This window comes from Equus caballus, chromosome 8 (assembly GCF_041296265.1).
Source record: "Equus caballus isolate H_3958 breed thoroughbred chromosome 8, TB-T2T, whole genome shotgun sequence".
Lineage (NCBI taxonomy): Eukaryota > Metazoa > Chordata > Mammalia > Perissodactyla > Equidae > Equus > Equus caballus.
In genome coordinates, this window is record NC_091691.1 from 93,308,914 (window position 1) to 93,864,931 (window position 556,018).

Genomic DNA, 556,018 nt, shown 5'->3' on the forward strand with positions numbered 1-556,018 from the left:
ATCCTAACCAGCAGGAGATAAAACCTGAAATTTATAGATTCTTTGTGACATGAAAAACAGATTTCACTGAACTTTTGAGACAGAAACCAAACTGCAAAGAGTTAGAGTAAGTGAGGGGTATGGATTTGGGAGGAAGTGAAGGTAGTTGGTGAAGTGGGAGAGAAATGACAAGCCAGTTTGTGACAGTGACCCATCTCAGAGAATATTTAAAAGGCAGTGGCAGCCAGTATATTTTTAGATGAAGTAGAAGTTGATAGGGATAGGTTGAGGAATACCCAGGGGGATAAAGAGAATAAATGAAGACTACAGGTGGAGAAGAAACCTCTGATAAGCAGAAGGGACCTTTGCTCAGGGGGAATACATGACAGATGAGATGAAAGAAGATGCAAGATAATCATGGAGATTTGGGAAACCCATGTGAAATGTCTTTAATTTTATTAAGGTGTTTCATAAATTCACGAGCTGTAAATGATCTTAGAAGCATTTAAAACAATCTCCTGGTAAAAGTATATGTTTCTTCATCAACGTTCAGGAAAAAGAGTCAGTTTCCGCTTGAAACTTCTAGTGGTAGGAAAATATTGTCTCGTGAAATGTTATAGGCTGCTTTGCAATAGCACAAACTGTAAATGACTGTAGTAAATGGAGAAAAAAAATCTCTTCTTCTATCTTCCATCTCTCTTTCTCAGTTTTATCCTCTAAGACCACACAAATTCCAATCTCTTTTTCGAACACTCACTCCAAATACTTACTTGAGGAAACTTGTAAGTCTTCCTTTAGTAGAGGAACACATCCAACCATATCTGTTAAAATATAGCCTTCCATGCCACAATCTGTTATTGCAGACAGATCATCTGTTCACGCCGTCTATTCTTTTCCGTCTGACTGGAATAGCTTTAGTCTCAATCTCTCTTTCTCTCTCTTTTTCTGTGCCTCTCTCTACCTCTTTCTGACTCCTCATTTCTTCACTTGACTCTTCATTCACAGGTACTCTGCTTGCTTATATTCTTAGGTATATGAATGTGTGCATAGTTAGATGCCTTTCTACACATGGCAATCAATAACTGACACATTTTCAGTCAGACATGTTCGTTTGTACAATGTACATTTCTACATGTCCGTATTTTCGATCTCCAGACTTAGTGATACATGTGTGATTGTGTTTTTCTACTTAGATTTAAACCTCAAGTTCTTGTTATCTCTGACCCATGTGTTGTGCCATCCAAAGTCATGACCATGATTTCTGATACACTCTACAATAATTCCTCCCAGGAACTGCTGAGACTTCCTGCTATTGATTTTCTTTATCCCTCGACGGACAAGATTTCCTGCATCTTACCAATATTACAGATATCTCAGACTCTTTTTTCTCCCCCTCCTTTTGAGCTTAAATTCCCTGTCATGAAATCGATAAAACTCAAGGAAAATATATCTTTTAAAAAATTCTTCACAAGAGTCATCTGGCCTTAGAACAGAATCCATGTTTTCCATACTAAACTAGGTACCAGAAAGCCAAATCCTGTTGTCTCTTTATATTTGAAACCTTATCAAAACTCAAGTTCACATGAAAACAAGAAATTAAAGACCAATATTTAGCCTCAATACTTTTTGGTTGTTATCAAGATTTCATAGTCATATTTGATATTTCTTTTTATCACTTATTCCTTGACTATAAAGTTTGTTACTACGTTGATTCATTCTATAAACTTTTATTGAGCATTTATCATATTCTATACTAAACTGTATGCCTGAAAAGGCAAATTAGACGTTGTCATTATTCTAATTCAGTGCTCAGTTATTATATTGGATATGTAAGTCATATCCAATAACGATATCACTTACAGCCACAGATTTATAGCTCAGTAAAGCTTTGAATATATGGCCCACAATATTTTTATATAGTGTCCCTTCATTATATATTTTAAAGAATCTATTGGTATTTAATTGCTTCTTTGACCAAAACAGTCTTTGAGTAGTGTAGTTGTCAAAAAAAAAAGAAGTGATTTGAATTTGTTTAATATTTTACTATTAATGTATAGTTTTGTTACTACTTATTATAAAACGTTATTTATTTTTCTCTGCTTCTTGCAGGTTTGTTGAAATGTGATAGTTTCATGTCATGTAATATTATATATTTTTGCTTTTTTGAATTTACTGAGACATTTAACATTACCTAGAATATAATCACATTCAAATTATAAACGTCTCATGGATATATTGTGGGTTTATAATATATAAAATATGACATATTTTTCATGAAACAGTCCAAAGTTTCACTTTCAAAGCCATCATTTTGGCCACTAATTATTTTTATCTTTTAAAAATGATTCCCCTTTTTGTGACCCTTTGCCTTTTATTTTATCTGCTATCTTTGCTGTATAGACTATTTTTAACTTCCTATCATTTTCAGAGAACAGATCTGATGAAGACCCAAAATTAACCTTAAGGAGATCTAATATTCAAATAACACTGAAGTGAACTCAAGAAAGCAGAAAACTTTGAATTTGTTCTTTCCCTAATTATCTGCCAAGGATCTGATACTTTGGCATAAATCCAGAATATTTTTGAATGGTCGCCTAGTTCGTTAGACGTTTTCCAGTTATCCTGTTTTCCTTTCTGTTGCCTAAATTAAATGTTATATAATGCCCCTGATACTTACCTGTGTTCTGACAGAAACCCGCTTCAACTCATATTAAAAATACAGGGAAGAGGAGTAAGATCAGCTTTGCCACGTTTTCTGATTCTCTTTTAGTTGTATGAATTGCCGTGGTAATGAGAAGGGATTGAAGAAGGAAGACACTGATGAATCATTGGGGTTTGTGAAACCTTGGTAAGAAATCGCCTCTCTGAGTCATGACCGACCCAGAGCCTTGTCTGGTCCCGTGGTGTGGTCTATAAAACCTCCTATGACTCATTAAGCCGGATAGCCTGTCATTCAGGCTGAGTGTATGTTGGGACAGCCTTGGAGGGAAAAAAAATCCTATCATTGTGTTTTTCCTATTCATTCTTTGAATGTTCCTCAAGTATAAACTTCTTATCACTGATTTCAGTTTCCTTTTTGATGCTATTGACTTTTCTTCTTGCAGGTGGGGGCTGGAAGCGTCCGTCTTTCTCGTGCGTTCTGTCCTTAGTTTGCCCGGCTCTATTTTTGGACAGCAGATCTTCTCTTTATTTAGAATCAATATTCTCTTCATTTAAAAAATGTGCTGTAAGTACCCTCTATAAGTCACTTTTGCATACTTTAATTCAGTAATTATTTCTGTTCTTATGATGGCTATCTATGTTCAGGGACCCATACTAGATACAGCGATGTTTTCCCCCACTGTGAACAAGAAGATATCTATGATACTGATCTAAGTCTGGTATTAGAGAGTTAAATGCAGACTTTGGTGAAATAAAGGTTCTTTTTCCTCTATCCTCTAAATATTTTTGAAGTGATTTGTAATAAGTGAAGTTCTAGATAACACAATTTACATTTATAATGTGCTTTAAGGTTACACTGCTTTCATTCACCTGTCATTTGATCATCATACTAATTATTTGGAAGATTTTGTTTGTATTGGATACCCATTTTAATTTCACCAAAGAAACTTAAGATAAGAAAAGATAAAGGATTGTCCAAACTTCCCCAGTGCACAGAGCTTATAGGTTGCAGATATAAGACCTTAAACGATAGCATGTGCCTTCAAATCTTACAGTCTTTGTTCAATTTCAAGTTGCCTCTCTGTTGGATACATTGTCATTTTAAGCATAAGGTAGCTCTATAATGAACTATGCTATTAAAAGTTTTATTTATTATACTAATGTTGGCAAATACTGTATATACAATATTAAAAGACCTGAGTATACAATATTTATGAAACATCTAGAAAAAGATTTGACTGCAATTAGTAAGTTATACACCTTGCCTATTCAATAATGTATATATTGGGATTGGTCATTAGATTGAACAAAATAAGCTACTTAAATAAAACAGTTTATCTGTTTCTCTGGGTTGAAAAATAATGATGATAGCTTTGATACATGTAGATGACAGTGACTGTTTGTGAATTGAGATGTAATGTTTCTAGAAATATGGAGAAGATAAACTCTTATACCAAAACAATTCTTTAAGACAGAAGAAGACAATTGTTATCCATCCTATTTAACCATGTGACGGACACTGTGTCAAGGGTGTCATATCATTTACTATTAATAGACATCTCTAAATTATTGATATTCACCTTTGTAGATTGAGAAAAACAGGCTCATGGAAGGTATATTCTGTCTTGCTCTGATGCTCATGCTCTTTCTACAACAAATAAGGTTTCAGAGATGAAATGTGAGTGGCAGAGATTAATGATGTTTTTGAAAAAGAGAAGAAGCTGAACATCATATGTAAGAGTTAGCACCAAAGATTCTTAAAGAAGCTATGAGTCAGAACAGGAGTGTTAAAACATTTATCATGGGCAAGACAGATGTGCAAATAGTGTCTCCAAAGTCCTAATGGGAAGTCAGCCTCAAGAGTAGTGGGGCATCAGCATAGAAGCTTCCCTATATTTTGTTCCTGTCCATGTTTTCCGTTCTAAGAGATTGTGTGCATCCTGCTTCCTGTTTGAAAAATAGCTTTCTCTAATTTAGGTTAACTCAGATCTTTATACTTTACCTATACTTTAAAATATCATTCCATTATTGAAAAATATCTGGATCAAAATAAAATAGAAACACGATTTCCCAATTAAATATTTAGAAGATGACTTAAGAAGAGCAAAATTACTAATGATATGTGAGTTTATGGTTTGAAAGATCAAGTGTAAGGAATGTTTCAGAGGAGAGAGCCAAAAAAATGAAGAAATGGAAAAAATAAGAGAAAAAAATAAAGAAGCAGAGCCTAGGTCGAGGATATAATAGAAATTCTAGAAGGAGAAATAAGATAACATTTAAGTAGCAAAAATTAAACAAATAATAGATGTAATAACAGAAAATATCTCTAGTGTATTAATAATAAAATAACAGTGTTAACAAATTCTAGGTCATCTTAACAAGACACAAAAGGCACAAAGCTAGTATGTTCCTGAAATTCAAGGATGAAAAGAACGTTCTACAAGCTTCAGGCAGAAAGAAAAAGTTCCACACTAAGAAAATGCCAAATTGGCATTACGTTTCTTATCTGCACAATGTAAACTGAGGACCATGGAATAACACATACAGACTGCAAAGATATAGGACTGAAATCCAGGAATCCATACTATGATCAATACCGAGTGTGTTAGCCATGTACCTATTTCAGGAAAATATTTAAGAATAGACTCCATCCAAAAACAGGGACAAGAGATGGAGAAATAGCTAAACACGTAGGCATGAGGGAAGATAAAAAAGAAAAGAATACTGAGCATTTTGTTTTTCATATTTTATACATATATATATATATGAAATGTGTTTAGGAATATGCCATATAGATGTTAATTCAGGGACAAATTATAAAGAACTTTTAATAAGTATTCAACTATCTCAGAAAAAAAACACTGTAGTTGGAGGGGAGAAGCATTCTAAATATCTAATGGGAGTAGGAAAAAGACTATAAGAAGACAGAAGTAAATTATCCTAAAATTATCATTTCATTGGGGCTTAAGGAAAAATAGCATATCTGGGTGAGGGAAATGCTGGTTTTGACGGGGGAAATAATTAGTGTGTTATTTCCAGTAGATTAATCATATATGTTTGCCTTAGAGACAAGAAAAGGAAAAGTGCCCATTGCTGTAATGGAAAAATATATTAGGATTTCTAAAGGAATAGAGGAAAATTGAATAAATAAAAAACAGGTCAAAGCAGGAAATACAGGGAAAGTAAGAAAATGTGTAACAAATAATATAAAAGGAATAAAATCTAGCATGGCCAACCCAAATGTGAATTAAATGAATTGTTTTGAAATAAGTCTAAGAATGTCAAGCTGAGTCAAAATGTAAAACTCTTCTACATTCTGTTTTTAAAAAGCACATTTAAAGAAATTAAAAGGGTGAAAATAAAAGATTTGGAAAAGAGACATATAGCAAAAGCAACAATAAAAGAGCATAAAGAGTAATATTTTTAACAGGTATACTTTGAGTAAGCACCAAAAATCATAAAGAACATTAAGCGATTTTAAAAGGCATAATATATGATGAAGCTATACTGTTCATAAACCTGAATGCAACAAACAGAGCAGCTAAATGCATAAAGAAAATCTACTAAAATACAAAGAAAACGAGCAAATAGAAAAGAAATTATAATGAAAGAAACTCCTTATAACTTAGAATTATACAGACATGAGGAAAACATATATTCAGTTTAGTTGATAATCATTGAACTTTCACCCCATAAGTACTTGGTCACAAATGAAAAGCTTATCAAATATTTAAAAATAGAGATTTTTATTGGCTACATTTTCACATTATAGGTGAATAAACTTACGCATTTACAAATTAATTTACTGTAGGTAAAATTAGAAAAAAATTACCACATCACTAGAAAGTAATAAAAGAAGGAGTCTTTCCTACAACAATGTGTGGAAAAAACCATAGGCTGAATTATCGGGGGAAAAAAACCTGGCTACTGACAGAATTGGAGATTTGAAGAGCCTCAGATACATGTCAGTTTCCCCCTGTTGGAGGAGGTCACCCAGAGGATATGCCCTCCAGTTGACCCTTGAGCTGGACCCAGGCAACGAAGGCTCCTCACCCCCTCCCCTGTCCTTGGAATGTACGAACCATTTCAAGGATGTAGCCTTGAGAGAGTAATGTTATTGAGATGGCCTAGACTGCGTATATGACTGAACCCAGTTAAGGCCTCTCTATAAACTTTAGGATGTAGCAGGCCAGTACAGAGATCTACCCATCCTGAGAGTGCCCAAGACAAGCCTCTGCGTAAGTTCCCTTGCTTATTAAACCTACCACCTACAAATCTGGAGTGGGCTGCCTCTGTCTTCCATCTCTCCCTGCCCTCCGTGTACGAGGGCTAGTTTGTGAACCAGCACCCCCCCAAAGGAATGTCCTGAATTCTGAAGTTATGCAGTGTGATTTAAAGGGTGAAGCCAAAAACTTCTAACAACTAGCATGCACCTTCCTCAAAATCTCACTGGTTTTCAGGAGTTGTAGACCCATCAGGTCTTTGAAAACACCGGAGGCAAGTGAGTGTGTAAAGCAATAGAGAATGTGGAAGCAGCTATTTCTTCCCTAAGGGCACTCATCTGGAGCCTGAGAATTTTTCTTTGCTCCCAGCAGTGGGGCAGTGCTGTGGAAATGAGAAACCAAGTGAAATTGTTGGAATTATAAGGTGCTTAAGTAACCAGTTGGAGATTTGCAGGCGTTTCAAACACTGGCTCTTGCTCAAAACATTTGCCATTTGATAAAATTGAGAACTCGTTCTTCATAAAATCAAACAGAAAAACCGCAATGGAAGTATCTCCTTAACAAAGCCTACTTATGAAGTTAACATCATAGTTAATATTGTAATATTAAAGACTTCCCCATAGCAAAGAATCAGGCGAGATGTCCAATCTCATCAATTCTATTAAACGTTGTTGAATAGGCCTTAACCAGAGCAAGAATAAGAATGAGAGGAGGGGGAGGGAAAGAGTTGTAAGAATAGAAAGGAAGAAATAAAACTATTTTTATTCAGAGAGGGCATATTGTATACTAGAAAATCCAAAATAATTTTCAAATATACTGCTATATCTAATAAGTGAATCTAGCTAGGTAAATATTAAAAAACTGACTGTAGTTTTATATCCTAAAATCAAAACAAATTGAAAATTAAATTTCAAAAAACACCGCTTCTATTGGCATTAAAACCATCAAATATCAAGGAATAAATTTAAAGAAATATGTGAAGACCTGTACAATGAAAGCTATCAACATTTGAGATAACATAGGGTATTAGTTTGCTGGGGATGCAATAACAAAGTACCACAGACCGAGTGGTTTAAACGATAAAAATGTATTTTCTCTCAATTCTGGAGGCTAGAGATCTGAGATTAAGGTGTTGGCAGAGTGGGTTCCTTCTGAGGCTTGTCTCCATGGCTTGCAGATGGCCACCTCCTCCTTGTGTCTCCACACCATCTTCCCTCTGTACATGTCCAAATTTCCTCTTCTTACAAGGATACCAGCCATATTGGTTTAGGGCCCACCCTAAGGACCTCATTTTAACTTATTTAACTTTTTAAAGATACCATCTCTAAGTACAGTCACATTCTGAGGTACAGGGGATTTAGGACTTCAATGTATGAATTTTAGGAGACACAATTCAGCCCATAACACATAAATAAACAACAGTGGAAATAAAAAAAGTGAAAGAAGTATTCATATTTGGAGAAGGTAGGAGAGAGGTGTTCGGTGTGTGATATAACTGAACCAATTGTTTATCATTAAAGAAAATCAATACCAGTTAAATTCTAGAGTTGAGAAATCAAGAAACAGTAATATAAGCGTGTCACTTATATTATTACATGACATAATGGAGCAACCACTTACTAAAAATAAAATTCTCATTTAGATCAAAAATATTAAGTGACTGCTTTAGCTTCTATCATTTAACATTGTTCCAGAAGTAACATCCATTGCAATAAAAAAAGAAAAATATTGTAGTAAAAATATTAAACAGGAGATAAAATGTTTTTTCTTTTTTTCTTTTTTTTTTGCTGAGGAAGATTAGCCCTGAGCTAACATCTGTGCCAATCTTCCTCTATTTTGTATGTGGGTCGCCAGCACAGCATGGCTGACAAGTGTTGTAGGTCTGCACCTGGGATCTGAACATGCAAACCAGGTGCCGAAACAGAAAATGCCAAACTTTACCATGCCACAGGGCTGGCCTCTAACATTATTTTTTTGAAGAAGAAATGCAAAGAATAAACCTACAATGAATTGTAAATAATAAAATCTTTCAATGATGTTTCTATAAGAGCATTTCTAATAATCTAATATAATCGTCACTTATAAAATTTAATAAAAGAAATATTATTTGTGACAATAAAAAAGCACCAAAGAATTTAACTTGAAATATATAAACATGGTGCTTATGAAGAAAACTGTAAAATTTTAGCAGTGTGTATCATTTATGGAAAGAGAAAACAACATCATGTTTCTAAATGGAAAAATTCAATATTTTAAATATATGCATTCACTCAATTTTCACTGAAAAACATTCATATAATTCCAAGCAAGTCTATTGGGAAATTTGGTGGGGAAATTTGTAGGAGAATAACATTTCAATATCACAAATTTTGAAAAAGAAAATAACACATGCATTGGGATGGGAAATGGACTTGCACTATCAGATGTTAATCCACATTAAAAACACAATGAATAAAATCTTGTGGTTCTAAAATAATAAATAAACTATTCTGTTCAGCTGAATAGGAGGTACAAAAACAAAAGTGGATGTATATTGCTTTTTAGTATATAATATGTGGGCAATTCAAATTCAATAAGTGTAATTAAACATCAGAATAAAAGTGGTCATATCAGCATTCCCTTCAATAAATCTAAATAAGTGGATTGAATATTTAAATATAAATATCTTCAATCATAAATGTTTTGTATAGGTAGAGGCAGATGTCTGTAACATGGTATTGGTGTGGGCAAGCAACATAATTTGAATATCCCAATCCTCTCATGTAAACAAAGATGGCCACTGGGATAGAAAAGGAAAAAGATCTACACACAGTTTCCCTAATGTAACTAGATGACAGAATCTACAAGAAGAGAGGGTATGCTTAATCACCAACAGTGACAAGAGTCTCAGTGGAAGAGTGGTTGTGTAAGAGAAACAAGAAGAAAAGAAAGAACTCTACCTTAGAATCAAAAAACCAAAATGCACCAAAATAACACCTTCGAGAGGAAGGGTCCTCACTCAGAGTAGAGAGCTAGGTAGACCAATCTGAGAAGAGCTGAAGAAACAATAGATTAAAAAGTCGGAGCTTCAGATGTCCCAAATTTCAGGTGAGTGTAGGAGTGACTTAGGTAGTGGTACAAGTGGAATAAGTGGCCGTGGCCTTGGCCTTACCTCTTTGAAAGGTAAAGCTCCACCCTGAAAATAAAAACAATAAAAATGAACCAGGAATTCTGGAATAGGGGAAGATGACTCAGATGTTAGGGAATGAGGAGACCTGATTGGGTAAATCGCAGAATGTCTTAAGGTGGATACACTGAGAAGCCACATCTTTGACTACTTTATGGTTCAAGAGAAGAAGGCCAGGGATATCCTAACTCAGCCTCTCCTCTGATGAATGAAACATCCCTAAAATAAGGGAAAATCCAATTCGTTAAAAATGAGAAAAAGGACTGCAGTCTATTTCGTATTTCCACTATTTTAAGTTTGATACATGGACTGGATAATATTTTGAGATGGCACCTGTGAGAAAGAGGTATGTTCATTTTGCATATGAAAGAAAAGAGGGAGCGATTCCTGAGAGAACTAGGGAAAATATCCACATTCTTTTGATAACTTAATCTTGGTAGTGACATCCCATCTCTTCTGTCATACTGTATTTGTTGGAACTCAGTCAATAAATCCAGCCCACACTCAAGAAGAGGGGATTACAAGGTGGTGGGAATCTTCACGACCCATTTTAGAAACTACCTACAATAGTCTGCCCTCTGGATCCCAATGGTTCATGTCTCTTACATACCAAATATGTTTACCCCATCCCCAAATGTCTCAAATTCTCATCCCATTACAGTGTGAGCTCAAAGAACAGAATGTTGTATACAAAACAGGTGCTGGTGTCAGTGAGGATCTTCAAGTGTAGTACCTTAGGCATAGTTTTTCCATTGTGGATCTTGTTCTCAAACTGTAGACCTTGGAATCTAAAGAGACAAGTAACCTGCCTCCCACAATTCCAACATTCAATGGTGAGACAAGCACAGTACAACCACTATACATGTTCCTTTTCAAAAAAACCCATAAAGTCATATAGAATCAAGGATCCATAATCATGAAACGCAAATGGGAAAATGTTGGAAGTTCCTGGATTAGTTTTCAAAGTCAAGGAATATGTCTCCTTGATTCTTGGCTCTTCCCTCTAGGCTTTTGGGTCCTCTCTCTAAGATCTCTTTACTTTTTCATGAAAGCTAGCATGTTTTTTCTTTTGTAGCTGAGCTGTTCTCTCAGCCTGCTTCCTGCCAATAGAATATTGGGAGTCCCAGTGCCTCTCCTCATTCTGGATTGTCTTTATCTGATACTGCTTCTGCCTATATACCTCTTTGATGAACTTTGTGAGTTTCCCATGAATCTCTTTACTCTATTAGATAAAGATACAGTGAAGTGTGTGATTGTACAAAAAACATTTGGCTTTATCTTTAGATCAAATTTTCATAGCAGTGCCCAAGACAAGATCTTTGTTCAGAAGCCATTTCTTAATTTCGGCATTATTGTGGTTTGAAGAGGCTGAGAATATTCAAAACCATCAGTTCTTGGCTACTTTTTAAAAGGTTTAATGGTTCTTCCCTCAATTTATCTCTTTCCTCTCTCATTTTACTAGGAGTAAAAAGAGATAGGCTGCACCACCAACACTTTGCCTGGAAATCTTCTTATCTAGATGACATGGTTTTTTAAGCACTTTTCCTAGCTTCTACACAGCTTCAGGAAACAGTATTGCTAAGTTCCCTGCCACGGCATAACCTGAACACTCCTTCCTCCAATTTCCAATAATATTTTCATCACTTTACTTTAAGATCTCACTCATAGTGTTCTCAATCTCCAAAATTTTGCAAACAGTGTGTGCAAGTAACTCTAAGCTTTCACTAACACTCTACTCAAGGCCGCTGATGGATTCCAAAGCCATTCCCAAATTTTTGGTTTTTGTTAAGGCAGCACTTTACTTCCACATATCAAAATCTATTTTAGTTATTCATAACACATTACCCCAAAAGTTAGCAAATGGAAACAACAAACCTTTGTTACCTTACAGCTTCTGTTATTTAGGAACAACTAGTAGTAGCTAAGATGGCTGGTTCTGGCTCATGATCTCTCTTAAAGTATTAGACAGGGTGTAGTCATCTAAAGGCTTGACTGGGGAGGATCCATTTCTGAGTTTACTCACATGGCTATTGGGAAACCTCAGAACATCTACCTCTGAGCTCACTTACATGGGCCTCTCCACAGGATTGCTTCATATTGTGGCAGCTGGCTTCACCCAGAGCAAGCAATCCAATAGAGATCACCCGAGATAAAAGCCACAGTCTTTTTGTAACCTAATCTGGGAAGCACACTCCTTCCCTTTTACCATTCTATTCACTAGAAGTCAGTCAAAAAGTGCAGCCCACACTCAGAAGGAGGAAGTATGTGGGACATCATACCAAGAGGTGGGGATCTTCGTGGCCCAGTTTAGAGAGTGTCTACCATGGTGATAAAAGTGTGAATAGCATGCAATTTTTTAGTGCGTTAGAAAAACATAAATAGGAGCACATATATGTCTTTCCTTATGTCATAAAGCAACAATGGAAGGATTGAATCAAATCCAATAAAAGTTATTTCCTAAAAAGGAGGTAGAAAACAGAGAGGAAGGGACAGAAATCAGAGATATAGCCTTCAATGTGCCTTGTTTGATAGGTTTGACTTTGGAAACTTGTAAATATTTAACATAATGAAAACCTTAAAAGAAAAGAAGAAATCCTTAAATATGGAATTTGTCAACATTAATTTGACTTGGAAATATCTGTAAAAACTGAGAACTTTTCTCTTTTAAAATATATTTCTAAAATAAGTATTTCATTTCTCTGTAACTGAAAAGCTTAGAACCAGTAGCAAAAATAACACCCTAGTAACCAGATTATGGGACCTGAATTTCATTTCTCATTAAAACTAACAAAGGTTCCTAAGAGAAATAATGGCTCCAGGTTTGGAGTTGGAAATGTGTAAGATGAGCCTGGGATATCTTGTGATTGATCACAACGAAGCTGTTAAGGTCCATGGGTACCTGATAAAAACACAGAAAAATGTCAACTGAAGCAGCAACTTCTGGTGAAGGATGTGGAAATTCACACACCAAAGAGAATAATGACTTTGATGGTTTGAAATACATCACATATACAAACCTCCATTTTTGATGATATTCCAAAGGAAGTAGGGTGTCCTTTTGTGTTTGCAAGAACCCATTCAATATTTCTGAAAATGGTTGATGAAGAAGAATCAAACATATTTCCTGCCTTTCTTATAAGGAATTTATTTCAGGGCAATCCTGTAGTTTGCAAAGGAAAGTTTTGTTTTGTTTTGTAAGGAAACAGCCTATAAATTCAGAGATAAAATCAAATTTGAAAATCACAACTTTGCAATACCTAATGAAACAGTATATCTATGCAAGGATCGTTGGTGGCTGCAAAAACCATTAAGTGGAATATTGCTGGAGGATTTTATAATGTATGTTGGGCTGACAACACTCCATCCCTCTAGTCAGTGAGACAGTCAGACATTTTGTTCCTTTTGGTGTGATTCAGTAGGATATACACAGCACCTCACATTAATTATTCTTGAAAAAAATGTGCTCACATTTCTAAGTCACATTACCAGTTAATAGGAAGTTTGAGGTTTAGGTAACAAAATGATGCACAAGGATACAATCAACGAAATCCAGAACTGGGAAAATTTACATGACAACCTAGTGTTTTCAAGCAGTAAACAAATAAACAGTATAAAAAAAGGGAGAGCATACTTGCTATAGACACACACCCAAATTCCTATATCACAAATTTAAGAGTCAAAAGTAACTATAGGGGAATATTTAAATCATATTAGGGCATTATAGAGACCTACCTAGGCATATGAGCAAAGGCATAATCATTCTGTAATCATTTAAAGCCAGAGTTACCAACCATCCCTGATCCATAGGTTAGCACTGAGATTGTTGCTGAGACAAACTTAATCCCTGACTTCATACACCTTAGAATTGATTTGTGGAAACAAATTATTATATAAATGATGGTGGAAGTTAGTGGTCATGGAAATTATTGTAGACACAAAACCAATCTTGAAATTGTGGCTTTGAAATTGAATGTCTTTGAACCACAGTTTCCTCATCTAGTAAATGGCAAGTATCCTTCACTTAACATATGGTGCAAAGAAGACTGAATGAAATAGTGTATTTAAAGCTTCTGCAAAGCTAAAAGAGTCTTCACATAAAGAAAAGAAATAACAGCCATATAGTGAATGAACTAGTAACAAATGAAAGGAATGGACAGCACGCCCCAGGTGTTTGGAGGAGGGGAACCACACCAAGTTAATAGGGAGTTTATGTAAGTTTCCTGGTAAGGTGAGAGCTTGAGGTCGTTCTGGAGTGACAGCCTAAGTTTCTCGCCATGTGATGCCCCAGCATCAGGTACTCTGTATGGTTGATCGTCCAAACAAATGTTTGCCACATAAGTGAATGAATAGGAGTAGTGTGCTGCTAAGGCAAGTTAGAGTTTCCATTGGGTTATACAGGTTCTAGATGGAGACTCTTGCTAATGATGGGACGAAAGTCATCCTTGGAGTGTCCATTTAGTTAATGTGAGGGGCATGCTACTTAGTCCTTCAAGTTTTTATAGTTTTTTCCCCCCAATCAAGTAGTTTCCTTTCTCTCAATACTATTACGTTCCCAAAGAAATTTTAACTGATAACACGGAAAAAGACTACTCACTAAAATAAGCAGAAATAAACACCATCTTTTATACTTTTATTAAATATAGACTGTAAATAAAGGAGTCACAGAAAAATTTCAATCTTTTTATGTATGTTTTTTAGTTAGAAACATCCTTAGTTACTAGGTACAAAATATTCTTGCCTATAGCAAAAATCTATATAGTGCCTCTAACCAAAATTTAAAACTCCGTATTTTTCTCTGAACCTTACAAAAATAATTTTTAAATTAAAAATTTTTTTTACAATAGAGAATACCCTACTTTTAAATGTCATGCGTTCCTACATTAGGGGACAAAGTTCTTCATTGTTTTGTTTTATAAGTTGAACATTTCAATAAATCATTTGCATCCACCAGTAATAGCTATGGTCTCCACTTCCCCTAGAAGATTAAAAGCCACGAGCCACTTTTAGCCATAGTTAACTAAAACGCATGTGTAAATCAGTCCGCTCTGGTCCTCGCTGCTGCTACCGGCGAGGACGTCGGCGACCGGCTGCCTCGCCTGATTGCTCCAGTCTCTTCAGCAGCAGAGGGATTAGACACATGCGCACGATTGGTCTCTTTGTGTGCACCAGGAAGGGCTTGGCGTCGATTTACACTTCCTAACGGGGCAAAGACCTGGAACGCGAGCGTGTGCTTAGGCATAAAAATGCACTGTAAACAGGGCCATTGAAATAAACAATCGTCTCGCTCCCGTTTGCCTTCTTCCTTGGAGCATCCCCAGAGCCCTTTCCCCGGTGTCCAGTTTGGGAGTGGAGATTAAGAGCCCCAGAATGAGGAGCCGTGTCCTCAGCAATCCCGCACCCTGGGAAGCGTTGCGGGCAGAGGGAGCCGGGTGGGAGCTGGACCCAGGGCGCGGGGGGAGGGAGGAGCTCCCCGCCCGAGTCGCGAGTGAGATGGAGCGCGTCTTGCGAGCATCTTCGAGCCCAACCACCCCGTGGGCCCGGGGGAGGGAGCCGGGCGGGCGACTCGGCCCGCCCCCCCGCGCGCCCCTCCCCCGCGCCGGGAGCCGCGCCGGTGCGCTCCGGCCAGCTGTGCGCGGCGAGTGAGGCGCCAGCCCGTGGGTGCTGCCGGGGGCGGTGGCGCGGAGGGGGCGCCCGCAGCTGGCGGCGGCGCGGGCCGCGGCGCTAGCTCGCGGCGGGGGGCGAAGGTGAGGACCGGAACGCGGAGGGCGGGCGCTGCTCGCGGCGCCGGGCCGCGTTCCTCGTCCGCGGCCGCCCTGCCACCCAGCCCGCGTCCCCGCCGGCGGGAGCTCGGGGGCACCGGGCGGCGGCGCGGCTGCTGGCGGCGGCTGGCTGGATGCGAGACCTGCGCGGACCCGGCGGCGGACGGCGGCTCTCGACTCGGGGAAGCCGAACGCTCCGGCCATGGCCTCCAACTTTAACGACATAGTCAAGCAGGGCTACGTGAAAATCCGCAGCAGGAAGCTGGGGGTGAGTTGCTCGCTCGGCTTTCTCCTTCCCCTGCGCCCGTTTGGCGCGGCTGGCTGTTGGGGATGGGGGGCGGGGAGAGGTGACCGCGCGGGGACAGGGGCGAAGAGGGACCCGGCCCTCCCGCAGACAGCCCGCTTGTTGCTTGGCTGGGCTGGGAGTCCGCACCTGCCTCGGGGGGCTCTGCAGACCGGGCTGAGGGCTCCGGGAGCGCCTCGGTCCCCATCCTCATATGCGCGGTGCTGGTTTGGACCCAGACTGAGAAGTCCTGGAGACGAAACGGATTGTCAGTTCCAAGATGAATGTGCTCCGGCGGGGGGGTCTCTATACAGTGCAGCCCACAATGGTCTGTTCTCTAAAGTGTGCGCCTTTTGGGGAGAACTGCTCTGTGTGCAGACGCTCCCGTGTGTGTGTTTAGAATCACCATTTTCTGGTCCCCGCTTCCCAAGACCATTTCGAAATTCTCTCTGGATGCCCAACCAGCGCCGCACATCCCCGCCGGCGACGGCCAGTGAGTTTAATGCTCCCGGAAGAGTTGCCCCCTGACAGGCTCCTTGGCCCTGGGTACACCGGGACAGGTGTACCTGCGCCCGTGTGCAGGCAGGTGTGTGTTCAGGGCCGCTGACACGGGAGCGTTCGCAACAACAAAGTTTATGGAGACCTTTTCATAGTTCTTTCTTGAAACATGCTCTGCCTGACTTGGCAAACAGTGTAGACCCCCAGGGGTTCAAAACTTCTCCAGTGACCAGAGGAGGAGGTAAGAGGGGCGCGTTGACTGTCGTAGAGGACCTGGGATGTGGACAGGAGAGGGCAGGAGAGGAGGGGCGGGCACCTGGGCCGACAGCTGCCCAGACTTGGCTTACGTGGGGGGACCGTCAGAGTGACGGGCAGGAGGTCATCGGGGAGCACGCGATGGGAGGTGGGCACCCAGACTGACCAGGGCGGGCCGGTCCAGAGCAGGAAGAAAACTTGATGTGAGGGCGAAAGTGCCCGTTGTTTGGATTCCCTGGATGTTTCTCTACCTCGCTGTTCTCAAAGTTCCAGTTCTGCGAAGCTCCAGAATCCTGGGGGCAAAGCGGCCTCGAACAAGAACATTCCCTGCTGAATGGATGAATACCACAACTTGGAGAGGGGAAGAGAAGAAGGGAGAACTTCGTTAATTTTCTCATTTTGGAAAAGAAAGAAACAGAAAGAAATTAAGTGCTAAATATATTGTTAGAAAATTGAACTAAGGTAGGGCGCAGCCCCTGAAAGAGGAGGGATCACCACGCGCCGAGTCGCTTAGGAAGGAGTTGGTGGACGCGTGTTGGGGGCAAGAGGCAGACTTGCCTTTTTGTGCTGCCTCTGCTGGGTTTCACGTTCAAGACGCAGGCTGTACCCCAGGGACGCAAGGGGCCCGTTCTGGAACTTCGGCAGATCTGTAAAAGCGGGGAGTACAGAACTGGGTGGCATCAAACTCCCCTCCCCCCAGTCTGGCGCCTCGGTTCGCTGCTGCGCGCCGCCCCACCGGGGCAAGAGGGAGTGGGCCCCGGGTGCAGACCCTCCGCCAGGTTGCAGGAGCTGCTCTTGGGTGGAAGAATGCGCCTCATTCTTTTCCAGGGAGATAAGGAAGAATCCACGTGAAAAGCTGCAATTGTCCAGGAAGCTGATGGCTTCTCGCAGCCGGGACGCAGTGCTCAAATCTGTCACCCGCACAGTCATCTGCCGAGAAGGGAGGTGCGGAGCTGCAGCTGGAGGGGAGAACCATTTCAGGAACTTGACCTTTGAAGCCCCTTGCTCTCCCACAGGGTGCTTGCTCATCTTTATCGTTCTCGGTCTTCCGTCTTCTTGAAATCTCAATTGTGTCTTACATCTCAGACAGTATAAGCTAATGGATGATTTCAGTCCCCGGGGGAGGTATGTGTCTGCTTCCACAGAGTCATCGTGAATGTGAAAATCAGATAAGGAATCTATCACTGAAACACCCACCCCTTGCCCACTTGGCCCTGGAGGCTATGGGATTCCTCCCCATCCGAGCTTTCCAGGATTGCAGACAATAAAAACTGAATATGCAACCTAATTATAAGATAGGATCCCAGGAAAGAGCAGTGAATGCTTCTTAGGTAACTATGGCATTAATGGCCTTTGAACTGTCCTCTTAGAACGCCATTCCCCCTCAAGATGTGTGCAAATGTGTAATTACATTTCCAAAGTCCCTTTCTGTACTCCCTGTTTACAGCTGTGCCTTCGTAAAGGACAGCCTTCCTAGGAAACAGTATAAGCGTGTTTCAGATTAATTGCTTTTGTCTTCCATTTCTATTTGAGAAATGTGAACTTCGGAGTATTGAAATAATTTTGCTTTGTTTTAGTTTTAAATCAAAATATTAAACTGAATTAACCTTGACTATTTTGGAGAATATTGTTTATTTAAAAGAACTTTAGAGACTTTTCTATTCAGAATATTCTAGTATTCAGAACGGTGACTTCGAATGGTGAAACTTCACACACGTGGTTCTGTGAAGCTTACTAAGTTAAGCGGGTCCCCTGAGATAGTGGAACTCTAAGCAAATATTGTGTGGCTTAAAAATAGAAATGTATTGTTATACCCAAAATCGTAGAAATAGGAATTATCTAAACATTAATATTTCTTTTTCATAGTTAATAACCATATTCCTAATATTATGGACTCAGAACTATGAACTTTTCCCAAAAAATAATATTTTTAACTCAGAGGATACATTATGGTTCTTTTATAGTTTATGTTCAAAACTAAATTTCAAAATAAAAATAGTTATAATTAAAAATATCCACTGATATTGGATTTATTATGGACAGAACTCATGCTTTCAAAAACCAAATTTTATAATATTCTAAGGGGAGAAAAAAAGCTGTAGGTATGAGGCTGGCTATATCAGAGATTATTATGACGTGAAAATGTCTTTTGAGATGAAATGTTCTAATGTCCCCTTTACTCCTCACACATTAGTGCTTATTGTTACCCTGAATGAGGGCAGAAAAGCATTTCTTGCCCTCCAGGCTGTGGGGCAGCCCTTCCAGAAGAGCTTCCTGAGGGGAGCGGTTGAAAGGGCCCTGGCCCTGTGCCTCCCCACAGCCTCTAGTGCTACCTGTTGAGGTTAGTTCCTTAGCCAACTATTCAGGGCAAGTAGTAAGTGTTACACATTTCTTTGAATGTATGCTTTGGAATTTATCTTGACGACTTAGTCAGTTTTTCTTCTATTTAGGAAAATAATTTTGAGAAAAAATGGAGTCATTTTGCTGAATTTTACTCGTGTCCTTTAAAAATATGTTTATTAAATCATTATGTTTTTAAAGGTATTATTAAAAGTATATTGACATGACTCTTATAAAGAGTCATTTCTTTAAATTCCGTATTAACTTTTCGTTATACCACTGTTTCTATGACTATATTATTTTCCTTTTGTAGGATTTAAAAGCTCTTACAATAATTTAGTTCCTCTAACCATCTTATCTGTTGCATGATTAGTATTATAATTCACAAGGTACCATGGTGGCTAGTATTTTGTTTAAAGAAAAAGTCACTTAAAAATACTAATAAAAATAAAGCAAATGCATGTTGGTCAATATTATCTCTTAGCTTTGAGCACCTGTTTTCTTACCTCTGATGAGTTAAATTTAGTCAGCAAGGCATATATTGCAAAATGTCCAGCCTGTTCTTGGTTTGCAGATAAACTAAGAACTCAGTCACTGAGACCATTAATAACTTTATACCTGGCTTATTGACTCAGTAATGTAGCAAAAGTAAATACAGCATTATGGAGTGATCCATCATCATCATCACCATCATTGTACAAATTCCAGATTGCCACAGTTTGGCTAATTCTAGACTCAACCCTCACATCATTGTTTTCAAGGAATTCTGTTCAAATACATCAGTGTGAATATTCACAGACACATAGTACACAGACAAATGGTATTTTACATAATTTTTTTCTATTTCTTACTCAGTGTCAGGTAGTTGTATGTGTGGGTATCAAAGAAATGTCTCAGGATAGGCTGGTATTACCCATTCAACAAATGACAAAATGAACATGGAACATCTACTGTTTATCACGGTACACACTGTGTGTGTGTGTGTGTGTGCGTGCGTGAATATTCCAGAGTCGTGTTGTATTAATTCAGGGTTATTAACAGTAAATACTTCCTACATCACCTAATGTACTCATAGTAAATTAGGCCAGTAATAGTCACTTTGCCCCAACCTGGCTGTAAGGGAAGCAGGGCATCGCAGAGGAAGACATTTGGAGTATTTGATGAGCACCAACTTTATGAGCTGAACATCTGTTCAGGATTTCCTCTTTTGCATAGTCTCCATTTGTTTTAGCAACATGTTGTTGTTTCATCTACTTCTTGTCCTCCCTCCCTCCTTGATTAAAAACTCAAGACACCTCCATTCCTGGCTTGATAATTATTGATCTCCTTCCTATAAACTCTAAGTTTTTCTCTTCTTTCACAAACAGCTTTCCTCTGATGATGAAAGCGAATAGTTTTTCATGAGAGATGTTTATGAAAATTTACCCCTTTATAGAAGCTCATTCATTAATATAATTGGGAATTCTGTGTGTGCAATTGCATATTTTTTGGTAGATTAGAGTATTTTAAAATTTCTCTGGTCTCCCAAATCTCTAGAAATTATTTTGTGAAGAGAGATTATATTTTGTATGACATGCGTTAGCAGTTTGGCAAGAATTAGATGCAATAAATATGTTTAAGATAAAATGTATAAGTAACTTAATAATTTTGATGATTCAGAAGTTCAAAAGAATTTCTTTCAGGATTACTACTTTAGATAGGAATTCTCAATCTATAGATTGAACATGTGGAAGTTGTATTGGGTGTGCTCATATCTTTACTCATTCTAGAATATTGTGTATCCTGGGCATTGGTTTCTGAAATGGAGCCATTATATCCATGGTTATTTATCATTTATCTCTTTCTCATTAAAAATGGATTTAGAATGTATGCAAATTCTAATTATTTGAGCTATTTTTATTTTAGATTTTTATTCATGGTGACTATTATGTATGATAACATTGTGTACATGCCACTTATTTCTGTATCTATACTTATCTCTCTATATCTACAAAAATTACTGGTTCTTGCAATTTTAGAAAAAGGTCATTTATACCTTCTATCCAATCTCTATCTATTAACTTATTTGCAACTGTATGGTTGTGCGTATGACATTTCAGGTATTCTTAGAACCTCTATTATCTACATAAGTGGGATTTTTTTCCCTTTTTTAAAAATCCCTATGTGTGCATATGGGCATGCCTGATGTTCTTTGAATTTTTCAGAACTTAAAGCCAAAAACAAAGAAAATAAAAGTAAGCCTAACTGTAAAAGCCAAACCCAGACTTTTTGCTGGATTTTGATATTAAATGATTATGCCTTTGCAATACCTGGGGGAAGCAGATAAATCCGGGGTGAGAAAGAATAGTTCACATCTCACTTTTTATCTTGATAGATTTACACATGACTGCTGGCAAGGTGAACCTTAAAAGATGGCGTTCCCTCAGATAAGAAAGATTGTACTAGTATTTAGGGAAATTTTTCAAATGACTGAAATAAATTGTGAGTAGGGTAATGATACAGTGGTTAAATATCTCTGTAAGGTTTACGTTCCCAATTTCCTTAAATGTCTTTCAAAAGTGCTCAGTGATAGTTGATATTGTGGATAAGTCTAAAACAACATGAAGGAAATAGTTTAATATGAAGTCTATAGATTTGAAATTGTCATTTTGGAGGTATTTTTCTTGTAGTGTGTTGTTCTGTTTGGATCGTAATAAGCCCTGTGAACACTGTTGAGTGGACTGCTAGGCATTTGTATCTTTGGTCTGTCTCTATTTACATCCACTTCGTTTTAGAAACCGTGGAAGATAAAAAGCAAGCAATACAAACAAAATAAAAATTACCTGTTTTCCCATCATCTACAGATGATCTCTAGACTTTGTAAATTTCGAAGTGCTTGTTTTAAAGAAAAAGTGATTTCTGTCAAATGAGACTAATTAAAAGAGAGGATACTATAATTTCTTTACCCTTAGTTTTATTGCTTTTGCCTCACTTTCCTCACAGTGTTTTCTTTTTCCTTCAAGCTCTGGTAACTTTGTCCAGAGAGCCCAAGAATTCTGGGTAGAGAACATTTTCATTAACTTTCTGCATAAATCTCCATTAGCTTTATTTTAAGATACAGAGCAGGATTATCCTATGAGTAATTCATTTTTATATGGTAACAAAATTCCTTAGTGAGAATATTGCACCTCTCAGTCACATTGGATGGAATATGAAATGATATTTTGTTATTAGAAGAGAACAGAAATTCATTTAATAAAGAAAACTATTGTTTTCGTTTGAAATTAATGGTGGTTGTAATCTTTGAACATATGGAAAATATTTATCCTGATACTTTACTGAATTCGTTGCAGAAATCTTGGCTAATCTTTTGGCTTAAAGTAAAATGACTGGGAGGGCAAACATTGAAATTTAATTTGGGACTTCATAATAGTAACTTAATCACGTTGCATTGTGGTGTGCCATGGATTTTACAGCTTATAAAGAATTTTCACATATATTTTCTTATGTAATTCTCCCAGCATGCTTTTGAAAGTATATTTAATTTTACCCCTATTTTATACGTAAACTAAAATACGAAAGAAGTAAAATGGATCAGCCATAGTTATAGAAACAAAGATGGGGTTTGCATATATGACTGTGTATACTGAAATCTAGGTTTTATAACTTCAAGTTCAGTGTTATACCTACGATGCAACGGCTTCTACCTTGCAGTATATAGTCAGGTAGCTATTGTATATATATACATATACTATATATACATATACACGCACACACACAGCTATGTGTACTATTCAAAGTAAATGTGTTTTCTTTAATTGGCAACGTAGTGTAAAGCTAATATTATCGTTCACTTCACTCAACTCTAAGCCATTCATATTGCAGATAAGTGCTGTTGGCCAGTGGGAGATGGGAAAATGGGTGAGGGTGGTCAGAAGGTACAAACTTCCGCTTATAAGATAACTAAGTTCTGGGGGTTTAATGTACAGCATGGTGACTATAGTGAACAATAGTGTATTGTATATTGGAAAGTTGCTAAGAGAGTAGATATTAAAAGTTCTCATCGCAAGAAGAAAAATGTTACTGTGGGGTGATGGATTTTAACTTACTGTGGTAATCATTTCACAATATATACATATATCAAGTCATTATGTTGTACACCTAATACTTATACAATGTGATATGCCAGCTATATTTCAATAAAACTGGAAAAAAGTACTCTTTAGTGAAAGGATTTATGCCAAATAAGGAGGAATGATACAGATATTTCTCCAGGTCACTTTGAATGGACATGATTTCATTTTCATTGTACCATCTAAAAACCAGAGAATCTCGCCTTTTAAGAAAGGAGAACAGCTTGAAAATTCATCAGACAGTGTCTAGGTAGAATTTAAAACATTTTGGAAATATTTAAATCTCTTTATTTTAGCATTAGCTTTATTTATGAAAAATGACCTTTGATTTAAGGTGGTTGTATAAAAGATTATGTTTGAATTAACTTAATGCAAAGTGAGTTCATTTAAAGAAAAACACGGTGAAAAATAGTACGTATTTACTAGGACCTGACAGATCAAAAGGTGGTGTGTGGTGATATCGTCATGCAGAAGATGTGTGACAGTGTTACCCAGAGGCCTGGACACTTGGCAGTGCTGAACTATACCATGACCTCTGCCTGAGAGACTGGCTTGTTTGTTTATTTGTTGTGTTGCTTGAGGCTTTTATGGGGCAGGAATTGAAATATATGCACTTAAATGCTGTTCTTTTCTTTTCTTAGTTCTCTTATTTTTTTAAATTGGCTATATGCCACTCTCTTATTTATACATAAATTTTTATGTAAGATATATTACATGTGTAAACATGTAAAGTTGCTTTTCTCCTCATGATTTTTTTCTTTGTAAATATTAAATTGCTTTTCTCTGACCATTCACTCTTCCTCAAAGTCTGTGTGTGTGTATATATACATATACATGTATGCATGCAGACATGTATAATATGATATATATGTTATACATTAAATGTACTATGCATGCATTTCCAAATGGCATTTTAGTATTCACATGCACTGAATTGTTGTGCTTCCTAACCATATAATAGGACCACCTTACCCCTTAGGAGAAGAAAATGTTTGTAAAAATCTCTTAATGGCATGCAAGCAAAGTTTTTATTGTATAAATTGTTACATGTTCACATTATTCTTAATTTGGAAAACGTATTTGATATTAGTCTAAAATTGAAATTTAGTGTATCTTTCAAAAACTGTAACTTTTAAAGGGTGGCAACCAATTAGAATTCTATATTTTATCTCTGTTTACATAACTCTAGTAAAATTTCTCACTATTCAAGAAAAAGATTAAAGCATATTTTTAATATATTTGCACTTGTTTTGAAAAATCTACCCTTTCATTTAACTTAAGGGAAATAGATAGGACTACGTTTCCTAAATGCTCTAAGGCCCGTGGAGCTTTGCTGTAGAAAGTATCCATGCCATTTTACTGATGCTTGTGGAGACTTTGGAATCTTTAAGTATTAGCTATGTAAGTCTTCCAATCGAAAGTGCATCTAGTGCAAAATCATCATGTTGAGTTAACTATAAGATACCCAATTCATGTGTAAGTATGAAATATGCACTTCCATACATTTAAAACATGACACCTGTTTAAAATTCTGAAGGCTACTTAATACACATACTGTTGCTTCCTGAAACTTTGCGTAATTGTCTACATTACTTAGCCTTCTATTTAAAAAAATGGTTCTCAACCATGACTGCATATTGGCATCCCCCACAGAGCTTGGCCTTTTCCTCACTGAACTGGTCTGGCTGCATTTTGAGCATGGATATGCTTTTAAAGATCCCCATGGTTTTAAAATGTGATGCCAGGGTTGATAATTGTTGCCATACCATTAGGATTTGGGGGGAAATAAAGAAAATATGTGACATGTTAGACTACTGTAACCTACTAAAAATACTTTTGTTAGTGCTAAGACTTCTGAATTGGCATTCCTGAAATATAAAGTTAGTTTTGTAATAAATCAGTCATATAACACTAATTTGCTGATAATCTATAATGGTTTATAATGTGAACACAGAAAGAATAAAGTAAAAATTTCTTTGAGGGCAGAAATTTACTTTTAAATGTGATGAATGTAATTTTCCTAATGACTCTGGATTATTCTTTCTGTCGGCTCTCTTGACACCCGGCTGGTACTTCTACCAGCAATATGGCCACTCCTGAAAGACTTCCTTCTTCTAATTTGTGTATTCTAATCTAAGTAAGTAGAATACCATGGCTGTTTAAATTGTACTTAATTTAAGACTCAGTAAGTTCTGAATGATGCTGTAATGGTTTTCATTATTGGAGATTTAATGCTTCAGACTTTATTAAAGAAGAAAAATCTGTGGCTGAGAGTCGATTTTATGTTCTTCAAAGGTCTGGGTTTATGGCTATGCCAGGCAGTTGCTACAGTGCAACACCTCATTCCTGGTGTCTAAGAGGGTTCTTTTGTTCTTTGTTTCTTACTTCAGGAGATAGGGCATGGATGGATGGGTGAGGGGAGAGAGAATTGAGGCAACATATGGCAAGTACTTATTGAGTCTACGTAGATAGTATGAACTGTTGTGGTTTACATAGAAAGTGACCACCAATCTGAGAAATCATGAATAAAGAAGGCTTTGCTAAGATTTCCATGCAGAAGAAATAGCAAACCTAAATAATAATGTATGTCTGGATGGGTGTAGAGTGTTGAGTTGAAGACCCAGAATAAAGGGGTTTGTAGTGTTCTAAGAACCCAGGAAGTCACTTATACATTTTACGAGAATTAAATGTTCATTCTCAAATTAGCAATATCCCTGAATCTTGGGTTTGTAGAATGGATTGTAATGAAGTAGGACTCTTGACAAGGAGACGAACTAGTGGTGGGTTTTAATATCCCGGAAAGGCACCGGGGAATTCTAGCGGCTCGCTGTGATTGAGAATCACTGGCGTAGAATGATTTTTTCCCAGCACTGGGAAGAAACAAGTCTTCTACCTATTATTTGCATTGAGAAGTCAGCTGTCAGGCTTATTGTTGCCTTTTGAAAATAATTAGGCTTCTTTCCTCTGGCTGCTTTTAATGTTCTCTTTTCTGGTTTTTGGCAGTTTTGCTATGATACGTGTAAATTAATTTTCATTCCATTAATTATTCTTGGGTCTATAGTGCATCTTGATTCTATGGCTTGATATCTTTCTTCAGTTCTGAAAAATTAGCTACTATTACTGCTTCTGTCCATTCTTTCCCTCTTCCTTACTCATGAGTTAGATAATTTCTACCATATTTCCTGTGTCTCTATGCTTTTTCTCCCCTCCATCTTTTTCTCTTTCACAGATTCAGGATGGATATTTTCTTCTGACATTCCTTCCAGTTCACTAATCTCCTATTCAGCTATGAATGATCTACTGTTAAACCTATTCATTGTTATCAATTTTCTTTTCCAGGTCTAGAATTTTCATCTGATACTATATATTAGAATTTCCTAAAAAAATAAATTCTCATTTTTGTGTTTGGTAGGCTTCAATGCCTTCAAACAGATGATTTTTGTATTTGCCAAGCATTTCTAATCATCAGCATGTAGGCTGTCCTGAATTACATGGTGCACCACTAAGAGGAATGGAACATTCTCAGCTAGTTGAATTTTATGGTGATTTCCTTGTGGGGAGCTGGAGGCTGTGTGGTCCTCCAGAGCTGCACTGAGAACCAAGAGGGTTAGCTGTAGCTCCTCCCCAGCTGTGAGAACCCTCTTGTAGTAGTCTTTGTCTTAGAATGCTTTCAAACAGGTTATCTACCTCCATAGTAGAACTAGGGTTTGTGATAATGAAGTTGAAGAAGAATGAAGGTATCTGAGCCATAGGACTAAGCACAAGTGTTGCAAGTAGTGTGTGTGGGTCTTACCTTCCTTTGTATAAAAATGGGGGAAATGTTGCAAGAATCAGTTATAAGCCTACTCTAGCTTTTGACTTAATGAACAAGGCCAAATGGTTCTATTCCTAAAAGCAATGGTCTTAACCCTGGAGGCGCATTACCATCAAAGGGGAGGGTTTTTGAGTTTTTCTGGTTGTTTTGTTTGTTTTGGTAAATAGCAATGACAAGATCCCTTCCCAGAGATTCTTATGTAGTTGATCTCTGGACAATAGAATTGCTTGTTTTTTGGTTTTAATCTATGCAAGTTATTCTAGAATAACTGAAGTAGTTTTCATCAGAAAAAATTTCAAAGTAGGTTGTTTGTGACTACATATTACCTCCTGAACTAGGATGAATAGGTTATAATGTGCCTCCATAAGTAGCTGAACAAACTAACAGTATGACTCAGATATGCGTCATTTATTTTTTCACCCAACATTTGAATCTCCTTCTAAATGTTTGGAGAGTACTCCCACATTATTGATATTATGAATGTTGAAGATATCAAATAATGCCTCACATCATAGAAGATGAAATGCCAAAAGTATTCTTTCCTCATCTTCCTTGCTTCTAGGGCATGAGAAATGAGCTGGGCATTACCAAGTACATAGCCAGAATTTGAGTTAGTGACAAAAGAGGCAACCCACTGGAGGGATCTTCATAGGAGATGACAGGGTAGTCTTTTCTACTCGATCAATTTATTGATGCACACATAGAAGCAATGCAAACTGTTGTACCTACTGTCCAAAGGCAATGGCCTCGTCAAGAAACTTTAATATTTCAGGGATCACCTATGGTCGCTTAGTCTTGAACCTAGTTCCCCAGCCCTCTATTTCTAATTTGAAGTAATGAAAAATTTAATAAATTTCTGTCTGTCTAAATCAGCCAGTGTCAGCTTCTATTAAAACTAATAGCAACTAATACATCTGATGGATAAAATGGCATTATTGGAAGTGATCCAACTAAATTTTAGAAGTAATATACTAAAATAATTTTTAGAGTAATGAATATTAAATAGTCATCCTTAATAATATGTAGGCACTAGAATTCATTTTCTATTGTAGTCACACCTAGCTTGGACATTGATAGCATCATTAGTGAATTATTCTGTTCACTCATGGAGAAGTGTAGGAGCTTTGATGGAAGCAAACATTCAGACCATAAAATTAAGAAAACATTTATTTTAAAAGAAGGGGCCACATAAATATTCCCAATGAGTTTCTGATAAAGGTGCAAAAACAATTCAATGAAGAAAGGCTACCTTTTTGACAAATGTTGCTGGAACATCCATAGGCAAAATAAATGAAACTCAACGTAAATCTCACACCTTGTAACTCCAAATAGAAAATAGATTTAAATGTAAAAAGTAAAACTATAAAATTTCTAACAAAACATATAAGAAAAATTTTTGGGACCTAGGACTAGGCAGAGGATTCTTAAACTTGACATCAAAAGTATTATCTATAAAAGGAAAAACTGACCAATTAACCTCATCAAAATTAAAAGCTTTTGCTCTGTGAAAGAAGCTGGTGAGAGGATAAAAAAATGGCTCTAGACTGAGAGAAAATGTTTACAACCTACGTATCTCTCACAAAGGACTAAAAAAAACCTTAAAATTCTACAGTAAAATTAAAAAACAACAACAATTCAATTAGAAAATGGGCAAAAGACATGAACCGACACTTCACAAAGGTTGATCTGCAGATGGCAGATAATCACATGAACAGATGTTCAATATTATTAGTCATTAGGGAGATGCAAATTAAAACCACCATGAGATGTCACTACACACCTATTGGAAAGGCTAAAATAAAAAACAGTGACAACACCAAATGCTGGCAAGAAGGCAGAAAACCTGGATCACTCATACATTGCTGTTGGGAATGTGAAATGGTTCAGATCTCTTGAAGACAATTTGGCAGTTTCTTAAATGAACTAATTATGCAACTGCCATGTGACCCATCAGATTCACTCCTGAGCTTTTATCCCAGAGAAATGAAAACTTATGTTCACACACAGACCTATACATGAATCTTCATAGCAGCTTTATTTGAAATATTCCCAAAATGAAAACAAACCAGATGTCCATCATTGGGTAAATGGTATAACACACTGTAGTGAATCTATATCATGTAAGACTGCTTAGCAGTAGAAAGACTGAACTGCTGACAAACACACAAGGATGAATCGCAAGAGAATTATGCTGAGTGAGTGAAAAAACCAATCCCCACAGGTTATAAAGTGTGATTTTATTTGTATAACATTCTTGAGATACAAAATTATGGAAGTGAAGAGTAGATTAGTAGTAGCCAGAGGCTATGGGCAGAGAAGAGGGAGTGGAGTCAGTGTGTGGTTGTGGCGAGAAAGGGACAATATGAGGGATCCTTGGGGTGAAGGAAATGTTCTGTCTCTTGACTGTATTAATGTTGATGGCCTGGTTGTAATATTGGATTATATTTTATTAGATGTTCCCACAGGGGAAAACCAAATGAAGAGTATGCAGGGTCCCTCTGTGTTATTTCTTACAGTGGCATGTGGAACTACAGTTATCTCAAAATACAAAGGTTTAATTAAACAATATGAGAGGCATCAAAATGTAGCCGCATTTTACAAACATATAAGTGATCTTTTGAGGCACAGTTATAGTAGGAGTGGTTTAGAAAAATGGAAAGAGCACAATCTAGAATCAGTCAGCCCTATTTAATTGGTTACTCTGCCAATTATAATTGTGTAAGGTATGGGAAATTTCAAATATCCCAGAGCCTCACTTTTCTAATTTGTAAAACAGGGATCAGAATACTGACCTCATTATGTTTTGTTAACATTAAGTGAATATCTTCTACAAGATCTCAAACAGTGCTTGGTCTATGAAGCTCAAAACTCTCGAAAGATAGAGCTTGTTGACAGAAACTGCAAGCTTCCTGGGACAGCCCATTAAAAACGAACACACATCTTTGCAGATGTGAACTGGGCTGCCAGGAGCAAAGAAAGCCTATTGTGAGTAATGCCGTGGTGAACATGGGAGTGCAGATATTTCTATGAGATCCTGATTTTAATTCCTTTAGATAAATACGTAGAAATGGGATCACTGGATCATATGCTAGTTCTGTTTTTAATTTTTTCAGGAACCTCCATACTGTTTTCCATAGTGGCTGCACCAATTTACATTCCCACCAACAGTGTATGTGGGTTCCCTTTTCTCCACACTCTCTCCAACATTTGTTATCTCTTGTCTTTTTTATGATGGCCATTCTAACAGGTGTGAGATGACATCTCATTGTGGTTTTGATTTGCGTTTCCCTGATGATTAGTGACGTTGAGCACTTTTTCATGTATCTGTTGGCCATTTGTATGTCTTCTTTGGAAAACAGTCTAAGTCCTCTGCCCATTTTTTAATTGTGTTGTTACGTTTTCTGCTGTGGAGTTGTATGAGTTCTTTATGTATTTTGGATATTAACCCCTTATCAGATACATGTTTTGCAAATATTTTCTCCCGTTTCGTAGGTTGCCCTTTCATTTTATTGATGGTTTCCTTTGCTGTGCAGAAGCTTTTTAGTTTGAAGTAGTCTTCCTCTCTCTTTGAATTGTGAAAAATATAGTTGATCATTTTGCAGTTGCAGTTTAGTGTTCTCTGTGAAATGAGATTTATATAAGCTACATTGCCCACAAGACACCTTAATTACCAGGAGCCAAGTGGCTTGAACACTCCATTGACTCCAGAAACAAACAGCAGTGCAAAATTTCTCTGCCTTTGATTTTGAGCTCTAAATGAGCCACCTTGTCCAAATGCTAGAAAATGTCATTACTTAGAAGAAGATAAAGTTCAACAGCACTTCAATGAAATTTCGTTTTGTATCTCCAGTAAAAGATCACTTGGCTACATTCCCATGCAAAAAGTGTCATTAGCCATTTTAATACTCAAGGTGATACCTAGTTGCAGCTCCATTTTAAATGATAATAAGCCTGCCCAGAATACAAAATAAAGTCCCAAATAAAGCATCTAAGAAGTTTCAGTTATTATGCTCTCTGCTGACAGGTTAATTTCAGTACCTGAATAGAAAGTGAAGGGGAAAAGATAAAATTACTTTAAAAAAAAACAGGATCACAGGAGCTGGCCCAGAGGCCAAGTGGTTAAAGTTCCATGTGCTCCACCTCCATGGGTTCTGATCCTGGGTGAGGACCTACCCTGCTCATCAGCCATGCTGTGGAGGCATCCCACATACCAAGTAGAGGAAGAGTGGCACAGATGTTAGCTCAGGGCCAATCTTCCTCACAAAAATCCAAAACAACAAAAAACAAAACAAAAAAACCAGCATCACAACACCTAAAGCATTTGGACATCCGTCATTGGTCTAGAGTGCAGAATCAATGCCGAAGGAAATAATTGTTTTGCTATGAACTTAGAATCTGTAACGTATTTGATATATTTTTTCAATTAAAAAATCAAGGGTATATTAATATATAATATTTTAACTAAGGATATAGTAACATGAAATATATCAAAGATAAGCAGTAAAAAGAAGCATGAGAAAAATTGGCATTAATACCTGTGAGTCCAGTATGTGCCATGTACAGAGGGATACAGTGATGAGCAGGACCCAGTGCCAGACTAGTCCAGCCTGGCAGAAAAGAGGTGGTCAATATATCTTTGCTAAATTGTTAAATAAGCTAAATTCAGAACTGTGCCACCATGGTTTTGATTGACATGTACAGGAGTATGGGCACTGCCTTCCTGGAGACGCTCTGTAATTTCCCCCTTCACTGTTAGCTTCAGCAGTATCAATTGAATTGCAATACAAAGGCTGTAATTGGAAATATATCAGCCAGAAAATGTCTTACATCTTACCTAAAAGATGCTATTCAGTGCTTCATTTTTGCACAATGTATTTTTTAACTTTACCTAAAAACATTTTCTGAAAATTCTTTGAGAAAGCACTAAAATTTAGCTTCCTTAAGAACACACCATGCAACAACAAAAAACCCAAAAGTGCTTTTAGTTTTTTTGGAGGGAATAAGTTTTGGTTTAAAGGCTGCCTAAATTAAAAAAAAAAAATTAAGCTCTATAGCATTATCTTTAGATATATTTTGCATATTGTGACATTTTGTTTCAGTTACTATTTAGACTATTCTTTATGTATATATTCATTTTTAATATTGATTGTGAAATCTTAAATAGTATAGGATTAGAAGCTGTGATAACTGTTTTCTAGCAAGAAGAATTTTCCGTTAAGAATCATACCAACAATTTGTATTTTTATAGTATTTTACAGTTTAAAACATATAGTTCCCCTTTAAAATGGGCCACTCTTCACCGGGCAGGACATATATCGTCTTCATTTTATCTGGGAAAACTGTGATATTAAGGGAGTTGTGAGATACACTCTGAGTCGGAAGTCTCAGTTCTTTTGCGCTGATTTCTAGGGGCTTCTCAGAATACCTGTCCTAATGCCCGCACACATTTTTGTGACAGTGTGTTCCACTCCCGCCCCAGTAGAGGTTGGCATATCTCTGAGAGTGCCCTCTGACATGGCACCATTGACTAGAACATGGTATACATTTTCTTAATAACCTATAATAATTATGAAGCTCCTATCTTACATAGATTTTCCCCCAGTATGGTTCGGAACCATATAATATCTCTGTTCCAATGCTCAGCCTCTGCTGGCTGTCTCAATTCCTTCTTTCAAAGGTAATGTCACCAGTGGTTCCTCAGATCTCTTTATCGCTTTTCCTGTGCTGTGTGTGACCTGCCAGCTTTGAAACCATGAGATACATGCGTCACTTTAAATGGATTTGAGAGTTAAGAAATTTTCTTAGTTGTCTTTAATTTTAAACGTGAAAAACCTTCACAAAAATAGCCCTATATGCAAAAGTATAATTCCAAAATAGGTTTTCTTCGATCTCTTCAATGTTGATTTTTATGACGTGATTTTATGACTTAGATGGAGTTGATTGATCTCTCTCTTCTACCAACAACTACGTTGTTTTTATCTCTGAACAATTCTTCACAGACCTCTGCCTCAGGAAAACCCACTATTTCAGATTGTTAGCATGACTTATGCCTCAACTCAAGAGTTCCAAGCTCTGAGCATGAGCACAGTAGAGTGGAGAGGAAAACTCTGGAAAGAAAAACCTTTCCTTGAGTCCACTGACTTTCCAGCTTGTACCTCATATGTAAAATGACTGTCAAGTGCCAAAAGCTATCCCTTAGGCTTACTGTAAGCTGTAAAGAAGATAAAATATGCAAAGTGCCTGCCACATGGTAGACCTTTTACCTATTGATGTTGATGTTTCTCAAGAACAAACACTGATTTGACTTGCCCTGAGGAAGGCGTATCATCATTTTGGAGCATTTTATATTTGCTATCACCTCTTTGGGACAGTGCGCCTCTCTCTGTGCCTTGGACACAACCCTTTGCTGGGTTTTATATTTGATACAATGTGGGAAGGCATGGCTGGATTTTAATCCAGAGCAACTACTTGATTAAAGGTGAATTAGACATATTAGTCTGGCAAAATGACGCGCATGGATTGATGTGGGTGGATGCCTGGGAACCAGGTACAGGTTGCTCGGTGATCGTGCCTTGGCACACCTGCACTGGGGCTGCCTGCTTCCTCACCTGAGGGTCTGGGCCTCCTGGTGTTTGCCTGACTGGCTCTTCTCTGTCATTCAGTTTTTTTAAATATCACTTCAATTTGTGTCAGCTACCAGAAGCACAGGGAGTATTACTAGGAAGCCTTACCTTCTGGACCTTCTGTTATATGTACCTTACCGATTTCCAGCCTAAATGCACGTCCTCTGCTTCTGGTACCTGCTGTGCCGTCAGTTTGGAGGGCCAGGACCCCTGCGCTGCGCCTCCTACTGCCTTCCCACTACCTCTTTCCCTGGCTTCCCCTCCCCCTCATGCCCTCCCAGCACCCGCCATGGCAAGAGTTCTCTCAAAATTCTGTTTTCTTTTTATTTATTTATTTTTAATTGCAGTAACATTGGGTTATAACATTATATAGCTTTCGGATGTACATCATAATATATTTTGAATTCTATGTAGATTACATCATGTTCACCACCCGAAAACTAATTATAGTGCATCCCCTCACATGTGAGCCTAATCACCCCTTTTGCCTTCCACCCTCTTCCCCTATGGTAACCACCAATCCATTCTCCGTTGCTATGTGTTTGTTTGTCATTGTTTTTATCTTCTACTTATGAATGAGATCATATGGTATTTGACTTTCTCCCTCTGACTTATTTCACTCAGCATAATACCCTCAAGGTCCATCCATGTTGTCACAGATGGCCGGATTTCATCATTTCTTATGGCTGAGTAGTAGTCCATGCTGTATAACAAAGGTCTGTTTTCTAAAACCTTATCCTTTTTCCCTTAGGATCCATATTTAGTCCGGAGCCCTACAGATTATCCCCACATTTATTCTCAAAAGATGTCTCTAAAGTAGATATTTTAAGCTTTAATCTCTTCCAATCTGCAGATCTGCATGCCCAAATTGCTAGGAATCACTTCCTGCTTGATACCTATAGTGCACCCAAGCCAATGCATCTAAACATATTATTTTTTCTTCCCAAACCAGCCACTTTGTCACATGTAAACATACGTAAGTAGGTACTTCTATTACAACTGCCACTCATTGAAAAACGATTCAATATCAGATCCCTGAGACAATACTGGCTCTTCTCTTTGTCTAATTCACTACAAACAACCAGATGACATATCTTATGGTGCTCCCTGGGAATAACTGTGTCATCCGTGCTCTCTTTCCTGTTGGAATTCTGCTTCTGTAACTTTAGGCTCTAGTATTGGTGATACTTTCCAACTGTTGTTTTTACTGCCTGCTCCATTATCCTTATCCTCCTGCCAGATTCATTTTCCTAAATTTCAGTTTGAAACATATAATTCCCCCTCTTAAATTTTCCTGTGGTTTCTCATTACCTAGAGTAATAGTTAAACTTAAACTTGTTAATTGAAAACTATCCACAATGCCTTCCATTGTTTCCTTTAGGTTTCTTAATTATGTATTATTTCAAACGTACTGGAAATGGCATAGAGTCATATTACAAACCACCATATATGAACTACCCCTCTTTTACCAATATTATCACAGAAAATTTTTTTCTGCTTTAAATTTTTTAAGTTAGAAAAATGTTGACAGTTGAAGACCCATTTGAACCTCTTGACATTAACATGCTCAATAGTTGTATTCAGTATTTATCTATGATACTACATAAATCTAGTTTGTTCATTTCAGTATTTATCTATGATACTACATAAATCTAGTTTGTTCATTTCAATGGTTGTATTGTCCTGTATTGCATAAATAAACCACATTTCCTCTGTTAATGGGCATTTATGAGGTTTTTCTGTTTTTGCTCCTATAAATCATGCTTCAACAAATACATTTAGATAATTCTCCCTCATCCCATGTGTCCCAGTTTCTCCAGGGTAAGCGGATAGAAGTGGACTTGCTGCTTTTTAAAACATGTACATTTTCGCTTTACTAGATGTTTTCAGATTGCTCACAAGTAATTGTTCCAGTTTATAAGCCCAGAACCAATGAAATGAAAGAACTTCTTTTATCACATTTTCAGCAGCAATTAATATGGCCAGATTTCTTTAAGTTATGAAATATTTCAAGCAGAGAGCATAAAACTTTCTTAAAAAATAACGTTTTGCTATTTTTGCTTCAGATTTTTTAAAAAGTAAAATGAATAAAGTTGAAGCCCCTTGTGTATCCCAACACAGTGACTTCAGAAGTAAACTTGTGTTGTTTTATTGAGGTTATGATAGTTTACAATACTGTGAAATTTCAGTTGTACGTTATTATTTATCAGCCATCTTATAGGTGTGCCCCTTCACCATTTGTGCCACTGCCTCCACCCTTCCCCCTGGTAACCACTAATCCATTCTCTTTGTCCACGTTTGTTTATCTTCCACATATGAGTGGAGTCATACAGTGTTTGTCTTTCTCTGTCTGGCTTATTTCACTTAACATGATGCCCTCAAGGACCATCCATTTGGTTGTAAGTGGGACGATTATGTCTTTTTTGTGGCTGAGTAGTATTCCATTGTGTATAGATATACCACATCTTCTTTATCCAGTCATCATTCATTGGGCACTTGGGTTGCTTCCACGTCTTGGCTATTGTGAATAATGCTGCAGTGAACATAGGGGTGCATAAGTCTCTTTGTATTGTTGATTTCAAGTTCTTTGGATAGATACCCAGTAGCGGAATAGCTGGGTCATATGGTTATTCTATTTTTAATTTTTTGAGAATTCTACATACTGTTTTCCAAAGTGGCTGCACCAGTTTGCATTCCCACCAGCAGTGGATGAGGGTTCCCTTTTCTCCACAACCTCTCCAACATTTGTTATTTTTTGTCTTGGTGATTATAACCATTCTAATGGGTGTAAGATGATATCTAAATGTAGTTTTGATATGCATCTCCCTGATGATTAGTGATGTTGAGCATCTTTTCCTGTGCATATTGGCCATCTGTATATTTTCTTTGGAAAAATGTCTGTTCATATCCTCTTCCCCCTTTTTGACTGGGTTGTTTATTTTTTTGTAGTTCAGTTGTGTGAGCTTTTTATATATTATGGAGATTAACCCCTTATCAGATATATGATTTGCAAATATTTTCTCCCAGGTGGTGGGTTGTTTTTTCATTTTGATCTTGGTTTCCGTTGCCTTCCAGAATCTCTTTAGTCAGATGAAGTCTCACTTGTTTGTTTTTTCTTTTGTTTCCCTTGTCTGAGTGGACATCATATTTGTAAAGATCCTTTTAAGGCTGATGTCAAAGAGTGTACTGCCTTTATTTTCTTCGAGAAGTTTTATGGTTTCTGGTCTTACCTTCAAGTCTTTGATCCATTTTGAGTCTATTTTTATGTATGGAGAAAGATAATGGTCTACTTTCATTCTTTTGCATGTGGCTGTCCAGTTTTCCCTGCACCATTTATTGAAGAGGCTTTCCTTTCTCCATTGTATGTTCTTGGCTCCTCTGTCAAAGATTAGTTGTGCATATATGTGTGGTTTTATTTCTGGGCTTTCAATCTGTTCCATTGATCTGTGTGCCCGTTTTTGTACCAATACCATGCCATTTTGATCACTATGGCTTTATAATATGTTTTGAAGTCAGGGATTGCCATGCCACCAGCATTGTTGTTGTTCTCAATCTTGCTTTGGCTATTCAGGGTCTTTTGTTGCCCCATATGAATTTTAAGATTCTTTGTTCAGTTTCTGTGAAGAATGTCAGTGGGATTCTGATTGGGATTGCATTGAATCTGTAGATTGCTTTAGGTAGTATGGCCGTTTTAACTATGTTTATTTTTCCAATTCATGTACGTGGGATAGCTTTTCATTTCTTTATGTCGTTATCCATTTCTTTCAGTAATGTCCTATAGTTTTCCTTGTATAGGTCTTTCACCTCCTGGGTTAAACTTATTCCTAGATATTTTATTATTTTTGTTGTGATTGTAAATGGGGTTTTATTCTTGAGTTCTTGTTCTGTTAGTTTGTTATTAGAGTATAGAAATGCCACTGATTTTTGTACGTTGACTTTGTATCCTGCAACTTTGCTGTAGTTGTCGATTATTTCACATAGTTTTCCGATGGGTTCTTTAGGGTTTTCTACATATAAAATCATGGCATCTGCAAAGAGCGAGGGTCTATTTTTAAATTTTTGAGAAATCTCCATACTGTTTTCCATAGTGGCTGTACCATAAACTTGTGTTTATAATTCCATGTGTAGTTTTTCTACATTTATTACCTTTTTATATTTATCTAAAAGAATATATACTGCTGCTTTGCATAGTTCCAACTTTATATAATTAGAATCATACAGTTTGTGACTTCCTGAAACATGCTTGTTTTTGCTCAAGATTGTTTTTGAGATTTAATCATTTTGATGGAGTTCCAGTTTATTCATTTTACTTCTGTGTCCTATTCCTTTGTATAAATACTCCACAATTTGTATTTCCTAGTGCAAATGTGCAAGAGGTTTTGTTTTTTGCTTTTTAGGTTATATGCTTAGAGGTGGATTTGGTGGGCATAGGTTGGCACATACTTACTAGATATTGCCGCTTTCCCAGACCTGTGTCCAAATGTACTCTCCTCTGCTTTTGAGCACCTTTTGCTCTGCTTTCTCACCAACACCTGATATTTTCAGGTGAGACTTTTCCCTCAGTTGGATAAATGGGTGTTTTAAAGTTACATTTCTCTGCAGTTTGAACATGTTTTCATATGTTTATTGACCAACTGATTTTCCTGGTTTGTGAATTCTCTCTTCAGTTCCACTGCCCGTGTTTCTATGTGGAATCTTTTCTTAATGGTTTATAGGAGTTGTATCTGTATTTCAAATACTATTCCTTTGTGGTTATAAACTATACAACTATCTTCTCTCATGTTATGACTTGCCTTTAAATTTGCTTATGGTCTCATGTGTCTAACTGATACATTTTTATGAAATCAAATTTATTTTCTTTATGGCGTCTACCTTTTGTGCCTTATTTAAGAAGTCACTCCACACTGTAACATAAAACTGCTATTTTCTATTTTATTCTATTGTTTTCATGTATTTCTAGATACACTCAGATCTTTAATCAGCCTGTAGTTAATCCTTATTTTAAGATTTAAGTTTGAAATCTGTTCATTTCCATATGGATAGCGAAATTTTCACCTCTGTTTATTAAATATTCTTATCCATGAACTTGTTAAACGAATCCAACTTTTCATATTTTCACATATGTATGTCCAATATTTTGTTGTACTTACTCTTATGTACTTTAACGTTTCTGCTGTTGTTTTGAATGAAATATTCTTTTGTTTGAAATTAGATTTCCTAATTGGTTGCCACTGGGTTATCGGAAAGCTGATGTTTTTGCATATCTTGTATCTAACATTGATTCGGTAGTCAAATGTTGACCGTGTTAAGAGCTTGCTCTGTGCAGGCACTGTCAGTGCCCAGGATACATCAAAGAAAGAACATGAACCTTGCCTTCAAGGAGCACAGTAAGGGATCAAAACAGTAAACAGTTGCCACGCAGAGTTATGTGTGCCTTTTGCAAGGGAAGAAGGTGAGAATAACACAAGGGAACTCTGCCCTGGAGAACCAGGAATGCTCCAGCAAGGTGGAGGTGCTTGAGTTAGTTCCGATGGAAGAGGCAGCACTCCATTAGGTGGGTGTGGAGGAAGGATTGGGCGGGTAAATGGAGTAACCTGGGCAGGGCCAGGGCAGCACGGAATATCTGAGTTTGTGAACCGGAAATACCCCAGTTACACTTGTGTGTAAAGTGTGCCAGGGGAGGGTCAGATTTTAGAAGACATTTAAAGTTATCGGAAGTTACAACCTTAATGTGCAGTCATTGGGTTTTCAGAAGAGGAGTTTTAAGCAGGGGAGTAACACAGGAACATTTGTGCATGTGAGGGCTGGATTGGCATGGGCAGGATTGGAGGCATGGATGCTATATGGAGGCTAAGCCAAAAAGTGCAAGAAAGAGTCAGCATGGGCAGAAAAAAATAGAAAATAACTTTTCTGTCATATTCAGAGTTGTGCCTTTTGTGGATTGCATGATTATGTAAAAATGGATGAATAGTTTCCCCACTTCTGGCCCTTTGATTATATATACTTATTTTATATAATATAATATTTTTTATTCTGCGCCCACTATCATGGCTTGTCACAGTGCCTCCTATGATTTAAGACCATTTAAAAAGTCACCTCTTGTACAAAGCTTTTTCTAGAATTCTTAAACAGTATGTGGTTTCTCCTCCTCCCTCTTTCAGTTGTTTCTAGGGCTTTGCTTTTACTTTTTATATTCTGTTTTTCCTGCTTCTCATTTATTTATTGGCTCATCAAACTAATTTTTCTCAATTTTTCCCCAATCGCATTTATTTTGTAAGATCTCACTAAAATCTATTAACTTAAAATTTGAATTTATTTTACAGTATTTGATTTATTGCCTCATCGTTAATGCAGTTTTTCCTCTTTGGAGACCAGTAGTTTGTAAAATGCAGTTCTTCAAGTAATCTCTAAGCAGATATTTGCAGTTTTAAATCCAAGTGATTCTGATTTAAAATATTGAAAAGCTGTTTCTGCTTTAAAATTAAAGACATCGCATGAACTCTTAAACATATGCTTAATTTTTTGATTGTCTATCCCCCTTGACTTTATTTCTCTCTATATTAAGGAATTGGGCAAGACTATCTTTAACATCATTTTAACTTTAGCATACCATTGCTAGACATACCTATTTGTGTTTTTTTAATTTCTGGAGAAATTCTTCTCAGACCTAATGTCATAAAAATATTCTCCTGCATTTTATTCTAATAGTTTCAAATTTTAATTTCCATAGTTAGGATTTCAGTTCACCTGGAATAATTGTTGGTTAGTGTGAGATAATGATCAGATTTACTTTTCTATATGTTTAGCCTTGTTCTCATCACTATTTGTTAAATACCCTGTCCTTGTCTACTCACGTTCAGTGCTGCTTTTCACAGACCCAATTTCTCTATAGGTGCGGGTTGTGCCTGGGCTCTCTGTTCTCTCCCACTTGCTCCTTTGTGCAGCTGCAGGAGCCTTGATGTCCTCCCCACCCCCAACCGCTTTATCCTTCCTCTGCAAAGATGTCTAGGATTTTTAATCCTTTCTTGTGTGATTTGCATTTCAGGATCTGTTGTTAAGTTGCAACAGTAACTTTGCTGAGATTTTTGTACTAAGTCCATTGACTTTTTCACTTAGAAACACAATTATAAATAAGTTTTAGACATTATGCGGTTCAACTTAAAATTACAAATGTGTCCCACAACGAAGAATATACAACTATGTACTGGGGGGCTTTGGGGAGAAAAAGAAAAAAAAATTACAAATGTGGAAAACGGGAACCCAAAGGAGTAAATTCAGGTCACCTATAAAAACCATTTTGAGTCTAAACTTCTTTAGGAAGATGTACATAACTGAAATTTGGACCATGTTGCTAGACACTGTAGATCATGACTATTCCATTAAAAAATAATAAAATGGAGAATACAAGAAAATCTATGAAAAGTAAATATGCTGTCAATATAATGAATTGTTAAAAAATGTCGAATATTATGATTTTAATAAACATTTATACCAATGTATTCACTTTGTAGATTATGATACGTTTCACATTCTATTTAATGCCCTTTTCTGAATCTAGTCTTTCCTAATCCCTTCCAATCTAGTTACCCTACTTTTAAACCTGTTTTCACTCTGTTTAGAATTCTTCATGAGCCTTAGCTAGGCGACTTTGTGTTATACTGATGATTAGCTTATATAAAATATGGAGAATGCAGCTTATATACAGAAAGGAATATAGATTATAAAATATAGAGCAGACTTTTGTGCCAGCCCAGTGAATGCCAGGATCAGTATTTACACTCCAAGGTAATTTTTATTTTCTCACAATAAATAGAGGGGCCCACAATTTTTAATGGGTGTGATTTACGCATGTTGTAACTTTGTTTCATGAATCCCCTATTGTTGGACTCCCCTCACCCTTTGGATAATGTCTTAGAAGTGGAATTGTTGGGTCAAAGTTATATATTTTGTTAACTTTTAAATCTGAATTTCACCTAAAAGGCTTGCATAAAAGTTCCAAAAGTAGTGCAGAGAATTCTGTATACCCTTCATCTGGCTTTCTCTTATGTTAATAAATTACATAGCATAGAATAATTCTCTATCTTAGTTTTTTTGCTTTAATACATGTATTAAAAATAGCATCCTACATTAAATATTATGTTTCTTTAGAACCACAGCCATTTAACTATAGGAGCCTCTATAAATCATAATAATCAAAGAAAAGAAAACAAAAAAGAGAACTTGAAAACATATTGCAATTAAACAGATATTCCATAATACAGTTTACGATTAGTGAAAATTTTCTCTAAAAATTATTAAACTAAACAAGTTTATCATTGCAATTCTTCTAAAATGAGTTAAAAGATACCAAACCTATAGGTAAATAGTGAAAACTACTTTAAGCTGATTGTTCCTACACAATACTATTTTGAGAAAAGAGAAGGAACAGATACACATATTTCTGTATTTCAACAGGGTTTCAATATGTAAATGTGGTCATATTCACAGTTTAGCTAATTAAATACTGACCACTGGCAACAGTAATACATTTGTTGGTGTTAATGCCTGGAAATTAGTGTTTAAGGTTTATAAGTCTAAACTCTCCTCTCCCTCCCAAAAAAGAGAGAAAATGAAAAGAAAAGAAAGAAAAGGAAAAGTTATTAATGGATGAAAATATAATTTTATTTGAAACATAAATTAATACAATTAAAAATATTTCATTAAGTAAGAAACACATTTGTGTTGTGCTCGAAACAAATTTAATGAATTAAGCTAAAGAGCAGCTCCCTAGGATTTCATAATTAAAGATAAGATGAGTGTGCAATATATTTTCTGGCCAAATAAGTGCTATTAAATCAAGTCTTTAAGGCTGTGGACCTGTCTACTTGACCTCAGAATGCAGTGGTTTGCTTGCTTTAATGGTTTTGGTTATTGCAAAGTCATAGAAGTGACTATGACATTAAAATAACTAGGGAGAGCACAAATATGGAAAGAACCACAAGAATTTCACTTTTGGAATTTTGTCATATGTATTCTTATGTACTTTTGCACCTCATATTCTCTATGTTTCTTTTGAAATTACAATAGAAGAAAGAAAAGCACTAAAATTAAACTTTTCAAATGAATTCTTTATACCTCATGCTTGGTAAAGTGTATGAGTGTTTTTTTAATTCATATTTAATCAGTCCTAATATCTGACAAAAAAATCCTTATATCAGTACCAGATGAAGTTAAAGTAACATTTCATTGCAGTTATTATTATAAGGCTGTGACTGTCAAAAATAGTATAAAAATATGACCAATATTCTACTGTAACAGTGCTTAATTTTTGAAATTCAATAATTACATTTTCCTTTACTGTCCATCTTACTATTTTGTAGTAGGTAGGAGATCTTTTCAGGCTATCATTCCGTTCATGCTTTTTGAAACGTTTTTGCAATAGAAAACACTAGAAAACAAGAGAAAATAAATTCAATAGGACGTCTTTGTACAAAACGTCTATTGCACAACTTTTTTGTGTGAGGAAGATTTGCCCCGAGCTAACTTCCACTGCCAATCTTCCTCTTTTTCGCTTGAGGAAAACTGGCCCTGAGCTAACCCCTGTTGCCGGTCTTCCTCTTTTGCTTGAGGAAGATTGGCCCTGAGCTAACATCTATGCCAGTCTTCCTCTACTTTGTATGTGGGATGCCACCACAGCATGGCAAATGAGTGAAGCGGGTCCACGTCCGGGATTGAACCCGCAAACCTGGGCCACCGAAGTGAAGTCTGCAGAATGTTAACCACTCGGCCATGGGGCAGGCCCCATTGCACAACTTTAATATGAATTACTTGTTTTGAGCTAGATTTCTTATAGAGAAGAATTTTCAGAGGCTTTCCAAACCTACCCCCAGTGACTCATTCACACGTGGCTAGCATAGAAAAGTTAAGTTTATGAGTTATTTCTGAATCAGATAATTATATTTGGCCCACCAGAACATGCATTGGACAATGTACCAATAAATATAGATACAAGTATTTTATGCTTTTTTATAATAGAAATATCCATAGCCAGGGGATGTACAGAATAATTGTTCATTCAATAGCTGTTGCATGTGAAAAGCACTACCGATGTTCTGTGATAGAAAGAGATGGCTCGGGTAGAAGTAAAACATCCATATGCATAACACAGCCCCGAATGTTTTGAGTGCCTTAAGAAAGATGCAATAAAGTATCTGGATCTTGAGAGAAAAGAGCAAATTGTTCTGGCTGGAAGGAGGGCAGAGTTCAGAAAGATACTCTAGAAAGGAGATAACATTTAGGCTGGAAATTAAAATATGGTTACCCTGGGATATGCAGAGATGGGGTAGGAAAACAAAATAAAGGATTCTGAGGATTTGGAAAATCGTAAATTGTGTAGAAAACCTGCATCATTAATCAGTCTTTCTTTTACCTTGTGTTTTATTTTTTTTTAAATTTCACCATTAATGTTATTTTTGACTTGTCTTATTCTCTTTCCTTAAAGTAGGGTAAATTTGCTCATCTAACGAGTATTAACAAAATTATTTGGAAATATCTTTCATGTGCTTTTTATTTTTAAGTGTCTTTAAGGATTCTTAATATGCTTTGCAAGTTATTTTTCAGCAATGGAAATTTAATTTCTGCTTGATACTTTTTTACATACTGATTATTGCCTTGAAGCCACTTGCATTTTCCCCTCATAACAGATATCACAATCTTTATTTATATATCTTTGTGAATATTTTATTAGTGTTTCTCTCTCCCTCTATCTGTGAATTCCATGAGGTTAGGGACCACTTTCATTATTGCTCACTACATTCCCATAGCACAAGGCTATGCATTGCAAGTGCTCGGTAAATACCTGTTGAGTTAATGCACAAATAAATGAGGGAAAAAAAGAATGTTACTTTACATTCGTTTTATTAAAAATAATGAAGATGACTCTTGGTTTTCCATTTGGTACAATGTGGATACGTAAAGGGTAATCTGCCTCACAGCGAAGGCATCAGTAGATTCAGGACTTGAATTAGTTTCTTTCAAAGTAAAAAATTATATTTATATGGGAGCTATAGAGTCATTCTCATATTGATTTTAAAAGATCTCTTTATTTATAGGAAGATTCTAATGTTTCTAATGTCTGAACATGAAATTTGAGTACCTGCTGACTGCCCCTCTCTCAGCAATCAGCTAGAGACATGAGCCTTTAAGAGACCTTGTGAGAGTACATAGCTTAGTGGTTAAGGGTGTGGATTCCAGAGCAAGACTCTCTCAGGTGGAAACTCAGCTCCCGCACTTACTGGCAATGTGGCCCCCGGGAAATTTATCTCCTCTTTGTTCTCTACTTTTTTCCTTTGCAACATGGTGTTGGGGTGGTGGTTAAATGCGTTAAATCATGTAAATCATTTAAGAAAGTGATACAAGTAAAGTGCCATAAAAGTGTGTGTAATTATTATATTATTATAGGTACCAGGGGACCCCAGTCTTCTGGCCACAGCTGGTTAGGACAGGGGTTACTCTTTCTAAGCTGGACATGCCTGAATCCATTCTGTTTCTTGTAACCTGCAAGAGAATAACTAAGGGAATGCAATATTTGTCCCATTTCTTTCCAAATTCTGTTATCTGACTTGAGTGATCGAGATACTGTCTAAGGATCTTGCCTCTCCAGCATTTTCCTGTCCTACTTCTACCCCTTGTACCATGTGTTCTAGCCACACAGAATTACCTGCTGTTGACTCTTGCTTCAAGGAGTTGCTGCTGTTGCTCTCTAGACATAGGCCTGCAGCATTCTTCCCACTGCATTTTGCCCGTTTAAGTCTGCAGATGTCACCTTCTCTAGAGGTGGTGATCCCACGTCCAGTGTTGAGGTCAGGTGTGGGTGTTCCTGTAACCTCCTGTGTTTGCACTTAGCATATTCCACATGCAGTCTTGCTTTATACAGCTCCGTACAGCGTGGCATGCTTGGTTCGTCTCTCCCTCTCTCTCACTTCCTTCCCTCTCCACATACACATGCACACACAACACGTAAACGCACATGTATGTACACATTAACATATATACACATACACACAATAAACACATATATACGTACCTATATGCACACATATGCATACTTATATACATCACATACATGTGTATAAATAAATTATATATACACAATCTCTCTCTACTTGCAATGTAAACAGAAAAGGAGATCATGCAGGATATTGAAAAGGTAAGTTTTAAGATGGTTTTAGGTGACTTCAGACTAATGGCCGAACTAACAGAGGATGAGGTTCAGCAGGCAATTTGGAATTTTTAAGACCTTTGATGTTTCGGAGGACATCGCGCTCATCACTGCAGTCGGGGCCAATTCTCTTCAATATGTGAATAGTATCTCAAGAAGTGATCCTTGGAGATATCTTGTGATGGCTGGATAACTGAAGAGAAACAAAGCGCAGTTGTGAATATGTGATACCAGGAACTCATTGCCTTAGTGACTGTGCAAAAAGGGCACCATATAGAGTTGATGCGATTTGTGGTTATTTTCCAAAAATGCATTTCCCAACTACCCAACCTCACACATGAGCTATGCCTGTTTTGTGATTGTTTCTCTGAGGTTTACTTGATTAAAAACCTCAGAAGGAAGAATTTGTCATCTTTATTGCTGTCTCCTCAGTGCTGAATTCCATATTGGTTCTTTTTTAAAAAAAAATGTATATATATATACACAGACACACATACACACACACATATATACGTACACACATATGTGTATATATTTTATTGAGGAAAATCCATATAGTATAAAATTAACCATTTTAAAGTGTGTCATTCCTTCAGCAGAATTTAGTACATTCACAGTGTTGTGCAACCATCACGTCTGTCTAGTTCCAAAATATTTTCATCACCCCAAAGGGAAACCCTATCCCGCACCCAGTCACTACCCATTTCACTCTCCCCTAGCCCCTGGCCATCACCAGTCTTTTTTCTTTCTCTATGGATTTACCTACTCTGGATATATAAGTGGAATCATACAATATGTTTTATGAATATATCACATTTTCTTTACCCATTCACTAGTTGATGGACATTTGGGTTGTTTATGCCTTTTAGTGATTGCAAATATTGCTTCTATGAACATTTGTGTGCAAGTTTTTGGTAATAACCTTTTAAAATTCTTGAATACATATGTATGAGTGGAATTGCTGTCTTATATGGTAATTCCCATTTCATTTCTTGAGGAAACTCCAAACGGATTTGCACAGTGTCTGCTCCATTTTACATTCCACCAGCTATGTATGAAGATTCTGATTTATCTGTATCCTTGTCAACACTTGATACTTTCTTTGTTGTTCTGATTCTGATTCTGATTATGGCCTTCCTAGTGGGTAAAAGAGGTATCTCATTGTGGTTTTCATTTGCATTTATCTAATGCCTAATATGTTGAACGTTATTTCATGGGCTTGTTGATAATTTGTATACCTTTGGAGAAATGCCTACTCAAGGCCTATGCCCATTTTGGGGGAGGTCGATTTTTGTGTTTTTTTTGTTGTTGAATTGTAAAGTTTCTTTATATATTCTGGAAACTAGACCCTTATCAGATATATGACTGTAGTTTTTTCTGCTATTCTGTATGTTTGTCTTTTCATTTTCTTGATAATCTGCTTTGATGCACAAAAAAATTTAATTTTGATGAAGTCCAATTTTATCTCTTTTTTCTTTTGTTGCCTGTGTGCTTAGTGTCATATCCAAGAATCCATTGCCAAGTACAACATTCGGTAGATTTACTCCTATGTTTTCTTTTAATAGTTTTATAGTTTTAACTCTTATATTTAGGTCTTTGATTCATTTTAATTTAACTTTTTCATATGGTGCGGGGTAGAGGTTCAACTTCATTCTTTTCCGCTTGGCTTTCCAGTTGTCACAGCACCATTTATTGAAGAGACTACTCTTTCCCCATTGAATGGTCTTGGCACCCTTGTTGAAAATCAGTTGACCACAGATGTGTGGGTTTGTTTCTAGACTCTTTGTTCTATTCCATTGATCCATATATCTCTCCTTATTATAGCACTACACTGTTATAATTATTGTAGCTTTATAGTACATTTTAAAATTGGGAAAGGAGTGCTCCAGCTTTCTTCTTCTTTATCATGATTGTTTTAGCTATTTAGGGTTACTTACAAATCCATATGAATTTTGAATCATATGAATTTTTGCAAAAGGCCAATGGGGTTTTGATAGGAATTGCATTGATTATGTAGATTGCTTGCAGATGGTGGGGTATTGCCTTTTTAACACTATTATGTCTTCTAACTGATGAACATGGGGTGTCTTTCCACTTATTTAGGGCTTCTTTAATTCATTTTGTCACTGTTTTGTGGTTTCAGTGTACAAGTTTTGTTCCTTCTTGGTTAAATTTATTCCTAAGTATTATATTTTTGATGCTATTGTAAATGGAATTGTTTTCTTAATTTAGTTTTCAGATTGTTCATTGCTATTGTACAGAATATAACTGTTTTTTATCACACAGAAATACAACTGTGTGTTGATCTTGTATTCTGCCACTTTCCTGAATTTGTTTATTAGCTCTGTTTTGTGTGTGTGTGTATGGACTTTTTAGGATTTTCTATATAAAAACATAGGTCTTCTGCAAAGAGAGAGACTTTTACTTCTTTTTTCCAGTTGATATGCCTTTGGTTTCTTGTTATTGCCTCCTAGGTCTGGCTAGACCTCCTGGTACATTGATGAATGTCAGTCACCAAAGTCTTTATCCTTGTCTTGCTCCTGATCTTAGAGTGAAAGCTGTCAGTCTTTCACCATTGAGTATAATGTCAGCTATGGGTTTTTCATACATGCCCTTTATTAGGTTGAGGAAGTTCCCTTTTAATCCTGGTTTATGGAATGTTTTTATCATGGGAGGGTTTTGAATTTTGTCTAATGTGTTTTCTGCATCAACTGAGATGATCATGTGGCATGATTTTTTCCCTTCAGTCTATTGTGATGTAATACTTTGATCAATTTTCATATGTTGAACCACATTTGCATTCTTGGCATAAATCCCACTTGGTCATGGTGTGTAATTTTTTAATATGCTGCTGGATTCAGTTTGCTAGTATTTTGTTGATGATTTTTGCATCTGTTTTCATAAGGAGTATTGGTATACAGTTTTCTTATGATGTCTTTATTTGGCTTTGATATTAAGGTAATTCTTTCCTAATATAATGAGTTAGCAGTGTTCTTTCCTCCTTTTCTGTTATTTGCCAGAGTTGGAAAAGGACTGGTGTTAATTCTTGTTTGAAAATTTTGCATAATTCACCAGTGAAGCCATCTGATTCTGGGCTTTCCTTTGGGGTGGAGATTGATTACTGATTCAATCTCTTAAACTGTCATAAATCTGTCTACATTTTCTGTTTCTTCTTTAGTCAGTTTTGGTAGTTTATGTTTCTAGGAGTTTGTCTATTTCATCTACGTTTTAAAATTTTTTAGCATACAGTAGTTCATAGTATCTCTTATAATCATTATTTCTATAAGATCTGCACGTATAATGTTCTATAATGTTCCCACTTTCATTTCTGATTTTAATATTTTGTCTTCTCTTTTTTTTTTTTTTTTTTGAGGAAGATTAGCTCTGAGCTAACATCCATGCCCATCTTCCTCTACTTTATATGTGGGACGCCTACCACAGAGTGGCTTGTCAAGCGGTGCCATGTCCGCACCAGGGATCCAAACCGGCGAACCCCAGGCCGCCGAAGCGGAACGTGGCCACTTAACCGCTCTACCACCGGGCCGGCCCCTCTTTTCTTGATCGGTCTAGCTGAAGGTTTATCAATTTTATTCATCTCTTTTTCAAAGAATCAACTTCAGGTTTTTTTGATGTTCTCTGTTGTTTTTCTGTTCTCTATTTCATTTATCTCTGCTCTAATCTTTGTAATTTCCTCCCTTCTGCACTATATCAATACTTGGCCAGGCCATTTACAGCTCTGCCTTGCCTTTGCTTTGGGCTTGCACAGAGTCGGAAGGTGAGAGAGGTGAATGCTTAGGGTATCCTCAGCTCTTTTCAGAGAGGTGTACTGGGCATGTGCCCGGTCTTTGCACTTGCCTAGTATCCACAAGTCTTGTAGCAGCTCTTTTTCCTTCAGATCTCTTTTCTCAACCTCTTTTTCCCTGGCTTTTTGGTCTATTGCTTGTCCTGACTGTTAGCCCTTGCCCCAGGCTTCTGTGGCGAAGACTTTTGCCTTTAAATGCCTTTGGCAAATGCTGTCCGCGCCCTGGGAGTGCTCTGATTCAGATGAATTCACTGTAAGCCTTCACGCTGGTGGTTCACGGAGCTGTCGGGTCAAAAAACACAACCACGGTTCTTTGCGAATAGCGTCCATGGTTTTCCCCCTGGCACTAGCAGCCTGCAGGAGGAAGGCATTAAAAATGCCACAGCTCTCCATTATGGCAAGGCAGCAGCGTCTTTCTTCAATGAGCTTTCCCTTGGTTGTTGTGGGGTTTTGGCTTGATGCCAGAGCTCTGTGAAAAGTTAACTCTGACAGATTTGCTACAGTTTTAGTTGCTTTTGTGTAAAGATGGAGAGAGCCCTGGAGTTCCCTACACTGCCATTTCAGTGATGTCACTCCATATTGGTTCTTAATAGTTGATTACCCCATGCTTGGTTCTTCATGGGAGATTATTAAAATATATTTTTGTGTACTGAATAATAAGGAAATTTATTTTTAAAAAGTAGAATATAGCAAAATACAAACTTATATATAGAGTGATCAAACAATTTCTCTCCCAAACTTGGACCCTTTGAAAGTAAAAAGAAGAGCTAACCAGTCAGGAACTGAGGATTAACGTTTAACCTGACTGTATTTGACTATCCACTACATATGATGACCCTAGTGCAGTCTTTCACTCTCTGTAGTGATTGATAAACTCGACCTGTTATCTTTAATTACTAGTTTTTGTTATTCTTATGTAGCTGTGCAAAGAGCTTGTTGCTAAAGAGTTGAGTACAGGCTAAGTCTGCTTTTAATGTACTACAGCTATGAATAGTATTTTCCATTTTCCTTTAGGAATAATCAAATTTATGGCAGATATTTCATTAGAAACCTTTGCATCACTAAAAAATGTAATTTAATATGCATAGTGAGGAATTAAGAGCTTTTTTTCTTTGCCTTTAATTCATTTTCAGTAAATTTTTGTGTATGGTGTAACATAAGGGTCTAATTTCATTCTTTCACATGTGAATATCCAGACACCTTGTGTTCATGGATTGTTAAAATGTTCGTGCTACCACAAGCAATCTACAGATTCAGTGCAATCTCTATTGAAATCTCAAAGAGAGTTTTTACAGAATTAGAAAAAACAACTCTGCAATTCATATGGAATCACAAAAAGACCACAAATAACAAATCAGTCCTGAGAAAGAACAACAAAGCTGGAGGCCTAATACTTCTTGATTCCGAAATACGTTGGGAAGCTACAGTAATCAAAACAGTACCATCATATTGCCAATGGAACAGAATAGAGAGCCCAGAAGTAAATCCACACATCTGTGGTCACTTCATCTTCAAGAAGGTTGCCAGGAATACACAAAGGAGATAGGATAGTCTCTTCCACAAATGGTGTTGTGGAAACTAGTATGTGTGCTTCTAACAATAATTGTAATGCCTCACAGGATCCCAACAGAGCCCTGAACTCATTCTTGCTGAGTTAAAACTCACTTGATCTGCTTTATCTCTTAAGTCAGCAGAAAACCTTTGCTACAGTGAGGGTCTATAAATTAATTTTATGTGTTTGTGTGTTTTAATATATAAAATGAACATGGCTTGAATGATTTCTAATAGAAATACATATATTCATGTATTATATATACTACATATATATAGTATATATATATTTTATATATTCCTATATTATTCATATATATGTATAATTCATACTGTGAATTCTTTTCCAAGTGCTTTCTCTTCTTTGCTATACGTGGCCTGTGCGTTAGAATTTGTGGAGTCACAGTTGTGTGTTGGGAGTTGCTTTGGTCAATATGGCGGTCTGCTTTTACATAGGAATGTGAGGTAAGACCCATAGAGACTCAGGATTTTAACTAACAGCAGATGAGAATTATAGAACGTTTTGGGGGTAAATGCCGCAGCATAAAATGTAAAATATTGGCAATCCTTCTCTTTCAGTAAAATTACCTGCAGCTGTATTGGCAAATGACTTGTCATTTATATTCAAAAAGCTAAATTATGAGCAATTTGAACTCATTTATCTTTTTAAAATCCATGCAAATAATGACAACATTAATCTTTTTTTTCCCAAAAGAATGAACAATTAGTTTCAAATGCCAATTCTCTAAAGAGATTTCCCTGACTTGTGTGTCCAGATTAAAAACCAGAATTTAAAGGAGGGATTATGGACTTTAAATGTGTTTGAAATAGAGGAGACACAAGATTTGAAATTTGTTTCTACCATATAAAAACGATTGTCGTTCAAATATTACAGTCAAGAACCACATCTACCACATCTAAATGTGCTTTAAAAAAATGATACTGAAACATTTTTATTCAGGAATACATTTTGAACATAAATTCTTTTGTCAAAGTACCATTTAATTTATTTTATCCCAAACTTAATAAATTAAACTTTAGTAACAACTGAAAAACGCCTTTCGTACTTTCTGGGCCTCGTGAGTTTTTCTGAATGATTTGTACTTTTTCCCTTTTTAAATCTCCTCCCCCAGTTTCTTCTTGCCCACCTTGTTGGTCCTCATGTTATTGAGTTGATAACACCAATAATACATGGCAAACCTTTATCGAATACTTAAAATCTGTAATATGCTCAGCATTTTATTTTTTAAATAACTGAATACTCATCTCTTCTTATATTTGAGGAAAGTCAGGCGTCTGATGAGTGACTAGCAAATTGAAAACAAGACTGAAGCCCGCTCAGCCTTGGTTCCAACACCTGTGCCCAGGTTCGACGTCCTGCTTTTGATGGGGACGATTGCCGAGTCCTGTCTTCGGTGTCTCTATTTATATTCTCCAGGACTAAGTTTCTGCCACTGTAGTTAGAACTCTCTTGTCACCGAGCACAATTTCATAATTCACATTCAGGAAAAAAATGTCAAAAGAAATATGAAAGCAATATACTCATTATATCCAGTACTTGGCTTAAATATAAATAATTTATATAAAGATATACATTTCAGATAAATTTTACTGAAGAATGTAACACAATTTTGGTGTTGTATCTATGGGTAAAAGTCACTAAAGAAAGAAGCTACTTTCCTATTAGTATGCTATTTGTGTTTAAAAATGAATTTTTCTTATTTCTTTAACATCACTTTTGGACTCTTTTTTTAAAAAAAAAAATCTAATTTATAATCATTGCTTCTCATTATTCATTTTGATATTTAAATTGTCCCAAATGTGGCTAATGAGAGCGTCTTCTAGCTAGTTTCTGTGGGTCTTGTTGACATTCTCCATCAGCTCTTAAGCACTCTCTTACTTTCTGGCACGATATGTAAAGGGTGTTGGGGAGAGGAGAAAACTCTTCTTCACCAAAGAATGACCAACAAAAATGCAAAATGAGTAATAGAAATAGAAAAAAAATTATTTTATAATGATTAAAGTAATAATCAAATCACTCGTGCATCACCAGTCATTGAGTGAAAACAGTTAGGAATTCACAACCTTAAACAATAAATCTTAACATCACTAATAATAGGTCAAATGATGTTATTGTATGCTGATATGATGCAATAACAAGGAGAAGTATATGTCAATAATAATATATCAATAAAATAATATCAATAAAATATACATATATTGATATATTTATATATTATATATAACAACAATAAGAAATATTGCAATAAGTTTTTATGCAAGTAAAACTAAATATACATTTTTGCTTAATATAAAAGTACTGGATGGACTCGATCTATGTATTTGTACATAAATATGCTAATGTTTCCACATACATACTACATATGCTAAAACTAATTAAATATGAAGTCATTCATACCTTTTCATGGACAGTGAAGAAATTGTGGGAAACTCATTGGCATGAGAAATTTATATGAACTGATGGTTTCATGAATTTATTACTTTCCAACTAAGCCATTGAATTTATCATTTTTTAAGTTGTACAGAACTGGTAACATAGTGGCATCTATCCTAAAGAAATGTATTGTCTTCTTTCCATGTTTCATAAAATGGTTTTAAAAACCCACCTCTGTCTTTCCTGAAGTCTCATCTCAAGCCAGACCGTGCTCACTTTCGAATTCCCCGAGCAGCACCGCTGTCTGCTTCTCATTTGGTCCTTTTAACCTGCCTTCATTTGGTGTGTGTGTGTGTGTGTGCATGTGTGTACAAAAAAAAAGGATTATGCATGAGGAAAGCAAGGAAAAGCCTTAAACTGATTTGCATCTCCTCATGGCTTTGCTCATAGAAAGTACTGAGTATTTGTGGAGTAGCATTGGTGTCATTCTTCTTATTATTACTAGTAACAGTAGTATGGTATTGTAATGCACGAACTTTCTTGGCTTTAATGAATCAGCATGCTTCAGAGTCTGTCTCACACACACATGCACACACACATACACACACTCACACACACACTATTTTATTGGAAAACTTTTCAAACTCCTTTGACGCAGAAATGCCCTTCAGAACTTTCATATTTTACTTGTTTGTTTTCTCTTATTTTCAATCCTCTTTTTCCTATTCTTCTCGCCTGCCATCTTCCTCATCACTCGGAGAAAATAACCTCACCTGCTAATCCACCATGAGAACATCTCTCAGGGGTTTCTCAGCTTCCTCATAAGTGCCTGACAATCTTACTGATATCTAAATACCCCTTGACTCATCCCCTTTGGTTACAATGAGCACGTGCCCCTACTCTGGTCTCAATTGTTTCCAGCTTTTCTCTGAACAGCGTCTACTCTTGGGGACCCGATTTAATCCATTATTGTACTTTCCCACAATTGTTTTCCCTCCAAACTTTAAATTGCCTCTCTCTCCCAACTTGCATTCCCACTGGTATAAACATCTTTTCAAAACTCTAAAACAAAATGAAAAACATTTTGATCTCATATTCCCCTCCAGTTGTAGCCTTGTCTTTTCCCTATAAGCAGATTTTTCAAAAGATTTCACATTTTTCTGTGTGTGTATATATGTATGTTCCAAAAATTTGAAATGGAAATGGCCAAGCAATTCATCATTCCTTTAGTCCTCTCCAGCCGTCTTCCATCTTGCAGACTAAGGCATCCTTTAAAACGGGGTCTGCCTTCCCTCTCCACCCTTCAGGAACAGCCCCAAAGCCTTAATCCTTCCTGTGAGCTTGTGCTGTCTTTTCTGATCTGCCTCCCACGTGGCCGTGTTCTAGCCATAGTGAACTCACTTTGGTTCCCCAGTTGTTTGCTGCTTGCTCTCTCTCACCTCTAGACGCCTACACCTGCTCTGCCTTCTGTCTAGGAAATTTTTCCCTGCACCCTCCCCTTCTCTTGTCTGGTTTGCTGCTAATCATGTTTTTCCTGCTGATCGTTTTCATGTAGGTAGGATTACCTCTTCTAGGATATCTCCCTTGACCTTCCAAAGTGTGTTACGTCTCTTCTCTCTGTTCCCGTATCACTGATCATATTATATTATAATGTCTATTTATTTTTGATAAGGTTTATGAAAGCAAGCATCCTGTGTATTTTTTAGCCATGTATTCTTAAGATCTAGCACAGGTCCTGGCAGATAGAGCTCATTCATGAACCATTTATAAAATGAAATGCTATTAGTCTTTTTGCATAGACTGTTGTGTGTATTTGTGTGTGTGTGTGCGTGTGTCCTCCAAGCTCCCCTTGGAAAATGACAGTTAAGGATATTTACAAAATAAATCCTCAGAGATCAGCTTTCTATGAATATTTTGACTACATTATTGCTTCTTTCCATTTTGGTATTAGAAATTCTAAATGTCATGGGTATTTAAAGGTATATTTACTCAACACATTCTTGTAAATGATAGAAGGACCTTGTCCTATTTGTGCTATATTTTTGGTCTTTATTTTTATTAAAAGCTTCAGAGAATTGCTTTGGCTTTAAAAAATGTTTTTATAGAGCATTCGTGTAGGGTATTAACTGATTAATCCTTCTGCTAGAAGATTACAAAACCCTCAAATCTGTGCAGAATTCAGCAAATCCAGATTAATAGCGTTTAAGCATTGGAAAGGTGGTTTCTCTTGGGAGCTCAAGCAATTATTTTAACTCTATGCCCAAGTAACTAGAACCATTAAGAATGTCCTGCCTTTTAAATTCTCTGAGCCAGGAGGGATGACTGGCAGCTTGGCCTGTTTTTCATTACCTTCATCAGTGATTCTTTTCAGCCTGTGACTTAGGAGTTGGTCTGTGGCTAAGCTGTATGGAATCCTTATCGCCGCACCCACTCTTGCTTTGCTTTCCCTCGCCTCGCGAGACGTCCTCAGCACTCAGCATTTGGAGATGGACAGTAGCATTTGTGGTATTGCTGCTTATTCTTGACCTCTCCCACTCCCTCCCCTTCTTAGGAATGTGTTCTGTTAGATGAAACACTAAGGTTTTGTCATCAAACGAACTGAAACATTTAACTTATTCCTGAATAGGACGCTTGATAAAGAAGTCCACAGAGCCCTTCCGAGTTCTATGTGCTACAAGTGATTTGCCTTTCACTGTCTCTTGTCATGTGTGTATTTTAGTCTTTTCTTTCTGTGTGTGTTTTTTTTGGTGAGGAAGATTGGCTCTGAGCTAACATCTGTTGCCAATCCTCCTCTTTTTACTGAGGAAGATGGTCTCTGAGCTAACATCCATGCCAGTCTTCCTCTACTTTATATGGGAAGCTGCTGCAGCATGGCTTGATGAGCAGTGTGTAGGTCTGTGCCCAGGATCAGAATATGCAAACCCTGGGCTGCTGAAGTGGAGCGCATGAGCTTAACCACTACACCACTGCTGGCCCCAGTGTGTTTTAATCTTAATAGTGTTCTCTCTCTTATTTAGATTTCATACTCCTGTGTCTATATGATCAGGATAGCATTTAGCATCCTATTGATGCCAAATAAAGCTTAAACTGTAATTGTCATTGCTGCTGCTTTTGTTTGAAAATAATGATTTTTATAGACTTTTGTCAATATTTTATTGCTTGAATTGATTACTCCTCTGTTTCTAGCATTCTGAACTTTGGACAGAAAAACATAAAGATCTGGGCCATCTAAAGATTTGACAATTTTTAAAGTGCACAGTGAGTCCTGGGCTTCAAACGTAATTGTAAATTGTAGCACACTTAATGAATATAATAACCTAACAGCATGAGTGTTGTTTTCATAAACATGTTTGCATAATGATAGACTTGCATCCAAAAAGAAATCGTCTAATCACTGTGAATTCCAGTAATTTGTTACATACCCTGATGTGGGATTGACATTTTCTACAAACCTCTTTAGTTGAAGGCTTGTCTCAGGAGATTGTAAGGAAGATGTGAATCACGGCAGTGGGGGTTTGTTGATTTTTGCTATTTAAATTTTAGTGATTATGGTCCACTTTCCTACTCTTTAAGGAGAAATCTATTCCCAGAGTTGTCTACATCTTCATCTTCAGATAGAGTGACAGTTTGATGACAATGGTTTGGTTTTTTTAGTAGGGCTTAATATGAGGTCATGAGAACCTGAAGCTAAAACACTGATGTTTTTATTTCAGCGAAAGATTTTGCTATGACCAGTTAACGAAGGAAAATTATCTATATTATAGATACATAATCTATGAAATTCTGTAGCTGAAACAGTGCCGATGTCTTATATTTGTCAAAATTTTTGCAATTTGGGCTAAGTGTAAGCAGAACCAGTCTGAATTAATAAACAATGTAAACTACAGAATGTCTTTAGAAATGTATAATCTTATCGCATAAAATTAATCGGGGCCTGAGGGATCTGCTTTCAAGAACAACAAAAATAACCTCCATTTTTAAATTTCAAATCATAGTTGTTAAAGTAGATGCTCTTCAAACGCGCTTCCGGTGAACCTTTATTTCAAATTATTCGCTTCCTTGTAGCATCTTCATATAACTTAATTGGCTGTTAAATAGTTTTGTTCACAAGGAAGTTAAAGTTTACTTCATTCAATTCAACTCCACGTTATTGAAGTCTAAAATTTGTTGAACCCAAATATGGGAAAAAATATTATAAACACACATGTGCTCACACACACACACCTGCACGTACAACTGGAAACCAGTTCACGGATTTTATCGTGTGGCGTGTTTGATTTCTATCCTGGATTGGAAGACACTTAGTTTTCTAATAGTACTAAAATAATGGAAAGTAGATATGGATGGATTTATACCTTCATTTAAGACAGAAGAAATTGAATTTAATTTTTGTATTTTTTGCTATAACTGTAAAAGAATAAGCAAAGTTCCTAATAGCATTGTTGTATTGCCTCTTAAATTTAATGTAAAATTGTGCGTATTTTCATGCCTTTGAAAGGTTTTCAAAAACAAACAAACCGAAAAGAAAGCAGGATGAAGGTTGAAGAAGGATGGAAAAGGAAGAATGTAGTGCAACCTCATGTGGACAAGGATTCCAAAGATCTGAGAGAGACAGAGAGAGAGAGAAAGAAAGGAGAGGAAGGAGGAGGACGAGAAGAAAGGCAGGGAGAGGGTGGAGGGAGGGAGGAAGAAAGAGAGGGAGAGAGAGGTGAGGGAGGAGGAAGGCAAGCACTTTCTCTTCTTTCCATAATGAAATATCCTTTTCTGATGAATAAGGTGTTGATCCAAGTTACTTTTTTATTGATACCAGGGGAAACTAAGATTTTTCTTTTCTTTTCTTTTCTTTAAAAGTAGGAAGGAGGAAAGACCATGAAGACAGTGCCTAGGAGAGGTAACAACATCAAAGAGGCCATGGCCAATTTTAACCTTACCGGATTTTTTTTGTCAAGGACCCATCCTGTCTGTATGCTACAATACAGGGAACATGTTAGTCAGCCCATTATCTTATTGAACAGTGTTGTAAACAGGAGGATGAGATTAATAAATACTTGAAAGAATGATAAAGTTATACCATGTTCTATTATAGCTGCTAAAAGAGAAGTGGTCGTATGGCAATCACAGTAATTGCTAAGGTGATTGATAATTCATGCATAAGACCAGAGGACACTTTTTAAAAGACGTATGTGAGAGTAATAAAAAAGCAAGTGTTTACTTTAACATGAATAAAAAATTGGTGATGAACCAAGTAAGAATTTGTTTTGACTCAGGATTGTGAGTGGTCCTGTTCTATCAGAAGTCAAATACGTTAAAACATGAATGGTTTCAAACACTATTTCATAATTTTTCAAGGAAATTCAGGATTTTCTTTCCTAGTCTATATTCGACAAATCTGTATTTGAATCACAATATTGCATAAATTAATAATTTAGCTGTCTTTTCTATAAAGCTATCTAGATATTATCAAGTCAGTTAATTTCTTGTACCTCTTACATAATGAAAAATTGGTGCTTTAAACAAACATATCCTTTTATAAGCCACTGGATAATCAAACACTTGGTATACCAGAATTACCCAAAAAGTCTGTGTAAATATGCAGTTTCCTGTGTCATTTGTGTTAACTATTTTTATGAGGTAAACATGAACTGTTAGTGTTGATATTTACAATTCTTACTATTGTGGTGATATGTGAATTAAAAGTGATGGGAAACATAGTTACCAACAGGATTTAAAGAGAGCATGCCAGCTCCCTAACTGTACTGTGAGTAATAACGTGGAAACGCGGCCTGTGGTTCTGAAAAGCACTATGCTGTGCAATAGGCAATGATTTAATTTTGGAGTTATTTTATTACATTTTCAAGTGAAATGAGAATTCCCCTTATTTCTTACTGTATGCCTCATTATAAATTCATAATTCATCCTCCTTAGGTGATTATTGTGATTCATGTACCGTTTCCTGCCTTGTGTTATATACGCAGTCGCCATTATATAATGGTGGCAATTTGATATTTCTCATTACAGTGGAATTACTTTCCTTGTATACAGTAAAGGAGGCTTCTGTATTTCAGGAGGCAAATTATGAATACTTATTTAACAAATAGAAACATGTCACTGGGCAGATTCTCCCATTAAATTCTGCTTCACGTAGAATTTGAAACTCACTTAAGCTCAACACGTTAATAACACCCACAATAAATTTGATCGCCTAGTATGCACCAGGTTCTGCGAGAGGTGACAGACAGTGTCTGTACTCTTGAAAACTGTACGGCTTAATAAATAGGGTTTCTACTGCATTCTACTGTAAGCATACACACACAAAATGCAGCAGAAACTAAATATATAGTATATATATTGTATATTGGATATTATTTTGTGTGTATTATAATTATATATTGTGTATGTGTATGTACATACACGTATTTTTTTTTCTCTATACTATGTTGTTTTGACATTTTAAAAAAACCTTTCTGGGGGCTGGCCTGGTGCCATAGTGGTTAAGTTCATGCGCTCTGCTTCAGCCGCCCGGGGTTCAGGGGTTCAGATCCCAGGTATGGACCTACACACTGCTCATTAAGCCATGCTGTGGTGGCATCCTATACACAAAATAGAGGAAGACTGACACAGATGTTAGCTGAGGGCCAGTCTTCCTCACCAAAAAAACAAAACAAGACCAAAAAGACGCACAAAAACCTTTCGGCTGGGAAGGGACTGCCCCTCCCCAGCTAACCAATTTTTAGAGATAGCAAAGGACCCAGCCCGGAGCATGCCCTACCTCCTCTGTCTGACCTCTGCACCCCAGGGGGGACTATTTCTGAGCTGTCATCATCCCAGGGCTAGGTCCCAGGCTGCTAGCAACTGCCCTTCTAGCTCAGAGCTCACCAAAATTATTCCCACCAGCCAGTCCTAAACTACTCACCCTGCCTGGCCTTGCCTTTTCTGCCAAAGCCCCAGTGAAGGCTCTGACTTGATGCTTTCCCCTCACTCCTAACTTCTGCTCCCCACCTCCCTGGTGCCTCCCCACGTGGCCCTGTATCTGCCATGCTTCCTGCCTACTGTACCTGTGAGTGTAAGCAACTTTGTTCCCCTGGGCCTCTCCCCTGTCTCCTCTTGTGGCCGCACCTCACTGAACGTCTCATAAATGAACACAATGTCCACATATTTCTATCAGCTTCTGTGTCTTCCATTTCCTGAGATCTGAGAGGCAGAGATAAGGCTGAATAGAGAAATAGAAGCTGAGAGACATTGAATGTTTCATGTATAATCTGAGACACGATAAGATCTGGGGCCATTTTAGGTTTCAGACTTAGTTAATGGTATGAGATACTCATAGATTTGAATGACTTAATCGCTACTGCATATAAGGTGGACTGGAGCACTTCCTGGAACAGGTCCTGAACGAGGGACCAGAGAGAACTTGGAGCATGGAGACCAGCTGAAGAACAATGAGACAAGTACAGCTCTCAATAAAAATAGGGATTTTTTTTTTTTAAAAAACAAAGCAAAGGAAGAGTCTGTGACATACTTCAGTGTAAGCTACATCAGGATTTTGTAACTACTTGGATATTTGTGACAAAGGAGAGTGGGTGAGGAGTGGTTTTTAAGATGATATCTTTTATATCTGATATAGCTGAGGATGATCATGATGCTACTGAAGGAAACATGGGTTTGTGTAGGGACTTAATGAGTTTGGTACCATTTATACTGACATCAACTGAAAAAGGAAAAACGGTATGTAACAGCACCTGGAAATGGTGGAACAAGAGCCCAGTGAGTCAGAACTAGAAATACAGATTATAAATCTCCAGTGTCTGCTGTGTAGTGACAGTTTCCTAGAGCAAGTAGTTTTCACTTTATTTGCCTTCTTATTAGTTTGCTTATTTAATTCTTAGTTTTATATAAGTCAAAATAATAAAGCATTTTGTCCTCATCCTTAGTTTAAATAATATAGTATTTTAAATTAAAATCATTTTAATTTTGTGTGTTTGCTTTGAAGGATGGGGAAAGATAATTAAGAAATTAGTAGAAATGGTAATTTAACTTGGGAGGAGTGTTTTTTTGAAAATACATATAATTTATGAACTACTTCAGACAGTTGCCAGGGAAAGATGTTAGTAAAGGAGTAGAAAGCAAAGGATAAGAAATTGTTCATTCATTCAACTAATAATTATTGATTTTGGCTTAGGTACTGGGGCTAGAACATTTGCGTTCTGTTCTCATGGAGGTTTCGTTTTGGAGGATGGAGACTATAAATAAATACTTAAATAAACAAAGAAATAGATGAAGATAAGTGCTACATGAGAAGTTTTTTTAGGTGTGAGACAATAGGGGATGCAGGAACGGCATTCTGAACTTAGTGAACAGACTTGGTATATTTGAGAAACAAAAATAAAGCCAGCATGGTTGGTAATAGGAAAGATTGGCAGGAAGTTAGTCAAGTCGGGCTTGTGAGCCATGGCACGCTGATAGGATTTCGTCTGAAGTTCTCTGAAAAGATACGGGGCAGTTTTAAGCAGAGATCTGTCCTTACCTGGATATATATATTTTAAGCATCACTCTGGTTGCTGTGTTAAAAGTGGATGGGGGATTGAGGGGAGAGAAGAGAAAGGAATCAGGGAGACCATTTAAGATGCCATTGCAATATTGTCCTATCCGAAAGAAAATTGTAATCGGTAACTATTGAGGGAATGACTGGATGGTCTTTTGCTTCTGGTGGCTCAGAGAGAGAATAGTTCCTGGTTGAGCAGGAGATATAGAGAAACTCTGGAAGCACTTGAGGAAATGTGCCTCTGCTCCTCCTGATAAATTCTGTTTTACCCCACTTTTCATGACAAGTTTCATGCAACCTGGTTTCTTATCCCCGGGTTGCCTCCATTTTGTTACAGTACTAACCTTACAATGTTGATTATGGGATGATAATAATAATAGTTCTTAGTGTACTAGTTGACATTTATTTATAGAGCAGGGATTGTGTTCAGTGTTTTACATGCATTCTCTCATAATTTTCCCAAACGACCCGGTTAGGTCACATAAATGTCTCCATTTTACATATAAGTAAACAGAAGCATAACCTCACCTAAGAAATGGTCTCTCTAATTCCTCTTTAGGAAAAGCCAGAAATCAGTATCGGAAAGCCACTTAGAATGCCCTTCACTTGAGGCTGAGAAGACACAGGAGAGACAGGAGGGGCCCCCCTGCCTCTGGCGGCCAGATTCTGAGCGTGACACTCCATCCAGGGAAGCGACCCTGCTCACAGGATGCTGCTCCCTCGGCCCTCTTGTGGTGCTGCCTCTCCTGAGTGCCCCCATACTGACAATATCCCCAGGGACTCAGAGTCCTTAGGAGGGAAGATGGCGGATCATCTTCCTGCCTTGGGTCTCAGGGCTCGGTGGAGCAGTCCGCTCCCTGGGCTCCATCCGCTGCACGGCCTTCGATTCTGCAGTTGTTGGTTGTTGGCTCCTGGTCCTTCTGGCCCGCTCCCATGTTTCCGGGACTACTCGCCCCTAGTGCTCACTCAGGCCCAGGAGTGAGAAGATCCTTCACTTATTTCTAGAACCTTTTTCCTTCATCTTCTTTCCCATTTTCTCAACAAGAGAAATATTTGGGAAAAAACACACGTCTGACCCCATTATTTCTTCAGAGAAGTTCTTTTTCCTTTCCATTTGTCCTCAGTCACAAAGTCTGTCCTAGAGGCAGACAAATTATCCAATTCAAGAACTCCTTCATAAGAAACAAAGAATTTCAAGCATTGGTTACTCATATCGTGTTGTTTTCTGCCCTGTTCTTATCCATGTTGAGGAATCTCCTACTATTTGAAGCGTCTTCAACGATAACTGCTGGCTTTTGCTTCTTTTGTTTCACAGCCACGTTAACGTATAAATCAAAGGGAAAAGCTCATTTTATGCTTATCTCATATAGTAGAATGAAAATTTAACAAGTACAGACTCGGGTGGAAAAAATTAATATTCTTTATTTTATGTAACTAATATCATCATGCTTCCCAAGTTTGAGAAAAAGTTCAAACTTGCCACTTAATTACAATAATGAAATGATGTTCCGTGATAGAGTCCCAGTGGGTAGACTGATTCCGGTCATGGTCACGTCCTGGTGGCCCCTGTTAACACAGACTCACCTGAGTTCCTGCCACCATGGAAGATCTCTGCATATCACTCTGTTTTGCATGTGGCCTCTGTCCTGGACCCACCACTGTGATTCTCCGCAAAAGGTCAACTACACCCTCGCCCTGGTGGCTCTGTGGCAGATCTCCCTTGTCCTTGCTGGGTAATACGCAGGGATTTAGAGTCCCTTTCCTGTCACGAGCCTGCTAAGGGAGAGAGACTCAAGACCACTGTTCTATGGCCTTCCTTGACCTAAATAGTCCCTGGAAGTATTTTAAATTGCCGTGGCCATGTGGCTTGCCGTGGCCATGTGGCTTGCCATGGAGTCCTCTGCAGGGGCACTGCCTCCTCCAGTTACAAATAGAAGCAGAAGATGTGCCCATCCTTCTTGCTTTAGTGGCCGGTTCACCCTTTCCAGGTTTTTCTATCACCACCCACTTGAACTAATGGAGGTTTAGGGGAAACAAGGCCGTGGACTTCTGGAATCTTGCCAGTATTTTTCTTTCTCTGCTTCCTCTGTCTTCCTCCCAATGCAGAGGGGAGCCTCCTATCAGCAGTAATGGCCTTTGCATTTTAGCCTCCCTCTCCTCTAAGAACGGCTTACTGCTTTGCTCTTGAGTGTAAAATGGATTTTTAAAAATGAGAAATATTTTTTCCATCTCAACATACCTGGGCTTTTTAGACCCAGTAAAGATTCAAGAAAGCCAGCTTGCAGACTCAGTGACCCCTTTATTTCAGGTAGTATTATTCTTCTTGTTGAAGGGATGAAAACCATGGAAAAAGCTTCATTATAATAGGATTTTTCAGGAATTGAAAATATATTGCAAAGTAATTTTTAAAGCCCTCCATAATGCAGCCTGTGTTATGTGTGCGTATGTGTGTGTGGGGGAGTGTTCTTACTTCCTCCCTCCCTACTTTCTCCCTCTCATGAGCACACGCTTGCATTCTCTTCTCTCTTCTTTCTTCTGTTTTTGAAACCGTATAATCATGTGTACATAGCAATACAAGCAACATGCCCCCCTAAATACTGGAGAAACAGAAAATCGTCTGAAAGGTTGAACAACCCTGATGCTGAATTTTGAGTTATAAGACTACCTCTAGGCTGCTTTATTCTAATATGAATAAGAAACGTTCATTTTCTTAAGACTCACTCAGAAAATATGTGCTTGGATCTTTAAAATAAATTTACCTACAAGGAATTTGAATTTGACTGTTGATATGGCTCCTGTAAGATTTAATATATTCCAAGGGCCTATTCATTAGAAAATGTGTCAAACTCTTTTTAATGCCATTTTTCATTTTTGCACCAACTTATATACAACTCCCTGGGGAACTGCCTGTGCCTTCTTTAGCAAGAAAATCTTCAGTCATAACGTAACTAAAATAGTTTCCAGAGGTTTCCCAGTGCAGTGTTTTACAATCAGTGTTTCAGAGCTGGGGGAATTTTTGTCAAAAACAAAAACTAATCTTGTCTTGTAATTCGTGTCAATAAGAAACTAAAATAATCTCTTCAGAAATACTACAGCTAACGATATTAATTATCTATAAGTAAAAGCTTGAGCCAAATCAAAAGGTGTGACAGAATGTAGTGTTTTATTAAACACCAATGTATCCATTCAGATATTCTTTAAAAAGTGTTTATCTTGGGTAAAGTTTAAATATTATGAAAGTCCCCAAGTAAAACTTGACCTAGATAGATGATTCACTTTTGAATTCCAGGTGGCACATTTGTATTGATTTGTGCATACTAAGGAAAAGTTCCATAAATCACTCCTGAGAAATAATGTAGTTAGTAAATAGCAATCGTATACCTCAGTGTTTTAATCTGCTTTAGCACAACAGAAAAAGTATTCAAATAACGTATTCGAGCATTTTAGAAGAAAGAGAGAAACTGTTTAAGTAGAAGATAATATCGGAATCTTATTTTCACTGGGAAAGTTGGAAAAACAAAAATATCGATCTTACCAAGAGTAAGTAGTTTACAAGGCATGAAGTAAAACTAAGCATCGAGATTAGGCCCTGTGGAAATGCACTCGTGTTGATTACAAACACCTACTTAGTATTTTGTAATTTGCCCATAATGAGATAGTAAAAAATAAAGCACTTTGAAATTGGAGATAGAAAACAAAGGAAAAAAATCAGGAAACATTTATCACAGAATTGGCAAATAGTTGTCTATTTTGAAGAGAGAAATTCAGCATTTTTCATGCTGCTAAACATTACCTTTGAGACTTTTCTAAGTGAGCCCACATTTGAATTGTCCCAGCTTTTCTGAAATTGTGTTCCTGAAAATAAAGAAGCTTGATTCTTACTGGCATTGTCCCGAGCTGTGTATCTGCTTGAACATCAGTTGTTTCCCTTGGACGTATGAGCTCCTCTTGGAAATAAGTAACAGCTATTCCTGTCTTGCTTTCCACTTGAAAAACTTTATTTTTCTCCGTTTTGTCTAATGAATGCTGGTCTTCTGGTTCTACTAAACAAATGTTAAACAATATAAGCTACTTATCTTAGGTAGCTAACATTTTAAATGCAGTCTCCACAGGCAGTTTTTTTGACTGGTATTTTTGATTTGATCCATTTGTCAGTTGTAAAGGAGAGTTATCTTTTGAACTATTTTTCTTTAGCACATATGAATAGGTTGTTTTCCTAGATATATGCACATATATGAATTTTTTATATGTGAGGAACATATATAGGAGCAAGAAATGTTCTAGGTATGGCTAACCTCTTTGTCTCATAATGAATACAAGTACCTGAGAACTCAAGTTTTTGGTTTTGATTTCCTCAAGAGTGGAACTGCTGTCAGGGATTCTTGGAAGACACACATAATTGTCACTTTGTCAGTCAGAGTTCCTGGAGGAAACAGATGGCAGTCTCAAATGGAGTGATTAGAGAAATCTTACTGTGGACAAGGCAGTTAATGGATGGGCTAAAGGAAACCAATGAGAGACAGGAGAAAGCAAGAGTCAGCCTCTGCCACCCCCGGGCCTAAGGACAAGAGAGGGGAGTGATAACCAGCACTGGAGTTGAATTGACAGAAGGACCACCCAATGGAGTCGGCCTTGAGGAGAGGAGTAGTAGTGCCTGCTGAGGCCTGAGCGAGGGAGGGAGGGAGCAAGTGATGCAGCCCCACTCCTTGCTCCCTTCCATCTCTTGCTGGAACTTTCGTATGTCAGAACCCAACTGGAGCTCAGCTGGTTGCACAGGGACTTGCTCTGCAGTCCGTACAAATCAGCTCTGGGACATGGAGCAGGCCAGAGAACAGTGAGAGTGGGAGAATCTGGAGGGGCCAGTGGAACATACAACATCATTCCCATTTATAGGAACACAATGAAAGATTACTTGGATTAGTCAGTTGGGGTCATGAGTACATGATTCCATTAATGACCCCATCACTGATTTTATTTGCATAGTAGTCTTCGTAAATAGGCTACTTGTAGCATGGGAATAATATTATTTTTAAAGATGGGTTTGGTGTAGTGATGACTCTGTGTATTGTTATGTGTCTCACAGAGTGCATGATAACCCTATGGTGACAATGCTGTTTGAAATATGAATTTAAAGTTTCAAATAAAGTTTAGAAGAACTTTCGTTTTGTAGGGGATCCTAGTGCCAGTAGACCTTATCAAGGGGTGAAGAACATAGAGGTGATGTCTTAAAAATGCAATAGGCTTAACGGTCCTTAAGTTTCTTCTAGATCTAAAGCTTTATATTTTATCTTCCTTTTTATCTGGATCACTTTGGTTCTGAAGGGTTCCAGTTAAAACTTAAAAACGCGAAAATGAAATTCAGTAAAGAGTTCTGGAGTACCCCAGAGAGGATGGGATAATACAATTGATATGCAATCTAGCAACATGTAGTACATTTAACACAATCAGCTGAAGTAAGCGTGGACTGTGACTCCCGCACCTAACTCTCACTCTATAAGGGACATTGAGCCAGTTGATAGATGACAGTAAATTTAGAAGCAAATTTTGAAAGGTTCTGGGATTATAGGAGTGCAGTCTTTTTCTCCTCTTATATTTTGCTGCATATATGTTTTCTGCAATGTGGTCATTATAATAAATTTTTAGAGATTTAACTGTGAGCTCTTTGGAATGAAACCAGTCCATTAATACAAGCTAATATGTGTAAGTTAAGATCTTATTTTCCAGGTAACTTATTCATTAACTTTGGCACATTTTTACAAGACAGGAAATATCTTCTGTCACCTATGGTCTTAGTTAGAATGGAATTATAATTTATTCCCGTGAGGAGAAAAAAGTATTTAATGCTCTTAAGTTGAGATATAAAAATAATTTAAGGAAATACTTATAATTCATAAAGTATTTTGAATGAAAGATGACACTAACTTGATTAAACATTTCTTTTGCATCTGTTCAGTCTCTTGTGACTATGTGGTAGTGACCTGATTTTAATTTAATTATCAAAACCACTAATAAATTTAGGCATAAATCAAGAGGGAGCAGGTCAATTGCAAGAGTTATTAATAAATTGGCACACTCAAAACTCATTTAATTCTTCAGCATCTAAACTAATGAGATGTTACGGTCTATTTGTTGACATATTAATATAGCTGAATGCATTGCTATTAATCAAATATGCAGTACTAGAAATGATAAAATAAATATATTTTAATAGTAGTCATAACTTACCTCAAAATAATTTTGAAATAAATTCGAAATTTCAGTTTTTAAATAATAGTTTATGGACTATAGTATCACTTTAAATATACCCATTGATGTTCAGTTTATAGGGTTAAAGCTAATAAATGATATACGTGGAAAACTGTTTCTTTTGTTCCCAAATTTTATGTAACCTTTGAGACAGTAAAATGAGTGTCAAAGATATGAATATTAGTAGACTACAGTAGTGACAAGAACCTAGCACATTTTTCATTTGTTAGTTATAATCCTTGACTAAATTATTTTATGGAAATGAGGTAGCTCATCTGAAATATTTCTGGGGCCTCATCTATAATTAATATAATTCTCTGAGTTTGTATCTTCAAACTAAAGCTAGTAACATATCTAATCTGTTTGAGTTAATTAAGATATATTCATCAGTTTTCTTTGCCAATGCCTGCTACTAGGTACACATATCAAAGTAAATAGATAGGATCTTTAATTTCAAAGGCCTTAAAATCTGAGATGTAAATTATTGGTGCTTGTAAACAGGCAAACAGCGTCAAGGTAGGGGAAGAGCTCAATAAACCACTTCCTAGGTAACAAATGCCTGTAATTCTTTTGGATGTCTGCCCTGAATATGTTGGCATTGGATTGGACAGTGCCTTTAATTGCACTGTTTGAAAGCTGCTTGTTGTGGTAAGAAATGTCTTATATGTGAAGGAGATAGGACTTTGATGTAACTGAGGTCATGGTACCATGTGGGGATTTTAAAATAGGCACAGGATTATAGACTAAGGGACAATAATAATCTAGGTATGTGATATAGGTTAGGGCAGGTTTTTAATTTTCAGGCAGGAGAGTTGGGTGGAGGCGGTCCTATGAAAGGGTACTGTGTGTGGAGAAGGTCCTGGAGGACCCTTGGAAGAACTCACACATGGGCCTGCGATGGTTGCATGGCTGGTCAGCCTCAGCCGGAGAAGCACAACTTCTTTACTTCCAAAGTGGGAAGTGAAGGGAAGATATTTGCCCTTCCTCGCCTCCATCCCCTCCTGATATTCAGCACCAGAGGAGTGAGACTTGGGATGTCAAAGGGTGTACCCAACCTACACCAGAGCATGTGCCTTCCCCCACCAGCTTCCTGAAAGACAAGAAAGGAGGTGACCAACGTCTCTTCGTTCACATCCCTCAAGGCTTCTGCTTGAGAGTGAGGAGGAGGTGAGGTGGCAATCACCTGTGAGATGGGGACTTTAAACTGTGCTGGATCAACTCTCTACAACTGACATTATTCAAAATCTGGTGCTCCGCTCAAGTGTTATGAGTAGAATGGGACATGAAAATTTTAATATAGCGCATTTGCGGGAAGAGATTGAAGAAAAATTAAATTCATTTATGTTTGTATGCCATGGAATTTAGAACATTCAACACACTCGTTACATAATATGATGGAAGGAATGATTCCATTCTTGGGCTGACCTGCTGCCGAAGTTAAAAAAATCCCCAAAAAGGGATATACAGTAGTGGAAACAACAAAACAGGTTAATATTTCATAGCAGTAGGAAAAGAATCCATTTAAAAAGTTTTGCTTTGCTTAGCGTTTGCGTATCTCTGCTAACTAGGATATTTCTGTTTTAAAAATTATTCTAGAAGATGAGGAAATTTATAAAAAAGGATGAAATCTAACAATTGTGTAAGAAATAGGAATAAGAACCTCTAAATATCTATTTACTAATTGCTGTCCTTTAGCGATGCAATGCAGTCAAGTGGTCCTGAGGCCTCCTCTATTTTAGCAGACCCATTTTATTTACAAGTGGAATCCTAGAAGGGCACTCTCTCTTGGAAGAGATCTCAGGTTGCTTAGGAGGAATGAGCCTCTATCTTTCCACAGAATTTTAATACACAATGGAGTAGTCACTTTCCTGCTGATTCCTTCTCCTGATCTTGGCTTCTATTGGCTCCTCTTGTCTTCTGAACCTTTGTAACGTGAGAGTCCTTGCAGCTCCTTGCTCTTCAGTAACTGCAGGTGACATTCAAACCTCAGGAAACTCTTCCCTCCAGATTGCAATAATAAATTGTACAAGATAGACTTGCATAATGAAAATAATGTCTTTGCAGGACTGTCGGCTTTCCTCACCCTTGACTTTACAAAATTTAGAAAAGAAAGACGTTGGAAAGACACTGGGCTTTGTGTTTTATTCATACTTGTTGTAGAGCCTCCTCTTTTAAGTTAATTGCTTTCCTTTAATGATTAAAATAATTTTTCTGTCCAATAATCTGGTTGCCAAATTGGGTTTGTTCATTTGCTTAATTTAAGTATTCACATTCTTTTCAATTTTCCAAATAAACTAGCATATTTAACTGCTTATGAATTATCCTCGTGTTTTCTTTATCTGTGATATCAGAAACCAACAGGTTGAGGGCTATCTGCTCTTTGCTGACATTGTATAGCCTTAACATACAGTCAGTCACGTGCGGCATAATGTTTCAGTCAACGATGGACCATGTAAATGACCGTGGTCCCATAAGATTAGTACCATATAGTGTAGGTGTCTAGTTTTGTATAAGTTTGTATAAGTACACTCTGTGATGTTCCCACAATGATGAAATCACCTAATGACACATTTCTCAGAACATGTCCCTGTCGTTAAATGACACATAACTGTATATTGAATTGCTATTTGCTTAATTTATAAACCTAAAGTCCTGAGCCTTACCTCGAAAGGTAAATTAAATGTCCAATACGTCTCCAAAAATCAAGACTGACTGAAATATTTTTCTTGAAAAATGCTTTGATGAACTGATTTCTATGTAATGTATGTATGGTTTTAAAAAGAATCAGTCTCTATGGTGTAAGCAACTGAAATATTTATTTTATAGAACGAATCCAAATAAATGTCTCAGCTTCATAAGTATGCATAGAGAAACTCAGTTGATTTATTTTTGGTGACAGGAACAAAGCCTAAATTTAGAAGCTATCTTTCTTTTACAGTACAGTCCTAAAATACTTCCAGACATTTTCAGTTTTTGTATTTTGTATTTATTCAATGAATTAAAGAATTTATATAGCAAAATCTAAAAGGATTTTAAGATTTGTCCATCATCACATAATATATTTGAACACATTTTTGTTTCTTACCGACCCACAAAATGCTAAATATATAAGAAGTGTATTTTTAAAATACGTTTTTAAACAGTTTCCAGGGTTACTTGAAGAAAATGGCTCTACCACACTCATGTGAGGAAAGAATTGTATATACAATTAATTCTCATTATTCATGGTAGTTATGTTGTGTGAAGTCATCAAGAACATTGAATTGGCTGTTACTGAACCATCGCTCCTGGGAGAAATACAGAGTTTGGTCCTGCCAGCCTCTAGTCACAACATTTTTGTCAACCAATCAATATATAAGTTTGTTTTAAGTGTGTTTCTATTTAAAGACATTTTATTTAATACATAGTGTTGACTCACTAACGTTGAACTCAAGACCAACAGCGTTGTAACTTGTGCTTGAGCTAAGCTTGTCTAGCCCACGTGTTTTCTCCGTAAGCCCATCGCAACCTTCTTGTGCTGAGGACTATTAGGCAGCGCTTCAGTCCGGGGCTTGGGGCCGTTCTAACCAGTGAAACCGCCAACAAAAAGCACAAAAATGTGAAAATCGTGGCAAATAAATGGACCTTGAAAAAAGACACTTGTTTACAGTTAAGAGAGCTGAAACAAAGGTGGCAGAACGCTGCCTTGTAGACGGCCTCAGCTGGGAACGTGCGGGCATCCGTTGACCCAAATTGATGTTGGGGTTATAAAGAGTACTAATGAGTACATGAATTCACAAACGTAGACTCCACGAATAATGAGGATCCACTGTAGTTCACAGTGTATACTTTACACCTCCTTTGAGATTTGATTTGGGACTCCTTGAATCAACCGTTTGGTACACGATGTCCCAGAGGGGCTACTCAGATTCCCAGTCCAAATGAGCTCTGGCCAAAAGTGAGAATCCAGGCTTGAAGGCCTTGTAGAGATTTGATGTAGTGATTTTAGATCTGTTGAATCTAATTATATTTAAAAACATAGGTTTCTATATTGTGTATATGTTTATTATTTTTTTAAGAAATTCATTTTTAGTGTACCTTATAAAGTTTCTTAATGCATAGGGGATAAAAAAGAAAAGGCAAAAACTGATTCTTTCCCCCACACAGTTGGGGAAGCATGGCTTCAGGTGCATGTTCAGCCCAGGCTCACGGGTCCAGAATATGGAGCAAAGAGGGCGGCAGATGTCCTGTAGTCTAATTCCCTCATCGTCCATCTGTGCCTTGTGGTTCCTCTCCCCAAGTCTGTGCCTGGAAGTGAGGGCTTCACTTTTTTGGCATCATTTTGTACTAAGATCCTTCAGAGGAATGAAGAAAGGCCTAAGTGACTACCTGCCCATCTCCTTTATCCTTCTTAGGAAGACAGAACGATAATGCTCCAGGAATGAAAACATTTGTCTGGGCTGGTTTAAGTGATCAGACAAAATATTGTCTGATTCTACTGAGCATTTTAAACCCAAACATACTACATATCTTGTGCTAAACATAGGATGGCATCCATTATATTTTTCTCTTCTACCACAAAAGAAAAAGAATTTTAGTAAAGTAATTTTGGGAAATATTCCCATGAACAGTCTCAGGCTAGCTCTTTTTCTTTCCCTCTAGAGTGAAATAATTACAAAAATTCTTATGTGTATACATTGTGTAGTACTCATAATGACTATTCTTATGAATATATATTTATAAGCCCAAGATCATCTCAATAACACTGTTACTAATTTACTTCCAACAAGCATTTAATGACTACCTTCCATGTTTTAGAAATTATTCAATATATACTTGGTGAATTATTTTGTTAATCACTGATTCTTCTAAGCTGCTTTTTAAATTAAAAAAATCAATTTCTTTCAAGGATTATAGTCGATAGATAAATATACATAAATATATGAATATTGAAAAATAGAGAATTTGTGCAGCACTTGGAGGAGAAGATAAAATGAGTCCAATCAATGATTAGGTCAGGCCCATTCTTGAAACATTCTACTAGATAGATGGCTAATCATGAATCTGTGTGTCACGTTGTCAAAAAGTAGTTAAAGAACAGGAGAATGTGATTAGGAGAGAAGATCACCTCTCTATTTGAAAGTATGTAACATAAACATCTTGAGTGGTTAGGGGCCCTGCTCCCTGTGTTCAGCTGGGAGCCAGCTATTGAAAGTGCCATGTTGTAGATGCACTGTTGGAAACAGCTCGTCTCCTTGGTTGCCATCACAGAAGACTGAGAGACTGCAGGATCTTGCATGCGTTTTTCACTAACTGAGCTGAAGGTGACGTAAATTGTTGCTACAGATTAGCTCTGATGTGGCCCTTTAAGTGCAAGGGCCCAGCAAATATGGAGAGCAGTTAGAATGCTTCCTGAATCGTCTCTCCCATGACAAAAGAGTGGTGATGGGGAGTGGACACTGTCTGTAACCTGAAATGTTTTGCAGCTGGAACTTAGGTCAGTGCATGCCCCTGTGACTTGCTTGTGGGCAGCAGGAAAGTATGGATGCATTTTTGTTTAAACCCATCATGCTCTTCATAAAATACATTGATTTTCATCAGTGATACTAACTGAGGTAGTCCAGTGGTTTTCAAATAGTGTGCTTAGAACCCTAAACATCTACAGAAGTGCTGCAGGAGCAATATGAGCAGGAAAGAAAAGGGAGAGATCAGCTGGGCAGGAATACGGCCCATCTTCAGCCTCAATCCTGTAGAAAAGAGATATGTTCATCTGTTTCATTCATTGCAATTGTGAGGATGTTTTTGTTACAAAAAAGGAAAAGAAAGTTTCTGCTACTGAAGAATTATTTGAAAACCAATGATATTTTATAGAAAACCACTTCATATGTATCACTGAATTGCTTTTAAGATGTACAGTATAAACATGAAATTTGAGGATCTTGACAACTAGCCTCTTTGAAATTTCAACAGAATATAAGAACATATATATTTGAAGGGCTGTTCTTTGCAATTGAATCCACTTATGATAAATATCTGCTCATTTACTTGATATTTGAGTATTTTAATCATCTAATTCTACTCTTAAAATGAATTTGCTAATTTATAATGTCATATATTTATATATACATGAGAATTGCCTTTTTCTTAAAGAAATAAATCGTAACAAACAAAAATCTTGATCACTGAAAGCATAAATTGTTAGTTTAATAATTTCATAGTAATATATATTATATTGAATACAGAAAATTTTGCATAAAGATAAAATATCATAGTTAATAAAGGAAGTGTAAAAATGTAGAAATTCCTTACAGTAGCATGGATCAAAAGAGTTGAAGTTATGAAATCTTATTAAGCATCTATAATAGGTTTTGAACAGGCTCTTAAAGAGAATTACCCTTTGGAAAAATGCCACTTTATTCATACTAAATGCATGTTTTTACTGTCATTTAAACTATGTTATGTAAATACTTGACAGTGAAGTCTAAGTCATTCACAGAAATTGCTGTAATGCTGTTTGAGCCTTTGGCATTTATTTCCCTTGTGAACACACGTTTGTTTCTATTGTTTAATATTTAAGATATAATGCAGCTTTTACAAGTCTAAAGATGGATGAAAATCAATTGATAAATAAATAAAACCTCTTCTGGTCTTTGATAAAAATACTTTTATACTTTAATATAATAAAATATACGACTTAAGTACTTAAATATAGTAAAAATACTTTTTTATTTGGTGTCTATTAGAATTCTCGAATTTTTCTCAAGTATACATTTAACCACATATTTTGAACCACAAAAGTATTTAGAAATAAACCCAGTGTATATTATTGTAGATAGAAATTGTGTGTAAGAGGGTAGAATTAACAATTTTGGCAACCAGATAAATATTCAGATTTTTAAACTTTTTTCTTCTTCACATTGACTAATAAGCAATTCCCCAATGCCTTGTCTTTCCCTAACAAGCTCCTTTAAGCCGAGGACAATATTTTTGGCAACTAGGAAAGAGGCATAGAGCTGCCAGGCCATGTACCTTGGAAAATTAACCACTATGGAACTGTTTTATGAGTTTCATGCCTGGACAAGTCAAGCCTCTAAAAATTATGGTAGCCTCAAATAACATAAAATCATTAGAAATAAAGACAGAAACTTTAATGTTTGTTTTGATTTCTGTTGCTGTGACATAAATTACTCCATGACTTAGAGACCAGAAACAGTCATTTTATTTTATTCAAATTTTGCCCAGATTGGCAAGGGCTTTGCTGGGGGCCTTGTCCCTGGTCATTGCGATGTCAGCGTGAGTGCCTGAGGCTGGGGATCTGGTTCCAAGATGTTTGGTTTCCTCGCTCTCAGGTCTGGTTCCTCGCTGCTCCTTGATCCCTCGCCCTCTCCTTATGCAGGCTCCATCTCCAGGGCCTCTCCCTGGGGCTTAGGCTCCTCAAGCTTGGTTTTCCTAGCACAGCCACACTGTCATATGACAGCTGGCGTTCAAGAGGAAGGAGCAGAAGTTCTTAGTCCAGTTGATTGCTGTATCTGGGACCACTTCATTCCATCATATGCTGTTGGTCAAAGCAATCAGAGGGTCCACCCACATTCAAGGAGGTGGAGAAATGGACTCCTTCCCTTAATGGGAGAGCAGCAAGTTCACACTGCAGAACACATGGGATGGGAGATGTTATTGTGGCCAACTTTGTAAAATAAAATCTGCTGAAATTCTTTTTTTCTTTTTAAGGAAGATTAGCCCTGAGCTAACATCTGCTGCAAATCCTCCTCTTTTTGCCGAGGAAGACTGGCCCTGAACTAACGTCTATACCCATCTTCCTCTACTTTATATGTGGGACGCCTGCCACAGCATGGCTTGATAAGTGGTGCGTAGGTCCACACCTGGGATCCAAACTGGCAGACCCCGGGCTGCTGACATGGATCGTGCAAACTTAACTGCTGTGCCATGGGGCTGGCCTCTGAAATTCTTAATCAAAAAAAAATAAATCTTTTAGAAGTTGAAATTCTCCAGAATGATGTGTCAAATAATAATCTGTTGAGAATCAAAGAAGTGATTAACCATATTGATACCATTTAATGAAACTACTGAGTAACTAACATAGGCATTTTTCAATGTAACATGTCCTTGAAGAAATGTGTGCTTCTCATTAGAAACACAGAAATTCTAGAAATAAGCTTCAATTTAAGATTAGAAAACAGGAATAAAACATTCAAATATGCATCTCAGTTTAAGGAGAGATGATACTTATGTCTAATAGACTCTAGAATGAAATACACATTGGGAGGAAACCGTGAGAACAGATCTTCTAGGAAGAATGTTAACAGAGCCATATCCGTTAGCACAGATAGCCCTCTCTAAAAAGAAAGAAACTCAGTCAAACCATTTTGGATATAGTTATCTGTCTCATTGCAGACTTCAACATTTTAATCTCATGTAAATATATGAATATCACCTAAACCTATTTGTTTTCCTTATTAATATATGTTCTCTATATTAAAATATGCCTCATCTATAAATATTATTTACTCATCCTCTGTTGGTCTTTAAATGTCAGGTCTTGAATGAAAAGCAAATGTGAAGCAGAGAAAATAGGAGGTCTCATAAGTATAAAGAAGATTTGAATTCCGATTAGTAGCCTCTTTTGCAGAGTGTGGGATATTTCTTGTTCCTGACTTGTGCTAATTTTAGAGCTTTACCTCTTGTGCTGGGGAACCTCAATGAATGTTTGCAGGAATTATGCGAGACGGGAGGAATGAGGGGTGGAGTCAAGAAAGGGGCAGAGAGAAGCCAGGAGCGGGGTCTCCTAGCTAGAATGTTCCTGGGCCTCCAGACCTTCACCTACTCCAGAGCTGGGAGATTTCAGCCTCTCCCTACTGTGAGGGTCTCCGCCCTGCCGGGCAACTGTAATAGAGTGTCAGGAAGCATTTCACTGTATTTATAAATCAGTCCAGTCTGTTTCTTGAGTCACTGGCCAGGGCATTGCCTTAACTCACCTTGGGGGCCTGGTGCCTGTGTATTGCTTTGGCCTCGCTCTAATTGGACTGCCTCAGTGGAACCTCCTGACTGCTCCTTCTCACTCCCTTAAGCTACTCCCCAGATGCTTTCACCAAATCTCCCCCTGGTTGAGGCACACCCTTTGCTCCCTTAGGGCCGAAAACAACCTTGCGTTCCACTTGTGTAGGGCTCACGTGTCTCAGTCAGCTCGGGCTGCCATAAGAAAATACCACACATTGGGTGGCTTCATAAACAGAAATTTATTTCTCACAGCTGTGGAGGCTGTGAGGCCCAAGATCAAGGTGCCAGCAAGGGAGGTTTCATTCTGAGGCCTTTGGCATTGGCTTGTAGGCGGCCACCATCTTACCATGTGTTCGCATGACCTCTTTGTGTGCATGTGGGAGAGTGAGGGAGCAAGCTCTCTGGTGTCTCTTCTTATAAGGGCACTAATCCCATCATGAGGGCCCCACCCTCACGACCTCATCTAACCCTAATGACCTACCAAAAGTCTCATCTCCAAATACCGCCACATTGCGAGTTAGGGTTTCCACGTGCCAGTTTTGGGGGACACAAACATTCAGTCCATAATGCTCTATTGAGGTCACCAACCTCACCACCAGTGCCCCCTCCTCCCTTCAGCCACAGTGTTGCTGGCTTAACAGTCCTTATTGTGATTCAGTTGTGCTCTTCTCTTTGTGTCACCTCCCTAAGGCCAGTGTCTCTGCTGCCTGTCCTACTACACCAGAGTCAAACTGCAGTTCATTGATCTATAGCAAAAGTAGTAGAGAAATGGGCCTGGCTCTTTGATCAGCCCTTATTGATGTGGTCCATGGGGTCCAAGGTGCTACAGCTTTTCAAGTTTCTTATACATAAAACTTTTCTATTGAATAGAACACAGACTGCTAAGGTGAGTGCGTGGAATGTGGTTCAGAAACTAACCCCCACTGACCTCAGTTCATTTGATTTGATTGTCTGTGAAATCATCACAATGCCTTTTGTTATTTGGTGGCATGTTAGTGCCCCACCCACTCTGTCCAGATTAAATACTTATATAGTTCTGAATCCCAATTTTTCAAAGTCCTTTCCAGAAAGCTTTCAAACTCTGTATAAATCAGTCAATACAAATATTAAAGCTCCGTCAGCTCCCTCTCCATTTTGCTCACATAAGGTGTAGGTGGTTCGCTTCCGACGCCGTGCTGCTAACCTGGCTGTGGGCAGGGGGAGGAGGATCAGCCCCGCCTCGTTCCACAGTGTTCTGTACTGTCAGTGACTTCACAGTAAAAGCTAGAAATCAGCCATGGTGGTGGAAGTGTTTACACCACAAAAACTGGCAAATGCTATGAATCTGGGCTTTTATTTTTGGCAGCAAGCCAAGACACCGATCCTCTTAGCATGACTGATTTCAAGCTATCAGTATTTACACAACAGCTCACAAAATTCGTAGAAACTTAACAGTCAACTCTCACCATCCAGTATCATTTGGTTGCAACATACCACTTCTGTTTTCCTCAACTGATGACTAGGAAAAGTCCGATTTAGGTTGCAGTTTTCTTGGCTGTAATCATTTATGTAATAAGCAGATATTTGGATGTATCTGAAGCTAGGGGACTTATGTTTAGGCTTGTGGCATAGAAACAACTACAAAAATTAACATCACTGAAAATGTGGTCAGCACATTTCATATTTTTCTTTAGTTTATAATTAACAGGCTATTTTTTTTTTTTTGAGGAAAATTAGTCCTGAGCTACCATCTGCCACCAATCTTCCTCTTTTTGCTGAGGAAGACTGGCCCTGAGCTAACATCCGTGCCAGTATTCCTCTACTTTATATGTGGGAACCCTATACAGTGTGGCTTGATAAGTGGTGTGTAGGTCCACACCCAGGATCCAAACCAGTGAATGCCGGGCTGCCAAAGTAGAACGTGCAAACTTAACTGCTATGCAACTAGGCCAGCCCCCTGGCTATTCTTAACTGTTGATGATTAAGAATAAACTTATGCCAAGGCCTATCTGTGACAAAACTCACTAAACTTTTCTTTTGTAAAATACAAAACTTTAATTCACTAATGGCCACTAACAAGAATCAAGAAGGAGAGATCATTTGTATATAGTGCCAGGTTTTGAAAGATTCTGAGGAGCATCAGGACTACAGAATTCGGAAATGATGAGATGATTGTACATGTTGGCAAGTAAAATGGTCAGGATGGTGGGGATTAGGAATGGCTAATGAGAGTTAGTACAGAGTAAGTGGAAACAGCTGGGGTACATTAGTTTTTCCAGAAATTTAGCAACATTAAAAATGAGATAGGATGGAAATCTGAAGGCGAAAGAGAATCAGAAGATAGTTTTAAGGAGGGATGAGAAACTTGTGTTCTATAGACATACTGGAAACAGTCATAGAAAATGTGGCTGACGATTCTAGAAAGTTAGATGAACAAAATCTGGGGTGAACATTCTTGGCAAGAAGACTAAATATTTCTCCTTCAAGACAGAAGTGGAGTGATGGTGGAAAGTTGGGGGAAATGAGTGATTCGGAGAGTTTTGGAAGTGAATATGGGTTTGAGAGCTTAATATCCTTAATTTATTGTCAACATTTCTGATATGAGTGAAGGGGATCCAGACATTGGGGGTCTTGAAGAAAGTTGGGAATGGTTTGATGGAAAAAAACAACTAGGAAGTAAGAGAAGTAAAAGGAATGAAGCCTGCAAAAGAAATCTATTCCTGTTGTGGGTCCCAAGTGTTCAGTGAAGGCTGGTCATTTTTGGTATTCATTTTTATTCATTTCTATCCTTAGACAAAGCCTTTCCACCTTGAAGTGCGTAGCTTACAGTACACACACAATGCTGATCAGTTTTTATAATGCCACACCGTTGTGTTAAGTCATTTTTATCTCTCCTTCCCCCGACTTCCTAAGTCTGAAATTCTGCATGCTTTCTTGCCGCCTTCTCCTTGCATTTCATGCTCATTTCTGTTTGGCATTTACATAAATTCTCTCCTTCATCCATGTCTGCACTGGGAATGCCCTAATGCTTTCTCACTCAGTACACACCCCTGTAGTCTTGAAAGTACTCAAGGACCCTTTTCCTGACTGCCTCCCCAACAACCTGCTCCCCGAGTCTTTCTTCACTTTACCCTCACAATTGATTTATGAGTTTAGATGCTTATGAGATACCTCAGTGGATGTAAGTGAAAATTTTAGGAGTCTCCAAAGGCCAGTGAAGAGTTTACCATTTAGTGAGAAAGAACATATACAGCAAGAATTTACTAAAAAATAATATTTTAGTATTTAGAAAACAAATTAATAAGTCCTACACACTTAAAAACTCATAAATTATTCCCTCTAGTGTGACAGTATTGCCCTTTCTTGATCCGTGAATGAGAGGTGATTGTGGAAGTCTGACAAGCAATAAGGATGAAAGACAAATGCTTTAAGACACAGGAAGTTTATAGTTATTACGTGACTGACTACCTATTTAATAAAATGCACTCATTTTAAGGAATAAAATATGTTTTCCATAATTGTAATACTTTGTTATTGCAAAATGCTACCTCTATATAATATAAAATCTCTTGGAAAAATATTTTAAAAACAGCATCAAATTGAAAGTTATGGTTTTTTGCTTTTCCGAAATGAATCTTAAAATTCTAGTAAAACTGGAAAAAGGTGGATATTCCACACTTGGCTTTTCTTTTCAGGGAAGTATCTTACTTCAATAAAATATGTTATGAGTGTACTTCTAATCAGTCATTAACATGATTCATGTTGAACGACTCTAAAAATAGAGCAGTTTTCTGTCACTTTGACATCACATGTGTCATACCTCTTTTTTAATACATTGCACATTTGCATTCATATGTAGAAAGTAGCAGCCTTTTATAGACAAACAGGTTATATATGCATTTTTAAAGTGTATGATTGAATGGTATTTGGGAACTAAGAACCATAAAAATGTAAATCATAGATCAGATTCCCCATCAACCCATAAGGACCTATTTGTTTGTTTTAATATGCGTAAGTACAAGAATCTAGAAATACTTCAGAGAAAAAATTAGATTTTAACATATAAGGAAAGCAGTATGAAATGTAATTGTGTAGATAATGTCCATGTCATATCTTGATCTCTGGTATGTATTCTTTGCTCCATTTTTCTGACTTCTCTTCTGTTACGATAAACTCAGTGGTATGTGTTTTTTGCATTTCCTAGTTTTCCCCTGCCCCACATTCCATTACCAACCCGTCCCCTCTTCAGACAACCATTTGTCAGCTGAGAATATACCTCTTCATGGAATGATGTAGGTGGTGTGTGCTATTGGATAAGGTATGTGCTCTGGGGCCAACAGGCTTGGGTTCAAATCCTGTCTCTGTACTCAATGGCCTTATCAAGTGACTGTCACTTTGCATCAGATTCCTCATGTGTAACATACCAAGAGTCTGTATCTCATGGAGTTACTGTGAGAATTACATGTGAAAAGTTAATTAATAATGTGAAGTGCCTGGCACGTAGTATGAGGTAATTGATGTTTGACAGTATTCAATGACAGTATTCTGTATTCTTCATTCCGAAGGTAGCCCTTGCAGAGTTGCCTTTCTCCTTAACTATTGCCATTCCTATCCCAACCACACACCTGAAGCGATACCTCTGTTACTAAGAAGCAGGAATGGTCATAGGGGCATTACAGCCACAAAGTTTCAGGAAACCGGCAGCAAAAAGGGCAGAGGATTTTTCTGAGAGATTGAGAGGTGAGGCCAGTGCCTTCTCTAAAAAATATTGATCACATATCGCCTCCTTGATCACCCCATTTATTTTCTTCCCATGTCCCCAGAGATTGGCCCAGCTTCACCATTCCTGTTCCCATCCCCATTTTATTCCACTCAGGTTTCTTTTCTTCTCCTGTTCATTACAGAACAAAGCAGACATTTGTCGGATTTTCCTTATCCTTCTGTTCCTAATGTATGCAAAAAGCCTCGTTCAGATTTTCACGCATTTCCTATTTTTGGTTGTGTATGTTTTGGCATATCTCAAGTAGATATTTTGCTAATTCGTGATTTACAAAGTCTGAGTTGTTTTGTTGTACAAGTTAATGTGCCTTTACAAGTAAAAGGAGAAAAGAGCAGTACTTTATTTTTTTTGCCATACAAGTCCCCTAAAATACTTTGGGAGGGACAATTTTGAGGTTGTGCGTATATTTTGAAAAAAAATTCTGGAAATCCTATCTCTACATAAACAGATTTCTATGCAAATTTTTTGCATATCTAATGCAGTATTATAGGCTGCTTTTCATAGTTTTAAATATTCACAGAACTTGCTAATTAGTTTAGAAGCTCAGATTGCTGGAGAATCAAATTTTGAAAAAGAATTGTCTCGTGTGATCATATATTTTCTATTTTAAGGGCCTAAAAACTTCTAAAACAACATAGATTTCTTCCTCCAAAGGGCAGTCTCCCCGCTTGCACCCACCTTGACTTGCTCTAAGGGATGAGGCACGGTTCCCACAGCCATGTCCTTAGACAGTAGTTGCATCTCACGGGGGCCTCGGGGGCTGCTGTGTTCCACAGTGTTTTTATCTGCAAACTGGATACCCCGCAAAGGCAAAGAGCAATTTCAGTAAACTTGAATCGTTATATAAATATATGAGTTTGATAGAATATGCAAAATTCAGAAAGAAAGAAAAAAACTTCTACAGTGGACTGTGGAAATATAAGGTGAAAAATGTTTCCAGTTAAGAAGTAGTTGTTATGAGTTCTTTTAATGATATATTTTAGAGAAATCAGATTTATTAATATATGCTGTTAGCATATCCTTAAGCTAGAAAATACCTTTTGGATCATTTAAGACAAATTCTTCACTTAAAAAAACAAAATCTTGAGAGCAAAGACTAAAACTATGACCAGCTACATACTAACATAACGCTTTCTCTAGTGTCTGACATTACCTTCATCTCGTGCAATTAAAACAAGAAAAAAAAGACAATTAGCTCTACTTAAATTATTTTTTTTTGCTTACTTAAATAAAAATATTTTTGAGATAAATCTAAAGTAATAAAGTCATGAATCATTTTTGATTATTTAACGTCTTGTATTAGGCTTTATATTCAACTTGAGCAAATTCCATCCACTGGTTTCCGAGCAGGTTCATTTTGCATATGGGTAATACGTGCAGGTGCGTGTTGTTGTGATGAATTTTACAAGAGTAACTCTCGTCTCGCGTGAAGAGCGTGGGAAAGCCTCATGGCCCTTGCCCCACTGGAAGCGGTGAAGGGCGGTCAGAGATCACCTTCACTGCCTTCCACTCCTCAGAGAGCCTGGGGTCCTTCTTCACACCTGGCCTCGAACACATTACATTTTACTTGGAGGAGGCAAAATATATTATATAAAGTAAAACTACTCTTCTTTCATTTCTGAGTTTAGAATATGATGCCTTCTCGTATTGAATAGCTGGGAGAGTAGCCTGGCCTAGGAAGAGGGCTGGAGTGCATTGCCTGCAGGGCAAGCCCACTGACTTGTCCCATGGCAGAGATGCTTCATGGGTTCTGCAAGCAAGGAAGTGTTTTTCACAAACCATAGAAATCTACAGTGACAGAGGTGTCTGTTCATTACTTTTATTCATTTTGAGTTCCAAGAAAGGCTTTATTTGAAAAAAAATAAATTAGTGCAAAAAAGATTGAAAGTCACTGACTAGATGTTCCCTAGATCACCTCCAGCTCAGTGATTCCGGTGAATATACACTGAGCACCTAAGTGTTTTCTGACTATAAATTATATATATATATATATATATATATCCTATCTGTAAAAAAATCTGAGAAATACAACAATAGGAATATACTAAAGAAAATAAAAATCAACAAAACTCCTGTCTTTGAAAAAATTACCTCTCTACTTTGTATTTACTTTTTGAGCAAATGGCAAACATGACTCTCTAAAAATTTCTTAGATATCTAATTTAGTGGAAAAAAGTTAGCCTATCATATATCTAGATAATATATTCAGCACTATGTATTTATAACTTTCAGTATTACAGTAGTTTAATTACATTCAATATTTTAAACAGATTTCTTTTTTAAAATGTTGCCTTTGGGGTTACTCACAAAATTGCTCATAAGTTTATATGCTAATTAAAATAAGATATTCAGGAATATAGGTTAGCTATTTCATCAAACAATATGAACAGATTATCTAAGAATTTTTTCCTTCCACAAAATGTATGAGAACATACACCTGAAGGTAAGAAAAATTGTATACACAATTTCTAATGTTGAAAGGCATATGTAAAATTTCATATATTTATGCATTATTAGTGATTGTGTAAGTTTAGAGAAGGCTTTCAAAATAACTTGTATAGCAAGAGCCTAAAACTACCTATACATTTCTCTACTTTTTTTGAAATAAAGTTTGTTGAAATATGCAATGGTCACATATGGGTTATATATTACTTTTTGACTCAAAGAGAAGATATTCAGTATGTTTGGACATTCAAATGACAGGGAAATATACGTAACGTATTCTTCCTGTTGATCATGCTTCCTCGGATAATTATTGCCTCATTAAGGCTAATTATTGAAGTATGAGACAGACGATATGGTATAGTGTTTAAATAACAGGTTCAAATAATATCTCTGCAGCTACTAGCTATATAATATTTTTTAAAAAGTTATTTGTCACTACCTGACTTCTATTTCCTCATCTCCAATGGTAAATACCGTTTAATTGGTTCACATAAATTATGCTCACAAAAGGCATGGCATACACTAAGCTCTCAGTAAATGTTAGCAAGTCATAGTAATGATAAACACAATGAAATGGAAATTATCAGTGCAGAACATATACTGAGCTTAGTTAGATCATTACTAAATACTTCTCTTGACTCAATTCTAGAAAAAATACATAATTTTTACACTTTACCATCTTGACTGGCTCAAAAGCCCTTCATGGCCGAAAGAAAGCTAGCTAGTGAAGAATTACATTGCTCGCCATTTTCTGACAATAGATACTTGTTCTGCGTATGTAATATCATAGGGTTTTTATGTGTTGAATTCTTCTCGGGAAAGTAGCTCTAGGTGTAGAAAGAGTGTTTCCTAAAAATTCAGTAAAACTGCATAGGGCCAAATTTGAGATTCTGAAATGTCATTTCATTGATCACATTCTTATATTATTTGTCCTTTGTATGATATAATTATGATCATAAATTGGCAAAATGTTTAGTTTGTTATCTGTACATTTCCTAAGGAAGAACTAAGAATCTGTGCTGATTGTTAATTCCAGCCATGACTGAGGATTTTCTAAAGTGCAGTAATCATTTAGCAGGCTATTATTTTGCATAATACTTTGGTTTTAGAGGTTGTTTATTGTATCTGTTGAGTTTGGATTTGTGTAGAGTAGGTTGCCCAGTCGTGTTTCAGAAATTTAACAATGCTATCTAAGTATATAAATCATCCTTTTTTTTTTTTTTTTTTTTGCCAACTGGCTAGACATTACCAGTAAATGGCAATCAATGTGCAGAGAATCAAAGGAATATTAAGTATGGACATCTCCAAATTGAGAACTCAGAGAGGTTTATTATGTCTCTATTTGTTAGAAAGTGTTTATGTGCAAATCTGTCTTTTTTGCACAGATAATCATATGCCTGCAGCAGATAGAAAATTGAAGAAAGGAGTGGTGTGCATCTATAATTCAAATTATCTTATTTAGAGAGAACTACGGCATGTAGGAAGAATAACGTATTTCCTTTATTGAAAGTGCACAATAGAAACTATAAAAATCACAATATTGTTTACATGAGAGTATGGTGACATGCAATTACTCATTTTAACCTTATGGATATCATACCAAATGGAAAATAGTGTTAGACATGTCACTTCCTTAAATAGCCAAGAACAGTAATGATGCTGGTCCTGAAACAGCAGCATTAGCATCACATGGGAACTTGGTAGAAATGCAAATTTCCAGTCCCACCTAGACCTACTGAGTCAGAAACTCTGAGAGTGGAACACTAAAATTTGTTTTTTAATAAGCACTCTAGGTGATTTTAATGCATGCTAAAATTTAAGAGCTACTGTACTAAACAAAGCAGCTAAGGATAATGGTTGAAATCTGAGCAGCAACCAGATAATAATGATCAGTTTTGTCACATTTGTAGATAGATAGTCATTCTATTTGCCCTCAGCTTCCTAACGCTGCCTTTTTTGTCTTAATGGCCAGAATCACTACCTGATGAACACCTCCTCTAGAATATCATCTACATGAGGGCAAGGACTCTGTCTCTTGTGTTTATTGCCTTTTACCCCAGCACCAGAGACAGTGTCTGATATATAGAAGGTAATTCAATACATATTTATGGAATGAATAAATTGCTGAGAGTTCAATAATTTAACTAAACATTAAATTATGTTAATGGATAATTAGTATCAATTAATTTTTAAGACAGATGTAGATAGATGTGTTCGCTTTTATTAATAATATGTAAATCTTGTATCACCCTGGAATGTAAAGTAATTTTAGTCAATATAGTTTGCTAAGTGTAATGAAATATTTACTACTTAAAGTTTGTATAATGTGAAGCCACCTTTTTCATGAATCTACCAATCACCTTCAAGACAGGGGTGTGATTATTTTAATGCATGTACTTTGGAATTAGTTGGTAAAATTTGAAATGCCAACAAACTTTTGGTTTAGGGGGGTGTGTGTAAGTGTGTTAGAGAGTTGCGTTCCCTGTACTTTTTATGAAAAGGATTCTCAAGGGTGAAAAAATGCCCTAAAAATTGGAATATTCAACCAAGACACAGAAAAAGAAGTTGAGATAATTGTGGTGATTAACACTCCGATATAATGTCCAAAATGTCGTTTTCACTAGCAACCGAACTAAACAGTACTTTAGACACTTGCGTCTCTGTTTTTTGGAACTCTTTTATAGTAGAGTTTGAGAATCCTCAATTTATCACTATCAAATGATTTTGAAAAATAGTTATTTCGTACTAACGACTCTACTGATTTAACTGGTTAGTGATCTGATCTGTGTGAGTTGCTGACTAGATTTTGATCTGAGATATTCTTTTATTTAATGAAAGCATGTTCTAAGAAGCTTGAATGTTAAAGAAACTAAGAGTTGTACATAATCAAAAGGCTTCCCAATTTTCAGTGGAAACCCAGAGAGTTGAGGAGAAAATTAACCACTGGAATTTTCACTATGGAGGCTGTTGTTGATCTGTGCCAAGAAAGTTTCGGTGTTTTTGTGGAAGCTTAAATCTACTTGCAATAGACTGCGTAGAAAATGATAAGTCAGAAAATGCTGAACACACCTAAAGTGAAAAAGTCCCTATTCTCATTGCCTAGTGTATTCTCTTTTGATAAACAATAAGTATAGTTGAATTTTCCTTCATTATAAGGTTTAGAAAGGCAAAAATATTGAAAATCATAAACTTTGAAATGAAAAATTGTTAAAGTATGTCTTAAAATAGCACAAATGTTTGTTTTTCAGTTCAGTATATGTGGTACCTTTAAAAATGAGAATTAATTTCCTTCTGGCTAATATATTTCTGTCCAAATAGAAATGTCGTCACCTTAACAAAGAATATGAAATTTTAATTTCAACTACAAAAAAATTTTAAATTATAATTTGAACAACCTGTCATTTTGTAGTGAATAACATTTTTAACCAATTTTTTTTATTCAAAGACAGAAAAAACGAGTAGAGAGAGTCATTATTCTTCCTGAACAATAGAAGAAATGTTATGCTCATATGTCTAAAACATTGTTTCAAGAGAAAGACCTTTTGAAAACTAAAGAACTACTGAGGGTCCTCAGTCACTCATAATTTTTTGTAATAACATCTTTAGTCATATCCTCCACATGAATTCACATTGGAAAATTATAATACAATAGGTCTCCATGTCAAATATTAAGCTAATTGCCAATCTAGGTGATAGTCACCTGTCTGCTCTGAGAGTTGAGGTAAGTTTAATACAGAGACTGTCAATTCGTCTAGGTAGCTAGATGAGTAGGTACTTCCTCAAAAAACCTTTTGGAAATATGTGAGGTCAAAAAGACCTGTTAAGTTGAAATCTCTAAGTCTTAATTGGAACTATTCAAACTACCCCATTCTATCTAACAAACCATGAGCAAGGAGATGACATCACAATCGCTTAAAAGAAATACACCAACTCTCCTCACAAACACAATTTTTCATGGACTTAAGAGAATAGAAAGTATGTAAGTAGTTTAATGTTGAACCATGTGCTTGATTTTTATCTGCCTAGCCTCTGGTTAGTGGTTATTTTAATGTTTGCTCTCATATTTCTATACATTGAGCAAGGGATTTATTAGACACACTAGTAAGTATCTTTCCTCAAAAGAATGTTGTAAATGGAAAGAGGACATATAATGAATAATATCCAAATACAAAAATGTATTTGTACAGTTGAAAGTGCATGTTCTTTAGTAGTCTACTCAAGAAGAAATATATATTTTTCTTTCTTGAATAAAAGTGACTTTTTCTACAAACGTTTAATACGTGAAATATCACTTTTTGACGGTTTAAACCTTCCATATCCTATCAAGACACAAGAGTAATTAAGAGAAATTTTAAAGGTTATTTATAAATCTTGGGATCTAGGGCTTTTGAGATTCCACATGAGAAATATTGAAATGTTTTCCTCAATTTTCCACCAATATCTCAATTTTATTAGAAGAAAAGGTTGAAGACTTTGAATGTGAAATTGCATAATAGACTGAAACTAAATGTTTTCGTATTTTTCACATAGAAATGCTTGACTAATGCATATTTGAATTCTCCTTACCTTAATAACACATTCCCAAATTGCTCATTTAATATATAAGCTCATATTTAAATAAAATATGACTGCTCATATTGAAATAAAACAGTCCCCACAGAATTTTATTCTTGGGTGAACACAACCAAATTGCAATTATGCCGTTTTTGAGATTCTCAGGGTGCCGTGTATTTATGCGGCAGCCCATGGATGTGAAACGCTGTTATTATTTCCCGTCTTCGTAACAGAAGCAGCAGCAGCAGCAGTGTTCTTGCTAGTAATGTTCGACTCGATGGAACTGCTCTGTCTCTGTGGTAGTTCTATGAAATCAACGTTGCAGCGCACAAGTTTAATGGAAGAGTGGTGATTCTGTGTAAATTTTACCCTACGCTTACTCTTGTAGGAGATTAATACACTAATTTGTGTTTCATGAACTTAATATTATTTTAGAATCACTTTGGCTAAATTTGAAAATTCTTTGAAACCAATGAATCCCAGAATTCTTGTTAAGCACAGAAAGCAATAAAATGTAAATTTATTACACTGAATTGGAGCTGCTGGGTATTGTCTGTGTAATTCTTTTTTACTTGTTTCTTTCTTTTTGGTGCTATTGGAATTGTACAATATTGCTTTTAGGTAACATCAACCATTAAATAATGAAAACATCTTCAGTCGCTTGACGAGATACCTTTCCTTTCATTGATCATACCATCAATTTTGCTCTTGTGAACATGGATTCCTGTTTGTATGTTAACTACTTCACTGATTGCTTTTAAAACGTTCATGCCAAATATTTTTTTAATGAAAGAAATGAGTTGGAGTTTTGTTATTTAGCTTATTACATTTAAATACCAAAGACTGAGCCAATTATTTTTAAAATTTTCTATGGTTTTCTGAATGGAAATTACCGAAGTGAATGTCACTAATTTATATTCAACCCAAAATGATTGATATATCTGTATATTGGTCACAATACAAGGTGTTAGCCTGTTTCAAATGATCTTTACTGCAACATTTAAAAAGTATTATCATTCTAAATTGATAGAAAAGGGAAAGGAAACCAGATTCGATTTAGTCAATTTGGTCAATCATTTTAGAAAAACTTATTTAACTAATTCTAACTCAAGAGGTTACATTATTTTAGTAATTTTAAAAATAATTCTAGTTTAAATTTATTTATTTTTGCTTTTTCTTCTCCGTCTCCCCTCCTTCTTGTTCTTCATCTTCATCTTTTCTCTCTCCTCCTTTCTCTTTCTCTGTGGCTAAATTATTTTGTATTTGGACAAAGTTATGATTGTTGTCAAATCATAAAGGAAGTTAAGTGGGCGACTTGAGGAAGAGTACAAATAGTTCTGGCAAAACTGTCTTATTTAAAAATATATAAAATTAAAACTCGTTAGCACAGGACATTAATTTTGAAGAGAAAGATGATTTGAACAGATGACTCCATCCCTGTCACTTCCTTTATATTAAAATTTTCTTCCCTCATGTCTTCCACACCCTATTATTGCAGCATTATCGGCACACAGCCACATGACTCTTCATGACCTTGAACCATCTTTCTCCCATATCATCTGTTGTTTGTGTCCTGGCACACCGCTCTCACGCATTATGATATTCCTTTCTTTTGGAATGCATTGTGTCAAATGAAGAACAAGGTACAGATCTGTAATATTGTGATTGTGGGACTGTTTCTTTTCAGTTCCCTTTATCTCAACCTTAATTTCATTGGGAGTTAAGATCTGATTACTACTTGCCTAGGAATTAAGGACAAACACTCAAAGGGCTCAGGTAATAGGAGGAGAAAGAGATCTTCAAAATCCGCAGAATCTTGCTTCAAATATATCATTCCTGTGCAGATACTCCTTAAGGGAGATGGAGTATTATATATGTAGGCACATTGTCGTTTTTCCAATTATTGTTACTTTATAGCACAGTAAATAGCAATAGGTGGATAAGACAAGTGGTAATCTTGTTGACATATTAAACATTTTTCATTTATTGATGCCATTCATGGTTACCACAGACCAATCTCATCCCACATTTAACATTACAGTTAGTAATATATCTTGCAAAATATTAAACAATTTTCCCTATTAATTATAAAATATACGTGCCTTAATATCATCATTGAATCTATAGCTCTTTCACTAAAGCTCTTCTAGAATGTGGTTCATTTAACTTTCTTTCCAAATGAAGCATCCAGTAGAGTAAAATTATTGCACCTATTGGGGCCAGCACGGTGGCACAGCTGTTAAGTTCGCACGTTCCACTTTGGCGGCCTGGGGTTTGCCGGTTCAGATCCCTGGTGTGGACCTATGCACTGCTTATCAAGCCATGCTGTGGCAGGCGTCCCACATATACAGTAGAGGAAGATGGGCACGGATGTGAGCTCAGGGCCAGTCTTCCTCAGCAAAAAGAGGAGGATTGACAGTAGATGTTAGCTCAGGGCTAATCTTCCTCGACCAAAAAAAAAGAAAAATTACTACACCTATAATAACATGTACTAGAATGTTAGATAAACCTGAGAAATACGCTGGGCTGGTATGCTATGGATGTAGAATGGAAGAGAGATTCCTCTGGTAAGATGGGTTGGGTTATGCTTGGGCAGATATTTGAGTTAATCTTGACAATCACAGTAATGCTACTTATAGTGGATGTTGGTGGTTTTTTCTGTTCACCCTCTGCATGCTCCCCCTATATGCTCACAGTCTTTTGGTTTAAAAATCCTTCTGTTTTTATGGAAGTCATATTCCATATTTTCAGATAGGTCTGCTTTGACTCATTGCTCCCCAAGCTCACCTGCAAACAAAGCCATGAACGTGCCACTCAAGCCTTCCCGTCCACATCTTCCATGTAGTATTTTGTTCCGGCGTGAGCTCTGAGGCCAAGCCAAGTCTGTTAGAGTCTCCCCTTGGACTTTGCTCCTTAAGCCACAAAGAAGAATTTATTTTGATAGTTGGAGGAAAAAGAAAACTGTAATGTAGTGAGTTTTAATCTGAGCCCTTTCTATAGTATTAGTGAGGGACGTTATCTTTGATCAGTCAACCAATCGATCTGTGACTCAGTTCCCCGTCTAGGAAATTGAGAATTTCGCCTAAATCAATGCTTTCTGTGGTGATTATTTCTTAAAAATAGTTATGTCTTTAAAAAAGAACTGGTGTATGCATTCCAACTGTCGAATTTCCTTTAGCTGAATCTCATATTTTCGATGTCTTCCATGTCTTATTATTTTCTAGTGTAAATATGTATCACAGGAGATAAATGCTAGGTAAATTTTTAACCTTATTTTCATCATCCATCACAAATATCTGATTTTGTTAAGTATGTGAAGTAAAGTAGTGTAGTATTATTGAATTTAACTCTGAGATGTTTTTCCATTTTTATAGCTGTAATTAAAAAACAGCAATACAGGCTCTTCAAAATTTGATGTATATTTTAGTTTAAATATTTTATATTTGGACAATAGATGTACTCTTTTCTGTTCACTGGTTTGTATTGAAAATATGGCAGAAAATATTTTTGGTCTTGTGTAAAGGAAAGAAGAGAAATAAGCTCTTAAGATTTTATGATTGTTGCCATGTTTTACACAGCAGCTGTAATATTTTTATCCCTCCATTAAAAGCTTAAGCTAAGTTCCCAGCCTGACTGCGTGTGTTTAGCTCTGTCAGACATATACGCTTGCATACACATGTGCACGTGTGCACACACACACACACACACTTACTCTCTAGGTACAATCTACCTATTATATAATGCCGTATTGTGCTTATGGAAAGTTTCAGTTACTCCCAGACAAAGAGGATTTCCAGCAAAAAAACAGTCTCCAAAGAAAAAGAAAATCCTTTTTTTTTTTTTTAAAAGATTTTATTTTTTTCCTTTTTCTCCCCAAAGCCCCCCAGTACATAGTTGTATATTCTTTGTTGTGGGTCCTTCTAGTTGTGGCATGTGGGACGCTGCCTCAGCGTGGTTTGATGAGCAGTGCCATGTCCGCGCCCAGGATTCGAACCAACGAAACACTGGGCCGCCTGCAGCGGAGTGCGCGAACTTAACCACTCGGCCACGGGGCCAGAAAATCCTTTTTTTTTAAACCAACCTGACATTGGTGATGAATGGTGTTTCCTCTTGAGTTCAAAACTGCATTTCCCTCTCTGGTAAATACATAGTAACCTTTCTATCATTTGAAAATCTTGCATTAACAGGAGAGATTTTTGAAGAATTTATGTGTTATGGTAAAATTCTAGTGCAGCAAAGCAATGGAGAGGTAGTGTAGAGTTCATTATAATAAGATTTTAGTTGGGCTAAATTGCTTAGCAATGAATAAATAATTCTTACTTGGGGCCAGCCCTGTGACTGAATGGTAAAGTTCACGCTCTCTGCTTTGGCGGCCCGGGGTTGGCTGGTTCGGATCCTGGGCGCAGACCTACGTACCTCTCATCAAGCCAATGCAGTGGCAGCATCCCACATAGAAGAACTAGAATGACTTAAAACTAGGATGTACAGCTATGTACTGGGGCCTTGGGAAGAGAATAAAAACAAATGAGGAAGATTGGCAACAGATATTAGCTCAGGGCCAATCTTCCTCACCAAAATAATAATATTTTTTAAAAATAGTAATTCTTACTTGAGAAGGGATCAATATATTTCTTGGTATTATAAAGCTGCAGTATTATAATTTTATCAAAAAAGCTAAAGCAGAGAAAATACAATGTATAATTAAAATATTATTGGGTTACCTCCTAAAAACTAAGCTCCCTTTGATAAAATATATTTGTCATTTCACTTTAATGTTTGACAGATTAAAATGTAATAAATGCTAAGTCCATTTTAGGATTTAAAATACATATTATCTTTGGTTGGGTTTTATTTAACTCTGTCAATACCTATAACTTATTGAATGTATATTTAAGATAGTATGTATAACAATCATTCAGGAGTCAATGTATGCAAAAAGGATGAAGCATAATAAGGTCCTTTTTCATTTAGAGTTGTCCTTTGAAGTCTTCTTGCAAGTATTAGATTTTCTCTTGTAAATACTTGAATTAAGTATGTATGTATTATTCCACTATTGACTTATCCATGTACTTTTTTACTGATCACTTCGAGATCAGAATATTGATTCAAATATATGAAAAGAATATAAATAAGTGAAAAAACAAGGAAGAAATAGAAGGAAGAGAAGAGGAAAGGAGGAAATATTTAAAAAAAAATTTTTCCTTTGCCACCATTGTGAAAATTTAACAGTAAGAATTTCCTATGTTCTGTATCTGTTTTCACATCTCTACATGCTAAATTTCCAAGATGGGAGGAAGTGCATTTCTGGAAATTTTAATAGGACATTATGTTGTGAAATTATTTACTAGATAAGTTAGTTGAGTGAATCCTGAAACGTAATGAATAAACCATGTAATATATTCAGAAACTTTAAAATGAAAATATAGGCCATGTAACTCATATAGATGCTTTTGATGATAATATACAAGTAGGGGGTTGATTCATTAATTTAGATTGTGAACAAAATCATGATGGATGTCATATGACCAGCAAGTGTATTAGTTTATCACACATCTTTCATCTTAAAATATTAAGATGTTTTTTCTTTTTTTGGAATCCATTTTTACTTCAAAATCAGATTATCATCCTTGCCAGAGGAAAGCCAGAGGCCCCCATGCAATAATGCATTATGTTCCTTCCCACTCTGTAAACCACTCATGGCTAGAGTTCCCTGTTTACTTGGAAGACACAGGTCATCGATGCACGTGTTTGGGTTTTATAGGCAGCACCATTCAATGTGACACTCAGCTTTGTCTTCTGTCCATAATCTCAGACTAATTAGAAGCTCTGCTCAGTTTTAATGGGATGACATGGTGAGAAATTGTTAAAATGATTTACAGTGAATCTTTAATGACTTCAGATCAGCTGTTTTCTCGTGGGATGCTCTTGTTAAGGTTAGAATGATGTTAGTCTTCCATTTTTTTGAAGTGCTTAATCCATTTTCACTATAATACTTAAAACATATGGAATGAGACATATTTTTTTACATCAAAATTGTTTTATCCAGTGTGCTTAGTCATGTACAATTTATTGTGTCTATCATTTCTTCCTAGACTTCCTTTAGACTATAGTGTCAGGGAAGCAAAGGAAGCGTTGTGTAAATATGTGTAATTGAAGAGAAATTTCCCATATGTTTGTGGTCAGATAACCTTCCTAATGCATATAAAAGAAATAACAAACATTGTTTTCTGATTCTAAGGTGCACCTGGTATAAATTCAGCAGCCTGTCAACTTCAGTGTTTTCTGATATTCACTAGATAACTTCTTTTTTTGTTTTTGCTGGGTCAATCATTTGTCTTGTTTCCCTTTGTTTTTGAGCTATCTAAAGGTGTCATTACCACAAAGCCAGTGACATACTGAATAAATGAGGGATCCAGGCATGAGCTAAAAAACATAAAAGCTATTTTTAATTTTCTTTGTTTCTGCTACAGCTTATATGAAACAAAAATAGAATGGATTTGAAAAAACAAACACATGTCTGAAAAGAGACAAAGGGAGAAAAATCACAGAAGTTTATGGAGAAATATCTTGGAAGTGAGAAATATCCGGTTATTAATCTTTTCACTCTTACTTACCCTGGTTGAGTAACTACTTTTTGTCAGCATTTCTTGGGGAAAAAAAAACCTTTTGTGTAAGACTAACTTCCAGTTAATACCAATAGGCTCCATCTCTTTCTCTCTCCGTCTTTCTCTCTCTTTCTCAATCTATGATCAAGTTAAGTTTGGGAAGTCTTATAATTAAGGGAGCATTTCATTATTGTAGAGCTTTTCAGAATTTTCAGTATGCTAATATGAATTATAAAGTTCTCAAACAGATTTATGGTTGTGAATTTCTAAACTCTTTAGACCACAGATTAATTTTCACCAATACTCACTTTAGCATATACTGTTTTGGTTTCATTATTTAGAAAATTCTGACCAATTCTTACTTTTCTGTAGCTTTGTAATTCCCAACACAATTGAAGCTTCTATTCCAGAGAACTTTACAAGAAACTTACTAATGTACTGAGAACAGGGACTATGTCTTGCACACCTTGGTGTGTCCATAATGTTTTACAAACTGTGCTTCATGCAAGAAAGCTGTACATTCTAGAGTCTGTACAACCTGCTAGGGATTAAGATGTTACCTTTTCTGAATTTAAAATAAGACTTGGTCTAATCAGAATGGCAGAAACACAAACGCATAACTGTTATATAAAAAACTAGTGGCATAGATACAAATAAAATCCTGTTCGATCAAACAGGATAGCAACCAACTCTGCCCTAGGGAACTGGGGAGGTTTGTACAGATGGCAACTAAACCCACTTTCTTAAAAAAAATTTTTATTTATTTATTAATTATTTTTTATTGTGGTGACATTGGTTTATAACATTATATAAATTTCAGGTGTACATCAATATCTTTCGATTTCTGTGTTGATTATTTCATGTTCACCACCCAAAGACTAATTACAACCATCAGCACACATATGACTAATCACCCCTTTAGCTCTCCCCCCTTTCCTCTTCCCCTCTGGTAACCACCAATCCAATGTCTGTCTCTATGTGATTGTAGTTGTTTTTGTCTTCTACTTATGATAGACATCATACTGTATTTGACTTTCTCCCTCTGACTTATTTCGCATAGTGTAATACCCTCAAGGTCCATCCATGTTGTCACAAATGGCCATATTTCATCGTTTCTTATGGCTGAGCAGTACTGCATTGTGTGTATATATACCACATCTTCGTAGTCCATTTGTCCCTTGATGGGCATCTAGGTTGCTTTCAAGTCTTGGCTATTGTGAATAATGCTGCAGTGAACATAGGTGCATGTGCCTTTATGCATTCATGTTTTCATGTTCTTTGAATAAATACCCAGCAGTGGAGTGGCTGGATCATATGGTAGTTACATTCTTGATTTTTTGAGTAATATCCATAGTGTTTTCTGTAGTGGCTGTACCAGTTTGCATTGCCACCAGCAGTGTATGAGAGTTCCCTTCTCTCCACATTCTCTCCAACACTTGCTTCCTATCTTGTTAATTATAGCCATTCTGATGAGAATGAGGTGATATCTCATTGTAGTTTTGATTTGCATTTCCCTGATGGTTAATGATGTTGAACATCTTTTCATGTGCCTATTGGCCATCTGTATATCTTCTTTGGAGAAATATCTGTTCAGATCTTTTGCCCATTTTTTAATTGGGTTGTTAGGTTTTTGTTGTTGAGACACATGAGTTCTTTGTATATTTTGGATATTAATCCCTTATCAGATATATGGCTTACAAATATCTTCTCCCAATTATTAGGTTGTCTTTTTGTTTTGTTGATGGTTTCCTTTGCTGTGCAGAAGGTTTTTAGTTGGATGTAGTACCATTTGTTTATTTTTTCCATTGTTTCCCTTGCCCAGTCAGACATGGTGTTTGAAAATATGCTGCTAAGACCAATGCCAAAGAGCATACTGGCTATGTTTTCTTCTAGATGTTTCATGGTTTCAGGCCTTACATTCAAGTCTTTAATCCATTTTGAGTTGATTTCTGTGTATGGTGTAAGATAATGGTCTACGTTCATTCTTTAGCATTTGGCTGTCCAGTTTTCCCAGCACCATTTATTGAAGAGATTTTCCTTTCTCCATTGTATGTTCTTGACTCCCTTGTCAAAAATTAGCTCTATGTAGATGTATGTGTTTATTTCTGGGCTCTCGATTATGTTCCATTGATCTGTGTGTCTGTTTTTGTGCCAGTACCATGCTGTTTTGATTACAATATCTTGGTAATATATTTTGAAATCAGGGAGAGTGATACCTCCAGATTTGTTCTTTTTTTCTCAGGATTCTTTTGGCTATTTGGGGTCTTTTGCTGTTCCATATAAATTTTAAGATTCTTTGTTCTATTTTTGTGAAAAATGTTGTTGGAACTTTGATAGGGATTGCATTGAATCTGCAAGTAGCTTTAGGAAGTATGGACATGTTAACTATGTTAATTCTTCCAATCCAAGAGCATGGAATATCTTTCCATTTCTTTGTGTCTTCAATTTGTTTCAACATTTTATAGTTTCAGTGTACAGATCTTTCACCTCTTTGGTTAAGTTTATTCCCAGATATTTTATTCTTTTTGTTACAATTGTAAATGGGATTGTATTCTTAATTTCTCTTTCTTTTTTGTTAGTGTATAGAAATGCAACTGATTTTTGTATGTTGATTTTATATCTTGCAACTTTCCCATATTCTTTTATTATTTCAAAAAGTGTTTTAGTGGATTCTTTAGGGTTTTCTTTATATAAAGTCATATCATCTGAAAACAGTGACAGGTTCACGTCTTCTTATCGAATTTGGATACCTTTTATTTCTTTTTCTTGTCTGATTGCTCTGGCTAGGACTTCCAACACTATCTTACATGAGTGGTGGAAGTGGGCATCCTTGTCTGGTTCCTGTTCTTAGAGGGATGGCTTTCAGTTTTTCTCCATTGAGAATGATAGTAGCTGTAGGTTTGTCATATATGGCCTTTGCTGTGATGAGGTACTTTCCTTCTATACCCATTTTATTCAGAGTTTTTATCATAAATGGAAGCCGTATCTTGTCAAATGCTTTCTCTGCATCTACTCAGATGATCATATGATTTTTATCCTTCATTTTGTTAATGTGGTTTATCACGTTGGTTGATTTGCAGATGTTGAACCATCCCTGCATCCCTGGAATATATCCCACTTGATCATGATGTATGATCTTTTTAATGTATGTTGTATTTGATTTGCTAGTATTTAGTTGAGGGTTTTTGCATCCATGTTCATTAGTGATAATGGCCTGTAATTTTCTTTTTTGTGTTGTCTTTGTCTGGTTTTGGTATCAGGGTAATGTTGGATTCATAGAATGAGTTAGGTAGCTTCCCCTCTTCTTCAGTTTTTAGAAGAGTGTGAGAAGGATGGGTATTAAGTCTTCTTTGAATGTTTGGTAAAATTTACCAGGGAAGCCGTCTGGTCCTGGACTTTTATTTTTGGGGAGGTTTTTGATTACTGTTTTGATCTCCTTACTGGTCATTGGTCTCTTCAAATTCTCTATTTCTTCTGATTCAGTTTTGGAAGGTTGTATGCATTGAAGAATTTATCCATTTCTTCTAGATTATCCAATTTGTTGGCGTATAGCTATTCATAGTATTCTTTTATTATCTTTCGTATTTCTGAGGTGTCTATTGTAATTTCTCCTCTCTCGTTTCTGATTTTATTTATTTGAGCCTTCTCTTTTTTTCTTGGTGTGTCTAGCTAAAAGTTTGTCAATTTTGTTTATCTTTTCCAAGAACCAGCTCTTGGTTTCGTTGATTTTTCTCTATTTTTTTTTTTTTGGTCTCTTATTTCATTTATTTCTGCTTTGATTTCTATTATTTTCTTCCTTCTACTGAGTTTTGACTTTTTTCTTTTTCCAGGTCCGTTAGGTGTACTGTTAGATTCTTTATTTGAGATTTTTCTTGTTTGTTGATGTAGGCCTGTATTGCTATAAACTTCCCTTTTTAGAAGCACTTTTGCTGTATCCCATAAATTTTGGCATGTCGTATTTTCATTTTCATTTGTCTGCAGGTATTTTTTTATTTCTCCTTTGATTTCTTCATTTACCCAATAGTTGTTCAGTAGCATTTTGTTTACTCTCTCTATATTTGTGGCTTTTCTGATTTTCTTCCTGTAGTTGATTACTAGTTCTATCCCTTTGTGGTCCGAAAAGATGATTGGTATTATTTCAGACTTCTTAAATTTATTGAGACTTGCTTTATGGGCTAATATGTGATCAGTCCTGGAGAATGTTTCATTTTCATTTGAAAAGAATGTGTATTCTGTGGTTTTTAGGTGGAATGTTCTATATACTAAGTCCCTGTGATCTATTGTGTCATTTTTCGACCAATGTTTCCTTATTGATCTTCTATTTGGATGGTCTGTCCATTGGTGTAAGTGGAGTGTTAATGTGCCCTACTATTCATGTGTTACTATCTATTTCTCCTTTTATGTCTGTTAATAATTGCTTTATATATTTAGGTGCTCTATGTTGCATGCATAGATATTTAAGAGTGTTATATCTTCTTGTTGGTTTGTTCCCTTTATCGCTATGTAGTGCCCTTCTTTATCTCTTGTTACAGTTTTTGTTTTCAAGTCTATTTTGTCTGATATAAGTATTACTACCCCAGCTTTCTTTTCATTGCCATTTGCATGGGATATCTTTTTCCATCTCTTCACTTTCAGTTTGTGAGTGTCTTTAGGTCTGAAATGTGTCTCTTGTGTGCAGCATATATATGGGTCTTGTTTCTTTATCCAGTCAGCCACCCTGTGCCTTTTGATCAGATCATTTAGTCCATTGACGTTTAAAGTAGCTGTTGATAAATATGTATTTATTGCTGTTTTGTTATATTTTTTTCCGAGTTTTTTGGTAATTCTGTGTTCCTTTCTTCTTCTCTTGATCCCTTCCCTTCTGGTTTGATGGCTTTCCTTAGTATTACGTTTGGATTCCTTTCTCTTAATTTTTTTGTGTATTTATTATAGGTTTCTGGTTTGTGATTACTATGAGGTTCATATATAATAACCTACGTGTATAGCAATCAGTATTAAGTTGATGGTCTCTTTAGTTTGACCTCTTTTAAAAGCTCTAGTCTTTTACTCCCCTCCTCCCACATTTTATGTTTTTGGTATCATATCTAACCTCTTTGTGTGTGTGTGTGTGTGTGTGTATCCATTACCCTCTTATCGTGGAAATAGATAATTCTAGTACTTTTGTCTTTTGACCTTCATGTTATCTTCCTATGTGATTTATCTGCTATCTTGACTGTATTCTTGCTTTTACCAATGATTTCACTGCTTTTTATTTTGACAATTTTCTTATTCCTATTTGTGGTCTTCTTTTCCCCACTTAAAAAAGTCCCATTAGCATTTCTTGTAAGTCTAGTTTCTTGGTGATAAACTCCTTTAATTTTGTCTTGTTTGGGAAACTCTTTATCTCTCCTTCTATTCTGAATGATAACCTTGTCAGATAGAGTATTCTTGGCTGTAGGTTTTTTCCTTTCAGCACTTTAAATAAGTTGTGCCACTCCCTTCTAGCCTGTAAAGTTTCTGCTGAGAAGTCAGCTGATAGCCTTATGGGGTTTCCTTTGTATGTAAGTTGCTGCCTTTCTCTTGTGGCTTTTAGGATTCTCTCTTTATCTTTAATTTTCAACATTTTAATTATAATGTGTCTGGTGTAGGTCTCTTTCGGTTTATCTTGTTTGGTGTTCTCTGTGCTTCGTGTACCTGGATATTTGTTTCCTTCCTTAGGTTAGGAAAGTTTCAACTATTATTTCTTCAAATAGATTCTCTGCCCCCTTGTCTCTCTCCTCTCCTTCTGGGACACCTATAATACAGATGTTAGTGTGCTTTATATTGTCCTAGAGGTCCCTTGGACTGTTTTTGTTCTTTTAAATTCTTTTTTATTTTGTCTGTTCAGCTTGGATGATTTCCTCTAGTCTTTTGTCCAGCTTGCTGAACTGTTCTTTTTTGTTTTCCAAAGTAATTTTATTGGCATTATAATGTTTTATAACATTGTGTAATTTCAGGTGCACATTACTGTTTATCAGTTCCTGAATAAACTTCATCATACTCACCCCCAGTAGTCTAATTTTTTCCATCACCATATGTATGTACTCCTTTATCCCTTTCACCCATCCTCCCAACCCCCTTCCCCTCTGGTAATCACTAATCTGTTCTCTTTATATATGTATTTGTCATCTTCCACATACGAGTGAAATCAGGCATTATTTATCTCTGTCTGGCTTATTTCTGTTAACGTCATAGCCTCAAGGCCCATCCATGTTGTTGCAAATGGGACGATTTCATCTATTTTTATGGCTGAGTAGTATTCCATTGTACATATATACCATATCTTTTTTATCCATTCATCTATAGATGGGCACTGGGGTTGCTTCCACATCTTGGCTATTGTGAATAATGCTGCAATGGGGGACATAGGGGTACATAAATCTCTTTGGATCATTGATTTCAAGTTCTTTGGATAAATACTCAGTACTGGAATATCTGGATCATATGGTCTTTCTATTTTTAATTTTTTGAGAAATCTCCATACTGTTTTCCATAATGGCTGCACCAGTTTGCATTCCCATCAGCAGCGTATGAGTGTTCCCTTTTGTCCATGTCCTCTCCAACATTTGTTGTTTTTTTCATGGTAATTATAGCCATTCTGACTGGTATAAGGTGACATCTCATTGTAGTTTTAATTTGCATTTCCCTAATAATTAGTGATATTGAGCATTGTTTCATGTGTTTATTGCCCATCTGTATATCTTCCTTGGAAAAATGTCTATTCATACCCTCTGCCCATTTTTTTGATTGGGTTGTGTTTTATTGTTGTTGAGTTGTATGAGTGCTTTATATATTTTGGAGTTCCATTCTTTTGTATCATCTACTCTGCTATTGAGTCCCTCTAGTGAATTTTTCATTTCCAGTATTCTTCATTTCTGATTGGTTCATTTTATGTTTTCCAATACTTTGTTGACGTGCTCACTGAGTTCATCCATTCTTCTCTCAAGTTCAGTGAGCCTCCTTATGACCTTTTGTTTGAACTCTTTGTCAGATGGATTGTTTATTTCTGTTTCATTTAGTTCTTTTTCTGGGGTTTTGTCCCGTTCCCTTGGTTGGAGCCTAGTCCTTTGCCTCCTCATTTTTCCTCTTTCTCCATGCTTATATCTATGTATTAGGTGGGTCAGCTACATCTCCTAATTTCAGAGAAGTGGCCTTATGTAAGAGATTGCTTATGAGGCCGAACCAGTGTACTTGCCTCTCGTCACCAGTTCCAAATGTTCCAGATGCATCCCCTAAGTGGGCCGTATGTGTCCTTCTTTTCTGTCAGGGTTGCTTTTACTGCAGTGCCTAGAGAGGTTAGGCTGTCCCTCTGGTCAGCTGGTTGTAATGCTCAGCTGCGTGTGACTTCGACGGCCCCTGTAGTCACTTTATCAGGTGTGGTGGAGCCCCAGCACAGCTGGCTACAAGGTCTAATAGCTCATTCCTATTGCAGTTTTTCTGTTAAGTGAGTAGGCCCCCAGCATGGCTGGTTGCTAGACTCAGAGGCTTACAATTGCTGTACACCTCCAGCCTGCAAGGCTGTCGTCAGCTTTTAGAGTTGCATCTGAGTGCAGCTGGCCCCAGGCACAGGAGCACCCAGTTGTTTCAGGCTTTGGAAGGTGGAGTCAATCCTCTACATAGCTGTTTGAGAAACACAAGTCTTCTGCTGCTGACAAGCCCCACTGCTGACAGGGCCACACATACCATCAAACAGTCCTGCCCTGTGTGTGTGCCCCAACCCCCTGAAATGGACCCAGTTTCCCTCCTGCAGAGGCCCCACACACTCCACCAATGCCCCACACACTCCACCTGCTCCTTGGGTATGCCCTGCTCCTCAGTGGTGGACCCACTTGCTGGGCTGCGGATCCAGTCACCAGCCTATGCAGGCCCACAAGGTCCCAGAGGGCTTCCTGTTGAGTGGGGCCAATCCCTAGGTCAGGCTGCCTGCCCAGGTTGAACTGGATTAAATCAGCACTCTAGTGGATGTGGCAGACCCTGGGCTAACAGGCAAGGGGAAGAGCTCCAATGGTGTCTGCCAGTGTCTGTATCAGCACTCCTGTACTAGGTCACGATAATGGATGCCGCCAATGTCTCAGTCCCTGGAGAGATCTCACCTCTCCCAGCATACACCCAGAACCTACCAGGTGAGTCTGTTTTTACCAAAGGATTGTGCACTTTTCTTTCTTGTGATTTCACATTGCTTTCTGAAATAGGTGAATTTGTGTGTGGACTCTTTAAGAGCTGGCTTTTTTTCCGTTATGTCCTATAGCGTTTCTGTGGGTGTTCCCCATTGTTCTTAGTAGGCAGCAAAGCCAGATATTATGACAGTCATCTCAGTTGTACTGAGTCCAAAAGAAGCTTGTATGGGTAAAGCTTCCCCGCCAGGTCCCCCACTCCTCCAGGGAAGGCTGTGTGCTTTAGGATTGCTCCCAGCTGGCCATGAAGCACTGTGTCTTGCGAAGGTGGCTTTTTTTTCTCTCCAGAAAGGAATTTCTGCCTCTTCCACCTCAGTCAGGACTGTCCCATGTTGCGGGGGTTCTTTTCATTCAGTGTTCAGTTCTCTCTCAGGGGTAATTGTTTCCAGAGTAGTTGTAATTTGGTTGTGTCCATGGGAGGAGTTGAGTTCAGAGTCCTCCTATGCTGCCATCTTGACACTAACCTCCTAAACTGACTCTTAAAGGAAAAATTGTTACTTCTCCAGGTGAAGTATATGAATATATATATATATATATATATGTATATATATATATAGTCATACTATTAGCTCTTCAATTTGCATCATTTTTTATGACTTCTGAGGAATATCCTTGACTATGTTCATTAAACTTGAGAAGTTTGAGAATCTCTATGAATGGTTGAACCCATGGGGTCTGTCTTGCAATGTGTCTCAGGATGAGCCATTTTTATGATGCGTGTATGTGGGGATGGATGGATGGATGAATGGATTGTAGCTAGAAGTTGAGTCATTTTGTATTTATGTATTGTTTTAAATTTTTTTATTTTCAATTTTAACTGTTTAATGACTCTGTCCCTAATTCTTAGGATACCTCATTTTAGATGCCTCTGAATTGAATACAGCCAGATTTGAGAGTTGGGTTATGTGGCTTGGATCTTTATTTTTTTAATCTCCCATAGCCTTTTGTTAGAGGTACTGTATTCTGAGGAGTAAATAACATGAATGTGCAGGTATCACATGAAATTGTGTTGATTGTATGGGCCTGGGCTGTCCTCTGTCCTGATTTAACGGCTGAAGGTGCCCTTCATGTTGCAGGCTAGATTTCCTCTAACACCAACTTGCACACATGAGATGTTAGTACACTGGACCTGCCTCTCCTAGGCCAGATTACATCTTCCATACTTCAGCTGCCAAGACGTGGCTTTTAACTTGGCCTTGGTGGCCCTGCCTGCTAGCCACTGGCAGCTTAGTTTCCATTTGTACATTCCAGTGAGTATCTTAATAGTTCAGACTATGATTATTACCTGTCATAAACATTAGAAGAATTACTGAGACAGAAAAGATGCTTATCAGCACTCCTGTATTTGGGGAAATCATTGCTGATCTGATAAATTGAGAGCTTGTTTCCATAGTATTAAAATTTTGGAGGAATCTGCCAGTAAAAAGATGAAGACCTGAACACAGAAATGCCTGAAAAGAGAATGATGTGTCCCCTCTGCAGCTCTCCTCCTCTCCTTTGCCTTTTTTCAATGTGCTGTGTCCCCAGGGTGGGTTGACCTTCTCTCCCTTGTCTGCCTCTCTACTTATTATTCTAGTTTCACTTCTTAGGCAGCTTCCTTCTTGTGGTCACTTATGGGAAAATACGTTAGTTATTTATAAAATATTTCATTGTGTTTTAGGTATTTTACTATATTGTTCATTTGGTCCAAGGTCGTCTTCCTGATTAGTGCAGTTCAGGTATATGACTGAATTTGAAAATTTTATATCAAAATGAAATGAGGAGCTCACAGCAGAAAGTTCATAAATATTTGACAAGGTAATATGTAGATAATCTTTTCAGAGCATTGTCTTTTTGGCTAAGAGAACAGAAAATGTCTTGAAAAATAAAAAGTGGGATATGTTTAGTAGAAAGGAATGTATGATAGGATGAACCCTATGGAAGACATCGACTCAGTGTAATCTCTGAAAATTGTGTATTTGGACTTCATTGGATGTAATGGAATATATAGTGGAAGGTAAACTTACCATTGATAAACCTGACAGTAGTGTAAAAAATTATCAGATACGTAATGTTATCTTTCCCTGGTCGCATTTGTATTTGCTGCCCTGTATTTGACAATGGAAATTATGGAACTTCTTCCTTCTACTGGCTGTCAGCCATATCAATTGGAAAAGAAAATGCAGAAATTTACCATGGTATATTGTAGTTGACTTTCAGAAATTTTCTTGAGGAAATACTAAAAATAGGATTAAAAAATTTGAGTGGAAGAATTACTCATTTTTAGGTTCAGCTTCACAGATTTTATATTGGGCACCAAAGACAACTATTGTGCAAATATTTATGCTATGATTATTTAGAATATGAAATTGTGTTGAACATAATTAGAAATTGTGAAGACAAATGTATATTGGTGCAGACTTCAGGGGGATAATTTAATATTTCATAGTCAATCCCAAAAAAAGCTTTCAACAGCCAAGTTACACTTTGTCACTTACTAGTTAGTCAAAATAAGACAATTAGAATAAAGAAGCAGAAGAAAATAATTCAAATATGAGAATGCTTAATTTTCATTATTTGTACATACAAAAAGAAAATAACCAAAATGTTACAAATACAAGGAAAATTTAAATAAATTAAATCCATACATTGGATTTTTACAGTGTCATTAAGAATGGAAATTTGGAGACTATTTACATACTTAGGGAGATGTTGATTAAAATGCTAGATGTAAAAGGCCAATTTAAAAAGGGCTCCACAATTATTAGAAAAATGTAAATATAGACAATCTGGAAAACTATACCAATATTAAAAGAGGCTACTTTTGGAATAGAGATTAAAAAGTATTATTTTGTAAATAACACTTTTTTGAATTTTTGTTAATGACATTATATTACTTTTAGAACTAAAAATGGTTTTCTCAAAAGTGTTTGAGATAATATTGTAATAAATCCTGTGTTATGACATGGCATAAGAACATGATTATAAAGAAAAATAATGGTATTAATAGTAATAGTTATAAACTACTATGTTGACATTGTCAATAGACCCTTCAACAGAAAAGGTAGATAATTGAATAGGTAGTATTTTTTATTTTCTAATTTCCAATTTTACAAGGAAGTTTTATTGCTTATGATTATTTATTTGTATAAAACAGTACTTCCTAAAAGTGTCTAGGACACTGTTAGCCTGAGCAGCGTGATTTAAAATTATAATCTTAAAATAAATAAAACTCTGTTTCCTTCTGTGCAGATTAAATAACTTTGAATACATTGAATTCTAATCTCAGTTCCCTCTATATAAAAGCCTTAATGTTTATTACATTAAGGATGATTTATGCTTTTGATAGCTACGATTTTAGTTACCCTCAGTCATGTTTCTGAAGACTCTCTAAAAATGAATGCATTTTAAAGAAAGTATATTTACTTATTTAAAACACAATTACTAATGACTTGATTAAAAATAGATATTACTTTATTGGATTTTGGTAGGGCATTATAATTATAAGCTAAAGTAATTAAACCATGTCATCCTCTTTGTGTAATTTTAAATATACTTGAATAGTATATATATCAATAGATGCCATGTTTTTAAATCTCTATTTCTTTGACTCACTGATAGTTTCAGATTTTTTCTGCTTCTCTTTTAGAATATTAGCTAATAGGGTGGAATCTGCCTGGAAATTTTCTTTGAATTCAATTCAATTCAGTTCAATCCACCACTATGAAATATGCTAGGCCCTACTTTAAGCATTTAGGATATAATGATTAAAAAGACAAGGTCCTTTACTCCATTGTTTGTGTTTTTACAAGTGGAATGTAAAAGCAATTAATGAAACATGGAAAGTGTGATGATAATAACAGTAAACACATTGATTGCTTAAAGACATCAGTGCATAAATGCTTAGTCTTTAACAGATCATTCTGGTAAGACATCTATTGTATACATGAGCTATCACTGTAGTTGAAAAATGATATTCCAGATTTTTAAACTTGACAGATATTTATACATGTTATAGAATTCCACTTAAACATTCTAGAATCTATATAAATACATTGTGTATCATGAATCTGAGATTTTATTTTACTGTCGTATGTTTTAAATAATATACATTTCTCTCTCACACTATGTTAGGTAATATATATGATTTACATTCTCTATCATCAAGTTCCTGTATCTTAAAAGTCAGATGAGATAAAGAACCAAGCAAATCACATGGTGTATTTTGGCAGAGTTCTGAGTTCTTTTAGAAAGTATGCTGTATCCAATATCTTGAAATTTACAGTTATTTCTTTAACTTGTGAATTAATGTTTACTTCCATCTTTGCAAAAACCTTTAAGAAAGGGCATTTTATTTAAGTAAAGCGTGGTGTTTCAGGCATATTTTTAATAGAGAATGAGACGAAAATACTGAGGCTCAAAATTTTCTAGGAAAGAAGAATTTAGATTTAACATTTGTTTATTAGTTCTTCCTATAGAAAAATAAGTAGAGACTTGGAAAACTAAATAATTCTAAGAGAAATAGAACTATTAATTATTTGTCTACATTCTGGGTTCATTATTTAAAATAATTTGTTGTAATATAAACATTGTTATCTCTGTTAACTGACGTGGTTTGGTAAAAGTAATAGTTGTCATGTACAAATTTATAGATATTATTCTATCTAGCTTTTATGATATCCTCCTCTGAGATATATAGTATTGTTCCACATTATTGAACTCTCTTCTAGCTTTTCAAAACTTCGTGAATTACAGTTCAAAAATGTGGCAGAGGAAAATAAATCTACTCTTTTCAATCCCCTTTCTGCTTTCCGAGGAGGGTAAAGCATGGTAACAGGAGCTTGTCTTGTTTTCTGAGGCAGGTTGTGGGTTAGATCTGTAAGAGTGGAGGCATAAAGACAGGGCTGATTGCCCTTGAAGAGAGAGAGAAAGGGAAGAAAAGCCGGGAAGGACGATCTACGAGGTGGGGCAGGAACAAAGCAGAATTTAGAGGCTTCATGAGGAGGCAAAGGGTCAAGAGAGAGAAAAAATGGGACTTTGATGTGATCAGAAATGTATAACTTAAACTTGTTACTGAGTTGTTTATTTTGTGGTATGTGATGCAAAGCCTTTCTGTTTCCCACAGATTTTTCAGTGAAGCCCATATTTCTGAGTATTGATTCAATAAAGTTCTGCACCTTCCATGGATGACAAAGGGTGAACAGCAGAAGCAGTGGCCAGAGAAAGCCACCATCTTGATCTAAAACAATTAATTATTTTATGAAATGTGGATAACGAATGAGACAAAGTCATGATAAACTGAAATATTTATTGCAATTTTTATGTTAACATATTTTAACATTTATGTTCCACTAATGGTTCCCTGTTATCTTTTAGAAAATAAAACAATAAGCATGACATATGCCTCATCTGAAAAATAATGTATTGCCTTTTTTATCATCCAAAGAAACAAGTCTTAATTTAAACTCTCTAAGTTTGGTTTAGTACAAAATATGTCATAGAAATGATCTATTGGGTTTATCCAAGCTTTTCTATTTTGATTTCAAGACAAATGTTTTATTCGATGGTTAAAAATATTTTCACTTTAATGATTTTTTCAGACACTGGAGGTATTGCTCTGCCACCAAGGAAAAACATTTTTTTCTCTAGATAAAGGTTTTTTTTTTTCCCCTCATCTCTTTGGTTTTATTTATGTGCTTTTGTAACTGAGCCAAGAAAATACTGCTCTGTCAGCGCCAGCAGTGTTTGTGCTGCTGCTAACGCCATGAAACCTCTTTTCCTTACGGTAATGGTTACAGTCATCTGACCTACAGAAAATGTATGCCGATCATCTGCAAATGCATTAGGTGAACATGATCTAAAAGTTGAATACTGAGTTGGATTTGATTTAAAGGCACGCCCAGTTCATACATCTACAGTCCCAAATGTTTTTCCAACATCCATCCCACTTCTTCGGCAGCTGGGACAGTGAAGAGAAGACGTCTTAGATGTACAGGCGCAGAAGCCTAGTTCTATTGCAAGAGGTTGTATCCACACCTGTGTGCCCTGTGCGGTGCCTTTTGTATCCTGGAACATATGAGATGCTTTGTGTTTCTTTTGTGTTTGAGAAACACATTAATTTTGTGATTTTCTTACTCTTTTAGTCAAATTGGGCAATTCTGCTTAAGAATTGAAGTTATAGAGTGAACTAATTATTGAAAATTGAGAACTTGATAATTCTATTAGATTAAGCAACCTAAACATAAGAAATGAAACGATACTTTCCAAATGTTTTGGGTGTTATAACCCCTTAGCAGAAAGTGTGTTTTGTCAAACATTCCCCTACTTTCATGTGATATTTTATGCAATTTAAAGCTTTGTTAATAACACATCTCCTGAGTCTGTTATGAAACTAGAGTGTCACTTCCATTGTAGCCGTGCTCCCTAAGTAGATGGAATGTGCAGTGGCTTAATAAACTGGACAGTGTGGACAATGGCATGAGGGCTCTTCCAGTTATCGACATAGATTCTAAATACTCTTTAGACAATTATAATCATAAATATACTAACTAAATCTATGAGATCAGAGCTATTCAGCAACTTTAGTGTTTTTAAAATTTTATTTTGTAAACAACTGAAAATATCCATTTGAAATAGAAAATACAATGAAGAATGATTCATTTTGAAGCAGCAGACATGATGGTCTCATTATGTGAATTATGAAGAATTTCCACTTAAATTTTTTTAATCAGGCAAGTACTCATCCAGTAGTCTGAAACTGTTAAGCGAAGTATTGAGAACTGAAATTAATTCAATTATTTTAATTAGTTTATTTTAAAAAATTGGAAGTTTTTTCTGTATCAATTAGTATTACTTAATTTTTTCTTCTCTTCCCAGTCATGTATTCCTTGCGATTATTAGATCAGTCAACTTTGATTGCTATGCTTGCAAATTCACTAGAGAGAGGAGAATACAGTTTTGAATAAATTGGTATTAAAGGAGGCTGTTTAGTGGAAAAGGAAACCTTAATTCTCATAGTATATATTTCATGTATACTAGTATAAAAATTATCTGAATTAGAATGAGTAAGTCTCATGCTGTATTTTACAATTCTTTTTAGGTGGATGGATAAGAAAAAATGACTAAATTTTGAAACCTCTTTAAAACTATATAGAAATGGAAAACATTTGTTTTTGCAAACTAATATTTGTTTCTAGCTTTGAAGAGGAAATACATAATATTTTAGAATCTTTATTATGTATAATTAAATGAAATTTATCTAATGGTTAGTATTATCCGCAAATGGCAATGCCACATTACTCTGTTCTAAAAATTTAGGATTTTTAATTTAACTTGTATTTTTCTTTATATTTTAAAATTTTAACCTTAAAATTTATGTAAAAATTATTTGAAGTATATCATGAATGATTTATCATGTTTCCGGGGGTTTCTATTTCATATTGAAAGTTTAGATAGTCACTAAAGAAATTTAAGGAGATAATTGTTATAGAAAGATGATTCTGGGTGTGGTGAGGACTGGGGGGTGGAGAAAGATCAGTGAGTAATTATTCTGTTCTATTTAACTTGAATCCAGTGTCTCCTTTTCATCTTTGATGCGTTTGCTTTAGTTCAGACACACACTGCTGCACTTGGCTATGTATTTTCCCGCTCTGGGCTACTCATTATGATTGAGAAATTTGGCTACTTTGTTTTGTTTTGTTTTCTTTGCGAAAGGCCAGATAGTAAATATTTTAGACTTTGTGGACATGAAGTCTTTGTCACAACTACTCACAGTGCCACCATAGACAATGTTCAAATGAATGAGCATGGCTGGGTTTCAATGCAGTTTTATGGACGCTGAAATTTGAATTTAATGTAATTTTCTGCTATCATAAGACATTCTTTTTTCATTTTTTCAACAATTTAAAAATCTAAAAAATCATTTGTAGTTCTTGAGTCATGCATAAATCTGGCCTGTGGCCTATTTTTGGTATGAGCCACAGTACATGCGCAACAAAGTTTGAGAAGCACTGATCTACACAAATTAAAATTTATTTATTAATCATATTTATAGAAATATGTCATTTCATAATAAACATACGTACTCCTACTTTTCTTACTAAATTTGTATAACAGCTTTTTTGAGATGTAATTAACATATCATACAATTCACCCATTTAATGTGTACAATTCACTACAGAATTGTGCATGCATCACCATAATCAATTTTAGAACATTTTCATCAGCATAAAAAGAAATCCCATAACCATTAACAGTCACTACCCATTTTCTCCCCAGCCCCAGGCAACTACTGATTAATGATTTCTATTGATTTGCTTATTCTGGACATTTCATACAAATAGAACCATATAATATGTGGTCTTTTGTGACTGACTTCTTTCACTTAGCATAATGTTTTCAAGGTTCATTAATGTTGTAGCATGTATCAATACTTCATTTCTTTATATTGCTGAATAATATTTCACTGCATGGATATCCCACATTTTAATTATCCATTCATCATGTGATGGGCCTTTGGGTTGTTCTCATTCTTTTGTCTATGATGAATAATTCTACACTAACATTCATGTGCAGGTTTTTATGTGGCCATATGTTTTCATTTCTCTTGGGTGTATTATTAAGAATGGAATTGCCGAGTCATATAAAAGTTTGTCAAATTTCTTTTTTTAGTGGTTTCTAATTGCATTCCATTGTAATACTATAACGTACTTTGTATGATTTCAGTCTTTTTAAATTTATTGAGGTTTGTTTTATGGCTCAGCATATGGCCTCTCCTGGATAGTGTTCCATGTGCACTTGAGAAGAATGTGTATTTTGTACATTAAGTTGCTGAGAGAGCAAGGGTATGTATGAGTGTATATTGACCCACATTTATATGCATATCTATAAATATTTCCATATGTAACAAGTTATCTCTATATTAAGCTAAATGTGAGTTCCTGCTGATGTCTCTGTATCTCATTCATCATCACATGGATCGTTCTAGCCTCTTCCCCTTGCTTATCTGTAACCTCCCAGGCCAACAGGGAGAAATCTGTCTCCCACCAACCACGATCCGCCATCTCTTGCTTGTTTAATTCCAGTATAGATGCTTAGTGGGTTCAGAATTGTTAACCTGTACTCTTGTGGGAAACTGTTTTACCAATGAAATTCAATGCATATGGATAGTTATTTTTGCCCTTAGTTTAACAGTCTCCACTCATTTCCAAAGTTACTTAATTCAGCACCTATTCCCTCATCCATTCAGAAGGCTTGTTTCATGCATTTGTAATACAGCTAGATTATCGAGTCACAATCTGCATTCCATCTTGGATATACATACTTTTGACTAAAAATCATTTGGCTACTCACATTGTATGAAAAGGGAGCCTACTTTAAAAAGGCAAATGCTGAGCTTTTGTTGATTTGACTTCATGCTCATAAAAACTAGAGATTCTGACTGTGTTGTATACCTAACAAACAGCCTCCTCAGTGAACCTAAAACTTGGTTATAAGAATAATCATAAAGCTCTCTTCCAGCACACGTGCTTCATCTTACAGATGCATAAACTAAGACTGAGATATGTAAATTGTTAGCATCACAGTAAATTAAAGACGGAGCCCGATTAGCAGGGATTACTCTAGGAAGAGTGTTCTTTTCACCATTCTTTCTATGTTCTCTTAGATACAATTATTATCATGTACATAACAATATTTTCTAATCATATTCGTTTCAGGATTTTAACTTTCCTCAGAGACTTAGAGTTAGTATAAAGAGGAAAGTAACTGTGAAATAAATACTTAAGTCCTCAATAGGTTTTATTAGCACGTCCTAATATTCTGAATCAAGGTGAATTAGTGCAAGGAGGACTTTGATTTCTGTGTTTGGCATTTATGCAGGAGCTTCCCTGAAGTATGGCCTGACTCCCTTCTGGTGAGACTATTTCTCCTGAGGAAAGCTCTAATCTTGCCAATTTTTACAATGCTAAGGAACTCTAAATCGTCCTCCATTCCAGCATTTATTTGTTTAGACTTTCTATTTAAATGTAAGGTTTAATAAAACTGGGTCTCCGTAATCTTAGTATCCATCATTCATGCTGTAGTTCTCCCTGGACCTCATTAATTAATCTTTAGCACAATCATGACGTTTGTAACATTACTCAACATCTCTCCTGGTTGGAAACTATGAAAACAGCATCACTTCAGAACAACTGGCAGTGCTTACATCATGTTATCCGCTGTGATCTCTTTCCAGGAAAAGAGAAAACAAACATGAATTTTGGTTGCCCTGACAGGTCCAAAGTGCGAAATAGTATGGATCTAGTGGTGTAAAAGGGATCAGGAACCACATAAATCACCAGACAGAAATCACCTGCATTTCTGGGTCTTTGTCCGTTTTTATAGTCAGACCTTGCAATGAGTGTGGTGTGTTGGTTTAGAACTCTTATTTTTCATCTCACTCCCTTTCTTTCTCTCTCTTGCACACACTTGTGCATATCCTCCTCACCATTTGCAGTGAAAGGAAATTGTATAGTAAATTAGATTGCTTCCTGCCTAAAGCAAATCGTAGTAATACACCAGGCATTATTGAAAGCTTCGTAAATTTCATTCCAGTCTTTATTTAATGATTGGAATTCCTTTTTGATTTCTTTCTCCTTCACTCCCCTATCCAACTAACCTATAATTCTTTTCATTGCTTTATGACTTTTTGTACTGGCTACTTCTTTTAAATTCCCATAGTCAGCATCATTTTATACCTTCATCTCAGAACTTGGTTTTATTTTTCAATGAACTCCAAAACTGTGTTCTCCAAAGAAAGTTCCCTGTTTGCAGCCTCTACAATCTTCACTTATTTATGCAGCTAACATTTATTTAAGGCATTGTGACATTGACTTGGAAAGGAGTACAAATATTTGCTGAGTCGCAGCTCCTGCTATTTAAAGCCTAACTGCAAGATATCATCATGAGTACTCCACAACATAAGGACACTCTCTTTTCCAAATACCCTTTGTGTTTTCTTCCTTTAAATCTTTGCTCGAGTTATTATACCAAACAAAATACATCCTGAAATAGTGCTTTCCGTGTGCATCAGGATCACCTGGAGGGCTTGTTGAAGCATTTGTTGCTGGACTCCACCCTCCAGAGATTCGGATTCATCATTTTCTCACAGGTAATACTGAAGCTGCTGGTCTGTGCACCACGCTCTGAGAACCACTGATCCAGAAGGTTGTGTGATGATAGCTGGTTCATAGCTTACCCTCATTGTGAGGGATCTCAGAGAGACTATTAAGACCTTACACTAGTTGTTCAAAGTTAATGAGAAAATTAAGTGTTCAGGTACATGTAGAATGTTTTCAATGGAAGATAATGACAGGAAATAATAAAAACATTATGACTTGGTTTTTATGAATTCTTGTGTATAGCTCTAATTGATGAAAACAATTTATGCATGCATGTTAGCATCTTAATAACATTTTCATCTTTATTTTGACTAAGCAAAACATTAATATTGTACCATACAGTGAAATTTCTGAAAAAATACAATCGCATTTCTTTTTTCTTTTTTTATTTAAGGAATTTTAATTGGCTAGCCTTTACAGATCAAAGGTATGTTCATTACCAACAAGTATTTTACAAGTAAATGTATAAGTCCATTGATTAATTTTCCTATTTGAGAATTTCTTGAATGAAGGACATTGCCAGCCATTAAGAGCCATTAATAAGTGTAACCTTTTATTTCTTAAGGATGTTTGAATTTTATAAATGAATTTTTCATTGGGGAGCCAAGTTTCATCAAGCAGTACATTTGTAGGCTAATGATGCTCATCAGGAATAATCTGCTGATTTCAAAGTTTAATATTAATTTAAACTGAGCCTTTTGAAATGTACACCAAATTTAGTTTCTTTGTTGATCGCTAATGAGCTCAAAACTTTTGTTCCTACCATAATCTGGTAAGGAAACAAAGTATTTTTTGTCATTGTTTGATACATAAACATATGAAAATGTTAATTTTCTATGTGACTTTTATCCAGGCTCTACTCTTTGTTCCTGACTTAAATAAGTTAGACTGTAGTATCATTTATAAGTACATTTAGTCAATAGAAATTACATGGAAATTTATCTTAGATGATTTGAGATCAATCCATATGGTCATTTCCAATTCAGAGATTTTGTTTATGATAAAATAGAAATGGAGAGTATTATAGAATTTTATTTTGTCTCTACTTATTCTAGTCACTTTCCTCATTAGTAGAAGAGAAAGTAATTTCTCATCAAGATAATGAGTAGTATTCCTCTCACTTCCTATATTGCTGCTTCTATCAAGTATGTTTTCAATGCCAAATCCACCTCGTGAAGTCCAGCACACACAGATCATTTTAGTTCTCAGTCTGGCCCCCCTCTTCCCAATGTCGTTCTCGCTCCTTTTGTTCTCATGAGATCCCTCCACCATTTCATAATTTAAGCCCTTGGATGTTACCCATTTTTTCCTTTCCCTCTTCTTCGCTCAGGCCATAGTATCTTCATTCTCAATAAGATATTGCCATTATGTTGAAAACATTTAGGTGTTCCTTTTCAAAGGTCGTCTTATAGAGTTCATTAAAATTTGGTAACACTTGAGAGCTCTCTTTTCTGTTTGAACAAAGAGCTCTGGTCCCCTCTCCTAGTTTTACAGTCAACTCCCTTGGGAAAAAGAGCAATTATCAAGATTTATTGGCAGAGTCCTCAATACCATGTTCAGTTTACCAAGCAATACTTTTATGATTCTGCGTGAAACAATATCTGTTAACCGAAGAAGGGGTATTTTCTCATTTCTAAAACAGTGAAAATAAAAGTTTTTCTTGTCCATTCTGGGTAGAATGTATTTAACCATTCAAAACTCTAATTAAGATAACAGTTTTCTTAACAGATTAGGTAATATATTTTTTAAAATGAGTATTCACTGTCAGTAGCTTTAAGATGTTTTTGGAAATAAAATTGCTTTAAAAATCAAATTTCAGTGGTTATCTATTCATAAAAGTATACGTTGTACTTTCAGTAAACAGCCTTATGAGGAACCATCAATTTCAATGTCTACTCTTTTGGGCCTAAATGAATGCAGTCATTTTGAAAAGTGATATCTGTGATACTCTAAAAGAAATAAAGAGAAATCACAGTACAAGTATGTTCTTTATAAAAGGATACCACATGTTTAGTTATGTTAACCCAATATTTTATCCTCCTCCAGAAAAAAAATGATTAATTACTGAAACAAAACACTCAGTCCTCTATGTTATGTGGAAACTGCTTTTAAATGGTAAACTATGTATGTTTAAATGAACTTACATATAATATTGCTCATTACTAAGATAATTCCAATATTAACTCAAAATTAGTTGTGACAATTTTCTTTCTTTTTCAACCATTTCAATTGTGTCCTCATTATCCTTTAAAAAAATTATTCTTAGTGTAGCTTCTCATGTCTTCTATAATACGGAATAAGGCATGTCTAACTTTATGCCAAGAGAGTTTTCTATTCAGTCAAATTGAATAAAAATAAGGTACTAGGCATTATCTCACAGAAAAGTCGAAAAATGGAACAGACTCATATTATGCAAATATAATCATTAACCAAACAACTACAGGAAAGGAACTTCAGTAATTGTTTTGTTTGAATGACTAACATAAGAAATGCATGTTAGAATACATCCCATATGGACAAAATCATTATTTTGTTTTCAATACCTAATAGAAAAATAAAGTACTTAAATTTAAGTTATAATATAATGAATTCTAAATTTTATGTTTAGATCCTTATAAAGTAAACTGATTTATTTTCCTCTTTTAGTTATTTTTTCCTTGGCTTGAAAATTAAGGAAATTATCTTCCTTTTTATAATTCCTAAATTATTGGTTTTTACACTTTGATAGGAATGTTTGATTACCAGCAGATGCTTGGAGACTGGTTGATGGGGGCAACCACCAGAAATCCCTTTTTGTGTATATTTGTGTGTGTGTGTGTCTATTTTAAAACAGCAAGAGTTTGAATACACACTCATCCTATCAGGTCAGCCTTGTTTAGATATATTCTTTTACGTTTTCTAAGATAAGAGGAGTCAGCTTTTGATATGACTTGTGGATATAGCGAATGTGATATATTATTGTAAAGAAAGACATCAGTTAAGATCTTCATTCTTGTTTTTTAGGGAGATGGAGGTGGTGAAGCCCACTGCTCGCTCTTCCTTTTTTTTTTATTTTACTGCAGTAACATTGAATTATAACATTATATAGCTTTCAGATGTACGTCTATTTCAAATTCTGTGTAGACTACATCATGTTCACCACCCGAAAACTAAATATACTCCATCACCACACACGTGAGCCTGATCACCCCTTTTGCCCTCTCCCCTCCCCCCTTCCCCTATGGTAACCACTAATCCAATCTCCTTGCTCTGTGTTTGTTTGTCATTGTTTTTATCTTCCACTTATGAGTGAAATCATACAATATTTGACTTTCTCCCTCTGACTTATTTCACTTCACATAATAACCTCAAGGTCCATCCATGTTGTCACAAATGGCCAGATTTAATAATTTCTTATGGCTGAATAGTATTCCATTGTGTGTATATACCACATTTTTATCTGTTCATCCCTTGATGGGCACCTAGGTTGCTTCCAAGTCTTGGCTATTGTGAATAATGCTGCAATGAACATAGGGGTGTGTGTATCTTTATGTGTTTGTGTTTTCAAGTTCTTTGGATAAATACCCAGCAGTGGGATAGGTGGATCATATGGTAGATCTATTCTTAATTTTCTGAGGATACTCCATACTGCTTTCCATAGTGGCTGCACCAGTTTGCACTGCCACCAGCAGTGTGCGAGGGTTCCCTTCTCTCCACATCCTCTCCAATACTTGTTGTTTTCTTGTTCCTGTCTTGTTAATTGTAGCCATTCTGACCGGAGTGAGGTGTTACCTCATTGTAGTGTTGATTTGCATTTCCCTGATAGCGAATGATGTTGAGCATTTTTTCATATGCCTGTTGGCCATCCATGTATCTTCTTTGGAGAAATATCTTTTCAGATCTTTTGCCCATTTTTTAATTGGGTTGTTGGTTTTTTTGTTGTTGAGATGTATGAGTTCTTTATATATTTTGGATATTAACCCCTTATCTGATATATGATTTGCACATATCTTCTCCCAATTGTTAGGTTGTCTTTTTGTTTTGTTGATGGTTTCCTTTGCTGTACAGAAGCTTTTTAGTTTGATGTAGTCCCATTTATTCATTTTTTCTTTTGTTTCCCTTGCCCGGTCAGACATGGCACTTGAAAATACGCTTCTCAGACCAGTTTCAAAGAGTGCACTGCCTATGTTTTCTTCTAAAAGTTTCATGTTTTTGGGTCTTACATTCAAGTCTTTAATCCATTTTGAGTTGATGTTTTGTGCATAGTGTAAGGGAATGATCTACTTTCATTCTTTTGCATGTGGCTGTCCAGTTTTCCCAACAGCAATTATTGAAGAGGGTCTCCTTTCTCCATCGTATGCTCTTGGCTCCCTTGTTGAATATTAGCTGTCCATAAACGTGTGGGTTTACTTCTGGGCTCTCAATTCTGTTCCATTGATCTGCGTGTCTGTTTTTGTGTCAGTACCATGCTGTTTTGGTTACTATGGCTTTGTTGTATATTTTGAAATCAGGGAGTGTGATACCTCCAGCTTTGTTCTTTTTTCTCAGGAATCCTTTGGCTATTCAGGGTCTTTTGTTGTTCCACATAAATTTTAAGATTCTTTGTTCTATTTCTGTGAAAAATGTTGTTGGAACTTTGATAGGGATTGCATTGAATCTGTAGATTGCTTCAGGAACTATGGACATTTTAACTATGTTAATTCTTCCAGTCCAAGAGCACCGAATATCTTTCCATTTCTTTGTGTCTTCTTCAGTTTCTTTCAACAATGTTTTATAGTTTTCAGTGTACAGATCTTTCACCTCTTTGCTTAAGTTTATTCCTAGATATTTTATTATTTTTGTTGCAATTGTAAATGGGATTGTATTCTTAATTTCTCTTTCTGCTACTTTTTTGTTAGTGTATAGAAACGCAGCTGATTTTTGTATGTTGATCTTGTATCCTGTGACTTGACTGTATTCATTTATTATTTCTAAAAGTGTTTTAATGGATTCTTCAGGGTTTTCTATGTATAAAATCATGTCGTCTGCAAAGCATGACAATTTCGCTTCTTGTTTTCCAATATGGATCCCTTTTATTTCTTTTTCTTGCCTGATTGCTCTGGCTAGGACTTCCAATACTTTGTTAAATAAGAGTGGTGACAGTGGGCATCCTTGTCTGGTTCCTGTTATGAGAGGGATAGCTTTCAGGTTTTCTCTGTTGAGAATGATATTTGCTGTAGGTTTGTCATATATGGCCTTTATTATGTTGAAGTATTTTCCTTCTATACCCATTTTATTCAGAGTTTTTATCATAAATGGATGCTGTATCTTGTCAAATAATTTCTCTGCATCTATTGAGATGATCATGTGATTTTCATTCATTTTGTTAATGTGGTGTATCATGTTGATAGATTTGTGGATGTTGAACCATTCCTGCATCCCTGGAATGAAACCGATTTGATCATGATGTATGATCTTTTTAATGTATTGTTGTATTCGATTTGCTAGTATTTTGTTGAGGATTTTTGCATCAATGTTCATTAGTGATATTGGCCTGTAATTTTCTTTTTTTATGTTGTCCTTGTCTAATTTTGGTATCAGGATAATGTTGGCTTTGCAGAAGGAGTTAGGAAGCCTCCCCTACTCTTCAATTTTTGGAAGGCTTTGAGAGGGATAGGTATTAAGTCTTCTTTGAATGTTGGGTAGAATTCACCAGGTAAGCCATCTGGTCCTGGACTTTTATTTTTTGGGAGGTTTTTGATTGCTGTTTCGATCTCCTTACTGGTGTTTGGTCTATTCAAATTCTCTTTGTCTTCTTGGTCCAGTTTTGGAAGGTTGTATGTTTCTAAGAATTTATCCATTTCTTCTAGATTATCTAATTTGTTGGCATATAACTTCTTATCTAGTATTCTCTTATTATCTTTTGTATTTCTGAGGTGTCCCTTGTATTCTCTCCTCTTTCATTTCTGATTTTATTTATACGAGTCTTCCCTCTTTTTTTCTTGGTGAGTCTAGTTAAGGGTTTGTCAATTTTGTTTATCTTTTCAAAGAACCAGCTCTTGGTTTCATTAATTTTTTCTATTGTTTTTTTAGTCTCTATTTCATTTATTTCTGCTCCATTTTTATTATTTCCTTCCTTCTGCTGATTTTGGGATTTGTTTGTTCTTCTTTTTCCAGTACCCTTAGATGTGCTGTTAGATTGTTTACTTGGAATTTTTCTTCTTTGTTGAGGTAGGCCTGAATTGCTGTAAACTTCCCTCTTAGAACCACTTTTGCTGTATCCCATAGATTTTGGCATGTTGTGTTTTCATTTTCATTTGTTTCCAGGAATTTTTGATTTCTTCTTTGATTTCTTCATTGACCCAATCGTTGTTCAGTAGCATTTTGTTTACTCTCCACATTTTTGTGGCTTTTCTTGTTTTCTTCCTGTAGTTGATTTCTAGTTTCATACCTTTGTGATCAGAAAAGATGCATAGTATTATTTCGATCTTCTTAAATTTATTGAGACTTGTTTTGTGGCCTAATATGTGATCAATCCTGGAGAATGTTCCATGTGCATTTGAAAAGACTGTGTATTCTGTGATTTTTGGATGGAATGTTCTATATATATCCACTAAGTCTGTCTGGTCAAATGTGTTATTTAAGGCCAGTGTTTTCTTATTGATCTTCTGTTTGGATGATCTATCCATCTGCGCAAGTATAGTGTTAAAGTCCCCTACTATTATTGTGTTACTATTTCTCCTTTTATGTCTGTTAATAATTGCTTTATATATTTAGGTGCTTCTATGTTGGGTGCATAGATACCTACAAGTGTTATATCTTCTTGTTGGATTGTTCCCTTTATCATTATGTAGTGCCCATCTTTGTCTCTTGTTACAGTTTTTGTTTTAAAGTCTATTTTGTGTGATATAAGTATTGCTACTCTTGCTTTCTTTTCTTTGCCATTTGCATGGAATATCTTTTTCCATCCTTTCACTTTCAATTTGTGAGTGTCTTTAGGTCTGAAATGTGTCTCTTGCATGCAGCATATGTATGGGTCTTGTTTTTTTATCCAATTGACCACCCTACGCCTCTTGATTGGAGCATTTAGCCCATTGACATTTAAAGTAGCTATTGATACATGTATTTGTTGCCATTTCATTACTTTTTTTATTCTGGGTGTTTTAGTGGTTCTGCTCTGTTCCTTTCTTTTTCTCTTGCTCTCTTCCCTTGTGGTTTAATGGCTATCTTTAGTAATATGTTTGATTTCTTTTGTCTTACTTATTTGCTTACTTATTATAGGTTTCTGATTTGTGAATACCATGAGGATTCTATATAATATTCTATGTATATAACAGTCTATATTGAGTTGATAGACTCTTTAGCTTGACATCTTTCCAAAAGCTCTACTTTTTCACTCCCCTCCTCCCACATTTTATGTTTTTGAAATCATATATAATCTCTTGTTTTGTGTGTGTCTGTCCATTACCCTCTTATCATTGAAATAGGCAGTTTTAGTACTTTTGTGTTTTAACCCTCATCTTATCTTCACAGGTGGTTGATCTGTTACCTTTCCTATATTTTTACCTTTACTAGTGATTTTATTGCCTGGGTGTTTTTGGGGTGGGGTTTCTTGATTATTTTTTTTTGTTCCTATTTGTGGTCATTGCTTTCCCACTTAAATAAGTCTGTTAAGCATTTCTTGTAGAACTGGTTTCTTGGTGATAAACTCCTTTAAGTTTTGCATGTGTGTGAAGCTCTTTATCTCTCCTTCCATTCTGAATGACAGCCTTGATGGATAGTGTATTCTTGGTTATAAGTTTTTTCCATTTAGCACTTTAAATACATCATGCCATTCTCTTCTTGCCTGCAGAGTTTTGGCTGAGAAGTGCACTGATAGCCTTATGGTCTTTCCTTTGTATGTCACTGTTGCCTTTCTCTTGCCACTTTTAGGATTTTGTCTTATCTTTAATTTTGGACATTTTAATTATAATGTGTCTTGGTGTCTGCTTCTTTTGGCTTATCTTGTTTGGAGCTCTCTGTGCTTCCTGTATTTGAATATCTGTTTCCTTCCTTAGATTAGGAAAATTATCATGTATTATTTCTTCAAATAAATCTTCTGCCCCTTTGTCTTTCTCGTCTCCTTCTGGGACACCTATAATATGAATGTTAGTTCACTTGATATTGTCCCAGAGTTCCTTAGACTGTTCTCATTCTGTATAATTCTTTTTTCTTTTTTCTGTTCTGGTTGGGTCATTTCCTCTGGTCTTTCGTCTAGCTCGCTGATCCCTTCTTTCATATCCTCTACGCTGCTATTGAGTCTCTCTAGTGAATTTTTAATTTCCAGTATTCTTCATTTCTGATTGGTTCCTTTTTATATTTTCTGGTTCTTTGTTGATGAGCTCACTGTATTCATCCAGTCTTCTCCTAATGTCTGTGATCATCCTTATGAGATTTTGTTTGAACTCTTTCTCAGGTAGGTCGCTTACTTCTGTTTCATTTAGTCCTTTTTCTGGTGTTTTGCCCTGTTCTCTTGCTTGGGATGTGTTCCTTTGCCTCCTCATTATGCCTCTTTCTCTGTGCTTATTTCTATGTAGTAAGTGAGTTGGCTATGTCTCCTGGTCTTGGAGAAGTGGCCTTATGTAAGAGATGCCTTTTGAGGCCCAGCAGTGTGCTTCCCTCTAGTCAGCAGTCCAAGAGATCCACGAGTGACCCCTTTGTGGGCTACTTGTGTCCTTCTGCTATGGCAGGGTGCTTAATGCAGGTTCCCAGGGAGTCTAGTCTTTCTTTCCCTGGCCAGCTCTTTGTAAATCTGGTTTGGAGAGCCTCAGCACCATTGACTACAAGTCTAACAGCACAGTCCTGTTGCAGTTTTCCTGTTATTTGGGTAGGTACCCAGTGTAGCTAGTTGCTAGGTTCAGGGGCTTACAGTTGCTCTAGGCCTCAGGCCTACAAGGCTGTTATCAGTTCTCTCAGGACTGCAGCTGAGTGGGGCTGGCCCTAGGCACAGGGGAACTCAATTGTTTCAGGCTTTGGAAGGTGTGGCTGATCCTTTTTATGGCTGTTTGTGAAGCACAGGTCTTCTGCTGCTGCTAAGCCCCATCCCCACCCTCCCCCCCCCCCCCACACCCCCACAGGACCACACAGATCATCAACACAGTCCTGGTCCATGCACACTTTCCAGCCCCCTGGAGCATACCCCAGTGCCCCACTGCAGAGGCTCCCACCTCTCCACCAATGTCCCCCACAGTTCACCTGGTCCTCACACAGGCCCTGCCCCACAGAGGCAGACACACTCGCCTACCTGTAGAGGATCAAGGCACCCAGTCAATGCAGGCCGACAAGTAGCCTGAGGGTTTGCTGTTGGGCAGGGCCAGTCCCTAGGAGATCTGCCTTCCCTGGCTGAACTGGATTAAATCTCCACTCTAGTGAGTTTGGCAGACCCCTGGGCTAACAGGCCAGGGGAAGAACCTCAGTGGCATCTGCTGGGGTCTGTGTCAGCATGCCTGGACCAGGTCAGAACAAAGGCCCCCACCAATGTCTCAGTCTCCAGAGAGGCCTCACCTCTCACTGAGAAGCCACCAGAACCCACCAGGCAAGTCTCGTTTCACCAAAGGACTGTCAGCCTTCTCTCTGTTGATTTTACATTGCTGAGATGGGTGAGTTTGCACGTGGGCCCTTTAAGATCCAGGTCTTTTTGGCTTTCTTTCAGCCCAGTAGCTTTTCTGGGGGTATCCCCGCTGCAGTTAATAGCCAGCGAAGCCAGATAATAAGACCCTCATCTCAGTTGTGCTGAGTCCGAAGGATGCTTATAGCAGTATCGGCCCCTGCTCCAGACCTCACTCCTCCAGGGAGGGCTGCGTACCTTAGAGTATCTCCCGCCTGTCCAGCTGAGAAGCTCCGCTGCTCCCAAAGGTGACTTTTTGCTCTCCAGCAGGAATTTCTGCCCCTTCCGCCTTAGTGAGGACTGTCCCTTTTTCTGGGGGTTCTTTTTATCCAGTTTTCAGTTTTCTATCCAGGGTAATTTTTCCAAAAATACTTGTAACCTGGTTGTGTCTGTGGGAAGAGATGAGTTCAGAGTCTGCTTATTGCACCATCTTGGTGAGATCTTTCATTCTTAAAATAATTGAAAATAATTGGAAAGAAAAGCAGTTGAGCAAGATGCAGCAATATTTGCGGTTCTGTGTCTCTCTGTGTGCCTAAATTATAGCAGTTATATTATTTTATGATCAGTCTAACTAGTCTGCCTGGAGCCACACCTTTTTTAGCCATTCTTTGGATATTCAGTGCCTTGTATCTAGTTGGTTTTCAGTAAATGCTTGTATATTTCAGTATAAGCCATCAAAATTATTTACTAAAGACTATGTCTGCCTAGTTCCTTCTGGAAAGTATGGGGGTAGGGTGGGATACAGTTTTTGGAAAAAATCTATATGTGTGCTCATTAATCCTTTATTTAGGGTTCAAAGTAGGCTGTGATCCCTAGGTATAACTAAGGTACTTAGGAAGACGATTTTAAATAAGATAAAATAAGTTGCAATTCCTATTGTCAGTAGCATATTTATAAAGCCAAGAAAGCAAGTCTGTGATACAAATAGTGCACATGTGCCTTAACCATTAGGCTCAGGTGAAGTGACTGTAAAAGCCTAGCTCTCCCAGCAACACACAAACGAGTCAGCAGTTCCTGCCATATTTGCTGCTAAATAAATTGGCAATTTCAAAGTAGGAAATTATGCTATCTGAAAATAAAGACAGTTTTTCTTCTCCCTTTCCAATTCGTACACCTTCTGCTTACTTCTTTGCCTCCCTGTCCAGGCTAGAGAACTTCTCCTGACTGTGGGGAGGGGACACATCCTTCTCTTGCACCCGAATTTAGCAAAACTGAGAGTTAGTAAGAGGAAGTCACTAACCTACAAGTCCTACTGCTCTTAATGGCAACTCTAATGCCGGTCTCTTTGATGATGCTATGGCTGTCTCTCGTCTCCAAAATTACGCTTCTCTGTAACTAAAAGAAAATAGGATGCTTAAGCCTATGCACAAGTTCACTTATCAGATTGCAGTTACAGAAAAGGGCTAATTGGATCTTTCAGATGCTGGCGCTTCTCCAAGTGCCGATGCTCCTCAGCTAGGCTGGTGTGTAGTGACCAGCAGCACGATCTGAAAGTGGCAGCGTCATGTCACCCTCGTCTGCCCTCGGCCCTGGGCAGGCTGGGGGAGAGACTAGCTCCAGGAAGACAGCTCATCCTTTTGCTCTTTTGTAAATGTTAAAGCACCTTGTGTTCCAGAATATATTAAACACGCCAGTAATTGTTTTTAACTGAAAATTCCTAATTTTCTACTAATGATTACCACAGAACTTATCTAACATACTTAAAACTTTTAAGCTAAAGATCTTGAAGGCTGTATTTCTTCATTTCTGCTCTTACCGTTGAGAAATCCCGCTGTCCAAAGGCTAATTGTGTGTGTTTTGAATCAGTAGATTGCTTTTTTATAAATAAAGGAACCAGAACAGCTCCAAAATGGATGGGATGTTTTATTATGCTTTAGAGACAGTGTTAAAGAAGTGAGCTTCTTATGAATTGTAATATTTCCTTCTCCGCTGAAGCTCCTTTATCTTTCCTCAGTTCTAGCAGTAGGCTGGGCATCAAATAGATTTGACATAGTAGATAATTAGTAGACTATGACTCCCATAGTCTTCTGAACTATGCAGGAAAAATTGCATAATTCTGTTTATTTGTTCCAATATGTCAATATGATTAAAATACAATTTTTAATCTTCAAGTTGAATTGTATATGTCTTTATTATATAGGTATACGACCTATGTAACTTGTATATATTATTGTATGTTTTAAATACATACATATTTCTTTTCTTTTTTTCCGAGGAAGATTAGCCCTGAGCTAACATCTGCTGCCAATCCTTTTTTTTTTTTTTTTTTTGCTGAGGAAGACTGGCCCTGAGCTAACATCCGTGCCCATTTTCCTCTACTTTATATATGGGACACCTGCCACAGCATGGCTTGACACTGGTGTGTAGGTCCACACATGGGATCTGAACTAGCAAACCCTGGGCTGCCGAAGTGTAATGCGCAAACTTAACTGCTATACCACTGGGCTGGCCCTTACATTTTTCTTTTCTTCATGGTTGTTATCAAATGTTCATCATTTGTGTGACATCTTACTTAAAAATTAAACTAATTAATCAAAAATGCCCCTTGTATGAAGCATGGTGTAACTGTCTCAGTTTTTAATGGGAAGAAGTATGGAATAATGGGAAAAATACTAGATCAGGGTTAGCAGGGCTGAGCTCTAATCCTAAATGTTCAATTAAGAAATGGCAGTGATTTAAGAGAAATTATTTGGTCTCCATTTTCTCATCTATGAAATTCAAACTATGATCATTTAGATGATATCATCATATATGTGTTTACAGATACATATCTGATACTTTCATCCTAATGAATAAGAACGCTCAAAATTGTCTTTTTAAGAATTTTGATGCAATTAATACAAAAGTCTATTCAAAATGAATCTGCTATTAATATGTATTTCCTGAAGAGTCAGAGTTTGAGTGTGTGAACGTGATGTTTTCTGGTCAGTCCATAACGTGGGAAGGCCATGCTCTAAATTATTGTCTTCCTAAAGCAATCGTTGTGGGTGCCACAACATGTGGAGAATTAGATAAATATGATGTAAAATTGCCAATATGTAAATGAAAGATGAGATGCCCACTGGATACGAAAGAATTTTGAACGCTGACCTCTCCACTGCCAATCTGTGTTTATGGTTCTGCACACTACTTCTGTAACGTCTGTTATATTCAACTTCTGCTCTTCCCCATTTTGCTTTAGTAACTGCATTCCTCTCTTCTGTTTTCCAGAGTGCAGTCCTTATTCTCTGTATATGCTTTAATCCAGGCTCTAATTCTCTCTAGCAATGATTCTTTGCTCTGCCTTGGCTACATGCTGTAAATTTTGAATCGAATGCCTTGAATGTTCCCTCAACTAATCAGCTAATCTGTGGTGCATGAGAGCAATCTCATTAGAACAATAAATTCTCACAACATCATGGCTCTTTCTAGTTCTTATGAGAGAAAGAGAAACTGTCATATACTTGTAAGCAGTAATGTTTTGTTTTCCCAATCTTGGGAGATAGCAAGAATTAGAATGATGAAATGTACTGATGTGAAATCAATAAATTTAAAATTTCCTCTCTTAAAGTCTTTCTTTATATTTATGCAATATTTAAACTGCTCAAAGATTCAAAGAATAGTAAAATTAATACTTATGTATTCTCCTGGAAGCCTAAGGAAAAAGATTTATCTACACAGTTAAATACCCTTTGTGTATTCCTTCATGACCTCCTAGTTTACTACTGGCTTGCACTCAAAATATACAGGTCTGCGTGATAAGTTATATACATATCATCGTCTCTTACTGATTCAAATATCATCTCCAGGAATTTTTTAAAAATACCTCAATGATATGTTTTGACAAATAGCGTTTTGCATTTCGATATAGTTATGTTTATCAATCTTTATACCCTTGTGTCCTGTGTATTTGATGTATACTCTGAGAAATCCTTCTCAAGCCCACTGTCATAAGTTTATTATTCTGTATTTACTTCTAGCAGTTTTAAAACATTGCTTTTTACATTCACAGTGTTTATCCACAGGAACCGACTTTGGACACAGTGAGAGGTTGCAGTGAAACTTGTTTTTTGTTTTTTCCCCTGTGAATAGTTTTCTCAGGACCATTCAATGAGTAGTCTTTTACTCCATTGTTTTAAATTCCAGCTCTGTCATGCATCAGTAGTCTGTATGTGTGTCTGCCGGTTTATAAGCTCCATAATAGTTCCCCCTTCTCCCTTTATCTATCTCTGTGTCAGAACCACATAGTCTTAGTTACTATACCTTCATTATAGCCTTCATATCAGAAAGAGAAAAAGCTTTACCTCTTTCTTCTTTAGCATCAGCCACAATTTTAGATTTGCAAAGTTGCACAAGATGCTATGTAGGGGTTTTGGTTGAAATTGCGTTTATAGATACGTATGAGAAGAATCAGTGTGAATCACTATATTGCTCATATATCTCTTCATGTCCTTGGGACTTGAATGTCTTTCAAAAAAAAATAGATATTTTCTCCGTAATAGTCTTAATCACTTTTCTTAGATTTATTCCTGTTTTACGTTTTCAGTGCCATTGTAAAACGTGTTTTCCTCTTATATTTTCTACATCCTTTGTTGCTGATGAATTGGAGAGGAGTTGATTACTGTATATCGATCTTAGCGCTGGCTGACCTGCTGAAATCTCTATCATTTTAATAGGTCGATATGGATTTACTTAATTTAGTCAATGTAATTTCCATAAATAATGACAGTTTAATGGCAGTTTTGGTTTCTTTATATCTTTCTAACCCTTATATAGTTTTTATTTTTTTCTTGATGAGTTTGCTAGGAATTATGATATGATAATGGACATTCTCATCATGCTCCTGGTTTTAAGGGTATTACTTCTCTGTTTTGTTATTAAATGTAGTGTTTCTACTTTTTCTTAGGCAATATTAAAATTAAATATTAATTAATTAAAATAATAAATAATATAAATTACATATTTAGAGTTCTTCAGATTTCCAAACAGAAAAGAAAATGACTTAGAATGGGGTCATTCAGATGACCCTCAAATCTCCTTATGAAACTTTGGATTCCAGAAAATGATGTATCAATATCTACAAAGTTCTGAGTGGTAGGAAATGTTACACAAAAAATCCTGTACTTGGCCAAATTATTAGCCAAGTGTCACTGCAACAGACACGCCTTCCTAGACGTGAAAGATCTTAGGAATTATAACACCTAGAAAGAATTCTTGAAAAATGTTAGTGAAATGCAAAGTCCTGTCAAAAAATAAATGGAGATGACATAGGGAAGGGACCAGCACCAGACTCAATATCTGCATAGTTAGCACAGTGTCTACAAGGTCTCACAGAATCAAGCATTTACCGAGAAATATAATCCAGCCAAACAGTCAAAGAGTATAAAGACACGTGGCCATATTCAAGGATGTAAGTACTCGAAGAATACACCTACAAACCCTTCTTAGAGCAAAACTCTTAGCAGGAAAATCAGGTCCACTGAAAGATGTGTGGGTATAGTTACATCAGGAATAGAGAATCTAGGGCAAGACGACTTGGTCAGCATTGACTCCACTGATCTTTAGATAATTTAGTCAATTATGAGCAGGATGCAAATTAAGTGCCAGAGAATTTGATATGTAAAAATATGACTAATGAAATACAAATTGCTGAATATATATGTTGCTAAAACAGAAAAGTAAAATGTATGTTTGCTCTTATTAAATATAGTTTTATTAAATATATCTCATTTTTATAAAATCAACTCTATCCACTCATTTATCCATGTACGTGAAGAGAGGATCTATATAGAATGCTGATTATTTTAATAATTATAGTTAATTCCATTTGGTCGAAGCCTTTCTGTCTCTACACTTTTATAGTGTTTGAAATTTTTTTTTTTAAACATTTGCACCTGAGCTAACAACTGTTGCCAATCTTTTTTTTTCTTTTTCTGCTTTATCTCCCCAAATCCCCCTGGTACATAGTTGTATATCTTAGTTGCAGGTCCTTCTAGTTGTGGCATGTGGGATGCTGTCTCAACACGGCCTGGCGAGCGGTGCCATGTCCACGCCCAGGATCCAAACTGGTGAAACCCTGGGCCACCGCAGCGGAGCTCGTAAACTTAACCACTTGGCCACAAGGCCGGCCCCTAGTGTTTGAAATTTTTGTGATTAGTATAGACGTCATTATTCTTAAAAAAATTATCACATCATTATTCTTTATTATCCTTGAATTTGAACAATAAAAGGTAGAGATACAGCCTATATATTTACATGTATTAATACATCCACAATACAGTACGATATTTTTTGTTTGAAAAGGACTCTTATTAGTGATTTGGTTCAACTGTCTCATTTTAAAGGAGAGAATAAGAAAGGCCAAGTGGTTCAGAAAGCTGTCTAGTAGCACTTAGCTGATTAGTGATTGAATGAATGAGGGATCAATTTAACATATCTTGAATTCATTAATCAAAATTATGCAGACAAAGGAATAAGCACATTGACCTACAAGAAGGAAGTATTTAAATCCTATTCAGGTAATGTCAGATAAAATGATTCATGAGAATGATTCCACTTTGATATTATAAAAGACTTGAACTTGAATGTTGGACTTCCCTCTGCTTTCTGCCTCTGATATTGCCTGGCTTACTCAGTCTTACTCCAGTCAGCTCTCCACCCTTCACCCTTGCCTCCCCAGGCTGTCAGGTATCCGTCTTCATCTCAGTCCACCTGGAGAATATCACTGTCATGGCGCTTTCTTTAGTAACTTGAAATTATTTTTTGCATGCTGGTCTGCCCCACCAGACTGCACATTCCTTAAGTCAGGATCCATTCAGTATCGTATCCCCAGTGCCTAGCACAGTGGCAAATATTACGTGCTTTGTGAATATATGTTCAGCTGATTGAATTGTATTTAGGAATCTATGTACTCAACTAATTATGGAGCTCTTACTATGAGTAAGACATATTGATAAGAGCTGGATCATTCCTTTATGTCTAGAAGAGTGTGTGAATTTTATGCAAATATGCAAACTTGTACTCCTGTTCTGATTTTATGTTTTTGAACAAGGAATAATTTATGACCTCTATCTGTCAAATACATTTCAAAGATATCATCAATGTTACCTAGGCAAGATACAAATAAAATCTCTTTTGCAGAGGGAATTCTCTCTTTTATATGATTTTTACAACAATATGTCTTAAAAATGTATTGATAGTATAGTCCAATGTATCCAAGATGTATCAAAGATATGGCTTCTAGTAGAAATAAGCTCCTTAGAAAGCTTTCTGTATTGTTGATTTTTCTAAAGGCATGATTGAAGGATTTTGAAAAAGGACTTGTACCTAGGCAGAGATTTTCAAATAACACTGTCATGTTCAATTTGATATTTTATGATTGTGACATATGAAAAATACTGTAAAGTTACAAGGCTATCATTATTTTATTGAAATACTAGGTAAATAGGCTCTTTTCTCATGTATCTTCCTGGTTGGAAAAATGCATTTTGAGAATGGAAGTGTTATTTTGATATATGAGAACCTACATGGAAGAGAAATATGAAAAGAGTGTGGCGGAAGATAAGTCTTATAGCGAGTCCTATAGCATTTAGATTACAGCAGAGATGCGAAGGACCCAGTGTCTCATTTTCAGAGTCCTTTCTTTTAAGCAGGCTACTCATTGCCTTTTATTTTCCCCGCTAAGAAAAGTTAAAATAGGCACCTGGGGTGATTCATTTCTCTCTTCCTCCACCATCCTTTATGTTCCTACCCTCTCGATCACGGGACACTTCACTCTAGTTACTCCTGTCACCTTTCTGAGCGTCTCCTCAGAATCCCTTCTCTCCGTTTCCCTTTAAATGTCCACCTTCCCCTCCTTCCCCTCCCCCTCCCTCTCCCGTGCCAAATGCCGTTCTCGGTCTTCCTAGGCTAGCAGACAGTTTCTTTGAGCCTCAGTTGCTTCATCTGTAAAATAGAAATAATGAGTAGCTGCCACACAGTATTGGTGTGAGGATTAAGTGAGAAAGTCTTGACATATCAAGGTTGTTTAATGAGTATCAGCTGTTATTAGAAGTAAAGACAAATACTGTATGATTTTACTCATATGTGGGAGATAAACAAAGAAGCAAACACGTAGATACGGAGAACAGATTGGTGGTTACCAGAGAAGGAGGGGGTGGGGAGAGGGCGAAAGGAGGAAAGGGGCACATATGTATGGTTACAGATGGAAACTAGACTTTTGGTGATAAACACAATGCAGTCTATATGAAAGCTGAAATATAATGATGTACGCCTGAAATTTACACAATGTTGTAAACCAATATGACCTCACTAAAATAATAGTAGTAGCAAAAGTAAAGTGAACTAAGAGATCTCTCTGCCTCTGGCTTTTCCTCATCAAACCACTCTGCACCCCACCGCCCAAGTGAACCATTCTGAAGTAGTTATGTGACTGTGGAGTCTACAATGGCTGTCCAGGTGAATTTTCTTTTAAAAGCCAGAATATCTCTGTGAAATGTTAAACACTTGTTGATCACATTTCAATATTTCTTACCAAACAGGAAAGGAATATTACTAGCGCATAATTAATAAATTGAGAAGTTTCTCTCCTGCTCTCGTCTTGGTAGACCCTACCCCTCAATCCTGTAGTGGAAACCAATTTTTAAATTCTTTTTTGTAGTTCTAGTGTTTCTTTATGGAGATCCAAGAAAATATGGCTATATATTTTTAATTTTTTTTCTTTGTCATGTAGAAGACATATGTGTTTATTTGCACATAAACCTATGCTAGAAATATTGCATATCAGTACCTAGAAAGCTTTCTTATTCATAACATTGTGTAGATGTGCCATAGTTTATTTAACAAGTTCCTTATCAATGGGTGTTGGTGTTATTTCCAAAATTTTGCTGTTATCAACAAACCTGCAACATATAACTTTTGCAAATAACATTGTTATGAATGCAGATGTATCTATGGTGTAAATTTTAGAATGTGGAAATGAATCAAAGTCATATGTTCGTAATTTTAATACTTTTTTCAAATTTAAAATATTCATTATCCTTCCTGCATTGACTTGAGATGCTGCTTTTCTCATCATATACTCTTTCTAGAATTTCTATTCTGTTTTATTGGTCTGATTATTCAGGTGCCATTATCACACTGCTTTAATTATTGGGGCATAGTAGTATGTTTTAATACCTGTTAGGTCCCCTCTGCTGTTGTTATTATTTTTCTGAGTTTTTTTGCTGTTCCCTATTTTACTGTAAGTTAACATGTCTAGTTCTGAAAGAGTAAAGTTTATTGCATTAAACATACTAATATAGAAGAATTTATCTTCTACCACAATCACGGGGTGTCTTTGTGTTAAATCATAGTTTCTGTCTCCCAGAAATGTTTTTTAAGGTTCCTTTTGTGGGTCTTAGCATTTCTTTTAAGTGTACTTCTAGATTTTTTGACATTTATGGGACCATTACAAGTGGAGTTTTCTCTTTCATCGTACTTTCTAAATGATTGTTGCTTGTTATCTTTAGGATTTTGGACTTCTGAAAATTTTGTAAACTTTTACCTTAGTGAAATGAATTCTCTTATGCTCTTTAATAGATTTCAGTTGATTCTACTAAGTTTCCCAGTATGTTGCTATTTCATCTACAGATTGTTTTAGCCGTTACTTTCTAATATTTCTATCTCTAATTTCGTTTGCTTTTATGATTGCACTGGTTAGTATTTCTGCTACGATGTAAATCGGAGTGCTGCTAAAAGGCATCTTCATTGTAATCCTGACAGGTAGAAATGGTCTAATGTGTTTTTCCTTTAAGTATAATGCTGGTTCTTGGGTTCATTTGAGTGATGGGGAGAGGGCAGAGGGAAGAGTTTGTATTTTATCCTGTTGGTGCGTATATACCATTACCCTTTTCTTAACTCACCTAATGTTGTGTTTATTTGTGTTTCTGTTTCCCCAGACTGTTTGCCCCTTGAAAACAAGTATGAGTTTTGTTCTTTCCTGTTATAAGCATGATGTTTTACACATTGTCAGCATTCATTTATTGTGTAATTTGAATAATAAGTTAAGCTTCTAAAACTGCAGCCTCCTGTAATTTGCTCTCATGCTCTGGAATAATTCCTAAGTAGAAATATTTACCTCCATCTGATGGAGGAATTGACAGCCTTCTTGATGACTGAGTAAGATGACTTGGGTCAAAGAGTGGCAGTGGGTGAGACTTGTGCATAAATAATGTATATTATCCACAAGGATTGAAAACATTGTTATATTTAAAAATTAAATAACAACCATTTCCAATCATTTGTGAAAGACATTTTGTTGTTAGTAAGTATTAAGGTGTTATTAAAGTTTGTAATTGCACGTCTTAAGTTTGTAATAATTGTACTGGTTCTTTATAAAACTAAGGCATGAATTTATGCTCTCCGCCAACGTATATTGAGCCCTTATGGGACTATATTGTGCAAGAAGCTGTTTACTATATAAAGTTGTGCTTTTAACAAGCATGTACTCTGACAGGAGAAATGGGTAAAATAACTATCACATTTGTGGCATATAGACTGTAGGAAAGTCGAGACTGGAGGGGCTATGATAAGCAGGCAGGCTTGGTATTCCCAAAGTTTCCTTCCTTGAAAACTAAATATTACACTGATAGAAAAACTTACCAAGTTGACCAGATGTCAGGACATCTGGAAAGCACAAAGAAAGTGTTGAATGTATAGTATGTTGACTATAGTTTATAATACTGTGCTGTATACATGAAATTTGTTAAGAGGGTAGATCTTAAGTATTCTCACAACAGAAAAGAAGAAGGAAATGATAACTGTATGAGATGATGGAAATATTAATTAGCTGGATTATGGTGATCATTTCACAATGTCTATGCGTATCGAAACATCAAATTGTACACTCTAAATGTATACACTTTTTATTTTCAATTGTACCTCAGTAAATCTGATTTTTTTGAAAAAACAATGTTGGCAAGTAGTTGTGAGTCCCTGGAGGGCTTTGTTTGAATGAAAAGAAGCGGGAGATGAGCAGAGAAGCTAGGACAGGGACGGTGTGGAAGGCTTTATGTGCTAACTTTATGCAGTTAGAATTACCTGAGATACAAACAGAAACCATCACATGTGTCAAGGAATTGAGAAAACTTTAGTATGACTGTTTTGATGACAGTGAAAGAATAGTTTGGAGGGAGAAAGCAGAGGTAGGAAGCCAAATTAGCAAACTGTAGCAATAATTTAGTATTGTGCCAAACTTTGAGTAAGTTACTTAGCTTTTCTGCCTGAGTGTCCCATTCTGTAAGCAGGAATAATTACATTGCCTGCCTCATTGGGTTTTGGTCTGATTTAAACTATGCTGATATTTGTAAATCCCTTAAAACAGTGGGAAACATAATAAGAACTTAAGATTCCAGTTATTAATATTGAAAGTCAAGATTGCTGCTGCTACCTGATAGAAGTGATGCCCAAAATGTTAACCCCAGAGAAAAAGGCAGGTTAAACCATAAAATTAAAATAATACCAAAACAATTATAGAGCTCCCAAATCTAATTATGTAGCTTTAAACAGAAATCCAGGACCATTTTTAAATAGCAACCAAAAGAAATTAGGGAAAATGATAGACATAAAAATGTAAAGTAAATAAGAAATACTGTGTACTTTTTGCAAAGAAGCTAACTTTCTGAGTAATAACTCCTGCTTAAGATATTTCATTTCAAGGGAGCTTTATACATTTGAAATCAGTCACCCTCTAAGCCGTTTCTTCCCTGGGCTTTCCAGCTCCTGGAGCTTTCATGTCTTTTTCATGCTATGAGGTAAGAAGCTTCTGTTCGGCTCCTGAGTATGGATTAGTGCCTATGGCTTCAAGGTGCCCATGCCTCAAAGACCACTTAGTTCAGATCTTGACATTTTCTTTCACTCTTGATTTTTTTTTTAAGAAATCACTTATTACTGCACAAGATTTGTGTCCTGAAAAATGAAAGGATACAAAGCTTGTCCAAAAGGGTATTTTCAAAACAGTCTGTTTAGAGGCAAGAATTTATTTATCACTAAGCATGTGGATTAAAGAGTGCTTCATCGGTTTAATCATAAACAAACACAGTATTGGCCTTTGGCTCCCAGATTTTAGAAGGAGGAAAGTTTCAAACCTTTTCTCTCTCCACTCTCTTCTTTTCAGCCCTCTTTTTCAGTCTCTCCTGTCTCTTGGATTTTCTGACATGAAATGTCGCAACCACGTTGAAATTTTCAGTGTATCAGAATAAGTGGGTGATTCTTCTTCACTGGCTCATTTCTAATTCTTGAGAATCAGGACTTTCTTCTAGGTATTTAGAATACATTTCTCTGAGATTTAGGTGGACAGAGGACAAATGAGAAGGCGTACGTTTGAGGGGAAAGAGAGAAAGAGGCTTTTCCTACACATAGGTGACTTCAAAAAAATGGAAACAGACAAAAGTATAGCATCTCTCATTCCAGCCCCATTTCTTTGTTTTTAGCCTCCTTTTCTCCCCCAGGCCCAGGCTTCATCCTTGGAGAAAGTCAACCTGTCTTCTTATCATGGCGTAAATTTTCGTATCTTTAAAATCAATACATGAATGCCTTGCTTGTTTAAGACTCAAAGGACATAATGCATGAGGAGGAAATGTAATAATTACCAACACAAGCCCTGAAGCTAGATTGCCAGGGCTTATTCCTCTATCTCAGTTACTGTCTTTTCTTCTTAAACATTTCTGTGCCTCAGTTTCACCATGGATAACACAATGATAATAATGTAGCCTAACAGTGTTTTGTGGATGAAATGAGTTAATACATTTTAAGTATTTAGACCAACGTGTGGCCTGGAGTAAGCGCTCACCTTGGCAATTATAAAAGAGTATATACCTGTGAAGTATTGGTTGACTCATTCAACAGTGTTTAAGTGATCACTTTGCTCTGAGTGAGTCTAGGCATGGGTAGGAATGCAATGATGTGCTGTAGAAGGCCTGGCTCCTTCTCTGAAGGAGATTATAATCTAATAAGGGAAATTAATTATCAAAAGACATCAAAGAACAAAAGATAAAGGAAAACAGAGTAAAGAGAAGTCTTTTGACTGGTTTGATCTAGGAAAGCTCCACGAGAGAAGTAAGACTTGAGATAGGATTCAGAAGGTAGCTAGGATTCTGAAGATTGTGTATTGAAAAATAAGGGAATTTCAGGTAAAGAATATGACACAAAGAAATGAAAACAAATATGTTCAAGGGGGTAATGATGAGTAAACCAACGCAATTTCAGAAGTTTTAATGGGAGAAGTGACACATGTTTGACAAGGCTTTCGGATTAGTTCATGAAGGTTCTTAAGTGGCAAGCTTCAGAATTCGAAATTTCTTTTATAGGCAGTGAGCACTGGTGAGGCATTGAAATGTTTTCTGTTTGTTCATTTGTTTTTTGGTCCAAAGAGATACATGACCAGAGCTGTGCTTCAGGACGTTTACTGTGGCAATAGTTACTGAGTTGGGTTGGAGTAAAACAAATGTGAAGGCAGCCGGGAAGTTAGGATAACAGTATTCCTTAAAGTGAGATGCCATTCGATTTTAGTAGTGAAAACGGAAAGGAAGTGAGAAATGTTTTGTATCTGTGATTAAATGTATTTGTCAACTAAATGGATATTTTTATGAAATGTGATGAAAAAAGTTTCAAAGGCTGCCGAGGGAAAAAGGGAAGCAATGTAAGAAATTTTATTAATCCCTCGTAAAATAGGAAAAGAGTAAAATAAGAGAATAAAGCAAAAAATGAGATGGCTAAAAGTTCAAATATACCAGTGACCACATAAATGTAAATAGTTATGCATTTCTCTTAATAAACAGAAGTCATAAACTACAACCATAAAGAAAATAATTGATAAATTTGAATATCTCAAAATTAAAAACTTCTCTGGGGCCGGCCCGGTGACCGAGTGGTTAAGTTCGCGTGCTCCACTTCGGTTACCCAGGGTTTTCCCGGTTCGGATCCTGGGTGCGGACATGGCACCGCTCATCAAGCCATGCTAAGGTGGCATCCCACATAGCAGAACCAGAGGCACTCACAACTAGAATATACAACTGTGTACTGGGGGGGCTTTGGGGAGAAGAAGAAGGAAAAAAAAGAGAAAGATTAGCAACATTTGTTAGCTCAGGTGCCAATCTTTAAAAAAGATTAAAAACTTCTCCACGGAAAGTGAAATTATCAAAAAGTGAATGTCACGCTACTAAATAGGGAAAGGTATTTCCAACACATTTACCTGCTAAAGGATTTAAAACTAAAATATATTTAAAAATTTCTACAAATCAACAGTCGAAAAAGAAAAAATATATATATAACATACGTCAACATCGATAAAGCTCAATCATAATAATTAGAAGTGAAAGTTAGGTTTTATAATATTTTATAATATTTTATACATGATATTTACACTATGCAAAATTTAAAATACGAAAACAGTAATAAATATTGCTTATGAAGGTATAAAAATATAGTAGATATATTAAAGTGTTTGTAAGGATGCATATCAATTTTAAGATACTATGTGGTATGCAGCACATATATAAAAAAGAGAGTTAATTTATTAGTGACTACTGACCCTACAAGCTCTGGAATTTCTTTAAGATCATTATAAAACTTTACTTACAATTGACATTGTAGGAATTCTTTAAATTCCTTACCAAATCTAGCAGCTGTTGATGGCCAATTCAAATGAAACCACTAACTTCAGTTATAATCAAATTTATTACCAGAAAACTCAGATCAGTTGAAACCATAGTATAAGTCCCTCATTTGAAACCAACATCTGAGTATCATTACATTTAAAGAGGAGTGGATTATTAGAGGCACTGAATAATTCTTTTAGGTGTAAACATTTCATTCAGGACAGTTCGGAAGGTATGTGGACTTAAGCCAAGTTGATATACTAATTTGAAACAGAGTAATGGGAACGTATTTGCTGATTTGATATTTTAAATATATTGAACTTTATAGTTTTAAAGAGGAATCAAAAAGCATTAAATGTTGAGTATCGGGGAAGGAATCAACATTGGAAGGGTCTGTAAGTTTATATCAAGAAACTGAAGTCAGATAATGTTTTCACAAGGAGGATATAGTTAATAGTGATAAATTATTCTGAGATAGACTGGAAAGCATCTATTTTATAGGAAGGCTGCAGATTTTTAATTGTCATATCAAACTCAATTTGATCAAACTAAACTCCTCATTGTGAAGTTCTAAATTGTTTCTGTAATGTTTCTCATCTTTGGTTCATCTTCTCTCTCTCCACTGTCTTCAACACTGGCTGAGTTGTAATCTCCTTCTCTGGTATGAATGTACTAATTACCTAATGAAACTTTTCTATTTTCATAGTTATTGTTAACCCTGCTACTAATAGCTTCACTCCCTTAATAGCACTGATCATTGACTTCCATTTTCTGCTGCATCAAATGAAAACTCTCTTTGATTTCTAAAGGCCTCTAACATTTTAATTTTTATTCTTCATTTCTTTCCTAGGTGTGTGGTTTTTTTTGTTGTTTTTTTTTTCTCAATTCAAGTCATTCTCACTACACAGGGGCATCTCACTTTGGATTTTGTCCAAAGATTTGGGGGTGGTATAGGTAAAGAAGGGAAAAATTATTGACAACACCAAGATTTGAAGATTGTGTGACTAAAAATATGGTTAACAAATGGAAGAAATAAAAAACCCAGAAGGAGAAGTGAACCGAAGAGGAGATATTTTGAGCTTTGATTTGGACATTTGACTTTTGCTTACTGGTCAAAATGTCACTTTGAAACTGTGATCTTGCCAACTCTTTGGGAATAGGGTCTTGGCATGATTGAGCCCTGTACTAACTGGGTCCATAAAATAGAGACACGCTGGTTGTACATGGAAATACAGTTTTCACCGATTATTGAGTTCCACCTCTACAAGTGACTGATGAAAATAAAACACCACCAATTTCAAAAAGCGTAAATCAATAGAGAGCCAAAGAATATTCTGACTTTAGAGAAGCTAAAACCCAGAAGATGTGGTTCTTTTCTGGAGATCTTGACAAAGAGAAAGGAATTTTTTGTTCGATATCATGTCAGCTTTGGGCTATCTGAAAGTCGGGAGCTGGAAGGGTGTAAATTTAAGTATCCTTTCAGTGCTGTGATTGTTTCTAAAAATTGCCACCTGCTTGGGCCACTGCTCAGCAGGTCTACCCTACAACTAGTTTTCATTCTCATGATAATGATGACAATTTGACACTTTGAACCTAAAACTTGCTGCTGCTGTGAAGCATTTCATTTCTGGCTCTGACTCTAAACCGTGTGTGTATTCTCTCCTGGTAGCCAAAAGCAGTAGAGAGAACTGTATATACTCAGCTGAAAAACAAAAACACTTGGCCTCCTCAAAAACTGCCACTGGTGAGAATTTGGGAATCATTGTTTGCCTCTTATGAATTTCACAGTTGTTTTTCTGGATAATGAAAAGAAAGAGAAGGTGAGATAATAGAAACAGAAAAAACCAACGTATTCGTTTTGGTCTTTCCACCTACATGAAATGAGAAAAAAATGAGATATACATATTGCTCTTTGAGCATTTTTCCAGCAATGTTTATATTTTGCACTAGACATTGGTGAATGATGCAAAGCTCTTGAGTTACGAAATTTTGTGAGAACTTCTTCTTATAAAAACAAACTTTAATTAAATTATGCTCCAAGGAGAAAGAAGTTTTTAGTTTTTTGGTCCTGTGATTTATATTCAAATAGGTGGGTGTTTATAGAGGGATAGATGCATATGTATTTATGTATATTATTTATATAGATACGTAAATTGAAATTTTAAAAAGCAAAGAGAGATAAGGACATATGTTTGTGTATATAAATGGATAGCCACCTATACATAAAATGATAGCGTGCCTCTGCTTCCTTTCATCCTTAATGTCTCAATTTCTACCTCTACTTTTTTCAGTCACAGATTACATAACCTAAAACAGAAATGGCCAGTAAAAATATTTTTAAAACACTTAAATAAAAACGGTCCCTGAATTAATGATATGAATTCTTATATCTTATGAGATACTAGTTAGTTTTTTGCTAAATTAAGTTACTAGATAAAAATAAATGTATATAGACTTGTGGATATTTGAGAAAATGCGTTTACATCCCACATCCTCAGAGACATATTCTTTGCTTTTTTTTACTGTGGACTGCTTGGTGCCCCTTTTAACACCTTTAGAGTTACCTTTGGCTCGTCTTTCTCCATTGTTCTTGTGTTCTTAAGTATGTCTAATAAATTCAAAAGTGGAGAAGGACATTTCTCCTTGGGTTTTGCATTTATCAGAGAGCTACTGCATTTATTTCAGAGAACTCAGTGGCTGTGAACTATACCCAGAGTTGTAAGTGGGGACAAAGGAGGACCCACAATGGATATATTTAATTCTAGCATTCTACACTCTCAGTTTGGGCATCCATAAACCACAGAACTGTAGATATTGCCATTGACAGCTGCAAGTCTTACAGTTTAGAAAAGTCATGTAGCTTGAAAAACCTAGGCGTTTAATAGAAGTCAACCTGAAAGACCCAGTCACCCAATTGATCTGTTGTATTCCTGGCCTTATATGGCTGTTTGTAAAATTTGATGTCATTTATAACTTTCGTTTAATCTAAGAATCCTAAATTGCTTAGGTTTCAGTTTATTTAAGAATATCTACCTTAACAAGCAGAAAGAGTTGATGCTACTTGGAGTTCTGAATCTGATTTAATTCTCAAAGCCAAGACCCTCCCCTGGCCTGGCTGTCCCATGTCTGTCTTCTCTGACCTCCCACTGCTTTTACTCTGGTTCACTGCCCTCCACACTGGCCTCCTTGCAGTTCTTGCAGTAGCTCAGGCAAGCTCCCACATCAGGGTGTTTGCACTTGCAGTTCTCTCTAACTAAAACACACTTTCCCCAGCTGTGTGCATCGCTCCTTCTCTCACTTCCTCTAATGCTGAAATATCCCCTTGTGGGAGAGCCTTCCCTCGCCATCACTGTGCTCTAATTCTCTCCATAACTCTTAGCACAGATAAAAATACTGTTTGCCAATGCACTTAGTTATCTGCTATCACCTGTCTACCCCATTGAAATGGAAGTTCCATGAGGCAGGAACTTTGTTTCCATAGGGCAGAAACTTGTTTTTTTAATTGTTATTATTTTAGTGAGTTTATTTTTTTACTGCTATATCCACAGAGCATAGAGCTCTCAAATATTTTTTGAGTGAACGAATGAGAGGGATTCTGCTATTGGTATACATTTAACAGCAATTAAATATAAGACACTATTGAAAGATACTAAAGTTCCTATCTATAGAAATGATAGCTAAAGCTAAACTCATCAGTGCAATAAGCTTAATCCTGTGTTTGTGTTACTTTTTGCAAAAACAAAGCATGTCTTTCAATAGTCCCATACCCAGTTTGTGAGAAGACAAAGACCCAGGACTGAGTAATTGAAATTACTCATAGCATAAACCTGCAGTAACTATTCCTGGATCAGCTTGGCTTATTCGTTTAATTTGTTGCTTTGATACGTTCACCTGATGCACAGTTATAAGTAAACATTTGAATCCTATGCCCCAAGTTATCATTTATATTGTATCTTGCTTTTAGAAGGGAACACAGATATAAGCTTCTCCAGATATGCCACTCTTTTCTATATCCTTTGAAATCTCTAGAGATGAAGTTTCTGTGACTTCCTTTAGTGCAATGGACCCTTGGGTTTGACAACTCCTGTAGTCAGAAATTCTTCCAAGTTTGTAACCAAAATCCTGTTGAAGTTCAGGCTTCATTAGGTCAGCATCATGTGATGGAACAGGCCCATTAAATCTGACTTTTGGTTAAGGTAAAGCGTGTGAATGAGTCCTAGTTAAGTAACGTAATTATGGCTATGAACTAAAGCCAAAAATCACCATTACTTCACAGTGAGTCTTAAGTGGAAAAAAGGATGTACTTAGTCTAAAATCACCTTGAAAAGGGGAAAGTATTACTGAAACCAAAGTGGGTTCCCTCCTGGCGAGTTAAATCAGACTCTCCACCAGAAGTAGTTGTCTCAGAAAGTAAGGTATATTTGCAGCAAATAGGTGACATGAGAAATCATTTCTAGAGTCATGGCGTCCCTGAACAAAGGGGAGCAGGGACCTTTTATTTCAGATGTGGGGTGAATACTCAAAAAGGAAGAGGCAGGTGTTCGCTTGCACAGGCTTAGTTGGAAAATGTGCTTCCACATACACTGTAGGTGATGGTGATAAGGCCTAAGCTCCTCCTGGAGAGACCTTAGCATTAAAACAAGGCAGAGGTCCTAGGCGTAGCTCTTCTGGTGAAGCTTGGTCTGGGTCAGGGTGGTTGGTGATTGCATCTCCTTAACATAACAAAAGGGAAAAAAACCAATTTGGAAAACCAGTTAAAAGCTTCCAACCCAGCCTTGAGTTCCTTGGTGCCACTAGTCAGTGACAAAAGCACTAAGGAAAGGGGATTGCTGTGACCTAAAAGGATTTTCATCAGAAGGAAAGGAATTGAGAGGGTATTTAATTATGGGAAGATGGCTGGCTGGCCAATGCAGTGGAAAACCGAGGCCCATGGAGCAGCTGGGGATTCCTGAATTCCTGTCAACAACATGGAATTTTCTAGAAGGAAATCTGAAGGCTAAAGGCTACCCAGGAGACTGTTTGGTGAGATGATTGACATGTTTAGGAGATAACTCTGAATGAGAAAGTGAAATCAGTTAGTCTCACAGGATATAATGAAGCAACATCCTGAACAGTAATGGGAGAGGCAGGAGTGCCATCTGCTAAGAGACAGAACACAGGAGAAAGTGACTCTTCGTGCAAGCAGTAAGTCCTATTGCTAACAGCCAAATGGACTCTGCGTCTTTAGATGCCCTTGAAGAGCCACGCAGCATCTGAAGAGACAGTACCACCTCCTCCCACATACTGCTGATGAAGGGCATTTATTTATGTCTCATTCTCATGGGACGAAAATAAAAATAAGATACCAAATTTCATTTGTGTGGTTTTCTTTCATGTACTCAAAGAATTCGTATCTTTCATTTATGAGTGAAATAAAACCTATCCCTTTATTTTGTTTTTCTCAGAGGAGTGATTTCCTTGTCTCAAGCAGTCATTTTTGCTGCTCATCTCTGGAATCTCTCCAACATCCTCATGTAAGCTGTCAGTTCTAGGGCTAAAGCAGAACATAGTATACTATTAAAATCCTGTTTGATGAAGAGTAACAAAAAGATGATCTCCTCATGCATCTGCTTGTTTTATGCTGGTATGAAGGTTGATTTTAGAGTGCTGACTCATGCTGAATTTGACTTCCCCTTGACACAGAATGACACTTCCAAATTCTCTGCACCAGGCCTTTCTTTATTATTTTACTCCTATCACAAAGGAAAATATTTTGAAAAACTATGTCCCCCCAAAAAATCAGCATTTATTAAATGATTCTTTTCCTACTTTAAGTTTAAAAATTCAAGTAGACAGCTGCTCAGAATATAACTAGTCCATAGCCATGATGAATTCATATTATTTTTCCCAACAAATTATTTGTTTTAATCAGTTTATTGTGAGATTTTCATTAGACCTTTGAAATATCAAAAATAACTGAGACAAACAGAAATTGAGGAACATTGTACAAAATGCCTGACCAGGTAGTCTTCAAAATTGTCAAGGTCATGAAAAGCAAATAAAGACTGAGAAACTATCAAAGATTAGAGGAGACTAAGGAAACAGGACAGGTAACTGTGGCGTGGTATCCTGGATTGGTTCCCAAAACAGAGTAGGACATCAGTGGAAACAGCTAGTGATTTCTGAATAGAATCTGTGGTCTAGTTAATAGTCTTTTACCAATGTTAGTTTCTTAATTTTTAACACTCGTGGTTATTTAGGATGTTAATATTAGGGGAAGCTGGATAAAGTCCATACGGCACCATTTCCACAGCTGTTTTATAAATCTAAAACTTTTCCAAAATAAGAAAATAATAACTTAAGACCCTCAGCTTGGTAAACAGTCTATTACATCAAGTCTTCAACAATCAATTTTATCTGTATGTGGTTGCCTCTGTTAATGTAATAGCAAAGAGATAAGATACTATCGAAAATACCAAATCTATTTTTCCTTATTACCTGTTATCACGTTTTTTCTGTAGCAATATTGAGTGCCTAAATGAAAACACTTATGCTTTCTGACTCATGTTTAACTCACTCTTTAATAGAAAATAACTGTAGCCACACAAGATGGGGCATTGCAGTCACTAAGTATATGTGTTTGTGTATTTCCATGAATGTTATAAGGCTTCATTTGACATCATCATGCTTCCTGAGCTATGAGCAAGAAAGTGCAAAGGATACAGGGAAAAGCATTCCTCTGTGAGAAAGTACAGAAACCATATCACCGGGAATTTAGGTCTCAGTCCCATTCAAAGAGAGTCTTCCTACATCAACTAGGATTCTAAATCCATTAAAAAATAACCAGGAGATAAATACTGATAATCTATATGCATCCCACTTCACAAATGATATTTTTATTTATCTTCCTCTGATCTCTCAGAGTTCGATTCACATTCGTGTAACTGTTTGCCACGTCCACAATATTATTGCCACTACCTCTATCTCCACTACCAACCACTACCATCTCTGCTAATAAAAATAAAATTTAAAAATCTCTGTCGTAGCTTGGGCTGCCATAACAAAACAACATAGACTGAGTGTCTTGAGCAACAGACATTTATTTTCTCACAGTTCTGGAGGTTAGAAGTCCAAGATCAAGGTGCCAGCATGGTCAGGTTCTGGGAAGAGCCCTCTTCCAAGCTTGCAGATGACTACTGTCTGGCCGTGACCTCTTTTTTGTGAAATTACAGGGAGAGAGAGCAAGCTCTCTGGTGTCTCTTCTTATAAGGGCACTAATCTCGTCCTGAGGCCCCACTCTCGCGATCTCATCTAATGCTACGTACCTCCCAAGGGTCCCATCTCCAAATACCATCACATTAGGGCTGAGGAATTCAACATACAAATTTGCTGGGAACACAATGGAGTCCATAGCAATATCCAAATCCTGAGAGTTTCAAATAAGGTGTGTGGACTACGCTTCAAACACATGTGCTGGATGCTTTCTGCAGGCTGTCTTATTAAATCTTCAAATAACTTCATGAGGTATATTGACTTTACGTTATAGATGAGGAGGTTAGGTCTTAGGTTAAAATAACTTCTGCCAGACAAGGCATTTAATAAATAGCAGAACCTGCACTGAGAATCAAATTGTTCTGATTAAAAAATTATATTCTGAGACGTTACAACATAATACCCTAAATCCTAATACACACGTATGATTTAAGACTGAGTGAAATGATCTATCCTTTGCAAAATTACTTCACATTATCTTGCAGAGAGGGTAATTTTAGGAAGAGAGTAAATTTGATACAAGAGCTTTACTTTTTTCTCAGCTGTGTGTTGATAAATATAAATAGCTAAATTGATTAACAGTATCCAAACCATTATGAAATTGGCAAGAACTCATATTTGTATTCAACAAAATAGTTTTGTTTATTGATATTATACATAACATAATTCCCATAATTTTTGGGATTATTTGAAACCTTTAAAAATATATTGGAATAAGCAATGACTTTGACAATATATGTAAATATTCATAATGGTTATGGACGTGCTGAACAAAGTCTGCTGCTAAGAGCATTTCATCTGTTTTGTATTGTACTACCCTCTGTAATTTAGTGACTCCTCTGTAAATCTCTGTGGCATAAGCTTTGTATACTTATTTCTTTTCACCGTCACAATAATTCTATGATATAGACATTGTTTTCCCCAAGCTGAGATAAGGATTCAAGCTTGGAGGGTTGTATGACTTGCAGACATGGCCCTCACAAGGGGCTGAGCTGGAATTCCAAGTCCAGTCTTTTCTAGTTCCACAGTCCATGTTTGGGAGATCATTGATATATTTCTATTTATTTTTTAAAAGTTCTTATATAGTGCTCTAATTGTTCTGGATGTAGAATATTTGGATCTGAATTCCATTAGAATTATGTGTCATTAGTAAAAACATGTTCCTACGTATGACTCTATCATGTGCCTCAGACTGCACCCACTCTGTAAGTGAAAGGGACCTGAGATATGAGCTGATCCTTGTTAAGAACCTTCTGTGCACTGTTAGCTCCTCCCTCTGTCCTATGGGGTACCTTTCTTTACCCGAGACATTAAATAATTTGTCTAAGTTTGCACAGCTAAACCGGCATAGCCATGATGTAAACCCAAGTCTGTATGATTCCAGAGTGTAGTAGGAGGTCATCAAGAGGACTTGAACCCTGGTTGACCCTTGAGTTGGACCCAGTCAACTGGAGACTCCTCACCCGCTCCCCTGTCCTTGGGCAGTACAACCCGCCCGCTGTTCTTGCACTAGGAGCCATTTTCAAGCATGCAGCCTTGGGAGAGTAATGTGTTGTTGAGACCATCTGGGTGGTATAGTGACTGAACTCAGTTAGGGCCTCCATCTAAACTTTAAGATTCCGATGGTCGGGTGTGAAGATCTCCTCATTTCATGACTGTCCAAGCCTCTGTGTAAATTCCATCAATTATTAAGCCTTTCACCTGCCAATCTGGAGTTGTCTGCTGCTTTCTTTAGTTTCTCTTTGCTCCCCAAGTACGGGGCCCACTTTTAGATTTCACCCAGGAACTCCCAAGGTTTCAAACTAACAAAAGTTTGATTAATTTTCCATTATACCAAACTATCTTTTCTTATATTTGCATTTTATAAATTTATTACCACTTAAAATATAAATACCTTTTTTAGGTTTAAAAAGCCGAATTCTGCAACACTAAATAAACTTATATAGAGTGGAGTTAAAGCTAAACAAACCGTATGCTGACATCCTACTATAAAAACAATATTTACACTATATGTTTTTACTGTTGGTTTACTTTGTGGGTGGAGATCCACAAGGGGCCAACAAATAAATTAGCTACAGCACAACATGCTAAATACAAGCGTGTAGGAAGAACACTGGGAGCCCTGAGGGAGGACTTTCACTCCTTATCTCCAGGTCTTTGGTTAGGAATCATGTGACAGAGGCGGTGCATCTCAGTGCAGGTAGAGAAGGAGAGACCCACTGCTGTGTGCTGGAAGTTCAGGGTTGTCCTTCATGTGCTTTTTGAAGCTACAGGGAAGGAGCTAAGAAAGGCAGCTGGAGTACAGTGAGAGTGCGTGTCTGCGTTGTTGTTCTATGTATTCTGCTTTTATAATGAGAGGTCTCTGTAATTGTTCTAAGAGTGCATTTTAACATGGGAAACACTGTCTTCTAGTGAATAATCAACAATGTATACTGCAAAGGATTTCTATTATCTGGCCTCTATTAGTGAAAAAACATAGTATAGCAGCGTTGCGGTTTAAATAAATAAATAGAAGAGAAATACAGTGATCTAAGTTTCTGAAGTTTCCTTCTATGAATTTCTTTATGACTGTAGAGAATGTATATGCCAACAAAAATATGCTAAATGTTGAAATTTAAAAGTTGTGGCCAATTTGCATTTCTACACCCTTTCAATTACTGGAAAGGAGACTCATTTTATTACTCTGCCTTAAGGATATCTGTGGAAGGAGTATGGTAAGGTGGGCATCAGGTGACAGACAGTCTAAAGGGCTGATATTAATTTGTCCTATAAAATAAAGGCAGCGTTCTGAAATGATGGTTTGTGCTTGTGTAACTGGTAGTTTTGCTTTTTTGCAAAGGTGAAGAGCCCGACAGATGTGTGTTCAAATCCTGACATTATCACTATCTTTATCCTGAAATGGAGATAAACCACCTCATATAGTAGTTATGAGGATTAAGTGTGTATATAAATTTTAGAATGTATTATGCAGAATAAGCATTTAATAAATACTAGTTACAGTAAAAGTATAAAGGGGTGAGAGATGTGTCTATTATAAAAACATATATCCTTTTGTTTTCTAAATTAATATATGAGCAATTGTTTTTTAAAAAAGTTAATCCTACAAGTTAATCTTTAAATGTGATGTCTTTTCAAAGGCAGAAAATTGAGCATTATGAAAGTGCTTAATCTTAGTAAATCGTAATTGCATTATCATGGACAACAGAGAATTATCTGTTGCTAGGATGGTGAGAATAAATCTTTCCTATGACACTGACATCCAGAGAATTTAGTTAAAGATGATTGAAGCTAGCATCTTGAAAAACTCATAAAGTCTTTTCACAAATTTCATTTTTATACTAAATGTTGAGCTTTTAAAGTTTGCTGTAATTTTAATGAATAACGTGCTTATAATTAAAAAAAAAAGTTGTTCTCTGTAGAAGCATTTTAAAAAATTTATTCCCAATAGATTCGTTGAATAGACAAAATCCTGATGCTGCAAAACTCATGTAAAAAAGATAGATAATAGGATTCTTTAATTTGCTTTCAGATTTTCAGACGATGCTGGTTAGTTTTCAAGAAGGCTTCTAGTAAAGGACCCAGAAGGCTAGAAAAATTTCCAGATGAAAAGGCAGCATATTTCAGAAACTTTCATAAGGTAAGTCACAGTCCTTGGAATCACTGGGGAATAACTGGACCCTTGGCAACAACTGGAGGAGATATTTCTTTTGATAGATGAAATCTGCAGAGGCAAAAATGCACGGCCAGGGTAAAATGTCCCGGGTCTGATAGAATGCAAAAGTTATTTTTCTCCTTTATTTTAATCATCTGCTGTAAATGCCAGTGGTACCTCTGCAAAATGAAAGACTCATTTTTATTGCTACTTTGCAATATGAGATGACTCATAACTCAACTAGATCATTTTCCAATGTGCTGAGTAGGCATGTTCCTCTGTTCAGGTTAATTGTGCATTTGTTACTTTGATTTAAACTGTGGTCCATATTTAGGAGATAAAACTTTTGAGGCTGACACTAGCAGTGTTAATGACACTGTTAATGTACGTGGCATTTGCTGTTTACAGCCTTAACAAGAAAGTGATCATCAAATATGTTGATGTATAGAGATGTGGCATAAATTCTATGAATGAAATACCAATTTCCTAGGAATTAAAAGTCTGTAAAAAATAATCTTAGAATGATGCTAAATGTGCTGCCTAAAGTTATCTTTGATGAAAACATCAAAACACAGTTAAGTATTTTATACTAATGTGGAAGACTCATGATCAGAACTCAGGATTGTGACACAGTGTTGCGTGTTGGTGGAAGGCATAAATAGCCTCAGTAAAGATTCTGCTTCTTTATTGGTGGTAATACAGAGCAAGTTACACTGGGTAATGTCATGAATTTGTAGAATTTATTGTATGTGATAGATAGTTCTAATTTCTCCTTTTATTAAAAATAGAGTGCTTGCCAGGGGTTGAGGGGTTGGGAGGGATAACTAGGCAGAGCACAGAGGACTTTTAGGACAGTGAAACTACTCTTTATGATACTACTGATAATTGACACTATACTGAACGTATGGTTAAAAACCTTCTCACCAAAAAAACTTCGGGTCTGTATCACTTCACTTGTGACTACTGCAACATATGTAAGGGGAAAAAAGAATCTAAATAAGTACTTAAGAAAAATAAAAAAGGAGGAAACCCTTTCCAATTCGCTTTATCAGACCAGCATTATCCGAAAACCAAAACTAGACAAAGACAGTAGAAGAAAGTGACTAATCAATGTTCCTACAAACCAAAATTTGTTAACCAAATATTAGCAAATCTAATTAGACAATACATTAAAATGATAACATATGATCAAATAAGATTTATGATAGAAATGCAAGGTTATTTTAACATTTGAAAATCAATCAATAGAATGATGTAGAATAAAAGAGAACATATCATAGGATCATTTAAATTCATACAGAAAAGGCATTTGACAAAATTCAACATCCATTTATGATTTAAACTCTCAGAAACTTAAGAATAGAGTGAAATTCCTTGATCAAAAAAAGAGCATCTAACAAAAACCCACAGAAAAGAGAAAGGAAAACTGTTTTTATTCTCAGTGACATAATTGTTTCTTGAAAATGCTTGCTCATCTTCAAAGCAAGTACCAGAACTAATGAATAAATTTAGTTAATGGTATGTTTATAGTCAATTGTATTTTTAATAATAGCAGTTAATACTTGGTAAATTAATTTTTTTAAAAAAGAACTCAATTTACAATAATGCCAGCAACTAATTTTGAATAAGTTTATCAAAGCACATGTAAAACCTCTACACTGAAAATTATGGAACATAATTGAGAAAATTAAAGAAAGAAGGATACAAATAAATGGTGAGATATAAAATATTCTTTGATTGGTTGATTTAATATTGTTACGATGTCAGTTCTCCCTAAATTGATATACAGCATTCCAGGAGTCTTTTTTTGTGGATATTGATGATCTCTTTCTGTATGTATGTCTGTATAACCTATATTAGCCAAAGCAGTTTTAATAAAGAAAAACTAAGTTGTAAGTGTTACACTACAAGATATCAAGACTTACTTAATATAAACTTACAGAAATCAGCATAATGTGACTTTAGCAGGAGGATATCTATATAGCTCAATGGAAGGGAATAGAGAGGTTAGAAATAAACTCACGTGTATGCTCGATTGCATTTTCACAAATGTGTGAAGACAAGTCAAAAGGAAAGAAAACTCTTTCCAATAAATGGTGCTAGAACAACTGGATGTCTCTATGTAAATAAATGAACATTGATCTTACCTCACACCATACATACAATAAACTCAAAACAGATCATCAGTCTAAATTTAAAGCCAAAAGTATAAAACTCCCAGTAGTAAATATAGTAGAAAACTTTTTCCACTTTGTGATAAGAAATATTTCTCAGGGCACAAAAAGTATGAACCATAAGAAAAAAAATCACTTGGTAAGTTGAGTTATATGGAAATTTAAAACTTTTTCTCTTCCAGTTAACAAGGTAAAAAGGCAAGTAAGTCTGGAAAAAATTATGCAAATATATATCTGACAAAGAACAAGTATTCAAAATACTTAAAGAATTCTTATAACTCAATAATAAGAAGGTAGCTCAATATTTAAAAATGGACAAAAGATGTGAACATTTTCCCAAATAAGTTATATAAACAGCAAATAAGAACATGCAAAGATGCTCAACATCATTAGTTATCTGTAACATTTAGATTCAAACCAAAATAAGATATCACTATCCACCCATTCGAATGGCTGAAGTTGTAAAGACAAACTAATTGGAGTTGAAAATGTGGAGCCACTAGAACTCATATATTGCTGAAATGGAAAATTGTACAAGCACTTTGTCAAACTCTTGGGCAGTTTCTTTTTTTTTATTATTGAGGTAGCATTGGTGTATAACATTATATAAATTTCAGGTGTACATCATTATATTTTGGCATCTGTATAGACTACATCATATTCACCACCAAAAGTCTAGTTTCTATCCATCACTGTACAAGTGTCCCCCTTTACCTCTTTCACCCTCCTCCCATCCCCCTTTCCCTCTGGTAACCACCAATCTGTTCTCTGTATCTATGTGTTTGTTTGTTTTTTTCTGTCTTCCACATATGAGTGAAATCACACAGTATTTGTCTGTCTTTATCTGATTTATTTCACTTATTTAGCTTACACTAGCTTCACTTAGTATATATACACCACAGATATACCACTGTGTGTGTATGTATATATATATACAGCACATCTTATACCACACACCACATATATACCACTATATATATACATATACCACTATATATATATGTATACCATATGTATATAGTATATATACTATATACTATATATATATATACTATATATACACACATATACCACTATGTATATGTACATATACAAACACACACACACACCACATCTTCTTTATCCATTCATTTGTCAATGGGCACATAGGTTGTTTCCACTTCTTGGCTATTGTGAATAATGCTGCAATGAACATAGGGGTGCATATATCTTCTCAAATTACTGTTTTTGTATTCTTTGGATAAATACCCAGCAGTGGAATAGCTGGATCATATGGTACTTCTATTTTTAATTTTTTGAGGAACCTCCATACTGTTTTCCATAGTGGCTGCACCAGTTTACATTCCCACCAGCAGTGTATGAGGGTTCCCTTTTCTCCACATCCTCTCCAACACTTATTATTTTTTGTCTTTTTAATAATAGTCATGCTGATGGGCTTGAGGTGATATCTTACTGTGGTTTTAATTTGCATTTCTCTAATAATTAGTGATATTGAACATGTTTTCATGTACCTGTTGGTTATCTGTATATCTTTTTTGAAAACATGTTCAGATCGTCTGCCCATTTTTTAATTGGGTTGTTTGGCTTTTTGTTGTTAAGTTATATGATGGGTTTTTTTGGATATTAACTCATTGGATGTTTGATTTACAAACATCTTCTCCCATTTGGTAGGTTGTCTTCTTGGTTTGTTAATGGTTTTCTTTGCTGTGCAGAAGCTTTTTAGTTTGATGTAGTCCCATTTGTTTATTTTTGTTTTTATTGCTTTACTTTTGGTGTCAGATTCAAAAAATTATTGCCAAGACTGATGTCAGTGAGCATACTGCCTATGTTTTCTTCTAGGAGTTTTATGGTTCCAGGTCATTTGATCAAGTCTTCAATCCATTTTTAGTTAATTTTTGTGTATGGTGTAAGATAAGGGTTTACTTTCATTCTTTTGCATGTGGCTGTCCAGTTTTTCCTACACCATTTATTGAAGGGACTTTGCTTTCTCCATTTTGTGTTCTTGTTTCCCTGTTGAAAATTAGCTGCCCATGGATATGTGGGTTTATTTCTGGCCTTTCAGTTCTGTTTCATTGATCTGTGTGTCTGTTTTTCTGCTAATCTCATGTTGTCTTGATTACTACAGCTTTGTAGTATGCTTTGAAATCAGGAAGTGTGATACCTCAAGCTTCGTTCTTTTTTCTCAGAATTGCTTTGGCTATTCAGGACCTTTTGTTGTTTTATATAAATTTTAGGATTCTTTGTTAAATAAATACGGTAAAGTTGCCAGGTACAAAATCAACATACAAAAATCTGTTGTATTTCTGTACACTAATAATGAACTATTAGAAAGAGAAATCAAGAAAACAATCTCATTTATAATCACAACCAAAAGCATAAAATACCTGGAAATAAATTTACCAAGAATGTGAAAGACCTGTACACTGAAAAGTATAAAACATTGTTGAAAGAAATTGACGAAGATATAAAGAAATGAAAAGATATTCCATGCTCATGGATTGGAAGAATTAACATAGTTAAAATGTCCATATTACCTAAAGCAATCTATAGATTCAATGCAACCTATCAAATTCCCAATGACATTTTTCATGGAAATGAGTAGTTTCTTTAAAAAGTTAAACATATATCTGTCCAACTATTCCACTTCTAAGAATTTACCTCCCCAAAATGAATAGCCATGTCCAAATAAAGACATGTACAAAAATGTACATAGCAGCTTTATTCAAAATAGCTGAAAAGTGGAAACAACCTAAACAGGAGAATGAATAAACCAATTGTGGTTTATCCATCAATGGAATATGCTGAACAATAGATAGGAAAGATCTACTGATACACATAATAACAGATGAATTGTGTCAGAATCGTTATGCTGATTGAAAGACTTCAGACCCAAAATAATACATATTGTCTGATTTCATACTTACTTGTAGTAACAAAAATCATAGCTTGGTTGCCTAGTTTGAGGGAGGAATTGATGGAGGGATGGACTCCAAATGGACATAAGGCAGTTTTAGGGGGTGATGGAAGCATTCTTTATCTTTATTGTGGTGGTAGTTTAAAAAAAATGCATACAACTATCAAAACTCATTCAATTGTTTACTTTAAATGGATGCAACTTATCACGTATAAATTATTCCTCAACAAAGTCAACAAGGAAAGAGATCATTCTGGAAAACAGATTGTTGAAAAAGATCAAGAATCTTAACCACTTGTGTGTGTGTGTGTGTGTGTCTGTGTGTTTAGAACATTTAAGATCTACCTCTTGTCAACCTTCAAGTATATAATAGAGTTGGTTAACTGTAGTCAGCATGCTGTACATTAGCTCCCCAGAACTTATTCGTCTTACCCTGTGACCAATGATGATGGCGATGTTAACTGACCTTATTGTGGTAGTAATTTCACAATACATATGTGTACCAAAACATCACATTGTACACCTTAAACTTACACAATGTTGTATGTCAATTATATCTCAATAATAATGCTGGAAGAAAAAAGAATCTTAACTACGTTGCAGAGTGGATAATATTGTAGGTTCTGGAATCTGGCCTCCATATTTAACAGCTGTGTGGACTTTGATAAGCTATTTAAACTTCTATGTACCTAATTTTTCTCTCTGACATTAAGATTATAATGGTGTCTACCAAAGAGAGTTATTGTAATGAATAAATGGTTCACAGACATATAATGAGATTCAATATAACTAGATGTTACTAACAAATGATATTTTATAGCTAAGCATATAATTACTTACTTGGCGTATGGTAAGTTGTACAAATATTGGCCATTGTTAGTCTAGGTTAGTTAGATGTGACGGTGGCTTGACTGAAGATGTTAGTATTGAAGTTGAAGGTCAAAGGACAAATTTTGGATATGGTTTGTAAAATGGACAGGACGTACTTATGGATTAGATGTTGGACATCAGTGGAAGTTACGATCATGGGTGATTCAAGAATTTGGGCTTGAGCAACAGAGACGAGGATGGTGCAATTCATGAAGTGGGGGAAGGCTAGAAGAGCAGGCTTTGAGTAAAAATCACAGGCTTTCACTTTGTACACGTTAAATTTGAAATGTATTTTAGGCACTAAAGCTAAAATGTCAAGTAATCAGTTAGACAAACAAATGTGGGCTGGGGTGGGGTGTCATTGATAATCTTATTCATTTGGCTGCCATTGGCATATTGATAGTATTTTACTGTGTAGCATTGGATGAAATGTCTCTTGGAAGAGAATGAAGAAAAAGGACATAATTAACACTGCGACGTTTAGAGAATTAGCAGAGGTGGAGGAGCCCGAATAGAAATCTGAGAACAGCAGGGAGTAAGATGAGAAGAATAACATTAAGAGTAAACCATTGGGAACCAAGAGGAAACGGTGCTAAAAAATTTGAGCAAATAGTCGTCTGTGTCTAGTTTGAGAGAATGAGAAAGATGACAGGAAAGGGACTATTGGATTTACAACATGGAGGTCTTCGGTGGCTTTACCAAGAGCTATTGCAGTGAAATATGGGGACTAATTTCACTTGGAGTGGCTTATAGGAGAATAAGAGGTGAGGAAGAGGCAGCTACTCAGGCAATCTTTTTCAAGAAATTTTGCTGTAAAATTGATCCAAGGTATGTAGCAGATATATTTTTTAAATATGACATATATTGTACCACACCTGTATGCCAATGGGAATGATCAAATATGTGATGATTAGAAAGTTCCTGTGTATAATTACGTGATTTGGTTTTTCACAGAACGGGGGATCATTCATTTTCACCAAAAGAAAAAGGAATAGAATATGAATGCAGATATAAGTAGATTGGATAAAAATTAATACTAGAAAACTATGACTAACACTTCAAAAACATACATACTTTATGTGTGTGAGCTTTCTCTCTCCAGTCTGTGAGAAATCAGCAGCACGAGATCAGTAGGAGCACATTGAGAAAAGGAACAGTTAATCTTTTATTAAATAACTAAACAGATGCCATTGACTGTAGCTTGAAGCTCCCTACAGCACTTAAATACCTAGATTCAGTGCATGTGACAGCTAAAATTTACCTTTCTCGTGGCAATGTTATGAAGATTAAAGTTTTTATTATTCCAACTTATTCTTCATAGCATTTGGAAGGCTAACTCAGTTTCCTAGTGATTTAAATTTCCTTTCAGGAATTTTTATCTTATTTTTTTCTTCAGTGATTTTGAACTAAAATGGTGAAGTTAGCCCACTCCTGATATGGAAGAAAAATTTGGGCATGATTCATCAGTAATAAGAAATCTTGAGAGTTGTTTTCAAGAAAGTATGTAAATGTTCTCTTATTTTGATTCTATTTTAGCAAGTTTTGCCTAATGCTTCTAACTGGCTGTCTTATTATAGGCTTTGGGTAAAAATCACAAGCTTTCACTTTGTATATATTAAATTTGAAGTGTCTGTTAGGCATTCAAACCAAAATACTGTGTCAGTCTGACTACTTTTCTTCTTCCTGTAGTCTTAACCAGCACCAAGACACTGATGTTTGCTTCCTTTTTTCTTAGATGTACATCTAGTGTTATTCAAATTCTCTTTTATCGTGTCTTCTGTTATTCTATAATGCCACTCTTATTCACTCAGATATGATCTTCCCTGCCATCAAAATTGTATTACCATTAAGCAACTCTAAAATTGCTCAAATGAAAGTAAAAACTTACAACATAAATATTTTCTTTCATTGGGTTGGATAAGTAAATACAGGTATGTCTTGTCTCTAAGAGTGATCGGCATTATGCTACAAAGGAAAAGAGACCTGCCCTGTCTATTGGGAAACTACTAGTAAACCCAATGCCATATAATAAGTAAAATACTATGATTAATGTAATATATGTTTTTGTAAGACGACTATGTTTAGTGACAAGACAGACACTGAAGCTCAGAAGATGAAAGTACTCTTCTTATTTGTACAATGTGGACAATAATTGCCCTGCTCCTCCAGGACTGTCATGAAGAGTGAATAAGATACCACTTAGGAACTTCTAGAAAGAGTGTTTGGGGCAGTCAATAATTAAAATTTTGCAGTCCCATGAAGTAAGGTTTATGAATAGCTAACTATAATGAAGTATGATGGAGTGCAAAGTGCAGTTATAAAAGTATAAAGGAACAGTTCATTCTCCCTTTGGAAATTAGGTGAGGGCGAAGGGGCTTCTTAAGACTACTTTGTCTTGACAATTAAAGTAATGGAGAGGAATGCATTATATGAGGAAGAAAAAGCATGATTACAAGTACTGAAAAGTTACATTGCATGGGGAATTGAAGAAAATTTAAGTAATCTAGTGTCGACAAACTCTGAAAGGAGGGCTACAGTGGGGGAAGCTGAGCCCCAAAGCAATGGAGGGGGCGTATGAAGGATCACAAATCCTTCACTCATGAGTTTAGTCTTCATCCTTTAAGCAGTAGAGACATTGTGAAGGGATTTAAATGGCTTTTCATATCTTCAAATAAGTATTTAGAAAAAAGTAATTTATATGAAATCACATCAAATGAATAGGGTAATAGATTATATACAGAGAAATGAGTTAGTAGAATATTATAATATAATATTCCCACTGCCCCAAAATAAACAAAGTCCTGAATGGAGAAAGATAAAGTGAATGGAAAGGAGATGTATTTTGCTGATATTTTCCAGATACAGTCAAGGAGAATTAAAATGACTTAGTAACTGATCGGATATAGGGGAAATGGAAGAGAGGAGTAAGAGTTGATATCTTTGCAAGAGTGGGTGACAGATGAGTGGTCATGCTGGATGGAGGCAGGGACTATGTGAGGAGGAGCAGTTCTCAGTGGTGAAGAAAGCTTGGCATGTTAGATTTGAGGTGTTTATGGTATATTCAGGTAGATACTTTCATTAAACAAATAGAAATACAGCCAGATTGTAGTGGAAATTGCCGAGGAAATCTATTGAATAGAATAAATGTTAAGGTGGTGGTATAGCGATACCTCTCTGTGAAAGTCTGATCAGTGCAAAATAAAACTTTTTTCTCTAAAAGACATGGACTTTGGTACCAGCCTTATGGTGACATCCACATATTTCAATTCTAAGTTTATGGAGAGTTACAAATAAAAAAAGTTGACACTTTATTGAACAAAACAGCTAATTCAAAAAACGATAGAAAATTATGAAAACTGCCACTTAAATGAGGAACTGCTGATAGAATAAATGTTAAAATACTAAACAGTAAAATTTATATTAATTATCAAGACTCTTTAAATATACTCCTAACTGAAAGATTTAATAATTCTAAAGAGAGAATTTTTTATTTTACCAAAAAGAAAATTATTAAAAATATTGACGTTTGCAAAGGGGAAGAAGAGAGAAGACAGAACATCAGAGGCCGTGTGTCCTGCTCTTCCCTGGGGCTGCCCTTCCATCTGAGAGGGTGAGTGGGTGTTGGCGGTACAGAGAAGGCCACCATAGGGGTTGGATGGTGTTAATTTGTCCAAGCCCTGGACAATCAGCCATCAAAGAGCAATCCCAAATCTTTGTAATTTTATCTTGAAATATGATCTTGCTCCTGCAGCATCAAAGACTGAACCGTCACTTCCTATGGCTTCTTCCGTTTGTAGAATTATGAATCTTTGTTTCAGATGTGAACATTGTTGAAGCTGTAAATTTCTCATAGTTCCCTCTGATGGTCAGGTAAATAAAGATCTCCGTATGAAAAAGGCTGGCATATTTAAAATCTTTGTTTTCCCTTGGACAACTAACGGTCAGTCCAAATACTGGATCTTGTGAATTGCAAAAAGAAAAAAAAAAATTTTTCATTTTCGAGGTGGCTTAAAGAAATAGACTAGTGTGCATTTCCCAATTTTTTCTATTTGTTAGTGTTTAAATACTTTAAACTTGTGATTAGTCCATTATTTTGATATGCCTTAAAATCTGCTGTAGTGCTCAATAGCAATGAACTGAAGTAATCAATCAAATGAATGAAATGTTTCCAACCTAAGTGACAGACTTCTGAAGAATAAGCTAAGGACACAATTACTTCTTTACCAAAGTTAAAGTTGGCAGGTTCTATCTGAAATATACATATTATAAAGCTTATGAGTATTAATGATCTCAATTAGACATTTGATATGTTTACAATGAGAGAGATCTTGCTGCATAAATCAATTTTTATATAAAACTGCTATAAAATTGTATATACTTTTTCTTTTACTTCTTGGTAGAAAGAAATTTGAAATTCAAATCACTAGCTACTGAAGGAAGTTATTAAAAATGCATTAGGATTGAAAATTTAGCTTTATATAATTGTCATAACAGATATTCAAAACAAATTTATCCTCAATGAAAACTGAACTACAGCAATTTACATAGAATCAGCTAATAAATTTTCCTTAATTTTCTAGGCAGATGCAAAAGAAACAGTTTATAGAAATTTTAGTAATATAAACATGAGTGCTGTCCATAGAGAGGAAAACATAAATAAAATCTCTTAGAAGGATGAATAAAGATAGAACTTTGTGAACTTCCAGTGGTGCAAATTATGCGATGCCAGAAAAGTGATGCCTGTGTTGGGACCAATCTTATTTCTAAGTCCCCTGCAACCTGACATTGAAAACATCATTTTATTTTATCTGGTTTACTCCTATTTAGAGTTGTCAGTATTTATCTTTATGTAAAGCAGACGTCTGAGAGAGTTGGGGAAAAGATGAAGACGTACTGGTGAAAAATAGCCACCTATAAATATAGCATGTCATTAAAGCTAGAAGCAAAATTATTGGTCAGAGTGGAAACGCACATGTGTACAATATGTTGTGTTGAACATTTTCATTTTCATTCCAACGGCTATATGCTTGGATGGGCACACACTTGGTGTGATGTGGAGTATTCAAAGGCTTGGTGTCTCTTGAAAAACCTGCCAGAAGTTCCCGGAGTGATAATTGTTTATTTGGGTTAAGACATCTTATTCATTTGTTTATTCACTCACTCATTTATTCATCCATCTGTGATCTCTTAGCTTGAAGAGGTCTCAGTTTCTTGAACATACGCTCCTATTAACACACACATTGGTTTCTGGGACAGTCGCATGTTAATCTATGATCATTTATTGATTGCTTTACTCATATCATTTGGTCACATGCTGGTCACTCAGGGAAGACTCAAAGAAATGGAATAGGAAAAGTTGGTTTTTATGTAGGATCGAAAGAAGGTGTGAGAATGCCCACGGCTTGATGCCCCGTCTCTCACAGAGATGGATGGGTTGTGAATGGGCAACTCTAAAGCCAGAAATTAGCAGAAGAGACCAAGTTTAAGAACTGCGGATGGAGGGAATGGCAAAGTTGTGATCTGAAAATAATAGGGAACTCCCAAAGCTAAACTTGATCTTTGTAATATTTGAATCAAAGTCAATTAAAATTTTATATCATCTAAGATATCTCCGATAAACATCATTCTGTGTGGCTTAAGGATGCCATGGAAAATAGATCACCAGCAATCAGGATTTTTGTTTATAATCTGTCGATCTCTAACAAATATCTGTTCACTGAGAAATATGGAATCAGACTCTTAGAAAATATCTGTGTGATTAATCTGGGCTTGACTAGAGTATACAGCCATATGATTTATGTTAACAACATTACTGTCTTTATTCTGCTTTTTAAAACTATCCATTTGTGTGTTTGTGTGAGGCACTGATCCATAATGGTACTACATCACAAAAAAATAGTATGATTTAAACAACATCTTTCTTTCACTTTCTTATCTGTAAAGTGAAAATAATATCATAGCTCGCATGAGATGATAATTTCATTTAAGAGAATATGTAAAATGTAAGACAACTATGATGGCACAAGTCATTTCTGCTTCAGATTTTGCATCTTTGAAACCAGAGAAACAATTCGTACCAACTTTAGAAAAATTTTGAGACCAATTTGCATGATAAAGTAGCTTGTAATTCCAAAGAAGTCATTGTATATGGTAAATCAGATAGCAATTTGAGAAAGAATATTCGGTAGCTCAATTCTGTTATGACATTATTTCCATCCTTTCTGAAGCATTTTTACGTTTATTTCATGGATTTAGATACAATGCCCTTAATTATTATCTCAGAATATCATCAATGCATTTCTCTTTTTTAAAAATCTCTTTTTCACCCATTAACAGTCTGCCTAATTGTTCAATATCTGACAGATACAAGAGGAGAAATGCTTATTGCATAATGTTTACCGAGGATAAATTGTTTCTCTGCCATTAACAGAAAGTTATATATGTACCTCAAGTAATGAATGTATATTCATTTACAACTAACAATTTGAAAAATATTCCAATGTGAATTCGTTCTTGATTTAGTACTTTGTACCTCGCTATAAATATCTATCTAGCAACTTTTATTTTATAAATAACAATGCTGTTTCATATTTGTTTAAAATTTGTATGATATTTTAAAAATTCTAAAGCTTTTTACATTCAATGCTTCTATTAAAAAAAGGTAAAATTTCAATTGAACATTAACAATCCTAGGTTATGAACCAATAGCAGCCAATAAACTGATTTTATTGATTAGAGGACAGGTTCTTAATTTAGGGAAAGATGGGTCTTGAGTCTCAGTAAAATTAGTTGTTTTGATGATAACTGTTAAATTTGTTCTGCTCAGAATTATTGTCACATAGTTTGATTTCCTGAAGAAATGGTTGAATTCCTACTATATAATATTCGGGGAAATGAGGTGGGTTGCTTGGTTGGTTGGTTGGTTTTGGAGACAAAAAGAGAAACAGAGAGATTGTAAATGTTTGCTTAAAAATGCAATGATTTCCCCCTAATTCTTCTTTTCTATATCTTTGAATCTAGTTAATCATATTTAAATATCTAGTGTACAGTACTATAAAATTAAATTTTAACCTGATTTTCAGTAGCCTGGAAATCTTTTTATGTCTTTTTATCCTTTATGAAAAGTTTATCTCGTTATAGGGGAAATTGTACTCCTGAGCTGGGGCTACCATGATATGACCTAGTCTTAGGGCTGGTATAGCCAACTCTCTGATAGGGGGCCAAAAAGTCAACTTTCCTATCTTTTAGTCTAGTTTCATCTTGCACGTAAACTGATGTGGTCAGACCCAACATTGTCCCCAAAGGCTGGATCTGTTATGCACTTCTATCATTAAAAATAATTGGACTAGAGTTTTTATTTTCTATTGTTGTATAACAAATTACCACAAACTCAGGGGTTCAAAAAAACCCCCATTGGTAAGCTCACAGTTCTAAAGGTCAAAGGTGCAGCGTGCCTGGGTCCTCTGCTGAGAGATTCACAAGTCTGAAGTCAAGATGTCCATCAGACTGAGTTGTCTGAGGGCTCTAGAGAAACATCTGCTTCCAAACTCCTTCTGTAGATGGCTAATTCAGCCACTCAGGGCTATAGGGCTGAGGTTCCTGTTTCCTTGCTGGTCTCCAAAAGGGGCTGCTCTCCACAACCAGAGGCTGCCCACAATCCTTGACATATTTGGTTCTTTCCCTCGCTGAGACCCAATGGCACATCAAAGCCTTCTCAAGCTTGGAATCTGACTTTCTCTTCTCTGTCCGGCTGGAGAAAATGCTCTGCTTTTAAAAAAGCTCCCATGAGTAGGTCGGTTGCACCTCAGGGATCTCTGCATTGCGACCTAACTCTAGTGGTGAACCATTTACATTTTTGTTTTATCTTTCATTTGGGAAAGAATTCTTTTAGGCTGGCAAAAGTGAGAGAGCCACCCTTCCCTCGTGGCCTATAGGAGGTATGTACATTATAGACATTGTATTTGAAGGGAAATATGCTACAACTTTGACAATTCAGGCCTGGAGGTTTATTTAAATAATTGCTGACTCGACACCCAGTTGTAACCCATTTTGTGTCCATGAGGAGTGAGCAAAAGATAAATGCCAAGAGAAGGACAGATATTTGGGCCTGCGATGCTGCCTCTAATATCATCAAACTGCTGAACCAACAGCAATAATTGCCTACTGTAGAGTTCTTATGTGAGAAAAATAAAGTTCTGTTTGTTTAAATCAGTGGGCAGCAAAGTTTTCTCTGTAAAAGATCGGATAGTAAAAATTTTAGGCTTTGCAGATTATATAGTCTCTGTTGCAACTCTTCAACTCTGCACTTGTATATTAAGTAGCCATAGACGATATGTAAACAAATGGTTGTGGCTGTGTTCTGATAAATCTTTATTTACAAAAACAGATGGTAAACCAAATTTGGCCCCCAGACTACAGTTTGCCTACCCCAAATTTCAGTCACTGATAATTAGGTTTTCTATTACTTGAAGTTATATATACCTAAATATATATACTTAACTGAATACAAATGTGTAAGTAATTCTGATATAATGTCTGGATGCTATAAGTATATAGGTAAACATTAAACATGATTGACACTTAACTCATGGATCACACCTAGAGTTGGTCTCATAAGCTTAGGAAAATAATTATAGTCTTTTATCTTTTTTGTACTCTTTGGAATTGATATATTAATGATCATACCAGTACTCTTTTATATTCTGTGTCTTTATTAGAAGAACATAATTATGCCAATTAGTTATGTTAAAAGGTATCATATACCAAGCCATAGACAGCTGAGCTGAAGACTAATTCAGAGCATTGGTAAGGTGTAATGAGCATAGAAGTAATAGTGGTTGACACATCATTTGGTTGACTTTTCTTTGGAAAGTGGATTTTCCTTACTTCCTATCTCTCTGTTCCTCCCTCCCTTCCTTGCTTCCTTCCTTTTTCTTTTCCTGGTGTGGTAGAACTTAGCTGCACAGGTTGATTTAATCGTGTTACTCAATTAATGAATGCTATCATCATTGGTTTCTGTAACATGGATTAATCTATTTTATTTTCATAACTTAATCTCATTCATCTCTCCTCCTTCATAGAAAATTACTATAATGTTTGATGGAAAGCTTTGTGTGATTCTTATAAATGTGTACTGTTGGTTTCTTGAACATGTACTGTGTTGTTAATTCGAGTACCATTGTGTCATAACGTATTGTGTTTCTTATTTTTATTCATCATGCATTATGGCTTTTAAGACCTATTTGCATTTCTTTGTGTCCATTTTGTCATTTGCTTCTAATTTCTTTATGATACCCCATAGTTTGCACCCATTGTATTTTACTTTTCTATTCTCCTTGTGATAGAAACTAGATTGCTAGCAACTTCTCATTACCTCAAACAATATTGTAATTAAGATTTTTGTACTGTCTTTATGATCCAATGTGAGAAATTTTCTGGGATATATAAAACGAATGGGATCATTGTGTTAAAGATAGGTGAAAACAATTTAAATATTTACTACCAGATGCCTTTCCAGACTGCAGCCTCATTCTACACATCTTCTGGATGCATGTGGGTTTTATATTCACACATTCTCATTGATGCCTTCCATCGTTCATTAACTTTTCCAGATCTGATGGGTATAAAATGATAATCAATTGTGTTTTAACACGTGTTTTTCTACACGCAGTGAATTTGAGAAATTCTTCCTATGCGTGTTTGCTTTCAGGCTTTATTCTTCCAGGAATTGACTGATTATATCATTTGTCTGTTTTCCTGCCAGAGTTCCTGTATTTTTTTCTTGCTGTTTTGCAAGGTTCTCTTATCTATTCTAAACACTAGTCTTACTTCAGTTTTAGATGTTGTAAATAATTTCTCACCTCTATCATCTGTCTGTCAACTTTATGGAGTCCTGCACTGAACAGAAATCAGCAAATTTGAATGCCTTCCAATTTGTCCTGAGCTGGGCTTCAGTAGCTTTCTTTAGGAAATACTCCCCCACTCCATGCATCACAAAGATATTATCTTACATTTTATTCGATTAGCATTATAGTTTTGCCTTGCATTTTATATTTTTCTAGATATATCTTTTCATCTATGTGTTCAAATTAATTAGTATTCAGTTGTTTACAAACTTCCTATTAATATTTAGATTTTTTGTTTGTTCCGTTTTTCCCTTCTCATCTTGTACTTGATTTAGTTCTACCTTCTCTCTGTTTTCTTTCATCAAACTTGCCAGAAATCTCTTTTACCTTTCAAATAGACCTTTTGGTTTTTTAAACTTCTCATTTTCTTCTTCCTTTCATTGATTTCTGCTCTTGTCTTTATTATGCCTTTATTTATGAAAATGCTCTGTTGGTTTTTTTTAACTTCTTCACCTGAATGCCTGAGTTCTTTGTTTTCAACCTTTCTCATTCATGAAAAATATTTTTAAAGCCATGTATTTTTTATTTATTATTTATTTTCATTTTCATTAAAATGTAAATATTTTATAGTTTAACTTACAGTTTCCTTTTAAACTTATATGTTCCTTAGAAATATAATATTTACTTTTTATACTTATGGAATATTTACTTATCCATTTATTATAAATTTTTAATTATATCATATTATGGGCATAGAACGTAATTTTGAAATTTGATTCTTTTGAATTTATGAAGACTTTTTTTTATCATCCTATAGCTGTTCGATTTTTATAAATAATCCAAATGTGCTAGAAAAAAGTGTCTACTTGGTTTGTTGTTGACAGTAGATATGAGTGTGTAGGTCTGGACAGATAATAGAAAATAACTTGACTCTGTTAATTCTATTTTGCAGAACTTCCATATCTTTGCTTACGAGTGGGACAGATTTATTAACTTCCTTGTGAACTGTCAGATAGTTTTGTCACCTGTGATTGGATTATAATTTGTTCCTTTTTTCTATTGATTATATAATTTACTGGGCAAGGGTCAGTGTGTTTCCAGAACCACTTAGGACGAGGGTAGGAAGGCACTGCCTCACTTTTGGCAAACAGGCAATCTTGCCTGAGAACCAAGTTTGAGGAGCTGTCTGTGCGGCCATGATTTGAACTCGGGTACCATTTATAAAGGTCTTAACCTGCAAGCACTTTCTTTCAGACCTTTCCTTTTCTTGTTTCCATTTGGAACCCAGCTTGTGACACTTTAAAGGTTGATATATGTCAGCATAGTTTGTCCCTAATCATAGCCTTGTGTCTCTTGAACAGCTACAACAGCATTTTTACAGCAAAAGTCCCTAGAACTGTTGTCTTTTTTTTTTTTTTTTCATGCCACCAGTACTTGATCTCCTTTCCGTACTATTTTCCACCTCATATAATGATAGATCAGCTATCCTGGTCAACTCATAGTAATTCTTCCCAGCTGTCAAGCATATCCAGTTAACATTGTACTTCTTTATTCAACAGGTACCTATTCCTATGTTTTGATTCCAGAAATGCCAAGAAGCAGAGCTACAAAAAGCACAATTAGTGTAATGACTTGCTTAAATACTAACCAAGAATTTTCTGACGCTGGTGAAAATCACCAACAAATCTATGATTATAGACCACAGAAGAAGTTTTTGCAAGATGTTTGGTCTGTTTGAGGAGGTCAGACAGGAGACTCCTCATAATTCTGCTATGGGAAAGAGAGTGCATACCGCCAACAGTGTTCTCCAATGTTCTTTACCCTGACGTTTCAGACTGATTGCAGGTTCCCTAAAGTGCCACTCTTCTGTTCCCTGTTAGTGTGCCCAAACAAATAAAGACAACTTATTATTGGCCACATCTAGACTATAAGCAAGGCAGGGGACAGAATGAGGGCAAAGCCTTTGGAGTGTTCAGAACTTCTCATCTGCACCTTTTCATTACCTTATCTTGGCTTGGATTGCCTCCATGCCTGGCCCCTGGTTCCCTAATTGAGAGGAGCTAAAAACCCCGAAGCTGAAGAGCTTACCTGCTCAGTATCGGGTTGGCCTTGCTGGTGGTCCCCAATAAATGTCAATAAGTCAGTTTTCCTGAAAGAGTCTTCATGCTTTGTTACCTTATTACTGCGTTTGCCCTGGGACCCCAACACTGACAGAGTTCATTGGCAGGGAGCACTTGCCTGATATTAACCATCTGCTCAGCCTCTGGGGAACCGCATTATAAAGCTGTGTGAACTTTTTGATTAATCAAAAATTTAAAAAAGGAAAAAACATATTTAATGACTTCAGGTGACTCAAAATAAATAGAGATATATTCCTTGCTGTTTAGAAACTAATAGTAGAGAAATTTGGGCTATATACAAAATTTTCATGATTTTATTTCTGTCATTTTACCTTCATTCAAGACTGCTAACTTTAAAACACAAATTGGGCTGCTTATCTTCAAATATTCCTCTATAATCTTATTAGTTTCCTGGGGCTGGCCTAACTATCACAAACTTGGTAGCTTAAAATCATAGAAATTTACTCTCTCGCAGCTCTGGGTACTAGAATTTGGAACTCGAGGTGTTGGCTGGGCCACACTCCTGCAAAGCCTCAGGGGGAGGATTCTTGCTTGTCTTTTCCAGCCTCTAGTGGCTCCAAGTGTTCCTTGGCTTGTGGCAATATCACTCCAGTTTCTGCCTCTGCCTTCGCATGTCCATCTCCACTGTGTCCTCGTCTCAAAGCCCCCTCAGCTCTCTTCATGTAAGGACACTTGTCAATGGATGTAGAGCCCACATTAAGCCCAGGATGATTTCCTCTCAAGATCCTTAATTTAATTACACCTGCAAAGACCCTTTTCCCATTAAGGTCACATTCACAGGTTCTGGGGGTTAGGACTTGGGCATATCTTTTTGGGGGCCACTATTCAACCATTACAGTAATAAAAAGATTTAACTTTGTACATCTACTAAGTCATTGTATCTGTGTAGTCTCTGTTAATATCTGTGTAGTGAAGCTGTAGCTCTTAAAGTAAGAACGATGGTATAGCTGACTGAGCCGTTTCATCCTTTTTGTTCGTAGAGTCAGTGAAACATATTATTAGACATGCTAAATTTACACATGGGGAGCAAGGGAGAGAAGGAGGGGGGAAAGGAGAGAAAGAAGTATATAGATTTCCTATTTTAGTGCATATTAATTTTCTGCATTTCTTAGACTTGAAAATAGATTAGCTTTCTGTTTTAAAATAGACAACGTCAAAATAATTTAGGAGCAATAAGGTAATGAGTTTTCCTGGGATTTCTTCCATCATCCCTACAATTTGAGTCTCTTTTGCAGTTGAATTCTCCTTCTTATAATAACTTCTTGATTAGCTGTTATTTGCCATTAATAAATTGCAGGAATTTCAGAGCAATAGTTACTGCACAAATTGGTGGAAAGAGCGCTAGTTTGAGAAACAGGAAGTGTGACCTTTATTCTGGTCATCACTTTAACTAACTGTGTGACAGCCACCCAGATAGAGACAGCCATTTCCCATTGTTAAATGAGCAAAGCTCAGCTCTGTGTTTGCTTTATCAGTTAGAATGTTTAGGGGGCAAATACCAGAAACCCCAACTCAAACGACTTGCAGAAAAGCATTATCCCATATTACAGCATGTCCAGAAACAGAAACTGGCTTCTGGGTTGGTTGATTCAGTAACTCTTGCTTAAGAATGAAAACTGAGGACTTGGGTTTTCCATCTGTTTGTTCGAATCTCTACTCTGCCACTGTAAGGTTGCCTTTATCTTCAGTCTAGTAGAATAATATCTGTGGCATTTCTGAATCGTGACATCAAGACAGGACAGCATCTACTGAGAAGAGGGCTGCCATCAAATCAGAAAATATTGATCAGAAGCCACCGGAAGACTTCTGTTCACATCTCCTTGGTCCTATTTGGCACGTATTGCCTTTCCTAAACTAACCACAAGCAAGGAGACTGTTACCCTAGGAGTAAAGAGTTCTACCCGGATACTAGGGGCGAGAGATTTCCACCAGCGCACTTGGGCTACATGATGTAGGGGTGGATAACTGAACAAAATCAGGTTCTGATAGGAATGAAGTGGCTGGAACTGGAGGCTGAGTAGACAGCCTAGAGTGACTATTATAGTTAATTCCAATTCTAATATAATTTTATTCATAATTAGTCTTTTCTAGATGATGCATTTCATAAGGCAATTTAATATTTGAGAGATCTTAAATCTTTCCAAGATAAAGAAGACTAAGCTTGTAATTATTGAACATGTTGGGATAGTCAAATAGTAAACACGGGAAGGCTGTATCAAAGCACATAATATCTGTCACAGGGAGCTGAAGGAATGAATTATATTAATTTTTCCAATGGTACACATTCATATTTTTCAGCGACAGGAGGCAAGTATAAGGAAGCAACTACTGGAAAATTGATGGAAATTTTATTGGACAGAAGCAATTGTAAAATTTCTATGCAAATATTATCACCCAAATATTGGAGCATACAATGTAGAGGGTAATACCAATATGTAAATTATTATTACGAAAGCTTAGAACAAAAAAAAATCCTATATTGAAGTCTAGTTATGTAAAGAATTGATTTAAAAACTAACATGAATTAATGAAAGAAGAACAATCTTCACTTTCTGAATCCAGTGTAAGAACGCAGTGGTTTCATAATGAGTCAGGAAGTCATCTGAATTCAGATCAAAATGTCAAAGTCTTGAGAACCCTCCACCCCCACCCCAGGAACAAATTATTAACTGTGCATGAGTCACTCCAGGAAAACTAAGGGAAGACTTGCCCATTGGTCTTGATGAATGATTGTGCGCTTGACAGGAAGATGAAGGAGCAGGGTGCTCCAAGAAGATTATTCTGTAAAAGACTTCCTAACCTCTAAACAGCGTGCCTCTTATTCAGGAAAAATGAAAGATTTTGTTTATGGCTGGAACTTAATTTGTGTTCAAGGTTGATGTGGAGAAAAATGAGATTAGATGTACAGGTAGGAAGTGAATCATTGAAAGTCTTCAAGTCCTTGCTAAGGAGTGAGAACTTAATTTTTAAGATGTTATTAAATGGTTTTAAGGACATGAGGGTCATGATCAAGTCTTTACATTAAAAATATTAGTCCAGAATCAGTATGAACAAGATAATGGAAGACAGGGGAGTGTGTAGGCTGATGGGAAAATAATAGGAATATTTAAGATGAGAAAGAGTGAGAGTCTGAACCAGTGGTGAAGTTGTGGAGAGCAAGGAATGAGTAAGAGGAAGGTTCATGAAATAGAATTGACAAAACTTTACGACAGAACAGAGATTGTGGGCCCGGGAGAGTGCTGTATCTGGAACAGTGGATCTTAGAGTGGTCCATGAAGATGACACTCTTTCCATCATAATACTAATATGTTACTTGTTATTTTCACTCATGTTAATTTTTACTTGGTTTTGATGCAAAAGCAATAGTAGGTGAAACTGCAGCATGAATCAAGGCATGGCTCTAAACAATAATAGTAGTTATCATATTCTTTTTTAAAAATAAAATTTGTCTATATTTAAGGTGTGCAACATGATGTTTTGGTATGCCTATGCATAGTGAAATTATTACTAGAGTCAAGCTAATTAATATATCCATCTCTTCACAGTCACCGTGTGTGTGTGTGTGTGTGTGTGCGAGAGAGAGAGAGAGAGAGAGAGAGAGAGAGATGAGAGCGCCTGAAATCTACTTTCCTAGCAAAGTTCTAGGACACAATATAGTATTATTAACTATGGTCACCATTCTGCACATTAGCTCTCTAGACTCATTCATCCAACATAACTGCAACTTTGTTTCCTTTCACCAATATCTGCATTTGCCCCACTTCCCACTCCAGTAATTAATGTTCTACTCTCTACTTCTATGTATTCAGCGTTTTTAGATTCCACATGTAAATGAGATCATGCAGTATTTTGCTTTCTGTGTCCAGCTTGTTTCACTTAGCATAATGTCCTCCAGGTTCATCCATGTTGTCACAAATGGCAAGGCCTTTTTTTTAAGCTATATAGTATTCCATTGTGTACATATACCACAATTTCTGTATCCATTCATCCACTGACAGACGGTTGGGTTGCTTCCATATCTTGGCTATTGTGAATAATACTGCAATGAACGTGGGACTGCAGATATCTCTCTTTTTTTAATTTTTTTTTTTTTTTAGGAAGATTAGCCCTGAACTGACATCCACCACCAATCCTCCTCTTTTTTGCTGAGGAAGATTGCTCCTGGGCTAACATCCGTGCCCATCTTCCTCTACTTTATATGTGGGTTGCCTGGCACAGCATGGCTTGACAGTGGGGCGTAGGCCCCCACCTTGAATCCGAACTCATGAACCCCGGGCCACGAAAGTCGAGTGCGCAAACTTAACTACTATGCCACAGGGCAGGCCCCTGCAGATATCTCTTTGATGCACTGATTTAATTTCCTTTGAGTATGTACCCAGAAGAGGGATTGCTGGATCAAATGTCTCTTTTTTTTTTAGGAACCTCCATACAGTTATCCATAGTGGCTGTACCAGTTTACATAACCACCAACAGTGTACCAGGGTTCCCTTTCTCCACACCCTTGTCAACACTTGCTATCTTTTATCTTTTTGATAATTGCCATCCTAACAGATGTGAGGTGATATTTCATTATGCTTTTCATTTGCATTTCCCTGATGATTAGTGATGTCGGGCACTTTTTTCATATGTCTGTTGCCCATTTTTATGTCTTCTTCAGAAAAATGTCATTCAGTTCCTTTGCCCAGGTTTTAATTAGGTTATTTGGAGTTTCCTTTGCTATTGAGTTACATGAGTTCCTTAGGTTTTGGATATTAATCTCTTATCAGATATATGGTTTGCAAATATTTTCTCTCAATCTGTAGGTTGCCTGTTCATTTAGTTGGTTGTTTCCTTCACTGTACAGAAATGTTTCAGAGAACACCTGTTTTAATGAAAGAGTGATAACAAACTACAGTTCTTCAGACTTGGGGATTTGTGAGACATTTTCTCAAAAATGAACTAAATGGACCTGTCTTAAAGGAAAACTGACAGTATTTTTAACAATGTTAAAATTTAAGTTTTCAAGTGAAAATTAAAATTTGGGAATCTTGTGTCTGCATTCTTGAGTTTGACAACTTCTCAAAATCTACAGCTTTTACTGTGGAAATCAAGGCTGATATTAGTGAATATTTTTATATTGATAATAAACTATGGCAACATTTATAAGATCTTTATAACTCAGTCAACTAATATTTTCTCAGTGACCAGTCAAAGTTGAAAATAGTCCTATGGATTTTAATGCAACAGAATGTAAAATGTATTTGACATGATATCAGAGTCTCCATGGCAATAATCTTTAAGAAAACATTTGTCAAGTTTGGAGATAGAATCAAAGAAGAATATCCACAGTTGGCTGAAACTGCTCTGAAATTATTCTTCCCTTTTACAACTTCATGTCTGTGTAAGGCCTTATTTTCTGTATATACTTAATCAATATATTTCCAGGTGGTGAATTCTGAAGAAGATAATGAGTTCCAAGCTATCATTTCTTAAGACAGATGTTAAGAGTTGTGCAAAAATGTAAAAGCATTGCCACTGTTCTCCTATTTGGGGAATTTTTTAGTTTTAAAATATTATTTGTGTTATGATAAAATGAGTTTATTATTATTTTTAAACACACAAATAAATAAACATAGAATAATTTGTAAGTTCTAATATTTCTTATAGTAATCATTAATAGATATAATCCACATGAACAAAGTAGGGCAGGAGAGTAAGGTTTGGAAGTTGTCTATATAGTTTTTTATTTGTGCTTTAAAATCGAGGTGCCATGTCCACAAACTGGTTGTAGAAATACAGATCTTCTTCCTCTATGCAGCTTTAGCTCTGTTTTTAATTATGTCATAGGATTTATTACTGTTATTTGTAATCTGATCACTCCAACTGAATTATGAAGTCCTACAGAAAAAGGTGGTGTTTCACCTTTGAACTCTCTAACTTTATCACCACGAGTTCCTTAAGGATTGCTCCTTGAAATAAAACTTAGACAGCACCAGTTAGTAGTCATCATTTAGGTATGTTTATATCTGAGTTTTAATTGTATCACTTATTAGACCTCAAGATTTCCAATTGTTCACCATGGCATTTATTGACTTAGACCTGAACAGTCTGAGTCATTTTCAAGTAAGTTTTCCTTCAATTAAATTCTAATTTCATATTTATTTAAAATAATTACTTTAATGCTTTTATTAAAGTTTAATTAATATTTTATGCTTTTATAGCCATGTGAAAAACCAGTATTTCAGAAATATATATTGAATTGTTAAATGATCCAATAATTTATTGATATATATTAACTGAAATGCTCTAGGATTTCACAATCTTAATAAATATTGATAATTACTTTTATGTCACATTGACAGGTTTTAGACTAATAAAAACATTTTTACTTTGAAGCATTTAAAACGTTTATTTTAAAAGTTGTTCTTAGCTAAGAAAATACAGTTTTCTACTGGATGGTAAATCCATAAAGTACCAAGCGTGAAAAGTGAGGCTAAGAGTTTCAAATATATTGTATCTTGACCTAAATTGTTACAATTCAAAATATTTTTTAAAACATATTTTTAATTAAAGAGGAACAATTTGAAAGATACACTAACTCCTCAGAAAACCGTCGGGTATGATTTTGTCACATTTTATAATCTAGTATAACACTTGAACTTCTTAACCGAGACGATCTGAGTAGAATTTTATACTTCTCATGACTATTTTGCTTTCCTGGCATCTGTTTAATGTCTAGGGCACACACTGAAGTGGGTGGCATCACTCTATTGATCAACAACAAACAGCCTCGCACTGTTCTGGAAAGCCGTGCACTAGTGTCTGCAGGAAGAGGTGGTCTGCATTTCCAAATGCACGCTTTATAGAAAAGCAAGCACTTTGTTTGAACTACATCATCTGTCAGATTGCCTAAGGCACAGAAGTCAGAAATCCCTGGTGCTGGCTGCATTTTGCTAGGCTAGCCATTAATCTATTTTCTTGATTTTTGCTATGAGAAGACAAAAAATCTGAAATCCACAATATCTGTTCCAATATTCTTTTATATTTCTAAATAAAAACATTTGAGTAAGGCCCTGGAGCAGAATAATAAATTTTTTATATCATCATTTTCTGCAACTAGACATTATATATATCTTATATAGCAACATATCACTTTCATGCTCACATGACATAAGTTTCATGAATTCTTAAGCAACACAATCTTCATTGCTTTTAGATTCTACTTAATTTTGGTAAGATCTTTTGTTTAAAATTAATTACACTTGAAAATAATATCTCTTTTTCAAATATAACTTCTATTTAGTATGTTAGCATCGTTTGGCTTAAATATTACTTGAGTCAATTATCAAATCATTTAAAAATTAACTTTATTTGAGAACATGCTTTAATGTATTTTGAATATAATATGTGAATCATTGTTCCAAAAAAAGCATTCTCATCTTTCTCCCCAGCATATTAATCCTCAGACACTGTAAGATATTGGTGTCTAATTTTTTTTCCTGAAAGAGAAAATGGGTATTTTCAAATAGATGGATAGATATGAAATATTTATATAATATATGTAAGTAGTATATGTATAAATACACATATATATGTATTTGTATATATTCATTATGTGAAGCAAAGTTTTTAAGTTAGTTTATTTAACTTAAAATCACTTGTCTTACCCATTTTAATATTGCATGTTAATCTTAAATGAGAAAATTACAAGTAGAGAGAAAAACAAATATGATAAGAGGATATATTAAGATTAATTTTCAAGCAATGTGACAGAACTGTAAATTCATTGTGACAGAGAATAAAAGGTCTCCTCTAAGTAGCCTACACAGAAACCCTGAACATTGAACTTGTTATTTTAGGAGACAAGAAATCTAGGTAACTACGGACTTTAGAGGGAAATGTGACAACACCAAGCTCTTAAAAATGTAGTCACATACTTTTATTTTACAGATATTACTTTACATGACATGGGTACAATTTTTGGTCATGAATTCATAATTTTAACTATTTCTGTACTATTATATCCTAATCAACATCAGAGGTATTGTCTTTGAAAATGGAGGACCAAAGTTTTAAAAATATATGAAATATATCTGTACGTTTCGTCCCAATTATAACACTAGTTAGTGATGGATAGTGCTTCTAGGATGGCATTGTGAGTCATGAATGGAATTGACTCGTTTCCGCTCATCAGAATCCTTCATGTGTAGTTTAAACATGCTTGATAAAGTGAAAAGCATTGAACATTGATCAAGCAAGTCAAAAGTGGTACCCTTGTCAAAGACAAGGGAAATATCCAATTCCTGTCAACTCTAGCCATCTTCTCTCACCTCAGATGGGGAGGACCGAGAAACACTTAAGTTCCTAGTCCAGAGGCAAGGCTCACTAAAGACTGAGACCTAATCACAGGACTATAGAATGCTTCCCCTCCCCCACACCTCCCCACCACTTACTAAAGGCCTATTTACAACGATTCCTTTTACCCATTCCATCATATCTGGCTATCAAGAAAAGATTACAAGGCACACCACATGGCAAAAAAACACAATTAGAAGGGGCAAAAGAAACATCAGAACCTAATGTGGCACGGATGTTGGAATTATCAGACTGAGAACTTAAGACAGTTAAGATTAATATGCTAAGGGCTCTAATGGATAAAGTAGACAGTATACAAGAACAGATATGCAATGTAAGAAGAGAGATGAAAATCCTAAGAAAGAATCGAAAAGAAAAATAGGTCAAAAACATTAACAGAAATGAAGAATGCCTTTGATGAACTTGCAAGTACACTGGGCACGGCTGAGGAAAGAATCTATGGGTTTGAGGATATTGTGATAGAAACCTCCCAAACTGGAAAGCAAAAAGAAAGACCGGAAAAAAAAATTAATATCCAAGGCCTATGGGATAGCTACAAGAGTTGTAATATATGCATAATAGGAATACCGACAGGAAAATAGAAAGTAGCAGAAGAAATACTTGAAACGATAATGACTGACAGTTTCCCCTAAATAATGTCACATACAAAACTACAGATCCAGGAAGCTCAGTGAACCCCAAGCAGGATAAATGCAAAAAAAAAGAAAACTAAACCTAGGCATACCATTTTCAAACTATAGAAAATCAAAAGTAAAGAAAAAAATTCTGAAAGAAGTCGAGGGATAAAACACCTTACCTATAGAGAACAAAGATAAGAACCACATCTGTGTTCACCTCAGAAACCATCCAAGCAAGAAGAGAGTTGAGTGGAATATTTAATGTGTTGAGAGCAAAAAATCCACCAACCTAAAACCACCCACCCTGAAAAATTATCCTTCAAAGGTGAAGCAGAAATTAAGACTTTGTCAGATAAACAAAGCTGAGAGAATTTTTTGTAGTAGGCCTGACTTGCGAGAAATGTTAAAAGAAGTTCTTTGGAGAGAAGGGAAATAATATATGTCAGACACTTGGATCTGTATAAAGAAAAGAAGAGCATAATCTAAATGTATATTTGTAAGTGGGTATTTCAAACTCCAGGGCAATGACTAAAAAAGTAATAAAGAATTATAATTGATATGCTAAGAAAGGAGGAAAGAATGGAGTCATGTAAAATGCACAATTAAAAGCACAAACGGCAGAAAAAGAGTGGAAGACGAAATAGGAATAAAGAACAAAGGCAACAAACAGAAAACTAACAAATATAGTAGATATTAATACAACCATATCAATAATCACTTTGAACATAGTCTAAATGCACCAATTAAAAGACAGAGATTGTCAGAGTGGGTGAAAAAACAACATCCAATGATATGTTATCAAAAAGAAACCCACCTTCAATATAAAGACACATATAGATTAAATGGATGGAGAAAAATACATCATGCTAAGACTAATCAAAAGAAAGCAAGAGTAGCATATTAATTTCAGACAAAGAAGACTTCAAAGCAAGGAAGATTATCAGCGATAAAGAAAGGCATTACATGTTGATGAACTGGTCAATCCTACAAGAAGACGTAATCTTTAATGTGTATGCACCTAACAACAGAGTGTTAAACAATGTGAGGCAAACACTAATGAGACTGCAAGGAGGAATGGATGCATCCACTATCATAGTTGGAGTGTTCATCATCTTTTGCTCAAAAATGGGCAGATTCAGCAAGGAGAAAATCAGTAAGGACAGAGTTCAACTCAACGGCACCATCAATCAACTGGATATAATGGGCATCTCCAGACTATGTCATCAAACAACAGCAGAACACGTTCTTCTCAGCTCACATGGAGCATGCAAGATACACCATAATCTGGGCCATAAAACACACCTTAACAAATCTGAAAGAATACAAATCACACAATACCTGCCCTTACACCACAGTGGAATTAAGCTAGAAAGAGTGGAAAGACAGCTGGAAAATCCCACAATATGTGGAGATTAAACAATATACTTCTAAATAACACATTCATCAAAGAAGAATTTGATGACAAAGAAGAAACTTCAAGAGAAATTTTTAAATATTTGAACTAAATGAAAATGAAAATGAACCTGTCCAATCTTTTGTATTAGAAGAAATAATGGCATTCAGCATGCTGAGAAGTGAATTTTAAAAATTAACTCATCCAACATTATTATTGCAATGGTGTGTTTGCAGAGTAGTTGAGGAAATAGACATTTGGCCATTTCTGTGGATTGTGGAGAAAAATAAAAGATACACAAGGGGTAGCAGAAGAACTTGTACTCATCATGACTTGGCAGCTAAAGTACATAAGTTTATTAAGTATTTATTAATTGCCCAATGAATAAAGAGTTGTTAACCTGGGCCCGTAAATCACGGATGGACCTTGGTGAGTGAGTAGGGGATGTGAGTCTGGAAACACTGTGTCCATTTTTCTAAGAAGCAGGTTCTTTGCTTATATTGAATGATTCCAAACATTTAGTCATTTGCCAGTCGACAGGTGTCAGTGGCATCAGGACAATAGTCCTTTCAGGAACTTGCATGATGGGTGAGTCAGGAGAGAGGTGAGATATTAAATCCAATCAATATTTAACAAAAATTTATTGAAAGTCTCCTCTGTGCCACACCTGCTATTGTGTGCAGAAGATAAAATTTTAATAAAAACATAGATTCCTTGCTTTCATTGAGCTGTTCTTCTCCATAGTTTTTAGACTATTTCAAATTTCAGCAAACAATGACCAAAATTGAGGGCATAACGGAAGATGTTTTGTCTGTATTGTTCTCTGTATTGTTTTTGGCAACACTTAGTTAGAAATGAGTACCAATATCCTTTGGCAAGGTGCTAAAGGCAGTAATAACTGATCGTTCTGTTTAATCCTCTGGTATATAGTGTCTACTGTACACTCAGTTAGACGTATTTTTCTTTCAAGGTAACTGAACTGCACAACATCAAAAATATAACGAGACTGCCTCGAGAGACAAAGAAGCACGCGGTGGCAATTATCTTTCACGATGAAACGTCAAAGACCTTTGCCTGTGAGTCAGGTAAGCACTGCTAGCCCCGTCTACATGTAGTGTGAGGCATTTGAGGTGCTTCTGAGACTATAGCCCAGATGGATTAAGATACACCGCCGAATAGGACGGCTGATTGTGATGAGAATGTGCCGTAGAAGACTTTAATAAGCCGCTCAACAAATTGATTTCAGCAGATGTTTTCAGTGCTTGTTCATTATCCTTCTGTGTCTGGATTTTGCTCCCAGGTGGTTGGAGGACTCTTGAGGTTTCCATTCAAGCTTGGAGAATTAAGTCAACAAAGCCTGCAAGATGTTGTTAGGGCAAGCTTGTGATGTGACTTTCTGGTTCTTACTGAGTGCAGCTGTAGGCATGTGGTGGGCCAACATGATACTGCCATGGCAAAGCGGGGCAAGGCACAGCCTACGTCCCCAGACATCTCCAAACAGAACTTTGAGCAATTGGCGGCTTTCATGGATTTTCAGTACTACCAGTAACTACATTTCAGATTCGATTTTAGAATCCCAGTTCATAAAGCGCTCTGACATTATTGAGACATAAGGCAGTTTATAGTTTGAACTTGCATGATTTTTCACTTTGGAATCCCTGTGCAATGTAATATATTAGTTGGCTTATGATAGCTTTTTAAAGATTTTGCTCAATGAAGTGGTACATTCATTTGATAATGGATGGAAGCAATAAGCCCTGAGGGTTCACAAGATGTAACTTTAAAATGATAGTGAAGGCTTTAGGAGAAGCTTTATTGAGTATTTTTTAAAAGGAAATACAGCTTCTGGATTTATAAAGTTTATGGATATAATTAATATCAGGTTATATTATTCTAAAACTGATAATGTAACTTTGCCTAAAGAGAATTGCTCACACCTCCTTACCTACACTTATCTTAGTTTTGCTATGTTGAATTAGAATTTATCAAAGTGTTCCTCTTTCCTTGAATGCCTTTATCCCTTTTGCTATACTTTCTTTACTTGTCATCTGACCTCATTTCATTGTTTAAAATTGACTTTTTGGAGTTACATAGAAATCTGTTAACTGGTAATATAAATCCCTATTTTGTAATAGAATCTGTCCCACACTTGCTGGTATCATATATTAATATCCAAAAACGTTTGTGCCTTCTTGTTCACTGTCTAACCACTTCACTTTTCTCTGAGCTCTTAAATAATGTCTCATATTAAAACTAATAGCCTGAAAATTAGTTTTCCAAAATAGATGAAAGATAGTTTTCACTATTGTTTGTATGTTTCAAGTTTCAGTTTTCACTACCCTTTTATATTTTTGAGATTGTACTGAGCCATATTGTGGATACATGGACAATACTGGAGTCTGTTATTTCAGATAAGAATGACGTCGAATTATGTTTCTACACAATTCTTCTACAGAATTACGAAATTCAGACTCACAGTTGTAACCCACAAGTCTGAAATTGGAAGGTTTTGTTTGTGTGTTTGGTGGTGGGGATTTCTTGGTTCATGTAAGATTTCTGAGAAATGAAGGGCTGTTCATGAAAAGAAAATGGCCTTTATTTCTAGCAGAAGAATTTCCTGACAGTGAGGGTGAAGCCAGATTCAAACGTAAAAATGGAGGAATGCTTTTATTGGAATTTCTAGCAAAAACTTTTCAACTACTTTAAATTATGACTTGTTTGAAACTAGTATTTGTTTTTTTTTAAATCACTTTTTATGTCTGGATATAACAGTCTGCTTGAAGCTAGGACTAAAAGTGGTTAGCAAACAACTGCAGGATTTTTAAAAATTTTCTTAACCTCATGGCACATGCCAGTGGAAAAAAAGAAACTACTTGAAAGATACAAACAAGGAGCTTGAGTACTTTTTCTTGCAAATTATATTTTTTAGATGGATATTAAGATGCAGTAGTCTATATCTGTTGATAAAATGACAAAATTATATGGAAAAAAGACAAACTGTAAAGCAGTCAGGGATGTGAAAATCAAAATAGCAATAAGATTAAATCCAAGATTATAAAAAAAAACTCTTCTATTTCTAAGGAAAATGCAGGTAAAGTATATTCACATAATGGCTAGTGGGAATGTGAATTGTTTCAATTATTTTTTTCAAGAAAACTGACAACTGCTATTATATAATTATACATATCCTTGACTCAGTGAACCTCTTTGTAAACAATTCCCATATAAACATACGCACCAGTACTTGAGGATGTAGGTTTAAGCACGTTATATGTAATGGCAACAAAATTGGAAACAAACGAATGGCTATCAAGAGAATAGTTGAACAAATTATGGCATATCCTTATTGTGAAATACTGTGCAATCACTAGAAAGAGTCGTAATTAAACCAATTAACCTGGAGACATTTCTGTAAAGTTTAGTTGTTCAAGCAAGACAGACACAGAGGGGTATATACTGAATAATCACATTTTATAAAAGAATCTATGAGAGAAAGAGAAGGTGTTTTAACATGTGTTACCTGGGTTGTGGGGAGATGATGATGAGTTGGATGGGAAATGAAGACAGAGAAAAAAGGCAAGCAAAAAAGGAAAAGTAAGAAAATAAAATGAACAGAAGACAATGCCCAGCATTTAAACTATCCCATTGATGTGAAATTATTCATATGTGAATGTGCACATGAACATATCCAATTTTTTTTAAAGCAAGTTGGTCATCAGAAAAATGCAAATTAAAACCACAATAAGATATCATTATGTACCTATCAGAATGGCTAAAATTAAAGAAATAGTGACACCACTAAATGCTTGTGAGGTTGCGGAGAAACTGGATCATGCGTACATTGCTGATGGGAGTGGAAAATGCTACAGCCGGTCTGGAAAGTGATTGGCAGTTTCAAATAAAATCAAACGTAATTATCACACGGTCCAGCCATGCACTATTGGACATTTATCTTGGAAAAAGATGAAAACTTACATTCGCACACACACACACGCGCACACACACACACACCTGTACAGAAATTTTCATTGTAGCTTTGTTCATAACAGTCAAAAACTGAGCAGAACCCAGATATCCTTCACCAAACCATGGTACACTCACACCGTGAAACATTCCTCAGCAATACAAAGGAGCGATGTGTTGTTATATGCAGCAACTTGGATGAATCTCTAGTGAATTATGCCAAGTGAAAAAACACCAGTCCCAAAAGATTATGTACTTTGATTCCATTTATATGACATCTGTGTAATGACAAATTTTAGAAATGGAGAACAGATTGGTTGCCAGAGGTTATTAGGTACAGGGTTGGGGCTGTGGGGAGGGGAGGATGTATGGTCATAAAAGGGTAACATGAACTTTTATTGGAATTGAGCAGTTTTATTGATTGTAGTGGTGCACACACAAACCTACACAGGTGATAAATTGTGTAGATCTTACACACACACAAATGAGTACAAGTAAAACTGATGAAATCTGATTCAGATCAGTGAACTCTCAGTGTCAATATCCTGGTTATGATATTATACTATAATTTTGCAAAATGTTACCATTGGGGTAAAGTGGGCAAAATGCACACAGGATCTCTCTGTAGTATTTTTTATTACTACATGTGAATTTATAATTATCTCAATAAAATTTACAGTAAAAAATAGGATCTTTATCATCTGAAAGTTATCTATGACGTATTTTGTAGTTAAAAAGCATGTAACTTAACAAAAAAAAGTGTTTGGCACATTCTAATATGGTAAAAAGAAACTGACAACAGTAACGACAAACAATAGAAGTAATCCTAAATGTGTGCCTATGTAGCTCGTGTATGTTCTATGAACAGAAAGAAATGTGTGCACAAGTACGTACATGTGTGTCTTGCTCCTTCCTAACATGGAGCCCTTCCATGGGCTCCTCCCCAACCTACTGTGTCCCCATCACACACTCTTCACCCAACCGTCTACATTTCCTTCCATTTCAGCATAGGTATTCATGCTTCCTGCCCCCTCCTCTTACTTACTGCCCCTGCTCTACACTCCCACAGCACCCTGAACTTGAAGTTTACATGCCCTGTTCAAAATTTCTCTAGTCTCTCAGATTTTAAGCTCAATGAAGCCACGACCATATTGTCTTTCTCACCCTGGAATTCCCAGCACCACAGTGCTAATAAAAATTTGTTAAATTAATGAATTAATGAACGAATAAAATTTGTATTTTTTTGTTATGATGATATATTTATCATTCTCCTTTTTCAAAGAGATGGTTGTTTTTCAAAACAAGTTTTAAAGACTAATTTGGCATCTTCATGGGAAAAAATTATTTAAATTGCCAAATAACAGATTGCTCTGTGTTTGTGATGGAGGACCAGTGTGCTGTGTGCACACACATGTGTGTGGGTGTGTAAATTGCCACGGCCCACCAGCTCTGCTGTAATAATTTTATGAGTTAAAATTGTTGAATACAAATGAAAATTTCTGCATTTTGACTGTTCTTTGAAAAGAGAGCCTTTATTTTTTTTTTAATGTTCAATCTCATATCAATGCCTAGTAAATGAAGGAGCAGATAGATGGCTTAGATGTTGGAAACCCAGAGTTTGGGTACGAGATTCTGGTTATCTTCATTAGGGAAAGGAAAACAGGAAAAGAGCTGTCTTTGTCAGCATATGAAGCCTGAAAACTTATCTCCAAGTAATTTAGGGCAAGTAGTATTTAAAGTGTGAACAACCTGGTGAATTTCCTAAATAATTATTTGAAGCACTGAATTTATTCTGTAATGTAATGAAGTTCTTTTTATAGTTTCTTCCATCCAAATTCTATAATAGAATATTCATGAATTGAATAAATTTCCCACATTAAAAATGAAAAATATTTAGGTAAAACCTAAATCCCAATATAGCCACAGATTTATCATTAAATTTTTAAAAATTTTCACGTAAGAACTATTTTGTACCTGAAATACCTGGATATCAGTTAATCACGTTTCAGTTTATTCACGTTGTATTTCCCAAATTTTGTATCTTTGTTTCTGAGAGAACTTTGTTTTGTAAAATAACTTCTTTCCCCCATGATTGTTTGTATTAGTCATTAAGATGTATTTGTATCTTATATTTTATTCCTGATTGTTTTAAGAAAGCATTATTTTCAGAGGATTCTCTATGGTTTACTTCTTCTCCAGGATTCATTTAATCTTTCCTACGGCAAAAAAGTCCAAAGAAGATGCAGTAAAAAATCATTCTTGAATTCAAAATGAAAGGCAATAGGCATGCAGTTAAGCCTTTATTTCAGTTAGCATTTTTATTATATGTGCAATTACAAAACCTGTGCTGCCTCCCGTCTGTGGCATAGAACCTGTAAACGGTGGAAATGAACTTGTTCTGCATCTGTTAAAGCTTTAGATACAAGGCAAAGAATCTGTTCTTGGACTTAGGTGAATGGAACCTACTGTAAAGTGCAATTACTATTCATTAATATTATAATAAATGATATATATGTGTGTATGTATTCTTTCACCAAAAGTATTTTTTATTTGATTTTCCACAAAGAATTCCTATTTCCTGATTAGTAAATCCTTTGAACTATGTGGATTATTAATATTGGAAGGGCTCAGCTTCTGCTTAAGAGTGAGGGAAAGTTCCCTCATGACAGCTCTGCACTTCAGATACACGCCCAGATTACAGAACTTTTCATGTGTGTGGTAATAAGGCTAATTTAATAAAGCCAGTGAAATAACTAATAGATTTTAATGATTGTTCAGTTATATAGTCAAATATGACTTTAAATTGTTAAAATATAGTTATATAACTCAAAATGACAGCTGGTATATATCCAGTACAAAGGAGGAAATCTATTTTATTTCATTTAAGAAGTCAAATTAAGGTGTGACATTAGAAAAAACATTCAGTGCTGCTCTCAGAGTTACACGGTCTGTGGATAAACGTGCCGCTTCAGTTTCAGGTGATGTCAGTGCAGCTCTGTTATGAGCGGTCCATTTACTTTGGAGATAATGGGAGACATTTCTGTTTACTGATTGTTCGATACAAAAGACATTGAATGAAGTTGTAACAACTTATATTTCCAGCTGACTCAGTCACTATGGAATAAAATTGCTGGTTTATAACCATCTGGTTGTTAGCTATCCTGCTAAGAGACTTGGAAAAAAATCATTAAAAAACAGGATCTAGTGGCCTTATGTGATCTGAAATATGTTGAGATTTTAAAGTTACTTCTTTAGAGAAAGTGAAATGCTGTGTAGCAGTGGCAGTGTATTGAGACTTTGAATTTTTAATGCTCTTCTCAGACTCAACATTGAATAAAAATACCAAACCTTAAGTTGCACCCTCTTACAAGGACATTGAATTATTTTGGTAATATATGGGCATGATTTAGAAGGTTGGCATGATAAACAAATCAGAGACAGAACTGATTTGAGCAAATTTTATAAGGCTTAACTACCTCATAGTGTCCAGGCGCTAATGTGTAACAGGTAAGTGAAATGGTCTGGTAGATTCAGTCAAGAATATCCCTTCTTAGGCACCAAAATCATGACTGAGGTGAGTTGACGCCACTTAGAATGAAGGTGGCTAATGCATCATACCTGGAAGACATTCTTTGATTTAGGACATTAGAAAGAAAGAGGAATTAGTTCACCGTGAGAGGAAAATGTGTAAACTGGTTAACAATTAATTTAAGCATCTACAGTTAAGTGTAACACATGTAATACTGTGTTCTAGTTTAATCACTCACTGCAGACTGATATTCTCCAGCCATCAATTTCTAGAGTTTCACATCTAGTACAGATCCTGAGAGTCTTTCCTTATGCCCCTGTTCCAGTGTTTCACTTTTCAGTTTCACGCTGGTCCTGCCTTGGTTCTCAGCCTTTGAACTTTGTAAACAGTAGAAGGAGCTGCAGCTTATTGATCATCTGCTGTGTCAGCACTCTGTACCATCCAGCCACCCCATCCTCACCTCCAGCACAGTGCCCTTCCTGCTGGGCTGCCCCTGCATGGTTTTCTGCCCATCATTTCACACAATGAAGCACCAGCTAACTCTTGTGCCCTTTCTCTGAGCCAACCAGATCAATTTCCCCCAAAGTCCACCAAGCTCCAGAAAGCATTTTTAGAATTAACAGCTGTATGTGCAAGAATTTACAAAATATTTTTCAAGTTTTATGAACAATTAATGGAGTTCCAGCTGGAAAATGGTCAGATAGGGAGACATCATTGTCATTCCTTATTCTGTACATTAAGAAAATGTACTTTTGCTTTATTTTTGGAATTTACACAAAGAATATTACCTTGGATGTGTCGCTCTAAAATTGTACCATATGCTCCTCTGCTATACAGAACTGTGCTTTTCTAAGAAATCAAGCCATCTATAATTGGGTGCCAGATTTTTTTAAATCTTTGGAGCAGAAAAATGTTTTGAATGTTTTTATGGGGAAAAAACTTTCATTTGAAGTGTGGAACAAGGACTTAAAAATTGAGTATGTTTCTTCAAGTGGCAACTCATCTCAGTAAACTAAGTTAAAAATATGTGGGGCTGGCTCTGTGGCTGAGTGGTTAAGTTCGCGGGCTCCACTGCGGTGGCCCAGGGTTCGGATCCTGGGCGAGGATGTGGCACCGCTCATCAGGCCACAGTGAGGCGGCATCCCACATCCCACAACTAGAAGAACATGCAACTAGGATATACAACTGTGTACGGGGCGGGGAGGGGGGGTGGTTTGGGGAGATAAAGCAGAAAAAAAAAAAAAAAGAAAAAAGATTGGCAACAGTTGTTAGCCCAGGTGCCAATCTTTAAAAAAAAAAAAAAAGTAAGACATTTTTCTTTAAAATATCTAGAAAATATTTTAAACAATTAGTGTTCAATAGTGCAGTAGGCCTCAAGACAGAATTTGTTTTTTGCTACCTTGTCCCCATATATCCATCCATTTGTAACAGATTCACTATAAACAGATTAGGAAAAGGTCTTACTGCACAATCCTCCAGTAGCACAAAATAAAGCAATACTGTAAGCAGAGTTTGTAATGAGTTGTAATGGGTAACCCCCAAAAAGGTATGTTCAGTTCCGAATCCTTGTTACTTTATTTGGAAATAAGGTGTTTGCAGATGCAGTGAAGTCAAGATGAGGTCATAGTTGATTCGGGTAGGCCCTACATCCAATGACAGTATCTTTATATGAGAAAGGAGAGGGAGATTTGGGTACAGAGACACCGAGGAAACAGAGAGAGAAGGTCATGTGAAGATGTAGGCAGAGATTGGAAAGATGCAGCTACAACCCAGGAATGCCAAGCATTGCCAACAGCCACCAGAAACCAGGAGAGGGGCGTGTAACAGATGGTCCCTCAGAGCCTCGAGAAGAAACCAACTCTGCTGACACCTTCATTTCGGTCTTCCATCCTGTAGACCTGTGAGAGGATAAATTTCTGTTGTTTCAAACCACTCAGTTTGTGATCATTTATTATGACAGTCCTAGTACTAACACAGAGCTCTTCAGAATCAGGTTTAAAAATATATGTACATGTTATTCGCAGAGGACTTTGAATGGATTTCCACAGGCAGATGGAGAGAAAATGGAATTCCGTGTATAAATACAAACAAGAAATGATGAAATGCCTTTGTGTTTTTAAAGTAGTTTTGGGAGCAGGAGCAGAAGAGTGGAAAAAGCTAAGAGGGGATCACGATTTTGGACTTTGTTTTGAACACAAATGGGGCAAATTAAAGTTCCTTCTTTTTAAACTACAAATTATTTTTCTTTCTGGTTACTGAAGCAATACAAGCTTTGTGTCCTCAGAAATAAGGCTGACTTTATGTACTGAGAATATTTAGAAATAATTACTAAGTAAAATATAACTAAGTAAAACAAGTACTAAGTAAGATATACCAAGCATTTAAGTGCATAGTTCAGCTTACCAAAAGGGGCTTCCATGAAAAGCTAAAAAGAAGAGAACATTTTCAAGAGGAGTAAATTGGACCTTGGTTCATCTCTGCAGTGAACATGGAACGTGCATGGCTCTTCACAGCTGTGGCCACAGGACAAGAGGCGCGGTGCCTTGGCTTCCACAAGCTGGGGAAACAGAATTGAGAGCTGTCAGTCAGAAGTGAGTAAAGAAAAACATTCAAATACCAACAAAGGAGAATGACTAGGAGACTTCCTCTTCTAGGCCAGGCTTCGGTGAAAATTTCAATCGTCTGCCTGCCCTGGCTGGCATTTTTGTCCTGTTATTCCACCTTCATGATCCTAGGTGCCACAAGCCCAGGAATTTATCTAAAATGACCCAGGATTGGTAATTCTTCTTCAGCCACCCATGCCTCTTGGGATTCCCACATGCACCCTCTAAAATAGAAATTTAGGGGCTGGCCCGGTGGCGTAGCAGTTAAGTTCGCACATTCCTGCTTCCCCGCGGCCCGGGAGTCGCCGGTTCGGATCCCAGGTGCAGACAGGGCACCACTTGGCAAGCCATGCCGTGGTAGGCATCCCACGTATAAAGTAGAGGAAGATGGTCATGGATGTTAGCTCAGAGCCAGTCTTCCTCAGCAAAAAGAGGAGGATTGGCAGCAGTTAGCTCAGGGCTAATCTTCCTCAAAAAAATAAATAAATAAAATAAAATAGAATAAAATAGGAATTTACCAGCCAAGATGACCAAAATCATAAGCAAACAAGCACCATGGGTAAAAGCTAGAAAATGGACAAATTTATGTGCAAGGATGACCACTACAGTGCTTTTTATAAAATAAAACAATTAATGAGCTAATTGTCTATCAGTTTGTCATTGATTTTAAAAACAAAATAATTCACAGCAGTTAAAACAGATGATGTAAATTTGTATTTGTTGACTTGAAAAGATGCAGATCATATATTAAATGAAAAATTAAGTTTATAAAATATACCATAAAGATCCCAATATTTTGAACATGTGTCTAAACACACAGACATGCACACAGATACACACAAATGCATCTGTATGTCATAAAACATAATGTACTGAAAATTCACATCAAGGACTTTGCCTTGGTGAGCAAATATTAGTGATATTTCCTTTAGATCTTTATAGTCTAAGAGTTGTTTTTAGTATCCACTGGTTTATTATTTTATATACTATTAAAATATTCTACATAGATAACAATATGAATAATAGTATTACAAAAACCTGTGAACCTACCAACCACCTTAAGAAGTACGTAAATCGAATGCAGTATGAATATGTGATGTGTGCTTCTGTTACAATTATATCAGTCCCTAAAATTGTATTCTCATGCTTTGCATGCTTTATGTAGTAAACATTTATGATTTATACTTTTATTATATTTGCATTTATTTCTAGAAACCATGGGGTTTTTTTTAACGTATTTTTGAAACTTATATAAATATATACCATACTCCATTCTTTGGCAAATTGCTGTTTTTCCTCATTGCCTTATTTGTGAACTTCTTCCACTTTGATAAATATGGCCTTAGTTCATTCATTTTATATCATTTCAGGGTTATAGCATGCTGTAGGTCTGATAGCTAAGTTATATTCTTAAAATATCTCCACTCACTCAAAGTTGGCATCTATCAGTATATCTACATTGTTCTTTTCCTTTAAACAATTAATAGGATTAATTATTTTAACATATTTCCTGCAAAGTCATGGTCAAGAGCATACTCTGGAGCCAGACTGTCTGAGCTCAGCTCCTCCCTGTGCCATGATTCCTTCTCTGTAAATGGGGCCAATAACAATTTCACCTCACAGATCTGTAACAAAGATTGAATATCAAAAAAACAATGCCTGGAACTTATTAAGCATTTGACAAATGATAGTTAATATTATCATCTTTATTTTCAACAGTCAATCCCTATTGGGCATATTGGAGCATTATTCTTAATAGACTTTTAAATTCAATTTCTATGACAGGATTTTCATAACAACATTCATAATTGAAACAGGTTTGTGAATTGCTTGTACTTTCCTAGACAAGGTTTGACATCAGGATATTGTCAGTGTTCATAAAAAGAACGTCTTGAGTGTTCCTGCTTTTAAACTCTAGAGCAGTTTAAATAACAAATGAAATATTATTTCCATGTTGCTTTTGAAACCATCTTTGCCTAGCACATTTTTGAGGGTACCTTTGTTTACAAACTTCCTGCAGGCTTTCTACACCTATCTGAATGCATTCTGGTAATTTGATTTTCCTGGTGCACCATCCCTTTTATCCTGATTTTTAGATTCCTTTGTGTCTGACCAGGTAAGACCACAGCCCCTGGTATTGACTGCCTGGGTTCAAATGCTGGCTCCCCACTTTCTAGTGATGTGTTTGCAAGAAAGTGACTTTCCTTCCATAGAAAGGTCCTTGATATCTTTAAAGAAGTGATGACTTTTCCTTCTATAAAAAGATCTTCTTCCTTGACATCCTTAAAAGGTTAATTATAGAACGTACTAAAATTGTTATTCACTTAGCAAGGTGACTGGGGCTTCCTGAGAGATTGTCAGTGTTAGATATTATTACTGTATAACTTACTATTCTAATTTCCTTTCATTTGTACATGTATTCTATTCTCATTGCTAGTATTATGTACTTGTCTGTCTTTCTCATTTTCTTTTTAAACTATTTAGATTATTTAGGAATGTATATATTTTCCTGTCTTGTTTTGTGAAGATTTTGGCAACTGAATATGAGGAAGCAAGGAGGGGAGTCAAGGGCTGACTTGGTGTGCCCGGGAGTGATTAGAATGGTTGACTGTAGAGTTTGAGCTGGGTAAGGACAGGAGTGAGGACATCAAGGGGGTAATTGAGTTTGAAAATATGGCAGGATCAACAGTGCCTTGGCAGTCTTGATGGAGTTCAAAGAGTGTTGGAACTGAGATGTCAGTGGAATAAACTGGAAAGATAAGAGGTGCTGATCTGAGGTTGGAATGTGTGAAAATAGTTTTAGTGGAAGATATGAACTTTGTTTGGGAATTTTCTTTATGGGAAATAGCTAATTCCTCGATCATAAAAGATGCTGCCTTGCATACAGAACAGTCACACAAAATATAAGTTGTTGCAAATCATGTGCTTTGAAAGAGAGAAAATGACCTGAAAGTATGTGTAAAATAATCTAATTAAAAGTTCATCCTAATATACTTCTTGTGCTGGTGACTTGGGAAGATTTAATTTTTACAAAGAAATATATTAATTTAATTTTATGACTTGTAAATACTCTAAGTACATTAAAAGATTTTGTGTTAATTTCCCTTTTGAATTTTTCAATTTCAGCAGATTTAGATGCCAGAAACATGTAACACCCTCTGTACGTGATACCGTGCAGATCACACAGGAAATCCCGTTTAATTTTCAAAACAAGTCCTTTCTGTCTATTGTGTTTTCCAGACACACACATTCTTATTAGCTTATAAACCCAATGCCTTATTTTTATGACTTTCTTCAGCTCCGTAAGGAGAGAAAATAGAGACTAGAGAATTATATTTAAGTCCACAGTTTGATAACCTTTGCCTCCTGTGAATTCAAGCTTTGTATTATGGAAGCACGTCACACTGACATCTCAAGATATATTTGTTTTGATAACTATAATTTCTTGGCCAGAATATATCACAAAGCTGCCGTTTAATGTCTGCAGCCAAAAGCATTTTTCTGTAGTGTGTCACTAGAAATGCTATGAAATAAGCAATAGGATGTTGTGTTTAAGTACCCTATTGCCATTTGCTTCAAGCTTTATTTTCCTGTCTTTAAATGTACTACTTCTAACAACATAGCTATGGTTCACTAAATTGTACTCAATTTGTTTATAAATAGTGAGGCAGATGTCAGCAGCAAATTAGATTTAATGCAGGTCACCGTGGCCTCCATAATAAAGAGCTTGCAGGCATTGAATGGAAATTGCAGAATGACGCAAAGAAAATTGAGATTCAGAGATCTGAACAACTGGTAGGCACAAAAAGTTTTATTATTGTTAAAGGGATACAAACGTAAAAACTAAAAAAGAAAAGTATTGACCTTGAGACCAGTTCCCACTTAGGAATTTCAGGAGGATAAAAATTTGTAGGAGTATACCTGACTGGGAAGAGAAAAAATAATTACTCGTGTGCACCACTACCACTCCTGAATCATACGAAAGTGGAATAAACCCATTTGAGTTGGAATTGCCATTTCCCTATTTTCACAACACTTTATTTATACACTGTGATAATTATGGTGGACACTCCACACATTATATTCAAGGAAGTTTTCCAGTGTATGGAAAAGGTGATAAAAATCTACCTAAAACATAACTAGGAGAGTAAAATTCAACTTAAGTCTAAATAATTTATTGAACATCTGTGTTGTCTAGTTGATATTGGCTCAATGTGCATAATAATATTTCTGAGAAAAGTTCTTTGTATTCTAAGAAAGTAAAACTGTATAGAGCATGGAAACACATGAATCCAATTCAGCCAGTTGTTAGCTCTGTGACTCTAGGAAAAATACTAAATCCCTCTAATGATGGGTACTAATATTTATCAAATAATATTGTGTTCCCTGTACTGTGCTCTACACTATGAAGTCACTCAAATTTCCAAAGAATTCTCGCAAAACTCATAGAAAGTTATTATTCCCATTTTAGAGATGATGAAATGAAGACACAGAGAAGTCACGATGCCCATAATTAGTAAGTGCCAGAGACAGGATGTGAATCCGGAACCTCCACTCCTAGCTGCTATAGTACATTATGTTAGCCTTAGGGTTTTCATCTGCGAAAATGGATAATTCATAGTGTTGTCAATAATTAGACATGATAGGTATAAAGCATCTGGCATATAGTAAACCCATAGTGAATGTAACTACCATCACTTTTTGGCTCTTTCATCAATTCTTGATGTAGAATAAGGACCAATACCATTTCACTATTTGGGGAGTTCTAATGTTTAAACAATCTGAAAAGTGTTCAGAAGTGAATTTATTTATTGGCCCCTGAAATTCTCTTCCCTTTCCCGAGCCTGTCCATAGTTAAAGAGGTTAATTTAAAGATATTTCACCATCACCATCACTATTGTCAATCATCCTCATCTTCTCATGGTGCCAAAAGATGTAGTAAATCATAATAATTTTTACTTCCGTCTCCTATCAGTTGAGAAAGATAACTGCCTATGCATAGTTTTAAAATATAGCAAGCTCTTGTAGCCACTTTTAAAACGAGTGCTAGCAGCAGGATTGCATTTCAAGTGTTGTCCCTTTGTAATCTAAAACCAGATAGAAATCCAGCGCTTTTCTGCAATCAGAGAGAATGTAAAAGTAATCATAATCTCTTTACAGAAAGTTGTTTGGTGTCACTTTTCATGAATACAGAATCTCTCCCTTTAATCTTTGGACATCCCCTTAGTTCTCTAAACCACATACAATTAACCAAACAAAAGCTTAGCCAGGGATGAATTTCATGAGAGAATTACTTTCTGATTCCTTTTAGGGGCCATATTTTTTAATTAATTGATTCCTAAGTATGTTTATTCCCTTAACAATGCTATTTTTATTTGCCATTCAATTTATAATGAATCTGGCTTATGAATCACTTTATCATACATACTAGAAGCCAGTCTCTTCCCAATTTGCGTGTACAAAATACTGGTTTTGTGCATTCTTTTACTTTATGTTGCAGAGATTATACCTAATCTAATTAAATATGGTCTTTTTAAACCTCATCTTCTTTTCTGACCATTTTTGAAGATTAACGCTATTTTAAAGCTTTTATACATCCCACTCTACTGGATGTCACCTATAAATTTTTATGTTTAAATTTCTGCTATCACAGACCTGATTAAAATATACTGAAGACTGTAATACATTCTAGGACAACTTGACTAGACAACTCTAGAGAAGATTTAAAATTTCTTCCAGCATTTTCTGTGTCCTTATCACATAGGTAAATGCTGAAAATGCCATTTAAAAGGCAATAAAATAGTGTAGTAGGTGACCTAAGAATTCAGTAAACGCTTAATTAGTGTCAAGACTAAATTAGAATTCATTTTGAGGTCACGAGTTGGAATCATTTTATTATATTTTCATGAGTCAAAATCCTAAAAGGAGCATGTTTTATGGCCGGGGAGTAAGTTTGTTTTGTAATTTGTCAGGGAAATAAAATCTGTGATTTGATCAAGTTCTCAGGTAGTGCATCTCAGAAGGGTGACTCACCTTAAATTGCTTGGATTGAGAATTCTGCTTTTAAAAATAAATTTCATAGTAACCAGGACACATAATGAGGGCCCACTGATACCCAGCCAACCCTGCAGTCAGACTCATTACGTCTGTCACTGATAATAAATATTTATCTTTGCTTTATATGTATTAGATCAAATGGGCTTGCTCTCTTGTGTAGTTCAAATCCTGTAGGTAGAAAAAAGTATTCAAGGCTTCTGAAGTATATTTTTTTAAGAAAGTATCTTAATTGCTTCAGAGAGATGCAAATCAGTTAGCTATTTCCTCTGAATGCAGCAGAAGCAGTCCCATTATTAGCATTTATTGTATGCTTTCTTTGGGCTAGGCCCAGGATTCACATACAATATTCAAACTCTATGAGAAAATCTTTCTAGATTCAGGCTCAGTGATTTGGAAAGCTGCTGAATTTTTGTTTGAAAACTTTAATTCCTAAATATTATCTCTATGAAAATAAAGTCACGAACAGGGCAGATGATAAGTCGGTGTTTTCATGGGTTGAACCAAGTGAATTCTGAGATATGGAGTAGGGAAATGCGGTCCCATTCCTACATTCCTGGACAATGGGAAGATCAACCCTATGTTAAGATTCACGTCAAAGATGCATCTCATGTACTTGACTTCAGATAGTACCTGATTCCACTGCTCACTCCTGAGTAGGAAGACATTTTATTGTCACTCATGACCTTTTCCCTCCACCCTTATCACTTTAACCCCCTACTCAATCCATCCATGTTTACTTCTGTTCATGATGATTACCAGATAGAAGAATATATTCACCTTTCTGCATTTCCTCCTTCCTCTATTCATTGAGTCAAAAAATATTTATTAATGTCAACCATGTAAAGGCTTGGTTCAAGATGTTAAGGATAGAGCTGTGAACTAGTGGAGAAAAACCCATGTCCAAAGAGTTTGTAATCTAGTAGGAAGAGACTACCAATAAGCACAATAAATAACTAAAATGTTTAGTAATTTGGTAATACGTCCTACCAAGAAAATCAGCAGAAGCAGGGAAAATTGGCTTTATCCAAAGGAAAAGTCACCTTGCTCCTATCTTCATGATAGGAGGTAGTTTTACAACTTGGAGCAAGGCATCCATGGAAATTAGGTTCTGCCCGCCCACGGGGACTGGGAGACGGAGACGGGACACTATCTTCCTTGATGGTTACCTTTCAAAGGGATGGCTCCCAGGTTACTCTTGTGTGGTCAAACTGGCAATGGGGCTCTTAAAAAGATTTATTCTTAAAAAGGGGCAAAGTAAATGCTCCAAGAAAACAGAGTGCAGGGATCTCTGGTGAGGCCATCTGGATCCTGTAATAAGGGCAGGTGTGAGCGTGAGGTCAGAGGCCTAGAGTCAAGCTGAGGGGGACGTTAAGACTCTTGGTTGCCTTAAAGACCTGGGCAAAGACTTTGGCTTGGTAAGATGGGCATTGGTGGGCATGGAGCCCCACAGTGTCATGATCTGATTCACATCTCCACAATTGAGAAGAGCAGGGCACAGGAGCAAAAAGGGAGGCAGAGGAGAAGGAGTGAGACAAACTGAAGTCAAAGTAGGGGAGAGCTGTGGTGGTGTTGACAGACAAGGGAGGAAACCTCACTTGTTGACAACAAGCCAAAGACTACAAAAGGATACAGACTCTGCTGACAGCCCAAAGGAGCAGATAGAGACGCAAACAAATGTCTGCAGACACATTTAAACCAGAAGTTGGAACAATATGCGTGGTGCATTAGAGAGAGTTTTCTCCTGCCCAGGGAGACACCTGTGTGATGTTTCGTAAGTAACTAAGATTCCCAAACTCTTCAGTGGTCTTCAAGCACAAACATTCTGGGTGTCCAGTCAGTCAAGTATGAGGATGAAGAGACCTAGCCAGAGTAGCAATGCTCGTAAATTACTGGACTTTCTTCTGAGAACAGCACTCTTTCTTCAGTGTGATTATCCACCACTTATATTGTATGTAAAATCTAGAGCTGCCACTTCATAAAACTGCATAAAATAGAAAAACTTAAGATGCTCATTTTGCCCCTTTAAATGAACTTTATGTATAATGCACAAAAAAGATTGATTTTCTATGATGATTCCTATAGAATCAGGTTTAACTTTCATTCCTTTATAAATAATACTTGAATAAATTTGTTTCACATTAGTGTTTTCCAAAATTGTCTTCTGTAGACTGTTAATTTTTTTTGTGAAGTTAATAATTAAATGAAGAGAGGATGATTGAGTGATTAAATGTTTGAGGAGTTCTGGATTTGGCAAAGTTGAACAATTCCATTTGCTTTAGAACTCCTCAGCACATGTCATATGTTATGGTGATTTATGCCCCTTTAAGAAAGGGATGTGGAATGAAACTTTCCTACACATATTTTTGACTATGGACTCCCTTTTTTTTAAACCTTTGACTATGTCTCTGATCTGGAGGTCTGTGGAGATATATAGAAACATTTATTACATTTATTGGTTGGAGAATGTCTTAGACATTGGTCTAAGTATGAGAGTAATTCACACTCATGTAGAAAAGTCTCTGAAGAGGCTTGAAGCAGAACTTACATGCACTCATGAGTTAACTGACAACTGAGGTAACTGGGCTGGTGGTGGAGCAATATGCCAAACACATCAAGGTTAACTGCTTATCCAAGATGCCAGGGGGCACCTAGTCCCTGGCTGGCTGGATGATCCTGTTGTAGTAAAAACTGCTCCAACTTATTCACAAAGGCTGAAGTGTTCTAAGATCTCCTAGGCAGTCAGAGGTAGTGTTGGGGCCCTGCCAGTTTGAGGATCATGGTTCCTGCCAAATTAACCCGGCAGCTGTTCTGAGAGTCTTCAGCCAGCTCCAAATCCATGCAGTAGTTTCATTTTTATGGTCTTTATAACCTGGCTCCCCTGGAGCAATACAAAAGATTGTTGTGGTCTTTAGAGACACAGCAAGTGGCAATATTTCTGTAATTTTCTCAGTGTATAACAGCTCACATGGAGGTTTGCTGAGGTTTAGAATAAGACATCAAAAATGATCATTGCTTACCCTTTTCTATCATACCAGATGGCCATATCAAACTTGTTACTTACATATTTCACATCCAACACACTGTACCTAATTAAGAGTGGCTGTCTGACAGGCCCTTTTCCTACATCTTTCTTGCTTCCTGCATCTGTCATTCTTTTTGAAAGAAGAATTTTAAATATAAATTTATTTTAATATTAATTTATTTAGAAGTAGAATAAGAAACATCATCAGGACTTGACATCGAGGAACTAGTTAATATTTTTCTTTTATATTATCAACCACAACCCATTGTTCCATGTGAGTTTCCATTTTGGATGGCCCAGTAGTGACAGCATTCTTCCCATCATCTGGGGAACTGGAATTGAGAATCACTATGAACTAGATAAGTCATGTCAACATGGCAGTAAGAAGAGAAAGTGATGCATTTAAAAGGAGGTTGTTGATATCCTGTCCCTGTAAAGTTAGGACTTTGTGTCCATCATTTCCATCTTGAAGGACTGACTGATTCCAGGATGGTATGCCCATCCTCAGGACTCTGCATCCCAACTCATGCCCGCCTTCAGCACTGGATCTTCAATATACATTCAGCTCCTCTGCACCTTCCAGGAGAAACTAGAATATACAGTTGACTCTGCATTTGATGGTAATTTTTAACAATTTCTTAATTCCTAATGAAAACCTATTAGATAATGCAAATTTACCCTGCACATACGTCTACCTGGCGTATGACTACATACAAATGGTGGGTATTCAGGAAAGGCCTGAAGACCTAACAGCATCCTGATCATTTTAAAGGAGGTGTTTCCAAAATGGATCCTTGGTTTCTTGACTCCTTTGCTTCTTTTATTATTATCATCCTTCTTTGGAACTAAAGGGAAAAAAAAAAGGAATGGTCCACCTTGTCTAATTTTAGTTCCTTTGGATTTTTTAAAAACATTTAGTAACATTTATGTTAAAATGTATTGAAATCTTTTTGCATGAGTGAAGAAAGCTATATGCTTCTTCACATTTAGTCATTTATTATTCATGAAATCAGAACACAAATAGACTGTCAGAATATAGCCAAAGGGCTGAATTTAGACTAAGAGGCTTGCTGTTACCATGTAAAGTGCTATAAAAAATTGAAATCATAATAATGGGGGGTGAAAATATATTTCTTCCTGAGGAAATGTCCCCCAAGTTTCAAAAAGCATTAATCATTATATTCATTTCTATTTTCAAAGCTCCAGGCATTATTTTGGATTTCTTTGTTCTCTCTTGAATGGTCAGATTATACATTGAGTGCATGTATTGCATTGAACATTACAAATCTTTACTGAATTCCCATGAAATGCTTCTGTAAAATACTTTGGGTATTGCTGAACACTTTTTGCGTTATTTGGAAAAATATAAATTTATAGGCCTTTTCTTAAGATAGTTTCCTAAAGCTATAAAAGGTAGATACCCCCAAGTAATTTTCAACATTTAGAAATGCAAGTAACTGAGGGTAGCTTGGCAACCTGAAGGAGTTAACTCAGATTGCTAAATAATCGACATTCAAGATGTTATGTTCATTGTTGAGTTAGGATGCATTTCTTTGCTATGAAATTATTCCTGTTCTAATAAGGTATCTCTAGTCAAGCCTACTTTGAAAAAGCAACTCTCATCTTTGCATTAAGCACATTTCACAGTGTCCTTCCTGGACCAAGCACCAACTAAGAAATTATACACAAAACGAAGAGTATCTGAAAAACATGTTTGTTAATTGTCTCTTTGCATGAGGAAATTTGATCACTAGGAGTTTGGAAACGATATAATTGTTAATATATAACCCCAGCATCTTCTGAGGCTGCTGGATTCCCTTGAGAATTACCAGCCAACAAGATCCTGATAATAATTTGTAAGTAGAATGTGAGACGTTGACAGATAATGTATGACTGGCCGAGCCCAGGAGACCTTCAGAGAATAACATGGTAATTTACTGCACCTAACTTGAAACACCAGCTTTCATCATCTTCTGTCACTGCTCAGCCTTAATTGGGCCGCTGAGGTCATGTGCGCTACCTCGACTTGCATACAGACTAACCACTTTGACCACCCCACCCTTCATCCCACCCCCCAGGCTCTCTAATCATCACTGAGTGAAGAACTCACTCTGCCAATTCCCTAGTCAGTGTGGACACGTGTCAGTGTAGCTACAACATCGCAGAGTATTCAGATGCAGTCCTCTACAGCATTAGAGGTTTGATACTATTACTACACTCACACAAAAAAAGAATGGTTCATCCAACCATCTGACTTGAAAACTACTGCTAACAAAGGTAAGTGTAACATTGTATAGACAAATTGTCCAAAAACCAAAGCATCATCCTCTAGATTTCACATACTTCTTTCCTGAAAATACTCTTGTGTATATAAACTCACTCATTTTTACCTCTAATCCTTTTTATTACAATTCACTAATATTCACTCAATTTGAAAATCATTGTGTTGGTTGCATGACTAAACTTTGATTCATTTGATGTCTTCAGCATTCAAATATTAATGTTTTCTTGACTATATGACTATTAATTAAATGGGATTGTCCACAACCCTAAATATTTATCCTTGAAGTTAATGAAATATTTACTATTATTTGGTAATTTAATAAATGTGTTTGCACTCCCTTTGATGACCTTGCAATAAAGTATTAAAAATTGTACAACCTTTGACAGTGGGGAACTAAGCATAATGTATAATGTAATCAACTTTTAGGGTCTTGGTGTGTGGGGTTGAGAATACTTTCATGTATTTTCTAGTCTTTTAATATATGTATCTCTCTCCTGTATTCTGAATTTTCCATTTTAGACCTATAAATGTGATTATTTTAAAATTTCCAAAAGTCTTGTGTTCAATTTTTCCCATTCAAATATTATCAAAATAATCTTATAAATTCTAGAATCAGAGTATTCTGTTGTCTTGTTGAAAGACCCTTGTATCAGAATACTGTATATAGGATGGAACCTGGGATCACATCCTCTCATAGGTATAAATTTTTAATATTAAAGTCACCTGATAGCCTCTGACAACTAAAATGATTTTATCAGTAAAAGGTGTCAATCTCTTACTTGGTAGCAAGGTATTCAAAAGTAAGATCTGCCTAGACATGTTTCTCAATATTTAGAAATGTACAATTTCAGTAAGCCACATTTTAGTATTTTATTTATAAACATTTGCTGATAAATTTGTAACTACGTAAATTCTACAAATTCCTGTACAATAAAATTAGAAGAAGCATCACTTGGAGCAAAACAAAGTAACTGTTAGAATCCAACTAATTCAAGAAGCAACGGTAATCTAGTATTTTTTTCTTCTAGTACTACTTATAAGACATAATTAGCCATGGAAACTGTTCTGATCAGATACCATCCTCTGTGGCCACCACCAGGTCCCCACTTTGGATGTTCTGGGAGCATCACGATTTACACTGATTTCAGCCATGTCTGTCCTTCATTCAACAGCAGTTACTAAACTTATGCTTTAAGTCAGAGATTCTCCATGTAAGGTCCGTGTGTGAACTTCAGAGAATCCGTGAATCCCCTGACCTTTTTTCTGGTTCTTGTTTCTATGCCTTTCATCAATTTGTTCAGAACCGTTGTTTTAATTCATGGTTTCCTTCCTGGTGTGGGTGTTAACATCCTCCCAAGGATAATAATAGCGAAGGACTGTTAAGCACGTGCTATTTGTCAATATGCCTGTAAGGTTTTGGCTTGAATTCACTTATTTTTTCTCACACTAATCATATGCCGTGAACACTCCCATTTTATAAATGAGGAAATGGTGGTAAGGGAGTTTAAGAAATTGCCCAAGCTCATACATCTAGTAAGTGGCAGAGCTAGAATTTAAACCCAAAAACTGCTACGTAAAGCCTGTACTCTTAACCATGAAGCTAAACTTCTGAAAATATAGATTGTTTAATCTTGCCGAGTATATTCTTCCCTTTGGGTTTCCATCTATCTTCTTCCAGATTACAGAACCTATAACCAAGTTCTAGCTGGTGAGTTATTTTGGCCACAAATTTAGAATCACATGCCAAATTTTTATTGAAGGGGATCTTAAATTTAGTAAAATTAAAAATTTTCCAATTTTTTTTCTTTCAAAGCTATTTTAAATTAAGCAGAACCTATGTAAATATATTTTAACTAATAAAACACAGCCATTTACTTACTGGGTTAGAGAAAGCCATCTAACTAATCATTCAGTGATATCCAGGGTGCCATTTTCATCCTTGAATTCGGGCAAAATATATGCTAAGTGGAGACATGTCACAATAAGTAGTTCATATTGGAGAGATGATTGAGAGACCATTTAACAAATATTTAACTCAAAACAAAGTAAAAAAGTCCTGCACTGAATATTGAATAGGGAGATGGTTATTTAAAGTGGCTATCATTGGCTTTTAGAGTTTAGAAGAATAAGAGAAGAATAAATATGAGAAAGTAATATTGAAAGTCTTGCATGAGAAGACAGACAGGAAAAAATAGATTATTAGTTTAGCAGTGACTTTGATCAAATCATAACTAGAGGAATCTAAGAAAGTTATAGCTCAGCCAAAAATTTACAATATGGTTCCATAGCCTCTCTTCTTGAAAAATAAGTCCAAACAAAAAAATCTCTGAAAATGGAGTTAGATGACTTGAATTCATTACTGTGTCCAGCTCAAAATACTAGTAGTCTTGGGTGAGCCAGTTAGACATTTAGGCTTGTCTCTAAATGGGGAATAAAAAGCCTCTTTCACCTATATATCATGGTGGTCATAAAGATCAAGTGAAATTTTCTCTTTTGACAACTCTAGGACACTCTAAAATTTTAATGTACTTTTGAGTACTGTTTTAAAGTTACAGGTTCACTCTCTCAAAAAAAGTGGAAAACTGTTCATGCTTTTTGCCACGTGTAAGGAAATCTGGTGGAGTGGTTGTCAACATACTTGGATTTTAGTCCCAGATCTTTCACAGTCTAAGTTGTAACTAGCATATCAGTGAAGTTTTCTGGTTTTCAATTTTCTCTTCTATAAATAAGTGAATTAGATAAGGTGATCACCAATATATATTCCTTTTCTATGAATTAAATATTATGTAATGAGAGGGAGAAAATTTTATTCACCATCACTAATTTATTTGTTGGTATTTGTTCGTTCAATAAGTATTTATCAGCTGCCTACTCTTTGCTTGGGGATAGAGAAATGATCAAGACAGATAAAGCCCAGACTCTGAGAGAACATTCTAGATGTGGAGGCAGACAACAAACAAGTGAGCTAATGATTCTGTAATTTCAGATAGTAAAAAGTGTAATGAACAAAAATGTCAGGGTAAGAGTTTGGAACCTGACTGAAGGTACAGAGATATTTTTCAATGAGGTCTTCAGGGAAGACCTGCCTCAGATGGTGAAGTTGAGCAGAGAACTGAATTACACAAGGGAGTAAGCATGGAAAGAGCTAGGGATTCCAGGCAGAGGCAGCTACACGTGCAAAGGCAGCAAGATAGCCCAGGTGGCTAGAGCGGAGTGAGGGAGGGAAGAGTAGGTGGAGATGTGGACAGAGGGCTTTCATTTGTATATCTGTGATTCATTTCCGTCAACTTTTGTGTATGGAACGAGGAAGAAGTCGAGATTCACTTCTTCCATATAGATATGCAGGTGTTCCACAGCTATGTTTTAAATAGACTATCCTAGTCTTTGAAATGTATTAGTGCTTTTAAAAAAATCAATCAGTCATCCATGTGTGGGTCCCTTTATGGACTCGATTCTGTCTTCTTGATCTGTATGTCTATCTTTATGTGCAAACCACTTTGTCTTCATTACATTATTTATATTAAGTCTTGAAATCAGGTACTTCAAGCCCTCCAACATTGTTTTTTTCAAAATTGCTTGGCTTTTTGTGGTCTTATCTAACCACCGTGGTTAAAGATGGAAGCTTTCTTGTCTCCCTCATCCTGTTGGCCTTCCACAGTGCATGCTGGAAAGAAAATCTAACTTTCTCACAGCAACAACTTTACCTGTTCTCTTCTAAGGCCATGGTGCTGGGAAGGGGCAAAGAGTCGCGTACAGTGACTTTAACTTCAACCACATCCTTATTGCTATTTTGCATTCTTTTGATTCTTTTTGTATTGATTTCCTAGCACCCTCCCCATATCAATTGTTCCAAAGCTGAAATGCTCTTAATACTTAACCATCCTTGCTCAATTCTTAGCAGATTACATCACCCAATAGATTACTGATACAATCAAATACCTTTCATTAATGTTTTCTTTCCTTAAAATTTCTTCCCTTCTAAGTAACCTCCCTCCACCTATGTGCTTAATTTAATCCCTCAGTTATCCCCTCTGTTTCTCCATGTTCACTGGCTTCTTCCTGTCTGACAGCTCAGGCACACCTGACTTTTGTTCTAGTTATAGTTACTACTGTAGCTGCCAGCCCTGAGTGGGCTCCAGTTAACGTCACTTGCGTGCAGACTTACAGTGCACACCCTGTGTGGCTCCCACATACTGTAGGATCCTGATTGACACTCATCTGTGGGCAACTAGGAAGTGTAGGGGGGTGCTGCAAGCCCCTGGTGAAATAACCCTTTCCCCACTGGGAGGGGGGCCAGGGGTTAAGTGTGTTGCTCTCTTTCTCCTCATGTGGATTGGCTTCAGACACAGGTTGTGGGGCATTTCAGAAGACAACTCTGCCAGACTGAGAATGTATTTGCACATGGAGGTGGCCAGCTCAAAAGCACATCTTTGTATTGGCTCTCCCTTTTTTCCCTTGTCCCTGACTGCTCCTTTGGTGACTGTACTTTCCAATAAAGTAGCACCACATATGCCTTTGCTTCAGTCCTTGCTTTCTCAAACTACTCATGCTGCCACAGAACCAGGAATGGCTTTAGACAGCACACCCTCAGGATAGGTTTTGGGATTGGGTTACTCCCCTGAATGACAGCAGTGAGGATCAGATTTCTGGTTAGAAACACATAGTGATTACTCTTGGCACACAGTAGTGTCACAGTTACCAAGACTTTCACTTGTGATTAACTAGGATGAGGTGCAGGGGGAAGTAGAGGCCTTGGGATTTGCAGTGGCGGCATGTCTAGACTTCCCACCCAGAGAGAGGACACGATGTTACACTTAGCATCTCCAGCCACAAAGAAAGGGGTTCAGTGCTTGGGGGCCTTCTTTGGATTTTAGAAACAATATATATCATATTTCAGAATATTTTTTCAAGTCATTTCTTGATTTCTGTGGAAGGTTCACAGTTTTCAGTGGAGTCCAGAGCAAGAAAGGACTCTTCAGCGTGTCCTGGCTATGTTGCAGGCGTTCCTGTCTCTGGAACTTTGTGACCCAGTGGATCTGATCATGCTGCCGGTGTCTGTGGTGGTAAGAATGCTGACTGGGGGGGCCATCCCAGTGGCGCAGCAGTTAAGTTCACATGTTCCACTTTGAAGGCCCGGGGTTCACAGGTTTGCATCCTGGGTGCGGACCTACGCACTGTTTGTTAAGACATACTGTGTCAGGCATCCCACATGTTAGCTCAGAGCCAGTCTTCCTCAGTAAAAAGAGGAGGATTGACAGCAGATGTTAGCTCAGGACTAATCTTCCTCCAAAAAAGAAAAAAAGAAAAAGAATCCTGACTGGGGTCTCTGGCAAGCCCCAGCAGGATTTCTGCAGCTCAGAGACCTAATGATCTGGAACAACTTCATGCCCTTTATGGAGAACTACTCTCCAATTTTAAAATTGCTCCTAGCATGGTCCCAGCCTTAGTGGGGAATAGTTATGGGACTATGGGGCGCCAAGTACCTATGTGACAGGAACCACCTTTTCTGAGCTGGAGATTAGTAAACCTACCAGATCTTAAGGTGAGGTGGACACAGCAGCTTTACACTTTACAATGGAAATATTCGGGATCACATCCTAACAGGTACAGACGACACAAGACATCCCAAGAAGAAGGTGGCACAGACTCCCACATCATGTGTCTTTCTGGCCCTGGCACCTTTCTTTCATCTCATACCTGTGGCCTTATGGAGGACTCCCCACGGCCAACTACAAGAGAAGGAGATTATCCAGGTGCAGTTCACAGATTCCCTAGCAAGATATGTCTGTGCTCGCCAGAGGTGGACTTCTGCCACATGACAGCTTCACTCATGGGTGTCCTTGAAGGACAAGAAAAGATAAGAAAAGTCTTCTCAGTGACCAAACTTGTTTGCCTCGGCTCTGCTTTGTGGGGTAGCACAGGCTGAGACGCTGCCTTGCCGCCTGCAAAGGTCTGTATGTCTTCGCCATCCCTTCTGCTGACTGCTGCATCTTAAAGTGACTTAATCCCTCTCTGCAACTGTCAGTATTTTCCTAAACCTATGATCAGGGCTGCCAGAGGTACTCTACTTAGAAGTCACATTTTGTGCCCCAGTACTGCCAAACACATACACTGACGCAAATGAAGTCTGGTTAAATGAAGTTCAAAGTCATCTTAAAGGCCAAAAAAGGTTAGAAAGTCAAAAACACAGCCCGGAAAGTGAGGGTGTAAGTCGATTAAGTGACTTGACTTTGGTGTCGTAGATCCGGCTCTAGGAGGACTGTGTGTGTGCGTGTGCATGCGCGTGAGCGTGCGTGTGCGTGCGCGTGTGCAAGCGCACCTTGAAAAACTGTTTGTTTTCAATGCCGAATGCCAGAGCCGTCCTCCTCACTCACCTCCAAACCCCGCCTCCCCTGCCCGGCACCAGAGCCACAACCTCCAGGCTGCAGGGCGAGCAGCCCAAACATGCCCCTCCACGGACCCACTTGCTCCGGCTTACAGTCAGAGGACTCTGGCCGTTCGCTTCTATTCCATCATCAATCTACCTAACAGCCCATTGATCACCGTTATTTAAAGCAGAGTTTTCTGTAGAAAAGAGGTCACAAGAGATGTTCAGGAAAATGAATTTTCATGGTCATATGAGTTTGGGAAATACAATATATCTCCTCTTTTGAAAATTCATCAGGCACATTTACATATTAAAGGCTTTAAAAAGAGAGTAAAAAGCAATAAAAAGACACTTTTATCCTTATTTAATTCAGCAATTACCAAACTTATGGGCCTACATAACTCCGTTTTTTCTTTGTTTTAACCACTCGCTCCCCCCACAAATGTTTCGCCGCCTCTCATCGTTCAGGGTGGGAGGAAAAGAGCAGTGATCGTAATAACTTTGAAGTATCCGTGTGGTACGTTTGTGTTCACAGAATTTTAGAATTCAGGGAGACCTTAGAGAATAATCTAGTGCTGCACAAACATTTTATCACAAGAAAAACATTTGACTTTAACTTCTCCCCTGATACTCACGTTTTGACAGAAGTGTTCTACCAATCACTTGGTCAATGATAATGATTTCTCCTTTTTTATTCAGCAAAGGGTTATCTAGCTGCCTCAAAGCCTTTGATTAACTTAAGTTACATATTTGTTTTGGTGGGTTAATAATACTGTCAGGAAAATATCAAAAGATCTTGATATTTTACTTGGCAAACTTTTAAGTTTTTAGGGGAAAAAAAATGACTTCTCATTTCCCTATCTCCTGAGGATAAGGGATTTATGTTTTGCCCATGCTCGGTCACTTCCTGATAACGTGCTTTGGTTTCAGAAAGGCTGAATGTCCTGCCCGAGGCCCACTGCTGTTTAGTAGAACAGGGGCTATCACTCAGAGCTTCTAGTTTCCTGATCAGTAATCTCTCTGTTGCCTTTGATGTTTCTCTAGAGCAGAGATTGGCAAACTTTTTCTGTAAAGAGCCAGATAGTAAATATTTTAGGCTTTGCAGGTCGTGGTGTCTCTGTTGAAACTACTCAGCTAAACTGTTGTTGTTTGAAAGCAGTAGCAGACAATACCTAAACGAATGGGGATGACTGCGTTCCGATAAAACTTTATTGACAAACACAGGTGACAGGCTGGATTTGGTCTGAGAGCCGTCGTTTGCTGACGCCTGTAAGTGCACGCCCTCGAACACTCACCTCGTTCTAAGAGTCGCCTGGCCTTTGGGGTAAAATACGAATTCCAGTGTCTCTCTTGTAATTCTGATTTAGAACGAGGCCCAGGAAACTGTATTCTTTCCAAACGTGTCAGGTGACTTTTTTCCAAGCAAGAAGTTTGGGAATCATTGATCTAGGGTACAGTTATCCTTTGCTTTGTAATATTAGAAAACCACAGATATTTATTTCCAGTTTTAAGTGATTAATGATAACTTTTCCAACTTGTATCAGGTCAAGGTTGAGTCAAAAGAACCTTAATATTTGGCTTTGGTCTGGTTTAGCAGATTAATTTGCTTCAGATCATTGATTTGTGGTTTAGTTTATGTTCCTGGCTCATATATGAACCTTATATGATTTATTCCTGGTTGTTTTGTGGTTCTTCAATCGGAATAGCTCAAAGAAGCATCCAGAATCATCCTCTAAAGGATCAGATGGCTGCTTAGGAAAATGTAAAAAATATATATGTATTTGATATATATGTGAGATATATATATATATATATATCACAAGAAAGGTGATGGCTAGCTAGAAATGGGGTTTTATAAAGCAAATAAAAAGTAATCAACATTAATGTGATACTGCACAATTGACAAGGTACATTATTCTCATTTGATATTTATAATCCCAGGAGGTTAGTCTTTTGTCCTCATTCTGTAGCTGAAGAAACTGAGCTGGAAAGTGGATTTGGGAGATAAATTCAAGACTTTTTAAATGTCTAATTCTGTGCCGTTTTTCCTACAATTGAAGAGGTAGGAGTAAAAGAAGGATAATAAAAACTAGAAAAATCCATGAACCAGGAAAAACTTTATCGCAGTGTCCGTTTCTCCAACACTGTGTGAGTAGAAGGAAATCCGAGCCTCTTAAGAGCCACTTCTCCACTGTCCTGGGAATCAAGAAACCAAGTTTGCAAAAATGTCTCTAAATATCTTCCAATCCTATGATTTTCTTAGAGCAAACTCCTTGCAGCAGTGGAGGACCCTTTCTGCAGTTTGAGAAACCAAGGTCAAGAGCCCTCACTTGATGGAGATGTGGGAGGGGTTTGAGAGAGAGGAGAAGTGGCCAATTAGGAAGAAAGGGATCCCTGAGGACTCAGCTGACCTGGCTCCTCACCTGTCTCCCCTGTAGTCTTTCCCGGCTGTCCTTTTCACAGCTTTCTGACAACCTGATCAACTCTCCTTTCAGTCTTTGTGCTCACTTGTCCTATAACACCTTTCTTATATTGCCCTCTTACAATATGCTACAGGATCCTAATGAGATGTCTTATTTATTGTTTTATTCCCTACCAATTAGAGACTAACCAAGCATAGCATCTAATGTGTGGTAGTGACGAATGAATGCAAGAAAGGAGGAAGAAAGAGAGGAGGGAGAGAGAGAGGGGAAGGAGTGAGAGAAAGAGAGAGAAAAAAGGTCAGTGTCACCAGGGCATAAGAGACATATCAGTATTATTAATTGGCCAAGAAATATCTAATTGAGTATCTGTACTCATTATATTTCTATTTCTTTCCTGTCCCTAAACTCAGTGAAAGTAAAATTGTCTCCTCCAAAATCCCTTGTCCTCTTCTGATGTTCTCAGCTGAATCATGGCCCTGTTAGTTAATGAGGAAGGTCAGTTGCCTGTTTCCCAGGTAACTATGAGCACCTTGAGCAAAAGATCATTTTTAGTCACCATTTTAACTGCTTCCCCTGACTCCAGCCTCTCTGCTCAATTTGTTGCATAGGCAAATGCTGGAGTAATCTAGTTTTAATAAACACATCAACAGAAACCTTTATGTCTCCATATTGCCTAATAAAATCTGAATACTTCAGCTAGACACGCTCTCTAGGCTTACCCAGTGCTATTCCCTTATTGCCAACTGCCTGAGAAATTGCTGTTCACTAACTTGCCCCAAATATTGCCTCAATCTGGTATTCCCAGCCTTTTCCTTGTCAGTTGTCTATTTTTCAAAATGGGTTCTCAAATGCTATCTTAAAGAGAATCTTACTGTCCTTTAGCTTCCTTATCGGTCTGTGTTTTCCTGTTAAGCAATTTTTATCTCCTCCTTATCTTATGAGAGGCACAATTGTGTAAGAAGAGCACTTTGGAGTCAGAAAGATGGGGACTCTGCCGCCTTCAGCTCAACACCGTTGGACAAGTGCCCTCGTCATTCGGAGTGTCTGTTTCTAAATCTGCAAAGTAATTTCTGACAGCAATGTCTTAGTTCATTTTTGTGTGGCCAGCAGCAAGTGAACAACTGCCCTGCTTGTAGCAGAAGCGTGACCACCTGTTTGCTGAGTGATGGAAGATGTAGCATCCAACTGTGGCGGCAGAGGGAGGCAGGGACCCCGGAGTGCGAGGGAAGGGGCAGTTGAATCATAGATGGGCCTCTTCTTTTGTAGAATCATAACATTTAATTTTGTTAAAGGAAATGGCACAGTATCTTTATTTGATGTTAAGGCTAACAAGACACTAAAACATTTCCTTATCCCAAGAATGTATAGATATAACCATTTAGCAATCAGACGTCTCTTTCAGAATGCTTTTGATTATTCTTTCTTTCTTAACAGTGTACTCGTCACCTTATTTTGACAATGCCAGCATCTCAGTAACAAATTAGGATAAGTGTGTGCTAGCCACTTACTGTAAAATATCTTTAAATTTTTCTGCTTATCTTCATAAAAACCTGAACTCAACCTTAATGACCAAATAAATAGGAAGTAGTACGAAGGCTGTTCCACAAATAATTTCCACTTAATCATTGACTAAACTGATTATGAAAATATTTAATGGGAAAATTTAATTGCATTTATTTTTAAATTGAACAATAGCAATAACACCTTATGCCGGTTGTTCACAAACTAGCTGATTAATGTTATTGGAAGAATTAGATAAAAATTTAGAGTCTGGAGCCACCTCCAGTTTTTAACTCATTAAGTCTGGAGCAAGGCCTAGGACTTTACATTTTCAAAGGAGCGGATGCTTAAATCGTGACAATGATTCAAGCTTTTTATTACTGTGTTTTTTCACACCTAACATAATCATTATCTGACTGGTGAGCTAGATTTTGGCTTCCCGTACTAATTGTATTGCGTGAGAATCTTTGCAGTGAAAACACAGCCCCAAAATGACTGTTATTTTAAAATGTGGTTTCTCGACTTGAATTTTCAACTAGCTCCATAAAGATAACAACATTGGATGACAGGATTCGAAATCCCCAACAGCCGAGGGCCACCACAACCATCTTGCTGTGCGCAAGCGACAGCCTGGGGACCTGAGAGGCATCCTGCAGAAGAGTCACCTGAGATGTGAAACCTCCTCCCTCCAGCCACCCACACGTCGACTGTCGAGGGCAAAGATGCCAGTGTATTTTTAATTTCTTTAGGGGCATTTAATAACCCCTAAAATTTTTTGTTTTGAAGAATTACAAACTTCAAAGGAGTTGAAGGAACAGAAATAGGAAGACCCGTTTACACTTGAGTTCGGAGATGAATATTTTGCAATATTTACTTTATTTCTCTTTCCCTCTCCCTGTCTCTATTTACCTCTCTGTACTTTTTAACTAAATTTTTGAAAGTAAGTTGCAGACATCGTGATACCTACCCTATATGTTTCAGTATTTGTCTCCTAATTAAAGAGCCATCTTTTACGTAAATACAATGCATCATCACATCCAAGACATTTAGTCCTGATAAAATAATACAGTCCGTAGTCCACGTTTCCTTCTCCCCCAGGTGTTTTTGTCTTTTGCTCTGGATTTTGCTCATGAATCACTCATTGCTTTTCTTGTCTTGTTTAGCATCCTTTAGTTTAGATTAATCTGCCTGCCTTTTTTCATTTTTCCTTTTTTTGTCTTCCAAGATATTGACATTTTGGAAAAGTGCAGAAACTTGTCTTTTACAACATCTTCCAACCTGGATTTGTCTTACTTTTTCCTCAAGTTAAACATTTTTCCCAGAATAACTGCGTAAGTGTATTTCTCAGAGCCTGACATCAGAAGGTGCACAATATCAGTTTGTCCCCCTTAAGGGTGTTGATCATTTTAGTCATTTGGATATGCTAGATTTTGCCAGATTTCCCTATTGTAAAAGCAACTGCTTCTGTTTGTAATTAACATTCTTCTCACAAACATTAACTCAATAGGATAAGGATCCACTGACAGTCATTGCCTGAATCAAATATCACATTGATAATTGCAAAACAGAGATTCTATCATTACTTCTATTTTTTTTTGGCTTTGGTATGTAAAGTAGAGCGTTGCTCACTATGTAGGTGTTTTTTCTTTGATGGATTGTTTTCTGATTTTAGTATCAATTTAATAGATTCTTTTTATACTCAATGTCTCATAAACCATTGCTGTTCTTTTGCTTTTTTTTAACTGAAGTTTTTATTGAAGTCATTTTACATTCACATGCAGTTGTAAGAAATAACAGAAACATCTCAGTAGTAACATTTTGCAAAAAGATGTTATAATATCGCCACCAGGATATTGATATTGTTACAATTCACCAATCTTCAGATTTTCCCAATCTTGCTTTCACTCATTTGTGTATGTGTGTTTAGTTCTATACACTTTATTACCTGGTGGGGTTGTGTATGTGTGTGCACCACCACAGTCAAGGCACTGAACAGCTCCAACACCACAAGATTTTCTCCTATTGCACTTTTATAACCACACCCAACTCCACCCCCCGCCCCACTCCTGTCCCTAACCCTTGGCCTCTGTCCTCCACTTCAAAAATTTTGCCTTTTCAAAGTATCACATAAATGGAATCATACAGTATGTAATCTTTTGCGATTGTCTTTTTTCACTCAACATAATTCCCTTGAATGTTTCCTTTTTTTTTTTTGGATGATTAGTTCCAAGCTAACATCTGCGGCCAATCCTCCTCTTTTTGCTGGGGAAGATTGGCCCTGAACTAACATTCATGCCCATTTTCCTCTACTTTATATGTGGAATGCCTACCACAGCATGGCTTCACAAGCAGTGCGTAGGTCCACACCTGGGATCTGAACCAGTGAAACCCTGCCCGCCAAAGCAGAACGTGCGAACTTAACCTCTGGGACACTGGGGTGGCCCCTTGAATGTTTCTTGATACCTTCATGTAACAGATAGAATGATACATCCATGCGTGTATCAGTAGTTTTTTTTTTTTTTTGTTATTGTTATTACTGAGTATTCTGTGGTGTGGCTTTATCATAGGATGTTTAGGCATCCACTCATTGAAGGATGTTTGTTTGGTTTGTTTCCAGTTTGAGGACTTTCCAAAGAAAGCTGCTATAGATATTCATGTACGGGTTTTTATGTGGACATAAATTTTCACTTATCGTGGATAAATGCTCAAGAGGTCAATTGCTCATTCATATGGTAGATGCTTATTTAGTTTTATAAGAAACTACCAAAATATTTTCCAGAGTGCCTGTACCATTTCATATTCCCACCAGCAATTTGTTAAGTAAAGTTTTGTCATATCCTGTCATTTACTGTTGTCATTATATTTTTATTTTAGCCATTCTCATAAATGTGTAGTGATATCTCGTTGTTGTCTTAATTTATGTTTCCTTAATGGCAATTGATGTTGAACATATTTTTATGTGTTTATAATATCTGAAATGTCTGTTCATGTCTTTTGCTCATTTTCTAATTAAAAACTTTGTTTTATCTTTTTGCTATTGAGTTACGAGAGTTCTTTATATATTCTAGATATTATTCCTTTCTCAGATATGTGGTTTGCAGATATTTTCTCCCAGCCAATAGTTTGTGTTTTCATCCTCTTTACATGGACTTTTACACAGCAGAAGTTTTTAATTTTGATGATGTCCAATTTATCAATTTTTCCTTTTATGAGTCATGCTTTTGGCTTCAAGTCTAAGAATTCTTTGCCTAGTCTTCATTCCTCAAGATTTTTCTCCTACTTTTTAATAAGTTTTATACTTTCACTTTTTACACTTAAGTCCATGATCCATTTTGAGCTAACTTCTCTATGAAGTATGAGGCTTAAGTTGAAGTTTTCTTGCCAATGGATGTCCAGTTGCTCCAGCACCATTTTTTTAAAATTTTTTTTAATTGCAGTAACATTGAATTATAACATTATATAGCCTTTGGATGTACATTGTAATATATTTCAAATTCTGTGTAGATTGCATCATGTTCACCACCCAAAAACTAATTATAGTCTATCCCCTCACATGTGAGCCTAATCACCCCTTTTGCCCTCCCCCCTTCCCCTATGGTAACCACCAATCCAATCTCCATTGCTATGTGTTTGTCATTTATATCTTCTACTTATGAGTGAAATCATACAGTATTTGACTTTCTCCCTCTGACTAATTTCACTCAGCATAATACCCTCAAGGACCATCCATGTTGTGTCAAATGGTCAGATTTCATCACTTCTTATGGCTGAGTAGTATTCCATTGTGTATAAATACCACATTCTCTTTATCCATTAGTCCCTTGTTGGGCACCTGGCTTGCTTCCAAGTCTTAACTATTGTGTATAATGCTGCAATGAACATAGGGGTGCATGTATCTTTGTGCCTTTGCGTTTTCAAGTTCTTTGGATAAATACCCAGCAGTGGGATGGCTGGATCATATGGTAGATCTATCCTTAATTTTCTGAGGATACTCCATACTGCTTTCCATAGTAGCTGCACCACTTTGTACTCCCACCAGCAGTGAACAAGGGTTCCCTTCTCTGCACGTCCTCTCCAACATTTGTTATTTCTTGTCTTGTTAATTATAGCCATTCTGACCAGAGTGAGGTGATACCTTGTTGTAGTTTTGATTTGCATTTCCCTGATAGCTAATGATGTTGAGCATCTTTTCATATGCCTGTTGGCCATCTGTTTAATGAAAAGGTTATCCTTCTTCTATTGAATTGCTTGGGCATGTTTGTCAAAGATCATTTGAGCAGATTTGTGTGCACCTACTTCTGGATTCTGTCTTCTGTTGCCTTGATCTATGTATCTACCCCCTGCCAAGCCCACCGTTGATTACTGAAGCTGTATCATAAGCCTCAATATTGTGTAGTGTGGTTCCTCCCACTATATTATTCTTTGTCAAGATTATTTCAGCCATTCAGAACCTGCTGATACTGATGCTGATTGCTGTGTCTTGAATAATAAAGTCCTTTTTCTCTGAACCAGGAGTCTCTTGTCATCTGCCAGGATCCGTGTGAGAATAACAAGTGGAATTGCTAGCTTCTAATAAAGCAAAATCTCGGCTCCTGCATGATTTTTGACACATATTTCCTTTTTTTAGAAAATATGAAATGAATACTTTGAAAGGACCAATGTTAAAATAGTGTTTTAAACTTTTTATTTAGAAGTAATTACAGGTTTAAAGGAAGTTGCAAACATTGTACAGAGAGCTCCTGTGTACACTTCAACCGGTTTCCCCAATGGTTAGTTACATTTTGCATAGGAACAGTCAGTACCATGTGTGTGTGTAATTCTGTGTCATTTTATCACGTGTAGATTTGTGTAGTCAGCCCGCAATCTAGATACAGAACTGCACGTCACGACAAGCCCTCCCTATGCTACTCCTTGATAGTCACACTCAGCACCCACCCCTGACCATCACCAACCACTGGCAGCCAGTGATCTGTTTTCCAGCTCTACAATTGTGTCATTTCAAGAATGTTATGTAAATGGAGTCATGTGACCTTTCGAAAGTAGCTTTTTCATTCAGCACAATTCTCTATATTTTCACATCCAAACTGTCACGTGTATCAAAAGTTAGCTCTCTGGATATTCCTTCAAGTTGTGTGTATCACTAGTTTGTTCCTTTTTATTGCTGAGGAGGATTCTATGGCATCGATGTACCTGAGTTTGTTTAACCATTCACCCATGGAGGGACGATTTAGTTGCTTCTAATTCCGGGCCGTTACAATTAAAGCTGCTGAGAGCAATTACGTACAGGTTTTCTGTGGACTTAGATTTTCATTTTTCTGGGATTAAGGCTCAGGAGTACCATTTCTGGGTCACATGGTAAGCGTGGGTTTGGTTTTTTAAAACTAAGAAACTGTCAGACTGTTTTCCAGAGTATCTATATAATTTTACATTCCCACCAGCATGTATTTTGCTTTGTAAACCAATCTGAATTTTTTTCTTTTAATGTAAGAAATAAATCCTTTAAAATCATTGCTATGTCTGCTACAATTGGTCTCTACTTTGTCATATTTTTTACATTTTGTTCACTGTGTGCATTATATTGACCATGTTTTTTTCTCTGTATCATTCCTTTTCTCTTCTTTTTGTTTCTTTTTTTGGAGGGAGGGAGTGTTTTTTTGGGACTAATTAGAAAAATTTGAATTTGTGTTATAGTTGTAATATACAATTAAATATACTCAATACTCAAAATCATTCCTTTGTTAATATTTATCTTTATTGGATAAAGCTTCTCCTCTAGGAGATTCCTAAGGACAGTATTTCCTGAGGGTTTTTAAAAATTTTTTTAAATTTCATGTTTAAAATGTATTTCTATGGCCTTTAGAGATTAAAGACCCCTTAACACTTTTTTCCTTGGTTCTTCTCGGAATGTTCCTTCATTGTCTTTTTTCTATTTTGTAGTGAAAAAATCTGATTCCAAGCTATCTTTTTTTTAATAAGTGACCTAGTCTTACTACCTGAGAGCTGAAAGAAATTTCTGTTTATTCTTAAAGTCCATAGTTTTAATAAAGTATATCTAGGAATTGATCATTTTTTCAAATTCCCCCAGTACACAATGGACCCTTTCAAAGTAGATTCTGGTTTCCTTAATTTTGAGCAAGTTTTCTTAAATATTCGTCCTATCCCACTGTTCTGTTTTGCTTCTTCAGGGATACCAATTGTGCATATTTTAATTATTTGCCCTGTTTGTACCTATATATGTGTATTTTTTCTGTCTTTGTTCCAAGATTTGACATTCTGACATTAGTTGTTTTTCTCATGTTTGCAATCGCCTGTTTGAGGGTATGTCCCTCAGAAATGGATATTGTGTCACCATTTTCCTCTGCTTTCTGGTTATTTTTTAAGAAAATAATGGTCACCAGCTAATAGGTTTTGTCTCTTTTTCTGATTTCTTCCTTTGGTAGCTCTGTATGGATGTCGCCTTGCTTTTTGTTCTTTTTAATACCGGATTTCCCAGAAACTCACAAGTGAAATCAGGGCTAAGGGGATTGCCTGGCTTGCCTTCATCCTTCTGTGAGAGGCCGTTCAGTGAGGGAGGGCTGGTGGCTGGATGTCCGCTGATTTTAACTCTCTCTGCTTCTTCAGGAACAGTACTTTCCACCACAGCTTACTATTTTCTCTTTATTACCAAACCTCTGAGGGATGCTCCCCTCTCCCCAGGGGCAGGGTTTTCAGGGGACTGGCCGCTCCAGTCTGCACTCTCTCAAGCCCTTTCCTTGTGATTCCCCTGTAACCAGGGCTCTGTCTAATAAGTGGCTAACACAGCTATCTGTCTTTCTCTCAGGGTGGGGTTCCTCTCTTTCCGGGAGTGAATTGACCCATGCTTCACATTTCTAAGCATGCTCCACTCTCTCCCTTTTCCGCACAGTCTCTATCGGCTCCTCTCTCTATTTGTGGACTGCACAACTGCTCTTCTACTTACAGATGTTTTTCCGTGTTTTCTTATGTACTTGTAAAGTGAAGTTTATGGAATCTGTTGTTTCCTGATAATGTTGTAGGCATGTGGTTTTATTGCTGTCTTGGTTGAGAGGTATGACATTGCAGGATATGTGGAGAAATAAGGCAGCCATCATTACCCTATAGGAAACTGGAAGTCCCAAAGCTGCCAGATTCACCAGTCCCAAAGCTGCTAGTTCCAAGGACATCACTTCTAGGAGGTGACTACATAATTATATGAAAATGCAAGCAGTCAGAGCCATGAGATTTGAAAGTAGATGAATGCCACCAGGCTGAATAAGTCACCTCAGACTTTAAAGGGGGGACTGCGTGTGTGACATGCTATGCCCGTGGTTCTTCAGCACTCTTCTCCCCACTCTGTCCAGTACTTCCCTCTCACTGTGCTCCTATAGACCCTAGGGCAGTGTATATGGAAAGGAGGAGGGAAAAGCATTAGCGAATCCTCAGTGATATGCAAACTTATGTCTCCTACTTGTTTAAAGACTGTTCTGACCATTGGAGTCCCCATAGATCAACTCCATGCCGTTAGGGTGAGAACAGACAACAGTAGAAATGCTGAGGTAGCAAAGTGGGTGAGAGCGCCAGAGAAAGTCCCTCTCTGACTGCAGGCAGCGGCGTGGCAAGTAGGACCCTGCCAGTGAAGACTGCACTTTGAACCTCCCAGGGGGAATCAGAATGAATTCATCTTTATTCATTTGTTTATCTACAGCTTTATTTTAGGACCGGTTTACAGTGACTAGAGGCTATCAAATACTTGCTTAGGTTTAGAATCTTCATGAAGCTCAGCGTCTCCTTTTTTTCTCTTTTTCTTGTTGAAAAGCACTTTCAAAATTTACCTTTTACCTTTTACTCCACACACCTAGAAAGGGAAACTTGTCCCATTCACGTCTTTGTAAACATTTTAGTTCCCTAGTTATTTACTGTAACAGTTGAGATGACTATTAAAAAAGAAATAAATTCAAAATATTACAGTGCTGAATTTCAGAATATCTGTAAGTTAGGTGCAAACCAAGGGTACAAAGTATTTGCTCCTGACAAAACAAAACGAACAAGGTACATTTCCTTTCTCTTTTCCATTGAAGAATTGAAAGGATGTATTTACCATCCACTATTGAAAGTTTATGTAAATGATCCTTCAGCAAGAAATTAAAAATTGCAAGAAATGGCTTATTAATATTTGTAGAATGAAGACTAGAATTAGAAAATGTAAGGGGATGAAGATGTGTGCACTGAATCTCCCCTATTAGCCATTGGGTAGAACGTCAATGGCCGGGACTGAGCGGTCCTGAGAACGCAGGTGTTCTTGGGCTAGGTGCCAGTACACGTTCTGCTTGTGCCCAGGTGGGGTTTGTAGAAAACCGCGAGAACAGCCCCTGTTCCCATCTGCAGTAAAAGGGCTGTTGATGCAACTGAGAACAGTAGTAAATGCTTTTTTATTTCTTGGTTCCTATGCAGAAGGTCAAATCCCTGGCCAATTTCAGATGTACATTGAAAAAGAAAATCTATAAATTAAGGGAGAGAACATGAGCTGAATCTTACCAAAAAAAAGAGAGAGACATGGTTTGTACTATTAAGCACATAATCCCAGTGGATGTGATATTATTAGAGCATGGCATCCAGACGGCATGTTCTTGAGTCCTAACCATTTCCTGGCAAGGAAGTTTCTCTGCCTTCTCTTACCATCCACACAACGTCCCATTTGAAGAGTCTGACTATGTGCCTCTCTAAGAACACATGCAAACCCCAGGCATGAGAGGGACACTAGTGTTTTTTCCAACACCTATCACTCATACAATTTAAAAGGCTCGTCTAATTGTGGAAAAGAAAAATAATAAATCTATGTTCGTTTTAAAAATAATTACAAGGCTTTTCTCAAAGCCATTGTTTGCTACAATGAAAATTCCTAACTAAGAGAAATAATTCGTGACTATATAAACCAAGTCTCCTTGTCGGAGGTCTAAAAAACGATGCTCTTCATTGTATGAACTGAACTTCCAGGAATCCATGGTGCAAATGAGAAAAGGAGTCTGTTAGTTTGGGATGTGTCTTGCAGTTGCATTCCTTTCACTGCCATACATTTGCCCACTTCTTTTAGGATCAAGAGACTTAAGTTATCAGCCTCAATAGATGTTGTCAGAGCTTGGCAATTAATTTATATTGCTGTGAGGAAATTTTTCTTCCTAATTGTTTTTTTTTTAAAAAAACAGTTGAGTCACAGCAAACTCTATGATTGTATAATTAGAAAATGCAAAAAAATCAATTGAAAATGGATTTGAATTAATGTGTAGCAAAGCAGCTTGATAAAAGATCAATATACAGAAATTAAGGACATACAAAGAAGCAATACATACCTAAAAAAGGTAATGGAAACACATTACTCTATTTCCAGCAAGAAAAGTTCCTGTAAAATTCCTAAGAGTAGACAATCTGAGAAATGTCAAAGACCTAAATAAAAGATATATAAATCCTTAGAGAATTGAAAAGATGTCAAATCTTCCTATATTTGTCTATTTGTGCAATGTAATCCCCCAAATTGGAATTTTTTAAAAATTAAACTTGATCACTACTCCTAAAATAGATCTATCATGGGACACCCCTTTAGAGAGTCCCCTACATGAAGCTTAGATGCCCAGAAAGCACTATGTAATGAAGTTCCTTTCCTAGAAAAGGTACCCAGGATTAACACTCTGTGCCTATTAACTATCGTTCTAAGGTAGGTCAATGTGACAGGCAGCATGTCAGACAAGAATTTCTGAAAATTCTCTTCTTATTAAAAAAACACAGTTGGGGTGCCAGCCTGGTGGTGTAGTGGTGAAGTTCACGAGCTCCACTTCAGTGGCCTGGGGTCCGCTGGTTCGGATCCTGGGTGCGAACCTAGCACTGCTCATCAAGCCATGCTGTGGCAGCATCCCATATACAAAATAGAGGAAGATTGGCACATATGTTAGCTCAGGGACAATCTTCTTCAAGCAAAAAGAGGAAGATTGGCAACAGGTGTTAGCTCAGAGCCAATCTTCCTCACCAAAAATATCCCCACAGTTGGTTGGTTTTATGTATCTGTGAAGAAGATACAGGGAATACTACTTCTGGGTGGGCCGAAGACCTTAATATACTTATATATGAGAGTTTCAATCTATGAGTTAGGAGAAGTGATAAGAAGCATCAGGATGGCTCCTGCCCTGAGCATGGGCATCAGGTTCTGTTTATACAGGATCTGCCACACAGAGTGGGCGACACCCAAGTCATCTCCCCCATCACAGGGTGAGCCATGCCAGACCTGGGGTCCTAAAGAGGAAGGAATAACGCAGGAAATGCCTGGCTACTGCTTGATATGCTTTTAATGAGGAATAAGAGAAAACTGAAAAGCTGTTCACAAATTTAAGTCTCCTGGCTTCTCAAAGTTTCAGTGACATTTTGGTAAAAATGGATCAAAAATGATCACATCCAATGAAGAGAAGTGTCCCTTGCTGTTCTGTGAGTATAAAGTTTCAGTTATATAAGATGAATAAGTTCTAGAGATCTTCTGTACAACATTGTACCTATAGTTAACGATACTGTGTTGTGCACTTAAAAAATTAAGAGGGTAGATCTCATGTTAAGAGATACCACATTTAGAGAGGGAGAGAGAGACAGAGGGAGGGAAAGTGGAAAAGAGAGAGAGATACAAGAGTAAACAAGAAAAGTTTGAAAAAGAATGAGAGAGAAGGGGAGACTTGCCCCATTAGATATCAAAACATACTATAAAACCATGATTATTAAAACTATGCTTTGAGAACACCAGAGTAAATAAATAGACCAGTGACAGAGAATGAAAAGTCCGTAAAAGATTCATGAATATTTGGGAACTTTGTTGATGATGTATATTAGGAAAATCTGTGGATTCTCCCTTAAATATCAATCCATAACTTATTTAGGCATAGAATTGTAGATTGACAAAAATTTACTATATATATATATATATTTTACAGATATATTATATGCACATATTTTAACTTGTAAAATGAGAGTTTGGCTGTTTTATTACCTTTTTAAAAGACATCCAGCAAATACATGTGTCTATATAAAGGAGAAACTATATATAACAAGATATTTCTTTTTTTTCCTCTTCTTTTATTTTTTTAATTGAGGTATAATTGACATATAACATTATATTAGTTTCAGGAGTACAGCATAATGACTCGGTATTTGTATCTATTGTGAAATGATCACCACAATAAGTCTAGTTATTTGTCACCATATATTGTTACAAAAATCTTTTTTGACCTTATAATTTTACAGACATTTCTCCATTGCATTCTTGCTTCTCATGTTGCAGCTGAGGTGTATAAGGCTGTTTTTGATAGGTGATCCTTGTATATGGCATAGATTTTTCTCTCACTGAAAGATTTCAGAATCATCACTTTATTTTCAGTATTCTTAAAGGGCGCTTGATTTCTGCCCTTCATTATTGGAAGTTTTTAATATTGTTTATTTGATAATTTCCTGTTATTTTTCTCAGTTCACTGATTTTGGAACTTCTGTTAATTGTGTATTGGACTGCCAAGATAAAGAGTCTAATTATGTTTTCATCTTCTATTTTTTACCTCTTGGTTTATTTGTTTTACTTTCTATAAAATATTGATATTCTCAATTTTGTCTTCCAACCGCTTCATTAGTTTTTCCTACCGCTGCTGTTATTGTACTTTTAATACAATAGGAAGCAACCATTCACTTTTCAGGTTCTCTTATTTGGTGTAACATCCTGTCCGTATTTTATTCATTGCAGCATCTAAATGACGTGCACAAAGGAGTGGTTAAAATTCAGGTACACTCCTAATATGGAGAACTCTCTAGCCATACACATTCACAAAAGCAAAGATAGTTCTAGAGTCTGTGTGGAAAGATGTAAAAACATATTGTTGGTAAAGAAAGATTCTCTCTCCTACTTCACAGAGAAAGTAGAAGGCATTGTTACAGTGTAGACCCCATACACGGTGTACGAACATCTGTACGCATCCTCTCCACCATGCTTCCTGTTATAATAGAGGAGCCAAGATAAGGTCAACACCTCTCCTTGTGGTTTTATTCATACTACCTCCTTGCAACATCAAGAATTTTTTTCTACCTTTTATGTCTTTTATCCCATGTATAACCCAACTACTCCCTCAAAACTGGATCCTTCCCATAAAATTTTAGATATGGTCAAATTTTGTGCACTTTTTCCCAGAACTTCCCCCCAGACTCCCCCTTTGGATAGTCTTTCTCTTCCTTTCCACCTTCACAACCAAACTTCCTGGTTCCCCCTTAGAGGACCCAATCCCACCCCCACGCTCCAAACTGAGTCATCTGTACCCTCCAATTTGTTTCTGTCCTGTTTCCTCTCAAAGACTAAAAATATCTCTCTGACCCGCATTTGTTAAATAAAATTAGTATTTTTCAATCATTTTATTATTCGGAATGCATTTGATGCGATGTAAGAAAAAGGAACGAATTGAAGTTAGCTTTAAAAAGCAACTGACTTAATAACAAAAAGAGCAAGGGGGCAGTGGTCTCTGATCACCATCAGTGTCCGTGGGGCTCTCTCTGCTCCAACCTCGCCGTGTGTTGGCATCCACAGGTAGTGAGCCAGTGTGCCTGCTCACACACACAGCGTGCAAAACTGAAAGTGTTTCTCCACCAAGGAACACCTGGATAAGTAATTTTACTTTCAGTCCAATCCATAAAACAGAGAGGATTAGGATGACACGTGAATTCTTAAATAGTTTTAAAGGAATTGTTTTTTACACAAACGCTAAAGATAATATAAAAAGCAAATATCATAAAATCTAGAATCAATTTTCAATTTTTTTATGCTTAACTCTTGGTTTGAAAAATGAACATTCCATATAAATTGGAGATGTTGACTCACGCAGGCCCCCTTCTCTTTACAAGCGCACGTTAGTGCATAACGTATAACAAAATTTTTTACTATGTGGTAAAGCTTGAAGGAAGCAGAGATATTACTCTAGCTGCCAGAGTGTTTTTTTTACATCTATTTTGAATAGTAAGAATAGCAGCTATGTGACAATCCGTGGTATTTTCAGACTCATGTATTGCGTAAGGAGTGGTGTCTGTATATTTAAAGATTTACTAGAGAATTGTACTTCTGGCTATGTGAGACTATCTTGGATCACATCCACACTCCTGTTAATAATACATATAAATAATGGATAATATTTTTTTTTAATTATCTGTTGGAAGATATCTAAGAAATAATCCTGGCAACTGGATTTGGAGAAGCCAAAATCCAAGAAAGCAAATGCATTTAGGTGAACCCAGCCTTTGAGACTACGTTTACTCTTGAGGCTTTTGCTAATTCATAAGTAGCATAGGTCTCAAAAGCTGAGACCTAGGCAGAAAGGAGAGGCTATGAGCAGATAGCTGAGAAGAGCTTTAAGGCAGTCTCGTGGGACTGGGAAAAGAAAAGATTAGAGTTTAGATAGCTACAAAGACAACCAGGACTTCAAGGAATACAATCCTGGAGAGAAGGAAGCACAGAGAAGAGAGCCTGACATTGGATCCTGCTTTGCTTCACAAGGTGTTTACTGATGGGTAAGTAACCACTACGGGGCTGCGAAGCCAAGCTGAAAATGGTGCCTAGAGGAGCTTTCAGTAGCCTCATGACACTGAGAGTCAAATTTGGATTTCAAGGGCCACCAAGGAAGAGGGACCATTGTAAACATCCCAGATTCTGGTGGGATCCTGAAGTGCTGTACCCCAGGAATAAGGACAAACTGAATATAAACCAGTCTTGACAAAGACACCCAGATCTGAATCAGTTGAATTCCACACTGGATAAAGTTGATATCTCTAACCACTTGCAAAAAGCTGAACTAAACCCTCTCTGGACAAAGATAACATCATTCAAATCCTCAGATTATCTCTACAATATTTCATATATACTTTCCAACATTGAATCAAGTATCACCAATCATACTAAGAAAAGGAGCCAAGAGAAAAAATAGTCAATAGAAGCAGGACTGTAAGTTAATCCAATATTGGAGTTAACCAGTATACCAACATGGGAGTTAAAATAACTGCGATTAATATGCTCAAAATATGAATGACACAGTGGAGAACTTCAGCAGAGAACTGGAACCTAAAAACAGTAATCAAATGGAAATTCTGGAACACATTACAAATGAAATTAAGATTTAATAAATAGATTTAATATCTATTAAAAATAGCCAAAGTGTATACTAGTAAAATGAAAAGTAGATCACTGGCAATTTACAGACTAGACTAAACACAGAGGAAACCAATAAAAAAATAGAAATAAGAGTAAAATATGGATAAAATACAGAGAAAAAACTTAACATGCATGCACCTGGAATTCCAGAAATTGAAGTGAGGAAAAAAAAAATGTGCAAAAGATATTCGAAGAGAAAATGACTGAGAATTTTCCGAATCTGACAAAAGACTTCCAGGCACAAATTCAAGAGTTGTTATGTACTGAACCAGGTACACACACACACACAACTATAAACATCACCAGGGCAGGAAATAGGACACTGACGTTGCACCAACATGAAGTGGGGGCAGTGGACTTGAATTCCTTGCACAGAATCTGGCTCTTCACGTGCTCTCTCCTTGAAGAAAGGAATAGCACAGCCTGACTTGATGCCCTGAGGAAGTAATGAGAGAGCTGACATCTGTCTAAGAAGTAGAGTGGAGAATAGTCATCCAAATGAAGGCTCATGAATATAATGTACTGGTATAAACTACTTGCATAAGGAAAGAATCCTAAGCTGAGATTAAACTTCAAGCTCACCCAGAATCATTCACTGCTGTAGGGCTTTGAAGGAGGCAAAGTTGAAACAGTTTTGTAGGGAGGATTTAAGAACCTCAGGCTTATGAGATTTCCAGAGGAGACGAAAACTTTCTGGAGATAAGCTTAGAAGAAAATACTGCAAACCATGTGAATAAATCACAATGAGACAAAGTGAGCTGGTAAAAAAAGGCAAACGGGCAACCCCAGAACTGCCAATAATAGGACAAGCTTTAAAAATATCTAAAATAATTGTATTTAAAATAAATAAATATGATAAGAAAGAAATAGACTTCATGTTAGAAGGGCATAATAATATAAAAACCAGAATGTATGCAAAATAAACCACTAGAACTTCTTGGTATTTTTTTTTAGAAACTCATTGGAATGGAAAGGATTGAATAAAATTAGATGATCTGAGGAGATTACCAGCTAATTAGAAGATGAATCTGGAGAACTCAAGAAAGCAACATGACGGGCCGGCCCCGTGGTGCAGTGGTTAAGTTTGCACGTTCCCCTTTGGTGGCCTGGGATTCACCGGTTTGGATCCTGGGTGTGGACTTATGCACCACTTATCAAGCCAAGTTGTGGCAGGCGTCCCACATATAAAGTAGAGGAAGATAGTCACATATGTTAGTTCAGTGCCCGTCTTCCTCAGCAAAAAGAAGAGGATTGGTGGAAGATGTTAGCTCAGGACTAATCTTCTTCCTCAAAAAAAAGTTGAAAAAAATTTAAAAAAAAGAATACAACATGAAATATGAAGAGATAAAAATATTAAGATATGATACTAAGATATGAAAGATAGAATGAGAATGTCCAGCGGTTGCCCAGCATATACCTGACAGAATTTCCAAGGTAGGAAACAAGAGTGAATAGATGAGAGGCAAAACTCAAAATGCTCATAGTTGGGGCCGGCCCAGTGGCGCAGAGGTTAAGTGCACACATTCCGAGTCTCGGTGGCCTGGGGTTCGCTGGTTTGGATCCCAGGTGCAGACATGGCACCGCATGGCACACCATGCTGTGGTAGGCATCCCACATATAAAGTAGAGGAAGATGGGCACGGATGTTAGCTCAGGGCCAGTCTTCCTCAGAAAAAAGAGGAGAATTGGCAGCAGATGTTAGCTCAGGGCTAATCTTCCTCAAAAAAAAAAAAAAAATGCTAATAGTTGACCAAAATCCCAGAAATGAAGAAAGACCTGCGTCTTCAAGAGTCACATTAAGCCAACAAGTAGACACATTATGGTGAATGTGAAAAATTAAATATAAAGCAAAAAATCTTAATAGCAACCCCAAAGAAAATCAGACTACTTTTAGAAAGAAATGACAGATGAATAGATGACTCAACATTAGCAACAATAGGCAGAAGACACTAGAAAAATATTTTCAAAATGCTAGAGAAAAATAACTGTCAAGATAAATTATCATTCAAGAGTGAAGGTAAAAAGACGTTTTCAGAAATACAGAAACTAAGGAAATTTGTTAACTTTCACAGAAAGAAGTACTAAAAACATATTCTTTAGGAAGATGGAAACTAAAAACAGAAAGGAGGGGGATAGAAATCAAAATGATGAGGCAGTTGAGTACACCAGTTAGGGATGTGGGCGCTGGAGTCAGCTACACTGTGTAACTAGGAGTAAATTACTTCACCACACTGTGCCTCAGTTTCCACCTGTAAAATGAAAGTAAAAATAATAATAGTACTTGCATCAGAGGTATGTCATGTGAGGTCAACAAGTCAATACTTGCAAAGCCCTGGCACATAGTATAAGTTTAATAAATGGTGACTAAAAATATAAGTAAATAAATCACTAAATGTGAAGTAATACTGATGAAAATGCTAAGAATAATAACTATTTTAAGACTTTAAAAATAATAGACTTAAGTTACAGGTAGAATATTGGAAAATAATATGGTACAAAAATGAGAGGAAATTATTGGAGTATTTTAAGATCACTGGATTTTTTTCTTGCATGTAAAGAAGGGAGAAAATAAAGAATTGCAATTAATACTATAGAACAGTGTGGTCTCCGGGGCATCAGCATCAGCGTTTATGTGGGAACTTGTCAGAAATGCAAATTCCCAGGCCCTACCTCAGGCCTGTTGGATCAGAAACTCTGGGGATGGCGTCCAGGAGTCCACTCTAGAAATCTCGCCAGGTGATTCTAAGGCACAAGGAAGTCTGATAACCTCTGGTGGAGAAGTTAACAAAGAAGGAGGTGGGGAAAAAAGTTATGACAAATGGAAAACATGAAATCGTCCATAAAAATACAAATAAATATACATACCTAGCTGTTTTTATTAGGAGATCTCAAAACGGATTTAAAAGTCTGGTTATAGTCTTCTTACAAGATAAATGCACAAAAAAGTAAGGACCCAGAGTGATAGAAAGTCAAGAGATGAGCAGAGAGGAATCACAGGTGGTAGATCGTGTTACAGTTTCCAATTATTGCCTGCCTTTCTCTGTTAGAATATTAAACCTCTTCTCCATTGACTTGCTTTTGTCAACGGAACACGGGAGCAGTGACACGTGCCACCTCTGAGTTTTGACAGCATTGCATGGTTCTGTGTTCACTTTTATCCCCTTTACCTTGAGACTGGGATACAGGCTGCCCCTTCAGCCTGGTCCCAGAAGGAGAAAATCCAGAGCAGAGCTGAAGCTGACCCGCATCCACCAAGGTCAGGAGCAAGAAAACGGCATTTCTGTTACAGAAATCCCCTGCCGTTGTGGGACTATTTCTTACCACAGCATAATCTAAGCAAAAGTTGGTTAATACAGGAAAATAAAACAGAAAAATGCAAACCAAAGAAAGCTGGTGTACTGTAACAACATTTTTGAAGTTAAAATATTTATTAGAAATAGAGTTTAATAGCTCTCAGCCTTTACACACCTAACAAAATACTCTCAAAACAGAAGCCGTATGTGGATAATATTACAAGAGAGAAATTGACCCAATATATTAGAGAAATAATAAACCCACCAACATGGTGGGAGATTTTCGCCTCATCTCTTAGAATTCTGGAATTAGGTCTGGAATCCTATCAGATAAAATCCCTCAGATAAAAGCTAACCAGACTCTCTTATTGCGGACAAGAGCATGGGCTGTGGTTGGACTCCTGGGCTTCCCAGGCTAGATGTGTGAGCCGGGTGTTTCTTTAAACTCTTTGGTCTCAGTTACGTCATCTGTACAATTGGGAAACTAATAGTGACCCGCTCAAAGCTCTGGTGGGCTGCTCACATGAGTTGACACATACGATGTGAACTTCCTAGGACAAGATCGGGCACACAGTTAATATTTTACAAATAACAGCTATTTTAATGTTTAAAATCATAACAATTACTACTGTTTCTATTGCTATTATTATTACAGGACAAGCTCATTTCATTCCAGAACAATGTGGAAAAAACAATGGAGTCAAGAGTTGCCTTTTCTTTGCTAATTTTCCTGATCAGAAGCGAAGGACCCCCTGTGCTTCCTGGGCTCCACTATTCAGATCTCCCAGTGGCAGCGCTCTGTATTCTTTCATTTCTTTCACAAATGGAAACAAATCTTTTTCTGGTGTCTTTTTTTCAATATTCCAAAATACACCACAAGCTAATATATAAATTTAAAATTCCTAATTTCACATATATAACTTTTTTTTTGCAATAAAGGAAAATATTAATTGGCAACTTGGTTTCCAGTAATTCACTTCTCAATATTCCTGGTTGACACCTAGAGCAGCTATAAAAACAAGCCTGCATATAATAATTAAACACTCTCCTTTAGCAGACTGTAGATGGCGAAGACTGGCCCTTAAGAGTAACAACAGAGTTTTGTCTAGTTCCCTTAAGGGGATTATTTTTTCTGCTCTGAACATTTGAAAACATATTAAAACTAAATACACAGAGTTTGAAAACTTTCTCCACACTCTGCAGTCGAATGAGAGAACACGTAAACATTTAATCACTGGATCTGATTCTGCTGCCACTGAATCCTGGAGTGGAAGGGGCGTCAGTCAGCCTGAGCTCCTGCTGCACCAGCTGCTAACCTCCTTGGTCCACGGGCGCTGTCGCTGCCCTCTGCTTCTTCAGAAGAAATAACAGCATCCCAGTCTTTCCTGTTACATAAGGTGATTTTTTAAGAGTGAACACTATCCACATCCACATGCACATGTGATCTTTGAAAGGAGGTACAGTCAAAACCTTAAAAAAAAAATAGTGTCCGTAAGAAAGAAAGAAAGTGACCACAAAAGCATTGAAAAGAAGGCTACCAGCTGTCATTTTACAAAAGAAGATAATCACATAATAATATATTATGTGCTTTGCATGATGTGTTTCTTTGTGTTTTTATTTAGGAAGTAATTCTCTGAGAAATTGCACATTGCTCACATTTACCAACGGAATTTTGTCAATTAAGCAGCCTGAGAGAAAGTCAAGGGCACCAGGGATATGAGCAAGCAGATCATTAAGTGTGATGACTGGGATGCGAGGATAAGGACAGCGATAACTCGCAGTGACTAGTGTTTTACAGCCATAATGCATTTTGGAGTGTGTCCGAAAATGGCTATAAAAGACCTTGACCTGAATGGACCTGTAATTATTTGCTAGGACATTATCTCTCTGAACACTGAATAAATGTGAGATTTCAAATATTGTTAGATGAAGAATCAGAAATCCTGGTGTTTCATTATAAGCAGTGAACCATGGAATTGCTAAATTTACTGATGCAAATGATTTGGGTGTGTCATTGCTTTGCAAGGAGAGGAGGCACCTCTGCTGTGCCATCTGTTTCCCTTTAAGTGCATCATCCATCGGGTCTGTTTGGAAGACAGATGCATGTCAGAAACAAACAAACACAGGGCTAGCTGACAGGGCCCCAGCTTCCTTTCTGAGGGCCACTGTTCACTCTTTTCCACATCGTTTCTGTGCTTCTGAAGCAAATGCTGTGTGTGGTGGCCTGGAGGCCTGCGGTGTGCATAAACTGTTCGTATTTGGGGACACAGACTTTCATCATTTGCTACATGTGTTATATGTTTTATATGAAGAGGAGTAGAAAGCAAGTGTGTCCTTGGAGATTTATTCAAATACAAATTAATGTAAAATTTACACTAACTTGTAACTTTTGACTCTAATATACAAATCTCAAAGAAGCTGACCACTTTCTCTCATTGTTTGTGATATGATGGTGTGTGCTGATGTAGGATATTGACATTTTTTTTCAGATTGATCTTAACACAATCACTAAAATAATTTCATGTGTCTCTAAAATGATAACACTCATCAGGACTAAAATTTTGTGAAAGATCCCTCTGTTACCTAAATTGAGAAAATTTTGGAGTTGTCACACTGATCCTGAAGAGCAATATGTTCTTTCTCCTCTTTATTATGGAGGCATCTTATTAATCTATACTTGATATTTCTCATGCTTGAGTTGCAAATTCAACTGAGGAGAAAGCAGATGCAGAAGTTTTAAGAGGAAGGAATGGCACTTCAAAATTTATCCAATCATATGCATAAGCACTTAATTAAAGAGCAAAAGAAAGAAACTGTTCGCATCTCTGAAATAAGAAATTGAAGTTCAGAAATCGTAAGCAACTTGCTCAGGACCACCTGTGTAAAATAGTGGCGCCCCCTCCCGACCGTCTGTGGGACAACTCAAGCTTCCTGTGTGCAGTTGTTGGGATAATGGTTCTAAAATTTAGCCCATTTTTATTAGAGAATATCAAAATGTAACATGATTAATGATCATCTAGTTACTTTTGTTTTTCCTACCTAAAATAATTATTAAATTATAATTTTAATTCACTGAAATAATTTTTAAGTAAATACAAGCACAGATACAATGTAAAGGGAGAATAAAATGCTTACATAAAATATGTGACGTGGACAGTCACCAGCCACCCCAGCTGTAAGTACACATTATAAACATGTTCTTACTTGTTTGCCCAAATCAGAAGTATAAATTATGCCCCTCTTATACCTACCCCGAAAAACTGTGCTTCTGGACTTAGCGCAGAAACAAGTAGTGATCAAAGAGGGGCATCTAACCTTTTTTCACCTTAGTTCTTCTAAAGAATTCCAGAATTTAATCTCCCCAACAGTATTTTGATTCCAGACTCCAGGAGCTAATCTTCATTTTCTTCTATCTCTCCTCTCTTGTTTCTCTCAAAATTCTGTCTTGGGACGCTCACATTTTAATCAGGATGCTCATTTATCTTAGATACCTTTAGAATGCTTGCTCCTGATGTAAATTACTGCTTTCTTTACCTCATTTCTCGTAATGAGGAATCTTTCCTTGAAAGTGTTTTTCTCCTACCCTAACTATATTCTCCAAATTCTAGGCTCTTTCTCTCTTGTTTATTTGAGTCTTTTATCTTACTGTCTTTGTTGTAAGATAACAGAAAATATTTGAACACAGTTTCACATTGATCCACTTTAATCAAACCAAAATTTGCATGAGTGTGTGGCAATAGATTTCCAATGAGACTTTTTAGTCAGTTTGAAAATCTGTACTTTAGAAAAAAATCAACTGTGATCCATAAATAAGCAAAATGGTAATGATTTGAAGATTAATCTCTTGTGCCATGCCAGTGCAACAGGGTCCTATTGCCAGCTCTACAGTGATCAAACAGCCGTACTAAACTTATTTCTGCAAAACTGATCTTGAAGCCGAGTTAAACTAGCTGCTTTCATAGAAATACTTACTAGGAAGAAATGAATTTAAACAATAGGATGGATCCAGCCTTCAGGGTGGCATTTTTCATCTTAGCTCCAAAGCCAATGAAGAAAACCAAAGGATGCTTTGTTGGAACCGTCCCTAAGCCTTTCAGAAATTATTTCATGCTATCTCTTTGGAACAGTGTTTCTGTTCTCAAGTCCCTTAAAAGATAGTGCAGTTATTAACAAAAACGAGGAGGTGAAAGTCAGCTTCTACCTGCGAATTCTGCAGGACAGTGTGTTGCTCTTAGAGACACAGTTAAGAACTGGAATGGAGTGGCTGATCCCTTTGGTCCCAGGGAAATCCCTAAACCACGCTGTCCTCTGAAGCAGTTTTCCATTCACTTCATCCTGCAAGTTCTGCTCTGCTCCAGGTCCATGATTTCTGCGGATTTATTTTAAGATCCTGCAAGAAAAATTAGAAATCACAAGTCACTTGAGCATAGGAGGTCCCTTCAGCCGAAAATCCACCTGAAGTTTGAAAACGGTCCCAATGAGAGATAGTAATCAAATGGTCCGTGTGTAATCCTCAGGTTGATTATGATAGCACCAACACGTTGTGGAGAGCTGCTCACTGGAAAAAAATTAACTAAGAAATTCTGGAGCTGTGTAGTTCTAAAAAGAATTGGGGAATTTTGTTACTATTTTTTTCCCCAGGAACAGTAATGTGTTTTGCATTGACTGCAGTGGAATTTTTAATAAATGCATACCTTAATATTGACAATATTTCCCTCACAATTTTGCCTGGTAAACCCCTTTTGTTCCTATGTACAATCTCCTAAAACCTCTTAGTAATTTTAAAACGTGTTTTTGATCATATTTGCATGCTATGTGTTAACGAAATTCTCTTAAGCAAAGATAATTTCATTTTTTATCAGAGTGTGTTAAAGAGTATGGAACCAGAATTATGAAGAGTCTGTATTTTAGGGGTTTGGTATTTTCTCTCCAATTGTTGCCTTCAGCTGGGCCTTGTCAATTGCCCCTTCCTGCTCCTTAACCAAATCATGATTCCTTGTTCACTTTCTGGTCTTAAAATCCCAACCTGTCATGAGCTGGCCCAGTGGCATACTGGTCAAGTTCTCGTCCTCCGCTTTGGCGGACTGGGGTTCACAGGTTCAGATCCCAGGCGCAGACCTAGCACCGCTCTCAAGCCACGCTGTGGCAGCATCCTACATGAAACAGAGGAAGACTGGCACAGATGTTAGCAGAGCAACAATCTTCCTTAATCAAAAAGAGGAAGATCAGCAACAGATGTTAGCTCAGGGCCAATCTTCCTCACTAAAATAAATAAATAACATCTCAACCTGCCAAACTTAGACCTGTATCTCAGATCCAGTTGGTAGTTCTTCCCTCTCTCTAGTTCAGGCCTCAGGGAAAATCGGGGATAATCTTTCTATGGTCTCCTCACCTCCAAAATTCTGGCTTCACTGTTGTATTGAGTCCTGAGAAAACGATAGAGGAAAAGACGCCAGCACCTCTTGGTTGCCATTTTCTCTTGGATGCCTGTGGTCTCTGTGTGGCAGGTTCTCTTTGGATTGGATCTTTGAGCTCTTTGGGAAGTCCAGAAGATGGCTTCCTCACTGCACAGACCCTGGTATGAGTACAGATGAGCTTCAAGTACTCAACCTATGCTCATCTCTACTGACCTCTGCCCAGCATCCACCATCATAGTCTCTTCAGAACTTTCTATTGCTAGGGTCTCCTCTTGAGCCCTCACCCAGCCGGCAGCCCTCTTGGGCTTCAGCAGGGTCCACTTGGGGCACAATGACTTCTTTTATTTTTTGCCATCTAAATCGTGGGAATGCAGGCCTATGCACCAACGCCACCTTTTGATCTCTTTCCAGCTCTCCCCCACACCTTCATCAAATGGACAGGAATGCAGAACAGCAAGTCTACTGCACAAGCAGCTTTCCAGCCTTGGAGTGAAAATAGCAATCTCCACTTCTTGTGTGTCCTAGAGATACTCCTAGTCTTCTGGAGACATTTACTTACTACTTCACTCTCCCCCCAACACACACCTCACGCTGAGATGCACCTAAACACACCCTCTCTTGGCTTGAAGGATGGAGAGGGTGTTTCGTGCCTTCTCTTTTGAAAGTAGAGAGGGGAATTGCTGTGCTGCTCTCCTAGGCTGCCAACCTGTGCTCAGATAATTGCCTTCAATTTTTGTGCTTTTTGTCGTTTACGTCAGTGTGTATATGGGAATGAATTGCAACAAGTGACAGCAGCTAGCCTGTTCTCACACCTCCAATTTTAGCTACTCTGTGAATTAATATGGGAGCTCTCTTTAGAAGGTTTTTAGAATGTAGGGAGATTTAGTGATTTTCAGGTGGTAGCTTTAGCTGATCCAAACACAAGAGGATGCATCCATTCAACTATGTTATAAAGTTACTTTAATAAAATTTTTTCTGAAATATATGAAAATACATTTCCAATTTATCTCATTTCATAATGCATTAATTTAAAAGATGAAAGTTCCAAAAATAATTTTTTTTTATTTATTTTTTGCTGAGAAAGATTTGCCCTGAGCTAACATCTCTGCCAGTCTTCCTCTATTTTGTATGTGGGTTGCTGCCACAGCATGGCCACTGACAAGTAGTGTAGGTCTGCACCCAGGAACCAAACCTGGGCCACCAAAGTGGATTCTGCTGAACTTAACCACTAAGCCACAGGGCCAACCCAACAAACACATTTTTTAAAAAATTATTATATAATGTTTGGGTTGGGGCACAAAGGTGATATAAAATAAAAACTGAAATTTAAAATGTACTATGCATCAAAAAGGTATACTACGTAATTTCTTGTAGTTTTTTATCTTCAAAATAATCAATTGGTTTTTTTTTTAATAATTCCTGTATTTTCTTCTCAAATTATTACTGAGAAATAATTTTTCAGACTTAAATACTTTTCTGCAGATAATATATTACCTTTATTTCCATGAATGGAAAATTAACCTGAACATACTATTTATTATATACTCTCATTTTTATACTGGCTTTTCAAAAGCCATCTTTATGAACTGCAGAATACTTACGATCATATGAATAGAACATATAAATATTAATGATCATCCTGCTGCAAATTATCAGAATAATTGTCATTTTTATGCTCCTCATTAATTATTTGTATTTCAAGATCAGTGGTCCTCATGCTTTCCTCCTTGATGAATGTACAACTAGAATGAAAGAAGAAGTCCAGGTTATGTAATGGTCAAAACCACTAGTGTGTTCTTAGAGATAAACAAAGATACTTATCATATCCATGCCATCTTCTAATTATAGGCAATGCTCACCCTGTGTGCTCTCAGAGTGGCTCAAACTGTGTGTATTTAAAGGGAACATTATGAAAAATATCTTAGCACTTTCTCATTCACTCAACAAATATACAGTGTGCCAGACACCTAACCCCAAATGGAAGAAAATGCCAGCTTACCATGAGCCTAAAGGAAGAAGCTCCAGATCCAGCTGACCCAGTAAGCTGCACGGAGGACTCCCACCATCCACACTTCTGGTCACCAACACCCGCTCAGGTTTCTTCCTAAACACAAAACAAATTCACTCCTCCCCACAGGACACACTCTAATATCCCATCCAATCTCAACATCCAGTTGGTTGCACAGTTGTCCCTACAGCCACGTCCGGATGTGGTTCTTCGTGGCAGAAACCCACGGCTCCCCTACACCAGTGCACACTGTGGCATGAGACAGGATAAGCAGTGGGGCAGAGGCCCCCTGCTAGGTGAAATGGGACCTTCTGCTAGTTTAGGTACCAAGTTTGCTTCCTGGGAGGCAGTCGCCAGTCAGTTGTTTCCTGAAACCCATGATCTCACGTTCTGGGAATTTCCTGGTTTTCTCTTATCTGCCTGGACTTGACACCTGAAGGGAACATGGGACTATAAACCTTCTTTAGGAGCTGAGAAACTCTCAAACAGCTTTCTGCCCTAGAAGCTTGAGGGTGGTATACAAGCTCCAGAAAGCACTGACTTTTTTTTTAGAGCAGTTTCATATTTCTTTGGTAGTATGACTCTTTTTAAAAATGGAGCAGTTTTTTAATCTATTTGATTTTACGTAGTTCTGTGCCAACAGTTATGCACACATTTCTTTCCTAGAAATACTTCTTTTGAATTCTAGGCCTGCTGCTGTTTCTTTCAGACCTTGAGTGGTCAGATTTGGTGGGAGCAGAAGCCCCGTGGTATCTTCTCCTTGAGCCATTTCTCCAGATGAACAGATACACTGGGCAGCACATCCTTGGCTGGACCTTTGCTCCAAGAAACTTTCAGCCATTCGGAGGTTTCAAGAAAGAATATGTAGCTCAAAGACTTATCATTTTTATTGGAGTTGGCTTGGAGTTGAGAAGCAGTTGCCTTTTTCCTCCTTAAGAGTGTCCGATTCTTTGGATACACTCTATTTCCTTGTAATCCTTTGATGTGCAAACTGACCAATCCTTTTCCTTACTACCTTGTCAGATGCAGCCTCCAGCAACAAACACTTGCTGCTAACATTCTGTTTTCCATCTCCTTTCTCTACTCATGCTGTTTTCTAACTCTTTCACCAAGTAATTGCGGGTGACATTTTAACCAAATATTTCACCACTGCATATGGATCAGCATCTTCCCAGTGTCCCGTGACAGTTGCCTTATCCATTGCTGACTGACCACCCAGACAATGACACATACTTTAAGTTTTTTGTGACAGCATCACCCCATTTTTTTCTTCCATCTTTTTTAAAATTAGGAAACACTTGGTACGTAGCCATAACAAACAACCCCGAAACCTCAGTGCTTTCACCCGACAAACATTTTCTCACTTAACGCCACGAACCTGTAGAATGGCTCTGTTAATCATGGACGTCAGGAATCCAGACTGTGCAAGCACTATTTTGTTATTTGCTTTATATCACAGCATGAATGGGAAGGGAGCATAAAGAATTGTACACCTTGCTCTTACAACTTTCACACAGACATGTCATAGGAATTTCTGCTCATAATTCACTGGTCAAACCTATTATAACTAAACCACATGTTAATGGTGCAAGGGAGTGCCATCATACTATAAGCCGTAAAGGAAAAGAACTAAAAAATTTGGGGAATAGTACCAGTGACTATTATAGAGGGAGCAACTGGAGACAAAAAAACATGTTAGAATGCTATTTTCTATAGATAAGACTTCCTTGACCACACTAAGAACCACCACAAATGCTTGACTCTATCACTATCTAAATTAATATTTTCTGCTGCTTCATTGCCTATTTACATTAGAATGTAAGCAAGAAAGATGGACTTTGTCTGTCCCCAGGACATTTAATTGTGCTTTGCAAGTAAGGGGATCAAAAATTATTGCTTGATTGGATTGGATGATATGAGCTGGAAGGTATGGAATGAGTTAGATGACAGAAGTCAAAGAAGACCCCAAGGTTTGCTAGGTTGATTAAGAAATAACTGCCTGCTGATGGCTCTGAGTCTCCTTCCACAGAAGTCAAGAGGAAGCCATCCTCTGCAGTCTGCTGTCAGTGGGGATTAGCAGACTGTCTGTGCACCCAGCATGAGACCTTCGTCTGCAGTAATGAGGAGATATCTCACTGCCTTGGGAATAAGTGTGCGCATCTGCAGGCTCCGCCTTCATCAGCAGGAGCCACCAGGAAGCCCCAGAACACCATGTGCTCCCAGAAAGACCTCCCATCTCTCTCTCCCTTCAGCACTCATTCTATTGTCGTGCTGTCAGCAAGAGGCCATCAGGACTAATTTCAACATGTCCCTTATCTGTCACGTCAATTACTATGAGAAGCTCATATGTCTTGGTCATCTCTCATCTCCAGTATCTAATCCCCATGGAGCTCTGTATATGGCGCTGCTAACTCATGTCACACTGCGCACCAGTCCTGATCCCCTCTCGTTATGCCACTAGAACTAATTCTCCAACAAAATTCTTGACCTCACTTCCCCCTCCGGCAGTCGTGCCATCTCTCGTCTTCCCTTTATAAAAGACAAACAAAACACTTCTGAATAGAGTTGTCTATATTTACTTATATTCTGATGCCAATTTCAGTCTCTTCCCTCCCAGTTTTCCTTGCACCTCTTCAATCAGTCTTTTGTTTCTACCAGTCTAAACTCTCCTTATTTAGGTAACTATTACCCTCCATGTTAGTAAATCTTGTAGTCAATTTTTTACCTCATTTTACTTGAGCTAGGCTAGTATTTAAAACAGTTGGTCATGTGATGTCTCATTTTGGTTTTGATTTGAATTTCCCTGTTGATTAGTGATGTGTAATGCTTTTTCATGTACCCAAGGACATTTGTATGTCTTCTTTGGAAAAGTATCTATTCAGGGCCTTTGCCCTTTTTTTTTTTTCACTGAGGAAGATTTACCCTGAGCTAGCATCTGTTGTTTCATTTTTGCTTGAGGAAGATTTTCCCTGGGCTAATATCTGTTCCAGTCTTCCTCTATTTTGTATGTGGTTGCCACCACAGCATAGCCACTGATGAGTGGGGTAGATACATGCCTAAGAACTGAACCCAGACTGCTGAAGCAGAGTGTGCTGAACTTGACCACTAGGCCATGAGGCTGGCCCCCCTTTGCCCATTGTTTAAGCAGCTTATTTGGTTTTCTACTATTGAATTGTATGAGTTCCTTGTATATTTTGCATATTCATCCTTTATCAGATATATGGTTTGCAAATATTTCCTCCCATTCCATAGGTTGCCTTTTCATTTTGTTGATGGTTTCCTTAGCTGTGCAGAGGTGTTTTAATTTGATGTAATTCCATTTGTTCATTTTTTATTTTGTTGCCTGTGCTTTTGGTGTTGAATCAAAAAAATCATTGCCAGGACCAGTGTCAAGAAGCTTACTCTCTCTGTTTTCTTCTAGGAATTTTGTAGTTTCAGTTCTTACACTCAAATCTTTAATCCATTTTGGGTTGATTTTTGTGTACAGTGTAAGATAGTGGTCCAGTTTCATTCTTTTGCATGTGGATATCTAATTTTCCCAACACCATTTATTGAAAAGACTACCTTTTTCCCATTGCTTATTTTTGGCATCCTTGTAGAAAATTAATTGACCATATATGCAATAGAGATAACAAGTGCTTGCCAGGATGTATAGACAAGCGAACCCTTGTGCACTGCTGATGGGAATGTAAACTGGTACAACCACTGTGGAAAACAGCATTTCTTGACTTCCTTAAGAAATTAAAAACATAACTACCATATGACCCAGCAATCCCACTTCTGGTTGTATATCCAAAGAAATAGAAATCATTATCTTAAAGAGCTGTCTGTACGCCCATGTTCATTGCAGCATTAATCACAATAGCCAAGGTATGGAAAATACCTAGGTGTCTATCGACAGATGAATGGATTAAGAAAATGTGGTATATATATATATATACAATGGAATATTATTCAGCCTTATGAAAGAAGGAACTCCTGCCATCTGTGACAACATGGATGGACCCTGAGGGCATTATGCCAAATGAAATAAGCCAGACAGAGAAAGAAAAATACTTACATGTGGAATTAAAAAAAATGTCAAAGTCATAAAAACAGAGTAGAATGGTGGTTGCCAGGGGCAAGGATATAGGAGAAATGAGCTTGGTAAAAGAGTACAAACTTCTAGTTGTGAAATGAATAATGTCTGAGGATCTAATGTACAGCATGGTGACTATAGTTGATAATACCGTATTGTGTAATTGAAATTTGCTAACAGAATAGAACTTGTGTTCTCACTATACAAGAAAAGGTTAAATATGTAAGTTATGGGTGTGTTAATGAACTTGATTAGGGGATCCTTTCACAATGTATACATAAATCATCATGTTGTTTACTTTATGTATATTATATTTTTTTTCTCAATTGTACCTCAATAAAGCTGGAAAAAAAACCCTAATAATATAAAAGTCATGCTCTCCTCCTTGAAACTCTTTTGTCCTTGGCTTCCAGCATATTGTACTCTTTTTGCTTTCTTCTTCCTCGAATGTCTGTTACTTCTAAGCCTCCTCTCCTCCTTGTCGCCCAGATCTCCAATGTGGGAGAGTACCAGGTCTTAGCCCTTAAATGTCTTCTCTTTTCTATCTGCTTAAACAAATTGGTGATCTCACATGGACACATGGCTTTAAGTGATATCTGTATGCTATTGACCCCACATTTATCAGTTCAACCTGAACCTCTGTTCTGAACACCTGGCTCATATATCCAACTGCCTACTCATCTGTCCACTTCTGTCTATGAGCATCTAAAACTTAGTCTAAAAGTGAGCTCTTATTTTCTTCCAAATCTGCTTCTCCCATAGTCTTCACCATTTCACTAAAGACAATTCCATTCTCCCAGTTGCACAGGCAAAAAACTTTATGTTCATCTTTAATTTCTTTCTTTCCCTCATACTCCAGATATTGCAAATAGTGCAAACTTGCAAATATCATAGGTTCTCATGAATGTATCCTAAATCGAAATGGTGCTCATCACCACCGTGTCCACTCCCTCGTGCGTTGGTTCAAGCTACTATTACCCCTCTGCCTCTTATCCATTTCCACTACTCCTCTTTGACCCTTTCGACTTCTTTTTCATGACATTTTTATTTTCTTTGGTCAGTGCTTTATTTGTGTTGTTGAAAACTTGGTCACATTTTCATTTGAGTCTATTCTTCCTTAAACACTTGTTGCTATGCAGCCTCCCCAGGAGTTACGCAGATGTAATCTGAGACTAGCCCCGTTATATGGAGAGCAGGGAGAGATGGAAGAAAGAGGCAGCCCACTCCAGACTGATAGGTGGCAAGGTTAATAAGCAAAGTAACTTACATAGAGGCTTGTCTTGGGTGGCTGAAGACAAGCAGATCTCCGCACCCACCCACCAGCATCTTAAAAGTTTATGTAGAGGCCTTAACTGGCTTCAGTCGCGTGCTCAGTCCAGATATTCTCATAATCACATTGCTATCTCAAGGCTGTATCCTTGGAGCAGCTTCTGGGTACAGGGAAGGCAAGAAGAATGAACATTCCAAGGACAGAGGGGTGGGAGGAGCCTCCAATTGCCCAGGTCCAGCTGGAAGGTCAACTGGCGGTCACATCTTCTTGATGACCTCCCCCAACAGCACCTTCTAATTTATTTCTCATCTCTGAGTTAATTGTGTCTTTTTCTTGCACTTCTTTTCTAGATTCATTCCCCTCTTCATGTCTCTCATTTTTTTGGTTCATTTCTATTGTTTTTGAATTTCTAATTCAAGCTGATTTTTTGTATCCACAAATGCTTGTTTGGATATATTCAATTATTTCTGGAGTGTACACTTAACAGTTTTCTTCTGTTTTATGTTATCATTTTGGGGGAGTAGGTGAGATAAGAGGTGATTTTCTTAAATTGATTTGAATTTGCATGAATTTTCATGTCTTGAATTTCTGCAATAGCTCTCTAGGAACTTTTATTTCCTTTGCTGATTCTTATGTTTGGGGTGTTTTTAAGAGTCCTAGTTTATTTCTACCCTTTTCTGTCAGTTTAACAAGGTTCAGGGAGTATAGCAAGGGTTTTGTTTGTTTATTTCGGTGATGGGGAGCGGATTGGGACTTCTCTGATATTGTGGCATCCTTCAATCTTACAGGACCCTGAATTTTCTGCTTTTTCTTATTTTTTCCTCCATTACCCAGTTGCTGAAGGGCACTTCTTCCTTCCTTTTTGCCATTTCCTCTCTCTCAGAAGCTGTGAAACTGGAAGACTGTCCCTGAAAGTCATTCTTACCCTTCTAAACCCAAAGTGTCCCCTTAAATCACAGTTGCCCTTTACATGATACCTGGTTGTTTATATCATGCATCCTTTTACATCGCTTCTCTGTGGAACTTGTACCCATCTACCCAGTCCTTTGTTCGTATTTTAAGATTCAAGGTGATTGCCCCAACTCTCCCTCTCCCCATAGCCAACATCCCTCCTGTCTCCCCTGCTGTTTTTCTTGGTTAGCTCTTACAGTTTCTGCATCCTGATGGTACCTCTATCTTGAGACTTTCCCACCCCAATGTTAACAATCAGGAAATCCTTCCTGATTATTTAATTTCTCAAGCATCAAGCAGGTTTAATCACATTATGTTCCTTATATATATTCTTAATTTTTTCATGGATAACATCCCATTAAATTATTTGCTTACTTGGAGGTTTTCCTAGTAGAGAGGAATAGACCGTTTGGCCTTTGTATTAGTGTTGGTGTTCAGTTGCTGACCTAACAAATTACCACACACAGCAGCTTAAAACAACACAAATTTATTACCTTACAGTTCTGAAGGACAGAAGTCCAACACCAGTCTCACCAGACAAAAGTTAAGGTGTTGACAAGGCTGCATTCGTTTCTGGAAACCAGGGATGAATGCACTTCTGGGCTTGTTGGGGTTGTTGGCCAAATTCAATCCCACACTCAGTAGGAGCTATTGTCAAAATGTTTGTGTAATAAATCTGCCTACATGTAGAGAAACAGTGTAGAGCTCCATATGATTTTAGACTCAGTCTTAGATAACCACAGCACTGGCAATATTTTCATATTCCAACAAATAGCCCTCCTCTTTCACGGTCCCCTTCCCACTCCCAAGCACCTTGTGATTGTTGCATAGAAAGGAAGTGCTTTTAGGCCTTAAGAGAACATGACAAAGGTGAAAGCTCTTGACACCACCTCTTCCTCAATAAGTTCCCTGCTTCATACTTGTCTTTGTGTGATGCTTACAAGGTGTGCTTCAAGTATTCTGTTGGTATCTATTCAGAATTCCACAGATTGGACAGTAGTCCATCCTGAGGCTACCTTTCCATCACAGAAATGCACTCATTCTCCAGCTGGGCTTCAGGGTAGTCGCAAAGGATCGTTTTTAATCTTGCTTTCTTGTAATCTTTTAACATCCTGTTTCCATCTCTGCAACACACACATCATGCCATCGTTTTCAAACTATTTATAAGAGTTGATTTGCATTTTTTATGATTTTCTCTGAATTGTTTTAAGCTCTGGCGTCATTTACTAACCTCCATGTTAAAGAATTTTGCAACAAATTCTCATCAGACTAAAGAGCAGCACATTTGATGGTTCTGTCATTTGCTGCTATTTGTCATTTGTTACTTTGGACAATAGGCAGGAACAATTTTCTCTTTGGCCACATCTGAAAGCCTAACCTTATGCCTGCAATTCACAAAAGGAGAGAAGTAGCAGAATAAGGTATTCTAGTTTGAATACAAATGTATTGGCCTTCTGTTAAATTAAGGAAAATAATTATGATTATGTGTATAAAAGATGGAAGAAAGTTAGGTAGTAACTCATTTCCTTGGCCCTAAATTGACCTTTTCTAAGATTCTATTGCCATATCTCTATAGAAAATAAAAATCTGATCAAGTGTTTATCACACACAGAAGCAAAGAGAATTTATACACGACTTCCATTTTGGCACAAATACCACTAATGAGGTTAAAAGAAAAAGACAGCTTAATAAAAATAAGAAAGCTTTTGAATGGGAGAGATTTTAGAATTACTGAAGTTCAGCAGAGAACCATATTAATATTTCTCCCTTCCCATTCCTAGCCAAAGATCTCCTATATCTAGATAAGCCAGCTGTGAATAGCAAAAGTTATCATCTCAAGTATCAAAACTTAAATGGGGATGAATAGAGACTTCAAAACATCTAGCAAGTCATGGCTCCCCAAATTGTCTGCATTTGCTTCTAGAATGTGTCTTAAGTTTCTGGGAATTAACTGCAAATCACAGCTACTTACCTGTCCCATATTTATTTGTTAGTTTCCATATTCAAGTGCTGTGCTAGGCTCTGCAGTGACTAAATCAGTGTCTCCCACACTCCAATATCTTAAATATATTGGTTGGGAAGGGCAGACAAATCACTCGGTGATATATAGGAACTATGATAAATACACAGAGTGTTGCAGAAACGTAGAGGAAAGACGTCAAATCCAAACATAGGTCTGAAGTTGCTAAACTGAGAAGGTATATTTGAAACAAGTTTTAAAGGAGTATCAGATGCGAGAGAATGTGGACGGGAGCAAGTGAGGGCACTTCAGGGAAAGGAAATAAACATAATTCCTACTTATACAAGAAAAGCAGAAGTTACCTGTCTGGAAACTGATCAATCTTACCAATCTGACTTCAACAGATAAGACTCTTTCCTATGAGCTAAACAGACACATTCTTTCCACCTTTGCTGATGCAAATGTTTAAGTTTTAACTGGCTTCTTGTCTTCCTATTACAGAGAATGTAAGAGAAAAAGAAAAGTCCATAAAATATCAACGAGGCCAACAAGGAGGTACCCAGTTCTCAAGAATGAAAGCATTGTCAAAATGTGTATTTAAATAGCTCTATAAATTTCAAATGGCAATGAGAGATCTTTGTATTCTCTAAGCAATAGTTTGCATGGGGAGACATTTTTCTTCCCTTTCCAGCAAAGCATGTATTTAAGAAGACTTCAATAAATATGAAAACAATATTTGTCACCAAATCATAGCAAATCAGCACAGAACATAAGAAAGAATAAAATATACTTAAAAATTGCTTATTTTGCTGAAGACAAAGCAGGATTAATTTATCCACACTTTCCTAAGATTATTTTAAAAAGCCAGATCCAGTGAGGACTAAATACAATAATTTATTATTTCCACACAAAACTACTCTTGCCTGCATCTTACAATAAATTACATGAAAATGATTCACTGCTATTTTTCATTCTGCTGTATGATTTTGGCTGATAGCCTATTTTCTGTATATGTGATGAAAATTTTTTCACTCTTTCAAATATAGCTCATTTTGTATCACTTGACTTTTATGTCATTATCTTAAGATCTAAATTTAGTCAAAGTAATAAAGCTTGAATTTAATCACTTATTCAGTTGGCATTTATTAAGGGTCTGCCGTGTAAAGACCTCTTATGATTCCAAGGAATATAGCCATTCTCTCCCCAGAATTCTGTAAAGAAAGGACGGAAGGGAACTCAGGGAGGAGCCACCCATCCTGGACTCTCCCTGGTCGTCACTTTCCCTACAATCAATAAACCCATTTGTCTCATCATTCACTCATTTAGTTTAGTCTCTCTTCTCCATTTGTCTTGTTATTCTCAAACACATTTCAGTTTTTCTTTTGGAAGTTAACCGAATTTCTTCATTTAGCTAAATCCTATACAGAATGAAAACATTATTTGGGTGTCTGTTCTAGAGAAAAAGTTATTTACCTGAATTAATGATTTGAGCATAGCTGCAAGTTATCCAAAAAAGACATCTTAATGAAAAAGCACTTACACCATGAAGAGGAAAACAGAAAACGTTATAGAACACTTTTATGCCTTTATTCCTCCATAAAGAACTTTAATTATTTGCACACTCTGTGTAGACTAGGGTAGAAGTTTGAAAGATAAAAGACAAAAAGGCACTGAGTCTATGGGAAAATAAATATTTAAAAATGCAACGGCTCAGATTTTTGCATTTGTGTTTAATCTCCTCAGTTCTGTAAAAGTAAAATATGGAAAGGTGAAAGATGGGAGATAATTCAGAGGAAGACACTAGTTAAATAATGATGGGATGAAATAAATTAGCATGCAGTAAAAGATTAAAGGACTTCAATACATAGAGTTTGCCTAAGAAAGAACAAATAAAAAGCATAGCTATAGTTATTTGAAAGGTGACTATCAAAAACAGATTTAAAAAAAACAAAGCCTTGTCTAATACTCAAACAAATTCAGCTTATCTGCAGCAAAACTGTTAGATCAAGTTTGCAGATAACAAAGGTTAATGCTTCTGAGATGAAGGTTTGGGGCTGATCTAATGGAACTGAATCCTGCAGAACCGGGAAGAGAATGCAGAGAGTGCTGACTGTGTCTCTGATTCCCTTACATGAACTCAGGGCCATCAGTAGCTGTGCACAGGATGTCACTGTCACTGCCCTCACTGTGCCCTTCCATCTCAGTCCCTGGCCACCCTCCTCAGTCCAGCCTGGTCCTCCAACAAACTCAAACAGACACACACACATACTCTCAGAATACCTTAACACACTCATACGCACTGACACACACCCCACACACGCAGACACACTCACTCATACACTGACACACTTGTGCGCACACTCACAAATAACTTCACACACTCACATATACATACTGTCACACATTCATGTACTCTGATACACACTGACATTCACTCGCAGACACTCTCACACTAATAGACACATACACTGTCACACACACACACAGATTCCCATTCTCACACTCACACACAAACACACACTGATACACACACACGCCCTCCCCTTCTTCCTGCTTGTCTTGTGGGTCCCTAATCAGGTTCCTTCCATGCTGTGCTGCCTGTGCCATGGCTCCCAGTTCCTACAGGCTCATCCGGCAGCCCTCCAGGGTACCACAGACCAAACTCACCGCCCACCCCACTGGACTCTAAAAGATAATTGAGAACAGAAACTGTGTTTTTCATATAACTTCCTAGCATAGTCCCTGGCTTATAGTGAGTTCACAGTAAATGTTTATTAAAATGGAAATGAACCCTTGATGAAACCCGAATTACAGGGGTGTTTCTCTCCTCCTCCCTGCCCTTTTCTCCCTCCTTCTTTCTTTCTGAAATAGTTCACAGTTCAGTCTTTAGTGTGACTATATCTACTCTATTTTTCTTACTCTTGCTATTTCTATTCCTATATGCTACTGCACTGTTAAAATGCTGAAGCATTGCGATGCTCAGGACTGGCTGCAAAAGACATCTTTACCTGCTGGTGGACGCCCATGAACACCTCTCCTTGCTGTGATGGGAGACCTCCCTGGCTCTGGCCTTTAAGAAAGGCCACATTGAATTCTACTTGAAGGGGTCGGCTCTAGCTTCCTAGAAGCCCTTTCCTGCATAGTTGTTTTTTTTTGTCTCATTAAATCCTAGGACAAGAGTTACTAGAAAGAGTGAGTGACATATCTCTTTAACCTCGGGGAATGCACTGACTTAGTATTTAAAGGGAACGTTGACACAAAAGTGTTTGTCATATTTAACATTCTTATTTTTACTTGAAACAGTATATTAGCTATTCTCATCTCCATGCATGGAGAACTGGAAATACTCTCAGTTGGAGTCGTGCCAATGAGATGTTAATTGTATGTGCTTTTACTGATAATTTTAAGTTGTAGAGTCTTGAGAAATATTTGAAACATTAAAATTTAAAACAGAAAAATATATTGTGTCAACAGAAATGTCAAGGATTTCTAGAGACACAGCATGGAAATTGGCTTACGATTTTGATTTGTTGTTAGAAAAGCTTTCAAAACTTTTATAAATTTTATACATCAAAACTCATATATCTAATGACAGTTATTTTCAATGTATGCTGTTGTTGGTCCTGTAAAATTTTTCTGTGAAGGCTGGCACTCCTTCCCTAGAAGAAAAAAGGGTTTTTTTAGAGAGCTGTGAGCCTTGGCAAGTGCCCCTTTATTATATTAGTGGCCATGTGACTAGAGAGGATGATTTTCTAGGTTCCTGAGGAAATGCCTGAGCAGCCAGACCCAGCCTCTGACTGCACTTGAGCAAGCAGCCAGGCTCATGTGAGAGTCTACTTTCTCCTTGACTTACATAGATGGTGTGTCTCGTACTACTGAGAGGATGGTCCCTGAAACAGGAAAACTGAAGCTTTAGTAAAGCCAGCCCTGGTGGTCTGGTGCTCTCACCCGGGTTTCTTTCTGCATCAGGGAACCACACTACCTGTCTGTTGGTTGTCATCTGTAGTGGCTGCATGATGCTGTGATGCTGAAAGCAATGCCACCGGTATTTCAAATACTAGCAGGGTCACCTGTGGTGGAGAAATGTCGGTGGAGCTTCCAGCCTAGACAGACTAGGAAGAAAGACCTGGCCACCCACTTCCGAAAATATCGGCCAGGAAAATCCTGCAAATAGCAGCAGAGCATTGTCTGATACAGCGCCTGAAAGGGAGAGGATGGTGCGAAAAGACCAGGCAGGCTTCCACTCTGCTGTACAGGGTCACGAGGAGTGGGACTCCACTGAGGCACTAACAATAACAACCTTTTGCAAGGAAAATACCTTTCCTGATTACTATTCCTGGGAACTATTATTTTCATTAGAATAGTAGCCTGTAGGAAACTGCATGCTCTTTTTCTTTATTTTCTAACAATATTTTGTGGTCTAGATAAAACTGAAGATAAATGACAAATTTGGCTTGACATCTCATTGATCAGACCTATTTTTGTTGCTGAGGCTGTGTGACTAATGCAGGAAGGAAGCATTATCCGGGTTTGATGGTGTTGACCGTTGGGCAGAGCACTTGGTATTCAGATCCCTGGAGTCAAGAAAGCCTGTCACAGATAATTTTTATGGAGAGCTTAAATGTCAAAGCAAAGATTAGAATGTCATCCACAGAGAGAAACAACAAATTTGAGGGAAATCTATGTTAAACAGTTCTAGTACAGATTTATGCTACATGGAAAAGTCAGACATTTCTCTGGGCAGGTGTCAATAGAAGGTTCTTACTCCACCTTCCCTGCAGCAATTTTGGGGCAGCTTGGCCCCAAATTTTCAACCTCATACTCTTTTTCAGATCTCTGCATGTTAGAATCGCTAGAAGACCTGGGTTCCACTTCGGTCTTGGTGCTGACCAATGATGTGACATGGGACCCTCACCCTTGGCCACCTCACCACACAGGGCTTATACTAGAATCAAATTCATTCATGTTCATGAAAGCAGTAGATACTACAAGATTCTGTACAGGTGTGAGATGTTCTAATGTTTCAAGCAAAAGAAACCTTGTGACTATAAGGAAGTTGGGAGGTAATGAAAGTAAAAAGAAAATGATCTAATCAATTTCTTAGATAATTGGAGTTTCTAAAGGGGAAAGGATATTACTTTTAATATCTTATCTCTAATTTTTTTGTAAAGTAAGAGTAGCCCACTTTTGATGTTTACAAAAGAAAAGCTATCACATTCTCATGGTAATTTATGCTTCACTGCAATTCAGAATGACTTGGGGATCAGACCTTCGACCCACACACATCTAAGTCACCTTGAGGAAAACATTCATTTATTCAATATAGTCTGACGTTTTTCAACTATTTGTTTGTATATTTTTATTTTATATTTAATTAATTTTTCTAAGTAATTTCCCTTCAAAAATTAAATCAATCTAAAATATACTAGGTAGTAAACAAATATTCTCAGACTATTGTTTGTAAATAAGATAAAGTACTTTGGAATAACTTTAAATCACTTTAAATATAATGTTCTAAAGTCAAGCCATGGGAAATAATTGTGGGGATTTTTTTTTTACCTCTTGAATATAGTTTTTTTGTTTTGAAGTATGTGTTTAACCCTTACCACTTACCTGGGAAAAAGGTTCAGGAAGCACCCCTCCTCCATCATTCTTGGGCAGCATGGCTTGACGTGGATGCTGTGTGCTCCTTTTCAGAGCTGGAGGCTGAGGAGTGGTGCAAACATCTCTGCATGGAGTGTCTGGGGACCAGACTGAACGACATCAGCCTTGGGGAGCCGGATCTCCTGGCGGCAGGAGTGCAGCGGGAACAGAATGGTACGTATGCTTTGCCTTCCTTCGTTCTAAAGTGCACTCATCATTGTAGAACTTTGAAATCGGAAAGGCCCTCAGAAATGTTTCAGCCCAATCATTTTTAAAGGAAAGCAAACTGACCAATCTGATCAGTTGTGAAGAGACTTTCCCAAGATTGCGTAGCAACTAAAGAAAATACTACAGTACAACCCAGGTCTCCTGATGTTTCCCTCTGTGACATTGCCCCTTGTTTAAATAAGTAACTGATGAGTTGACTCATTATATGTAAGGTTTTGAAGGTACAACATGCCTACATTTTCTTCTTGGAGATCTGTTACTGATTTAGAGTCTAAATTAAATTTGATTTATCATGTTATTTATCAATAGATTTTAGGGAGTTTGGCTAATGGTATGTGTTCGCTCAGGCTGTCATAATAAAATACCATAGACTGAGTGGCTTGAACAACAGGAATTAATTTCTCACAGTTCTGGGGGCTGGAAGTCCAAGATTAAGGTATCAGCAGGGCCGATGTTGTGTGGGACCCTCTTTTTGGCTTGCAGACAGCTGCCTTCTTGCCGTGTCCCCTCAAGGCTGAGAGAGGAAGAAAGAGCAAGGTCTCCCACGACTTATAAGGACATTAATCTCATTATGAGGGACACGGCCTCATGACTTCATCTAAACTTAATTACTCCCAAAGACTCCATCTCTAAATACTATCACTTTGGGGGTTGGGGCTCCAACATGTGAATTTTAGGGGGAACCCAATTCAGTCCAAAGCATACTATAAACCAGAAAGTGCAGTGTTTCAAATCTCAGATTATAACAAAATTGAGCTTTATGTGACACACTATTTACTTATTACACCGTTCTCTAATTTGACAGGCATTTCTGATGTTTCTTGAGAATTTATCTGCATGTTCTTCAGCAGCACCTCTAAATAATGAAATCAAAGTAATGTAGTGAGCTCCTTTTTCTCATTTTTTAAAATAATTATCATCATCGACAGATGATACAGTAATATGAACATAGAAACTTTTCAGTTTTGCCAATTTTTTTTTGACTTTATTTTTTTTCCTTTTTCTCCTCAAAGCCCCCCAGTGCATAGTTGTATATTCTTCATTGTGGGTCCTTCTAGTTGTGGCATGTGGGACGCTGCCTCAGCGTGGTTTGATGAGCAGTGCCATGTCCGCGCACAGGATTCAAACCAACGAAACACTGGGCTGCCTGCAGAGGAGCGTGCGAACTTAACCACTCGGCCACGGGGTCAGCCCCCTAGTTTTGCCAATTTTTGATGGCTATTCTTTTTGGAAAGGTTGAAGGATATTGGTGAAGCTTGACACAAATTATTAAAAAGAAATTCTGGAATTACCTGTGGTTTATAAATTAGACAGCACAGGTGCAAGTGCACCAGGATAGCACTTGAGGATAATGACGTTGTTATTACTAAGAATCTTCTAACAACCATCACTGTCTCGGAGCCCATTTAAAAACATGGTTTTTTGTTTATTGCTAAACTGAAAAAACAAGTTTTCCCCACTCATTGATCATGAACGTATATGAGCACAAAATATTGCCCGTATTGATAGTTTCCAGAAAGTCACAAAGGCGTTTCTGTGGCAATTTTTCTAGCTTCTTTTTTCTATTTCAGCTCCTCTCCCACACTCTCTCAGATGTCATCTCTGATTTTTTTCTGAGAGCTGTGCTAAGTACAGAATGTCCATAATAATGCTGCTTAAAGTATGCTGCTCTTTCACAGTTTAAGAAAAGAAGGAAAAACCTCTTACTGATAAGCCTTCGTCAAGTACTACATAAAGGAATATGAAGAAAGGGAAGAAACTAGGCCTGTGGGTGGAAGCATCATTGTATCATTGTGCAGCTCATTTAGTGTGAATTGTATGCTTTTACTTTAAAAATTTGAGATTGCATATGGTTTCCATCCAAGTGGATAATGTACTCCTTTGGTTTATTGTAATTTTTATTTCTAATTTGATAATAGTGTCAAAGAAATTTGCCTAGAATGTAAAGAGAAATTTGTAATATAAATTTTTTAGGATAGGACAAACATGGAATTAAATGCCAGAGCTACATAAAAAGCACAAGTGGAGACAGCCTGCCAAGTAAACTTTTCAGGCCACGATTTGAGTGCAGGCTACTCCCCTTAATTAGCTCCCCTTAATTAACCAGTCACTAACTCTCTTCTGTTATCAGTTTCCTAATGTATGAAAGTGAACTCATACCTACGCATGGTGCTGTCATGATGGTTAAATGAGATCATATAAAATAAAGAGTAACTCTCGTGCTTAGCTCAATTTTTTTAAAAAAGTACAAATTTTTTGTTAAGCACAAGTAAAAAGAGAAAAATCAAAAAATAATTCCTGCATATATTTTAGAGAAGACCTGAAATTATAACGACATCCAATGCCATAAATGCTTTTCTTAGGTTTATTTTGTTTAATAATCCTAACTTCTTAGAAAGGGGTATATGTGCTTTTAAAAATATATTTTAAAAGTTTATGAGTAATTATTTAGTTAGAGAGGGTAGCATTTGGTTCATTTGATGATCTCTTAGAAGTACATGGCACACTAGAAGGAATCAGCAGTCTTACTTAAACACACACGTGCACACACTCGTGATCACTAAGACTCTTTAGTGTTGAGCATTAAAAGGAAAATTCTTGGATGGAAGTATTTCCTTTCTCCAGGAATCATCTCCAACTTGGGTGAATCTCTCTCTGAGTACCAAGGTCATGGACATAGCCATTACTCTGGGCTCTTGGAGTCTGCAGACACTTTCTGTAAAGTGCTTCCTCCAGTCCAGATAATAACCCCTTTCCTCTGTTCCTCTTGCTTCATTGAGGGCTAGCTAAAAGATTTTTAAATAGTCATTCATACCATAGGAGAACACAAAAAGAATAAATCTCGACAGAAGGTCAAGATTGCAGACTCTACTATTGCTAACTCAAAAATTCCGCTATATATATGTGTACATGCTGCCTGGGAGAGAAACACACTCACAGACACACACGCACACCCTCACAGGCACAATTTGTTACTTTCATACCCCGACTTTCTCACTGCCTATCAACAGACTTCTCCTGTAAATATGATCATCCCATTCTAGGGTCCCCCCTGAAATAACTACCACTAGTCTGTAAAATCTCATGGTAAAGACTAAGAATGCCATTTAGCCAACTTGAACCCTCTCCCTTGGGCCCCATGATTGCTTTAGTGACACACATCTTCCTTAGACAGTATACCCATTCATTTGACTATGTGTAGGGAAAGTATTTGTTGTTCTAACTCGCTAATTAAAGCCTTCTAAAAACAATGTTCTCTTTTACAGCAGTCCTTTCATGGCTTTGCATCACTATTCCAGTCTCCCCAAGTATGACATCTCTTAAATAAAATCCTTAACTTCCTAATACATGTTTGAAGTTGTTAATATATACAAATTGGGATAAACTCTTTATGAAATCTTTGTCATTACAGATTCAGGGGTTTTTTTTAATTATATAATTTATTCTTCATCAGAAACATTATTTTGCTGTTTATCAATGATATGCTTGAATTTAGTTTGAAATTTCTCCTATGAGATGAGAGACATATGCATGCAGAATTGATGTCACTGATTACATTATTGTGGCTTGTGGTATCCTGTCATCGAGGAAGCACACACTGCCAGTCTTGACCACAGCATTTGTTTTGAAATATTTCTGTTTCTCCTCTAGTGTTTTTCTGACTCTTCAGACAGCTTTGTCTGATTTACTCTGAGACTAGCTAAGAATAAACATTTGTGCAAATAATTTTTAAAGATGTAATGTGTGTTGCTGAGATAAAAGGGGCTATTGATTAAATTCTTTGCCATAATCATCTTTATCTAGTGCTGTCAGCTGCTTTCATATCGACTCAGAATCCCACATGGTGTAGGGGGAGGTAAGCAAACGCGCACACACACACACACACACACTCTTATTCTTACACTGCAGATAACACTGCCACAGGAAGTGCATATTAAGTACACATTTTGAACTTTAAATTCTTACAACTTCCTGAATCTTCACATCTTTCAGTAGTATTTAAGATAGCCTACGCTGACCTTAGAAAATGCTAATGTATGGTGTTAGAATCATAGTTATTTATAAAGGATTCAAAATACATAATAGCAATTCTAGAAGACAAATGTTATGCATTAATCATTAATAGCAGAAGTAGGCACCATAACCAAGAAGCAACTCACTTGTAGGAAATTCCTGCACTTGCAGTTGGAAGTGGATTAAGAGGATACGTCCAATTTTCTATTGATGCAAGAGATGGCCATCTGGAACAAAATGGAAACATAACCTCAGATAGTGCCATCTGGTTAATGCAGAGTCAGATCTGAGGGTTTGTTTTTGTCCAGGCCCTAGTGTCCCTGCTTATGAATGGACTAGAATTGGCATTAATTCCTACTTTTAGCCTAAGAATGTGTATAACCTTTATCTAGAACCAAAGCAGTATTCCAGTGTTGTTTCTAACTTATTTACCTGGTTGCTATAGTAACCATGCTCCCTGCATTCCACTCAGACACCCTCATATGTTGTTCACTCATTCATTATTCACCCATCAAACATTTTGAGGCTATGATACGCAGGAACTAAGATGAGGAAATGTAGAATTATGCAAAATATGATCATGACTTTTAAAAAGCTCACAGAGTAGTGGGGGAGACAAACCTATAAGCAAGGTGTACCTATCACTGTCTTTAAAAATAATGCTGTGTTATGGGTCACCACAAAATCTCAAGAGCACAGACCTGGAAGTATGTCCTTATCATTCATCATAGGTGGGTTGGCTAGGGTTCAGCTGACTGAGGTCGGGTGCTGCTGAGATGGGCTCCAAGCTGCAGATGGTGTCTCTCATCCTCCTTACACTAACGGCTACCCAGGGCATGTTATCAAACAAAAACCAGTAGAGCAAGAGAGCAAGCCCAAACTTGCAACATGATTTAAGTCTCTGCATGCAGCATGTCCACTGACATTCCCCTGGCCAAGGCAAAGGCTGTGGCCATCGCAAAGTCAGAGGGCGCAGAAGTCCACTCCATCTGTGAGGCCGTGACACTGGTAAGAACATGTGATCTCAGATGGAGAGGAAGGGAAGAATTGAGAAAAACATCTGAGGTATAATAAGCCACGGGCTAAAATAAAAATAAAAGGAAAGCACTGTGGTATAGGTATGATCAATTCTAATCAGAGCAGCCTACCCTCTTCTTTTCCTAAAATTATTCCCACAAATAAACTTTCTCACTCAGTCAACTCTGATGTTCTTAATGTCCCTCAATGGTTAAAGCCAATATTAGCAGGACTTTACTTATGTGGCAAATGACCAGTTAATGACCAAACAATGACAATAATAAGAATAAACCTCTCTCTATTTTGAAGATCTTTTCTCCAGTTTTTCAAAAATGATCTGGGGTAAACCATATTCACTCCTACACGTTCTTTATAACCAGTAATAAAAGAGTTTTCCACAGAATAACACTGAGCAAAACCAACTTTGGCATGGGGAAAAGAGCCTACACTTACCTATGTTTGAGCTTCTAAAATGCCATCCACATACTCTCATGTTTCCCAAAGTGAGTTCCAGGAAATACTACAACATGTTCTCTGAAGTGAGGGAATCAGTGGAGTGACTTTAATACTATATAACACTGTTTTGGGTTCACTTGTGTTCCCCCCAAAAAAAGATTGGTCAAATCTTAACCCTCAGTACCTAGAATGTGACCTTATTGGAAATAGGGTCTTTCCAGAGATACCAAGTTTAAATGAAGTCATTAGAATGAGCCCTAATCCAATATGACATACAACAGGTCCTTATAAAGAGGGGAAATTTGGGCACAGAGACAGACACGCACAGAGGGAAGGTGCTGTGCAGACACACAGAGAGAAGACAGCCACGTGACTGGAGGGATGCATCTAGCAGCCAAGGAGGACAAGGATTGCCAGCAAACACCAGGCACTGGAGGAGGCAAGGAAGGGTCCTCCCCTAGAGCCGCCAGAGAGAGCATGGCCCTGCCAGTACCCTGATTTCAGACTTCTGGCATCCAGAACTGTGAGATGATAAATTTCTGTTGTTTTGAGCCATCCAGTTTTTGGTACTTTGTTACAGCAGCCCTAGGAAACTGATACCAACACTACATGATGTCATAATATGCATTAGCAGAATAAAGCTATTGAGAAGTCCTATAGTAAAGATCTTGTTTAACTTTGTATAAGGCAACCTTTCCAAAACTTGCTTTGCCTATATGTTTCTTTCTACACATAACACCTATTCATATCCTGTGGAACTTATGTTCCATGAATACATATTTGAAAATGCTGGTATCACCAACAGAGGTGATAATCTACAGGGAAAGCTGAAAGGTGATGGTGATGGGAACAGCCACCCTGGCGGGAATGAGGTGACATTTATGGGTGCAACACAGAGTCTTGAATGGGCCACAGCTGTTTGCCTAGCCTTGTGTTGAGGAGCTTTATTTTCACTATTTGATTCATATGGACCCTGCATATAATTAACAAACCAGGTTAAAATCACTGCTTTCCCCATTTCGTCTCCAGTATGCACTACAATGGAATAAAGATCATTGCCTTATATATTTCTGCCTGTCTTTGTGATAGTTGCTTCAGGGAAATCAAAGATGTTTTGTAGCACTTCTCTTACCACTCTGACAACTCTAAATGATCCATTTGTCTGACTCTAACCATAACGTTACAGAGTGAGATGCATACTGGAAGAAATACCTTGAAACTCCAAAGAACCTGTTTTGTTTCCTTTGCCCTGGAAGCATTCCCTATACAAACACAGTGAGAACAAAGATGCAGATTTCAAAAGCATTCATAGTTATGTGAAAGAGAAAGCTTTGGAGGAGAATGCTGAGTCCAGAACTACTGGTGCCTCCCAGCTGCAGGCAAGAAGCGGGACTTGGAAAACAAGAGATTTATGCAAAGTAAGAAGTAAATACTTTGCCCTTTCCCTTTCCATGGGAGTTCAGGTAGACAGAAGCACAGGGGTTATATCTCCTCATGTAAATAAAGGTTACTTCAAGAGCAAAGGCTAGAATTTCATTCCCCATATTGGGTTTGATGACAAGCCTAGGAAGAATAGTGGAGAGATGTCAGTAGAGCCAAGTGAGGCATAAGAAAGTAAAGAGCTTTAGTTGTCTCAAAACTGAGTGTGGTATAGAGGGCGTGCCCAAGGTTCCCGTAGGCCCAGACTGGACCCCAGATACGAACAGGGAGCAGAAGTTGCCATATCACAGGAAAGCAGAGTGAAGTAACTTCATTATGACGTGAGTACATATAAACCAGATAAGACGTCTCTCGTTTCCTCTGCCGACACCTGTGACTATATCAGTTCTGCCAGCTTTCAGTTCAGCCTAGAGGAAAGGGGGAGGAATCTCAGAGACTGAATTTTGTTCAGAAACTGAGTTAAATGAGTCCTAGTTTGACAGGAAAGCAAACAGAAACATACACACACAAATAAAGAAAAGAAAACCTTAACTGAATTCAATGAATTGAATCTCATTTCATTTGGTATACTGAAGTTTTAATGATCTGGTTTTCTTTCCTGCTACAGTAAAACAAACTGTAGTATAGAGCATGAAAGTCAAACGTGGAGCCTGATGAACGACAGTTGCCAAACAAATTTAGCACCTCATCAAGTTCTATTCCACTTCTTATAAGCTGTGGGGCCATGGTCAAGTTACTGAAATTCTCTACATTTCAGCTTGCTACTCTTGAGGATGATAATGATAGCATATGTCTCATAAGGTTGTTGTGAGGATTAAGTAAAATACAGCACGGAAAGCAAGTAGCACAATGCCTAACAGGAAAGTCAGTATTTCTCTGGGAATTTGACGAACATCTCCATCACATTCACATCGGGTGCATGTTACGTGAGAAAATTCTGGACCCCCACCCACGCCTACAAGGTAAACATCTCTGGGATGTGGGGCCATGTGTCTCTGTATGTTACGAACCTCAGTGACTGTAACATGCACTAAGATTTGAAAACTGAGTAACAAACTGTCAATTATAATTAACTTCAAAAAGTCTACCAGTGAATTTAAGAATTTGTTCATTTCTTGCAAGTTTCAAAACTATTGACATAAATTTAATCACAACATCCTTGTATCATCTTCTTAATACCTGTTTACACTGTAGATATCCCCTTTTTTACTTCCTATAGGTTATTTGTGCCTTTTTTTCTTAATCAGCATCATCAGAGATTACCAATTTGTTAGACTTCTTTTCAGTATGTTTTAAATTGTGTTAATTTCAGCTCTCATTCATTGTTACTAATCACTCATTAGTTGCTCCACAGTTTGGGGTTTAATTTCAGGTTCTTTTTCAAATTTCTTGAGATGGATGTTTAGATAATTAATTTTTAGTCTTTCACTTTACTAATACATTTTGTAAAGATCTACGTATTTCTTTGAGCACAGTTTAAAATCCTAATAGTAACAATATCATCCCCAGAGCTCAGATTATTATATAATAAATGTTAAAATTGGAGGAAAAAGCGTGGGGGATAATGTTTTTAATTTCCATCTGCCATAAGGGACAAAAATCAAAATATTATATCTGATTATAGCCTTTGTAAATAAAAATCTAATATATAATTTAAGTCTCTGAAGCTTGCTGGATAAAAATATTTAAAATATCATAAAGGAAATGGTTTGGAATCATACAAAATAAAACAAGGCAATATAAATAAGGTGTTAATAATTTGACAATAAATACTAAATTTGAACAAATCACTTTTTATTAAGACATAGCTTTTCCCAGATTGGATTAAAAAATAATCTAATTTATACCCCTTAATGGATATTCAAATTACCCAAACTGACTCAAGAAAAAATAGAAAATCCAGTTAAGAAATTAAAATTATTACTACACAACTTCTCATACACAAACTCCAGTCCCATGTAGTTGCTCTACTTGAATTCTGTGAAGCATTTAAAGAAGGAATAATACCAATCCTGTGCAAACTTTTTCAGAAAACATAGGAGGAGGGATTATTCCTTACTTCATTTTATGAGCCCACTACAATCCAGGTAATAAAACCAGACAAAGTCAGTACAAGAAAAGAAAACTGCAGACTAATATGTTTCATGCATATAAGTACAAAATTCTTTTAAAAATTAGAAAGTGGAATACTAAAGTATTACATTAAAAAGAGAATACACTCTGATGAATATTGGTATGTCCCAGAAATGCAAACGATCCCAGAAATCAATCAATATGTTTCACTTTATTAATAGATTAAGGGATAAAATTGTATAATAATTACAATTGATTCATAAAAAGCATTAAATACAATATGCATTTATGAAAAGAACTCCCAAAAACCTAGGGATGGAAGGGGACTTTCTCAAACTGACGAAGGACATCAATGAAAAACCTTCAGAAAATATCATTCTTGAAAGTAAAATATTGAATGCTTTCCTCATAAATTGGGAATAAAACAAAGATATCCTCTCTCACCACTTCTAATCAATATTCTACTTTTTCTACTTAAAGTCCTAATTTGTGTAATATGACAAGAAAAGATAGTAAAATCATAAAAATCAGTAAAAAGATAAGAAGCTAGGATTGTGTACCTAGAAAACACTAAGGAATCTATGAGAAGGCAACTACAACTAAGTGAATTCAATGATGTTGCAGGATAAAAAGTTAATATGCAAAAAATTACATATATATGTAATTATCTATTTTAATCTAAATAATATTTACACACACATATATATTAGCAATGAACAATTACAAAATGAAATATAAAAATATCATTTACAATACCATCAAAAAACTTCACATACTAAGGGATAAATTTGGCAAACTGTATAACCAGACATCTATGCTGAAAACTAGATATTGCTGAGAGAAATTAAAAGATATCTAAATAAATTAAATAATAATCCATGTTTATGATTATAATATTCAGTATTGTTAAGATATCAGTTCTCCTCAAATTAACCTATAGATTCAACACTATCCCAATAAAAATCCTAGAAGCTAGACTTTTTTTCTAGAACTTGACAAGGTAATTTTAAAATGCATTTGGAAGGCAAAGGACCAAGACTAGCCCAAGTATCTTGAAAAGGAAGAAGCAAGTTGGAATGGGTAACCTTCCTAATTTCTAGATTAATTAAATAATTATAAGTGACACAGCCATCCAAATAGAGGATAGATGAAGAGTTCAATGAAATAGAATTGAAAGAAAATGATCTACATATACACAGATAAGTAATTTTTGACATGGGCACCAAACCCCTTTTTCATAAGCTTATTGGTCATTTTAATAAGAAACTAAAAGTTTCTTTAATAAACAGTTTTAGAGTAACTGGATATCTGTGCACGAAACAATGAACGTCAACCCCTACCTCATGCCACACTCGAACATCACTTTAAGATGGATACAATTTTGGGATCACTAAGATTTTTTGTATAAAACACTGAAAGCAAACTATCAATAGAAATAATCTAGGCATCATCAAAATTCAAGCCTATGCTCATTAAAAAAGCACCATCAAAAAGTTACACAGGAAATAAAAAATAAAAACAGAATGCCACAAACTGGGAATAAATGAGTGATGTGTGGAAGCTGGATGTTACCAGCTTACAAGAGCCTACTACCAGAGGCAAAAATAACCTACCGTGTTAGAAACTGGATCAGTGGTTGCTTTTAGGGGCCTGTGCAGCTGGAAAACGGGATAAGGGAACTTTCTGAGCTGACAGAAAAATTGTATGTCTTGATGTGCATTTGTCAAAACTGAAAGAATGTTATAAGTAAGATATGAACATTTCATTATGTTTCAGTATAGTTCAATATACCAGTGAACGTGAAAGGTGAAATGCTAAAACTGCTATGAGAAGTGTAGGATAATATTAACCTTCTTTCAATAACAAAAGACTTGTTAGAAAAATTAAAGAAAACTATTTTCCACCTTCTGGACTTAAATACATACTGTAAGCAAAATGAATGATAAATCTGAGTTGAAATACTTGTCATTAACATGGTAGGAAAAATGCCTAGTATATAAGAGTCTCACAGTCAAGAAGAGAAGCAGAAAGCCTGTTTTTAAAAGATCTGGCAAAGGATTTTTGCCAGATTTTTATAGAAAATGTTTGCCAGATTTTATATACTGGCATTTATATAAATGAATATATAAAGTATATTTTTATTTGGAATTTATATTGGTAAGGAATTTCTGAAAAGCAATTTGGCAGTGTGTGATTCTTAAAAGAGTTTATGGCCTCTAACCCAATGATTCAGATTTTAGTGCCCAATGTAAGTTAATAATCAAGGATATTAAAATGATCCAAAATTTAAATACAAGAATAAAGGAATCCCTATAACTCAATATCAAATGAGTGAATTATTCATCAAATTGAGCTGAAAGTTGGTTACTTTATTACACCCTAATTTATGTTAGACAAAAGTTGGCTTAACTTCAACATTCACTGAATAGATAATTATTATATAAAATATGGTCTGGCTATACAGTGAACTATTATGCATTTATTAAAAATTATATCCCCAAGGAATATTTAATAGCATCTGAAAATTCTTATACTATAAGAAGTATAATACAAAAGGTTTAATACTTTATATTTAGTATAATAATAATTATATATGAATATGTTTGTATCTTAAGATACAGTATTACTTTCACGGAGACTATCTCTGTAAGGTATAATAGCAGTGGAATTTATTTTATTTTTTAAATGACTTTCTGTATTTCTACAATGAACATGAGTTACTTGGAAATGCAGATAAAATGCTGTCAACAGTCATTTAAAAAAGAAAGAAACAAACAAAGAAATTGCTGGGGAATTAAAAAGTATTTCTATGTTTTTTTTTTTAAGTGCTGCCAATTGACTCAAGAAATAAAAGAGTTCCAGTTCACAGTGGCCATTGAGCAGATGGCACCTGGCAACTGAATTTATTGCTCTTGCCACGTTATAATAAAATAAATTTTGACAGATTTCAGTACTATGATGGAAATGGAGTCACAATTTCTGAAGAGTTCCACAAATGTCGACAAGCATAAATCATGCTTGTTTCATTGCTGGTAATTGCATTATACAGATCTCAGGAGGTGTCTAAATGTGCAAATATCGGCTTTCTCAATGTGGTTCCATTTCTACAGCTGCTGAAATTGAAGGCTGACCACTGCAATATCCCAATATTATGGAAGTTTGTAGATAAGAATATAAAGTTCAGAATGATCTTGAAATATATTATTTTCTGAGTAATATCTGGTTCTATTTAACTTTTTTGAGCACTTCATATAACTGTTAAAAACAAAACACATTGTATCAAACAATGAGATGAACCTAGATTCCAAATTGAGACGAATACTCAGTAATAAATTCCAACACTCCCAAGCAGGTGTTCGGTTTTTCAAATATCAGATTCTTATGGACTTATTCCTTAATGCTTAGTATTAGACCAGTGACTCTGGCCTTCTGACTAAATAACATTTAGTAAACTCTTTATTAATTTAGTATTAATATTAAGATTTCATGTTTTGAATCGGGATGTAGCAATTGTTAAATATAGAGCCTAGAATGGGACTTTCTTGCGGTCTCAGAAATGCGCTGCAGCCCAGAGAGGTGGATAATGGGTGAAAAGCACCAAGACATTCTAAAGACCAGGATGGAAGATTCTTTGAAGAGAATTCTTTGAAGGTCTTTCACAGGAGAAGGGCAGAAAGGAGGGGGCACACCCCCTCTAAGCAGGATGAGAGGGGAGAGGCTGGAGCACCACTCAGGATTTGGATTGTTTGCCAGATTGGGAGACTGACCTCTGGACTCACCCCTGCTTGTGGATCTGTCGAGTCACATAGTCTTGCCCAGACTGGCAGCAGTGCAGTGCGCCAGGGAGTCCTGGGGATAACCCGAGTTTGCAGGTGTAGTGGTCTCCATTCTCACTCCAATGAATCTGAGGTCAGGATGCAGGATGCGGGCTGCAGCTGTTCATGATTGCCAAATAAGGAGATAAAGGTCACCAACGGGACAAGATATGTTCCACATTTGATGGGACAACTAAGTTTGAGTCTTTTAATGAACTAGCTGCAATAATAAATTTAAGTTAAACAGTCTTCCATAAATATTGGGTTTTCTGATCACTTGACATTTTAAGGAAAAAAAAATGAATTCTCTTGCCATAAGATAATCTCAGTTAAATCTTTAAAGTTATTTTGACCAGTAAATTATACATAAAGTGAGTTTTACTTTGTGGAATCACTGGTTGATGGGAACAGCTAAGAGATTTGAAATTATAAATAAATTGTCCAGTTATTCACAGCTATTATTAATCATTACATAACTAGTTTATATATTATATATAAATGTTTGTAATTATTAATTTTCTTTGTTATTTAAGTTAGTAATACCCAAACATTTTAATTAATGAACTTTAACAAATATTTAAGTCTCTACTCTCTGGAAGACCCTGGGATTGAAATTAAGAAAATTGGGGATATCACCAAAGAGCTAACAAACACCTTCCTTTTGGTGGGGCTTCTCCTCTTGAGTCATAGTTGTATTTTAAGAGGAAGAGAAGGTAAAAGTGTAGTTCACACCTGCCCACTTAGCTGGAGATACTATAAAATTTAACCTTTCCCCATGAAAAGCCTGATGGATTGTAATATTTATGAATCTCCTTGTTTCCAAATATTCAAGGGTAATACTTAGTTCCATGTTCCCTTCTTTCTTTTGACCCAACCTTCAAACCCATAACTTCTAAAGTAGTGGGATGGATAGAGGGGATTAAGTGTGTTCAGCAATCAGCTAGCAACTAAAACTTACAAGAACTCTTCCTTGAAAAAAGGAGTTGACGTCCAATAGACGTTTCTCAAATTTCTTCTAACTAAGCAACTAATATACAAAAGATGCATTTTATATTATGCAATCACAATGCACTGAATGTTCACTATGTGCTAGATGCACAAAATTATTTAATACATAAATTCCAAAAGCCTGTTCAAAGAAAAATTTTGATTTGTTATAAGGGAAACTTAGCTGAGCAGATATGTCTGTTTTTCAGCCTGGTTCTCCCTTAAAACCAGTTTTCCATCTGTCTTGTTACAAGATGCAAATTAGCAACGAACTGGTTGGAGAGCTCATCATCCTTTTGTTTTCTGTTTATTTTCTTCTACTCACTAGATGTTGTTCTGCTTCATGTCAGAAACCTCATCTCTGATCCTCTGCTTCCTGCTGCAGCTACATGCTCCACCTACCTCCACCTGCCAGGCTCAAGCTAATTGCTATACTTGGATTAGCTTCTTCCCTCAACTAGATCTATTTAAAACCTCCCTGGCTGAGAAAGGAACGTTTCTGTCCTTCTCAGGGATGATGACCCGTTCAATCTCCTGCACATCGCCTGGGGTCTCCCTATCCCTCAGGACCATTTCTCCCGAGTGTAACTACCCTTTCTCACCAGACCTTGTCCAGTCCAATTTGACCAAAACCTTGTTTTGTAACCCCTGGAGACTGTTTTTGTGGTTGGGACCTAAACCCTGTGTCCCAGGCCTTTTGGGGCATGGTCTGTTCCTTGGAACTTCTTAATCCAGCACTCAAGTAAAATGCCCTTGTAAATGCAGATTCAATAATAATAAGTATCTTTGCTGGATGGAACAATTACTTTAATAAATATTCCACCTCGTTATTGCTTTTGGCCATTTAAAATAAAATTGTTTTCTCATATATCAGCCCTTCCTCAAATCTAAATTTTGCCAAAATATGATTTCATAGGCAGTGTGTTTAGGATTCTTTTTCACTCCAGAATTCTATAGTTTATATGTATGAATACATTTTGATCTAATATAGTTTTTACATAATATTTTAAACAATGTATTTCTTCACAAGACTTCATATTAGTAGAATTTGTATTCATGTTTCAGGGTATTATTATCATTGTTTCGACAACTAGTTTCTTTTCTAATTCTTTTCAGTCCTTTTGGAAATGTATTGTTTAGTGCTACTTAATAATTTTTATTGTTATTGTTGATTATCTTAAAAGAGAATAGTTGGAATGGACATATCTTGGTGAATTGTAAACTATCTTTCAGACATTTCCTTTCTTTCCATGCTTCTCTCCCTTCTTTTGTTCCATCTGGCGTGAAAACTGTCTCTTGCAAAATCAGTCAGAATCAATTGAGATGGGATTAATTTATTTGAGCAGAGATGAGAGAACGCTTTTGAATAAAATGTGCTGGTTTGTTCTACTGGAACATAGCATCACTTTTCAAAAGCATTCCTTGTGGTTTCTCTAATGCCATGACTTCCTTGGCAATATTCTAAAATGAGTTTCACAAATCAACAGTTCTTTCAAAATGTGGTCCCCAGAGCAGAAGCACCAACATTCCCTGGGAACAACCAGAAATTTAAATTACCCGGCTCCAGCACAGACCTTCTGTGTCAGAAACGATAAGGGTAGAGGATGCCCAGCAATCGGTGTTGAAACAAGCCTTCCAGGTCATTTCAATACTCGCTAAAGCTTGAAAACCAGATCCCTAGGCAGTAAAACCCAAATGTTTCTGAAATAAGAAAGCAATGTGATTAGAGAGTGATTTAAAATGCCTACCTGATGTCACAAAGGTAACACTTTAAAAAGTCCTTTTAGTGGAGCCAATTTTAACTATGCCATATTGAAATGGTCTTTCCAATGGAAACCATAACAAATTTTAGTAAACTAACGTGTTTTATATTACTAAGGGCATAAAATAATTTATGCATAGCAAATTCAAAAATCTTCCTTCCATTATAATAGGATTCAAAGAAGTATAACTTACTGTATAACCTGACTTGCTGCCCTCATCTCTATGTGCCTAGTTTCCTGCTGGGTTAAATAAGTGTACATTTTAATTGAATCTCAAATCCCTGGAAATTAACCATAGATGAAGTTAGATTTTGAATATTTAAAAATTGAAAATAAATTTTCTTAGGATAATTCTTTTCATAAGATGCAAGAAATAGCATGAAAAGGAAGATGGGAGCCTTCTAAACCAAAACAAGAAAGGGTTGACTTGAGTTGCTAGGTAACGAAGTTGTGAAGACTGGGACAGTAGAAGGCAGGCAGGAGGGAAGGGACATCACAGACTATGTCCCCTGCTTTTTATTGCCTGGAGCTGGCCCTGGAAGGACTCCTTTGGGACAAATTATCCAATCACTCTATATCATGTGAATCTTATGAAATTCACTTATTCATGATTTCCCTGCTTTCTCCAATGTCCATTGTGACGATTGTACTCTTTCTTTTTTTATTTTGTAATAAGAAATATATTGCTTATTAAGACAAACAAGTGCAAAACTGTGTGAGAGGTTCTATACTGGAAGTCCATCTGCCAAGACTGTTCTCTGAACAATGCCATGCTCATTTCTATCTTGATGCGCTTTTTTTCTTAATTTTTTTCAATTGAGGTAACATTTGTTTATAACATTATATAAATTTCAAGTGTACATAATTGTATTTTTACTTCTGTACAGACTACATCACGTTCACACCAAAAGACAATTATCATCCTCCCTCCCCCCTTCCCTCTGCTAACCACCAATCTAATCTCTGTATCTGTGTGTTTGTTTGTTTGTTGTTGCTGTCATTGTTTTTATCTTCTGCTTATCAGTGAAATCGTACTGTATTTGACTTTATCTGGCTGACTTATTTCTATTTCGCTTAGTGTAATACCCTTGAGGTCAAATGGCAAATTTTCATCTTTTTTTATAGCTGAAGTATTATCCCAGTGTGTACATATACCACATCTTCTTTATCCACTCATCCATTGATGGGCACTGAGGTTGTTTCCAAGCCTTAGCTATTGTAAATAATGCTGCAATGAACTTAGGGGTGCAAATATCTTTTTGCATTCATGTTTTTGTATTCTTTAGATAAATACCCAGCAGTGGAATAGCTGGATCATATGGTAGTTCTAGTCTTAATTTTTTGAGGAATCTCCATACTGTTTTCCATAGTGGCTCCACCAGTTTACATTCCCACCAGCAGTATATGACAGTTCCCTTTTCTCTCCATCTTCTCCAGCACTTATTTCTTGTCTTTTTAATAATAGCTATTCTTATGGGTATGAGGTGAGATTTCATTGTAGTTTTGATTTGCATTCCCTAATAATTAGTGATGTTGAACATCTTGTCATGTGCCTCTTCGCCATCTGTATATCTTCTTGGGAAAAATGTCTGTTCATATCCTCTGCCCATTTTTTGATTGGGTTGTGTTTTTTTGTTGTTGAGTTGTATGAGTTCATTATATATTTTATAAATTGACTCCTTATCAGATATATGGTTTGAAAATATCTTCTCCCAATTGTTAAGTTGTCTTCATTTTGTTCATAGTTTCCTTTGCTGTGCTGAAGCTTTTAAATTTGATATAGTCCTATTTGTTTATTATTTATTTTGTTTTGCTTGCCTGGTGAGACATGGTATTCGAAAACATGCTGCTAAGACCAATGTCAGAGAGCATACTGCTTAGGTTTTCTTCTAGAAGTTTTATGGTTTCAGGTCTTTCATTCAAGTCTTTAATTCCTTTGGGGTTAATTTTTATATATGTTGTAAGATGCTATTCTACTTTCATTCTTTTGCTGTCCAGTCCTCCCAACACCATTTACTGAAGAGACTCTCCTTTCTCTATTGTATGTTCTTGGCTCCCTTGTGGAAAATTAGCTGTCCGTAGATGTGTGGATTTATTTCTGGGTTCTTGATTCTGTTCCATTGATCTATATGTCTGTTTTTGTGCCAGTACCATGCTGTTTTGATTACCATAACTTTGTAGTATATTTTTATATCAGGGAGTGTGATACCTCCAGCTTTGTTCTTTTTTCTCAGTATTCCTTTGGCTATTTGGGGTCTTTTGTTGTTCCATACAAATTTTAGGATTCTTTGTTCTATTTCTGTGAAAATGTCATTGGGACTTTCATAGGGATTGCACTGAATCTGTAGATTGCTTTAGGAAGTATGGACGTTTTAACTATGTTAATTCTTGCAATCCAAGAGCGCAGCATATCTTTCCATTTCTTTGTGTCTTCTTTAATTTCTTTCAACAACGTTTTATAGTTTTCAGTGAACAGGTCTTTCACCTTTTTGCTTAAATTTATTCCAAGGTATTTTATTCTTTTTGTCATTATTGTAAATGAGATTGTATTCTTAATTTCTCCTTCCGCTATTTTGTTGTTAGTGTACAGAAATGCAACTAAGTTTTTATGTTTTTTTTTTTCTTTTTAAGGAAGATTAGCCCTGAGCTAACTCCTGCCAATCCTTCTCTTTTTGCTGAGGAAGACTGGCCCTAGCTAACATCTGTGCCCATCTTCCTCTACTTTATATGTGGGACGCCTACCACAGTATGACTTGCCAAGTGGTGCCATGTCCACACCCAGGATCTGAACCGGCACACCCCGGGCCACTGAAGTGGAACGTGTGAACTTAACCACTGTGCCACTAGGCTGGCCCCTATGTTGATTTCTTTTATCCTGCAACTTTACTGTATTCATTTATTATTTCTAACAGTTTCTTAGTGAATTCTTTAGGGTTTTCTATGTATAGAATCATGTCATCCACAAACAGTGAGTTTTACTTCTTCCTTTCCAATTTGGATCCCTTCTATTTATTTTTCTTGCCTGATTGCTCTGGCTAGGACTTCCAATACTCTGTTAAATAAGAGTGGAGAAAGTGAGCATGTTTGTCTTCTTCCTGTTCTTAAAAGGATAGCTTTTAGTTTTCATCATTGAGTATAATATTAGCTGTGGGTTTGTCATATATGGCCTTTATTATGTTGAGGCACTTTCCTTCTATACCCATTTTATTCAGAGTTTTTATTATAAATGCATGCTATATCTTGTCAAATGCTTTCTCTGCATCTACTGAGATGATCATTCTTTCTTATTTATTATTACCAGGTTTTATCTGCTACCATTAGAGCACACAGACATTTCAGTGAAAATGGAATGGTTCTTCTGGGTCTTCTGTAGTACTCTGTAGGTTATATGTAATGTTTCATGTACCATTCATTTGAAGGATACTCAATGTCGGGATTCGTTTTTTACATGTTCTTTTTTCCAAATATCTAACTATGGATGTGAATTTCAAGGGTCAATGTAGCCTTAAGCAACAGTAAGATTGGTTAATGATGTTTATTAATTTCAGGGTTTTGGAAGAAGTGTTATTTCTTGGCATTTTGGCAATTACTCTTGAGTTACTATCTTCAGACTCTGGAATTGATGGAAAGGAAAGAATTTAGAGTAGTGTTTTCCTTTCCACTTTTATCATGATAATATTTTCCCTCTGCACAACAGATGCCACTGACGTATTATTAGTTCCAAATGTAAAAGCTGAACTTCATCAAAAGGGTCTTGATCAAAGAAAAGAAGATTGCTATTCAGGTGTTATCTATATTTCTGAGTCACTCTGTTGGGTCCGAGTTTCATTTGTGTTTTTCTGTGAGATCGTGTCCCTTTAATTTACTACTTGTAATCCCATTGGAGTGGGAATTGTGATGGGAATATGAGTGATGAATTTAATGCTAAAACTTGATACTTTACTTGCCTGCACAATGGAGTTTTAGGTTTATGGAATATGTGTATAGATAGGTAGATATAGAAACAGATATAGATATGGGCTTTTTTATCGCAGACAGTTAATGGGGCAATGTTCTTTCTTCATAGAATTTATCTCATTTTGCTTTTTTTCTTTAGAAAATGAATGTGAAATCTATATATGTATCAGTTTCATGGGTCTATAATGCAAGTAGAAAATTGAATCAAGTTAATTTTGGTCCAAAAATATCTAGACAGTTGAATATAAATATTGTCCACATAGTTACTAAATTTCAAGCTGTCGTGCTTAAGTTAAATTTAACCCATTTGGAATCTGAATATTGGCTTTTTTGTCATCAGTATATCTGTACTTTACAAAATACCTGTCATAGGAAAGATTCTTTTTATTATACAGACAATTCCAGCTCAGTACCCGCAAACATACAGTGTTTAAGATCATGGCATTATGGTGGATGATAACACATTTCTAAATATATCAATCCTTTTCCAACAGCAGCTATACCAATATGGCCCCCAAAATAATTAATTCAACTGCCTTTAAAGCACTATTCACAATTAAATTCAAACTCACAAAAATATATCTGCCAGTAATTCTTAAACTTTTAGTTATCAGGACTCATTTATTTTGTAATTCTTCTATTCTCGCAGGCCTTATTCATCAGGGGATATATTTATTTCATTCATACAGTTAACCAATATTTATTGATCACTTCCTATAAATCAAAATATGGTGATGGGAAGTAGTGATATTTTATAGGACACTTTATAGGTCATACAAAATTCTTTACTCTCTGGAACTTATGAGCTAACTTTCTTTTCAAAATAAAGTGCATGTAATACATTTACATGGCTGCAGAATTTTGTGGTAGCCTTTGAGGTACACAGACGTTATAAAGAGAGGTTTGGAATGCTTGCCTAATAGTCAGATTTTCAACAATAAAATATCCAGGGATGAAAGCAGTTGTATATTTTTGTTTCGCTTACCAAAGCAGTGTCTGAGGTTCCGCAGAGGGCGGCGGTGACGCTCTGCAGTTAGCAGGCTGTGACCATGGACATGGTGTGTTTTGAGAGTCAGTCTCAGTGTGCGTTGAATGCTGCACACCACAAAGGTCAGACTGAGTAAATTCTTGCTTAAATTCAGTAAGACATTCAGGAATTGTATCTCTGATATCCACTTTAGATTGTGTAAAGGAGCAGACAGTGAGCACCATTTGGGCAGAGACCCCACTTAGCTTTTCACCCTGATGGTTCCACTGTGCAATTTAACCATTTCATCCCATCACAGAGAATGCTTGCAACAAAAAGTTGTAGAATGAGGGGATGAATTAATGATTGAAAATGTTTTCATTAATGTTTCATACACCAAATGGAAAAAGATAGCATTTTGCAGTGTATATTGATGTCACCAAGGGACATGATAATGCTTTCTGAAGGCTATAGAAAGGTATACAAATAAATTACAATGCTGCCATAAAGAGTCACACCTCTTTTCACTTAATTTTCTCCATTCTTTGTTTCTTTACAGAGCGATTCAATGTGTATCTGATGCCTACACCAAATCTGGATATTTATGGCGAATGCACAATGCAGATCACTCATGAGAATATCTATCTCTGGGATATCCACAATGCCAAGGTCAAACTGGTGATGTGGCCTCTCAGCTCACTGAGGAGATATGGGCGGGACTCAACGTGGTTCACGTTTGAGTCAGGAAGGTAAGCTCGAAGGGCAGCAACCAGGGGCGGGAGGTGAAGGACAGACTCCTGAAGGAAAATTTCTGTCCCCTGGTGCCCAGGGTGACCATTGTTTTTATAAAGGGTAGGAATCACAAAATACATAATTTCTTCAAATTCTTGTTGATAATCTGAATAAAACTGTGTTAATGCTATGGCAGGTTAATTACCCCATTCAAAATAATTCCCGTGTCTTACACTGGCATCAAACTAGTTTTATAATTATTTTAATCCTGCAATATATTTTGCAATATTATTACAGTACTGTATTTTTGGTGTATCTTACTATATTTTTGGTGCAATAGGATTCCCATAAAGTTCATCATGTCCTTGCTGGCATTATTTTTGTGACTATTTTATAAGCAAACAATATTGAAAGGAGTTTTCCATAAAATTGTTTAAATATTACTTTTTAGGTTTGAGAAGTTATCCAGATGTTTGTATTAATAACATTAGCTAAGTATAAATATTAATTCAGAATGACTGAAGAAATGTTGGTGAATTCATAAATTATGAAATGTGTAACTCAGATTTTAAACTTAGTCTGTCAGGGCAAATGCATTGGTTTCTTGATCACAGCATATGGTTGGAATCCATAAATGTCTGAAATGAATGCTTGCTTCATAGCCATTATTCACAGACATGGGTTTAGACATGAGCTTCAACCAACTATATAAATGTCATTATGCTATGACCCCTTTGTGATATTGTTCATGCATCCAAGACAAGACTTAGGTTTGGAAATTCCATATAAGAGATATTTAATGCATCACTCTTCACACTGGGATCGTGATTTATCACATTCTCAAAATGAATCTGTGGCATTATAAGGTAATTGTGGTGAAGTCACTACGTGACTGGATAGGCAAATTATGATATAGTTGTACAACAATACTACCTACCAATGACACACACATGGCTGAATCTCAGAAACATTATTCTAAGCAATATGTATGATTCCATTTGTAGAAAATTCTACAACAGGCAAAACTAACCTATAGTGACAGAAAGCAAATCAATGGTTCCTTGGGGTTAGGGATTGGTAAAGAATGAAACTCAAAGGGACACAAAGGAACTTGGGGGTTGATAAAAATGTTCTATTTTTTGACATTTGTCAAAAACCATGGAACTCTTTACTAAATATTGTTGAGTATTATTGTATCCAAATTATACCCTAATGTTTTTAATGTGAAAAAAAAAATGTGGGGAAAGAAAGCAGAAGGGGATTTTTATTCTTATTTTATGTACTTTCATACTGTTGGGATGTTTGGCAATGAGCATTTCTTAACTTTACAATAAAACACTTCCTCTGGAAGGAATGGAGCCAAGGAGGGAGAGAGAGCCCCAAGCATTCTCTAGATAGGGCGTCTTGAAACTGCAGGCTACATCCAGGCCTTTATTCCTAGATGAGTACAATAAGGTCAGAAATCTGTTTTCATAACCTGGGCAGGATTTGCACTTTTTACATTTCCTTTGTAAATCTCCATTTTTCCTTAATATTGAGATTTTTAATACCTTATATTGTCTGATTGAAAAGTTAACACAAACTTTTGAGGGAGAAGTTGCAAAGAAAAGCTTAAAGTCACTCGTAATTTCTCCATCTTGAGAAGAATCAAGATTTTTAATATTTTGCTGTACTTTATTCCAATATATTTTCACTTAATATTATATTGAGAAGTAATCTGAGTCCTTTAAAAACAAGATTCTAATGGTTATATGGTATCTGAACATATGGCTATGTCATCATCAATTTAACATTAAGATGTTTCCAAAATGAGCTTTTATAAATAAAGCCACACTGACCATCTGTGAAAAGATGTGCAAGCCTCTGATTATTTTCTTAACGGAGCCTTTTTAAAGAAGAATTACTGGGTCAAAGGATGTGAACATCTTCAAGGTTCTTCACAATATAGCAAATTGCTTTCAAGGAAAGTAATATCAATTCATACACGCTCTAATGATGCAAGGAGAGTGCTCTTCTTGACCTCATAACCACAAGCATTAAAATGATGATTTAAGATGTTTCTATTTTGAGAGAGGAGTGGATATCTTTTTTTTTTCTTTCTCTTCCATTTGTTTCTTTATCTTTGTGATTGAAGGTTTGTCCTTGTGCATACTGTTTATTTGTATTTGTTTCCTTCTCTGAATTTTGGATACTCTTTACCCTTTAATAATTGGGATATTGACCATTTTTCTGTGCATCTATTTGTAAATTCCTGATGATCTCACTCTTGTTAAAGGGAGCCAAGGGCAGAAGGTTTTGTCCATGCTTGATCCAGAATACTAAAAGCAGGACATTGTGTTACCTGGGTCAGGACTGGGGAAGGGGAGAGGGAGTTCGGGGGAGGGGGAGGGCATGGCTGATGAGATAGGGGACAATGTAAAGGACAAATTGGCAGGTGACGCCTGGCTAGTCAAACTAGCAAACATTGAGCTGAAGATCTACATTTTCTGGGTTTTATTTGAGTCACTCTTTGCACAGGTCCTATCATTTGATAGCAATTTTTAGTCATTTATTTATATTACTACATATACTAGAAAGTAATAAATTGCATATGTTGAAATACTCTTTTTTTGCTGACAGGCTTTTTTCAAAATGCATTGTTAAATTCTACTGTACCAATAAAATATAGAAACAAACAATAAGAATGGATCTAGATGATCTTTTCTGGAGGAACATACCTCGTACATCCTTAGAATTATAAGCATGCTCCATAAGCCTCAAGGAGCTCATGCGGAGTGTGAGGATGGATGGAGAAGACTGACCAGGAAGCTTGAGTGAGAATCGTCCTCAGTGGGCGTGGTGTTGAGTTGAATTCATAGTCTCATGCCAGCTTAGAGCAATTGCATTTTTACCATAACAACTTTAAGAGTAAAAAACACACACTTGGGGCTGGCCCTGTGGCCGAGTGGTTGGGTTCACGCGCTCAGTTGCAGGCGGCCCAGTGTTTCGTTGGTTCGGGTCCTGGGCGCGGACATGGCACTGCTCATCAAACCACGCTGAGGCAGCGTCCCACATGCCACGGCTGGCGGGACCCGCGGCGAAGAATATACAACTATGTACCGGGGGGCTTTGGGGAGAAAAAGGAAAAAATAAAATCTTTAAAAAAAAAAGAGTAAAAAACACCCAATTTGCTATGCAATCTCATTTTATCAAAAAGTCAAAAAAGATATCCAGACCTGTAGGGGCTGTCATAGGATTCATGATTATGTGCAATTTTATTCTATGAAAGACAAACTACTTTTTTAACTGCTGATGTGGCATTTTCACTTCATGTAAGCACATAAATATTGTAAGCAAAAATCAGAATGAGTGCAAGTGCCTGCACAACAAAATTCAAGTGAACCCCAAATCCTTTTTTTATAAAATTATTGTTCAAAATATAATCTCCTTATTCAGCACAATGCTTAATATAAGAAAACTGGTGCTAAAACATATGTCTTATTAACTGTGATAATATTGTCTCTATTTAGAAGCCTGATAAAAATCTGGTTATAGATTATTAACAATTGTTTAACAATTAAACAATACGTAAATATTGCAATACAGTTCCTCTGGAAAGATGGTTAATGGAAGCAAATGCTATATGTGCTATAATCAAGGCTTCTGTGTTGTCATAGGTAGGCTTAATTTATCCCTGAAGCTTTTTTGATCAATAATGCAGAGAGAAATCCTTCCTCTTTTTAATGCATGACCAATTAGTTAAAAGGAAAGGTAAGGCAGAGAGTTCTTAAATGTAATACCAAAGCACGATACCTCCAAAATTAATTGGATTGTATCAAAATTAAAAACTTACCTCTGCAAAAGAGACTTTTAGGGAATAAAAAGACAAGACATAGATCTGGAGAAAATATTTGGAAGTCACATTTTTCACAAAGCAGTTGTATCCAAAATATATAAAGAACCTTAAAACTCAACAATAAGAAAAAATACAACCCAATTTGAAAAATAGGCAAAAGATTTGAGCAGGCACTTCACCAAAGAAGATATTTGATTGACTGATAATCACATCAAATGATGTCAGTCATTAGAGAAATGCAAATTAAAGCCAAAATGAGATACAACTCTATATCTATTATAATGGCTAAAATCAAAGAGAAAAATCTGACAATACCAAGTGCTGACAGGGATGCACAGCAAATGAAACTCTCATATAATGTTGGTGAGAATTCAAAATAGTATAGCCATTTTGGACAGTAATTTTGGCATTTTTAAAAATAAACTTAAACATACACTTAACATATGACCAAGCAATCGAGCTTACAGATATTTCCTCATGAAAAATAAAAATATATATTTGTATCAAAATCTGTACATGAATGTTAATAGCCATTTTATTTATCTTTGCCAAAAACTGGACAAACCAAATGTCCTTCACTGAATGGATAAAGAAACTGATAAATCCATAGAGTGCTACTCAGCGATAAAAGGAGCCAACAGCTGATACACACAGAATGATGTATCATGAGTGCATTGTTCTAAGTGAGAGAAGCCAGATTCAAGACAACATGCTCTATGATATCATTTATATGAAAAAAAGATAGAAAAGAGACCAGTGATTGACAGAGGGTAGGGTGTGGAGAGGGATTGGCTACAAAGTAACAACATAAAGGAACTTTTGGGCATGATGGAACTGTTCTTTATCTTGCTTGTGGTGGTGGATATGCAATTCTATACAGTTGCCAAACCCAGAGAACTGTATAGTACAAAGAGTGAATGCTGCCATATGGAAAATTTTAAATTTAAAAAAAGTAAAATGTTGGGGCCAGCCCCATGGCTGAGTGGTTGGAGTTCTGTGTGCTCCACTTTGGCATCCCTGGTTCATGGGTTCAGATCCCTAGCACGGACCTACTCCACTCATCAGCCTTGTGGTGGAGGCATCCCACATACAAAATAGAGGAAGAATAGCATAGATGTTAGCTCAGGGCTAATCTTCCTCAAGCCAAAAAAGAAAAAAAGGAGAATTGACAACGCATATTAGCTCAGGGCGAATCACCAAAAAAAAAAAGGAAAGAGTTTTGCATATATAGTCAAATGATTGTTGACAGAGGTGCCAAGACTGTACAGTGGAGAAAGGACAGTCTTTTCAACAAATGGTGCTAGGAAGACTATTTCTCCACATGCAAAAGAATGAAGTCCTCCCCTTACCTGTCACTATATAGTACAAAGATCAACTCATAATGGATCAAAGACCTAAATGGAACACCTAAAGCTATAAAATTCAGAAAAAAGATAGGGCAAAAGCTTCACAATTTTGGATTTAGCAATGATTTCTTGACTATGACACGAAAGGCACAGGCAACAAAAGAAAAAAATAGACAAACTGGACTTACTGAAAACTTAAAGAATTTGCGCATAAAAGACAGTATCAACAGAGTGAAAAGGTAACTCACAGAGTGGAAGAAAATGTTTACAAATCATATATCTGATAAGGGATTAATATCCAGAATATATAGAGAACTTTGAAAAATTAACAACAAACAAACCCAATTAAAAAATGAGCAAAGGACTCAAGTAGACATTTCTCCAAAGAAGATATACAATGTCCAATAAGCACATGATAGCATGCTTAACATCACTCATTTTTAAAGAAATGCAAATCACAGCTACAATGAGATGCCACCTCACATGCATCAGGAGAGCTACTATCAAAAAAACACAAAATAATAAATGTTGGCGAGGATGTGGAGAAACTGGAACTTTTTTGCCCTGTTGATGTGAATGTAAAATTGTAGAGCCCCTGTGGAAAACAGTATGGTAGTTCTTCAAAAATACTAAAATAAGATTCCCATATGATCCAGCAATTCTCCTTATGGGTATACATCTGAAAGAATGGAATAAGGCAACAAATGGGCCACTCTGGTGGGGATGTTATAATGCAGGAGACTGTTCTGGGTAGGGGAGCGGAGTAGCTGGGAAATCTCTGTACCTTTCCTGCCATTTCTCTGAGAAACTAAAAACTACTAAAAAATGGTCTTAATAAAAAAAAGTTACACTGAATACCTTAAATGTATACAATTTGAACTTGTCTATTACACCTCAATAAAACTGGGGAATAAAAGAAATCTAGTGTCTAGAAGTGTTGGAATATATTTTTGACCTACATTTTATAGTCATATTGTTTCTCATACTCTAATACCTTGTGCCAAATGATATGATAAATTTCTATCACTTATTAGTAATTGCTGCTGAAACAATTTCCCTCCACCACACAAATATTTATTTTTTGACTTGCAACATGAAGCCTAAGATGTGTTAGCTGAGTTATGTTATAATGGAAGGACATGTGTTTTTGCCGCACTTATTAGACTTGGATTGAAATACTGGTTTTCTTCTATGTGTTTGGCCAAATTGATTTTCATTCTTGTGTCTTATGTCCTTCGTTTGTGAAAATAAGGACCAAAATATCTATTTTGTGACAAAATGCCTTTTGTGATGTATGTGAGAATTAGGCAAATGTTTGGAATGTATTCAGTGCATAAAAAATGTTAGCTTTTTGTCCCTTTTAACCCTTTTTAAACCTCTTTTGACTTGTTTTATTTATGATAATTGAAATTATTTAATTTATTAAATTTATAATTTTTAAAAAAAAATGATCAAGAGGCTATAATAAGATGGTAAAAATCACAGCAAATAAAAAATTAAAGGGAAGTCCCCAAAAAATGTTTTGAAATGGCTGATTTTGAAAATTTCAATTTTCTTCACCACATGGAAAGTATTTTTTTCTCTACCGTTTTGCTGTTGCTTAAAAATACTTAGATAATTCTAAATTTTTTAGGTTTAGTGAAATTATAGTTCTAGCTTAAAATGCACATCATGAATTAATTACTAGCATGACCACATGTATATAATATACTGTGTGTCTGTGACAGCTAAAGGTAAGGTGAATTCATAATTTTTATCTAGAATTGATTCAATACCAGGAAAAAACTAATCTTGCAAATGCAAAAGCAGCTGTAATGCTACTTTTCTCTTGCTAGATTTTTGTTGTGGGAGATTTAACATTTGTCTAACAAAAGTAGAAGACTTGAGTGTACATTTTCTTAAAATAGCAAACTATTGCAAAAAAATGCAAAAAAACTAACATTTGAGTCAGTGGTAAGTTTACCCATTTGACTAAGGACTAAAATATTTTCATTTGTGTGGGATTTTGACAGGACTCTGCCTATTTAATTTTCGCCCCTCATTCCTTAGTGTTCGTGGGTGGATTTCTAGCGTCATAGTGTTATGAGGCTTATGTGTGTGGTTATCACCACAATTAAACGAAATGACCCCAAAGTCATAAGACTGATCTTGAGTGGCACATTAACTCGCTTTGAAAATTCCTCTTAAAGGTTTCATAAATCAGTCTAAAATTGTGACAAAACACTGATGTATATGTCGCCTCCACAGATGACCACTTCCCCAGAAAAGGTCCCTTTGTTTACACTCAGCATATTTGTTAAAATACAGTCTCCATTTTGTAATTACATTCTGCAGCTGATACTTCAAAATCATGCCTGGGTGTTTTAGCTCTTTTCGTGGAAGAATGTTGATTTCTTCAAAGCAAGGGATCCTTTTAGATTCCCTATGTTGCCTCGTACAGTGCTGTGCATGTAAAAATAGATGTTTGCTGAATTAACCATCTCTTATATATATGTTACATCTGATAACTTTCAAAGCACATTATTTCATTTTATCCTTATGTCAGCACTGAAGGTGGTCATCACAGAAAACATTTTTATCAAGTTTTCATGGATGAGAAAATCCTCACAAAGTTTAATAAGGTGTAACTGAGGTCACGTGGAAAGTAAGTGACTGGCAAATGCAGAAGTCAAGTCTGAGTTGTCTGGTTCATTCTTCCAGGTCTTTTCACACCATGATTGCTCAGGAAAGAATGACCTAGTGCTGTGATCTGAATGTTTGTGCCCCCCCAAAATTCATATGTTGAATCCTAACCCCCAAGGTGATGATATTAGTTGGTGGGACAGTTGGGAGGTGATTAGGTCATGAGCCTGGAGCTCTCATAAATGAAATTAATGCCCTTATAAAAGAGACACCAGAGAGCTCCCTAGCCCCTTCTATTATGTGAAAACACACGCAACAAGATGGCATCTGTGACCCGGGAAACTCTCAGCAGACACCAGATCTGCCAGAGCCATGATCTTGCACTTCCTCGCCTCTAGAACAGTGAGAAATAAATTTCTGTTGTTCATAAGCCACCAGTCTGCGGCATTTTGTTATAGCGGCCCAAATGGACTAAGACATCTGGCTACTCTATTTATTTGAAATTCTTAACCTAGTTAAAGGATCCATTATGAGATATCCCACAACGTCACTAGATAGATATATCTAAAATTTAAATCTATGTTTACTTTTCTACATTAAAAGCAACTCCCTACTGCCTGTAAGACAAAGACCAAGTTTTTTGGCATGGCCTAAAAAGCGCTTCTGGTTCTGAGTTTTATCTGCCTTTCCAGCAAACTCTCTGCCTACTTCCTGCTTCCCACTCTCAACTTCAGCAGCAAAAGCAACTAATAAAGAACATCTACGCTTTGCCCATGCTGTCCATCCATCCTGAATGTCCTGCCACCTCCCCCCACCCTCCCACTTTAGCTTGAATAATCCCAACTCATCTTTTATGATTCCACTTGCAGACCATTTCCTTCAGTAAATCTTTCCTAAGTCCCTAAAATTGGATTTAATGCCCTTTTGCCTACACAGTACTGCTTTCCAAATATCTCATGCTCCCTGACATTTCCCAACACCCAGTGCAGTCTGGGGAACCATCTGACTAGTTCCAGCAAAGGGCTATGAACAGAAGTGATGTATGCCTGAGCTAATGCATTTATTTTTATGCAAGTGTTGTCCTGGTTGCTCAGGATACTTGCCCAGAACCAAAGTGAACTAGCATGAGTGAGAAATTCCTATTTCATTAAACCACTGAGATTTTGTTTATTATTTAAGAATAAGTCTATTTGATCCTGATAGAAATTGATAGCAGGAGTGCTGCAGTAATAAATAAATGGCCCTAAAATATGTAGCACTGAAGTAGTGGTTAGACAAAGGATTGTAGAGGAAGAAAAATTATTCCTCTACCCTCTAGGTTCTTCTGGCTGGTTTATTAAATTGACATGAGACAGAATAACAGGAGAAAATCAAACAAATTTAATGACATGTATACATGGGAGAAACTGAGGAAAACTGAGTAACTCGCCAAAATGACAAAGCCACCACCTTAATCTTCAGCTAAAGACAATGGAGGATGTTAGGAGTAGTGGTTTGGGACTTCAGAGGGGAGGAAGGCAATTCAGATGGAGATGGAATAGCAAATGTTTGGTAAACAAATGCTTTCTGGGCCATCTATAGACAATATGACCTGAGAGAGAACTTTGATAAAATGGGCCTTGCTAGGTGCCTTCCTGTCTACCACACCTAGAGTTATCTATGGTGATAGTTCCTTCCTAGGACAGGCCTTCTATCTTAAATTCTTTTAGGCAGTTAAGGGGAAGGTCAAAGTTTTTTTCTGAGTCTTTTGTTCTTCAAAATAATCAAGCTAAAGAGACACATTTTGGGGCAGCAAACTCTGACCCCCCACAGAATACAGAAAAGTGATAAGGAAGCTGGGAAATGATGTGCAGTGTGAGATGTTGGTGAAACTCTTGCCTCTGGGTAGAACTTATGATAACTTGGTAGGCCAATGGCATGTGTCATGAACTTCTAGAATGAAGGACAAATACAAATTAAAATTAAGAGGCTTAATTCTCTCTTTTGAAAATGGGGCAAAGATTGCTCTCCCCTCCCTTTTTCTTAGAACATTTACTTTAGAAAACTTAAAATTGTAAGTACTTTCCCCTCTCTGAAATGTATATAAATACTTTTGAAAACTAAACAGATCTTTTGTCAGCTTTAAGAACCAGGAATGCCTTTCTCAAGGAGTCAGGAACCACCTCTTTGAAATGTAAACATCAAAGGAGAGAGCGCTGCTGACTTCCAGTTACTGTGGGAGGATAGGCGCCAACTGCACTGGACACTGCTCCAAACTGCAAAACTACCTCCTGTCATAAAGATATGAGAAGGTTGCTTTTCCTCTGGATAAAGCAAATTAGCTAACAGAGATGGTCACTCCAATTACCAGGTGAATCCAGATCCTCTTATTTGAGACTAGTTATTGTTTATCTTGAGAGGCATTGGGTTATATCTGCTTGACTATAAAAAGGATGAGATGTCTTTCTCTCTTTGCAATGTCTTAATGGATTGCCTGTGATGTGTATCGCATTCTGGTTTAAAATGTATAAAATAATGAGTGTTTTCTTTCTTTCCTACCTTTGCAGAGAGGATTTTTGGATTGGGAGAAGATTTTGTTTTAAATTGTATTTCCTAACAACGTCTAGAGGAAGAAGTTAGAAAACAAAACGTTAATAGTGTTTGTTGGCTGGCAAGGTACTACAAAGACAGGGTCTCAGGAAAAAATTGAGAACTTACGAGCAAAAATGAAAGGGATTTGAAAAATTCAAAACCTTGCAAAATTGAAAAAGATAATTATGTTGAGTCACCAAAGAATAGGAGATAAAATTAAGAAAGTCTTTAAGTGAGAAAAGCAAGTTAAAACAGCTCAGGAAAAAGATCATATTGAGTGTGTTTCTCCACACTTTTGCCAAAACCTCTCAGTTGATTAAAGTGTGTCAAGGTATGGGGCTGGCCCCATGGCCGAGTGGTTAAGTTCGCGCGCTCCGCTGCAGGCGGCCCAGTGTTTCGTTAGTTTGAATCCTGGGCGCGGACATGGCACTGCTCATCAGACCACGCTAAGGCAGCGTCCCACATGCCACAACTAGAAGAACCCACAACGAAGAATACACAACTATGTACCGGGGGGCTTTGGGGAGAAAAAGGAAATCTTAAAAAATAAATAAATAAATAAAGTTAAAAAATAAAAATAAAAAAATAAAGTGTGTCAAGGTAAAAAGCTGCTTTAGTGTATGGTATCTAGTATAATCTTTTAATTAGATAAAAATGGCCGAGTGTAAAGAATTGGTTCGGTGAGTGGTGCTCTTACAGAACTTGATGAAGTCAAAGTAGCATCTTTAAATCAAAAGAGATAGTTTTGGGGAAGAGGAAACAAAATATAGCAAATTCAAGAAGTGTGTCTTAAAAAGCACTCCAAAAATGGTGGATATTGCCTTTGCTACGTATGATCAACTGAAATTAAATATACAAGCAACCTAGTAATGTTTTGACAAACTTTTACAGGGGTAAAAAAAAACCCTAAGCCAAAAATGTTTATTTTTTAAGACTTGTGTCAACGAAAATAATCCGTAATCAATCTATAAATGAAAATTTGGGTGAGTTTATTCTGAGCTGAAATCTGAGGACCATGGCCCAGGGCCTTTCTTCCCAAAGGAAGAAAGGGCACCGAAGAAGTGGGGTGCACAGAGTGGTTATATACCCCCAAACAGGGTGTTCCACATATGATTGAAATGTCCCTCCCACAATAGTCACAAGATTGCCCTGTAGGCACAGCACTTGATGGACACAGCAGGTAGTGGGTCTGCTATCTCGGAGGGTGTAGCAGGAGGCAAGTCTGTTGTCTTGAGCTGGGCGGTCACAGGTGAGCGCAGCAATCAGTTTCTAGCCTAAGGAAAGATGCTTAATCCTTAAGGAGACGCCAAAGTTGGGAGGGGGAGGGAAGTTGCACCTTTATCTCAAGGGCCTTTGTTCTTGCCATAGGGAATATCTAAAGCAGATATACAGTGAATGCTCAACAGCCAAGGTCAGGCCCTTTTGGAAAGACAAGGTCAGGCCGAATTAGGTTTATACCAAATGCCTTCCTCATATTCTCCAATATATCCTATTGCTTGCCATTTTTATTTGTCACTTGCTAATAATCAGATCTCTCACATAAACTTTGGAGGGCGGAAAGTCAGCTGAGAAATGTGCAGAGCCTCAGAGGGAATATTTTCCCAATGTCCCATTCACATATGGCCAAGGAGGATAATGGTAAAGGAAAATCCTCCAAGGGGGCAGAAGACAGAGCCAAGGAGAAGGAAGGATAAGCCAGCTTCTCTCAAAGAGCAGAATGAGGGTCAAGGGTCACTGTTGCCCTGCAAGCAGCATTTCAGAATTACCAGGGCCAGTCCTGCCTGCAGTGTGTCTGCTGTCCCTTCTCTGTTTGAAGGGGAGTGTTTGCTTCAGCAGGCTTCCAGTTCCTCTTGAACCACTGCTTATTGGGTTGGGGTGGATAGAGGCAGAAAAATTCTGTTTAGATCATTCTTTTGGAACAAAGAGAAGTCGTATCTGAAGCTGAGGTAGACACAGCTGCTCATCACCCACAGATTCTGGACTGAACTAGAGTCAATGGCCGGAGGGATTGCTTTTTGGTTTGTCTCCCTTAGGGAAGGACTGAGTATGTGAGAAGATGGGAGAAACAGGATCCTTGCTGACCAGAAGAGAAGGTTGTGGCAGAGACAGTCTTGCTTACCACATATTTCACTTACTCCCCTATGTTTACCTGTACTCCTGCAGTAAGGTGGGGTCACTTGAGACAGTGTTTGGACAATGGACCACTAATGAAAGTAACACACTTTGCATGTGCCAAAATATTTAAATGTCTTGTATTAGCCAACTTGGATTGTCATACCAAAATATCACAGACCGTGGCTTAAACCACAGAGACTTATTTCTCACAGTCCTGGAAGCTGAAAAATCGAAGATCAAGGTACCAGCTCATCAGTTCCTTCCTGGCTTCCAGACTGCCACCTTCTCGCTGTGTCTTCACATGGTGGAAGGGAGAGAGAGGAAGCAAGTTCTCTGGTGTCCCTTTTTATAAGGACACTACTCCTATTGGATCAGAGGCCCACCCTTATGACCTCAACTAATCTTAATTACCTCTGGTAAAGCCCTGTGTCCAAACACAGCCACATTGGTTGTTGAGACTTCAACATATGAATTTGGGGGGACACAATTCAGTCTAGAGCATGCCTACTGGAGAATTTTCCAGGACTTTCACCTACTGTGGAGACTAAAGTGGTCTAATGTTGAGATGTCTGAACCACAAGATTGCAGCAGCATAGGTTTCTAAATCCAGACCTACATCAGTCATAGCTTGAGTGAGAAATAACCTTTGCTGTATTAAGCTGTTACCAAAACCAAAGTGGGTTCGCCTCCTGGTGAGTTAAATCAAACTCTCCACCAGGAGTAAGTGGTCTCACAAAGTAAGGTACATTTGTAGCAAATAGGAGACCGTAAGAAGTCATTTCCAAAGTCATAGCATCTCCAAACAAAGGGAAGCAGAAACATTTATTTTGGATGGGGTGTGAATATTCAAAAGGAGAGGAGGGTATTCGCTTGTTCAGGCTCCGTTGGAAAACATGCTTCCACATGAGCATGCAGGTGATGGTAATAAGGCCTAAGCTTCTGCTGGAGAGATCTAAGCATTAAAAGCAAGGCAAGGGACATAGGTGTAGCTCTCTGGTGAGGCCTGGTCTGGTTCAGGGTGGTTGATGATTGCATCTCCTTAACAAAACAAAAGGGAAAAAAAAGAATTTAGAAAAACAATTACATACTTCCAAACCCACACTTGAGTTCCGTGGGGAAACTAGTCCTCAGTGACAAAGCCATTGAGATTTGAGGTTCACATTATTATTATTTTTTAAATTACACAGTATAACGTATCCTATTTTCCTAGTATGCAACCCTTCTGTGGTTTCAGTACTCACTCGCTAAATCTCTTTTGCTGCAATTCCTGCATTGTATTGTAATCATTGCTCTGTCTGTCCCTCTAAGTACTCTGTGAGCTCATTAAGGGCAGGGATTATGTTTTAGCCATCTCTATTTCTCTAGTTCTTACCACAGTATTTGATAAATGATTGAAAGTGTCCTAGAGACTAAATCGAGTTTTTGATGTCACAAAAAGATTTAAATCTTAATGTTCAGTTGAGTTTTAATCACATGGTATAGGGAATAGGGAAGGCCCTCCTTGAAAATTTGCGTCAGGAATAGATTAATGTTCAAAAATCATGTGTCTATATAGACTCTTCCTTTAATTCCCAAGAAGTATTGCTAATCCAAAGCCTTTTAGGAATTTAGAGCCTTTTTTCCCTACGTCTAATTTGGTAAATCTCTTGCTACTATAATACTGGGACTAATTTTTCCCCTAGGATAAAGCATTAATTAAATGACTTAGGAAACTGTTCTTATCAAGAAATGGAGGCTCTGATCTTAATTTTTGCTCCATTAACTTTAAAGTTCAATACACTTTTATTGAACCCACACATACTTTAGCATGAATTGCTTTTCATTCAACTGGTCTATAGGGATCTCAATGACAGTTTTGGCCTTCATTTTAGGTTTTTAAATTCTCCTTCAGAAAGTTCCTAAACTTTAGTAATAGTCATTAAATCAAGGAATGATTGCTGGAATCAAGGGGATAAAAATCGGTGGAGACTTGTGAAGTTCTGGTTTGATCTGCTCCTCAGACTGGTGGCAGATCACCACCTCCACCGGTGAGCCAATGTGACTCACATCTCACAGGAGACTACTCCAGGCTGGCTTTGTTAGAACAACTGAACCATTCATTTATTAATTACTGATTCATTTATTCAAAAGATGTACATATTGTCACATTTCTGGAACTGGGATATATTTCGTTACTATTATGACATTGTATATTGAATAGCATTGTCCAATAGCTGCTGCCAGCTGGTGGTGGGGACGCAGTTGCCATTGCCTGCAAGCACACAGCCTTGGTCATAGATGCTCTTGTTTTCATCACTTCAATTGGAATTCTGTGTGGTTAGTGCTTCACTTCTTGAGTTTAATTCTATTTCAGTTTAATTGCAACTCTTCACTGTTTTAGTCAAGAAACCGTTAAGGACCATTTGAAAAGAAAGATTTGTTATAAACACCTTCTGGTAGGTAAAGTATGCACCAACCAGCATAAATCTTTAGAATAGGTGTCAGTGGTTTAGAAGAAAATCTTAAAGTGGAAAGCAGCATACTCTTTAATGAAGAAATGTATGCCACTAACATTCCTGATGGCAAATGAAATAGTATTTTGTGAAAAAAGAAAAATGTCATTGATAACTCTGGGTTGATTCAGAAGAGCTGGACTCTGTATGTCCAAAAGTTTTAGCAATTCCTTAGCTAACTTTCTTTACTTATATTTTCTTTTTATGCATGTATAAGAGTAACATACAATAATCCATGACAAGTGAGCCTGAGTCCTTCATTATATACAAAAATTTTTAAGTGATTAAAAAGAACCCTTGTATGATAGCATAACTGGTGCATGTTTCTTATAGTACATAAAATCAAGTAAGTCTTATAATCTTTGGTGTTTTATATTTGACAAAATATAGTAGTTATTGAGTTTGTATTATTTGCCAGGCATTATTCTAAGTGCTGGGGATAACTCAGAGAACAAAGGTCCCTGCCTTCATGATGCTTATAGGCCATTTAGGGAGGACAGTAACAAAACAAGCACAGTAGTATAAACATACATAATGCGTCAGGCATTGAGTGTTATGGAGGAAAAAAGCATAACAGTAAATGGATAGGTATGCTGTAGATGGGTGCTATATGATGGAGTGTTCAAACAGGGCCTCTTATATAAGGTGATATTCCAGTAGATACCTAAAGGAAGTAAGGAAGAAGTTTTGTAGGTGGTTACTTGAGAAATAACATTCTTGGCAGAGGGAGTGTCAGGTCTAAAAGCCTGGCCAGGGGCAGTAGTGCACTTGCATAGTTAAGGGACAGAAAGTATGGCCAGAGGAGAGTGAGGGAGGGAGATTTAGAAGGGGACATCAGACAAGTGCTGTGGGCCACACACTTAGCAAAGATGCTAATTAGCATCTTTTGGGTCATATTAAGAACTTTGGGTTTTGCTTTGAATGGATTGGGAAGCCATTAGGGTATTTAGGTCAAGCATGAAGCAGTCTCAATTATACTATAAAAGAGATTACTCCAGATGTTGTATGGAAACCAGACTGTAGGGAGGAAAGGATGAAAGCAAGAAAAGCAGTAAGAATTCTCTTACAGGAATCCAGGCAAGAGATGATAGATCAAAAGTTTAGCAGGGTAGGGGGCCAACCTGGTGGTGTCATGGTTAATTTCACGTCCTCTGCTTTGGCAGCCCCGGGTGTGCAGCGTTGGATCCCAGGTGCAGACCTATGCACTGCTTATTAGGTCATGCTGTAGCAAGCATGCCACATATAAAATGCAGGAAAATGGGCACAGATGTTAGCTCAGGGCTACTCTTCCTCACCAAAAAAAAAGTTTAGTAGGGGAGAAGAGGAGAAACTTCCAGATTTATAGTCAGTCTGAATAGTTGCAGAATGTGAGAAAACTATATGAATCAAATATAACTTCAAGAATCGGACCAAGCAACCAGAAAAATGTTTGTTATGACATAGAACACTGAAAGGGTGAAAGACTGGGTTGAAAATCAGGAAATTTTTTTTGATGTGGTAAGTTTGAGATACCTCATAGACATCCAAGTGGAATTTCAGAAGGTGGCTAGATATATGTATCTGGATATTGGAGCAGAAGTTTGGATTACAGATATAAATTTGAGAATCACTATCATCTAGATTGCATTTAAAGTCATGTACCTGGATGCCTCACTTCTGGAGTGCCTACGATAGAGAACATGAGATACAAGTATCCGTTACTTACCCCTGCAGCAAAAGCACTTCACAAAGTAAATAATGTTAACCATGTTAAATGCTGCAGAGAGTCATACAACACAATATCAAAAAAAAAATCCAATTAAAAAATTGGCAGAGGATCTGGTAGACATTTTTCCAAAGAAGACATACACATGGCCAACAGACACGTGAAAAGATGCTCAATGTCACTAATCATCACGGAAGTGCATATCAAAGCCACAATGAGATATCACTTTACACCCGTCAGAATCACACCCATCAGAATGACTATTATCAAAAAGACAACAAATAACAAGTGTTGGGGATGATGTGGAGAAAAGGGAACCCTTGTATACCACTGTTGGCAATGTAAATTGGTGCAACTGCTATGGCAAATAGTATGGAAATTCCACAAAAAATTAAAAATAGAATTACCATACAATCCAGCAATTCCATTTCTGGGTATTTACCTGAAGAAAATGCGAATATTAGTTTGAAGAGCTATGTGCTTCACTATGTTCATTGCAGCATTATTTACAATAACCAAGAGATGGAAGCAACCCAAGTGTCCTTTAATAGATGTTTGGATAATGAAAATGTGGTGTATATATACAATCGAATATTTCTCAGCCATGAAAAAGAGTGAAATCTTGCCATTTTGACAACATGGATGGACCTAGAGAGTATTATGCTAAGTGATATAAATCAGAGAGAGAAAGACAAATACCATATGATTTTACTTATATGTGGAATTTGAAAAACAAAACAAAGCAACAAAACCAAACAGAAACAAACTCATAGATACAAAGAACAAACTGGTGGTTGCCAGAGGGGAGATGGTGGCGGTATGGGCAAAATAGGTGAAGGGGATTGAGAGGTACAAACAGTTATAAAATAAATAGATCACAGGGATGTAATGTACAGCAAAGAGAACATAGTCAATAAAATGTAATAACTTTGTATGGTGACATGGTAACTAGACTTGCTGTGATCATTTCATAATATACGTAAATGTCAAATCACTCTGTGTACACTTGAAATTAATATAATGTTGTATGTCAACTATTCTTCAATAAAAAAAATGCCACAGAGAGAATGGGTAAGATGAAGCTTGAGAAATGACGTGTTGACTTTGCAAATCAGAGGTCACTCATGGCCTTGAAAAGAGCTGTTTCAGTGGAGTAGTGAGGACAAAAGATTGGAATGGGTTCAGGAGAGACTGGGAGGCGAGAAATTGGAGTCAGCAAAGACAGATGACTCAAGAAATTTTGTTGTGAAGATAACAGAGAAATAGAGAAGTAGCTGGAAGAGAATATGAGGTTAAAGTGTTTTTAAAAAAGATGAGATATTAAAAAACATTTGCATGCTGATAGGAGTCATACTATACAGAGAAAAAATGATAAAGCGGAAGAAAGAGGGAAACATCCTAAATCAATATCCTTGAGTTGATGAGAGGAAATGGGATTAGTGAACAAGTTGACAGACTAGATTACAAAAAAGAAGAAAGTATAATGGAAGGTATAATGACATATAAATGGAGGTGGGCATTTGGAGGTCGTGTTAGAGGCATGTGAAGGTTGTCTTCTGTTAGCTTCTCTTTTCTTGGTAAAATAGGAAGTGAAGTAACTGACATGAGGCTAGAGGAAAAAGATGTTCAATATTTGATGCAAGAGAAGGTATGATATGGTTGTGTAAGAAAGTGAGTATGTCTACCAGGGAAATAGAGTAAGGTGGCCAGTTCTCACCAAAGCAGGGTTCTCTCGTACCCATCAGTGGAACCTGTGGCCGTATCCACTTTCCTCTGCTTTTCGATTCATCACCCAAGGCTACATCCAAACTACCCCAGGCGTCTGCTCTTTAGATCTTCTGTGTCTAATCAACAGGGCTCAGGGCCTCCCTGCATCCTACGAGTGGACCAGGCAATGCTCAGGCTCATGTCCTTGCCCATTTCAAACACCCACCAGTTCTACTTTTCCTGGTCCACACTCAGAGTGGCTGGATGTGGGGATTGTGAGGGTTCTCCTAGAAGGCTGCAGCCTCTCTCTAGTGTGCTCCTATTTACAGTGTTTTCAGGTCCCCCAAATATCTGAGCATTTCTAAAGTCTCCTCCAACCCTTAACGTACCTTCTTGCCTCCAGTCATTTTATATTTTTGATCCTTATTTTCATTCCTGTCCATGCCATCTTGTCTACCTGGAAGACTCCCCTGCTGCACCCCACTACTCACATCACACACACACAGACAAACACACAATTGTTCAGGCATCCTTAACTTAGGTGCTCCACGACACCACTCCCTTACTGACTTACATATCATCTCTATACTGTAGCACTGAGTACACTGATTGCAAAGCCCAACACACAACAGTATAGTCCATGCTGCCCTAGGATCCTTTAAGAGGAGATATTTTTCCAGCTACATGCCTGGTGTGTGCTATGAATCTGTGAGATGAGTGAGAGGACACAGAATGAGGTAGAGCGTAACCACCAAGGGGAGCAGACTCACGCCTCTGGAGGAAGCCAAGCAGGGTTGTGTGGAAGATCAGAAGCATGACTCCAGTTCTGAGATTCTCTTTATCACACAGGTTAGGCAGAAAAAATAATAATCAGTCTCTTAATCACGCTGTTTCTACTCTAATGAGAGAGCGTAGGTAATACCAACAATTATGCCACTTTTTGAGGCAGAGAAGTGAGAACAAAAACCTCAGATATTATTTTCACTGTCAAGTATTTTATTCACTTAGTAGTAATGAAAGAGCTCAGTTCAGAATGATATTACAACAAAATCTGGGAACAAAGCAGCATAATAAATCACAAGAAAAGTTAACAAAGATGAGGACATCATATTACTTCATTTCTTTTTTGTCTAAAGTGCCTATGATTTAAAAAACAAATGTGTTAGTCTCTGGGTACAGTCAAAACATGTGCCTGTTTCCTAAAGTGAGAGTGACTTTGGCAGAAATGAAACATTCTCCTAGTGTCATCTTTTCGTAATTACATTTTACGCTGTGTGAGATTATGCCGACACTTTTCTGTGTTTAGAGAATGTTACTTTTGCATATCTTCCTTCCCTTCTCTCCCCTCCCCCTCCCCACCCCCTCCCCTCCCCTCCTATTCCTCCCCCTCCCTTTCCTTCTTTTTACTAAATATCATTTACTTTGGTATCTCTCTTGCTTTCTTTGTTTCCTCTCTACCTGACAAATGCTAATCCAGTCCCTCCAAAACGTCAAACTTTCTCCAAGCTTTCCTTCTAAAACTTCTTAAAATTTCATGTAAAGTGATCTCCTTAAAAATCTAGTCTCTTAGAACGCTACAGCAGAGTTTATGATGTCGTTTAAATATGAACCCACAGAGCCCTAAATTTAAATTTAATTCTCTAAAGAAAAAAACTCTAAGAAAAGAAACTTTCAGAAAAAGATTCCTTTTCCTTTTTTTCCAGGTATTTTTTATTGTAGTACAGTACACATAAAAGAAAATTTACAATCTTAACTATTTATTTGTTAAAGATACTGGTTTTTTAGAGCAATTTTAGGTTCACAGCAAATCTGAAGGGGAGGTACAGAGATTTCCCATGTGTCCCCTGCCCTAACTCATACTTATCCTCCCCTGTTAGCAATATCCCCGACCAGAGTGGTACACTTGTGACAACTGATGAATCTACTTTGACAGGTCATAATCATCCAAAGTCCATAGTTTACACTAAGGTGCTCTCTTAGTGTTGTACATACTATGAGTTTGGACAAACGTGTAACATGTGTCCATCATTATGGTATCATTCAGAGTATGTTCATTGCCCTTAAAATCATCTATGCTGAGCCTATTCGTTCTAACCCCTTCCAGAAACCATTGAACTTCTACTGTTTCCGTAGTTCTGCCTGTTCAGAATATCATATGGTTGGAAATATACAGTAAGTAGTCTTTTCGGATTGGTTTCTATCACTTACTATTATGCATTTAAGGTTCCTCTCTATCTTTTTATGTCTTGGTAGCTCATTTCTTTTTAATATTGATAATATTCCATTGTGTCAATAAACCCAATATATTTATCCATTCACATACTGAAGGACATCTTGGTTGCTTCCAAATTTTGACAATTACGAATAAAGCTGCTATAAACATTCATGGGCAGGACATAATTTTTCACTTACTTTGGATATATACCAAGGAGCATGATTGCAGGGTCATATGGTAAGAGCAGTTTAGTTTTGTAAGAAATGACCAAACTGTCTTTAAAAGTGGCTGTACCACTTTGCATTTCCACTAGTAATGAATGAGAGTTCCTGTTGCTCCACATCCTCGTCAGCATTTGCTCTTGTCAGTGTTCCAGGTTTTGGCCATTTTAACAGGTGTTTAGTGGTATCTCATTGTTTTAATTTGCATTTCCCTGATGACATATGACCTCATCTTTTTATATGCTTATTTAACGTTTTTATATCTTCTTTGCTGAGGTGTCTGGTAAAGTTATTGACTCATTTTTCTTTCTTTCTTTCTTTCTTTTTTTCCTGAGAAAGATCAGCCATGAGCTAACATCTGTTGCTAATCTTCCTCTTTTTGCTTAAGGAAAATTGTTGCTGAGCTAACATCTGTGCCAATCTTCCTCTATTTTGTACGTGGGACACCACCATAGCATGGCTGGATGAGTGATGAGTAGGTCCATGCCCAGGATCCAAACCTGCAGACCACGGGCCACAAAAATGGAGCACACAAACTTAACCAATACGCTACCAGGCCGGCCCCTTGGCCCATTTTTAATTAGGTTTTTGTTTTCTTTTTGTTGTGTTTTACGAGTTCTTTGGATATCTTAGATAACAGTCCTTTATCAGATGTATCTTTTACAAATATGTTTTCCCAGTCTGTGGCTTGTCTGCTCATTTTCTTGACATTCTATTTCACAGACCAGAAGTTTTTTAATTTCAATGAAGAACGCTCATCAGTGATTTCTTTCATGAATCATACTTTTGGTGTGTGTCTAAATAACCATCCCCATCCCCAAAGTCTTCTAGATATTTTTCTATGTTATCTTCTATGCATTTTAGAGTTTTGCATTGCATTTTACATTTAGGTCTGTGATACACTTTTTATTTAATTTTTGTGAGAGGTGTAAGGTCTATCTCTAGAGTCACTTTTTTATATAAGGATGTCCAATTGTTCCAGCACAATTAGTTGAAAAGACTATTTTTGCTCCATTGTATTGCCTTTCCTGATTTGTCAAAGTTCAGTTGATTATATTTATATGGGTCTATTTCTGGGCTCTCTATTCTGTTCCATTGATTTGTTGATTCTCTCACTAGTACTACACTATATTGATTACTATACCTTTATAATAAGTCTTGAAATCAGGTAACATCTGTCCTCCAACTTTGTTCTTCTCATTCAGTATTGTGTAGGCTAGTCTGAATCTTTTTCCTCTCCATATAAAATTTAAAATTAGTTTGTTGAGGGGGCCAGCCTGGTGGCATAGTGGTTAAGTTCACATCCTCCGCTTCGATGGCCTGGGGTTCACAGGTTTGGATCCCGGGCGTGCACCTAGCACTATTTGTCAAGGCACATTGTGGTGGCTTCCTACATAAAACAGAGGAAGATTGGCACATATGTTAGCTCAGCAACAATCTTCCTCAAGCAAAAAGAGAAAGATTGGCAACAGATGTTAGCTCAAGGCCCATCTTCCTCACACACAAAAAATAATAATAATGGATGTTGATATCCACAAAAAAACTTGCTATTTTGATTGAGATTGCATTGAAGCTATAATTCAAGTTGAAAACTGACATCTTGACACATAGAGTCTTGCTATCAAAGAACATAGAATAGCTCTTCATTTATTTAATTCTTTGATTTTGTTCATCAGAGTTTTGTACTTTTCCTCATATAAATCTTACACATATTTTGTTAGATTTATACCTAAGTATATAATATTTTTGGGTGCTAATGTAAATGGCATTGTGTTTTAATTTCAAATTTCACTTATTTATTGCTGGTATATAGGAAAGCAATTGACTTTTGTGCATTAATCTCGTATCCTGAAAACTTTCTATAATTGCTTATTAGTTACAGGAGGGTTTTTTTGTCTGGTTCTTTTGGATTTTCTACATAAACAGTCATTTCATCTACAAACAAAAATAGTTTCATTCTTTCCTTACTTAACACTATGTATACCCTTTATTTCCTTTTCATGTCTTATTGCATTAGCTAGCAATTCCAGTATGATGTATGAACCAAACCAGTGCATTGTTCCTAATGTCAGTGAGAAAGCTTCGAGTTTTTCACCACTAGCTGTAGGTTGTTTATAGATATTCTGTATCAAGTTGAGGAAGTTCCCCTCTATTCCTACTTTACTGAGAGTTTTTACCATGAAAGAGTGTTGGGTTTTATCAAATGCTTTTTCTGCATCTATTGATATTATCATGTGATTTTTCCTTTTTAGCCTGATTTCGTGATAGATTACATTAATTGATTTTTGAATGTTGACCCAGCCTTACCTGGCTAGGATAAATCCCAGTTGGATGTGGCATATAATTCTTTTAATAAATTGTTGGATTTGATTTGCTAATATTCTGTAGAGGATTTTTACATCTATGTTTATGAAAGATATTAGTCTGTAATTTTCTTATCTTGAAATATCTGTCTGGTTTTAGTTCTAGGGTACTGCTGGTGTTATATAATGATCTAGGAAATATCCCCCTGCTTCTATCCTCTGGAAGAGATTGTAGAAAATTGGTATAACTTTTTCTTTAAATATTTGTTCGAATCCATTCATGAATCTGTCTTGGCCTGATGCTTTCTGTTTTGGAAGCTTATTTATTTGTTATTCAATTGCTTTAATAGATATAGGCCTATTCGGATTGTCTATTGTATGCCTTTTATTATTTTTCTTGCCTAATTATTCTGGCTAGTACTTCCAGAACTGTTAAATAGAAGTGATGAGAGTGGGCACTGTTGTCTTGTTCCTGATCTTAAAGGAAAAATTTTCTGCTTTTCACTGTGGAAAATGATGCTGGCTGTGGACTTGTCATATCTGGTCTTTATTATGTTGAGATGCATTCCTTCTATATCTAATTTTCTGAGAGCCTTGATTATGAAACGATGCTACATTTTGTCAAATGCTTTTTATGCATCTATTTAGATGATTATGTGATTTTTATCCTTTATTCTATTACCGTAATGTGTCACATTTATTGATTTGGGTATGTTGAACTATTCTTGCATCCCAGGAATGTATCCAACTTGGTTATGTTGTCTGATCCTTTTAGTGTGCTATTGAATTCAGTTTGCTAGCCTTTTGTTAAGATTTTTTTTTCCATTTTTATTGAGATATAATTGACATATAACATTGTATTGGTTTAAGGTTACAACATAATGATTTGATATATGTATATATTGTGAAATGATTATCACAATAAATTTAGTTAGCACCCATCAATTCACATAGTTACATTTTTTTGTTGCAATGAGAAAACGTTTTTACTATATTTTCTTTTTCATATTGATTAAAAACTAATCAATGGGCTTGTATATCCTCTGAATCTTTTTTTTTTTTGAGAAAGAGTCTCAATTTGGATTACAAATTTTGGATATGGAGAATATTCTATTGTTAGACTATTCTTTTTCTTTTTTTTTCTTTTGGTGAGGAAGATTCACCCTGAGCTAACATCCATTACCAATCTTCCTCTGTATTTTTTTTTTCCCCTGAGGAAGATTAGCCCTGAGCTAACATCTCTGCCACTCTTCCTTTATTCTGTATGTGGGATGCCTCCACAGCATGGCTGATGAGTGGAGCAGGTCCATGCCTGAGATCCAAACCCACAAACCCAGTCTGCTAAAGCAGAGCATGCAGAACTTTAGCTGCTCAGCAATGGGGCTGGCCCCTACACTATTCTTTAATAAAAAAACATATTTGTTCCTTGAAATTCTGAACAATCCATTTTCGTTTGACGTTTGTCAGAGTACTCCTTAAGGCATCACGTTTACTTTCACATCCATTACTTGATGTGTTTTAATCATCCATCAATATTGCCAAATATCAATTTTATTCTATTTTGTAAAGGTTGATCTCAAGTCAAGTAGAAAAGATAGACTATCACTTCATGTCAGAAGTACTAGAAGCAGCAGTTTTCTTGACTTTTAATCCTTTGTTAATACTGTAGACTGTTTTCTGTTAGTTTTAGATACTTTTTTTAAAGTTATCCTGTAAAACTCAAAATAACCAACAATTATAACATGTATTTTATATGTAAATGATTACATATCATATTTCTGTAAAAATATAATTTCCAAATCATATTTATGTAAAAGAATCAATTCAGGAACCAGCCCCACAGGGTAGTGGTTAAATTCAACATGTTTGGCTTTGGTGGCCGAGTTCAGGGGTTTGGATCCCAGTCATGGACCTACACCACTTGTCAGCCATGCTGTGGCAACGACTCACATATAAAAGAGAGGAAAGATTGACACACATGTTAGCTCAGGGCAAATCTTCCTCAGCAAAAAAAAAGAAGAAAAATCAATGTAGGAACACTTTTTTAAAAAAAGACAATGAACATTATTGCGTTTATTTTGAAGGAATGCAAGTTGCAACTCAGAACATAACAGGAAGGGACTAATTTTTAACTCTTCATTCAAAATTTAAAAAAATGTTTTTTCTAGGTAAAGGGAAGAAAAACATATATATTTTCTACCAAAATCTTGAGCATGCCAATTACCTTTCTAAAAATGTGCAGAGGAAACTCACATCTCCAGAAATCCACAATAAATGAAGTGCTGAGTATAGCATTGTACTTTCCCTGATTCAATTACATAAATTGAAAAGATGTTTAAAACTATTGCTTTCAAAATACACCAGATTCACCTTGAAATTAAAACTATAATTTAGAAATTTGGAAACACTGTGCCTGCCAGGTTACCTAAAGTAAAATGTACAGGTACTCTTTCACAAATGGTCACTGAGTCCTTACTATTTGGGGAATATTCAGGATGCCCAGATCACAGTCAATCTCTAACATGATTAACCTGGTTTAGGGGAAGAATGACAAAAAAAATAAAAAACAGAACTTGTTGTGACTATAATATAATAGGATCCAAAATTCATAGATATTTTTGCTTAGTCAAGGAAGAAAAGGTTTAGAATTGTGAAGATAGGTAGATAAAAAGTCAGAAAAATTGTTTATTTCTGCCATCATTAGAACACAATAAGAAAGCTAACACTGGGGGAGACAGCAGGGCCTGTAGATTGGGCATGGGAATTGGAGTAAGATGGACATGAGCTAAAATTTTGTACCATCACTTACTAGATGTGGAACTTAGGGGCAAATTACTAACTGTTTTATGCCTAAATTCCTATATTTTTAAGATAGAGGTTATAATATTTACTTTTGTATTATTGCGACAATTTAAAAACTCCAGATAAGTGATACGATGTTTAATAATTAGCAGCCAGCAGTAGATCCTATGCAAATTTGTTTGATTTTATTTCCTGCATTTTTTGTATATTTTCATTTCTGTTTTACTTCTGACTAAAAATCTTTTAAGGTATAATTATTTCTTCTACTTGTTTTATGTGTTTTCCAGAGCTTCATATTATTGAATGCAATTCTTTTGGGTCAAGTGTCATATTCACCTTTAGGCAGATTTACTGAGATGCTAATGAGCTATGGTAGGAGAGGGGCCCTTGCAACCTGTTCACATATGTGATCGATATTTTTGTCATCTTGTACATATAAAATATTTTTCTACTCTTCTTCTTAAAGTAAAAGGGCCTCCACAATGGTATAAGTTTTGGGCCCCACAATAACCTGTATCTATTCCTACTCATTCTTGTATCTGTTGAATTATTTCCCCAATAGGGGTGCTGCATTTGCATAAATGTATCTACTTTTTCCTCTCCTCCTCCTTTCTATATGGATTCAGTAAAAGTCACTCCCAGGATGGTGGCCTGCATTGGTGTCACGGGACCTCTCCATGAAACATTGCTACCTGGATCACATGGGAGTTAAACTCCCGATCTTGGCCCTAAACTTTATCAGTGCTCCCTGCAAAGCGATAAAAATAAGTTATAGACTCAACAATGTATCCCACTGTGGAGGAGAGAGTTAAAGAAACTGGTCTGTGATCCATTTCTCTCCTGGGTAACCCTAAAGGGACCTCCGGGAGGAGAGAAGGAAAGCAGGTGATCCAGTCTAATCTTGTAAACATGCTGAGTGACCTCCTGGTAAATAGACTAATGGTATTTGCTGGGAGAGATTCCCTATCTGTGGAATGCTCTTGGGATGCTCCTAGTTTACGGTTGCCTATGGTGAAAAAAGCTACAACCTGTGGACTTATGAGGCAGAGTTCCCTAATAGTTGGGATATAAAGTAAAGATATTTCCTAACTCAGAGCTCCCTGCTGGGTGTACATGCTTCACTTGGAAACCTAATGTACCTGGGATGGAAAGTCCACATCCAATGCCAGAAGGAAGGTCCCGAGGAGCTTCCTTGGATGTCCCAGACCTCTTCCTGCCTTGGCTGTGCCTGTTGGTTGTGGTAAAATTTGATAACTTAGTAAAACCTCCTGACTATCTGATCCTTTGGGTTGGCTCACCCCCAAATTGATAAAAAATGGCTGACAGGGAAGAAGTGAAATAAATTCAGAACAGAAATTATTGTCCCTTAATGTTCCTTATAAATGAGCAATCCCTAAATATAAATAAATTTTACTAATATATCTGGGTCAGACGAAAAAATAATAAATAAAATGGATGTTTCAAATAGATATTTATTAATACCAATATACTACCTTAGTTGGATAATAAAGACCTGAGAAGGAAATTTTGTAGGGCAATTCATCTTGATCATTAAATATTTAACAATATTTTTATATGATAAATATTTTATGTATGCAGCGACATTCTCCAAAATGTGATGAGTGTATTTGTCAATATGTGAAGAACTTAGGTAAGTTGAATTATGCTTTCATTGGCTCACAGAATTACTCCAAGAGTACATGAATCAAGAAGGATTTGATGTGAATAATATGTAAGTGCATAAATCAAATCATGCCTTAGAAACTCATTTTGTATATTTATTTTTATTTGCTATTTTCATTGCCATAAATATAATTTAGAAAACCCATTCCCTAGGAAAAAGGATTAGGATGAAAAAGCCTCTATATCTCACCAAATTTGACACGCTGATATTATACATGACCTCACATTAAGGTCATGTAATGAAGTGGTTTAGACTGGTATATGAAATTGCAGGCGATCAATTCTGGGCTAAAATTCCCTTGTACAGGATATTTAACCCCTTTGAACTTCAGTTTCCTCATCTGAAAACTGGAGATTAATTTTGCCTAAGCCGGGGGGTTGTTTTTAGAATGAAACGAGATGATACACATAGAAAGAAATTTTCACAGTGCTTGACTTGCAGTGAGCAGGGTAAATGGGAGCTGCCCTTATTATTAATCAGGCCCATCAATGTCTTTTTTAAAATTTTAAGGCAGTATCTGAACTTAAAGTATACCAGCATTTTCTATTTTAAAAGAGAAATTAGAAATCAGGTGCCAGGGTGTTACCTGCACATGCTAAACAAGGTAGCGCATGACCTGACAACTTTTCAAACTGAAGCATCAGTTCCCCGACCTCTCCCGCCCGGTTCTGGGTGGCAGAACTGTCAGTCAAGTGCATTGTTAACCACAGGCCTGAGGAGGGATGGGAAACACCACTTTTGACATTTGGCTTTGCAGATGAATGAATTCTTGCAACTTTACAGTCTTTGCAATAAAGGGCTCTCTCTAAAGTTACATTTGAAAGACTCATGCTCCGTTGCTCTGGAAAGAGGTTGTATTTGAAACAAGTCAAATCAGGGTCTGAATTGGCCGTGGAGGCATTGAAAGTCCCCATTGACTTTCCACGTGCTTCCTCTTACCACCCTGAACCTATTCTGCTGTGCACAGTGATTTCTGAGGCTACTTGGTTCACATTCATTGTATGACTCTTAAGACAATTGGCAGAAACTGGTTCATTCAGCAGAGAGCTGGAAAACAAAACCATTAGTAATTCTGCTGGAATTAACTAATTTATTCGTAAATATAAAGTCTAATCAAAAGAAAAAGAAAGAAATGCTTTAGAAACATCATTGCAGCAGCCAAATCCCAGCTCTATTCAAAGGGATTCATTCTGTTTCTTGCAACCTTGCTTAGCAGGCTGAAAAGGAATTTCTCTCTCCCAGGGAGGCAGAGTGTAACCGAGACCCCACCTGGATGAAGCTGTGCCTCCGTGAGGAAGCCTTCTTTCCTACCCACCAGGATCTTGAGGGAATTCGTTACTTGAAGCCCACTTAATCCATATTATTCTATTAAGCCCCACTTTGAGGAGTTAACTAGAAACATTTAGCTGAGATGGCACTATATGATGAGAACTATGGGGCATTTTCCTATGCAACTAACTTTAATTATACTTATAAATTATAAACTATAAATGTGTCACAATGACGTTCTAATATGGGTGTTTCTATTTCTTCCTCACAATGGAAATGGTGAAAACCTTACTCCAAAATAACTAAGGTTTTATTTTGTCTTCTGTCTTTATTGGTACAGGTTCTGCTGAGTCTAAACTACATCCACACTCTTCTTTTCCTATACTTGTCTACCTTAAAATGTCTCTGTTGCTAAGGACCCTTATTGCCATTTAAAGAAAATTCTCAGACTGTGCATTCAGTTGCTCAAAGTTGCTTTAGATAGCAGAATCTCTGCAAAATTGGCAAAAATGTCTTCCTCTGGTTACTTATAACTCCTGCCCTAGAATGGTGTTTTAAATTCTGCTATATTTTGCTAACAATAATTTGTGAATTGTTTCTAATTTCCAAATGGATACCAAGTGAGCAAAACCATCCACCCCACCCCCAGCCCCTGGGGAACATTGATCCTGAATTCTATCCTATCTGTGTGGTTTTGCTTTTTTCCAGAATGTCATTTAAATGCATGTCTGGCTACTTTCACTTAGCATAATGCCTCTTACATTCTTCCATGGTGTTTCATTTATAGGAGTTCATTTCTTTTTATTGTGGTATGAATATACTACAGCTCCTTTATCCGCTCACCAGCTGAGAATTTTAAACATATTTTAGTTTCTTGCTTTCCATAAACTCTTGAGTTCTGGTTTTAAGGAAAATTCTCTCTCTCTCTTTCTGTACCACAGACAGACTGACTCATTTTGTCCCATAAATATCTGGAATCCAGTGTAGACATATTTTTGAATAGTAATCTCTATACAATGTAATATCGCATGACAAAAAACTTTTGTGATACAAAGATTAATATGTAAAAGTATTCCTTAAGCCCCATTTCAAAATACAGTTGTCTGTGAGTAAAACTTAAGCTTTGAGAATAAAAAGTATTTTGTGAAAGCAATAGATAAAATGGGAAGTATATTTCATGTTGTACATAATAAGTGCTTATAAATAACAAAAATTACTCAAAGCACATGGGTAATTGTTTTAATAGGTTTTATTATTAAGGTATGATAAGGCCATCAGAGCAGGAGATGATTGAAGAGATAGTTGTTACAGTTCCCACGAGCAGGGGGCATGCCATAGCATGGAGGGGGCAAAGAGAGGGAGCACGGAGTGGGTCAGGAGGCAGAGGGAGGAACTGTGGGCAAGAGCCTTTACTGTGGAACTGGTGAGGAGGAATGATAGGGCTGGCTGGTTTGAATAGCCTCAGCAGGCTCTGGGGTATGGGGCTGTCCCTCATTATCTGGTATCTGGTCCTGGGGTGATTAGTCGCCCAGAGGAGGTCACTGAGCTCTGGATTGGTTGCTTTGCATTTGAAAAGCATGCTTGCAGGTGAGTTGTTTACTGCTTCTAGGAATCAGCTAACCCTGGGAGGGGCAGTCCCTCTAGGTCAAGAAAGCCCTAGATGTCAAAGCATCAGAACACAGAAAATAAAAGATACAGTTAATACAATAATATGTTTTATAAGTGTACTCCTTTAAAAAATGTAACGCTTTCAATGCTCTTTAAAATCAATAGAAAGTTGCCTTGTCTAGCCTCATGTGGCAGACAGAATTCCTCATCACAGCCGGTGGGAATTAGGGTAGAGGAATCTGCGGTGTCCACCTTGAGGCTTGGAGACACTGAAGAGTAGATTTGCCTCTTTGTGCATTTGAAGTTCTTTTGAGGGGGATGGGAGGAAAGAGTTGGAGTAGGAGCACGCAGGGGCTGATTGAAAGCTGAGGGAAACAGGCAGTTTCCATGCAGCAAGAAGAAGCATCAAGTCGTTCAATCCTCCATCCAGAAAGCAGAAACTCTTGTGTGAGTTGGAAGTAACAATAGAGCACATTTTATCAAGAAAGGAACTATGAGGCAAGGTTTGGAAATAACAAGGTAGTAAAATTGTTAGAGAAATTAAGATGAGGCCTCTATATAGTTTTCAAAAGGAAGCATGTTTTATGCCACACCCATCAAAAGAGTGAGTAATCACTTTCTGTTGTGTTAATAGCTTTACTTTTCATAAATAGAGGAGAACTTGCCTGGAGTTTTTCTACTAGTCATGAATTCTACTATTCAGATGAGCCCAATATTATTCACTATAAATATCTACTTCATATCCAGTCTGCTAATTCTCTATTTGCCCCTAATTTTTTAATGGTACCAAAGACAGCATTGACCTGGATGAGTACTGGAAAAGAGAACCAGGAGGACCATCCAAATTGATATATAAATATATTAGACTCTGAGAAAAAAAGAAAACTGGAGTCTTCTCAAAATCTAAATGGCTAAGACATTGGGAGTCCAAAATCATGGTTTAATATATTCTTGATCTTAATGATTCTAGAATCTTAGAAGAGGGAAGAATACAATTAAATTATTGAAAGCAAAAAGTAAGCAATACCTAAAAGTCCTAGATCCCATGTGGTTGACGAGTGGTTTACATTAGCATTAATTCTCATCCACAAAACAGGCTTTAGAGATTAAGCATGGAACCATGATTTAATTTGGGTTGATGGTGTTTATATATACTTTATTACCTGACTTATATTATTAAGCACAATAATTGCTAGTGGTTTCCCAAGATGTTATAGTGTTATGGTGATCTCGATAGACAGATTGCTCTAGATGTGCTCTTTGTTTTTCCCTTACCCCCACCTTTATACAGGTGACCCCTTCAATAGTCAACCCAGTCTTGTGACCCAAACCTTCCCTAGCACATTCCAGCACTCTCCCTGCACAGCATACTACTTCTATTACAGTGCTTATTATCTTAGATTGTTTTTTACTTTTACTTATTTATTTATTGCCTCTCCTACTAACGAAGCCCTGGAAAGCTGTTGCTGTAACTTATTTGTCTCAGAATCAGTTATATGTACATATAAATTAAATATAGGACTAATGGATTTTCAAAGTACTATGATTTTTAATTGCAAATAATTAAATCTTAATTTATATTACATTTATTTCTCAAAAGATTGAAGTAACCGTCTTTATTTTAGCCTGAAGTTAAAGTTTTGATGCTATAATTTACCAAGATGTCCTTCAGCTCCTGAGTCATTCTGTCAGCAATTCTAATTCAAAGTGCAGAGTTTACAAAGGCAGGATCTTGAAGAAGGCAAACATAAATTGTCTCAGAAGGAAGATAATATGCATTTTAGGCCTCAAATTATTTTAATAAAAAGTCTATTGCACAATAAAAAATAATCAGAACACAGCGAGATAAGACAACAAGAAGAACTAGAAGAAACAAGAGACAATAAAAACAAAGTCAAAGAGACACCAAATCCTGGAGTTATATACAGACTTCAAGGTAAATGCACTCAATATTTAAAGAGATAAATGACAAGATTGAGAATTTAGTCAAAAAACTGGAAACTATTTTTTAAAATGAGAGAATTTCAGAGCCTATAAATACAATGTTCCAGTAACCTTTCTACTATCTGAAACAGTGGCGTAAAACAATGAAAATCATTATCAGTATTCTTAATATTACTATCATCATCACCATCTCTCAAAATGTGCAGAGTTGACTGGCTTCAGCTAAGCAGCTCTTGCTCCTTCAGTTCTCTCATGTGTTTGCAGTCAAATGGAGGCTGGGGATGGAATTGGCTCAAAAGCTTCCCTACTCGCATCTCTGGAAGTTGATGTCATCTTATCTAGATCTGCCCTGGGAAGTAAGCTGGACACTTATATGTAGCCTCCTCAATGTGGCCTGTGCTTCCTCAAAGCATGATAACTGGGTTCCAAGAGCAAGCGTCTCAAGAAAGAGGGGGTCAGGTGGAAGCTGGCTTTCATGACCCAGAATCAGAGGTCATACAGTGTCACTTCTATTGCATTCTATTCACTAGAAGTGAATCACTAAGGCAACCTCAAATTCGATAGGAGAATAAGAATCCTCCTTTTGATAGACGCAGTGTCCAAAAATTGTAGGCCCACGCAGCACATTAGACTACAAACATTATTGTCTAATTAGATGTGAATAACTGCAGATTAGACATACCTGAAAAAATAATTAATTAATGGGGAAAAGGTCAGAAGAAAATATTCAGGGAAAAAAAACATAGACAAAAGCCTGGATGAGAACATAGAGGATTCTTATGTTTAATTGGAGTCTCAGAAGAAGTGAGGAGAGAAAATTGAACAGATGCAAAATTTGAAGATATAAGGGCTGAGAACTTTCAAAAATAATAAAAGACATCATACCATAGAGTCAAGAATTTCTACTAAACCTAAGAAGGAGAAATAAAAAAGAAGACTGCACTTAGAAAGAAACAGGTTATTTTCAGAGGTTACGGTGTAAGTTACAGCTAATAGCTCAACAGAAATTATGAAAGCCAGAAAAAAATAGAATAATACATTTAAAGTACCAGCGGAAATAATTGTCTACTTAAAATTCTATTCTTAGTGAAAATATTCTTCAAGAGTTAATGCAAAATAAAAATATTTTATATAAACCAAATTGGAAAGCAGGTCTTCACCAGGGGAAATACAGACATAGTCAAAAATATACTTCATGCAAAAGGAAACTGTTCCCAGATAGAAGATTAGAAATGCAGTATTGAATAAAGATAAATGAAAAGAGTAAAGATATGAAACTGAAAAAGCTGATTCTGAAAGTTATATGGAAATGAAAACAGAAAAACTCATATGAATTAGCCAATTCATTCTTGGAGAACAAGCCAAAAAGACATGCCTTACTAGATATTTAGACATATTATAAAGCTCAACTATTTAAGACAGTGTAGCATTAGCACAGGATTAGATCCTTGGCCATTGAAAGAAATATGCACACTCTTACAGATATTTGTTTTACAGCAAAGATGGTACTGGAGAGCACTGGAGAATAGTCAGTCTCTTTAACAAATAGTGCTGAGTCAACTAGATAATCTTAGGGAACAAAAAGTAAATTGACCCAACCTCGAATATATAAGCACTAGTAATATTAACTACAGATAGGTTATAGATTTAAAATGTGAGAGAAAAATAATATACTTTTTGGAATCAGAGGAGAATATCTTCACAAACTCAAATGAAAAATACTTTTAAAGTAGAATTCCTAAAACACTGGTAAAATAATCCATAGATTGGACCACATTAAAATTAAGAATATTAAGAAATTCTGTTCATCAAAAGACCATGGAGGGAGGGGCTGGCCCCGTGGCCGAGTGGTTAAGTTCGCGCGCTCCGCTGCAGGCGGCCCAGTGTTTCGTTAGTTCGAATCCTGGGCGCGGACATGGCACTGCTCATCAGACCACGCTGAGGCAGCGTCCCACATGCCACAACTAGAAGAACCCACAACGAAGAATACACAACTATGTACCGGGGGGCTTTGGGGAGAAAAAGGAAAAAAAAAAAAAAAAAAAAGACCATGGAGGGTGTGAAAATTCAACATAGTGTGAATGAAAATATTTGCAACATATATGATTGATGAAGGGCTCATATCCAAACCATATAATGAACGCCTGAAAAGAAGCAAGAAGGAAAAGACAACCTAGGGGAAAAATGGACAAGTTACTTGAACATTCCTGGAGAAAGAATATCCCAACAGTCAATAAAAATAATAATGTCATTCAGTCTCGTTATTACTCAGGAAATTACAAATTCAAGTTCTGGTGAGATAAGACTATCCTCACTCAATAATGGCTACAATTAAAAAAGACTGATAATACCAAGTGTTGATGAGGATGTGGAGCAATTGGAACTCTCACCCATCATAGTAAGAGTGGAAATTTGTATAATCAATAGTTTGTCGTTACCTAGTTGGAACATACATATACTCCATAACCAAACAATTCCACTTCCAGTTAGATGCCTAATAGAAATGCTGCACATATCCACCAAGCGACATGTACTCAAGTATTTATTCATTTGGTAAGAGCCTCAGTTTGAGAATAACCCGGATTTGCTTCAGTGGAAGAATGGAAAAATAATTTAGCATAATCAACCAATAGAATACTTCAAAAACAATGAATGTATGCAACTGCATGCATAAACATACCACTTTGAGTGAGCAAAAGAAGCCAAACATGAAAGAATGAAATTGGAAAATCAGCAAGACTAATTTACAGTGTTTATGGATGCATAATTAGATAAAAAACTAAAGAAAACCCAGGAAGCTATTGCCATAAATGTCTAGTTAAATTAGAGTGTAGAATGGGAGGTGGTAGGAATGGGGGAGCACAACATCTTGGATGCTATGTTCTAAGTTTTGACTAAGTGGTAGTTATACTGGTGTTTGATTTCTGATATGTCATTGAGCTCTTCATTTATGTTTTATCTCATTTTCTCTATACATGTTTCTCAGATCTAAAAACTTAATAAGAAAATATTAAAATTATATTTTTAAGAAATTTGTTATTTTTAGACATCAAAATTTTGAGACCTATTTCAGGATACTGAAAGAACACATTGTGAAGCATGATAATCCTACAGTGTGTATCTGTTAAAATATTGCGCTATTGTAATATTAGGCCAACTTTGAACTCATTACCTTTACCTCCCAACTTCTGAACTGAAAGGAACATTTCCTGGGTAATACGATTATGACAAGTGGTTAAGTGGGGAACAGTTTGACGTTAGCATTTTCCTTTTAATCCTATATGTTAATTCTAAATTTAACTGTGTGTGCTTAAGATAATGAGGAAAGAGTCGCTAAGGTGAAAAATAGAATATCTTGGTACAAAACGCAGATCATTTAAGTCTAAGTTACCATTGGCGCAGAGTATGAAAGTTGGTTGATTTCCTCAAGGTTAGGCAGGTATGAGTTCACACAGTTGAAAGTCTGCCATCCATCTTTCACCATAATTTACGTGAACATAATATTCAGTCAATTTATTTGTTTCTTCATACGATCACAAAATTTCACAGTTGTTGAGTTCCAGATTTTGAAGTAACTTCAGCATGATGGTTTTAGATCATGTTTCCCTTAAAAGCCTGTTTCTTGAAATCCACATCAAAGCTTCAGAAGATTTCCCGTGAGGCCGTTCATAAGAGTGGCAATTTTAATCAAATGAACATACTTTAAAATCTAAAGAGGTAGACTATGTGAATTCCTATAGAAAGGACTAAAAACAACCAGAAAGGAGGGATTTTTCTTTGTTCTTAAAAATGCCCTATATAGAGCCTGCCCCCAAAATGTATTTGTAGATTCAACCTTGACATTTTAATAATATTTGTCCTTAATGTTGCTGGTGTTCACTAGCATAAAGATTGCACATAAATTCCAAAGCTTGCCTTTATCGGGCCATAAATAGGAAGAGCCTATCCTCACGTACCTAGGGCACTGTACAAGCTTTTGGATTAAAATGTTCCCTCCCGTGTTATCATCAGAGGATGACGTCTAAATCATATACACCTAAAGCCCTCCTCTGAAAGGTCTTTTCTTCAACAGCATGTGTCTTCCTGGCATATTTTGGGCATAGGACACCCAAAAGTATTTGCTTAATTATTTGGAGATGTTTGTAGCCTAAGTCAAATATTTACTTGAAGAGTGAGAATTTCTTCTTTTTTCGTTTTTTTTTTTTTGACTTACCTTCTCTTCCAACGGCAGGGGCTTGATAGTACTCAACAGAGGTTCCAAGACAGCTAGCTATAGATCTGGCCCAAACTTAAAATAGAAATAAACATTAGATTTCCCATAAAAATATGTTTATGACAATATAAATTAGAAAAATAATTCTTTGGTTATCTAAAATAAAAAAGTAAGTGTAATTTACTTTCTCTAATCACATTGTGCTGTTGCATGCAGTACACGTCAGGTGTGTTTTCTAACTGCAATAAGCATTTTCATCTCTCTGTCTTGACACTAGTCATCCATCAAAAAATGCTAATTATATTAGTTATTTCCTAAGCTGGCTCCCTTGGAAGAAATTTTTAAAATGCAGTAGAAGCATTATTGTGAATTTACTTAAGGTATGTATTTCATGCATTTATTGATGAGAACAAAAAAAATAGAGAAAGTAACCACCAAAAACTTACTTTTCTTGCGGTTACAAAAGACAACCTAAAAATAAATAAATAAATAATGTAAATAGGCTATCTTTTCAAATAGAATCAAGTTACAGAATCATTGAAAGTTGATTCTCTGTAGTGAGAACTATGAATATACTGGATAAAACCAGTTTGATCTGTCTTTAAACAAAGAAGCTTAATTTATGAGGCAATTCTTATACTGGAAAGGGTCAGTTCAAGGGTACGTATGGCTTTAGAGGAAATTGAAAGCTGCCTCAAAAAAGATATGGTGTTGTTTCACACCTCTTTTCAGTGGGGATCTTAATTTAATTCCACATTATAAAGTGAAATTGTATGTTTGGGTCTGTGTGTCCCTTTGGGTCACTGTTGAAGAGCTTTGATACTCTTAGTTCTTTCTTCAAGGAAGAAAATGATGCTTTACACTATTTACACTTCCACCTTTGAACTTTGGGTTCATATTTATAAAAAAGGGTTTATCCAGGTAAGTTATTACTCTTATCTTCAAATGAGTGCCTTCACACAGCCTAGCAACTCCTTGACGTAGAGGACGTCAGCGCTGAGTGTAAGCCTGAAGCCTCAGGCTGGGCGTGCTTTGCCTTTGATCTAAAGCTAGGAGGACATTAGTGAGCAAGCTTTAAAGACAGCTCTGAGGTCTTCTCTCCAAAACGCCCCTCTCCTTGGTATTTCTTCCAAAGACTTAACGTGGACTGGACCAGCATGATATTTCTGATGCACCAAACATCCAATAAACAAAAAAGCACCGCTGGAATTTCTCAGCCTAGTCGTTATCACAGTTTTCTGGAGAATCCTTAAGGACTACACATTGTGAGCTCGTTCTGCCTAGATAGTCATAGCTCAGGATGGAAAAATATTTGGGTGACATTTATTGTCACATTCCGTTTGATTCAGCTATGGGCAAGCCCTCCTGTCCCAAACCCAAGATTACATGGCGTTAGCTTCCATCTAGACATACTCTTTGACCTACCTTGAGAAATCCTCTGAGCCAAGGGCCTGGTGTGTTTAAATTCTGTTCTATCTCTCTCTTTCTTTTCTTTTTTTTTTTTGTTTGAGGAAGATCAGCCCTGAGCTAACATCTGCTGCCAATCCTTCTCTTTTTCATGAGGAAGACTGGCCCTGAGCTAGCATCCGTGCCCATCTTCCTCTGCTTTATACGTGGGACACCTTCCTCAGCATGGTGTGCCAAGCGGTGCCATATCCCCACCCAGGATCCAAACCGGCAAATCCCGGGCTGCTGAAGCAGAATGTGTGAACTTAACTGCCGCGCCACCAGGCTGGCCCTCTATCTCTTTCTTAAGACTATAGTCCACAAAGCTTATTTCTCTTATGCTATCTAATCTTCTCTTTTTTGGTTCTTATTATATAATGTTTTCACATTTCTACCTTTAACTAATGTGCAACATGCAAAATTACGTGTTGACGTACGTGGCCAACATTTCTTTGGAAACTCATATGTTTAAAAATTTCCCACTGCTTAGCTTCCAACCTTTCAAGTATTGTGCTCTGAGCAAAATTACTCCAGCTGTGCTGGGGACTCCAGGAAGCACATCTTCCTGAGACCTTCCTGAAGCATTTTTTTCTACCATCGGGACATTTTGATAATAATAATGTATGATACAAATCATTTATTTGTATAACATAATGTTTTTAAATAACTTTCCTGTTTTTCTTATTTGCAAAGAATGTTTCCATCAGCTATCTGTTGCTGTGTAACAAGTCACCCAAAATTTAATGGCTTAACCAACAACCATTTGTGTTCATGAGTCTATAGGTCATCAGTTCTGCTCAGCTGGGCCAGGTTCCACTCGTTCTTGCTGGGTTGATCATTCTCCTAAGCAGTCACTTAGCAGCTTGGCTGGAAACTGGGTGATTGAAAAGGCTGTCTACTACTAGTTTAGCATTAGCAGGACATGTGTCTCTCGTCATCCAGCAGGCTACCGGGCTTGTTCACACAGTGGTGGGTTCCAAAGCAGCAAATGAGGAAGCCCGAATGCACATGTGCTTTCTAAGTTGCCAACCATGTCTCATTTTCTGTGTTCCCATTGGCCAAAGCAAGCCACAAGCCTGGCACAGAATGAAAAGATGTAGAAACATGCCACCTTTGATGGGAGGAGCATCAAAGGCAGGTTGCAAGGGCATGAATACAGGATGAGAAGTAGTTTGTGACCACTTTTGCATTCCACAAGAAACGGCATTATAGATAGAGGGTAAGCTTTGAAGTAGGTACATAATGCACGCTAAGTATAATTATTTTTATCATTAGCATCATCCTTATTATTGCTCATCGTAGCAATCTTCTGAGATGTGCTAGATGTATATATTATTTTCCTTACTTTATAAATGAGAAAACTGAGGCTTAGAGAGATTAAATAACTTGTTATAAATTAAGTTTAGGCCCAGCAATAAAGAAATGATCTACTCCGAGTTTGAGGAAGATTCAGTGTGGGAACTATTTAAAGAGGTGTGGGCGTGACTAGGAAACAAACATGGTGATGGAGCGCCCCGAGACTAGCCACGGAGAGAAGCTTACACCGCCTCCCCCAGGCCTGAAGGAACAAGGAAACCAGAACCCAGAAAGAACTTGGACCCTTGGGGGATGAAACACTGCCAAAACCACAGGGCAGAAACAGGAAGGACAGGGAGAGGAAAAATACCTGGGCTGCTCCCTCCCACTCTCCTCTCTTCTGTCAATGCCCCTCTTTGTGCAAAGCAGAAGGCACGCAAGCCCAGGCCTGTAGAAATCAGCTTCCCTAGAGCACAGCGCCAGGCAAACACATCAGAAAAGGGTAGAGAATAGATAGCAGGGTACAAACAGAGAGCAATCAATACCTTCAAGGTCACATAAGTCATTCTTAACACATGCAGACAAGAAACCCCTGTCTATAGAGCCTGAATCCAGAGCTTTTTTCAACTAGAAGATTTAAGTGGTAAATTATTAGATTCTTTTCTTTGACATGTGTTTGCATTAACAGCAAAATACTTCATACCTTTAAAGTTAAATTCAATCACATTTATGTTAATTTAAAGAATTAATAACATATATTCAGTACCAAAATCTAAAAGGACAGCAGAGGATCCTGAGAAAATATATATCATTGCTCTATTTACTATTAAAACTGGTTCAAAGTGAACCCCACAATAACATAGAAACTCTGAAGAAACAGGGAATTTTCACTACAAGAAAGTCTGTTTTATTACTCTTTGTGCCAAGGTAAATGGCCATGTTTTAAATAGAACCCCAGAGAAAAATACATGGTCACCCAAGTCCAAAATCAGAAACTAAGCCTTGATATTTATTCCACTCTTGATCATTTATAAGTATTTCTTACCTACTGCATTTCTGTTAAATATACAGAAAGCTGACAACAGGTATAGTAATGGGTTATTTTGCCTGCAATTTGAACGCCATCGTCTGCATGCTCTGCTGCACTAAATATAATGAAACTCCGTATAGGGAGAGAGAGCACAGCCCCTGAGAACAGAAATGAATTTCAAAAAAGGCAACATTGCTAGAGCTAAACAATCAGAACCTTCCACTGCAGGAGAAACAGGTTGAAAAATGACCTTTACATGAGCTGGTGAAATCGCAAAGTATTTTTTGTTCCCTTCTCAAATATTGTCTGTGTTGGTGAAGCAGAAGGCAGATTCCCCCTGTGGAAAACTGCCACTTTACCAGGGGAAGCAGTTTTTCACAGGCAAATTCTCTGACAGGGACAATTGCTCGTTTGACAGAGCGCACGCTAGGGTGTGGGTGGGAAGGCCAGAGTTTGAGAACAGAGAATGCCATCACCAAACGGAAAATACCACCTCATCGGAGACATTGCAGAGGCTGGTGATGTTCAAAAGTGCAGCCAGAAGACGTTTGCCCAGGAGGACATCTTAGCTCTCCAAGTCCAGCAGTGCTCTGGGGAAACCATCTCTCCTAACCACACTAGTATCTTTCATTTCCCGGTGCTTCGGAGTGTTCAGAATGCTCTCACATTTTTGATCTTCACAGCAATCCTAAAAGATGTGTAAAGCAAATAGTGTTACAGATGAGCAGCCAAAGACTTGGATGTCCGGTGCCTTTTACGAGGCATCCCCGCTGAGCCCAACACCTCTGGCTCCTCATCGTGCGTCTCCCCAGGATGCAACCTGCCTTTCCCGGGTAGCGCCTCGTCCTTGCAGCTTCTCCTTCCACTGTATTGCAGCCTGGGGCTGCTCAGTCTATTCACCTGGTCTCATAACCTCCCCCACTTCCTTTCACATAAACACTAATTGAACAGAAACAGAGGAGATTTGCTTTCCCATTTTCTCTTGCTTTTTCTACCTTGCTAATTCCTTCTCTCCTTCAATCTCTAGGAAAACCTAATGAAAATGGCAAGAGAAGTAATCATGGGGGATTGAAATGAGGAATCAGTCCCTAGATGGAAAAAAATAGCATGAATTATATAAACATAAGATAACTTTACAGCTCAACCGTTTAGAATTGTAGACCATAGAGCAACACAAAACGTTATATAATTGAGATTCTCTGACATCCTTACATGCAATAAGAAAAGTTAAATCATATAGATATTACTTAGCTGCACGCAATCGTTCGTTCACAGAGAAGACAGCATCTAAAATGAGCACTTCGCGGCGGTTTAACAGCTAGCAAAGCTGACAGGAATGTTTTTCACAAAGATTGCTTTGATCCGTGATAAGTATTTACAATATGCAGCCAAAGGCTGTGACCATTAAGAAAGATAAAATAAAATGTATCCTGCTTGAATTTCCATTAGATCTCAAAGGTAAGAGTAAATTTCTCTCCACTGCTTTTCTTATGGCGTTTTTATTCCATTCTTGACAACAGTTGGTGCTGGGCTGAGAATGGTAGAAAAGATGCCAGGGAATTCCCACCTCTTTATGCTTCTACGGTATTTCATCCTGAGCAGGGACAGCAGCCACACAGGGTGCTGGGAGGCAAGCTCATCTGTCATCTCCCTCTTTCTGCCTGGCCACTTAGGGAGAGAAGCTGAAGAGCCTACAAGGGGTCCAGTTGTCAAATTAGCTGCGTCAGGTGCCCTACCCAGATCTTGCCAAAATTATAGGGAATGTTACTTGGGATTTTCTGTGTCCGTGCAGCCACATACTGGGCCAGGCAAAGTGCCCTGGATACAGTGAATGACAAATAAAAGTTTGTTGAATGACTAAACAAGCAAATGAGGATTTGGTCCTGTAGGAAGGCTCTCTGTGGGCCTTAGTTGTCCCCTACATTCGATGGAGCAGGAAACCATCCTGGGCTTGCTTTAAGAGCACTAGTGTTCAAACTTAAATGTGCAGAAGCATCATCTAGAGTGTTTAGTTAAAATATGGGTTCAGTCTCCACTATCTGAAATCTTACAGAATCCAAACACATGAAATAAAGTGTACCTGGCATCAGGCTAAATGGAACAGAGACCTAAAACTTCAGGAAGAGCCTGCACACCCTCGCTGAGATCTGTTCACCCTCTCCTGTGCCTCTCCTTCCACAGCTGAGCATCCAACACTGATATTATTACCCCCGTGTCCCATAGCTTAAGTCACTGAATGGGGAGAATTGGATTGTCTCACACGCCTGCAGCTGAAGTTATCAGGGATTGCAGTCAGTACATTCAGCCGGGGCTGTGGGCAGGGTGAGCAAGGAGAGGTACGTCTAGAATATTCTCTGATGATGGGACTCTGAAAATATTTTTTACATTTTAAAGGTGACTCTGTTTTCTCTGCTTGTTCTGGTCTTGACTCCCTCCTTTCTGGCTCCTGGGACCTTTTCTGTCCTCAGGTTATAGCCAGTTTGTTCACTGAAAGATGCTCTTGTTTAAATAATCATTTTCTCGACTCACTCTGTGTTGATTTTTATCACCATTTGACTCACTGACCTTTCCCGAGCATCTTTGTTTTCTTTAACTTTCTCTTTATTTGCTGCGGCTCTCTCTCGCCCCATACTGTTTCTCCAGTCTCTTAGCGAGCATTAATCTCACCCAAGAGATTGCTTTTAGTTAACCAATTCGTACTCTCCCGATTCCAGGTGTGAATGGTCAGAGCAGAAAGGATTCTGGTCCTAGGATATGCCTGCCCCAGTGACCCTTTCTTCAGGTGGACTCCTCTGGACTGGCTGAAACCTAGGTCACTGGAGCCTGTCTGAGCACAAGTATCTTATATGCTCAACATCTAATAGTACATTTTTGGCTTTGGCTCTTTCTGTGGTTTTCTGACAATGACAACAGGCTCTTTAGCAACAATATCAATCAAAATAAAATACATCCAATTCACTCCAAACCCTCAAGTGATTGTAGACGCCGGGAACAACATGGTGAAGGGATTGGAGAGAAGTGTGCGCAGAAACTTAGAAAAACTATTTTCCCCACAGATTCATGGAGAGACTACAGATCTGACCTGAGGACTATATAAATGTGAGATCACAGCATATGAAAACTTTTGCCAATTAATTTTCACAGACACGGGAGTGAGGGTATTACTGTTTGAAGCTGCAAATACTTTACAACTGTAGCCGGCTCAAGAATTTAATACAACTCAGTTGAGCGAGGAAAGAATTTCATACAACTCAGTTGAGCAAGGAAAATGCAGATTCTTTATTTTTTGTCTAATATTTTTCCAGAACCCCCTCCCAATGAGAAAGAGATAATTGTAACTTGCCACTTTAAATTGTCGTTTTCAGATGACTCATCTTGGTGGTACACTGGTGTCTTCCCTCTTCTTCTCAGTTTTATGTAGTTTGGTGTTGGAACATAATGAGAGTGTTACACGACCTTATGTAGTAAAGGAACCTCAGATCTGGCACCAGCTGGTGTGGTCTGACCCAGACTGGCATCTGCTGAAGTGTAACTGAACCCATTTGGTCCTTTGGGGGAATATGCTGGCACTTTCCACTGAAACCACTGATCCTAGAAATTTTCTTAGAGTCCTCACATCCTCTCTAAATGTGTTATCAATTAGACTAGTAGTCTTCTCCTGCCGCTGTTATCCAGGTCTTGCTGTGTTTGGGGAAGAGAAAATGACTCTTGGATCTACTGGGCAGTACTTTTCTTATTTTTCTCACTACAAACTGACTCAAGGCAAAAGTCCATGTGGATCTCAACAGAAAGAGAACTTGAAGAGTGATGTCCATAGTGAAGCAAAAATGAAAGCAGAAAGAAATTCCTCTTTTAAAATAGATCTTTCTCCATTCTTTGCTCTCTCAACCACCCACATGGTTTTTGTGACATCAAGGACAAGTGTGTGGATCCCACTCTCCACTCTCAAACTCCCCAGAATCAGGATATCAGATTTCCACTGGCTTAGAGGAGGGCTGGCGACATTAGAAGGCAAAAGATACGGCTGCTGTATTAGTCAGGGTTCTTTAGAGACACAGGCTAATAGGATATAGAGAGAAAGCCTTTTATTATAAGGAATTGGCTCACACGATTATGGAAGCAAAGAAGTCTCGCTATCTGTAGTCAGCAAGCTAGAGACCCAGGAGAGCTGGTGGTGTAAATTTAGTCCAAGTGCAAGAGAAGACTGATGTCCCAGCTGGAGAATAGTTTGGCAGAGAGGGTGAATTCTTCCTTATCCCGCCTTTCGTTCTCTCCAGGGCCTCCAACAGATTGGATAGGGTTCACTCACATTGGGGAAGACAGTCTACTCCATTCGGTCTATTGATTCAAGTGTTAATCTTATCCAGAAACACCCTCACACACAGCATACGTCTAGAATAATGTTTAACTAAATGTCTGGGCACCAGGTGGCCTAGTCAAGTTGATACATAAAATTATCCATCACACCTGCCGTAAAGAGTGGGCTGTTGACTCAGCAGAGGCGATATCAGGACATGAGGCAGAGAATTTGAATGAGAATTTCCAATAGCAGTCATGTGACTGTTGAAGTCCGATAAATGATAGGTTGCACTGATCTGAGGTGGATGTAATGAACCTTGTTATGAACTACACATCATGCTGAAGTTCTATACATTCCTGTGTCATGAATTCCTGAGCAGCAAGATGACTCCAATTAACTCCGTTCTCTTTTCCCTTACACGGACATTACTAAGCAGGAAAAGTAAAGTACCCAAGATGAGACTGGAGAAGCACAACATAGTAAATCATGTTTTAATGACATTAGCTGTCTTTTAAAATACAAGTATAAATTGATGGCGTTTAGAGCAGACTAACTCCTTAAATGGAACTGTAAGTCAAAGCTTAGTTATGAACTTCTATATTTGAAAGAGACCTTATGAATCATGTAGCCGAACCTTCTTACTTTAAAAACAGAAGTACTGACACTCAAAAATGCTAAGGATAGGATAAGTAATATTTTTTTCATTTATACAACTTCCATTTAACCTCTTTTTTAAAGTTTTCAATATCAGGGTCTCCTTTGTCATTTATTTGTTCCATCATTTGATGTGTGTGGGAATCTAGACACTTTATTTGAGGTGGATTGGAGGTGAAGGTGGATCAGGGGTAGAGGTGGAGAATAGATTCAGATATGAAAAGGAGTTGTATTCCCAGGAGTCAGTACCATAAGAAATACTGAATTGTTTCTTCTTTGTCTCTATATTTTTAGGGAGATTTTTGAGTCAATGTGATTTTCTTTCATTTCATTTCTTGTTTTAAGAGTCTACTTGGGAAGAAATCATGTAAAAATCAAGGATATGAGATGTTAGAAGTGCTATATTCCAGGTTTATACCTGATTCATCAGGGGAAACAGAGAAGATCGGTCAATTCTTAAACTAAGATACATGACTGTGAACCTCAATGAGCACTAAAATTGTAAAATTGTAAAATGTATAAAATTGTATAGGTCAGAGATATCCAGGGCTAATATACAATGATTGATACTTTTCATGGGGAAATATAGATTCCATTTCTTAGCTTCTACTTTGAAGATGATTCAAATTATCTGTTCACCATATTTTCCATTCAGACTTTTTAAAGAAATACAATGTAAAGTTTAAATGAAGTTAAAAAATTAAGGTTTCAAATTTACTAACCTGGAATGAATGACATTTGAGATTATAAAAAAAAAATCTAGGTAATTGCATTTAAAATTCTTTAATTTTTAAAATTTAAGTAGATTCATTTTTTCACCATGGCACTAAATTTGAATTTCTATTTCAAAATAAATGAAAAAACTGTAGGTTAAACATACACCCACATCTTTCATAATACCAATCAGTATTTGCCCTCCATATCTTAGAATGATTTGTGTTGTGCCATTTTACTGGGTGGCTCATTTTGATAATGGCAGTAAAAGGCTAAAAGTTGTACTCTATCAGTGCTCCGTCAACTAAAAAGCTCTAAAGAAAATTTTAACATGATAAGGATAACCAATTTAATAATTCTCAATCTCTAAAGGGGGTATTTTATTATATATTTCATACAATCATCTACTCACAAGTTTTTAAATGAAATGATAAATACATGTATATATGTATATAATGAGATAAATACATTTTACATATAATGAGAGCAAATGCAATTCATGAGTTAATGTTCGTTTACTTATATCTTTTTTTAATATGATGTTTAAAAAGATTGTCAAGAAGTTAATACACTGCCTGACCCCTGGTTAGCTGGTGTTCAAAAGAATGTTAATGAGTGAACAAATAAAACCTAAGGAGAAAAGATAAGCCTTGATCAATATAAAATCAGGTATAATCTTCAATTTCTTTTCTATTTTGGCTGTAATTTCATCTATAGTCACTTGAGACACTGAAAGTATCTTTCACGTAATTAAAATATTACCTTAATTAACTATATTTAGAGCAAAAAGAATAAAAATGTAATTTTTAAACCTTAATTACATGCTCTTTTGCTCTGAGGGAATATAATGATCTCATTGTGAGGTTCCCCTCAAAATGATGAGGAGAAGCATAACCTCTAATTCAGTGACTAAATATTACTAACTTGCATGTTAAACTGTAAAAATTTCCAAACCATAACTTGGCAGTCAAATTCAGCTTAAAAGGGAGTATCATTTCTAAATGATAGAATGTAAACTTTCATTTGACTTGCTTTATTCTTTTCTCTTCCGTAGAAAAACAGGTTTGAGTATATATTGGTAGCTGTTTCATATGATACACACACAGCCTCTCTCAAGCAATTTTAAAATGACCCAGCGTACATCAGTTGGCAACATAACACTGGATCAGTTCTCTGTTTCCCTTTTGACTGTTTGGTCTCCTCCATTCAGAAGAATGCACTAACACCATAGGATCATGCTTCAAAAAAAAAATGTTACTCTCTTTTACATTTTAATTTGCTTTCTTTTTCCTATCAGGAACTATCAAATCAATATTGATCAGGTAGCCATCTTATTGATAATTTTCAAGTCATTTTGGTCCCAAACATAGATGGAGTGCGTTGGGTGCCTGTTGTAATCGACGCTGGGGGTTAAGGATGTTAAAACTCATAATCCTCAAAGAGTATCCAACATTTTTACGATAAAGCCACAGGGAGAGATATATATAGGATGAATAGAAAATTAGCTGTGAACCTTTTTAAATTTTTTTTCACTAAACTTTCATAAACATAAAATGCAACTGTATGATAATGATAATGGTAATAATTTGTGATCATGTATTGAGATAATTAAATAGCAATTAAAGTCTTATGACTTGTTTTACATCTTCACACAGTGGACTTTTCAGTTCTCAATTTTTGAGGCAGAAAGAAAAGTCAGTAGAAGAGCATCTTTCATTTATATTTTTTCAAGGATTTGCTAAAGCCAAAATTTCAGACTCTTTCAGGGAGACTCAATTGGCTTTTCCATTGAGTTGAAAAATCAAAAGAGAAAATTTGGAAGTAAGAAAAAGTAAATAGAATAGAAGAAAATTAAAACTTTGAAAATATGGAGCTATTGTAATTAATGTGATTGTCATTCGGCCCTCAGTGAGTACACAGATGGAGGAATTGTAGAATTTTGGAACAAATTTGTACCTTGGAGATCACTTAGATCAACTCTTTCATTAAAAAACTTAATTTTATAAGGAATGAAAACAGCTTTTCACAAAGCTAATTTGCAGCAGAGCTGGCCTAAAATCAAGATTTCTTTGTAAGCCTGAGTTTCTCAGCTTGTTTGAGGGGAATCATAGTAGCCGTAAGGCACTGACAGTGAGTTCAACCCAGAACAGTTACCATATGCATTAACTGTGGGGCCATACAGAAACCCAGTCAAGAGGCAGAGAGCGGGGCAAATGTTATGCTGTACCTTCCTCCTTGCGGAGGACTTGACATGAAGTTGGGAGTGCAGGGAGGGTTTGATTCCAACTCAACAGTTTGGTTGATTGATTGATTGACCTTAATGTGCATTTTACTGGTACATCCATTGAGATATATGTCTTAGGAAGCTGAATTGACAGAAGAGGAACAGTGGCAAAGAGGGAGAGAGCCTTCAAAATGTTTTATCCTAAGCCCTGTCCTGAGCTCTCTCCACTACAAAAATCTTCATAATTAAAGAATTATGCATGTTTTTCTGCTTTTCGTCTTGAACGGAAGCAAGCTTGCGTAATGATAATGAACTTACCCTCCAAAATCCCGTGGCTAGGTTCAGATCACAGCTCAGCTACTTAAATTTTAATGACTGGGCAAATTCCTTCACCTCCTTAGGATGGTGTTTTCTGTAAAATGGGAGGCAGTGAGGGCCTTGTCAGGTGTGATGAGGCCCAATGAGGTAATGCACATACTGCATTTATCTCTGTGCCTGGCGCAAGTTGGTGCTCCATGGAGGCTGGCTATTATCATTCTCATCATTGCTGTGATTGTTGTTGTTATTTCAATACATTACAAACCAGAGCTCTCTGCAAAGCTGGTCCTCTTAAAAATTGCATCAGATGTTTGTGCTACACTGGAAAGAGATTAAATGTATATAAAAATGTATATAAAGTATGTGTGTGGGTTCCAATTTAAATTGGAAGGGAGGCCCTTAATGATCAGTTCAGTATTTTGTAAGTTTAACAGTAAAAGTGCATTTGCTAAGTGACAGAGACTGAGCTAAGCATATTCTAAACACCACATCTTCACAAAAAAAAAAAAAACTTGTGAGAATCCTCTGACCCTTGCTTTAAAAATTAATGTTAATTTAATTTTAATGAATTAAATTCAGTTAATAAATCAATAAGATTCCTTTATCTGTGATTATTTACATAAAGAAGTATCAGTGAAAAGTGTCCCAACCATACTTCTATGTCTGTCCTCTTCACTTCGCCCCCAATACCTAACACAATGACTAGTTTCTTGTGCCTTCTTGCAGAATTTAATGTACCTATGAGCAAAGATGTGTACAAATTCTCTCCACACATATTTTTTGTAACAAAAATGTTAATACACTATACATATTATTTTCACTTTGTTTTTTTATTTAGCAATATGTTTTAGATATCTGACCATTTCAGTACCAGTAGTAATAATAGTAGTATTTAATGAGTAATAAGTTACCAACACAGTTTTGAGATTTACATATATTAATTTGAGGTTTACATATATTAATTCACTATTCATAGGAAAAAATCCTCTGAAAAAAATACTGACATTATACCTATTTTATATATGAGAAGTTATCTGTGTTGCGAGCTTCAAATATTTTTCCTAGTTTTTATTTTTCTTTTGATATTTTATGGTTTCTTTCTTATTTTGTAAAAAGATTTTTTCACAGGCAGATTTATCCATTTGTTCTTTTGTCACTTTTTGCCTTGGATCATAACTTGAAACCCCTTCCTCTTTCGGAGTTTATGTAGGAATTCTTCCCTATTTTCTTCTAGTACTTTTTTTCATTTTCTTTCTTTGGAATTTATATCAGTGGAGGTAGAGACATGGATCCAAATATTTTTCAAAATGACTAGTGTCCAAACACAGTTGATTCAAGAGTCCAGCTTTCTCTCACAGATTTGAGATTATACTTTCATCACATATTTAACTCTCCTAGAAAATTGGGACTATTTGTGGACTTTCTCTACTCTTGCTTTTGTCTGTATGTACATTTTGCTTGTAGTTCCTTACCACAGATCAAAGTCTGACTCTGGAGCTCAGAGAGAGAAACATCAGCCTTTTCATAGCTGCTACAAAAAAGTAAAATGCTAGCATTGTTAAATGACAATAAAGATTAAACTGTTAACGGAATAAAAGTGCTAATTGGTTTTAACTGCTCTGCAGAAAAGCTGTGCTTTTAAGAATTTCATTACTTTCTATAATTAAACATTAAATTTTAAATACTGACTAGAAACACCAGTGGGTTTTCAGGCAAGAACTTCCTGTCTTCTCCATTGCTTCTGTTCTTCTCCATTGCTAAAATGTCTGTATGCATGGAGGATAAATATTTCGTCATTAAATATGTATACAGTATTGCAAAACTTACACTGAGAATGAAATTATACAGCTGTGAAGACAGACAAAATCACCAGAGATCTACAAGTTCATCTGTAGCAAAATTTTATCTGAAGACCTGCAGAGAATTATTTTAAAGTCTCCATTTTCACTTTTTAAAAGTAAAGTATTCTTATAACTTTTGATTTGGTAAATTTCTTTTGCTTGTTATTTGGAAGGAAGCCTGGAATTATTAAGTCATCTACTCATAAAGAGCTAAGTTAGAGACTTAAAGCCAGGAAACAGAGGACAGTGGTCTAATGGTTACCTGGTAGGGGCTTTTTCTCAAGTGGAATTGCCTCCAGGGCACCATATTTTAGGGCCACTTGTCCCCTTGAAGGCGTCTATGAGAACCATGCGTAGTGGAGTGCCTCACTGGGAGTTCGGTGTCCTGTGAAGACATACATTCACCTGAACTCTACTATTCCTTCCTTATTAGAACACAGCAGAGAGAAGATGGACAGTACTTTATTTCAAGTGATTCTGGAATTGAGTGGTGAGATGGGATAAGAAAGAGAGAGTACTCTCTTAGATCCCTAGAGGAGTGGAATTTGAAAAAAAGCCATTTAGGGAAAAGACTAAAAAAAATTATTATGTCAAGATATACAACATGCTGACTGCCTTGGGTGGAAGGGTCCCCAAGACCACTCTCAGGCTCAGCAATTCTCTAGAAAGACTCACAAGACTCAGGAAAAGCCATTATACTGACGGTTATGGTTCCTGCAGTGAAAGGTGCCAATTCAAACCAGCCAAGGGAAAAGCACAGGGATGAAGACCAGGAGAGACCAGAAGCAAGCTTGCAGGGTCCCCGAGTACAGTCTATGGGGACATACTCAATTCTCCCAGAATGACGTGTTATAACACATGTGAGGTGTTGTCAACCAAGGAAGCTCCCCCAAGCCTTGGCATCCAAGATTTTTATTGACGGTCAGTCACACAGCTGTGCAGTGTCCACAGGACTGAGCTCGACAACTCAGACTCCAGTCTCCACCAGAGGCAAAACAGGCATTCACCACAAGTCACATTGTTAGGATGCACTCATTTGGTCAAACTGGTACAGCGTGGCCAAGGCCTCAGGCACATGCAAACTCTTATCAGGCTGAATATTCCAAAAGCTGAGAGGTTACATTCTATAAGCCAGCCAAGGAGCCATTTGGAAAAAAGGACTTTCTTTGTAATGTGCAGGGTTTGAGCGACCCATACCTGCTAAATTAATCCTTTCCTGCCCACTGTCACGTTAGTTCGTTTAATTAAAAGGAAAAAAACTATCTTGTGACAAAGTCTTGTTGTCCCCATTTTATAGACGAGGGGTAAGGAGATAAAGTAACTTGCTCAGGTCAATCCCCTGCTGACTTCCCCTTGGCCCCATTCCTCTCCTGGCAGCACTTACCAGTTGAAAGTGTTGGCCTTTGAACAATGTAGCGGCCTTCCCCACTACTTGAAAAGCCTCGGAGGCAAAGACCCTTGTATATTTTTCCCTCTTTTTCATCCCCAGGCTTAAGACAGCACCTGGCTTATAGTTCTTGATAAATATGCGATAAATCAATATGACAGGCCATGACATCATGGTTGAAATTTTCCCGTTAGTCTCCAGGTCCTATAGTATTATAATGTCCTTTATATCATCATGTCAAAGAAAAAAAGAAAACACCTGGAAATAAGAGTGTCAGTCCTACTTACCTGTTAGAATTGTTATGAAGCCCTGTAGACTATTCTTTAAAGCTGAAAGGGACCTTAGAGATTATATTCTTTAACATTTTATTTTAAATAAGAAAAAGTATTAATTTTATGCAAATACCTTCAATAGAATTCCAGCTTGGAGTCAGGACACATATTCATTTCCATATACTCACTTTTTCTCTGAATAAATGCAATTGAGGAATGTGCATTTTGGTGACAAGGGGGTTAGGATATTCAAATGCAACTAGCACCTCTATCTTAGGTCTTCCCAAGTTAAGACAAAGATTCTTTTAGTTTTTTAGTTCTTTTTGTCGTTTTCTTCCTTTCTAAGCCTCTGCTTCATGTGTCACAGTCTTAGGCTGCGCAAATATGGCTTCTAATTTATCCTCATTTGGGTCCCACTCCCCTTTAATGAAATAGTAACCCATGGAAAGAGTTCTACTGGCCAGTTCTTCTCAAACTGTCATGTGCATGTGAATCACCTGGAGATAGTGTTGAAATGCAGATTCCAATTCAGTCCTCTGGACAGGCTCCAATGATGCAGGTGTGCTAGTCCACTACCAAGGCAGTAGCCATCAAGATCATTTTATCTGTCCCCTTATCATCTTCTCTAGTACTGGCTTGCTATCACAAAACTGTTTAGACATATAAGAAAAAAATCTCCATATCTGTTCCTTACCACCCCCAAAAGAACATGTTTCAAACAAAAACCTGGGAAACCTAAACTGTTCATCCCAACACGACTAACAAAAGTCATAAATACAAGCCAATTTTACCGAAGAGTTTTGACTTCCTCTTGGTTTTAAGTACCTTCTAACTAAAATGGCTTTGTTTTTTTATGCTAGCTTGTTTTTATTCCTTGTTTCTTGATCAAAGAATGAAGTTAACTTAGGTTTTTATTTTAGAGGCTAGAAAACTCTTACTGTCAGCTTTCAATCTCCCTACCTGGGAAGAGTTAAGTTCCAGGAAGTGGATAAGTGTTGGACCTTTTACCTCTCAACGACTGAGTATGAAATAACAATTTGTGTCTTCATTATCTCGTTTCCCAAGGCAAATAAGCAGTGTTTTTCAGATGACAATGAACAAAACTCAACCTCAAACAAGAAACGCTCACTACTTATCAATGGTTTTCATGCTCCTGCTGTTGGATTGCTTTACTCCTCTGAATCAACAAAGAAAGCTCATTTGTTTCACTTTGTGAAAAGCCTTCATTTTTCCCCCAGACTTTCCATTTCACGCTGTGTGAATTTTATTGAGATCTCTTTCACAGAAGCTAAGTGCTGGCTCTGTGGGGCCTTAATGGATGGCATTCACAGCCTCTGTAATGTCTGAATCCTCTTGAGACATTTCTTTTCTACTGAAACTCCTTGGAGAATCATAGAGAAGAATCTAAAATCTTTTTGGTACTGGAAGACGTAGTTTGGCGTCATGAACTTTTTGTGCAAATCTTTTGATGTTGTTACCGCACAAAATTGGGGTTCTCTTTCCTCATGTGCATAAATGGCCAATTAACTACAACATCAGCCTTTGGGAAAAGAGATCAGCTTGGTTCTGTGAGATCGACCTGCAGGGAGGCAAGGGGCATGTGCCTTCAGCTGTGTCTCCCCAATTCAGGATTTGGGGTAAAATTTAAGAGGTTAGGGAAAACAGGCTGGCACATGGACATGCTGGTGGGACAGGTTTTGATTAGGGGCCTTCAAGCAATTATGGTAAGGTTTTAGACATTTATGACAGGGTTCTAAACATGCATGATGAGGTTCTAAACTTTTTTTTTTTTTTTAAAGATTGGTACCTGAGCTAACATCTACTGCCAATCCCCCTTTTTTTTTTTTTCTGCTTTTTCTCCCCAAATCCCCCCAGTACATAGTTGTACATTCTAGTTGTGGGTCCTTCTAGTTGTGGTATGTGGGATGCCGCCTCAACATGGCCTGATGAGCAGTGCCATGTCTGCACCCAGGATCCGAACTAGCGAAACCCTAGGCCGCCGAAGCGGAACACGCAAACTTAACCGCTCGGCCACAGGGCCGGCCCCTAAACTTTTATGATAGGGTTCTGAACGTTTTTGATGAAGTGGGGAAGAAATTTTAATACCAGATCTTCCTGAATGAGGAACTTCTCATTTCCGATAAGAGTCCGACTTTCAAGTTCCAGTCATATCCTGGTCCTTGGGTTCCATAGGAAGGAGGATCTTTGGTTCCGTGGTCATTTCAGGTCTAGATTTCCTCTTCTGTGCGTGCTCTGGCCATGCGACTTGGCACATTTTCTGAAAGGCAATTCTTAATTACTCTGTTGATAAGAGATGAGGTCAGTTGAACTGGTCCTGAAGGCCTGTGGTTACACTCTTATAACCTGAAAAACCAACAGCACAGCAATCCAGTTAGCGTCCAATATCTGAGTAGGAACATCATATTGATATTGATTGGGTATTTCCAAAAGCCTCCGATTATTTTTAAAAGCTAGCTTAAAATATTAATTTAAACTATTTGTCTTTGTTAAGAAAACTGACCTGTAATCCTGTTGCCTAAGAAATTGTCCACGGTTTCATTCCAATAAAAATTACATTTGAAAAAGTAGTTATAATTAAATAATTGAAAAATAATTTGTTTTCTGATTTTTTCCTCTTGAATTTACTTTATAAGAATTTTTAATATTAATTTATGCTGGCAGAAATGTCATAGTAATAGCTGTATAATAGTCCAGGTAAAAATACTAAAATTAAGCCAACCATTTCTCCACAGTGGATTTGAGGTTACTTCCATACTTTATCTATGTTGAAAATAGTAATAGCTAACACTTTTGAGCACTTAATATGTGCTAAACAGCACTATAAATATTTTGTATATCAAGTCTTTTAACTGTCGTAAGGATCTTATGAGATGGTACTATTATTTTTTGTACATTAGAGGTGTATAAGGGGACTCAGGCAAGTTATTCAACCTGCCCAAAGTCACACTGCTGGTAAGTGGCAGAGCCAAAATTCAAACCAAATGTTCTAATATGCAAATAGAGTCTCCTTTATGCCATGTTGTTTTCTAGGTTGTACCAAGATTTACGTAAGGATTACTCAGTTTAAATAAAAGCTTCGGCCTATGTATGCAAATTCATAAACTAAGAAATGTATAGTCTCCTCCTTGGTCCTACTGCAATAAGCATAAAATTGCATATTTTTCTTGAGTTCTTTAAATGTCAAGCAGTATCAAGTCGTAGGAGATAGTGCTGTGATGTCACAAATGTGAAAATCCTTAAAGAAAATGACCATTTGTTTGTACTCTTTAAGTATTGGTAAGACGTGCATTGCAATAATCTAAACCACTTTTATCTGTTCCTTTACACTGTTGTGGATGCTTCATCTTTAAAAACCCAAAAATACATGGATTTTCACCCTTCGTTTTGTTCTCGAGTATCATTTAAAGACTCACTTGTGGGTTGGGTGGTTTGGTTTAGGACAAATCTGCTTCACTAACTGCTATGACAGTCACAGAGGAGGGTAGCACAGGGAAAAGGCATCTTTTACATGGAGAACTGTTACGCACTTGAACACATGAAGACCCATCTCTTTCCCTATCTCTATTCTCACAGAATGTGTGACACAGGAGAAGGACTATTCACTTTTCAAACAAGGGAAGGAGAAATGATCTATCAGAAGGTGCATTCTGCGACACTGGCCATAGCTGAGCAACATGAAAGATTAATGCTAGAAATGGAGCAGAAGGCCCGGGTAAGGCTCCTTCCTTGGTAACCTAACAGCTTGGAAATGAATGTCACGAGGTCTGATGCACATCGTGTATATGTGGGTCCATTTATGTAGCACCTTGGTGTCTACCCCTATCCTGGCCCAAGAGCTCGTCCCGTTTACTGAATCTCATCTCTCTAATACCCTTTTTAGCATATGACAAAAGATGTTATCTGTGGCCACTAAGAGAGAACTCTGCACTCAATGTATCTACCTATGACCTGTTGCCTGGTTACCCAAAAAGGGGTGGAATGCATAGAGAATGAAACAAGAAGCAATACTTTCTGCATCTCTCCACATAGAGATGGACGATCAGAGATTCAAATGTGGGTCCAAAATAACTAGGAAAATTAAGTTACTACCAGAAAGGATTCCACTTTCCTTTTTGTCTTTATATTTATTCTGGAGTCTCTGAAACTTCTAGCTTTTTCTGTCCATGTTTCAGAGCCAATAATAAAATGTTTGCAGAAGGTGCTTATACTGATTACCAACAGAATGATTTGTCTATTATCCTGTCCTGGATCTATACTGCAGTCTCAGGATCAAGGCAAGAAATAATTTAGTAAAGAATCTGAATTAGTAAATTTTACAAGTAGCTGAAAACAAAAAATTGTAAGCCTTACTACTAACTTGCTTGAAAAGCAAACAATGGAAGGATTATTGGCAATAATCTTCAGAGGTGAATTTTCTCTCTTCCTTCGGGTTTTATAGAGAGGCGTCAGATTTCATCTGTGAGAGGACAGGTGGAGGACAGGAAAGTAGGTGGATCATTCACCAGAAAAACACCCATGATTCTATTTCAGTTTAAAGACTACAGAGTTCTATATGTAGTATTATATTGGTTTTGATTTTTTAAATGCTCAATTACATAATATTTTGAAGTATAAAAGAAAATTATCGTTTAAATATAAGAAAACAAAGAAGATGTAGTTTAACAAATGATCTTTTATTATTCTTAATGCATTTCTAATGTTCTCAATATTACATACACATTTTTATCTCTCTATCTAAGGTATGGTTTAATGAGCCTTCCTAATTCCTAAGGGTGACAAATGCAAATCAGGCTTATAGGACATTTGGCCTTCCATGGGGAGGAAGGAGTAGCTTGAACATTAGTGGGTTTATTAATATGACTCTGGGATTAAATGAAGAACCACCAATAAGAGGTTGATATGACTTAGTCTTCTTGAAAGATTTGGGTTAAATTTAAACCATTATAACACTTATCTAATCAATGTGACATTTTTCTAGTGGCTTAAATCAAGTGAAAAAATATAACTATAAAATTTCAAATTATTTCAGAATGTTGAACATTCATTTCAGCCCATATTTGCAATCTGCTGATGCTCCTTTGCAACCAGAGTTAACACTCGTGATATCACTTGCTATTAGTTAACAATTGGAGTTCTTTAGTTATAGTTGTTCTGAACAGGCAAAATGCTCATAAGTAGAGTCATTTTAAATTATATTTTCATGACGGAAATTCCAAAAGCTCTTTCATGCAACTGTTTAATTATCTGCCATAAAGGAGAGCACTCAGTTTGTGTCCTGGGTTCACATCCCAATTTCACTACTTATTGGCTTTGTAATCTTGGGCAAGTTATTTAACCTCTAAATGTCCATTTTCCATTATTTGTAAAATGGAACTATGATAGTTCTACTTACTTGGTTGTTATGAAGTATTTACACATTAATATATATGAAGTGCTGAGAACAGACCTAGCACCTAGACATACCACGAAATGTTCATTATTATGATGGTAATCCATCTATAGGAGTATTTTTGAATAATTATAAGACTTGCAACGTTTGTGAAGACACTAAATTGTTTTTCCCAGGTGTAGCTAAATAATATCTTTGAATTCCTTTCAAGTATGTCTAACAATCTCGTGCCAAAAAACTTGCAAAATGAAATTTAATTCACATTTGCTGTTGATGCTGTTGTGTGTTCATCATGTCCTGTGCCACTGAGAGGCAAGTCCGGGAGAGGAGCGAAGCAATTGCTGTGAGGGAGTTAGAGATGGCCTACCAAGATCCGCTTACCACTTACCAAGATCTCAGGCAATCTCAAGCTGGAGGGGTACACCATGGATCTGGTGCTCGAGATGGAAGGGAAAGTGGGGCAAATGTTTAAACAGCAAGCTCAGTACCACTCAACAACTAGAAATCACAAAATCAGAGATTCCATCAACTTGGGGCATGCATGTAAATGGAGCATTTGGTTTAATTTTTGAAAGGATTGCACCGCTATGCTTTTCTCTGAAAGTTAATACTAATAAAACTAATCTATATCTAGTCTATTGTTTAGAATAAGCTGAGCTAATGATGCTTTTCCTAGCGCATGCTACTATAACATGAAAACTGTCCCAATTCCCCAAATTCTAGGACCATTTGCAAAGGTTTCCAGGTATCCAGACACAACTTTTTCTTTTTATTCTGAGACCTCCTCTACATACATAAAATTCTCTTAAAAAAGAAGTTCCAACAAGTATGAAATAATACTTAAATACCCTCCATCTAACGCTTCATTAGCTCTTTAAAATAAAATGAATGCCTGTGCTATAAACTAGTCAAAAATATAACTTTGGAGTTGGAAAGATATCAAAAAAACTATTTAAGATACAAAAACGTACTTCATTTATTATGTGTCTACTACAAAATAAGATGGCACTGTTCATTGGCTTTCCAGTTATAAAGCTGCGCCATGTGAGATTGATCAGATAGAAGATGTTTACATATTTTTAGGATAATTAAACAGATTTTATAAGATTAAATTACTGAGGAGCTAATAAGCAACGAATGCCCCAAATATAGTTGTTCAAGCAACTGAAGCATTTACTCATCCTTTTTTTTCTGCTTGAGGAAGATTAGCCCTGAGCTAACATCTGTGCCAATACTCCTCTATTTTTATGTATGGGATGCCTCCACAGCATGGCTGATGAGTGGAGTAGTTCTGCACCCAGGATCCAAACCCGTGAACCCTGGCCACTGAAGTGGAGTGTGAGGAACTTTAACCACTGGGCCATGGGGCCAGCTCCTACTCATCCTTTTAAAGAGACATGATTTAAGAGTGTGACTGGCCTTATAGATAAACAAACTTGAATGAGAAATAATGTCTCAACAACCATTTCTTAACTATAAGAGAAAGAATTCTATATAATCTTTTGACATCACATGTGTGTAAGACTTTGTTTTGCCCTAGTTTATTACCTTCCTTCTTGGGCGACACAAGAATAAACATATTTTTATGTATCTCCATAATCTAAGTTAGATGGTGTTTCTATCTTGCTTGAAGAATCTGATAGCTAGAAAAAGTTCCCAGCATTGTGAATAAAATAGTGCATTTGAACTGTAGAGTAGTGGATAAAAAAGAATAACTAAATTGGTAAAGCTGTTAAAAGTGGATATTTTGATTTCCTTCCTGAGAAAGATGATGAAAGAATTAATTTGTTTCTTTTATTTGTATTGCTAGAATAGAAAAATAATAAGGAAAGTCTACAAGAATGACTTCCTTTTTCTTTTTAAACAATGCTATCCTTATTTATTCAGGGGCGTAAATCTGCTCATGGCAAGTACAAGAATGATTTCCTTAAAGGAGAACAATAGATTGCTAAGGTCCATCAGGATGACTCAGCACATGGACATATAATGACGTCCACACATACAATGCAAAGAATCAGACTGTCTTCCCTTTGGACAGTGCTGCAAAATAGGAAAAAAATGTAGGCCACTACTGGGCAAGGTAAATTCTAAGAAATTGATGTAAGAATGCCGTGGGAAGATAATTAAGCCTACTTTCAAAGGACATAAGCATAGTTGTCAGATCCTGGGATGCATTCAATGAATGCATATGCATTATGTGGAAGCAGCGCACCATAGTGACTAAGCAGGTAGATGTTAGAGAAAGATAACAGGGTTTTGTGACCTTGTGCAAGTCACTTACCTTCTCTGTGCCTTTTTAAGGGAAATAAGCAGCAATAATATCTATTCAGAGTGTTAGAATATCACCTGACATTTAGTAAAAGCTCAATAATTATTAGCTAATTCATAAAATGGCTGGCAAAATAAAAAACTTAGTTTTATTTTTAAATGGGTAAAATTTTATAACCACCATTAAAGTTCATCCCAGCTTTCCTTATGTGCAGACATTGGAAATTAATTATACAAACCTTACAAGAGCCTCTAAGTATCTACATATTTCAAAGTCAAAAGACAGCAAAAAAGTTTTTAAACACCTATGAAATTTAATGTTTTAACATGTATTCATCAAAATATAAAGCACAGCTCTGTAAATGCATCTACTTATAGATAGATATAGGTAAATAGATTGATTAATAGTACATATATTCTTAAAAGCATTACTGATTACAGGTAGGAATGGTGTTCAAAGTATTTATGTAGATATTTGTAATAATTTCTGATATTATTCTAAAGCCCAGATTTTTTCACACTCCATGAAAGTATTTTGGTCAATACATGGTTTAACTATATGATAATAACATCCATTTTGTTTCAAGTTTAATGAAAATAATATTCCACAAAGTCCAATTTTAAATGACATCACAACTTCCATTAAATGTGTAAACTACACTAAATGTATAAACTACATTTTATTTGTTTGTCTGGTACAAACTCAGTGAGGTATCTTCTAATTCATTTCCATTTATCTTGGGTAAAATGGAAGATTAAGTGTGAGGTGTCCCCTGTTGAAAATTAAGTCAAGTCCGTGAGGAACCGATTGCCCATAAACCTTCAAACTTCAGAGGACTGTTTGAATGAATCCAAACAGTGCCGCGCTTGACTGGAAAGGTCCCGGGGTTTCTGTTTCTATATAGTTTTCAAGTTTCATGAGCTCTTTCCCAAGAACAAGTAAAAACTCAATGTTCTCCGCTGGGACTGCGCTTGTCTGCAGCAACTCCTTATTAAGCAGAAGACATGTTTTTTCTTACAGACACACATTTCACATGTCACAGTAGCATATTTGCTAACCAGTTATATTTCTGGAGTGCTTCTCCTCTGCATTATTTGTCCCTACCCCATCCCTCTTGTCTCAGACATATCAGGAAACCTGTTGACGTAGCCACCCTACATGAGGCATTTCTTAACTCTCTTCATCATACAGAAAAAGCTTCGACAATCCTTTCCCAGGTTATATTGTGCATGTGCACAAACACACACACACACAGCCCACTGCCAGCCTTGCTCACCTTTCTCCCATCTGTCACCCCCCTCTCCGACCTGCCCACGCTGACCATCTTGCTCCTTATTTCCATATTTCTTGGGTTCTGTACTTCCGTTAAGCTCTTAGACTTAGATCCAAGTAGTATATGCCTCTGCCTTCATTGTCATTCCTTTGATAGCTCATTTTGGACAAATTTCCATGTCTTGACCATATACATACATAGGTGCCTCTGGTCTAAGCCACTTCTCCTATGCAGTAGTAGCAATAATGACACAACAGTCTTTACCGAGCACCTTAGATGTGACAAACATTGTCATTCTAAAAGCATCATCTTATAAAATATTTGTAACAACACTGAAGGTGCTTTATATTAACTCCAATTTAGAGATAAGGAAAAATTGAATCTTAAAAAAAAAAGTTTGAGTACCTTGCCTGAGGTCAAATGAGTAGGCAGCTGTGGAGTTGACATTTGATAACAGGAGGCTGATAGCAAAGCTCCTGTGCTCCACAACTTCCGGATTCTGCCCCAGGTATGGTGGTCTACTCTGAACAGGGGAGGGAGGCACTCATGTTCCTGCCATGGGCCAGTGGAATGGCCCCAATTGGTGTAATCCTCACCTTACCGCTCCCTGAAGAAGAGGGCTCCAATACTTTATTTTACAGTGAGTTGCCGTGAAGAGGGAATAACATCCTGGTTTCTGAAGCCTCGGAGACATCACTCACTGGCTGTGTCACCATGTACAATTTATATTATCCCTCAGAGTCTCATCTTCCTTGTCTGTAAAGTTCAGATGGCATATTTGCTGGCAATTTATGTGGATATTAAATGGGATAACACATATAGGTTTGCACATTGCCAGGCACATAAAGAATGACTCATAAATGCTAATTCATTAATGCTAAATTTCTCCTTTCCCAATTGCACAGATTTGTGTCTCTAGTACTAATATGATGTTAAATATCTAGGCAATAATTAGGAGGATACAGATCAAAAGGAAAATTAATTTAACAATTTTTTAATGTACATGAATTTCACGTTAGGTAAACACAAATTAGCATTAATGTTTATCACAGGGGGAAGCAGAGTCTCAAAAAAGGAGGCAGGGAAATAGCAAAACACAATAAGGCAATCTGAATCAACTTTTGGTAAAAGCAGGAAGAGGTGCTGAGAGCCAGTTGCTTCACAAAAATCACACCAGTTGTCAGGCCCTACCTACTGCTTCCTGGCAGCTTAGGTCCTCTCAAAGGACAAGGCTGTATTGTCACATACAGTAATATGCTGGGGAAGCTCATTTTTCCCAAGAGAGATCAGCATCAGCGTCTAAAGAGCATCAGACTCGGAAGTTAAGAGAACTCTTTTCTACTAGAGGTTCTCTGGTTGGGATTTTACCTTGGGCAAATCCCTGAATTTTTCTGGATTTTGATTTTCCATCTGCAAGATGAGACCTGCTAGATTCTCTAAAGAGGATTCAACCTTGAATTCCATGGCCTGTGCACATAGTTATCTTGGGCTTCTTCATACCATGGCAGCCTCAGAGCAGTTAGATTTACATGGGGATTCAGAACCTGTTGAGGGAAGAAGAAGCTGCCTTGGGGCTGGTGCTGTGGCAGAGCAGTTAAGTTCGTGCCCTCCGCTTCATCAGCCAGGGGTTCACCCATTCAGATCCTGGGCGTGGACCTACACACGTCTTATCAAGCCAAGCTCTAGCAGCATCCCACATAGAGGAAATAGAATGACTTACTAGATACACAGCTATGTACTGGGGGTTTTGGGGGTGGGGGTGGGGTGAAAGAGCAAGGTCAGCAACAGATGTTTGCTGGGGGCCAATATTCCAAAAAAAAAAGAAGCAGCAGCAGCAGCTACCTTAAAGGTCTTAAAGGGCATGCCCAAAACAGACACGATGTGATAGCTACTGTATATTATTATCAAAGCAATCACCAGCCAGCCCAGATTTAAGAGGATGGAACCTAGATGTCTTATTTCTAAATGCAGGCTTTTCCAGAATTTGCAGCCATCTTCTATCATCCACAAAAATAATGCAATATTTAGTGTTACTTATGATACAACTTAATTTGAAAGACATTACACAGAATCCCTTGATGGGCAAAGAAAGCCCAGAAGGACAGAGCAGAAGCATTATTCTATTCTCCATGCTTCCACAGGATGCCTGGCCTTAGAAAAGGCAATTCGTATCTCAAAGCCCCAGTGCTCTCTCATTTTAAAGATGGATACTTCATCCCTTTCCTCTCTCCCGGGAATTTTATGAGGATTTAACTGGATAATGTAAATGATTTCTGGGCCAATGCCAGGTGAAATGACTAAAAGAATATAAGAATATAGAAATTTTTAATTCAGCTGAAATAAGGAAAAGGTATTATCTGTACCTTGTAAATGCCTAGGAATTTCTACTAGACCAAGTGCAGATGAAACAAAGAAGAGATCAATGGATGGTGAACATCATTTCTTGAAAAAGAAGCCCAGACTTTCTGGGGAAGTAGAGATTATTAACCCATTTATTTGGAAGAGTGAGGGCTGAAAGATGGATGTGAGGTTGAACCCTGGGGCAAGGAGAACTTTCAAAAGTAGAGTTTTAAAATATAGCTAAAGATTGGGAAAATTAGTTATGGAACCGTGAAACAAGAAGCTTTATGTGTAAAATAAAATAGTACTTAAATATATAAGAGGAAATGGGCAGAAATATGTTAACTAGTGATTTGAAATTAACTTGCCTTCAAATTTGATAAAGCAGATTTAAAAATCAAACAAATACGCAGAGCAGGAAATACAGAGAGAAAAATGTGTGTGTGTGTGTGTGTGTGTGTGTGTGGAGACAGAGACTTTACATTGATTGTGTATCTTTTCAAATACCTATGAAACACGTACAGAAATTGTTTATTTAATATACATTGAATAAAAATGAAAAATAAATTTCAGTATATAGAAACTACTGAGGCCACGTTACTAAAGGAAAATAAATAAAATATGCGCAAAAAGAAATATCTCAACAAAATGTACACAAGCAATCTCCTGTATAAAAGAGGAAAGAAAGCCACAATTATCTAACTTAGGAAAGAATGATTTTTACTCTACTTATTAATTCATTGGGATGTGGACAAAGTGGCATTCAGAAGCAAATGCTTTTAGTACTAAACAAATAATAATTTAAATGCAAATATGCAACTTGAAAGGATAGAAAAGACCAAGAAAACAGCTTAAGAAAAACAGAAGGTGGAAATTAACTAGGATAAGAACAAAATAAACTATATAAGAAAAACCAAAAAATATAAGTTCTTTAAGTAAATTGAAAAACCCAAATCCCTCTAAAAGACAAAATTTTAAATACAGAAAATATTATCCAAAGTTAAAACAGAATATATAAATTGGAGATATGAAAGGACTTAGAAAACCAGGACAAAATTCTTTTTAAACTCAAAGAGAATTTATTGCTTTTTTTAAAATTGTGAATGCCAAATAATGTTAGGAGAATTGATGACTCTGTCGGAAACAATGGTCCTAATTCTATTTGTATATACATAAACCAATTCCCTTCAATGGAATACTGACTCAAATGTTTTTCGAAAAAGTTTCTCAAAATCCTTTAGTATTGGGATTTGTTGGTTTTAGCATCAAAAGAACAGAAACAATTTGAAAGCTTTCAGTGTGGATATATTGAGTAAATTGGGGGCATAATAGGATAGTCCTTTGTGTTAGTCAGGGTCCACTGAAGCAAATAGGGCCTGTGCTAGGTGGTTCACTAGAGGGAATTTAATGAGGTCCTTTAGATTTAAGGTGTAGGAAGAGCAGAGACAACCCAGACACTAGCACAAGCTGGAGAGATGCCACCACCCCCACCTCCCTGGCCTGCCACAGTTTCATGGATGCCGCAGAAAACACAAGACTCCTGGGTCAGAGAAAAGAACTTTGTTACTCATGGCACAGCAGGGAGCATGGGTTCCTTGTTCGCATCAGCTCCCCTGGTCCCCAAGTCCCATGGGGTGATGTGGAGCAGCCAGGTAGATGCTGCATGTTGTCACAGCTGAGAAATCTGTACTTAGAAACTCCTAATCCTATAAAGAGGCTGCTAGCAAACCTGCCCAACCTTTGCCCTGGAAGAAGACATTATCTGTGTTATCCTGCTCAGGAAACAAATCTGCCCTCTGTCCTGGAGAAAGACACTCTCCCTTCCAAGACTGGTTGCTGTGCAAACATACTTGGAATGATAGTAAGTAACAAAATTTGTCATGAGAAATGCAGAGCCGTGAGTGACCCCAGAAGAATTATTTCCTCACAGCTACTATTTCAGCCAAATATATTCAGAAGAGTTTCCTGAAGTTTAGGGGAGGGGACGAAAGAGGATTGCAGCAGGAAATGATATTGGGCTCTCTCTGTGATATCATACACTAATCTCAGATGTTGACAAATAAAAAGTGAATTTGTTTATTTATATATTGCCTAAACAGGAGTGAGCAGAAGCAGCCAACCCTTGTCTATATCTTTATGAAAGTCTTCTAAATGTAAGGTTCTTTGCTTTTGGTTTTTCTTTCTCATCCACTGGAGGACAGCATAACTCCCATCTGAATGATGCTCAAATAAAGGTATTTACTGAATCTCCATGTGACAAACTTTGGACCAAAATCTTTCTTTTAGGCTGTGGGCTTTGTGAGATGTGAAGCTGAAACCTTCATATAGAATACAAATGTTTTACCTACTATCCAGACCTGGTGAGCTGTGACCTCTACCCTTTCCAGATGCTAAATAAGCAACTTTTGATTCATTGCTCGGTATCCCAGTGAATTGACTGCTGTTTCAAAAAAAATGAAACTGACAGAGAGAGCCAAAAATGGCAAAAAGTTATGGCAGCTGCTTCCATATGTAGTTGGTTTCTGCCTCTAAGCTGAAGCATCCTTTCCGAATCCTGACCCTGTGAGAAAGAAACGGTTGACTATTGTCTGCAGAAAAGAGTCCATGGTTACATATTGAGGGAGCTATGGCAGGGTGGGTTGCAGAATTTTGTACCGTTTCTTGAGGAATTTCTCACTGACTGAGGCAACTGAAAGAATCATCAGGGCAGAGCCTCACAGAGAACTTCGAGGACATGGATCCATCTTGTTTGATTTCTTAAAATATAGTAATTGCTTAGAAATGATCTCAAGGTATCATTTTCTTCTTTGTATAAGTAAACATAGATATTTATTAGCAATATACATATAAATTGTCCTATATGTTTTGTGATATACACACTCTTATGATCCTAAAAATCCTCTGGGTCAAATTGATGCATTGTTCTTTTAATTCCAAAATTACTATAACGTTTTAAACTCTACTTTTTTCTTAATGCTTTTAATTGACGCATTATTATAATATGAAAATTTATGGATGATTTTTATGTCATTTTGTTGAACCCTCTTACCAAGAGAAGTTTTGTCAGGAGTTTAAAATTAAAACTAACAAAATTCTCTAGTAAAAAGGCTTGAAATACTGCCATATTGTCTTTGTTATTTTGCACATCAAAAAGCCCAGTTTATACTACATTGCTTAGACTTTAAAAGTTGCTGGATAAATCAGATGGATTCTACATCATCTGACAGGTGGCCAGTGGCACAAATACTTGCATTAGTTTGCTAGGGCTGCCACAAGAAAATACCACAGACTGAGTGCCTTAAACAACAGACAGTGTGTCTTCTCACAGGTCTGGAGGCTGAGAAGTCTGAGATCAAGGTGCCAGGAGGGTTGGTTTCTCCTGAGGCCTCTCTCCTTGGCAGGCAGATGGCCACCTTCTCGCTGTGTCGTCACATTCCTGTGCAGGCACATTCCTGGTGTCTCTTTCTCTTTTATAAGGAAAGCAGTCATATTGGATTAGGGCCTCAGCCTTATGACATCATTTTTCTGTAATTAACCTCTTTGAAGGCCCTATCTCCAAATACAGTCCCATTAGGGGTTAGGGCTTCGACATGTTAACCTAAAAATAAAGAGCCGCATTGAAAGGCAGACAGGTGTTTATCTGGGATCAAAGAATTGCAATTCGGGGAGCACAGATTCAGGTAGAAACCCAAATAGTGCACCACTAGGAATTAAAGTCAGGGGCTTTTAAAAGCAAAGAATCCAGAGGTTTACATTACAAAGAATTTTAATTGGAGTTGGAGGCAGAGAACTAATTTTGGGTAAACATTGATTGACTTGATTCTCTCTTCAGAAAGTCCATAATCATCAGTTTTTGTGGTCAGCATGTCCGTTCTGCTGCTGACTTCTCAAAGAGTTACTCATAAAACAGTTGTGTTTTGGCCCAGTCTGAAGATTTGGCCCCGTTCAAGGTTCAAGGAACGAGGCGAGCAAGGCAGTTCCTCTGGAATGGCTGCTCCAGCTCTGTTTTAAAATGGCTCCAGTTATGTCAGTTTTTCACAAACATGGATTTGGAGGGGACGCGATTCGGTCCATAGCTGCACTGAATACATAGTTTTCAATGACGAATGAGGAGGGGATTCTCTGATGTCTAAGAGAAGGCTTCAACATCTGGGATGTAGCAGACAAGATTTGTACCTTTGCCGAGATCCCGAGAATATCCACATTCAACTTTTCAAATACAAATTTTCTATTTTTCTGCAATTAAATATTGAAGTAGAATAAAGAGGTACCAAAGAAACAAGTGAAGAAATAGAATATCGTGAAAGGTCTCCTAGAACTAGAAAACTGTGAAGAGCAAGAGATAAAGAAATGAGATGAAAAAACAGCATGGGATGATTCAGAGGAAAGTTTTATGGGGGAAACTATTCTAAAGTGGCTTCCAGTGATTTGTTTCCTGTAAACAAAATGTGTTTACTGTGTTTCTGTTATATTGAAGACTGACCATTTGGGAAGAAACATGTTTCCCAGAATATAATAAAAAGAAGGAAAGCACTTTCATCAAATTTGGGGAAGATTAATTTACCACTGACGATCTCTATTGTATGCTAAGTAATACACAAATTATAATACATTAGAAAAAAGAATAAAGAGTGGACAGAAGTGTGATTAATAGGAGATTCATTTTATGTATTAATTGATGTTATTAATGGGCATTGCCGACACTAACTAAAGATGTATGTGTTTTATTAAGCTTACACCTCACATGAAAAATTGCCTTTAAAGGTGAAAGCCCATTTGTCCCAGTGACAATTTCATAAATGAACCTTCCTCTGTCCCTTACAGGAGTGGGTGATGGGTGTTAGTGTGTGTGAGGATGTTTTGTGTCCTCTTAACATGCATAGCCCCACCCACGGAGAATCTCCAACTATTAGGTCTGGGGTAAAACTGGAAATGTGCATGGTTAAAAAGCATCCCAAAGAGTGTGAAAAGCAGCAACCTATTGTAATCCAGAAATTTGGCTCCCCGACCCCCTACCTACCAACCACCGGATACGGCTGTGGTTAGTAGAACCTATTTTCATAATAAGGAGGAAAACTTTGAAATATAGCAAATTTTGAAAAATATAAAAACTAGTTGCTGTTTGGAGCCATCCTTAAAAAAAAAAAAAAAGAGCTACTTCAACAGGACCAGACTGTTAAATACACTGAATTGAGCGCTTTTGTGGCAAGACATAGCAGTTCCGGAAATGCCTCACTACTAAGAAAGTAAAAATCAAGTAAATATGTTTAAGCCTTTTGGCTTCATCTTCAATTATAATGTAAAAACATTTTGGTTTCATATGGCTTTAAAGGGCCCGTGTGTCGTAGCAGGTGCTTTCCTGACAGCATCTTCTGTGAAGGGTGGTGACACTGGATCCACAGGATGGGGAGAATGGGGCAGACGGAGCACAGGGTGCCTCCACAGTGAGCAGACCCTTAGGTCCCCAAGGCTACATTTGAACGAGAGGGTCTTTACAGTTCTCAGTTTTACCAAGAGTCAGGTACTCATCAAGGGGGAATGTGAGATTTTATCAGTTAGAGGATTGCCTGTGATCCGTCAGAAAGTGAATGTTTCCCCAGATTGCATCAGAGAAATGTGCACTAAGACCAAATGAAACCATTTCTGGATGTTTTTTAAAAACCTGGTGTGAATCAATAAAAATAAATTTCTTTCTGGAAAACACGACATAAAGTATTGTTCTTTGAACTAATCATATGCCTGAGCACATGATTCGATATTGTAGGGATCTCTGTAGCTAACCTTAAAATTTATGTTTCAAACAAGAAAATATGCCACATTTTTATCTCAGAGCTTCTCAGGGAAAACGCTTCTTTGATATGTACAAGATCCTGTCAGAGGAGCAAGGAAAAAGATCTATTCGAGAAAGGAGCCATTGGGTAAGGGTGGGAGCAGGTGTCAGCAAAAATCATAAGACACTGAAATGGGGAAAAAAGAAACAGTATCCTGTGTTTGGCGCCATTCTGGGGTATCTGTTTGGGAAGAGGCTTACACCTCCATTTTTTGAATTATCTTACAATCAATAAATTGTAGGAAGCTAATAGTAATGCAGATAATCCTTGTTCATAGAAATGCAAATAAACTTGTCTGGTGAAATACAATTGATTATTGCTCTGGCTGTTCACCAGCATCCCTGGTTGGCTGTAAGCCCTCTGAATTCTCCTTGGAATCAGTGAACCATCTTTTTGTTCCCTTCTTAATTAATGAGTGAGATTAAATTGTTTACAAGTTTTCACTTCATAGGTTTTTGAGTCATGATTTTACTTTTTTAAAAAACGTTGTCCTTAAACAGCAGATTATACAAGTATCTATTACAGATTCTATCATATGCCACCCACATTTAACCCTCAACTTTTAGAAGAACCGATTTCAGCGTAGTATTTTAAATAAAGCCTAAGACACATTCTCTTTTTCTTTTAGCTTCAGACAAGCTTGACTGAACCGATGACATTATCCAAATCAATCTCTCTTCCTCGTAGTGCATACTGGCACCACATCACTCGTCAGAACAGCGTGGGAGAAATCTACAGTTTGCAAGGCAAGTAACTTTAAATAATAAAGCAGGGCTGCCATTAACTTCCTGCAGGTACACAGGAGTCTTGCAAATTTCTTTGTGTTTGTGTTGCTTCCTTTTCTTCCATTTCCATTTATCAGCTGTCACTGGCCACACTGGGAGCTCTGAGATTTACAGTGACATTTCTAAGGCTATCATTTCATAGACTCAGGGTAAAAATTATTCCAAAAATCACCGAGGGCTGAGGACCTGATTTGGCACAAGAACTTTATTAAAACACTATACAAAGCACATTATCTGAAGCTAAAAGTAGCTAATACCAGGGTCTGTTTTATGCTGTTTTACAAAGGTTTTCTTTCTTAGCATCTTTTTTCCACAATACGATTGAATATCTATTCCGGAGGCTGACTTCAGACTCTAATAAAATGCTACATAAACCTACTCACAGAAGTTTTAAGGTTTAGCCAAAGCTTTGACCAGAAGGAGACAAGTGTGAATACTTTGCTTCTGTGTTTTTCCTAATGGTGAAAATGGTTGATTAAGCAGCATGGACGTGGCTTGCCAGATGAATTAATTAATAGACAGCAAGTGTTTGACCCCATCAGACACCCCAGCTTTGACCGTTCTATTCCTGTCCTGCCCTTTTGTCCTAAAATGAAAAATCACATTTTTTTAGATAAAATATTTGGCCACAAACAATTGACTAACAGCTGACCACGAGTGGAAGAAGCAAGGACTAGGAAAAATAAGGCTAACAAAACACAGCTGAAAACACTCATCCAACAAACAATTTTTGAGCACCATAGGTTTGAACGTAATATGCACTCATTGTTAACCGGTGACCATTGTGACCTTCAGCATAGTTAAGACTCAGGATATTTTTTCCTTTCATACTTTGGCTTTTACTCATATTAACATCCCTAAATGTTTCAACTACAGTGACAAAATTTTCTGTTACAAGCAAACTGAAATAGCGTATTTTTAAAGCAATATTTCCTTGCCATGGTTTCAAACGTCCACTAATGGAATTTGATCAGTGGGAGTTAATGACTAAAGATACATTCTGCAAGGACGAGCAGTCAGAACAATTTCAGTCACTTATTGAAGGTAATTGCATTTTATATTTTAAATGGACCCTCGATGGCCAACTTGACTACCTGTATGTAACAGGCAGTTATTATCTTTTTGTATTATTTATTTGGATGAGAAAATCTTTGCTCAGATGAAAATTAGAGGATGAAGAAGTGGAAGTGGGAGTAGTTTGACGATTTCACAAATCAGAAAGAGGAGAGACATACTTCTCATTCTTTGCTTCCCTCCATAAATGCTGGTAGCCACACAGTAAAATTGGTGGAGTCATGACCTTGTAAAACTAATCTTGCTTGTTCCTGTCACTATAAATAGTTAGAGCATATGCTTTTGATATAAGGCTATTTTTATTTAAACATAAACATATATATGTAAATATTGGTATTTGCTAGAAGAATACTAAACCTATGAAATATTTGAATGAGAAAATAAAAATGATCAAATTTCGAAGCAAAAAGAAAGTGAGATGTTAATATAAATAAGTTGGAAGTAGTTTGGAAGCGACATAATGGTAACTTTGGGTTTTTACAAGGGTTTGGTCTGTAATTCCACCAAATAAAAGACTGTTGTTTTCTTGGTAGTTTTGGGAAATTTTCTTTGAAGGGAGGGCTGAGATTTAGACAGATACACATCTTCAGAAATAATTTCATATGCATCTAGCAAAAAATACCAGAATGGGGGCCAGTGTGGTGGCATAGTGGTTAAGTTCATGTGCTCCATTTTGGCGGCCCAGGGTTCTCAGGTTCGGATCCTGGGCATGGACCTACACATTGCTCATCAAGCCATACTGAGACAGTGTCCCACAAACAAAAAATGGAGGAAGATTGGCACAGATGTTAGCTCAGCAACAATATTCCTCAAGCAAAAAAAGGAAGATTGGCAACAGATGTTAGCTCAGAGCCAATCTTCCTCACCAAAAACAGAAAAAAAGGAAAAAAAACAATACATTGAAATTTCTTCAAATATTGCAGAGACTTATTGGAGGACAATGTTGATTTACATAACAGAATAGAATCAATAACTGACTAGAATACTCTAGGATTTATCTCACTAAGATTAATTTCCAGCAGAATTAAGGGCTTGAAATGCCTTATCAATGATAATGAAAAATTTGCTTACATTGTCTCATTATCACATTCTTCTTTGATTGCTTGTTGTTGTTTTTGTGGAATAAAAATATGCATTAACTAGGGTAATTACTCAAGTCAAATAAATATAGAATGTCATCGATGTAAATTACATGTCACTATACAGTGGCTTATTTTTTATTTATTTATTAATTTTTTGGTGAGGAAGATCAGCCCTGAGCTAACATCTTTTGCCAATCCTCCTCTTTTTGCTTGAGGAAGACCGTCCCTGAGCTAACGTCTGTGCCAGTCTTCCTCTGTTTTGTATATGGGATGCAGCCACAGCGTGGCTTGATGAGTGGTGTGTAAATCCACACCCAGGATCTGAACCAACAAACCCTGGGCCACCAAAGCGGAGCGTGTGAATTTAACCACTACACCACCAAGCCGGCCCCATACCATGGGTTTATTTTTGATTATACGCTTTTTAGAGCAATACTTTTTACCATTTTATATATTTGTTGTTTTATGGTTATATCATATATAGAGAGAGATAAATATCTAGATTGATAGATAGATAGATCATAGGTAGATAACATATAGATAAATAGGATTTGATATAAAGTTGTTAGTGGTATATTTTATTCTCTTGTTCTGTTGAGGCAGCCAAGATAAGCAGACGACAAGAGCCTTTTGACCATGTTTTTTATTGGGGTGCAACCTTCCCAGATTACGCCCCAATGGAATCAGGGCAGAATCCACCTGCTGAAACAAGAAAGAAAGAAAAACAGAAACACTGAACCTCAGCAGCCCTTCATGCACATTTACCTTTTTTTTCACTAAATGCGTGTCAAAGTGTGGTTATTCTGCGTCTCACTCTCGCTTGTGCTCCTTGAAGTGGCATCACCTCTTCTTTACAAAGGGGAGACATAGTCAGGCAACGATCATCATTGATCTTCCAGAGACAGAGGGGCCGTCTGGCAGTGGCGGGTGTTATGTCATCAAGTGAACCGCAGGAAGCACTGAGGAATAAAAATACGTCTTTAGAAGTTTTTCATCCCATTTTTTACATTTTAACTGTGAAGCTGAGATCAATATGAATTAAAGTCAGCAGGCTTTCATTCAGAAGGTAAAGGGGGAAAAAGTTTTATATATTTATAGTTGAATAGATTGGGATTCATTAATAAGCAGCACATGTACTAGAACTGACAAAAAAAATCACGGTGTGAAAACAAATCCATTCTCCATTAAGACTTACCTTGGACTTCGATTGCCTGTCACCCTTAAAACTGCACTTGGCTGGGTTTTATTGTCTTCATTTCTGTCATCCATTCTATCACTATAGAAGCAAGATACCCTCTGAAAGACCCACATGTCGATCCTGATGTCCGGCTTTTTACTTTAATGTTTGGAAAAGAAGTGCCATATAATCTGCCAAATGTCTCCATACTACTCACAGAACGTGCTCAGGAAGTGTGTTCTTAGGGTGTCCCTGGTGTACTCTTGCTCTCTGTAGTCAAAAGACTGAGAAACAGAATAATGAGCTTAACAAGTACACATTAGCTAAGTTCTAGGCAGCTGCTCTTTAAATCTCTGCCCCTGAAAGGCTTGCGGTGGTCTAGTTTTGTCACCTGTCCTTGCGAAAGTGGTAAATGCTTGTTCTTTTCTCGAGTTTTGCCGGATAATAAAGATGATTGATTTGTATTAGGAGGTAGTTTTCTATTTATATTTGTCTAACTTCTGCATTTGTGAGAAGTGTTCATGCCACAACACATTCTAGAGATGTTTTCTCTAGACTTAGGGAAACCTAAACCTTTAGAGGAAAGGAAACATCATTTTGAACTCTTGACTCAAAAGCAAATGCTTAAAAAATACGTTTTTTAAAAAATAATGGTAGCATTGTGATTTGAATGCTACGGCCTTCAGCAGAAAATGTGTTGCGAGCATGAGGAACACTCCATAAAACAAAAGGAAAGAGACGGACGAGAGGGAGGAGAACAAAAAGAAAGAGAAAGAAAGAAATGCCGTACGGAGGTCGGTGTTTCTGTGATTTTAAGACTCTCACCTTGACTCATATTCACCATTCTACATATTTATGTGACAGACTGCATAGCAGGGTCTTTTAGTCAGGATTTGTGAAGATGAATAAAGCATTTATTGAAGATGACAAATCTAACTAGTAAAAACTGTTAAAAAACAAAATTCAATTGAGTAAATTTTTAAAATCTTACTGACTTTGTGCAATGATTCATGAGTCGGGCAGCATCCCGTCCAATAGAAAGGAGCTCCAAAGAGCTGTGCAAAATGAAAAACCTTATAGGCAGAAAAAGGTGGGACAAGGAATTTACTAGTAAAGAGTGGATGGTGTGTGACAAGGTCACCTTCCTTTGTGGGATGGCAGGGGTCTCTCAGGCAGATTACCTCACTAGTGCTGATGAGGTAATTCCAGACTGACTGGTTTAAGATTCCACTGCTGGAGAAGGTTAAAACTGTAATTAAGTTAGATAACTAAGTCTTAGTTTGGTGATTGTGGGCTTAGCGCAAGTGACTCCATTTTGGGCTGTTGTCTCTTTTTTCGCAAAACCATTGATGGTACGAGGCTCCCTCCAGGCACTCACTAAGCCTTTGTTGAATTAGAAAATGCCTTATATAGGATATACGGAAGGGATGGCATTGCTGCACGGCTCCTCCCTGGGAAAAATTCTCAACTAGTGTTGCAAAAGGAGTCGTGTCTGGGTGGACTTGCAGCCTCTCCTGGGAAGCCCATCTCCTTCTGCTTGCTCATGCTCACATCTTGGCTGGCTTGTCTCCTTCTTGCTTTGGGATCAATTTTACTCAACACGGGCACTTGCTACTGCTGGTCTTTACTGTGGTAAGCCCAGGGAGTGCTGTGAGATGCTGTAGATACGTCCCCTTAATCTAATAGCTGGACTGCTGTCTCTCTCTACCTGCCACTTTCCCTCTGGAAAAGTTCTGCTGCAAGCTATCCTGATGAAAAGGCGAGCCGAGAATGTGAGCTGAAAATGGTCACCCTGAGCAGGCTTCGGGACTGTGTGCTATCCTTAAACTTCCCCTGATATGTTTAATTACTTATTTTTACACAAAATTATATGGACTATACTGTGACTTATTTTTGAATAGCTTGAACAACTTCACTCTTTGAATCAAGGATGATTGGGGGTGCTGTTTGTAAAGGTGGTAGTTTCTGGAGTTCTGCTTTCATTAACACTGATTACTATCCAAATGTCAGGTCTGAATTGTCTACCTCCGTCCGTGCTCTGTACGTGTGTTATTAAGCTACAGACCTCAGGTGTCAGCACAGCAGCGTACCTGATTACACAGAAGGCAGTTTATGTTCACAGAAAAGGCGTCTGTGGCTCCAATTTCTCAGAAGGACGGGATGCAAACAGGCAATTAGAATCACAGATAACCTTCAGGAAGCAGTAAATAGAGTTCTAACATAGATTAGGGAGGTAAATCAAAGGATTTACTTACTCTTGACTCAACTGTGACCCTCTGTCCTTCTTTACTGCCCATTCAGCTTCAAGTTTGCATTGTTCGTAAATTGCTTCCATTGAGATCTTCTGTTTAAATTTTCATTATATGATGTTTCCCAAATTGCAAAGTTAATAAAAGCCTCCTGTAGCAAGTAAAAAAAAAAAAAAAACCAGAAAATTGCACCATAAGTAAAAAGGAACCCGCATATGTTCGAGCTCCCATCTTCCCAGCGTTCCATCCATAGGCTGTCAGGTGCCTTGGTCCCGGCAGCTGGCAGCAGCCAAATCCATCACACGTTCTCCATGAGGCCAAGCCTGCTGAGGGCGATTTAGCAACAGCCCTTCCAAACAGGAGCCATTTTTTAGAATCGATGTCTTCTGTCTATTAAACCTTCTTTATGAAAATTTACTGCGGAGCCTCACCTTAAGGAGGGCAGGTCGAAGGCAGCAAGTGCCTCCCTGGATATCAGCTTTTAGAGATAAATGAATCCATGCTCCCCAAAATAGACACCATAAAAATGCTCAGAATTGTCTCGCTGTGAAACATTCTTCATCTTCTGCAGTCATAATTAGTCACTCCCTCTTCCATGCTCCCAGACTTTCATGTATAACTTTAATCTATCCATGTGCTTGTTTATAAACTTGCTTCTTCCACTAGCTTGTGAGGTAGCAACTTTGAATGATTTTTGTTATCTCCATGGCTCAGCCAAATTTGGGGGCTCAGTCTGTGAAAAGGCACTATCTGTAGAAGTTAAAATCTTGAGTTTTGGAGTTCAATAAACCTGAGTTTTAATATTAACTTTATCACGGCTGAGTTGTGTGACTTTGGGCAATTTACTTGTCCTTTCGAAGCCTCATTTTCTTCATCTCTAAAATGAGGGTAATAGTACCTCTCAGAGCGCTTAAACGAGATTATCCCCATAAGGTATGAACATTTGATAATTATTAGCCATCGTCAATAGACTGAAGTAAATTAAATTTCCACTAAGGAATTTCTTTCTCTGACAAAAGGAAGTATGCTATCCTACTCCAACTTATTTTAGTATTTACTTTAAAATATTATTATGAAGTTTCTACTCTGCATGAGGAATTTTGCTTTGTTCTGAGAACTTCATCAAAAATCTAGCTTTAATAAATGGTTGCTAGTTTCTAAAGTTCCAGAAAAACTAAATCTAACTCTAAGTTTTTCGTGCACGTGTCGGGGTGGAGGAAAATCCCCTTTCTTCCCTTCCTGTGTTCTTGTGGCTGGATTGATAGTAAAATTGACACAAGACCAGATTAACAGGAGAAAAACCCAATTTAATACATACGTATTGGAGACCATAAAGAAATGATGCTCGAGAGGAAACAAAGTAGGCAGTATATCTATCTTAAACACAAAGAAACAATAAATTGTGAAGAAGTGACAGGACAACGAAACTTAGGTTTGGGGTACGTACTTAGTGAGGAATTTAAACAGGGTTTAGGCTGAGGTAGGAATTAACAAGGTTTATTTACGCAGCTTCTTGGCCCTGAATCCCCAGCTCTGGTGAGAAGGATGCAGGGAGAGCACCTGTAATATGGGAGAGAGATTTCCTGCTTTCAGAAGAACAGAGACAGGAGAGTCAGAAAGCCCTTTGTGCTTCTCAAATAACTTTAGTTTAAAATAATCAGTAGGCTATGGTGGAATATTTTGGAGTGTCCCACCCCGGGTGCCAACGGAAGAAAAAAAAGTCAGGCTCAAGTCTTCAGTTATTTTTTCTCTTCCCATGTGTGAATGTAAACAAGACATTGCCCTTTGAACAGATGAACGCTTTCTCCCAAGCCTTACATCGCTCGATCCAGGTAGCTCAAGGGAAACTGGACCCTGTTTTTCAGACCAGGGAGTTACAAAACTCCTGGAAGGACTGTGTTCAGCTCACTGCAGAGGAGATTCCCTCACCCCACCCCACTCCCTTACCCCACCCTGCCACCCAAGATGGATGCTCACTGATCAGCTCACCCTGACTGCTAAGAAGGCTTTCGAAGAACTTTCTCCTCTACTCGGCATCAGCCTCTCTCCTGCCATAGACTAGCTTCACTTGAGCCAGTTATTACTAAATTTATTCTCTTATGAGATGCATTCTACTGGCTGGACCAGAGGTGAAAGGCAAGATTTAGATTAATGAAGTTCTCCTGACATAGCATAATGCAAAATCTAAAGGTAATTCACAGTGTGGCATGTAACAACTCAGTCATTTAATCATTGTTTACCAGATGTGTACCAAGTAGTTACTAAAAAATAAAAGACTCAGAGTTTCCAAATGTTATATTGGATTGGTATAATCTACCCATGGTCTTATTAACATAAATTTCTTCACTCTTTAATTCAAACCTGAAGTTGAAATTTCAACCTGAAACCTGGTCTTTATGCTTGCTTTTTCTCCATCAAGCTTCCTCCTAAAATATCATACGTAACATATTAAGTTCTATATGAATCAAACTTTTAAGGAAAAAATATACAGTCCATTTTACTCAGTAGGAAATAGATGTGGTCCATAATATTAGTTCAGGGAAAGGTTAACACAACTAGGGTAGAAGCTCAGCTGTCTTTGTCATGTATATATATGTAGGTGCACGCACATGTGGACACAGAACCATTTAGATCATTGCTATGGCAACATATGACACTTCCCTCAAAAATGTACCTATTAGGCTATGCTTCACAAGCTGTGAATGACCTAGAAGAACCTTGAGGGAAACAAATGTTCAGTTATATCTTTCTCCCTGACCTCTGTTTCCCCTTCTGTTTTTTTAACCTCATCTCTATCCCTGGCCCTTCAACTAAATGTTCCCTATCCCTAGTCATAGGCTTAATAATTGTATTTTGCACATTTTCCCCTTTATTTTGCTTTATCTGCCAAACAGAGAACATGGCGTCTGGAGACTTGATGGTGATTGGAGAATACGAAAAGATGAGGAACATCCGGAAATTAGCATTGCTAAAATTCTACCCGCCAGGGAATAAACTGCAGAGTTGATGTAGATTTAAGCTGGATGTGGTCGTCAATGCAGTTCCAGCACCTTACCCCACTGCCCTCTAAATACTAGATGCTAATTGAAAGCTTGCTGCTTCAAACTTGAAACATCCAATATTTTAAAACTTAGGAGCATGGTTATAAAAGTTTATGTAAGGGAAACATATTAAGAATTGAAGCCATGTGCATAAGTGTTAATGCCTGTATTTAACACAGAAAGAATAGTATAGTTTGGGCATGCTCTTAGAAGTTTTGGGTTGTCATGCTATATTAGATTGATTTGGTAGGGATTTAAAACCTTCATTTTGTTTTTGTTTTAATATTCATAATACAAAAAAGAAGTTCAACGCTAAACTTGGTGACATATGTCTTTTACGTATATGTTCAAAGATAAAAGACATGTGATATTAGAACAAAATTTTCTTACTGACAACACAACTCTATGACACAAATTGTGCTTCTTATTCTTTCATTCATCAGAAAATCCCATTCTTCCAAATAAATTTGGGAACTTGCCTCTCTGGTGTACATTTGAGGAATAGCCGTTGTCTATCGCCCTGGCATCTCCATTTTAGAATTCTGTATGTGCTCAGAAAAAGATGTTAGCTTAGAAACATCCTGTCCTTGTATCTATAACTTTAATAAGCACCATCCTGATTAGTTGAAACTTTTGAGCATAGTTTATGATTCCTGATTTTTTTAAAAAAACAAAGTTATCTAAGTTTTTGTCAGTAAAATTTAGCAATGTTCTTAAATTCTCACACAAAAAAACTCACATTTTTTTCCAAAAAACAAATGAAGCAAATTATAAAGTGTGGTCATTTTTATTATTCAAGCATGTCTCTACATTAATGTTTCACTTTCTTTAGGAGCACATTAAATAAATCAAAGTATGTAAAAATGAAAATCAGAATATTCTATTCATTTCAGAATTTAGTACCTGTTTCCTGGGTCTCGGCACTGAATCCATCCTTTGAGGCAATGAGACACCAAGAGTCAGGATATCAGAGATTTCATCCTAGATGAGTAATTTAACAGTCACCGATTTTGTTTAACCATCTGTAACCTCCCCAGCCAATAAAATGGTAGGAGTGGACCACTACCTGGTGCCAACAGAGAAATGCATGGTCTGCAGAGCAGCTGAGGAAGTGTAACGTGTTTGAAAATTCTTATAGGAAGGAGAGGTGTATTTTATTGCACAATATACTATGCACAAGATATTATGCTAAGCAATATGGCAAATAGAATCTCTTATCAGCTGCACAAACTCCTGAGAAGGTAGATTGTGATGGATGAGTGTTGATGGATGGGATTGTGATGGCTGCAGTGTTGATGGATGGAGAAAAGTTAGTATCATTGTCAACTTCGCTCATAACTATTGAGCACTTCACACCATGTTGTGATATTTGATCTTCCCAACCACTGTCTGAGGGAGTTACTATTTTCGTCCCGTTTTACAAATAAGGAATCTCAAATGCAAAAATAACTTGCCTAAGGACCAAGAGTAGGATTATCAACCCACAGGGTTTTAATTTTCTAGCTAGATTGCTGCCAGGATAGGGAAGTTAGTGTAACTGCCCCAGGGTGAGAGTTTAAAGCAAATGGAATAAAACGTTCATAAACTCCACCCTTCTGCCTGGGTACATTCTCTTTGAACCAAAATCAAGGTTTCAAAAATTATTCTTGTAAAAAGAAGGCTATAGCTATTCTCAAATATGCTCTATATGAGACAACCCTGATGGACACCATTTTAGCAATTTGTGGAAAATCTACAGTATTCAAAGTCAGGTTCTATATGGGGTGGGCATTGCTTTTAAAAATTTCATCTAACAGCTTTGCTCCTTTTGTGGAACAATTTAAAGCACATTGTATATGTAAATTAGTTGTTTAACTCTTGAGAGTTGCTACTACTTTTCATTATTACTTTTCAAGCTTTCTGACTAAGTTCAATGTGTCTCCCTCAGTTCCAGTTTCTTTACAAGTGTCTTATTTTGGAGATTTCAACATCACTTTCCCAGTAGCAAATCCCTTTTATTTTATGCACTTTCCTCCCCACTGAATATTTTCTTCTCTTTTCTTTTTTCTTTTTTCTTTTTTTTTTACTGAGGAAGATTCACCCTGAGATAACATCTGTTGCCAATCTTCCTCTTTTTGTATGTGAGTGGCACCACAGAATCACCACTGACAGACAAGTGGTGTAGGTCTGCACCCGGGAACCAAACCCAGGCCACCAAAGTGAAGCATGCCAAACTTAACTTCTAGGCAACCAGAGCTTGCTGGCCCTTTTTCTCTTTTCTTTAGGCATTAATGCTGACATGTAGAGCTGCCCTTTTGTGTTCATTCCTATGGCTTCCATTACAAAAGTGTAGATGTCTTCTTCTTCTTCTTCTTCTTTTTTTTTTTTGTGAGGAAGATCGGCCCTGAGCTAACATCTGTGCCAATCTTCCTCTTTTTGCTTGAGGAAGATTGTGGCTGTGCTAATGTCAGTGCCAATCTTCCTCTATTTTTTGTATGTGGGACATTGCCACAGGGTGGCTTGATGAGAGGTGTGTAGGTCTGCCCCCAGGATCTGAACCCATGAACCCTGGGCTACCAAAGCAGAGCACACAAGCGTAACCCCTACACTACTGGGCTGGCCCCTAAATGTCTTCGTAATCAAGCTTTATTTCTCCTAAATAAATAATTTTTGTATCTTCCATTGAAAAGTGATTTTTTTAACTTAAGGTAGTATTATTTCTAAAAACCTGCCAAAATTCCGAAGAATAAATACTTGAAATTTAACTGATATTATTCAAAAATTTTAATTGCAAAATATTGAAAAAAACTCAAGACATGAAGAAATGTGTGGATAATAAGGTAAAAATCACCACTAATGCTACCATATATTGTTAAGTTTTGGACGTAGAGATAAAAATAGATATTGAGATAAAATTTGCATATATATTTAAAAAATTAATATAATACTTTATATGAAGTCATTTATGTTAAGTTGTGTTATACTGAAAACAAAGTCTAATTACTTGACATTTAAGGGCTGCATAATATTCCATTGAAGACCCTAATTTATGTAATCATTGCTGTCTTGTTCAGCATGTACATTGTCCTCTGCTTTTTGCTATTATAAACAATGCTTCAATAAACACATATGCATATAATCTTTGAGTACAAAAACATTTCTAGAAGTGGAATTGATTGATTTATTTTTTCCAATCAACATTTATTGTTCTACATTTATATATGCCAAATACAGAAATAAAACAGGCAGGTCTTCCTGAAATAGAAAATAAAGACAAGGTATATGTAAAATTCTTGGCTGACATAAAGGAAGACCTGGTTCTTAGCTCAGGTCCTCTGAGAAGTGGATGCCAAGATGGGTTGAGATGTATATGAGTTAACTAGTTGGCAATCACCAGATATTTGAAGAAAACATGAAATAAAAAACAGAAGTCTTAGGAAATAGACTTCAAAAAAGGAGTGTGGAAGAAACAGAGACAGTGCAGAAAGCATAATAAAACCATCGCAATAAGCAAACTCACAAACAAGGGAATGAATTCCACGTCAGAGGTTTGAGAAGAACAGACATGAAGTCACTGTAAATCACCTGGCTGACGTAAATAATCATTGGATCGGCGACACTAATGCAAACATCAAATACTGCTTTCAAAACGTAAATAAGCGTTCTGAGAGAGTGAATAGCGGGGAAGCGTGTATTGAGGAAGGGAGGGGATGCTTAAGAAAGCCAAATCTTCATATTCCGTGTTAGGAAGAAAATCTGTGATGTCCAAAAATGAAAAATCAACAAATACCAGCTTTTTAAAAAAAGTATTTATTTAGGATTATGGAGGGAAATATCAGAAGAAGCAGCCTAAAGAACTGTGACGGTTTCCCCTTGGGGATACAGCACAGTGCTGCCATTATTGTTATGGTTTCCTCATTTGTTGGTTTCCTTTGTTTTAGATGGGCAACTTCGAATCCCATCTTCAGGTGAGTGGAACTGGGGAGAGCAGAGTAGATAGAAGAATCTTACTGGCTCATTTCTGCTCTATTTGAATGTTTTACAAAAATCATCGATCATTTGTAATTAAAAAAGCAATTTTAAAATACGAAATTCAAAAGAAAAAAAGCAGTAGATGCTCCCTGCTTTCAAAACAATCTCTAGACTTTTTTCATTTTTTCAATGGTTTATAACATTATATAAACTTCAGGTTTATACATCATTATATTTCGACTTCTGTGCAGACTGCATCGTGTTCACCACCAAAAGTTTCTGTCCGTCACTGGACACGTGTCCCTTTGCCCTGTTCACCGTCACCCTGCCCTCTTTCCCTCTGTTAACTATCAATCTGTTCTCCCTATGTGTTTGTTTAGCTTCCACATATGAGTGAAATCATATAGTATTTGTCTTTCTCCATGTGACTTATTTCACTTGGCATAATACCCTTAAGGTCCATCCATATTGTCACAAATGGCAAGATTTCACTTATTTTTATGGCTGAGTAGTATTCCACTGTGTATATACACCACATCTTCTTTATCCGTTCATTTGTTGATAGGCACTTAGGTTGCTTCAACCTCTTGGCTATTGTGAATAATGCTGCAATGAACATAGGGATGAAAATATCCTTTAGAATTAGTGTTTTTGGGTTCTTTGGATAAATACCCAGCAGTGAAATAGCTGGATTATATGGTGGTTCTATTCTTAATTTTTTGAGGAATCTCAATACTGTTTTCCACAGTGGCTGTACCAGTCTGCATTCTCATCAGCAGTGTATGAGAATTTCCTTCTCATCACATCCTCTCCAACACTTGTTATTTCTTGTCTTTTTAATTAGAACCATCCTGACGGGTGTGAGGTGATATCTCATTGTGGTTTTGATTTGCATTTCCCTTACAATTAGCGATGTTGAGCATCTTTTCATCTGCCTTTTGGCCATCTATATATCTTTTTTGGAAAGGTGTCTATTCATATCCTCTGCCTGTTTTTTGATCATTTTTTTATTTGTTTGTTGTTGAGTTGTAAGAGTTCTTTATATATTTTGGATATTAACCCTTATCAGCTATATGGTTTGCAAATCCCAGTTGGTTTTTCTCCCAATTGTTAGGTTGTCTTTTTGTTTTGTTGATGGTTTCCTTTGCTGTGCAGAAGTAGTCCCGTTTTTTATTTTTACTTTTGTTTCCCTTGCCTGAGGAGATATGATATTCATAAACATACTGCTGAGACCAATGCTGAAGAGTGTACTGCCTATGTTTTCCCTTCTAGGAGTTTTATGGTTTCAAGTCTTACACTCAAGTCTTTAATCTATTTTGAGTTAATTTTTGTGCATGGTGCAAGATAATGGTCTACTTTCACTCTTTTGCATGTTGCTGTCCAGTTTTCCCAACACCATTTATTGAAGAGACTTTCCTTTCTCCATTGTATGTTCTTGGCTCCCTTGTTGAAAACTAGCTATCCATATGGAATGGCTTTGTGTTCTTGTTAGCCTTTCTGTGCTATTTAATTTTTAAAGTCATATGCATATTTTAATTTGTTTTTAAAAATTTAAATGTTATATGTTTTATATAAGATGCTAGTAAATTTATATATGATGAGTAAACCTTATGATGAATAAACTTATTGTGATGTTACAAAATATTTCTTAGGAGATTTATTAAACATGAACCTAAGTAAACCACGCAGATGAGCATAAACTAATAGTCTGGATAGTGGATCTTCCCAAAAATTCCTAAAATTATAAAAGGCAGGAATATGCCACAGAAATCATAACCTTATTAATTATGGCCCAAGGTATATATTTCTTCATGTTTTATTCTCCATATTAGCAATAATCAGGATTAATAATAATATAATTAATAGCTAAGAACTCTCTTAAAATGACTTTGCTGATTCTCTGGATTAATTTCTGTCTCTAGTCTCCTATATAAAATCAACTGAATGATATCTGAGTTATGCTCAATGCTCAAGGCTAGTCAGCTACTTTCCAGTATGCCCATGAACCTCAGCTCAAGCGGTTATCAAAAGTCAATACTATTGGTCCCAAATTTGTTATTGTAATTATATAGTTTAAATAACTATAGCATGCTCAAAAAGTGGCCTTGGCTACACATCAAAAGATTAACAAATGTATGTGTATTTTCATATTTTTAACTAAAATAAAATATTTATGTTATACATTAAAAAAAAAAGAAAATTAGCTATCCATAGATGTGTGGGTTTATTTCTGGGTTCTCAGTTCTGTTCCATTGAGCTGTGTGTCTGTTTTTCTGCCAGTACCTTGCTGTTTTGGTTACATAGCTTTGTAGTATATGTTGAATTCAGGGAGTGTGATACCTCCAGCCTTGTTCTTTTTTCTCAGGATTGCTTTGGCTACTCAGGGTCTTTTGTTGTTCCTTATAAATTTTAGGAATTTTTGTTTATTTTCATGAAAAATGCCATTGGAATTGCATTGAATCTGTAGATTGCTTTGGGTAGTATGGACATGTTAACTATGTTTATTCTTTCAATCCATGAGCATGGAATATCTTTCCATTTCTTTATGTCTTCTTCAATTTCTTTCAATAATGTCTTATAGTTTTCAGTGTATAGGTCTTTCACCTCCTTGGTTCAATTTATTCCTAGGTATTTTATTCTTGTTGCAACTGTAAAGAGAATGGTATTCTTGCTTTCTCTTTCTGCTAGTTTGTTGTTACTGTATAGAAATACACTAATTTTTGTATATTGATTTTATACACTGCAACGTTACTGTATTTGTTTATTATTTATTATTTAGAAATAGGTTTTTTTTGGCGGATCCTTTAGGGTTTTCTATATATAAAATCAAGTTGTCCACAAACAGTGAAGAGTTTTACTTCTTCCTTTCCAGTTTGGATCCCTTTTGGTTTTTTTCTTTCTTATTTGCTCTGGCTAGGGTTTCCAATACTATGTTGAATAAGAGTGGTGACAGCGGGCATCCTTATCTTGTTCCCCTTCTTAGAGGAATAGCTTTTAGTTTTTCTTGGTTGAGTATGATGTTGGCTGTGGGTTTGCCATATATGGCCTTTATTATGTTGAGGTACTTTCCTTCTATACCCATGTTATTGAGAGTTTTTATCATAAATGGATGTTGAAACTTGCCCAGACTTTTCTTGAATAATAGTTATGATATTTTGGTCTCATCTGTCGTTTCAATATTTCTCCCTCAATAAATCTCATTTGATGGATGTACCTCTCCCAAATGGGGATGGACTTTCTCATTTTTACCCTCTTTTTATGCTTTTGCTTCCTCCCAGTGTCTTTTCTCCATATCTACTTGTGGTTTTGATACAAGTACTTCAAGGTCCAGATAAAAGTGAATTAATGTTATTTTTCTCCCTACTGTATAGATCCCTACCTGCTCACTAGATTGTCAAGGTAGAAAATATCTTCACCTTCTCCAGTGCCTACCTAGCATAGTGCCTTACAATAAGGTTTATAGAACTGATATTATCCATGCAAAAATTAGTGTTTTTCTGGCAAGAAATTTTAGTGTTGTTATGCTGCCATTTATTAAATTCTTGTAATTGTCTTGCCTTGTCTAGAAATTGTGCCATGGAGAGAAGATGCATCCCAAGTTTTTTGGTCTCTGATTTGTAAAGTAAAAATAAATATATCAGTGCTCAAAAGTGAAAGTTGATTTAGCAATAGGACATGTTCTGTGTGTGTGTGTGTGTGTGTGTGTGTTTAATCTATTACTGCACCATAGCTCATTTGATTTCATATTTAGTGAGCTCTTCATTGATTTTCTTCTTGGCAAATGATATTAGTGGACCTGCAACTCCTGCAATGTCCTTTAAATCTGGAATCACCTTTTCTGTCTTTTAAATCTAGATTTGACATATTTTTCATATTTTCTTACTTTTTGAAAAATAATCTGAATCCAATGATGGCATCCTGTTTATTGTGCTATTACTGGAAAAACAAAATATCTTATTTTAATCTGAATTGTATAAATGATTGTATAATTGTATAAATAATAAGACATGAAATTGTGGACCCACCTTCACCTTTGAAGAAAACAAGGAACCTATAAGGCATATATAATATATATTATAATTTCAGAAGATATTTAACTCTGAAATTATAATTAGGAATTGAGATTATGTTTCAGTAATATAGAAGAAGTTTTGGCAGACACAATCTCTCTTTCCATACAGCATAGAATGTTAAACATCAATATCTTCTGCTATGTATGAGAGTTTATTTATTATACAATTGAATCCACAGTAGGGGCAAATTATAAAATAGAGCTGAGATTTTAAGTGAAAACCATGTGATCATGTTTTAGATTTCCAGAAGTGTGCAGGGTGGGGAAAGTTCTGGGTTCCTGGTCTGCTTGTTTTTCAGTGCATACAAAGATGTGGTTATTTATGGGCTGTCAACTGTAGAGCCACATTTAGTAGCTATGGAATTGCTTACTTTAGCCTAGTGAGGTCTCCATTGATTTCTCTCTTCACTAAGTGACAGATGGCCGTTTGTTGGAAATATTGTGGTGTACCTTATGTCTTTGCAATACCTGCAAACGCTTCCAGCTATCTAGAGAAAATACTTTGAAAATAGGTTCCAAATTCCAACCGATTATCTACTTGTCCTCTTCAGAGTGTTCAGGGGAGGATGTCAGAGGATCATTTTCCATGACTTAAGTGATTTGCACTCTTAAATAAGAGAATTTTTTCTTTAATGCTATGAAAATAAAAGTTTTTTTCCAAAAGAAGTAGAAAGTACAAAGAGCTTTTAGTTGGTAAGCTTGACTGTTTCATGTTTTCTCCTGTGACATTTCCTAGATTTCTTGAAGAAAATATACCCTTGGTTATGTAAACCATCATTCACTGTCTGTTCACAGGATACTTTTACGTGCAAAATTATCCAGGGCTCGAAATAAACTAGCTCTAGTTTTATTATCAACATTAACCATAGATATGTTGTATGTTATTAGGAATAAAAGTTAGTGATGTTATGATTTATTAATCACCTAAACATACGATTTTGCAGAGAAGGTGAAACTATAATTTGTAAAATTTATGAAAAATACTCTATTACCACTGTAACTGAATAGATATTTTTATATTCTACAAATAAATGTCTCTGTTACAGGTGGTGAAGCTACGCTAAAAAGTATACTTAACACGATATTACATGAGGTTTCATATAATTATTTTAATTGAATTTTGCAGATAAATGTGATTGGAATCATTATGTCACTTAATTTATACAAATAAAATAGTTTGGAAGGTAAATTTCTGAAATTGTGAAGTCTCCTCTGTCAAAAGAAAACTTATCAAAGTAAATATGACCTTTTCATCCAAATTACTGCCTTGACATGGTATTTACCTTTGAAAGAAAACTTTATGTTATAAACAACTAAAATTACATATTTTCTAATGAAAGAGAAAGATTTTATTAAAGAAAAAGAGTTCTTTCCAGAATTGGGCAGTCCATTATTTACATTTGTGATATGTAGTTAACTTTGGACAAATAAGAAATCAGAAAGAATAATATAGGAGTTCTATTATCACCCACAGTTAACAAAGCATTTTAATTATGAAAAGAGTGGAAATATTATAGAGAGAATAAATATAGACAGAGACTGCAGAAAGAGTGAACATTCTGAAGAAGTGAGCTCCTCTTTTTCTGTCAGTGGCTAGAGAATTTTTAAAATATAGAGCTATCCAGAAATTTCATGTGTGTCAAGATTTTCTAAAGCTTCTTGCATCTTCCTGAAGAAACTATCCTAGCAGCTAGGTGTACGAGGAAGAAAGAGCATTGTGTTTCATTAAATCATTCCTTTCTTTTTTCCCATTTATTTATTGTTTTTTATTGGGGTCATAATAGCAGATAACATTGTGAAATTATAGTTGTGCATTAATATTTGTCATACACCATTTAAGTGCACCGCTTCACCCCTTGTGCCCATCCTCCATTCCTCTTCCCCCTGGTAACCACTAAATTGTTCTTTTTGTCCCTAAGTTTGTTTATATTCCACATATGAGTGAAATCATACAGTGTTTGTCTTTGTCTGGCTTATTTCACTTAACATCATGTCGTCAAGGTCCATGCATGTGGTTGCAAATGGGATGATTTTTGTCATTTTTATGGCTGAGTAGTATTCCATTGAATTTATATACCACATCATCTTTATCCAATCATCTGTCACTGGGCACTTGGGTTGCTTCCACATCTTGGCTATTGTGAGTAATGCTGCAATGAACATAGGGGTGCATAAGTTTCTTTGTATTGTTGATTTCAAGTTCTTTGGATAAATACCCAATAATGGGATAGCTGGGTCGTATGGTATTTCTATTTTTAATTTTTTGAGAAATCTCCATACTGTTTTCCACAGTGGCTGCACCAGTTTGCATTCCCACCAGCCATGGATGAGGTTTCCCTTTTCTCTGCAACCTCTCCAACACTTGTCTTTTGTCGTGGTGTTTGTAGCCATTCTAACAGGCATGAGATGATATCTAAGTGTAGTTTTGATTTGCATTTCCCTGATGATTAGTGATGTTGAGCATCTTTTCATGTGCCTGTTGGCCATCTGTACATCTTCTTTTGAATAATGTCTGTTCATATCTTCTGGCCATGTTTTGATTGTGTTGTTGGGGGTTTTTTTGTAGTTCATTTATGTGAGTTCTTTATATATTATGGAGATTAACTCTTTACCGTATAAATGATTTGCAAATATTTTCTCCCATTTGTTGGGTTATTTTTTCATTTTGATCTTAGTCTCTGTTGCCTTCCAGAAGCTCTTTAGTCTGATGAAGTCACAGTTGTGTATTTTTTCTTTTTTTTCCCATGTCTGAGTAGACATGGTACTCAAAAAGATCCTTTTAAGTCTGATGTCTTAAAAGTGTACTGTGATATGTCTTAAGAATGTACTGCTTATATTTTCTTCTAGAAGTTTTATGTTTTCAGGTCTTATCTTCAAGTCTTTGGTCCATTTTGAGTCTATTTTTGTGTACGGGGAAAGATAGTTGACTACTTTCTTTCTTTTGGATGTGGCTGTCCAGTTTTCCCAGCACCGTTTATTGAAGAGGCTTTCCTTTCTCCATTATATGTTCTTGGCTCCTTTGTCAAAGATTAGCTGTCCATAGATGTGTGGTTTTATTTCTGGGCTTTCAGTTCTGTTCCATTCACCTGTGTACCTGTTCTTGTACCAGTACTGTGCTGTTTTGATTACTATAGCTTTGTAATATATTATGAAGTCAGGGATTGCAATGCCACCAGCTTCATTCTTGTTTCTTAGGATTGCTTTGGCTATTTGGGGTCTTTTGTTGCCTCATGTGAATTTTAAGATTGTTTGTTCTCTTTCTGTGAAGAATGTCATTGGGATTATGGTTGGGATTGCATTGAATCTGTAGATTGCTTTAGGTAGTATGGACATTTTAACTATATTTATTCCTCTAATCCATGTGCATGGAATATCTTTCCATTTCTTTATGTCATTATCGATTTCTTTCAGTAATGTCTTATAGTTTTCCTTGCATAGGTCTTTCACCTCCTTGGTTAAATTTATTCCTAGATATTTTATTCTTTGTGTTGCGATTGTAAATGGGATTGTATTTTTGAGTTCCATTCTATTAGTTCATTGTTAGAATATAGAAATGCTACTGATTTTTGTAAGTTGACTATGTACCCTGCAACTTTGCCATAGTTGTTAATTATTTCTAATAGTTTTCCAATGGATTCTTTAGGGTTTTCTATATATAAAATCATGTCATCTGCAAACAGCAAGAGTTTCACTTCTTCATTGCCTATTTGGATTCCTTTTATTTCTTTTTCTTGTCTAAATGCTCTGGCCAAAACCTCTAGTACCAGGTTGAATAAGAGTGGTGAGAGTTGGCACCCTTGTCTTCTTCCTGTTCTCAGAGGGATGGCTCTCAGTTTTTCCCCATTGAGTATTATGTTAGCTGTGGGTTTGTCATATATGGCCTTTATCATTTTGAGGTACTTTTCTTCTATACCCATTTTATTGAGAGTTTTAATCATGAACGGATGTTGGATCTTATCAAATACTTTCTCTGCATCTGTGGAGATTATCATGAGTTTTTCTTCCTCTTTTTGTTAATGTGGTGTATCACATCAATTGATTTGCAGGTGTTGAACCATCCCTGTGTCCCTGGTATGAATCCCACTTGATCATGGTGTATGACCTTTTTAATGTATTGCTATACTCAGTTTGCCAATATTTTGTTGAGGATTTCTGCATCTATGTTCATCAGTGATATTGGCCTGTAAATTTCTACTTTGTGATGTCCTTATCTGGCTTTGGTATCAGGGTGATTTTAGCCTCAGAGAATGTGTTAGGAATATTTCCATCTTCCTCAATTTTTTGGAATAATTTGAGAAGAATAGGTAATAAATTTTCTTTGAATTTTTGATAGAATTCTCCAGAGAAACCATCTGGTCCTGGACTTTTATTTTTGGCAAGGTTTTTGATTGCTGTTTCAATCCCTTTACTTGTGATTGGTCTGTTTAGATTCTCTATTTCTTCTTGACTCCATTTTGCGAGGTTGTAAGCATCTAAGAAATTAATCATTCCTTCTAGATTGTCCAGTTTGTTGGCATATAGTTTTTTGTAATATTCTCTTATTATCTTTTGTATTTCTGTGGTATTCATTGTAATTTCTCCTGTTTCATTTCTAATTTTATTTATTTGAGACTTCTCTCTTTTTTTCTTAGTGAGTCTAGCTAAGGGTTTGTCAATTTTATCTTCTCAAAGAACCAGCTCCTTATTTCATTTATCCTTTCTACAGTCTTTTGTTTCAATTTCATTTTTTCTGCTCTAATTTATATTATTTCCTTCCTTCTGCTGAGTTTGGGCTTTGTTTGTTCTTTTTCTATTTCTGTTACATGCAGGTTAAGATTGTTTACTTGAGCTTTTTCTTGTTTGTTACAGTGGGCCGTAAATTGCCCTCTTAGAATAGCTTTTGCTGCATCCCATATGAGTTTGTATGGTGTGTTTTCATTCTCATTTGTCTCCAAATATTTTTTGATTTCTCCCTTTATTTATTCAACAACCCATTGATTGTTCAGTAGCATTTTGTTTAGTCTCCACATTTTTGTTCCCTTCCCAGCATTTTTATTGTGGTTGTTTTCTAGTTTCTTAGCATTATGGTTGGAAAAGATGGTAGATGTGATTTCACTCTTCTTAAATTTATTGAAGTTTGTCTTGTTTCCCAATATATGGTGTATCCTTGAGAATGTGCCATGGGCACTTGAGAAGAATGTATATTCTGCTGTTTTTGGGTGAAGTACTCTATATATATCTATTAAGTCCATCTGGTCTAGTTTTGCATTTAATTCCACTATCTCCTTGTTGACTTTTTGTCTGGATCATCTATCCATTGATGTAAGTGGAGTGTTGAGGTTCCCTACTATTAACATGTTGTTGGTAATATCTCCTTTTAAGTTTGTTAATAGTTGCTTTATGTACTCTGGTGGTCTTGTCTTGGGTGCATATATGTTTACAAGTGTTATGTCTTTTTGGTGGAGAGTCCTTTTTATCATTATCTACTGCCCCTCTATGTATGTCTTTACCTGTTTTATCTTGAATTCTACTTTATCTAATATAAGTATGGCAACACCTGCTTTCTTTTGTTTGCCATTAACCTCGAGTATTGTCTTCCATCCCTTCACTCTGAGCCTATGGTTGTCTTTAGAGCTGAGAGGTATTTCCTGGAGGCAGCATATTGTTGGGCCCACTCTTTAATCAATCCTGCCACTCTGTGTCTTTTGATTGGAGAATTCAATCCATTTACATTTAGAGCAATTGTTGACATATGAGGGCTTAATGATGCCATCTTATTGAATGTTTTCTGGTTTTTCTGCATTTCCTTTGTTTCTCATCCCACGTATTTTGGACTGCTGGTTTGATTAGGTGATTTTCTATGTTGGTTTTCTTCATTTTCTCCTTAGTTATTGTATATGTCTCTGTTCTAATTATTTGGTTAGTGTTTACCATTAGGTTCATATAAAAAGTCTTGTAGATGAGCTAGTCCATTTTCTGATTGCCTCTTATTTCCTTAGGCTATACTGATTCCATCCCTTTCCTCTTCCCCTTCTAAGTTATTTTTGTCATATCTTATTCCATCTTGTGTTGTGATTTTGTGCTTAAAATGATGAGATAATTGTTATTTTGGTGTTTTGCTTTTCTTTGTCCTTGGTATATAAGTGTTTACCAACCTGATCTGATAGACAGCTGCCGTTTTTGGATTATTGCCTACCTGTTTATCTCCTTGCTCAGGGCTTTCTATCCCCTTTCCTGTCTTTTTCTTGTTTCCTTTCAGGTATGAGGGCCTTCTTGAGGATTTTTTTTGGGGGGGGGGTGGTCATGTGCCGATAAACTCCCTTAGCTTTTATTTATCTGGGAAAGTTTTTATTTCTCTGTCATATCTGAAGGAGATTTTCACTGTATAGAGTATTCTTGGCTGAAAATTTTTGTCTTTAAGGATTTTCAATATATCATTCCACTCTCTCCTAGCCTGTAAGGTTTCTGCTGAGAAGTCTACTGAAAGCCTGATAGGGGTTCCTGTGTAAGATATTTTCTTCTGCCTTGCTGCCTATAACATTTTTTCTTTGTCATTGACTTTTGCCAGCTTTACTACTGTATACCTTGCGGTAGGTCTTTCTACATTGACATAGTTGGGAGTGGTAGCCTTTTTCACATGGATTTCCATCCCCTTCCCCAGGTTTCAGAAATTCTCCACTATTATTTCTTTGAACAAGTTTTCTGCTCCATTCTCCTTCTCTTCCCCCTCTGTAATACCTATAGTCCTTATGTTGCAAACCTAATTAACTCAGATATTTCTCTGAGAGCTTCCTCATTTCTTTTTGGTCTTAGTTCTCTCTTCTCCTTCCTCTGAAGCATTTCTATAGTATTGTCTTCTAAATTGCGAATTCGGTCTTCCGTATTGTCAGTTTTGTTGTTTAGGGAGTCCAGATTTTTCTTTATTTCATCCATTGTGTTTGTCATCTTGAACAATTCTGATTGGTTCTTCTTTATAGTTTCAATCTCTTCTGTGAAGAAGCTCCTGAATCCGTTAATTTCTCTTTCTGTGTTTTCTTGTAACTCGTTGAATTTTTTTATGATAGCTATTTTGAAATCTATGTCATTTAGGTTACAGATTTCTGTGTTTTCAGGGTTGGTTTCTAGATACTTGTCACTTTTCTTCTGGTCTGGAAATTTAATATATTTTTCTCATACTGCTTGATGGTGTGGATTTTTGCCTTCTCATGGTGTTATTATCTGGTCACCACTGCCACATGCCTCCCCTAGGTGGGGATCAGGTGCTTTGTATTCTGGGCCCAGCATGATCAGGGGCTCCCCAGCTCCGGCCACTGACTGCTTTTCTCACTGTGCGATGCTCTGGCCAAAGGCAAATCTGGAGCACTGGGCAGGGGGAGGAGTGCTCTCCTTCACCTGTGCTTCCCCCATCCTCCGCTTCTTTCTCTTTGCACAGCTCTGGGAGGTTGCATGACTGGAGTGCCAGGTAGGGGAAGGGACATTTTCTTACATCTCTGTGCCTCTCCAAACTGCTGATTCTCTCTCCACATGGTGCTCTGGACACTCACCAGGTGCCACCAGCTGCTGCTTCTCTCTCCACACCATGATCTGGGTGATCCTGGGGCTGGAGCGCCAAGCAGAGATGGGGCATCTCTCCTCAGCTGTGCACCTTCCCCAGCTGGCCCCTTTCTCTCTGCACCATGCTCTGGGTGATCATGGGGCTGGAGCACCAGGTGAGGACAGGGCATCTCTCCTCACCTGCGCACCTGCTCCATCCAGCCCCTCTGTGCACTGTGCTCCGGGTGATTGTGGGGCTGGAGTGCTGGGTGGGACAGGGCGCCTGTCCTCAGCTACAACCCTCCCCCAGCTATGGGCCCTCTATCTCAGTGGAGCTCCTGCAGATGAGCTTCCACCTCCTCCAGAGGATCCATCCCCACCACCACCTTCCGACGTATAGCTGTGTGGGTCTCTCAGATGTCTTTTGTGTTGTGTTTATGTCCTCTGTTGGTGTATGAATGTCCTTTGGTTGTGTTTTAGAGGGGAGAGTCCACGGGAAGAGCTCACTCTGCCATGATGCTGACATCACTTGCTAAATCATTCCTTTCCTTTTTTAAAAAGCATATCAAAATAGGTCATAAATGATTTAAAATAAAGGTTTCTATTCATTCCCCCTATTGTCTCCTGAGTGTGACCCAGCACTTTTCCCCTTCTTATAGGTTCCAAGATGCTCATTTTACTAGCTACCTATGTGCCATGTAGCCCATGTACTTTAGGAGAAATGGACAGCACCCCAGTTCCAGGAGTGTCCACACTGGTGGGCTTACCTAATTGGCATATGTATTTGTTTGATCAGTAATTGATTCAGGGATAGACATAAGACTCAGACAATGTAATAAACCTGCATCTCAGACGTTTGCTCAGAACCATTTCCTCTCACTTACATTCTTGATTGAGAAAGCAGATAGCTTCTACTGTGCCTGGCAACCATCCTACTGCCAAAAGAATGGCCAGGCTACCCTAGAGCTGATACTAGAGCTGTGCTGTCCACTGCAGTAGCCACTAGCTACACGTCGTTACACTTCAGATGTGACTAGTCCAAATTGAGATGTACTGTAAGTGTGATGAACACATGGGATTTGAAGACTTACTATAAAAAATGTATAATATCTCATTAATAAATTTTATATTGATTACTCATTGAACTGATAATGTTTTGGATACATAGGGTTAAAATATGTTATCAAAAGTAATTCCACCGCTTCCTTCTTACATTTTTAATGTGGCTACTAGTAAGTTTAACATTACGTGTATGGTTTATATAGAGTGTTTATTGGTCAACACTGCTCTACAGCAAACCATGTGCTGATGACGTTCTTGAGCAGCCAGATCAACTGACCAGTCAACCTTGAATTCTACTTGGTCTCTGGACTTTCTCGAGACATTTATCAAGACATTTCTTTATTTTTAAGTCACTTTCAGTTTGTGTTTATGTTTATTTCCAATCAAAAGCAGCCAAACCAATACACAATGATTTGTATTTAAGCACTTGATTTATTTGTACATTTATTTGAAAAATGTGAAGGGCTATGGTAAATTTTCCTTTAAAATTGCCATTTCAGTTAATACTATTTACTATTTCAAGGAGCATAAAACTTTAGTGCAATTATGTTTCTAAATTTATGTTTAAAATATCAAATGTTCAGGAAGTGATATCAAAAACTGTTTCTATCCTTTCATTAATATCATTGCCAATATAACAGATTACCAGTTAGCTTTTGATATAAAAAAATGACTTAAATATATGTGAGCATATTATGAAGTAAGAATGATTCTTAAACCTGAAAGATGGACTTATCTTTGATTGCAATAGTTAGCTTTGCCCTAGCCAAAACATTGTGCATTTTTATGGGGTTTTTTATATGTAAATAAATACTTATCATAATACTGCAATGCCAGAAGAGCATACTTTGTTTTATTAACTTAATGTGAAATATCATGATGTACTTGTAGCTTATTATGCAGGTAATATTGAGATTAATTTCTACACAATTGCATAAGATTAAGTGGAAGTGTCTATCAATCATCATTTTATATTGGACTACAGTTTGTTCCTGGGCAAAAAAAACTTTCGTGAATGTAATTGGACTCAAAAGATATTCCTGAACATGTATCAAATATGGCAACATAGTTATCTCATAGGGGAAAAAAGATCTATTTCCATAAAACAGATGATTTTGCCTTTAAATAAGATTTTTCACATCAGGTTTTAAAAAGTTAATGGGAGATTCATCAATTTCCATTTTCTTGGTCATGGATCATTGACTTTAAAGATATGCAGGTAGAATTGACTTTACTGTTTCTTTTGTACAATTATAAATCCCAAAGTCATCGAGACTGTTGATCAACAATGCTGGTGCTGAAAATGCAATTTAAAACCTGGTTCTATGAACACTAAGGCAAGCTTTAAACCAAAAGACATGATCTCATCTTAGGCATTATAATTAAAGTACATGCAATGTCCTTTTGAGGGGATGGCAAATGACAGGCTTTGGGGACTTGCTTTTCCCGTTGTTGCTGTCATCTAGGGTATGTCACTCAGCAAGTGCTTCCATTTCCCAGAAGTTTTATGTGTGTAAGACAGCCCGACATCAGCAATATTTTGTCGACATTCTAAAGGATATAAGGTTACGTGTTTGGAGCTGGAAACTAAAAAGACGATGTGTATGATGTCTTATTATTTCATTCCTCAAATCTGGAACTTAATTCCAAGATGCAAGTTTGCCATTATGCATTTTGGAACAAGAAAAGTACTTTTATATTTGAAATTCTGTTGATACTGTTGTGCCCAGTCAACTATAATTCTTTCGTAGACTGTATGAGTATGGCTGGCTTCTGTTTATTAATTAATAACACTTTCAGTAATGCTCGTTCTTCAGCAAAGGACACTATTATTTAACAAAGAAAAAGATATTCAAGTAAAAATATTGAAAAGTCAAGCCATTAAGACAGATTTTCTTTTTTTTTTTTACCCTAGGTTGTATAAGTTACTGGGACTCTTCTTTTAGTGAATAGCTTTGCCATTAGTGCATGGGTATGCAAATCTAGCAACCTCGAGAATTCTCCTGTTGCTCAGTTGCCAAATTAAAAACTCAGTCACAGCCTTTTTTTTATTATAATGCACATTATTGCCATATTTCTGGTCTCTCTTTCCTCATTCCTGACATTATTCATTTCTCTGTTGCTTCATTCCTTGTGATTAATGCCATAAGTTACCTCATATACTTTATGGAAAGAGGCTAGGTATACAGTTTTTAATATGAATGTTAAGCAAACATGATTAAAATGTTCTTCTTGTTCTTTCTGTTAGAAGGGTAATCCTCTCTCAGAGTTAAACCCTCAAATTAAGTCCTATATACTCAGCTACTCTAAATGCAAATTAAAATATCTTCAGGATAGTAAAATAGAATTTGGAAGTTAATTCTTTTAGTTCCATGATTTCCTTTGCAAATGGGAATAGAAACATTTTTTAGTAAATTGAATTATTTGTGTATCCTTTAAAATGTTTTAACTGTTTTTGTATCTGTGGTGATCACAAAAATTATTCCAGAATGCAAAATTTTAAATGCAGGTATGACATATTTTAGTCAATTCAAATTTTAAGTATTGGCACTAAAAAATAAACGGTCACATAAAAATTAACTTTATGAATTCTTTCTCCTTTAAATGTGAAGAATAAAATCCTCTGAGAATGAACCGAAGTTTTATGTGTATTGGAGGCTATCTATATCTAATATGACTGCAGATGAATTGGCATAAACTATAATTTAATTGTACTTTTTCTTTTTAAAATTAATTTTTTAATTGAGATATGGTTGACATACAAAAAAGCTGTACATATTTAATGTATACAATGTGGTGAATTTGAAGAAAATTATACACATATGAAACTGTCACCACATAAAATGCCCTAAACTTAACTATTGCTACTCTGCAAGTTTCCTCCCTCCCTCTTTTTTTTAAGAAGAATATTTTCTTAAGACCTACCCACTTTTAAATTATACAGTTCAGAATTATTAACTGTATTCACTGTGCTGCAAGGTAGATCTCTAGGGCTTATTCATCTTGCACAAGTGAAACTATGTAGCCTTTGGTTAATGCCTCCCCGATTCCCCTCCCACCAGCCCACGGTAACCACCATTCTACTCTGTTACTATGAATTTGACTATTTTATATTCTTGATATAAAGTTGATCATGTAGTATTTAGTCTTCTGTGTCTGGCTTATTTTACTTAATGTAACAACTTCTAAGATCATCCATGTTATAGCAAATAGCAGGATTTCCATCTTTTTTAAGGATTAATAATATTCTATTATATGTATATACCACATATTCTTTATCCTTTCATCTGTTGATGAACATCTAAGTTTTTTCAAGTCCCTGTTATTGTGAAGAATGCTGCAATGAACATGGGAGTGCAGATACATCTTTGAGATACTAATTTCAATTCTATTGAGTATATACTCAGAAGTGGGATTGCTGGATCATATGGTAGTCTACTGTTAATTTTTTGAGAAATGCCTATACTTTTTTCCATAGTGGTTGTACCAATTTACATTCCCACTAACAGTGTACAAGAGTTCACTTTTCTCTACGTCTTTGCAAACACTTCCTACCTTTTGTTTCTATAATAATAGCCATCCTAACAGGTGAGGTGATATCTCTTTGTGGTCTTGCTTTGCATTTCACTGATGGTTATGATAGTGAGCACAAACACCTGTTAGCCATTTGAATATCTTCTTTGGAGAAATGTCTATTCAGGTCTTTTCTCTATTTTTTAATCAGGTTATTTTTTTTCTTTTGCTATAGAGTAGTATAACTCTAATATTTTAATATTTTGTATATTAACCCTTTATCAGATATGTAATTTGAGAATATTTTCTCCCATTCCGTAGGTCACCATTTCACTCCATTGATTGTGTCCTTTGCTGTGCAGAAGCATTTTGGTTGCATATAGTCCCATTTGTCTATTTTTGCTTTTGTTACCTGTGTGTTTTGTTTTTTTTTTAAGATTTTATTTTTTTCCTTTTTCTCCCCAAAGCCCCCTGGTACATAGCTGTATATTCTTCATTGTGGGTCCTTCTAGTTGTGGCATGTGGGATGCTGCCTCAGCGTGGTTTGATGAACAGTGCCATGTCCGCGCCTAGGATTCGAAGCAACGAAACACTGGGCCACCCGCAGTGGAGCACGCGAACTTAACCACTCGGCCACGGGGCCAGCCCCTTGTTACCTGTGTTTTGTGTCACATCCAAGAGATCATTGCCAAGGCCAATGTGAGGCAGCATTTTCCCTATGTTTTTTTCAAGGAGTTGTATGATTTCAAATCTTACATTTAAGTCTTTAATCCATTTCAAGTTGATTTTTTGTATGATGTAAGAGAAGGGTTCAATTTCATTCTTTTGCAATATGGTATCCGGTTTTCCCAACATTGTTTATTGAAGAGGCTATCTTTCCACATTGTGTATTCTTGGCACCTTTGTCAAAGATCAGTTTATAATAAATGTGTGGATTTATATCTGGGCTCTCTATTTTGCTCCATTGGTCTGTGTCTGTTTTTATGCCAATATCATACTGTTTTGATTACTCTAGCTTTGTAACTTCTTTGAAATCAGGAAGTGTGATACTTCCAGTTTTGTTCTTCTTGCTCAAAATTGCTTTAGTTATTCAGGGTCTCTTGTGGTTCCATATGGATTTTAGGATTGTTTTTTATATTTTTGTAAAAACTGTCATTAGGAATTTTATTATTTTTGAGACTATTATAAATAGAATTGTTTTCTTGACTTCCATTTCAGATATTTCATGTTGGTGCAAAGAAATGCTACTGACTTTTGTATGTAGATTTTGTATCCTGTAAGTTTACTGAATTCGTTTATTAGTTCTAACAGTTTTTTGTAGACTCTCTAGGGTTTTCTACATATAGGATCATGTCATTTGCAAACAGAGATAATTTTGCTTCTCCCTTTCTGATTTGGATCCCTTATTTCTTTTTCTTGTCTAATCTCTCTGGCTATGACTTCCAGTACTGTGTTGAATACATGTGGCAAGAATGGACATCCTTCCTTGTTCCTGATCTTAGAGAAAAAGCTTTCAATTTTTCACCATTAAGTATGATAGCTGTGGGTTTTTCATATGTGATCCTTATTGTTTTGACGTAAGTTCCTTCACTATCTAGTTTGTTGAGTTTTTATTATGAAAGAGTATTGTATTTTGTCAAATGCTTTTTACGCATCTATTGAGATGACCATGTGATTTTTATCCTTCATTCTGTTAAGGTAGTGTGATTGATTTGCATATGTTGAACCATCCTTGAATCCCAGGGATGAATCCAACTTGGTCATGGTGAATGATTCTTTTAATATGCTATTGAATTCAGTTTGCTAATATTTTGTATAGGACTGTTGCATCTATGTTTATCAGGGATATTAGCCTATAGTTTTCTTTTTCTTGTGGTGTCTTTGTCCAGTTTTGGTATCAGAGTGAAACCAGCTTCATAAAATGAGTTAAGAAGTGTTCCCTCTTCTAATTTTTGCAAGACTTTAGAAAGGATTGGTATTAATTCGTCTTTAAACATTTGGTAGAATTCACCTGTGAAGCCATCTGATCCTGCACTTTTCTTTCTTGGGACATTTTTGATTACTGGTTCAATCTCCTTGACTATTATGGGGCTGTTCATGCTTTCCATTTCTTCTTGGTTAAGTCTTGGTGGTGAAATCTTGATGAGATAATAGAGAATATATTTATTGGTCTCTGCCCCCAGCTACTGACACAGAGCTCCTGAGACCTTTGTAATTTCCTAAGTGATAAGAATACTAGGAGCATCACTTGTTCTAATACTCGTCTTTGACCCCATCCCTGACACAGGGCTTCTAAAACCATTGTCAATTCCTAAGTTATAAGAGCATTAGGAGCATCTTTTGTTCCATTGAGGTGACTTTGGGTGGATTCCTGAATGGTTCCTGGATTGAGGCTGGTCACCAGAAAGAGCAGCCAAGATTAGAACTTTGAAATTTTCAGCCTCACTCCACATGTTCCAGAGAGGGGAGAGGGGCTGGAAATGGAGCTGATAATTGATCATGCCTACATAAGGAGACCTCCATAAAATTCCAATAGTATGGGTTTCACACAGCTTCTAGGCTGGCAAACACATCCACACCAGGAGGGAGACACACCCCAACTTCACAGAGATAGAAGCTCCTATGCTTAGGACCCTCCCAGACCTTGCCCTGTGTATCTCTTCATCTGGGTGTTCATCTGTATACTTTACTATATCCTTTAATAAACTTGTAAATGTAGTGTTTCCCTGAGTTCTGTGAGCCACTCTAGCAAATTAATTGACCCCAGCGAGGGGACTGTTGGAACCTCCAATCTATAACCAATTGGTCAGAAGTACAAGTGATAACCTGGGCTTGTGACTGGGATTTGAAGTGGTGGCAGTCGGGGGAGAAGCAGTCTTGTGGAACTCAGCCCTTTACCCATGATATCTGATGCTCTCTCCAGGTAGATAGCGTCAGAATTGAGTCAAATTGTAGGATGCCCAGCTGGTGTCACAGAGAATTGCTTGGTGTGGGGAGTAACCTCCACACATTTGGTGACCAGACGTATGAGAAGTGAAGTAGTAGTAATGTGAAAGTAAAGGAGACACAAATGAGAGAAACAAAGTAGGGAAGAACTGGGTTTTCTCCTACATAGGATGAGAACACTGAGGTTTCCCATAAACAGTGGGTTGTATGTTTATATGAATTTATCCATTTCATCTAAATTGTCCAATTTGTTGTCATATAATTCTTCATAATAATCCATTATGATCTTTTTTATTTCTGTGACACTACTTGTAATGTCTCCTCTTTCATTTCTGACTTTATTTATTTGAATCTTCTTTTTTTTTATTGAGGTATATGTAAACCTGGATTTATAACATGATATAAGTTTCAGTGTACATCATTATGTTTCACCTTGTGTATAGACCGCAGCATGTTCACCACCATCTAGTTCCCATCCGTCACCTTTAACCCTTTTGCCCTCCCCGCCACCACTCCCTCCTTCCCTTTTGGTAACCACCAATGTGTTTTCTGTAGGTGTTCTTTTTTTTTTTTTTTTTTTACCAAGTTTAGCTAAGGTTTGTCTTTTTTGTTTATCTCTTCAAAAACCCAATTCTTAGTTTCATCATTTTTTCTCTTGTTTTTCTATTTCATTTATTTCTACTCTAATTGTTATTTCTTTCCTTCTGCTAATTTTGGGCTTAGTTTGTTCTTCTTTCCTAGTTCCTTGAGGTGTGAAGTTAGGTTATTTATTTGAGCTCTTTTTTTTCGTAGCGTTAGTATTTATTCCTGTGAACTTTCCTCTTAGTACTGCTTTTGCTGCACTGTTGCTTTGCTGTGTTTTTGTTTTCTCAGGATATTTTATAATCCTTTCCAGCTTCTTCTTTAGCCCAATGTTGTCCAAGAGTGTGTTGTTTAATTTCCACATTTGTAAATTTTCCTAATTACCTTACATTATTGATATTAATTCCATTCTATTGTGATCAAAAAAGATACTTGGGATGATTCCCATCATTAAATTCAGTAAACTTTAATAATTTGAAGATGTTAAGTCACACAAAAACCTTACCTATATGTATATAAGGTTGAACGATGTGATCACCACTTTTGTAGCCCAAAAGCAATTTCATATGGTTCAACCTAATTAGAAAACTGTGTAGATCCTAATGTACAACTTGATGAATTTTCTCAAGCTGAAAATACATGTGTAACCAGCACCCAGGTTAATAGACTTTTCTTTTGTCATGATGTATATTTGTGGAAATAGGAGGATAAAGCATCTTTCCTTTTATGATGTATTGGATTTATTTATAACATTTAAATATTTAGACAGATTAGATGTAGGCCTCCATTCATATGATTTCCCTGGGTCTGCTTCTCTGGCAATATGAGAGAAAGTGGAGTCAATACGTAAAGAGGAAGACATGGGGGCCACCTCATACATTCTACTGATATCCAGGGTCAAACTCTTGTGCTTGCCTCAATAGTCTTGCACCTCTTGTCCAAAATCAATTGTTTTATGTATTGTGTCCAGTTTTTTAGTTGTTTATAATCAAAAAGTAATCCCACCCATTCCTAGTTCCTCCATTCATAGCCAGAAGTGGAAATCTGGGGTACACCACCAAACAACCTCCAACTGAAGAGTGGTCCTAATGATACAGTCCCTCCTTTCAAACGTTGATGCATCAAGGGGCCATGTGAGTAGAAGTGAGGGAATATGTGTCCCTACAGGGTCGAAGGGAAAACCCAAATCAGCCCAACAAAAGAGCTAAATATCTTTAGTCTTATCTTAAAAAGTTATAATTAATCACTATTCTCATCTATCCTCTATCCGTGTGCATTTTAGACTAAATACATTAAGCCTTAAGACTAAACTTACTTCTGAGGGTAGCCATACCCTTGTTCTAGTTTATTAATGAGTTAACGAATGCTTAACACCTGTAAGAGTATTTCTGAAGAAACTGCTAAGTTGCCGGGCACCTCTAAGATATTTTGAAGTGCTCCAGTAGCATAGACCTCCTGGAACCACTAGAGGAACATGGGTTAAACTCAGAACCCTCAAGTCTCAAAAAAACTGTATTTTGTCTAGCACTTCAATTTTTTCCACTCCAAAGTGCTATCAAGCTCTCAGAATAACTGAGGGTAATCATGTCTCTCCTGGATTGAGCTGAGTGCCCTGACATCCTCTTCACAAAGAAGTTAAATACCCCAAATGGTAGCAGAACCACACACTACTAGTGTGTGTGCCGATATCAGCAGGAATCTAGAAATCTCCTAAGCCCTTCTCCCACCCACTCAAACAGTTGAATAGCTCAGAACCACAGAGTAATGACTGATGCCTGCAGAGTATAGTCCCAACTTATGAGCACAAATGGGCTTCTGATAATGAGAGGAAATTAGAGGGCTCAGTTCCATTTGCATTGTGTAGAGGAATAGAAGGGTAAAAGGGAAATTTCCACCATTATGTAACAAATAAAAATTAAAAAGTAGGTGGAGATTCCAACATTAAAGTAATGTTAAACATATGATCCATTTAAACTTGGCACTTAAACAGTGAGTAAAGCTATCCAAGGGGCCCTAACTGATCATTTGGAACTCTGGCAAAAGTGGTTGGCATGAAACCATCTGCAGTAGTGCAGTCGGAAGGTGTAATTTGTGACCATAATGCCTCTTAAACGTACCCACGTCAGTAACAGAATGACTACCAGGTAATGAAGGCAGGCAACTTGACCAGAAATAGCTCTCACACACTTCTGTAAGATGTCCCAATTTGTAAATGAGGAACATAAAACTTTGGTTCTGCTTCCCTGTGTTTTCACTTTTAGCAAGGCTGTCTCAGGAAATAATGGAAATGTTTTCCTATGGAGAACTGAAGTACAGAAATAATGTGACTCATTATAATACAATAGAGTGCGTCACTTCGACTGACTCCAACAAGGATGGCATTCCCAATAAACATTTCCTAAAATGTGAAAGTACAGACATTTATTGCAATTCTTTAAAGATAGTTTTGCTCTTTTTTTAAAAACATTCTGTCAAATAAAAACGAAGACCATATATTTGGTTTACAAACATGATCATAAAAATCCAAGTGTATATGACAATTGTGAAAAGTGAAAGCAGCACAGCTTTCACCCCTCTAATTCTGAATTCCTTCTTTCGCTAGAGTAATTAGTACTTATCCATTGGCTATATGTAAATTATTAATATCTGTCAAATAAATAATACATAGTATTTGCATATACATATATACGTGTGTATATGCAGATGTATATGTATATATATATGAAATCTGGTTTTACGAGTAAACTATCTATCTTTTAGGATGCATTTTTTAGTTTTCTTTTGTTTCATTTTGTCCTTTCCATAGTAAAAATGCTTACATTACAGTGGTACAGCTCCCCGAATTTTCACAAAGCACTTACACTCTAAACAGAGCGGATGTGGGGCCAGCCCGGTGGCGCAGCAGTTAATTTCACACGTTCCACTTTGACAGCTGGGGTTCACCGGTTGGGATCCTGGGTGCAGACCAGTGCACCGCTTGTCAAGCCATGCTGTGGCAGGCATCCCACATATAAAATAGAAGAAGATAGATGTTAGCTCAGGTCCAGTCTTCCTCAGCAGAAAGAGGAGAATTGGTGACAGATGTTAGCTCAGGGCTAATCTTCCTCAAAAAAAAATTAAAATTAAAGAACAAACAGAGTGGATGTGTGACCATTATATTTGGTCAGATGTGTGTGTGTATAACATAACTAGAATCAAAAACAAAGACTAAATTCTTATCCCTATATCTTGTAATAACCCAACACAAGATAAGATACCACCAATTTTAATTGTACATGTTTTCATGTATTAATTTTATTAAAAAAATTTTATTGAGTTATAACATTAAGTTAAGGTGTATGTGTTGAATGGATACATTTTTATGTTGAGAAACGATTACCCCTGTAGCATTAGCCAACACCTTCACCACCTCATGTAATTACCTTTCTCTTTGTGGTGAGAACGTTTAAGATCTACTCTCTTAGCAAGTCTCAAGTATATAATACGGTATTCTTAACTGCAATCACCATGCTGTACATCAGATACCCCAAACTTACTCTTTCATAACTGAAAGTTTAACTGCGCACCTGTTTTGTATTGTGGTAGCGATAGCAGTAAGCAGCTGAGCACATGGATTGTCATTCATTATCATTCATTCATTATCATGGATTGTCAGAGTTGGCAAAAATAACATTTTAAGAAAACTTTATACAAACATACTTTGAAATACTTCTTTTGACAAAATTTGTATCAATTTACTAGTCACGTTCAACCAGATTAAATATATTAAACCTAGTTTTTTACAAATCTAGCCATGGCTAACCACTAAGATTTCAGCTGGTACTATTCGAATGTAATGTTCAGAATAAATTTTTAAACACTTTTTCTTCTTAACCTGAATATCCAGCAGATGTTCTACCATTAAGGTCCATACACGACTGTGAGCACATCAGGAGAGGCTGCAAGATAAGTCTTAGGAGAGACTGACTATTTCTAAGAGGCAGACACTTCTCGTCCCCTGTAACTTCATGTGCGTACTATGGAAAAGGCACCGCTGACTTCCCTTTGCTACTACAGCAGAGTAACATGGTCAATGCCTTGGGAGTTGAACAGAGAACAGGTTACAGCCCAAGTCCTCTATTATTGTGATCAGGGATACCGTCAAAGGAGAGGATATCTCCTAATCCAGCTGAAGAAGCACCAGGCACCTCTGCAATTTAAAAATTTACTCTGTTTTGGAGAACCACATTATAAAATCTAGAAAGTGTCTATAATTGATTGTGCTAACTGGTTAAAGCACAGTCTATGTAAGAATGTCTTATATTCCTATAGAAAATCAATGTGGAAGGTAGTTAGATCTTGGTTGTTGGTGTTGCATTGCTTTCATGAAGCAGATCCTGGTACGCAGGAGAATCCCACCCATTGAGAATAAGAACGCTCAATCCGCTGAGCCTTGTAATTACGTGTTACATGCTCATCTGGGTTTTGTTGTCCTTGACCATTTTAGTAAGCAATCTTTCGGGAAACAATCAAAAATGATGCAAATTATAGAAAAAACAAGAAATAATGGTCTCCATTGAAAATTAGTATGGTCTATTAAAACAAATAAGAGACTGTTATTAGTCTCATGTCACATGGATCCTGCCCACTTTTCATATCAATGGGGTCCTAACTTCATGTCTAGCCTACCAAAGGTGGCCAGGACTATTCAATGGTAAGCAGTTCTATAAAATATCCAAATATGTTTCAGCTTGGTTTCTGCAAAAATATCTATTTTTCTGGTGTTCTGGGATAAGTACTATCTCCCTATCATAGGTATGCCTGATATGGAAAATGAATGCCTATTTTCAAATCCCCCAAAATATGCTTTTTCTCATCATTATTGTATTTCAGCTCTAAAATCCAATGTTACCACTTCTTTAAATGAAAGAGCACTTTGGTTTAGGATTATTGGCAATAGAATTAGTCACAACATGTCATACTTTACAAGCTGAGATTTTACCTCTGGGATTTCACAATAAATATGCCAAATAACTTGAGTAATGTTTTGCTCTTCATCACTACATTCATCATATCCTATTGACAGAAACAATGTGAAGTGCATTATTCTAGGTGTCAGGAAACTTGGGTTTCCATTCCAGTTCTGTCCTTAACTTCTTATGCAACATTGGACAAGTTGATTACCCTCTCTGGACTGTAAAGTTCTCTGGTACAATACATACTAGGTGATAGCCAGGGTCATTTAAGCTTAAAATGCTTAGCCCTTCAATTTAGCTCATTCAGGATATCTTTTACAATGGCTGTAGAAATCCTTCAGTCTTTTAAAACATGTGGTGAAGGATATGAGGATATTTCTATAGAGCTAAGAATTTATTTATTCTGAGCTATGGAACAGTGTGTACAAACACTTTGCAAAACTTAATAGTGACACAGTGAAAGAGATCATGACCTGATTGCCAGAGAAAGCAGAAATAAAGACAAAAGTCTTAAAACAACATTGCTTACTATGAGAACAAGGGTCCAATTCTCTAATGTTTGTGTTCACTTAATGAATGTTTACTGAGCACCAATTGTGTGCTAGGCAAAGTGCCAGGTTTCTGTATAATGAGGTGCATTCATTATACAAACTGATTCACAGAACAACAGCGTGTTTGGGAATTCCACCCTTTGGCAGGCAGGATAAATAGAATGTCTTGTTGCACTCAAAGTAAAGATCTTTAATGAGAAGACTTATCTGCATTTAACCACCACCTCACAAGTGGGAAAGAAGAGAAAAACAGCTCTACGTCTATGCCCAGGCTTCTTTTTCCTCTGAGTAATCAAACTGTGGAAAGCCAGCCTTGACCACCGAGGAAAAGGGCCAGCCGCTGAACTGTGAACCACAATCATCCTATAATGAAGAGCCTGGGGCGCTTTCTAGAAGAATGAGCTTTCTGCCTCAGTGTTCCTTTCAGAGAAGAGAGAAATGAAATGTCACCGCAATTATTGGGCAGTGGATAGTGCAGGGAAGGCTGGCTCTGGCCAGAGCTCCAATTACTGGATTAGGCAGAGATGGATCCCAGTGATGGCTGTCACTTCGCGGTGAGCCTAGTAGCAGTATATTGGGAGGCATGAGAAGAATTCCAGAGGAAGGTCCTGGGAATGCGCAAGTGAGCTTGGCTTGCTTTGTAGGAGTGTTAGGGATCCACCTCCACAGTTTCTCTAATCCCAAATTCTGCCATTCCCCATAATGAAAAATTATTGCTGTGAATCTCTGATGATATTCACCGAGTGCCCTCCTTGCCCCTACCCTCAGTTCTAATTACTTTCTTTTACTATGTGTAAGTCTAACACGTGAACCTGGCAGAAACGACAATAATTTCTGTCTATTGGTTTTCGCCTGTATACCAGCCTTCTAAGAACATAAGACTGCACCATCTTTGACAGAACTTTGTCAGTCTGGGAGGGTCCGGCAGACATTAACACACCTATCCTTAAAAGTAGAGTATGTTATGTACCATATATGGCACAAATCTATTTCAAAAGAGACCATTCATGCTCCTGAAATAAAGTATAGAAAGATTGAAGTCACTGGCAACTTGTGAAATTCCCTATCATGAATGAATTTAGAAAGTACATGTCAAATTAGGGACTAAAAACTATTCCAGAGGGGCCGGCCCATGGCTGAGTGGATAAGTTCACGCACACCACTTCGGCGGCCCAAGGTTTCACCAGTTGAGATCCTGGGTATGGATGTGGCACTGCTCATCAAGCCATGCTGAGGCAGCACCCCACATAGGACAACCAAAGGGACCTACAACTAGAATATACAGCTAGGTACTGGGGGGCTTTGGGGAGGAGAAGAAGAAGAAAAGAAAAAGATTGGCAACAGGTGTTAGCTCAGGTCCCAATCTTTAAAAAAAAAACCGATTCCAGAAAAGGAAGTCACAGCCAGACCCCATACTGTCAGGCCAGCTACCAGACTCTGGGAAGCAATGGCTTGTCATTCTCATAGGCTTGTGTTTGAGTAACCTAGAATATCGAAGCTATTTGATACTACATAACTCCTCCTGAGGGTGATGTCCTGAGCAGAGTATAGTTTAGATTAAAAGGATCATGAGAGGCCAGCCCAGTGGCGTAGTGGTTACGTCTGCATGTTCTGCTTCGGTGCCCAGGGTTCACAGGTTCGGATCCCTGGCTCAGACCTAGCACCGCTCATCAAGCCACACTGTGGCAGCATCCCACGTGAAATAGAGGGAGACTGGTACAGATGTTAGCCCAGGGCCAGTCTTCCTCACACACACACAAAAAAAAAGCATCATGAGTTTGTGAATTTTTTTTTTTTGAGTAAAATTCTTGAAAACAGCTCTTGTTTGATAACCTAATTCGGCTGGGCTATGGTGATTACTCGTTCCAGAAATTGCACCTGTTGGTTCAGTAATTTCATAGAGATTAATCTATTATTTCCAATTCTTAATTTACCTCCTGATAGACATAATTACCTGTAGTTATTAGAAAAGAAATAGAAACCAATGATTTACACCTGCACAAACCCTACCCCAGGCGACAGATCTTTTCACCAATTGAAAGAAAGAAGACAAATGATTTAAAAATTAATTATTTGTTGGCATGGCTCTGGTATAATTCTTCTAAGATTCTTTGAGAAAAGAGTTGTATCCTCTTTATGGGAATGAAATGCCGCCATCACTGAATTCACAATATGAATTCAATACCTACCCTCTGAATTCATATTGAATGTGAACAAAATAAAACGGACAACCAGGAAAGTATGTATCATTGCTAGCTTTACTTTCACTTTCTTTTATGTTTTTGTTCCTTTTGTCTGAAAACTGTTTACCACATGCTATATAATTCATGTCTCATTTACTGAGTTATCTCTTGAAAGTATCTTTTTTACTTGCATTCAGGAAACCTAAAAAGTTGTCAGAATGTTGCCTCAACATGTTAACATCTTGAAATGACATTAACCTTTAAAAAATACCCTTTTAAATTAAAGCTAAATGTAAACAAAAAAAGAGGGAACAATCTTATTTTGTTAGTGTTAGGGAAAAAATAGCTCAAGTTTTTTAATATACTAATTTTTAAAAATATTAGAATGAGTAAACCTGATACAAGTAATTGTTAATATAAATTTCTGTAAATAGGTTATCTTCTGCTTCTTCTACTAAAGACTTTCTCTACTACTGCTTCCCCCAGCTGGATGTAATTTCTTTCTTTTTTGAACTAGCATAACATTTCTTTATTTCCTTATATGACACTTAGTATTTTCTAGTTTGTATTACAAATAGGATTACATAGAGTTTATTCTCTCTAGTGGTTAGGGTGGAGTATCTTTTTACTTCCCCACAGTACCTATCACTGGCTTATATTGATTTCTTCTTTTTGTTCATTCTTTCATCAAATATTTATTAAAGCAGGCAATAGTGAACTGTAAAAATATGATTGTTGCTTCCATACAATTCTTCTCTTTAAATATGATGATTCTTGATTCAGATTTTCATCACAGTTAATACTCTGAAGTTTTATATAGACTCATAATAAGCCAACTTGATTCATTTATTTATTTTTGTCTGTTTTCCCATGCAGTTTATTTTTTGTTGTTATAATTTATGTACAATACAATGCAGAGATCATAAGTTCAGATCTTTGAGATTTGAAATTATACTCATATAACCACCACCTACAAGACATAGAACGTTTCCATCACCTCATAAAGTTCACTTTTGTATCTTTCCAGTGAAATTCCACCACCCCCGAACAACCACTTCCTGGTCTCTATCACCATAGAGTCTCTTTAACTGGTTCCTTGACGTCTACAACTGCAATCAGACATTGTCTATTATTTTGTGTCTGACTTCCTTCGCTCAACAGACTTTTGAGGTTTATTTATTTTGTCGTGTTCTTTAGAACTTTGTTTCTTTCTGTTAAATATTGTTCCATAACGTTAAATAGTATTCAATTCTATAAATATACCGCAATTTGTTAATCTTTTCTGTTATTGATCATAACGTGGGTTTTTCCTAGCTTTCATTACCATGAGTAAGGCTGCTAAAAACAATTTTATATGTCTTTTTTTGGACGTATGTTTTCATTTCTCTTGGGTAAATAATTGAAGGGGAATCACAAGGTAATAAGTTGAATGTGTGTATAACTTTGCAGGAAGCTCCCAAACTTTGTTATTTTACATTCTCACCAACAATGTAGGAAAGTTCTGGTTACTTCTTCAACATTTGATATTGTCAGTCTTTTCAGTTTTAGTCATTCAAATGGGAATATACTTCCAGTGGTTTCACATCCTGGCCAACGTTTGTATTCCAGGACTTTTAGTGATTCCAGTAGGTGTGTTGTTCTGTCTCAGTTTGTTCTGCGTTTGCATTGACATAATGAATAATAATGCTGCACGTCTTTCCACGTGCTCATTGGCCATTGTGTATCTTATTTTCCAAGTGTCTGAACAAGCCAGTTGTTCTTTTCAAAATTGAGTTTTTGGGGGCCAGCCAGTGGCACAATGGTTAAGTTCACAAATTCTGCTTCAGTGGCCCAGGGTTGACTGGTTTGGGTCCTGGGTGCAGACCTACAGACCACTTATCAAGCCATGCTGTGGCAGGTGTCCCACATTTAAAGTAGAGGAAGATGGCACGGATGTTAGTTCAGGGCCAGCCTTCCTCAGCAAAAAGAGGACAAGGATTGGCAGCAGATGTTAGCTTAGAGCTAATCTTCCTCAAAAACAAAATTGGATTTTAGGTCTTGTTATTTTTGTTGTTATATTTTCTTGACACAAGTTGTTTGTCAAATATGTGTTGTACATTCCTTCTCTTACTGTGGTTTGCCTCTATACTTTCTTAATGGAGTCTTTGAGGGAGCAGAAATTTTTAATTTTGAAAAATTCCAATTTCCTATTTTTTTCTTTTATGGCTTGTGTTTTAGTACGCCCCCTCCGAGAAAAAGTTGCTTACCTCGGGACACAAAGATAGTCTCCTGTGTTTTCTTCTGGAGGCTCTATGGGTCTCAGTTTTGCATCTAAGTCTTGGATCCACCTCAAATTGATTTTTCCATATGGAGTGAAATAGGGATAGAGGCTCATTTTTTTATCTATATAGATACTAAGTCATTCCAGCACAATTTGTTTTTTAAAAAATCTTCATTTTCCCTGTTGAATTGACTTGGCATCTTAGTCAAAAATTAATTGATAAGTCATAGCTATGGCTGAGTGAGGATGCAGCAAATCTTCTACCACAAAAAGAAACTATAATTCTGTATAAATTTGAGAGGGGAAAACAACACCATTTAAGCACTGTGGAAATAGACGAAGGTATACAACAATCTGAGAAGCATTTATGTTGACATGCTGCTGCACTTTGTGTAGGAACAGTGGGAATCCGTGACATCCTGTCCTGGTGCTGCTCCCATTTGGCCCTATCTGCCAAGTTGGTTGATGTGGAGGTTCTGCCAGGGCAAGCAGGCCATGAGGACCAACAGCTTCTCTGTTATGGGTGAAGGAGGTCCAGTCAATTCAGAGCAATGGACACCAAAGGCCTGCAATGTCGTTGTTGGACATGACATCTCAGTAGGGAGCAAGTGGGTAGAGTCAGTGGTTCTACTAGCCTGAGATGGGTGTAATCATGGATGAGGCAGTCATTTTCCTGGCTGAGGCTGGGCATTTGCCCAGCAAGACTGGAGAGGGCCCGAGCTATCCACACACCCTTGGCTGACTCTGAGTGCCACCCACAAGCAGAAGAGACAGAAAAGAGCCCGTCGAATGTAAAATCCAAACTTGAAAACAGCCTGAACTCTAAATGTGCTTCCCTACTCATACTCATATTTATCGGGAAAGAACAGAATCCTCATTGGCTTGAGGTGGTTGAGCACAACCGCTGCCCAATCGTTAGTAACCAATAAACTACACAGAAACAGAGGCAACCTCTAGATAGCCATTCAGTGAACATTAATTTCCTTTGTACTTTTAAATAATACTGGTAAATATTTATATATTTGATGGAACCATGTTTTGATGGAGCTTATAAGAATGTTGCCTTCCTGTAGGACATTTTGTTGGAAGTGACCAGAAAACATCTTTTGGATGTAAAGGAATGGCGAATAGGAAAAATGCTGGAGCCAAGAAACCTTAGAAAGCAAACCACCACACATTCTGACCCTACATAGAAATGACACGAGTGATCTCTAGAGTTAAGAAGCTATTTAAACCAGCCTCCTTATAAAGCTTCAGAAAACTAAATTAACACAAAAATAAGCAATAGAAAAGTACCAAGGCTAAAGCCCATAAAAACTACCATTAAAAAAGCAAAATTATAATCCTCTGGTTCAAGGTGAGATTAATAACATAATGCAAGATTGGAAGGAGCAACTTAAATTGGAATTAGGAAAACTTACAAATTAGGTGACAGAACTAGAGAATTAGGAATAAAAGAATAAGTAATTTTAAAACTGAAAACTAACAGAACACAAGAGAAACTAAATGAATCAGATAATGCGGAAAAAAAAGGAGGAAAAAATTAAAACCAAAATGAAATAAAGAGATAAAGAACATGAGAGAAAGTGTCAACTATTGAAGACAGTCAAAGCAAATTCAGCATATGGATAATAGGATCCTTAGAAAAGGTAACTATTGGAAGGAAATAGGAAAAATAATTTATAGAAAGACTTCAAAAATTGAAATAAATATTTTGAAACATTAAAAATACATTTTTTCTTTGATTTATTGTTTGCAGTAAACTTTGAAATAATAAAGAGAAATCAACCCAAAACACTATATTCTATTAAAATTACTAGACTTTAAAGAAAAAGGAAAAAAAGTCCTTTATACATCAAGGCAAAAAAACACATGTGACTTGTAAGTGTAAAAAATATAGATTGTTTGACTTTTAGATAGTAACATTTTATTCCAGAAGAAAATGAATTAACATTTTTAAGATACTCAAAGTAATATATTATAAGGCAAGTTTTTTGATACCCATAAAAATTGACATTCAATTATAAATGGCACAGGCAACATGAAAAAAACTCAGGGAATATTGTTCCTATAAGCCCTTACTAAGGAACCCACTAAAGGATAAAATTTAGACAACCAAAATGACCAGAAAGACAATAACATAATGACTGATTGTGAGTACCAAATGTATACTTACGTACTTGTAGAAAAACAACTAACTGAGAGTTAAAAGGTGGAAATTTAGTATATAATAGCAGCATGATTTGATGATGTAAATACAGTACAAACATTTTTAATGGGTGAAAATAAGGATAGTATATGCAATAAATTTTTATATCTAGTTTCATTAACCAAAATTAGTGGTGCTGGCATTAGTATTGTTATTATGTGTGAGGTAGGATAATGAATAATTATGGGATGTTCTAATCCTATCATACCCTGTGTCCTTGAGAACGTAAATTCATAGTATGGAGAAAAGGAGACACAGATTAAATATAGAGAAGGTTTTAGTCCAAAATTTGAGTTGGAAATATCTGTACGAAGTTATAATGAATTTTTCTTTAAAATAGGTAGATAGATGATATATCCATTTGTACTGACTTTTTTGACATTTTCCCCCCACTACATAATGGTATGTCTTAGTTGTACATCCTTCTAGTTCTTCTATGTGGGATGCCACCTCAGCATGGCTTGATGAGTGGTGTGTACGTCCGTGCCCAGGATCCGAACTGGCGAACTCCAGGCTGCTGAACTGGAGTGTGTGAACATAACCTCTACGCCACCAGGCCAGCCCCTGTACTGACTTTTTATTTCATTTTTCATTAAAAGAAATCAGAGATTTTTTTTAAAACATAGCAAATGCCAGCTAGGTACAATATGAGCCTGGAAATCTTGACACAGCAAATGGCAAGGAAACTATCAAAAATTATTAAGATCATTTCAAAGGACCAATTGAAGAAGCTCCCACTGGCTGAAGATTGGTCAATTTGAGATATAATAAGGATAAGTTTACAGGGAATTGAAATGCATAAAATACATTAAGTCAAGAAGTTTATGATTATAATAAAAAACAAATTGGTCACTTTCAGAAGATGACAGGAATAATTTATTACCTTAAAAATGAAGCAAATCAATTATCCTGATTTTTCTATGTGAATTGTGCCACTAGGAAACCAAACAGTATATGAGAGGAAGCATGTCCTTATAAATGTATTTGAGGTAATAAATGAAAAGATAAAAGATGAAAATAAAACTTAAAATTTCTAAAATGAATGAATTAATGCATTTTGTCATTAGCAGTTGTTAACATAAAAGAAAAGGATTGAAAACCAGACATTATGTGCCCCTGATAAAAAAAACCCAGAACTACCTATGCCTTGACAAAGGGCTCAAAACAGAATCTGATCAAGTCACTATATCCACCTGCTAATTTTCAGCAAATAAAGAGGGGAGCAGAATATATTGACCTGCACCATGAAAGTACAACAGTGAATCCAGTCTGTGGACAACTCAAACCTACAGGTCAGTCACTCCAGCATCTTTAACAGATAAATTGTAAAGTTATAGAGAACTTGTAGATTGAACAAGACATACAAGATATATAGTTTTTTAAAATAGATAAGAATAAACTACAGTGTTTAGGGATGCACACTAAGAGAAATACAAGGAAGTGATTACCATAAAATGCAGGGGAGTGGTTATTTTGGAGGGAGAGAGAAGACTGTGATTAGAATGGACAAATTGAGGGGTTTGGGATGGGAAGACAAATTTATGTTACTTAACCTCGATGATGGTTATAATGGTGTTCTCTTTGTAATAATTCACTAAACTATATTTATGTTTTGTGTGGTTTTCTGTATCAATGTTTTATTTTAAGATAAAATGGTTAAAAATACTTTTAAAAATTAGCTATATTTGACCAAGAGAAATTTATCCTAAGTATGTAAGGCTGGTTCAACATTCAAAAATCAATTAGTGTAATCCATCACATCAACAGGCTAAAAAATAAAAATCACATGATTATATCAATAGATACAGAAAAAGCATTTGACAAAATCCAATACCCATGTATGATAAAAACTTTCAGTAAACCAAGACTAGAGGGGGACTTGTTCAACTTGATAAAGAATATCTACAAAAAACCTACAACAAATATCACACTTAATAGTGAGACACTAAAAGCTTCACCACTAAGATGAGGTACAAGACAAAGTGTCTCCTCTCACTGCTTCAATTCAACATCATATTGGCAGTACTAGCTAATGCAATAAGACCGGAAAAGGAAATAAAAGACATACAGATTGGGAAGGAAGAAATAAAAACTGTCTTTGTTCACAGATGACATGATCATCTGTAGAAAATTCAAAATAATTGACAAAAAGAAAACGTCTTGGAATTAATAAGCAATTACAGCAAGGTTGCAGGATACAAGTTAATATAGAAAAGTCAATCACATTCCTGTATACTAGCAACGAACAAGTGGAATTTGAAATTAAAAACCCTATAGCGCTTACATTAGCATCCAAAAATATGAAATACTTAAGTGTAAATCTAACAAAATATGTACAAGATCTGTATGAGGAAACTACAAAACTCTGATAAATGAAATCAAAACTCTGATAAATGAAATCAAAAAACTAAATAAATGTAAAAATAGACCATGTTCATACATAAGAAGACTCAATATTGTCAAGATGCTATCACTTCCCAACTTGATGTATAGATTCAATGCAATCTCAATCAAAATGCCAGCAAGTTATTTTGTAAATATCAATGAACTGATCCTAAAGTTTATATGGAGAGGCAAAGACCTAGAATTGATAACACAATATTGAAGAAAAAGAACAAGATGGAAAGGCAACATTCTCCAAATTCAAGACTTACTATACAGCTATAGTAATCAAGACAGTTTGGTATTGGCAAAAGAACAGACAAATAGATGAATGGACTAGAATAGAGAGCCTAGAAATAGCCCTGTATAAATAGTCAGCTGAACCTTGACAAGGGAATAAAGGCAACACAGTGGAGCAAGGATAGTCTTTTCAACAAATGGTGCTGGAACAACTGGACATCCACATGCAAGAAAAAAATATATATGTATATATGAATCTAGACACAGACCTTACACCCTTCACAAACACTTACTCAAAGTGGGGCCAGTCCCGTGGTTAAGTTCACACACTCTGCTTCAGCAGCCCAGGGTTTTGCCAGTTTGGATCCTGGGCACGGACATCAAGCCATGCTGAGGTGGCATCCCACATAGCACAACCTACAACTAGAAGGACCTACAACTAGAATATACAACTATGTACTGGGGGGCTTTGGAGAGAAGAAGAAGGAAAAAACACACAAAAAAGAAGAAGATTGGCAACAGATGTTAGCTCAGGTGCCAATCTTAAAAAAAAAAAAATTAACTCAAAATGGAACACAGACCTAAATGCAAAACACAACACTGTGCAGCTCCTAGAAGATAACACAGGAGAAAACCTAGGTGACCTTGGATATAGCAATGAGTTTTATGTACAACACCAAAGCCGTGATCCATTAAGGAAATAATTGATAAGCTGGATTTTGTGAAAATTAAAAACTTCCTCTCTCTGAAAGGCAGTGTCAAGAGAATGAGAAGACAAGCCACAGACTGGAAGAAAATATTTCCAAAAGACACATCTATAAAGGACTATTATCTAAAATATAAAAATAACTCTTAAAACTCAACTGTAAGAAAACAAAGAATCCATTGAAAAATGGGCCAAAGATTTTAACAAACACCTCACCAAGGAAGATATACAGATGGCAAATAAGCATGTGAAAAGATGCTCCATATCGTATGTCATGAGGGAAATGCATTAAAAGAACAAATGAGATACTACCACTCACCTGTTAGAATGGCCAAAATCTAGAACACTGACAACAGCAAATGCTGGTGGGAATGCAGAGCAACAGGAGGTCTCATTTTATTGCTGGTGGGAATGCAAAATGGCACAGCTACTTTGGAAGGCAGTTTTACACTTTCTTACAAAACTAAACATACTCAGCGTACAATCCAGCCATCATGCTCCTTGGTATATACCAAAAGGAGCTGAAAATTTATGTCCACACAAAAACCTGCACATAGATGTTTATAGCAGCCTTATTCATAATTGCCAAAACTTGAAAACAACCAAGATCTCCTTCAGTTAGTAAAAGAATAAATAAACTATGGTATATCCAGACAATGGAATATTATTCAATGCTAAAAAAGAAATGAGCTATCAAGACGTAAAAATAGATGGAAGAACCTCAAATGCATATTACTAAATGAAAGAAGCCAGTCTGAAAAGACCTCTTGCTTATGGTTCCAACTATATGACATTCTGGAAAAGGCAAAACTATGGAGACAGTAAACAGATCAGTGGTTGCCAGCAGGGAGGGAGGAATAAATAGGCAGAACAAGGAGGATTTTTGTGTGCATGTGAGAGGAAGAATTACCCTGAGCTAACATCTGTGCCAATCTTCCTCTACTTTGTATGTGGGCCTCCACCACACGGCTGATGAGTGGAGTAGGTCCACACCCAGGATCTGAACCTGCGAACCTGGACCACCGAAGTAGAGCAGATGGAACTTTAACCACGTGGCCCCATGGCCCTCCCTGCAAGGAAGATTTTTCATGCAGTAAAACTACTCCGTATGACACTATAATGATGCATATATCTTTATACATTTGTCCAAACCCATAGAATGTACAACACCAAGAGTGAACCATAAGTAAACTACGGACTGGCTGATAATAATGTGTCAATGAAGGTTAATCTATTGTAACAAATGTAACCCGCTGGTGGGCTATGTTGATAATGGGGGAGGCTACGTATATGTAGGGTGGGGTGTATATGGGAAATCTCTATACTTTCCCCTCAATTTTGCTGTGAAACTAAAACTTCTCTTAAAAAAAGTCTTAATAAAAAAATTAGCAATATTAATTATATAGCATTTGCAGGTTAGAATATATTTTCAATCTCTGTGAAAATTTAGGTTTTCTAAAATGCCATAAGTTAGTCTTACCAGATTTGAGGAGAAAGGGAACATTTTGTTTTCTGCTTCCTATACTTTTGAAATCACTTACATAAATTAAAACAATAGTATCATATGTTATTTTGATATTGACAATATCATGTTATTGATATTATTATTAATATTATAAAATTTAGAAAGAGATTTTCTGCTTACTGCTGTTTCTAAGTTTTCAGGTTAGAGAGACAGGCATTTTCACTTTATGTATGTTATCTAGCTTCAACTCATTCCTGCTGCCATTCTTCCTAAGCAGAGGGGAGACAGCATGGGTTCTGAGGCCACAGGCTCTGCTGGAGTACTAGCTACGCAATCGTGGGCAGAAAACTTAGCTACCGCACTGTCTCTGTTTCCTGATGTGCAAAGAGAACTAAAAATGCTTTTAGCAAATCACTGGCTTGTAAACAGAATTTCGTGTGATTATAAAAATCATGCATCCAAGTGCACAGACCTATAATCAGTGCTATGCTCATTTTTCTACCATTATTACTAATTATTACTATTATTACTAATATACTCACCTGCAAGCAAGAAATTGGAGTCGTGAGCCAAAAATAAAAACTTCTGCACTTGACGTTTTAAACACTTTTAACTTGTCTTTCCAAAAGCCATTAAGATACCACCAAACTGGAAGTTCTTGTTTTTTTAAGAAGTTTGTTGTCAGCAGCAATATGCTGAAACTAGCTGAGAAAGGAGATGAAATATTTTGAATCCGGGAACACTTAACTTCGTCTTGTAAATAAATGAAGCCATTAACTCTGACTTGCCCATGACCCAAAAGGCAAGGAATGGACTTTGAAAAGCACTTATCATTCTGAAATCACTGAAATTCTCCATTCTGGAAAAAAGTGAAAAAAAGTATGAAGAGTTTCTCCATCAACTTCCATATAAAAAGAAAGATACATATACCTCTTTGGCACTACTTGAATATCTCCAGTATCTTCTTTTTTTTTTTTTTTCGAGGAAGATTAGCCCTGAGCTAACACCTGCCGCCAATCCTCCTCTTTTTGCTGAGGAAGACTGGCCCTGAGCTAACATCCGTGCCCAGCTTCCTCCACTTTATATGTGGGACGCCTGCCACAGCATGGCTTGCCAAGTGGTGACATGTCCACACCCAGGATCTGAACCGGCAAATTCCCGGCCACCGAAGTGGAATGTGCGCACTTAACTGCTGGGCCACTGGGCCGGCCCCCCAATATCTTCTTGACGAGGATCTGAAATCCTGAGGTGCCCCTAACCAGCCAGCAAGCTCTGTAAATGAAGCTCCTTTAACAACATGTTTTCGCCAGGGGATTGAAATGTGATGGTTTTATCATGCAGAATCAACGTCTAGAGTAATCAGTCTGCTCCAGTCATTGGAAGATACAGCATCATAAATCTGAGCTGTGGTTCGATACTGACAGTCAGTCATTTCTCTGGTGGCCTTCACGACCAAGCTTTCTATTGCACTTACCTCACAACTCAGTGGTTCCCTCTCAGACGTCATCTGCTGAGAAACCCTCCAGACTTAACTGCACAACCTGATTCTCCGAGCCATTTGACGTTAATGTAGAAGCAATTAAAGGTAATTATAATAGCTGTCTTTCAAGGGGTGAGAGTTGGTTCTCAGCATATATGATTCTAAGGCAACAAATTGAAATCAGCAGGAAAGAAACATTTGCAGTTCGGCTTATCTTTATGAAGTTATTTTTACTTTTTTAGTTATTCTTTATTTCTGGATGCACTCTAAAAACATAAAAATTGGAGTCGTTCAATTTGGCTTCCTTTTTCTATTGCATTGAAACAGTAAATGAAATCTAAGGCCACTAATCTATGAATTTTCCTAATTTCGGAGTATTTTAACATTTTTCTTTAGGTACCCTACTTACCAAGTGGCTTCTCATTAAATGGAATTTTAAAATATATTCTATGTTACAATTAGTTTCTGCTCATCCCCATTATATTTTCAAATTGCTTATAACGAAAAAGTTAAATCATTTCTACATTTATTTTGCCTCTGTTTAGTTCCTCTTTTCAGAAATCACTTATTCTTTAGAAATTACCCATTATGTTTCTGGGAAAGATATTAAGTGCTAGTATTAAACATGATTTATCCAATGTACTTTATCTGCAAACATGTCTTAATAGACTTGCTTTAACACAAAAAGCTTTGTTACTTTATTTTGTTAGAATTGGTAATTTTGAAAAAAAAAAAAAAACAGTACATGTGAATATTTTCTCTTCTCCTGACTCTTTTTATTTTGGTTCCATAGCAGTTTCAGAATGCTAACTTTTTCAACTTTATTTATGAAAATGGCCTCTGCAACACACTGGGCATCTTTTGTACAGCAGCTCATGATCATGGGTCTGGCCTCCTGGAATCAATCTCTGAACAGTTCAGTCATTCTGGCCAGTTTAGAAATCTTGTTACTAATATCCTGATGAAGTTTGTCCTTCAAGAAAGAAGTGACTTTTTGTATAATATACTCTTTCCAAAGAACATGATAAATGACTTTTGAAATGTTTGTTTTCATGATTTTGTTGACACAACAAACATACCTGTGGTATTTTTCTCATTGGGCAAAATATAGTTACCTCCTTGGGTTCAAAAGAACCCCATATATTAGAACTTAAATGTAGAGGGCACCCAGTTCTCTATACCCTCCCATCAACCCGTGAACCTGCAGCCCCAAAAGGTCAGTGTGGCCCATGGCGCAGAGATGAAGAGTAGGGGTTTCGGCTTAGGATCAAATAATTGCTCTGCCGCTTACAAGCATTGTGATCTCCGGTGAGTTATTTGACTTCTCTGTACTTTGTTACTGTCATCTGTCAAATGAGAATAATTATGGTACTTACATAAGGATACAAATATTGAGTGAGTTGATATTTTTTCTTCTAAGTACTCACTTTTTTCACTGTGTTCAGGCCCTTAGAATAGTGCATGGAATGCAATATGGATTCCATTAGTATCAATATTATTTTTACTTAATCGTTTAAGGCTATTGTGGGAGGCTGAATAATGGTTCCCCAAAGACGTCTGCGTCACATCCTGATCCCCAATCTGTTACCTTCCATGGCAAAAGGGACTTTGCAGGTGTGATTAAGTTAAGATCTTGAGATGGCGAGGCCATCCTGGACTATCCAGATGGGTCCTAAGTGCACTCACAAGTGTAGTTCTAAGAGGGAGGCAAAGGGGATCTGGCTACAGAAGAGGAAGTAGACGATGTGACTAAGGACGCAGAGGGAGGAAAGGCGACGTGAGCCAAACAATGAGGACGGCCTCTAGGAGCAAGAAAGGGCAAAGAGACTGATTCTCCCCTAGAGACCCCGGAGGGAGCACGACCCTGCTGACCAGCGTCCGGTGGCATTCATTTCCGAGTCTGGCCTCCAGAACTGCGCGGGAACAATTTGTGCTGTTTAAGCCACTAAGTTTGTGGTCATTTGTTACAGCAGCAGTGGGAAACCAATACAGCCCTCCAGCTAGACATGGAAGTTCCCAGAATTATTCCCTCATCTCTGACTCCTTGACTGTTGAATCTTTCGTTACATGATGGCCTAAGCCATAGAGAACACTGCACACTGGGGGTCACCTCTGGGCTAGAGAATTCTGGACTCTTGTTCAATGGCTTTGTAAGTACTACATAGTTGGGAATTTTTTTAATTGTCAAGAAACTATCAAAGACAAATATTTATCCATAGTTTAAGAAAGTCCACTTAACTTTTCTCTTTCATTTTTTCCCAATGGACATTTGTAGTATGCATTTTCTTGGCAGTCCGAGCTGGGGAGAAGTAGCGCGGGGGGCCGAGCGGAGCCCTCAAGTAGACAGTGCCCATGTGGGGCCAGCCTGGCCCACTGAGGCTCGCTGGACCACAGCAGTGGTGATTCAGCTTCTCCTGGCACCAGGTTCCAAAGGATGGCTGGAAGCCACTTCCTGTCCTCTGTCTCCTTGCAAAACTAGGTGAGGCCCAAGTTTACTTGATCTCAAGGGAAACATTTTAGGAACCATTATTGGGAAACAGAACCTACTCCAAACTGCTTTGTAATAAATACATTGTTTAAAATATTCTCTCTTTTCAACACACTTTCAAACATCATTTATAAGGGGGGCTCTTATAGTATTAAAAAAATGATAGTTACAATCTCATCATCTAATTTTGCTGGTGGACCTCATTTAATAATTAGGAATATTTTTTGCAGCAAGTAAATTAAAAGCCAACTGACAGTAACTTACAGCAATAGGAGTTTCTTTTTTTACCATATAAAAAAGCCTAATCAGTTGGCTGCTCTTGTTGGGTTAGGTGCTCAGTGATGTCCCTGGGGATCCAGGGTCTTTCTGTGCCTCTGTTCTCCTGTCCTGAGCACATTTCCTTTCCATCTTCATGCTCGTAATTCATGCTTAGAAGATGACTGTTTTAGCTCCAAGCATCACATTCACTTTCAAGATACGGAGCAGGAGGAAGACACATAAAGTTTTTCTGTTGTGAGGCTTATTAATTTTTTAATCAGTCAAGGAAATCTTTCCAGAATTTCCATACAGACTTCTTCTATTTCATGGGCCATAATTTTAACATATGGGCATCCTTGTCTGCAAGGGATTCTGGGAAAGTAAGTAAACTGGCAAAGAAGAAGGGAGTTTCGATGATGAGCTTACTAATCATTATCTCCTTGGCCGAGGGAGAATCCTGACTTCCCTGAGACCAAAAGATTTCCATCCTGGGTTCCTATCACCAGGACAAAAGGGCAAATGGGCAGTTGTCTAGGCGATAAACTCAATCTGGCATATTTTAGGACTATATAACTAGAAAATTATAAATTCTCCAAGAATATTTATTTAAGCCACTTACTATTTTAAATTTGTCTTCAAGTGCATATACTTCTGATTAAAATAATATATGACCACTCAAGAAAATTTGGAAAAAGAAAAGAGCACTAAGAATAAAATGAGAAATGAGCATAAAATAAAATTTTTAAATCCATCTCCCAGAGATAATTGTGTTAGTATTTAGGTATAAAGATATGTCCAGCCCTTTTATTTAGTTTTTAGTTTGATTTCTTTACTCAATGAATCATCGCTTTAATACTACCTTTTTTAACATCCTTTCCTTAGCAGTATGTCATGGGCATTCTCCCACATCATGAATATCCTTGTATAACATCATTTATAATGGCTGTATAATATTCTAGGCAGTATGTCTGTAGCATAATTGATATAACCAACTCCCATTGTCAAACATTTAAATTGTTTCCTGTTTGTGTTTTTTTGTTTGTTTGTTTTTATATTAAACACCAATTTTTGTGTGTGATGAGAGCTTTTAAGATCTACTCTCTTAGCAACTTTCCAATATACGATACAGTATTGTTAACTACAGTCACCATGCTGTACTACGTCTCCAGGACTTACTTATTTTATGACTAGAAGCCAAACTACTCCTTAAGCTTCCTCAGGAAATCTTAAGCCAAGATTTTTCATATTCACATATATGCTTGCTCTGTCGTCTCAAATATTAACACAGACCACCAACTGGTATTGGTGTTGTTGTGTGTGAATCATAGATTTTCTCTGACTTTGACTTTGGTGAGAGTATCTACCAAAGGAAGTATGTGCAAGCTTGGATAAAAATAAAGAATGGAGAAGTTTAGCAACAGGGGAAGGGTCAAAATAAATCTCTGCTTAGAAAGTAAGCGGAGTCCTTGCACTGTGGCAGCGCTTCAGAGCAAGCTCCCTTTAATATCCTTTCACTGCCCGAAGGGAGGCTTTGGGTGGAGAGGTTTGAAACCCACTCGTGTAATGATTATTATGATTAAGTGCTATCAATAAGTCAGAACTGGTACAGCACATAAAGAGACACAGTCCCTGCACTTGTGGTTTATAATCTAATGGAGACCTACATCCTGGTGAGACATTAAATTCACCACCGAAGAAAGTGTTTTCATCTCAGAGGACAAAAGTTCATGACCACTTATACAGGTGGCTCTATGTCACCTGTTCTGTCCTTTTATGGAGGATGGAAATGGGAGGACAGGCCATTGAGAAGTTTTCATGAAAGAAGCGAGCAATGAGAAGTAATGATCCAAGAGATAAGAATATTGATGAAATAATCCAAAATAAAATAAAATAGATGTCACCATTTTTAAATCCACATAACCACATGCAGAATGGATGGTGCCATAATTTTGATTAAACCTCTTTCTACAGTTCAGTAGTCTTCATTCAATATCCCATAAAACCATCACACTGTTAAGAGACCTCTCATACACATGTGGGGAAACAAAGGGAAAAAAGCCAAATAAGCCATACTATTTCCAAACAGATCTTCTCGTAAATTGATCCTGATCTAGTATAAAGCAGGTATACGATAATGTTTGAGAGCTGTCAATTCACAAGCAAATACACAGTCTCTTGAAGCCTTGACTAAAGGTTTTCAGGCTTAACTGAAACTTCTTAGGGTACAAATTTATGAATAAACTATTAAGAAAAGTAATCTGAATTGTGTCTGTCTTTTCAAACAACTTTCTCATTTTATTACTAAGGGAAGGAATATTATTTCCCTTAATTATTAATTATTTAGTTTTTGAAACTAAGTTTATGTTGTGTGTATGTGTGTGTGTGTTTATGTGTGTGTGTGTGTGTATACTAAAAAGAAAAAATAGGTTGTGTGCTTTACTGTTGACTTTTCCTTCAAGATTTCCTGGGTGTATTTCTAAGTTTTAAACTGAAATTTGTATTATACTCATTTAAATGTCTTTCTTATCTGGGCTCTTTTTAGTCCTCTAACAGAGTAAAACCCCAGCCAAAGAGAATTACTTATTCTACTATAATTAGTAGAATAAATAATGTTTTTAATGGTAGGTACACAGTTTAGAAAATTAGCTTTATTTATGTTTTCTTATATGGTTTTGCTGCCTATAAATTTTTACTGGAGGTAGCTGAGTAAAATATAAAACTTTTCAGGAGCATGCTAATTCTATTTTTGGATTTGTGCTGTATGTTAAATTTTAGCCCATTCCGACTTTTAATAATGTAAAAGGTCAAATACTCAATGCAATACACTTTTTAATGTCTGTACTAAATGCCACATTAATCTCAGTGTAATTAATGAGCTTACCCTGTATTTATTAAGCAGGAAAATAGGATTATTTCCTTCAGAACCCATGAACCTAGCAGAATAATAGAACATAAACATAAATTTTGCAGTTGCTGCCATGACTAGAAACGAGCTATACAACCGAAATAAATTCCTTTTTGGTTTAATTTTCTGAGATCCAGAATTACAGTCTAAATCTCGTTCATCCATCTCTGTAGTCTCATTATCATCAACCTTAAGGATCAATATTTTACAAGGCAGGCTAGGTAACTGGAGGCACACAGCACTAGGCAAGTCATTATACAACATTATTATGTTAAGTGACAAGCTCATTCAGGAATCAGATTGCATGCAAATTGGCTTTTATGTCTCTACAAATTTCTAAAATGTAAACACTAGCCACTCAAGTTCATTATATATTCAAATGGAAAATAGAACCAATATTGCATCCACATCAAGCTTTAGGCAGACCTGGGCAGGAGGTGCTGTGGGTTTATTATGAGCATATTCCATCTTAGTTGCTCATTATCAACAGTGCCAAGCTACGTAGTTATATTGGCAGTTTACCAACAGTGACCACTGTCTGTTACTCCCAAACACAATGCTTAAAACTTAAGGGAATTTAGAAATTATATAGGCCAGTGGTTCTTACACTGTGGTCCCCAAATTAGCAGGATCATCACCAAGGAACTTGTTACAAATGCAAGTTCTCAGGCCACCGCAGACCTGCAGAATCAGAAAATTGGAGGGGTGGGGCCCAGGAGTCTGTGTTTAGCAAACCATTTCAGTGATTCCGATGAATGCCTAAATTCCAGGCAACTCTGCCTGATTTTGCCCAATTTTGTGAATGACAAGAAAACACAATTACTGGACAGTGAAGTCAGAAGGAACCTCAGATCTTCTGACTTCCCTAAGAATATCCTACTGCCATTCACAAAGATAAAATAAATATTTATTGAACATCTCCAATGTGATATACAAAGTTCCCAGTGTTATATACAAAGTTTCTGTCTTCATGAAGCATACTTTCTAGAAGAGGAGGCAAGTGGAAGAAATATACATGTCCTATAGATTATAGATGTCAAAGGGTGATAATGCTAATAAGAAAAATAAAGCAGAGTAAAGAGAAAGAAAGTTACAGAGGCTGCAATCTTAGAGAGAGGGGCTGGAGAGGCCCTCTCTGTGAAAGTAATTTTGTGTTTGTTGTTCAAAGTTATATACTTTCCCTCACAACTTTTACCGTGGGTAACTCAATTCAACTGCAAAATATTTTTTCTCACCTTGCACATTTTTTTCACCAAATAAGTGTGCCCCAACTAATAGGGAATGTAGTGATGATACTGTACTGTATGCCCTCCATCGAAGACCCTTTTTTGTGATGATATATTTTATCACATGTACCATATTATTGAGAAAGCTTTAAGAACAAAATACCATGCAGGATTGAAGAATGGTCAAACACCCTAGATCAGACAGTTGCCAACGGCAACGTTGGATCGAGACATTGACATCAAGCTGGCTGCTGTCAGCTCCCAAGGATCTGAAGGCAAAGACAAGATGGTCTTTGATGGACGACTCCTTACCAGCACCCGCCTCTGGAGGGGCCATGTTGTTGAACTCCAACACTATCCCAGTTTGAATAAAAAGCATGAATAATCCTAGGTCAGGGCATCCATACATTCTTGGTCTTGCAAAGACATGTAAAGAAAGAAATTGTTAAATGCCAAGATAACATAGAGGAAGGGACATTTGACTTGATCAAGAGGATAAGGTAGAGTCATCTGACAATACAGGCAGTGTCAAGACCACGATTCTAGTTCAAGTCTAGACTTCAACACTTGGACCTGTACCAAGGGCTCTTCTTTATCTCACAGGTGAAACGGAAGCCAGGGAGACATTAAGTGACTTGGGATGTTTCAAAGTTCATGGTTGTCATATCAACCATTGTTTTAGGTGGCAATGTGGAGGGACCATAATAAAGGAATAATATAAATATAATTAATTGAAAGCTGCTACTATGGGGTTTCAGGTTGAACTGAAGTCCTGGTTGGATGTTAGAAATAATGACTAATGAAAGGCTGTGAGAAGGCTGGATCTTCAGCCTGCAGTGCTTCGTTGGCATCTGGGAGCTTCACTGACATTTCTATACTTCTCAGTACGGTAGAAAATGATTTCAGGGAAGTCCAAATAGAATTATAGTTTATGACAAAGCCAAAACATATTAAAAGGGATTAAAAAAAAAACGTCCTCTGGAAACCTTGATGGGCATTTTCTTTAAGTGGAAATTAAAGGACTTCAAGAGAAGATTTCATCTTTTTTAATGGCAGAGTTGGACTTCATCTTGGAAGTAAAATGGTAGAAGGGTGGACTTAAAAAAAGCTTTGTTGTTAGACTTCTGATGTTCTAGAAGCCACAAAGCAGAACACAAAGGATGCCTACAGTGTGATGCGAAAGGAGCAAACACACAACCAGGAATTAGGCAATCGGGGTTTTAGACCTCACTTGGACCTAAACAATCCTAGCAAAGTCATGCCAGCTCCTCCAGGTTGTCGCTCCAAGTGCTAAGTGGAGACAATACCTACCCTGTTATTTCTCAATGCTGTTTTCAAAGTTAAATGAAGTAATCACCTGTGAAAATATCGTGAAGCCTGAAAGCAATATATAAACGTATCACTGCTTTGATCAAACGTGTGACCTTCAGCCAAGGGGTTGTAACCCAGGAGGGAGGAGCCACCACTGAAGAGGGCCAGGGTAGCAGGTGCTGGGGGAGAAGTCTGGCAGCCAGAGGAGGGATGGGAGGGACCCCAAGGGAGAAAGGAAGGGATTGACCATGTCCTAGAGCTTGGTGACCTTGAGAAAAGCAGTAAAAATAAAAAAGTTGATAAAAATACAGGGGCAGGCAATCAGAAACAAGTACCAACCAGAAAGAGAAGTGAAAGATGTAGGCTAGATTCGACATTCCTGATCAGGAAGATGTAGTTCAACAACAACAGCAACGAAAGTGTGTATTTTTAAGAATATATTATCCCTGAACCAGAGGGTGGGGGAGGGGACAAACAGTGGCCCTGTGGTAAAGGAAGCAGAATTCCCTTCAGGTGGAATGCAACTCACAGTTAGAGTGGCCACATAGAGAAAAGAGGTGAAACGGGGCGGAGGGAGGTTTTCATTCCTCTTCTCTAGTAACTCTTCTGAAATCACTGCAGTCAAGTCCGACACCCATGAGAATGAAAGGGGGAAATGAGCTGGCCCGCTGTGTGGCCTTTACTATGCCGGGAGCAGGCATGTGCTCTGTGGAAATCCCGGGGGTCACTGCACCTGGGAAAGCGAGGCAGGGGTTACAGAAAATAAAAACACAAGCGAAGGAGCGAGGGAGGCCACATGTCATCAGGTAAGAGACGTAAGAGACGATGCCGCTAAAGGAAGCTACGTAGAGATATAGGCATACCTTAGCGTGGGACCGAAGGAAAGTGGGACAAGGAAAGAAGACGAGCTCCGCCTTTATCCGTATTGTTTCACGAGTTGCAACAAACATGCATTCCATCTGTAATTTGAAACCCATCAAAGAAAAAATTTTAAATTAAAAAAACAGTAAGAGGATAGAGATAAGTGCTAAAATTAGCATTGATGCGATTAACTGGGGCTGCGAATAAGGTCTGACACATCTGCAGTGTTAATATGATTAGTGCTGCAACTCTTCTTCTATTAAGGTCGTGCTTTGACATAACAATATGGTTGCGGGAATAAATCATTTAAATAAAAGCAAACGAAGTGACAGCTTTCGGAAAACCTTATATAGTCCCCCTCTGTACCCGCGGGTTCATGTTTATGATCTGCAGGTGCTTGAATGGGAGGATACGGAACCCACGGATAGTGAGGCCCGACTAAGGGACTTGAGAGTCCACGGGGGCCCTGGAACCAATCCCCCGGGGACACTGAGGAATGTCTATAATAATCACATTTTTCTTTATTCTATTAGATTACACTCTGAAATTTCTGATATTTTACAGTTTATGACCCACAAACTTCAATTTAATAGGGTTCAATCTTAGCTTTCTATCTAGATAAATAGATTTATATATACATATATATGTAATTCGAGGCTTTTCAGTATTTGGTTAAAATTCTTTGTTTTGGTCTCATTTTCTGTTTCATTGATTAAATATATTCGCATGTAAAATCTTTACAGTTGTAAACTTATCCAATTGCATTTTCTGTCCTACATTTTTATGTCCTCTAGGATTTATGAAAAATTTTAGTTTCTATGGAAATGATTATGTCGTCCAAAGATAAAACACTATGATTTAAGAAAAGGAGTGAAGCCGAATATATTGATATTAATACCAGTTTTAGAAAGAGATCAAACATCTTAATTCATCCCCCATGTAGTGATATTTATTAAAACATAAAAAAGTTCCTTAATCCATTAGCAGACCGTCCCCGATCCTACTGCTCCTAACTTAAGTCGTTGAAGAATCAAATTCCAGACACGAAAGGCCGATGGCATTGCTAGGCCCCTTTCCAAATCTGATGTACTGGACACTGAAATGACAGCAGCTGCTCATACAGGTCTCTTTGCAAATAGAATTGACCCTTTTATATCACCTGTGCGGTGTGTTCCTTCTCCAAAAAATAGGAACTGTGCATAATGAAAGTTGTGACCACCCATGTCATTATAAATAGACGCATTCCCCACAAGCAAATTTGTGGATTAACTACACAGCCTTAAAGCAGATTTGCAGTGAGTGGGTTATGTTTTGTGACCAGAAAGCTTGTAGATTTGTTACTTTGGGGTATCTTCCTCCATGGTAATAGACATAAACAACTAATGTGTATGGAATGTGTACAGGAGTAAGTGTCATGCCAAGAAGTTCGCACGGGTTACCCTTTTTAAAATACTGTCAACTTAGCCGAAGCCATGAGGTAGATGTCATTACCCCATTTGAAAAATGCAAAACCTGGGGCCTTAAAATGACTTCCAATTAAAGGCAAAGAAGATTTAAACCCGGATCAGTCTACATGCAAACCCTGTACTCTATCTGAGAACTCGTCAGCTTTGGAGGAGGTCAACTTCGGAGCTGCAGGTATTGGAACTCTTCCTGACCGTTGAATGCTAGGCAAATAGGACATGGTAGGAGAAGAGGAGGCCAGAGCCACAGCAGAGTTCGTCACAAGAACTGCAGGATGGTCTCAGCAAAAGTTACACCAGTAGGAGCCTGAAGACACCCCCAAAGGGAAAACCTTCTGCCTTCAGTGCCTTATTCACAGAGGAGAGCAAAATGCTCACACACATGGCCTTTTGGTCCATGAGGTAGTAAGTAGACTCAGCTTCAAGAAAGACCAAAGGATGTGCAAATTATACTTTTAAGGGTGTTACGTTTAGCTATTCTTGCATGGTAGGTTTTAGTTCTTCGAGTATAAAGCCCAGTTCATCTATTTCTTTCTTACTCTTTCATGAAACACCTTATACAACTCGAGTACCCATTCAGTGACCGTTTGTGTCTTGAACCGACTCTTCATTGATGACCGGTACTGCTGATCATTTCAGATGTGATCCATCTTTATATAGGGAAAAAGTTTCATTTTTCTTCTTAATTAAGAAGAAAGACAATAGTAAAAATGGTCCTTAAGGGTCTTTGGCCCTAAAATCATTAGCTCCAAAATTTACCAGTCGGTCCTGTCATAGCCGGCTCAGGCTGGAGTAACAAAAGACCGTAGATGGAGTGGCTTAAAAAGAGAGATTTCTTTTTTCACAATTCTGGAGGCTGGAAGTCCGAGGTCAGGGTGTCAGCATGATCGGGTTTTGGTGAGAGCTCTCTTTGGGGCTTGCAAACAGCTGCCTTCTCGTTGTGTGCTCACATCACCTTTCCTCAGTGTGTATGGAGAGAGAGAGAGACCTCTCTCTTTCTCTTCTTATAAAGCCATCAATCTATCTGTTTTGGACCTCACCCTTACAACCTCATTTAACCTTAATTACATGCTAAAAGCCTTATCTCCCGATCACTCACACTGAGGGTTAGGGTTTCAACAAAGGAATTTGGGGGCACAATTCAGTCCACAGCAGTCCTGTAACAGTTGAGTTCAGTCCAGGATCCTAACTGTCCCATGCAAGATGCAGCGCAAGCATCCTGCCAACAGTCCAGGGCCAACATCAGCATCTTGGGGAAACTCGCTAGGTACTCTTACCTCAGTTATGAATTCTAAATCCAGACTAAAGCAAAGACATATTTAAGGTAAGGAAGCCTGCCAAAATCAGACTTCTGCGGTTTGGAGCTTTTTTAGAGAACTGAGAACTCAGAAAGAGTCTTTGGGATCCAAAACCACACACACACCATACACACTCCTCCCCTGCAAATACCTACTGAAGACCACCCTTCAAGTTGAGAACCCATGAATTGTGAAGACCTCGAAACCTCCTGGATCTTGAGATTCCACCACTATATGCAGCAATCCCAGCCTATAAACTGACCATTTTTGTAGCTGTGGCTTTCCCAGGATCACTACAGTTTGCAGAGCCATTTTCAATGAAGTTCAAGTGTATCCTGGAACATCTCAAGCAAGAGAGAAATGGAAGGGATGTGGTCTGAGATGGGTAAGTTTGTTAGCAGTGATAGTCCTGTGTATCAGTCAGGGCTCAAGCAGAGAACCAGAGCCAGTAGGAGATATACATTAAGACATGTTGCAAGGAATTGGCTTATGTGACTGTGGGGCTCATTAGGCAAGTCCAAAATCCACAGGCCAGTCCATCCAGAAGAGCAGGCTGGGTCTCTAGGACAGGACCAGATACTGCTATCCACAGGCAGAAACTTCTTCACCAGGAAATCCTTAGCAGTGCTCTTAAGCACCGTTTAAGATTGAATGATTGAATGAGGCCCTCCCAAATTATCTAGATACTCTCCCTATTTATGAATTTTAATCACACCTACAAATATCTCAGAGCAACACCTAGATTAGTGTTTGCTTGAGTAACTGGGGCTGCAGCGTCGCCAGGTTTACACTTGGAAAGACCATCCCAGCCTGCCAGCTTTCCCTCCACCCCTCACCCCTAGCCCCACAGCGGGCTGCCAGGCACCATGGGTAAAATTGGAGCCAATAATACACACTTCAGTGCACACCAAGCAAGAATCGAGCTGCCTCTGTGCGTGGATTAGCTCCACAGGGTGCATAGATTAGCATAGATAATGAAGAGTAGGAGGGATGTTTAACCTTAAATTTAGGGTTTTTTTAATCACTTTCCATTCAGAGATTTAAAGTTGTGCTAAATTCTAAATTTAAACATACAGATGCAGTATGTAAACATCACCAGAACCTATTGTTAAACTAAAAAGCTGAATCATTAAAAGTTTGTAAATATCAGAATAACATAATCATTGACAATTCATTTATTACATTATCATATTTTTGTCAATAGAATCCTGTGTCAACCATCCTGTGAAAATGACACACCGTGGTTAAAATGGTCTGGAATCGTGAGGCAATTGAAAGTCATTAATAAGACAGAGCATGTCTGATTCTCAACTTGCTTCTCAAAACCCCTGCACCACCCTTCCTGTGTGGGCCACATTTCTCTGCTTTCCATCATACGTTCTAACAGCCTGTAACAGGATATTCTAAAATACACGGTGACTGCATCTTCTCTGTTCAGTTCAACTGTCTGTCGTGAGAGACAAAAAGAAACTATCTTAACAAAAGAACTCTGATAAGAGATATATTCACAGTGAACCATCCCCTGAATGTTAACCATCACAGCTTGTAAGCTGTTTACCCTGTAATCTCTTTATTTTCTATCTTTAAAGTACCCTATTGTGGTGTAGCAGTAGTCTCTTAGAGCAATTTTACGGGGCAGCAAATCTTTGAGAACAATTTTCCATATTCAGAATTAAAACATGATTCACTGTTTCTAACAAAAGCTCTAACAGGATAAAAGCTCCATTCTAAAACCACAGGAATCATTCATTTTCTCTGCTTTGTGTTTGTCCTAAAATAAATGTTTCTTTCTTCCCTGTGAAAATCAAATGAGCTCTCTGATTTTTTTCCCATTCCATCTTTATGTTGACAGCATGCTATTGTTAAAAAAACATCGTCTGAAGAAAAGCCTTTCCCCATCAAAACAATAGAAGCAACAAAAATCTATATGCCTTATAAGAAATAATTTGGACAATTCTTCTCAGATGACTGGGCTGCCTTTACTGGAAATTAATATTGATTAAGAATTATTTCAATACTATGAATCTGAGTAGTAAGAGGGCCACTTAACTAATTTTCTATTCTCCAGTAAAAACAACATTTTCCATATTCATCTTTCTTTCTCATATATCATGGAGTTATTCATTTCTTTCTGTGAAACAATTCTGTTGGTCACTATCATATAAATTATTAAGACATGATGTGTATTTTATGGTGTGTATTTTAGATAAGGAAATATTTCACTGAAGGCACTGCCTTTAGCATGGGAATCATTAAATATCACTATTTGTCAACATTGTCAAGAATTGTGAAGGGTGGGAGATTTTACTTTATGTGCAATCTAGCAAGTCAACCTGCCACAGTTTCACAGATGCTGGCAGAAGAGATGAGACTCCTGGGTCAGAGACTAAGGGCATTTTATTATGACAATAGCATTAGCCAGAGTATCAGCATTTATGTTGGTTTCCTGAGTCCCAATTCCCCCAGAGAGATGAAAAGAGGGTCAGGTGACACCTACACCTCAAGTAGGTTGTGTTACAGGAGAAGAACCATAAGTTTAGGGAACCCCAATGTATTATAATGGGCTATAATCCAGCCTGAACTTTGTCCAAAAAGGAAGCATCATCTTTAGTGCAGTTAGACATAAACGAATTCTCCCTTTGCCCCAGAAGGAGACACTGTCTCCATTTTCCAAAGCTGTTTGCTCTACGAATATCCTTGGAAAGGTAATCCAGAACAAAGGTCATCAGTGCCTCTGCTCACAAAACATGCAAAGATGCAAGAGTCTCACAGAGGATTGTCTACCAACAAACTTTCATTGCATGGGTCTTCTTTCTTCATTTTCTCACTACACCCACACCTGTTTAGATTTAAAAAACCTTTTAAATCGGTACATTTTGAGGGGTCAATGTATTATAATGAAGCTAAAAATAATCATTTCCTTATTCTCATACTTATACCTATAGCATACATTTGACAAGCACATTTAGTTCTATATTATTATTTAAATTTTCATTTTAAAAAGGATTCTCATTTCCCCATTAGCCAGACTTGGCCACATAATTAAATTATTCTGATTCAATACATAATTATTGACCATCAAAGATGTGCAAGGCAACCTCGGAGATATCTGTACTTCTCTCTATGTTCAACTCTATCTGTCCACAGAGGAGTGAGCTGTTGCATGCATTTTTCATAGTTTTATTCATTAATATTTATTGGGTGCCTGCTGTGAGTCCGGCATTTTACAAGGCTCCAAAGACACAAAGGTAAATAAGCTCAAAGAGGAGACACAAAGATAAAGAGTTAAGAGAAGAGATAGTGGTGTGCAGGTGGTACTAAGAAAAGCACAGTGGAGTGGCTCCTAACTCAGGCTGCATGGGATGGTGGGGAGGAACGTGTAAGGTTTCCTAGATGAATGCTTAAATAAGAAATAAGAATTAGCCTGGTAAGAGTTGCATACAAATGGGTGTGAGGTTGGACATTCCGGGTAGAGGACAAAGCCTGTGCCATGGTTCAGAGAGCCTGCTTCCTCGGGAAACTGTGTATAGTTTAGAAAGGGGCTGCTAGAGCAGAGGGTGTGAGATAGAGACTGGAAAAAGATGAAGCTGGAGAAGTAAGTACAATTCAAATCATAAAGAGACCTTAGGGTAAGTTCCAATATATTTATACATATATACATAAATGCGACGCAGTTTAAAGGCAACAACCTGGTCAGAAGGAAGCCCTGGAGGATTTGTCGAAACTGTGTTTGTAAGCAAAAACGATATTTTTACATAGACTTTTACCGGAGAGGTGTGGAACTGATGGATTTTGCACATGAGAGCTAAGTAAGGAACCCCAATATCATGTGCCTGTCACCACCACTGAGAACCTTAAGTACATGCTAGGGAGTTTTCATTTATCCTAAACAGATGTGGAGGAGAGAGATCACCAGATGTTCATTACTTTGGCAGAAAACAGATTAGAGGAAGGTGGACAGAGTCGTCAGGAAGACCAGTTGGGTGGCTATAGCCGTAAACCTGGCGAGAAATTCAAGGTAGAGTTGGTGAGCATGAAGAAAATAAATAGATTCAAGAGGTATTTAGGAAGTAGAACCTACAGGACTCTATAATTGATGGCCGGAGGGATGATGGAAAAGGACAGAGACCAGAATGGCTTCCAGTTCTTTAATATGGGCTGTTAGATTGATAGGTGTCATTCACCGAAATAGCGCAGGAGGAAGGGAAGTTGGCTAGGGAAGAATGAAGGGTTCAGTTGTGAAATACTGCTTCTTGGTGACAGACAAGTTTTTGTTTCCTGGTCGTGCCCTCCTATTTGATCAATGAATGCCAGGTTGGAGAGGCGCAAAGGTTTTCTTCATTTTAAAGGCCTCCTATTCTTTGTCTATAAGGGATAGAGAACATTGCTGCTTTCAGATTTCCAGCCATAGGTCTTGCCCAACCAAGAACCCCAAAGCAACTCACCTTTCCCTCCTCCGTTTTTGGAAAAAATTTATCTCTTCAATTTATCAGAACCTAGTTGTTTAGTAAATTAAACTATCCTAAAATGCATCTCACATAAAAGGTAAGCAAATTGGAGATATTAATAGAGTATATTGGGATTTACTCTCCATCCATTGCTTTAGTTACATTATCTCTCTTGATCTTCATAACTCTAGAGTAGTTACTAGTATTTTTCTCATTTCACAGATAAAGAAGAACTGAAGACTTAAGTTAGAGAGTCAGGACTCAAACTCAAGTCTATCATAGCCTGAATTAGTTTCTTTAACACTTTCCTATGTTCCCCATACAGGTTCTCTTAAAAATTTCTAAAAGTTATAGTATTTTGCCAGCTCAGTCTTGTTCCTAAACCTCTTGAAACCATTTAAATTTTCTATATTATACCTCCACTCAAGTCTTAAGTCATGGAAGTCTGTAAGTCAGGCAGTATCAACAAAACTCAAGGTCCCATCTCTGGTCTACCAGGCATTTATTTCACAACTGGGAGGAATACATTTCTTAGGCATCCAAACTCCTTTCTTTAATTTTCTTTCAAAGAATTACATTTCTAATTCCCTCCTGATTGAAGAAAATAGGTGGGCCTATTTGATAGGGCCAAATTCATATAATACTGGTACCAGATTCATAGGCCCATAGACGGGGAATACTAGTACCCTATTTATTGGGTTTCTGCTCCATCGAATATCCTGTGATGAACACTTCAAATACACCATCTCATTAAATGCTCACATGCTACGTGTCCTGAGTTCATTTTATAGGAGACAAAACTGAAGTTTGGAGTGGCTAAGGAACTTGACATGGCGCACACAGCTAGAAAGTGACAGAGTCTGCATTCGAACTAAACCTGTCTGACTCTAAACCCACTGATGCGGGCTACTCATAGTGACTTACAACTCAGCTTAATTTTCTTAAAACTTATACATATCCTTCAAAATATAATAAAGAAACAAGAATACAGGAACTTGAAAATATAATAATGGCAAAACAAATCCTTTTCATCTTTGGAGCCAACAGTTGGTTTGCCTCGATCTGTTTGAAAAGTGCTATGAAAGAGAGAAAAAAAAAAAAAAGAGGAAAAAAGGAAAATAAAAAGAAGAGGTAGGAATTAATGGTGAAGCAAAAGTGCTCTCCTTTCTCTTATCAGAGTCCTCCTGGTCCCTTCCTTCTATAACCACACATTGCGAGCTCCCGCAAGATGCCTGTTCTTTGTCTTGGTTGCTACACCCTTCTCCACGAAGACATTCTTTCATTATCGTTTCATTGGCTTTATGTTTGCAATGAGCTGTCTACAAAAAAAAAAAATGACCTCTTAAGTCAAACATATATGACTGAAATCAAAAGTTGCAATCATTAGATGATAGTGCTACCAACTTGAACATATATATATATACACACACATATATATCCACAGTGTATGTGTATATATATATATCCACACAATATATATGTATATATAACTCCAGCCAAAGCAAATGGAAAATGTACTCACATTGGGCAGACCTGTCTTAAGTAAAAATAAAATTTCCTTTAAAATTTTTAACAAAAATAGTTTTCTGATGACTTCAACCCCACCCAATAGCACACCATGACCCCTAAAATCAATCCAGGCTGAAGTGTCAACTAATATAAATGGTAGCTAATAAAAATAATCAGTACCACCCTTTCTTGGCAAAATCATATTAAAATTGAGGCTCCATAGAACTGAATGCTGTCAAGTTTTAGAGTTAAATTCAGGATTTGATTCTTTTAGATTTGATATCAAAAAATGACAAATGACTGTTTATTTTAACTATGACTACTTTCATACTTAGAAAAATCTCCCAATTCAAACTATTTTCCTGAGTTTCTTTCTAGTGTTTTTTAATACTTGTTTTTTCACTTAATTTTCAAGGTTTCTGTAATTTATTTTCATATATAGTGTAGATAATAATATAAACTAATATTTTTCTCCCAAGGATCTAGCCGAATTTCCCAGTATCTGAATTATTTTTTAATTTTATAGAATTATATGCAGGCAAAGAGGCATAAAGATTCAAGTAAACGTGAATCTTCTGCCTTTGACTTAGTTAAGATTTAGAAAAATTTAATTTTTATGTGATTTACTAATTTACATTCTCAATCTTATTAATTATTTAAACATAAATGGTTTGCATTAAAATATTCTTATGTTCTACAGCGGTAGTGAACATAGAGTGAATTTAGTAACAGTAGCCAACTCATTGTCATGGACATAATCCAGGAACAATCTGGATGGGTTATCAATCATAACTTTCTAAGATTTAGCATCCTATTCTATTAAGTGATTGTTAAATAAAAAAAAGTAAATGATAAAAACTAATGTTTCTGACTTTCGCAGTTATGAAATTGAAGACATATAAAGAGATATAGACCTTTGGGAAAAGATAAGTAGTGAATATCTGCATTCTCATGGTCAAGTAATATGAAGTACAAATAATTCAGATTATCGTGTGCTCCTTTGAAAATCAACATAACTGTGTGGAATTAAAAACAGAAAAATTATGAGACCTGCTTGCACCCTTGCCCCTAAAATATGTTTTTATTTGCAAAATCATGCTCTTTTCCTTTAGCATTGTGCTGTGGGGTAAAGTTAACCCTCCGAGGTCAGCAAAGAGTCTTGAGCCAGGCACCTTGGGTTCCAGCATGAGCATCTGTGTACCCAGAGTGAAAGAAAGAGCACGGATCCTTTAGGGCTTGCAGGTGGATTAAAAATCAGCATAAGTAAAACTGGTACATTGTTAGTGCTCAATAAATTTTAACGACCAGTATTATCATTAGCCAGGCACTCTGCTTCTTGATGTATGATTATATCTGGCCTAAAGACATCTGTTGAGTGCTAGGACTGGCCTGAGAGTCTGTGCTCTCCATCCCTTCCTTGTCCTGCCTGTTCTCAGTAAAATCAGTACAGCTAACATGATGTTGGAAAATGGCAATTCTTCTAAACAGATGTTTTTTAGCCTTGTGACATTAGTACTTAATATGAAAAATAATTGATGAAAATATATTTTAATTTCCTATACAATGAGTAAAATAAAATTAATTAATTAAAAATTAAAAACTAACAAGGGGTTAAGATGATGACTTTTATTGCTGCCTGCTGCATACAATGATAATATGCTGCTTCGTAAGGGTTTCTCAACCTGCCTAGAGAGGTAATTTGGGGGTTTTTTTGCAGCAGTTTCTCATAAAACATAAGAAATGTCAACAGAATCTCTCCTTTGTCCTATACATTTTCCATTTTCATGAATCTCAGATCCCTTATTCTCTATTTTTCTAAACGTTTACAATACTAATACAGACACATTGCAATACTTACTCTCTAGGAAGTGCTGCTAATCAGAAAATTGTCTAGCTTTCAGCTTTCCAGGTTCTGAAATTGCTGCATAGTTTATTGACTATATAACTCAGAACTTAGAATGTGGAATTCAATTATACTAAGAAATACATGTCAATCTTTCTCAGTGAGAATGAACGTCCTCTACTCTCCACCACACCCAACTGTTCTGGCCTCGTTCTTATCTAGATTGGTACCAGCAGTTTTCAATTCTCCTGTTGGACCTGGAGGAATACTGATTGGTTGGAAACAATGAGGAAGAATTATAAATAAACCCCAGGAAATGCAAATAATACCCGAGGCTTCTTTTTGTCTTTGCAGTAGCCTTCCATGAGAATTTGTTCTATCTGAGGCTACATTTTACCCATCAGATGTATTATGGTGGAAAAAGGATTGAGAAGAGCTGCTGTATATTCCCTTAGAATGAGCCTTTGACCCAAAAATCTGATTCAATCACTCACCTTTTTCAAATCATTCAGAAGCTTCCTGTCACCCATTAGAAAAAAATACCCACTCTGCCTAGCAGAGTACAGCAAAGTCTCCAGGATGCGTACCCGCTCCATCTCTCAGTCTCACCTGCTACCACGCGCCATTTGGATTTTTGTATTTCATGATTGGCATCACAAGGGCCTAATTCATAGTGGTGAAATATAAAGAGTTTGAAAGCCATGACCACGTGGGCATTGTGATCTTATACTAACAAAGGAAATGTTTACAATTATAGGGAGACAAAATTTTGTTTGTGATTATTGGAATGTTTCCTGGATCTCTGAAAAATCAACCTAATCAGTTAATGGAAGGAAAAGTTCTAGGCAACCTTATACTGAGAATGAGATGAAAAATCAGATCTTGTAGAGTGCTAAGTAAATTTTTTGACGTATATCCTCACACTCGTTTCAGAAGTCCTCAGACTAAATGCAAGGTCAACCTTGTGTCTATCGCAGAATAAAGCTGTGCTACATTCTAGAAAAACCTGATAGTACATTTTAAACAATTTCACTAATGGTCCTCATATTTAGTCTAAGCTTTTTGCAAACTTCCTCCTGTGTAAACTTATGCAACATTCAATATTTTTTTCTATGATATTTCTGTTATATCTCGAATCTCTAAGTATATATTAAGTAGTGAAGTCCCATTCTCATGGAGAAGAGTTTCTTTGCATTAGTTTACATTTTTTAGAAAAGAATTATAGCAAATAAAATTTTCATCCACTTTCTCCTTAAGACAGCATCTTAGGGACAATCCGCTGATATGTATTCTTGTTATTGATTTGTAGAAGATTAATGTGACTTTCCAGTAAATTCGTTAAAATACCTCAGATTATAGTTCTGGAGAGCTCTACTTGAACTAGAGCACTCTCCTTCATGATCTTAAATAGTTCCTTGCTTGCTAAAACTACCTACAAATATTATGTTGAAAATGGAAACAAAAATATGTCAATATATAATTTTGTCTTTATTAACAGTACATTCAAAATTGTATAACTGAACCTGTGAAAAAGGTAATGAAATATTTACAGTCCAAAAACTAAATATCTGAAGTTTTCATCATATAATATTTTCCAATTCCTCTTGCTGATCAACAGTGATGAACTTTCATTTCGTGTTTTCTATTCTCCTCATATTATCTTTCAACTTAGATTATCCCATTTTAACATTTAGCATCTTATTGGCTGCCACAGATTGCTTATACACTTCACAATTATTCAAATAAATTCTGCTAACAGTGAAGAGTTCAGCTAAGTTTTGCAAAGAGACCACAGTTGTAGAAAATTAATGTCCTAGTAGGTAATTAGAATACAAGAGAAATTAAATGCAAGCAACAGGAATAAATGAATGTTACATCAACCAGAATAATAGATATGACTATTTTTCTTCTAGACAATTTATGACACAAGTATTAAAAATGTAATTCTGTATGCATCCAATTAAACTATCTTTAAGGCAAATTCGGGTATTAGAAACTATATTAAGTCTGATATGTTTCAGTGTCAGGTGTTGTTGCTAAACCACCAGTCATTTTATAACTGTAGGCTGGGTACATAAAATTAAATAATGTGCATTTTTCCCCTTCAAAAATTTGTAATTTTTAAAGATCTGAGTAAAGAATATTTAGATATCCACTTATGAAGTAAGCAAAAAGTCCATAATATGGGGGGTGAAGACGCCTTTATTACTAACAAATGTATGAATGCATATTAAAGAAGGGAGAGCAAGGGAAGGAATGGAAAAGGGAGAAGAAAAGCTTTTTCAAATTAAAATTAGAGCAGAATTTTTTTTAAACTTAGTAAGCTTGGAAGATAAAGTTAACCAAATCTCAAATCTTCCACAAAGTAAAGCAGTAAAAAAGAGAGTGAAAATAGAAAAGATTGGAAAATAAAGATGAGTACAGCACTTGAACATATGACAACAGATGATCTAGAAAAGGAGATCAGAGGTGGGAGAGAGAGAGCAGAGAAAATGGTGGAAGGGAAATAATTAACAAAAATTATAATAGTAATTCAGAAATATTTCCTAGAATTGAGACATCTTGTTTCCTTGATTGAAAAAAACTCAAGCTTTGAAGAAATACCACACCAAGACACACCATCATGAAGCTCACAACACTAGGAAGAAAAAGAAGTTCAGAAAATTTCAGAGAGGACAAAAACAGGTGACAAAGGATCAATGCCAGGCACTATTGCAAACACTTTATTTCTACCTCAGTAGCAAGATGTTGCAAAGATTAAATGAGCTAATGAGGTGTGTGTGTGTGTGTGTGTGTGTGTGTGTGTGCATACCACAATATAGTACCCCTGCTCTTAGTGTTAATATTGTATTATTCTAACACTAGTACAATATACTATTAGACTAGGTGATTATGGGTTAGCTCATTTAGTACATGATTCTGCTGGTGGAAGCTATTATGATTGCCATTATACACTTGAGGAACCTGAGAGACAAAACATAAAATAACGTTACAGATGTCACCCAGCAGTAAGGGGTGGAGCTAGAATTCAAACCACACAGCTCTGTGAGGGAAGAGAGAAGTGGTGGTTGCCAGGGGCTGGAGCAGGAGGATTAGGGTGATGTAGATTGAAGTGCATATATCTTCAGTTAAATGAAGGCTACATTCTGAGGGTCTCATGTACAGCATGGTGACTATAGTTAATCACACAGTATTGTGTACTTGAAAGTTGCTGAGAGTAAATCTTAAACATTCTCACAAATAAAAAAAGAATTAACTATGTAAGGTGATGGATATGTTAATTGTCTTGATCTTGGTAGTCTTTCCACAAGGTGTATGTACATCAGAGTTGTAAACTTTAAATATATACAATTATATTTGTCAATCATTCTGTATTATACCTCAATTTTTAAAAAATAAATAAAAGGTAAGAAAAATAATAAAAACAGTAAAACCCGTGTGTCTAAATAAAGGGTAAAATAAAACGAGACAATAAGATACCAAATTGAAAAAAAGAACAAGAATTCTGTGAGGCAGTGAAGCAAATGCTAAGGGCCGTACTTTGGCTTCAGCTTCCAGCAGACCCAGATCTGAGCCTCTACCACTTGTCGGTGCGGCAAGTCGTTAAACACCTAGAGGCTTCCCTTTTGGTTTTTTCACATGTAAAATGAGGATATGCAATCTCACCTTATAGAATTGATATGAAGATTTTTAAAAATAATATTTCTAAAGGACTTAGCATAGGGTCTGCGTGAAATATGTGCCCACTGAATAGGGATTAATACATTATGGCTTCTCCAAATCCCTTTCTTTATGGCTTGAAACCCATGACCTTTATTCCTCATTGGCTCAAATGTGTGGAACCTGAGCCTTGATAACCCCAGCAAATCTGTTCAAGGGTCATGAAGCTTCTGGAATTCTGGAATCTCCACATGAATTTCAGAAGTACCCCCCTGGAGAGCACAAAGATCAAACCTGGGGTTTGAACTGGAGTCAAAATGAATTGAGTGAAATTCAAATACAGCTAACAGAAGAGATGCTGACAATGAGTCCTTGGCATTTCTAAGCGTAACTACTACATGGTAGGTTGTTACTAAGACACTGTAGGCAGCCCTGGTTCGCATCTACCTCTAGTCTTGTGTGGACTTCTACCCAGCTGCAGGATAAGCATTAAACACCCCATAAAAGCCTTCTGGCCCCCAATTCACTGCAGTGAGAGGCCTTACAGACCTCTGCTTTGCACCACAAGTCATTCTTCCATTCCCTCCTCCAGCGTCCAGGCCTGAGCTGCCATCTGCCCTCTCCTTTTCCTTCCTAGTGGCTAGAAACCCCTTGTTGAAGGAAGACAGCATCTCCTCTGTGTCTGTCTAGGCCCGATTGTTATCGATGCCCTTACTCTGCTCTGCTCCCTTCTCATGAGGCAACTGTCTTATTTGGAGGTTTTTTCTGCTTTGGTTTCTTTCTGTTTGTTTTATTATTTAAAGGGACAACACTCCTTCCTCTCCCCCAGATTGTAATAAACTAATAAAACACATAAATTCAAATCAAGTAGCTTTACGAGGCCATTGCTTCCTACCCATTAATAACCACCAGTTTTATGCTTTGGGATCCTTCTGATTTCCTAAAAAACAATTTCCTTTTTATTTTATGTAAAGTAAGCAATCAGTGTTAGTAAGTATAGAAACCTAGAGGCCCGCAGAAAAGGAATGAGCAGTGATAACTACTGGCCACAACGTACTTCTTAATTCCTCAGGAAGAACAGGCTGTTTATACGGTGCTGTCATTTTCCATTTTTTTCTTCTAAATGTGATGTGAATCTCTGGTCTTGCACTCCAATTTGGTTGTTATTTTCTATGGCACTGTGTTCCTTCTAGTTTATTACTGGTTTGAATCTTTTATGATGCAGCAGAGAAGATTTCTCTTTATGGCTAGAGTGATGTCGCCTTTCTTGTCATGTGGTACTTTTAAGTTTCCGGAATTTGGACAAGTCATAATTTTAGAATTTAGAATAAAGCAAATGTTTTAAATTTCTTTATATCCAATATATTTCCTTCTTTATGGAATGGAAGTATGTTTCTCAGTCTGGGGCTTGTATGCATACCATGGTAGAAGGGCGTAGGAGGATGCTATGAAGCGTCATTTCAGAGTATACTTCAAACTGCCAGGGATATAGAGATGTTTTTTCCCAGATTGTCAATGTTACCTGAAAATGTGGGTAGAAAATGTTACTTTTTACTCAAATAAACATGAATTTACAATGAAGTAGAAACCAAAATTCAAAAGATAGATTAAGATAGACTAATAGTTAACAAATTTGTTGCTTTTAAATTATAATATCCCCCACATCCCCAAGGTACATATTAGTCCTACTTGTCTTTAGTGGGTGAGCTGGAGGGAAAGTTAGGAAGCATTTAATAGGGTCTGTGTTTAGTGGAGTGAACAGGTTCTTTCCAGTAAGTTTTTAATTTAAGCCACAAAGTTGATTTCTGTTTTGTTTTGTTTTCATCAACAGTGCCTAAGGGCATCATTCAAATGAATGTTGAGAAAATGCTTAATTATCTCTCTCTTTTGTGTTCGTATTCGTTCCCAAAATCAAACAGCATTCGTTCAGCCTTCATATATACAACTTTGATTGAGGCATGTTATGTTTGTGATAAATATTAAATAGCATCATTTGTGAATTGTCTGTAAAGAAATGATTGAGGTAAAATAAATCATAATTTCCAATTACACTAGAAATTGTTCATAGAGGAGATGAAGAAAACAATGTTGACCTTGAAAGAGAATAATATTCAAAATCTGTCATAATGAGGGACAGCGCACTGAGATGGTAGGGAAAGTATAGATATTGAACAAGAAGACCGATGAGAATATGGTCCCATTCAGCATGGAATAAGAATGAGCTGGCCACCCACTTCTGAAAAAATTAGCCATGAAAACCCTGTAAATGGCAGCAGAGCATTGTCTGATACAGTACTAGAAGGAGTGAGGATGGTGCAAAAACACCAGGCAGGGTTCTGCTCTGCTGTCCACAGGGTCGCTAGGAGTCAGAATCAGCTCAATGGCACTAACAACAAATATAGTGTAGAAAGAAGGGAGAAAACTAACATCTATTGGGTACCTGCCATCCTAGGTATCTTCCTATATGTTGTTTTGTTTAATCCTCAAAACACCTTGGGGAAAGTGTGTTCTCTCCATGCGGGAAAATGAGGCACAAGAAGGGATGGCAGAACTGGACTTTGAGCTCAAGTCTGTCTGTTTCAGAAGTCCATGGTGGTGGCGGTGTTTGCACACACCAGAGAGAAGTTATTTGTGATTGTTGAACTGACATACACAGTTCTATAACAAAGCTCTTCTAAGCTCCATTGCCATCCTGTTCTGATCCTGTACAGCTCTGGTGTTTATAATTGTCTGTCCTTGTCTGATCATTCCCGAAGCAGCTTATGAACCCTGCAAAGTCAGGGACCGTACTGCCATTACCTGTCTTCCCTGTGGAGTCTTAAACTGTTTTAGCAGATGTTTGGCAAATATTACTTGCATGACTGAATTTTTACACCCAAGATTCTGGGGTAAAAAACTGTGTGGGCAAAGGCAAAGGCTCTTTTGAATTCATAACTTAAGCTTTAGCTTTTAGCCCCCAAGTACTGAGAATTAAGGGTGTGCCCATGGTCTCTTTCAGATAGGTCTAAAAATTTTTTTAAATAACAAGATAAAACCAAGACCAGGAACATGGTCTTAATATTAGAATTTCCAGCTGGTTTATGCTCATAAATGCCAGTGTCTCCACTTACAGGAACTGTGAACTATCATCTAGTGAGTCAATGGTAAGATAAGGAGGCAAAATTGTGAGTAGTAAGTAGCAGAAGCACTATGTGTATCTGGAGTTTCAGCTCTAAGTTCCACCTCAACCTCCCCTTAACCTCCCCTCTAACTTCTCCACTCTTCTGCCTATTCCCAGCTTCATTTTTCCTCATTGCAGCTTCACAGTCCTACAAGAAAGAGAAGACATACTCAGCTGAGATGTTTAAGAGAATTTAACAAAGAGACTATTGAAAGAGCTGTGGGTAAAGTTAGGGAAACATCAAGGAATTGTGAAGGACAAGCAACAGCAGGAAGCGTTACCACCCGCAGGCCTGAAGGGGCAAAGAGAGGAAATGTGGTTAGGGGACCCTGGGAGAGGGAGGGAAGGGAGCAGAAAGGTCTGGAAGCTCACAAGGAAGCTGGGCAGCGGAACCACAGGAGCAGCCGCAGGGTGAGAGGAAGAAATGCCCACATCTCTCGTCCCTTCATCTGCTTGTGTGGATCAACATGAGAGCATGTTAATCAATAAGAGAATCAAACGCACAGTGAATCTAAAATTATTTTTATCTAGAAAGCAAGATTTTGCTCTCACAATTTTTTAACATGAAGAGGTTCTACCAGTTTAATTAGCTTTTTATTAGCCAATTCATTTGCATTGCCTTCCTGGATCCCAAGCTTCAGACACTGCAAGGATATTTTCCGAGTCATCGAACACATCTGACAATGAAACTGGCTTAAAGTGCATGACCTTGCAAAGGACAGTACCACCTGAGGAGCCTGACGGGATGCTCGATGTTTCTGTGTTAACAGATTGTCTTCCCTGGGTTCCTCGCCACAGAGACCTGAAACATTACAAATCAAACTAAGTACCTCTCTTCCTTTGGGTGAAATATACACTCTGAAAGGGCACAGCACACCAAATCTATTTTACTGCTCTCTCCACAAAACTCATCCACTAGATACTTATCAAAACTCTCAAGTATGAAGAATAATTAATTACTGATTAAGAAAACAGATGGAGAGACCCCTGGAAAGTTTGTCCCAAGCCTTAGAGTGCATACTTTCTCCATACAGTGTTAGCATTCTGACAAGTTTTCCAGTAATCACTTTTCTGTTTTGAGTATTAGAGAAATTTCTCATTGCAGGGGTCCTTCTGAACTACAAAAAACATAGATAAAATTTTCATTGAATATATTTCACGTGAGTTTCGACTTTTAGGCCGTTTCAGTAACCATAAAAGTTTTTCGTTACCATTAACCATATCATGAAGTGGGTTCAGTTATTCACAAACCTGCTAGGATAAGTGAGGGCTTTGAATGCTATCTTTGCGAAAACTTTTTCCTCATAATTGATGGTTACTGGCTAGGATAAAGTGTAGTTTACCTGCTCAAAAAGGTTTTAAGAAAGTGTGTAATTTGCTTTTGTATGCTGAAAGTGAGCATAAAGGAAAAGAAAGCAGTTTATAGGCTCTCTATTAAAACCAGTGTTTTTTTGCAAAAGCTTTTTCTGCTTTTGTTCCAAAAGTTGAAGGATGAAGTTTGAGATCCCTGGAAAATTTACCTAGCTCTCTGGCATCCGTAATTTTTGATGAAACATATGAGGAAAATATGAAGCCCTGAATACAATATTCATAAGTCATCAAGGAACAAGGACCAAGTTTCTCCATTTTTACCTACTTACCCAGAGCTCAACATTGAGGATTTGAGGGCTTCTGCTCTGTTTGTTGGCTTATTGGTTGGTTTAATGTATCCTTTTGCTTTTCTGAATCTGTTTGCTAGTACAGCTCTCCTTCCTTTCTCTCCCTCTAGGTCACGGGTTTGGTTCATCAAAGATGTCGCGCGCACAGACCTTTCCCAGCTACACCTCAGAGCAGAACGAAGAGACACAGCAGTCCTTATCTCGGTCGAGCAGCTATGGATTCAGCTACAGCTCCAGCCTCATTCAATGACACACAGAGAGCCACTGCTGACCAGAGAGACTGTCTGTCCCGGACCTGCTTGTAGGGTCATTGCACCCTCTGCCTCCTGGAAGACCACTTGCAGTAAAAAATTGAAATGGGTTGGCTCGAGCCCCGATCCGAGTGGAAGGTTAAAAACTGGAGTTCTGCTCCCTTGATTCTGTGGCTAAGTCCTTTATTTATTGAATTTCTGGGGGGAATCTGTGTTTTACAAAAATAGAATCCAAATCGTATGAACAGTTATTTAAATAAAATTCTTTGGGTCTGACAGTGGCAGAAGCCTGGGCACTGAAAGAAGTTGCCTATACTGGGTTGAAGCTGGGTGGTGGGTGGTACCCTGCCCTCACGGCTCAGCTCTCCCATCTGATGACAGGAGGTATGTCCTTGGACATAATGCTGACCCACCACTTACGTGGCTTGGAAGGTTTTGACAGGGACAAAGCCAGTAAACTCTATAAATGACATCATAACTCTCCATATAAATAAGCCCAGTGACAATTAAGGGAACACAACATTTAGAACACACTATTAAGCAGGGCCTTGTAGCTCTACTGTGTGTGTGTATGTGTGTGTGTGTGTATGTGTGTGTGTCTGTAGACAAATATAGATATGGATATTGCCATATCCATCTATATCCAACAAGTATATATCAAATGTGTGCTGAGGGTGACAGGATATGCTCACTTAAATTGTTGAAAACTGTCATTTGGTGCATTACAATTAAGATTGTTATGTTGAATAGCTATTTTTAAAATAGTGCTGTAAAAAAAGGCTTCTTATTAGTAACAGTATTTATGTAGTCCAGTCTGCTCCTATGACAAGTGCAAGTGAAAATGTGAAAGGAGGGAATGCTTTGGAAGCAAAGGAACTGGTCTAGTGTCATACACGTCATGTCACCGTGCTGTCTTTCTGATTAGTATCCCTTGTTGTCCCAACGTTTCTCCCTTTGGCCATCCCTCTGAGCTACGCGGGGAAGATTGGGTGTTATCGCCGATCAGCTTCCATTTAACCTAGAGAAAAAGTGAACTCTAAATGAGAACCTGTTTAAGAAAGAGATAAAAATACATTTAAAAACAACTCAGCTATTTTGCAGTCAGGAGAAGAACAATAGGCAAAGGATTGTAGATATCAATTATTTAAGATTTCGTGGATGCTGTTCTCAGAAAGTCATCAGGGGCTTGTTTACTGTGTAACCAGAATTTGCTGGGCTTTACCTTCCTTTTACTGGACATGAGTTGGCAGGGATTATAAAAGAAAATGGATCAAATATAATTTTTTTCATCTCTGACATTAATGACAAACCTACAAGGTTTAAAGGGAAGTGGTGATTTCCATGTGAACTGAGGAAGTTTGGCTAATTTCGCTCAACAAAGATATTTCTGTCCTTAATTTTGGAGTTCACTTGAGTAAAAATAAAGATTATTCTGCCTGAGTTATCTGATGTCACATGCCTAAGATGGATAGCCATCAACTACTCCATGGTGATTTCAAGACCAGTGAGCCAAGTCATGTAAGATGAAAGCCTGACTTATTTTAATAGCAAAATTTTTTATACTATCAAAGATAGTCTGTTGAAAAGGTACCAGTTTTGCTGATCTGTGATAAGTATTTTTTTCATCCCTATCCATAGCTTGAATGCAGATTGACAATTCATTTCAGAGAACAACTACTGAATAAAAATGGTTCTAGATCCCTCCTTGATAAATTTGCACTTATAGCAACTACCTAGACTCTCTGAATCTCAGATAAGTGTGAAAACCCCATCAAGATGCTAATCATAAGAGTTAATGTGGCTGTGAAAAATAATTATCCTAGGCTTTCAGGGATAAAAAGAAAATTACTCAAACTCTCTGCACTGTGAATTTTGCTGACACTGCGGAAGAGCAGATGACTGGTTCCTGACAATGATACAGCCCTCCCTGAAATCCCAGTTTTCAGGGTTAAACACCTCTGAATCACTTTAGTGCATGGCATTTGCTTTTGAAATGCCGTTAGTAAAACACACCAGAGCAACTCCCAGCTGAGACCATTTGAGCACAGCTCCTAGTGATGCCGCATTCAGAGCAAGCCTCTCCTGTCTCACTCAGTCGAGCTGTTGCTTAGAGACCACAAGTTTCTACAAGGGACTTATGGGGAAAAGTCCTCAAGGGTCCTGGTTCATTTCTCAGCTTTTTTAACGTGCCAGAAGCACAGACAGCGAGTCCAGGGGGGATTCTGCTAATTAGATGAGTCTGCTCTTGTGTCTATTTGGTGGGAGACACAATCCCTGCATGAAGTTGCTTCAAGAACACCATTTGCTTGTGATCATTACCAGTGGGCATAACTGAGGGGATACCAGAAATCAGGCATAACCTTGGGCCAGTTCATTCTGAAAATGATGTCATAAAAGGAGTGTGTGAGAGAGTAATTTCCTTCCCAAGTCTTTGGCCCAAGCTCATCACAATGAGAATGATGCTATAAAATATCTAATGGTACATTTTGAAGATTTATTCCAGCATACTCCTCCAACTATAGTTAAAATTGTAGTTAACTCAAATTGCTAAATGAACAAATAGGAGAATTTATATTAACCTAATAAACTTGACATAGGCAGCACGCATTGTAATAAAAATGACAAGCAGACATATCTTCTACAAAAACCAAAGACAAAAAGTTACTGTACCAGTCTCCTGGAACGTCATAAAATTACTTCCAGGAGAGCAATTAGAGTGGTCATGGACATGTATTCAACTCACTGGAGCTCGTAGGTTTTTGACTGAAGATGCCTCTACACTTTGCAAGTCATTTTTCTCCCTTCAGAAATTTTTATACTTTAATATACAGGTGACTTTTTCATTGTGAGGGAGGGATTGCTGTGAACCAAAGACATCTTTTGGCTCCTTCTGAAAGTGACTCAGTTGGGGTTCCATCCCGATTTTTAGACAGGTGAATGAAGATGGTCACAGTTTCCATATTGGTTTGGAAGAGAGCAATGATGAAGGAGCTCAACACAAGTAATAGAGGCTCTTCTGAGGACAGAGAAGCTTGGAGGATGTACACATTTCACAGATCCATTATATGAGGGCATTTATATCTTATGTCCCCAGTCTTTTCTTCTGATGATATTAACTGCTATATACATGGCCAACACATAATATTATATTTAAAATGCAGAAAAGTACAAAGTAACTTTGACCAATAGTTTACTATTCTGGTGGAGGAAAAAAGAAAACACGTCTTTCGCTTATTAATTGAATGAATAATAGACACTCACAACTAATTTATTTATGCAGGTTGCAAATATTTATGAGTCAATAGGTTCTGACCACTGCCACAATTTGAACTTAAAGAAATAAGAAGTATATATTTACTTATGTATTAAGAAAGATGCTGTTTGATAAAGCATGTGATATAAAGTGAAACATATTTATTAAAAGTAAACCTCACATTTTCACCAAATGGTAACTAGAGTACCAGTCCTAGTATCTTGTACAATTTTTCTCTGTCTTCATTGGGCAATTTTATGTTCGAGAAACCTTTGCCACCTGTAATATGGCCAACCACTTACACTTTCTGTCCAATATAGAAACAGTAGACTAACAATTTTACACTATTAGTAGTTTCTACAAATCCAATTTATTGCATGTGGTATCTTTAACATAAATATTTTTAAAAAATCATAAAAATTGATGTCCACCCCTCATTCTTTGGCCCGTATCTCAGAGAACTTTGTAAAAAAGCATGAGTACCTTACTGCCTAGATTATTGGAGCCACTTACTAAAATCGACCAATAATGCTACAGTGAAAACTAGCTAAACAAATAATATTCTTATAAAAAATTATAGTCCAGTTTTGATTATTATACTACAGCACAATAAACGGACTATATATATTCAATGAGGCCAAGCTTTAAGCCTTTAACACTTCATGTTTTATAATAAATATTATACTACAAACTGCTCAAAGTGAAAATTACACATTTTTCTCCAATTTCATTAGCAATGTCTATCAATATCTTGCAATTTCAAATTACTTTATCAATCATTATTGATACTTTGTAATCCCTGAACTTGACCTCAAAATAGATAAAAATTTGCTACTAGCTATTCATTAAAATTATAATAATAGGTCGTATGCCACCCAAATGAATTTCTAGCCTGTGAAATTTATGGAGTGCAATTTCCCATGGAGTTTCACTTAGTGCTAGGTATGCAATTGAAAGAAGACATCAGTTGTATCATGTTTTGAAGTTACCACAGAAAGACAACACATAACAACACATAACCAACAAGTATGCATTCCTGGATTTAGTGAAAATTACTGAATACAAAACAATCTGTAACAAAATCCCCTCTCCAGTAACATGAGGATCATTTTTGTATGGTCAACCTCATGTGAGTTTCAACATGAAGATATGTTATCAGTGAAACTGGCTGGAGGCTAAATATGTCAGAAGAGGTCAACAGCCCCATATGTGCATTCTCTAGAAATGTATTTGAAAGAGTAATCCACCTTTTTCTCCCTGAAACTACCACAAATCTCTACTTTCTTATTCTAGAATGTGAATCTTTGTTGTATCATTTCTACAGTTGTGACAAGTAGATAAGGCATTAGATAGTTTATAGACTCTTGTGGAAGTGTTATGAGATGTTGGGCACATTTTTTAGATAGGAAGAATGCTTGCTAGCTCTGGATGCAATCTTAAAGGTCATGTAGGATAAAGGTCCCACTTTATGTTCCACCCAGGAGAAAACCAAAACCCATGGATGCTGTAGTTTATTCAAAGGCAAAGAAATGGTTAGGAATAGTTTGGCCTAGTTCCAGGCTTCTGGTTCAGGGATGTTTCCTTGGCTCATCCGGTCTCCCAGTGAGGTGTAGTGGGAGTTGAGAATGCCACATGGCCTGTGAGTAAATAGGCTCTTGAGCATTTCAGTGTTTCCCATGTTTTTCAGAGTCTCCTACTCTTCCTGGACTCGTCACCAACGTATAAATAGAGAGGCTTCATGGGTCAATTCTTTAGACTTGTTGTAGGTCATGAATGATTGGGATAAGTTTTATTACTCTTACATTGTCATCCAGTTCTTTGTTGGAAATTCAGACATATTTATCCTAAAGTGATAGTCAAACTAAAAATAAATAAATAAATAGGTGTACGTGTTTTGTATTCCATAATTCACCATATTGTAATTGAGATTATTATTTGGGGGATTCTGTAGCACTTTGTTTAATCACTTATGGCGTTTGTCACAACTTCGTTAGATCATGAACAACATCAGGACTACATTTTTTCATGTGAACTTCACAAAGCTTCCATTTTCAATTGAAATATGGGGAATGAGTTTTTTTGCATTAAAATATCTTACACATCAAGTCAATTATTTAAATTAACTGAAGTTTATATAAATAAGAAATAATTTAAAATTACGAAATAACAGAAAACTACATTTTACTTGTGATTTTCATACACTTTTCCCTAGTTTGAGATTTTAATATCTTGTAAACAGTTAAAAGAGAGGAAAAATGCAATTGTGATAGAAACATCAACTTCCTTCTAATAATTCTGTTTAATAAGTTTTTCTTTTACCTCATCTTCTATGCCTGCTACCCTAGTCCATATTGCATATTCTGGTTTTAAGAAGAATGAATGGATTTAAATTTTCTAAGAGTTATTTTGGGCTAGTTTTAGTAGTTAATACACTTAACTTCCTCAACCTGTTCCCTGGTTTTAGGATGATTTTAGACTTAAATAGAGCATAAAATCAACCCTTTTTGTAGACACAGAATTGTGCATCGAATGGAGCAGGGTATCTACCCTAAAATGGTAATTGTGTTTATGTTGGAATCTTATCGCTATCTTAATTCACTCAAGAGACCCACAGCCTCATAAGAGGTGCTTACTTTCAGAAATCCAAACTTTAAAAGCCCAAATTCAGGAAAAGAAAAAGATTGAGATGATTTAAATTTTTTTTAAAAGTCACTACAGGATTTCACTCAAAAACATCATGAGAGGGTTTTATGGTGTTCCAGTCTCATTAGCTATTTGACAGATGGGCTGAAAGTCAAGGAAAATAAAGAATAAAATGATAGGAGTATCTTGATACTAAATATGAATCAAAAATTAACATGATGTAGGTCAATATGAAATAATTTGATTACTCACATTCATATTTGCATATCTATTGCATAATTCAAGGAACAATGCTTATTCTTATCAAAAGTATATATATATATATATATCAATGGGTGGAGTAGGGGGAATGGAGCTCCAAATTTTTGTGAAGACCTGAAATAGAGAATAGAGATTCTTTCCAGTGTTGACAGTTTCTATTATTTTAGCTATAGCAGGCGATATATAAATCACAGCAACCAATCAGTCTACTCTATTCAAAGAATGAGCATGAACACCAGCATCATCTTTACTACAGAGGACAAGAGACCTCCCAGGACCTGCAGAGGCTCCCTCGTACCCTCTCCACACAAACCCTAACACACGCGTGCACACACACACACACACATTTTTGACTTTTGACCTAGTTTATATGTTATAGTCATCATTTTCTTAGGGCCACACAGAATTATCCCATCTTGTAAAGTCCTTATCCCAATGAATCTTCAAAATATATTAAATTATGTGTTATATGTTTGCTTTCTGTAAATTCTTTTAAATTAACTTATATATACTTTGTGAAATCTTATACTGTACATTATAAAGGGATGTCATTTGTTGATTAAATATAATGTTTATGATCACTTTGATAAAAATAACTTTGGACGCTAGGCCCTTGTTCAGAAATAAAATACCCATTACAAATTTGCTTCTATTAGAAAATAAATGAGTTGACATATTTTATTTTTAATCACAATCTATTCCAGATAAATAATATTTTGGGGACATCTGTACTTAAATACTAGTTAAGCCACCTTTTGGAATGGAATGCAAAGGGATAACTGTCCCTGGAACCTAAATGTGAATTTCTGACCGAACAGAAAATATTATAATAATGAGGCAATAATAAAATTAGGAAATTAAATTATTTGTAAATCTGTCTGTGTGATTTTCCCCTTGGTAAAAATACACGAAATACCTCAAGAATGATGTTCTTCTGAATTTGTAGTTTCTACATCTCAGTACTAAACTATTGTTGTTAATGTTTTACTTGTAATCTAAGAAATTTACAAGTGATATTGCTGCAAGGAGGTTAATTTCTAGTTGTGCAATATTAAAATTTCCTCTATCACTTAAAGAAACGCAAAGCAGCTCAAAAATGCCACTTTACACCACAACTTTGCATGATTGAGATTTTGAACATCTAAAATGATGGTTTTTGCCCACGAGTTATTTAATATTGTTAGCACTGTAATATTATATGATTTCCTTACATTTTTGTTATCCTGTGATGACCTGTAACTATGTAATTAAACAGAATTCTGACAATCCTATTCTACTAACCTTTAAAATGTCTCTTATTCCTTACTCATTGGCTTGCTATTTTCAAAATAAAGTAAAAGAAGGCCCTTTATTAAATGTAATTTTACTGACAATTTATTATGCATTTCCAGTGTTTTCCTAACCCTGTGTTATAGCAGAATACAATTTTTATTGGATTGACTCTGGTATGGTGGAATCATAGTATATTAATGTTGAAAATGACACTGGAGTTCAACACTCTTTTTTCTAGTGAAGTGACATCCAGGGTTTTTAAGTGGCTTTCACAGTGTCACACAGCTAGAAAACAGCTTTTCCTCCAACACCATACTCACCCTCTAATAACCAAAGAAAATTACTGAAAATGAACATTTGATAGGCAAATATTTAACATCGAAAGTGAAACACGTGCCATCATGTCTGCTCTAGCTATCAATGACTTCCTTTATTATTTCCCATCCCATCATATAGAGGCCTTTGTCACCTGAATTTAGATCTGTCTGGAAATAAGCTTACAGAATCTGTTTCTGACAATTTTAAAATATTAGCTGGGCATTTCTGGTTGGTTTATCGGGTTAATTTGGAGCCTTTTAGAGCCATGCCTTTAAAGAGACTGTGAATCTTCCATGATATCAGAGAACTCCTAGTGGGTCAGGGAGCCTGGATTCAGTGGTCAACAGAGCTAAAATGTCCTACGGGCAGGGCTGGCCAAAACCAGGAATTTGAACTAAGCAATGAAAAATGCATGAGAGTTTTCAGTTCTATGCAGCCAGTAGAAGTTTAAAAAATGCTCAGGAGTGGCAATAATGAAGAAAAACCCATTCTTTCTAAATGCTGAATGAAATACAGCTTATTCTGGATAAGAATTCTTTGTACCACTTTCATAACAAATGGTAACATAAACGATAGATTTTTCTTTCCCATTTTGTCACTATTAAAATCATGGGGACTACATTTCCTGGAGAAAGTGTCCTTAGGAAGAGTGTAAAGTTTGTATAAGTTTAGAGCTGACATCAAAGAAGATATTTAATATGTTCGTGTCACAGGGCACAGCCCAATAGCAATTAATCTGTTTTTATAATGTACAGAAACAAAACCAATTAACTCCCCAAAATGGCAAAACTGCTATTCTAAATTCCAAGTTAGTCAAGAAATATATTAGACAAATTTACGTAATTTTGATATCTATGTGGAGAACTATTAAAATAAATGTTTGAGCAAGAACTGGATAGAATATCTAAACTTTCATGAAAATATGAATTATCCTAATATCTGGGTGTTTTAAGAAATCAGGCTGCTGATTTATATGATCTCAAAGACCAGCCAATCACTAAACACTTATAGAGTGCTTACTACCTACAAAACATGAGACAGGGCATGCAATAGCTCCTGGCTCCTGGTTGTTGCCTCTTTTAATTCCTTTTGATACACGTCAGTGTGGGGAGGGAGCTCTGACAGCAAGCAGGTGTGTGGCTTTCCATAGGAGCAGACATGAGAGGCCTAGATTTAAGGGAGGAAGAGAAGGCCAGGGATGCCATCCTCCTCTGCTTCCTGAGTCCCTTTCTCAAAGCTGCGTCTGAATTTCCGTCCCTGCCACTCCGTCTTCATTCTCATTCTCTCGCTTTCTGAATGGTTAGACCCTGCTTTTTTCAGTCACAGGAAACTATTACACAGCATAGTCTAATATAACTCCAAAATTGTCTCTTGCTATTTGAATTGTATAATTTTTTAAAAACTTCTTATTCTAAAAGCCCCTATTCCTCTGTTGACACAAACTTGCACATAAGACAAATATGCACTCACCCTCACCTTCTGTGTGTGTGAACTAGAGAGGTCTGTTCTACCTTATGCTCTTCTGAATATTTGCAAATTTTACCTATAAAATAGCCTAAAGGAAAAAATACTATTTCAAAATTCAATTTAAAAACCGTTAATTGAATCTTCTAAGAGCTGGGAATTCAAAAGTGAGTAAGATTTCCTCTCTCCTTTAAGGAGCTCAACATTTAGGAAAGAAGGGTGCATTTCAAGTCACAAAACGAAGCAGGTGTATTCGGTCTAGTGCTATTCAGCCAATGTCCCTTGATTTAGCAAACCCCTTTCTTGTTCCAATAGCTATTTTAAAATATGTTTTAGGTAGTCTTATGTTTTTGGAGTTTATAGTTTTTAACAATTATATTTCAGAAAGGTAAGTGTACAACTAGAGCTTGATATTCAAAAAGTCAATATTAAAGCCACTATTTAGGAACAACCCACTTCCCTCACTCTGACTACAGTCACCTCACTCTCAGCAGTATAAGATGCAGGGAAATACTGCACGGAATTTATTGCTAATATTCTACTCAGTTCCCCTCCTTTAGCTCTCCTTCCGCACCGTATCTGAGCCTCTTTCTCAGTAATGAGAGGGTATTGCATTCTAAATTCTGAATTGCATGGACCACTGAGAGCGCTGACAGAGAAATGTAACTGAAACGAATCATTGTAAATTTAGAATCTGTAAATAGGACGACAAGGCATTAGATGGGCAAGAATGCCCACTGCTACCATGAACATTGTGCACAACTTAGACTGACTTGGGGTGACATCGGATATATCAGGTAAAATCAACATTGCTTATAGTGCAAAATGTTTACTATATTCTTGAACAAAATGTAATTCCATCCTTTATGTGACAAGTGTCCTTCTCAGCTCTTCAATAGAGATGCAAAATGTATAGGTATCTAAGAGACACTATACCCCCAAAGAGGTGTCATATCATGGTGTTAGATATTTTAAACAATGACATTTATATGCTATATTTAACTGCATGTTTCAGTTGGGTTTATGAGTGTTGTTTGGAGCATTATTTTTAATATACAGAACATTATCATCTCTCAAATAGCTCAGGTCATTGCTGATGACTCTTGAATAAAAGAGATCACATTTGTCTTTTGTTCCTATCTAGACACTATCTTCTCCCTGAAGCTTAAATGGCATGATTCTTACAATAATAACTGGTGGTTATTGTTAATGCTTTTTCCTGACCTGGAAGAGAGGGCAACAGGTCTTGGGCAGCAGTGTGTTGTTTGTTTGTTTCTAGTCTCAATTAATAGAAATGTTCAGCTTCAACACTACTTCCACTAACGTGTAAAGAAAAAGAGGGTAGAGCTTGAGAAGAAGTTGTTAAATGATCTATTTATAAAAGCTTTGCAGTATTTTGATTTATGGCCATAACATAGTGAAGAAACTGTGGGCAGCTCTGACTTGGGTCTCTCTTTCACACATTCATAAAAGCATTCCACTAACAAGCATTGTGTAATGGGCCACAGGATGTGTAGACTTGCTTTCTCAAGGCGCCTCTTATTTTCGTTTATCCTTCTTTCCATCATGTGTTTTCTTCTGTAGAAGCCCAATATTTATTGCACACACAGTTTTCTTGATCGTGCTGTTACTTCCTTGGGCTCCTTCACCTATGGATTCTTCTAATTCTCATTTACCTTTTGTGCAAGTAAACATTAAAATAAATTAATATTGAATATGTGTGACCAGAGAAACACTTTCCTGTAACTCATATTTCATTGCATTTTAGCAGAATCCCCCCCAAAAAATCATTAAATCTGGTGCCTCAGACTGAGTTCTCTGATAAGAGAGTGTTACTGACACTTCCTCTTCCCTAGTTCTTGCTGACTGAGTAGACTTGAGCCATCACTGTCTTCTTGTGGCTTGAGATGGAATGTCTCTTTACTATCTTTGCTTCTTTTTGGAGTAAAAATTTTCTGAGGCCTGACATTGATCTGAGCATAGTTGGGGAAACTGATCTTCAGATTGTATTCTGTATATTTGTGCCCAATTTTCATATACCGTAAATATTTTGTCAGGTGGATCACTGGTTCCTGAAAATGGGCCATGGAGCAGAGAAACTCAGACAGATCAGAGTCCTGTGTCAGGCCACCATAGTAAAGCATCACAAGGACAAGACAAAGAGACAGGTCAGCAACCAAGACAACAAAAACATATGTATTAAAAATACATGGTGGGGCCAGTGCCAGTGGCCTAATGTTAAGTTCTGCGCACTCCACTTGAGCAGCCTGGGTTCAGTTCCCAGGTGTAGACATACACCTCTTCTCTGTCAATGGCCATGCTGTAGCAGTGGCTCTCCTACAACAAGAGGAAGATTGACTATGGATGTTAACTCAGGGCAAATCTTCCTCACAAAAAAAAAAAATTGACCAGTTTAAACTAGTTTTGCTTCTTTAAAATAGGGTGTTTAATCAAACCTTGCTCAATTACAGAAACAGCAATGTGCATGTGCCAGGTAGGAACCCATAGACCCAGGATGATTCCAGAACCAAGAATCTTCAGAAATGTTGTCACCTGAGTTCTTTACAAAGCCATAAGCCCTTCAATAAGGAAAATCTGGCTTCTAGCAGCACAAGTGACTTGATTACCACATATGGACTGATTCGAGACTAGCCAATCAGCTTACATGGGCCCAGCTACAGCTTAATAGCCCCTAACTCCTTAAATTTTGCCCCAAACCTTGGATAGGGGAGACAGATTTGAGAGCCTTGCACATTCTGTCTCCTTGCCAGTCAACCTCACAATAAAACTCTTTCTCTTCTCAAAAGCCAATACCATAATATTGGCTTCTATGTACATTGGGCGGCAAGCTCTCACTCAGTAACAGAACTGCAAGGTGACATAGACAAATCCACAGTGACAGTTGGAGACTTCGACATGCCTCTATCAGTGTGTGACAGATCAAGAAGGGAGAAAATCAGAAAGGGTATGGATGGCCTGAACAGCATCACCAGTCAATTTGATCTAGTGGACATTTGTAATATATCACATCCAAGAGAATAAGAGAATGCACATTCTTCTCAAGCTCACAAGAAATATTCTCCAAGACAGTCCGTATTCTGGGTCATAAAACACAACTCAACAAATCTAAAAGAATAGAAATAATACAACGGAAATAAATTAGAAATCTATAAGAGAAATATAGTAGAAAGCTTCAAAAATATAGAAAGATTTAAAAACACACTTTTAAATAACCATGAGTCAAAGGAGAAGTCTTAAGAGAAATTTTAAAATATTTTTAAAATTTTTTTTTAAAGATTGGCATCTGAGCTAACATCTCTTGCCAGTCTTCTTTTTCTTCTTCTTCTTCTTCTTCCTCTTCTTCTTCTTCTCCTCCTCCTCCTCCTTCTTCTTCTCCTTCTTCTTCTTCTTTCTCCCCAAAGCCCCCCAGTACATAGTTGTATATTCCAGTTATGAGTGCCTCCGGATGTGCTACGTGGGACGCCACCTCAGCATGGCCTGATGAGCAGTGCCATGTCCGCGCCCAGGATCCGAACCTGCAAAACCCTGGGCCACCGAAGCAGAACGTGTGAACTTAACCACTCGCCCATGGGGCCAGCCCCTAAAACATTTTAATTAAATGAAAATGAAAATACAGTTTACCAGAATTTGTGGGATGCAGTGAATTTATAGCATTAAATGCCAATATTGGAAAAGAAGAAATATCTAAAAGCAATAACGCAGGCTTTTGTATTAGGAAACTAGAGAAAGAAGAGCAAATTAAATCTAAAGCAAGCAGAAGAAAGAGAACAACAAAAATTAAAGCAGAAATAAACGAAATTGAAAACAACAGAGAAAAATCAATGAAAACAAAATCTGTTTCTTTGAAAAGATTAAAAAAATTAATAAGATCTAGCAAGGCTAATCAAGAAAAAAGGAGAGAAGACACAAATTACTAATATCATAAATAAAAGAGGGTTCATCCTCACAGATACTACTCATTAAAGACACCCAATTACGGATACAATTGGATGTTAGAGGATAATAAGGGAATATTAGGTATGGTTCTATGCCAACAATTTGATAATAGATGAAATGGGCCCATTCTGTGAAAGACGTAAACCACCAAACTCACACAAGGAGAAAGAGATAAATTGAATTAAACTATTAAAGAAACTGAATCAGTAATTAACAACCTTCCAAAATGAAAGTACCATTTTACCAAAGATTTAAGGGAGGAATAATACCAACCCTCCACAGCCTCTTCCAGGAAACAGAAGCAGAAGGAATACTTCCTAACTCATTTTATGAAGTCATCATTATCCTAATATCAATCCAGATAAAAACATTGCACGAAAAGAAAACTACAAATATCTCCCATAAACTTAGATGAAAAAAATCCTCTACAAAATATTAGCAAACCAAATCCAGCAATATATAAAAAGAATTTTTATGATCAAATGAAATTTATCCCAGTTATGTAAGCCTGGTTCAACATTCAAAAATTAATAATGTAATCTATCACATCAATATGCTAATGAAGAAAAATCATATGGTTGTATCAATTGAAGCAGAAAAGGCATTTGACAAATGCATTTATTTATGATTTAAAAAAAAGAATCTCAGCAAACTAAGAATAGAGGAGAACTTTCTCAGCTTGTTAAAAAACATCTACAAAATACCTACAGCCAGCGTCATACTGAATGGTGAGAAAAGACAGGAATGGACTATCTCATCACTCCTATTCGACATTATACTAGAAGCCCAAGCTATGCAGTAAAACATGAAAAAGAAATAAAATACAGAAAGATTATGAAGCAAGAAATGAAACTATCTTTATTTTCAGAAGACATGATTGTCTATGTGGAAACCTCCAAAAACTATGCCAAAAAAAAAATCCTCCTGGAACTAACAAATCAATACAACAAGCTAATAGGCCACAAAGCACACAGATCCTGTACATATTTGGTTGGATGCACACCTAAGAACTTTATATAAATGTTTTGGTGCTATGGTAAATGACATTTTTTTTAAATTTCAAATTCTGATTATTCACTGCTCGTATACAGTGGAGGAAAGCAATGGACTTTTTCTTTTTTAGTATATTGACCTTTTATCCTATTACCTTTCTATAAAGGGGAGGGTGATAAGAGGTCTCTGTAAGCTGTTGCCATTAGGTATTATTTCCTCTGTGGTTCTACAGCCAAAAGCGGAGCAATGGCTGGGATTATTGTTGGCCAACAGGGTCAGCAGTCAAGAAGAGCTGGACATGCAATAGGGGAGAGCAAGGACAAACTGGAACTTGCCAGGCCATCTACATGTGTCCATCACCACACTGGCTAAAATGTCCTTCAGAGAGCAATGTCCAGTTTTTCACATCCATCTTGTTCTGTTTTGGCCAATTCTAACCCAGAACCATATAGCAAAGGAGATTCCAGGAATTACAGTTCCTACCTTAATCAAATTGATAAAGCACGTCTGGCACACAGTTTCTCTGGATCTAGTTTGCCTGTTAGAGTTGTTTTAAGAATCAAATACATAGAAATTGCTTTGAAAATTATAGCACACAGTAAAAACATATAATCATATTTTTGTCAATAGCCCAACTTTATAACAGCTAGTATTCACTAGCCATTGAAATAATGATCAAACAGGCGTGCAAAATTATAGGAAGGCTAGAAGAGTTTTCTATGTCTCTAGAAGCTACTGAGCCATCACATTTCTTTGCACATTTATTATGTAAGATAAAAAAGTCAAAATTTGCTTCTGATGATCTTCACATGATAAAATTAAAAAGTGAGATAAGTCATCTCAACCGAAGCCACAGTGAAAGCTGTGATAAGAAATTTTGCCGACATTGAGAGTAAATTGGAGAGCTTAAAGTCTTACCCAGACAACTGATTAAAGAATAATGGTCTTGTTCGCTATAAGTGCTTTTGAATACCTGGGATGAGGATTATCACGAATAAGTGATTGAATAAGAAGATCATCTTAAGAATGAATTTCCAAAAACATGCAAAATCAGTTGAGATTATTTAAATTTGGAACAGTAAAGAAAGTGAGTTATGAGTGCTTCTTCTCAAGTTTATCTCTTACAAATGTGGTTTGGCTATACAACACTAGACATCACTCTTCAGGGATTTGGAGAATTTTTGCTTGACATTTTAAACTCATGAGAATTTAGCCCAGAAGGGGCCTTTGCATATTTGACCACGTGTGGAACAAGATTGGCACTGCCTACTCATTGCTTTCCTCCTTTAATAATATTTATTTCTGTAGGTCAAATGGTACTCAGTATAATTCTGTGGCATTTTAATTAACAGTTTTCCATTAAAAATAGACCAAGGTCAAGTTTTTACTTGGAATTTTGAAGGTAGTCTGTTACACAGAAATTGATATTTCATGTAAAGATATACCTGTCTAAGGTCTGTAAGTCTGTAAGTTGCAGTTTTAAGAATTGATAAAGTTGAGTGAGGTTAAATTATAGAAGATGATGCAATATATCTCTTCTTTGGGAGACTGATGAATCCTAATATCCAAATCCAATCTCAATAGCAACATTAAAAATGAACTATTGGCCATTATTCCAAGATTACTAATTGAGAGTGTTGATATAGATACTAACTTGTATTTATTTGTTTATTCACCAATTTATTCAAAAACAACCTTGGATTTATTTGGATACACCTATAACAACCACAGGTATTATATAAGGTACTGAACTTATATAAAAAGTCTATGGGTTTACCCTGCCATGAATAAAATTATCATCTGGTGAACAGAGAAATTTGTCAGTTTCAGAAGTCCTTCAGCAACCTTGGGAGGAATATGATATTATACATACTATCTGGAAAATAAGTTATTCTCCCACCCCCGACACTATAGAAGCTGAAGGCAGCAGATATCTCCTCGCTGAAATCTGTAAGGGGCACTGATTCTGGAACAAGTGAGGTAAATAAAAAGTGGTGTTCAGAACTCATCCACGTGTGGGAGAGCGATGTCTTTCAGGCTAGAGGCACACTGTTCCAGCCAGAATATCGGAACTCAAAGTGGTAGTTGTGCGTCCTGCTGGGGACCACTGGAGTTGCCAAATGCTCTGCCTGTTGTCCAAGCTTATTCCATGAGTGTCCTGGTACTACTAAGAGTCACCCATATCACTGAAATAAATTAACTGTTTTTTCCATAACATAGTCAACATCAGCTCCCAAAGCTTACAACGAATACCCCCAACTTTTACCGAGACCAACCCAAATAGAACAGGCTTCTTCCTGTTCCCCGTTCTGGGCACTGGTTAAATACTTGCAATCTGAAACCTCATATTGCTTTGCACTGGGGAATTTTCTAGAATTGGTTCCATGCTTTACATTCCTCTCCTTTTTTCTGAATGAAGAGAGACATCAGGATGACAGCTACGCAGAAAGAACCACTGCTTATTGGCCCAAGTCAAGGTTCTAGGGTAACTTTTTTAGGTAGATGAGATTGTTGCACTATCTTTTGTATCACAGAGAATCTGGAGAGATCATTTAGACCACCGGAGAAGAATCTGAGATAAATTTATGGTAAATACAAATATAGTAAGCTAAAACGAGATAATTGCTAACTCTAGGTGGAAAAAAATTTATGTAGGAGAGAAAGCACAATCATTTTTACCATGTAATTCAACTGGGAAGAGCCTTGGCAAGGTCATAAAAAAAACAATATTGAAGTAATCAAAATTTTAACATAAATATTTTGGAAGAATATTTACATGAGTTTGTATGTGTGGTGGGTTTGTGGAGAGGAAAACATCTAAATCAATAATGTCTAAAATTGCAAAAATCTAGTAGTGATATAAACATGCTATTCGGAAAAGTAGAGAGATAAAATAATCAGAAGTGAAATTTGTTGTCTCAATGGAGGGAAAATGGGAAGGGCAGGAACTACAATTTTTTTTGCAAAAAACCCTTGTATGTCTTTGAGTCTTTGAACTACATGCACTTATAAGACGCAGCGAATGTTGCATTGAGATGGAAGTTGCAAAGTGTCAGTGGTTTCAATTATTTTCCGCAATAACTCTCCATGTTAATATTATCGTGTAGGAATTTTTCCCTAATATTCTTTGATAGCAAATGACACTAAAGATCGTGGAGCACTGCATTTTAGTCATTCAAGCAACAGAATACAAATATTTGCATGCCCTATAAAACCCGAGAGTCTGAAATTAAATATAAAACTTGAAAAAAATGATCTAAAGAGGGTGACTATATAACTTAGTATTCAAACAGGGACAATAGGCAATAATCGGAGATTATTTCAGACATTTATCACTCATACCCCCAAATCAAATCTTTTCTTACATCTTACAACATAGTTAGTGCTCTGAATCTGAAAGAAATATAACATGTAAACCAATGTTGAAGATTTATAAAAATTCCCATTGCAGTTAATTTTAGAAGCCACACTTCTGCTTCTTGGATCACTAGCAATAGAAAAGTGTTTTTAAAAAAACTTGTTTTTGTTTTTCAGATAAATGTATAAGTGCCTAGAGACTTGGCTTAGAATAATTCCAATGAACAGACCAATGAAAAAATATACTAATTTATGCAAAAGTCTAAATGTGAAGGTCAATACATTCCAGACATTCCATTCTAACAGTGGCCAAACTAATGATGATAATAAAACAATTGTTACATGTTCAAACTGTTTTATATTTCTCAAAAATATTTTCTTATCACTATGGTAGAAAGAAGCTAAACTTCGTACTCATAATTTAGCACCTCCACTTATACTTATAAGCATCTTAATTCTACAATATCTTCAATCTTGCTGAAATTTCATATAAACAGTACAAAATACAGCACATTATTATAAATCAAGGAGAAGGATTTTGATTACAGTGATTTCTAATTACAATGTGGACTCTACCCATTCAGAAAATTACTGCAATGCAGTTGCAGTTTTTATTTAATATAGGTCTAACTAAACCAACATAACTTGGATGTTCACAATAAGAGTAAACCTACTAAAATTATTTTTATTTTACAATATATTATAAATTGGTAATCAATATATTTTAAATTTATATGTATAATATTTTTAGTAATAAAGCGAATTACTTAAAACATTCTATAAATTTGAATGTTTACTAACCAAAAATTTAGCCTCATCTACCAGCCTTCCATCCATAAGCGTGATTACAAGCTAATGAAATCTCTATTCTATTCTCTCCACGTGCATACAGGCCTTTAAATAATGTTCCAAGGTCTCTCTAATGATAATATAATCAATACCTAGTCATTGCAGGTTAATAAGATACATTCTTTCCCTGACAAAACTGTGTGCTCTGTGATAACATTTAACAAACTTACCTACCTTGTTATCACACAGCAATTCCCTTTAACTGGTTACTTTAATGTAAACATTACAACAATGGAATTCAAAGGAAACACAGATTTTTATTTAATGTATTATATATATCAATATAAATTATATATGTAAAAAAGAATTTTAGGAAGTATCTTGCTTCCTAAGTAGCACCTGGCAAAAAAGGTTTAAAACATAAGTTTCATTCAATTCTGACCTTTTATTCTGGGGATCTGTTTTGATCTGTTTCCTTAGTAACAACCAGAATAGTAGATAAACAGAGTTGGAAAAAAAGTGTGTGTGTGTATATATATATATATATATATATACACACACACTATATATACATATACCATATACTCTCTCTATATAATACATATATGGCATATATAATATATAGTAGGTATAGTTATATATATATATACACATACATATATACATTATGCAAAGTCACAAATCTCTAGAAAATTAGATACAATATTAAAGAGACTACAATGAAAGTGCTTTGTTAAGCAAAGAGATCCAGAGGAAGAAAACAAATGAACAGAATTTCAGCAGCATAAGCTGAGAGTGTACCAGAATCAACAAGGGAGGTCAGAGAATTTTTAGCAGGACTTAGCAGGGTTCCAAAACCCTAAAAAAATCCTGAGGTCTGCAGAAAAAGAATGCACAGACAAGGAGTGACAGAGTAAATCGTTCTCATAAATATTTTGAGTGAGAGAATTTTTGAAAAATTAAAACACTCGTGGAAAAAGAGACAAGTTTCAAATGTCCTGGAGACTTTGCAACCCTTAAGGGGTTTGTCACAAAAGTCCCCCATGAAACCACGAGTAAAGGCCATAAGGACAATGACACCTGGTTGTACTGTTCACATTCCCCAATAGTCATTTTCTCAGTTAAAATGAGATTTACATTTCCCCATATTGCAATGGTAGAAAGGTTTTACTTCTCACCTATATTAGACATTGAGAATTTAGAATTAGAATCTTGCAGAAACTAATATTTTGATTAACTTTTAGCAAAAAGAAATAGTTTATTTATTAAATGATGCTAAGTTTGCTTCACCATGCAAACTGATAGATTCAGCCATGGAAACTTCCACGGATCTGATTTAGTTAACAAAACACTAGATCGTTTTCTTGTAAACTGCCTTCTGTGGCTCTGTTACACTAATATATTTGTGGAAACACTTCATGGGTCCAGATATAAAGATCTCTAAGCAAACAAAATAAAAATGAGACCTAACTCTTCTTGCATGTACATAGCTGGGAAGTGGTCATTTTTATCTTTTCCCCCCTGAAACAAGTAGAGGCATTGACAATTTCTGTAATTCACAGAATAATTGCACTATTTGGCATGCATGGTATTTAAAGCTAAAATCATAAAATATCCACTGACCTGCTTAAAAATGTAAATTACAGCTTAGAATCTGTCCGACAAAATGAGAATTTGGTTTTGGTTCACTTAAGATTATCATGAAAAGTCTACAACATTGGTACTTAAATGCAGTTTTTGCGATAAATCTTTCAGAGATGAGGATCCTTTACAGATGAGTAAATGACCATTGTAGTTTCAAGGTGACTATAACCATTACTGAGTTTCACAAATACTTTTCAATGTTTGCCTCCATCTAGAATGTGGACAATGGCAGGCATGGTCTCTAATTGCTCTGTAAGTGATATCCCTAGGTGTATCTTTGGCCAAACTGTGAAGAAGGAAAGTTTCTCTCTGGGTCTTCCCGTTCTTTGATCCCTTTTCCTTCTTTGCTATATCCTGCCAAGCTCTTCCCCTCACTTTTCTATCCTACCACCCTATGCCACCACTTTCAACTATCATTCTTTTTCTCGTGTTTAGATTTCACATGATTATTTTTTTTTAAAAAAATGCCTAGGTGCCTGACCCTTTCAAGAGAATTTATATATAAAAAAATAATTCTTAAAAGTAGAAAATAATTCAATATAAAAAACATTAAGTTATTATTGAACTGTCTACTACACTTGCTCATAAAGTTAGTCCAGGGATAGTGGCAAGAATTCTGTATGGAGGGGCCGGGCCGGTGGTGCAGCGGTTAAGTTCGCACGTTCCGCTTCTCGGCCGCCCGGGGTTCACAGGTTCGGATCCTGGCTACGGACATGGCACCACTTGGCACGCCATGCTGTGGTAGGCGTCCCACGTATAAAGTAGAGGAAGATGGGCACGATGTTAGCTCAGGACCAGCATTCCTCAGCAAAAAGGGAAGACTGGCAGTAGTTAGCTCAGGGCTGATCGTCCTCAAAAAAAAAAAAAGAAAAAAAAAAGAATTCTGTATGAAACTGGAGATGAATTTATTTTAGAATAGAAAGAGAAGAGATTTCCTTGTCATATTTATCTTTCTCTTGACTATTCATTTATTCTACTGCCAACTACACTTACGGACTAAGCTGATAAAGCATATTCTAGAAGAGGGTAGAGAGAGAGCTAACCTAAATCCACCTACATATTCTCTTTTTAGTTGGCTAACAAGAGATGTCCTGGAATGTCACTGCAGTCCACATTTGTCGGTAACCAGGCCAGCTTCCAGGCTCCCCTTTCCCTCTTCTAACGATACTGTGGATTTCCCAGCACTGTGCTTTGGACCCACTTCTAGCTCTAGAGGTGAACCCTTAATCCTTTCTGACCATGATGACTGTTTAATGATGGACAAATAACTGAATTTGTTTGCTCTATCAGAGAAGAAAACTCTCCACCAGACAGAAACAAGGATGATGAATTTCCAAGAGTTTTGGGCAGTCATCTTGGAAACACAAGGGAAAAGCCTGAATGAGAGTTAGGCTAACACCAAAGAAGTGGATCCAACACAGTGAAAGGGGATGCAGAAACTAGTTTGTGCCCATACTTAATTCTAGACACAACGAGCAAGCCCTGGTAAATAATGCTTGCCTGAAGCTTGATTTCCCACGGATTGTTCCATTACATAATTCAATAAGTTTCCTTTTATGTACAGGTAATTAAAGTCAGGTTTTCTGAAAAATTTCTGTTAAGAATGTTTTCCAGGTAATGCCCTATTTTTCTTAACAAATGAAATAAATTCAGTCAACTAGTATCCAAACTAGACACTGAGTAGTGGGAAGAAATTGTATAAAGATCCATGTATATAATAGTCATCATCATTTGCTCAGATCAAGGAAAAAGCTTAGACTCTAGTCTTTGGTCTCCGAGAGAAGGTTGGGTAGTTAACATAAATATCTTCTCTTGCGTCATCTGAAGGTTGATTGGTAAAGATGGGACTTCTGTAGTTGTTGGACGCCTAGAAAGACAAACAGAGGATGTCAGTAATTCACTGCATTTCAGCAGCTAATAAAGCTCAAAATATAAATCTCTCTTCAATTCAACCACAATATAGGTCAAATTCCATTCCAATAATTTCATAAAACATTCTTCTTTGTTTTGGACTTCTAAGGTATATCGCATTCTTGATTTGCCAGGCTCTGAGTGAGACCCAAAAGAAACCCAGCCTAGATTACCACTTGTTATACTCTGTTATGACTTACTGTTTAAATGCAGAACTCCCTTTCCCAATATTGGCCTATTTCGATGAGAACAATTATTCTCATTTTTTATATGGAAAGTCTAGTACAGTATTTTCCCAGAGTGGGCACTGATTCATTTCTGTTGAAAGAATGTCTTAATTCAAGAAATATTTTAAAGTACACAGTGTCTTGGATTAAAAATGAGCAACTGAACACCATGAAAGACGTCACCAAAACAAACTGACATTCACTTTCAAGATGATTTTATATAATCATTAATCTTCTCTCTCTTAATCAAGTCACTTTGATCACCTGTACATAAGTATGTGACAGGAAATATGTAGGCATGAGTAAATGAGAGAGTGAGAGATAAACTGAGAGGATGAGAAGGAGAGTGAGAAAGAGAGGTTTTTTTAGTGAGCAGTTTGGAAATTTAGAGTGGTTTTGGTGTTTGCAAGGAGAAAGCAAAAGGAAAGTTTAAGTGCCATTGTTACTTACATTGCCTGTTTTAAAAAAAAGAATCAAGTAGGTCTAACTTCTTGGTCTTTCACAGTCTAACTTACAATCTAACTTTCTAATCATCCTTCAAAACATCGTGATTCTACAAAAGCCTGAAAATGCTGAATAACTAGTGTAGGAAGTTGAAATCTCCTCTCCTTCTCTGAAGTTCATAGCAATAAATTTGGTTTTGATGGGCTTGAGTGGACAACAGTTAAGGACAAAGACGGGATCCAAAAATTATATATAACAGAGCACCGTTTTATTACATGCTGGAGTGGCAGATGAAACAAGACAAAACTTTGTGAGTTTTTGCATTTGAGGCCAAAAAGCAAGCCATGAATTATTGAGAAAAAGAAAATTGTTTTGCAAAGAGTAACTACTTAATAGAAGAAAAAGGCTAGACTGATAGATTATTAAGGAAGCTGAAGCACACATTGGATTGTCAGAAACTTTTTAGTACTTGACATTTTGGCTGTGTAGAATTCAATTGCAAATAATTAAGTTGAAAAAAAATGGATGTAATTTTGGATAACAACTTGGGGAATGTTTTATTGTAAAATTTTGTCAACACGTAATATGTGTTAAAGATATTTGACCTATAGTGGAAACAATGAGCGTGAAAATAAGCATCGCTCTTACCTGCAAACCCAGAAGGAACTTTTTACTCCTTCAATTAAACAAAAAAGGGTCAGGAGCAAAGTAGAGTGAAACAACGTCACAGTTCATCAGACTCCTGCAGCCCATCAGAAAGTTCTTTAGCTTTATAATCTGAGTATTCACGAATTAATAAATTAATCCAAATGTAATAATGCTAATGAATAGCATGCATTATGTCCTTCTGTGTGCTTGATATGCTTCGGGCCTTTTATGTAGTTTAATGTAATCCTCACAGTAAACTTATGAAATAAAAATATTATTATGTCCTATACTGGGTCTGATAGCATCCCTCCAAAATGTACGTTCTTCCCAAACCTTCATAATGTGATCTTATCTGGAAATAGTGCTGTTGCACGTGTAATTACAGTCATGTCACTTAACAACAGGGATACGTTCTGAGAAATGGGTCAGGCAATTTCCTCATTGTGCGAACAACACAGAGTGTACTTACACAAACCTAGATGGTGTGACCTCCTACACACCCAGACTATACGGTACTAATCTTATGGGCCCACTGTCGTATACACAGTCTGTCATTGACCCGAACGTCATTATGCAGTGCGTGACTGTAGATAAGATGAGGTCAAAATGGAGTAAGGTGGGCCTTAGTTCAATATTACAAGAGTCCTTATAAGAAGAGGAGAAGAGACACAGACGAGCATACCTGCACATGCACACACACACGCACAGAGGGAAGAATGCCATGTGAAGACAGGCAAAGATTGGAGCGATGCGTCTGTAAACCAAGGAATGCCAAGGATTGCTAACAACCACCAGAAACTAGGAGAGAAGTATGGAACAGATTCTCATCCCAAGAAAGAACTGATCCTGCTGAGACCTTGATTTTGGACTTCAACCCTCCAGAACTGTGAGAGATAAGATGTCCACTGTTTTAAGTCACCCACTTCGTGGTAATTTCATTGTGGCAGATCTAGGAAACATTACAGATTTTGGTAACGCACAGTGTTTGTTATGATGATGTCAGTTTAACTGCACCCTTACTCATACTAATGTAAAACAAACAGTTTCGAAGGGCATTAATAGTAGGAGAATAGTTCAGAAAATAATTGATACTCGAATTATAGGTAACCACACAGCCAGGGTACTGAAAGGAGAATAAAAAAGAAGGTTGCTAACTGCAAAATGGACTGACTTTACAAGACATTTATGATGCATAAAAGAGTCAAAAAATGACAATTCTGAGAAAACTTACCTTATTCTGTGTGTCCCACGACTCTTTAACTAGAACTCTTTTCTCTCTCCTTCTCCTTCTGGGAATACACATTCAACAGAGGCATTAAGAATGACACTCCAGCACTAGTATTGTTTCAAATGCTCCGTACCTCACCTGTACCCCAGCCCACATGCCCTTACTCAATACGTTGAAGTAGCATCCACAGTTGCTTTATACATATTTACCCGAAATTCCATTGACCTAAATTTTTCATTTCCCTACTTTCTGCAATGTTCTCACAGATGGTCAAGGAAGCTCAGTGGATATACAGCCAGTGTATATTAGTAATTATAATTAAAACTTTGTTTTAAATGCCAACAGCATAACTTCTTGGATGAGAGTAATGATATACTGAAGAGTCTTATAGACTCTTTCAGGCATTTTATTAAATGACCTGTATGGATTATTTTATTTAGGTTTCATAAAAAACTCTATATTTAACATATTGAGAAACTGAGGCATAGAGAGGAAGAGTAACTTGCCCCAGACCACATGGGTGGTAAGTGGTAGCATTGGGATTTGAATCCACAGCCCTCCCTCTTGACTCTCAGGCTCCGCCATTTCTGGAGTCAGGGTGCTGCGGTTCGATGGGCCATCTGGAGTCACACTGTTCAATAAACTCACCACAGTTTCAACAAAACCTGTAAAAACCTAACTTCAGGAGGAATCTTAGAAAGGAAAATACAAGAGAAGAAGAAAAGAGGCAACTGTGGTTGAGGCAATAGATGAAATAACCATATCCAAGTATATGGAGGTAGTTATTATGGGAAGATGATGACTATCTCTTTTCATCTCCCTAAAGAAAAGATTCTTACTGAATCACAGAAGAGTAGGTTAGATGCAAACTGTAGACTTTTTTCCTTCATACAAAAGATGACATTGTAATCCCTTCGTGGAAATTTCGAAAATCAGGCAATCTAGTCTCTCTCCAAAGAAAGGTTGTTCAGATGATGGATGCTGACCCTAAGGATCTCTTCTAGTTGCTATGAAATCCTTCTACTGTGTCAACATAATCACAAACTTATCTTATTCTGTGTGCATTTATTTGCTTACTTATTGTTTAAATAATTAATTTATTTACTTATTTGATGTGTAAGTTTATTATGCGAAAGTCATGTTTCTAGGTGTTTTGTGTAAATTTAGTTATTTACTCCTCAAAAGAAATCTGTAGTATAGATGCTTTTGTAATCCTCTTTTTACAAATAAGGAAACAAATGAGACAGATCTATGACCTTTGATCTCCTGTTAAATCATGTTTCACAAGGTTTGCTATATCATAACACAGAGTTAACTTCCCCAAATAGGTCCAAATATATGTATATGTATACATATATATATAAATATATATATATTTTTTACATAAGCCTAGAGTACACAACGTGATAAAGAAATGAGAACACAAAGCTTAGAGTCAGAAGATCTGTGTTGACCTTGTGCTCTGCAGTTGACTGTGTGTGCGCATCTTTGAAGTTCAGTCCTCTCTTCTGTAAAATAAAGACTCTAAACAAAATGTGGTTTTTCTAGGTTGGCCAGTCATGCTGGTTTGCTTGATTCTAAGGAGTTTCCCAGGGAAGTCCCAGGCAAACCGACACATCCTACCGGTTGTGAACATCAACTCTGACAATGAATGTAAAAAGAAGTGTCTAACATTTTGCTCACTAAATATTAAATTTCTTCTTACAAACACAGGTGTCAATCTCCGCATTGTGTCTCGGCTCCTGTCACACTTCCCAGAGCTCTGCACTTTCCCAGCATGCTCACTTGATGGTGTCACTATTCTGATCTCCAACTGGAAATAACACACACTGGGAGCAGAGAAAGTGCTTCAAATGCCTCTGGACACACAGGCTCGTAGGCACTGGGTGTGAGGGAAGGGTTCAGTTTCGTTTGGGCACTCCGATTTATTTTGGCTTCTATCCAAGTCAGTACATCAGAAGCTGCCGGATTATTTGAAACGGTCCCTAAGACAGAGTTCAGAAGGTTTAAGCCCTTGCGTCATTTTTCCCAACACTTCCATTCTGAGTAACAATCACAAACTGATACTAGTGACAAGGTAGAGAGAACAAGTGCCTTTTCCTTTGTGGTGTTCGGCCATGATTATGCATTCAAGTCCACTAATCTTCTTTTTATCACATTTAACCAAGTGGGACAATATATTCTACAGTTCAATTTAGCTATTCATGTAAAAGTGATGCATTTTCATGAAGCTAAATCCATCATGTCCAACATCTGTGACCCTCCAGAGATCCGTTCTGTCACTCACTCTCTCTTAGTCATCTTGTCCTTGTTCCTGTGTGCTCCTGCTGTCACATCTGCCCTCAGTGCATTTTTTTTACCAACCAAGGTGAAGCAGTAGAGAAGTCCTCAGTGTCACTAACACCCTGGGTTCCCTACCTCAATTTGCTAATTTCTGACCAGGGAAAGACTTGAGGGCAGCCCATGATGGAGAGAAAAGAAAAACGATAGTTTCATGTTTCAATTTAATTAGACAAATGCTTATTGACCATCCATTATTTGGAAAGATTAGTACTAAATGCTATCCAACACTAAAAAATGAATAAAACACGAGCCCTGCCATTATGAATAGAAGGGAAGACAAGCATAAAAATGATTAAACTACAAAGCAGGCTGCAAGCTGTAGCAGATGAGAAGTACGTGTGATTCCAGACAGTGACGTCATGTCTCTGTGCAGGGAGAGGGAAGCAGGACAGACCCTCTAGAGGGAGCTTGTGTCCCACATCTTGAATGACACCTGTCCCAGAGGATTAAGGCCAAAGATGGAGGAAACAGCATTTTGGTGGCACATCAAACGGGAAGAGAGTCAGGTGTGCTCAAAGAATAAAAGTTGCAGTTTTAACAAAATTTGTCCACATTGGGAGAAATAAGTAAAGTAGAAGGTATGAATGAATGTTAGGTTGGGGTCAGAAAGTAGGGCACCTCTGAGGACAGGATTAATGAGTTTTACCATTATTCTGGTGGCAGTGGGAAGTTGATAAAAGGTTTTAAACAGGAGGCTGACACTGCCTGTCTAGCTTTTAGAAGAGGAAGCAGAAAAAATCAGATAAGTCAAAAGAGAGGAGATTCCTGGGGGCAGGAGAGCAGAGTGGGGAGTATTACTAAAATCGGGTGAGCCGCGGCAAGAGCCTCAGAAGAGGTGGAGGCCGGGGAGATGGAGACAAGATGGAGAGGTCTACTGGAAAGCCTATCGGTAAGCGCGCATGTGCAGTGTGCGTGCTTGGGAATACCCCTGGGGGAGGCGAAACGAGTGGAGATCAATATATTCATTCACTCGACAAACATATATTAAGTGTGCATGATGTGATAGACATGCAAAATGTGGACATCAAATGTTTAGTCTCTTCTTCCTTTAAGAAGATAACACTGGTTGGAACAAAAGTATAAGGAAGAATTCCAACCCAATATGATTACAGCTAAGATTGCAACAAATACATAGACAAGTAAGTTGATGATGGGAGAACTGGAGAGGGAAGAAAGAGTCAACCAAGAAGACCCTAGAAAATTCCCAAATGTGCCATAAGACAGTAAAGGTAGAAACCTTTGTTACAAGCCAAATGGCTGCCTGCTCTCTCTAAGGTAGCCCCTTCTGATCCCTTTCTTCCTCAAGAATTTTTAATAATACCACCTAGATTGTTTCAGAGAATATACGATCATTGAAAATGATATTGTTAGCTTATTAGAACGTGTGCTTCATTACGTCTTCCTCACACTGTCATAATAAATATTTGATGAATGAATAAATGAAGATATTATTACTGTTCAACCTTGCTCTTCCTCTTCTCAGAATCTCTCTCTCTGGCACATGCACACACACACACACCCCCTCAAGGACAGCCTTCTTTCCTTGCAGGTGGAGAAAGATAGCTGGGGTAGCAGACAGGGTGGAGGCATCAGGCAGTTGGCTGCCCAGAATGTGAAAGCTTTGTTAATATGGGGGCAGACTGCCAGCTCCTACTAATTCTTAAACAAACTACTTTAGCTTTCTCCTCCAATATTACCACAGCGCCTTCTCCTCCTTTCTGTAAGAACAGCACTGAAAAAACTGTATGTGAGTGCTGAGACAGCTTGACCAGCTACTAGGCTATTAACAGAGAACCTGTACCATCAGAATTACTGAGGGTAAACAAGACTCAGGAGGAGTTGTGATACTCACCTTTTATAAAGAATGACAATGATGGTGGTAATCAGGATAACAAACAGCAACAATAAAACTGTCCCTCCAGCCACGAAGAGGATATGTCGGTTATCAGTTTTACCTAGAAGAAAAAAATTATAGCAGGAATTAGGAATTCAGATAAAGCCTGAAAAAACGAAGGTGGGAAAATTAGGAATGGGTACATTAATCATCTTAGAGGAACAATTTAAAAGTAAGAATTCAATAAAAATAGGACAAGATCAGAGAAAAAGACAGTTTTTCTTTTACAGTCTCCTAAATATTTCTGATTCCTCTCAGATTTTTATTAGCTCCTTGATTCGGTTAGGTTTAACATCTTAAGAAGAAGAAGAAGAGAAAGTGCGTATGTTCGAGACAGATACCACTTCATTCTAATGAGCTTGCGATCACGTACACAGACTCTTTTGTAGAAAAAAATAACTATCAAAATGGTATGTAAATGAAGATTACTTCTTAAGTCTGATCTATTATGTACATTCAATACACAACAGTATACAACTTTGATATTTATAAGTAGAATTTTGTATAAGAAACATTTTCTACTCAATTGGAGCTAATGATAAAACATAATCAGGAAAAATACATTCCTCCAATTCAGTGCTTGAGTGGAAAGAACAATGGTCCACGAATCTGAAAATCTCATCCTGGTTCTTTCACTATTTAGCTGTTTGACCTCCATCTAATTCCTTGATCTGCTCTGCATGCCTTTCTTCATCTGTCAAGTGATGACAATGACAACAGTTCTAATTACATCATAGAATTGTGGTAAGACTCTAATGAGGCAATATTCAAAGGAGCAATGAACTACTAGAGAAACGTCCCTCTGGAGCAGGATCCAGTGAGGTCAGAGACCATTTTATCTTTAAGATGTTGTCCTGCCCACAGCACCCCTCACCCACCACCACCCACAGAGCTCCTTGCAAGGAGAAGAAACTCCATCTATATGTGCTCTTGATCCGAATGGGATCGAATTGAAGCCTAGGAGCTGTCTTTATTGCCATGTCTCTTTGGGACAGCAAACTTGTCCATGTCCCCTCCTAAAGGAAGGGGGCAGGCCATGGCAGAGAACAGCAGAATTTCCCTCTCTCTTGAAATTAAAGCTAAAATGCTCACAAGCATTCTCAGGCTGTCTGAAATCCTGTGGGAACAAGAAAATCATGCTTTTCAATGGATTCTTCCCAATCTTTTCCTCGGATTATTTCTTCCTTCCTAACCCACTATTTAGCTGCGACTTTTTCATGATAGGAGCTCAAAGTCTCCATCTGTCTGTTCTTCTGTAACCTTTACTGCAAAGGGAAACTGAGTCAAATAATAAACATTTTAATTATTTCAATTTGTTTAGTTATAAGGTCAATAAAAGCTGAAAAATAAGTGAACACTTTAACAACTTTGTACATAGAGTCTAAGAATGGCCTTTGTCCAAACGTGATGGGGCGTGGGAAAGCTAAACTAATTCAGAACAAAAATACACTGAACCTCCGCTACAGAAGGAACAATGAGATTTTCTCCCCACCAAATAAGAAATTAAATGTTTTAAGCTCTTGGCACATGGTAAAAAATAAATAAAATACCTGAAATGATTTTGCCTTATAACACAAGACTATGAAAGGACCACACTTGCCATACTGACATAATTTAAATATAGTAGATGCTAAGGTTAAATCAATCAGGCAATCACAGTGAGAAAACTAAAGTTATGATTAAAAAGTTCATTGACAGTGTTCTGGGAAAATTGTTTAACTACTTTTCAAATGCTATTTAGATCCTCGTTACAGTAAAAAAAAATCTGGGTGGACCAGAGATCTAAATTTTTTCATGTAAACATTAGAAGAAACTGTAAGTAAATATTACTTAATCTCTGGAATGAGAAATGAGCTTCCAATTTATAAAAATAAATAAATATATAGTATTGACCAGGTCAAAATAAAAAATACATGTGGGTCAAATGATCACAAACAGCATGTAAAGACAAACAAAAAAATTGGTTAGCATTTTCAACATATTGTTGCTATTAAGAAAAAGCTATATAAGGCAATAAGAAAGATACCAAGAACTTAATAATTAAATGCACTTAAAGAATAAGTTTGTATAAAAGGGAGACTGGTGAGATAGACATCTCAAGCTCTGTTAGTAGGATTGGAAACTGCTACAACCTGGATCTGGATAGAAGTGGGTCTCCGTGTATCACACCTTTCCACTAGGTGCTTGCACATTTGATTAATTACTTTATTCTAAAGAAAAACTAAGAAACGTGAACAAAGAGTTTTGTGAAACATTTGTAATAGCAAAAAGGAAATCCTTATTTCTGAGCAGTAGACTAATGAGCAAGACTACACAGCTGTGGTTCCCAAACTTAATTTGCATCAGAATCCCCTGGGGGCTTGTTAAAGCACAGGTTGCTGAGCCCCTCTCAGAATTTCTGATTTTGTACATCTGGGTGGATCCCAGAATTTGCAGCTCCCACATGATGCCTATGATGCTGGTCAGGGACCCACTCTTTGAAAATCAGAGCTGCAGACATTAGAAAGAAATGTGTAAAGAATTCCAATGAGATGGAAAACTGCTGACTATAGATATAAAGTTAAGCAGCATTTCAAAACCAGAACTCACAATTGCGCAAGCCATAATATCTCAATCAAGTGTAGAACTTACAGGAAAAAAGCCTGCAGGCAACAACATGCCAAAATTTTTAATTGATGATCTTCAGGGAGTAGAATTGAAAGCATTGCCTCTTTAAGCTTTTTTGATATTTTCCAAACTTTCTAGATGATGCATTGCTTTTGTTAATCAGAAAAAAAGAATAGTACAAAAATTTAAAGGTCTGGATACTTAAAACAGAATAACCTGCCGAATTTTAGGGGTTATATTGAAAGTGCACAATGTAAAGAGCATCTTTGTAGAAGTATGCTCAGAGTCCTTAAGAATTAAGATGGCATTCTTTATTAAGCTCTAAATTATATGAATGAAAAAGTAGAAACCACTGAAAAGCATGGCTATTTGTTTCACACTGCTCAATTATAAACGCAAACTTCAAATGCATTCTTTCATGTGAAATATTTTACCTCTTTCTAACCTCTTGTAGTAATGTTTGACCTGTTGGAGTCAGATCTGTTTATTCATTCATCTTTTAACACATAGCATTTCAAGGCATACTATGTAGCTGGCATTATAGATGAAGTGGTGGGTAAAAACAAATTTGGTACCTAAAGGGAAAACACCAAAAGATGAAAACTGTTTCTCTACTCACAGCACTTCTGACACTAACTTCCCCAGAGCTGGCACAGACCCCACAGATTAAGGGATCAGCTCCACAACACAGCCTGCCCCCCTCAGACTCCATTCCCAAGTCCAGGCCCCTTGTACTTCTGACCAACCAGCTACAAATCGGAGTTCTCATGACCCCTTCCTCAGTTCAACAGTTTGCTGTAACATTTCACAGAACTCAGGGAAACACTTTATCTACTATTACTGGTTTATTATAAAAGATACAACTCAAAAACAGCCAAATGGAAGAGATACATAAGGCAAGTAATGGGGGTGGTACACATGGAGCTTCCATGCCCTCGGGGGATGTGCCACCCTCCCAGCACCTCCTTCTGTTCACCAACCTGGAAGCTCTCTGAACCCTGTCACTTAGGGTTTTTCTGGAGGTTCCATTACATGGGCATGATTGATTAAATCATTGGCCATGGGTAACTAATCCAATCCCCAGCCCCTTGCTCCTTGGGCCTCCCCAGAGGTCAGGGGGATGGGCTGAAAGTTCCAACCCTCTAATCACATGATTGATTCCTCTGGCAACCAGCCCCCATCTGACGCATCTAGGTGTTTTCAGCCACCAGTCACCTCATTAACGTACAAGAGGACACTCATCACTCTGGAGATTCCCAGGGTCTTAGAACCTCCTGTGTCCAAGGAACTGGGAACCAAGATAAAATATTATACCAAAGACGCTCCTAGTGCTCCTATGACTTACAAAATTGCAAGAGTTTAGGAGCTCTGTGAGAGGAACCTGGGGCAGAGACTGAACATATATTTCTTCTTGTATCACAGAAACTGATTTAAGGAGCTTACATTTTTGAAAGGTCCTGGATAAATTAAAAACATGCAAGGAACAAGCATTTTCCCAGAAGAAGTATGGTTAAGGCATAAGGGTCAGCTAGAGATGCAGTCCCACTACAGAGACATCACAATCTAGAGTTTCCCAGCCTACGGCCCATCCGGCTTCTCATGCCTTTCCCTGCCACACTCGGCTGCAGCTGCCTTAACGTGAACAGTTCTTAGAGTCAGGCTGGTGGAACCACGTAACCTGCTGGGCCCTGGATGAGACTAAAAACAAAAAGGAAAAGGAAAAGCAAATGGGTATGGATGTTTAGGGAGTTAATCAACAGCTCACAACACTCGCTTTCTCTAAGTTCTGCTAATAGATCTGAGATTGACTAACGTCGGCCCTCAATCCCCTCTCTTAAAGAATTATTGTCTATTCTCAGTAGCCACTTTTTTTCTGATGTTTTTTCTCTTTCATCCCAATGCTGTGTTGATTCATAGGAGGACAAAAGTGTCTTGAACCATGAAGCCATTATTTTCCCTCCCATCAAAAAAGATAAACACAGTTAAAACAATTTAAAGCATGTCAGTGAGATATATAAACGAAGAATTTACTCCAGGATTGTGACCCTCCAGGCTACGTTTCTGCCAATGACAAGTATTTATGGCTGAGTTATAAACCCTTAGAAAGGCTCATGATAGAAATGCTGCCAGGACCTTCCCTCAGAGCCTGGCGGGCAAGAGCAGGCATTGACATCTACTTGTTTATGCTTTACTAGAGTTTGGGGAGGAGATAGGGGGTGGGGAAACCATGTAACTCAGAACCTAGATATGTGGACCAAAAAACATGCTAGAAGAAATTCACAGATCCTGATCCTCCAGCTAGCCCTGGGTAAGTCATGGTAGCTATCAGTTAAAGTTATTCTTGCTTTCTTACTTCACTAAAAAGAGAAGCAGAACTATTAGATTTCATTCTATTTATAGATGGAATACACAGTGTGTGAGTTCCCACGGGGTGGATATGTATGAGCTGACAGACTCAGCATTATCAGGTCGATTCCAATTTTTGACTCACTATATAATGCAAATATCCAACCTTCGTCCCACATTAGACATTGAGTTGCTGAAAAAACAGAGATTGAGGAGAACAGCCTTGGGGTCTAGTCCCACGTTCTAATTCTTTTCTTTGGAAGACTTCAGCGTAAGACACTAGATATCCCAGACACTTTCGGCAACTGCAAAATTATGATAAAATTAACTTCAAGGGTAGCTATGGGGCTTAGATAAAACATATAGAATGCTATATATATTTAAGCACCAAGTAATATATAAATTATTAATAGTATACTTACATTTTGTATACATACTTCAAAATTAGGGTTAAATAAATGATTTCTATTCTTTCATGTTGAACTAGTCATGTACAACAGAGGATGCTTGCTCTATCCTAGATTCACCTTCTTGGGGAAAGCCAGAGGTAGTGTTGATAAACATATATAAAAGAACTGTAGCTTTGGAGGACCACTGGAAATAATGGTGACCTGAAGTCTGTTGAACTTTCCTGTCTGCCTGAAATATGCATCAAGTCGATATTGGTATGGTAATATTATTCCAAGTTTTCAAAGGTCAACTTCTTTGTGCAAATCAGTTTTATACTCTTTGTATTTCAGAAACCTTTTCCTGTTTTATAGCAAGAAAGTCCTAGGGAATAAATTATTTTCAGAGAATTAAAGGATCATGACATCAACCTCTAATCTTTCTTCTGAGTGAATAGCAGCTACTCTTCCTCAAAATAAAAGTATTATCAGATTTTAACTGAGAAACGTAAGACGCAAAGAATCTAAATATGTGCCCTGAAGCAAGCCAAGGAGGGAAGTGAGTTTCCAACTCAATGTACAAATTTTGCTACAATGGTTTTGCCTCTCTCGATGGAAAATAGTTTCCCAAATGACTTAAGCACTTTAAAACTTTATACCAGTTGAGAAACAGATGGTGTAAAATAGGTTGTAAAGTTTACCTGCTCAGTATTGGATGACTGCGTTAGCCAGTTTCTGGTGTCCCTGTACGTATTATGCTGTGAGCCACATGCCCTGGAGCAATCAGTGTATGGCAAGGCTATCTAAGCCAGCATATGAGGCAGAGGGATGGTGAGCATCTTTGATTTGGGACACCTGTTGAGAACATTTTCAAGGCTGACTCCATCATTATCAGATGTCTCACCTTCTTACTCAAATATTTCTTAGCCTTCTATGTCCTGAACACATACCTCGATTTTCATAAACACATATTATTTAAAGGAGACTGCTTTTAGACCTCGTAAGTCAGAATGTTAGAAACTGCACATACCTTGCTCACCTTCTTAGTGAATTAGTGTGCAGAAAATAGTTAATGCAGCAGGCCTGAGACTACTGTCCAAAGGCCTGCTTGCAATGTTGGCCCTTGGCTCGCGTGTGGGAACTTGGATTTGGGGAGCGTTCCCAGTATTCCCTAACTGTTAGGGTGGTTTATTGTGTCTAAACTGTTTAATACAAACAACATGCTTTATGCTAAACACCTGCTTTCCTTCAGGGAAACCAGTCCCTCTGACTCTGCCCCAGGCACCTTTCCCTTAGCTGAATTTGCTGTGCATCCTTTTGCTGCAATAAATCAGAGCCATCCCTTTGGAACATACCATCAGGGAACAGAGTGCCCATATCTCCCACAGGTGGGAGGGGAGGAGCTCACTTCCACAGGTGCCTCGCTCCAAGCTACACAACTACCTCCTGGCATAAAGATGTAAGAAGGTCATTTTTCCTTTAGATAAAACCAATTAATTAACACAGATGGTCACCCCAATTAAAAGCTGAATTTAGGAGGAGCTATGGGTGACCAATGGTGTTGTCAAGTCCCCTTTCTTGAAGCCAAGTTATTGTTTACCTTGAGAATATGCATGCAATGAGTTACATCTGCTGGGCTCTGTAGAAGGTGAGATTTCTTTCTGTCTTTGCAATCTCTTAGCGGATCACCTGTGATGCGTATCACAATTCTGGTTTAATGCTTATTCAATAGTAAAATTGTTTTCTTTCTCTTCTACCTTTGTGGAGCTGTTTTCTGGGTAGGGAGAAGATTTTGTTTCTAATGATAATTCCCCAATACACTGTTATTATTATTGTTGTTTAACCAAGTATAACTCTGCAACGTCATTATGATGCTTATTGACATGGATGTAATAGGAAATTTTTCAGATGATCTACTGAAATCAAGATAAACATTTTCCTTACACAGTAAAACACAGTAGGCTACTATAGCATTTAAATATTTTATGTATTTAGCTATTCAATATAAAGGTCCATAACTATGAGAACATATTACTACTCAGAATATTTTAATATGGAAAATAAACTTTTGTTTTTTCTTGGGAGATTTGGGATGTTAAGCCCTGGCTATCCCTGAGGGTGGAGGAACTAGAATTCTGATGGCTAATAACTCCAGCTCTGGTTCAATGGTCATTAGTCATCTACAAGAAGTAGAGGGAGGGCAGGATTTGAGAGGAAAGGGAAGGAAAGGAAGGGTTAAGATGGAAGGAGGGTGTGCTCGGGAACTTTGAGCAGTTCCCTGGAAGTTTCTCAGGGGACCGGACTTTCCCACGAGGGGAGAGTCTAGTGGGTGGACCTGACGAAGACCCCAGGAGCAGGTGCTTTGCAAAGCCAAGAAGCCACGTGAGAGCTGAGCTATCACAGTTCTCTCCAGCAAGAACCTTGATTCTCTTTTGTCCAGAGGCTACTCCTAAAGTTCCCCTAGTCTGTTCCTGAGGTGGACCTGACTTTACCAGCAACCAGCATTCTCTTCCAGACCCTAATATCTGCTACCTGTCTTTGCTCATCCCTCATATGACTGTGTGGAAACCCTCCTCACCTGACTCTACGATACCCACAAGCCCCAAAAAAGGGGACAAGTCAGTGGGGAATCTCATACATGGCACCCATGATGAACTGAACTTAACCACACAGAGCTGGAAGAAAGTGGGGGGAGATCGAACTCCCATTCCTTTGCTACTCTTGCTCTATCTGCTGGTTCACTTTGGTCTGTTGCACCTATAAACGTCCTAAGAGGAAGGACACAAGGCTATGGAACTCCACAGTAGCCAGCTTCTCTTGTGATACATCTGTTGATGATAGTCATGATTTTTTTCTTACACTTAAGGCTGCAATATAGTGCCGTGGTCAAGATCAAGAACTCTGAAGCCAGTCTGCCTGGCTTTGGATCCCAGCCCCGCTCCTTACTAGCCATGAAGCCTTGAATAAGTAACTTAACCTCTCCATGCCGCACTGTCCTTATCTGTAAAATGTAGATAATCATAGTGTTGTGTGACAACTAAATGAGTAATTATCAGCAAATTCTTAGAGTGACTGGCACACGTATAAGCACTATATGTGAGTTTGTCATATGGTAGCCAAGACAAAGCCTTGTGATACTCACTTCTTGTAAGTTACTTATAGCTTTTCCCTTGGGTCCTCAGAAAACTTCAAAATTCAAACTATATGGCACTTATAAAGCCCTATATATAAATGTGTTATAAATGTCATACAGATCTTTTCAGAATATGAAATAGATAGCAAGCTTTGGGTTAAATGTTTACGTCCAAATATTCTATCCAATTTTAAATTATTTTATTTTAAAAAAGTTTACCAAGTGCCCTATGAAACATATGAAAGCCAATGACTGGCTATAAGAAACAAGACCTCTGATAATAACTTCAAAATCTGCAGCTTTATGCTCTAGAGCTTACCCAGTTCTAGGTACTTTCACCATAAGCATCTTTGCCATAGACATCTTTGCTGCAAACATTTTCGCCACATAACTAATTGACCGTAAGTCAATTTTGCCATAAAAGATAAAATAATGAAAAATAAAAGAAGGACTTTAAAAAGGTCATAATGAAATACGAAAACTGAATAACAAAATTAAAAAGACTTCATTGTGAAATAAATACCAAATACTTGAATACATTTAAAATGTGTGTAGATTCATGGCAATACTGGGCCAATAACTGATTTTATTTTGTGGTTTGCACCTAAGCAATTATTTTCACAGTCTTTTGTTCACAGTAGTATACATTTTTTATTCTTGCGTGTTGATTCTTCTCCTCATTTGGCATCCATCTCACTTTCTCTTTTTTGCTAAAACTTCTTCCTTCATTAAGAGAGATATCATTTTCCAACCACTAGGATGCATATTTGTAACTGAGCTTTGTATTGCGTTGCGAAAAGCTTTCTACGCTGCCATTTGCTCTTGGCATGCTGTCACATATCCATGGATAGATGTTCAAAGTTCTACAGGAAATGTGGAGCTAAGATTTATGTAATATAAAAATGGGGGGCCAGCTCCGTGGCCAAGTAGTTACGTTCACATGCTCCACTTCGGCAGCCCAGGGTTTCGCTGGTTCGGATTCTGGGCACAGACACGGCACTGCTCATCAGGACATGCTGAGGCGGCATCCCACATAGCACAACCAGAGGCACTCACAACTAGAACACACAACCATGTACTGGGGGGCTTTGGGAGAAGAAGAAGAAAGTAAAAAGAAGATTGGCAACAGATGTTAGCTCAGGTGCCAATCTTTAAAAGAAAAAAATGAGAGTACTGCGTCAATGGAGATATGAAACTAAACTGTCAACCAGTTGAAATCAAACTGTTAAACAGTTATTTTATCTTAACCAAACTGTAAACCAGATATTTCATCTTTATGGCAAAATTGCCCTACACCAATTAGTTACGTGTCAAAAATGCTCACCACAAAGATGTCTGTGGCAAAGATGCTTACAGCAAAAATATTGGAGACGTATGTAATTACCCATCTGACCTCTCCTTTTAAAAGATAGCTAATGATTAAAAAAGAAATTACATGATTGGATTTCAAAACTGATACTTTTATGCATTGGATCAGGAAGAGAAGACAGCAGTCAACTCAAAAGCAAAACAACATGCTTTGATTAAAGTATTGGGATTTGGCATGTGTATGTATTTTGTATGAGTGCAAAATGTTCCACACAATCACATGTATTTATTGAATGTTTACCATATGGAACATTGAATAATATGCTCATCGCTCCCCCTAACAAATGTTCACAGATACCATAATTCACAAATGTATACACACACACAAATTAAAAGAGTGAAGAATTTATCTGAGTGTCCTACATAAGACATGAAAAGCTGAAGGCACATTAACATCAGGACAATAATTATACTTTGCAAGCTTGTATCTTTTTATATTTGTAAACTTGCCTTCTATGTGGCCCTAATTTGGGGGTCATTTGCACATCCATTGTGTCCTTGAACTTCTTTGATTTGAAGCTACAGAAAATATTCTATTAATGTAGTTTTTTCATCTCAATACCTACTCTTTATTTGCCCATGTCCATCATGATAAGGATTTTTCATTTGAAATTCAGGTTGAGGACAAAGAGCCACTTAAAGAAAAGCACTTCCTAGCATTCACTGCTTTCTATTAGCACCGACTTACATTGTTGACAGTGTTGTTCAATTAGCACTTGCGTTATATACATAAGGTAGCAATATACACTCAAGAATGTTCCTCACGTAATAGCATCATCAAATCAATTTAAATGAGACCTTTCAACATTTGCCTCTCTCTGATATTAACTTGTCATTACTGTTACTCAATTCAATATCTTGTTCATCTACGCAAATAGGGTATGTATAAAAAAATGACTTCAGTCAAACATTCCAGGATTTTCTGCATTAGGAAATATGAATACATCAATACGTGGAGCTTACAAAACAAACTAACTGACTGGCTGCATTTTTTTCCTGCGATGTCTCGTAAAAGAACCGATTGGACAGAGGCAACTGGAAAGATACAGCAACATAATAGGCCATGATTGAGTAATCAACTCACTTGTGATGTTGGAAACAGTATGTTTCATCTGGATAGCCAGTTATCATCCAGAATTTTAAAAACATAACTAAATTGGGCTGAAAATTGTAGTCGATCCTTTTCAGTCAAGGCTATTTTAACTTGCAAGCAGTGACACCAGTGATCTGAGATTCTGGTCCTCGGGTTTTATCACATAAATTAACTGTCATGGACACTATTTTTTATGTAGGTAAAGATAATAAAAGGTTAAGGTTCGTCACACTATGTCATAGAAATGGACATATCTGACAGCCCACTGCATGCCAGCTCAGACAACCCCCATGCCCACAACAATCACATCTATTATAAGTTCAGAGGAGTGGGACAGAAGGCTCTGGATTAATGGATCTCTAAAAAAGAAATTCTCTTGTCTGCAACCTGAAACTGCTCAGAAATCCAACTCACTTGGGAGCAAACTGGTTGTTTGAAACTATAGGAAGCAGAAACTAATGGTCAAAGAAATAAATGAAGTTTATTTCTCTTCCTCAGTATTCTCATAGTCCAACTCAGGAGCACAGAGTCCCAAAGTCAGTAAGCTCCACCAGCTATAGGCAAGATTTATAACCTATAGCATTCTATTCCTCTATATACTTCTTTGTCGACCCCATACCTCACAGAAGAAATATGTGGGAAGATTCTCTTGGCTATGGCCCCACGACTTCCTAGTGAAAACTTCTGTATCTTCATTTACAAACCCCATCCTCCAGGTCTGGTGACTAGCAATTACGTGTCATTTATATAAAATATGCAAAACAAGAAAACTAAAGTTAAAAAAGGAAATAGACTTTTTGAAAGTTACACATGTGAACAAATGCTCATAAAAATTTTCTTCCCAAACATTGCAGTTGATCTTCTGAAAGTTCAGGTTTCTTCGATCAGCAATCAGTAAACCTCAAATGTTAAGTGTTGGTGAAGAAAATCTAGAAATCACCTAGCTAGAAAACTTGAAAATAAAATGGACACAGTCCCTACTACAATATATAGAAACATCAACACATGAATAATCAGTCAAGAACACTTACTGAGCATATTCTGGAAAGATACTTTGACAGTTCTAAGCAGAGATGCCACAATCCCTGATCTCAAGAAATTTTTAATGTAAGAGTCTGGACCATTGCACATAGATGCAGTTATTAAATGACTCAAGGGTATAAATTTCCAAGATATAAAAGTTTGAGAAATTCAAGATGCTTAATGGTTCGATGTCAGAGAAGCAGTTACGGCTAATGTGGAAAAATCGTGAAGATGGTGAGATCTGACTGTAACTCTAAAGGAAGGGAGACACATGTGGTGAACATTAGTAGGTTGGTTAGGAAAAGGAATGAGTGGAAACTGTGAGTGACTATCAAGGTGGCATTTCAATTAGACTAAGATCTCTCTCCCCTTATTCAGGCTACCTTTGTGCCCAACCAAGGCGGTTAGGGGGCTCCTGTACACCAGCTTGGATCGGCATCAATCCAGAGAAAGGGGCTCCTTTTTCCAATTTGTCTGCCTAGAGGAGGCACCATTTGAAATTTTTCTCTCTGGAGTGGGCCCCAAAGACCCAGTATGTGATAATGGTAGTGTAGAGCTCAATCATTCATGCAGCGACCATTGCAACTGACTCAGCTAATTTCATCTGCCTCACGTTTCTCTTATTTATGCTATACTCAACTATTTGACTTACACTTCCTTGAATACTATTTTGCCATCTTTAGTAAAGAATTGATAGTGGCTGTCATGGCTCTTATATGAGATCCAGAATTTCACCAAGTTATCACTTAATTGAACCTACCACCTTCTATATTAACCCATAACTCAGAATATCTGTACCAACCTAGTTACTGGATTGTAATCACTCACACACTACGTCCTAGTCCCCCATGCATATTTTATGTTAGTCCCTGTAGCGTGTTTTGTCTCTTTTCTCTGCTCTGAATATCAACACCTCATTAGAAATTTGATGGTTCAGCTTAGCAGCCTCGTTGGTGGAAGACTAGAGAAGGACGTGAGTAACCGTATTTCTTAGCAGTGGCAAATGGTTTGTTCAAAACTAGTCTCCGGAAACTTTCTGAGAAAGCTGATTTCATTTCTTTGATCCTCATTCTTTTTATAATCAACAAGGTCAGTTGAAACAATAGTAGAGTGTCATTTAGTCAATATTAAAAGACTTCACAAACTTTTTTGGTGGAAACTACTTTTCTCATGAAAATCCAGAGGATATTAAGGGCCAAAAATAATTTTGGCCACTGTCAGTATACACACATTTTCCCCTGTTCTTTGTCCCTGTGGTCTAGACAAATTTCAAATTCAGAAAAGTTGGTCTGGAAGTACTTCAAACTGCTTCCTGGGTCCTGAGTGCAAAGAACAGGAGATATGTGTTTCTTTTCATTCAGCAAAGAAAGTCAATAATAAATTCTGTTTTGACTCATGTTTCTGCCACTTCCCCCCTCTGTTCAAAATATATCAAGACCTGGATATCTGACATATTGGCTGACATTGTGTCATCTTTTGGATGACCTCTGAGTACCTGGTACGTTTCTGAAGATGAACATAGGCAGGCAAAAGTCAGGGGGAGAGCCCGTGTGTGTGTGTATAGAATATGAGTGTCCTGAAAATCTCTCTTTGGGATCCTATAAAAGGGGTTGATGGGAGCTAACAAAAGGATGCATTGCAGTTTATAAGATTTGTGTCACAATCACCTTTCCCTTGATAGTAGAAATAAATTAAATCTGCTCCACATCTCATACCTGTCTCTCTGCTTTAATCCCTACATTGATTTTTGACCAAACAGCCCTAAGACTTGAAATAATCAAATTGCATCAGAGAAAACACAAATGATCTGTTTTTGCTTTTCACCTGATTTATTTCATATTCAATCTTTACTTGTAATTATTTTTAAAAGGAATTAAACCAGAACACACAGTCAACAGCTGTCATCTTTTGTCAATTATAACATTTTACTAATGGGCCCACTTAATAGTCTTTCAACCTGTCAAGTAAATGTCAAAAAGCCATTTTACAAGTGTTCAAAACACATGGCCACTAACAATACTGACCATTAATTCAGTCACCTTCCTTTCTGACATCATTTATAGCTTATGCACAAAGAAAAGAAACAGTTTTGTGCGAGAAACAGTCATGTTTAGACAAATGAAAAACATTTTCATTATTTAGTAATAGTTATGTAACTATACCTCCTAAAAATCTATTACTTCCATTGTCTCTATGATTTAAGACATTTATAATTACTTTTTCAATATATAATGGACAAGATCTCATTTCACATGTGTTTGAAAATGATTGTTAATGATATTTTTCTGAATAGAACATTTTCTTGCCTTGGTCTCTGCGAGAAGGTTAGTGATTATTTTTATTCTTTCTTTTTCCTGGCCAGGTTTAAAAAGCACCTCTATAATGCAACATTTTTTAAGGTGGGAAATATTCTCTCTCTATATATATATAGAGAGAGAGAGATTCAAGGAATGGATTCAATATCTAAAATGAAGAATCCCTTAATTTTTCTCCTCCAAATATCCCATCAACCATCTTTTGCATCAAGTTCTAAGAATAATCTATGTTTCACCCACAGCTCCCATTGTCATTAAGAGGCGTAAAGAAAGCTTGATGTGGTCCAAGGTGATTATGTATGAAAAACCGCTATCCCCTGGCAAATGTCCTCCTTAGCACACACAGCTGCTGAGGCTGCAGTGGTCAAGGCTGCTATAGATGCAAAGCCTTTTCTTCTTCTTTTCCAATGCAGGAAGAAACATCAGTCTGCAGCATAAGCAGAGGCTATGAAGGGACAGCCAAATCCCAGGGAGCCTTGGCTCTAAAAGTCTACACACAAGCCAAGGCACATCAACTGGCTGGGATCACACGAAAGAAAGAGAGAAAGAAATATGGAAGGAAGTGAGGAGAGAAGGGAGGGAGAGAAGAAGGGAGAGAGGAAAGGATAGAGGAAAGGAAAACTCGAGAAAGAGAGGGAGGGAGGAAGGAAGGAAAGGAGAGAGTGAGAATAAAGTGAAATAAAATTTCTGTCACTAGTAAGAATAAATTATTTTCTCTGACATGTCACTCTGCAGTGAGAAAACTTGCCCAGAGGCAGAACTAGGAGAGCCTGAGCTCGCCTTTCTCCCACTCAGTTGTAATGCGGGCCTCTATACAGACTTCTAGATAGGCCTCTCTGTATTAGCACTTCAATTAAGTGAAAAATCACTTTTTCTTACTCTCACACGGGTTTTGTGGGGCCTGAAGCTTACACAGGTTAGGGCTTCATTATGAAACAGGAGACAAATTACTAACACAAAATTAGCACTGGGCCTTGGAAGAAGCCTGCTCAGGTAAGAAGCCCTGTAGGTCAGCCTCGATAGCTTCAAAGCCAGTCTGTTTCCACTCCCGGGTCTGAAAACAACTGAGGGAATCAAAGCTCCACCTGGCAAAGTAGCAACCACATTACCAAACATTTATTCCATTCCACTCTACTCAACCCTGATTCAGCAAATACCAATCTAGCACCATCTTGTTATTGCTGAGGATATATGAGGATTGTAAAACCTAGTCACCGCCATCAAAAACTTTTAATATAATTGAAAAACTAGGAGTTCTACAGCTCAAACTTATAGGCTGTTGATGTTATGTATTCTTCAAATTCACTGAATTTTTTTTTAACTTCAGGAATGTGGCAGATCAAGAAAATGAGAAAGATCTATTATTGCTAAATCTGTGATGGATGGATTAGCAGGATAAATACTAAATACTAACATTCAATAACTGACAATTTACCTAAATTCAATCATTAAAAAATATTTTGAACAATACAGTCATGAAAAAGACAACAGAACCCAATCCACAGTGGTTGACTTTTCCATTTTTGACACTTGAAGACATCTATCACCTACTCACCATCGGTTATGGTCAATTTCATCACGAAGGTTTCATTTTCTCCTGTGCTGGCCTTGAAGCGACAGCGGTAAAGTCCCGAGTCAGAGGCCGTGACGTGGGGCAGGACGATGGAGGCCCTTCTCATTCCCTGGCTACAGTTACTCAGGATCTGTCTTCGGAACTTTGAAGTGTAACTTTTCCCTTGGGACAAGTTGCAGGTAGTTAAGAGGTCAATCTGATGGGGCTGGATCTTTTCCCACGTAACTTGTTGCAACGGCCACTTCATTTGAAGCTGACAGGTAAGTGTGACATTTTTCCCAGGTTCTGAGAGTATGTCGCTATTTGATGGCGCATCTATCTCAAAACTATCTGAAAAGAAGCAGCAAATGATTACACTTAGGTCCTCAAATTTTTGGATGAGAACATGGAAGCCATCCAGAAAGTTCTATCAAAATGATTGGTGATGTTATTTAACATAGTCTCATTGATTGTAAACAATATCTTTATACCACATTTTGGGAGGAAAAGGCTTATGAAAGAAGCAGGTACCTAAATAAGAAAGAGGAAGTGATTGTTCACATATATTCCCTTAAGTTTTACTTGGTTAACCAGATAACAAGAAACGCAATCGAAACCCCTGGTGCTTTTCTTGGCAGTGATGACATCAAGAAGCTGAATTTCACAAGACTGTTCTGCCATAATGCTGGGCTGGTGACTCACACGCTGACTTTGAGCATCAAACATCCAGACTGTAATCAGACAAACTAAGATTTTAGTGGTCATAAAACAGATATCAAATCATTTTCATTGAATACATACATAAAATCATTTTTCAAATATACAGGTTGCCTTATTCATGGTTAGAGTAGGGATCTACATGCAATATGAATTTCTGGGTACGAGAAAAATCCTCCAATATTTTCCCACTTTCACACCATGTCACTGGAATACCCAGCACAGAGCACTCAGTAAGTAATCATCACATCTCTAAATCAGTAGTTCTTACAGTGTGGGCTAAAGACCCCAGGGGGCCTCTGTATCCCTCTCTGAGATCTGCAAGATCAAAGCTATTTCAATAGTCATATTAAGACATAATTTACCTTTTATACTCTTATTCTATATGAATATACATATTTTTACAATTTCATTCTTGTCCTATAAGAATATATAGTAGATATTTTCAGAGGCTCTGATGATTAATGGGGTATATGCTTGTAAATTCTGCTCTTTTAAATTTAGCTCAGTTTTAATTTCTAAAACAGCAAATATTTATAGTTATAACTCCATAAACAAAAACTCTTTGGAGTCCTCAATAATTTCTGAGAGAATAAAGGGAAAAAAACAATTCTAAAATTCATATGAAACCACAAACAGCCAAAAATAGCCAAAATAATCTTGAAAAAGAACAAAGCTGGAGGCATCCTATTTCCTCATTTCAAACTATACTACAAGGCTACAGTAATTAAAAGAGTGTGATACTGGTATAAAGACAGAAATACAGACCAATGAAAGAGAATAGAAAGCCCAGTAATAAATCCACACATATATGACCAACTGATCTTTGACAAGGATGCCAAGAACACACAATGGTGAGAGGGTAGTCACACAGGGGTGAAACCTTGTTGGAAAAGCTGGATATCCGTGTTGCAAAAGAATGAAACTGGATCCTTGTCTTACGTCATACACAAAAATCAACTCAAAATGGATTAAAGACTTAAACGTAAGACCTGAAACTGTAAAACTCCTAGAAGAAAACACAGGGGAAGGTTTCATGGCATTGGCCTTAGCAATGATCTCTTGGATATGACACTAAAAAGCACAGACCACAAAAACAGAAAAAAAAGGCTACAAGTGGGACTACATCAAACTAAAAGTCTTCTGCACAGCAAAGGAAACAACCAACAGAGAGAAAAGGCAATCTATGGAATGGGAGAAAATATTTGCAGACCATATATCCAAATATATAAGAAATTTCTGCAACTCAATAGCAAAAGCCCTATATAAAACATGGCCAGCCTGGTGGCTTTGCCAGCCTGGTGGTAGCAGATGTTAGTCCAGGACCAGTCTTCCCCACCAAAAAGAAAAAAAATGGGGGTCTAAAGACTTGAATAGACTTTTCTGTAAAGAAGACACACAACCGCCAACAGATATATGAAAAGATGCTCAATGTCACTAATCATTACAGAAATGCAAATCAAAACCACGACAAAATAACACCTTTCACCTGTTAGGATGAGTATTATCAAAAAAAAAAAAATAGTTGTTGCTGAGGATGTGGAGAAATTGGAACCCTTATACACTGTTGGTGAGAATGTAAAATGGGGCAGCCACTATGGAAAACAGCATGAAGGTTCCTCAAAAACTAAAAATAGAACTACCATATGATGCAGCAATCCCACTTCTGGGATTCAAAAGAACTAGAGTTCCAGAAGAACTACAATCTAGATCTCAAAGAGATACCTGCACCCCTGTGTTCACCGCAGCACTATTCACAATAGCCAAGACGTGGAAGCAACCTAAATGTTCATCGATGGATGAATAGATGAAGAAAGTGTGGTATATACATACAATGGAATATTATTCAGCCTTAAAAGAAAGAAGGAAACCCTGCAATATGAGACAAGATGGATGAAGCTGGAGGACGTTATGCTAAGTGAAATAAGCCCATCACAGAAGGATAAATACTGCGTGATTTCACTCATATGAAATTTTCAGTTATGCAAGATAAATGAGTTCTAGAGATGTGCTGCACAACACGGTGCCCGTAGATAACAAGACTGTTTGTATGCTTAAAAATCTATTGTGTTTAGATCACATGTTAAATATGCTTACCACAATAAAATTAAAAAAAAAAAAAAAAGAGATCCTGAGAGCAAACAGTTTAAGAACCTGATCTAGAGAATAAATTTTAGGAATTGTTTCTTGAAATGACGATAGCCGAGAGTGGTCATGTGGTCATGTCCATCCATTTAGTAGTTATTGACACCTTTTTAAACCAATAGCTTTACTGCTGTTGACACGGAATTCTGACCCGCCATTTAAGTAGAAAAGGGAGGTAACGGTGTCACAGAGCACAGGGATACCAGCCAAGAAATGCACAAAAGGGAAAGAGCATCTGTCACAGCCTCTATCTGTGTCACAGAATTGCTCAGGGCTGGCCCCAGAGCTCCTTTCTTGACTTCCAATTTAAAAAAAAAAACAGGAAGAGAAAAGAAGAGAGGACAGGAGAGGAGGGAAACCACCCCTAAAAAAGAGAGAAATTAATTCTAAATACAGTAAGATTTGCTAGTTATATTAAACTAGAATACTATGTCAATAATAGTTTCATCTCCACCAGAAGCTAGTTTCCTTTCTTAAGCAAGTGTTTCCATGTGTTAAAATGTTGGAAAGAGAAAACCACAGCCTTCCAGTGTTTTGAGCTGTAACCATACAACTATTTAGCAGAGCTAACAGTCTACCCACAGACCCAGCAGACAGGAGACGTTTCATTTCTAAGTAATAAGCCAGCACAAGAACGGGGAAGAAAGAAGGAAAGGGAGAAAATTCATAAGAAGTGGGAAAAATAAGAAATAAAAGCTTAATGGAAACAAAGGAGAAATTAAAATTAAGACAGAAAAAGGAGGTATGAGAAAAGAGAAAGAAATGAGGAATCATATAAATAAAACCTAAATCAGATACAAGCACCCTGTGTTGGGAAAATGAAAGCACATCAAAGAAATGAAAACAAGAAAGAAACATATTTTTATGTGAGCCGTGCTGGAAATGAGAAGTAGGCTGGCCCTTGCCAGCAGCTCAGCGTTGGTCTTCATGCTGACGCGCCTGTTGGTTTTGTCTTGTTTTCCTCTGTGAGTTCTGCCTTCCTCCAATCTCAGGAGCTTCCTTTATCTGCCTGTCTAATCAAAACCTGCTCTCAGGAAGCAATCTATGCACGGTTGACTTGGGTATAAAGCGAGGTCCTCTCTTCAGAGCGTCTGCATTTGCACAAAGGACAAATCCACAAAGCAATGGAGACAATCTCCAAAGATGAACGGCCAGGTCCTGGGGTCTTGGGTGGAGCTGTCCTTGGGGGAGCAGAGCGCAGGCAGGTTGTCGCAGCACAGGCTCTATGTGAGGTCCCTGACCCACCTGTCAATGGACACAGACTGGAACTGAAAGAAGCAGTCTCCCACCCCAGAGGCAGGTGGCTCAGAAGCACAGAGCAGCCCCTGATTAATCTTTCCTGATGAACAGAAGAGCTAGTTGGTATCAGATGAAAAGCAAGATGCAGATGGGGTCTACAGAAGCTGCCTTGCCTCCTGTGTGGCTTGGTGCTGCACAGATCACCTGATCCTCCTGCACAGCCCATGTGAAGCCACACAAAACAACCCTGAAAACCATGACCAGGAAGACCCCACACGCACAAGAGGACTCCAGCATCCTGACATGCTAGGAACTGGATAGTGAATCTACTTAAAACAGGGGCCAAAATGTCCTAGTTAATTGGGAAGAGAAAGTTTGATTAGAATTTAATCCTAAAAATAGAAGCAAAAATAATAAAAACCAGTTAATTTTATATTTCTTAGTTATGCATTCATTCTTAGCATAAACATGGAATAGACTGTGTTTTGTTTTAGAGTACTTTTTTTTTTTAGTGCAGTTTTAGGTTTACAACAAAATTTAGAGGAAGATATAGAGATTTCCCATATACTTCTTGCCCCCCCCCACATGTACAGCCTCCCTTATTTTCAACATCACACACCAGAATGATATACTTTTTACCAAGGATGAACCCACATAGACACATCATAATCACCCAAAGTCCGTAGTTTACCTTAGGGTTCACTCTTCTTGTTGTACTCTCTGTTGGGTTTGGACAAATGTATAATGACATGTCTGTTATCATGTCATACAGAGTATTTTCACTGCTTTAAAAATTGTCTGTGCTCCATCTATTCATCCCCCACTCTCCTCCACCCCGGGAAGCACTGATCTTTTCCATAGTTCTGCCTTTTCCAGAATGTCACATAGCTGGAATCATACAGTAGGTAGCCTTTTGGATTGGCTTCTTTCACTTGGTAATATGCATTTAAGTCTCTCCCATGTTTCTCATGGCGTGATAGCTCATTTCTTTTTAGTGCTGAATAATATTTCATTGTCTGCATGTACCAGAGTTTATCCACTCACCTACTGAAGGACATCTTGGTTGCTTCCAAGTTTGGGCAATTAAGAACAAAGCCGCTGTAAACAACCATGTGCAGGTGGTTATTGTGTGGACAAATGTCTTCAGTTCCTTTAGGCAAATACCAACAGGTATGTTTGTTACTTTGTATGGTAGGAGTATGTTTAGTTGTATAAGATACTGCCAAACTGTTTTCCAAAGTGGCTGTACCATTTTACATTCCTACCAGCAGTGAATGAGAGTTCCTGTTGCTCCACATTCTTGCCAGCATTGCGTGTTGTCAGTCTTCTGGACTTTGGCCATTCTCATAGGTTTGTCTGTGTGTTGTTTTTACACGATTTTTATTGCAGAATAACACGATGAAATCCTCTGTACTTTGCATGTGATTTTTCTGGCATGATAATAGATCATATTTGAAAATTATTTCAGTGCTTTATCACCTTTTCTAAGCACCACTCAGTCCCTGGGCACCCCAAACATTCCCGGGGACGCCTGCACATCATGCCCCTGCACTAAACCACCACCACATCCTCAGCTGCTAACCTGTCTTCCTTCACGGTCCTCACTGGTCGACAGCTCTGCACGCAATGTGAGCAGCTCTGCAGCATCACTCAACTTCACAAAACCCTGAGTCTTTTTATCATGAGCTTCATAAGCCTAGACCTTTGTACAGACCTTTAAACACCACTCATGCCTAGGACCTAGAACAGTGCTTGGCATATAGTAGAGAAGTCAACCGATGTTTTTCAAATAAAAAATTAATTTACAATTTCACCTGGCAGTCAACACGCAATGCGTATCCATTGATTTGTGGGCCATTTACCTCCATAATACTTCTAATATTAAGAAATGTGTTTAAAATCATATTTGTAATGCCTAAATGAATTAATTGTTCTAGGCAACGATCATCACTGTCTGCAAATTCACAAAAAAGTACTCATGTCTCCACAGTGCCACCTTGGAAGTAATAGCCTCGTCAAAACAATCCAACCCAACTCTGATCAAGCCTCGACATCTAATTATCAATTTACAGAAGCGCAAAGAGCAGAGAAATGTGTCAGATGACAACCTGGCAAGCAATCCATGGGAATACGGAAAACTCAGAACTCCTCAGCTCTAAATAGGATCTCTCTCCCGCAGCTGAAAGTTGTTACCTTGGACGCTGTGGTGCCATCCAATCCCTCTCTATTCTTCGCTACTTACTCAAGATTCCTGAAGGAATATGCTGCTCCTCTCACTCTGTCTCCTCATTTCTCATGTGTGTTTCATCGCAATGAGGCACCATTTCCACCATTCTCCAACACTGCAAAGGTCATCGATGTTCTTGACCTTGAGCTCTAGGTGTCCCACCCTCCTGGAAACTCCTTGGCTTCTGAGACATTGCACTTTCCTGCTTGTCCTCTCTCTTTTCTGACCTATTCCGTGGTCTCCATGAGGGGTCTCTTTTTTTCTGCTGCTCTTTTAAAATGTCGTTGTTCCCCCGGGATTCCATTGCTCATCCCCTTCCACTCACCATCCCTGGGTAATCTCACATACTCTCAACTTTCAACCATCTCTTATGTGCAGATGAAGTCCAAACCCATAGCCCCTGCTCAGTTAGACCTCTCCCCAGGGTTTCTAAAGCATGAGGCAATAACTTGTTCTTATGGTATTTAAAATAGGCTAAAAATTAAACAGAATTGCCCTAAGCACTCTGCAGGAGCACTACTGTTACAGCAGCTAATTAGAAGTCATAATAGCAGTAGCTTCATGTATTCCCAAGTGTGCCTAGACTACATGTGCACTCCACGGAGAACTTTTCTAAAAACTCTCAAATATAAAGTGTCCCATAGAAATGCAAAATAAAATGCTCACCTCATGATGACTAAGGAAGTATTCTAAAGTGACCTGGGATAAAGATCTCAAAAATAAGAAAGCAATTGCTAAGAGAGTAGATCTTAAAAGTTCTCATCACAAGAAAATTAAAAATTTTGTAACTATGTATGGTGACGATAACTAGACGTATTGTGGTGACCATTTCGCAATATATAGAAATAGCGAATCATTATGTTGTACACCTGAAACTTATATTCTATATGTCAATTATACCTCAATAATAAATAAACAAGAGTAAAGAAAAAAAGCAAGCAAGAGAAACAGAGACAGAAATTCCAAGTCACTTTCAGGCAGCAAGGTTCAGGAAGTGGGGAAATGTCACTGCTGACGCTCACAGGGCATGCAGTGTGGGACGGTGTCCTGAGGACAGAAGAGGAAGCACAGACCCAAAAGGCTGCATCTCCCAAGAATGACTGTGCCTCCCTCCGAGCTCTGCCTGTGACGGACAAAACAGGAGGAAGGCAGTCACGGTGGCCACTGAACAGAGGGGTCGAGCAACTTCATGGAGAGCAAAATAGGAGCAAACGGCAGCCTTTAACCTAGAACACGGCACTCACAGGAAGCGGTGCGCACTGCACACTCCTGACCACTCTGTCAACTCCTTGTTGCTCCCCCAGGATGATTGTGTGATTGTGTGATTATTTCAAACATAGAAGGCAATGAGAGTAGTGGACAGCACTTCTCTAAAAAGCTGGAAAGTTCCCAGATGATGTTTGGGGGTGCTATGGGTTGAACTGTGTCCCCCTCAAGTTCACATGTTGAAGTCCTAACCCTTAGCACCTCAGAACGTGACCTTATTTGGAAATAGGGTCACTGCTGATGTACTATGTTAGGATGAGGTCACTGAGGAGTAGAGCGTGCCCTAATTCAACATGACTGGTGTCTTTATAAAAAGGAGAGATTGGGACACAGACAGGCACCCAAGGAGAACGTCACGTGAAGATGAAGGCAGAGATCAGGGTGAGGTATCCATAAGCCCAAGCATGCCAAAGGCTGCCAGAAACCACCAGAAGCCAGGAGAGATTGTCCTCACTCTCTCAGAAGGAACCAATCCCGCTGACACCTTGGTCTTGGACATCCAGCCTCCATATCTGTGAGACAATAAATCTCTGTTGTGTAAGGCCCGCATCTGTGGCGCCTTCATATAACAGCCCTAGCAAAGTAACACTGGGGGTTAGCACTTCATCCGGCTGATGTTTCCGATACATTCTGGATCCACCAGAGCCAGTCAGAAGCAGCAAGCCCGCTTGATTAGGGAAACCAGTGGTCTTCACAACCCCCCTCCCCACAGATTGCCATTCTCTGTCCTTCATTTAAAGTGCAGATAAAAGGTAAAGGAATCAAACAAGATAAAAATAAGCTAAAAGATTGCTTGACTGAAAAGCATAGATAAAGCGGGCAGAAAGAGAGCAGCATTCAGAGATAAAAACAGAAGCTGACACAGGCATCACAGAGGCAGGCCGAGCAAGGCCGTTTGTTCAAATGAAAGAGGTAGCTAGAATCAGGCAGGCATGTCCCCCAAGCTTGAGAATGTCTGTCTGAAGGGCGACCATGGATCCTCAGGCTGTAACTTTTGCTTGAAGGTTTTAATTGTTAAAAAGTAAGTTTCAATCTCTCTGTCATGGTGCAACGAGAACAACGCTTTTTATTTAAGTCAGCACCGTGAGGTCTGTTGAGCACATGAGAAAGTCTAACTTTTGAGCAATTCTTCAGTTTCTCCCAACCGGAAAAATAAATGACTCATGGAACTTAAGAATTTTCAATAGTATAGTTCTGAGGTCTTGTAAAATCGAAAGATGACAACACAGCCCAGGAGCATTGGCTTGTTTTCTACTAAAATGTTAGCGGTTGGCCTCCTAGTTTGGAAATTCATTGTAGACTTTCTGCAGGGCAGAGTTTTACAGAAAAAGAATCAAAAGATTAAGCCCAACCCTAATCATCCTGTCCTAGAGGATAGATTGCATTGGGGAATCGCCACTGGAGAAGATGTTAAGCATTTTGTCTCATATACTTTAAACATTTTCAACATTTTTTTTTTTTTAAAGATTGGCGCCTGGGCTAACAACTGTTGCCAATCTTTTTTTTTTCCCTCTGCTTTATCTCCCCAAACCTCCCCCTGTACACAGTTGTATATCTTAGTTGCACATCATTCTAGTTGGGGATGTGGGACGCCGCCTCAATGTGGCCTGACAAGTGGTGCCATGTCCGCACCCAGGATCCGAACCCTGGGCCGCCGCAGCGGAGCGCGCAAACTTAACCACTCGGCCACGGAGCTGGCCCCTCAACATATTTTAAAAGCAAAATAATAAACCTTGAATGTGTCCTTACTAGGTGCCAGCTTTAAAAGCATTACATGTGCTAACGCTTTTAGCCTTCATGACTGATGACCGGGAGATAAGGCACCCATCTAGTGGATGGCAGGGAAGGGAGTCCCCCCTGGGCAGGAGGCTCAGGGAGCTGCCCCTGCGCCAGGGCTGCCATCACACCCCTTATCGGTGTGAAGGGACTACACATGATACTCAGAGTTTTCCTTGCTACCCTGAAACTGGGCTGGATTCCATAGAGGCAACACAGGCTCCCAGGAAACTTCTGTTCCTAAATAGCTTATTTTATGATGCCTTAGATCCTATAATTAGAAATCAATTTCTTTAGCTGTCCTTGTTAAAATGCACATAACAACCTTAGCTCCTGGCAGGCACCAACACATTAGTGTGAAATCGTCCATTAGATTGCTTTCCAAGTGGAAGGAAAGGAAACAGGTTCCCACAGGCGAGTGGCCTGGAATAAACTGGTGGAGTGAAGGGGACTGAGGTGAGCCTGGAGCCAGCTTTGTCACAGGCCACAGTGCTCCTGGGGAGCAAAAGGTAGAGAAGTAGAGAGAGTGTCTGCGAGTTCACAGTCGGGTGGGAGACTTAAGCAGGAAGTTAGATTACAAAGAGGAGGCGACAAAATTTTACCTCTTTTGCCATTCATTCAGTCATTCAACAAAGATTACTGAGTATTGATATAAAGACAAACAAGGCACACTTCTGAGTTGGTAGAGAGACTCATAACCAGTCATTGCACAAACGGAGCATCTAGAAATTCCCCATGGAGGCCCAGTGTCCACAGAAACCCTGAGATGGAAAGGTGTGAGTTTGGTTCTCAGTCAAGTAGAAGCCATGCTGTTGGCTGACTCTGGGCTCACCAAGTCCTGTCAAAGGTTCTCTGACAAATGCAAAGTTATTTGCCCAAAGAAAATCTGCTGAGAACACCAAAATCAAGATATTTGACTAAGCTTTGTGCATTTAGAGCATCCACTCCGTGTTCAATTTCCTTTCTCTCCCCACATTTTCTGCCCACGTCACTATTTATTTATTTTAGTATCTATTTTGTTAGATTTCTTAAATATTTCCAGTTGGTTTTATGAAGAACAAATAAGTAGAATTTCTGATGAATAATATGTGAAAAATGACTAGGAAGCAATTGATATAATGCCAAAAATTGGAAAAGGAGAAATGACACATTCACACCCCACAGCGCATCATGCACATAGTATCTCAACACATATTTGAAGAATTGCCTGCTTCAACTGCCATGGAAAGATTTAATAAAATTAACTGAATTGCAAACAAAGTTTTTTTTTCAGGAGAAGATTTGCCCTACACTAACATCTATGCCAATCTTCCTCCTTTTTTCTTCCCCCCCAAAGCCCCAGTAGATGGTTCTAAGCTCTTCTGTGTGAGCCACTGCCACACCACGGCTCCCGACAGACCAGTGTTGTGGTTTTTGTGCCAAGACCCAAACCCAGCAGCTGAAGCCAAGCACACGGAATTTTAACTGCTAGGCCATCAGGGCTGGCTCCAAAACAGAGTTTTTAAACACACTACTCAGAAAATCAGGGGTCCACATCCAATTAAAATTACTATGAAAAATTGGAAAGCAATTTCTGCAAAATTCTGCAGGCAAAACACATCCCCTCTGAAACAGAAGACACTTTATCTAAGGCAAGAGGAATGCGTGGCCTTCTGGTCTGGTTCAGCATTGCAAAAATCACGTCAGTAATAGCAACAGTATTTAAAGAAAGCGAGCTAAAAATTCACTCAAGCTCTCTTCTGAAAATCTAAATGTGAGCCCTGTTTTACTTAGTGAAATATGCTGTATCTGGCCACAGTTAAGAAAGGCCAGGGTTTCTTGGGGGCTCAGACTTTCAGACAACATTTGCGTTCTCTCCAAGAGATAAAGGCAAACTACAAATGGGGAGAATTGACAGATCAGCTCCTTCGCCAGGATTAAGCTCCCAACAGCCCCCCCAATGCAGCGAACTGAGAATCTGCTTGCCTGGCAATTTCCGCCCAGGAAGCCCTGACCCATGACTAGCAGGGGTGGGGCCTCTGGCCCTGATCTGGACCCCTCAGCGCCTCTGCAGGTGACCTTCAGTCACTGTGCCAGGCCTCCTTCCTGTCCAACCCCGGCTCCCCAGTGCACTTCCCAGAGAACACTTCCTAACACGGCCCTTTCCCCTTTCGCCTCCTTTCAGGGACTGCTTCTGGAGAATGCGACCTCAGGCAGACACAGTTCCGGAACTTCACCAAATTTTACTTGGACCCTAGAATTTGCACTTACACCCGTGTGCGGGCAGGACTGCCCATGCGAGGCAGCCGAAGGTCTTCACGGGTAAGCCGGCTTTCACTCTCTGTCGGTTCTGCCATCCTTTCAAGGCTCGGCTCATCTACTCCTCTCGCAGGCCGTGCTCACCCTGCCCACAGCAACCCCTCCGCCTCTGAGTCCGACAGCACTTACTCTTTCCACACTTCTGTATAACTGTGTCTAACAAATTACTGCACTTGCAAAATATCAACTGCTGTGTTTTCTGTTTTTGTGGGTGTACCTTGCTTTTCTCAATTATGCTGAGCTCCTTGGAGGCAGCAATAATTTTAAAAATATTTGCATGTTGCTAGTTACTCCACTGTGTTCCGAAAGTTTTCAAGGTAATTGTACCGTGATTTGTACTTAATCTCTGGAAACACTTTGCATAATATCTTGCACGTGTTTGATGGTCAGTAAATACTTGCTAATTCATTTATTTCACCTGTGGCAGTCAAGCTTGACATCAGAGAAATCTGTACAGCAGAAAGACCTTTAATCCAGCAGGATGAACATATGATTGACTTATCAGAGATTTCCCATGTATCTTCAACTGGGCTATTAAGATAGTTGCCTAAATGATCTCACAAATTCTAGCCCTTTTTCCCTCCAATCTAAAATGCATCCGAAGCTATGCAGCTGAAATGCAGATCTGACCGTGCAAGTCTCTGCTTAAAGGTTCAGCTGTTTCCTATTGCTACCACAGGACACAGTTCACATTCTTTAGCAAAATCCTTGATGATTTCACCCCTGCCTTTGTCTCCTGCTAGGATCTACCTTACACTCTCGTTTCCCCAAGAACGATATTGACCTTTGTGATCTGGCATAAGTCAGCTCTTCTCCTGGAATGACTTCATCTACTCCTTCAACCTCATTCCCGGAAAATTGCTATGTATCCTGCAAAACTCAACTGTGACCCTACCAACTTGAAGGAAGTATTTTCTTACTCATCCTAAGCTAGGCTGACCACTCTCACTCACCTCTGTTTTATGTCTATGACTTCTATTGTGTTGTCTTTTATTTGTTATCATTTATCCCTGCCCTATGAAACCATCAACTCAAAGATGGTGTGTCTGCAATATGTCTGAATCTTAGCACAGGCACCTTAAGCTGCTCGATAAATGTTGTGGAATAAATGGATAAGAACCATCTCTCTGAAGATGACAATGTGTTATAAATTTAGCAGATGCTCCCAGGAACCTGAAGTAATATTTTCCGGTCCAGGTCTTCCGTGAGTTCAGGTCTTCATTCTCAGGTTTGGCAAATGGAAGCACACACAGAAGCTGTCCTTCCTGGCACAGCCCCTGAGCACCAACCAGAACTGCAGTATTTATGGCTTTAATACCTTCTCTGCAAAGAGCTCCAGGTGCTTTTTCAAACCACAGCAAGATCGACAACATTTCTCACAACCCTCTAAGGTAAGAGAGGCTGAAATCATTTAGTTCAAGCTACAATGAAGTTAAAGTGAAAAATGTAACACTACTGAAAAACCAGTGCAAGCGTGGCTGCTGGCCAGGGTAGCTGTAATGATGGGATCTGTCCAGAAAAGAGACAGAAAGAATTGGCAGCATGAGGAAAACAAGGAGTGCCCATGTCATGTATTGAGATTTTAAAGGAAATTTTGGATATATATAAAAGAAAGAGGTATGGCATTTAAAGGAAATAAGAATATATTTGTTCAGCGCTCAATTTGTGCTGTTTATAAGTCAGAGGAAATGTCTACAAATCAATCCTAGGAAATAATTTTTTAAAAGCATTATGTGTATGAAGATGGCTATCAAGTATTAGCTGAAATAGTGAATATTGGAGATAATCAAAAAGTCCAGCAACGCAATAAGGCTAGGTGGATTATGAAAAATAAAGAGATCAGTGTATCAGTGTTGGAAATGTTTATGATATAGTGTAAAGACAAAAAAAAGTATCGATGATATTTACACTTTCCTGACAGTCATAAAATGTGTGTGCCTATGAATAAGAATTGAACAGGAAATGGGAAAATGAAACAGAAGAATGAGAGCTCTTTCATTTATTTGTTTTATATGCTTTAAAACCTCTGTAAATATTGGTTTGATATTCTTGGTACATTGTGTAAGTAATTATTTTGAAAAGAGGAGGAGCTCCCCTGAGGGTGGGCTAAACTTGGTGGCTCAGGTCCAGACTAGAATGTAGAAAGAAAGAATAATGACTTTACAATGGACACGTTAAGCAACATCCCCAGTGTGGACATCAGGAACCCCTGATATGATGTGATGACAAAAGCACTTCACCCCAAGTGAGGGACACTGTACAGGATCCCTGGTTAGTACTCTTCGAAACTATCAAGGTCATGAAAACCAAGGAGAGACAGAAATTGTCACAGACCAGGGGAGGCTGAAGAGACGTGAGAACTAAATACAACGTGGTGCCCTGGACTGGACCCTGGAACCGGAAGAGGACATTGATGTAAAAGTGGTGAAACCCAAATAAAGTCTGGAGCTTCGCTAACAGCCATACATTAATTTCGGTTTCTTTGTTTTAACAAATATAGCACAGCGATGTGAGATGTTAACAAGGAGAAACTGGGTAAAGGGCACATGGGAACTTTCGGTACTATCCTTGCAACTTTTCTGTAAACCTAAAAATATTCCAAACTAAAAAGTTTATAGAAAGGGGCCTGGGACTTGGGAATCTATAAGGGAGACAAGACAGATGGTGGAGCAGAAGGAATGTTTTGCAATACCCTCTTGAGTGATATAAGGAACACTGAGTAAATACCATGGGAGCGATGGGACTGCAGTGGGTCAGGAAAGAGGGCTGATGATGAGTTGTGGGTGGACGCACAGTCGTGAATACAAACTGGGTGTGGTGAAGTGAGTTAGCACAACAAACCAGTGTACAGGAAATGATGGTAATTAGGAAACTGCCCAACACTTTGTTAACTAAAAATACAAGTGTCTCTGTTTCTTTTGAGACATGTCTACATTGAGAAGGACAAGTTAGTCCTATTTTTTAAAGTAAGTAATAAATGTCATAAAATTCAGGGGAAGCTTCAGTGAGCTAGGTTTGGGGCGCTGGAGAAGGTGCTGAGTTCTCAGTCTTGGCCTTGACTAAGGGGCAAAGGACAGAGTGGATTAACATAAGCTGCCGAGTTCCAGTATCTTTTCTCCCAATACTGACATTTATCCAACTAGAATAACGAGTTATTAGAAGCCACCTAGCCCACCACATCTTAAGAGACTGTCTTCTTCTTTTTGGAAGCGGGGACCAAAACAAATTGAAAATAGCCCCTAAATAGATGTGTCTCCAAACGCTGTGCCAGGAGCACCCTTAAAATTGATGCTCCTAGAGAGAGGCAGCACCATTCATGCTCTCACCTTCTTCTACAAGTCAGTGGGCCTCCAGTTTTATAGGTGAGGATGCTGACACACCAGTTTGAAAAACCACCCAGTGCCACTCAAAATGAAGCCAGGATTCTCACCTCTATGTAATCCAAGGCATCTGCTCTTTGCCCCACACTCAGCTGGCCCTCATACGGTGTTTTCATTTATCTCCTAACCACTCGATTAAAATAAAGAGGTAACTATTTTGGCATAAAATTCAAAAGCCTGTCTTTTCTCAAAATAAAATGGAGATTATTCATGAATATACTGAACAAAGAATCTTTATCCATGAAAAGCTGTCTCCTAATCATATTTCTCAGCTGGGAACTTCTTGAGTTTTATTTTGTGTGTGGTAAATTCTTCTTTCTTGTACTTATTCAAAGTATTTCTTTAGTTTCTTCACCTCAACATAAAAATGACTGAGCCCTGTTATGAGAAGGATGTTTTGCAAAGCCGGGAGACCCCAAAATCAGACATGTTGACATGACTGGCTACTTTTAAAATGTTGCCCATTCTATGCTTTTTGTTTCTATTCGGGTCTTTTTCTTCCCTAGTCCTAAGAAAGGGTAAATAAAACTCTATAAATTTTTAAATTGAGATGTCTAGACTATAACATTCTTTAAAATTCTGGATAAAACAAATCCTCTTCACCGAGTGCTAGAACAATTGTCGCCCCTGATTTGCTGAGGCTTTGGCTATATTTCCTGGTCCCTATCAGGAAGGATGCTAATAATCTAATCTCTAGGTCTGAGCCAGTAATAATAATAGCTGTACTTTCTAGAGTACTTTTTATCTGCATGCCACTATGCTAAATGCTTTGCAAATAACGTTTCATTTCAGCATTAACAACAATCCTAGAAGGTGTGTATTATTAGCAACATCTTAAGATAATGAAACTGAGGTGAGAGAAGTAAGGGGAAGAGCCAGGATTTGAACTTAATCACGCGTGACAAATTTGATATATTTCTATGTCACCTCAGCTGTAGGTGGGAGAACAACAGAGCACAACCAGGAGCTGGCAGAGGAGAGAATCTGGGGAACCAAGATCAACAAGCAGTTAAATTCGCTGGTTTCTTATAACTAGAACAAGGTACTCCCAGACACAAATGACACTCTGCTTATTAAGAGAAGTAGAACAGATCACCTCTGATGGGCAAAGAACCCTAGCCCCAGAAGGGGGGGTGTGCTGCCTCCAGGGATGTGCCTTCATGGTTGGCCCATCATCCACCAGCAGCATCTTAGCTGGATCTGTTAGGGCATCTTCCCTGCCTCCGGCCCATGACCTTTCCAAAGGCAGTGGAGAAAGGAGAGAGTGAGATCTGGAGAACATCAAGGATATCATAGAAAGAAAAAGGAATATGGGAACACTTTAGAAAATAGATTGGTAGAGCTTTCAAAACAAAACAAGTCCTTAATTGAGGAGATAAATAAGCCTAAAGGATTTGTTATTGTCACAGATCACAGATCAGATTATTTTGCCATTTAAGTTTCTCATTTCTCAAAGTGGAAAAAGGACTGGCTTGGCCACAACCAGAAAACAAAACAAACCCTTTATTTTCTAAAGTGGAATGCTACCTGAAGCAACTGTAGAATTTCATTAATCTATGTTTATGCATTAAAGTGTAAATATTAAAAAAAAAAAGTAGATCACCTTAGAGCAAAATTGGTAAACCTGTATCTTGCTCTTAGAGTGACAACCTCTGTCATTTACCATTCAATTCTGAGAGCGGGGTGAGGGCCAACAGCAGCTGAGAAGGAGGCAGAAGGGGTTCCTTTGCCAGCACCGTCTCGTAGGCAGGAGGAGTCACTGTGGATAGAGAATGCTTCTCCTAGGGCGCAGGTGTCCTAGTCAAATGCTCAGCCTGCATGTCATCAAACAAAGGACCAGCCCAAGGGAAAAAGGAGGAATGTCAGACAGGCTAAGAGAATTGGAGAGTTTAAATCATCTCATAGGAAGGGGAGGGGAGGAACAAAGATGCTTCTTATCGAAGTGTGAGAGGAAGAAATTGGCATCCCACCCGTCCTCTATAATTTCTACTGCTCGTAATGAAGTTTCTGGAAACAAAGCCAGTTGGTAGAAATACATCATTGTATTGCAATGCGAGGAAGAACCAGGGGAGCTCAGTTCAAGTTCATTACCACTATAAGAAATGAAACTCACAATGTACACCCTGTATCAATATATTCATCATGTTCATGGACCGAGGGAAAATATTTATTTTCTAATTTTGACTTGAACCTGTGGTTGGTAACTCCCTGCAATGGCTCTTTCAGTCTCCAGTTTTCTCACAGAAGAGCTGCAGAGTTCGGTATTTGTGCCAGGTCCTACATATTGCTCTTTTAGAAAAGCACTTCTACCAAAAGAAATTAGAAAAGGAAGAAAGGGCAGGATAGACCAGACTTTTGGCCCTTCTTCTAATTGAGAATGACAACCAAAACCATTTCGGTTACATCCAGCTGTCATTCTGTTACTCCTTATAAACTAGAGATGTTCACGCTCTAAGGTAACTAACACACAAATAACCATCAATTGAGGACCTACTATATTTAAGATGATGTTTTGAGTTCTGGGCCAAAACCTAACAACCTTCAAAGGAATTACAATTAATAATGCAAGAGGTCTTGACTCATCCGAAAGTAAATTGGTACAAGAAAAAGTTCACAAAATATTTCTGAACTGTTTTAGCAAATCCTGACTTTTTTAGGAATTCTATTCATGTTCAGTTTAAACCAGGGGAAAATTTTACTTTGAAGTATTAGAACTTTACCAGGAGTTGTTCATTTTGAAAATAGCATCATTGATGACCATGCCACTCAGGGTAATCAAGCCTTCAATGGCATGGGTAGTCATGGTTCATGGCGACTCTAAATGGAGGCGGACACATTTAACCACCTCCTTTATTTTGTCTTCTCACATAATAATGACTGAACATTTATATACTAAAATACAGACTTTGTTTTTAGTGCTGTTAAGTGGATTCTGACTCCTAGCAACCTTGTGGACAGCAGAATGGAACCCTGCCTGGTCTTTTGTGCCATCCTCTCACCTGCCAATGCTGTATCAGACAATGCTCCACTGCTATTCATAGGGTTTTCATGGCCAGTTTTTTCAGAAGTGGGTACGCAGGTCCTTCTTCCTAGTCTGTCTGAGTCTGGACGCTTCACTCAAACCTGTCCACCATGGGTGACCTTGCCGGTATTTGAAATACCAGTGCCATAGCTTTCAGCATCACAGCAACACACAGCTGCCACAGTATGACAACTGACAGATGGTTGGTGTGGTTTCCTGACCAGAAAATGAACCTGGGCTGTGGAGGGGAGAGTGCCGAATCTTAACCACTAGACATCAGGGCTGACAGAGTACCCTATTACAAATTACTCTCTTGTTTCTCCTTTATATTACACTTAGAGCATTATATTTGTTTTTTTGAAATTATATGTGTAGGTGGTTTTTATTATCTATGAATACGATTTCAAAATAGTTAAAGGGATTTATAAAGTATTTATTATGAAAGAGAACATTGGATCTGATAGGGCTCAGAATCACTGCTACCTGCTTTAGTTTATTAGTGATAGAATAAATAGAAATATACAGACACGTATAGGCATCTTAGTAAATTTCCAAAGATGTACATATTTTTTATATGCATGATGTGTTTTTAATCTAATAAATGATCCAATGTTAATGTCACTAACCAAAGGCCCCAGGTGTTTTCTTCGATGCTGTGGCTCTCCATTTTCTAGAATTCATCTAAGAGCCACATTAAACTTGTAAATACCAGAGGCAAAGATGAAGTAGAAAAAAGAAACAGAGTTCTTTTTCATATTACAGTTAGTTCTCAAACACACTGTTTGAAGCGAGGTCACGAAGAGCTTAGATAAATACGCCTCTTATGAATTTGTATGTCCCATTGCTACGTGCCATTTTTCAAATGTGTAAACTAATTGAAATGGTTACTGTTGAAATATTTAAACTCCACATTGGCCATCTCCCTGGCTTCTCTATCTTGTTGTAAACTCTTTCTCTAAATTAGGAATGACTTCCATTTCCCTCACCCGGTACACACTTCCCTCCAAAGTCAGCAATTTAATTCCCACCTCCATAATTTTAAATATTTTAAAGTCATCATTTTACACTCTCCATTTTCCTCTCAAATCGCCTTCAGTAATGGCTTCCTAACTGCATTATCTTGGAATTACATTTATCACATTTATGGGTTTGCCTTTTAAAAGCAAAAGAAAACAAAAAGCCATAAAATTGGGGGCTCTGAGTCCAATCACAGGATGTGTCAGAGCCAGTGGTGGCAATTACTAATATGCCCTAATGCGCTTCAATCAAGGTGACGTTTATCACAGTTGGGCTATTTCATTTCAGAGACATATTGTGTCGAGTAACAGAAGAATAAAGCATCTTTTTTGCCTATCAATAGATTCAATTGTATTCAACAGCAAAAATAATTTACTCATAGGCTTAGGTGTCTAACTGATGCATATAAATAAATCACTGGTGGCTTATGCAACCAGAGATAACCACCAAGGTGACAATTTGTGAGTCGTTTGTGATAAATAAATAAAATCAAAATAAATAAAACCACAAATAAAACCAAAAACCTCACTGTATATTTCAGGAAAAGAGTAATTTAGTGCATAGTTACTTATCAAATCATATGAGATAAGTAAAGCAAACTCAGTTTTAAATAATAGGATTTAAGAATACTCTAGCCCTAGAAAATAATTTAGTGTGACATCGACCATCCAGCCTTCCCCCCTTTCCCTCTCCTCAAATATTATTTCAACTCTGAAAATGAAATATATCCCCTTAAAAAATTAAAAATGAAAGGTAAAAAAACAGGCTGTCAGACTAATCTGTCTGAAATAAAATGTTTTCCAGAAAGCTATGACTCAAAACATTTATCATCTCAACTAGAAATAGTGACATGTTTGATTCATAGAGTAATATAAAAAGTATATTTTCTTGGTTTTTAGACAAGAGTCAAACTACAAAATAATATTTTCTAATGAGTCATTCCCAGTGAACTAAAGATCTAGCTTCATCTTCTGCAACAAATAAATAGTTCATCAACTAAAGTCTAAACCTACTAAGGGCAGGAACCCAGACTTTGAGTGCCTTTCATATACAAGAGAAGCCCGGAGAAGACTCTGAAACTCAGTATGTGTGCCCAATAAGCATTCATTATATTCTTATCAATTTTGCTTTAAGAGATGTTGAAATAAAGGTATAACTGTCTTCATGTAAATTCTGAACCTTTGCAACATGATATCTTTCTGATGATCTCCATCTTGGTAAGTGGCATCCCCACATGCCCTGTTACTATGGTTAGAAGCCAGTCATCACTTCTTCCCCTGCCCACCCCTCTCATCTAACTCACCTCCAAGTCACTCTTCCTCCCTAATAGCTTTAAATCTACCCACTTCTCTGCATTCCACTCTTACAGGTTCTTATATTCACCTCTCCCCTGAGTCACTGCAACAGCCTGGTAATTATTCTCCTACTCATGCCTACTTCACTTCCATCCATCCCCATCGCATAGCCAGAGCAATCTTCGTAAGATGCCAACCTGGCCCTGTAAGTCCCTACCTCAAAATTCTTGAATGCATCCCCAAAGTCTTTATGATAAAATTCAAACTTCTTAGCACATATTACAAGCCCTCACACAGTTGGCCCTGGTTTCACCACTCACCTTGCCCCTGAGCTTATTCTCATGTCCTCCAGTCCACAGTATACACTTGGTCTTGGCTTTGAACCCTAGACTAGGTTACCCCCTCCGCCAGTACCATCCTTCCTTCCATTCTTCCCCTGCCTGCTTCCTCTGGCCTTTGGTGCCAGGTGTGGATTCTTCTGTTAAGCTTTTCCGGATCATTTCTCCTCCTCAGACTAGGCCCACCCCTCCCCCATTTTATGCCCATATTTTAACCTACATATACCTCTTCATTCGCAATGCTACTCCTAAGATATGCCTCTCACATACTTGATTTTTGAAAAACAAAACAGAAAGATTTACATGTTTTCTTACCTAATTTTGTCTCAATATTTTGAGTTCAGTTTCCCAGATTGTTACTTTCATCTCTCTTTCATCATCCAGAACATCAGGAATGTCCTGAGTTATATGTATGAACATAACTTTAATTCCTCATACAACTGTTGGGGGGAAAATGTCATTGGGAAGGATCAAAGACTGAGGTTCCAGTCTAATAATTAGTCCATTGATCATTACGCTTTGAGATAACAGGGGGAAGGTTCTGAAGGAAAATATGAGTAGTTTGGATTCACTCTCAAAGGAGCAAAAGGGAGTGATAACTTCCAGAATCACTGCATTCAAACCTTGTCAATGAGTCAGACCCTCACTGAGCCTGACTGTCCACAGCACCAGACAAGATCTATGCTGCACCAGACCACGCCAAGACTGCCCCACACACCACAGTTTTATAGTTTTCGACATTGAGGGGAGTTCCTCTCAATGAAGTAAATCAACCTTTAAGAATCTGTCGTAAAAATATTCGTGAGGCAATATTTACGGGATATAAGTGTGAGCAAGACCTACCCCCGCCCTGAGGAGCTTACTAAAAGAGTCACTTGCTTCAATCACTTATTCAGTTTAAAAATATTTAGTGAGGGCCTAACATATGAGAAGGACTGAAAAGATACTAGGGACACAATGCGAAATAAAACAGACATGGTCCCTGTCCTCACAGAGCTTATAAACAAGTAAGGGAGCCATACAATGAAACAGATCATCTCAGTATAGTCTGGGATGTGAGCTGTGAGGGGGGGAAGCAACATGAGAGTTCTATCCCAGGTGGAGAAGCAAAGTCTTGACTAGTCTTGGAGCAAAGCCACAGAGGTAGGCAGGCAACCTTCAAGCATACTTAAGGACACCCTGGTGCAAATGGGGAATTCATTGGAAATGCAGATGGAAGGTAGAAGACCTGGAATGTTGGCCAATATACTTGTGCCGAATTTTGTAGACTGGATGTCTGGGGCAGGATAGAGATACTTCAGGAAGAGTGAGTTGGCTGCTGTGCTCCATACGGACATAGGAAGCCATCAGAGGGAGCACGAGGTACTGGAGAGCCTGCCCAAAGTTAAGAAATTGAAAGAGGAAGGAAGGAGCATTTGAGAAATCATGTAGCTGCTGGAAGATCTGGCAACCAAACAAAAGAGCAAAAGGGAGGGCAACATCAAACATAGAAAAAGGTTAAAACTTTAAACCGTAAGTGTTTTGACAGTAGAGGCTTCAACCACAGCATCAAACGAGCATTGGCTATTATCTCAGCTAATTTGCCTCTTCATTGCTCAAGGGTAACCAAAAACTGGCTGCGGCCTCTCTGTTTCCATTATGGCCAAGGTGAGGAAGAATATTGGAGAAACTCGAGCGATTCAGACATTCCAGAAAAGCTGTTAGGGAGTTTTTTCAAACATTGGAGGAAAAAAAGTGATCTTTTATGTGGCTACAAAGAATATCTAAAATATTGTGAAAGAAGTTTTGAACAAAGGAATTTTATCACATAAGACAAAACATTTCATTTTCACCACAATATTTAAAGGATCATCTGGAAGATAGATAAAACTCTTCAAACAATGCCTAGTAGCAAAAGAAAGCTACTGACTCTACTTTTTGAAAGAAATGAAGGCAGGAAAATTATCTAAGTTTTAAGAATAAATACGTGCTGAAGAGACAAAGCAAATTATCTCTCTGTGAAATAAATGGCATTTGGCAAAGCATATTTTCATCTTATTTTGCTGAACAATGCAAGGCAGGATTATCAAGTCTAACAAAAAGAACTGTTTCTCATGGCCGCTACATAAGTACTAGTAACCAGATGAGTAATTTGCTGAATAGTACCAGATACCGCATGAGGATTTAAAAAATTAAGTCCTTTCATAAAAGAATCAATTAGTTACCTTAAGGGACGTGAACTATCCCCTTCTCTTCATCTACTTCTGTTCTCATTCCTTCCACATAGGCTCAAATTCAAAACAGGAAATGGGAAAAACTGAAGATGAGCTGAACTGTTTCGCTTATCTTAGGAAAGCTTTCACAAATGAAGTTATTTCTGCCACTCCATCGGCTCTGATAAAAGGTGGTGTAGCTGTCTCTTTGTTCTTCAGATTTATGAACCTCTACTTCATGTGTTTTGAAACACAAGAATTTTCCATAGAAAGCTATTGTCCCGCTAATGCACCTCTTTCCTCATTTTTATACTATTTGAAAAATCTTGACTCTTGTCCTTTTTACCCTCATGAAAGATATGTCCTCTGATTTTCTCACTCTACACAGTACTCATAATTCTTCTTCAAAAGAAAACTTTGGTTCGTTCTTCTTTATGTGGTTATTTTGGCCAATTATTAAAATAATATTTAATATATACTAGGTATTTAAAATTTGTCTTAGAGTGATAAACACTTTCCAGGGAATATTTCATTGAATCTCAAAACCACCCTATGTTTTAGGTCCTATTGCTATTATTCTCATTTTATTTTTTTTATTTTTTATTTTGCTGAGGAAGATTCACCCTGAGCTAACATCTGTGCCAATCTTCCTCTATTCTTTTTAGTATGTGGGTCACAAGCACAGCATGACTGCTAACAGAGTGGTGTAGGACTGCGCCCAGGAACTGAACCCAGGCCACCAAAGCAAAGTGCACTGAATTTAACCACTAGGCCACTGGGGCTGGTCCTATTATTCTCACTTTAAAGCTATGGTAACAAAGGTCGTAGTTAGTAAAAGTAAAGTCAGTATTTGAACCCAGAAATTTAATTCAGTTCCTCAATAGAAAGAACCAAAGGCTCATTATGGACTAGAATAACAGATGTATATCATATAGCAATCACGGCTCCTACACTGATAATTATAAATGACTAATTCTGGAGTCCTTTAAATAAAAATGTAATCTCACACACAGTGTAAATCAGCTGTGTGTATTTGTCCTTTTCCCATCTACATATAACCAGCTCCGGAGTGCCTCATTCGAGCACAACTGTTGCTAAAACTGTCTCTGCCCTCATCACTTCATCACCACACCCATCCAAGGCCATAATCTCCATCCTCACCTGGCCGCTCAAGGCCCTCATGCGTTCACTCTCTTGTTTACTCCTTCATGTATTTGTTCAGACTGTTCTGTCTGCTGGGATCCCCAAAGCTTATATTCACACTGAAAACCTCCTGGAATGTGATGTCCTGTGAAGCTGTCTCTAACGTCTCTGCAAAGGTACCATTTTCACCCTATCATTTCTCCATCTGGACATCTCTGTTAGACGTTAACACATCTTATTTGGCCATTAGATAGGGAGCATCTCCAGGGCAGGAGTGGCTTCTTAACCATATAAGGGGGCACCAATCTTTTTACCTTCCCTACCCAATATCATTAATAAGCTAGCAATCCCTCCCTCCAGAGAGAGCCATTGAGTACCCATCAAATATAATGTGTGCATGGTGGGAAGACACATGGGGCCTCCCCCGCATACCTTGTCTTTTGAATATGACCTTATGTGACTTATCTGTTCATTAGTCACCTTAAGTAACTAAAAATCAAAGTTAAGGACACAAACACCATCTGGCCTAGACACTCCAAATTTTATCCGACGTTGTTTGGCATAATTTGCCTCCATCATAGTCTTTATTCTTATTATATTAGAGACTTCTTTCCTCCAGGTTTTTTGTTTTGGTTTGGTTTGGGTGCTGTGTGTGTGTGTGTGTAGAAATTAAAAACAAAATCCCATTTCTGTCTTTGGATAACCACACTTAAGAAAGTACTAAGAATCCTCACTGTTTTTATTACCTATTATTACCAGTTACATCAAACAGAAGAAATTCTCCAGGATAAATGGCAAGTTATCACTTACTAAATGGAGCACTGAGGTGTACACAAAGCTGGAAAAATAAACATTCAGAAAGTTTTTATACTAGCATTGGAGATGTGGCAAATAAATTGCAAAATTTTTCATTTGTTCTGACTAAGAAGGACAAATACTATTTTCCAAATATTGAGACAGGCCTACTAAGGAATGAGAAATAATTTATTTGTCAAGAAGAAAGTCCTTGAGTGTTTCATGCGTGTCTGTCATGTTTTACACTAAAAAGAGACTAGGGTAAAAGGAACAATTCATGTTGAAAACACAAGACCTGATAAGAAATGCTCGACTTCAGTAGAATGTCGGACTCGCCTCTCCACTCATTCCATAAAGTGGGGAAACTGAGACCCAGGCCATTTTGAGAACACACAGCGCTGAAGACAGATGCCTGGGAATGGGGCCCTTCACAGTCCACCCAATGCCACCTGCAGACAGTTTTAAAGTAGAGAGAGATGTCAGAGTTAGAGGCATGGAGAGGAGGGGCAGGTGGCAGGAAGACAGCACGCCGGGTGAGGGGACCGCAGTCTTGACTAATTAGAACCTGCTGAACACACGATTTTTCAAGTCTCTTAGCAGCAACTCCTAAAAAGTTCTTTTCCTTTCTCCATGCCTTGCCCCATTTTCTCTGGCCTCTTTTAAAATTTACTGTTCCCCAGGGAAGGCTCTGTCCCCTTCCTTATCTGGAAACTGACCAAAAGAAATCCATAACTTTATCTCCACAAATTCTGGAGGCCTAAAACAGTTAAGTAGATTAATGGGAAACTTGCAAAAAAAAAAAAAAAAAAGGACAAGCTTGATATAAGTGACATGCCAGATTCGGGGTGGAAAGAGGGCAATCAATAAAAATCAATGGAGTATTGTGCCTCCAGACTTTAAAAACCTGTTTCTAGAAGATAGGTACAGCATCATTTATAAAGAACAGCATACACAGAACTCATGTCTAAATAGACAACTGCCACAGAAACTTTAAATTTTTACGAGGTGGACGGTAGCTTTTTGGGTTGTGCTATAGACCTAGCCAATACCATAAAACTAAGATGAAAATATTATGCAAAATGGAGCAGACCGAAAAATTAAACTGGTGGACTCCTCAAATTTATCTACACTCTTGTCTTGTATTCCCCCTCAAAAAGCTATGGACCCACTACATTTGGATTACACATATACCTGATTCCTGAATCCACAAGAAATAAAAATACGTTGCAATTTATATCACATTGTGGAGTGAGATAGACACATGCCTAACGCACTTTGAAGCACTCGTCATGAAGGAAATGACTGAAGGCAATTCTACCTAGAGAGGCAAAGTCAAAATAAAAATCACTGGAAATTTTACATAGTTACAAATGGAAATGATAATAAAATGCAAATATTTTGGTTAAAAAATAAAAGACATAGTTGAAAATGTTAAAATCCCAAAAGAAACCCCAAGACTACTGGAAAACACCTTTCTGAGAGTCCAGGGAAAATAGATGCTGCAGGACCAGAGGGTGAGGTGCTTAAAATCAAGCCCCTGATGGCTAACGTGGCAAAGTCAGAGAGCCACAGCAGATGAAGTTATCGCCAAAAGACTGTTCAACGGGGAAAATGGTAAAGCGCAGAAGTACAAATAAGTGAGTAGGCTAAAAGAGTATTTGAAAAACATCTTGCAAAAGAACTCAGAATAAATAAATAAATAAAGTTTTTAAATACATCAAAGAGAAAAAAACAGTGAGAGCAACACGATAGCATTTGAAAACAGCATACACAACAAAAGTTCTTCAGAGCATAAAAAAAGAATGATAAGGACACAAGGAATTATTTGGCTCCCTTTTTATGGAACAAACTATTAGAGAATTCCCTTATTTTTCCATTAGAACAGATACATAACATTTTACTTTAAAGAAATGATGAACACGTGATCTAAGTCTGACACTGGACAAAAATGCTCTCCCCAGGAGCAGGGAGCCTCCACCCAGGTTGCTGTGTGGGTGCTGGAAGCCGACTTGTTTGACAAAGCGCATTTCTGCTATTTACAAGTGGCTGCCACGCTTCAGAATAAGGATCTTTCCGATGGGTGCCATCCAAATGGGGAACTCTAGATAGCTCGAGAAATTAACATCACAGAGCTCACTCCTGTCTAGAAAACTGGAAGAATGTGCTGGAACAAGCCCTTGGTGCATAGCCAGACATGAAGTAGGATGAGCACTGCAGCATGATCTCTGCAAAGAAAAAGAATATCTAACTCACCCCCCGGAATTTCCTAAGTAGGCAGTGACGTGGCAAAGGAGAACCAAGGGACGCAACTTCTTGAGGTTTCCAAAACGTTTCCCTCCACTTTCTATTCACAGATACTGCAAAGCATATTCCGCTTTCCAAACTCGCTCCTTCCCTTCTTCCCACAGTTCAGAAACTGGAAGTGACTCTAAATTTTTCTTCCCTTACCCACTCATTCAATTAGTTGCTGTATCCTGTCAATTCTACCTCCTAAATCTCTCTCAAACATGTGTTCTACTCTCATCCCCATTGCCTATTCTAAACAAGTTAACGTTCTCTCCTGCCTGCACTACTAGAACAGCCTCCTGCCCAGCCTGCCCCCTGGCCCCCGTCTTGCTCCCATACAAAACATGATGAATCAATCTAACCTCTCTCTCCTGCTCCAACTCTTCAATGACTTCTCAGTCCCCAGCACACAGAACCGCGTAGTGTTTGGCCCCTGCTTGCCTCTCCACTCCCCGCCCCCATCCTTACCTCGTATTTTACATTTCAGGATGATGGACTCCATTTCCAGGCTCAAATACCTCACACTCTCTCCTTATTCTATGGACCTTTATACATGCTGTTCCTACTGCAGAGGACACACCTACCCTGCTCCTTCTTTTCCCAACTCCTACTCCTCCTTTAGTGCTCAGACACCCCTTCCCACAAGTTGACCAATGAGGAATAACAGTAGTCTTCCTAAAGGCTCATAGCCCCCTCTTGGCATTTATCCCCATCAGAGCACTTCTCATACAGTGATATAATATCTGCTTTTCTCCCCTACTAGTATATAATATAAATGAGGGCAGGAGCTATATCATCTCACTCATTATAATATCTCTGGTTCCTGACGGAGTGCCTGGTTAGTGGTAACTGCTAGATCTGTGTTTGAGGAAAAGCTCTTGAATTTTCACTCTGAACAAGAATACTCAATTGTTTATGGAACATGGAAAGGGAATTCAACAGAACCACCATGTACCAAGCACCTTCTATATGCTAAGGACTCTCACAGGCCTTGTATACATTATCTCCTCAATTCTCAACTCGGCCCATAAGGTACACCTTATTATTCCCATTCTATAGATGACTAAGCTGAAACTCAAAAAAAATGAAGGGACTTTCCAAATGTCACAGGACTAGTTAGAAGAAGAGCAGATTCCAGAACTCAAAATTCTCTGTCAACAAATCCATCTTTGTTCTTGCTGTCATGAAGCCAAAAAGCAAAGTGATAGCAGGAATTTCTCTAAATAGAAAATTGTTAACAGCGAACCCTCCAATGAATTAATCCCGTAACTAAACTCACCATGAAAAAATAATAATAAATAAATAAACTCACCATTATATATATATAATTTTTAACGGTGGTAAAATATATGTAACATAAAGTTTACTGTCGTAACCATTTTTAAGTGTACAGTTCAATAGTGTTAAGTACGCTCACATCGTACTGCAGACAATCTCCAAAACTCTTTTCATCTTGCAAAACTGAAACTCTACACTCATCAAACAACTCCCCATTCCCCCGACCCCCAGCCCCTGACAACCACCTTTCTACTTTCTGTTTCTATGAATTTGACTACTCTAGGGACCTCATATAAGAGGAAGCATGCAGTATTTGTCCTTTCATGACTGGCTTATTTCACTTAGGATAATGCTCTTCAAGGTTCATCTCTGTTGTACCATGTGCAAAAATTTCCTTCCTTTTTTAAGCTGAATAATGTTCCACCGTGTGTATATACCACATTTTGTTTATCCATTCATCCCTTGATGGAGATCCAGCTTGCTTCCACATTTTGGCTATTGTGAATAACGCTTCTATGAACATAGGTGTACTAAACTCTCTTAATACATTCAGAAATAATGTGCTAAGAGATATCCACAGCAAAACCTTGCAAAAGACTCTAAGCTGTTCTGGGGTGAAATAACACACTAATGGGATGAGTTACCAAAGTATCTCAGTAAGATATGAAATATGCAGAAAAGTAGTAGGTTCATTTCAATAAATGCCTGATGGAAAGAATATATTTAGGGAAAAACATCTCCTCTAATTTTTTAGAATAAAGCTAAGTATAAATAATTAAGCTATTTAAGGAAATAAATCTATACCAAAAAACACTTCAAACTATGTTTTACATACAATGTGCTATAAACCACTGTTACCACCCAGGAAAGTACTTCACACTTCCCGAGAGGTACTCATAAGAGGATGTTCTGTTCCACTTAATTGTGTTTGGAATAACACCTTCCTATGTACTGATTAGGGGTTAATGCTGATGATTTCCTATGGAAGCAACATTCCCCTCCCTTCACCTCCATCCCTTTGCTGTTTTATTGAGCCAAGTCTCCTCAGTGCAAAACACTGTGCCCAACACTGTCGGGATCATGGAGAGCAGAAAGAGATATAGCCTGCCCTCAATTGAAGGATCTGGGGGGTGGGAGAGGGGCCAGTGAAGAAACTGGCATGATAACCACTAGGTGGAATACAAGAAAGATGACATAACTTCAACTAAAAGGGAGTCACAAACAATATCTGGAGGAGTGGAGAAAGAGAAATTGTTTCCCATTCTAGGAATGAGGCAATGTTTCTTCAGATGTCCCTTGAAGGATGAATAGTATATAGAGTGAAAGAGTGTTTAAGGGGAAGAAAAGGCACAAGGAAAGACACCAAATTCATGAATACAGAGGATGCTTGGGGAATTAAAACAACTCGGTCTGGCTGAAAGAAGGATGCATAAAGGGATGAGCTTGGCATGTACACCAGGATCAAACCTCAGGACTCCAGTAGCACTTTTGAGGATTGAGGATTAATTGAGTCGATGAGGATGGTAAAGTCAAATTCCCAGAGGGTCCAGGAAGATAATAGAAATTACTGAAGCCAGAAGGTATAACAATAGGAAATAGTGGAGATTGTGGAGAACACAAGATTGTATTATTCATAAAAAGGCAGCTGCTACTCCACCTAGAAAATGCTGTCAAACAAAAAATTCAGGTCAATATTAATGTTGTCAATCCAGATGTTTATGAGTATCTCCAATTTTCTGAGAACGTGCTGGTCAAATGGAATGGGTCTTAGGGGCTACTAGTTTGCAAACTCTGGTATAGACAGTGAGGCATCTCTGAGTCTAATAACATCACTTTCATCTTGATTTCTTCATGCGCACTTAATCTGGTTTCATGAAGTCACTCTTGTGTGCTAAGTTCTTTTTCTTCCTATGCTTTCCATACTTTGTCCTTCACTTTCTGTTATGATTTTTGTAAACTCCATATTAATAATACTGTCTACTTCATAGAGGTATGGTGAGGATTATGAAACAATCCATATAAAGCCTTTAGAACTCTGCCCAGAGCTGCCAGAGAAGAAACATTCAATAACCGAAAGCCGTTAATGTAAAAGCTCATGAGCCAAAGCTCTCTGCACACTCGTGCACACCCATGACCTCACCACGTTTACCTCTCTGACCCAGTTTCTCTCTTGGGCTCTGACTCAAAAATCCTCCTGCCTACTAGAGAGCTTCACTTGCGTGTCTAGAACTAAACCACTCAGCCCTATTCCAGACCTTCTTCTCACCTCCTGCTCCCCAGTTCAGTAAATGACAGCACCATCTGCCCAGGATTCCAAGAGGAAACCTGCTGCCATTCTTGAATCCTCCTTCTATTTCACACCCAACTTCCAAAATATAATGAAATCCTATCATTTCCCAACTTTCCTGCTCTCTAGTCTATTGTCTGAGCTCACTCTCAGAAACTTGGAGGCTCAGCAGACTGCACGCCTTACCTGGAGGAAATCAAGAATGGAGGAGGTTGGGCAGCCCGTATCTGCACTGAGAGCACAGACAACTGGAAACGTAGTCCTCCCAGGTCTAGAGGAGAGTCCAAAACCTGGGCATCAGATATTGTACTTTTGGGAAGATGATGGGCTATGTCACTCAGATCACACTTTCAGGTAAAAGCATCTGGATGATAAGTAAACTTTTTCAAAACCTTAGAATAGCAGACAGTGGTGACACAAGGATGTAACTCGAGGGAACGCTAGCTCCCACCCCTGTCCTACTGCAAAGAAAACGCAACCGACATGAGAAAGTGGACTTGCTATGAAAACGCAATTCCAAGTCGAGTGTTCTGACCTTCCCCCAGCCCCTTCGAAGCAAAAATCTGGAACTCCTGCTGATAGCACATCAAATTTCTTCATCTCCACTATCTACCCCTCCAAATTCACCACCTGGCACCGCCACCCACTTAAACTAATTTATACTCCTGTTTTACAAAGCACCCTGCAGTTCCCAAGCACACCAGCCTCACTTTGCCTTGAGCCAGTAGCATGAGTTCCCTCTAGCAGGAAAGCCATCCTGAGAAGAGCATGACTTCCTTCAATCCAGGAAGTTTCTAATCTTCCGCCATGAGTGAACTTAAGCCTCTTTTGCTCTCTGAGGCTTCCTGAATGACCCCTTCTCCCCTCCCAATAACCACTTTTCCAACACACACACATACTGCCAGCAGCACCATCCTATCCCCACTACCACCTGTCCTACACCCTACCTACATTATGGTAGGCATCAAATGGCATTATAAAGGAGCCTTGATCTTGAGATCAGAGACTGTACCCCCAACCTCACACAGCCCCCAGGCACAGAGCAGACATTCAATCAAAATTTATTGAATGAAAGAGGGAAGGGGGAACTTGAGGATGGTCAAGCTTTATTTGTCTCTAATTTCAAAAGGAAAACTTGTGAGACTTCGTGAAGATTGCATTGGTCAGTCGTACACTGGAGGCAGTGCCCCTGCTTCATTTCATGACTGCAGGCCTCCTTTCTCCTGCCTGTTTTCTAGTCTCCCATCTTTCTGTTTTCCTGCCTCTAGATCATTCCACATGCAGTTGCTAGAGTAATGGCTCTAAGTAATGGCTGCAGTCATGACCAATCTGTGACTGCCACTATTTGGAAACTTTACTGATGTGATGTCCAAAATCTAGACCCTCCACCTCCTGACCGTCCCCTAAGCCTCTGACCAAAGGTATTTTTTGTATGTCCCAAATGCAAAGAGCATTTGCTTTATATGTTATGTTTTTTGTGCCGTCTGCCTTCTGGAATCATACCCAGATTTCCAGCCTGGTGCAGACAACTTCTGTGGTTCCCCCGAACAGAAGGAATCTCTGTCACTTCTCAACACCCCCCTAAATTGTTCTATGCTACTTAGCAAGCTCCACCCTGCATTACGGTTACTTGGTCCACATGTTTACATAATGTATAGTATATGCTTCCCCTGTTAGATTATAAACTTCTCGAAAACAAAGACCTTCTTACTCATTTCTTCTTATAGCAAACAGTAAGTCTCTATTCAATGGATTTAGAAAGAGTTTACACATTTTCTTTAAATTACTCTTATCAACATTCATCCAATAAGGCAGATTTTAATACCTCAAAGCATCATTTGAGCAACAAGATTTAATAATTTGCCCTTTGGTTCAATTCTACTATTTTCACAGAAAACATAATAGACCATGTCAAAAATAAAAATTCAAATACTGTGTCAACTCAAAGAAACACAATGCCAGTAATTGGAAACGTTTCCATCTTATTAAATGCTCATTCTTTTAGGAACTATTTCTAGGATTTAAGAAAAATAGAAGAAGTAACAAGCCATATGTTAAATAAATGTTCTTCATATTTACTCATTTATTTAAATGAATAACTATCTTTCTTAGAAGATAATAAAGACATACTTAGAGAAATACAGTGTCATAAGCTAATGTGACAGACAAAACAATCTCATTTGAGAACATATATTAACATTACCAAGTCTGTCTCAGAGACAACACAGTCATGTGTCACTTAATGACAGGGACACGTTCTGAGAAATGCACTTAGATGATTTCATCGTTGTGCAAACATCATAGAGTGTACTTACACAATCCTAGATGGTATAGCATACTACACACCTAGGCTGTATGGCACTAATCTCATGGGACCACCATCCTATATGTGGTCCATCCTTGACCGAAACATGGTTGTATGGTACATGACTATAATTGAATTCTCTGGTTGTTTCTCAGATGAAAAATGGTATACTTCCAATTATAGCAACTAGTTTGTAAAGAGAAATAAATGTACTCTATCCGTTAGTGGAATGAATTAGGTGGATAACCTAAAATTTTCTGAAGTCTGGGGTTCTTTATATGTCAAGAAGGAAACTGTCCTCTACACACAGAATACACACATACCCCTTCACTAAACTATTCTGGAAATGTCAACGTTGGTAGCATATAGAATTTCACCTAGCCTGCGAAGAAATGCAACAAGCATGTTCTTAAGAGCTGGTCTGCTGAAATGAGGATGTTAAGTTTCCTAAGTATTCTGCTAGGTAAATGGTGCGCTTACTTAAATGCTCACAGAATTCGTGCCCAGACTTCGTTCTTATTGGCCAATCATCCCCCTACTAACATCAGCAGGTAGGAGGCATGTAGCTATTCACAGTGCTATTATATGTGAGTATCACGTATCGTATCTCTGTCCTTAGAAAGCTTTTTATATCGATCTTCTACGGAACGTGGACCTTTCTCTCAGGGCAGATTATGAAGAAGACTGTTAAAAAAAGGAAGTTGGTTAAATAGCTGAAGTAAGGGAAAACTTTCTCACGTTGAGATTTATTGGATTGTGAATAATCTCTAACAGGAAGTGCCAGAAGCCCCATCAGCTGAGTTATTTAATTAAAACTATTGTGGAGTAAGTAGAAGAGATGTTGCCTGGGGGAATAATTTCCCATTGATCCCTGAAGGATTAACTTGATAGTCTTAAAATTCTTAACAGTTTCAAAATTTCAAATGTCTTCGGAAATTTTCTCAGAGGAAAGGAAAAGCCATCTTGCTTGCAACCTCAGCTCCCTGTAAAGCTAAACAAAAACGAAAACCAGCAAGAAAAGCTGAGTCTAGAAACGAAGCCTTTTTTATAAAGTGGGACAGGACAGCGGTAACTGGAAGGGAAAGCAGACGGAGGAGCCCCAAGACTCTGGTCAGCTGAGAACTTTATTTTTTCCTTCTTTCCTTGGTTACTTATCTTCCTTTTTGTTTGTTTTTAAACATCCAAAATCCAGCCTTTTTATCTTAAAAAAGCAGAATTACAATTTGACTGTCATCTGTCACCGGCACGTTCCCATAAGGTCTCTTTAAGATCACTGACACCTACTCACTAATCCTACAGAGAAGTTTCCGAGGGAAAGTGCTGGAGAACAATGCTTGACGTCTGCAGCTCTCGACCTTTGATGAGAGGAATTTTAAAAAAGAATACAGAAGCCAAGATGGCCCAGAGGAGAAGTCTCAACATGTGTGGGCTGAGCATGTTCCAGTTATTCGGATGGTTTTTACTCACACATGAAGCCACAATCCCCACCCTACATTGGCACCCACACACCCCCGGCACCCACTCTGAAGAGGAAACGTGTTCTAGATACTGTGGTTGGCAGCCACTTGAAGCACTGGGGAAAGAGCAGTTGTGGTCAAGAGTGCTAGAAGAAGTGTGAGTTGGCTTGAACACTGAAAGTTCAAGGAAGACCCAAGAACTGCACAGTCTCCAGCTCCACTAAGAAAATCTTCAAGAGCCACAGGGAAAACTTTCTTCTCAAGCTTCCACTGTAACTCATTCTCCAACAATTCAGTCAAATATCCTCCTACCCTAAGGTCGTCTTGGGGAAAAAAAAATCTACTGAAGGAAGGGTAGGGTTTATGTAAGTAAACAAAACAGTTGCAAGCAAAGATCACACTCAATTTCATCCTCTGCTGGGGAGTGCCTGAGTGCATTTTTGAACAAGTCTAAAGTGAAAGTTGTCTTCTGGATATGGCTACAACTGATAAGTGTGAAAGATTGGGTGGCCTCACAGGCATCTAGGCAGCTAGAGTAACGGAAGAGAGGTCTGTACATGGAGATGGACAAACAGAAGACATGACTCTCATGAAACCCAAACACACTCTTGAGTTTGGACGTTAAAATTTATCAGCCATTCAATTATTGAATTTAGTTAGGTATATAAATCCAGTATTGTCTTGTTTTAGAGGGGTTTTTTAATTTCTGTCTTTTAACTGTTTATTACAGAGCTTGACCCCAAAGCCTGAGAGCAGAATCTCAGGATGATATGTGTTCTTGAGCATGCTCCTTCCAAGCTTAGCAAATGGAAAGCAATTCAATGAAAACAATGTTGGCCTGGTTCTGGTGACCCTTCCACTCTCAGATTCCCATTCATCTCACCCTTGAGCAGGGCAGTGACCATAACCGTAGTTTCCATGAGTCTTGAAACACTCTTTACCCTCTGCCTTCTCTACATACTATTTTATTTCATCAAGGAATGAGATTTTTAAGCCTTTAAAATGCTTCTATTTCATCAGTTGACTATTTCTTATTGGTGCTATTCAATACCTGTTCTCTTTCTTAAATGAAAAACTGCTGAAATGTAACATTTTACAGAACTCTTTTTTATTCGCATATATGTGTGGTATGTGGGTGTGTGTGTGTGTGTGTGTACACATACACGCAGATATCTAGATGGGAAAACTATTGTGACTTATTTCTGAGCTTGTAAGAATTGACCTTAAGAGAGAGTTTATGGCTTAATTCTTTAAATAAATGTAAATTTGAAACTTTTTTTTCTTATTTCTCCACCCCACTTAAAAAAAATACTTCAGAGAGATAGAGATACCAATGATGGGCAGAGCTAAAAGAATCCACCTAGGACAAAACATGCTGGCGTGTATTGGTGACCTTGTGACAGGAAGGGAAGCAAGACTGTTCTCCCGTGGACTTCTTAACGCTGTTTGGAATCTCCTTTGACAGGTAAAAAAGCCTTTTAGGCCAAGTCTTCCCCTCCACCACTTGGCCCCTGTCAGTAATACATAAGGCAGTGTCATTTTCATATGTTTTCTTCCTTCCTTCTGAATTTGGGATAGATAAAACAAAAGCTGACGTGAAAGTGCGCAAATATCTTCAGATAGACTGCAAAATATAATTGCATAAAACGTCTGGATTCCTATGCCTTTTGAAGCATTAAGTTCAACATGTTGAAGTAAACCAAGCCATGAATTATAAACCAGAAAAAAACACATTAGTTGTTGACCAATCCTACCTGTCAGTTAATTTGAGAGATTTTGTTGTTGTTAGAGTTCTTTTTTAAAAATGAAAATTATCTTGCAAAGTAGGTTAAACCAGAGCCACAGCTATCTAGTTTCTAGATAATTTTGTGTGTGTGCGTGTGAGGAAGATTGGCCCTGAGCTAACATCTGTTGCCAGTCGTCCTCTTTTTGCTTGAGGAAGACTGTCACTGAGCTAACATCTGTGCCGTTCTTCCTCTATTTTTATGTGGGATGTCGCCACAATGTGGCTTGACGAGCGGTAGTAGGTCTGCACCCGGAATCCGGACCTGCAGACCCTGGGCCGCCAGGCAGAAGCAGAGTGTGTGAACCCAATCACCATGCCAGTTGGCCAGCCCCTATTTTCTAGATACTTTTTAAAGTAATTCTCCTGAAATGCTGCTCCACCCATCTCTGTGTCCAAGTATTCTGACGTACCTCCTTGAAGGTTAATTGCAAATTTCACTTTTTCAGGGACTCTATCCTGAATTTCCTGGTTTAAAAGTAAATTCTATCCTGTGAACTACAATATGACTTACTCTTTGCTTTAAATTATGATTTGCAATATACAACTTTTATCTCCCTTAATACCCTGCATACTGTTTAGAGCTAAGACTCAGGTCTTTCCATCTTTCGAACCACAAACATTATCTTCAATATAATGGGTTCTCCATAAAGACTTGATGACTGAATTAATGGAGAAGTGCATTCAGCTCCCACAAGTCAGCACACCCATTTACACAAGCCAGATCTGTTAAGACATTTTGTTACAAGTGGGAAATAAAACACCTGTATAAGAAAAACACCATGACTGAGAACTTTGAAGACCTTTGTGTCCCTTCCTGATTCTATCCCCTTCCTGCCGGTGCTTTGGAGCATTGCTGTTTTACCACACATATTTGTATCTATAAATAACATATTGTTTAGTTTTGCATGTTTCTAAACTTTAAAGGAAAGGAATCATACCTGCTGTACTTTTCTATAACTTGCTTTTTTCTTTCAACGTGTTGCTCCTGAGGTTCATTGCTGTTGGTGAGCGAGTAGTGAAAAATCGTTCATTTTTAGCCATGCAAAGTATCCTATTCTAGGAATAGACTCCAATGTGTTGTCCATTCTGTTGTTGAGGGGTATTTGGGTTGTTATCAATTTTTTGCTACTACAATCACTCCTGCTATAAACATTCTCAGGCATGTCTCCTACATGTGGGCACTCACTGGAATATCTAACAGAGTGGAATTATTGGATTACAGGATATGGGGTTCTTTATCCTGCTAACACCATATCATTTTCTAAAATAGATGTGATGGTTAATTTTATTTGTTAATTTGGAGGATGTTTTTAGATGAGATTAACATTTAAATGAGTGAATTTTGAGTAAGCAGGTGGCCCTCCACAATGTGAGTAGGCCTCACCCAATCAGGTGAAGGTCTGAACAGAACAAAAAGACTGGCGTCCCTAGACAAGAGGGAATTCTAAAGCAGACTGCTTTCTGACTTCGTCTGCACTACCTGGGTCTCCAGTCGGCTGGTCCACACTGCAGATTCGGACTTGTCAGTCTCCACAATCTCATGAGCCAATCCCTTATAATAAATCTCCTTCTACATACGTAAGCATCCTATTGGCTCTGTTTCTCTGGAGAACCTTGAATATTACCGACACTGATAGTACCATAGATACACCAGTTTACACTCTTACCAGCAGTGGATAAGTGTTCCAATCCATGAAATGGTATTTGTTCACTCTGCCCTTAAGCTCTTCCCCTTCTATAGACTGCAAATTGTTTAATCTTCTAGGTGGTGAAAAAACTTGGTTTATTTTGTGTCTCCGTCTGAAAAACACTCAGTGACTTCTCATGGTCTATGTTACAGAGTGAAGTTCAGACTCCATTAAGTGCAGTGAGATCTGGGCCATCCTAAATTTCCAGGCTTTTCTCTGATGTTCTGCTGTCCAAGTGGACCTCAACTTACTTTTTAACATAGAATCTACCATAGAAAACCTTACCTGGGAACCCAAAGCATTACATGTTGAGCCGTTTGCTGGTGTGGGCAGGGAGAGGGTCCCATCCTCACAGTTTCTTCCTCTCAGGCCACCTTTCATGTCAGTGAAGGGCTCCAGTGCCCAAAGTGAGAACCACATCCTGCTGAGGCTCTGTGCTCTAGTCAAACAGGTCCATTCTCTGACCACTGCATGCATTTTAAACTTGCACTGTGCCTTTCTCCATGCCATCAGTACCCCTTAAGATGCCCTTTTCTCCCTGTTTTCTCTCCTTCCCTCTACCCGGTCTCTCTATCTTAAAAAATTCCTGGGGCTGGCCTGGTGGCACAGCAGTTAAGTTTGCATGCTCTGCTTTGGCGGCCCGGGTTCACAGGTTTGGATCCCGGGCACAGACCTAGCACCGCTCATCAAGCCATGCTTTGATGGCATCCCACATAAAAAGTAGAGGAAGATGGGCACAGATGTTAGCTCAGGGCCACTCTTCCTAAGCAAAACGAGGAGGAACAGCGGCAGTTGTTAGCTCAGGGCTAATCTTCCTCAAAACAAAACAAAACTCCTTCCAAGTCTTCAAGGTCCAATCTGACCTGACTCCTTGAACCTCCTTGTTCGCTCTGCTGGAGTCAAGCTCCCCTTCATCTCATTTCTGGCACTTCAGGAACATCAACTGGTTTGACCCTGGGGCTGTGATTGGCAGCTTAGCAACCTTGAGTTAGTTAATGACCCCGCACCTCAGTTTCTTCAGTGTATAATGGAAACCCATTACTTCTCCCGTGGTGTTTCATAAGTATTCAGTGAGATGACATTTGTTTAATTCATTTACAGTAGGCATCCGGGAAAAGTTAGGTAGTGGAGTACTTGGAGTGGGCCACCCATTTCAGGGGACATTTCCATCAATATAACCACATTTGCTTTAACTGACTAGTAAAGCTAGAGACACATGGGTTATGGTAATTCTCTCCACGACCCCACTTCCACCACAACCTCTGCCTGAAAGGGCTGCCTTTGAAATGTCACTTCCCAAACCGCCTCTACATATTTTCGCATGAAGCAGTAAGATAAATGCAGCCATTCTTACCATGAAATCCTCTGAATCAGTTACTAATTAAGAAATGCCTATGTGAAGTTAACACACATTTTGACATAATTTTGCATAAAGAGTACCATTTATCCAGAATAAGATATCCAATATATACATCTTCTATCCTAAACTTTCAGAAGAGATCCAGCTACCTGTTTTCTTTTTTAAAAAATAAAAATGGTATATATTTAAGGTATACAACATGATGATTATATATATTTATGTATATAAATGATTACTATGGTCAAGGTAATTAACATATCTCCTCCTCACACCGTTACCTTTTGTGTGTGTGTGTGTGTGTGTGTGATGAGAGCAGCTGAAATCTACTCTCTTAGCAAATTTCCAGCATTCAACACAGTATTATTAACTATGGTCTCCATGCTGTACATTAGCTCTCTAGACTGATTCATCCTATATCCATGCAACTTTGTACCTTTGACCAACATCTCCCCTTTTCCCCTCCTGACTGCCCCTGGTAACCAGTGTTCTACCTGTTTTCAACTGGTTGTTCTTTGACAGAAATTGGAATACCTGATCTGGGACTCAAACTGCAAGGGCTTGTCGACCAGGCAGGGAGGAAAGCCCATCTTGTTCTGGCCTTGGTGGCTCAGGTCACGTGTCAAATGGCTCACTCCACTTCAAGATCTTTCCAATTCTCTCCTGCAGTTGCATGGCTAATCAAAAGTGGACTAAAAACGTGTGCACAACGTCTAACAGGGGACTGCACACAACAACAAATGAGAACTCGAAAGGCAAAATGAAGTCTTTAGTAAATGAGTGTTTAACTAAAGAGATTTTGCCTGTTGGCACTCTGTAAGCCTCACTCATATGCACAAAATTATTCTTGAGCTTAGCTACATCCAAAGAGAAAGGGAAAACTAACACATGGAAATTTTCTTACCTCCTGTCCATTTAATATTCATACATAATGCTGTAAACTGTTCTTTTATAATATGGATCCCTTAAAAAGAAAGCACTATATCAGGTGTCACATAATGTGCTCTACTGGATGCCCATTTGGAATATAATTTGAGAGACACCAGAGAAGAAACACACAGTTCCAAATTATTTCCTTTCCTAGGCTGTTGCTGACATCTGAAAGTTCATCATTGTTAATTTTGTATAAAAAGCATAGGAAATAATAATGATAATAATAATACCTAACATTCTCTGACCACCGTGAGCCAAGTTCTTTAAATATATGATCCTAAACCATTCAGCAAAGAGGGAGGTATTATTAGCACAATTTACCATTCAGGAACCGGAGATTCAGAGGGATCGAAGAGCTCACATAGGTTATATAAGAAGTAAAGGCTAGAAAATCTAAGTTTTTCCAACATACAATACCCAACTCATGTGACTCAAAGGACTAGGGCACAAACACCAAACCACAAGCAATTGTAGACACAGCAGAAAATACATCAAGATATCATTCAATTCTTTCGGAAATGACAGTTAGTGATTTCTGAAGGGTTCTCTCCAGTGAAACTTGGGTGAGGCCAAAAATGGAGCCAGAGCTTGAACTCTGCCCAGGATTCACTAATGAATCTAGATTCAGTTTTATAGAAAGGATTCTGAAGATGCAGAAGCTGAAGCTAGCACCGAGTGCCTAGCAAAAGGAAAGGGTACTACATTGCTGGGACAAAGCACAAAGAGGGCGGTCTCTGGTTCCTGAACCCAAATGTTGCCAACATCAGTTTAATCCAGGCTCAAGATTTCACTAAGACAATATAAAACCTGTGCTTTCTCCCACTACATTCAAATGTGGAAGATGCTTCTACTCAGAAATGATAGCACATTAAGAAAAATGAAATTAATTCACAGAATTATTTCCTTGAAACAATAGTATCATAGAATCTAGAAGTGGAATTGGAAAACTCTATAAAAATATTATAAAGCATTTCATAGTTTCTACTTGGGCTTTATATAATCAAATGTCATAGATGGGTAAAAAGATAAATAAAATTTTCACTTACCGGGTGGAACCACCTGTATCACCTTTTCCCAAGGTCCATGTGGGAAAGTATGAAGAAAGCAGGAATAGAAGCCAACATCAGCTTCAGAGGCATTATGAAAGGACAGGGTCATATCATTAGGAGTCACGGTTGAATTTGAAAAGTAAACCCTATCAGCATAAGGCTGTCTTATGATCGCTCCGTAAGTAGGGTTAAAAATTACTAGGGACTCTTTCTCCATTGCATTGACCTTGAACCACTCCATCTGGGTTAAGGTGTCCGTTGAAGGATACACACATTCTAGAGTCATATTCTTGGCAAGTTTAACAGTTGTGTCCCAAAACATCTCTTCACACAGAACTGAAATATACAACATTACATTAATTCAATTAGGCTTGATGGTTGGAACACCAAATAGACATCTTAAGCTTATTCTAAGCTTTCTAAGACCTAGCAAGATAGTAAATTGAGATCACTGTAAAGCCTAACAGTTTCTACCTTAGTCTAAAAAGCTTTCCACTGCTGATAATTGATATTTGTAACTTGTAGTTTTTCTGAACAAGTAAGAAATTATCCAAGTCGACTAAAAAGCATTATAAATTCTAAATACATCACACTGTAAGACCAAAAAAGGAGTAAATTTTTTAAATGAAGACATTATCTTTACCTTTGTATACATGAAGAATAGCCAAGAGGAAAATAAGATAATCCATCTCTGGAAGCCGTTTGGGTAGATGGTCTATAAAAAAGAAAATTTTTATAGTGTTATATAAAGAGGCCCAACACCATGCACTATTTCCTTCCTCTCAGATATTATCAGTTGTGTCTTCTTTGTCTGAAGTATGAACACAGGAAAAAGGTCTTAGCTTCAAAGTTAGGTTTGCTCTCGTACAAGGATGGGCAGAATAGACTTACTTCTCTCCTGGGGAAGTAGCTTATTTTCAAGCTTTCATTTTCTGAAAAGATTCATTCATTGAACAAACGTTTACTGAGCATGTGCTCTGTGCCAAGCTCTGCTCTAAGCAATGAGGATACAACAATAAATTAAAAAAAAAAAAAAAATCCTTGCCATCATGGAACTTACTTTCTAGTGGGAAGAGACAGAAACTAAAATAAAGAAGTAAAAAACATAGCCAGTTATAGGTGGTAAGCGCACGAGGAAAAACAAAGCAGGGAAGTGGGGCTCAGGAAGGGGCTGGGAGCGTTTCCCTGTACCCCAGAAGGCCCAGGATGTCTTTACTGAGAGGTGAGAGTGGAGCAGAGACTGAAGGGTGAGGGGAGGAGCGTTTGGCTCCTGCGTTTGGAGGCTCCAACAGTGTGGACGCTCCACTGTGCATGGCCTTCCTCTCACCTCTACCCCTTTGCTGACCTCAGGCATTTGCTTTGAGGGTGTTGAAGGGACCACTGCAGGCCCTCCAGATACAAAAGCATTGTGGTTCGGCATGTTCAAATCTACCATTACGGTTGATTTTTTTTTTAACTTTTTACTTTGAAATAGTCATAAAGTCACAGGAACTTGCAGAGATAGTACGGAGAAGACCCATATGCCCTTCACTCAATTTCCCCCAATGGTTACATCTCATATGATCATGCTACAATGTCAAAACATGACCAGTCTCTTAGGTTCGTCATTGTTCCCTGCCCTCTCTTGTACAATAACAGTTCAATTTCTTAAGAACTTGTTTAGGAACCTATTACCATGTCAGTATAAAATATCTTATTGTCTCTATAACAAGAGGAATTATGCAAATGCATTTGGCCCCTGATGAGAGGATAAAAATAAAAGATGGATAAAAATTGGGAAAAAGGGGAGCAAGAACCACTAAAGATAATTTTGGCTAAGGCCAACTCTGAACCTCCTATGTAATTCAATCCAAAAGTTTACTAGTATGTGTTCACTGCTCAACAGCAGTATCTAACAGAGGAACTGTTTCAGGAAACATGAAATCAACAATGTAATAATAGTCAGAACAAAATTACAATGTGTACATATAACAATGTTATATGCTATGCTTACATAGCATTCTATTTTACAAAAGCTTTCACAGCTATGAGATTATTTGTGAAATAGTTAGACAAGGTATCTGTTATCTCTGTTTTCTAAGTAATTCAATGAAACAATCTGTTGAAAATTTTACTGAGTTGTGCCAGGTACCCTGCTTAGGCCCTGGAGATGCAAGCATGAGGAAGACATGGTCTCTGCCCTCAAGTCTTGTGTAATGTATTGAGTCCAACAGATTAAAGAAGCAATTTATTATAATGAAATTTGATGATTTCTATACAAGTTATTTGATCAAGTTTTATGACATCCCAGAGAGGGAATAATTCATTCTAATAGATTTGGGAAAGTTTTCCTAGAAAAAATGCACTGGATCTAAGCCTTCCAACCTAAATAACATTTTCCAACTAGAGAAGTGGGAAAGGGAGATAAAGGAGTGACAACCATGGGGCATTTTCAGGAAATGTGTGACTTCAGTCTAGCAGGTGGAGAAGCGACAAAAATGAAATTGGGTCTGGATTGAAAGTGCCTTGCATGACGTGAAAAGGAGTTAAAACTTGTCAGAAGACACGGCATCTTGCTCACATATGTAACTCCAGCACGAAGCACAATTCCTGGACATACGTCTGTGGTAGAAATAAACATAACTCTGAAAAGAACTTTTTAAAAAGTTGTTGTAACTGGAACAATTGAGACAAAAGATGACAGAGATTTGACTGCGTAGATAGATGGTGTGAGATTGTTTGCCCTTGTAGACTTTCTGATATGATTCTAAGGGCAAGTAAAAGCTACTGGAGACTTTTAGGCACCAGAATGACACGATCCAATTTAAATTCTTAGAAAGATAACCGAACATCACACATTTCCCTTTCCTTACTCTTAACAGAAACCTGATTTTGTTTGGGTATCCACTCCTTCTCCTGCTCACAGGGATATTACGACAAATCTAAGCCACTCCGCTAACAACCCTGATTAATGCGGGAGGCTGGAGCGGAGAAGGCAACTGCAGACTGAGTTGTCCCAATCAGAGTACAGGAGATTATTTCCATTCCATGTCAGAAAGACAGGTCTCCCTCCTCTCCCTCTGTCTCTCAATCTCTCTCTTTCTCTCTCTCATATTGGAATCTTATTGTATGTGAACAAGAAAAAATGTTGCCCCAGTTACTAGAGGCAGCCATCTTGAAGAAAATTAGCCTGAGGACAAAGCAGATGGCAGAAAGTGATGGGAATAAACTTGGGTCTCAGATGGCATCACTGAGCTACTAAATCTACCAACACTAGAGTCTGAACAAATTGTGTGAGATTATAAATTTCCATATCTTATAAACCAAAAAACTAATTTCTGTTACCTGCATCCATATATATCTGAACTAATACAATTGTTCTGGCTGCTGCTGAAAACTAGATTGGAGAAAAGCAAAAAAGGATATCAAGCTGTTAGGACATTATTGCCATAATCTGAGCAGGGTAGGCTGGTGGCTTGGACTAGGATGATTCCCATGGAGCTGAAGAGAGATGAACAGACTGCCAGGCCATTATCTATTACCATATAGACATGTAACAATAATAGATTTCCTTGACTCCATGTGTCCCAGTGAGAGTCCAGTTAGGAAAACAGACCCCATACCCAATGGTTCAGTAGAAGATATTTCATAAGAAAAACTACTAGGGGGGTGATGAAAAGCAAAAACAGCCAAACAGGGGTGAGGCAACAACTCAAAGAGGAGCGTAAGGAGGAATCTATTTCTGTCCTTAGGGTTAACAGGCCTAGGGAGAGCCAGGACTGCTCATTATGGAGGCTGCCTGACTGAAGCTGAAACTTGGAGGAAATGAGGCCCTTGTAGACATGTTAGAAAAGGTCAACGAATGGATCTGTCGGGAAAAAAAGCAAGTGACAGGCGAGAAAACATGCTCAGAGAACTTAAATCACTGCTACTTAAGAACATGTATGAAAAACTCACAGCTGATGCCATACTCAATGGTGAAAGCTTTCCCTCTAAGATCAGGAACACAAGGATGCCCGCTTTCACCACCACTATTCATATTGTACTGGAAGTTTTAGTCAGAGCAATTAGATAGGAAAAAGAAAGAAACGGCATCTAAATTGCAAGGGAAAAAGCAATCTACAGGTTCAATGCAATCTTTATCAAAATTTCAATAGCCTTTTTTACAGAAATGGAAAAGCTGATCCTTAAATTTACATAGAACTGCAAAGGGCCTTGAAAAAGAAGAAAAAGTTGGAGGACTAATACTTATCGATTTCAAAATTTAGTACAAAGCTACAGAAATCAAAATAATGTGATACTGGAATAAGGATAGACATAGACCAATGGAACAGAATTGAGAATCAAGAAATAAATCCATACATCTATGGCCAACTAATTCTCAACAAGGGTGCCAAGGCCCTTCAATGGGGAAAGAGTAGTCTCTTGAATAAATGGTGCTAGGACAACTGGATAGCCCCACTCAAGAGAACAAAGTTGGATCCTTACCTCACACAACATACAAAATTAACTCAAATGGATCAGCAACCTAAATATAAGAGCTAAAACTATAAAACTCTTAGAAGAAGACATAGGGATAAATCTTCATGACCTTGGATTCAGCAAAGAATTCTTAGCTATGGCACCAAAAGTATGGTCAATAAAAGAAAAATAAATCTGACTTCATCAAAATTAAAAACTTTTGTGCATAAAATGACATTATCAATAAAGTAAAAAGACAACTTAAAGAATGGGAGAAAATATTTGCAAATCATACATTTGATAAGGGTCTAGTATACAAAATATACAAAGAACTCTTACAACTCAACAACGAAAAGACAAACAACTCAATTTAAAAATAGGCAAAGGACTTGAAGAGACATTTCTCCAAAGCAGATATACAAATAGCCAAGAAACACATGAAAAGATGCTCAACATCATTAGTCTTTAGAGAAATGCAAATCAAAACCACAAAGAGATACCGCTTCACCCCCACCGCTTGTTGGTCTGGTCAATTCTGACTCCTCGTGAGCCTGTGGACACGAGAGCTGAGCCCTACCAAGTCCTTTGCACCATCCTCTCACCTTCCAGTGCTGTACCAGACAATGCTCTCTGCTACTCATAGGGTTTTCATGGCTAATTTTTGGGAAGCAGGTGGACAGGTCCTTCTTCCTAGTCTGTCTTAGTCTGGAAGCTCGGCTGAAACTTCTCCACCATGAGTGAGCCGGCTGGTATTTGAAATCCCAGCGGCATAGCTTTCAGCATCCCCGCAATACGTAGCTGCCACAGCATGACAATCAACAGATGGGTGTGGTTCCCTCACTGAGAAACAAACCCAGGGGGCAGCAGTGAGGCACTGAATCTTAACCACTAGAACCCCAGGGTTGGCTATAATCCCACTCACTAAGATGGCTGCAATCAAAAACAGGGAAAATAACAGTGTTGGAGAGGATGTAGAGAAAGTGCAACCCTTGTGCATTGCTGGTGGGAATGTAAAATGGTGCAACTGCTGTGGAAAACAGTTTGGCAGTTCCTCAAAAAGTTAAACCGGACAACCATGTGACCCAGCAACTCCACTCCTAGGGTTATACCCCAAAGAACTGAAAATAAGTGCTCAAACAAATGCTGGTACACCAACGTTCATGGCAACTCTATTCCTAAGAGCCAGAGGTAGAAACAAATATCCAGCAGCAGAAGAATAGATAACCAAATTGTAGCAAATCCACACAATGGAATATTATTCACTTATAAAAACGGATGAAGTACTGATTCATGCTACAACATAAATGAACCTTGAAGACATTTTTCTAAATGGAAAAACACAGACACGAAAGTTCACATATTGTAGAATTCCATTTACATGAAATATCCAGAATAGGTAAATCCATAGAGACAGAAAGCAGTTTGGTGGCTGCCGGGGGCTGGTAGGAGGGGCAAATGAGGAATGACTGCTTAAGCTATGGGGTTTTCTTTCATGATGATGAAAATGTTTTGGAACTTGATAAAGGTGGTAATTTCAGAACATTACAAATGTACTAAATGCGACTTAATTGTACACTTTAAAATAGTTATTTTAAGGTTATGTGAATTTTACCTCAATAAAAAAAAATTCCTGCTCGTGAATAGCAAGAATGCAAATCCACCTCGGGTCTTTCAGCTGCAGGAGCCACCGTATTTTGCTGTTGGCCTTGCATTTATTCACATGACTTGATCCCCCAACCAGCCAGTCTGCAAATGCCTCACGGCACATTCCAGGACCAGAGTCCGGTGGTGCACTCTGAGTCACAGCTTTGTGATCATGGCTGGAAACAAGTAATGTGGGAGCTCAGAGTCCAGGGTGTCAGACAAATGATTTATGCTATATCAAATTATTAAGTGCTTATTAAACAAATGCCAAACACATATATATCTATATAGTGTGTGTGCATACGTGAGTGTGTGTATCACCAGGAAAAGAAAGGAGGTAAGGGTTGGGTAAAGTATGAGAGGTGCTGATGAGAGGTAAGAGGCACAAAGGGACAAAGGAGATGTCTACTCCAGCATACTCACTATGGATCCTAAAAGAAATTCCAAGTCACATAGCCTCTTCCGCTCTCAAGGGCTCCTACCACCAGCCCCTCAGTGAACTCCCTCCCCCTGGGAGTAGGGAATCAGGTGTGGGGAGGGTTGTTGGGAAGGGGTGCTAGTTGATAATAACTTGCAGCCACCCCTCCATTTCCGAGGCGTCCCAAGTCAAGTCAGCGAAGAGAAGAAGAGAGCATAAGTGCACCGGCATTGCGAAGAGTCTGAAATCAAGGGACTGAGAGGTCATAGATCTGAAGGAAAGGTGCAGAAAGACTTGCAGCTGAAGATAAAGTTCAGCTGTTACAACTTTGCTAAGGATGAGCCCTATTTATCAACATCTAACCAAAGACAAATAGAGACTGCGCTTGAGCTATTTCTGTTGTGTAGGCAGCGATTTTTTGCATGATTTATGAAGAGATTTTGGCTTGAAGATTTTTTTCTAATAGAGCTGTCTGTATAAAAGAGCCTCATCCTCAAGGAAGTCATTAATCAAAATATTACTGGATCTCTCTACTATTGACACATCTCTGCTAACCACGTAAGTTGGAATTCATCTCACAAGCCTGCCTCGGACTGCAGGCTCCCTGGTGACCTGGGTTGGGTGACAATGTTGAGACGTGCTATTTCCTTCTTTCAGGCTGTCCTCACAGACATTTCTCCATCTCCCCAGCTTCATTGCTTCTGCTCTCTGTGACATGCTCTGCTTTCCCTCATATCTCTGCCCTTTCTGAACTTTGGGGGGATTCTAGTCTCTGCTCAGTTACCCAAGCCCGCCTTCCCCTCTCCAGCTGAAACACTTGACGTGTATGATGAGCAATCTGTTCCTGTTCTGATTCTATTCCTCACTTCCCTTCCTCACTTCTTCACCTATTGACACACTGGAAAGAAGAGGATTGTAAAACAGAAAGCCTGTGCTAAACTTTGAGGACAAATGACTGGGGCTGGTAAGATTACGGGTGTGGGGTCTTTGTTCCCTCCCTTTCTTTCAGATGCAGGAGTTTGACTCCACGCCTTTGGCTGGGATGTCCCGCTATTAAGAGGCTCATGCTTTCAGCAAGACTTCGGCAGGAGCATTACAATCTAGGTTTCTGCCCCCTGCCTCAAAATGTCTCCTTAAGAGAGTCTTTCCATTGAGGACTTGTGGTTTCCCTCAGACCGTGATGCCCTTAGAACTCCAGCAAGTCATAGACCTGCCCCCAGGAGTTAGACTTTCCTCTGAGCGAACAGTAAAAACTCCCTTCCAGTCAAAGCAGAGACATCAGTTTGGATTTGGTGGGGATCCTCAAGGACAGGGTTCTGCCAACTACGGCCCGTGGGCCAAATCCAGCCTTCTGTCAGATCTTCGTAAACAGTTTAACTGGAACCCAGCCACGCCCATTGTTTACATATTGTCTATGGCTGTTTTTGTGGTATGATGAACAGTTGTGACAGAGATCATCTTGCCTCCAGAGCCCAAAATACTATCCGACCCTTCACAGAAAAAGCTCGCCAACCCTTGCATAGGAGAATAAACAGTTGGATGGTGAACATTTAGTATATAAGTTCATTCTTGCTCCGTGTTCCTTGAGGGCAGCAAGGTTAAGCCTTACAGCCCAGACACAGGAAAATTAGCTCAGTCTTCTTATTCTCCAACCATGCTATCAGACCTATTATAAATACGATTCTAGAAATCGGCTGAGAAACAGTACTTAAACGACACCCTTTTACTAAACTACACCCATCATTGAACTTACAGGTTTATAGAGCATCAGCCTGTCAGCTAATTACAGGCTTCCCATAGCTCTCTTTTCCTGCTGTATCTGCTTGTCGTGCCATTTTATCGACAGCCCCACTCTTCCGCACACTATTAACTTTAAAAGTGTGAACTCAGACACATCCGACCTTTTTTCTAGGTTACTAACCTTGAGACGTGAGAATTCTGCTGGCTCTCAGTTCTTTCCCAGTGTATCTTGGTGAAGCCTTGCTGTTTTTCGTGGCCTCTTCGCCTCACCCCTTTCTGTCACTGGCAATCTCCCCGCAGTACTCAGTCAGCACCAAGGAGCAGCGGGGCCTTCGGCCCAGAGCTGACTCGTCCTGGGCTCTTGAGCGCTTCTCTGCACCAGAGCTCCTTCAGGTAGGAGCCAAAGTAGATCACTAATATTTCACTCAGCAGGGTTTTTTGAAGGATTAAAACCAGTCAAGAAGTGTACTTACTTCTGGAAGCATCTTTACCATTTTACCGACTCATCCTCATTCCAAACTCAGATATTGTTCTGTCTCTCTCTTTTTCCCCTTAAGATTCTACAATTAGAAAGGTATACTTCTCATCCTCTGTTCTAACTCTAAATTGAAACTACACGCAAAAAACTTGAAGTTGGTTACTTTGCCTTTTCTTCCCCATTTGTTTTCCTGCCAATCAAAGCACTTCATATTCAGAAGCCTCTTAAGTTCAGGAAGCTTCTTATCTCTGCCCGTATCTAACTGTGTTTTGATCCTACCTTCTAGATAACTCCTTTTGGTTTTGCTCTTTAATCTCCCATTCTCTGACACAAAAAATGCATGAGTTGATGTTTCCTAACAACTGTCCCCACAAGTTGGCAGCTTCCGTGTCTTAGAAAAACAATAGTTTCTAAGTTGTTCCGGAGGACAGCAAAGTTAGTTTTATTTATTCTTTTGATTTACTAGGTAATGGAGGTTCCCTATTGGTTAAACGACCATGAAGGATTGTGCCCGAGGTTGAGTTCATGCAATTGGTAGAAATAATGGAGAGGGAGGAAGGTGTGCGGCAGAGAAGGTGCTGGGGGCTAGCCTGCTCTCACCTTTAGCTAAACATCACAGACGCTGGTCTGCCCTCTCCTGTGGATGGCATGTATGTCTGAAAGCATGGAAAAAGAAAATGAAATGCTGTCTTTCGTTTCACAACTTATTATGGGACAGAGGAACCTTTCTAAAACATCGACCTGACTTATGTCACTCCCTTCAATAGCTCATCATCCTCAGAAGAATATCCGAACTTCTTACTGACTTACAAGGCTGAACGCGATTGCTCACTGCCATTTTTTCCAGGCTCATGTCTTACAGCTTTGCTCACTCCATTCTCCACTCCAGACCCACCTCATACTTTACAACTTGAGGAACATAGGATTCTGATGGTCTAGGGCCTTTGTACATGGGGTTCCTTGATGTCTCTTATCCTTGCTCCCATCAGCAGATCTCATCTCAGATGTCCCTTATGGGGTCCTCTTCCTGAGCCCCCCAAGATTGCATTAGGTACTCTGCTTGCGAGCTCCCTGAGAAGCCCAGCTGTATCCTTATTGAAACACTATCATATCCTTTGTAGTTGCCCATTTATGTGCTGCATTTCTTATTATAGCCTAATAAACTCCTTCGAGGCAGGGATAAAGCCCATCCACTGCTCTATCTGCAGAGTTTTGTGTGGTTTCTGGCACGTAGTGGGTGTTCCATCAGTTCCTATCTGTTAGGTTTTACAGCATGTGCTCTATACACTAACTACAATGTGGAGTCCATCCTGTTTCTAATGTGTGGTTTTTTTCTTTTGCGTCATCTATTTCTCCAATGAATAAGACAAAAAGGAGCCTTGATCTAAAATGCACGTTGATTTTGCAGGACAAACCTGAAGACAAACTTTCCTGATTTGGGCCAACTCTTTCTCAAAATGACTCAATGGGCCCTGAATTGAACCTCAAACATCGGCTGGAACAGTTGCTGTCTACCCGGATGATTCACATCACGTAGAATGTCAGAGGCTGTTGTAACGGTAGATGCTACTTACATGCACGGATCTAGGCTTGAAAATTTGTTTTGCCTACTCCCTGACTCACAAAATCCAGATTAATACAGGCTAGATGCTTTCCCCAAATTAATCCATCTTTTATAATCACTTCCAATTCATATCCACATGCAAGCACACATACATCATCGTCATCAACATTGTCACCGTCACCATCATCCTCCTCATTATCACCCATATTCCATAATAAAGTTATTGCTATTATTAAGGAAGTAAGAATGGAGACAGCTTTTGCTGTTTCTCTGTAGGGTCCATCCCTTCTGGTTTCTTGAGCTACTTCTTAGGGCCTCTTGAAATTTTGGAATATAAAGAACCTAACAAGTAGCTTTGTATCTGTTCCTGCAGGGATATAGGCATCCCAGTATCTTGGCCCCAGATATGTAACATGTTCTCCCCAACATGAAGCTACATAGTCTTTTTTTTTTGGATGAGGAAGCTTGGCCTTGGGTTAACAGCTGTTGCCAATCTTCCTCTTTTTGCTTGAGGAAGATTGTTGCTGAGCTGTGCCAATCTCCCTCTATTTTTATATGTGAGATGCTGCCACAGCATAGCTTGATGAATGGTATGTAGGTCCACACCCAGGATCCAAACCTGCAAACCCCCAGCCACTGAAGCAGAGCATACGAACTTAACCACTACACCACCAGCCCAGCCCCGGAAGCTCTATCATCTTACTCAGCAAATAGGGGAAATGGTAAAATATCACTTGATCAATCATGAATCCCAAAACAAATGATAAAAAACATCCTGAGACAAATGAAACTGCCTTATGCCTCCAGGGAGTGGTTGTCCTAAATGTTCCAACCAGAATTAAGTGGAGGTGAAGACAAGGAAAATTAGTAAGGCAGGATGAAGGTTATCTACCACTCATAGAGATGAACAAAATTCCTCCCTCCGGTGTTATTTACTGACCCTAATTAAGAGACTTTCCAACAGTTTAAAAGTGAAAATACTCTGTGATATTCCCATTTGTTGACAGAAATAGGAAATGCAGCAAAAATCATCACCTGGCTGGATGGAGCACCACATTAGCTACCTCCTCCCTCTTTTTCTCTAAGGTCACCAGGGCACCAACTAGTTGTTCTAACAAATGGTAAGTAAGAGGAAAAGCAAGCAGTTATCCTGCCTTTCCTGTACTAATTGCATTTCAGGGTGACCTAAGTTTCTCTTTATGGAAAAATTCAGCTACTAAGTGGAAAAATTAATAACAGACATTTTTTGCCATTATATTTCGACTTCATGATCACCACCAAAAGTCTAGTTGCCATCCATCATTTCTTTAGATTTTTTTAAAATCACTATTTTGCAACTCCTATTAAAATAATAGATTGACAGAATTGTTACAAATGCCATTAGGGAAAAGGTTAATGGGAACTTTATAATGAAATATACTGCTGACTAACAATACCAGAGGCCTCTGATCAAACTTAACCTCTCAAAAATGGTACAACCAGACAGTAGGGGATCCCTAATGTGATGCAGTAGGAAGAAACACCACCACCTGGGAAGAACTCTTACCAAAGTAACCGAACCTGAATCCAGTCCAGCCTCCGGAAGGAGCTGGTCATGTATAGGAAATACAGGGAACAGAAGAATGAGAGGTCAAGGGCTCCATGAGGAAACAATGACCTGAACACAGAAAGCAAGATACTACCGAACAAAAGTCTCAGGTTCTCCATAAACAAATGGCAATCATGATTAACAGAAGAAAATACCGCTTAATCCAGTAAGGGTCAAAGGGGCACTTGATAATTTTAAATATCCTTTCGTGATAAAAACTCAGAGAAATTTTGGAATTTAACTAGCATTATAAAGAAAACTGATTAGAAACTAATGACAAACTTGATGGTAAGACACTAGAAGAATCTCAGATTCCTAAATAAGACAGGAATGACCACCATCACTGCCAATATTTAACATTGCTCTGGAAGTTTGAACTGATGTTATAAGTTAAAAAAAGGAATAGAAATTGTAAATACTGAAGAATTATTTTGAATTTATTATTATCTGTCAATGATCAACCTAAAGAACACGAAAGAATCAAATAAAAAAAGAACTGATGAAAGAGTAAAGTGTCTAGCAAAATAATTTGATAAGTCTCAACAGCTTTATTTGATGTCATATCCAAAAGAGAAGCAAAAAATACACAGATATATGTATATATATCTGTATGTATAAATCTATAGGAATGTGCCTCAAGAATTTGTAGCAATCATACAAAGTCTGTAAATTCTATCAAAGGAAATAACACAGGTCTTGACTAAATGGAGATCACATGCTGTGTTCTTCTATGGCAAGACCTAATTTTAGGAAACCATGTCAAAAAAATTTTTAATTTACCTGGAATTTTATAGTCTCTTTGAGCAGGCCATGCTGTGAAAGGCTGTTCATGAGGCTCTTGTTGATCACACTCTACAAGAGATGGCAAAGGTCATGGGAGGCATTTGAGGGTATATTTCCGCAGCACTCAGCATGGTTTGTGTGTATGAATCTTCACAGAGTAAAAATGTCCTTAATGAGCAGGAGCTTTGTTTAAAAGCAATAGCAAAGTACATTTTTTTTTTATTGAGGTCATAATAGTTTATAACATTGTGAAATTTCGGTCCAACATTATTATTTATCAGTCACCATATATACGTGCCCCTTTACCCCTTATGCCCATCCCCCAACCCCCTTCCCTTCCAGTAACCACCAAATTGTTCCCTTTGTCCATGTGTTTGTTTACCTTCCACATATGAGTGAAATCATACAGTGTTTGTCCTTCTCTGTCTGGATTATTTCACTTAACATAATACCTTCAAGGTCCATCCATGTAGTTGCAAACGGGATGATTTTGTCTTTTTGTGGCTGAGTAGTATTCCATTATATTTATATACCACATCGTCTTTCTTTATCCAATCATCAGTCGATGGGCACTTGGGTTGCTTTCACATCTTGGCTATTGTGAATAATGCTGCAGTGAACATAGGGGTGCATAAGTCTCTTTGTATTGTTGATTTCAAGTTCTTTGGATAAATACTCAGTAGTAGGATAACTGGGTCCTATGGTATTTCTACTTTTAATTTTTTGAGAAATCTTCATACTGTTTTCCATAGTGGCTGCACCAGTTTGCATTTCCACCAGCAGTGTATAAGTGTTCCTTTTTCTCCACATCCTTTCCAACATTTGTTGTTTTTTGTCTTGTTAATTATAGCCATTCTAATGTGTAAGGTGATATCTCACTGTAGTTTTGATTTGCATTTCCCTGATGATTAGTGATGTTGAACATCTTTTCATGTGCCTGTTGGCCATCTGTATATCTTCCCTGAAAAAATGTCTATTCACATCCTATGCCCATTTTTTGACCAAGTTGTTTGGTATTTTGTTGTTGAGTTGTATAATTTCTTTATATATTTTGGAGATTAACCTCTAGTCAGATATTATTTGCAAATATTTTCTCCCAGTTGGTGGGTTGTCTTCGCATTTTGTTCCTGGTTTACTTTCCTTTTGCAGAAGCTCTTTAGTCTGATGAAGTCCCATTTGTCTATCTTTTCTTTTGTTTCCCTTGCCCAAGTAGACATTATATTCAAAAGGATCTTTCAAAGACCAACATCAAAGAGTGTACTGCCTATATTTTCTTCTAAGAGTTTTATGGTTTCATGTCTTACCTTAAGGTTTAATCCATTTTGAGTTAGTTTTTGTGTATGGCAAAAGATAACGATCTATGTTCATTCTTTTCATGCGGCTGCCCCGTTTTCCCAACACCATTTTTTGAAGAGACTTTCCTTTCTCCATTGTATATTCTTAGCTCCTTTATCAAAGATTAGCTGTCCGTAGATGTGTGGGTTTCTTTCTGGAATTTCAATCCTGTTCCATTGATCTGTGTGCCTGTTTTTGTGCCAGTACCATGCTGTTTTGATTACTACAGCATTGTAGTATATTTTGAAGTCAGAGATTGTGATGCCTCCAGCTTTGTTCTTTTTTCTCAGGATTGCTTTAGCTATTGCAATTCTATTCATATTTAGCTATATGAATTTTAGGATTCTTTGTTCTATTTCTATGAAGAATGTCATTGGGGTTCTGATTGGAATTGCATAACATCTGTAGATTGCTTTAGGTAGTATGGCCTTTTTAAACTATGTTTACTATTCCAATCCATGTGCATGGAATATCTTTCCATTTCTTTATGTCATGATCGATTTTTTCAATAATGTCTTATAGTTTTCACTGTATAGGTCTTTCACCTCATGTGTTAAATTTATGCCTAGATATTTTATTCTTTTCCTTGTGATTGTAAACGGGATGGCATTCTTGAGTTCTCTTTCTGTTAGTTCATTACTAGAGTATAGAACTGCAACTGATTTTTGTAAGTTGATTTTGTACCCCACAACTTTGTAGTTGTTAATTATTTCTAATAGTTTTCTGATGGATTCTTAAGGGTTTTCTATATATAAAATCGTGTTGTCTGCAAAGAGTGAGAGTTTCATATCTTCATTGACAATTTGGATACCTTTTATTTATTTTTCTTGCCTAATTTCTCTGGCGAAAACCTCGAGTACTATGTTGAACAAGTGTGGTCAGAGTGGGCACTCTTGTCTTGTTCCTGTTCTGAAGGATGGCTTTCAGTTTTTCCCCCTTGAGTATGATGTTGGCTGTGGATTTGTCACATGTGATCTTCATTATGTTGAGGTACTTTCCTTCGATACCCATTCTATTGAGAGTTTTTATCATAAATGGATGTTGGATCTTGTCAAGTGCTTTCTCTGCATTTACTGAGATGATCATGTGGTTTTTATTCTGGATTTTGTTAATGTGGCATATCACATTGATTGATTTGTGGCTGTTGAACCCTCCCTGGATCCCTGGTATAAATCCCAATTGATCTTGGTGTATGATCCTTTTAATGTATTGCTGTATTCAGTTTGCCAATATTTTGTTGAGGATTTTTGCATTTATGTTCATCAGTGATATTGGCCTTTTATTTTTCTTTCTTTGTGTTGTCCTTGTTTGGCTTTGGGATCAGGGTGATGCTGTCCTCATAGAATGTGTTAGAAAGTGTTCTGTCTTCTTCAATTTTTTTGAATAGTTTGAGAAGGATAGGTGTTGAATCTTCTTTGAGTGTTTGGTAGAATTCTCCAGAGAAGCCATCTGGTCCTGGACTTTTATTTTTTGGGAGGTTTTTGATTACTGTTTCAATCTCTTTCCTTGCGATTGGTCTGTTCAGATTCTCTGTTTCTTCTTGGTTCAGTTTTGGGAGGTTGTATGAGTCTAAGAATTTATCCATTTCTTCTAGATTGTCCACTTTTTGGCATATAGTTTTCCATAGCATTCTCTTATAATACCTTGTATTTCTGTGGTATCTGTTGTAACTTCTCTTTCATTTCTAATTTTATTTATTTGAGCCTTCTCTCTTCTTTTTTTAGTGAGTCTGGCTAAGGGGTTGTCAATTTTGTTTATCTTCTCAAAGAACAAGCTCTTTGTTTCATCGATCTTTTCTACTGACTTTTTTATTTCAATTTCATTATTTCTGCTCTAATTTTTATTATTTCCCTCCTTCCATTGACTTTGGGCTTTCTTCTTCTTTTTCTAGTTCTATTAGGTGTAGCTTAAGATTGCTTACTTGAGATTTTTCTTGTTTATTAAGGTGGGCCTGTATTGCTATGAATTTCCTGCTTAGGATCACTTTTGCTGCATCCTCTATGAGTTGGTATGGTGTATTTTGACTTTCTTTTGTCTCCAGATTTTTTTTTATATCTCCTTTAATTTCTTCAATGGTCCATTGATTGTTCAGTAGCATATTGTTTAGTCTCCACATGTTTGTCCCTTTCCCAGCTTTTTCCTTGTAGTTGATTTCTGGTTTCACAGCATTATGGTCAGAAAAGATGCTTGACATGATTTTAATCTTCTTAAATTTATTGAGGCTTGCTTTGCTTCCCAACATATGGTCTACCTTTGAGAATGTTCCATGTGCACTTTAGAAGAGTGTGTATTCTGCTGTTTGGGGATGGAGTATTCCCAATATATCTATTAAGTCCATCTGGTCTAGTTTTTCATTAAATTCCCCTATTTCCTTGTTGACTTTCTGTCTCAATGATCTATCCATTGATGTAAGTGGAGTGTTAAGGTCCCCTACTATTATTGTGTTACTGCTTATTTCTCTTTTTAAGTCTATTAATAGTTGCTGTATGTACTTTGGTCCTCCTGTGTTAGGTGCGTATACATTTATAAGTGTTATGTCCTCTTGGTGGAGTCTCCCTTTTATCATTATATACTGCCCCTCTTTGTTTCTCATTGCCTTTTTTGTCTTGAAGTCTATTTTGCCTTATATAAGTATGGCAACATCTGCTTTCTTTTGTTTGCCATTAGCTAGGTGTATCATCTTCCACCCCTTCACTCTGAGCCTGTGTTTGTCTTTAGAGCTGAGGTGTTTCCTGAAGGCAGCATGTCGTTGGGTCTTGTTTTTCAATCCATCCCATCTCTCTGTGTCTTTTGATTGGGGAATTCAATCCATTTACATTTAGAGTGATTATTTATATAAGAGGGCTTAATGCTGCTGTTTTATCACTTGTTTTCCAGTTGTTCTGTATTTCCCTTATTTCTCATCCTGTGTATTTCCAAGTGCCAGTTCGGTTTAGCGGTTCTCTATGACGATTTTCTCAGTTTTATCTTCATTTATCATTTGTGTCTCTGTTCTGATTTTTTGTTTAGTGGTTACTGTGAGGTTTGTATAAAAGATCTCATAGATGAGATGATAGTCTATTTCCTGATAGACTCTTACTTCTTTAGTCCAAGCAGTTTCTATCTCTTTACTCTTCCCTAAATTATTGTTGTCACAACTTATTCCATTTTGGTTTGTGAGCTTGTGATTAAAATGAAGTTGTTATAGTTATTTTTGATGGTTTCTTTCCCTTTATCTTTAATTTTTATAATTAAGTGTTAGCTAACCTGTTTGATAAAGAGCTGCAATTTTCTGATTTTGTCTATTTATCTCCTTGCTCAAGGTTTTGTAAAGCCTTTCTTTTTTTTCAGGTACAAAGATCTTCTTGATCATTTCTTGTAGGGGGAATCTTATGGTGATGAACTCCCTCAGCTTTTGTTTATCTGGGCAAGTTTTTATTTCTCCATCATATCTAAAGGATATTTCCACTCTATAGAGTATTCTTGGCTGAAAGTTCTGTCTTTCAGAATTTTGAAATATCATTCCACTCTCTCCTAGCCTGTAAGGTTTCTACTGAGAAGTCCACTGAAAGCCTGATAGAGGTTCCTTTGTAGATTATTTTCCTCTGCCTTGCTGCCCTTAATATTTTTTCTTGGTCATTGACTTTTGCCAGTTTTACTAAAATATGCCTTGGAGAAGGTTTTTTCACATTTATGTAATTAGGAGTTCTGTTGGCTTCATTTATTTGTAATTCCAGCTCCTTCTCCAGGTTTGGGAAGTTTTCAACTATTATTTCTTTGAACAAACTCTCTGCTCCTTTCTCCCTCGCTTCTCCCTCTTGAATACCTATAATCCTCATGTTGCATTTCCTAATTGAGTTGGATATTTCTCAGAGAATTACTTCATTTCTTTTTAGTCTTAGTTCTCTCTCCTCCTCCATCTGAAACATCTCTATATTTCTGTCCTCTAAATTGCTAATTCTGTCCTCCATTATATCAGCTCTGATATTTAAGGACTCCAGATTTTTCTTTATCTCACCCATTGTGTTTTTCATCTCTAACATTTCCGATTGTTTTTTTAAAATAGTTTTAATCTCTTTTGTGAAGAATTCCCTCTGTTCATTAATTTTCTTCCTGATTTCATTGACCTGTCTTTCTGAGTGCTCTTGTAACTCATTGAGTCTTCTTATGACAGGTATTTTGAATTCTCTGTCATTTAGATTGTAAATTTCTGTGCATTCAGGATTGATTTCTGGTTGCTTGTCATTTTCCTTCTGCTCTGAAGTGTTAATATACCTCTTCATACTATTTGATGAGATGGATTTTTGCTGTCACATAGTGGTAGTATCTGTTCGCAGATTCCACCTGCTGCCACTGGGATGATGCGGGAACTGTGTATTCTGGGCCTGCCACAATCCCTGGAAGCTGTGCTTGTCCTTTGCAAGCTATGCTGACAGGGCCCCTCTGTGTCTTCCCATTGACTGCTGCTGCTTTACATACATATGCACAGGCACTCTGGCAGGGGTCCCTTGCCCTGGTTGACTGGCCGAGCTGGTGCATCAGGAGGCAGGAGGGGCACTTTGTTTCACATGCATGTTCCTGGGGGATCTTCCACCCTGCACTTGCTCTCTGTCCTCCTGTGATGCTCAGATTCATGAAATGTCCTTGTGATTGCTTAGCTTCTTCAAAGTGGAGCCTTCTCACAGGTTGGGAGGCAACTCCGAGAGAAGGCGTTCCCATGGAGGGCTCTCCTTTCTTCTCTCTCCTCTCAGAGCTGTGCATGGTCCAATGCCCTTGATTGCTGTCATTGGGGGAGGGAAAGGAGATGAGACCCCCGTTCCACCTACCACTGCCCCACTGCCTCTTGGGGAGTGCAGCACCTCCACCTTCAGACATATGGCTGCGTGGATCTCTCAGACATCTGTTGTGTTGTGTGAATGTCTTCTGTTGGTTTATGAATGCCATTTGTTGTAACTTAGAGGGGAGAATCTAAGGGAAGAGCTCACTCTGCCATGAACCGACATCCTATGCAAGGTGCATTTTTAATAAGAGGAAGCATGGAGTAAGTCACCTTGCACTACCAGATACTAAGATGCAGTATTATAAAGCTACAATGTTCAAGTGTTTTATTCTGTAAGAATCCAGAGTTCAGAGCAGATCCAAAGAATTACAGATTTTCAGTGGTAGAGATTCAAACACAGATAAATGAGAAAAGAACATTCATGACCTCATCCCCAAGCAACCTCTGGAGTCTGTGGAATGGTGGCTGAATGCATGATCCTGGGGAGCCAAGAAGATCTGAGAGAACTTCCCTCATCAGGCCTTCTCGTGTCAACACCCTCCTCCACATCGTGTCTAATGCACTGTATTTCTCCACTGGATCATGTGTGGAGAGAGTTCCATAGTTATGGTCTATACATTAGAAGAACATTCCCACTTTACTTCTCCAATAAGAAAATATTCAGATGTTACTGATTGTAAATGGCAGCCATTTCAAACAATAAGAAAATGGAAATTGAGGAAAATTTGTCCAGAAACAAAGATCTTGAGGACTTAAGCAGACATATCAACAGCAGACACCCAGCAGCACAGCACCCTCAGAAGCAGCCTACCGAACTCCCCCAATGCATATGCATTTTTTTTATTTATTCTGAAACCACTAACAACTTTTTTTTTTTTTTTAAAGATTGGCACCTGAGCTAACATCTGTCACCAATCTTTTTTGTTTGTTTGGTTTTCTTCTTCTTCTCCCCAAAGGCCCCCAGTACATAGTTGTGTATTTTAGTTGTGATGCTTCTGGTTGTGCTATGTGGGATGCCGCCTCAGCATGGCCTGATGAGCTGTGCCATGTCCACACCCAGGATCTGAACTGGCAAAACTAGGGGCCACCAAAGTGGAGCATGTGAACTTAACCACTTGGTCACAGGGCCGGCTCCAAGTGCATGCATTTTAAAGCCAAAGACTCTGAAACTGAGGCACTTTGCATATCCAATGTGGTTATTTATTCAGAACAAATGGTGTGCTTGTATTTATACCAAGGTTTGGGATTAACGATACTACTTACGAAAAGATAAAGATGGTTTAGTGATCTCACAGAGCCCAAATAATGATTCTGAATGGAAACCAAGATCCCTTCAATGATTTCAAAACAAACTTATCTCTACCAGGGCAGGAGGGCAATCTGTTCCATTCCTTTGTCTGGCCATGTAACAGAAAGAATACCTACACAGGTGTCATATTGCCGTTCTGATAACATCAGTCTTGAAATAATAAGCAACCAACCATACATGATACTAAACACGAAACTTTCTCATCAGAGTTTCTGCTTGCTGAAGAGTGAGGGTGTGAAAGAAGTAACTTGATCTGTGGCGGAAGCTCAGCTTGCCCAAGAAGTCAGAGCAAACCTCATTCAGGAAGAATATCAAGAATATTCCCAAGTCAAGGGAAGAGACCTGTACAGACTTCTAGAGGAGATAAGGGGCCCAGCTCTTCCGGCTGCTTCAGACGATTATGGAATATGAAACACTCTCTGACTTCATTAAAGAGGCTTTGTCTGATGTGAATGTTTACCTTCTTATCAACATTAACTTCTAATTTTCTGTGTCACCCAGTGTTCTAGATGATCAAGATTGGGTAGCTCTTTCACATATAAGTAAAACATTTTCTCATAATTAAGGAAAGTTGCATTAAATAAAGTGTAATTAGGTCACATGGGAAATGATTTTTCAGTAATAAGTAGACAGGGAATGGTGGCCCTGAGAGTCAGGTTGTTAGCATCTTTTTAAAAGCCCAGAATTACTTTTGGTTAAAATAACAGAATTACAGATTTTCAGCGTATGATAACGGTGACATTTGGGTTCAGCAGGGAAAGAACTGATTGTCTACCACACGGTATTAGAGGAGCTGACTCACCATTGGGAAAAGCTGAAGTTAGCTCCCATCTCACCGTGTGGACATCTGCCATTCTCTGGGCAGCGCAACCTCTACACACCCACCTTAGGGCCCTAGCAGCTTGCCTCTGGGCACAGGACTTGGGCTCTGCTGAATGCATTTCTTCCCTCAGAACCAAATCTGAAGCTTGGTGAATCAAAGCAGGGAAGCAGCAGGGCCACAAGGGTCCATTCTGACCAGAGGGCTGCAGTGCCCCACGAATCCCCGAGACAGCAGCGCACGTGCTCAGCCAGCAGCAGAGGAGCCGAGAGTCCCACGGGGGTGGTGGCAGGCAGCAGTGTCTGTGCCCAAGCAACAGCCGCAGGGATGTCTTCACCAGGCCCACGGGGGCAGCCCAGCTGCGTGCAGCAAGGCTCTCCCCAGGCCCATTCATTCTGCGACCTGCTCTGTGTCCCTCATCCTTTAATAAGTCGATTCCTTCTCGACGTAGATGGAAGTGCTTTGGGGAGTTACAACTAAAAATCCTGATCAATACATTCACCTGCCACAGCATCATAAACTTCAAATGTATTAATAATTTGCATAAGAAAATATTCTAAAAGATTAGAGAATATGTTTTATAAGTATATATTAATACATATATGTAATAACATAATGCATATATTAAGATATGTATATGCATTAAAATATGCATATTTTTATGATACATATATATGTTAATTACCAAAGCCAGAGGAAATACGATAGTTTTTTCTATGTAAAAACTTAAAACTCTGGCATGGCAAACATCATACACTAAGAAAGCAAAAAGGCAGTAGAACCAGGAAAGGAATATATTAAAAGTTACAAGACAGAAGTATATTTTCTAAATGTAAAATGCTTAAATATCAATGACAAAAAACCCACAAATACCCCAAGAGAAAAACAGGCAATGGACATTAAGCTCAATTGATAAGAAGGAATACAAATAGCAAAATGTAAAAAGGTATTTAATCTCACCAGTTATGATAAATAAAAATTAAAACAATGACACACTCATTTTGCATATCAAATAGGCAAATATGTAAATGAAAAGAATAATAGTGACCATTGTTCACAAGAGTGGGTGGAAAGGTAGATTTCCTACACTGTCGGTAGAAGTGTAAACAGTGCGTATTTTCTGTATGTGAGTTAAGCAAGCCCCCTCAAGACATTTATCCTAAGGAAGAATAAACTTAGTAAACTTTGCAAAGATGTGTATTTAAAAATGTGTAAATGTTTACTATAGCATTATTTTTATTAAAATATTTGGGATGAACTTTATGCTTATCCTTGATGGACTGGTAAGTTAATTGTGGTGAATCCGCAGGACGGGATACGCTGCTGCTCTTCCGCGGTTACGCAGATCTGCATTTAGACACGTAAAATATCTGTAATGTACTAAGTGAAGAAGTTTTTTCATCACACATATGCCCATAAAAACAAGACAACCAATGAGCCGCTCTGGAAAGCACTACCTGCAGCAGGAGCCTATGTCCTGCTTCTTACCTGGTTTTAGCGTTGCCAGGAGCCCAGAGGCTGCACCCAGGATTCCCTTGGCCACTGTCCTCTTCCTCCTCCTCCGTTTATAACTCCCCTCTCCTGATGATCTCAAGGTTTCCAGGAAATAAATACTTGCACAAACATTTTCAGGACTCCTGACCTTAAGTATCAGGCTCGGGTAAACACTAAATTCCTCTTCGGGAATTTGTTCTAAATAACCCCAGGAAGCAGCAGACAGCCACACTCCATGGACAGACAGGGATGTGCAGATATCAACTATCTCTTCCCCCCAGCTCGTCCTAAGACTGAGCTCACTCCTTTCTTTTCTAAATCCCATGACTTTGTGCTGCTGCTATATGATAGCATGCCCTCCCTCTGCATCATGGTTACTGAGGGAAAGCAAGAGTTACCCCTCACAAGCACAAGAGTGTGGGCCTTGCAAAGAGACTTGACTGCAAATCTTGATCCATCTTGGACTGGCCTTGGGGGATCCAGTCCCCAGTACTTTGATGGCAGCGCAGATCCCTGGAGCACTCAGGAAGGCAAACCCCACCCTTCTGAGACCCTGGCCAAGTGCGCTCCACCCTTGGCAGGGTGTGGCTGGGACCTTTCAAGACCGGAAGCGCTGAAAAGCTTATTTCCCTCTTGTACTCTCAATACTGCTGCACCTCAGGTAATTTTTAAAAAAATTTTTACTTTCCAAAACAGCGCAAACTATATATGTGCTTAAGTTAAAATAGATTCTTGCTAGGTATTTTTATTGGGAATTTCTGAACTTTTGTTGTTATCATGGTGGGTGTTCCTCTGCTTTGCTGGAGCCCTGAGGACAGTTTCCTCTGCAGTTTGGGAATGTAGCTTATATTTGAGATGTTACACCACAGTCCTTGTCCCCATAGCCCGCCACCAAGGCAGACTGCCTGGATAAGGGAGGGTCTCCTGCCTGAGCTGTGTGAAGCATCACACCTTCCTGGAATTTGAATCAGGTACAAATGCAGTGTAAAGTAGATTGGGTCCCATCCCTCAGGCTCCCAATACACAGGCTCCAGTATACACCTGGTTGAACTGGTATATTTATTAACAGCCTCCCATTTCACTCTCAGAAGAGTCTTGGTTTGGATGGTGAATTCTATGGTCACCCTAAAAGCCACCTTAGTTAACTGTGGATATAAAGTCCCATGTCCCAGGAAACCTTTCAGTCCTGGACAAACCAGGACACTTGGTCTCTCTTGGCATAGCAGTGATCAAGACTGCTTGGGTCCAAGAGCTCCCTAGGACCTGGGGCAGGGTCCAGCCCACCTTCCTTGGTGGTCAGCTCACTTGGGAGGCCATGGTGTCTTTCCTATCCAGCCCTCAATCGGGATTACTCTCTTCCATCAGAAAGCTAACAATACTGGCTCTCAAAGAGACAGGGCCAGAGTCTCCATCCTCCTCTCCCTGATACATGTGGCCTCTTTGAAAGTTTGCCAGCCCTGTCCCAAGGCCACCAGGTCCTGTGGAGCGCAGGCTGGGTCAGCCAGTAAAACAGTCCTTCTACTCCCTTGCCTGAGGGCAATGGGAGCCTACCCGCCCCACGTGTACCCACCCTGAGTGGGTAAGCAGTGATCCTTCTAAAAGCACGAGTATGTCCCAGGATGACCCTCCCTTTCATGTACTAGATATAGAAGGAGCCATCTCCTTTTTCACAATGAATAGACAAACCAATATGTATACATACTTTAGATTCCTCCTACCATGATGCCGCACTATCTGTAAAATTGTGCCTTTTGTCTTATTTTTATGTACTTTGTATCTGTCTCTAGGTCCCAGAACTCGAATGTGAGTTCCTTGAGCACAAAGACCACCTTGTTCACTGTTGTATCAAGGCTGACCAATCCTGGTCTCCCCAGGACCAAGCAGTTTCCCAGGACATGGGAATTTGGGTGCTGAAACCAGGACAGCTGATTAAACCTGGACGGTTGATCACCCTAGTTTGTACGCTCAATCCTAGAGCAGCACCAGCATGTAGCAGGTGTTCAATAAACAATAGTTGTCTCACTGTGACCTACACTCTTACTTTCCAAGTTCGTTTTTAGAATTAAAAGAGGGGGGAGAAGGTCCCAAAATCCCCAACCAGGAGCTTGATAACTGTGAGTGTCGGCTCAAAGGATGAGTTTAGGGCTTTCTCCTGCTCAGCTCTCACTCTGTCCTGCGAGGAGACAGGATGCCATGGTTGACCAGATGTGCCAGCCCATCTCCTGGGCAAGCAGCACTGTTTTCTCCTTCCATGTTTGCCCCTGTATTTCAGGGGCTGGAACACTGGACACTGCATTTACTAGACCCCGTCAGCATGATTCCAAGCTAGATTTCGCAAATGAAGGTCACCTGCATGAGATCTGGAAATCCGAAGGGAAGTAGGATTTCGTTTCTGCAGAGCTGATGTCACTCTCTCTGTAAAGGTATGTTGATTTTTATTCTTCTGCTGGAGTGGGCAGATGTGAAGGCTTTGCAGACCGGAGGTTTGAAGCAGCCTTCCCACCTGGCTCTTCCTAGAAATTCCGTGCATCTGTGCTGGAGGTAGCTGTGGATGGGCCGGTGGGGCCCCCTGCTCTATCTTCAAAGTCAGCAACATCGCCTCTTCTGCCCATTCTTCCCTAGTCTCATCTCCTGACTCTCCTGTCTGCCTCCATCTTCCACTTGGAAGGACCTTGTGATTGCACTGGGCCCACCCACCGGATAATCCAGGACAATCTCCCTGCCTCAAGGTCCTCAACTTCAATCACATGGGCAAAGTCACTTTTGCCATAAAAGGTAATGTATTTACAGATCCTCAGGATTAGGAAGTGCACATCTTTGGGTGGGTCATTATTTCCACTGACCACAACACTTAAATAAAAATTAATTGATTTCCTTCTTTCCTGCCAAAAGCATTGACTCTGGTTTATTCAAAGCCCTAGTACTTGGCACAGAAATGAGCAGTATCATCTGAGAAAATTCACTCATGGTGCTCAGCTCTATGATTTAGTATCTTGAGGGCTGATGGAAAAGATGATTTCAGAGAAGAGATACTAAAAAGCAGAGATAAAAAGAAGAAAAATTTTAAACTAAAGTTAAGCAATACACAAATACCCATACACATACACACATTTATTAACTAAAATACTAATTTATTAAAATATATATTGTTCAAGTGTTTTTAGATTCATTAGTTTCTGATAATGGTATTCTGGGCTCTGGTGCGTTCCCAGAGGTTAGGATCCAAAGGCACTATACAAGAAAATGAGGAATAAGATGACAACAAAATCAGGCTATATTCTAACTCAAAGTCAAGTGCATGATTATGCATGCAGAGTATGATAATTCTGATACATTTGGCTTATTTTAAGTTATTTTACCAAGTTTCCCATTTGTTTAAATCTTCTTTGCTATTGCAACCACATTTTCCTCTTCTCCATTCTTTAATTTATGCATATCGATTTCTCTAGGGACCTTTTCAATTCTTCCTTCTTGCATTGTTTCTCTTCTTCATTCTGAGAACCAGCATGACTTTCTCTCTCTTAATTTCCTGTCACAGGAGACATTCCACCACTTCAGTACCCTAAATAAAAAGCTGGGATGTCCCCAAAGTTCAAAGTTGCATCAAGGGCATAATTTTCCATGTAGTACAACTATGTAATCAGATCATTCCTTTACCAACATCGATCAGATTTCAGACTTTTGCATAAACACACTGAAAGTACTTATTTTCCTGCATATATTAAAATCATAAATTAAAATATCTATTACTTTTAACTGGAATGCTAAATCATCTGGCTTACACATTAATATCCAGGACACACTTCATTCATGGAGGCTACAAAATCCATTTCCCTAATGCTGAGGCTCAACCTTGATGTCATCTTTGAGTCGCCTTTTTTAACCCCTTGTATTTAGTCACCAAACACTGAAGAGTCTAAGAAAATACTTTTAAACGTAACCTCTCTACCTGCACTCCCACCATCCTGGTCCTCAGAGCATCCATTGTGGGACTGCAGATTCCCCTGGTCCTAACTCATCCTACAACTGCTCCTCGGGTCCACTTTCTTAACAACTTTCTAAGTAAAGATATTGATAGTCAGGCACTTTTCTAATCATCTTACTTTATCCTTTGACTATAAACATCACTGGGAATGACTATTGGATGGTTGCTGTGTGCCTGACACTTCCCCAGTGCTTTACGTGTTTCATTCATTAAACCTTTTTAAAACCTTAGAGAATAGGAATTGTTGCTATTCTCACATTACATTTGAGGAAATTGAGGCACAGCGTGGTTAAGTAACTTGACCAACATTCCCCTTACCTTTTAGGTAGCAAAACCAGGATTTGAAGCCAGATTTGACTGTTTGTCTAGGGAGCCCACAGTCTTCATCTCAACACCCCATTACCTATCCCTGGGAGTCAGATTTTTCTCCCACCCAACAGATATTGAAATGAGCCTTCAGCAGTTAGGAAACCTGCCTAAAGCTCCATGTGTAAAATCCATTAGAGCACACCACTTTTCTTCTATAATACTCCCTAGTCACACATGTTTCTTGGAGAAATTATTTTCTAAGGTAGTATTTCTCGAGGTACATCTTCCAATTGCCACGGACATTATGGCAAATGTGGATTTTGTAGATAAATGGGACTGGAAAACTTTACACACTTTATTCTCCTTTTAGAAATACAGAAATCACTAAATGCAGCATATTAAAAGATCTGACAAGTCCAACAGCAAAGAAGCCTATTGAACTTAGTTTAACCCAGTGTTTCTCATACTAGTTTGACCATGAAATTATATTTTCATGTATCCTTTATTAGCATATGTCACAGAACATACTTAGGAAAATGCTATGCCATAGATTCAAATCTAAACACCTTGGCTTTATTTTCAATGTCTTACGCAGTCTAATCCCTGCTTTACCTGCTCAAAGTCACTTCCTATTTGAAAATCAATCAATGTAATTCAATATATCAATAAGTTAAAGAAGAAAAATCATATGAACATATTGATTGACACAGAAAAATCACTTGACAAAATTTAACATTCATTCACAATAAAAAGCCTTAGCAAGTTAGGAATAGAGGAGATATACCTCAACTTAATAAAGATCATCTGCAGAAAAACCTATGGCTAGAAGGGCTGAATGCTTTCCCCCTGAGATTGGGGGAAAATGCAAGGATGTCCATTCTCACTGCTGCTATGCAACATAGTATTGGCTGTTCTAGCCACTGCAATAAGTCAAGAAAAAGAAACAAAAGCATCCAGATTAGAAAAGAAGAAATCAAACTATTTGTTGACTGCAGATGACACGATTATCTATGTAGCAAACCCAAGAAATGTATAAAATCTCCTGGAATAAGTGAGTTCAGCAAGTTTGCGATATTTAAGATCAACACCCAAAAACCAATTGCATTTCCATATGTTAACAATAAGCATAGGGAAACCAAAATTAAAAACATAATACCATTTACAATCACTCCAATTAAAAGACTTAGGTATCTGATACATCTCTACCATGGAAACTACTCAGCAATAAAAAGGGTCAAACTCTTGACACATGCAAAAACTTAGATGAATCTCCAGGGAATCATGCTGAGTAAGAAAAAAAAAATCAATCCTAAAAGGTTACATAGTGAATGTATTCCACTTATATAACATTCTTGAAATTAGAAAATTTAAGAAATTTAGAAATTTTAGACCAGGTTAGAGGTTGCCAGGGGTTAAGAATGGGAGTGGGGTGGGAGAGAACTGGCTGTGGTTATAACAGGCAACATGAAGGAGCCTCATAGTGTTGGAACTGTTCCCTATCTTGACTGTGGTGCTAGATATGAAAACCTACACAGGTGATAAAATTGTATAGAACTTAATATAATTAATGCAATTACTCTTGTATTAATATGATATACTGATGCATCTTATACAGCTTAATACAATAAGAACTTAATACACATATACACCCACACACAAATGAGTACAAGTAAACCTGGGAAAAGCTGAATAACGTAGGTGGCTTGTACCAATGTCAATATCCTGGTTGTGATACTGTGCTATATTTCATAAGATGTTGCCTTTGGGGGAAACTGGGTAAAGAATATATGCAATCTCTCTGTATTATTTCTTACAACTGCATGTGAATCTATAATTATCTCAAGAAAAATTTCAATTAAAAATGGAGAGAAGCTAGTGACATAGCATAACTTCTACGGTTCTTTGGTGCTCCACTGCCAGCCTTCCCCTGCCAAGAGTTGGAACTGGGGGCTCATCAGCCTTTAGGTGCCATCATGAAGGGTATTCAGCTCGGGCTTTTGAGAGTTACAGTTCCTGCACTGCCTGTCATTCTCCCCCCTCACCAGACTATGATATACGTATAAAGTAGCATAGGAGTTACTCAACGTTGCGGTTCCCTCCTCTCCACAACTTTAAGGAAAGCTGGGGACTTGTCCAGCTACATTCAGGTGGCAAGCTAACACTTGACTGGAGCAAGCGAAGAGAGGTGCCATACCAGCTTGTAAAACAGTGGTGAGGGTTTGGTTTTCTTCCCACGTTGCCCGGGGTTTGAGGTTTAACCTTAGTCTTATCAATCTCATTCTACAGATATACTATGCTTAGCAAAGTCATACATGTTAAATGTTGGATGATTCCTGCTTCTTGAACAAATTTAAGAAGTATATAACTAAATATCATTGCAAAATTCTGCTCCTAACGGTAGAGGACAATACACCTAAGGCTTTATTTGTGTGTGTGTGTGAAAGATTTTGGGGAAATGCAAATATAGAACTACTTGAATCCATTGTTGACCCCATCACAGAAAGGGTTCTAGAAATAATTTACTCTAAGATTCCCCTCCTGTACTTCTGTTCTAAGAATCCTTTCTTCTCCTACTGTGTTAGCATTCCAGTTGCTTCAACTCACCTAGTTTTTCTACTCCAATTTGATACCTCTTATAACACCATTCCTTATGCTAGGGACGTTTTGTTAAAATGTACTGTGCACAACCAAAGAGATGTGTTATTTGTTTTTAATACTTTATTTTTCCAGGTTTAAAACTATAAATTTCAACGGTGCTATTTGTCAATTCATTCCATAAGTACTTATTATGTATGCACTTGATGAAATATTACACAGTCATTAAAACAGTATTAGCAGAGGATTAACAATACAAAAGTTTAAAAATATGCATAGAAAGATAAAACTAAGAAGAAATACACAATATTGCCTTTGGGTGGTAGAACATGAGTGAGATCCTCTTTTTTCTCTATAATGAGCATGCTTTCATTTGATAAAGGAGAAATTTTGTAAAAGAAAAAAATGAATCTAACGTTTTTCTTGCCACTAGAGAATTACTTTATCAGGAGATTAAATACATGAAAATGATACCAAGACGTAAATGGTGGTGGTTATATCTGGGTTGATGCACTAAAAGCACCAACCTTTATATTTTTATTTATATTTTATTTACTTATTTATAAAACCCAATCTTCATATTTTTATTCATGAGTCTCTTTATTTTATAAATTCCATTTAAAAATGTATTATTTTTACAACCAGACAAGAAAGTTTTAAATGAAAAAGGAAATGAATAACTATTTATTGTATGGATTAATAAGTGTTGCAGTCAAATCTTGCATAACCTACTAGGGTAGAACACTCCATGAAAATACTAATCTTCAATAAGTGTTGATTGACCTGAATAGGTTCTGATTGAAAGTAGGTGAGCATAAAACCTATGCGAATGTGCTTGATTCTTAGGAGGATAAAGTCATTGCTAAAGTCAGTTTCAGAGAGATAACAATATAATTATAACATATATAATATAACAATATAATATAATTGGGTATAATTCAAACCAGTTCGTTTAGACCATGTGACTCTGAACACAGGTCCCACACAAAGCAGACACTCTCTTCTGTGAATTCGTGTTTTGCAAAGGGCATATGATGCCCTTCACAATTTGTCCACATTGGATCTTTAAATTCCCCAAATTACATGCTCCAGTCACATTCACGGCAGAGAATTTTATGCCATTCTTCAAACAAAGCATTCTCTTTCAACCTCTGTGCTTTTACATTGAAACGAACCTCCTCTCTGAGCCCAGTGAACTCCTGCTTATCCTTCAGGATGAGGAAAGAGACACAGGTACTGGAGGCGGGCAGCTGTCAGTGTCCCACAGCTATAGGAGGAATCAGGGAAGCCTGGAGAATGTGGGCCATAGGGTAACAGTGTCTCCCACAGCAGCTAGGGGGGAACAGGCCTCCCATCTACTCCCACGGCCGGGAGGATGGGGTGAGGGGAAGGCAATATCCCAACAAAGGAATACGGAAGGAGCTAACAAAACTACATACACGTTTACCCTTTGACCCAGAAATTCTACTGCTAGGAATTTGCTCTGAACATATATACTCTACAAGTATAAAACAACAGAGGCACAGGTTGTTAATAATTGTGACATTATTTATGACAGCAAAACATTGGAAACAACTTATTACTCATCCATGAGAAACTGGTCGAATAAACTCTGGTATATCCACATAATGGAGTACCAAAAGAATGAGGAAGATCCCTGGGGACTTGTATAGAGTGACTTTCAGGATATATTTTAAATGAAAAACGTACAAAAGAGTGCATACAACAGCATTCTGCTTTTTCTATAAGGAAGAAGGGATAATTTACAAAATATATATATGTTTGCTTATTTTTGCAAAAAGAAACACAGAAGGGATAAATCATAAACCAATGAGAATATTTATATCGGGGTTGGTGGGAAGCAGGTGTGTGGATAGGAACGAGACTTCTCTGAGTATATACACCTCTTCACATGACTTTGATTTTTGAGTCATGTATGGTTTACATATTCAAAAGAAAAAAATTAAATGAAAGGATGAAAAAAATCAAACTAAAATAGACTATAAACAAAAAAATTAACTTGAGAGTACATCAAATATATAACCATACAGAAAAAAAAGGAGTTAATTCCAGCCACCTTGGAACTCGAGTCTCTCACTGTAAACTTTAGTACTAGGGCTGTATTCCAAACACCAAAATAATTGCAAAGAAAATCTTGAACTCTACTTGGTAGTGAAGTCGGACCAACTTGCTGGTCATGGCATTCATGTAGTGATTCTGAAACTGTTTTGAGTTGTAGGACAGAGGAAATGAATAGACACATTTGCTCTGACGCTGTAGGGAACCAGTACGCTCACTGTGAGGAAGAGATATACAAACAGGGGGTGGGGGGAAGAAGACTCTGTGTTCCTGGGCTAATTTTCAAGCTATCAGTGTAAACTCATGAATTTTAAAAATACGTTTCATAGCTCTGCCCACCGAAAGGGCCTAGACGCAGTGACAGCCCGGTAGCCATGCACAAGCCTACCTACCTTACCCGGCTTGCTTTCTACATCCCGTTCCCTGCTAAAGAAACCAGGGCTGCTTGAGAAACTGCTGATTGCAGCCTGAGACAGGGAAAATACAAGACGACCTGTAATCCTCTCTGGGCACAAACCAAACCCCCGTGCGGCCCACACCAGACAGCAAACCCCTGCCAGGTACCTGAGCAACTGCTGCTTCTGCACCAGCTGTGGCTTCGCTTCTCTCCATTCTCCCCACGTCCTGTCACGAAGATACAAGCACGCCGGCCATCGAGAGCAAACCCGCATTCCTTGACCCCATCTCCTAACACAAGTTAAATTCCTACAATCCGGCCATCCTGACATCTCTTCCTGCATCTCCCCTCCATTTGTCAGGGTGTGTGGTCATCCCCTCTGCAACAAGCATCAAAAAGCCCACTTTGTGGCACTACTGTCTGTGCTTCTGGTCTTGAAGGAGGGGTTCAACACCCCCCACTCAACCCACGTGAGATAAAGCATTTTGTGAGTAATCTGTTCTGAAACACTTTTTGTCGATCATTGCGCTGGAACACGTTTCTAGAACCTCTTCTCAGAATCATACAGCCAGAATGACATTGCAGAAACTCACTCTACCCTGTGCTTCCCCACCGTGCTTTGCTGGTCCCTAGAAACAACTATTCTCAAATCTTCTGGCTGCTTTTTCTTATGCCACATTCCTAAATAATATGCCTACTCTGTTATTTCTTGATTTACCTATTTTAAACGTCATCTTTTTTCCTTCTTTTAGCACATTACATCTGTTGCACATGTGAAGGAAAAATTTATTCAAACTCAGAGGAAGGTAAATAATGACTGCTTGATTGTTTAGAAATGCTAAAGCCTTTCCTCCTAAATCTGTTTGACCCTCATCTGACACTCTCAGGGGATGTAACTACTTTGTTCACAAAATATTTGATTAACAATCCACCCTTGGGGAAGGTTTTTTCTTTTACAAACATCCAAATTCACTTCCTCCTGCCACTCTCCTAATAGATGTTAATCGTGACTTTTAAAAATTGATCATCAGTGCCGACATCTTTGTGATTATATAAATGCTGATCATTTCTTTCTTGAACAATGTCTTTCACCAAGTGCCACCCCAACTCTTCTCAAACATGGAAAATCTCCTTCCCTGGGCAGTGGTGTCCTCACCATGAAGCATTGTGCCCTCGATTCCCCTGTGAAGTCCCGGCGCGGTGGTGCGGTCAAGTCCACAGCTGGAGTGGTGTGAGCCGCTGCTGCTGACGAGGGATCTCCACGATACCCCACACGGCACACCACAGTATCTCTGCTACGTGACCTGAGACCTCCCCACACTTGAGGCCAGTGGAGATCTTCGTCTCACTTACTCATCTTCAGTAGGTGGATCCATTGAGGTGAAGCTGGACTCAGATCCGACCTTACTGTTTACGGGAATCTGGCGTTAGATAGGACATGAATTCCTTCCCTCTTGTATTATCAATAGATGAGAGAAAAGAGCTCACACCATTTTTATGTGGGCTATGAAGATACAGTTTTATCTTTATCTCAGAGAGCTCGAAATATATTACCAACATTATATCTTTGATTACATGATTGGGCACTGAGGGTCTTTATACCTTAGTGACCCACAGGATGAGGCTGGGTTAATTTTCTGAATCTAATGATCTGAGGCCCTTGAAGAGGGAGTAGGGGTAGAAAGGGAAGAAGGAACAACTACCGAGGTTGCTCTAGGTGCTAGCTGTTACAACACATGCCTGGTTATGCTGTCATTTTCACAATTCAGCGGTTCCTAGGGGGGGCAAAATTGTCACCTGTCAAGGATTTGGGAATATTTTAGAAGAGGAGATGAACATGAACTCCTGGTGGTATATTTTTATTCCTTTTCAAAGTCAATTGTTTATCTCTTCATTATTCCTTAATTCATATAACTCTTCATAAAAATCTACAGACAAGATGACCCCAAAAATTCTCCAAATTACGTTTAGAGATCATCTGCATTCCCTGTACACCTGCCACGACTGTTCATCAATAACTGAGGTTGTGTGACTGCTGCCATGTTAACATAAGCAAAGTGCAGTTAAAAGGACAAGACAAAATGTTAATGCCTGCATGATTCCGCAACATACTGCATGGAATGTGGAGGAAACCTTAATTCCTCCAGGAGAGGGGGACTTGGAGCCAAATCCACGTGGGACATCAGGCTGTGAGGGAGGCAGACAGATAGCAGGAAAGTACCGTTGGAATGAGACACTGGTGTACAAGCAGAGTCTGGTCTCCCCAGCAGAAGCAACAACTGAAGTCATAGGGGTGATATGACATCTTGGGGAAAGTACACAGAGGAAAAAGAGCTGAAGAATGTTTATAGTGAAACTAAACCAAAAATAACACCAGACCAAACCATAAACCCCAAATTTCTAAAGGGTCCTTAAAAGTGCAGAAGACGTCTTACGGTGGGTTCAGATTCTCAGAAATGAGAACTAGTCATAGTTGAGTGGAAGAAAAAGTGAAACATTAGCCCTTGTCACAGTGTTTTCAATATAGCAAACATTCTATAACTAACAATAAATAATAATATGTCTCTTTTATGAAACAGAGTACCGATGAGATACACTAAATAAAAAGAAGATCTGGAGATTAAATAATAAAAATTTAGCCATCCTAAAATGCTAGAATAAGAATATTAAGGCTCCACAAGACACACACACACACACACACAAACACATACCTAATTCAAATATGTGAAATGTCTCACTGATAAATCAATCAAGCAGAAGGAAGGAAATTAGTGGCTGTTGTCTGAATAGTTGGGACCTACAATTCTCTAACTATGGAACAGAAATGGGGCAGCAGTCATTTTCTTCTTAACTTAGTAACTGTATTAACTTGATTTGTGCTCTTCTCAGCTCTAGGCAGAGGGGAGACAGAGCTTTAATCTTCATCAGGCATAAAACAATGACACAAAATTCAAATTTTTCAGGGAGTGAGGTTGGTGATTAAATGTTTGACATATAACTGTAAAACTAGTTTGAGAATCACTGTATAATCAGAAATACCCTACCCGTGGGAGCCAGTGGACATTCAAGCGGGAGATGGGCATCACGGCCCAGCGCAAGGTGACGGGGTCCAAGGAAGGGCGTCTGCAGATAAAGGCAGCCCTGCATGTGGGCTTGGAGCCCGAGCCAGGCTGGGGGAGTTTAGCACAGGAGCTCAGCCCAGCCCAGTGCAGGGCAGCATAGCCCAAGGGATGATGGAGCATGGACAGGGTGGTAAGTAATCAATTTGAGGGTGTTTACGTTGCTTCGTATCAATCTCTGTGTCTCTAGGTATCTTCTCTAAACTCTGACATACATGCTCATGATGTGTGTGTGTGTGTGTGTGTGTTGTGTGTATGTGCAAGGCAGGGGTGTACTTTCTGCTGTGCTAGAGGACACTGGGGGTCAAATCCACACAATTCCAAGTCTATCCAGATCAAACTTCTTTCTCGCCCACTCTTCTCCTTTGAGATTCAAGTACTTTCACACCTTCTGTGGCTTGTGTCTGAATAGAAATTCAAATTATACTACTTTTCTAATTTCAGAAGTAACCCAAATGCAACTGTGAACTGAGCTAGTTTTAAGATGCCCACTGAAGTCAACATTAACTATAAAGTAACAGGTTTTAGTACTAGAGGTCTGGAGCCGGGTGAAGTTATTTGCCTCATCCATTGGACCCTAGGACAATGCTGTTATTTTGGCCATGTCACCTGGCAATTAATGTGTGTACATGTTTGTCTCTACCCTGAGGGCCATGAGCTGCTGAAGCAGGAGCTCCATGTTTCACAGCTCAGTGGCCCAGGCCTGGCACACAGTAAGTGTTCAATAAATGTGCGTAGTTAACACATGGCTCAGCCTGGGGAAATGCACAGCAGCCTAGGATATAACAATTTTTTGGAGATTTTAGACAACAAGGATCCTCAGAATTCCAGGTATGTTTTAATAACGATGAAATCTGCAAGGTTCTTTCTAAATTATGACAGCAGGTCAAAGGTTTCAAAAATTTTTTTTCAATTAAAAAAATGTTGGCAGTGAGAGCCTTTTTTCAGAAGCACACAATTTCCATTTTTCTTATTATACCAATTTATTTCTCAGTTTGTTTCCAAGTCCTACATCAAATAATGCTTTTCTCCTGTACTGTTCATATGTAACTGGAATAAGAGACTGGAGAAGTCTTAAATTGAATAGTGTACCAAAGAGACTGGCAAACCATATGAATACATATTATCGTTTCATTCTGTGCTTTTGTGATGTGAACTTTTTAAAAACCCATCACACAACATTATATAGCTTGAATGGTAAACTGAAAGAATCGATTCTACAAAATCAATGAAATAAAAAGCTCCCAGTGACTACTGTTACAGTTTATAGTTCAAAAGGAAAAGAGAAACTTCCTCTTTCAGTGCACATGTTAAATCTCACCCACAACCCTGGTCAGTCCCTGTGAACAAGGGGAAGGGTTGTGTGATCAGCAAGGTTTGGGTCATGTTCCCCTGGAGCCACTGGAGTCAACACTGATTTCAATAAATGGTGCTGGGAAAACTGGATTTCCACTTGCAAAAGGATGAAATTGGACCCCTACCTTATACCACTCACAAAAATTAACTCAAAATGGATTAAGGACTTAAATGTAAGGCCTGAAACCACAAAAACCCTAGAAGAAAACATAGAGGAAAAATCTCCTTGATCTCAGTCTTGGCAATGACTTTTTGGATATGTCATCAAAAGCACAAGCAACAAAAGAAAAAATCAACAAGTGGGACCACATTGAACTGAAAAGCTTCTGCATAACAAAAGAAATCATCAAGAAAATGAAAAGGCAACCCACCAAATGCAAACCATACATCTAATAAGGGGTTACTATCCCAAATATATAAGGACCACATATATCTCAATAGCAAAAAAAAGAAAACAAAAACATGATTAAAAAATTGACAAAGGGGGCTGGCCCCGTGGCCGAGTGGTTAAGTTCGCGCGCTCCGTTGCAGGCAGCCCAGTGTTTCGTTGGTTCGAATCCTGGGCGGGGACATGGCACTGCTCATTGGACCACGCTGAGGCAGCATCCCACATGCCACAGCTAGAAGGACCCACAACGAAGAATATACAACTATGTACTGGGGGGCTTTGGGGAGAAAAAGGAAAAAAATAAAATCTTTAAAAAAAAATGGACAAAGGACTTGAATAGACATTTCTTCAAGGAAGATCTACAGATGACCAACAGGTTTATAAAAATATCACTAATGATCAGGGAAATGCAAATAAAAACTACAGAAATATCAACTCATACTTGCTACGATGGCCCTTATCAAAAAAACTAAAAAGGAGTACTGGTCAGGATGTGGAGATACTGGAACACTTGTGCACTGATGGTAGGGATGCAAAATGGTGCAGCTGCTATGGACAATAGTATGGAAGTTCCTCAAAAAATTAAAAATAGAACTACCATATGACCCAACAACTTCACTTCAGGATATATATCCAAAAGAAATAAAATCAGGATCTCAAAGCAATATCAGTGCTCCCACATTCATTGCAGCATTATTCAGAATAGCTAACATGTGAAAACAACCTAAAAGTCCATTAATGAATGAATAGACAAAATGTAGTATATATATATATATATATATATATATATATATACAATGGAATATTATTCAGTCTTTAAAAGGAAAGAAATTCTGCAATAGGAGACAACATGGATGAACCTTGAGGAAATTATGCTAAGTGAAATAAATTGGTCACAGAAGGACAAATACTGCATGATTTCACATATATGAGGTATCTAAAGTAGCCCAACTCATAGAAGCAGAATGTAGAACGGTGGTTGCCAGGGTCTGGGGGAAGAGGGAAATCTGGAATTGTGTTCACTGGGTATAACGTTTCAAGATGAAATAGCGCTAGAGATCTGCTATACAACATTGTGCTTATATTTAACAAGACTATTTTACACTTAAAAATTTGTTAGGAGGGTAAATCTCATCTTAGTTTTTTTTTAGCACAATAAAAAAATTCTACTACCAAGATGCATCCAGACTGCTGGATATTGTTATTGTTCATTCATTTCAACTGCTGCTTAACATTTCATTGCATAAATGGAATCACATAAACTGCTTATTCATTGACTTTCCCATTGATGGACGTTGGAATATTTCCAGGTTTTTATTATGGTGAAAGGCACTGCTATTAGCACTTTTTACACAGCTCTTGATGTTCATCTTCAAGAGTATTTCCTGGGTGCAAACCAGGAGTAAGACTGCTAGGTTAGTATTTGCTAATGTTTAACTCTAGGAAGTAATGCCAAACTGTTTTGGCAAAGTGGTTGCAATTACTTACACTTCCCCCAGCAATGTGTAAAAAAAAACTCCTGTGGTTTTCTATCCTCTCCAATATTTGTTATTGTCGGACATTTTACTTTCTGTCAGATTGTGGTCTTGATTTCTATTTCCCTAAATGAAAATGATGTTTAAGATATTTTTATATGTATATTAGCCTTGTGAGTTTCCTTTTCTTTGAAATGCCTGCTCATGATTCATTGCCTTGTTTATATTCTACCTATTGATTTGTAGAAGTTCTTTATATATTACTGCTATTAATCCATTGTCTGTAGCATCTGGTACAAATATTTCCTCCCAGTTTAGAACTTAGCTTTTAAATTTCCTTATGGTGGTGGTTTTTTGTTTTTTGTTTTTGCTAAGATTTGCCCTGAGCTAACTTCCTCTTTTTGCTGAGGAAGATTCGCCCTGAGCTAACATCTGTTGCCAATCTTCTTCTTTTTGTATGTGAGCCACCATCACAGCATGGCTACTGATAGACAAGAGGTGTAGGCCCACGCCTGGGAACTGAACCCTAGCCACCGAGGCAGAGCATGCTGAACTTAACCACCAGGCCACCGGGGCTGGCCCTTTATAGTGTTACTAAAGTTCTTAATTTTTATATATTAACATTTGTCAATTTTGTTTATTAAATTCAATGCTTTTTAAAAATCTTTTTGAAGAACACTTTCCTAGCCAAAGGTCTAAAATATAGCAATATTTTCTTCTAAGACTGTTAACATTTTGTCTTTGATATATCAGTCCTTAATCACGTGGAATTGATTTGTATATATGTTGTAAACAAGGAATCTAACTTCATCTTTTCCCATAAGGATAACATTTTTTCTTATTCTATTAGTCAAATAGCCCCTTTTTTAATTACCTGTCATGCCACTTTAGTGATTTATCAAACTCCCATAAATGTGTTTTGCTTATCCCCACACTCATATCAGGCAGTGTTAACTACCATAATTTCATAATAAGTTCTGACGTCGGTAGGATAAATCGCCTCTTCTTGCTATTCCTCATGAAAAATGTCCTGAATATCTCAGATACTTATTCTTTCATGTAGACTTCAGAATAATCTCGTTCAATTCTACTGGGGATACTCTGTTGAGATTTTGAGTGGAATTGTATTAAATCTGCCCATCAAGTTGGGAAGAATTGATATTTAATGATGCAAAACAACAAGAATTTTGGTACTCAGACATTCACAGGCCAGGATCCAGAGAAAGCACAGCAGGGATGGTTCTTCAGTCTATCATGACGCCTGCACACTCAGTGGGGAAGACCTAAAGGCCGGGGGTGACTCAGTGGCTAGGAGCTGGACTCATGTGAAGGCTCATTCATTCACATGTCTGGCGGTTGGTTGCAGCTGGCTGTGTGCTGGAAACTCAGCTGTGGCTGTCAGACAGAACCTCCACTTGGGGCCTCCCACGTGGCTGCTTGGCTTTCTCACAGCAGAATAGCTTGGTTCTCAGAGAACCAGGAGGAAGCTGTACACCTTATATGGTCTAACCTCGGAAGTTACACAGCATCATAGCTCTCTCTCTGGAGGGGAGAAGTATTGAAGTCACTTTTTAAGAAAGCATGTGCAATAGGAGATATTGTTGTGGCCATCTTTGGAAAACACAATCTGCCACATAAGTGTGCCTGTCTATTCACATGGTATCGCTCTACATTTTTATGTCTTTTAAAATATGTCTTAATAAACATTTCTAATTTTCCCTGTAGAGGTAGTGCATATTTTTAGTTAGGTTTACTACTCAGTACATTATATTCTCCATTTCTATTGTCAGTGATGCCTTCTCTTTAAATATGTTTTTAGTTGCTTGTGATAAAAAGAAATGCACTGATTTTAAATTCAGCCACCTTGCTAAACTCTGACTTTTAGAATAATTTATTTTAAATTCTTTTGACTTTTTTATGTGATTGTCATCTTCAAATAATGATACTTTTACTTCTCCTTTCTAATCTTCATGGTTCTAGTCTATTTTTCCTATCTTTTTGTGTTGTGTAGGACTTCCAATAAAATTGGAATAGAAGTGGTAATAGCAGCCTCCTTGTGGCATTAATTGTAAGGGAATAAACACTTCAGCTACTTCCCCACTTAGAATGATGGTGCTTTATGTTTTTGATACGTACTGCCTCATGATTAAGGAATTCCCTTCTACTTCTAATTCTGCAAGAGATTTTTTCATTGATTATAATAGAACACGATCAAATACTTTTCTACATCTACTGAGATAAGCATATAGAGTTTTTTCACTTTTTTAAACACTGTCTGTTGATTTGCTAATAATGTAGTTGAGGGTTCTTGCCTCTATTCATGAGAGAAATGGATCTATATTTTTCTATTCTCATACTGTCTTGGTTTGGTTTTGGTATCACAGTTATACTGGTCTCATAGAATGAATTGGTATTCTTCCCTCTTTTTCCTATAATTGCAAAGAGTTTGAACAATATTGGGATTGTCTTTGGAATGTTTGTTAGAACTTGCCTTTATAAAACTATCTGTCTTGTGTTTTGTGGAAAGATTATAATCACTACTTCAATTTCTTTAATAGCTATAGGACTATTGAAGTTTGTTACTTTTGAGGTCAATTCTAGAAAATGATATTTTTCCAAGAATTTCCCCATTTCACTTATACTTTCAAATTCACTAGTATAGAATTGTTGATAATATTCCAGTAGTATCTCTTTAATTTCTGGTTTACCTGTACTTATGTCCCCCTTGACATTCACTGTAACATTTGTGTCTTTCTACTTTTTCAGTTGATCATTTTTGGCAGAAATTTCTCTACGGCTATTTTTTTTCAAAGAACCGATTTTTGCTTTGTTCATTTTCTAAACTGTAATACCTTTAATTCTATTCCATTGACTTCTGCTCTTGTTTTTTATTATCTCCTCAACTTAAAGGTTTATCCTGTCATTATTTTTCTAACTTCTAAGATAGATACTTGCTCATTAATTTTGTGGCCTCTTTTAGACAGATTTAAAACTAAAAATTTCTCGAGGATTAGAAAAGTGAGAGGACTTTCACTTTGCTGCATCCCGCAGTCTTTATGTGTAGAGTTTTCTTTATGATTCAGTAAATTTCCATTGTGGCTTCTGCTTTAACTTGTGGGTTATTGAGAAGTGCATCTTTTAATTTCCAAATATACAGATACTTTACTTATTTTTTTGTTATTAAATTTTAACTTAGTTACATAATGGTAAGAGTCCTTGGTCTATATGGACTTATCCTTTGAAATTTTTTTGAGGCTTTCTTTGTTGTCTGATACTTGATCAATTGTAAATGCTTCGTGCGGATTGAGGAAGAAATGCGTTTTCTCTAATTCTTGGTTGTAGAATTCTGTTTATATACCCATTAGATCAAGGTTATCAATTGTGTTACTCAGTCTTCTGTATCTTTTTTTGTTATTGCCTGCTTGACCTATCAAATATCAAGAGCATGTGTTGAAAGCTACTCCATGATGTCAGATTTATCAATTTATCTTGTAGTTCTGCCACTTTTGACTTCATATGTTTTGAGGTTATTTTATTAGATGCATACAGGTTTAAAATTGTCACATTTTGATGAGTTGAACCTTTCATCATTACAGTGGCCTTTTTCATCTCTATTTAAATTTTTTATCTTACAGTTAATTTTATTCTACATTAATATCAGTTTTATTTTGACTACATTTGCTTTTTCATCCTTTTATTGCAACCTTGTAAATGGCATGTATTTAGATTTTTTAATTCAATATTTCAAGTATATCTTTCACTTGTGAGTTTAGTCTATTTATTTTTATTGAGATATTTGGGTGTGTTTCTGTCATCTTAATTTATTCTTTCAACTTGTCCCCTTTTCTGTTTTTCATCCTTTCTTACTAAAGAAAAAATTGATATCTGCATTCCCCATCCTCATAACATAGTATTTTCTTAAATGCTTTGTTCTTCCTCTCACTAATCTCCATCATGTTGATATTATATAAACTTAATTTTTTCTTTCACGTGTCTTATTGAAGTATAATATACATATAGTAACATGTACAATTTTTAAGACTTTTTACGTATGTATACACCTATATCACAAAACCTGGATCAAGAAACAAAGCATTATAGATCAAGATATAGAAGCCCAACGGTTGCTTTGTGCCCTTTCCAGTCAACATACTCCAAAAAATTCCTACCATGAACTTCTGTCACCAGAGATTAGTTTTGCCTGTTATTGAACTTCATCGAAGTGGAATCAGCCACTATGTTGTCTTTTTGTGTCAGGCTTCTTTTGCTCAGTTTAATGTTTTTGACATTTATTCATGATGTTGTGTTTATCAGTATTTTTTTATTTTTTATTGCTGAATTTTTTGTTGCATAAACACACGACAACTTTTAAAATCTAGTCTCTTACTCATGGGCATGTGGGTCATTTCCAGTTTAGGGTTATGATGCTATCATTTGTACTGGGTACTTGTTTTTGGCCTTTGATATTTTAAATTTTGCAATGAGTACAGATAGATATTTTTCTTCCTCTCTTCTTTGGCTTTCTGTGAGCTCTTTAAATACAAATTTGATCATTTTTTCTAATATTAGGAAATCTGTTTCCATTATTTCTTCAAGGACTTATTTCCATTTTTAGTCTTCTCCATTTGGGAGACTCCTGCTATCCAGATGTGAGCACTTCTGCTTCTACCCTCTGCATCTCCCTGTTTTTATATTTTTATTTTCTATTTCCTATTTCTTGGACTTTTCTTCCTTCTCAAAAATTTCCTCAATCTTCTTTTCTAATTCATTAATTCATGACTCAGCTGGATCCATTCTATTTGTCCTACCTATGGTAGTCTTTGTTTCAACTTTTATATTCATCATAACATTTTCTTGTCCCTGCTTTATGTTTTCTTATTCTGGGCTTATATTTTTAATCCCTTTCTTTATCTCTTTCAATGTATTTATTTAAATTTAAAATTCTTGGTTCATCTGTTTTAATATTTCTGCTTCTTTTGGAAAATGTATTTCCAGCATATTATTTCCCTTTTGAAGTGGCTGTACTCCTCCAATGTCTTGTTATGTTGGCTGGTGAGCTCATTTTCCTCTGGGAACATCAGGCAAATACTCTCAGTAGATAGCCAGCCTCTAGTCTGTCTGAGCTGCAGACAGCTCAAGGAGCGGGGAGTGGTGGAGGGTCCTGGGCACCAACAGATCATAATCAGTCACTTCTCCTTCCAAAAACAATCCCCGGGTCAGGTCCTACCCCTTGCTCTGCCGGTGAGAAGCAGCATTGGGAAGAGACACTTCTGAGACTGCAGTGCCTAGGCCTGGGGTGTGAAGTGGCAGGGAACAGAAGCCCCTGATGGACATCAGTGAGCTCCGCCTGTTTTCTCAGCTCCTCACACATACCAGGGTTCTGTATTACGGCCTAGTGTTTACTCATGAGCACCCCTGGACCAGAGATCCGAAGAGCTAGGGGCAGGTGCTGTTTCTCCCAAGGCAATGGCTGGGAGAAACAAGGGCAGATCCCTGAGATCTTCTGCTTTCCCTCACAAGCCCTGCTGAGCTGCCTCTTGCCTCTGACCAAAGATACTCCCCCACCACGATACACAGCAGCTCCAATAGCTCCCCTGTACCACAGGTAACTTCTCCTCATTCTCTCTTTCCATCCTGGGAGGGAATTTTTGGGGAGGGATCAGCAATCCTAATAGTTTAGTATCTTGGTTAGTACCAGCTCCTGTACCCTTAACAATTTCAAATCTTTAAATCACATAGAACAAATGCTATGCACATTGATCTACCAGTTTTGAATCAAACTCTGCACACTTCAAGTTTCCCCATTTAAGTCAAAACTCAAAATCACTGTGCAGGAGCTGTGGTAGCCTCACCTTGAAGATGGAGCCGTGTATTATCAGCTGTGGATAAGAAATACACAGGAAAGATTTAAAGTGATGCAATTATACTCTTCATTCCCTGTGCAATGGTACCAAGTACATAAGCATTTTCCCCAATTCTCATTAAGTCAAACTATCAAAAGTTGTGTTTCTGCCTTTACCACTGCCCCGTCCTCTCATTCTGTGCAAAGCAGTGTCACGTTTATTTTAGCTGAAGTCAGATTCTTACAGTGCTTGCTGCTGCCAAATGTGGGTTCTAAGAAACAGGGCTGGAAGGAAGCTGACAAGCTAGCTGTTGATCTGCGCTTTTCACACAGCGGGTGCAATGCAAACCGGCTTCTTCTGTTTTTTCCACGGTGCTGGAGTTGCAGCTGATAGAATGTTCGGAATTTACAGCTCTATTTTCAAAAAGCTGACACCTATACTCTGTCTCCCAAAAAGAATATCCCAAGTAAGATTGCCAGTAAGCAATAGATCTTGGAAGTTAGGTTAGTATCTTTGCTTCATGTCAGTGCTGGCTAGATTTTCAAATCATATTTAAAATAATGGGTTTTTTTTTTCTTTCTCTCCCAAACTAAAAAATATTCTAAGAATTTTAGAGTTTTTAAGCAGTGCTTTTTGCTTTCATTCATTTTTAGAACTTAACAAAAATTTATCCTCATTAAAGAAATACTTATGGTTGTGTATATTTTGACAAAGTCAACGGAATTTTTGGCCCAACTTATACTACAAAATTCTGTAGCTTTTACTAATAATGTATTTTCCATAGGCACTCATTCATTCATTCAAATAAACATAAATTGAACACCTGCTTTGTCGAAGGCACTGTGAGAGGCAGGGAGTTAGAAGCTCAGTCTGATGTCACGTCTTGAAGCAGATGGTGGGAAAATGACCATATGCAAATCAGCATAACACAAAGGGCAAAGGGCTAAGTGATATAAAAGATTAAAAAGAAAAAAACTTAAACTAAAACTGGTTCGGAAACTCAAAGAGTAAAGAATTTCCTCCCAGCTGGGGAGTCTGACACAGCTTCATGGGAAAGGTGACATTTGGTCTTGGCCTTTGAGAACAGGCAGAAGTGAAACTGCAGGTGGGTGGAGGCACACGGGTAGAGGAAAGGTAAGGAGTTAAATCACAAAGGCCAGAGAAGAAAGGGCATGGATAAGCAAGCTGGAGGATGTGAGCAGAGAAAGGGGAGCTGAGAAAAACAGCGAGCGAGTACATCTATCCTCTGGCAATCTTTGTTTCTTTCTCTTTCTTAAAAAAATATATTCTATTTATTGTTCTTGTCTCATTCCTTTGACTAGAACACTGTTCACTAAAAGCTTGGGAACAGGTATCTTGTTTCTGATCTTTCTAGGAACACCTCTAGTTTTTTGTTTTTAACTATTTTACTTTACTATTTTACTGAGGTCACAATGGTTTATAACTGTGTAATTTCAGGTGTATATTATTATCTATCAGTTTCTGGAGAGACCGCATTGTGCTCACCACCAACAGTCAAATTTTTGTTTCTAATAACAGGGAGCCAAGCAAAACAAACTGGAGGAAATTCAAGGTTTCAGGAAATCTTAAAAGCTCATTGTGTAATATAACCTCTCTTAATTTCCTACCATAGAATGGACTTGGTAAGATTAAACAGTCCTCTCCATTGTCCCAATAAACATACCAGCTGACACAAGAGCACACACAGGGAGCAGTGGGCCTCCCTTCCGCACAGGGCTCTCAGGCTTCCGCCAGGTGAGTGTCATGCTGACCGAGATCTGGCTGTACTTGTTCCTGACCATTTGTACCACTTAGACTCGTTACTTCAATTGTAGAACTTGGTTAAATATTAATGACAGAGATGAGATGCAAAAATAATTATTTCTCTAAGAACTAAGCTGAATGCTTTGCAAACAATTGGGAACAAGGAGTCACTTACAAATTGCTATTGAATCTGATGTGGTGAGTTAATGCGAAAGCAAGCCAGATATAGTAGAAATCTGGAAGAATTCCTGGATAAAATGGTAAAAAAAAAAAAAAAATCTGGACGAGGTTGGAGTTTAGAGTGCTTACTAAGTGTCTGAGCTTTTGCTCCACTTCCAGAAATTGAAACTGGAAATTGTCCAGATGCATTAGGTGTGATTTATGCCAAAAAGCAGTGTTAACACCAATGGAGCAACTACACTCAGAAAAGGCTCAGCCCTTAATCAAGAGACTGGATAACGAGTACACATTTACATATGTGAAATAAAATGCTAAAGTTACATCTACTTTTTACTTTTTCAATTAATCCAGCAATTTTTAGTCACTGTCCCTGAGAACGCCGGAGTCTGTTCAGACCGACGACGCTGTCTTCCCAGCCAGGTTTCTCCCTGATAAGCAGGGAAGTTCTGACAGCTGAGGCTTCCACGTCATGGGGATAAACTCCAAGCAGGGCATCCAGCTGCACACTGGAAAGTCGTCTTGCTTTATTCTCTGCTATTAATATTTCTACTTCTACATGGAACTACAATTAATCACAAAGTCTAAATGCAGACTGCATAAATTCAATAAGCATCTAATCTCTTTCTTATTTTTTCATTTGGGAGGATAATACTTTTACCCCAATTAGATTATGTTTTTCTCTTAAGTCAGGCAGACTGTCGGCCAGTGGGGCAGAGATGGTGGTTGCCTAACCAAACCCCAAACCGTCCCGAGCAGCAGAGGCCTAGGTTACCTGACAACGCAGTGAGCCCAGCGGCAGGACCACCGTCCTTCCCTCCCCTGCAGTTATCGTGACCACATGACTGTGTTCTGTCCAAGAAGATGTCAGGGCAAGTTGTTGCACTGGTCTTTTGGGAAGTCTCCTTAAAAGAGCCAGAGACTGCTGGGGAAATCCTGTCTGACCTGTTTCTTCCTGACGTCCATGAGGTAACTGGCTGAAGGAAACATGCATCACAGACAGGAGAGCAGGAGTGATGTCGAGTCCTTGAGGACAGTGTCAGCCAAGGATCACCTCTGGGGGCTTCCTGGATGTGGGAAAAACAATAAAACAGAATATACAAAAAGAAACTCCTCTCTTACTGAAGCCATTATTATTTTGGTCTTTCTACTCTGAGCAATCACGGTTTTCCCTAAAAGACATAAAAGGTAACTTTAAACCAGGTATCATATGCATAAACTGATTCTTTGCAATCCAATCTTTATGAATATCATCAGAAAATGACTAAAAATAGTAGTTTTCTATTTTATCATCTCTATTCCCATGGTAAGACAAGGGAAGAATGCTCTAATAGAGTATCTGAGGAAATCACGTTTTCAGAATTTGCCCGGAACTGCCAGCAATCTGCTACCCAAACACGGAGTTTCGCTGCCCAGATGAACCAAATGGGATGCAGATGCCTTGAAGGCACAGCCACAGGCAGAGTAAGATCAGAGGGAAAGACATCATTGAAAAAGGGGAAATGCAGGAAAGAAGTCTTTCCTTGGAGTCTACATTAAAAAACGTGTTTTTCTCTTGGCTTTCAGGCAAAATTAAAGAGAAATTTATTGAATGTTACCGCATGGATCTTTTGTGAAACATTGTTTTGAAAGAGCAGATTTTTTTCTGAAGCAGATTTCTTTAAGGCAGAAGGAGTAAACGAAATACAAAGATGGATGTTGTTGAAAACATTTAAAACAGGATCACACGGAGCTTCTCGTGTCCCGCTGCCAAACCTCAGAATCCCCGGGTCTTGGCCTAATCTTCTGTACATCCTGAGCCTTGAGCCCAAGCATACTCTCACTCAGTCCCAGCTGACTTGTTACTTGAGTTTTATAAGTAATTTCCTGTGAGGAATAACTTCTAACTTAGGAGAAATAAACTCTAAGTTCCCAAAAACTAAGTTTCCTGGTTCACACAAACAATATCATTTTATCATCCATTTCCATTAACTCTTTGGATCACACAGGTCAACGACAGGTAGAAAGAGGAAAACGGCTACTCCCAAACTGATGGATTCCTCAAGCTAAGATGTTCTTTTGGCTACTAGGGTTATAATTTCTTTTCTTTTCCATTTTCCTAATTCACTGACAATCAAGACAACCTGACAAGCGTTAGAATAAAATGTGCTGTCGCCCAGGTGTATTTAACACCTTGACACAGCGCTTTGTAAGACTTGGATTCTCCATAACGCCTCACTCAGTGTCTGTGCCATCAATGACCTCAGGCTGTGGACGCCCATCTCCCCCAGAAACTGATGATCCTTTTGGAATGTGGGAACCTTCATTTTGACAGCACAACTCATTTCCCAGCACCTCCCCAAAGGGAGAGAAGGGTTGCAAGGACACAAAAGATTTAATGTTGGGAATGCAAACTGGTGCAGCCACTATGGAAAACAGTATGGAGATTCCTCAAAAAATTAAAAATAGAACTACCATACGATCCAGCCATCCCACTACTGGGTATTTATCCAAAGAGCTTGAAGTCAGCAATCCCAAAAGTCCTATGTACCCCAATGTTCATTGCAGCATTATTTACAATAGCCAAGACATGGAAGCAACCTAAGTGCCCATCAACAGACGAATGGATAAAGATGTGGTACATATATACAATGGAATACTACTCAGCTGCAAAACAGAACAAAATCATTCCATTTGCAATAACATGGATGGACCTTGAGGGAATTATGTTAAGTGAAATAAGCCAGCTAGAGAAGGATAATCTGTGTATGACTCCACTCATATGAGGAACTTAAAAATGTGGACTAAGAACAGTTTAGTGGATACCAGGGAAAGGTGGGGTGGGGGGTGGGCACAAAGGGTGAAGTGGTGCACCTACAACATGACTGACAAACATTAATGTACAACTGAAATTTCACAAGATTGTAACCTATCATTAACTCAATAAAAAAAAGATTTAATGTTTTAATGAAAGAGAGATGAATTTTTGAGACTTTGTAATCATTGATAACATCTAAGGGACAATCAACTACACACGAGGTACTACGCTGGTCACTCAATCCTCTCCCTGACTCTACAAAGCAGGAATCCTTCTCCCCAGGTACAGTTACAGCGGAAGAAACAGCCTCAAAGCTGTTCCAGGGTCCCCCCAGCTGTGCACGGTGAGGCTGGGGTTGATTCCAGGTCCCCATGACTCCAGAGCCCTAGACCCTTAACCACTCTATTATGCGCTCTCGTTCCGAGAGAACTGTAGGCATACCAAGAGCAGGATGCCAACCATTCTTCCTACTCCTCAATCTGCCAAATGTGAGGAACAGCACGGTTCAAGAAGCAGATCTCAGGAAATGAGGGATAGACAAGATGCAGCCACAGAGAGTAACGATGGACAATTACTACCGATGATGAGTGTATTTAACACTATAAAGGAAAATTGGTGATCTGCAGTTAAAAGGGTAAATTCTATTTTTCACTCCATTCTTTACAGAACACCAAATAAAAGTACATCCAGCTCTTCACTTTTGAAAGAGATTTTAAGAGTGGGGAAAGGCTCCAGCTAGGTCAGCTAACTATTCTACTTATTTCCTCTGTTTTTAAAACCAACAGCTAGCCGCCTCCTCCCCTAAACTGCTCGAGGTCTAGAATCCGGAAGCCTCAGTCTCAATGTCTGCACATTCTGGTTAACATGGCACAGCCTTTGTGTGCATCCCTGGCATACAGACACACACGGATCCAACCAACCAAAAAGGCCAGGAAACGGGAAATTTGGAGACCATGAGGCATGAACTAGTGCCCTACACCTGTTTTCTGGATCCTGCCTAAACTGAGAGATGTGTGATAGAAAGAACACTTAACTAGCATTCAAGACACCCAGACTCAAGTCCTGATTTCATCATTAAGTAGTCGAGCGATGTTAGGTCATTTTCATGTTCCAGGTAGTTTTCTGTAAAGTCAGGGGGATTAACCAGTAGTTCTCAAATTGTGGTGTGCGTAAAGATCACCTGAGGAGCTTGCTAACAATCCTCCTGGACACAAGCCTATGTTTCAGTGGGCCCAGGAATCTGCATTTCAGTAAGCATCTTGGGGGATTCTGATGCTGGTGGGTCCCCAAGGTTGCGCCATGGCAGGTGCTGAAATAGAGGGCCGGTCACCTCAGGGACCTTCTGCTTAAACAGCTTCTCCATTGGTTGGCTGGACACAATCTGAAGAGACACAGATAGGAAGGACTGCCGTCCAGGACCTGGAACACTACATGCCCCTGAGGCTCATGTCCCTGGACACCAACAGATGCAAGTGCAAGTTCTCCTGAAGCCATTACCTCCCTGCCCTTTTCCAGGGGCAGCAGTCCTTCTGGGCTTCAGCAGGTAACATCCCCGAGTGGTTCTGACCGCAGGGCTACAAATCCCCCTAGAGTACTACCTTGACCTGCTAGGGAAAATTATCAATTATAATTCTTCCTGATTCCAAAGACATGAGGCAAAGCATACCCTGACATATCAATCAATCAATCAATCAATCAATCAACCAACCATAAAGGAAATGATCATTTCCCTGAAGAGATCCAATTTTTGTAGGAAAATGGTGGTTATCCCTAAGATCCAAGCACAAACACAGGAATTTCAATGAGAAAAAAGGAGGCAGCATAGCATAGTGGTTAAAAAACCTCAGGCTCATTAGCAGTTATCCTGGGTTCCAATCTCAACTCCATTCTCCAGCAGCCACAGGCAACTCACCCAGCCACTTGAGCTTCTGCTTATTCACCTCTAACCTAGGGATAAAGCAG

General features: G+C 37.5%; 2 protein-coding genes and 1 long non-coding RNA gene across 8 annotated transcripts; 2 read left to right on the forward strand and 1 right to left on the reverse strand.

Annotated features, from left to right (window-relative positions):
- Positions 1-15,737: 15,737 nt before the first annotated feature.
- Positions 15,738-427,185, forward strand: DOK6 (docking protein 6). Its single transcript, XM_001493092.5, has 8 exons — positions 15,738-16,056; positions 150,135-150,242; positions 179,537-179,651; positions 249,188-249,307; positions 270,410-270,599; positions 326,311-326,449; positions 340,468-340,585; positions 419,515-427,185. Exons 1-8 carry the CDS (start codon positions 15,991-15,993, stop codon positions 419,652-419,654), a joined length of 996 nt encoding a protein of 331 aa, XP_001493142.1. The 5' UTR covers positions 15,738-15,990; the 3' UTR covers positions 419,655-427,185.
- On the forward strand, positions 88,527-109,393 carry LOC106780953 (uncharacterized). The gene is made up of 3 exons (XR_001377408.3): positions 88,527-88,621; positions 90,699-90,843; positions 109,102-109,393. It is a non-coding gene; the product is annotated as an uncharacterized lncRNA (long non-coding RNA).
- An 11,202-nt stretch (positions 427,186-438,387) lies between the features above and the next one.
- CD226 (CD226 molecule) lies at positions 438,388-527,942 on the reverse strand. 6 transcript variants are annotated; one of them, XM_070275829.1, is made up of 7 exons: positions 527,767-527,942; positions 506,044-506,115; positions 505,398-505,736; positions 464,128-464,475; positions 448,260-448,362; positions 444,068-444,125; positions 438,388-441,473 (listed from the first exon to the last, which is right to left on the reverse strand). In XM_070275829.1, exons 2-7 carry the CDS (start codon positions 506,087-506,089, stop codon positions 441,360-441,362), a joined length of 1,008 nt encoding a protein of 335 aa, XP_070131930.1. In that variant the 5' UTR covers positions 506,090-506,115; positions 527,767-527,942; the 3' UTR covers positions 438,388-441,359. The 6 variants fall into 6 exon arrangements, with proteins under 6 accessions (XP_070131930.1, XP_070131929.1, XP_005613031.1 ...); XM_070275828.1 differs by having other exon boundaries at positions 505,398-505,478; positions 527,767-527,896; XM_005612974.4 differs by lacking the exon at positions 527,767-527,942 and adding an exon at positions 513,824-514,344.
- Between the last annotated feature and the right edge of the window lie 28,076 nt (positions 527,943-556,018).

What these genes read in the sequence shown, in the direction of transcription:
- CD226 (XM_070275829.1), bottom strand. Translation starts at nt 506,089, where the DNA reads ATGGATTATCTTATTTTCCTCTTGGCTATTCTTCATGTATACAAAG. An exon ending in TATTCTTCATGTATACAAAG is followed by an intron (nt 505,737 to 506,043) that starts GTAAAGATAATG and finishes TGTATATTTCAG; the next exon opens with TTCTGTGTGAAGAGATGTTT. An exon ending in GAAATTGACCATAACCGATG is followed by an intron (nt 448,363 to 464,127) that starts GTGAGTAGGTGA and finishes TTTTTCTTCTAG; the next exon opens with GTAAAACTGATAACCGACAT.
- DOK6 (XM_001493092.5), top strand. Translation starts at nt 15,991, where the DNA reads ATGGCCTCCAACTTTAACGACATAGTCAAGCAGGGCTACGTGAAAATC. An exon ending in GACCTTTGCCTGTGAGTCAG is followed by an intron (nt 179,652 to 249,187) that starts GTAAGCACTGCT and finishes GCTCCTTTTCAG; the next exon opens with AGCTGGAGGCTGAGGAGTGG. An exon ending in TTCACGTTTGAGTCAGGAAG is followed by an intron (nt 270,600 to 326,310) that starts GTAAGCTCGAAG and finishes CTATTCTCACAG; the next exon opens with AATGTGTGACACAGGAGAAG.